The 495,000-nt window shown below is 45.3% G+C and overlaps 8 protein-coding genes across 39 annotated transcripts in view; 6 read left to right on the top strand and 2 right to left on the bottom strand.

The window, feature by feature from the left end:
* Positions 1-49,771: 49,771 nt before the first annotated feature.
* LOC110531244 (vasopressin V2 receptor) lies at positions 49,772-113,693 on the top strand. The gene is made up of 6 exons (XM_036988772.1): positions 49,772-50,170; positions 79,531-79,919; positions 80,438-80,683; positions 95,094-95,240; positions 100,789-101,617; positions 113,424-113,693. Exons 2-6 carry the CDS (start codon positions 79,533-79,535, stop codon positions 113,639-113,641), a joined length of 1,827 nt encoding a protein of 608 aa, XP_036844667.1. The 5' UTR covers positions 49,772-50,170; positions 79,531-79,532; the 3' UTR covers positions 113,642-113,693.
* Positions 113,694-133,123: 19,430 nt separating this feature from the next.
* On the bottom strand, positions 133,124-137,812 carry LOC110532719 (translocon-associated protein subunit delta). Its single transcript, XM_021616823.2, has 6 exons — positions 137,608-137,812; positions 137,311-137,429; positions 137,102-137,176; positions 136,804-136,893; positions 134,215-134,280; positions 133,124-134,061 (listed from the first exon to the last, which is right to left on the bottom strand). The coding sequence occupies exons 1-6, from the start codon at positions 137,654-137,656 to the stop codon at positions 133,957-133,959; spliced, it is 504 nt and encodes a 167-aa protein (XP_021472498.1). The 5' UTR covers positions 137,657-137,812; the 3' UTR covers positions 133,124-133,956.
* A 3,102-nt stretch (positions 137,813-140,914) lies between these two features.
* LOC110532716 (isocitrate dehydrogenase [NAD] subunit gamma, mitochondrial) lies at positions 140,915-154,980 on the bottom strand. Of its 2 annotated transcripts, XM_036988770.1 has the most exons (13): positions 154,687-154,962; positions 154,347-154,391; positions 152,830-152,841; positions 152,557-152,654; positions 150,488-150,597; positions 149,757-149,817; positions 145,634-145,766; positions 145,362-145,495; positions 143,172-143,274; positions 142,860-143,006; positions 142,396-142,490; positions 142,196-142,256; positions 140,915-141,288 (listed from the first exon to the last, which is right to left on the bottom strand). In XM_036988770.1, exons 1-13 carry the CDS (start codon positions 154,765-154,767, stop codon positions 141,187-141,189), a joined length of 1,182 nt encoding a protein of 393 aa, XP_036844665.1. In that variant the 5' UTR covers positions 154,768-154,962; the 3' UTR covers positions 140,915-141,186. The 2 variants fall into 2 exon arrangements, with proteins under 2 accessions (XP_036844665.1, XP_036844666.1); XM_036988771.1 differs by lacking the exon at positions 142,860-143,006 and having other exon boundaries at positions 140,934-141,288; positions 154,687-154,980.
* LOC110532718 (protein FAM3A) lies at positions 153,910-162,694 on the top strand. 3 transcript variants are annotated; one of them, XM_021616822.2, is made up of 10 exons: positions 153,910-154,452; positions 155,825-155,883; positions 156,002-156,109; positions 158,831-158,854; positions 159,037-159,160; positions 159,712-159,770; positions 159,897-159,947; positions 160,157-160,241; positions 160,612-160,738; positions 161,074-162,694. In XM_021616822.2, the coding sequence occupies exons 2-10, from the start codon at positions 155,871-155,873 to the stop codon at positions 161,170-161,172; spliced, it is 690 nt and encodes a 229-aa protein (XP_021472497.1). In that variant the 5' UTR covers positions 153,910-154,452; positions 155,825-155,870; the 3' UTR covers positions 161,173-162,694. The 3 variants fall into 3 exon arrangements, with proteins under 3 accessions (XP_021472497.1, XP_021472495.1, XP_021472496.1); XM_021616820.2 differs by lacking the exon at positions 153,910-154,452 and adding an exon at positions 155,339-155,577; XM_021616821.2 differs by lacking the exon at positions 153,910-154,452 and adding an exon at positions 155,341-155,526.
* A 1,345-nt stretch (positions 162,695-164,039) lies between these two features.
* LOC110532715 lies at positions 164,040-250,084 on the top strand. Its single transcript, XM_036988767.1, has 23 exons — positions 164,040-165,597; positions 182,692-183,993; positions 212,022-212,194; positions 213,421-213,641; positions 214,296-214,453; positions 217,491-217,579; positions 218,035-218,254; positions 218,875-219,211; positions 220,348-220,466; positions 220,696-220,896; positions 221,208-226,394; positions 226,855-226,898; positions 227,239-227,374; positions 227,480-227,596; positions 227,855-227,956; positions 230,361-230,409; positions 234,950-235,111; positions 244,282-244,361; positions 244,619-244,959; positions 245,280-245,512; positions 246,838-246,933; positions 247,023-247,198; positions 248,517-250,084. The coding sequence occupies exons 2-23, from the start codon at positions 183,211-183,213 to the stop codon at positions 249,141-249,143; spliced, it is 9,651 nt and encodes a 3,216-aa protein (XP_036844662.1). The 5' UTR covers positions 164,040-165,597; positions 182,692-183,210; the 3' UTR covers positions 249,144-250,084.
* A 4,072-nt stretch (positions 250,085-254,156) lies between these two features.
* LOC110532714 (histone lysine demethylase PHF8) lies at positions 254,157-288,329 on the top strand. Of its 2 annotated transcripts, none has more exons than XM_021616814.2 (21): positions 254,157-254,621; positions 255,445-255,796; positions 255,902-255,987; positions 256,303-256,432; positions 259,056-259,216; positions 263,326-263,467; positions 263,785-263,971; positions 268,115-268,277; positions 268,819-268,906; positions 274,490-274,596; positions 274,707-274,798; positions 274,984-275,073; positions 275,261-275,536; positions 275,696-275,775; positions 276,847-277,022; positions 278,494-278,701; positions 278,994-279,340; positions 285,046-285,126; positions 285,278-285,387; positions 285,789-286,149; positions 286,364-288,329. In XM_021616814.2, the coding sequence occupies exons 2-21, from the start codon at positions 255,699-255,701 to the stop codon at positions 286,450-286,452; spliced, it is 3,072 nt and encodes a 1,023-aa protein (XP_021472489.2). In that variant the 5' UTR covers positions 254,157-254,621; positions 255,445-255,698; the 3' UTR covers positions 286,453-288,329. The 2 variants fall into 2 exon arrangements, with proteins under 2 accessions (XP_021472489.2, XP_036844663.1); XM_036988768.1 differs by having other exon boundaries at positions 256,294-256,432.
* A 6,194-nt stretch (positions 288,330-294,523) lies between these two features.
* On the top strand, positions 294,524-382,968 carry LOC110531242 (E3 ubiquitin-protein ligase HUWE1). 20 transcript variants are annotated; one of them, XM_036988757.1, is made up of 86 exons: positions 294,592-294,742; positions 295,995-296,080; positions 300,472-300,522; positions 300,759-300,828; positions 300,937-301,035; positions 301,521-301,727; positions 302,532-302,684; positions 303,023-303,085; positions 303,339-303,416; positions 303,556-303,603; positions 303,800-303,968; positions 304,318-304,418; positions 304,826-304,976; positions 305,866-305,993; positions 306,354-306,494; positions 306,853-306,973; positions 310,561-310,668; positions 310,799-310,900; positions 311,127-311,207; positions 311,418-311,524; positions 312,629-312,806; positions 314,176-314,267; positions 315,159-315,361; positions 315,549-315,606; positions 318,581-318,757; positions 319,664-319,909; positions 320,172-320,305; positions 321,134-321,249; positions 321,523-321,711; positions 321,967-322,183; positions 323,066-323,188; positions 323,455-323,692; positions 324,087-324,209; positions 324,360-324,453; positions 324,614-324,798; positions 325,084-325,140; positions 326,072-326,194; positions 326,384-326,479; positions 329,243-329,512; positions 329,902-330,054; positions 330,204-330,331; positions 330,811-330,892; positions 331,066-331,242; positions 333,634-333,784; positions 335,744-336,005; positions 337,603-337,783; positions 337,970-338,165; positions 338,421-338,588; positions 339,100-339,242; positions 339,527-339,635; positions 339,917-340,140; positions 344,084-344,295; positions 344,741-344,923; positions 346,472-346,647; positions 349,765-349,986; positions 350,289-350,390; positions 351,967-352,094; positions 352,307-352,466; positions 352,901-353,129; positions 353,433-353,611; positions 353,818-353,907; positions 354,059-354,265; positions 355,173-355,487; positions 355,911-356,115; positions 356,396-356,520; positions 356,691-356,911; positions 357,140-357,355; positions 357,551-357,735; positions 357,818-358,484; positions 358,733-359,402; positions 359,631-359,722; positions 360,195-360,351; positions 361,359-361,494; positions 368,337-368,551; positions 369,071-369,294; positions 370,323-370,425; positions 370,728-370,877; positions 371,196-371,441; positions 371,642-371,759; positions 372,015-372,155; positions 372,929-373,216; positions 374,054-374,159; positions 374,621-374,738; positions 375,158-375,339; positions 380,289-380,479; positions 382,067-382,968. In XM_036988757.1, the coding sequence occupies exons 4-86, from the start codon at positions 300,784-300,786 to the stop codon at positions 382,167-382,169; spliced, it is 13,857 nt and encodes a 4,618-aa protein (XP_036844652.1). In that variant the 5' UTR covers positions 294,592-294,742; positions 295,995-296,080; positions 300,472-300,522; positions 300,759-300,783; the 3' UTR covers positions 382,170-382,968. The 20 variants fall into 20 exon arrangements, with proteins under 20 accessions (XP_036844659.1, XP_036844652.1, XP_036844649.1 ...); XM_036988754.1 differs by having other exon boundaries at positions 315,159-315,379; XM_036988755.1 differs by having other exon boundaries at positions 312,614-312,806.
* A 48,915-nt stretch (positions 382,969-431,883) lies between these two features.
* Positions 431,884-495,000, top strand: part of l1cama (L1 cell adhesion molecule, paralog a) — a 123,206-nt gene continuing 60,089 nt past the window's right edge. For 2 of the 9 annotated variants that reach the window (XM_036988737.1, XM_036988735.1), the window contains exons 1-2: positions 431,884-432,083; positions 493,427-493,820. In XM_036988737.1, coding sequence (XP_036844632.1) covers positions 493,673-493,820 — 148 coding nt within the window. In that variant the 5' untranslated portion in view covers positions 431,884-432,083; positions 493,427-493,672. The remainder of the gene's footprint in view (positions 432,084-493,426; positions 493,821-495,000) is intronic. The other 7 variants (XM_036988738.1, XM_036988736.1, XM_036988741.1 and 4 more) reach the window with 5 other exon arrangements.

Here is a 495,000-nt window from a genome sequence, read left to right as displayed (position 1 = left end):
GCCCCACCATCGGGGGTCAAATTCAACAAAAACGTGATAAATCAAAAAGTACACATCCGATCTGGATGGGGTTTTTTTTGCACGAAAGTGCATAAATAGACGAGCATTTACATTCAATTAAAAACGTTTTTGTATAAAACATTTTAATAGGAAATCGTGTTTCAAGTTTTGGGAAAAAAGTGAATGTCACAGGATGCATAGGTTCCTGTTCATGCGAATTTTTTTTTACATTATGTAATTGTTGCCCATCACGAGAGAGGGTATGAGACGAAATTTGGGACCTCTAGCCCTTCGGGAAGTATTTTTAATCATTTTTTGAAAATTACAGAAATTGGTCGAAAAAATGACAGAGTCCCACTTTTCACAGCCGTGCACCTGGTGATTGAAAACGTGCAACTGGTGATTGAAAACGTGCACCTGGTCACCCAAAACACGGTTCTCTATGCGGTTAGCGGTGTTACAGATATACATGTCCGATAATGATGCACCCTACTACGGACCTTTAGCAATGGGGGCCGGCCTGAATTATTTATGGAAGGTATGATTACTTTTTTCTCTCTCCGTGCAACTGGTGATTGAAAACGTGCACCTGGTCACCCAAAACACGGTTCTCTATGCGGTTAGCGGTGTTACAGATATTCATGTCCGATAATGATGCACCCTACTACGGACCTTTAGCAATGGGGGCCGGCCTGAATTATTTATGGAAGGTATGATTACTTTTTTCTCTCTCCGTGCAACTGGTGATTGAAAACGTGCACCTGGTCACCCAAAACACGGTTCTCTATGCGGTTAGCGGTGTTCCATATATTCATGTCCGGTTATGGCGCACCCTACTACGGACCTTTAGCAATGGGGGCCGGTCCCAATTATTTATGGAAGGTAGGATTTTTTTTTTTTTTTCAACACTTTTCCCCTCTTTTTCTCTCTCTGCCGGGGCCGGCCAAGAGTGCTTTATGGACGGTTTAAAACATGACTATGGATGCAAATGCTCATTTTCCTCCGTGCACCTGGTGATTGAAAACGTGCATCTGGTAACCCAAAAATTATAAAACGGTTTTAAATACTTTTACCCGTCATTCTATTGATATAGCCCGCTAGGGGAGTGCCCCACTACGGCCCCGTCTCTGTCGGGGCCGTCCTTGGGTGCTTTTTAGACACTTTAAGAAATCACGATGGATGCAGATTGCTATTAATCCTCCGTGCAACTGGTGATTGAAAACGTGCATCTGGTAACCCAAAATGTCAAATATGGTTCAAAATGAATTTAAAGGCACCCCTCTCATTGTTGCCCGCTATGGGAGCACCCCACTAAGGCCCTGTCTCGGTCGGGGCCGTCCTGAGTGCTTTATAGACACTTTAAGAAATCGCGATGGATGCAGATTGCTATTAATCCTCCGTGCAACTGGTGATTGAAAATGTGCAACTGGTGATTGAAAACGTGCACCTGGTCACCCAAAACACGGTTCTCTATGCGGTTAGCGGTGTTCCATATATTCATGTCCGCTTATGGCGCACCCTACTACGGACCTTTAGCAATGGGGGCCGGCCCGAATTATTTATGGAAGGTCTGATGATGATTTTTTTTTTTTTCCACCATCTCTTTCTCTCTCTGCCGGGGCCGGCCAAGAGTGCTTTATGGACGGTTTAAAACATGACTATGGATGCAAATGCTCATTTTCCTCCGTGCACCTGGTGATTGAAAACGTGCATCTGGTAACCCAAAAATTATAAAACGGTTTTAAATACTTTTACCCGTCATTCTATTGATATAGCCCGCTAGGGGAGTGCCCCACTACGGCCCTCTCTCTGTCAGGGCCGTCCTTGGGTGCTTTTTAGACACTTTAAGAAATCACGATGGATGCAGATTGCTATTAATCCTCCGTGCAACTGGTGATTGAAAACGTGCATCTGGTAACCCAAAAATTATAAAACTGTTTTAAATCATTTTACCGGTCATTCTATTGATATAGCCCGCTAGGGGAGTGCCCCACTACGGCCCTGTATCGGTCGGGGCCGTCCTTGGGTGCTTTTTAGACACTTTAAGAAATCACGATGGATGCAGATTGCTATTAATCCTCCGTGCAACTGGTGATTGAAAACGTGCATCTGGTAACCCAAAAATTATAAAACTGTTTTAAATCATTTTACCGGTCATTCTATTGATATAGCCCGCTAGGGGAGTGCCCCACTACGGCCCTGTCTCGGTCGGGGCCGTCCTTGGGTGCTTTTTAGACACTTTAAGAAATCACGATGGATGCAGATTGCTATTAATCCTCCGTGCAACTGGTGATTGAAAACGTGCATCTGGTAACCCAAAAATTAAAATATGGTTCAAAACCCGGGTAACACCACTCTATTTACGGACATGACAGTAGAGCTTACCCCCTGGAGCTATTGACCTCCAGGCTTGTAGGCCCTTACTCACCACCCGGGTATCACCCCTCTATTTCGGGGATGATACCAGCAGGGGACCCCCCCCACCTCCACAACCTCGCATACCAGGTGAACCAGGGCACCCACACTTAAGCACCCCTCCTCGGACATTAAAGCAGATAACCGCGCTGTTATGAACCGCGTGCACCTGGTCACCCAAATGGAACTTGTGCACCTGGTCACCCAAAAGGACCGGCGTGCACCTGGTCACCCAAAGGACCATGTGCACCTGGTCACCCAAAAGACCCGTGTGCACCTGGTCACCCAAAAGACCCGTGTGCACCTGGTCACCCAAAGGCCGGCGTGCACCTGGTCACCCAAAAGACCCGTGTGCACCTGGTCACCCAAAGGCCGGCGTGCACCTGGTCACCCAAAGGCCGGCGTGCACCTGGTCACCCAAAGGACCCGTGTGCACCTGGTCACCCAAAGGCCGGCGTGCACCTGGTCACCCAAAAGACCCGTGTGCACCTGGTCACCCAAAAGACCCGTGTGCACCTGGTCACCCAAAGGCCGGCGTGCACCTGGTCACCCAAAAGACCCGTGTGCACCTGGTCACCCAAAGGCCGGCGTGCACCTGGTCACCCAAAGGCCGGCGTGCACCTGGTCACCCAAAAGACCCGTGTGCACCTGGTCACCCAAAGGCCGGCGTGCACCTGGTCACCCAAAGGCCGGCGTGCACCTGGTCACCCAAAAGACCCGTGTGCACCTGGTCACCCAAAGGCCGGCATGCACCTGGTCACCCAAAGGCCGGCGTGCACCTGGTCACCCAAAAGACCCGTGTGCACCTGGTCACCCAAAGGCCGGCGTGCACCTGGTCACCCAAAAGACCCGTGTGCACCTGGTCACCCAAAAGACCCGTGTGCACCTGGTCACCCAAAGGCCGGCGTGCACCTGGTCACCCAAAAGACCCGTGTGCACCTGGTCACCCAAAGGCCGGCGTGCACCTGGTCACCCAAAGGCCGGCGTGCACCTGGTCACCCAAAAGACCCGTGTGCACCTGGTCACCCAAAGGCCGGCGTGCACCTGGTCACCCAAAGGCCGGCGTGCACCTGGTCACCCAAAAGACCCGTGTGCACCTGGTCACCCAAAGGCCGGCGTGCACCTGGTCACCCAAAGGCCGGCGTGCACCTGGTCACCCAAAAGACCCGTGTGCACCTGGTCACCCAAAGGCCGGCGTGCACCTGGTCACCCAAAGGCCGGCGTGCACCTGGTCACCCAAAGGCCGGCGTGCACCTGGTCACCCAAAGGCCGGCGTGCACCTGGTCACCCAAAAGACCCGTGTGCACCTGGTCACCCAAAAGACCCGTGTGCACCTGGTCACCCAAAAGACCCGTGTGCACCTGGTCACCCAAAAGACCCGTGTGCACCTGGTCACCCAAAAGACCCGTGTGCACCTGGTCACCCAAAAGACCCGTGTGCACCTGGTCACCCAAAAGACCCGTGTGCACCTGGTCACCCAAAAGACCCGTGTGCACCTGGTCACCCAAAAGACCCGTGTGCACCTGGTCACCCAAAAGACCCGTGTGCACCTGGTCACCCAAAAGACCCGTGTGCACCTGGTCACCCAAAAGACCCGTGTGCACCTGGTCACCCAAAAATTATAAAACGGTTTTAAATATTTTTACCCGTCATTCTATTGCTATAGCCCGCCAGGGGAGTGCCCTACTACGGCCCTGTCTCGGTCGGGGCCGTCCTTGGTGCTTTATGGGCACTTTAAGAAATTGCGATGGATGCAGATTGCTATTAATCACATGTGCACCTGGTCACCCAAACGGCCCATGTGCACCTGGTCACCCAAAAATTATAAAACGGTTTTAAATATTTTTACCCGTCATTCTATTGCTATAGCCCGCCAGGGGAGTGCCCTACTACGGCCCTGTCTCGGTCGGGGCCGTCCTTGGTGCTTTATGGGCACTTTAAGAAATTGCGATGGATGCAGATTGCTATTAATCCCATGTGCACCTGGTCACCCAAAAGACCCGTGTGCACCTGGTCACCCAAAAGACCCGTGTGCACCTGGTCACCCAAAAATTATAAAACTGTTTTAAATATTTTTACCCGTCATTCTATTGATATAGCCCGCTAGGGGAGTGCCCCACTACGGCCCTGTCTCGGTCGGGGCCGTCCTTGGTGCTTTATGGGCACTTTAAGAAATTGCGATGGATGCAGATTGCTATTAATCACATGTGCACCTGGTCACCCAAACGGCCCATGTGCACCTGGTCACCCAAAAATTATAAAACGGTTTTAAATATTTTTACCCGTCATTCTATTGCTATAGCCCGCCAGGGGAGTGCCCTACTACGGCCCTGTCTCGGTCGGGGCCGTCCTTGGTGCTTTATGGGCACTTTAAGAAATTGCGATGGATGCAGATTGCTATTAATCCCATGTGCACCTGGTCACCCAAAAGACCCGTGTGCACCTGGTCACCCAAAAGACCCGTGTGCACCTGGTCACCCAAAAATTATAAAACTGTTTTAAATATTTTTACCCGTCATTCTATTGATATAGCCCGCTAGGGGAGTGCCCCACTACGGCCCTGTCTCGGTCGGGGCCGTCCTTGGTGCTTTATGGGCACTTTAAGAAATTGCGATGGATGCAGATTGCTATTAATCACATGTGCACCTGGTCACCCAAACGGCCCATGTGCACCTGGTCACCCAAAAATTATAAAACGGTTTTAAATATTTTTACCCGTCATTCTATTGCTATAGCCCGCCAGGGGAGTGCCCTACTACGGCCCTGTCTCGGTCGGGGCCGTCCTTGGTGCTTTATGGGCACTTTAAGAAATTGCGATGGATGCAGATTGCTATTAATCCCATGTGCACCTGGTCACCCAAAAGACCCGTGTGCACCTGGTCACCCAAAAGACCCGTGTGCACCTGGTCACCCAAAAATTATAAAACTGTTTTAAATATTTTTACCCGTCATTCTATTGATATAGCCCGCTAGGGGAGTGCCCCACTACGGCCCTGTCTCGGTCGGGGCCGTCCTTGGTGCTTTATGGGCACTTTAAGAAATTGCGATGGATGCAGATTGCTATTAATCACATGTGCACCTGGTCACCCAAACGGCCCATGTGCACCTGGTCACCCAAAAATTATAAAACGGTTTTAAATATTTTTACCCGTCATTCTATTGCTATAGCCCGCCAGGGGAGTGCCCTACTACGGCCCTGTCTCGGTCGGGGCCGTCCTTGGTGCTTTATGGGCACTTTAAGAAATTGCGATGGATGCAGATTGCTATTAATCCCATGTGCACCTGGTCACCCAAAAGACCCGTGTGCACCTGGTCACCCAAAAGACCCGTGTGCACCTGGTCACCCAAAAATTATAAAACTGTTTTAAATATTTTTACCCGTCATTCTATTGATATAGCCCGCTAGGGGAGTGCCCCACTACGGCCCTGTCTCGGTCGGGGCCGTCCTTGGTGCTTTATGGGCACTTTAAGAAATTGCGATGGATGCAGATTGCTATTAATCACATGTGCACCTGGTCACCCAAACGGCCCATGTGCACCTGGTCACCCAAAAATTATAAAACGGTTTTAAATATTTTTACCCGTCATTCTATTGCTATAGCCCGCCAGGGGAGTGCCCTACTACGGCCCTGTCTCGGTCGGGGCCGTCCTTGGTGCTTTATGGGCACTTTAAGAAATTGCGATGGATGCAGATTGCTATTAATCCCATGTGCACCTGGTCACCCAAAAGACCCGTGTGCACCTGGTCACCCAAAAGACCCGTGTGCACCTGGTCACCCAAAAATTATAAAACTGTTTTAAATATTTTTACCCGTCATTCTATTGATATAGCCCGCTAGGGGAGTGCCCCACTACGGCCCTGTCTCGGTCGGGGCCGTCCTTGGTGCTTTATGGGCACTTTAAGAAATTGCGATGGATGCAGATTGCTATTAATCACATGTGCACCTGGTCACCCAAACGGCCCATGTGCACCTGGTCACCCAAAAATTATAAAACGGTTTTAAATATTTTTACCCGTCATTCTATTGCTATAGCCCGCCAGGGGAGTGCCCTACTACGGCCCTGTCTCGGTCGGGGCCGTCCTTGGTGCTTTATGGGCACTTTAAGAAATTGCGATGGATGCAGATTGCTATTAATCCCATGTGCACCTGGTCACCCAAAAGACCCGTGTGCACCTGGTCACCCAAAAGACCCGTGTGCACCTGGTCACCCAAAAATTATAAAACTGTTTTAAATATTTTTACCCGTCATTCTATTGATATAGCCCGCTAGGGGAGTGCCCCACTACGGCCCTGTCTCGGTCGGGGCCGTCCTTGGTGCTTTATGGGCACTTTAAGAAATTGCGATGGATGCAGATTGCTATTAATCACATGTGCACCTGGTCACCCAAACGGCCCATGTGCACCTGGTCACCCAAAAATTATAAAACGGTTTTAAATATTTTTACCCGTCATTCTATTGCTATAGCCCGCCAGGGGAGTGCCCTACTACGGCCCTGTCTCGGTCGGGGCCGTCCTTGGTGCTTTATGGGCACTTTAAGAAATTGCGATGGATGCAGATTGCTATTAATCCCATGTGCACCTGGTCACCCAAAAGACCCGTGTGCACCTGGTCACCCAAAAGACCCGTGTGCACCTGGTCACCCAAAAATTATAAAACTGTTTTAAATATTTTTACCCGTCATTCTATTGATATAGCCCGCTAGGGGAGTGCCCCACTACGGCCCTGTCTCGGTCGGGGCCGTCCTTGGTGCTTTATGGGCACTTTAAGAAATTGCGATGGATGCAGATTGCTATTAATCACATGTGCACCTGGTCACCCAAACGGCCCATGTGCACCTGGTCACCCAAAAATTATAAAACGGTTTTAAATATTTTTACCCGTCATTCTATTGCTATAGCCCGCCAGGGGAGTGCCCTACTACGGCCCTGTCTCGGTCGGGGCCGTCCTTGGTGCTTTATGGGCACTTTAAGAAATTGCGATGGATGCAGATTGCTATTAATCCCATGTGCACCTGGTCACCCAAAAGACCCGTGTGCACCTGGTCACCCAAAAGACCCGTGTGCACCTGGTCACCCAAAAATTATAAAACTGTTTTAAATATTTTTACCCGTCATTCTATTGATATAGCCCGCTAGGGGAGTGCCCCACTACGGCCCTGTCTCGGTCGGGGCCGTCCTTGGTGCTTTATGGGCACTTTAAGAAATTGCGATGGATGCAGATTGCTATTAATCACATGTGCACCTGGTCACCCAAACGGCCCATGTGCACCTGGTCACCCAAAAATTATAAAACGGTTTTAAATATTTTTACCCGTCATTCTATTGCTATAGCCCGCCAGGGGAGTGCCCTACTACGGCCCTGTCTCGGTCGGGGCCGTCCTTGGTGCTTTATGGGCACTTTAAGAAATTGCGATGGATGCAGATTGCTATTAATCCCATGTGCACCTGGTCACCCAAAAGACCCGTGTGCACCTGGTCACCCAAAAGACCCGTGTGCACCTGGTCACCCAAAAATTATAAAACTGTTTTAAATATTTTTACCCGTCATTCTATTGATATAGCCCGCTAGGGGAGTGCCCCACTACGGCCCTGTCTCGGTCGGGGCCGTCCTTGGTGCTTTATGGGCACTTTTTGAAATTGCGATGGATGCAGATTGCTATTAATCACATGTGCACCTGGTCACCCAAACGGCCCATGTGCACCTGGTCACCCAAAAATTATAAAACGGTTTTAAATATTTTTACCCGTCATTCTATTGCTATAGCCCGCCAGGGGAGTGCCCTACTACGGCCCTGTCTCGGTCGGGGCCGTCCTTGGTGCTTTATGGGCACTTTAAGAAATTGCGATGGATGCAGATTGCTATTAATCCCATGTGCACCTGGTCACCCAAAAGACCCGTGTGCACCTGGTCACCCAAAAGACCCGTGTGCACCTGGTCACCCAAAAATTATAAAACTGTTTTAAATATTTTTACCCGTCATTCTATTGATATAGCCCGCTAGGGGAGTGCCCCACTACGGCCCTGTCTCGGTCGGGGCCGTCCTTGGTGCTTTATGGGCACTTTAAGAAATTGCGATGGATGCAGATTGCTATTAATCACATGTGCACCTGGTCACCCAAACGGCCCATGTGCACCTGGTCACCCAAAAATTATAAAACGGTTTTAAATATTTTTACCCGTCATTCTATTGCTATAGCCCGCCAGGGGAGTGCCCTACTACGGCCCTGTCTCGGTCGGGGCCGTCCTTGGTGCTTTATGGGCACTTTAAGAAATTGCGATGGATGCAGATTGCTATTAATCCCATGTGCACCTGGTCACCCAAAAGACCCGTGTGCACCTGGTCACCCAAAAGACCCGTGTGCACCTGGTCACCCAAAAATTATAAAACTGTTTTAAATATTTTTACCCGTCATTCTATTGATATAGCCCGCTAGGGGAGTGCCCCACTACGGCCCTGTCTCGGTCGGGGCCGTCCTTGGTGCTTTATGGGCACTTTAAGAAATTGCGATGGATGCAGATTGCTATTAATCACATGTGCACCTGGTCACCCAAACGGCCCATGTGCACCTGGTCACCCAAAAATTATAAAACGGTTTTAAATATTTTTACCCGTCATTCTATTGCTATAGCCCGCCAGGGGAGTGCCCTACTACGGCCCTGTCTCGGTCGGGGCCGTCCTTGGTGCTTTATGGGCACTTTAAGAAATTGCGATGGATGCAGATTGCTATTAATCCCATGTGCACCTGGTCACCCAAAAGACCCGTGTGCACCTGGTCACCCAAAAGACCCGTGTGCACCTGGTCACCCAAAAATTATAAAACTGTTTTAAATATTTTTACCCGTCATTCTATTGATATAGCCCGCTAGGGGAGTGCCCCACTACGGCCCTGTCTCGGTCGGGGCCGTCCTTGGTGCTTTATGGGCACTTTAAGAAATTGCGATGGATGCAGATTGCTATTAATCACATGTGCACCTGGTCACCCAAACGGCCCATGTGCACCTGGTCACCCAAAAATTATAAAACGGTTTTAAATATTTTTACCCGTCATTCTATTGCTATAGCCCGCCAGGGGAGTGCCCTACTACGGCCCTGTCTCGGTCGGGGCCGTCCTTGGTGCTTTATGGGCACTTTAAGAAATTGCGATGGATGCAGATTGCTATTAATCCCATGTGCACCTGGTCACCCAAAAGACCCGTGTGCACCTGGTCACCCAAAAGACCCGTGTGCACCTGGTCACCCAAAAATTATAAAACTGTTTTAAATATTTTTACCCGTCATTCTATTGATATAGCCCGCTAGGGGAGTGCCCCACTACGGCCCTGTCTCGGTCGGGGCCGTCCTTGGTGCTTTATGGGCACTTTAAGAAATTGCGATGGATGCAGATTGCTATTAATCCCATGTGCACCTGGTCACCCAAAAGACCCGTGTGCACCTGGTCACCCAAAAGACCCGTGTGCACCTGGTCACCCAAAAATTATAAAACTGTTTTAAATATTTTTACCCGTCATTCTATTGATATAGCCCGCTAGGGGAGTGCCCCACTACGGCCCTGTCTCGGTCGGGGCCGTCCTTGGTGCTTTATGGGCACTTTAAGAAATTGCGATGGATGCAGATTGCTATTAATCACATGTGCACCTGGTCACCCAAACGGCCCATGTGCACCTGGTCACCCAAAAATTATAAAACGGTTTTAAATATTTTTACCCGTCATTCTATTGCTATAGCCCGCCAGGGGAGTGCCCTACTACGGCCCTGTCTCGGTCGGGGCCGTCCTTGGTGCTTTATGGGCACTTTAAGAAATTGCGATGGATGCAGATTGCTATTAATCCCATGTGCACCTGGTCACCCAAAAGACCCGTGTGCACCTGGTCACCCAAAAGACCCGTGTGCACCTGGTCACCCAAAAATTATAAAACTGTTTTAAATATTTTTACCCGTCATTCTATTGATATAGCCCGCTAGGGGAGTGCCCCACTACGGCCCTGTCTCGGTCGGGGCCGTCCTTGGTGCTTTATGGGCACTTTAAGAAATTGCGATGGATGCAGATTGCTATTAATCACATGTGCACCTGGTCACCCAAACGGCCCATGTGCACCTGGTCACCCAAAAATTATAAAACGGTTTTAAATATTTTTACCCGTCATTCTATTGCTATAGCCCGCCAGGGGAGTGCCCTACTACGGCCCTGTCTCGGTCGGGGCCGTCCTTGGTGCTTTATGGGCACTTTAAGAAATTGCGATGGATGCAGATTGCTATTAATCCCATGTGCACCTGGTCACCCAAAAGACCCGTGTGCACCTGGTCACCCAAAAGACCCGTGTGCACCTGGTCACCCAAAAATTATAAAACTGTTTTAAATATTTTTACCCGTCATTCTATTGATATAGCCCGCTAGGGGAGTGCCCCACTACGGCCCTGTCTCGGTCGGGGCCGTCCTTGGTGCTTTATGGGCACTTTAAGAAATTGCGATGGATGCAGATTGCTATTAATCACATGTGCACCTGGTCACCCAAACGGCCCATGTGCACCTGGTCACCCAAAAATTATAAAACGGTTTTAAATATTTTTACCCGTCATTCTATTGCTATAGCCCGCCAGGGGAGTGCCCTACTACGGCCCTGTCTCGGTCGGGGCCGTCCTTGGTGCTTTATGGGCACTTTAAGAAATTGCGATGGATGCAGATTGCTATTAATCCCATGTGCACCTGGTCACCCAAAAGACCCGTGTGCACCTGGTCACCCAAAAGACCCGTGTGCACCTGGTCACCCAAAAATTATAAAACTGTTTTAAATATTTTTACCCGTCATTCTATTGATATAGCCCGCTAGGGGAGTGCCCCACTACGGCCCTGTCTCGGTCGGGGCCGTCCTTGGTGCTTTATGGGCACTTTAAGAAATTGCGATGGATGCAGATTGCTATTAATCACATGTGCACCTGGTCACCCAAACGGCCCATGTGCACCTGGTCACCCAAAAATTATAAAACGGTTTTAAATATTTTTACCCGTCATTCTATTGCTATAGCCCGCCAGGGGAGTGCCCTACTACGGCCCTGTCTCGGTCGGGGCCGTCCTTGGTGCTTTATGGGCACTTTAAGAAATTGCGATGGATGCAGATTGCTATTAATCCCATGTGCACCTGGTCACCCAAAAGACCCGTGTGCACCTGGTCACCCAAAAGACCCGTGTGCACCTGGTCACCCAAAAGACCCGTGTGCACCTGGTCACCCAAAAGACCCGTGTGCACCTGGTCACCCAAAAGACCCGTGTGCACCTGGTCACCCAAAAATTATAAAACTGTTTTAAATACTTTTACCGGTCATTCTAATATTAAATCCCACTATGGAGCCCCACTACTGGGGAAAATTCACCGGAGGGCACCAAAGGTAAATGGATTTTAGAATCCTCCATATATATTGTAGCTTTGGCGCACTCCAGTGAATTTTTTAAAGTACTGGGGCTTCATATTGGGAGTCCAGGTAAATGTATTTTGAAACACATTTTTAATCATTTTAATGCATAAATGACACAAATACAAGGGTGAATTTCAAACAAATATGCTTTAATTAATCAGTTAATCATTTATTGATTTGTCCCTCAATCAGTGCCCGGGCCCGGCTGGCATTTTTGGGCAAATTGTGGTACCGGTAGTGGCGTGCCTGCGTTTCCAGAGAGTGACACATATGGTCAGCCACAGTTCCTCGGTCTGTATCCGAGCCTTGGTTAAAGTTCAATGTGGCAACACTGCGTCGAATTGTACTGAAGGTCACTTTACTTCCAATACCAAACTCTGCAAAGATTTGCCCCACAAACTCACACAGATTACCGTAAGGTTGACCGCAGGATGTGAAAAAGAAGAGTTCTATTTCTGAGGTCATTCCACTCAGATGAGGCCTGATTTGATGGAATCGTTTAAGCCAAGTGTATTCCTCCTGACATAGAACAATTCTGCACTCCCCAAAGCTATAGTTTGTTTTGTGGCTAGCTACACACATCTGATAACCCCCACCTTCCGGGGTTACTTCATTGAAATCACTCTCACTAAACATGGTGACTGGGGATCGTCGAGTGCCATTAAATATGGCCAACCGGCTGGACATGAGAGCTGCAAACCTACGCCTGTCAGAGCAGGTGGCACGGACCTCCAGCCTACTGAGAACTGAAGGAATGGCTTGATTGCTTAGCTCAACAAAGCGTTTTAACTCCGCAGCGCTGAGCACCTCGTCCCTGCAGCGTTGGCGGAATTTTGCCCTATGAGTTGCCTGGCTCTGCCGTGAGTCCCTGTCCATCTTCGCCAAGCAGAGTAACATCTTTCGAATTCCAACGACCTTAGCTTGCATACCATTTGGCCGGAACTGAATGAGATAATTCAGGAAACCTCGAATATCGGCCCGGTACATTTTTAACGTGGATGGTGCCAAACCACGGTCATCACATTGACCATACCACTCATACACACGTCTGTAGTTATCCAGAAAACACAGTCCTTCATCGGCCTTGCCCTCTGACATAATGCGGAGGAATTCCCGTACTCGGGATATACTGGTGCGACTATTGTCAATTCGTTTAACTGAAGGGTGTCTACCCGTAATATATTGTTCATATTGAGTCAAAATTACATTACTCCAAACCTCCATTCGGGACGGTACGCCGCCGCCGTCCTCATCACTCTCGCTCTCCGTGGAAGTCGCCACGTCACAGCCTTGCTCCCTCGGATCCGAGCACAGTTCACTACCGACCTGACTGACTGGCTGCACCGCCGCCGCCGACGCACCTGCCGTCTGATCACCCTCGTCCACAGGCTGCTGCTCCACGGACAACTCACTTTCAAAACACTCCAAAATCACAGGGTCCTCCGGCCGCGGTTCAACACCGTTGTCAGGCTGCATATACTGCCCCGATTCGGGCTGCTGTCTCTCACTCGAAAACCGGCTAAATTGCATAGCGTTCGTCCACTCCATAGTACCAAACTTAAGTCCATGTACAGCCTTTAAATGTCGGTCTAGCCGCACGATATTCTGTTTACAACAAAGCCCACAGTCGCGTCTTGGTCTGCTGCTCATAGCTTCTCTCTCCGGCCTTCCTCCGTGTCTCTTTGTTTGCTCCACCAAACAAACTAACCCTAACCCATAAACTTAACCCTAACTTTTACCCTTACTCTAACCCTAGCCCAAACCCTAACCTTTACCCTTACACTGACCCTAACCTTTACCCTTACTCTAACCCTAGCCTTTACCCTTACTCTAACCCTAACCTTTACCCTTACTCTAACCCTAACCTTTACCCTTACTCTAACCCTAACCTTTACCCTTACTCTAACCCTAACCTTTACCCCTAATCTAACCCTAACCTTTACCTTTACCCTTACTCTAACCCTAACCTTTACCCTTACTCTAACCCTAACCTTTACCCCTACTCTAGCCCTAACCTTAACCTTTACCCTAACCCTAACCTTTACCCTTACTCTAACCCTAACCTTTACACCTACTCTAACCCTAACCTTTACCCTAAACCTAGCCCAAACCCTAACCTTAACCTTTACTCTAACCCTAACCTTTACCTTTACTCTAACCCTAACCTTTACCTTTACTCTAACCCTAACCTTTACACCTACTCTAACCCTAACCTTTACCCTTACTCTAACCCTAACCTTTACCCTTACTCTAACCCTAAAGGTGCTGATCAACAGATACATTGTTGATAGTATGACCATCTGTAGAACATCTACAGATGGACTATCCAAATAAAGTGTGACTCATTGAACTGTTCTGTCCTCTGTTCTCCTCTCTGTTCTTCTGTAATTCTTATTAATAATGCCCATCCCACCATACCAAACAAAACAGGAACATATAAGAGCTGAACTGAAGACCATGTTCATTTCACAGTTCTGGTGTAAATTCTCAGTCACGAAGTCAGTAGTGTTGATAGTGTGAAGTTAGTGGTGATGATAGTGTGAAGTCAGTGGTGTTGATAGTGTGAAGTCAGTAGTGTTGATAGTGTGAAGTCAGTAGTGTTGATAGTGTGAAGTCAGTAGTGTTGATAGTGTGAAGTCAGTAGTGTTGATAGTGTGATGTCAGTGGTGTTGATAGTGTGAAGTCAGTAGTGATGATAGTGTGAAGTCAGTAGTGATGATAGTGTGAAGTCAGTAGTGTTGATAGTGTGAAGTCAGTAGTGTTGATAGTGTGAAGTCAGTAGTGTTGATAGTGTGAAGTCAGTAGTGTTGAAAGTGTGAAGTCAGTGGTGTTGATAGTGTGAAGTCAGTAGTGTTGATAGTGTGAAGTCAGTGGTGTTGATAGTGTGAAGTCAGTAGTGTTGATAGTGTGAAGTCAGTAGTGTTGATAGTGTGAAGTCAGTAGTGTTGATAGTGTGAAGTCAGTAGTGTTGATAGTGTGAAGTCAGTAGTGTTGATAGTGTGAAGTCAGTAGTGTTGAAAGTGTGATGTCAGTGGTGTTGATAGTGTGAAGTCAGTAGTGATGATAGTGTGAAGTCAGTAGTGATGATAGTGTGAAGTCAGTAGTGTTGATAGTGTGAAGTCAGTAGTGTTGATAGTGTGAAGTCAGTAGTGTTGATAGTGTGATGTCAGTGGTGTTGATAGTGTGAAGTCAGTAGTGATGATAGTGTGAAGTCAGTAGTGATGATAGTGTGAAGTCAGTAGTGTTGATAGTGTGAAGTCAGTAGTGTTGATAGTGTGAAGTCAGTAGTGTTGATAGTGTGAAGTCAGTAGTGTTGAAAGTGTGAAGTCAGTGGTGTTGATAGTGTGAAGTCAGTAGTGTTGATAGTGTGAAGTCAGTGGTGTTGATAGTGTGAAGTCAGTAGTGTTGATAGTGTGAAGTCAGTAGTGTTGATAGTGTGAAGTCAGTAGTGTTGATAGTGTGAAGTCAGTAGTGTTGATAGTGGGAAGTCAGTAGTGTTGATAGTGTGAAGTCAGTAGTGTTGATAGTGTGAAGTCAGTAGTGTTGATAGTGGGAAGTCAGTAGTGTTGATAGTGTGAAGTCAGTAGTGTTGATAGTGTGAAGTCAGTAGTGTTGATAGTGTGAAGTCAGTTGTGTTGATAGTGTGAAGTCAGTAGTGTTGATAATGTGATGTCAGTAGTGTTGATAATGTGATGTCAGTAGTGTTGATAGTGTGAAGTCAGTAGTGTTGATAGTGTGAAGTCAGTAGTGTTGATAGTGTGAAGTCAGTAGTGTTGACAGTGGGTTTATTTTTCAAAAATTGTTTGGCATAATGGCTCATTTATCCCCCACATCTACCAGCTCAGTAAAGTAAAGTAAAGCTCTCTCTCTCTCTCTCTCTCTCTCTCTCTCTCTCGCTCTCTCTCTCTCTCTCTCTCTCTCTCTCTCTCTCTCTCTCTTTCTCTCTCTCTCTCTTTCTCTCTCTCTCCCTCTCTCTCTCTCTCTCTCTCGATGGCTGGTTTAAAATAACAATTTCTGCCAATCACAGACAAACAGACCTTTCTTTGTCTTACTCCTCAGGGTGCTGATCAATCACTAAACTTAACCTAATGAACTTGAAACCATGGAAAGAACCCTCCATCTGACAAGCAGTGTGTTTCTTGAGATAAACAATGTTCTTGTTTGTGGAGAAAATGAGGGAAAATAACCAAATCAGCTTCCAGAAAACCAATAGGATTTACGGTCAAATTAAATACAACAGACAACCATCCAATTAAATCTTCAACATTAATCTCTTGGAATGCCCTCATCCCATGACCCAAATTTGTGGGAAGGGTAACAATGTTTTGATTCATCATCACCATTGCACTTTCTCTCCTTTTAAACCTTCACTACAATTTGTTCTAGGCTATATTTTACATTCTGCAAAAAAAATAGCAAGCTTGCTTTTCTCCTTGAGTATTTGTTGAGAACATTTATCTAATAATTGACTAACAAGCTAGGCCAATTGTTGGCAGAATTTCCAGGGCAATAGTTTAATTTGCTAGTGTCAAAAGAGGTCGGACCAATGAGACCATCAGATTCTCCCGGGGAAATTTCAACCTATAGCCTCCAAGACACTCAGACATGCTCCGAATTTGAATTAACATATAATTGAAGGTACTTAACGGTACTTAACTCTTCTGAATTGGCTAGATTTAAATTCAACTTTAAGGACACTGGATAGCAGGTGTGTCTCTTCGAACCAAGATGGCCGCATTTAACAATCATTGGCGGACACAACATAGGCATTAGCACCTTCTGTTCTCTGTCAACTCCTCTCATCGTCTCTCTTCTGGTCATCTCGTTTTCCATAGACATACAATACAGAAACCCACTAAACAGGTCGTAGCAAAAGACAAGGGCTTTGAAAACACAAAGACCCACAGTCACATTTTATATTTCACCCCCCCCTCTCATTTTCCCTCTCTGTCTCTAATATTAAGGCATAGCATTTAATACTATCCTGCCCTACCCTGTTGGGGTGCCTCAGACAAACACACACGCATGCACATGCAAACCCACACACCCACACACACTCACATAAACCCACGCACACACACAAACTGGCTGCTAGGATGCTTTATGAAAAGCTAATGTCCTATCCACTTTGCAGGGTCCTAACCTCTGTTTCAATAGAATGTCTTCAGTTTGGAGCAATGCCTAGAAACAACCGTGACTAACATTCTATTTCAAAAAAAATATTGACCCTTTATATATATTGACCCTTCTGAAAGTCACGCTGAGACCAAGGTGAGCACTGTAGATACAAAACTATACATATCTATACAATAAAAACACTTAATATACAACCAATCCGCACTATCATACATACAAAACAAGCATTAAAAACAAATATATTCATCAATAAACAAGTCCTCTAACAGCCGTCTGAGAAGCCCTCGAGGCACCAATTCCTCAGATTTCAGTGTGTTTTGGAGATTGTTCCAGAAACACTAAAACCAATTCATCGGAGATCAAAGGGACCTCCAACATTAGCCATCCCTGAACCTGCATTTGATCCATGGCCTAATTTTAAAATATATATTTGACCAGGCAAGTCAGTTAAGAGCAAATTCTTACTTACAATGACGGACTAGGAACAAAATAGATGGCATCATGAGGAGGGGACATTATGTGGATATATTGAAGCAACATCTCAAGACTTCAGTCAGGAAGTTAAAGCTTGGTCGCAAATGAGTCTTCCAAATGGACAATGACCCCAAGCATACGTCCAAAGTTGTGGCAAAATGGCTTAAGGACAAGAAAGTCAAGGTATTGGAGTGGCCATCACAAAGCCCTGAACTCAATCCTATAGAAAATTTGTGGGCAGAACTGAAAAAGCGTGTGATAGCAAGGAGGTCTACAAACCTGACTCTGTCAGGAGGAATGGGCCAAAATTCATCCAACTTATTGTGGGAAGCTTGTGGAAGGCTACCTGAAACGTTTGACCCAAGTTAAACAATTTAATGGCAATGCTACCAAATACTAATTGAGTGTATGTAAACTTCTGACCCACTGGGAATGTGATGAAAGAAATAAAAGCTGAAATAAATCATTCTCGCTACGATTATACTGACATTTCACATTCTTAAAATAAAGTGGTGATCCTAACTGACCTAAGATTGGGAATTTGTCTGTCTGTCTGTCTGTCTGTCTGTCTGTCTGTCTGTCTGTCTGTCTGTCTGTCTGTCTGTCTGTCTGTCTGTCTGTCTGTCTGTCTGTCTGTCTGTCTGTCTGTCTGTCTGTCTGTCGGTGTATACTGTATGTGCTTGTGCGTACGTGCGTACGTGCGTACATGATGAATGGTATCTAGGATCAGACGTCAGCAGGTCTTAACTGTGGCTGTGAGCTCACTTTCCACTAACTTCCAGCTTACATGGTGCTGCATTACTTTTGACCAGACCACATAGGGAACAAGGTGCCATTTCAGACACAGCCCTAATCTTAGAGCAGTTTACCACCAGAGATTCCTCCAACGTCACGCAGAGTTAGAAACAATTCACTGTTAGAACGGCCAGAGGACACAAAGCTTGGTAATAGCACAGACAGGCCAGGATGGGATCAGAACGTTATAAACCCATGGTCCTCTCTTTCCTGGGAACACACAGGCTCTCGCATATACACACACACACACATCCTGGTCTGGCCTGGGAACTACAGGGGTCATAACCACATTCATTTACAGATACTGAATGCATCCCTCCCTCAGATTGGCTGCTGCTCTCTGAAAGTAAATATGGATGACCAGATGAGAGAGAAAGAGAAACAGAGAGAGAGCCAAACAAAGAGAGAGAGAGAGAGAAACAGAGAGAGAGAGAGAAAGAAAGAAAGAGAGAGAGAGAGAGAAAGAAAGAAAGAGAGAGAGAGAGAGAGAGAGAGAGAGAGAAATAGAGATAGAGAGAGAGGCTATGTGCAAACTGCCCTCAAAATGAGGTGGAAACTTAGCTGCACTTCCTAACCTCCGGTGCCAAATGTATGACCATATTAGAGACACATATTTCCCTCAGATTACACAGATCCACAAAGAATTTGAAAACAAACCCAATTTTGATAAACTCGCATATCTGGAGGGAGGGAGGGAGGGAGGGAGGGAGGGAGGGAGGGAGGGAGGGAGGGAGGGAGGGAGGGAGGGAGAGAGAGAGAGAGAGAGAGAGAAAAAAACACAGGGTGGCATAATGCCTAACAAATAGAACAGCACATCCTCTGTTACTTAACTAGATTTTCACCTAGAGAGTCTTATGTTCAGCACACCTGAATTCAAATATAATTATACTTCTCTCAAATTCTTTGTGCTGTGCTTGATTTAGCTTGCCTGGTGCGATGGAATTGTCCCAAAAGTACAAAATTCCCCCATCTCACCTGGTAATCAAACACTTGAACCAATTGAAAGAAAACTAATTCTATTTGAACCCAGGGCACAGTGTCTCAGAGTAGGAGTGCTGACCTAGTATTAGGTCATGTCCATGTAATCGTAATATTCAGTAAAAGGCTAAACTGATCCTAGATCCTGATCCTCATACTCTAGATGCTTTATGAATAGGGGCTCAGGTCTCTCTCTGTCTCTTTGTCTCTCTCTCCCCCCTCTCCCTCTCTCTTTTACTGTCTCTCTCTCTCTTCCCTCTCCCTCTCTTTTACTGCATCCCTCTCTCTCTCTTACTGCCTTTCTCTCTCCACTCTCCCTCTTTTACTGTCTCTCTCCCTCTCTTTTACTGCCTCTCTCTCCCTCTCTTTTACTGCCCCTCTCTCTTTCTCTCCCTCTCTTTTACTGCCTCTCTCTCCCTCTCTTTTACTGCCTCTCTCTCCCTCTCTTTTACTGCCCCTCTCTCTTTCTCTCCCTCTCTTTTACTGCCTCTCTCTCCCTCTCTTTTACTGTCTCTCTCTCCCTCTCTTTTACTGCCTCTCTCTCCCTCTCTTTTACTGCCTCTCTCTCCCTCTCTTTTACTGCCCCTCTCTCTTTCTCTCCCTCTCTTTTAATTGCCTCTCTCTCTCCTTCAATTTTACTGCGTCTCTCTCCCTCTCTTTTACTGCCCTCCTCTCTCTCCCCCCTCTCCCTCTTTATTTGACTGGCTCTCTTGGTCTCCCCTTCCCTATGTATCTTCCCCATCTCTTACTCCGCCATCTTTCCCATATAACCTTGTATCACATAACAACCGCTTTTCCGGATAAAAACAAAAATATCGCACTGTCCATTCAGTGCTTTTTATGCTCTGTATAGCCACTTAGTCTCTATTGGCCTTCCTACTTCCTTCCCTTCCTCCCTCCTCCTTTGCTCCATCCCTCCTTTTCTCCCTCCTTCCTTCCCTCATCCCTCCCTCCTCTCCATCCCTCCTTCCCTCATTCTATCCCTCCCTCCTCTCCATCCCTCCTTCACTCCTTTTCTCCCTCCCTCCTTCCATCCATCTCTCCCTCCTCCTCTTCCTCCCTCCCTCTCTTCTTCCCTTCTTCCCTCCCTGTGACCTTCTCCTCCCCCTCTCCTCCCCCTCTCCTCCCTGATATTGAATAATGAGAAACAGCTATTCCAGGACCTTAGACGAAAGAAACTCTCAAATCTGCTCTTATGACTAACATGATGTTGTTGCCACATTTTTAAACATCACTTCAAAGCCACTAGATATTTTTTGCCTGAGATCAAATCTTTGCCGGTTATAGTATATGTACTGTATGTAGCCTATGTTACCTTTACATGATTGCAGTGCTATGAAATTATGATAAAATTATGAATAATGGTAAATGCAATGGTTGAAAATCCCATTATTTTCTCTGAAATGCGTGTAAGGTAGAGCGTGTGGTGTAATTGCAGAGTCATTTCTGTTCTGCAAGTACGTTTAATTAGTTTGTTGTATTTTTTTATTTATGAATTTTTGAGGGCAAATCATTATCAAATGAACTTCTTGTTACTGTTGATGCTGTTGACATTATTGTTGTTGTAGACATCTTTATTCTGATACCCCTTATTTGATTATTTTGAATGAAAGGTTGTTGTTAGCCTCTCTCTATTATGACCACACCTCAAGCCTTGTTTCCTGCGCCGCAAGTGGCTCCCTATTCCCAATATACAGTAGTGAGTGGGCTCCCTATTCCCAATATACAGTAGTGAGTGGGCTCCCTATTCCCAATATACAGTAGTGAGTGGGCTCCATATTCCCAATATACAGTAGTGAGTGGGCTCCCTATTCCCAATATACAGTAGTGAGTGGGCTCCCTATTCCCAATATACAGTAGTGAGTGGGCTCCCTATTCCCAATATACAGTAGTGAGTGGGCTCCCTATTCCCAATATACAGTAGTGAGTGGGCTCCCTATTCCCAATATACAGTAGTGAGTGGGCTCCATATTCCCAATATACAGTAGTGAGTGGGCTCCCTATTCCCAATATACAGTAGTGAGTGGGCTCCCTATTCCCAATATACAGTAGTGAGTGGGCTCCCTATTCCCATTAGGGCTCTGGTCAAAGGTAGTGCGCTACATGGGGAATAGGCTGCCATTTGGAACACACATAAATATCTCAATCCAAAACACCGCTGAGCTTATTTTACACCGTCAGAGGGATAGTCTTACTGTATGTAGCTCTGTCCTATAATAAATCAGAATAGTTGAAAAATGCAGGACTGAGCCTTTAAACACACCTCAGCTTGTTATCATGGGCCAGACATCGCTAAAGACATCCATCGAATTATGAACTGAGAATTCAGCCATAACCAATCATAGCGTGACACTCAGAACATTAGGTGTAACGATTTGGAATACATTATACACGGCAGAGGGGAATCCGGTAAGATATAAACACAACACAGACACAAACTCACAGGCACAGACTCACAGGCACAAACTCACAGACACAGACTCACAGACACAGACTCATAGACACAGACTCATAGACACAGACTCATAGACACAAACTCACAAACACAGACTCAAAGACACAGACTCATAGACACAGACTCATAGACACAGACTCACAGGAAAAGACTCACAGGCACAAACTCACAGACACAGACTCACAGACACAGACTCACAGACACAGACTCACAGACACAGACTCATAGACACAGACTCATAGACACAAACTCACAGACACAGACTCACAGACACAGACTCACAGGCACAGACTCACAGGCACAAACTCACAGGCACAAACTCACAGACACAGACTCACAGACACAGACTCACAGACACAGACTCACAGACACAAACTCACAGACACAGACTCACAGACACAGACTCATAGACACAGACTCATAGACACAGACTTACAGACACAGACTCACAGGCACAGACTCACAGGCACAAACTCACAGACACAGACTCACAGACACAGACTCACAGACACAGACTCATAGACACAGACTCATAGACACAGACTTACAGACACAGACTCACAGGCACAGACTCACAGACACAGACTGACAGACACAGACTCACAGACACAGACTCACAGACACAGACTCATAGACACAGACTTACAGACACAGACTCACAGCCCCAGACTCACAGACACAGATTGACAGACACAGACTCACAGACACAAACTCACAGACACAGACACAGACTCACAGCCACAGACTCATAGACACAGACTTACAGACACAGACTCACAGGCACAGACTCACAGACACAGACTCACAGGCACAGACTCACAGGCACAGACTCACAGGCACAGACTCACAGACACAGACTCACAGACACAGACTCACAGACACAGACTCACAGACACAGACTCACAGACACAAACTCACAGACACAGACTCACAGACACAGACTCACAGGCACAGACTCACAGGCACAAACTCACAGACACAGACTCACAGACACAGACTCACAGACACAGACTCATAGACACAGACTCATAGACACAGACTTACAGACACAGACTCACAGGCACAGACTCACAGACACAGACTGACAGACACAGACTCACAGACACAGACTCACAGACACAGACTCATAGACACAGACTTACAGACACAGACTCACAGGCACAGACTCACAGACACAGACTGACAGACACAGACTCACAGACACAAACTCACAGACACAGACACAGACTCACAGCCACAGACTCATAGACACAGACTTACAGACACAGACTCACAGGCACAGACTCACAGACACAGACTCACAGGCACAGACTCACAGGCACAGACTCACAGACACAGACTCACAGGCACAGACTCACAGGCACAGACTCACAGGCACAGACTCACAGACACAGACTCACAGGCACAGACTCACAGGCACAAACTCACAGGCACAGACTCACAGACACAGACTCACAGACACAGACTCACAGGCACAGACTCACAGGCACAGACTCACAGGCACAGACTCACAGGCACAAACTCACAGGTACAGACTCACAGACACAGACTCAGAGACACAGACTCACAGACACAAACTCACAGGCACAGACTCACAGACACAGACTCACAGGCACAGACTCACAGGTACAAACTCACAGGCACAGACTCACAGACACAGACTCACAGGCACAGACTAGATGTCGACCGATTATTATTTTTCAGCGCCGATACCGATTATTGGAGGGCCAAAAAAGCCGATACCGATTAATCTGCTTGTCACGTTCTGACCCTAGTATTTGTGTTATTTGTTTGTTTGAATTGGTCAGGACGTGAGTTGGGTGGGAATTCTATGTTTTGTGTTTCTAGGTTGGTTTTCTGTGTTCGGCCTAGTATGGTTCTCAATCATACTTAGGTAGCCTGGTTTTCACTGTTTGTTTGTGGGTGACTGTTTCCGTGTCTGTGTTTGTTTCACCACACAGGACTGTTTCGGTTTTCACATTTATTGTTTTGTATATTTGTAGTGTTCTCGGTATTCGTCTTTGTTAAAGATGTTTAACACTCACCATGTTGCTCTTTGGTCCTCTCCTTCCCAGGAAGAAAGCTGTTACAATGACGATTTTTATATATATTTGTAGTGATGACAATTACAACAATACTGAATGAACACTTTTATTTTATCTATTTAGTCTCAAATAAATAATGAAACATGTTCAATTTGGTTTAAATAATGCAAAAACACAGTGCTGGAGAAGAAAGTAAAAGTGCATTATGTGCTATGTAAGAAAGCTAAAGTTTCAGTTCCTTGCTCAGAACATGAGAACATATGAAGCTAGTGGTTCTCCAATATTCCCAGTTAATAAGTTTTAGGTTGTAGTTATTATAGGAATTTTGACGTGTTAACTATTTCTCTCTATACCATTTGTATTTCATTTACCTTTGACTATTGGATGTTCTTATAGGCACTTTAGTATTGCCAGCCTAATCTCGGGCTTCAAGCATTGCTAAGAGCTGCTTGCAAACGCAATAAAGTGCTGTTTGAATGAATGCTTATGAGCCTGCTGCTGCCTACCACCGCTCAGTCAGACTGCTCTATCAAATATCAAATCATAGACTTAATTATAATAAACACACAGAAATACAAGCTTTTGGTCATTAATATGGTAAAATCCGGAAACTATAATTTCGAAAACAAAACGTTTATTCTTTCAGTGAAATACGGAACCGTTCTGTATTTTATCGAACGGGTGGCAACCCTAAGTCTAAATATTGCTGTTACATTGTACAACCTTCAATGTTATGTCATAATTATGTAAAATTCTGGCAAATTAATTACGGTCTTTGTTAGGAAGAAACACAGTTCGCAACGAGCCAGGCGGCCCAAACTGCTGCATATACCCTGACTCTGCTTGCACTGAACACAAGAGAAGTGACACAATTTCCCTAGTTAATATTGCCTGCTAACATGGATTTATTTTAACTAAATATGCAGGTTTAAAAATATATACTTCTGTGTATTGATTTTAAGAAAGGCATTGATGTTGATGGTGTTGGATTTGAAATTTTGAACATTGAGATATTAAAGACATGATAGATGAGATGCATAGTATATAAAGGAGTGAGATCTGTAGAAAGACAGAGTGGCTGTGGAATGTGCTGTGTGGACGGGAGGAGATCAAAGGCTTGCTATAGGGGAGACGGATGGACATCTGTGGACTAGGCGAAGGAGGGGTTGAGGTTAGGAGGTCAGGTCAGATCCCCTGAAGGGAGTTATAAGGGTTTATTATCCTATTACCGTCTTCCTGTGGAACCATAAAATGTAAGGATTGGAGAGCAGGACGAGTGTCTTAAGTGGGATATATGATGTGATGTTGAGAAATGTTTTGCTGTCTAAATTACAGCTGTAAAGACCCTTTGGGCCTGTCTGTGAGTTATTAACTCTGAAAAATAATAACCTAACAATGGTTAGGTACATTTGTGCAACGAATGTGCTTTTTTCGCGAATGAGCTTTTATTAAATCATCACCCGTTTGGCAAAGTTTAAGTAGGCTGTGATTCGATGATAAATTAACGGGCACCACATTGATTATATGCAACGCAGGACAAGCTAATTAACCTAGTAATATCATCAACCATGTGTAGTTAAATAGTGATTATGTGAAGATTGATTGTTTTTTAAAAGATAAGTTTAATGCTACTGTAGCTAGCAACTTACCTTGGCTCATTGCAGCCACAAGGTCATTTTGACGCGGCACTCCCGTAACAGGTGGTCAGCCTGCCACGCAGTCTCCTCGTGGATTGTAATGTAATCGGCCATAATCGGCGTCCAAAAAGGCAGATTACCGATTGTTATGAAAACTTGAAATCGACAGACTCACAGACACAGACTCACAGGCACAGACTCACAAGCACAGACTCACAAGCACAGACTCACAAGCACAGGCACAGACTCACAGGCACAGACTCACAGACAGACTCAGACACAGACTCGCAGGCACAGACTAACAGGCACAGACTCACAGACACAGACTCACATACACAGACTCAGACACAGACTCACACACACAGATGTACACAGACAAAGACAGACAGACAGACACAGGCACACAGAAATACACACACACTCACACATACACATAGATATTATCAATCAGTCTTGGAACCACACTGACATGAGTCCTTCTCTTGTCTCCCTCTGCTCTAACAGAGTACTATTCACCCCACTACCTCTCTCTCCATCTCTCTCCCTCTGTCTCCCTCTTCTTTTTCCCTCTCTTCCTGTCCCATCTCTCCGAACAGGGCTCTCACAGTGACAACACTCTCATTCAACCACAGCCACATTTTCCACCTCCACAAACATAATCATTATCACCACAATTAAGTGAATTATGTTAGCACTCACCTACTCTGGATACCCTGGAGAAGTATGTGGACATATACTTACAGATGTATGAAGAACATATGTACACACACATGCATGGACACGAGCGCACACACGCGCACACACACGCACGCACACACAAGCACACGCACACACACAAACCTTGGCACAAGATGGAACATTGGTCATAACATTCTGTCGACTCCTGTCTCCTCTTGTAGCAGACGTAGACATATTTATGATACAAAACACACCACCCACCTATACAGCACTACAAACTGTGCTTGTTCAAAATCTCAAATAATAGTAAGTAAGGGACGGGTCACTAAAGTCGAATTGACATGTAAATAAACCATTCATTCAATAGTTTGTTTATTTGTTATTTTTTTCATTCATTTGTTTGTTCATTCGTTCATTCATTCAGTACGGTGATTGGTGAGATAATCAACCCTAGGTTATAGCCTACTAGGAGGTTTCATCATAGACATACTATACATTCCCATACATGTAGGCTATATATTCAGTGCAAAACAGAACGAGACAACAGCATTCCATCTAGATCCAGGTGCTGACTTTGGCAGGAACAACTGTACTATACATATGTGTTTATACCTCATTTATACATCATTATAAACTGGGTGGTTTGAGCCCTTTATGCTGATTGGTTGAAAGATGTGGTATATCAGACTGTATACCACGGGAAAGTAAAATACATGAATAATACTTTTTTTGCTCTAATTACAATGGTAAACAGTTTACAATAGCAATAAGGCTCCTCGATGGGTTGTGGTGTATGGCCAATAAACCACAGCTGTATCCAGACGTTGTGCCTAAGAACAGCCCTTAGCCGTGGTATATTGGTGCATTCTGAAAGTATTCAAACCCCTTGACTTTTTCCACATTTTGTTACGTTACAGCTTTATTCTAAAATGTATGTAAAAAAAATGTAGCTCATCAATCTACACACAATACCCCATAATGAGAAATAAAATAAAACATTTAAAACACAGCAAAAAAACAGAAATATCACATTTACATAAGTATTCAGACCCTTTTACTCAGTACTTTGTTGAAGAGCCTTTGGAAGCAATTACAGCCTCGAGTCTTCTTGGGTTTGACGCTACAAGTTTGGCACAACTGTATCTGGGGAGTTTCTCCCATTCTTCTCTGCAGATCCTCTCAAGCTCTGTCAGGTGGATTGGCAAGCATCGTTTCACAGTTATTTTCATGTCTCTCCAGAGATGTTCGATCAAGTTCAAGTCTGGGCTTGGCTGGGCCAATCAAGGACATTCAGAGACTTGTCCCGAAGCCACTCGTGCGTTGTCTTGGCTGTGTGCTTAGGGTCGTTGTCCTGTTGGAAGGTGAACCTTTTCCCCAGTCTGAGGTCCTGAGCGCTCTGGAGCAGGTTTTCATCAAGGAGCTCTCTGTACTTTGCTCTGTTCATCTTTACCTTGATTCTGACTAGTCTCCCAGTCCCTGCCGCTGAAAAACACCATGCTTCACCGTAGGGATGGTGCCAGGTGAAGCTTGCCATTCAGGCCAAAGAGTTCAATCTTGGTTTCATCAGACCAAATAATGTTGTTTCTCATGGTCTGATAGTCCTTTAGGTGCCATTTGGCAAACTCCAAGTGGGCTGGTTTTTACTGAGCAGTGGCTTCTGTCTGGCCACTCAACCATAAAGGCCTGATTGGTCGAGTGCTGCAGAGATCGGTGTCCTTCTGGAAGGTTCTCCCATCTCCACAGAGGAACTCTGGAGCTCTGTCAGAGTGACCATTGGGTTCTTCGTCACCTCCCTGACCAAGGCCCTTCACCCCAATTGCTCAGTTTGGCCAGGCGGCCAGCTCTAGAAGAGTCTTGGTGGTTCCAAATTTCTTCCATTTAAGAATGATGGAAAATACTAAATACTAATAATCTTGGGGACCTTCAAAGCTGCAGACGTTCTTTGGTGCCCTTCCCCAGATCTGTGCCTCGACACAATCCTGTCTTCGCGCTCTACGGACAACTCTTTCAACCTCATGGCTTGGTTTTTGCTCTGACATGCACTGTCAACTGTGGGACCTTATGTCCAATCAATTGAATTTACCACAGGAGGGCTCCAATCAAGTTGTAGAAACATCTCAAGGATGATCAATGGAAACAGGATGCACCTGAGCTCAATTTCGAGTCTCATAGCAAAGAGTCTGAATAAGGTATTTTTATTTTTGTATAAATTAGCAAAATGTTGTATTTTTTAAACTGTTTTCGCTTTGTCGTCATGGGGAGTAGATTGATAAGGATTTTTTTATGTATATAATCAATTTTAGAATGAGGCTGTAACGTAACAAAATAGTTTATTAACAACTTTACATCTTCACAGTGTTTACACTGTCTTTCCGTTGGCTCCATTTATTGTTACTCTAAAATATTTAGGAGGAGAGTTTGGTTATCTCTGCAAATATTGTTGGAGTCTTCCTGTTGGAGTCTTCCTGTTGGAGTCCACTGGTCTTTGGGTTTCTATTTGTGTGTCTAGATCATTTTGTGATGACGAAGTGAGATTGATACACCTCTATTGTATATCTCTCTCTCTTCTGCCCCATCCACCCATCAATCCATCTCCCCGGTCTGTCTTCCATTCTCCAGTTCTATCCATCTCTCTCTTTCTGTCTTCCATTCTCCTGTTCTATCCATCTCTCTCTTTCTGTCTTCCATTCTCCTGTTCTATCCACCCCTCTCGTTCTGTCTTCCATTCTCCTGTTCTATCTATCTCCCATGGGTTTACTAAAGCTCTAATGGGATTCAAGTAGTTAGATCCAAACAAACGAGTAAAAGCCGTCCTTTGCTCCTCTGTCACCTGTCCTTTAAAAGCCAGCCCTCGCACCTCTATCACCTGTCCTTTCCTCTCTTCATACCCCTGAGTGGTTGGGATGGGGCTGGCTGGGGGGGGGGGCCTTAATGACAACGATCAAGTTCATTTTGCGTCGCTGGCCCCCGGGTGGGCGGAGTTGACTCATTTTAGATCATCCCATTGGTTCTTCATCTCCACCCTCTCTTGGGACCGGGCTATGCAAAATAACTCCACCATTGATCGCAAGAGCAGCTAATGACCAATTTGATGGCTCCAACACAGTTACACCAAAATAAATCAAATCAAATCAAATGTTATTTGTCACATGCACCGAATACAACCTTACAGTGAAATGTATGCTTACAAGCCCTTAACCAACAATGCAGTTTTAAGAAAAACAAGTGTTAAGAAATTATTTATTTCCTAAAATAAAACTGAAAAGGTTTTATAAAAATAAGAAGAAAATAGAAAAGTAACAACTAATTAAAAATAAACAATAAAATAATAGTAGCCAGGCTATATACACAGGGTACCGGTACAGTGTCAACGTGCGGGGGCACTGGTTAGTCGAGGTAATTGAGGTAATATGTACATGAAGGTAAAGGTAAAGTGACTATGCTTAGATCATGAACAGAGAGCAGGCAGCAGGTAGCCTAGTGGTTAAGGCGTTGGGCTAGTAACCAAAAGGTTATTAGAGCAAATCCCTGAGCTGACAAGGTAAAAATCTGTTGTTCTGCCCCTGAACAAGGCAGTTAACCCACTGTTCCTAGTCTGTCATTGTAAATAACAACTTGTTCTTAACTGACTTGCCTAGTTAAATAAAGGTTAAATAAATAAAAAGCAGCAGCAGTGTAAAAATGGGAGTGGGTCAATGAAAATAGTCTGGGTAGCCATTTGATTAGCCGTTCAGGAGTCTTATGGCTTGGGGGTAGAAGCTGTTAATTAAGAAACCTTTTGGACCTAGACTTGGGGCTCCGGTACCACTTGCCGTGTGGTAGCAGAGAGAACAGTCTATGACTAGGGTAGGTGTAGTCTTCTGCATTTTTTAGGGCCTTCCTCTGACATCTCCTGGTATAGAGGTCCTGGATAGCAGGAAGCTTGGCCCCAGTGATGGGCAGTTCACACTATCCTGTGTAGTGCCTTGTGGTCGGAGGCCAAGCAGTTGCCATACCAGGCAGTGATGCATCCAGTCAGGATGCTCTCAATGGTGCAGCAGTATAATTTTTGAGGATCTGAGGACCCATACCAAATCTTTTCCGTCTACTGGGGGGGAATAGGCATTGTCGTGCCCTCTTCATGACTGTCTTGGTGTGTTTGGACCATCATAGACCACAAAGTGGATACCAAGGTACTTGAAGCTTTCAACCTGCTCAACTATAGCCCCGTCGATGAGAATATGGTAGTGGCCCTGCAGCCTTGTTAATGTTGACTTTTTTTAAGGTCTTACTCACATCAGCTACAGAGAGTGTGATCACACAGTCGTCCGGAACAGCTGGTGCTCTCATGCATGCTTCAGTGTTGCTTGCCTCGAAACGAGCATAGAAGTAATTTAGCTCGTCTGGTAGGCTCATGTCACTGGGCAGATTACGCCTGTGGTTCCCTTTGTAGTCCGTAATAGTTTGCAAGCCCTGCCACATCCGACGAGCATCGGAGCTGGTGTAGTGCGATTCATTCTTAGTCCTGTATTGACACTTTGCCTGTTTGATGGTTCGTCTGAGGACTTAACGGGACTTCTTATATGTATCCGGATAAGAGTCCCGCTCCTTGAAAGTGGCAGCTCTACCCTTTAGCTCAGTGTGGATGTTGCCTGTAATCCATGGCTTCTGGTTGGGGTATGTAAAAATTAAAAAAAATAGAAATATAGAAATAATAGAAATAATATGTACGTAAGGTCACTGTGGGGACGACGTCATAGATGCACTTATTGATGAAGCCAGTGACTGATGTGGTGTACTCCTCAATGCCATTGTAAGAATTCCAGAACATATTCCAGTCTGTGCTAGTAAACAGTCCTGTAGTTTAGCATCTGAATCATCTGAACACTTCCTGCTTTAGTTTTTGCTTGTAAGCAGGAATCAGGTGGATAGAGTTATGGTCAAATTTGCCAAATGGAGGGCGAGGGAGAGCTTTGTATGCGTCTCTGTGTGTGGAGTAAAGGTGGTCGAGAATAAATGTAACATGCTGGTAGAAACTAGGTAAAAACGGATTTAAGTTTCCCTGCATTAAAGTCCCCACCTTTGGATGAGCATTTTCTTGTTTGCTTATGGCCTTATACAGCTCGTTGAGTGCGGTCTTAGTGCCAGCATCAGTTTATGTTGGTATATAGACAGCTACGAAAAATATAGATGAAAACACTCTTGGTAAATAGTGTGGTCTACAGCTTATCATGAGATACTCTACCTCAGGCGAGCAAAACCTTGAGACTTCCTTAATATAAGATTTTGTGCACCAGCTGTTTTTGAAAAATAGACTCCTTGTCTTACCGGATGCACAGAAAACCCCGCCAGCTGTATGTTATCCATGTTGTCATTTAGCCACGACTCGGTGAAACACAATATCTTACAGTTTTTATTTCCCGTTGGTAGGTTAGTCTTGATTGGAGCTCATTCATTTTATTATCCAATGATTGCACGTTGGCTAATAGGACTGATGGTAGAGGCGGATTACCCACTCGCCATCAGATCCTTACAAGGCACCCCGACCTACGTCCCGATATCTCCAGCTCTTCTTTAATTGAAAGACGGGGATTTGGGCCTTGTCTGGTGTCTGAAGTAAATCCTTTGCGTCCTACTCGTTAAATAAAAATATCTTTGAATGATTGAATCTAGGCCGACATTTGTTCCATGTCCATTTATAGAGTGATAACATGGAAACATAACATTCCCTTTATTGACTTTCCTGCCGTTATCCCTCCTATCTCTCCTCTTCCTCCCCTGGTTTTTTCTTCTTCTATCTCTTCCCAATATGCTTGTTCTGCTGTTTACCCCCCTCTCCCCCTAATCCCTAGAAAGGTGTGAGTGTGTGTGTGTTTGTGTGTGTGCGTTTGTGAGTGAGTGAGTGAGTGCGTGTGTGTGCATGTTGGTGTGTGCTCGTGAGTGCATATGTGTGTTTGTGCATGCGTCAGCAGTGCTACAAAAGAGAGAGAGGGACCAGGCATCACCAGAACAATAAACGAGGGAGAGAGATTCACAAAGAGGAGGAGGAGAAGAAAAATAACAGATGATGAGGAAGATAAGGTACTGCAGGGAAGAGGGAGGACTATCAGAGAGAGACAGTCATCATAGCCAGGAAACATCTGCTCTTTAAAAAAAATATATATATTTCATCTTTATTTAACCAGGCCAGTTGAGAACAAGTTCTCGTTTACAACTGAGACCTGGCCAAGATAAAGCAAAGCAGTGCGACAAAAAACAACAACACAGTTACACATAGGATAAACAAAAGTACAGTCAATAACACAATAGAAAAATCTATATACAATGTGCAAATGGATTAAGGAGGTAAGGAAATAAATAGGCCATAGTAGCGAAGTAATTACAATTTAGCAAATTAACGCTGGAGTGATAGATGTGCAGATGATACTGTGCAAGTAGAAATACTGGTGCAAAAGAGCAAAAAAGTAAATAAAACCAATATGGGGGTATATGGGGATATATGGGGACTCACCCACAATATATGGGGACTCACCCACAAACAGGTCCAAGCCTGACCTGCTGAGGAGTGACGGACTCCATCCTAGCTGGAGGCGTTTTCTTCTTTTGAGCTTCTTGTCATGAAATCTATGCAGCCTACTCAATCACTTTTTATAGCTACTGTTTACAGGCCTCCTGGGCCATATACAGCGTTCCTCATTGAGTTCCCTGAATTCCTATCGGACCTTGTAGTCATAGCAGATAATATTCTAACCTTTGGTGACTTTAATATTCACATGGAAAAGTCCACAGACCCACTCCAAAAGGCTTTCGGAGCCATCATCGACTCAGTGGGTTTTGTCCAACATGTCTCTGGACCTACTCACTGTCACAGTCATACTCTGGACCTAGTTTTGTCCCATGGAATAAATGTTGTGGATCTTAATGTTTTTCCTCATAATCCTGGACTATCGGACCACCATTTTATTACGTTTGCAATTGCAACAAATAATCTGCTCAGACCCCAACCAAGGAACATCAAAAGTCGTGCTATAAATTCACAGACAACACAAAGATTCCTTGATGTCCTTCCAGACTCCCTCTGTCTACCCAAGGACGCCAGAGGACAAAAATCAGTTAACCAGCTAACTGAGGAACTCAATTTAACCTTGCGCAATACCCTAGATGCAGTTGCCTCCTAAAAACTAAAAACTCTCATAAGAAACTAGATCCCTGGTATACAGAAAATACCCGAGCTCTGAAGCAAGCTTCCAGAAAATTGGAACGGAAATGGCGCCACACTAAACTGGAAGTTTTCCGACTTGCTTGGAAAGACAGAACCGTGCAGTATCGAAGAGCCCTCACTGCTGCTCCACCGAACTGGAAGTCTTCCGACTAGCTTGGAAAGACAGAACCGTGCAGTATCGAAGAGCCCTTACTGCTGCTCCACCAAACTGGAAGTCTTCCGACTAGCTTTGAAAGACAGTACCGTGCAGTATCGAAGAGCCCTTACTGCTGCTCGATCATCCTATTTTTCCAACTTAATTGAGGAAAATAAGAACAATCCGAAATTCCTTTTTGATACTGTCGCAAAGCTAACTAAAAAGCAGCATTCCCCAAGAGAGGATGGCTTTCACTTCAGCAGTAATAAATTCATGAACTTCTTTGAGGAAAAGATCATGATTATTAGAAAGCAAATTACGGACTCCTCTTTAAATTTGTGTATTCCTTCAAAGCTCAGTTGTCCTGAGTCTGCACACCTCTGCCAGGACCTAGGATCAAGAGAGACACTCAAGTGTTTTAGTACTATATCTCTTGACACAATGATGAAAATAATCATGGCCTCTAAACCTTCAAGCTGCATACTGGACCCTATTCCAACTAAACTACTGAAAGAGCTGCTTCCTGTGCTTGGCCCTCCTATGTTGAACATAATAAACGGCTCTCTATCCACCGGATGTGTACCAAACTCACTAAAAGTGGCAGTAATAAAGCCTCTCTTGAAAAAGCCAAACCTTGACCCAGAAAAGATTTAAAAAAGCTATCGGCCTATATCGAATCTTCCATTCCTCTCAAAAAATTTTGAAAAGCTGTTGTGCAGCAACTCACTGCCTTCCTGAAGACAAACAATGTATATGAAATGCTTCAGTCTGGTTTTAGACCCCATCATAGCACTGAGACTGCACTTGTGAAGGTGGTAAATTACCTTTTAATGGCATCAGACCGAGGCTCTGCATCTGTCCTCGTGCTCCTAGACCTTAGTGCTGCTTTTGATACCATCGATCAGCACATTCTTTTGGAGAGATTGGAAACCCAAATTGGTCTCCACGGACAAGTTCTGGCCTGGTTTAGATCATATCTGTCGGAGCGATATCAGTTTGTCTCTGTGAATGGTTTGTCCTCTGACAAATCAACTGTAAATTTCGGTGTTCCTCAAGGTTCCGTTTTATCACCACTATTGTTTTCACTATATATTTTACCTCTTGGGGATGTCATTTGAAAACATAATGTTAACTTTCACTGCTATGCGGATGCCATACAGCTGTACATTTCAATGAAACATGGTGAAGCCCCAAAATTGCCCTCGCTAGAAGCATGTGTTTCAGACATAAGGAAGTGGATGGCTGCAAACATTCTACTTTTAAACTCGGACAAAACAGAGATGCTTGTTCTAGGTCCCAATAAACAAAGAGATCTTCTGTTGAATCTGACAATTAATCTTAATGGTTGTACAGTCGTCTCAAATAAAACTGTGAAGGACCTCGGCATTTACTCTGGACCCTGATCTCTCTTTTGAAGAACATATCAAGACTGTTTCAATGACAGGTTTTTTCCACCTATGTAACATTGCAAAAATCTGAAACTTTTTGTCCAAAAATGATGCAGAAAAATTAATCCATGCTTTTGTCACTTCTAGGTTAGACTACTGCAATGCTCTACTTTCCGGCTACCCGGATAAAGCACTAAATACACTTCAGTTAGTGCTAAATACAGCTGCTAGAATCCTGACTAGAACAAAAAGAAATGATCATATTACTCCAGTGCTAGCCTCCGTGCACTGGCTTCCTGTCAAGGCAAGGGCTGATTTCAAGGTTTTACTGCTAACCTACAAAGCATTACATGGGCTTGCTCCTACCTATCTCTCTGATTTGGTCCTGCCGTACATACCTACACGTACTAATTGTCCCTAGAATTTCTAAGCAAACAGCTGGAGGCAGGGCTTTCTCCTATAGAGCTCCATTTTTATGGAATGGTCTGCCTACCCATGTAAGAGACGCAAACTCGGTCTCAACCTTTAAGTCTTTATTGAAGACTCATCTCTTCAGTGGGTCATGTGATTGAGTGTAGTCTGGCCCAGGAGTGTGAAGGTGAATGGAAAGGCTCTGGAGCAACGAACCCCCCTTGCTGTCTCTGCCTGGCCGGTTCCCCTCTTTCCACTGGGGTTCTCTGCCTCTAACCCTATTACAGGGGCTGAGTCACTGGCTTACTAGGGCTCTTTCATACCGTCCCTAGGAGGGGTGCTCACAGAGTGAGCAATGAGCTGTCGCCCACTCGTAGCTATGATGTGGGCGTGCCCCAAGGGTCAATACTGGGGCCCCTCCTGTTCAGCCTGTACATTACTGATCTGCCTTCTGTCTGTACTGGGTCTGAAGTTCAAATGTATGCAGATGATACAGTGATATATGTGCATGCAAAGAGCAAACAACAAGCTGCACAAGAACTCACTACTGTAATGGTCCAGGTTACAAAGTGGCTCAGTGACTCGTGTTTGCATCTCAATGTGAAAAAAACTGTTTGCATGTTCTTCACAAAGAGGGCAACATATGCTACTGAGCCAGATGTCTATGTGTCAGGGGAGAAGCTTCAGGTGGTATCCGATTTTAAGTACCTTGGCATCATACTTGATTCCAACCTCTCTTTTAAAAAGCATGTGAAAAAGGTAATTCAAATAACCAAATTCAACCTAGCTAATTTCCGATTTATGCGAAATTGTTTGACTACAGAGGTAGCAAAACTGTACTTCAAATCTATGATACTCCCCCACTTAACATACTGCTTGACTAGTTGGGCCCAAGCTTGCTGTACAACATTAAAACCTATTCAGTCTGTCTACAAACAGGCTCTCAAAGTGCTTGATAGGAAGCCCAATAGCCATCATCATTGTCACATCCTTAGAAAGCATGAGCTCTTGAGTTGGGAAAATCTTGTGCAATACACTGACGCATGTCTTGTATTCAAGATCCTTAATGGCCTGGCTCCCCCTCCACTCAATATTTTTGTTAAACAGAAAACCCAGACATATGGCAGCAGATCCACAAGGTCTGCCATGAGAGGTGACTGTATAGTTCCCCTAAGGAAAAGCACCTTTAGTAAATCTGCATTCTCTGTGAGAGCTTCCCATGTCTGGAATACACTGCCATCAGACACACATAACTGCACCACATATCACACTTTCACAAAATGCTTGAAGACATGGCTAAAGGTCAATCAGATTTGTGAACATGGTCCCTAGCTGTGTGTTGCCGCTTTCCATGTTGTCTGTTGTCTGTAGCTTGTGAGGTGTGGAAACACTTTGTTGCTTTTATAAATTTTGTCTTGCTGCTTTTTGTTTTATGTTGCTCTGTCTGTATGCTATGTCTTGCTTGTCCTATGTTGCTCTGTCTGTATGCTATGTCTTGCTTGTTCTATGCTGCTATTGTCTATATTGTAATTGTTTTTAATAACCTGCCCAGGGACTGCGGTTGAAAATTAGCCGGCTGGCTAAAACTGGCACTTTTACTGAAACGTTGATTAATGTGCACTGTCCCTGTAAAAATAAAAAATAAACTCAAACTCAAACTCAAACTTGAGTGAGTTGAGTACTGATGTGATCTTCCTGCCTGGGTTGGCGCCCCTCCTTGGGTTATGCCGTGGCGGAGATCTTTGTGGGCTATACTCGGCCTTGTCTCAGGATGGTAAGTTGGTGGTTGAAGATATCCCTCTAGTGGTGTGGGGGCTGTGCTTTGGCAAAGTGGGTGGGGTTATATCCTTCCTGTTTGGCCCTGTCCGGGGGTGTCATCGGATGGGGCCACAGTGTCTCCTGACCCCTCCTGTCTCAGCCTCCAGTATTTATGCTGCAGTAGTTTATGTGTCGGGGGGCTAGGGTCAGTTTGTTATATCGGGTGCGGGCAGCGATTGGTTGAAGAGCATGCATTTAGTTTTTTGTTTTAAAAACGAAATGTATATTTTAAAAAACACACACACACACACACACACACACACACACACACACACATAACATGCACACAAATGCATACTGACGCCACACACACACACTTTCACACTCACCACATACGCTGCTGCTACTGTCTATCTATCCTCTTGCCTCACTTTACCTCTACCTACATAGCTACCTCAATTACCTTGTACCCTTTCTGGTACTCCCTGTATACAGCCATGCTATTTTTTATCTTTATTGTTATTCGTTATTCACTGTGTATTTATTCCTTGTGTCACTATTTTTATGTTTTTTATTTGTCTTTAACTGTTGGAAAATAACCTGTAGGTTAAATGACCCTCATTGTTGGGACGGGCCTGTAAGCATTTCACTGTCAGTAAACAACACCGGTTGTTTACAAAGCATATGACAAATACAATTTGATTTGATTTGAGAAACCAGACCACTCCCCACACTCTCAGACGTCTGTCTGAAACTGTCCCTTATGATCACTGTTAGGGGTAACGCGTTACACAGTAAAGTGTTAGAGTAGCCTGCTCAGATTATTTTTTGTGGTAACGAGTAACCTAAAGCGTTAGCTTTTCCATTTAAGTAATCAGTGTAGGAGATAAGTAAGGTTGTAACATAACAAGTTACTTTAAATGCAATGTAAGTTCCCCAACACTGCTTACGATTACCAGTCAACATATACAGTGTTGCAAACTCCCGGTTTTACAGAAATCCTGGTTGGAGGATTCCAGGTTTCCAGGAATTTTACAACCAGGATTTCTGGAAAACCTGGGAATTTGGGGAAAATGGTGTGAATTTTGTAACCCTAGCTTTGTATTATCTCTGAAAGACAAAATGTTAATCTGTAGACTTACTTCAGCATACATCCATCCGTCTTGTCACTACGGAAATTACATGTCTGCTAGCCAGACCATCCATCTATGTCCTTCACTACCATTAACGTGATAGAGCACAGTGAATAGATCTAATATAATAACTTGATTCTGGGATGAATAGTGGTGTACTGTGACCATATGTATCATGTATGCATCCCATCCTATGTAGTGCACTATCTTTGACCAGTGCCCATAGGTGTTTGGTCAAAAGTAGTGCACTATATTGGGAATGGTGTGCCATTTGGGATGCAGACCACATGAATGGCATGCTGAGGTAGGAATGAATGTACAGGTTTATGAATAATTGAACATTTCTTTAAATAAGCGGACAATACATATATTAACATAGGATTGGTAGCGTGAGTGAATAGATGGATGTGTTTCTCCTTGAAGGTCACCCAACTGAAACCTTTCTGTGTGTGTGTGTGTGTGTGTGTGTGTGTGTGTGTGTGTGTGTGTGTGCGTGTGTGTGTGTGTGCGTGTGCGTGTGTGTGCTCATGCGCGTGCGCGTGCGCGTGCGTGTACGTGTGTGTGTGTGTGTGTGTGTGTGTGTGTGTGTGCTCGTGCGCCTGCGCGTGCGTGTACGTGTGTGTGTGTGTGTGTGCTTGTGCGCCTGCGCGTGCGTGTGCGTGTGTGTGTGTGTGTGTGTGTGCTCGTGCGCGTGCCTTCATATGTATTTACATGTTTTCGTACATTATCAGGACCCCAATTTCCTAACAACACCCTCATCTACTGAAAAGGTAGGAAAACTAAACCTTTTTTTGAAAAGTCAGGACTTTTTTTCAGGTCCTGAATTTGTTATTTTGCTATTTTAAACTTAAGGGTTGGGGAAAGGGGGAAACCTAGTCAGTTGCACAACTGAGTGCGTTCAGCTGAAATGTGTCTTTTGCATTTAACCCAACCCCTCTGAATCAGACCGGTGCGGAGGGATGCCTTAATCGACATCCACATCTTCAGCGCCTGGGGAACAATGGGTTAACTGCCATGCTCAGGGGCAGAATGACAGATTTTTACCTCGTCAGCTCAGGGATTGAGCCAGAAACCGTTTGGTTACTGGCCCAACGCTCCAACCCTCAGGTTACCTGCTGCCCCATGGGTTAGGTTTAGGGTTAGGGAAAATAGGATTTTTAATGGTCAAAGATTTTTACATTCCAAAAAGTCCAGAAATGTAATGAAAATAAAGCTGTGTGTAAATAAAAAGAAGAGAAGGACAGTGTGGAATAAAAGGTGGCTGAGCCTGATGAACTCTAAGCCCTTTACATCGACCAAACAATATTTTATTAGTGAAATAATCCTGCCAATATCTCTTCACCGAAATACAGCATCCGTTTGACACATTGGGCCCAAATTCCTCACATGTCTTTGCTATTAACGAGACAGGTGACAGATAATAGCTTCCTCAGATGTTCCATACTGCTGCCAGCTCCTACCTTCAGCTCCAGGTGTTTTCCTGACACTACTGTCCTCCATACATCTCCCTCCCATCAGACAGAAAAGCAGATTGACGAACTGACGTTGGGCCTAGTTCAATGTATTTCTATCCCCCGGGGCGGGCGGGGAACAAAGGAAGGTCCATCAGTCCATGATTGACCACATGATTGATTCATTGAACATTATACAACGAAGTGCACTGCAGAGCATTCAACATCGCCATTAGAACAAGGACGTCTGGTCGAGGAAATGCTTAAATGCTTTGCATAAGAGACTAAGGACCCTGATCAAAAGGACCCTGGTCAAAAGGACCCTGGTCAAAAGTAGGGTGCCATTTGGAACGCAAGCTAACCATCTCAGAGGAAAACAGCAATCATTTTATTTCTGGCCTCGTTACTATACTCCAATGCTGAGTTGGAAATGAGCCTTAACACGTGGGAGAATGCTCAGCCAGAGTAGGAGAACGTTTTAATAGAAGAGGACATTGAAATGTTTGCACTTGGGGTTCCACCATAGAAATAGAATGATACAGACTATGGGCAAAGATTTTTACAACTATAGCAACATAGATCACAGCCTGTTGTTTCCAATGGAAACAAATGAGTCATAGTGGGGAGGACAAGCAAGGAGGTGGGCAGAGCCAAGCACCATCTAGTGAGATCCTATTGGCATGTTCTAGCATGTATCAGCGGGCAGAGCCAAGCACCATCTAGTGAGATTCTATTGGCATGTTCTATCTGTGTGTGCAATAACTAAATTCACTTTTGCACTCCTAAACAAAACATTTTTTTGTTTACTTTTGCAAAGCGTAAAGTCCACAAATCTTAGTGCACTCTGTTCATAACAGATTCTAGTTTTGGGAACAGAAAACTGTATTGAGATACAATGTTTCATTGATGAGAAGATTTGCAGAATGTCGGCCAAAATCCATCTCGTTCCATCTTCTCCCACTACCGGCCAGTGGGCTTCCTCTCACTACCATATTCTATGGGTTCCATGTTGGTAGGCTCCTGCTCATGTTGGTAGGCTCCTACTCAAGTAGACCATTGTGATGTATTTAAAACAGCCGCAAGAGTTGGTATATGCTTGGAAAGTGGAGATGTCACAAACTGCCAAAAAGTTAACATTACTGTAGACACCTCGCAGTTCTCATGCTTAGCTAGTCAGTGAAGGTTGTTATAGCACCATGTCTCCAAACATGATGCGGTATCTCCAGTTGTGATGGCAGTGCCGATGCTTCAATGCAGCGTGTGAGTCTTTGTAGTCACGTGTGATTAAATTAAAGCTGCAATATGTAACTTTTGGGGTGACCCAACCAAATTCATATAGAAATGTGATTTATAGATGTGCTGTAATGGGAAAATTGAGAGTGAACAAATGTGAACGATGATGAAGTCATCAAGATTCCACCTGCTGACGCTAACCTGGCATGTTGTTTCAATTTGGCATTGTCCGGATGGATGGCTGTATATTTGCATCTCACACCTTCCAGTGGAAATCTCAGGGGAAAAGATGATCCCATGGAAGTCCTGGGGTCACTGACACTACAAGAGGTGCGACGACTGATGAAAACTTGAATTGACGAAATTGGTGTTACTGTGTGAATTAAACTATCATGTTTGGATCGTTTCAAGAGTTTATAAAGATGCTGCACATTTTGATGTCTTATTGCATTGTATGTTTTCTGGTTGATGTATTTCAGTGACTGGATTGGTCAAAACCATCAAATTGAGTTGATTAGATTAGAATCTGGATGTGTTGCTCCTGCCTGTAATGAGTGGGCGGTGAGTCGGGTGCAGGTGCAACGTTTTAATAAAACAACAAAACCAAGAAGATGACACTAACATCAGGCAGAACACTGATACACAAGAACAATACCAACTGGTGAGTGAACCTTGGAGAGTTATATATATATATATAAAGGGGAGGAAATGATGAAGGTTAATGGAGTCCAGGTGTGAATCATAATCATAAGTGTTCCACTCTGCTAGCCAGCACCTCGTCCTAAATAGGTGTGTGTGTCTTTCGCCCCCTAGATCATTCTGTAATGTAACATGTATTTCATGTACACTGTAATTGTTTTGAGTGTCAATTATTTCGTGATTAATAATTTCAATCTTTTACTTTCGGTTTTGAACACCACCTTCAAGTAGCTGAAAATACAATATTTTTTTTGTTTTGGAAAACAATATTTCACAGCGGTTTAGATGGCACAATGATTCTCTACACTATCCTATCTTGTTTTGTCACAAACTGAAATTAGGCGAACTATTGCAATTTTTGCCACCAGGAAATGGTGGAGCTATTTCTTTGTAGTGCATCTTTTAAATGTGTCTCACTGGTTTTCTGTCAAAGCGTTATTATTGTTTTCTTAAACAGACTACTCACACACTCCCTGTCTGAGTTACATGGCATAATCAAATGTTTTCCTCCTGGCTATGATCACAATAGGTTTCCTCTTAGTGATTTACACCGGTCCTAGGCATAAAGAATAATATTTCTTTGTGTTTACGGGCTGCCTGATGTACTTTCATTAAGTGTTAACTCTCCGTCTTTGGCCAGCAGCCTTCCTCCTGCTGCTTCCCCTTCGTGTTCTCACTCCACTGGTTCACTTTAATAGAGGAGAAGTGGATCATGGATTGATGTGACATCATGGCTACGTCCCAAATGACACCCTATTCCCTATTTAATGCACTACCAGGGCTCTGGTCAAAAGTAATGTCCTATGTAGGGAATAGGGTGTCATTTGGGACAAAGCCAATGTCCTGTTTGGAGACAGGATAATCATATTACACTCGTTTCTGAGAACTCTGGGCCATGTTACAACTTCCATCGGTAGAACATCAAAAGAGTTTGATTGAAGGTGGCATGTGAGGAGAATCTGGCACTGCTCGAGTTCTAGAGCTCTCTGGCTTCAGTTGTGACATCATGGGACACTCCATTGGCTCAGGGCCAGCTCCATGCTGGTCTACTCTGCTCAAGCAGGGAGAAAGACAATACTCCTGGTAAAACACACTTTTATCTGTGTGCTGGTGGCGTTGAAATGAAGACAGAGACAGTGTACACACACAAACACACATACTGTGTGCACACAACAAAGTCTGTTTTTGAAACATATACACACACACACACACACATCCTCTCTCTATCATTATTAGTCAAGTCAAATTCATTTTAAGTGCTTTTAATTGGGTTCACAAAACATGTTACATAATTCAATATTGACCTACCTACACAGGTGTGTTGAGGTGCCAGGTAAGGTGTGTTGAGGTGCCAGGTAGTTTGTAGTTACCTACCTACGGTCGGAACCAGGTGGAAATCAGGGCTCTCCAGATTAGTGTAGTAGGAACAACAGTGCGTGAGGACAGAAAATGCCCATCATACTGTAGGCCTATGACTGCACTGGCAATGGATGTAATATGATGCGGTGCTAAGTGGATTCACATAGACGATATACTGAGAGAGACTGACAATCAAATAAAACACATTGGAGAGTTTACAACTGGACAAAAAGCAAAGGTTAATTTGAGAATACAAATACACAGAAACACAGACACATTACAGACTTACCCCTTCCCCTCTTTGTTGCAGGATTGTGATATGTGATTCATCAACACTTAAAATAGTTCATTTTGAATAATAGTTGAACAATTAAAACAAGTTTAACACTTTAAAGAATCAACACTTCATCACTTCAAAATGTACAAATAAGCTAACTGGTATGTAAATATTAGACATCTTAGTCTAAACAACAACAGATCATGGAGTAGTAGCAAGTAGGAATTCATTACTAAATCATCAAAGGACCTGCCAAATCCAGTACAGTAGCCTACACACTCACTTTACTGACAGTACAGTAGCCTACACACTCACTTTACTGACAGTACAGTAGCCTACACACTCACTTTACTGACAGTATAGTAGCCTACACACTCACTTTACTGACAGTATAGTAGCCTACACACTCACTTTACTGACAGTATAGTAGCCTACACACTCACTTTACTGACAGTACAGTAGCCTACACACTCACTTTACTGACAGTATAGTAGCCTACACACTCACTTTACTGACAGTACAGTAGCCTACACACTCACTTTACTGACAGTACAGTAGCCTACACACTCACTTTACTGACAGTATAGTAGCCTACACACTCACTTTACTGACAGTACAGTAGCCTACACACTCACTTTACTGACAGTACAGTAGCCTACACACTCACTTTACTGACAGTACAGTAGCCAACACTCTCACTTTACTGACAGTACAGTAGCCTACACACTCACTTTACTGACAGTACAGTAGCCTACACACTCACTTTACTGACAGTACAGTAGCCTACACACTCACTTTACTGACAGTACAGTAGCCTACACACTCACTTTACTGACAGTACAGTAGCCTACACACTCACTTTACTGACAGTATAGTAGCCTACACACTCACTTTACTGACAGTACAGTAGCCTACACACTCACTTTACTGACAGTACAGTAGCCTACACACTCACTTTACTGACAGTATAGTAGCCTACACACTCACTTTACTGACAGTACAGTAGCCTACACACTCACTTTACTGACAGTACAGTAGCCTACACACTCACTTTACTGACAGTACAGTAGCCAACACTCTCACTTTACTGACAGTACAGTAGCCTACACACTCACTTTACTGACAGTACAGTAGCCTACACACTCACTTTACTGACAGTACAGTAGCCTACACACTCACTTTACTGACAGTACAGTAGCCTACACACTCACTTTACTGACAGTACAGTAGCCTACACACTCACTTTACTGACAGTACAGTAGCCTACACACTCACTTTACTGACAGTATAGTAGCCTACACACTCACTTTACTGACAGTACAGTAGCCTACACACTCACTTTACTGACAGTACAGTAGCCTACACACTCACTTTACTGACAGTATAGTAGCCTACACACTCACTTTACTGACAGTATAGTAGCCTACACACTCACTTTACTGACAGTATAGTAGCCTACACACTCACTTTACTGACAGTATAGTAGCCTACACACTCACTTTACTGACAGTATAGTAGCCTACACACTCACTTTACTGACAGTACAGTAGCCTACACACTCACTTTACTGACAGTACAGTAGCCTACACACTCACTTTACTGACAGTATAGTAGCCTACACACTCACTTTACTGACAGTATAGTAGCCTACACACTCACTTTACTGACAGTATAGTAGCCTACACACTCACTTTACTGACAGTATAGTAGCCTACACACTCACTTTACTGACAGTATAGTAGCCTACACACTCACTTTACTGACAGTATAGTAGCCTACACACTCACTTTACTGACAGTATAGTAGCCTACACACTCACTTTACTGACAGTACAGTAGCCTACACACTCACTTTACTGACAGTACAGTAGCCTACACACTCACTTTACTGACAGTACAGTAGCCTACACACTCACTTTACTGACAGTACAGTAGCCTACACACTCACTTTACTGACAGTACAGTAGCCTACACACTCACTTTACTGACAGTACAGTAGCCTACACACTCACTTTACTGACAGTACAGTAGCCTACACACTCACTTTACTGACAGTACAGTAGCCTACACACTCACTTTACTGACAGTACAGTAGCCTACACACTCACTTTACTGACAGTACAGTAGCCTACACACTCACTTTACTGACAGTACAGTAGCCTACACACTCACTTTACTGACAGTATAGTAGCCTACACACTCACTTTACTGACAGTACAGTAGCCTACACACTCACTTTACTGACAGTACAGTAGCCTACACACTCACTTTACTGACAGTACAGTAGCCTACACACTCACTTTACTGACAGTACAGTAGCCTACACACTCACTTTACTGACAGTACAGTAGCCAACACTCTCACTTTACTGACAGTACAGTAGCCTACACACTCACTTTACTGACAGTACAGTAGCCAACACTCTCACTTTACTGACAGTACAGTAGCCAACACTCTCACTTTACTGACAGTACAGTAGCCTACACACTCACTTTACTGACAGTACAGTAGCCTACACACTCACTTTACTGACAGTACAGTCGCCTACACACTCACTTTACACAGCGGCGCAGCGGTCTAAGGCACTGCATCCCGAGTGGCACAGCGGTCTAAGGCACTGCATCCCGAGTGGCACAGCGGTCTAAGGCACTGCATCCCGAGTGGCGCAGCGGTCTAAGGCACTGCGTCCCGAGTGGCGCAGCGGTCTAAGGCACTGCATCCCGAGTGGCGCAGCGGTCTAAGGCACTGCATCCCGAGTGGCGCAGCGGTCTAAGGCACTGCATCCCGAGTGGCGCAGCGGTCTAAGGCACTGCATCCTGAGTGGCGCAGCGGTCTAAGGCACTGCATCCCGAGTGGCGCAGCGGTCTAAGGCACTGCATCCTGAGTGGCGCAGCGGTCTAAGGCACTGCATCCCGAGTGGCGCCGCGGTCTAAGGCACTGCGTCCCGAGTGGCGCAGCGGTCTAAGGCACTGCGTCCCGAGTGGCACATCGGTCTAAGGCACTGCATCCCGATTGGCGCAGCGGTCTAAGGCACTGCATCTCGAGTGGCGCAGCGGTCTAAGGCACTGCATCCCGAGTGGCGCAGCGGTCTAAGGCACTGCATCTCGAGTGGCGCAGCGGTCTAAGGCACTGCATCCCGAGTGGCGCAGCAGTCTAAGGCACTGCATCCTGAGTGGCGCAGCGGTCTAAGGCACTGCATCCCGAGTGGCGCCGCAGTCTAAGGCACTGCGTCCCGAGTGGCGCAGCGGTCTAAGGCACTGCATCCCGAGTGGCACAGCGGTCTAAGGCACTGCAGCCCGAGTGGCGCAGCGGTCTAAGGCACTGCATCCCGAGTGGCGCAGCGGTCTAAGGCACTGCATCCCGAGTGGCGCAGCGGTCTAAGGCACTGCATCCTGAGTGGCGCAGCGGTCTAAGGTACTGCATCCTGAGTGGCACAGCGGTCTAAGGCACTGCATCCCGAGTGGCGCAGCGGTCTAAGGCACTGCGTCCCGAGTGGCACAGCGGTCTAAGGCACTGCATCCTGAGTGGCGCAGCGGTCTAAGGCACTGCGTCCCGAGTGGCGCAGCGGTCTAAGGCACTGCATCCCGAGTGGCGCAGCGGTCTAAGGCACTGCGTCCCGAGTGGCACAGCGGTCTAAGGCACTGCGTCCCGAGTGGCACAGCGGTCTAAGGCACTGCATCCCGAGTGGCACAGCGGTCTAAGGCACTGCATCCCGAGTGGCGCAGCGGTCTAAGGCACTGCGTCCCGAGTGGCACAGCGGTCTAAGGCACTGCGTCCCGAGTGGCACAGCGGTCTAAGGCACTGCATCCCGAGTGGCACAGCGGTCTAAGGCACTGCATCCTGAGTGGCGCAGCGGTCTAAGGCACTGCATCCCGAGTGGCGCAGCGGTCTAAGGCACTGCATCCCGAGTGGCGCAGCGGTCTAAGGCACTGCATCCCGAGTGGCGCAGCGGTCTAAGGCACTGCATCCCGAGTGGCGCAGCGGTCTAAGGCACTGCATCCCGAGTGGCGCAGCGGTCTAAGGCACTGCATCCTGAGTGGCGCAGCGGTCTAAGGCACTGCATCCTGAGTGGCGCAGCGGTCTAAGGCACTGCATCCTGAGTGGCGCAGCGGTCTAAGGCACTGCATCCCGAGTGGCGCAGCGGTCTAAGGCACTGCATCCTGAGTGGCGCAGCGGTCTAAGGCACTGCATTCTGAGTGGCACAGCGGTCTAAGGCACTGCATCTCGAGTGGCACAGCAGTTTTGTAACATTTGAAAAATGTATTTACTTACTTGAATAGGTTCTTCCACTGACTCCGTTTTTTAGGGTCCTTATGGTATTCTAGATATTTTATTAGGATCCCTATTAGATGTTGCAGAAGCAGCAGCTACTCTTCCCGGTGTCCACACAAAACAGGAAACATGACACAATACAGAACATTAATAGACATATCAATACATACACATACACACAAACTATCTAGGTCCAATAGGGGAGAGGCGTTGTGCCGCGAGGTGTTGCTTTATCTGTTTTGGAAACCAGGTTTGATATTAATTTGAGCAATGTGAGATGGAATGGAGTTCTAAACAATAATGGCCCTATATAATACTGCACACTTTCTTGTACTTGTTCTGGATTTGGGAACTGTGAAAAGACCCCTGGTGGCATGTCTGGTGGAGTGTATGTCAGAGCTGTGTGTAAGTTGACTATATAAACAATTTGGGATTTTCAACACATTAATGTTTCTTACAAAATAATGGTCAATCTTCACTATTTTCGGTGGTAGTAAAGTGCAGCCAGCAGCCATGTGGACGAATGGAGACAAGGAAGAAAGTGTTTCACCTGAGCGGTTTAGAACGTGTTGTGATGTTTGAATTTACCAGCGTAATCCACTTTCAATTTGAATAAATATAAATCGCAGGCTGTCGGCCACACTTGATAACTTAAAAACTAGTACTTGAAACTAGAATAGGAAACAACTACCGATATGGAAAACTGACCCGTCTAACACACAGCATCTGTTCTACAAGCGTGTGGGGGGAGAGTTCTTGAAATTGATCATCCAATAAAAATATTGCGGCTGGGAGCCAGCGGTCCATTCAAACTGTTTGTCCAATCGGCAACAACGTGATTTTGGAGGTATGGCAATGTGAGACTGGGTTCGTAGTTACCTACCTACAGTACACAGGTGTGTTCGGGTAGTGCCAGGTGGGGTGTGTAGTTACCTACCTACAGTACACAGGTGTGTTCGGGTAGTGCCAGGTGGGGTGTGTAGTCACCTACCTACAGTACACAGGTGTGTTCGGGTAGTGCCAGGTGGGGTGTGTAGTTACCTACCTACAGTACACAGGTGTGTTCGGGTAGTGCCAGGTGGGGTGTGTAGTCACCTACCTACAGTACACAGGTGTGTTCGGGTAGTGCCAGGTGGGGTGTGTAGTTACCTACCTACAGTACACAGGTGTGTTCGGGTAGTGCCAGGTGGGGTGTGTAGTTACCTACCTACAGTACACAGGTGTGTTCGGGTAGTGCCAGGTGGGGTGTGTAGTTACCTACCTACAGTACACAGGTGTGTTCGGGTAGTGCCAGGTGGGGTGTGTAGTTACCTACCTACAGTACACAGGTGTGTTCGGGTAGTGCCAGGTGGGGAGTGTAGTTACCTACCTACAGTACACAGGTGTGTTCGGGTAGTGCCAGGTGGGGTGTGTAGTTACCTACCTACAGTACACAGGTGTGTTCGGGTAGTGCCAGGTGGGGTGTGTAGTTACCTACCTACAGTACACAGGTGTGTTCGGGTAGTGCCAGGTGGGGTGTGTAGTTACCTACCTACAGTACACAGGTGTGTTCGGGTAGTGCCAGGTGGGGTGTGTAGTTACCTACCTACAGTACACAGGTGTGTTCGGGTAGTGCCAGGTGGGGTGTGTAGTTACCTACCTACAGTACACAGGTGTGTTCGGGTAGTGCCAGGAGTGGTGTGTAGTTACCTACCTACAGTACACAGGTGTGTTCGGGTAGTGCCAGGAGGGGTGTGTAGTTGACTTAACTGAGTCAGCCTATAGTTATTCATAGATTGTGGTATTCAGGTATTCATGGTGAACAGGCAGGCCACAACAGGAAACCCCATATTGCTTACCACAGGTTGTACATGTTTAGTAACAATGTTGTGAACAAAGGGGGGATTAAGTGATGAGACAGTGTGAAAACAACAAACTAATAATAAGGACAGGAGTAAAATGTCAGTGACGCAGTAAACACATAGCGACACCTTAAATAGTATTGTATATGTACTCTCTCTCTCTCTCTCTCTCTCTCTCTCTCTCTCTCTCTCAAAATTCTATTCAAAGGTCTTTATTGGCATAGGAAACATATGTTTACATTGCCATCGCAAGTGAAATAAATCATAAACCAAAGTGAAATAAACAATAAAAAATTAACAGTTAACATTACAATCACAAAAGTTTCAAAGGAATAGAGACATTTCAAATGTCATATTATGGCTATACACAGTGTAAGTCTATGTACAGCCTCTCTCTCTCTGATATAGTTCATTGGTATGTATAAAAACATTGGCTCCCCTCCCCTCTGGATGTTAGCTCCTCCTCCCATCCTAGAGGACAGCTAGTTTGACCCAGGAGGAGGGGAAAATGGGAGGAGGAGAGGGAGGGAGAGTGAAGGAGGGATGGTAATAGCAGACGGAGCTTAAATTCAGTCCAGTCAGTGAGTAGTCTCTCAGAGGTAGCAGAGGAGAGAGAGACACACACGGAGCCTGGCAACTAATGGATTACTCTCAGACTGTTGTGAACTACACAGCAGCCAAATGCCATTAACCACAAGGCAAATTCAGTACTGACATATTGACACACATTTAACTACAGCCTATAACACCCTACAAGCTCTGAACACATTTAGATCACATAACATTTGAGACAGACAGTTCTAACACTGGTCTCTTGATCTACATTAGCGTAAACAGACACACTGATTCAATGATCCCTCACACAAACACAGAAACAATGGACATGCATGGACTTCACTGTTGAATCAAAGGGACAAAGATGTGAATTGTGGTGAGGATTTGGACACCTTTGTGAAACATCACTGAAGAGGATCACAAGCAAAAGTAAGTACAGTCCCTCACCTTTTAACTCACCTCAGCGTTTAGCTACCTTTCACTTTGTCTAGTAACGGAATCCTCAGATGTTACCGCAGCTGTCTGTTTGTCTGAGCACGGCAGTTTACAACAATTGATATTCAGTGAGGTGTGTGTGTGTGTGTGTGTGTGTGTGTGTGTGTGTGTGTGTGTGTGTGTGTGTGTGTGTGTGTGTGTGTGTGTGTGTGTGTGTGTGTGTGTGTGTGTGTGTGTGTGTGTGTGTGTGTGTGTGTGTGTGTGTGTGTGTGTGTGTGTGTGTGTGTGTGTGTGTGTGTGTCATAAACAGACTTTGCATACTGACAGACATGATGAGAGACATAGCCTCGACATTCAGATGTGTGTCTCTCGACAATAAACAGAGTCATGCTATGTAAATGTCGCCAGCTTTATGTCAACACTCCTGATATACTTATCTCAGTTAGTTCATTCCTTGTATAACTGTCCCATCCAAGGTGTGTGTGTGTATTGATTCCTATGGGAGGTCCTGAAATATGACTGTGTATAGATCAGCTAAATCATCAGTGTGATCCATTTTGATGTTGATGGAAAATGAGTCTCTCCTTTTGTGACAAGGACATAAAGGCCAGCATGCTATGTGCTCCGTATATCACCTTAACCTGTAAGAGTCTATTGACGCACCCATGCGTCAATCTAAGTAACATAATAAAGAAGCTAGAGATTATTTTTTGTTGCTTGGGCTGTGTCTGAATCCGCCACATCCGCCTATGTCAGCCTTCCACATCTGTGGTGGAAGGTGGCCAATCTACAGCGGTGTTTGTCAGACCTTAAGACATCCCAAAAATCTTCTCATAAAAACGCCTGTATTGTCCGAACGGTTGGCTTAAAAACGAACATTGTTTTCAAACAGACTTTTAGTTAAGTACAGAAAGGCCAGCACACTACATGCTCTGTATATCACATTTGATGACATTGTTTGACCTGATGATACTCTGGATTGAAACGTTGTCATTAAGGAGGTTAAAAGTGGCACAAGGTGATATTTGTATTATTGTTTACCTTTATTTAACTAGGCAAGTCAATTAAGAAAAAAATCTTACTTACTATGACAGCCCAAGAACAGTGGGTTAACTGCCTTGTTCAGGGGCAGAACAACAGATTTTTACCTTGTCAGCTCGGGGATTTGATCTAGCAATCTTTTGGTTACTAGGCCAACGCTCTAACCACCAGGCTACCTGCCGCCCCAGCTGCTATAAGGTGGTATAAGGTGGTATGAGGTGCTATAAGGTGGTATGAGGTGGTATGAGGTGCTATAAGGTGGTATGAGGTGCTATACAGTGGTATAAGGTGGTTTAAGGTGGTATGAGGTGGTATGAGGCGGTATAAGGTTGCATAAGGTGCTATACGGTGGTTTAAGGTGGTATGAGGTGCTATGAGCACTTTCTGTGCAGCACTTTGTGACATCAGCTGATGTAAGAAGGACTTTATAAATACATTTGATTGATTGATTGATGAGGTGGTATGAGGTGTCATGAGGTGGTATGAGGTTGCATAAGGTGCTATACGGTGGTTTAAGGTGGTTTAAGGTGGTATGAGGTGGTATGAGGCGGTATAAGGTTGCATAAGGTGCTATACGGTGGTTTAAGGTGGTATAAGGTGGTATGAGGTGGTATAAGGTGGTATAAGGTGGTATGAGGTGGTATAAGGTGGTATAAGGTGGTATGAGGTGGTATAAGGTGGTATAAGGTGGTATGAGGTGGTACAAGGTGGTATAAGGTGGTATGAGGTGGTATAAGGTGGTATGAGGTGGTATAAGGTGGTATGAGGTGGTATAAGGTGGTATGAGGTGGTATAAGGTGGTATGAGGTGGTACAAGGTGGTATAAGGTGGTATGAGGTGGTATAAGGTGGTATAAGGTGGTATAAGGTGGTATGAGGTGGTACAAGGTGGTATAAGGTGCTATACGGTGGTACAAGGTGGTATGAGGTGGTATAAGGTGGTACAATGTGGTATTAGGTGGTATGAGGTGCTATAAGGTGGTATGGGGTGGTATAAGGTGGCATAATGTTACCACAGCTGTCTGTTTGTATAAGGTAGGGTGGTATAAGGTGGTATAATGTGGTATTAGGTGGTATGGGGTGGTATAAGGTGGTATGAGGTGCTATAAGGTGGTATGGGGTGGTATAAGGTGGTATAATGTTACCACAGCTGTCTGTTTGTATAAGGTGGGGTGGTATAAGGTGGTATGAGGTGCTATAAGGTGGTATAAGGTGGTATAATGTTACCACAGCTGTCTGTTTGTATAAGGTGGGGTGGTATTAGGTGGTATGAGGTGCTATAAGGTGGTATAATGTTACCGCAGCTGTCTGTTTGTATAAGGTGGGGTGGTATAAGGTGGTATGAGGTGCTATAAGGTGGTATGGGGTGGTATAAGGTGGTATAAGGTGGTATAAGGTGGTATAATGTTACCACAGATGTCTGTTTGTATAAGGTGGGGTGGTATTAGGTGGTATGAGGTGCTATAAGGTGGTATAATGTTACCGCAGCTGTCTGTTTGTATAAGGTGGGGTGGTATAAGGTGGTATGAGGTGCTATAAGGTGGTATGGGGTGGTATAAGGTGGTATAAGGTTGTATAATGTTACCACAGCTGTCTGTTTGTATAAGGTCGGGTGGTATTAGGTGGTATGAGGTGCTATAAGGTGGTATGGGGTGGTATAAGGTGGTATATGGTGGTATAATGTTACCACAGCTGTCTGTTTGTATAAGGTGGGGTGGTATAAGGTGGTATTACTCCATTTCAGTGTGTACTTGGTTACCAACCCCCCATGTTTCCCTGGGAGGCGAAGCCTGGTACTGTCCCAGCTGTTGACGACTGGTTTCGGGGTAGTGAGCGGGTATGGTAGACTGCTCACCGGCATCTGCACAAGCCTCTAATACCCAGAAGCGCTTTGCCGACAGGCGCCGCCAACCTACGCCACTCTTTCACCCCGGACAGCTTGTGTGGCTCTTTACTAGAGGCATCCGGCTCCGCCTCCCTGCAAAAAGTTCTGTCCTCCCTTCATTGGTCTCTTCAAGAAAACCCATCACATCAACCCTGTCACGTATCGGCTCCAGTTACCCCATCAGTATAAAATCTCCTCGTCCTTCCATGTGTCTCTATTGAAACCAGCCACCTCGAGTCCTCTTCATCCTCCAGTCCTCTTCATCCTCCAGTCCTCTTCATCCTCCAGTCCTCTTCATCCTCCAGTCACAACCCACAGTGCGCCCCCACCGGTGGACGTTGGAGGGGAACCTGCCTACGCCATTCAGGCCATCCTTGATTTCAAAAGCCTGAGAGACCGCATCCACTATCTAGTGGACTGGGAAGGTTACGGGCCTGCAGACCGGTCCGGGTCCCCGACTAGGACATCCTCGACCCAGAGATGATTCATTCCACCGTAACTATCTGGACCGTCCCACTCCCCCAAACTGATCCCCAAACTGAACAACGCAGAATGTCGGGACAGTCGACGACCTTGTCGAACCAGCCTGTCGGACCTCGCCCCCAAGGTAGGCGGCTGCCTCTGCTTCCCAGCCCACCTGCTCCACACTCCGGTGGTTGTCAGGAGGGGGGGGGTACTGTAAGGTTCTGTATTTAATTTCTTAGTCAACCTTGTGTTCTGTTCATTGTGTTCTTGAACGTAGCCCTGTTCATTGATTTCACCTGTGTTAGTTACCCACCTGATCTCATCAGCTCCTTATTTAGTTGAGTTCATCCTGTTTGTGCCTTTATGAGGTATTGTTTGTTTCGACTCTACTAAGCCTTTTGGTAGCTCGTTTGTGAGGACCAGTTATAGCCTTCAGTCCTAGTTTTGTGCCTGTTTGCCTACCTGTGTATGACAATTGCCTGCCTATACCACGATTCCTGCCTTCTGCGAAGGCGAAATAAACACCTGCCACGCTCTGCGCATTACAATATCACATCCGGCTGTGACTGGGAGTCCCATAGGGCTGCGCACAATTGGCCCAGCATCGTCCGGGTTTGGCCGGGGTAGGCTGTCATTGTAAATAAGAATTTGTTCTTAATAACTAACTTGCCTAGTTAAATAAAGGTTAAATAAAACATATACAAACTAAGGTGGTATAAAGAGTATATAGTGTGTGGACCCTTCTGTTCTTTTCATGTACACCCCTAAGCCCAGTTTTGAGATTTTTGTTGGATTTGGTCAGGTTTATCACCAACCATTTCTCCCTACTTCCTTCCCCCTGCTGTAGGGACACTCATAGAAAGGGCAGGACACGCGTGAGTAGGATGACCATGCACTGACAGAAAGGTGAGAGCCAAGAGAGGCAGGGAGAAGATATAGACTCACCTTGGTGTGTGGACTCACCTTGGGGTGGGTGGGTGTGTGTGTGTGTGTGTGTGTGTGTGTGTGTGTGTGTGTGTGTGTGTGTGTGTGTGTGTGTGTGTGTGTGTGTGTGTGTGTGTGTGTGTGTGTGTGTGTGTGTGTGTGTGTGTGTGTGTGTGTGTGTGTGTGTGTGTGTGTGTGTGTGTGTGTGTGTGTGTGTGTGTGTGTGTGTGTGTTTGTGTGTGTGTGTGTGTGTTCGTGTGTGTGTGTGTGTGTGTTCGTGTGTGTGTGTGTGTTCTGCCACACTAACCAAACTCTTTTGATGTTGATTAATACATTTATGAACCCCGATAATTATCCAGATATACACTCATAAAGTATTAATAATAGACAGATGGAGACAACATTCTCAAATGGCTTTTCATATCGTTCATCTAATAAGGAAAATAATCTTGAAAATCTTCAATCATTACATTTTATATTTATGTTGATGACCATCCTTATAAATGGATGCTTGTTATTAAGTAAGAAGGTAGTACATTCTTTAGTAAGTCATTCTTAGTAATTCTTTATGTCAAACACCCAGATGATTCCTCTCATTTCCTTCTTGGCACACTCTACGGTATTGGTATGCATGTTTTAATCAGAGGAAAAGACAGATGTTCGAATTGCTTTCTTGTTTGTGCATACTGAGCTTCCATCAGGAAAACTAATGATTGTTGAGTATCAGTCATTTTTACAACAATTGTCCACAGACAGATTATTTAACTTCTAATTTACTGTATCACAATTCCAGTGGGTCAGAAGTTTACATACACTAAGTTGACTGCCGTTAAACAGCTTGGAAACTTCCAGAAAATGATGTCATGGCTTTAGAAGCTTCTGATAGCCTAATTGACATAATTTGAGTCAATTGGAGGTGTACCTGTGGATGTATTTCAAGGCCTACCTTCAAACTCAGTGCCTCTTCGCTTGACATCATGGTAAAATCAAAAGAAATCAGTCAAGACTTCAGAAAAACAATTGTAGACCTACACAAGTCTGGTTCATCATTGGGAGCAATTTCCAAATGCCTGAAGGTACCACGTTCATCTGTACAAACAATAGTACGCAAGTATAAACATCATGGGACCACTCAGCCGCCATACCGCTCAGGAAGGAGACGCGTTCTGTCTCCTAGAGATGAGCGTACTTTGGTGCGAAAAGTGCAAGTCAATCCCAGAACAACAGCAAAGGACCTTGTGAAGATGCTGGAGGAAACAGGTACAAAAGTATCTATATCCACAGTAAAACGAGTCCATTATCGACATAACCTGAAAGGCTGCTCATCTCAATCCTATAAAGAATTTGTGAGCAGAATGGAAAAAGCGTGTGCGAGCAAGGAGGCCTACAATCCTGACTCAGTTACACCAACTCTATCAGGAGGAATGGGCCAAAATTCACCCAACGTATTGTGGGAAGCTTGCGGAAGGCTACCCAAAACGCTTCACCCAAGTTAAACTATTTAAAGGCAATACTACCAAATACTAATTGAGTGTATGTAAACTTCTGACCCACTGGGAATGTGATGAAAGAAATAAAAGCTGAAATAAATCTCTCTCCAATTATTCTGACATTTCACATTCTTAAAATAAAGTGGTGATCCTAACTGACCTAAGACCGGGAATTTATACAATGAGTAAATGTCAGGAATTGTGAAAACTGAGTTCAAATGTCTTTGGCTAAGGTGTATGTCAACTTCCGACTTCAACTGTACAAACAACAACATACAGACACACACAAACATCCACAGCATCACCCCTTCCCAGACTCACCTGCTCTTAACCCCATCTCACGCGCTGCCTCAAACTGACCTGTTCACCCTGTCCGGGACCTGCTGTTTTCGACTCTCTCTCTCTCTACCCCACCTGCTGTCTCGACCTCTGAATGCTCGGCAATGAAAAGCCAACTGATATAGCCACCTGACCTGTTGCACCCTCTACAACCACTGTGATTAATATTTGACCCTGCTGGTCATCTATGAACGTTTGAACACGTTCAAGGCCTTCATGGCCATGTACTCTTAGAGCCTGGTTCCTCTCTAGGTTTCCTCCTAGGTCCCTGCCTTTCTAGGGATTTTTTCTTAGCCACCGTGCTTCTACATCTGCATTGCTTGTTGTTTGGAGTTTCAGGTTGGGTTTCTGTATTGCACTTGTGACATGTGCTGAGGTAAAAAGGGCTTAATGAATACATTTGATTGATTGAACCCAACTAGGGCCGGCTCCAGGCATAAGAGACATAAACGGTCGCCTAGGGCCCCACGCTGCTAAGCCCCCCCCCCAGTTAGAATAATAGAATAAACAAGGTGCAAATTAGAATTTTTCTGTTGTTATGTCAGTCACTGACAGTCAGCGAACAATGTTTTTTATTGGTAAATTAGTCTAGCCAGCTGTCTACAGTTAATCATGGTACTCACTTAGTAATCATGGTCTAATACCGCCCGGTTACACAGGGAACGTGCCCAGGGGCCCTGAACTCCATAGGGCCCTCATTGATTTTATTAGTCACTCTCATTCAGACATCATTAACATGGCATAAGTCATTGGCAAAATGTGTAGAATTGCAGGAAATGTAGATTAAAACGTATATTTTTCTCTTCACCAACCAAATCTTGCTTAGGGCCCCCAAAAGACTAGAACCGGCCCTAAACCCAACAACCCCCTTGGCCTTGATGGTCTATTGTGTAAATACAAAGATGTGTGCAAGTCAAACGGTGCCAACCTGAATTGACCATGACTCAAGGAGAGAACCCTCAATGCAAATCAATCAGCTACACAACTGTGTGTAATGCGGGTCGGTGAGTAATGGCTGTATCAGTGTGTGCAATGAGGTGTTGTCGGCTCTATTAACATTTAATAGGTTGTTTTGGCAAGGTATGCTATTGTGGGACAAAGATTTCACCTGCATTGTTGCATGTCTTTTATCGTGCTATAAAGGCTGAACTGCTGAAAGGGGAGTTATAGAGAGATTGAGTGGACAGATTGATGATGTGGGAGCTACAGGATACTTCAGGAGATCAAGAGAAGCCAGCTTCTGGACTTGACTTTCACAGTATAGGCTGCATAGAGAGTGTTTTGGACATGCCGCCCTCCGCAAACCGATAATGATTAATATGGACTGAAAGTTCATTTGACTTTCAAATCGACTGGACAAGGTCACAAAAAGGCAATACAACTCCTAAGTGAGTAGTCGGGGTTCTGATAGTTTGTGGTGTGGGAGAGTTGAAGTGTAGGTGGACAGCTAGAGGACAACACCAGTCTATAATGGTAATGTTCTGTTCCCATGTGTTCCAGAACAGAATACTGATCAGAGGTTCTAGAAGTGCACGGCACCCACAGTGTGTGTCAGCGACTGAATCATCCTGGCTCAGCTGAATAATGTGTTACTGATTGGTATGTAAGTAAAGTATTTGACAATATGGAACGAGCTGAGCAGTGTAGCATACAGCCGACTGCTCCACTTTAACGCTGCTTGCTTGGTTGGTTCCCAGTACAACATGTCGTAAGACAGAAAGCTCACACACAAAAGGTTGAGCCATGCATTTTTTCCAGGGAGGCAGGCAGATAGCTCTGTTGTTGCATTTGTTTTGTGTGTGTGTGTGTGTGTGTGTGTGTGTGTGTGTGTGTGTGTGTGTGTGTGTGTGTGTGTGTGTGTGTGTGTGTGTGTGTGTGTGTGTGTGTGTGTGTGTGTGTGTGTGTGTGTGTGTGTGTGTGTGTGTGTGTGTGTGTGTGTGTGTGTGTGTGTGTGTGTGTGTGTGTGTGTGTGTGTGTGTGTGTGTGTGTGTGTGTGTGCGTGTGTGTGTGCGTGTGTGTGTGCGTGCGTGCGTGTTCTTAACTGACTTGCCTAGTTAAATAAAGGCAAGAAAATAAAATATTTCTTAGTGGACCATCATGGTTACTTTGACAATGTAAGTGTCAAAAAGAAGAAGAGAAAGATGAAAAGTTGGACAGACAGACAGACAGACAGACAGACAGACAGACAGACAGACAGACAGAGACAGATAGACGGAGACAGACAGAGACATGGACATATGAGTGAGATGGAGACAGAGATGGTCAGGCAGGGAACACAGAGAGAGAGGTTTGAAAGTTCTTCCATTTAGCAGACAATATTTTTCAAAATATATTTTTAGCTCTGAAGTTGAACCAACCGTTTTTATGAATGCCCGTACAGTATAACTCTGTCTAATTAGTGCTACCTGCTTGCTCTGCCAACCAAACTCAAACCCACTGCTCTTCTCTGTGTGTGTCTGCGTGTTTTTCCACACGTGTGTGCCTGCGTGCATGCGTATGTGAGTGTGTGAAAAGGCGACATTCACATTTCGCACATTTCACAGTCTCACAGCACATTTGGCACATGTCTCATTGAGCCTGGTCTGACAGATGGAACATGTGTGAGCGGAGACAGAGAGAGGGAGAGAAAGACAGAATATTCCTTTGGAACTTTTGTGAGTGTAATGTTTACTTCACTTTTGCTTGTTATCTATTTCACTTGCTATGGCAATGTAAACATATATTTCCCATTAAAATAAAGCCCTTTGAAATGAAATTGAATTGAACTGACAGAGAGCGAGAGAGAGAGAGATAAAGAGAGAGAGGCATAGAGAGGAAAACAGAGAGAAGGAGATGGTGAAAGTTGTAACCGATCCCTACAATGTTTTCTCCAGCACTGTAACTACCTGTTTGGAGTCAGGGTAAATCCCTAAGGCACTAAAAACATTTCTATAAGCTTCTGTAAGATAGAGGGAGAGGGGGAGAAAAATAGGGAGAGGAGAGGGGGACAGAGAGGCATGTATGGAGGTGTGAAGGGGGACAGGAAAACGGATGGTTCCAGAAGGAAAGCAGGAGGCAGGGATCAGGTTTATTTGTTTTAATCAGAGTAAAAGCTGCAGCCGTTATGTCAATATCAAATCATTTCTGGGTAACAATTAAGTACCTTACTGTAATAGATTTCCTTTTAAACGGCCAAAAATAGCTATTTTTGTTGTTGCAAAAAAACGATTCTCAAGCAAGAATTTTGCTAGGACTGTCTGGGAGTGGTCTGACTGGGGAGGGGAAAATGGAAAACTAGCTGTTATTGGCAGAGAGGTTTGGAACTCTCTTTGTTATTGGTCTATTAACCAATTTACCGCAAGGTGATGTAACCATGGAAAGCCGAAACTCCCGCCCATGAGAACCTGCTGATTAGAAGTTCCAGTGTAGATTTGTATTTTCAACCAGCAACTATCAAGAAATAACCCCGATACATTTTTTCACACCTTTACAGTGTTAGTTAGATGTTGTACAATATGATAAAAAAAACTGAATTTGGACTTTACTGGGCCTTTAAGGTAAAGAAAGGCTCGGAGGGGAGTGTGTGGCTGGGCTACAGACCATCTCACAAAATATGACGGAACAATTTCTAGTTCGAACGAAGGTTGTAAATGGGAGTGCTTGTTTTCTGCCAGTGAGATTAGCAGATATTGGGCTGTATGACTCCCACCTCTCTAATAACTCTATACATCAAATAATCAATGTGAAAAATGACTGATGTAAAGAGTGGTGTGTGTGTGTGTGTGTGTGTGTGTGTGTGTGTGTGTGTGTGTGTGTGTGTGTGTGTGTGTGTGTGCGTGCGTGCGTGCGTGCGTGCGTGTTTTGTGTGTGTGTGTGTGTGTGTGTGTGTGTGTGTGTGTGTGTGTGTGTGTGTGTGTGTGTGTGTGTGTGTGTGTGTGTGTGTGTGTGTGTGTGTGTGTGTGTGTGTGTGTGTGTATGTGAGTGCGGTGCAGCTCTTCACCACATCATTCATCAGTGAAAACCATGCTTATCGTGCATTTTGTGTAACATAGAGGCAGGGTTGCACGGGAAGAGGATTTTTTAATTTATTTTATTATCTGAGAACAATATGACCCAAATAGCCTCCTCTTCCTTATATAACGCCTTATATAGGTCTATTTTACAAATGTGCCTTGTATAATGCAATATAAAATAACATGATCAACAGTGTCAAAAGCTTTAGACAGGTCCACAAACAAAGCAGCACATTTCATTGTAGTGTTTGAAGCATTGACAAGATCATTAATAACTCCAGTGGTTGCTGTAATAGTGCTCTGCCCAGGGCTAAACTGGATTACATTCAAAATACATTTCTCAGATAAAAAAGGTATACATTTACCAAGGTTGCACCCTTGACAACCACTGTGATTACTATTATTTGACCTTGCTGGTCATTTATGAACATTTGAACATCTTGGCCATGTTCTGTTATAATATCCACCCGGCACAGCCAGAAGAGGACTGGCCACCCCACATAGCCTGGTTCCTCTCTAGGTTTCTTCCTAGGTTCTGGCCTTTCTAGGGAGTTTTTCCTAGCCACCGTGCTTCTACACCTGCATTGCTTGCTGTTTGGGGTTTTAGGCTGGGTTTCTGTACTTTGAGATATCAGCTGATGTAAGAATGGCTTTTATAAATAAATACATTTGATTTGTTTGATTTGATTCGAGAAGGCAGCCTTGAAATGGGCCGATAATTATGAAGATCCCTACTATGCCCACTCTTATGGCGCGACAACACCAGAGATGATTTCCATACTTCTGGAATATTTCCTGAGAACAATGTTGAATTAAAAATGTGGGTTATTGAGCCAACAATGTTGGGAGCTGCACACTGAAGCAGACCAAATAAAATAAAATCAAATAAAATGTTATTGGTCACATACACATGGTTAGCAGATGTTATTGGTCACATACACATGGTTAGCAGATGTTATTGGTCACATACACATGGTTAGCAGATGTTATTGGTCACATACACATGGTTAGCAGATGTTATTGGTCACATACACATGGTTAGCAGATGTTATTGGTCACATACACATGGTTAGCAGATGTTATTGGTCACATACACATGGTTAGCAGATGTTATTGGTCACATACACATGGTTAGCAGATGTTATTGGTCACATACACATGGTTAGCAGATGTTATTGGTCACATACACATGGTTAGCAGATGTTATTGGTCACATACACATGGTTAGCAGATGTTATTGGTCACATACACATGGTTAGCAGATGTTATTGGTCACATACACATGGTTAGCAGATGTTATTGGTCACATACACATGGTTAGCAGATGTTATTGCGAGTGTAGTGAAATGCTTATAATTCAAGATCTGAAAGTGCAGCAGTATCTAACAGGTCGTATCTAACAATTCCACAACAAAACCTAATATCTAACAATTCCACAACAAAACCTAATATCTAACAAATTCCACAACAAAACCTAATACACACAATCTAGTAAAGGAATGGGATGAGAATATATAAGTATAAAATATATAGATGAACAGTGACAGAGCGGCTAAGATGCAATAGATAGTGAATAACAGATAGTGAGTGATACAGTATATACAGTGAGGGAAAAAAGTATTTGATCCCCTGCTGATTTTGTACGTTTGCCCACTGACAAAGAAATCATCAGTCTATAATTTTAATGGTAGGTTTATTTGAACAGTGAGAGACAGAAAAAAAAATGCATGTCAAAAATGTTAATCAGGGAAATAAGTATTTGACCCCTCTGCAAAACATGACTTAGTACTTGGTGGCAAAACCCTTGTTGGCAATCACAGAGGTCAGATGTTTCTTGTAATAGGCCACCAGGTTTGCACACATCTCAGGAGGGATTTTGTCCCAGTACTCTTTGCAGATCTTCTCTACGTCATTAAGGTTTCGAGGCTGACGTTTGGCAACTCGAACCTTCAGCTCCCTCCACAGATTTTCTATGGAATTAAGGTCTGGAGACTGGCTAGGCCACTCCAGGACCTTAATGTGCTTCTTCTTGAGCCACTCCTTTGTTGCCTTGGCCGTGTGTTTTGGGTCATTGTCATGCTGGAATACCCATCCACGACCCATTTTCAATGCCCTGGATGAGGGAAGGAGGTTCTCACCCAAGATTTGACGGTACATGGCCCCGTCCATCGTCCCTTTGATGCGGTGAAGTTGTCCTGTCCCCTTAGCAGAAAAACACCCCCAAAGCATTATGTTTCTACCTCCATGTTTGACGGTGGGGATGGTGTTCTTGGGGTCATAGGCAGCATTCCTCCTCCTCCATTTAGCATCTCCTGGCTTCCAGACATAGCCTACAAGCCATTTTAGTCTAATAAATCCATTTAATATAGCCTACACTTTCACAATAAATCCATTATTTATTTTAGACAGGTCTAAAGAAGTCTGATTTGAAGAAAATGTAGTCTATTTCAGAAGAAAATAATACTCTGAGTTGTCCTTATTTTAGGTCCTGATGTGGCTATGCCAAATGGCTGTGGGCTACACTGTTGCTCCTTTGCACCCCAGTATCTCTACTTGCACATTCATCTTCTGCACATCTATCACTCCCGTGTTTAATTGGTATATTGTAATTACTTCGCCACCATGGCCTATTTATTGTCTTACCTCCCTTATCTTACCTCATTTGCACACACTGTATATATACTTTTATTCTACTGTATAGTTGACTGTATGTTTGTTTATTCCATGTGTAACTCTGTGTTGTTGTGTGTGTCGAACTGCTTTGCTTTATTCTTGGCCAGGTCGCAATGAGAACTTGTTCTCAACTTGCCTACCTGGTTAAATAAAGATTAAATAAAAAACACTAGTTAATTTAGCGGACAATGCATTGTTTCTTATGCTGGGCATCAATCACAAGTGATAATATATAATTCCCAAGTGATTGTCAGGCTAATATTGTCACCCATCAGACTATTCTTGATATAATCCTGTCTTTACATGTACTAAATAATACATGTGTGACATTTGTTTTAATGTAGACTGGACCATTATCATAGGAGGGTAGGAGGTAGCGTGGAGTGGGAGGGTGGAAGGTATGGAGGGGTAGGAGGTAGGGAGGGGTAGGAGGGATGAACAGGTAGGGACGGGTGGGAGAGGTAGGGAGGGGTGTGAGGGGTTAGGAGGTAGGGAGGGGTGAAGAGGTAGCGAAGGGTATGCCCAGAGGGCAACAGGAGTTGCCTTATGATCGCTTATGATTCTAGATTAAATATAAAACAGGGGCCACTGGGGTCTGAGGCTCAGACATAGGCAGGCCAAGAGATTCCCTAATGAGAGAGAGAGAGAGAGAGAGAGAGAGAGAGAGAGAGAGAGGGGGGGGGGGGGGGGGAGAGCACACAAAATATATATAAACATCAGTGCCACAGGTAACTTCTACAAAGCTGTGAAAATTCACCATCAAAAGGAACATAAAATTCTATTTATCAATTGTGATCTGGCTAAAAATACTAGAATCAGTTATAGAACCCATTGCCCTTCATGGTTGTGAGGTCTGGGGTCCGCTCACCAACCAAGAATTCACGAAATGGGACACCCACATCCGTGTACAACGTAAAACACCAAATAATGCATGCAGAGCAGAATTAGGCCGATATCCGCTAATTATCAAAATCGTTTTTGGCCCTAAACAGAGAGTACACTGTTTCAGAATACCTGACCACTATGACTGACCTAAAATTAAGGAAAGCTTTGATTATGTACAGACAAAGTGAGCATAGCCTGATATTGATAGAGGCCGCCGTAGGCAGACCTGGCTCTCAAGAGAAGACATGCTATGTGCAGACTGAGGTGGAAAATGAGGTGGAAACTGAGCTGCACTTCCTAACCTCCTGCCAAATGTATGACGATAATAGATACACATATTTCCCTCAGATTACACAGACCCACAAAGAAAAACAAATCCAATTTTGATAAACTCCAATATCTACTGGGTGAAATACCATGGTGTGCCATCACAGCAGCACGATTTGCGAATGAGTATTTCTCTCTGTAATAAAGCCTTTTTGTGGGTAAAAACAAATTCTAATTGGCTGAGCCTGGCTCTCCATTGGGTCGGCCTGACTCCCAAATGGGTGGGCCTAATTGCCTTCGTTAAAGTACCCAGACAAAGCCAAACGGAGAAGGGGACAACTGGCTACTGTGTGTGTGGTTGACAGCATTGTGAAGTTCCTCTCTGACATTGAAAACACGTGTTTCTACAACCCAGAAGAAAGACTTGAGGCTTCAGGGCTGCCTACTGCGGTGACAGACCATGGCTTTAAGTTTACATCTACCATGGTGCACATAACCCTCAATCTTCTCAATCCTCCAAACAAATTACTCCAGGCAAAAGCAACAGATCTTTACACTGGAGTCAAAGTGGTCCGCAATGTGTTCTAGTGCTGAGGTGTGACAGCGATTTCGAAGCCATTTGGGCAAAGTGGCACTGACTCAAACAAATGATGACATTATGTAAGTACAAATCTCCAACAATATGTGGTGGACAGTACAGTAGGCCAGCAGGACAGAGGAGTGTAAAAGTATGTTGAATGCTGTCGTTGGTGAAATGTCAGAACGATTCAGCAAATGCAACAGTCAATTGCTGGAGGCCCTGTGTGCCCTTGACCCAGAGAGGAATGACTTTCTAGATGTGAAAAATGTAAAACCACTGCTGGATCTAAGTAAAACAGACTTGATTGAAGCTGAGTTCAATGTCGCTCACTAGTTTTTGCAGACTTAAATCGCCCGCTACAGCTCCAACGAGGATAAATGGACCCCACTTGATATCCTGCAACGATTCTCTGGGCCTCTCTCCTAATTTTCCTAATTTTCCACTTTGACAAACTTGTTCAGTCAGCACAATAGAAGAATGCTACACCCGAGGAAATCTAAACTAATCCAACTGGCATTTGAGGGTGATCATACAAGAAGATGTTTAGGGAGAATGGAATAATTGATTACTCAGGAAGTTCCAAAGAGCACTAAGGAGGCTGCAACTCTTCTGAAAAAGTAAGAAACAATCTAGCTGGTGGAGTTTTGTCAAAATGTTGGTGGTATAGCCAGTGGCGGCATTTCATTAAAAAACTAGGCTATGGAATTGCAAAATGACTTTTCAAACGCCTTGTTTTAATGTGTAGGGCGCTGTCCATGGCGCTGAGTGTGGTGTCAGGAAAACAACCTCACACTCAACGTCAACAAAACTAAGGAGATGATTGTGGACTTCAGGAAACAGCAGAGGGAACACCCCCCTATCCACATCGATGGAACAGTAGTGGAGAGGGTAGCAAGTTTTAAGTTCCTCGGCATACACATCACAGACAAACTGAATTGTTCCACTCACACAGACAGCATCGTGAAGAAGGCGCAGCAGCGCCTCTTCAACCTCAGGAGGCTGAAGAAATTCGGCTTGTCACCAAAAGCACTCACAAACTTCTACAGATGCACAATCGAGAGCATCCTGGCGGGCTGTATCACCGCCTGGTATGGCAACTGCACCGCCCTCAACCGTAAGGCTCTCCAGAGGGTAGTGAGGTCTGCACAACGCATCACCGGGGGCAAACTACCTGCCCTCCAGGACACCTACACCACCCGATGTCACAGGAAGGCCATAAAGATCATCAAGGACATCAACCACCCGAGCCACTGCCTGTTCACCCCGCTATCATCCAGAAGGCGAGGTCAGTACAGGTGCATCAAAGCTGGGACCGAGAGACTGAAAAACAGCTTCTATCTCAAGGCCATCAGACTGTTAAACAGCCACCACTAACACTGAGTGGCTGCTGCCAACACACTGACACTGACTCAACTCCAGCCACTTTAATAATGGGAATTGATGGGAAATGATGTAAATATATCACTAGCCACTTTAAACAATGCTACCTTATATAAATGTTACTTACCCTACATTATTCATCTCATATGCATACGTATATACTGTACTCTATATCATCGACGGTATCCTTATGTAATACATGTATCACTAGCCACTTTATACTATACTATGCCACTTTGTTTACATACTCATCTCATTTGTACATACTGTACCCGATACCATCTACTGTATCTTGCCTATGCTGCTCTGTACCATCACTCATTCATATATCCTTATGTACATATTCTTTATCCCCTTACACTGTGTACAAGACAGTAGTTTTGGAATTGTTAGTTAGATTACTTGTTATTACTGCATTGTCGGAACTAGAAGCACAAGCATTTCGCTACACTCGCATTAACATCTGCTAACCATGTGTATGTGACAAATAAAATTTGATTTGATTTGATTTGATTGATTTGATAGAGCGCAGCGGAGATTTCGCGGCAACCTGTCATTACTTGGTCAAATGCACTCAATGATGCCGGCCTTTGAACTTTTACGTTTATTGTAGTATAGCGTGATATAAGCAGAATTCTATATAATTCCAATGCAAGAACCCAAATGACACCCCTGGATATAGCTAAATATCAGTATGCTTCATCATAGAAATAAATACATTCTATTATGGTTTTCTTGGTAGCCTATTGGTTGTCGTGGTTGTAAAGGGAACTGTACGTAAACGTGTTTATGGTGGGCTGGCATTGCTTCGTTGATTATGTGGGTCAAATTTAATTGACATACTGTAAGTGTATTGTGCCATATCACAACGTGTTGCTGAACTCATGACCGGCATGATTTTCCATGATTGAAGCAAGCTTATAGGCCTATTTGTTTGGCAAAGCAGCTGTGTGTAGTGAAATGCTCGCACCAGCGACTCCTGTGGCGGCCCGGGCGCAGTGCGCGCTAGCCAAGGTTGCCAGGTGCACAGTGTAGCCTCCGACACATTGGTGCGGCTGGCTTCCGGGTTGGATGCGCACTGTGTTAAGAAGCAGTACGGCTGGCTGGGTTGTGTATCGGAGGACGCATGACATTCAACCTTCGTCTCTCCTGAGCCCGTACGGGAGTTGTAGCAATGAGACAAGATACTACAACAATTGTATACCACAAAATTGGGGAGAAAAAGGGGTAAAATTAAATTTAAAAAAATAAAAAAAGATAATCAGGCCTACTGTAGTAGTCTGCAAACTTGATGATTGAATTGGAGGTGTGCATGGCCAACAGGGAGTACAGAAGAGGGCTGAGTACGCACCCTTGTGGGGCCCCACTGATCAGCAATGTTCAGCGATGTTGTTTCGTACCTTCACAGGGCGGGGTCGAGACCCAGGGTCTCGAGATTAATGACGAGTTTGGAGGGTACTATGGTGTTGAATGCTGAGCTGTAGTCGATGAACAGCATTCTTACATAGGTTCCTCTTGTCCAGATTGGTTGACACGTTTAAATGTTTTACTCACATTGGCTGCTGTGAAGGAGAGTCCGCACGTTTTGGTAGCGGGCTGTGTTGGTGGCACTGTATTGTCCTCAAAGTGAGTGAAGAAGTTGTTTAGTTTGTCTGGGAGCAAGACCTTGGGTTCACCTACAGGGCTGGTTTAGTGGTCTGTGATTGACTGTAGACCCTGCCACATTCATCTCGTGTCTGAGCCGTTGAATTGTGACTCTACTTTGTCTCTATACTGGCGCTTAGCTTGTTTGATTGCCTTGCGGAGGGAATTGCTTCACTGTTTGTATTCGGTCATGTTTCCGGTTCCCTTGCCCTGATTAAAAGCAGTGGTTCACGCTTTCACTTTGCACGAATGCTGCCATCAATCCATGGGCTGTACGATGTAGGTTCTCTAGGCTGTATCTGACGGTAGTAGGCTGTAGGCTGCATCTCTCTGGAGTAGGCTGTAGGCTGCATCTCCCTGTAGTAGGCTGTAGGCTGCATCTCACTGTAGTAGTCTGTGGGCTGTATCTGACGGTAGTAGGCTGTAGGCTGCATCTCTCTGGAGTAGGCTGTAGGCTGCATCTCACTGATTTATACGAAATTGTTTGACTACAGAGGTAGCAAAACTGTACTTCAAATCTATGATACTCCCCCACTTAACATACTGCTTGACTAGTTGGGCCCAAGCTTGCTGTACAACATTAAAACCTATTCAGTCTGTCTACAAACAGGCTCTCAAAGTGCTTGATAGGAAGCCCAATAGCCATCATCATTGTCACATCCTTAGAAAGCATGAGCTCTTGAGTTGGGAAAATCTTGTGCAATACACCGACGCATGTCTTGTATTCAAGATCTGTAGGCTGCATCTCTCTGGAGTAGGCTGTAGGCTATATCTCACTGTAGTAGTCTGTTGGCTGTGTCTCACTGTAGTAGGCTGTAGGCTGTATCTCACTGTAGCAGTCTGTTGGCTGTATCTCACTGTAGGCTGTTTCTCACTGTAGTAGTCTGTGGGCTGTATCTCACTGTAGTAGTCTGTGGGCTGTATCTCACTGTAGTAGGCTGTGGGCTGTATCTCACTGTAGCAGTCTGTTGACTGTGTCTCACTGTAGGCTGTTTCTCACTGTAGTAGTCTGTGGGCTGTATCTCACTGTAGTAGTCTGTGGGCTGTATCTCACTGTAGTAGTCTGTTGACTGTGTCTCACTGTAGGCTGTTTCTCACTGTAGTAGTATGTGGGCTGTATCTCACTGTAGTAGTCTGTGGGCTGTATCTCACTGTAGTAGTCTGTAGGCTGTGTTTCACTGTAGTAGTCTGTGGGCTGTATCTCACTGTAGTAGTCTGTGGGCTGTATCTCACTGTAGTAGGCTGTAGGCTGTAGGCTGTATCTCACTGTAGTAGTCTGTGGGCTGTATCTCACTGTAGTAGTCTGTGGGCTGTATCTCACTGTAGTAGTCTGTAGACTGTATCTCCCTGTAGTAGGCTGTAGGCTGTATCTCCCTGTAGTAGTCTGTAGACTGTGTCTCCCTGTAGTAGGCTGTAGGCTGTATCTCACTGTAGTAGGCTGTAGGCTGTATCTCACTGTAGTAGGCTGTGGGCTGTATCTCACTGTAGTAGTCTGTAGACTGTATCTCACTGTAGTAGTCTGTGGGCTGTATCTCACTGTAGTAGTCTGTGGGCTGTATCTCACTGTAGTAGGCTGTAGGCTGTATCTCACTGTAGTAGTCTGTAGACTGTATCTCACTGTAGTAGTCTGTGGGCTGTATCTCACTGTAGTAGTCTGTAGACTGTATCTCCCTGTAGTAGGCTGTAGGCTGTATCTCCCTGTAGTAGTCTGTAGACTGTATCTCCATGTAGTAGGCTGTGGGCTGTATCTCACTGTAGTAGGCTGTGGGCTGTATCTCACTGTAGTAGTCTGTGGGCTGTATCTCACTGTAGTAGTCTGTAGACTGTATCTCACTGTAGTAGTCTGTGGGCTGTATCTCACTGTAGTAGTCTGTGGGCTGTATCTCACTGTAGTAGGCTGTAGGCTGTATCTCACTGTAGTAGGCTGTAGGCTGTATCTCACTGTAGTAGTCTGTAGGCTGTATCTCACTGTAGTAGTCTGTGGGCTGTATCTCACTGTAGTAGTCTGTGGGCTGTATCTCACTGTAGTAGGCTGTGGGCTGTATCTCACTGTAGTAGTCTGTGGGCTGTATCTCACTGTAGTAGTCTGTAGGCTGTATCTCACTGTAGTAGTCTGTGGGCTGTATCTCACTGTAGTAGTCTGTGGGCTGTATCTCACTGTAGTAGTCTGTGGGCTGTATCTCACTGTAGTAGGCTGTGGACTGTATCTCACTGTAGTAGGCTGTGGGCTGTATCTCACTGTAGTAGTCTGTGGGCTGTATCTCACTGTAGTAGTCTGTGGGCTGTATCTCCCTGTAGTAGTCTGTGGGCTGTATCTCACTGTAGTAGTCTGTGGGCTGTATCTCACTGTAGTAGTCTGTGGGCTGTATCTCACTGTAGTAGGCTGTGGGCTGTATCTCACTGTAGTAGGCTGTGGGCTGTATCTCACTGTAGTAGTCTGTGGGCTGTATCTCACTGTAGCAGTCTGTGGGCTGTATCTCACTGTAGTAGGCTGTGGGCTGTATCTCACTGTAGTAGGCTGTAGGCTGTATCTCACTGTAGTAGTCTGTGGACTGTATCTCACTGTAGTAGTCTGTGGGCTGTATCTCCCTGTAGTAGTCTGTAGACTGTATCTCCCTGTAGTAGTCTGTAGGCTGTATCTCACTGTAGTAGTCTGTGGGCTGTATCTCACTGTAGTAGTCTGTGGGCTGTATCTCACTGTAGTAGTCTGTGGGCTGTATCTCACTGTAGTAGGCTGTGGGCTGTATCTCACTGTAGTAGGCTGTGGGCTGTATCTCACTGTAGTAGTCTGTGGGCTGTATCTCACTGTAGTAGTCTGTGGGCTGTATCTCCCTGTAGTAGTCTGTGGGCTGTATCTCCCTGTAGTAGTCTGTAGACTGTGTCTCACTGTGGGCTGTATCTCACTGTAGCAGTCTGTGGGCTGTATCTCACTGTAGTAGGCTGTGGGCTGTATCTCACTGTAGTAGTCTGTGGGCTGTATCTCACTGTAGTAGGCTGTATCTCCCTGTAGTAGTCTGTGGGCTGTATGTCCCTGTAGTAGTCTGTGGGCTGTATCTCACTGTAGTAGGCTGTTTCTCACTGTAGTAGGCTGTGGGCTGTATCTCACTGTAGTAGTCTGTGGGCTGTATCTCACTGTAGTAGTCTGAGGGCTGTGTTTCACTGTAGTAGGCTGTATCTCCCTGTAGTAGTCTGTGGGCTGTATGTCCCTGTAGTAGTCTGTGGGCTGTATCTCACTGTAGTAGGCTGTTTCTCACTGTAGTAGTCTGTGGGCTGTATCTCACTGTAGTAGTCTGTGGGCTGTATCTCACTGTAGTAGTCTGAGGGCTGTGTTTCACTGTAGTAGTCTGTGGGCTGTATCTCACTGTAGTAGGCTGTATCTCCCTGCAGTAGGCTGTGGGCTGTATCTCACTGTAGTAGTCTGTGGGCTGTATCTCACTGTAGTAGTCTGTGGGCTGTATCTCACTGTAGTAGGCTGTGGGCTGTATCTCCCTGTAGTAGTCTGAGGGCTGTATCTCACTGTAGTAGGCTGTGGGCTGTATCTCACTGTAGTAGTCTGTGGGCTGTATCTCACTGTAGTAGTCTGTGGGCTGTATCTCACTGTAGTAGGCTGTGGGCTGTATCTCCCTGTAGTAGTCTGTGGGCTGTATCTCCCTGTAGTAGTCTGTGGGCTGTATCTCACTGTAGTAGTCTGTGGGCTGTATCTCACTGTAGTAGGCTGTATCTCCCTGTAGTAGTCTGTGGGCTGTATCTCACTGTAGTAGGCTGTGGGCTGTATCTCACTGTAGCAGTCTGTTGACTGTGTCTCACTGTAGGCTGTTTCTCACTGTAGTAGTCTGTGGGCTGTATCTCACTGTAGTAGTCTGTGGGCTGTATCTCGCTGTAGTAGTCTGTGGGCTGTATCTCACTGTAGTAGTCTGTGGGCTGTATCTCCCTGTAGTAGTCTGTGGGCTGTATCTCACTGTAGCAGTCTGTGGGCTGTATCTCCCTGTAGTAGTCTGTGGGCTGTATCTCACTGTAGTAGTCTGTGGGCTGTATCTCACTGTAGTAGTCTGTGGGCTGTATCTCACTGTAGTAGTCTGTGGGCTGTATCTCCCTGTAGTAGTCTGAGGGCTGTATCTCCCTGTAGTAGTCTGTGGGCTGTATCTCACTGTAGTAGTCTGTGGGCTGTATCTCCCTGCAGTAGTCTGTAGGCTGTATCTCCCTGTAGTAGTCTGTGGGCTGTATCTCCCTGTAGTAGTCTGTGGGCTGTATCTCACTGTAGTTGTCTGTGGGCTGTATCTCCCTGCAGTAGTCTGTAGGCTGTATCTCCCTGTAGTAGTCTGTGGGCTGTATCTCCCTGTAGTAGTCTGTGGGCTGTGTTTCGGTTATTTGGATCTCCATTCACCTTCTTTTAGTTGTATTTGTTTACTGTTCATGTAACTAAATGTATAGTAGATTTTGTAATGCCTTTATCAATGTAATATTTTGTTTACTAGGCTGACTTGTTATGGCTGTTATGTTCTCTTTGCATTCATTCGTTCACAGCTTGTCAGTATTCTAAGCCAAACCTCTATTCAGTATTTTTGTTTGCATGCATAAATAACTTGGCTACTACTTTCAGCATTTAGTTTGAATTATTTTGGTGAGACATCTGACGGTATGGCTGCATTCACGTAAGCTGTATCGCTCTCGTAGCCTCTATTAATTACCATAACGGCTTTAGTGTGTAAGGTGCTGTCCATTGTGCTGACACAGTCCAGCGGAGATAGTCTTATAGGCTGTTATTTTAAAAAGTACTCAATCAATGGTCTTGGAGTTTCGGCACATGAACTTGATGTTTATTGTGGTTTTGCGTGATATAAGCAGGATTCAAAATAATTCCAACGCAAGAACCCTCCAAAATTGTGCCCCCCTCGCTGATTTTAAACTGTCACTTTATCCTGATATGGCCACATTCGCATATTGTACCACACACACACGGGTGTGCACTCACACACACACACACACACAGATGTACGAACGTACACGCGCACACACACACACACTTCAGAGAGAAAGAGACTGGTTCTGCTCTTCTTCTTCTCTCTTAATCACTCCCTGCCTGCTGAGCAGAGTGGGCCAGCCCATGGGCCAAGGTTAGAGCGATGCAGCTGTGTTGCGTTGTCACGCCTCTACAACTGAGCTGGGTTCAAATACTATTTGAAATCATTTCAAATACTTTATCTGTACTTGATTAAACTTGTCTGGCTTAATGGACCAATATAATATACCCAAAACGTTAAACCCTCCCCATCTGGTAATCTAGACAGTATAGTGCAAAAGCTCAAAGTATTTGAAAGATTTCAAATAGTATTTGAACCCAGGTCTTCTCTACAGATACATTCCTCTGGCAGAGAGCAGCACAGTTGGTAACACTTTAGAAGAATAGGTCATGCTGTATTATCACGCTTACCAGGCAGTATAAACATTATTTCTAGCAGCAAATTGCCCATTAAGTGGCTGTTGTAGAACTGATTGTAAACCTTGTAATTTCTTGTTAGTCATACCCAATTAAGAAATAATATGAGTGGAGCTGTGTAAGTTTCCAAATATATATTATCAGAACAACCTGACCTCTATCTCTCAAAGTGAGTATTATACCCAGGTAGTGTGTTATTGTAAATAACTAGTGATTCTTAACTGACTCGCCTGGTTAAAGAAAGGTTATATACATGTAAATAAATACCGGTATATAAAACGTATATTCAGATGGATTTTACATCCCACTTCCTGATAACATCAGTCATGTCACACCTGTTGTCACCATGGTAATTCTAGAACCATTATGACCTAGTTACCTGTCCCTTCTTCTTCTTCTTCTTCTTCTTCTTCTTCTTCTTCTTCTTCTTCTTTGATTGTCCACCTTCTCCTCCACCTGCCTTATCGTTCATCTGTCTTCACCTATTCTGTTATTCTTACACCTAATCTGGGTAGCTAGCCTCAGCTGCCACTACGCTCCCTCTATCCATACTCTCAGCACTCTCTCTTCCTCCACCACCCCTCTCTCTCTCTCTCCTCCTCCACCCCTCTCTCTCTCTCTCTCTCTCTCTCTCCTCCTCCTCCTCCCCCTCCTCCCCTCTCTCTCTCTCTGTCTGTTTATTTGGTCTCCCTATCCCACGACTCTGTTTCTCAAATTGTCAGTTTCATTCATATCAATTATATTTACTTTTGTGCTATTTATTTATAAATGGGAGAAAATAAACTGGATTTTATTGGGATCAAGAGAGGGTGTGATTGGAGGGGAGAGAAAGAATGTGAACATAGGAAGGCAAGAGAGAGAAAAAAGAGAGAGAGAAAGAATATGAAAGAGAGAGAGAAAAAAGAGAGGGAGAGGAGGAATGTATGGGGTATAAACGAGGGATGAGAAAGATTATGAGAGTGAAGGATAGAGGAATAGAGATAGAGAGGGATACAGGCAGAGAAGGATAGAGAGAGAGAGAGAGAGAGAGAGAGATAGGGAGAGGGAGAGGGAGAGGGAGAGAGAGGGATACGGAGAAAGAGAGAGGGAGAGAGGGAGAGAGGGATACAGAGAGAGTGGGATAGAGGGAGAAGAAGTCATATCAAGCCGGGGAAAGTATGAGAATGAAAACAACTGAAAGCAGGATTTATGTCAGACAGAAGGAGAGTTAGACAGACAGACCAACAAACATACTGTAGAACTGTTACCAACACGAAATAACTGTTACCAACACTGTGGCACTGTTACCAACACTGTGGAACTGTTACCAACATACACACTGTAGAACTGTTATCAACACTGTAGAACTGTTACCAACAGACACACTGTAGAACTGTTACCAACAGAGTAGAACTGTTACCAACAATGTAGAACTGTTACCAACCCAGTGGACCTGTTACCTACACTGTGGAACTGTTATCAACAGACACACTGTAGAACTGTTACCAACACTGTATAACTGTTACCAACACTGTGGAACTGTTACCAACAGACACACTGTAGAACAATTACCAACACTGTGGAACTGTTACCAACACTGTATAACGGTTACCAACACTGTAGAACTGTTACCAACATACACACTGTAGAACTTTTACCAACACTGTAGAACTGTTCCCAACACTGTGGAATTGTTATGAACACTGTGGAACTGTTACCAACACTGTGGAACTGTTACCAACACTGTAGAATGGTTACCAACACTGTGGAACTGTTACCAACAGACACACTGTAGAACTGTTACCAACAATGTAGAACTGTTACCAACACTGTGGAACTGTTACCAACATACACACTGTAGAACTGTTATCAACACTGTAGAACTGTTACCAACAGACACACTGTAGAACTGTTACCAACAGAGTAGAACTGTTACCAACAATGAAAACATGTTACCAACCCAGTGGACCTGTTACCTACACTGTGGAACTGTTACCAACAGACACACTGTAGAACTGTTACCAACACTGTAGAACTGTTCCCAACACTGTGGAATTGTTATGAACACTGTGGAACTGTTACCAACACCGTGGAACTGTTACCAACACTGTAGAATGGTTACCAACACTGTGGAACTGTTACCAACAGACACACTGTAGAACAATTACCAACACTGTGGAACTGTTACCAACAGACACACTGTAGAACTGTTACAAACAGACACACTGTAGAACTGTTACCAAAACTGTAGAACAATTACCAACACTGTGGAACTGTTACCAACAGACACACTGTAGAACTGTTACCAACACTGTAGAACTGTTACCAACAGACACACTTTGGAACTGTTACCAACACTGTGGAACTGTTACCAATAGACACACTTTGGAACTGTTACCAATAGACACACTTTGGAACTGTTACCAACAGACACACTTTGGAACTGTTACCAATAGACACACTGTAGAACTGTTAACAACAGACTCACTGTAGAACTGTTACCAACACTGTGGAACTATTGCCAAAAGATACACTGTAGAACTGTTACCAACAGACACAATGTATAACTTTTACCAACACTGTAAAAATGTTACCAACACTGTAGAACTGTTACCAACAGACACACTGTAGAACTGTTACCAACAGACACCCTGTATAACTGTTATCAACACTATAGAACTGTTTCCAACACTGTAGAACTGTTACCAACACTGTAAAACTCTTACCAACACTTTGGAACTGTTACCAACAGACAGACTGTAGAACTGTCACCAACAGACACACTGCAGAACTGTTACCAACACTGTGGAACTGTTACCAACAGACACACTGTAGAACTGTTACCAACAGACACCCTGTATAACTGTTATCAACACTATAGAACTGTTTCCAACACTGTAGAACTGTTACCAACACTGTAAAACTCTTACCAACACTTTGGAACTGTTACCAACAGACACACTGTAGAACTGTCACCAACAGACACACTGCAGAACTGTTACCAACACTGTGGAACTGTTACCAACAGACACACTGTCGAACTGTTACCACCAGACACATGGTGGAACTGTTACCAACACTGTGGAACTGTTACCAACACTGTATAACTGTTTCTAACACTGTAGAATGGTTACCAACACTGTGGAACTGTTACCAACACTGTGGAACTGTTACCAACAGACACACTGTATAACTGTTACCAACACTGTGGAAATGTTACCAACACTGCAGAACGGTTACCAACACTGTGGAATTGTTACCAACACTGTGGAATTGTTACCAACACTGTAGAACTGTTTCCAGCACTGTGGAACTGTTACCAACATACAAACTGTGGAACTGTTACCAACATACACAATGTATAACTGTTACCAACACTGTAGAACTGTTACCAACAGACACACTTTGGAACTGTTACCAACAGACACACTGTAGAACTGTTACCAATAGACACACTGTAGAACTGTTACCAACATTGTAGAACTGTTACCAACAGACACACTGTAGAACTGTTACCAACACTGTGGAACTATTGCCAACAGACACACTGTAGAACTGTCACCAACAGACACACAGTAGACCTGTTACCAACAGACACCCTATAGAACTGTTATCAACACTGTAGAACTGTTTACAACACTGTAGAACTGTTACCAACACTGTAAAACTGTTACCAACACTTTGGACCTGTTACCAACAGACACACTGTAGAACTGTCACCAACAGACACAATGCAGAACTGTTACCAACACTGTTGAACTGTTACCAACAGACACACTGTAGAACTGTTACCACCAGACACAGTGTGGAACTGTTACCACCAGACACAGTGTGGAACTGTTACCACCAGACACAGTGTGGAACTGTTACCAACACTGTGGAACTGTTACCAACACTGTAGAACGGTTACCAACACTGTAGAACGGTTACCAACACTGTGGAACTGTTACCAACACTGTAGAACTATTAGCAAAAGCTTGGAACTGTTACCAACACTGTAGAACTGTTACCAATACTGTAGAACGGTTACCAACACTGTAGAATGGTTACCAACACTGTGGAACTGTTACCAACACTGTAGAACTATTAGCAAAAGCTTGGAACTGTTACCAACACTGTAGAACTGTTACCAACACTGTAGAACTGTTAACTGTTACCAACACTGTGGAACTGTTACCAACACTGAGGAACTGTTACCAACACTGTAGAACTGTTACCAACATTGTGGAACTGTTACCAACACTGTGGAACTGTCACCAACACTGTAGAATGGTTACCAACACTGTGGAACTGTTAACTGTTACCAACACTGTGGAACTGTTACCAACACTGAGGAACTGTTACCAACACTGTAGAATGGTTACCAACACTGTGGAACTGTTAACTGTTACCAACACTGTGGAACTGTTACCAACACTGAGGAACTGTTACCAACACTGTAGAACTGTTACCAACATTGTGGAACTGTTACCAACACTGTGGAACTGTCACCAACAGACGCACTGTAGAACTGTTGCCAACACTGTAGAACTGTTACCAACACTGTGGAACTGTTAACTGTTACCAAAACTGTGGAACTGTTACTAACACTGATGAACTGTTACCAACACTGTAGAACTGTTACCAACATTGTGGAACTGTTACCAACACTGTGGAACTGTTCCCAACACTGTGGAATTGTTACCAACACTGTGAAACTGTTACCAACACTGTAGAACTGTTTCCAACACCGTAGCGGTTACTGATCTGTAGAACGGTTACCAACACTGTGGAACTGTTACCAACAGACACACTGTAGAACTGTTACCAACACTGTAGAACTGTTACCAACACCATTGAACTGTTACCAACACTGTGGAACTGTTACCAACACTGTAGAACTGTTACCAACACAATTGAACTGTTACCAACACTGTAGAACGGTTACCAACACTGTAGAACTGTTATCAACACTGTGGAACTGTTACCAACACTGTGGAACTGTTACCAACATACACACTGTAGAACTGTTACCAACATTCACACTTTGGAACTTTTACCAACACTGTAGAACTGTTACCAACACTGTATAACTTTTACCAACACTGTATAACTGTTACCAACACTGTAGAACTGTTACCAACACTGTGGAACTGTTACCAACAGACATAGATGGGTTGGCTGACAACATCACAAAAACGATGTGCGCACTTCCATAGCGCAGAAGTCAGCCTGTTGTTGTGATTCTGGATGTTTTGACTGATTTCATATCAATGTTAATATGACTAACATTTGCTATCTAGATAACCAACATATGTAACAATGTATTTGACAAACAAGTGCTAATTGTGCTAATTTATTTATGTTTTCAATTAACATTGGAAACAAAATATAGCTTACATGTTGTCAATAATTTAAGCCAACCCGTTCTATTTTGTCCCATAGTTGCGCACACCTTGATTTAGTTGCTAAACAACCAACCCGTCTATACTGTAGAAGTGTTCCATAAAAGCACAGCTTTACTGACCTACATACACACTGACAGGAAATATGCAATACGTTGAAAAGTTGAATCACTTGACAATATTTGACTTGTTTGATTAAATATTGTGTTTGACTGTGTTGTTCAAACATAATAATTTTGTGGTAATGGTGATGAATGATAAGGCCGTCAAATGTTTGTTTTATTACAAGACAATGAAATGACCTGTAAAAGTTATTTAAATCTTCATGACAAAACCTACCAGGAAGATCACAATCAATGAAACAAAGAGTCTGCGCTGGCCCTAATGGGGCCTATTTTAGTGCTCTGTCTCTCTCTTGCTGTCTCTATCGCTCTATATATATATCTCTCTCTCTCTCTCACTCTTTGTCTGGCTGTCTCACTCACTCACTCACTCACTCACTCTCCCTCTGTCTCTCTCGCTCTTCCATTTCCTTGCTAGAAGCATGAAGCTCTATTCCCAAAATCACAGAGTTTGTGCCTGTTATATTGACCTTGGAAGAAGTCAATGAAAGATGCCAGAAGTTATGACAAGATGTCTGGACAGAGACAGTGATAAGACGTAGGAAGGAAGGGGAGAGGGATAGTAAGACAACTCGTCTGTCCAACAAATTGGGGGGCAATTGAATATAATTTAATAAAAATGGGATTATCCCAAACTAACAAACCAATGGTTTATTATCAGATCTTAACCCGAAATGTTTATTTTAACGTAAACAAACAAGGTAAGCTTGTGACTCGCATGCTCCTTGTAGAGACCGGAGTTGGGATTTAGCACTCGGTTATTTCCACAGGCCCTCTGTGCCCTCTCCCTCCACAAACAAACTCAGGAAGCGATTTTATCGTATTATTTTTCTAAGGTTTCTGTTGTTTTATTTTTGTTATTACTTAGGCATGGAAAGTATCTCAGAGAAAACGGGTTGGGATGGATTAGGCCACTCCTCTCTGACATCTGCGACGGCAGGAAGAAACAACCTCACTTCCTCCCTCTTCTCCGACTTCACGTCCCTCAACAGTTCTCATGGAGGCGCAGGGTCCTACTATTGGATTATCCCAGAGAACGCCTCAACCACCACACCCCAAGCCTTACCCCAGCCCAGGGTGAGGGATCTGGGCCTGGCCCGGGCCGAGATAGGGGTGCTGGGCCTGGTACTGGCCCTGACTACCCTGGGAAACGGCTTTGTACTGTGGGTGCTGCTTCGCAGGAGGAAACAAAACGCTCCCATGCACCTGTTCATGGTCAACCTGTGTCTTGCTGACCTGGTGGTGGCGCTGTTCCAGGTGAGACTGACATCTCAGGGTATGGAGTCGACTCCAGTTTTCTTGAGATTGATCCCAACCCTGTTCTGGTTGCTAGGCACCACATTGGTGTACTCAAAATCAGTAGCCTATGAGTGATCTATGTAATGAGGACATATTGTTACGGTACAGCTAGCTAGCATGACCACTCTAGTATGTTTACTAATGGCTTTGATTATAACAATATGAATGAGTCAACTATTCCCCAACCCTCTAACGCACTGACATACTGGCTGCACTTATGTATTGAGTGTGGACCTGTCAGTTAAGCACACATTCGCCCACCATTGTGTGGTGGACTGGGCGCAGTTCTCAAAACACAATGGAAATGGCCTGATCATTCAAATAAATATTATTTTTTATTCCATTGCTTTAGGAGCTAGTCTACTCTGTTTCTATATCCACACTAGCATCATGTATTGATTAATGGATTCTAAGTAGTATGCTAGTATCTAACATAGCAAAGTTTAATATCCTCCTGTTTCCTGTCCGTCCCTTAGGTACTTCCCCAGCTGGTATGGGACATCACAGGAAGGTTCCAGGGGCCGGATTTTCTGTGTCGCTCAGTAAAGTACCTGCAGATCGTAGGGATGTTCGCGTCCTCCTATATGATCGTTGCCATGACGGTAGATCGGCACTATGCCATCTGCTGCCCACTACAAGCCTACCGTGGTGGGTCTGTGTCACGCTGGAACACCCCTATCATGACGGCCTGGGGCTTGGCCCTACTGCTCTCCATACCACAGGTAGGAACGCTATCACTGCCCCCTGACCCTAACCCTGACCCTAACCCCGACCCTAACCCTGACCCCAACCCTAACCCTGACCCTGACCCTAACCCTGACCCTAACCCTAACCCCGACCCTAAACCTGACCCTAACCCTATCATGGGGCCTGACCCTACTTCTCTCCAAACCACAGGTAGGTACTGTAGGGGACATTAAACCTACCCCTAGCCTCATGTCCACATCCCAGCTCAACCCTAACCCTAGCCTCATCCCTAACCCTAGCCTCATGTTCCCATCCCAGCTCAACCCTAACCCTAGCCTCATCCCTAACCCTCATCCACATCCCAGCTCAACCCTAACCCTAGCATCATCCCTAACCCTCATCCACATCCCAGCTCAACCCTAACCCTAGCCTCATCCCTAACCCTAGCCTCATGTCCACATCCCAGCTCAACCCTAACCCTAGCCTCATCCCCAACCCTAGTCTCATGTCCACATCCCAGCTCAACCCTAACCCTAGCCTGATCCCTAACCCTAGCCTCATGTCCACATCCCAGCTCAACCCTAACCCTAGCCTCATCCCTAACCCTAGCCTCATGTCCACATCCCAGCTCAACCCTAACCCTAGCCTCATCCCTAACCCTCATCCACATCCCAGCTCAACCCTAACCCTAGCATCATCCCTAACCCTCATCCACATCCCAGCTCAACCCTAACCCTAGCCTCATCCCTAACCCTAGCCTCATGTCCACATCCCAGCTCAACCCTAACCCTAGCCTCATCTCTAACTCTAGGCTCATGTCCACATCCCAGCTCAACCCTAACCCTAGCCTCATGTCCACATCCCAGCTCAACCCTAACCCTAGCCTCATGTCCACATCCCAGCTCAACCCTAACCCTAGCCTCATCCCTAACCCTAGCCTCATGTCCACATCCCAGCTCAACCCTAACCCTAGCCTCATGTCCACAACCCAGCTCAACCCTAACCCTAGCCTCATCCCTAACCCTAGTCTCATGTCCACATCCCAGCTCAAACCTAACCCTAGCCTCATCCCTAACCCTAGCCTCATGTCCACATCCCAGCTCAACCCTAACCCTAGCCTCATGTCCACAACCCAGCCTAACCCTAACCCTAGTCTCATGTCCACATACCAGCTCAACCCTAACCCTAGCCTCATCCCTAACCCTGTTCTCATGTCCACATCCCAGCTCAACCCTAACCCTAGCCTCATCCCTAACCCTAGCCTCATGTCCACATCCCAGCTCAACCCTAACCCTAGCCTCATCCCTAACCCTAGCCTCATGTCCACATCCCAGCTCAACCCTAACCCTAGCCTCATCCCTAACCCTAGCCTCATGACCACATCCCAGCTCAACCCTAACCCTAGCCTCATGTCCACATCCCAGCTCAACCCTAACCCTAGCCTCATCCCTAACCCTAGCCTCATGTCCACATCCCAGCTCAACCCTAACCCTAGCCTCATCCCTAACCCTAGCCTCATGTCCACATCCCGGCTCAACCCTAACCCTAGCCTCATCCCTAACCCTAGCCTCATGTCCACATCCCGGCTCAACCCTAACCCCAGCCTCATCCCTAACCCTAGCCTCATGTCCACATCCCGGCTCAACCCTAACCCTAGCCCTTACATGACAGCCTCTGCCTACTTACCGTTGATTTAAGCTTGACCACCGTTGACTTCACCCAACAAACCTTGAGGTAGAGCTGCCCTCAGAACAAGATGGAGGTCGAGCTGCACTCAGGACAAGATGGAGGTAGAGCTGCCCTCAGAACAAGATGGAGGTAGAGCTGCCCTCAGGACAAGATGGAGGTAGAGCTGCCCTCAGAACACGATGGAGGTAGAGCTGCCCTCAGAACAAGATGGAGGTAGAGCTGCCCTCAGAACAAGATGGAGGTAGAGCTGCCCTCAGGACAAGATGGGGGTAAAGCTGCCCTCAGAACAAGATGGAGGTAGAGCTGCCCTCAGGACAAGATGGAGGTAGAGCTGCCCTCAGAACAAGATGGAGGTAGAGCTGCCCTCAGAACAAGATGGAGGTAGAGCTGCCCTCAGGACAAGATGGAGGTAGAGCTGCCCTCAGGACAAGATGGAGGTAGAGCTGCCCTCAGAACAAGATGGAGGTAGAGCTGCCCTCAGAACAAGATGGAGGTAGAGCTGCCCTCAGAACAAGATGGAGGTAGAGCTGCCCTCAGAACAAGATGGAGGTAGACCTGCTCTCAGGACAAGATGGAGGTAGAGCTGCCCTCAGAACAAGATGGAGGTAGAGCTGCCCTCAGAACAAGATGGAGGTAGAGCTGCCCTCAGGACAAGATGGAGGTAGAGCTGCCCTCAGAACAAGATGGAGGTAGAGCTGCCCTCAGAACAAGATGGAGGTAGACCTGCCCTCAGAACAAGATGGAGGTAGAGCTGCCCTCAGAACAAGATGGAGGTAGAGCTGCCCTCAGGACAAGATGGAGGTAGAGCTGCCCTCAGGACAAGATGGAGGTAGAGCTGCCCTCAGAACAAGATGGAGGTAGAGCTGCCCTCAGAACAAGATGGAGGTAGAGCTGCCCTCAGGACAAGATGGAGGTAGAGCTGCCCTCAGAATAAGATGGAGGTAGAGCTGCCCTCAGAACAAGATGGAGGTAGAGCTGCCCTCAGAACAAGATGGGGGTAGAGCTGCCCTCAGAACAAGATGGAGGTAGAGCTGCCCTCAGAACAAGATGGGGGTAGAGCTGCCCTCAGAACAAGATGGGGGTAGAGCTGCCCTCAGAACAAGATGGGGGTAGAGCTGCCCTCAGAACAAGATGGGGGTAGAGCTGCCCTCAGAAGAAGATAGAATAAATAGAATAGAATAAAAGTAGATTTCCCATCCAGGATGGAAATGTATACTTGGCATCACCTGACATTAAAATAATCACATGCACATACATTCTCACATCACACACACTTAAACCAGTCAGTCCATCCTACTGCGTAAACTGAAAACATAGAGGACATTGATACATTCGCTCACAAATGACTACTGCTCCAACTGCACTGGATAGATGAGTACATATACCGGTACAATTTACAATGCAGATAGTAGTCCTACAGCACAAGCAACAGCACTTGGCCTGAAGCGTCTGCCAGAGGGAAACCTTACGAATTGAGGGTGTAGTAGAGGGTGGGAGGGGTCTCCCCCTGAGGGTGTAGAGGGTGGGAGGGGTCTCCACCTGAGGGTGTAGAGGGTGGGAGGGGTCTCCACCTGAGGGTGTAGAGGGTGGGAGGGGTCTCCACCTGAGGGTGTAGAGTGAGGGAGGGGTCTCCACCTGAGGGTGTAGTAGAGGGTGGGAGGGGTCTCCACCTGAGGGTGTAGAGGGTGGGAGGGGTCTCCATCTGAGGGTGTAGAGGGTGGGAGGGGTCTCCACCTGAGGGTGTAGAGGGTGGGAGGGGTCTCCACCTGAGGGTGTAGAGTGAGGGAGGGGTCTCCACCTGAGGGTGTAGTAGAGGGTGGGAGGGGTCTCCACCTGAGGGTATAGAGGGTGGGAGGGGTCTCCATCTGAGGGTGTAGAGGGTGGGAGGGGTCTCCACCTGAGGGTGTAGAGGGTGGGAGGGGTTTCCACCTGAGGGTGTAGAGGGTGGGAGGGGTCTCCACCTGAGGGTGTAGAGGGTGGGAGGGGTCTCCACCTGAGGGTGTAGAGGGTGGGAGGGGTCTCCACCTGAGGGTGTAGAGGGTGGGAGGGGTCTCCACCTGAGGGTGTAGAGTGAGGGAGGGGTCTCCACCTGAGGGTGTAGTAGAGGGTGGGAGGCGTCTCCACCTGAGGGTGTAGAGGGTGGGAGGGGTCTCCATCTGAGGGTGTAGAGGGTGGGAGGGGTCTCCAACTGAGGGTGTAGAGGGTGGGAGGGGTCTCCACCTGAGGGTGTAGAGGGTGGGAGGGGTCGCCCACGTGTCTTCTTTTTGGAGGGTGTAGAGGGTGGGAGGGGTCTCCACCTGAGGGTGTAGAGGGTGGGAGGGGTCGCCCACGTGTCTTCTTTTTGGTTGCCTTGTGGAACAGACTGCTCAAATGTGCCTGTGATCAACCAGTTACTTTGCTGGCCGTGTTTACCATTCCAGTCAGTTTGCTTTTGTTCCTCTCGCTCAGATGACCATAATGTCATATTGAACATGAGGATGCTCTCCACCAAGCTGCTGTACACCCTCTCAAGAACATCCTGGCTGACCCCAAACCCTTTCAATTTCCTGATTAGAAACAGGCACGGGCAAATGTCTGCATTCTCTGTAAAGCTCAGCTTGTCCTCAATTTGTGTCCCTAGGTCTTTGAAACGCTCAAACATCTCCACTGGACCCTCTGTGGTCAGGGTCAGTTAATCAGAGAGGGCCCCATTCCTGAGGACCCTCTGTGGTCAGGGTCAGTTAATCAGAGAGGGCCCCATTCCTGAGGACCCTCTGTGGTCAGGGTCAGTTAATCAGAGAGGGCCCCATTCCTGAGGACCCTCTGTGGTCAGGGTCAGTTAATCAGAGAGGGCCCCTTTCCTGAGGACCCTCTGTGGTCAGGGTCAGTTAATCAGAGAGGGCCCCATTCCTGAGGACCCTCTGTGGTCAGGGTCAGTTAATCAGAGAGGGCCCCTTTCCTGAGGACCCTCTGTGGTCAGGGTCAGTTAATCAGAGAGGGCTCCATTCCTGAGGACCCTCTGTGGTCAGGGTCAGTTAATCAGAGAGGGCCCCATTCCTGAGGACCCTCTGTGGTCAGGGTCAGTTAATCAGAGAGGGCCCCTTTCCTGAGGACCCTCTGTGGTCAGGGTCAGTTAATCAGAGAGGGCCCCATTCCTGAGGACCCTCTGTGGTCAGGGTCAGTTAATCAGAGAGGGCCCCTTTCCTGAGGACCCTCTGTGGTCAGGGTCAGTTAATCAGAGAGGGCCCCATTCCTGAGGACCCTCTGTGGTCAGGGTCAGTTAATCAGAGAGCGCCCCATTCCTGAGGACCCTCTGTGGTCAGGGTCAGTTAATCAGAGAGGGCCCCATTCCTGAGGACCCTCTGTGGTCAGGGTCAATTAATCAGAGAGGGCCCCATTCCTGAGGACCCTCTGTGGTCAGTCAGTTAAAAAGTCCATGATCCAACATGTGAGGCCTCCGGTGACATTCAAGTCCAGCAGTCATTTCAGCAGTGTGTGTATATGCATTGTATTGAAAGCTGAACTAAAATCAATAACTAAAATGTGTGCATATGATTTTGCATGTTGAAGGTGACTGACTACCCACCATGTTCACCAAGGTCAGGGTAGCATCCTCAGTCTCCCTCTGTGCCTTATAGGTCCCGATGCTTTGTGTGGCTTAATATGTGACAGGCATGAGGCCACCTTGTTCTCTGGTATCTGAACAGGAGAGGAATTGGGGATGCTGTCACATATTTGGTTGACATTCGTCTTTAAAAATCAACGGTGTCAAATCTTCCTTAAGGTCATTTACAAAGGATGTACAGTCTGCAATGTGATTGTTCTCTGTTCTCTTCCTCTCTCCTCCCATCACTGCATTCCGTCCCATGCTTGTCTTGGATTGTTCTCTGTTCTCTTCCTCTCTCCTCCCATCATTGCATTCCGTCCCATGCTTGTTTTGGATTGTTCTCTGTTCTCTTCCTCTCTCCTCCCATCACTGCATTCCGTCCCATGCTTGTCTTGGATTGTTCTCTGTTCTCTTCCTCTCTCCTCCCATCATTGCATTCCGTCCCATGCTTGTCTTTGATTGTTCTCTGTTCTCTTCCTCTCTCCTCCCATCATTGCATTCCGTCCCATGCTTGTTTTGGATTGTTCTCTGTTCTCTTCCTCTCTCCTCCCATCATTGCATTCTGTCCCATGCTTGTCTTGGATTGTTCTCTGTTCTCTTCCTCTCTCCTCCCATCATTGCATTCCGTCCCATGCTTGTTTTGGATTGTTCTCTGTTCTCTTCCTCTCTCTTCCCATCACTGCATTCCGTCCCATGCTTGTTTTGGATTGTTCTCTGTTCTCTTCCTCTCTCCTCCCATCACTGCATTCCGTCCCATGCTTGTCTTGGATTGTTCTCTGTTCTCTTCCTCTCTCCGCCCATCATTGCATTCCGTCCCATGCTTGTCTTGGATTGCCTGTACAGAACCTCAGCTCCACTTTTAGCTTTCCACATGTTTGACCTAAATTCATTTTCTTTCTCCTTTACAGCATCCGTATCTACTTTCAGGAAAGAAAACTTAATTTAATTTTCAATTTCTTAGACACCCTTGGCTTGTTTTAGGGAAATACTCTGACAAATTTTGTGTTAATGACAGTATCCTCACAGAACTGGATGTAAGATGTGATATTGTCTGTCAACTCATGGGGTTCCCTACAACAGTCAAAGAACCCCCCACAGTCTGTGACATCAAAGCAGTCCTTGAGCTCCTCCCTGCTCTCCTCTTTCCATGCCTGAATGGATTTCTCTACAGGTTTTCTGCATTTCACCAGCTGGCTGTATCTCGATAGGAGACGGACAACGTTATGGTCTGATTTCCTGATGGATGCTCTGCACACTGCCTTGTATGTGTCATCTATGTTGCCACAACACTGTTCCACAATGTGCGTTGAGCGAGTCGGACAAGTGACGTACTGTTGCAGAGTGGGGAGGAGAGAGCGTATTAAAATCCCCAAGCACAAATGCTGTCTGGTCAGCCGATCGTGAAATTGAAGCATTGAACCAGTCTGTAATCCTGTCAGCAGCTTCCTTATTGTTAGGTCCAGGCACGTACACTATATATACACTGCTCAAAAAAATAAAGGGAATACTAAAATAACACATCCTAGATCTGAATGAATGAAATATTCTTAATAAATACTTTTTTCTTTACATAGTTGAATGTGCGGACAACAAAATCACACAAAAGTTATCAATGGAAATCAAATTTATCAACCCATGGAGGTCTGGATTTGGAGTCACACTCAAAATTAAAGTGGAAAACCACACTACAGGCTGATCCAACTTTGATGTAATGTCCTTAAAACAAGTCAAAATGAGGCTCAGTAGTGTGTGTGGCCTCCATGTGCCTGTATGACCTCCCTACAACGCCTGGGCATGCTCCTGATGAGGTGGCGGATGGTCTCCTGAGGGATCTCCTCCCAGACCTGGACTAAAGCATCCGCCAACTCCTGGACAGTCTGTGGTGCAACGTGGCGTTGGTGGATGGAGCGAGACATGATGTCCCAGATGTGCTCCATTGGATTCAGGTTTGAGGAATGGGCGGGCCAGTCCATAGCATCAATGCCTTCTTCTTGCAGGAACTGCTGACACACTCCAACCACATGAGGTCTAGCATTGTCTTGCATTAGGAGGAACCAAGGGCCAACCGCACCAGCATATGGTCTCACAAGGGGTCTGAGGATCTCATCTTGGTACCTAATGGCAGTCAGGCTACCACTGGCGAGCGAATGGAAGGCTGTGCGGCCCCCCAAAGAAATGCCACCCCACACCATGACTGACCCACCGCCAAACTGGTCATGCTGGAGGATGTTGCAGGCAGCAGAACGTTCTCCACGGCGTCTCCAGACTGTCACATCTGTCACATGTGCTCAGTGTGAACCTGCTTTCATCTGTGAAGAGCGGCGAATTTGCCAATCTTGGTGTTCTCTGGCAAATGCCAAACATCCTGCACGGTGTTGAGCTGTAAGCACAACCCCCACCTGTGGACGTCGGGCCCTCACACCACCCTCATGGAGTCTGTTTCTGACCATTTGAGCAGACACATGCACATTTGTGGCCTGCTGGAGGTCATTTTGCAGGGCTCTGGCAGTGCTCCTCCTGCTCCTCCTTGCACAAAGGCGGAGGTAGCGGTCCTGCTGCTGGGTTGTTGCCCTCCTACGGCCTCCTCCACGTCTCCTGATGTACTGGCCTGTCTCCTGGTAGCGCCTCCATGCTCTGGACACTATGCTGACAGACACAGCAAACCTTCTTGCCACAGCTAGCATTGATGTGCCATCCTGGATGAGCTGCACTACCTGAGCCACTTGTGTGGGTTGTAGACTACATCTCATGCTACCACTAGAGTGAAAGCACCGCCAGCATTCAAAAGTGACCAAAACATCAGCCAGGAAGCATAGGAACTGAGAAGTGGTCTGTGGTTATCACCTGCAGAACCACTCCTTTATTGGGGGTGTCTTGCTAATTGCCTATAATTTCCACCTGTTGTCTATTCCATTTGCACAACAGCATGTGAAATGTATTGTCAATCAGTGTTGCTTCCTAAGTGGACAGTTTGATTTCACAGAAGTGTGATTGACTTGGAGTTACATTGTGTTGTTTAAGTGTTCCCTATATTTTTTTGAGCAGTGTATTTAAAAGTATGTGGACACCCCTTCAAATAAGTAGACTCGGCTATTTCTACCACACGTGTTGCTGACGGGTGTATAAAATCAAGCACACAGCCATGCAATCTCCATAGACAAACATAGCCAGTAGAATGACCTTACTGAAGAGCTCAGTGACTTTCAAAGTGACACTGTCATAGGATGCTTTCCAACAAGTCAATTTGTCAAATTTCTGCTTTGCTAGAGATGCTCCGGTCAACTGTAAGTGCTGTTATTGTGAAGTGGAAACATCTAGGAGCAACAACGGCTCATCCGAGAAGTGGTAGGCCACACAAGCTCACAGAACGGGACCGCCGAGTGTTGAATTGCGAAGCTTGTAAAAATGATCTGTCCTCAGTTGCAACACTCATTACCGAGTTCCAAACTGCTTCTGGAAGCAACGTCAGCACAAGAACTGCTCGCCGCCATTGCACTCTGAAGCAGTGGAAATGCATTCTCTGGAGTGGTTATTATTTAGTGACCGCACATTTGACAGGGTGATCACTGGGAGCGGGTGATGGCATTCCCACCCCTGTAGTCTGTCTGTTTCTGACAGCACCTCTTGAGCCTCGTTTCTTCTTAGTTTCCCTTGTTGACTTGAAACAACCATCAGGCAATGCATTGCTGTTTTGGAGAGTGTGAGCTTTATCTCTGAAAGAGAGTAGAAACTCACAGGAGAAGTTGTGGTTGGTTGTGGTTGATTTACTCACTGACTACATACAACCTCGTGTAGTGATTGTACATGTTTTTGCATATTACAGCAATCCGGATGAACAGGGTCATACATGCAATGTAAAATCCACTTTCAAAATTGAGAGATATTGAGCAATATAACTATAAACAAACAAACAATTCACACAGGTGAGCTCAGGGATTGGCAGCAGCGCCGTGTCCTCAGAACAAGATGGAGGTAGGGACACTGGCCTGACTGTTCAGTATAGGTAGTACCTCGGTATTGGCTACCGCAGGTAGTACCTCGGTATTGGCTACCTCAGGTAGTACCTCGGTGTAGGCTACCTCAGGTAGTACCTCGGTATAGGCTACCTCAGGTAGTACCTCGGTATAGGCTACCTCAGGTAGTACTTCGGTATAGGCTACCTCAGGTAGTACTTCGGTATAGGCTACCTCAGGTAGTACCTCGGTATAGGCTACCTCAGGTAGTACTTCGGTATAGGCTACCTCAGGTAGTACCTCGGTATAGGCTACCGCAGGTAGTACCTCGGTATAGGCTACCTCAGGTAGTACCTCGGTATAGGCTACCGCAGGTAGTACCTCGGTATAGGCTACCGCAGGTAGTACCTCGGTATTGGCTACCTCAGGTAGTACCTCGGTATAGGCTACCTCAGGTAGTACCTCGGTATAGGCTACCGCAGGTAGTACCTCGGTATTGGCTACCTCAGGTAGTACTTCGGTATAGGCTACCTCAGGTAGTACCTCGGTATAGGCTACCGCAGGTAGTACCTCGGTATTGGCTACCTCATGTAGTACCTCGGTATAGGCTACCGCAGGTAGTACCTCGGTATAGGCTACCTCAGGTAGTACCTCGGTATAGGCTACCTCAGGTAATACCTCGGTATAGGCTACCTCAGGTAATACCTCGGTATTGGCTACCGCAGGTAGTACCTCGGTATAGGCTACCTCAGGTAATACCTCGGTATAGGCTACCTCAGGTAGTACCTCGGTATTGGCTACCTCAGGTAGTACCTCAGTATAGGCTACCTCAGGTAATACCTCGGTATAGGCTACCTCAGGTAATACCTCGGTATAGGCTACCTCAGGTAGTACCTCGGTATAGGCTACCTCAGGTAGTACCTCGGTATAGGCTACCTCAGGTAGTACCTCGGTATAGGCTACCTCAGGTAGTACCTCGGTATAGGCTACCGCAGGTAGTACCTCGGTATAGGCTACCTCAGGTAGTACCTCGGTATAGGCTACCTCAGGTAGTACCTCGGTATAGGCTACCTCAGGTAGTACCTCGGTATAGGCTACCGCAGGTAGTACCTCGGTATAGGCTACCTCAGGTAGTACCTCGGTATTGGCTACCTCAGGTAGTACCTCGGTATAGGCTACCTCAGGTAGTACCTCGGTATAGGCTACCTCAGGTAGTACCTCGGTATAGGCTACCTCAGGTAGTACCTCGGTATTGGCTACCGCAGGTAGTACCTCGGTATAGGCTACCTCAGGTAGTACCTCGGTATAGGCTACCTCAGGTAGTACCTCGGTATAGGCTACCGCAGGTAGTACCTCGGTATTGGCTACCTCAGGTAGTACTTCGGTATAGGCTACCTCAGGTAGTACCTCGGTATAGGCTACCGCAGGTAGTACCTCGGTATTGGCTACCTCATGTAGTACCTCGGTATAGGCTACCGCAGGTAGTACCTCGGTATAGGCTACCTCAGGTAGTACCTCGGTATAGGCTACCTCAGGTAATACCTCGGTATAGGCTACCTCAGGTAATACCTCGGTATTGGCTACCTCAGGTAGTACCTCGGTATAGGCTACCTCAGGTAATACCTCGGTATAGGCTACCTCAGGTAGTACCTCGGTATTGGCTACCTCAGGTAGTACCTCAGTATAGGCTACCTCAGGTAATACCTCGGTATAGGCTACCTCAGGTAATACCTCGGTATAGGCTACCTCAGGTAGTACCTCGGTATAGGCTACCTCAGGTAGTACCTCGGTATAGGCTACCTCAGGTAGTACCTCGGTATAGGCTACCTCAGGTAGTACCTCGGTATAGGCTACCGCAGGTAGTACCTCGGTATAGGCTACCTCAGGTAGTACCTCGGTATAGGCTACCGCAGGTAGTACCTCGGTATAGGCTACCTCAGGTAGTACCTCGGTATAGGCTACCTCAGGTAGTACCTCGGTATAGGCTACCGCAGGTAGTACCTCGGTATAGGCTACCTCAGGTAGTACCTCGGTATTGGCTACCTCAGGTAGTACCTCGGTATAGGCTACCTCAGGTAGTACCTCGGTATAGGCTACCTCAGGTAGTACCTCGGTATAGGCTACCTCAGGTAGTACCTCGGTATTGGCTACCGCAGGTAGTACCTCGGTATAGGCTACCTCAGGTAGTACCTCGGTATAGGCTACCTCAGGTAGTACCTCGGTATTGGCTACCTCAGGTAGTACCTCGGTATAGGCTACCTCAGGTAGTACCTCGGTATAGGCTACCTCAGGTAGTACCTCGGTATAGGCTACCGCAGGTAGTACCTCGGTATTGGCTACCTCAGGTAGTACCTCGGTATTGGCTACCGCAGGTAGTACCTCGGTATAGGCTACCGCAGGTAGTACCTCGGTATTGGCTACCTCAGGTAGTACCTCGGTATTGGCTACCTCAGGTAGTACCTCGGTATAGGCTACCGCAGGTAGTACCTCGGTATTGGCTACCTCAGGTAGTACCTCGGTATTGGCTACCTCAGGTAGTACCTCGGTATAGGCTACCGCAGGTAGTACCTCGGTATTGGCTACCTCAGGTAGTACCTCGGTATAGGCTACCTCAGGTAGTACCTCGGTATAGGCTACCTCAGGTAGTACCTCGGTATTGGCTACCTCAGGTAGTACCTCGGTATAGGCTACCTCAGGTAGTACCTCGGTATAGGCTACCTCAGGTAGTACCTCGGTATAGGCTACCTCAGGTAGTACCTCGGTATAGGCTACCTCAGGTAGTACCTCGGTATAGGCTACCTCAGGTAGTACCTCGGTATAGGCTACCGCAGGTAGTACCTCGGTATAGGCTACCTCAGGTAGTACTTCGGTATAGGCTACCTCAGGTAGTACCTCGGTATAGGCTACCTCAGGTAGTACCTCGGTATAGGCTACCTCAGGTAGTACCTCGGTATAGGCTACCGCAGGTAGTACCTCGGTATAGGCTACCTCAGGTAGTACCTCGGTATAGGCTACCTCAGGTAGTACCTCGGTATAGGCTACCTCAGGTAGTACCTCGGTATAGGCTACCTCAGGTAGTACCTCGGTATTGGCTACCGCAGGTAGTACCTCGGTATAGGCTACCTCAGGTAGTACCTCGGTATAGGCTACCTCAGGTAGTACCTCGGTATTGGCTACCTCAGGTAGTACCTCGGTATAGGCTACCTCAGGTAGTACCTCGGTATAGGCTACCTCAGGTAGTACCTCGGTATAGGCTACCGCAGGTAGTACCTCGGTATTGGCTACCTCAGGTAGTACCTCGGTATTGGCTACCGCAGGTAGTACCTCGGTATAGGCTACCGCAGGTAGTACCTCGGTATTGGCTACCTCAGGTAGTACCTCGGTATTGGCTACCTCAGGTAGTACCTCGGTATAGGCTACCGCAGGTAGTACCTCGGTATTGGCTACCTCAGGTAGTACCTCGGTATTGGCTACCTCAGGTAGTACCTCGGTATAGGCTACCGCAGGTAGTACCTCGGTATTGGCTACCTCAGGTAGTACCTCGGTATAGGCTACCTCAGGTAGTACCTCGGTATAGGCTACCTCAGGTAGTACCTCGGTATTGGCTACCTCAGGTAGTACCTCGGTATAGGCTACCTCAGGTAGTACCTCGGTATAGGCTACCTCAGGTAGTACCTCGGTATAGGCTACCTCAGGTAGTACCTCGGTATAGGCTACCTCAGGTAGTACCTCGGTATAGGCTACCTCAGGTAGTACCTCGGTATAGGCTACCGCAGGTAGTACCTCGGTATAGGCTACCTCAGGTAGTACTTCGGTATAGGCTACCTCAGGTAGTACCTCGGTATAGGCTACCTCAGGTAGTACCTCGGTATAGGCTACCTCAGGTAGTACCTCGGTATAGGCTACCGCAGGTAGTACCTCGGTATAGGCTACCTCAGGTAGTACCTCGGTATAGGCTACCTCAGGTAGTACCTCGGTATAGGCTACCGCAGGTAGTACCTCGGTATAGGCTACCTCAGGTAGTACCTCGGTATAGGCTACCTCAGGTAGTACCTCGGTATAGGCTACCGCAGGTAGTACCTCGGTATAGGCTACCTCAGGTAGTACCTCGGTATAGGCTACCTCAGGTAGTACCTCGGTATAGGCTACCTCAGGTAGTACCTCGATATAGGCTACCTCAGGTAGTACCTCGGTATAGGCTACCGCAGGTAGTACCTCGGTATAGGCTACCTCAGGTAGTACCTCGGTATAGGCTACCTCAGGTAGTACCTCGGTATAGGCTACCGCAGGTAGTACCTCGGTATAGGCTACCTCAGGTAGTACCTCGGTATAGGCTACCTCAGGTAGTACCTCGGTATAGGCTACCGCAGGTAGTACCTCGGTATAGGCTACCTCAGGTAGTACCTCGGTATAGGCTACCTCAGGTAGTACCTCGGTATTGGCTACCTCAGGTAGTACCTCGGTATAGGCTACCTCAGGTAGTACCTCGGTATTGGCTACCTCAGGTAGTACCTCGGTATAGGCTACCTCAGGTAGTACCTCGATATAGGCTACCGCAGGTAGTACCTCGGTATAGGCTACCTCAGGTAGTACCTCGATATAGGCTACCTCAGGTAGTACCTCGGTATTGGCTACCGCAGGTAGTACCTCGGTATAGGCTACCTCAGGTAGTACCTCGATATAGGCTACCTCAGGTAGTACCTCGGTATTGGCTACCTCAGGTAGTACCTCGGTATAGGCTACCTCAGGTAGTACCTCGGTATAGGCTACCTCATGTGTGCACCAGATAGATGACAAGCTGGCTCTTTTTGTTTTGCTTTTTGTGTGTTTATGTGAATATTGATGTATACTGTATATTGTTGTGTATACTGATGTGTGTAGTATATATTGATGTGTTTTATGTGGATAGATGGGTATACAGGACTGATCTGTGAAAGAGGCGTTGGTCTCAGCATGACTAAAGGTTAAGTAAAAGTCTCAAAGGGACACTTCTGCCCTGACCCCAGAGCCTGCAGTCAAATTCAAGATACACCCATTTTCGGCTTATTTTCTGTCTGTTCAGTGGAAGTTTCCTAGACAGTGTGGCCTCCTTTTCTGTTAGTTAGAAATGTGTTTGGTTTTGACTCCCTCACCACTCCCTCCATCCATCCTCCCACCCTCGCCCTTTTCCCTCTCTCTCTCCCCCCTCCTCAATCTGTCCCGTCCTTCCTCCCTCAGTTCTTCATTTTCTCGCGGTCGGAGGTGTCTCCAGAAGAGTTTGAGTGCTGGGGTCACTTCGCTGAGCAGTGGGGGCTCAAGGCCTACATCACCTGGATGACCCTAGCAGTGTTCTTACTGCCAGCACTAATCATCACCGTCTGCCAGGTACTGTCTACTACTGAAACACACACACACACACACACACACACACACACACATACACACACACACACACACACACACACACACGCACAGTCTTAATCATCACTGTTTGTCAGGTACGACAACAAGGACACAACACAGTGTGACGACAGAACAAACGTAGAATAGAAATTAGTCCTTTGCCTTTTTTCCCAAGACACACACACACACACACACACACACATTGAGAGGAGCAGCGTCAGCCGCGGTGCGATGCTCCTGGAGGGTGCCTTGTTCTACGGTACAACCTGGGATCAGAGACCTGTAGCCCTCTTGTTACCAGTTCAGTTCCCATTTCATTATCATCCGCGTCTTAAACTATGGCTTTTTCCCAAATTGCACTCTATTCCTTAAATAGTGCACTATATCAGAGGAGGCTGGTGAGAGGAGCTATAGACAGGAGGCAGAGGAGAAGACAGGCTCATTGTAATGGCTGGAATGGAATCAATGGAATGGTACCAAACACATCAAACAAATGGAAACATTGATTTCATTCCAGCCATTACATTGAGCCTGTCCTCCTATTGCTCCTCCCACTAGCCTCCTCTGCACTACTTAGGGAAAAGAGTCCTTTAGGCTACTTGCCACCCCCGAGGCAATGAAATACACAGAATCCAAAAACTGAAGCATGTCAAGCATGAATAAAACGTGTTCTGTTTTGATGGAGCGGTATTTGGCAGGCATTGTTGAACAAGCTCCAGGGGGTCAGTTCTATCAGATCAGACTGAACAGGCTCAGTGGCTGGTGTTATGTAGCATCCCGTGGGAGATGTTTCCGATGGCCTAATTAACACAGCCCTCTGTAGACTCCCTGCTGTGTGGCCAGCCTGTCAGAACACTACCCACGTGAGGTACCCCACAGGGAACCAGAATGTCAGACAAATGAACCAGAACCCAGCCAAAGATTAAGGACATTGAATTAATTAAATATTATTTGAAATCTTTCATATACTTTGAGTGTTTGATTTAACCTGCCTGGAGTTCCCCAGATCGGTGTGTTTGCCATTTCGGTGTGTTTGCCATTTCGGTGTGTTTGCCATTTCGGTGTGTTTGCCATTCTAAGGTTCCAATGTTCAAATCAAATCAAATGCTATTCGTCACATGCGCCGAATACAATAGGGTGTATACCTTGCAGTGAAATGACCCTAACCGACAGTGCAATTAATATATACAGGGGGGTGCCGATACAAAGTCAATATATACAGGGGGTACCGATACAGAGTCAATATATACAGGGGGTACCGGTACAGAGTCAATGTGGAGGCTATATACACGGGGGTGCCGGTACAGAGTCAATGTGGAGGCTATATACAGGGGGGTGCCGGTACAGAGTCAATGTGCGGATGCACCGGTTAGTTGAGGTAGTATGTGCATGTAGGTAGAGTTATTAAAGTGACTATGCATAGATGACAACAGAGAGTGGCAGTGGTGTGGAGAGGGGAGGGGGGCAATGTGAATAGTCTGGGTAGCCATTTGACTAGATGTTCAGGAGTCTTATGGCTTGGGGGTAGAAGCTGTTTAGAAGCCTCTTGGACCTAGACTTGCCGCCCCGGTACCGCTTTCTCTGTGATAGCAGAGAGAACAGTCTATGACTAGGGTGGCTGGAATCTTTGACAATTTTCAGGGCCTTCCTCTGACACCACCTGGTATAGAGGTCCTGGATGGCAGGAAGCTTGGCCCCAGTGATGTACTGGGCAGTTCATACTGCCCTGTGTAGTGCCTCGCGGTCGGAGGCCGAGCAGTTGCCTCCGATGGTGCAGCTGTAGAACCTTTTGAGGATCTGGGGACCCATGCCAAATCTTTTCAGTCTCCTGAGGGGGGATATGTTTTGACATATCAAGTTCAAGACTGTCATGGTGTGCTTGGACCTTGTTAGTTTGTTGGTGATGTGGACACCAAGGAACTTGAAGCTCTCAACCTGCTCCACTGCAGCCCCGTCAATGATAATGGGGGCATGCTCAGTCTTCTTTTTCCTGTAGTCCACAATCATCTCCTTTGTCTTGATCACGTTGAGGGAGAGGTTGTTGTCCTGGCATGACATGGCCAGGTCTCTGACCTCCACCCTATAGGCTGTCTTGATGTTGTCTGTGATCAGGCCTACCACTGTTGTGTCATAGGCAAATTGAATGATGGGGTTGGAGTCGTGCTTGGCCGAGCAGTCATGAGTGAACAGGGAGTACAGGAGGGGGCTGAGCATGCACCCCTGAGGGGCCTCCGTGTTGAGGATCAGTGTGGCGGATGTGTTGTTACCTACCCTTGCCACCTGGGGGTGGCCTGTCAGGAAGTCCAGGATCCAGTTGCAGAGGGAGGTGTTTAGTCCCAGGATCCTTACCTTATTAATGAGCTTTGAGGGCACTATGGTGTTGAACCCTGAGCTGTAGTCAATGGATAGCATTCTCAAATAGGTGTTCCTTTTGTCCAGGTGGGAAAGGGCAGTGTGGAGTGCAATAGAGACAGCATCTGTGGATCTGTTTGGGCGGTATGAAAATTGGAGTGGGTCTATGGTTTCTGGGATAATGGTGTTGTTGTGAGCCATTATCCGGCCTTTCAAAACACTTCATGGCTACAGACATGAGTGCTACGGGTCATAGTCATTTAGGCAGGTTACCTTATTGTTCTTGGGCACAGGCACTATGGTGGTCTGCTTAAAACATGTTGGTATTACAGACTCGGACAGGGAGAGGTTGAAAATGTTAGTGAAGACACTTGCCAGTTGGTCAGCACATGCTCGCAGTACACGTCCTGGTAATCCATTTGGCCCTGCACTCTTGTGAATGTTGACCTGTCTAAAGGTCTTACTCACATCGGCTGCGGAGAGCGTGACCACACTGTCTTCCAGTACAGCTGGGGCTCTCATGCATGTTTCAGTGTTATTTGCCTCGAAGCGAGCATAGAAGTAGTTTAGCTAGTCCGGTAGGCTCGTGTCACTGGGCAGCTCTCGGCTGTGCTTCCCTTTGTAGTCTGTAATAGTTTACAGGCCCTGCCACATCCGACGAGCGTCAGAGCCGGTGTAGTACGATTCGATCTTAGTCCTGTATTGACGCTTTGCCTGTTTGATGGTTCATAGGAGGGCATAGCTGGATTTCTTATAAGCTTCCGGGTTAGAGTCCCGCTCCTTGAAAGCGGCAGCTCTAGCCTTTAGCTCAGTGCGGATGTTGCCTGTAATCTATGGCTTCTGGTTGGGGTATGTACGTACGTACGGTCACTGTGGGGACGACGTCATCGATGCACTTATTGATGAAGCCAATGACAGCTGTGGTGTACTCCTCAATGCCATTGGAGGAATCCCGGAACATATTCCAGTCTGTGCTAGCAATCCTGTAGCTTACTTAGCATGTGCTTCATTTGACCACTTTTTTTATTGATCTAGTTACTGGTGCTTTCTTTTTTCATTTTTGCTTGTAAGCAGAAATCAGGAGGATAGAATTATGATCAAATTTGCCAAATGGAGGGTGAGGGGGAGCTTTGTGTGCATCTCTGTGTGTGGAGTATAGGTGGTCCAGAGTTTTTTTCCCTCTGGTTGCACATTTAACATGTTGATAGAAATGAGGTAAAACTGTTCCAGGCAAGCACAATCAAGCACAATCAAGCTCAGCCACAGTATTTGAAATTATTTCAAATAGTAGTTGAACCCAGGTCTGATCAAATAATGACCTTAACGTGGTTTGGCAGGACATTGTTCTAAGACCCAGACCTGGCCTGCTGGAGTCATGTGCTTTTTTCGGAAACAGAATTTAAGACTTTTAATTGAGTTACAAAGGACAATAAGTCTGTGTTTGGTGTCTGTGTTGGGATGATTGGGTTTAGGAATCTGTTCCAAAATAGTTTTTTATTGTCTACGTTAATTTTTTCTATTAATTTTAACTATACTGAATAAAAAATATCAATGGAACATGCAACAATTTAAAAGATTTTACCGAGTTACAGTTCATATAAGGAAATGTGTCAATTTAAATAATTTCATTAGGCCTTAATCTGTGGATTTCTCATGACTTTACAGGGGCGCAGCCATGGGTGGGTCTGGGAGGGCATAGGCCCACTCACTTGGGAGCCAGGTCCACTCACTTGGGAGCCAGGTCCACCCACTGGGGAGCCAGGCTCAGCCAATCAGAATTATTTTTTCTCCACAAAATGGCTTTATTACAGACAGAAATACTCCTCAGTTTCATCAGCTGTCCGGGTGACTGGTCTCAGATGATCCCGCAGGTGAAGAAGCCTGAAGTGGAGGTCCTGGGCTGGCGTGGTTACAAGTGGTCTGCGCTTGTGAGGTCGGTTGGACGTACTACCAAATTCTCTATAAAGACGTTGGAGGTGGCTTATGGTAGAGAAATTAACAATAAATTATCTGGCAACAGCTCTGGTGGACATTCCTGCAGTCAGCATGCCAATTGCATGCTCCCTCAAAAGTTGAGACATCTGTGGCATTGTGTTCTGTGACAAAACTGTACATTTTAGAGTGGCCTTTTATTATCCCCAACACAAGGTGCGTAATGATGATTCTTGATATACCACACCTGTCAGGTGGATGGACTATATTTTTTATTTTATTTAACCTTTATTTAATTAAGAACAAATTCTTATATACAATGAAAGGCCTCCTAAGGGGGGTGTGGGCTGGGATTAAAAATATAAACACAGGACAAAACACCCATCACGACAAGAGAGACACCACAACACTACATAAAGAGACACCACAACACTACATAAACAGAGACACCACAACACCACATAAAGAGAGACACTACAACACTACATAAAGAGAGACACTACAACACTACATAAAGAGACACCACAACACTACATAAAGAGAGACACCACAACACTACATAAAGAGAGACACTACAACACTACATAAAGAGACACCACAACACTACATAAAGAGAGACACCACAACACTACATAAAGAGAGACACCACAACACTACATAAAGAGAGACACCACAACACTACATAAAGAGAGACACTACAACACTACATAAAGAGAGACACTACAACACTACATAAAGAGAGACACCACAACACTACATAAAGAGAGACACTACAACACTACATAAAGAGAGACACTACAACACCACATAAAGAGAGACACCACAACACCACATAAAGAGAGACACTACAACACTACATAAAGAGAGACACTACAACACTACATAAAGAGACACCACAACACTACATAAAGAGAGACACCACAACACTACATAAAGAGAGACACCACAACACTACATAAAGAGAGACACTACAACACTACATAAAGAGACACCACAACACTACATAAAGAGAGACACCACAACACTACATAAAGAGAGACACCACAACACCACATAAAGAGAGACACTACAACACTACATAAAGAGAGACACCACAACACTACATAAAGAAAGACACCACAACACTACATAAAGAGAGACACCACAACACTACATAAAGAGAGACACCACAACACTACATAAAGAGAGACACCACAACACTACATGAAGAAAGAGGAGAAATCTATTTTTTAAAATCTCATTCCAGATCCGGATCTTCAGAGAGATTCACAACAACATCTATCTGAAGTCAGAGAGGATGGTGTCAGCAGAGCTCAAGAAAAACAATGCTGTCATCTTCCGCTTCCACAGAGTCAAAAAGGAGGACGGTAGAATGACAAGGGAGCGGGGGAGAGGAGGAGGAGGGGGGAGAGGAGGAGGAGGAGAAGGTGGGAGAGGAGGTGGAGGAGAAGGGGGAAGAGGGGGGAGAGGAGGAGGAGGGGGAAGAGGAGTAGGAGAAGGACAGCTTCTGAAGACTATGAACAACAACCCCTCCAGCTCCCCCTTCTCCCCCCTGTCTACAGCTGTGCCCCCATCAGACTGCTATGACTACCCGTCCCCCTGCCCACAGTGCAGCAGCAGTCACAATGACCACACAGCAGCAGCAGCAGCAGCGCAGCAAAACCCCTTCAACATCCCAGATAACCTCCCCGTCCCCTCCAACCCTGTCCTTAGTGACCGAAGGGGCTCCAGTACAGCTGTAGTTCCCAGATCACATGGCTCCCATGGCCCAGTCCCCTCTGGTGGATGTAGTGGTGGTTCAGTGCCTCCTAACAATGGCGGTTGCTACTGCCATGAGTCCTACACCTCCTTCGAGCTCCCCTCCTCCGCCCGGCATGTCCCCTCTCCACGCCCCTCCCTGGAGTACCCTCCCTCACCCCCGCCCCCCTTGGCCCTGACTCCCCCCTCCATCTCCAAAGCCATGTCTAAGACGGTGAGGATGACTTTAGTGATAGTGTTGGTGTACACAGTCTGCTGGTCCCCCTTCTTCATCGTCCAGCTGTGGGCCGCCTGGGACCCCAACCCTCCAGACCAAGGTAAGAGGTCCAAGAAGCACACACGAACGCACATACAAGGGCTGTGGCAGTCATTACACTTTGTCAGTCGGTGATTGTCAAGGAAATAATTGCCGGTGTCCCGTAATTGACCGTTAATTAACATAAACTTATTTATCATCTCCTGGCTTCCACACATAGCCATTGATGTAGACCTTTGGAACATCTACATTTAAAAATGTATTTAATATAGTCTACACCATCACAACAAATCCATTATTTATTTTTGACAGGTCTAAAGAAACATGATATGAATAAAATGTAGTCTATTTCAGAAGAACAGAATAGCATACTCTGAGTTGTCCTTATGTTAGATCCTGATTTGTCTATGCCATATGGCTGTGGGCTACACTAGTTCATTTAGCTGACAAGATTTGCTTAGAATTCCATGACATTATTTTATATGTTATAGTATGAAGAATACAATTGAACATAGCTGAATAAAATAGAAAGGATACTTTCTCCAAACGATTTCTGAGGGAGTGCGCACATGCATTTAACAAATTAACAAAGAAACAGGTCCTCCTATATGCTTAACTTAGAGTTATTTATGCAACTTTAGTTGTGATTCAAAGGTTGGGCTATATGTTTAGATTTTTTGTACATTCTAAGGCTGCATTTCAAATGATGATTTGAAAAAAGTATCATGAAAGGCATGAGCTCTGCTCTGTTTCTTGCGCAGGCTGTACACACTTCATCAGTCTCTCATTCACAATTTGACAAGCAATTAATAATGCCTTAAATTTCCCGCCGGCATCCCCCCCTGTGTGGCTGTAATGCCCCCTAACCCATGCCTTTTGAGGACAGTGGCCGTTGTGCCCTGGGCTGAATATAATCATTATAATTCCCTTCTACCGGCTGCGTGCTCTGAAGTACCTCTCACTCACATGGCTCTCTCAGATATCTCAATTATTATTGGCTAATGCCCGTCACGTGATTGGGTCTTTCTCACTGCCCACTCTTTTTTTTGTCAGCCAACAAGATGAGTAGGCCTGATGAACAGGAAAAGCACTAGCCTATGTCAATCTACAATTCCCCATAGTATAAAAATCTGCCTATTCTATTGGTCAACTTGTCCTTCTGTGTGAGAAATAAATATTCCAAACACTCTGGGACAGTTGTGGGATGCGATAGATCCCCAAAGCAATGAGGCTGATGCAACAGATCAGAAGGTTTAGCTTAAAATGTTGATAAACTATTAGGCTATATCTTCACATTATAAGAGCAGCAATGTGCACATTGCTATAAGGCTATAAGGGCGAATGTTCCAAAATTCAATCAATTCGTGGGAAAACACCATTCTTAAAAGTGATCACAAATGCATTAACGCTTTAAAACTTGTTCAGGATTGGTGGACTAGGCTACATGAGGTATGATACTAACCTTATTAAAACATATAGGCCTATGGGCTAGGCTACATGAGGTATGATACTGACCTTATTAAAACATATAGGCCTATGGGCTAGGCTACATGAGGTGTGATACAAACCTTATTAAAACATATAGGCCTATGGGCTAGGCTACATGAGGTGTGATACAAACCTTATTAAAACATATAGGCCTATGGGCTAGGCTACATGAGGTGTGATACTGACCTTATTAAAACATATAGGCCTATGGGCTAGGCTACATGAGGTGTGATACAAACCTTATTAAAACATATAGGCCTATGGGCTAGGCTACATGAGGTGTGATACTGACCTTATTAAAACATATAGGCCTATGGGCTAGGCTACATGAGGTGTGATACTGACCTTATTAAAACATATAGGCCTATGGGCTAGGCTACATGAGGTGTGATACTGACCTTATTAAAACATATAGGCCTATGGGCTAGGCTACATGAGGTGTGATACTGACCTTATTAAAACATATAGGCCTATGGGCTAGGCTACATGAGGTATGATACTGACCTAATTAAAACATATAGGCCTATGGGCTAGGCTACATGAGGTGTGATACTGACCTTATTAAAACATATAGGCCTATGGACTAGGCTACATGAGGTGTGATACTGACCTTATTAAAACATATAGGCCTATGGACTAGGCTACATGAGGTGTGATACTGACCTTATTAAAACATATAGGCCTATGGGCTAGGCTACATGAGGTGTGATACAAACCTTATTAAAACATATAGGCCTATGGGCTAGACTACATGAGGTATGATACTGACCTAATTAAAACATATAGGCCTATGGGCTAGGCTACATGAGGTGTGATACTGACCTTATTAAAACATATAGGCCTATGGACTAGGCTACATGAGGTGTGATACTGACCTTATTAAAACATATAGGCCTATGGACTAGGCTACATGAGGTGTGATACTGACCTTATTAAAACATATAGGCCTATGGGCTAGGCTACATGAGGTGTGATACAAACCTTATTAAAACATATAGGCCTATGGGCTAGGCTACATGAGGTGTGATACAAACCTTATTAAAACATATAGGCCTATGGGCTAGGCTACATGAGGTGTGATACTGACCTTATTAAAACATATAGGCCTATGGGCTAGGCTACATGAGGTGTGATACAAACCTTATTAAAACATATAGGCCTATGGGCTAGGCTACATGAGGTGTGATACTGACCTTATTAAAACATATAGGCCTATGGGCTAGGCTACATGAGGTGTGATACTGACCTTATTAAAACATATAGGCCTATGGGCTAGGCTACATGAGGTATGATACTGACCTAATTAAAACATATAGGCCTATGGGCTAGGCTACATGAGGTGTGATACTGACCTTATTAAAACATATAGGCCTATGGACTAGGCTACATGAGGTGTGATACTGACCTTATTAAAACATATAGGCCTATGGACTAGGCTACATGAGGTGTGATACTGACCTTATTAAAACATATAGGCCTATGGGCTAGGCTACATGAGGTGTGATACAAACCTTATTAAAACATATAGGCCTATGGGCTAGGCTACATGAGGTATGATACTGACCTAATTAAAACATATAGGCCTATGGGCTAGGCTACATGAGGTGTGATACTGACCTTATTAAAACATATAGGCCTATGGACTAGGCTACATGAGGTGTGATACTGACCTTATTAAAACATATAGGCCTATGGACTAGGCTACATGAGGTGTGATACTGACCTTATTAAAACATATAGGCCTATGGGCTAGGCTACATGAGGTGTGATACTGACCTTATTAAAACATATAGGCCTATGGGCTAGACTACATGAGGTGTGATACAAACCTTATTAAAACATATAGGCCTATGGGCTAGACTACATGAGGTGTGATACTGACCTTATTAAAACATATAGGCCTATGGACTAGGCTACATGAGGTGTGATACTAACCTTATTAAAACATATAGGCCTATGGACTAGACTACATGAGGTGTGATACTAACCTTATTAAAACATATAGGCCTATGGACTAGACTACATGAGGTGTGATACTGACCTTATTAAAACATATAGGCCTATGGACTAGGCTACATGAGGTGTGATACTAACCTTATTAAAACATATAGGTCTATGGGCTAGGCTACATGAGGTGTGATACAAACCTTATTAAAACATATAGGCCTATGGGCTAGACTACATGAGGTGTGATACTGACCTTATTAAAACATATAGGCCTATGGACTAGACTACATGAGGTGTGATACTGACCTTATTAAAACATATAGTCCTATGGGCTAGGCTACATGAGGTGTGATACAAACCTTATTAAAACATATAGGCCTATGGGCTAGACTACATGAGGTGTGATACTGACCTTATTAAAACATATAGGCCTATGGACTAGACTACATGAGGTGTGATACTGACCTTATTAAAACATATAGGCCTATGGACTAGACTACATGAGGTGTGATACAAACCTTATTAAAACATATAGGCCTATGGGCTAGGATACATGAGGTGTGATACTGACCTTATTAAAACATATAGGCCTATGGGCTAGACTACATGAGGTGTGATACTGACCTTATTAAAACATATAGGCCTATGGGCTTGACTACATGAGGTGTGATACTGACCTTATTAAAACATATAGGCCTATGGGCTTGACTACATGAGGTGTGATACTGACTTTATTAAAACATATAGGCCTATGGGCTAGGCTACATGAGGTGTGATACTAACCTTATTAAAACATATAGGCCTATGGGCTAGACTACATGAGGTATGATACTAACCTTATTAAAACATATAGGCCTATGGGCTAGACTACATGAGGTGTGATACTGACCTTATTAAAACATATAGGCCTATGGGCTAGACTACATGAGGTGTGATACTGACCTTATTAAAACATATAGGCCTATGGACTAGACTACATGAGGTGTGATACTGACCTTATTAAAACATATAGGCCTATGGGCTAGGCTACATGAGGTGTGATACTGACCTTATTAAAACATATAGGCCTATGGACTAGACTACATGAGGTGTGATACTGACCTTATTAAAACATATAGGCCTATGGGCTAGGCTACATGAGGTGTGATACTGACCTTATTAAAACATATAGGCCTATGGGCTAGGCTACATGAGGTATGATACTGACCTTATTAAAACATATAGGCCTATGGGCTAGGCTACATGAGGTGTGATACAAACCTTATTAAAACATATAGGCCTATGGGCTAGACTACATGAGGTGTGATACAAACCTTATTAAAACATATAGGCCTATGGACTAGACTACATGAGGTATGATACTGACCTTATTAAAACATATAGGCCTATGGGCTAGACTACATGAGGTGTGATACTGACCTTATTAAAACATATAGGCCTATGGACTAGACTACATGAGGTGTGATACTGACCTTATTAAAACATATAGGCCTATGGACTAGACTACATGAGGTGTGATACTGACCTTATTAAAACATATAGGCCTATGGGCTAGGCTACATGAGGTGTGATACTGACCTTATTAAAACATATAGGCCTATGGGCTAGGCTACATGAGGTATGATACTGACCTTATTAAAACATATAGGCCTATGGGCTAGACTACATGAGGTGTGATACTGACCTTATTAAAACATATAGGCCTATGGACTAGACTACATGAGGTGTGATACTGACCTTATTAAAACATATAGGCCTATGGACTAGACTACATGAGGTGTGATACTGACCTTATTAAAACATATAGGCCTATGGGCTAGACTACATGAGGTGTGATACTGACCTTATTAAAACATATAGGCCTATGGACTAGGCTACATGAGGTGTGATACTGACCTTATTAAAACATATAGGCCTATGGGCTAGGCTACATGAGGTGTGATACAAACCTTATTAAAACATATAGGCCTATGGGCTAGGCTACATGAGGTGTGATACTGACCTAATTAAAACATATAGGCCTATGGGCTAGGCTACATGAGGTGTGATACTGACCTTATTAAAACATATAGGCCTATGGGCTAGGCTACATGAGGTGTGATACTGACCTTATTAAAACATATAGGCCTATGGACTAGGCTACATGAGGTGTGATACTGACCTTATTAAAACATATAGGCCTATGGACTAGGCTACATGAGGTGTGATACTGACCTTATTAAAACATATAGGCCTATGGGCTAGGCTACATGAGGTGTGATACAAACCTTATTAAAACATATAGGCCTATGGGCTAGGCTACATGAGGTGTGATACAAACCTTATTAAAACATATAGGCCTATGGGCTAGGCTACATGAGGTGTGATACTGACCTTATTAAAACATATAGGCCTATGGGCTAGGCTACATGAGGTGTGATACAAACCTTATTAAAACATATAGGCCTATGGGCTAGGCTACATGAGGTGTGATACTGACCTTATTAAAACATATAGGCCTATGGGCTAGGCTACATGAGGTGTGATACTGACCTTATTAAAACATATAGGCCTATGGGCTAGGCTACATGAGGTATGATACTGACCTAATTAAAACATATAGGCCTATGGGCTAGGCTACATGAGGTGTGATACTGACCTTATTAAAACATATAGGCCTATGGACTAGGCTACATGAGGTGTGATACTGACCTTATTAAAACATATAGGCCTATGGACTAGGCTACATGAGGTGTGATACTGACCTTATTAAAACATATAGGCCTATGGGCTAGGCTACATGAGGTGTGATACAAACCTTATTAAAACATATAGGCCTATGGGCTAGGCTACATGAGGTATGATACTGACCTAATTAAAACATATAGGCCTATGGGCTAGGCTACATGAGGTGTGATACTGACCTTATTAAAACATATAGGCCTATGGACTAGGCTACATGAGGTGTGATACTGACCTTATTAAAACATATAGGCCTATGGACTAGGCTACATGAGGTGTGATACTGACCTTATTAAAACATATAGGCCTATGGGCTAGGCTACATGAGGTGTGATACTGACCTTATTAAAACATATAGGCCTATGGGCTAGACTACATGAGGTGTGATACAAACCTTATTAAAACATATAGGCCTATGGGCTAGACTACATGAGGTGTGATACTGACCTTATTAAAACATATAGGCCTATGGACTAGGCTACATGAGGTGTGATACTAACCTTATTAAAACATATAGGCCTATGGACTAGACTACATGAGGTGTGATACTAACCTTATTAAAACATATAGGCCTATGGACTAGACTACATGAGGTGTGATACTGACCTTATTAAAACATATAGGCCTATGGACTAGGCTACATGAGGTGTGATACTAACCTTATTAAAACATATAGGTCTATGGGCTAGGCTACATGAGGTGTGATACAAACCTTATTAAAACATATAGGCCTATGGGCTAGACTACATGAGGTGTGATACTGACCTTATTAAAACATATAGGCCTATGGACTAGACTACATGAGGTGTGATACTGACCTTATTAAAACATATAGTCCTATGGGCTAGGCTACATGAGGTGTGATACAAACCTTATTAAAACATATAGGCCTATGGGCTAGACTACATGAGGTGTGATACTGACCTTATTAAAACATATAGGCCTATGGACTAGACTACATGAGGTGTGATACTGACCTTATTAAAACATATAGGCCTATGGACTAGACTACATGAGGTGTGATACAAACCTTATTAAAACATATAGGCCTATGGGCTAGGATACATGAGGTGTGATACTGACCTTATTAAAACATATAGGCCTATGGGCTAGACTACATGAGGTGTGATACTGACCTTATTAAAACATATAGGCCTATGGGCTTGACTACATGAGGTGTGATACTGACCTTATTAAAACATATAGGCCTATGGGCTTGACTACATGAGGTGTGATACTGACTTTATTAAAACATATAGGCCTATGGGCTAGGCTACATGAGGTGTGATACTAACCTTATTAAAACATATAGGCCTATGGGCTAGACTACATGAGGTATGATACTAACCTTATTAAAACATATAGGCCTATGGGCTAGACTACATGAGGTGTGATACTGACCTTATTAAAACATATAGGCCTATGGGCTAGACTACATGAGGTGTGATACTGACCTTATTAAAACATATAGGCCTATGGACTAGACTACATGAGGTGTGATACTGACCTTATTAAAACATATAGGCCTATGGGCTAGGCTACATGAGGTGTGATACTGACCTTATTAAAACATATAGGCCTATGGACTAGACTACATGAGGTGTGATACTGACCTTATTAAAACATATAGGCCTATGGGCTAGGCTACATGAGGTGTGATACTGACCTTATTAAAACATATAGGCCTATGGGCTAGGCTACATGAGGTATGATACTGACCTTATTAAAACATATAGGCCTATGGGCTAGGCTACATGAGGTGTGATACAAACCTTATTAAAACATATAGGCCTATGGGCTAGACTACATGAGGTGTGATACAAACCTTATTAAAACATATAGGCCTATGGACTAGACTACATGAGGTATGATACTGACCTTATTAAAACATATAGGCCTATGGGCTAGACTACATGAGGTGTGATACTGACCTTATTAAAACATATAGGCCTATGGACTAGACTACATGAGGTGTGATACTGACCTTATTAAAACATATAGGCCTATGGACTAGACTACATGAGGTGTGATACTGACCTTATTAAAACATATAGGCCTATGGGCTAGGCTACATGAGGTGTGATACTGACCTTATTAAAACATATAGGCCTATGGGCTAGGCTACATGAGGTATGATACTGACCTTATTAAAACATATAGGCCTATGGGCTAGACTACATGAGGTGTGATACTGACCTTATTAAAACATATAGGCCTATGGACTAGACTACATGAGGTGTGATACTGACCTTATTAAAACATATAGGCCTATGGACTAGACTACATGAGGTGTGATACTGACCTTATTAAAACATATAGGCCTATGGGCTAGACTACATGAGGTGTGATACTGACCTTATTAAAACATATAGGCCTATGGACTAGGCTACATGAGGTATGATACTGACCTTATTAAAACATATAGGCCTATGGGCTAGGCTACATGAGGTGTGATACTAACCTTATTAAAACATATAGGCCTATGGACTAGACTACATGAGGTGTGTGACTATGATTTGAAAACGTTGCATTAAAAGGCATGCGCTGTTTCTTGCCTTACTGCACACAAGCAGGGCTTCATTCACAAGTGATAGTATATCATTCACAAGTGATAGTATATCATTCACAAGTGACAGGCAAATATTTTCACCGATCAGACTATTATTGATTTAATCTTGTCTTTACATATACTAAATAATATATGTGTGAAATTAGTTTGGATTTAGAATGGACCATTATCATGCACCCGTCTCGGAACGGGCAGGGGAAAAAAAGACATGTCATCTATGCACTTCAATAACGAATGGAGGATGCAAGCAAAGCAATGTGCTTAATATGAGGAAACTTGAGAAATACATATAGTCAGCCTATAAAAAGCTAATGGGATCCTCCTCTTTTTAATAGAGGCCTTCAAAACTCTGTTTTCTCACGAAAATGAATAGCCTAAAGAAATGATGCTCAACATTAGCTCATGGGCTCTCATTAAATCAAATCAATCTTTATTTGCCACATGCAGGCTAAAATAAAAAGTAATAATAAAAAGTAGCACAATAAAAATAACAATGACGAGTCTATATACAGGGGGCGCCGGTACCGAGTCAGTGTGGAGGCTATATACAGGGGGCGCCGGTACCGAGTCAGTGTGGAGGCTATATACAGGGGGCGCCGGTACCGAGTCAGTGTGGAGGCTATATACAGGGGGCGCCGGTACCGAGTCAGTGTGGAGGCTATATACAGGGGGCGCCGGTACCGAGTCAGTGTGGAGGCTATATACAGGGGGCGCCGGTACCGAGTCAGTGTGGAGGCTATATACAGGGGGCGCCGGTACCGAGTCAGTGTGGAGGCTATATACAGGGGGCGCCGGTACCGAGTCAGTGTGGAGGCTATATACAGGGGGCGCCGGTACCGAGTCAGTGTGGAGGCTATATACAGGGGGCGCCGGTACCGAGTCAGTGTGGAGGCTATATACAGGGGGCGCCGGTACCGAGTCAGTGTGGAGGCTATATACAGGGGGCGCCGGTACCGAGTCAGTGTGGAGTCTATATACAGGGGGCGCCGGTACCGAGTCAGTGTGGAGGCTATATACAGGGGGCGCCGGTACCGAGTCAGTGTGGAGGCTATATACAGGGGGCGCCGGTACCGAGTCAGTGTGGAGTCTATATACAGGGGGCGCCGGTACCGAGTCAGTGTGGAGGCTATATACAGGGGGCGCCGGTACCGAGTCAGTGTGGAGGCTATATACAGGGGGCGCCGGTACCGAGTCAGTGTGGAGGCTATATACAGGGGGCGCCGGTACCGAGTCAGTGTGCGGAGGTACAGGCTAGTTGAGGTAATCTGTACATGTACAGTGGGGCAAAAAAGTATTTAGTCAGCCACCAATTGTGCAAGTTCTCCCACTTAAAAAGATGAGAGAGGCCCTTAATATTCATCATAGGTACACTTCAACTATGACAGACAAAATGAGGGAAAAAAATCCTGAAAATCACATTGTAGGATTTTTTATGAATTTATGTGTTTGGACAATAATAGTTTGTTGGTGATGTGAACATCAAGGAACTTGAAACTCGCATGCACATAGTACACACAGAAACACACACACAGAGGTCAGTGCATAGTGTCCTAGAGGCGGAGGAGGTCAGTGCAGAGATGGAGGTCAGTGCAGTGTCCTAGAGAGGGAGGAGGTCAGTGCATAGTGTCCTAGAGGCGGAGGAGGTCAGTGCAGAGAGGGAGGAGGTCAGTGCAGATTGTCCTAGAGAGGGAGGAGGTCAGTGCATAGTGTCCTAGAGGCGGAGGAGGTCAGTGCAGAGAGGGAGGAGGTCAGTGCAGATTGTCCTAGAGAGGGAGGAGGTCAGTGCAGAGATGGAGGTCAGTGCAGTGTCCTAGAGAGGGAGGAGGTCAGTGCAGATTGTCCTAGAGAGGGAGGAGGTCAGTGCATAGTGTCCTAGAGGCGGAGGAGGTCAGTGCAGAGAGGGAGGAGGTCAGTGCAGTGTCCTAGAGAGGGAGGAGGTCAGTGCATAGTGTCCTAGAGGCGGAGGAGGTCAGTGCAGAGAGGGAGGAGGTCAGTGCAGAGAGGGAGGAGGTCAGTGCATAGTGTCCTAGAGAGGGAGGAGGTCAGTGCAGAGATGGAGGTCAGTGCAGTGTCCTAGAGAGGGAGGAGGTCAGTGCAGATTGTCCTAGAGAGCGAGGAGGCCAGCACATATTGTCATACATAAAAACTGAATATCAGAAGTTAGAAGTGGCCTAATTATATAGGTAAAGTTTCAAGGTTTTTGTTCCAGAAGGAAATTTACAGGACTTGTAATAGAGCCAAAAACTGGGGAATCGTGAACAGTTAGTACCATTATTCAGTACGGAAACGATTATATATTAATTTTTCTCTGTTGTTCCCAAAGAAAAGGAGGGGATTTAGGACCTTTACCTCTTTATTGTGGTGTCCCAAGTGGCACAACTCGTCAATCCTTTTCACGGATGGGCTATTACAGCAGACGACTGGAGATATATGCAATGTCTGATTTGTTATTGCTACCCATCTACCAATCACGTCCCTTTATGAGCCTTTCGAAAAGCTCCCTGGTCTTTGAAGTTGAATCTGTGCTTGAAATTCAGTGCTTGACTGAGGGACCTTACAGATGTTGTATGTATGAGGGACAGAGGAAGGGGTGGTCATTCAAAAATCATGTCAACCCCTTTTATTTCACACAGAGTGAGTCCATATAACTTATGTGATTTGTAAAGCCAAATTTGACTTCTTAACTATACTGAAGAAAAATAGAAACGCAACATGAATCAATTTCAAAGATTTTGCAGAGTTACAGTTCATTTGAGGACATCAGTCAATTGAAATATATTTATTAGGCACTAATCTATTGATTTCACATGACTTGGCAGGGGCGCTGCCATGAGTGGGCCTGGAGGGCATAGAACCACCCACTTGGGAGTCAGGCACAGCCAATCAGAATGAGTTTTTCCACACAAAAGGGCTTTATTACAGACAGAAATACTCTGTTTTCTTTGCACTTTGACATTATGGAGTACTTTGTGTAGATCAACGACAAACAATCAGAATGAAAACGATTTCAATCCCACTTTGTTGCGTAACAACATGTAAAAACAGTTCAACTGTAGACTTTCTATAGGCTCTGTACCGTATATGTCTTTGTCTTGCGTGTGTGGGTGTGTCTTTGCGTCATGTGTCCTCTCTCTCTATGTAGGCGTGGCGTTCACCATCCTGATGCTGCTGGCCAGTCTGAATTCATGTACCAACCCCTGGATCTACACCTTCTTCAGCAGCTCTGTGTCCAGGGAGCTACAGGCCCTGTTACGCTGCAGACCAAGAACCCTGCGCAGGGGCTCCATACCTGACGACTCCACCACCACACACACCTCCACCACCACACACACCTCCACCACCAAGGACAGCCTCTACTGACACACACACGTACGGTACCAGTCAAAAGTTTGGACACACCTACTCATTCAAGGGTCTTTCTTTATTTTTTGCTATTTTCTACATTGTAGAATAATAGTGAAGACATCAGAACTATGAAACAACACATATGGAATCATGTAGTAACCCCAAAAATTGTTGTCACAAATATATTTTATATTTGAGATTCTTCAAAGTAGCCACCCTTTGCCTTGATGAAAGCTTTGCACACTTTTGGCATTCTCTCAACCAGCTTCACCTGGAATGCTTTCCCAACAGTCTTGAAGGAGTTCACACATATGCTGAGCACTTGTTGGCTGCTTTTCCTTTACTCTGCGGTCCAACTCATCCCAAACCATCTCAATTGGTTGGGTGATTGTGCCAGGTCATCTGAAGCAGCCAGGTCATCTGAAGCAGCACTCCATCACTTTCCTTCTTGGTCTAATAGCCCATTCACAGCCTTGAGGTGTGTTGGGTCATTGTCCTATTGAAAAACAAATGATAGTCCCACTAAGCGCAAACCAGATGGGATGGCGTATCACTACAGAATGCTGTGGTAGCCATGCTGGTTAAGTGAGCCTTGAATTAAAAAAAAAATCACAGACAGTGTCACCAGCAAAGCACCCCACACCATCACACCTCCTCCTCCATGCTTCACGGTAGATCTCACAAAGACACGGCGGTTGGTCTCAAATTTGGACTCATCAGACCAAAGGACAGATTTCCACCGGTCTAATGTCCATTGCTTGTGTTTCTTGGCCCAAGCAAGTCTCTTCTCATTGGTGTCCTTTAGCAGCGGTTTCTTTGCAGCAATTTGACCATGAAGGCCTGATTCACACAGTATCCTCTGAACAGTTGATGTTGAGATGTGTCTGTTACTTGAACTCTGTGAAGCATTTATTTGGGCTGCAATTTCTGATGCTGGTAACTCTAATGAACGTATAGTCTGCAGCAGCGGTAACTCTGGGCCTTCCTTTCCTGTGGCGGTCCTCATTAGAGCCAGTTTCATCATTGCGCTTGATTGTTTTTGTGACTGCACTTGAAGAAACTTTAAAAGTTCTTGAAATTTTCCGTATTGACTGACCTTCATGTCTTAAAGTAATGATGGACTGTCGTTTCCCTTTGCTTATTTGAGCTGTTCTTGCCATAATATGGACTTGGTATTTTACCAATCTATCTTCTGTATACCAACCCCACCTTGTCACAACACAACTGATTGGCTCAAACGCATTAAGAAGGAAAGAAATTCCACAAATTAACTTTTAACAAGGCGCACCTGTTAATTGAAATGCATTCCAGGTGACTACCTCATGAAGCTGGTTGAGAGAACTTCAAGAATGTGCAAAGCTGTCATCAAGGCAAAGGGTGGCTACTTTGAAGAATCTACATTTTTGTAACACTTTTTTGGTTACTACATGATTCCATATGTATTATTTCATAGTTTTGATGTCTTCACTATTATTCTACAATGCATAAAATAGTACAAATAAAGAAAAGCCTTGAATGAGTAGGTGTGTCCAAACATTTGACTGGTACTGTATATACACACGTGTAGCTATATAGAGAAGACACAAGCATAAAATGCACACACACTCCACCGAGAACAGCTTGTACTGTCTCTCTCTCACACACACACACACACACACACACACACACACACACACACACACACACACACACACACACACACACACACACACACACACACACACACACACACACACACACACACACACACACACACACACACACACACACACACACACACACACACACACACACACACCTTTGACCATCGGACAGCCCGCACTGACCCCAACATGGAAACAAGGACAGCTGTGTTATGGCCGGGAAGGAAGGACCCCTATGAAATATCACCTGTCTGTCTGCCCCTTCTGTCTCCTCACCCTCTCACCGAGGAGGTTGTTATTGAACGAGAGGAAAAACGTGAGTGAGCCATGAAATACAGACCTAAACAGCATGGAATATAAACGTACTGTACATTGATTCATTTGAGGCTACTGTCTCTACATCTCTGTTTCTGTCTAAACAGAATAGTACAATTATAGTAGGAATGTGATTCCCTTCACGGCTAGTCACTTCACCCCATGCAAGAGAACAGGAGGAATGAACTGCATGCCTAATGTACAAAGCTCGCTACGGCTATGCAGAGAGAGAGAGAGAGAACTGGAAAGGACGTTTCTTGGAAGAAGAACAAACACAGGATGACAGGGATATTGCAACTCTCAGAGCAATTCTTTGAGAAAGGTCAGAAGAGGGAAAGCATTATGGATAAACTTCAGTAAATCAACTAAATGGATTCTAAATGCATGCTTGAGGTGGAATTCAGAATTCATCAACTCAAGTTTCAAGAACAGAAAGAATGAACAATGGTGACTTGTGAAAGGCTGGGGAAGAGAGGAGAAACACTCAATGATGCAGTAACATCAGGCCTAGAGAGGTATCTGAATAAATGATACTAGACACGAGAGAGAGTAAGAGAGAGAGAGAGCAGACATATATAGTACTTGTTAGAAGTGCAACACCACCCTTATGTCTGAGTGTCATGTGTATAACTCATAAACACAACGTGACTCTTCACACCCTGGCTGAGAGACACACTGAGGTGCACAACTAATTAACTTCTGTAAATAACAATGAAAGATATGAAAATAAAGATATCACATTGCTAATATGCAGCGATGACCATATCTTGGTGTCAAGTGCACGCACAAGTAATAACACAGCGCGTAAAATAAATGAAGGAATTGATCGAACGAAAACCACACAACAAAGGAAACTACAAATATAACGTTTTGCAACAGCACACACCAGTGTATGACCATTCCATTTAAATCGATTCAAATTGTATAATATATTTATTTAAAGTATGTCAGAGGAACAGTACGATCATTAGTATTTATAAATTGTGTAAGAGATGATGAATGCATGTACGATATTTATCCTATAATTGTAAAGGCTCCGACAGAGATGTACTTGAGAAAAGTGATACAGAACAAAAAAGACGAAATACCAAATATTTGAATACTACAGTATCTATATAGGAAACAAAGCATAATCACATGTTCAAGTCTTAAGCACAGTAACAATGCAGATGACATTTCTAAGATGAATTTAGCACACGTTAGTAGGCCTAAAATGACTTGTTTTGTTTAAATATAGAATGAGTGCATCAAATCCAATCTAATCACATTGTATTTGACACAGGCGCCAAGTACAACAGATTACAACCTTACCGTGAAATTAAAAAGTTAAGAAAATATTTACCAAATAAAGTAAAGTTTTAAAAAAGTAACAAAAAATAATCCTTAGTGTATTATGGTGAAACTATCATTCCGTTGATATCAGGATCCAAATTAGCCTGGTCTCAGATCTGTTTGTGCTGCTTTGCCAACATCTATGGTCATTGTCATGGCAAGGCAGACCAAACAAATCTGAGACCAGGCTAGATCCAAGTCACTCACAGCCAAACAAAGTGCCTGTATTGTTGTAGCAGCAATGTAAGATATAGTAGAGAGAGAGGCCTCCCTAGCCAGGTCCTAGATCTGTTTGGGCTGTCTTGCCAACTGACCATAGGAATTGGCACAAGACAATACAAACAGATCTGTGACCAGGCTAGGGCCCCCTCCTAGGACAATATGATACAGTATTTTCTATAATAGAGGGGCCTCCCTCCTAGGATAATATAATACTGTATTTACTTTAGTTCTAGGGCCTCCCTCCTAGGACAATATAATACTGTATTACTGTAGTAGATGTGTCTCCCTCCTAAGACAATATAATACAGTATTTACTGAAGTAGAGGGGTATCTCTCCCAGAACAATATAATAGTGTATTTATTGTAGTAGAGGGGCCTTCCTTCCTAGGACAATATAATACTGTATTTACTGTAGTAGAGAGGGTTGCCTCCTAGGAAAATATAGTATTTAACTGATTGTAGTAGAGGGGCCTCCCTCTCAGGAAAATACAATACTGTATTTACTGTAGTAGAGGGGCCTCCCTCTCAGGAAAATACAATACTGTATTCACTGTAGTAGAGGGGCCTGCCTCCTATGGCAATTCAGTACTGTATTGACTGTAGTAGAGGGGCCTCCCTCCTAGGACAATACAATACTGTGTTTACTGTAGTAGAGGGGCCTTCCTTCCTTGGAAAATATAATACTGTATTTACTGTAGTAGAGGGAAATGCCTCCTATGGCAATTCAGTACTGTATTGACTGTATTAGAGGGGCCTCCCTCCTAGAACTATACAATATTGTATTTACTGTAGTAGAGGGGCCTCCCTCCTAGAACAATACAATACTGTATTTACTGTAGTAGAGGGGCCTCCCTCTCTTTTAGGATGAATCTAACCAGGTTATTATTAGGCAGACAGACAAACCACAAAGGACAGGGATCAGTTTCATATTACATCAGACTTTGAGTCATGCTATATGTTCCAGATATGTTTTTATCTCTTATTTATTCCATGTCTAAACAAACGAGAAAAGTAAATATGTCAGTTCACATTGTTACTACCTTCTGTTGACGTATGTACAGATGTATGTTTTCGTTATATTTTCCATTCCTTTACTTTGAAATTATTATATACTACATAGATCCTTCATGCATGACATACTTGTGACGATAATAATCTGTTACAAGTGTTTGGTAAGATCATTATTACTATGAGCTACATACACTGAGTATACCAAACATTGCGAACACCATACTAACGTTGAGTTGCACCCCCCGCCCCCTTCAATTCATCAGGGAAAGGACTCTACAAGGTGTCGAAAGTTCATTGCAGTTCTTGACTCAAACCAGGTGCACCTGGCACCTTCTACCATACACCATTCAAAGGCACTTAAATATTTAGTCTTGCCCATTCACCCTCTGAATAACACACATACACAACCAACAATTGTCTTAAGGCTTAAAAATATTTTTATAACCTGACTCCTCCCCTTCATCTACACTGATTGAAGTGGATTTAACAGGTGACATCAATAAGGTATCATAGCTTTCACCTGGATTCGACTGGTCAGGCTACGTCATGGAAAGACCAGGTGTTCATAATGTTTTGTACACTCAATGTACGTACATGTTGTATCTTTATCTGTGTATAATAAAATTAAATCCATATATCAATGTGTCTACCAATTGTGTGGTTTGTGAACTCAACATATGTGGCCAGATGGTGCAGTATAAGTATAGGAGGTCAATTACAGTAGACTGAGGGTCATGGTGACTCAACACTTCTCTATGATTTGTGTTCAATATTATGTCCTTGATACACTGCCGAGCCAAGCCAAGTCAAGCAGAACCGTGGTTTTCACATTCCCGAGCCAAGTCAAGCAGAACCGTGGTTTTCACATTCCTGAGCCAAGCCAAGCCAAGTAGAACCGTAGTTTTCACACTACTGAGCCAAGCAGAACTGTCGTTTTCACACTTTTGAGCCAAGCAGAACTGTCATTTTCACACTACTGAGCCAAGCCAAGCCAAGCCAAGCCAAGCCAAGCAAAACCGTAGTTTTCACACTACTGAGCCAAGCCAAGCCAAGCAGAACCGTAGTATTCACACTACTGAGCCAAGCAAAGCCAAGCAGAACCGTAGTTCTCCAGTCTGGTTACTCATGATCCACCATAGTTGCGGTAACCTTGAAGGAATGATGTGATAAGGAAATATCCACGCCAGTGTCAAAAAACTTCTGTGGGTTCTCTTCTGGAACAGAGATGATCTTTATCTGTCCAGGACACTCTCTAGCCTGGCTTTCATATATTTTCAATCCGCCATAGGTAAGTTCACCAGGAATAACATGGTCACACAGTTGTTCCCTAGGAACTTTTATTATTTATTTTACCTTTATTTAACCAGGCAAGTCAGTTAAGAACAAATTCTTATTTTCAATGACGGCCTAGGAACAGTGGGTTAACTGCCTGTTCAGGGGCAGAACGACAGATTTGTACCTTGTCAGCTCGGGGGTTTGAACTTGCAACCTTCCGGTTACTAGTCCAACGCTCTAACCACTAGGAAACCCTGCAGCTATGTTCCCTAGGAATAGTATGGTCACACAGCTATGTTCCCTAGGAATAACATGGTCACACAGTTGTTCCCTAGGAACAGCAGCTATGTTCCCTAGGAATAGCATGGTCACACAGCTACGTTCTCTAGGAATAACATGGTCACACAGCTACGTTCTCTAGTAATAACATGGTCACACAGCTACATTCTCTAGGAATAACATGGTCACACAGCTACGTTCTCTAGGAATAACATGGTCACACAGCTACGTTCTCTAGTAATAACATGGTCACACAGCTACGTTCTCTAGGAATAACATGGTCACACAGCTACGTTCTCTAGGAATAACATGGTCACACAACTAAGTTCTCTAGTAATAACATGGTCACACAACTATGTTCTCTATGAATAACAAGGTCACACAACTACATTCTATAGGAATAACCTGGTCACACAACTACGTTCTATAGGAATCACATGGTCACACAACTACATTCTATAGGAATAACCTGGTCACACCACTACGTTCTATAGGAATCACATGGTCACACAACTACATTCTATAGGAATAACCTGGTCACACAACTACGTTCTATAGGAATCACATGGTCACACAACTACATTCTATAGGATTAACATGGTCACACAGCTACATTCTATAGGAATAACATGGTCTCACAGTTATGTTCTCTCGGAATAACATGGTCACACAGTTGTTCTCTGGGAATAACATGTTCACACAGCTACGTTCTCTAGGAATAACATGGTCACACAGCTACACAGCCGGCTAAGCGTGTCCATCTGTGGCACAAGCACAACTAAAGACTAGAGAAACAAGAGGATGGGAAGAAAAACAGAAACAAGATTTCCTCAAGAAATACAATATCATTCCTAGAAACATTTCCCTATTGTCTATTAACATGTCTTCGCAGGGGCAGTCTTGCCTATCAGACTTGCCTGACCGGGGACGAACATGAAACACCAATGTCTGTTATAATCTTGAATGCTGTCAGAGGACCTTTATAGATGGCAGTCAGACCAGGACTAGTGGTCATTTGTAATATGCCAAGTGCTCGGTTCAGAGCTCCGGCTGTGCCCAGAGGAATTTTTTATTACTTTAAGCATCCGCTTTGGCCTGCCTGGAGTGCCAGATCGACAAGGATTGCAGTTATTGGACTATTCTATTGTCCCGTTAAGCCAGGCAAGCTCAATCAAGCGCAGATAAAGGCATTTTAAATTATTTAAAATAGTATTTGAACACAGGACTTTGTTCATATAGAGGACTCATGCTGATTGCATCTGGGTTCGGCTCATTCTGTCTGATGTCTCCAGTCAAGGTCACTTCTTCATTACAGAGACGGCTCTGCAGGGTCGGCTGCCTGGATCGGTGCGTGTGTGTGACAGGGTATGACAGAGGGTGTGTGTGTGTGTGAGTGTGAGTGCGTGAGTGAATGAGAGAGAGAGAGAGAGAGAGAGTATTAGAGAAATGAACAACCTGCTGTGTGACTGTATGAATGGCCTGCCCGTAGACATACAAGGTTGATGTAACAGAACATGATGTAACAGAATAGGAAAAGCAAACAATCTGGTCAAACCATCACGTTATTCAAATACAAAGCTTTTCTTTCTTTCTCTCTTTCATTCCCTTGATGACTTTTTATTTAGCGAGGCGTATCTAGAGACTAGTTGGTCAGAACAGCTGCAAATATTATTTTGGGAGTTTGTTTCTTACCAGGACAGGCAATTGCGGTGCCAATACTTACGACTAAAGTTGAACTGCAACTGTTTGCAACCTCATCAGTCATACTCTGAATATAGTCACACATTGTTTTGTTAAGCTGGATATCGAAATCCCCCAAATTGCTCTGTGAATACTTTTGACAGGAGTTTGTTTTTGTATTATTTGTATTATCGAGGTTATTATGAGGTTATTTTGTTTAGCGGCCAATATAATCAGGGTGAAAGTTTATTGCTTAACACCCACCTGTTGTTGCCATGGTTATGGAGTGTTTTCTTTCTAGGCCTGTGTTTTTCCATGCCTGTTGAAGAACCTGGGATTTGTCCAACCTGGTAAAAACAGACATGTGGTCCAGAGAGAAACAAGTGATATCTTTTTATGAGCGCTCTTTTCTTTCTTTTGTAGTTCTTTTCCAGGTTTTATGGGAAATGTAGGTCTAAGAAAAATACCTGCTCTTGCGCACTTTACAATTGCATTTCACAGACACTGAAATATAGTATGTTAGCATGTCTGAGTCTTTTGAAATGTGTTTCAAAACATAATTGCTGTGTCATGGTGCTGTGACCAGTGGGTGTGAAAGACAGAGAAACTCTCAGATGATTTACTTGGAGCCCACTGGGCATAACCCGGTAGAATCAACATTGTTTCCACATCATTTCAACCCCAAACATCGATGTGATGTCATTGAATCAACATGGAAAACGGATTGGATTTGCATAAAGTCATCAACATACGGGCATTCCGTCTTTTTTTCCCTAACCTTTGAACCTAAATCTAATGACATGGTAACATGTTTGATTGATTTCAAGTTGAATTCACCAAATCTGAACTCAACCAAATGTAAATCAAAATGTTGAATTGACATCTGTTCCCAGTGGCTATTCCCTTTGAAGTGCACTACTTTTGATCAGAGTTTTATTATAGGGAATAGGGTGCCATATGGGACAGGCCTATAGGCCTACTGTCAGAAACATACTGTAAAACAATTCCCATAGATCAATGGTGAGCGTTACAGCATATGAACCATCCGTTATTCTCAGTAACATACCAGTGTGTGCTGTTCAGCCACAGGTGGTACTCTACTGTATCAAACCAAATATATAACATAATAACTCTTCTATTACTGTTGATGGCTTACTAAACTGTTATGTTCAGCTCTTCAGCAACGAAACCCTCCTCCAAACTGAAGGGCCTCAACAAAGACGTCCGTCCGTCCGTCTGTCCGTCTCTGTATTTTTCTCTCTCTCTCTCTGTCTGTCTGTGGTAGAAAACAGCCGGTCGGGACCGGTAGCTACTACTTCATTTGAAATTAATTTACGTGACGCCAGTTTCCACTCCTATGGTGTCTGCGGCCCAGAGCCCCAGCCTGGCTGTGTGTGTGTGTGTGTGTGTGTGTGTGTGTGTGTGTGTGTGTGTGTGTGTGTGTGTGTGTGTGTGTGTGTGTGTGTGTGTGTGTGTGTGTGTGTGTGTGTGTGTGTGTGTGTGTGTGTGTGTGTGTGTGTGTGTGTGTGTGTGTGTGTGTGTGTGCGTGCGTGCGTGCGTGCGTGCGTGCGTGCGTGCGTGCGTGCGTGCGTGCGTGCGTGCGTGCGTGCGTGCGTGCGTGCGTGCGTGCGTGCGTGCGTGCGTGCGTGCGTGCGTGCGTGCGTGCGTGCGTGCGTGCGTGCGTGCGTGCGTGCGTGCGTGCGTGCGTGCGTGCGTGCGTGCGTGCGTGCGTGCGTGCGTGCGTGCGTGCGTGCGTGCGTGCGTGCGTGCGTGCGTGCGTGCGTGCGTGCGTGCGTGCGTGCGTGCGTGCGTGCGTGCGTGCGTGCGGAGGCCTCCGGAGCAGAGCCTGTTTTACACCTCCTGACAGAGAACAGACACAATGCTACACTACAGTACACTACAACCCAATTACCCCATGCTCTAATTCAGGGTTTCCCAAACTCCTCCATGGTTGGAGTGCCCTTCTCCCAATCCTAACCCCACACTCTAAATCCTAACCCCACACTCCAAAACCTAACCCCACACTCTAAATCCTAACCCCACACTCTAAATCCTAACCCCACACTCCCAATCCTAACCCCACACTCTAAATCCTAACCCCACACTCTAAATCCTAACCCCACACTCTAAATCCTAACCCCACACTCCAAATCCTAACCCCACACTCCCAATCCTAACTCCACACTCTAAATCCTAACCCCACACTCCCAATCCTAACCCCACACTCCCAATCCTAACCCCACACTCCCAATCCTAACCCCACACTCTAAATCCTAACCCCACACTCCCAATCCTAACCCCACACTCTAAATCCTAACCCCACACTCTAAATCCTAACCCCACACTCCCAATCCTAACCCCACACTCTAAATCCTAACCCCACACTCTAAATCCTACATACGGAGCCAGAGATGGGCTAGCAGACAGACTCTCTGGCTGACTTTCTTTTCAACAACTATCAGTGAACTGAAGAAATGTTGATAAAAGTAATGGGCTGTTGTATGTTTCATCGATCATGAGGAATGTGTAATCATTCACAGGACACAGCTCACCACATTAACTAATACTGTTACCCCACCCTCAAACAACTGAAACAGATGGGATTTCTCTTTTCAACAATGATGATGTTATCCAGTCAATTGCTGCTGGATGTTTCCCCTCTTCTGTTTAATCTCTTATTCGTGTGAAGAATTTGTAACCTCTAGGTAGGCAGAACAATTACAACTAATGTATTTATTTACATATAGTCTCATGAAAGTACTGTGTTGATATATTGTACAACTAATAAAGAAACAAAGAAAACTATTCCTGTACTTAAACATTTAAACCTTTCCCAGTGGACAAAACTGGTTGCAATGACACAATTTCAACCATATTTCAACCAGTAATGACATCTGTTCATGCAACTGTTCACTCTGGGTTGCTGACATGTGCACTACTATTCCCTATATTCCAAATGTCTCTGGTCAAAAGTAGTGCACTAAATAAGGAATATTGTGCCATTTGGGACCATGACTAGGTTCACGGCTGAAGACAAATATAGTCGATGTTAATCGAAGAGGCCCTAGCAACACAGCGGATGGCATTTAGATAGGTGGTGTTAATCCAAGAGGGCCTAGCAACACAGCGGATGGCATTTAGATAGGTGGTGTTAATCCAAGAGGCCCTAGCAACACAGCGGATGGCATTTAGATAGGTGGTGTTAATCCAAGAGGCCCTAACAACACAGCGGATGGCATTTAGATAGGTGGTGTTAATCCAAGAGGCCCTAGCAACACAGCGGATGGCATTTAGATAGGTGGTGTTAATCCAAGAGGCCCTAGCAACACAGCGGATGGCATTTAGATAGGTGGTGTTAATCCAAGAGGCCCTAGCAACACAGCGGATGTCATTTAGATAGGTGGTGTTAATCCAAGAGGCCCTAGCAACACAGCGGATGTCATTTAGATAGGTGGTGTTAATCCAAGAGGCCCTAACAACACAGCGGATGTCATTTAGATAGGTGGTGTTAATCCAAGAGGCCCTAACAACACAGCGGATGGCATTTAGATAGGTGGTGTTAATCCAAGAGGCCCTAGCAACACAGCGGATGTCATTTAGATAGGTGGTGTTAATCCAAGAGGCCCTAGCAACACAGCGGATGTCATTTAGATAGGTGGTGTTAATCCAAGAGGCCCTAACAACACAGCGGATGTCATTTAGATAGGTGGTGTTAATCCAAGAGGCCCTAACAACACAGCGGATGTCATTTAGATAGGTGGTGTTAATCCAAGAGGCCCTAACAACACAGTGGATGGCATTTAGATAGGTGGTGTTAATCCAAGAGGCCCTAACAACACAGCGGATGGCATTTAGATAGGTGGTGTTAATCGAAGAGGCCCTAGCAACACAGCGGATGTCATTTAGATAGGTGGTGTTAATCCAAGAGGCCCTAGCAACACAGCGGATGGCATTTAGATAGGTGGTGTTAATCCAAGAGGCCCTAACAACACAGCGGATGTCATTTAGATAGGTGGTGTTAATCCAAGAGGCCCTAACAACACAGCGGATGTCATTTAGATAGGTGGTGTTAATCCAAGAGGCCCTAGCAACACAGCGGATGTCATTTAGATAGGTGGTGTTAATCGAAGAGGCCCTAGCAACACAGCGGATGTCATTTAGATAGGTGGTGTTAATCCAAGAGGGCCTAACAACACAGCGGATGTCATTTAGATAGGTGGTGTTAATCCAAGAGGCCCTAGCAACACAGCGGATGGCATTTAGATAGGTGGTGTTAATCCAAGAGGCCCTAGCAACACAGCGGATGGCATTTAGATAGGTGGTGTTAATCCAAGAGGCCCTAACAACACAGCGGATGGCATTTAGATAGGTGGTGTTAATCCAAGAGGGCCTAGCAACACAGCGGATGGCATTTAGATAGGTGGTGTTAATCCAAGAGGCCCTAACAACACAGCGGATGGCATTTAGATAGGTGGTGTTAATCCAAGAGGGCCTAACAACACAGCGGATGGCATTTAGATAGGTGGTGTTAATCCAAGAGGCCCTAACAACACAGCGGATGGCATTTAGATAGGTGGTGTTAATACAAGAGGCCCTAACAACACAGCGGATGGCATTTAGATAGGTGGTGTTAATCCAAGAGGCCCTAACAACACAGCGGATGGCATTTAGATAGGTGGTGTTAATCCAAGAGGCCCTAACAACACAGCGGATGTCATTTAGATAGGTGGTGTTAATCCAAGAGGGCCTAGCAACACAGCGGATGGCATTTAGATAGGTGGTGTTAATCCAAGAGGCCCTAACAACACAGCGGATGGCATTTAGATAGGTGGTGTTAATCCAAGAGGGCCTAACAACACAGCGGATGGCATTTAGATAGGTGGTGTTAATCCAAGAGGCCCTAACAACACAGCGGATGGCATTTAGATAGGTGGTGTTAATCCAAGAGGCCCTAACAACACAGCGGATGGCATTTAGATAGGTGGTGTTAATCCAAGAGGCCCTAACAACACAGCGGATGGCATTTAGATAGGTGGTGTTAATCCAAGAGGCCCTAACAACACAGCGGATGGCATTTAGATATGTGGTGTTAATCCAAGAGGCCCTAACAACACAGCGGATGGCATTTAGATAGGTGGTGTTAATCCAAGAGGCCCTAACAACACAGCGGATGGCATTTAGATATGTGGTGTTAATCCAAGAGGGCCTAGCAACACAGCGGATGGCATTTAGATAGGTGGTGTTAATCCAAGAGGGCCTAGCAACACAGCGGATGGCATTTAGATAGGTGGTGTTAATCCAAGAGGGCCTAGCAACACAGCGGATGGCATTTAGATAGGTGGTGTTAATCCAAGAGGCCCTAGCAACACAGCGGATGGCATTTAGATATGTGGTGTTAATCCAAGAGGCCCTAACAACACAGCGGATGGCATTTAGATAGGTGGTGTTAATCCAAGAGGCCCTAACAACACAGCGGATGGCGTTTAGATAGGTGGTGTTAATCCAAGAGGCCCTAACAACACAGCGGATGGCGTTTAGATAGGTGGTGTTAATCCAAGAGGCCCTAACAACACAGCGGATGGCATTTAGATAGGTGGTGTTAATCCAAGAGGCCCTAACAACACAGCGGATGGCATTTAGATAGGTGGTGTTAATCCAAGAGGGCCTAGCAACACAGCGGATGGCGTTTAGATAGGTGGTGTTAATCCAAGAGGCCCTAGCAACACAGCGGATGGCGTTTAGATAGGTGGTGTTAATCCAAGAGGCCCTAGCAACACAGCGGATGGCGTTTAGATAGGTGGTGTTAATCCAAGAGGCCCTAACAACACAGCGGATGGCATTTAGATAGGTGGTGTTAATCCAAGAGGCCCTAGCAACACAGCGGATGGCATTTAGATAGGTGGTGTTAATCCAAGAGGCCCTAACAACACAGCGGATGGCATTTAGATAGGTGGTGTTAATCCAAGAGGCCCTAACAACACAGCGGATGGCATTTAGATAGGTGGTGTTAATCCAAGAGGCCCTAACAACACAGCGGATGGCATTTAGATAGGTGGTGTTAATCCAAGAGGCCCTAACAACACAGCGGATGGCATTTAGATAGGTGGTGTTAATCCAAGAGGGCCTAGCAACACAGCGGATGGCATTTAGATAGGTGGTGTTAATCCAAGAGGCCCTAACAACACAGCGGATGTCATTTAGATAGGTGGTGTTAATCCAAGAGGCCCTAACAACACAGTGGATGGCATTTAGATAGGTGGTGTTAATCCAAGAGGCCCTAACAACACAGCGGATGGCATTTAGATAGGTGGTGTTAATCCAAGAGGCCCTAACAACACAGCGGATGGCATTTAGATAGGTGGTGTTAATCCAAGAGTGCCTAGCAATGCAGGGAGGGCCGTTAAACAGAGAGCAGGGAGAAAGAAAGGAAGGGTTAGCCATATCAGTACATACTGTATGGGTCAGTCCCAGGTTTGGTCTCAGTTTATTTGTTCATTCCATTTATAGTACATCTCTTGATCCACTTGTTCCTTTGTTTCCCTTCCCAGTCATACCATAGCACAGGAACAGGCTTGGTGATTGGGAGTGTCTTCAATGCATGCTCTCTCTCACAGCTAGCGTGTACTTTGTACATTGTTTAGTTAATACAGTGTATATCGTGTTACATGAACTAAAGTACGTTATTCTCTTATCACTGATCTTCACAAAAAATATTACATCATGTCAAAGTGAAAAGAACAATTCTACAAAGGAAATAACTAAAATACACTGAGTTTACAAAACATTAGGAACACCTTCCTAATATTGAGTTTCATTCTACTAGGTGTCTAAAGCATTCCAAAGGGACTACTACTGTAGAGTCCAGACACTGCTACTGTATAGAGGCCAGACTGTGCTACTCTAGAGTCCAGACACTACTATTGTAGAGTCCAGACATTACTACTGTATAGAGGCCAGACACTGCTACTGTAGAGTCCAGACACTGCTACTGTATAGAGTCCAGACACTGCTACTGTATAGAGGCCAGACACTGCTACTGTATAGAGTCCAGACACTGCTACTGTATAGAGGCCAGACTGTTCTACTCTAGAGTCCAGACACTACTACTGTAGAGTCCAGACACTACTACTGTATAGAGGCCAGACACTGCTACTGTAGAGTCCAGACACTGCTACTGTATAGAGTCCAGACACTGCTACTGTATAGAGGCCAGACACTGCTACTGTATAGAGTCCAGACACTGCTACTGTAGAGTCCAGACACTGCTACTGTATAGAGGCCAGACACTACTACTGTAGAGGCCAGGCACTACTACTGTAGTAGTAGTCTGGACTTTATAGAGACCAGACACTGCTACTGTATAGAGGCCAGACTGTTCTACTCTAGAGTCCAGACACTACTACTGTAGAGTCCAGACACTACTACTGCATAGAGGCCAGACTGTTCTACTCTAGAGTCCAGACACTACTACTGTAGAGTCCAGACACTACTACTGTATAGAGGCCAGACACTGCTACTGTAGAGTCCAGACACTGCTACTGTATAGAGTCCAGACACTGCTACTGTATAGAGGCCAGACACTGCTACTGTATAGAGTCCAGACACTGCTACTGTAGAGTCCAGACACTGCTACTGTATAGAGGCCAGACACTACTACTGTAGAGGCCAGGCACTACTACTGTAGTAGTAGTCTGGTCTTTATAGAGACCAGACACTGCTACTGTATAGAGGCCAGACTGTTCTACTCTAGAGTCCAGACACTACTACTGTAGAGTCCAGACACTACTACTGCATAGAGGCCAGACACTGCTACTGTAGAGTCCAGACACTGCTACTGTATAGAGTCCAGACACTGCTACTGTATAGAGGCCAGACACTGCTACTGTATATAGTCCAGACACTGCTACTGTAGAGTCCAGACACTGCTACTGTATAGAGTCCAGACACTGCTACTGTAGAGTCCAGACACTGCTACTGTAGAGTCCAGACACTGCTACTGTATAGAGTCCAGACACTACTACTGTAGAGTCCAGACACTGCTACTGTATAGAGGCCAGACTGTGCTACTCTAGAGTCCAGACACTACTATTGTAGAGTCCAGACATTACTACTGTATAGAGGCCAGACACTACTACTGTATATAGTCCAGACACTACTACTGTAGTGTCCAGACACTGCTACTGTATAGAGTCCAGACACTGCTACTGTATAGAGTCCAGACACTGCTACTGTATAGAGTCCAGACACTGCTACTGTATATAGTCCAGACACTGCTACTGTATATAGTCCAGACACTGCTACTGTAGTGTCCAGACTGTTCTACTCTAGAGTCCAGACACTACTATTGTAGAGTCCAGACACTGCTACTGTATATAGTCCAGACACTGCTACTGTATAGAGTCCAGACACTGCTACTGTATATAGTCCAGACACTACTACTGTAGTGTCCAGACACTACTACTGTATAGAGTCCAGACACTGCTACTGTAGAGAGGCCAGACACGACTACTGTAGTGTCCAGACACTGCTACTGTATAGAGGCCAGACAACGCTACTGTATAGAGGCCAGATGTTGCCATAGAGGCATATGAAATATTCACAATGTGTCATGAATGAAGGAAAAGACTGAATGGAATAACATAGAACACACAAAAGTTGAATGATAAAACTTAGGGTGAAATGTTTGTTTAGCATTGTATTGCTATTATATAGCTTTAAATGTATTGGTTCCTGTGACAATCTTAGATAACCCGTAGAGGGACCTATATATAGATATAAAGTGATAGTGTTTCAGCTGGAGAGTGTGTTGCAACACTGTTTCATTATAATGGTGTGAACAACAGACATACAGCACACAGCTGCCACACACTGTCCAGTTCAGAGTACTGCTAATTGGTGATGGGGGAAAAAAACGTTTAATGAAACCAGGAGCACTGATTTGTGTCAAGCACTGCAACGCTGCTGGGTTTTTCATGCCCAACAGTTTCCCGTGTGTAATCAAGAAAGGTCCACCACCCAAAGGACATCCAGCCAACTTGACACAACTGTGGGGAGCATTGGAGTCAACATGGCCCAGCATCCCTTTGGAATGCTTTAGACACCTAGTAGAATGAAACTCAATATTAGGAAGGTGTTCCTAATGTTTTGTAAACTCAGTGTATTTTAGTTATTTCATTTGTAGAATTGTTCTTTTCACATTGACATTATGTAATGTTTTGTAAAAATCAGTGATAAGAGAATAATATACAGTGCCTTGCGAAAGTATTCGGCCCCCTTGAACTTTGCGACCTTTTGCCACATTTCAGGCTTTAAACATAAAGATATAAAACTGTATTTTTTTGTGAAGAATCAACAACAAGTGGGACACAATCATGAAGTGGAATGACATTTATTGGATATTTCAAACTTTTTTAACAAATCAAAAACTGAAGAATTGGGCGTGCAAAATTATTCAGCCCCTTTACTTTCAGTGCAGCAAACTCTCTCCAGAAGTTCAGTGAGGATCTCTGAATGATCCAATGTTGACCTAAATGACTAATGATGATAAATACAATCCACCTGTGTGTAATCAAGTCTCCGTATAAATGCACCTGCACTGTGATAGTCTCAGAGGTCCGTTAAAAGCGCAGAGAGCATCATGAAGAACAAGGAACACACCAGGCAGGTCCGAGATACTGTTGTGAAGAAGTTTAAAGCCGGATTTGGATACAAAAAGATTTCCCAAGCTTTAAACATCCCAAGGAGCACTGTGCAAGCGATAATATTGAAATGGAAGGAGTATCAGACCACTGCAAATCTACCAAGACCTGGCCGTCCCTCTAAACTTTCAGCTCATACAAGGAGAAGACTGATCAGAGATGCAGCCAAGAGGCCCATGATCACTCTGGATGAACTGCAGAGATCTACAGCTGAGGTGGGAGACTCTGTCCATAGGACAACAATCAGTCATTTATATCACAAATCTGGCCTTTATGGAAGAGTGGCAAGAAGAAAGCCATTTCTTAAAGATAGCCATAAAAAGTGTCGTTTAAAGTTTGCCACAAGCCACCTGGGAGACACACCAAACATGTGGAAGAAGGTGCTCTGGTCAGATGAAACCAAAATTTTTTGGCAACAATGCAAAACGTCATGTTTGGCGTAAAAGCAACACAGCTGAACACACCATCCCCACTGTCAAACATGGTGGTGGCAGCATCATGGTTTGGGCCTTCTTTTCTTCAGCAGGGACAGGGAAGATGGTTAAAATTGATGGGAAGATGGATGGAGCCAAATACAGGACCATTCTGGAAGAAAACCTGATGGAGTCTGCAAAAGACCTGAGACTGGGACGGAGATTTGTCTTCCAACAAGACAATGATCCAAAACATAAAGCAAAATCTACAATGGAATGGTTCAAAAATAAACATATCCAGGTGTTAGAATGGCCAAGTCAAAGTCCAGACCTGAATCCAATCGAGAATCTGTGGAAAGAACTGAACTGCTGTTCACAAATGCTCTCCATCCAACCTCATTGAGCTTGAGCTGTTTTGCGAGGAGGAATGGGAAAGAATGTCAGTCTCTCGATGTGCAAAACTGATAGAGACATACCCCAAGCGACTTACAGCTGTAATCGCAGCAAAAGGTGGCGCTACAAAGTATTAACTTAAGGGGGCTGAATAATTTTGCACGCCCAATTTTTCAGTTTTTGATTTGTTAAAAAAGTTTGAAATATCCAATAAATGTCGTTCCACTTCATGATTGTGTCCCACTTGTTTTTGATTCTTCACAAAAAAATACAGTTTTATATCTTTATGTTTGAAGCCTGAAATGTGGCAAAAGGTCGCAAAGTTCAAGGGGGCCGAATACTTTCGCAAGGCACTGTATAGATTAGGGAAAAACTGGTTTTAAGCTGGTGTTTTTTCCAGAATTTATCTCCACAGTTCAAGTAGAAAGGATGTTGTGAGTACATTGGAAAGATAGTGGTGAGTCAAGAGCAGGCTGATATTTATTAGGATGAATCTGGTCCTGGAGGCAGAGCTGAGCGGTTTGGCCAATGACCTTGAGCCTTATTGGACGGGCACTTGTAATATAACTCTATGGCAGGACTCAAAGGGCTGACATTTGGATGTCAACCCTTAATGACAAACTTGGCGATGACGTAGTGTCCCTATGAGTGACAGAACACTGAGCCAATCACAGCGCAATGCTCCTATTTTTTTGCCGACACGCCCCACCAGAAAACAAAAAAGACCATGTTTGTATGCGGCTTTATTAACTCAATGATAAATAAATATTGTTTGCAAACTGACATGTGACACGTATTAAATCCAAAATAACAGGCAAGCCCCTAAATATTTTGTTGCTAAAAATGTGGGGCTCAAAACAGGTGGCTCGGCCCCACTTACACTAAATGACAGGTCTCAACTGAAAACCTATACAGTATAACAGGCATCCAATTTCACAAATAAACCCCCCTACCCCTTGACTGTTAAGACAATGTCGGCATTTTGAAGCTCACTACCTAATTTTACATATTTTGTAATGCCTCATTCCAAGTGACAAACATTCCAGCGAAATTAGAGGGCCTCAGATCCTGTATACCCAGTCTATAATCCATCCATGGTAATGAATGTATGAAGCAGCAGATGTCACATCAGACTGTAGCATGATGTACTCCAGTACCCATAATGCAAGACAGTATTGCATTATGGGTGCTGTAGAACATGCCTCACACACACACTGGGAGTAAGACACACTAGGATAAAAATCGAACCATTTATTTATTAATTTGACCACCGAGCAACAAATAATCACCAATCCTGAAATATCTGGACTCATCAGCCAGCCAGTGCAACAGTTACATTTAGATCAGTCAGCCACTACAAAGTTCACAGGGGCTTTAGTCTTGCACACCAGGGTTGGTATTCAGTGTCTCAGCGTATAATGCCTGATCTGGGATCAGTTTTGCCTTTCAGATCACAAGACCGAGGGGACCGAATGCTAGATCAGCACTTCTACTCAGACCCTTGTACGTACAGAACCAGCTTTTTTTTTTATAGAGTGTTTAGTATCAGTACAGATATCACACAATACATGAGTCCTTTACAAGAAAGACCATGAACTGATGGACAGATATACTTGTCTTTCAGGGGTTAAGTCCACTGGAAGATAAGCAATAAGCATGAGGCTGTGGAAGGAAGTCAGCATTGGTCAAAAGAAACAGTCCTTTCACTTTCAAAACTTGGGTTTGCTTTTGAACAAAAATGACTGCACTCAGTGGGGTTCATTGGGATCGATTGAGATGTACGTCATTTATTTTTGGTTGACAAAACAATGGCTTCTTCTAGGAATTGATCGAAAATAATCAGCCTGCGTTGAAAATATAAAATAATTACAAAACAAATTGTTCTAGTTCCGTATCTCAAAATGGATGGTGGCATATTGTTGTTCTGCCAAAGGTATGCTCAGGTTGGATTGTTAGAAAAATCACCAGCATTCAAAAATCTTTCAGAGAGCCAGTTGTAGAGAACCTTGGGACGTGTAGTCCTTTATGCCTGGATGGTGCTCTTAGAGAACCTTGGGACGTGTAGTCCTTTATGCCTGGATGGTGCTCTTAGCGCTAAAAGCCAGGTAATACACCAGGATGCCAATGAGAGCAGCCATAACCTCAGTAGGCACCCACGGGCCGTTCCACGCTCCCTAGAATAGACAAGACAAAGCCGCAGTTAGGAAGGAATCTCAGATGAGAATGAGGTACACTAGGAGTTTCCAATTTTCAAATTGTATTGTGCGTAGAAGACACATCCATAAGCGGTGATCGGTATTCATTGGTTATGCTCTTCACAGACTCACCCTGTGATCTACATTGACAGAGAAAAGGGGCTGGATGGATTCTACATCCTCATTGTTCCTCTGGGCCTGGATAAAACAAACAACACAAAAACAGACAAACATTTGCATATGGCTAAAAGCTACAGTATTTCTTTAATCAAATGGCAGGGGCACAAACAGACAAGCATGAATGCACCAGGGTTCCCGTTAGGCTGAACGCTGTCATTTACAGGCTATTAAAAAAAATAAATACAAAAAACGTCGATAAATAAGTGTTGCCGGCCAAATTGTCCATGTGAGAAAAAGAAAAAGTAATAACAAGCATTTCACAATTAATTTATGTAAAACACTAGTGGATATGCTCCAACTTCCAAGGCAAATATAATTCATAGGCTAATAAATCTTCAAGCTGCTTGGAAAATAATATTGGGTATGTTTCTCTTTACTTACACAAAAGACTTGAGATCCTAATAAAGGGAGGGGCAAAATTGGCAAAGAATGTGTTGATTATCCCCGTTTCCCATGTGCACGCCGACAGGGGATTATTTCACACCCCCATAGGTAAGATCAACACCCTTAACCCCCCCCATAGGTAAGATCAACACACCCACCCCCCCATAGGTAAGATCAACACCCCCCCCCCCCCCCCCCCCATAGGTAAGATCAACACCCTTAACCCCCCCATAGGTAAGATCAACACCCTTAACCCCCCCATAGGTAAAATCAACACCCTTAACCCCCCCATAGGTAAAATCAACACGCTTAACCCCCCCATAGGTAAAATCAACACCCTTAACCCCCCCATAGGTAAAATCAACACCCTTAACCCCCCATAGGTAAAAGCAACATACCGCTCCCCCCCGTAGGTAAAATCAACATACCGCTCCCCCCGTAGGTAAAATCAACATACCGCTCCCCCCCCCCGTAGGTAAAATCAACATACCACTCCCCCCCCGTAGGTAAAATCAACATACCGCTCCCCCCGTAGGTAAAATCAACATACCGCTCCCCCCCGTAGGTAAAATCAACATACCGCTCCCCCCCGTAGGTAAGATCAACATACCGCTCCCCCCCCGTAGGTAAGATCAACATACCGCTCCCCCCCCGTAGGTAAGATCAACATACCGCTCCCCCCCCGTAGGTAAGATCAACATACCGCTCCCCCCCCGTAGGTAAGATCAACATACCGCTCCCCCCCGTAGATAAGATCAACATACCGCTCCCCCCCGTAGGTAAGATCAACATACCGCTCCCCCCCGTAGGTAAGATCAACATACCGCTCCCCCCCGTAGGTAAGATCAACATACCGCTCCCCCCCGTAGGTAAGATCAACATACCGCTCCCCCCCGTAGGTAAGATCAACATACCGCTCCCCCCCGTAGGTAAGATCAACATACCGCTCCCCCCCGTAGGTAAGATCAACATACCGCTCCCCCCCGTAGGTAAGATCAACATACCGCTCCCCCCCGTAGGTAAGATCAACATACCGCTCCCCCCCGTAGGTAAGATCAACATACCGCTCCCCCCGTAGGTAAGATCAACATACCGCTCCCCCCCGTAGGTAAGATCAACATACCGCCCCCCCCCCCGTAGGTAAGATCAACATACCGCTCCCCCCCGTAGGTAAGATCAACATACCGCTCCCCCCCGTAGGTAAGATCAACATACCGCTCCCCCACGTAGGTAAGATCAACATACCCCCCCGTAGGTAAGATCAACAGGACAACCACCTCTGCGGCACTCAACCAATCAGGCCTTTATGGTAGAGTGGCCAGAAGGAAGCCACTCCATAGTAAAAGGCACGACAGACCCCTCAGAACAAGATTCTCTGGTCTGATGAAACCAAGATTGAAGTCTTTGGCCTGAATACCAAGCGTCACGTCTGGAGGAAACCTGGCACCATCCCTACGGTGAAGCATGGTGATGGCAGCATCATACTGTGTGGATGTTTTTCAGCGGCAGGGACTGGGAGACTAGTCAGGACCGAGGGAAAGATTAACAGAGCAAAGTAGAGAGAGATCCTTGATGAAAACCTGCTCCAGAGCGCTTCGGACCTCAAACTGGGGCAAAGGTTCGTCTTCCAAAAGGACAACGACCCTAAGCACACAGCCAAGACAACGCAGGAGTGGCTTCGGGACATTTGACAGAAGCTGGATCCCTTCTAGCCATGACCAACCCCCCCCCACAGGTTGTTATATTATACAAATGTATTTTGAAGTTGTGTTTTATTACTGTGTAGGTGATGTGTTCTAGGCTAAATGTTTTTTTTATTTTTTATTAATTTATAGCAGGGATGAAGACAACAGGTAATGTTTTGCTTTTCAATATAACCTGTCATGTTGGTATATTTTAACTTTACAGGCTAATATCTACTCTGTTAAGATGAATTACAATAATCTAAATGTGATTTTAAACACTGTAGGTGGACAGCACCCAATGTATATGGAAATTTCTCAAACATCTGGGAAATTAAAATCTTTCCGGTCACATTGTCCAACGCCAAAAGTTTCCCAACAGAATCCCTGGAATGCACCTACCTTATGCAGACAGCACTTGTGTGTGTGTGTGTGTGTGTGTGTGAGAGAGAGAAAGAGACACTATAGGGCCTACCTTGCGTAGAGAGCTGTAGGACTCCTCATCAAAGAACTTGACCTGGTATGTACCAGAGCTGGCCTGTTTGTGGGGCATGCTCCAGGACACCTGAGAAACAAGAAACATATGTCATATAGCTAAACACACAAGTTACTCTTCATAAGTGCGTATTGGACATATAGGGGCGGTTTCCTGGACACCGATTAAGCCTAGTCCTGGCCTATAAAGCATTTTCAACTGAGATTCTCCATTGAGCATATTTGTTTTAGTCTGGGAAACAGCAGTGTGTGTATGACCAGAGCCATGTATTTATTACCTGGTACTTGCCAACATCCTGGCCTCTAGTCACAGGGAACTGTCTTCCATTGACATCAGCATACAGAGCCACACTCTGTTGAAGGAAGACAAACAAAAAAAAAAAAAAAAAATATATATATATATATATATATATATACATACATACACACACACACACATACATACATACACACATATAAACTATATGTAGTTTGATAACTACAGTACCTGGGCTCCATTGGCACAGGCCAGGCTGAGCTCCACGATGAATACGGACTCGGAAGAGATGACGGCATCAGAAGTGGTGTAGGCAGAGGGTGTAATCACAGGGTCTGAACAGCTCTCACCTAAACAGACAGCAAAAACGTCTTTATTAGAGATTTATGGTATCAAACATTGCAAAACATGAACACATTACTTGTAAAGATATAGTTAACTCGCTAGCAAATTCTCATCAGTTAGCTACTGATGCTAACTAGCGAGCTACATTTCCTTGACGTTAAGTAATTCTCTGAAATTACTTACCCGTGCACAGGCATACAAGAGCAAGAAACGCTGCTATTCTGGTCATCATGGTTGATTTATCAAAATGTGTTAACACGACTAAGAATTGTGGAACTAGTTATTTCGCGATATCACCAATTATTACAGCCACGTCTTCCTTCAAAAACCCTTTCAGACCGGTGCGCTGTAATGACGTGTACTGTATCCGCGGGATGCATTATGGGAACGTGACTCTGTTGACACGTCACCTCTCACTGATAATATATGAAATGTCTTTATTATAGGCCATTAGAATAAACTCCTAAAACAAAACCATACTGCATGATGGTACATTTATATTTGATCCAAAATCATCATTTAAAAATAGATGTACCAATCCCAGATCGGCTCTTTAAATAAACATTTGAAGGTTATTTAATTCCAGGTAACAGATACTCTGTGTTACTGCATTCCTTGAATTTGCCTGCTCTGATGTCGAGATCGTTCCTTTGTTACAACTTGTATTGCACTGAAATTGATTTATTACCAACTGCTGCGCAATATTGTAGGTCCTGACTTTCCCCTGAAAACAAAGTAACACAAGTAGGCTTAGATATACATTTTTATTTTTTCAATAAAAATGCTAATTTCATTAATCCAGCCACAGCTATAGTATATGAAACCAAAATAAATCCCATTTCATTTAGCAGGTTAATGTGCTCTGTTTACTCTAAATTTCAACCACTAAGTTATGAGACAGTAAATACCCAGTGTACAAAACATTAAGAACACCAGCTCTTTCAATGACATAGCCTTCACCTGGTCAGTCTATGATCCCTTACTGATGTCACCTGTTAAATCCACTCCAATCGTAGAATATTAAGGGGATAAGACCGGTTAAAGAAGGATTTGTAAACCTTGAGACAAAGATTGTGTATGGGGGCCATTGAGAGTGAATGGGAAAGACAAAAATTGTAAATACCGGTGAACATGGTATGGTAGTAGGTGCCAGGCACACTGGTTGAGTGTCAAGAACTGTAACGCTGCTGGGTTTTTCATGCTCAACAGTTTCCCCATGTGTATCAAGAGTGGTCCACTACCCAAAGGATGTCCAGCCAACTTGAAATAACTGTGGGAAGCATTAGAATCAACAAGGGCCAGCAGACCTGTGGAACAATTGAAAACTTGTGGAGTCCATGCCCTCACAAATTTAAGACATTCTGGGGATAAAACTCAATATGGTTTGTACACTCAATGTAGGTATTTGTGGCACAAACACAAAGGTTGTTTTTTAAAACAATACAGAGATATATGCACTTCTGCTTTACAATTATGATTTTCCCACCCACTGGATCAAGTAAAATACAGAGTATGTATGTGTACATATATATATATAAATAACTGAGTATAACATATTATATTTCAGGGTACAGTTCTGAGTTGTTCATATAAAGACACAGTCTGTAACAGACAAAGATGAGAAGTTATAGACCAGTATAACAAAAACCTTAGATGCGCTACGCAGAAATCTCTCCGCCATTTCCAGGTTGCTAAAATTCTAATAGTTCATCTAATTAGTATAGTATAGAGAATCATTGTACCATCTAAACCGCTGTGAAATATATTTTCCATAAACAAAAATATTGTATTTTCAGCTGGTGTACAAAACCAAAAGTATAAGACGCAAAAACAAAACTTAAGAACTGGAAGCATAGAAATAGAACAGATCTACCGCTTTTAGACTTGCTTTCAACGAGAATTAGATTTATAACATTTCTACGTGAATTTGGTCAGGTCGCCCAAAAAGTTACATATTGCAGCTTTAAGGCAAATTAAAGCGTACTTAAATTGATTTCAAAATCACAAAAGGCAATTGGTAAATCATAAGACTTTGATATCTGTGGGAAAGATACATCTGATAGTCACAGGTAAACCCTCTTTTTACGCTGCTGCTACTGTTTATCTTATATGCATAGTCACTTTAACTATACATTCATGTACATACTACCTAATTGGCCCGACCAACCAGTGCTCCCGCACATTGGCTAACCGGGCTATCTTCAGTCACTTTAACCATATCTACATGTACATACTACCTTAATAATCAGCCTGACTAAGCGGTGTCTGTATGTAGCCTCGCTACTGTATATAGTCTGTCTTTTTACTGTTGGTTTATTTCTTTACTTACCTATTGTTCACCTAACACCTTTTTTGCACTATTGGTTAGAGCTTGTAAGTAAGGATTTCACTGTAAGGTCTACTACACCTGTTGGATTCGGCCACGTGACAAACAAACTTTGATTTGAGACAGAGCAAGAGGGATACCTTATCAGTTGTGCAACTGAATGCATTCAACTGAATGCATTCAACTGAAAATTTAACCCAACCCCTCTGAATCAGCGCTTCTACCCGCCAGGCTACCTGTAGACGTAAAGCTAAGCGCTGGACTGCGAGAAGAACATAAAACAGTCTATAATATTTCAGCAACATTTCAGTACCGTAAGAAACATAACCACATTCTTTTCTACTGTACAATACATTGCAATTAGGAAAATAGGTGGACAGTATAACCGTTTCAAGTCTCAAAATTCTGCACTGAACCGATATACAAGAAACAGTCGCTCAAATATAAATCACACAAACACATCTACATATAATACGTTTAAGTGGAGCTGGAGGTTTTGCTGTCTAGGCCATCATGTCCTGGGATGTAGGATGAACCTAGCAGAGAGTAGCTATAAAGTGCTGCAGTTAAATCCAAGAGACAGATCCTAGCTGTTACTACTTCACTACAGCATGTTATTACAGATGCAGTTTGAGCCTCCTACTTCCTTTGTTTATGCTCAAATGTTAAATGTGCTTGAAACAGCCAGGGAATGGTTATGGAAAGACAGAATGGTGTTAAATTGAAATAACATTGAAATACACAGACATGAATGAATGAATGAAAGGCATGCAGAGGGGAAGATAACATGGTCCCGTGTGGCTCAGCTGGTAGAGCATAACACTTGCAACACCAGGGTTTTGGGTTTGAGTCCCACAGGGGACGAGTATGAAAATGTATCCACTCACGACTATAAGTTGCTCTGGATAAGAGTGTCTGCTAAATGACTGAACTGTACAAATGTAAAGTGATGAATTCATCTGAAAGAGGTGTGTGTGTGTGTGTGCATGGTGTGTGTGTGTGTGCGTGGTGTGTGTGTGTGTGTGCATGGTGTGTGGTGTGTGTGCATGGTGTGTGTGTGTGCATGGTGTGTGGTGTGTGGTGTGTGTGTGTGTGTGTGTGCATGGTGTGTGTGTGTGTGCGTGGTGTGTGTGTGTGTGTGCATGGTGTGTGGTGTGTGTGCATGGTGTGTGTGTGTGCATGGTGTGTGGTGTGTGTGTGTGTGTGTGTGTGTGCATGGTGTGTGTGTGCATGGTGTGTGTGTGTGTGCATGGTGTGTGTGTGTTTACAGGCAAGACTGAACCGCTCAACGGAGGCGCATTACTATGGAAATAAACATGCACAAACACACGCCCACTCTCTCATACGGCACACAGTTGGTCAAATATACGAGACACACCAAGGATTTGTATGTTATCCAACAGCATTGACTTGATGTGTGTGGTCGAAATGCGTGTTCAGAGCTCGCTGGTGAGAGGCCCCTTGCTCTGGATGTTTCTCATGATCGCCTGAACCACCTCAGAGGTGGTGCCCTGCCCCCCGATGTCAGCTGTGTGCAACTGCAAGAGAATAGTAAATACTGTGATACCAATCACATTGTCTGCTTCGGTCGACATTCAGAGGTTAAATATTTCACAATGTTGACAACAGAAATAACACAATTGTTGTTCTACACATTTCTTTCAGAATATTCTGCAACATCACTCTCCCCTGTACAGGTCTCAAAATGACTATCCATCACACCTAACTAGAGGATGCTGGTGGGAGGAGCTATAGGGCTCATTAAAATGGCCATCCTCCTGTAGCTCCTCTCTGCAGACACCTCAAAGAGGCATTCTACACGGGTAATAAATCAGTAGGTACATTAGCAACATTTTGAACACTAGAAGATACTCTATAGAGAAGCATACATTTGATTACAGGTTGGACTAGAGAGTGTCAAAGATGAATTTGAGAAATGCCAAGCTATATTAACATAATTTGAAAAGAAAACGCTCTTTATTGGCCTGTGCTCTGTTGATAACTGGCCAGACCGGTCTCTCAGGAGGTGAGCAGGCAGTCAGGTGAGAGTACTGGGCAGGTCAGGTGAGAGTACTGGGCAGGTCAGGTGAGAGTACTGGGCAGGTCAGGTGAGAGTACTGGGCAGGTCAGGTGAGAGTACTGGGCAGGTCAGGTGAGAGTACTGGGCAGGTCAGGTGAGAGTACTGGGCAGGTCAGGTGAGAGTACTGGGCAGGTCAGGTGAGAGTACTGGGCAGGTCAGGTGAGAGTACTGAGCAGGTCAGGTGAGAGTACTGAGCAGGTCAGGTGAGAGTACTGGGCAGGTCAGGTGAGAGTACTGAGCAGGTCAGGTGAGAGTAATGAGCAGGTCAGGTGAGAGTACTGGGCAGGTCAGGTGAGAGTACTGAGCAGGTCAGTGTATTGCGCATAGTGACAAGTGTGCAGTGAGGTGAGAGGACTTGACTTACCTGAGTCTCGTTCATGGTCGTAAGGACTGCATTCCTGATCATAGTGGCATAATCGTGGAGCCTGAGACACACAAAAGGACAATGACTTTCATACCCTTTGTTCTGCCCAACAAGTCGACCGCAATTCAGATTATACTGTACATACACATCGTCATGGTTTAGAAACATCACCTTCATTAGACTATGCAAGGTGAACTCACTTGAGGTGATCTAGCATCATGCAGCTGGCCAGTAGCATGGCAGTGGGGTTAGCAATGTTCCTGTCAGCAATACTCTTCCCTGTGTTCCTGGTGGCCTGAGAGACATATAGAGAAAGAGCATATTGCGAGATCAATGATATACAGTGGATTCGCAAAGTATTCAGACCACTTTACATTTTCCACATTTTGTTAAGTTACAGCCTTATTTTAAAATTGATTAAATTGTTTTGTTTTTTTATCCCCCTCATCAATCTACACAAAATACCCCATATTAACAAAATAAAAACAGTTTTTTATAAATTTTTGCTAATTTATAAATAAAAAATGAAATATTACATTCAAATAAGAATTCATCGATTGGGATCGAAACATTGTCTGTTGTTGGGGCATCTCAATAAACCACTGTGGAAGCATAATATTATATTATCAGAATTGTGGACACTACAGGTGCTCACTGGACTGACCGTTTCGAAGACAGCATAGTCACGGCCATAGTTGGCCCCTGGCACCAGCCCTGGTCCTCCCACCAGGCCAGCACACACATTGCTAACCACATTACCATACAGGTTGGGCATCACCATAACGTCAAACTGCTGGGGCTTAGACACTAGCTAGGAGATGAGAGAGGGATAGGTTAACAACACAAATAAGCATTAGTAACAACTCATGGCAATATCAAAGACTGCAGGAGTTGGTGAGTCAGCGCAAACCGATAGGAGACCAGGATAAAACTTACTGGTGTACCTCTATCATAAAGAGAGCATTGATTTTCATACCTGCATGGTGGTGTTGTCGACTATCATGGCATCGAAGGCAATGTCAGGGTATCCAGCAGCCACCTCTCGACAGCACTGCAGGAACAGACCATCTCCCAGCTTCCTGTAAAGGTGAGAAAACAGGATGTTCAACAACACCTTGGTTGTAATATATGTAATGTATACCAGATAGGTCTGAGTACTATCTATCCAAATGTAATGTATATGAAAACTATATCTTGCTATGTAACTACTGTGTAATTTTTTTTTTTTAAGTACCACGTAAAAGTAGCAAAAAAAAACCTTGTCCTTCAAGGGAGGTATGGGCAAATAAAAATATATACAGTACCTGCCAAAAGTTTGGACACACCAACTAATTCAAGGGATTTTCTTTATTTTCGCTATTATTATGGCAAGAAAAGCTCAAATAAACAAAGAGAAACAACAGTCCTTCCGCAACAGTCCGCAAAAACCATCAAGCGCTATGATGAAACTGGCTCCCATGAGGACCTAAAATTTCAGCCCAAATAAATGGTTCACAAAGTTCAAGTAACAGACACATCAACATCAACTGTTCAGAGGAGACTACGTGAATCAGCCCTTCATGGTTGAATTGCTGCAAAGAAACCACTACTAAAGGACACCAATAACAAGAAGAAACTTGGTTGGGCCAAGAAACACGAGCAATGAACATTAGACCGGCGGAAATCTGTCCTTTGGTCTGATGAATCCAAATTTGAGCTTTTTGGTTCCAACCGCCGTGTCTGTGTAAGAAGCAGAGGTGAATGGATGATCTCCGCATGTATGGTTCCCACGTGAAGCATGGAGGAGATGTGATGGTGTGGGGGTGCTTTGCTGGTGACACTGTCAGTGATTTATTTAGAATTCAAGGCACACTTAACCAGCATGGCTACCACAGCATTCTGCAGCGATACGCCATCCCATCTGGTTTGCACTTAGTGGGAATATCATTTGTTTTTGACAATGACCCAAAACACACCTCCAAGCTCTGTACGGGCTATTTGACCAAGAAGGAGAGGGATGGAGTGTTGCATCAGATGACCTGACCTCCACAATCACCCGACCTCAACCCAATTGAGATGGTTTAGGATGAGTTGGACCGCAGACTAAAGGAAAAGTGCTCAGCATATGTGGGAACTCTGTTGGAAAAGCATTCCTCATGAAGCTGGATGAGAGAATGCCAAGAGTGTGCAAAGCTGCCATCAAGGCAAATAATGGTTATTTGAAGAATCTCAAATATATTTAGATTTGTTGAACACCTTTTTGGTTACTACATGATTCCATATGTGTTATTTCATAGTTGAGGGCTTCACTGTTATTCTACAATGTAGAAAATAGTAAAAATAAAGAAAAACCCTTGAATAAGTAGGTGTGTCCAAACTTGACTGGTACTGTACATTGGTTGCATTCTGACTGTACCCTTCTTCTGGAAGTGTGCACTTAACTTGTTCACTACACCTCATGCTTTTCAAAGCATTGGAATAGTGTACGCATGGGCTAGGGGGCGGGGCCATATTTGTTACACAAATGTTTCCTTTAAAAATCTATGAGGTGGCGTGAACGAATGCACACTTTGGGGAAAAGGGTAGAGAATTGGACCGTAGCCCCAAAGTACTCAGAGTGTGAGTCATTATAACACACATCTAGTGGAATAGACACCTCACTGACTGACTGACCTGACGTCCCTGACTAAATGACCTGCCGTCCCTGACTAAATGACCTGCCGTCCCTGACTAAATGACCTGCCGTCCCTGACTAAATGACCTGCCGTCCCTGACTAAATGACCTGCCGTCCCTGACTAAATGACCTGCCGTCCCTGACTAAATGACCTGCCGTCCCTGACTAAATGACCTGCCGTCCCTGACTAAATGACCTGCCGTCCTTGACTAAATGACCTGCCGTCCTTGACTAAATGACCTGCCGTCCTTGACTAAATGACCTGCCGTCCCTGACTAAATGACCTGCCGTCCCTGACTAAATGACCTGCCGTCCCTGACTAAATGACCTGCCGTCCCTGACTAAATGACCTGCCGTCCCTGACTAAATGACCTGCCGTCCCTGACTAAATGACCTGCCGTCCTTGACTAAATGACCTGCCGTCCTTGACTAAATGACCTGCCGTCCTTGACTAAATGACCTGCCGTCCCTGACTAAATGACCTGCCGTCCCTGACTGACTGACTGACTTACATGATGTTGGCCTTGTGAACTGCAGTGACCCTCTTGCGACCTTTCTCCCGGGCCAATTTAAAGGCATACTCAGCAATTCTCAGGGAGTTAGTCCGGGTGATGATCTTGAGACACTCCACCACCCCTGATACACTCTACAGCACAAAGGGAAGGAGAGAGGGATGTGAACGCAGGTTATTTACAGCAAAGAGTGGAAATGGAAAAACACAAAGGGATGCGTTGAGGGAGTAAAATTGCGTGTCTGCCTGTGCGTGTGCCTGTGTGCGTCTAACCTCATGCTCCAGACTGCTGTACTCTCCCTCAGTGTTCTCCCTGATGATCATGATGTCAATGTTGTTGTGGCGAGTCTGAACTCCAGGGAGGGATTTACAGTGCATGACGTTGGCATACAGGTCCAGACTGGTGCTGTGGGACAGAGAGACACAGATCGGGGAGACAGTGTAAGCTGACAGGGCTGGACAGAGAGATGGAGGAGACAGTGTAAGCTGACAGGGCTGGACAGAGAGATGGAGGAGACAGTGTAAGCTGACAGGGCTGGACAGAGATGGAGGAGACAGTGTAAGCTGACAGGGCTGTACAGAGAGATGGAGGAGACAGTGTATGCTGACAGGGCTGGACAGAGATATGGAGGAGACAGTGTAAGCTGACAGGGCTGGACAGAGAGATGGAGGAGACAGTGTAAGCTGACAGGGCTGGACAGAGAGATGGAGGAGACAGTGTAAGCTGACAGGGCTGGACAGAGAGATGGAGGAGACAGTGTAAGCTGACAGGGCTGGACAGAGAGATGGGGGAGACAGTGTAAGCTGACAGGGCTGGACAGAGATATGGAGAAGACAAAGTAAAATGACAGGGCTGGACAGAGAGATGGAGGAGAAAGTGTAAGCTCACAGAGAGATGGAGGAGACAGTGTAAGCTGACAGGGCTGGACAGAGAGGTGGAGGAGACACTGTAAGCTGACAGGGCTGGACAGAGAGGTGGAGGAGACAGTGTAAGCTGACAGAGAGATGGAGGAGACAGTGTAAGCTGACAGGGCTGGACAGAGAGATGGAGGAGACAGTGTAAGCTGACAGGGCTGGACAGAGAGATGGAGGAGACAGTGTAAGCTGACAGAGAGATGGAGGAGACAGTGTAAGCTGACAAGGCTGGACAGAGAGGTGGAGGAGACACTGTAAGCTGACAGGGCTGGACATAGAGGTGGAGGAGACAGTGTAAGCTGACAGAGAGATGGAGGAGACAGTGTAAGCTGACAGGGCTGGACAGAGAGGTGGAGGAGACAGTATAAGCTGACAGGGCTGGACAGAGAGATGGAGGAGACAGTGTAAGCTGACAGGGCTGGACAGAGAGATGGGGGAGTCAGTGTAAGCTGACAGGGCTGGACAGAGATGGAGGAGACAGTGTAAGCTGACAGGGCTGGACAGAGAGATGGAGGAGACAGTGTAAGCTGACAGGGCTGGACAGAGATATGTGGGAGTCAGTGTAAGCTGACAGGGCTGGACAGAGAGATGGGGGAGTCAGTCTAAGCTGACAGGGTTGGACAGAGAGATGGGGGAGACAGTGTAAACTGACAGGGCTGGACAGAGAGATGGGGGAGACAGTGTAAGCTGACAGGGCTGGACAGAGAGATGGAGGAGACAGTGTAAGCTGACAGAGAGATGGAGGAGACAGTGTAAGCTGACAGGGCTGGACAGAGAGATGGAGGAGACAGTGTAAGCTGACAGGGCTGGACAGAGATATGTGGGAGTCAGTGTAAGCTGACAGGGCTGGACAGAGAGATGGGGGAGTCAGTCTAAGCTGACAGGGTTGGACAGAGAGATGGGGGAGACAGTGTAAACTGACAGGGCTGGACAGAGAGATGGGGGAGACAGTGTAAGCTGACAGGGCTGGACAGAGAGATGGAGGAGACAGTGTAAGCTGACAGAGAGATGGAGGAGACAGTGTAAGCTGACAGGGCTGGACAGAGAGATGGAGGAGACAGTGTAAGCTGACAGGGCTGGACAGAGAGATGGAGGAGACAGTGTAAGCTGACAAGGCTGGACAGAGAGGTGGAGGAGACACTGTAAGCTGACAGGGCTGGACATAGAGGTGGAGGAGACAGTGTAAGCTGACAGAGAGATGGAGGAGACAGTGTAAGCTGACAGGGCTGGACAGAGAGGTGGAGGAGACAGTATAAGCTGACAGGGCTGGACAGAGAGATGGAGGAGACAGTGTAAGCTGACAGGGCTGGACAGAGAGATGGAGGAGACAGTGTAAGCTGACAGGGCTGGACAGAGAGATGGGGGAGTCAGTGTAAGCTGACAGGGCTGGACAGAGATGGAGGAGACAGTGTAAGCTGACAGGGCTGGACAGAGAGATGGAGGAGACAGTGTAAGCTGACAGGGCTGGACAGAGATATGTGGGAGTCAGTGTAAGCTGACAGGGCTGGACAGAGAGATGGGGGAGTCAGTGTAAGCTGACAGGGTTGGACAGAGAGATGGGGGAGACAGTGTAAACTGACAGGGCTGGACAGAGAGATGGGGGAGACAGTGTAAACTGACAGGGCTGGACAGAGAGATGGAGGAGACAGTGTAAGCTGACAGGGCTGGACAGAGATATGGAGGAGACAGTGTAAGTTGACAGGACAGAGAGATGGGGGAGACAGTGTAAGCTGACAGGGCTGGACAGAGAGATGGAGGAGACAGTGTAAGCTGACAGGGCTGGACAGAGAGATGGAGGAGACAGTGTAAGCTGACAGGGCTGGACAGAGATATGGAGAAGACAAAGTAAAATGACAGGGCTGGACAGAGAGATGGAGGAGACAGTGTAAGCTGACAGGGCTGGACAGAGAGATGGAGGAGTCAGTCTAAGCTGACAGGGTTGGACAGAGAGATGGGGGAGACAGTGTAAACTGACAGGGCTGGACAGAGAGATGGGGGAGACAGTGTAAGCTGACAGGGCTGGACAGAGAGATGGAGGAGACAGTGTAAGCTGACAAGGCTGGACAGAGAGGTGGAGGAGACACTGTAAGCTGACAGGGCTGGACATAGAGGTGGAGGAGACAGTGTAAGCTGACAGAGAGATGGAGGAGACAGTGTAAGCTGACAGGGCTGGATAGAGAGGTGGAGGAGACAGTATAAGCTGACAGGGCTGGACAGAGAGATGGAGGAGACAGTGTAAGCTGACAGGGCTGGACAGAGAGATGGAGGAGACAGTGTAAGCTGACAGGGCTGGACAGAGAGATGGGGGAGTCAGTGTAAGCTGACAGGGCTGGACAGAGATGGAGGAGACAGTGTAAGCTGACAGGGCTGGACAGAGAGATGGAGGAGACAGTGTAAGCTGACAGGGCTGGACAGAGATATGTGGGAGTCAGTGTAAGCTGACAGGGCTGGACAGAGAGATGGGGGAGTCAGTGTAAGCTGACAGGGTTGGACAGAGAGATGGGGGAGACAGTGTAAACTGACAGGGCTGGACAGAGAGATGGGGGAGACAGTGTAAACTGACAGGGCTGGACAGAGAGATGGAGGAGACAGTGTAAGCTGACAGGGCTGGACAGAGATATGGAGGAGACAGTGTAAGTTGACAGGACAGAGAGATGGGGGAGACAGTGTAAGCTGACAGGGCTGGACAGAGAGATGGAGGAGACAGTGTAAGCTGACAGGGCTGGACAGAGAGATGGAGGAGACAGTGTAAGCTGACAGGGCTGGACAGAGATATGGAGAAGACAAAGTAAAATGACAGGGCTGGACAGAGAGATGGAGGAGACAGTGTAAGCTGACAGGGCTGGACAGAGAGATGGAGGAGACAGTGTAAGCTGACAGGGCTGGACAGAGAGATGGAGGAGACAGTGTAAGCTGACAGGGCTGGACAGAGAGGTGGAGGAGACACTGTAAGCTGACGGCTGGACAGAGAGGTGGAGGAGACAGTGTAAGCTGACAGGGCTGGACAGAGAGATGGAGGAGACAGTGTAAGCTGACAGGGCTGGACAGAGAGATGGGGGAGACAGTGTAAGCTGACAGGGCTGGACAGAGAGATGGAGGAGACAGTGTAAACTGACAGGGCTGGACAGAGAGGTGGAGGAGACACTGTAAGCTGACGGCTGGACAGAGAGGTGGAGGAGACAGTGTAAGCTGACAGGGCTGGACAGAGAGATGGAGGAGACAGTGTAAGCTGACAGGGCTGGACAGAGAGATGGGGGAGACAGTGTAAGCTGACAGGGCTGGACAGAGAGATGGAGGAGACAGTGTAAGCTGACAAGACAGAGAGATGGGGGAGACAGTGTAAGCTGACAGGGCTAGACAGAGAAAGCCACAGAAGACCATTTGGGATAGAGATCGGTGCCCCGTTAGCAGCAACAGAGCACTCAAGGAAGAGGTCCTCTGTCTTTTTTAAATAAACGATTGGATAGAAACCTTTACTTACCGGAGGAGATTGTTTCTGGACTTGTGGGAAGCAGGCAGGGTGTGGAGGGTCTCAATGTTACCTACAAACACACAAACAAAAACACAAGCATGTTGACTGTTTTATAGGTATTCTATAGGACAGTGTTTCCCAAACAAGTCCTGGGGCCCCGCTTGGGTGCACATTTTGTTTTTTTGCCCTAGCACTACACAGCTGATTCAAATTACCAACTCGTCAAACTTTGCTTATTTGAAATCACCTGTGTAGTGCTAGAGCAAAAACCACCCAGGGCAGGACCGAGTTTGGGAAACCATGCTATAGAATACAGACACACAACTTATCATATGACACAGTGACTGACACAGCTGCAGTTAATGGACAATAGGATTAAATAACTAGAAGCTGCCTACAATTTGAGTACAAAATCTCTTCAGTACTTCTCCCATAGAAAGTGCCTCCCCATTCAAGTGCATATTGGGTGGACTGGCAGCCTTTTTTTTTTACCTTTATTTAACTAGGCAAGTCAGTTAAGAACAAATTCTTATTTTTTCCCCCCTGTTCAGGGGCAGAACGACAGATTTGTACCATGTCAGCTTGGGGATTTGAACTTGCAACCTTGCGGTTACTAGTTCAACTCTCTAACCACTAAGCTACCCTGCCGCCCCATTGCAAATGTGCCCATGAGTTCACCAGTCACATTGCCAGGGTTAGAGCTTCCAAGGCCGTCACATGGATTCTACAGTTTCTCCTACCTTTGAGGGCCACTCCGTTACGGCGGATGGCTGTGATGGCGTTGTTGATGTCATCCTCGGTAGCTGAGCTGACATTCACGACCTCAAAGTCCACAGGTACACAGCTGAACCTATAGAGCACATTACCACAATATGGGAAGGACAACCCAACGACTCAGTCATTCTACCTCAACTCATTGGTTGTACTATACACCAATGGGCATGAGACATATTGATGTCTATAAACTGTGAATATCCTGTTATGAACTTGGAACAAGGTAGCCACTCACTACTATTCCCACACATTTAAAGGGATACTTCAGGATTTGGGCAATGAAGCCCTTTATCTACACTGAACAAAAATATAAACGCAACATGTAAAGTGTTGGTCAGATGTTTCATGAGCTGAAATAAAAGATCCCAGACGTTTTCCATATGCACAACAAGATTATTTCTCTCAAATGTTGTTTACATCCCTGTTAGTGAGCATTTCTCATTTGACCAAAAAATCCATCCAATTTACAGGTCTGGCATATCAAGAAACTAATTAAACAGCATGATCATTACACAGGTGCACCTTGTGCTAGGGACAATAAAAGGCCACACTAAAATGTGCAGTTTTGTCACACCACAATGTCACAGATGTCTCAAGTTGAGGGAGCGTGCTATTGTCATGCTGACCGCAAGAATGTCCACCAGAACTGTTAACAGAGAATTGAACGTTCATTTCTCTACCATAAGCCATCAACGTTGTTTTAGAGAATTTGTCAGTACATCCAACCTGCCTCACAACCGCAGACCACGTGTAACCCAGTACCTCCATATCTGGCTTCTTCACCTGTGGGATTGTCTGAGACCAGCCACCCGGACAACTGATGAAACTGTGGGTTTGCACAACCAAATTTCTGCACAAACTGTCAGAAACCGTCTCAGGGAAGCTCATCTGTGTGCTCGTTGTCCTCACCAGGGTGTTGGCCTGACTGTAGGTCTGTGTCGTAGCCGACTTCAGTGGGAAAATGCTCAACTTCAATAGCCACTGGCATGCTGGAGAAGTGTGCTCTTCACAGCTGAACCCCGTTGTCAACTGTACCAGGCAGATAGAAAACAGTGTGTCTGGTGTCGTGTGGGCAAGCGGTTTGCTGATGTAAATGTTGTGAACAGAGTACCCCATGGTGGAGGTGGGGTTATGGTATGGGCAGGCATAAGCTACGTACAACAAACACAATTGCATTTTATCGAGGCCAACTGACGTGCCCATTCATCCGCCGTTATGACGTCATGTTTCAGCATGACAATGCACAGCCCCATGATGCAAGGATCTGTACACAATTCCCAGTTCTTCCATGGCCTGCCTACTCACCAGACATGTCACCCACTGAGCATGTTTGGGATGCTCTGGATCTACATATACGACAACGTGTTTCAGTTCCCGCCAACATCAAGCAACTTCGCACCAGATATTGAACGGTTTTGTGATCCAAGCCCCTACATTAAAAAAAAAGGTATCTTTGACCAACAGATGCATTTCTGTATTCCCAGTCGTGTGAAATCCATAGATCAGGGCCTCATGAACCTCATTTCAATTAACTGATTTCTTTAGATGAACTGTAACTCAGTGAAATCTTTGAAATTGTTGCATGTTGCGTTTAGAGTTTTGTTCAGTTTTGTTCGCCAGAGTCAGATGAACTCATGGATAAAAAATAAATATTATCTGCGTGCAGTTTGAAGGAAGTTGCTAGTAGATAACACAGACTTCAAGTCATTGCGCTAAAGCCAGTTAGCATTGTCAAGCGAAACGACCTCTAACTTCCTTCACACTGGATGCAGAGACAAAATAAATGTATCCATTACTTCATCTGACTCTGGGCAAGTAGATAAAATCCTGAAGCATCTGTTAAATAAACTGTTAAATTAATTAACTGTTATAAGTGTTTATAAGCCATGAATGCTATGACCAGTTATAATACAATAAGCAGACCTTAAGAGCTCCCAGGCACATATTAGTGGCTGTGTGTTTATAAGATGTTGATGAGGTGCGAATAACAGCTTATAAACACGTTATAGACTGTTATAAAGCATATTTGACTGACCTGAAGAGCTCCTTTACGTGATTGAGCAGTTCTGGTCCAATACCATCTCCAGGTATCAGAGTTACAGTGTGTCTGCCACCATACTTCGCAGGAGGGGGCTGAAATGCACACATTTTTTTGTTATCCTTGCACACTTTTCTGTCAGAGTTACCAGGCTGCACCGAAAGCAAATCAAACTATGGTTGTGTTCCAATGGTGTGAATAAGGCGTGTTGTGTGTGATGTGTAACGTGGGAATGTGATGAACGGTGATGCAATGCAACGCGGTACTTACAATGATTTGTCCCTATTAGTTGTAGAAACGTCCGGAAAAGCAGAACAATAGAGTGAGAGATTAGCAAAGCACCAGAAAACAAACAGTTGCCCTACACCTCAGATTGCTAGCTCATTAATGATCCCGTCTCCCTAGAGGGGAGAGGGTAGTCTTGGATCAGGTTACAAATGCTCAGCCTAAAGGTGACAACAGAGTTAGTTAGCTAGCCAATTTTGTCACACCAAATCAACCAAACAATAATAAATACCAAGCAGAAGTGTCTAGAGCTCCATCTGAAATGTTTAAATCTGACAGAGTGGCAGTGTGAATCTTGTGCTGCTCACAGTAAGATACCTGGGTAGGCTAGCTACATCACCAGTACCATGCCTCAAATAGACATACTTGACAGCAAGCAAGCCTTGTGATTTCTGACAGTACTAGGCAACTCACCATGTGCCTAAAATGCACATTATAAACTGGTTGGTTCGAGCCCTGAATGCTGATTGGCTAACAGTCGTGGTATACCACGGGTATGAAAAAAACTGTATTTTTAATGCTATAATTACATTGCCAACCAGTTTATATTAGCATTAAGGCATCTCGGGGGGTTTGTGGTATATGGTCAATATACCACGGCTAAGGGCTGTGTCCAGACATTCCTCGTTGCGCATAACAACTGCCTTATTGTTTAAGTAAGAGGCCTAGCTACCCTGATCTCTGCACACTCTGCCAGACAGCTAGCTACTGTGACCTCTGCCTGACAATCAGGCTGTGATTGGTCTGGTTCATAGTTAGATTAATGCCATACATTGGCTTGGAAAATTTCCTCACACAAGCTCTACGAGCCTGAATATTAAATGAAATTATATTTTAACAGTTGTCTGTGTAGTTGGTCCTTTTGGCGGTAGGAATGTGAGACAATATATCCACAGGAAAGTATAATTAAATCACCTTATCAAAGTGCTGGTAGTGTGTTCACATTTCTATTACCTTAAGCATGTGCAGAACCATGTAAACACTTACAGGAGTTCAACAAGTAAGCATGAGTGGTGTGCATGTATTTTCATATTGTGCACATGCATGAGGTGATAGAAATCTGAACACACTACCAGAGCTTTGAAACGTTGATTTAATTATACTTTCCTGTGACTATATTGTGACAACCCTGGGTTTATAAGCGAGGAAATCGACCCTGCCGCACGAGCGTGCTTTTCGGAACAGTCGATAGCGCGCCGGACCTCGGGCTAGAAGGTCGAGGGTTCGAGACCTGCTCCCTGCTGTTTCATTACAATATTGTCTCACATTCCTACCTGCAAAAGGACCACCCTAAAATGAGTTAACATTTAACTGTATTTAACGGTCTGGCTTTTATTTAACCCTAATTTCTGCCTGAAGTAGAATTCAACGCAATTCCACATCGGGTTGGTTTCCATGTAACTGTAATCTCTGCACATTCACAAGATCTAGCTAGCTTCAGTAGGCCTACTCAAACCACCACAGATAGCCTATCTGATGCAGTTTCCAAGATGGGCACTCACTACTGTTGACTTCTCTCTGCGACTGCTCACTGTGGCTCCAAATACCTTAGGAAACAGAAGAACAGGACAGGGCGTTAGATAACTCAACTTGTGGTTCACGTGGTCGGTGAGTCCCTTTGGGTCTTTCTAGAGATAAGCAACAATACAGTATACCGTATGCATGTCAAATGAGAAAGTAGCAAAGGGAGGGATATTGGTTATCACTGACAGTGACATGCGCTTCTTGCTAATGCTAACCAGAAATGACCTTGTATTCTATTCCAGAAACACAATTTCTCTCAATCATGTTGTATGTAGTTTATTTGCCATCATAACTGTGAATCATAAAACTCGGTCTTACTTTTGCTGTCGTTGCCAACCGTCCACCCCAAATGGGTTGAATGATTTTGGACATTGATATCACTGCACTGGAGGCGGCCATCTTAACGGAATCCGACTAATGCCGTTAACGCGCATCTGCTCGTGCCCACGATACAGAGAGAAGAATCGATAGAGGTCCTATTATAACATTATTGTATTATTAAATTACTAATAATTACTGGTATTCTAATTCCCAATTCTATGGAATAATATTGCCACATTAGAGCTCGAGCTGTTCATAAATCAGTTTACTATATCATTTTGTAATCTTTTCATGCCTCCGTAGTATAGTTTATGTAATTAATTGGGTGGTGATATCCCCCCCATCATAACATGAACAAAATGTATGACGCGTGGAGACACCTTAATGAGTAACCAATGATTTACTGTATGTATTGTATACACATGGGAGTAATGCCGCGTTCGAAACAACTGGGATCTCGGAAATCGCGGACTTCCGACTTCGGAGTGTTCAAAACTAGGAACTCGGGGAAAAAAATCTAACTCGGTTACTCCTGTCTCTTTCTGGAGCTCAGACGTTCCGACCTGAAAATCACTGACTTTGTGATTTGAATTCGTATTTTTCCGAGTTCCGAGTTGATTTGAACGCGGCATAACAGTGGAAAGACGCATGCGCGCAGACTCCAGGCTGACGTCACAGAAAATGAAACGCTCAAAACTAATCAGCAAGATCGCACGCTTGAAGAAATTAAGATAATTTCTCCGTGCTTGTCGTAACTGGAACGATGCAAACACTACAGACGCTGAACTAAGCCTCCCAAATCATATTTCAGTGTCCAAGTTTGTCTTGCCAGGAAAGGTGAATTTTCACGAAGGAAATCTAGATGAGTTTGCCTTGGAATAAATAACAGTGGGTGTTTCCTTTTTGCTCTCATTGCAGTGGGCGCCTTTCCACTTTTTGCCTTTGTCTTGTCGAATGCATCTCGAAATAACTATCTTGCTTGCTTGCTTAATTGTATCATTGATAGAGATTCCTGTAATTTGCTCAAAAGTATCCTTTTAATGTTTTCAAACATTGTTGCTTCAATGAAACTGACACGAAATTACCAGAAAAGCCCATGTTCTTTCTAACATATTATTCTCATTGTTTTCTGTAGCACTACTTGCCGGTCTGTCTGCCTTAGCTTCTGAAGAAAATAAATCATGAGATTGGCAGGTAGGAGTGTGTCTTGTCTGTGAGAGTGTGTCCAGCTGTCTTTTTAGTTGTATCTAATGAATGTCATGTATTGTTGCTGAGGAAGAGCCTATTCTAATGGAATGTGTCTGTGTGCCAGGGCCTCTGCGAGCTGTTGCTGTGCTGCTATTGGTGGGCCTCACCTGGGTGTTAGCCAGCTCCATACTTGGAGGGGACAGCAACTTGGTGGTCAAACACTTCTTCAGTGGTAAGACGATGACAACCTTACTGTCTGACGTCTAGCCCCCACAATAGAGTGCCTTTACGTTACAGCCTTATTCTAAAATTGATAACATTATATATTTTTCTCATCAATCTACACACTACCCCGTAATGACAAAGCAAAAACATTTTTTTTTTTTTTTTTTTTTTTATGTTTGAATGTACAAAAAAAACATACCTTATTTACATGACTTAAATTGAGTTTGGGTGCATCCTGTTTCCATTGAACGTATTGGTGGTGTTTCTACAACTTGATTGGTGTCCACCTGTGGTAAATGCAACAGAACAAGGACCTTAAAACTAATTCAGGATCGGTGGGTCCCCTGCAGGACAGTTGCGCTATAGTAGGCTAATGCGATTAGCGTAAGGTTGTAATTAACAAGACCATTTCCCAGGATGTAGACATCTGATATTGGCAGTTGCTATTACAGTGAAATAACACAATGCTATTGTTTGAGAGTTTAATAATTAATAATCAAATTAGGCACATTTGTCCAGTCTTGGTACATTTTGAACAGAAATGCAATGGTTCATTGGATCAGTCTAAAACATTGCACATACACTGCTGCCATTTAGTGGCCAAAATCTATATTGCACCTGGGCTGGAATAATACATTATGGCCTTTCTCTTGAATTTCAAAGGTGATGGTACAAAAAAAGTTTGGCTTTTTCTTTGTTTTACCAGATCTAATGCGTTCTCCTACATTCCTTTCACATTTCCACAAACTTCCAAGGGTTTCCTTTCAAATGGTACCAAGAATATGCATATCCTTGCTACAGGCAGTTAGTTTTGGGTACATCATTTCAGGCGAAAGAGACGTGCATCCATGCAACACTCACCTTTTTCTTGGACCATGGCCTCCCTGCGGCCTCAGTGGATTAGTCCACTGAGACAGGCGCAAATCAGACAGGTCTCTCGTGCCTTAAGAAAAATAAATATATTTGCGACTGCTTTACAAAAAATCTTGGTCGACCGACAGCCTATCAACCAAACAACTGGTCAGTTGGTTGAGGTCAGCCCTAGTTGACAATCTAGCGATCCCACATTCTTCCACAAAGCCTCAACCCAAGTTTTAAACACAATAGCCGGGGGGATGGGTGCACCAAGGTTGGAAACCCCAAGGTTAAACAAAGCCTACATTATTGCTTGCCTGACCTTTTGCCTTATCTGATGAATCTCAGTTCCTGCTGTTTCATGCTTATGAGAGCACTAGGGTATGGAGAGAACCACATTAGTACATGCATCCATCATGCCAAGTGTCAACGTTGTAGGCTGGTGATGATTGTGTAGGGTATTTTTTGAATTCATTGCCAATCAGGTGCATCCCTTCATGGCAGCAGTATATCCATCTGCAAATGGATTTTTCAGCAGGATAATGCCCCTTGCCACAAGGCTAGGATTGTTCAGGAATGGTTCCACGAACATCAATCCAATTGAGCGTCTGTGGGATGAGATGGAACGAGATATTCGGTGTAGAGATGCACTACCAGAAAACTTGCCACAAGTGTGGGAAGCATTGGAGTCAACATGTGCCAGCATCATGTGTACTGCTTTCAACACCTTGTAGAGTTCATGCCACAACAAATTGAGCCTGTTCTGAGGGCAAAAGGGAGTGCAACTCAATATTAGGAATAAGTTTCTAATGTTTTGAAAGATAATTGTGTGTGTGTACACTATTTTAATAGCAGGACACTGAAGAGTATGAATTAGGCTGTTTGAGAAGGTTTGAATCCGTAGCAACCTGCATAGACATTGTTTGAAGTACAATAGACTAAAAATAGCTTTAACCTACTACAGTAGCTGTGTGCTTAAAAAAACTTGGTGGAGTAGGCATTGTGGCGCTCATGTGAATTTCCCTTTTTCGGCTTCAGACCAATGCCTACTTCTGACAGTTTTTAATAGGCTAGGGCTGGGAATTACCAGGGACGTCACAATGCAATGGTTAAGGGCTTGTAAGTAAGCATTTCACTGTAAGGTCCTGTTGTATTCGGCACATGTGACTAACATTTGATCTGATTTGGAATACAATGTTATCACCACCACACGCCGTCAGTATTCACACCCCTTGATTTTTTTCCACATTTTGATGTTACAGCCTGAGTTTAAAATTGAGTAAATGTAGATTATTTTTGTCACTGGTCTACACACAATACCCCATAATATCAAAGTGGAGTTGTCATTTGCCATTTTTATAAATTAATTACAAATAGAAAACAGATGTTTTGAGTCAAGTATTTAACCCCTTTGTTATGGCAAGGCTAAATACGTTCAGGAGTACAAATGTGCTTAAGTTTCATGAATTTTTGAATAACTATCTTATCTCTGTATCCCACACACACAATTACCTGTGAAGTTCCTCAGTCGAGTAGTGAATTTCAAATACAGATTCAACCACAAAGACTAGGGAGGTTATCCAATGCCTCTCAAAGAAGGGCACCTACTGGTAGATTTATTTATAATTTTTAAAAAGCAGACGTTGAATATCTCTGAGAGTGGTGAGGTTATGAATTACCCTCTTGGATTGGGTATCAGTACACCCTCTCACTACAGAGTTACAGGCCTTCTTCCTAATTCAGTTGCCGGAGAGGAAGGAAACTGCTCAGGGATTTCACAGCGGCCAATGGAGACTAAAACAGTTAGTTTGAATGGCTGTGATAGGAGAAAACAGGATAGATCAACATTAACTCATATCTATATTTTCAACAGGGACAAACGAGGAGCCAACAGCTGGTATGTGAGAAGTTAAGACCATTATTTACAGTGGCAATCACAAAAAGTAATCCTTTTGGTACCTAAACATTTCAATGTCAGTGGGACAGTGCTAATCTATGTCCCTCAGTTGAGCACCATATTCCCAGTTTGGGTACGCTTTCATTCTAATGTGCTAATTTGTGTGTCCTCTCCTCTTCCAGAGCCTAAACCACACAGGTACAAGTGTGGTCTGTCGGCTCCCTGTCCTCAGAAACATCTGGCTTTCCGCATCGTCTCTGGAGCCGCCAACGTCATTGGGCCCAAAATCTGCCTGGAGGATAAGATGTGAGAATTGTTGTACATCATCGGGGCAATTACACTTCTTACACCAATGTATCAATGTCACCGCCAACCATCTCACTCTCTCCAGCTTGTCTCCGTTTCCTTTTATTTCTCATGAACTCTTTCTGCCATCATATCATCTTAACCCTGAAGTTTGTCTGAAGAGCTGAATGCAAGTATTTGTCTTATTTTGCTTTCCTTCATTAGCCTGATCCCAGATCTGTTTGGGCCATCTTGCCAAAAATGACCGAAGGAGTGGTTTTGTCTGTAGCGTCTTTCTGTCTACCTATGGTTGCTCCTTCATTGTCGGAGTGTAACAATGTATAGATTAACTCTTCAGGGGTTAGTTTCCTGAAAGTTTAGTAGCTCTAATCTCATCTTTCATCTACTGCCTACAATGGGTTTATGATCATCTTAAATCTAACCAGTAAATTATCACATTTTATTGTTCACATACACATATTTAGCAGATGTTATTGCGGGTGTAGCCAAATGCTTGTGTTCCTAGTGTTGGTACTTACGGTTCCTCCAACCTTTCCTTTTCTCTCCCTCAGCCTTGTCAGCAGTGTCAACAACAATGTTGGTAGAGGACTAAACATTGCTTTAGTAAATGGTAATTAGAATAATCTCTGACAAATTGTTCAAAGTTATGTTTCAAGTTAATTTGTGCAGTTGTGATTTTGACTTGACTGTTGCACAGATTGCTAACTTTAAATGAATTCATGTTTCTGCTCATCAGGGGTATCTGGAGAGCTCTTGGACACAAAATCATTTGATATGTGGGCAGGAGGTAAGAGGATTAAACACCTTTATACTGATGTCCTGGTGTCATTTGGTGCATGTTCGTAATATTTAAATGAGTTTATTTTATACATCATTATCTTCAATATTTTCACTGTACAAGAGGTTAAAAGTGGCTTAACGCCCCTCTACATATTGTTCAGTTAAATACAGGTACTTTAATAGGCTTCATCCTACCCTTCTGTCTTCCATTCTCAGATGTTACTGACCTGTTGAAGTATCTCCTACCTTTACATGAGGGAACACTTGTGTTTGTAGCTTCCTTTGACGATCCTGCCACAAAGTAAGAGTCTAGCATGGACATTACTAAGTGAGCCCCAGTCCTGTGCAAGGCTTTCAGCGCTGTGTGGTTATAATATTACGCTTCATGGCACATGACTCACACACACAGCACTAAAGGGGTTGTTTTACAGTCACCACAATCTTGCAAAATGCTTAACAAAACCAAATTGAACATATTGACAACTGGTAAATCTACCAGTCTATTCTTACAATTGTAAACATTACTAAGTGAAAATTATGTTTGGTGTTAAACTATACAAAAGTGGTATGTTGTACTGTATGGCAGGGCTTCCCAAACTCAAAATGGACATTCATCTAGCTGGCCTACTTTACTGCAACTGTCTGTCTCCCTCTCCTAACACCCGCGGCAGATTAAATGACGAGGCTCGTCGTCTGTTTGAGGAGCTGGGTAGCACAGCAGTGAGGGAGCTCACCTTCAGAGACAGCTGGGTGTTTGTAGGAGCCAAGGGCATCGAGAACAAGAGTCCATTCGAACAGGTAGACTACCTTTACTTAAAGCCTAAACTATATATAATTTATACCGTACGAACAACGCAAGAGCGCCAAGCAAAATGGCTATCCAGCGTAGTTGCTGCGTTTATAATTGGATGTGCTTGTACATCTACGTGTGCATGAGATAAGGATACGTGACCTCTGTGATTACGCGTGATGACGTATCTGTACACTCACTGTTCTCCTCATAGCTCTGCTCGTAACTCTGTGTTATATCTATGGCTCTGTCAGTGTGTTTGTTCTGTAAAGCCTAATGTTCATGCCCTCTCTCTCTGCCTGTGTCTCTCTCTCTCACCCCCCCCCCCCCCCCCCCCCCCCAGCGTATGAAGAACAGTAAGAACAGTAACAAGTACGAAGGCTGGCCTGAGTCTCTGGAAATGGATGGCTGTGTCCCCCTCCGTTCCCCTTCAGAGGGTTAAACACACTCTGCTTGTATCCCTCCCTTCCTCCACTCTTCTCAGATGATGCTTATGCCCTACATGGATCCAATGCTTTTAAATACTGGGAGTGTGCAAGACAAGTGCACACTTTGGGAGAAGGGTTGGAGAGTTGGAACGCAACCTGTTTCTAAGGACTAGAACCTTTTGAGAACGAAGGCCTCTGGTTCTAAGGACTAGCACCTTTTGAGAACGAAGGCCTCTGGTTCTAAGGACTAGCACCTTTTGAGAACGAAGGCCTCTGGTTCTAAGGACTAGCACCTTTTGAGAACGAAGGCCTCTGGTTCTAAGGACTAGCACCTTTTGAGAACGAAGGGCTCTGGTTTTAAGGATTAATGAGACTTGAGTATGGTATTGGTATTGCACGACTACAGTTGGATAAATGATGCTCTGTTACAATATCATGTAACTACAGGGAGGTAAAGACTCTTACAATACTTTTTTTTCCCTTCACTTTTTGTTATTTTTGTCAAGTAACACGTGCTGCAAAGTACATCTTCTCTTTAGTGGACTGACTCACTGTCACAATGCTGGTAGCAAGCTGGCCTGATGGTTGATATGCTAACTTGTTGAAGCAACTGTTTGGACTTGACATTTGAACTAGGAATTGATTTAAGTGTTTGAGGCTCGATGTTCCTGGGAATGACCACGTAGGAGGACATGGATATTTCAGAGACCAAATGTTTGATGCACAGATAAGGGAAAAATGTATGCTGGATAGAAAAAAAGAAAATATTAAAGAAGTAATGTCTGTAAAACCCTGCAAATGCACAGGAAGAGGGCAGATAATGCTGCCTATATGAACGGAAATCGCAAACAGAATACAATTAGGATTCACTAGCAACATATTATTGCTGGCTGTTCTAGGAAGGATATTGTATGTTATGATAAATTAAAATGCATTAATATATATTTTGTATGCATAGTTTAATATATTAAATTGTAGATTTCAATCTAGTTGTGCTAGCCTGAGTGCCAGTCTGTTTGTTCCATCATGCCAACTCGTTGTCATGTCAAACATTTGGCTTGACAAGGTGGAATGGAGTTGCCAGAAGCACAAACAGATCTGGGACCAAGTGCTAATAACCACCTTTTATGTGAGGGTTACCCTGGGGTCAGATGTGGGGCTACACCAATGCCATGATTACTGTATATATGTGATGACCTTTGTATGCTTGCAATGCTCAGTGATGGAAAAGTACTGGGTAAATGGAGATGTACTGCTTTAGTTCTCTGGCTGAGAATTGTCTGCACCTGCTGACAGTCACACAGCCTCAAGGCCGAGATAGTAGAGTGAGAAACCACAGTCTATACATGTTTTTCTAATTTTAGATACTTTGTATCTAATCCAATGCAACAATGTTAAGATATGATTGACGGTAGGTTGTATAAAGAGTGTTGTCTCTTGTTTCGCCACACAGATCTTTACTATAGAATATTGAGGTATTCTGTGTGTGAAACTCTGTCTGCAATTGCATTTAATTACTAAATAGTTTTATACCAAGGTTTCTGTGTCATCTATCTTAAAGACTGATTGTTAAAGGAAACGTACATCACCCCATGCAAAGGACCAGCCAACACCCCATGCAAAGGACCAGCCAACACCCCATGCAAAGGACCAGCCATCACCCCATGCAAAGGACCAGCCATCACCCCATGCAAAGGACCAGCCAACACCTCATGCAAAGGACCAGCCATCACCCCATGCAAAGGACCAGCCATCACCCCATGCAAAGGACCAGCCATCACCCCATGCAAAGGACCAGCCAACACCCCATGCAAAGGACCAGCCAACACCTCATGCAAAGGACCAGCCAACACCCCATGCAAAGGACCAGCCATCACCCCATGCAAAGGACCAGCCATCACCCCATGCAAAGGACCAGCCAACACCCCATGCAAAGGACCAGCCATCACCCCATGCAAAGGACCAGCCAACACCCCATGCAAAGGACCAGCCATCACCCCATGCAAAGGACCAGCCATCACCCCATGCAAAGGACCAGCCATCACCCCATGCAAAGGACCAGCCATCACCCCATGCAAAGGACCAGCCAACACCCCATGCAAAGGACCAGCCAACACCTCATGCAAAGGACCAGCCAACACCCCATGCAAAGGACCAGCCAACACCCCATGCAAAGGACCAGCCAACACCCCATGCAAAGGACCAGCCATCACCCCATGCAAAGGACCAGCCATCACCCCATGCAAAGGACCAGCCATCACCCCATGCAAAGGACCAGCCAACACCCCATGCAAAGGACCAGCCAACACCTCATGCAAAGGACCAGCCAACACCCCATGCAAAGGACCAGCCATCACCCCATGCAAAGGACCAGCCAACATTTTCTGAAAGAGAACAGTGATTGCTGCACAGCAGTTTACTCAAATACATTCTGTCAAAATGTTCCAATCTTGTGTATTTAACTTGGAATAGACCTAGTCTAGAATCTTATAGATACTTATTTTTACACCTCGTAGGCTATATTCATGGTTTGATTTCACACTAGAGTGGACTTCAGTGCCTAAAACATGATTGTACTGTTGGATAACAACACTATTCATTGTTCACTATTCACTATTCACTGTTGTTGATTTGGATATTGTATTATTATGATTTTTTTTTTCAATTTGATAGGTATCTTGCGTATTTTGTTCTCTGAATTTGATTAAATATACACCACTTGTTACATTTTCAATACACTCGAAACAAACTTCGCAGAATGTTTTGTTCCAGGAATAAGTGCTGTGAGACCAAGTGAACTATAGAATTCTACTATTCATTTTTGTGACTTACACTATTTTTTTTTTTAAATATATAAATCTCTGTGTGAGGTGTGGTTCAGCCTGAGGGCCAGTCTGTATGTGCTATCATGCCAATTCTTATGTCAATGATTGTCATGGCTTGACAATGTGCAATGGAGTTCGCAAGAGCGCAAACCATCTAGGACCAAATAATGTTTTGAGTGAATTTTATAGGCTATCCTTTGTGGAGAATGACTGCATGTTAAGTATGTATTTGGTCATCTGATTACTGCAATCTTCTTTACGGGTTGATGTAATGACAATGTGAACGATTGAAAAAGCTGATGTCAACTCAATGTACAGAAGACATTGTGATATAAAAGGCAAAACTGACCACAGGTCAGCACTGATGCTCTTGAGACATACAGTGCAGCCCTTGGTTCCCTCCTGTCCATTATCTTAAAATCGAAGCTGATCCTAGATCAGCACCTCTCCTCAGTCTTGTTACATGCAGCCCCAGATCTGTGGGAAGTCATGCATAATGCCCCCATCTGCATGCTCCATGAAGAATATGAAGCAGTGTCATGCACTGTGGACAGACAGCAGTCATCTGTTTAAACCCATTAGGGGGCGCCAAAAGACGGGGTTATTCAGTTCATTCTGTACTTGTGTGAGTGCCTTAACAGGGGTCTGCGGAATGGGAAGAAAATGGCCCCCTTTCACTGAGATCTCTTTCTTTGTCATGTTTTGTGGAATGTGACCATTATTCCATCTGTATGCTTTTTGGGCATTATGAAAATTATATGCTAAACCCCGTCCTTGAATTTGAGCCGATGCATAAGAAATGGGGAAATGACGGCTAAACATCAATTTCACAAATGACAAGTCATATATTTTTGTTACGTGCAATTACAGACATGTCTAGCATGCCCAATCTAAATGTAAGAAGAAGAACTCAAATGTAATGTAGAGCAGATCATTTACATAACCGTATTTGCAAGACAACAATGAAATGGGGCTTACTACTGTGTAATGCAATATTTAATTCAAATGGGAGAGGCCACAACAGAATGCAGGCGAGTTGAATGCCGCCCTCTTATGGCCCATTTCAGCAGCGCTCGCGTGCGCACATCAAAGCCTCCTCGCGGGTTGTCGAGAGGAATGGAGAAGCCAGCAAGCGCGTGCAGTTACACCTTGTACACAGATGGCCGTGTGACTCCTATCTTGTAAATTATGTACATAAAGTAACGTCTGAAGGTATCTGCATGTATAAGTGTATATACATTTATGTCGCATCATCTGGGTGGCACATACCGTTAGACCTCCTGCCTGCTCTAGTGTAGATTTAGAAAGACTCGACTCTAGTTGGGATTTTCAAACTTGGATTTACCGACACGCACTAATGGTGAAGCTCAAATTTGAAAAAGGATATCATTTGAAAATGAGTCGTATCTTGCATAATCTGATGGAATATTGCTGTTAAAATCATTAAAGGCAATGAAGTGAAATTTAAAGGTCGCTTGAGCAACGTTTGAAATAATTTGTGTAGCTACATAACGGAATATAAATTATAGGGCTTGTTTAGCTAGCTTGCTAGCTGTCTGGGTTACCAGTTTGCCTAAAAAAATCAGAACGGACGTCACGAGATGATACATTTAGGTAAGTGCAGTTTTCTTGTTTTCTTGCTACATTGTTTCAATTGTAACGAATTTCCAACAGTGCTGGACAGCTTGGAATAGAATCCCTATTTCTGTTCACCAGGGTAGCTTAGGTGTTGCAGTCTGTTATTGTACGCTAACTACCATGATGTCTAATTGGGGAGTTAAATGCTTCTACTCGGTGATATCGTGCCTCACATTTTCTTATTTAATCCCCAGCACAGGGCAGGCTTCTAAATTCATATCTTTTTTCATAGGTTGTTTGCGTTATGTCAGATTTCTGTAGTGCTGGATAGCCTAGTAATTCGCGCCCGTGCGCCTGCTCCATGGAAAATGCCATCAAATGTATTATTTGCCAATTGCTTGTTACGGTATTTTAGCTTCCCCTGCTGAAACAACAAATATATTGCCTTATTATAACCTGGCGTATCCATTTATGATTTTTGTGGGATTTCAATCTGACGTGTCAATCATAAATTATAGCAAACCCTCGCGCGCTAGGTGACAACATTTATCCTGCCACGGCTTCTACAGTCTGCTCCAGCCAGCAGTCAGCCAGCAAGAGGAGCCTTTTGAGGAAGGACCTGCGCTTGGCCGTGTTGTGTTTATTGTAAACAATATCATGCTATAGGCTACAAACACCATCATTAATTGCGTTTTGCTTTTATGTTAAGGTCAAATTAGAATCCATCAACATGATGTGTCTTCTGATGACAACCACACATGGCCCTATACTACAGCCTGTAAAAATGACTACAATTGGCTGTCACTGGCTTGTCCATTTGTAAATCAGAATTGCCATTGCCAAATTATTATCCTCTTTTATTATTATTAAATGTTTTATATATATACATATACATAGTGATGATTCAAAATACACATTTTTTGTTTAAAAAAAGTTTGCTAAAAGAGAGCATCGAAGCACTGGTATAATGTTTTATTGGATCCCCCCACTGGGAGTAATAGCAGATGGTAGCGTCTGAAATGGCACCCTATTCCCTATATAGTGCACTACATTGAACAGAGCCAATAGGGCCCTGGTTAAAAGTAATGCACCATATAGGGGATATGGTGCCATTTTTGGTTCAGCCATGTCCTATAATAGTGATGTACTCAAGTCATTATCAGACCACTCCTTCTTGATAAAAATGCTGAGGACTTAATACATTAACCCCCTGATCCCAGTCACTGAAAACCATAAAGAGTACAGCTTATAATAAATCACTATTCTAATATGAACTATGAAACAGTTTGGTTCAGAGGGGACACTCAGTAGCATAGAAATAAAATATGTGCCGTGGTCTGAGAGGCTTTGGCCATTCTGTTAATCCAATTTGATCAGTAGTATGATATGTAGTGGCCTAGACCTAAAACAGCAGGCCTGTCCATCCACCACGGGTGAGGGCTCCTTCCACCACGGGCGAGGGCTCCTTCCACCACGGGCGAGAGCTCCATCCACCACGGGCGAGAGCTCCATCCACCACGGGCGAGGGCTCCATCCACCACGGGCGAGGGCTCCATCCACCACGGGCGAGGGCTCCATCCACCACGGGCGAGGGATCCATCCACCACGGGCGAGAGCATCATCCACCACGGGCGAGGGCTCCATCCACCACGGGCGAGAGCTCCATCCACCACGGGCGAGGGCTCCATCCACCACGGGCGAGAGCTCCATCCACCATGGGCGAGGGCTCCAGGAATATTAAACCACTTTAGTAGCATGTGTAGTGGGCATAGTAATAAAAGTGCTCATTCATCCATAGAGATGGGAGCTTGAGTAGATGATGCTCCACTCCAGTAGTAGGCCTAGGTCCCTTCAGTAACATGTGTAACTCCTAATACTAAATGATTTCAGGTCAGAGGTGATCTGCTCAGTAGTATGTTGTATTAAAACAGCTTAATTCATCCATTGGGATCAGAGCGTCATCTCAGTAGTAGACCTAAGACACTTTAGTAACATGTTGTAATCCTGACTCATCACAGATACATCCGCTGATTAAGGCCCTCTCACCTGGATTAGATAGACTGTTGAGTGGAAGAGGGAAGGGGAGGACAAGGGACAGAAGAAAGGAGGGGACAGAAGAAATGAGTAAAGAGGAGAAGAGGGGGGAGGGGATGGGAGGACGGTGTTGGAGAAGAGGAGAGGGGACAGGAGAGGAGGGACAGGGGAGGACAGGAGAGAGGAAAAGAGAGGGGGGAAAAGAGAAGGAGACACGAGAGGAGATGGGACAGGAGAGAGGAGAAGAGGAGAGTCGACAGGAGAGGAGAAGCGAGCAGAGAGGGGAGGACAGGAGAGAGGAGAAGAGAAGGGGACAGGAGAAGAGAAGAGAGGGGGAGTGGGACAGCAGAATAATAGACAGTTAGATAATACTCCTTCCTCTCACTCTCGTCTCTCTGAGTGATCTCACTCGCACTTGCACTCGCACTCTCTCTCTCTCTCTCTCTCTGAGTGATCTCACTCGCTCTCCCCCCCCCTCTCTCTTTCTCTTCCCCCCTCTCTCTCTGAGGGATCTCAGTCCCCTCCCTCTCTGAGGGATCTAAAGGTCCTCTGTGTGCTTGCTACCTACACTGCCCTCAGTGTCACATGCTTGACCTGGATTGGACAATAGTAGTTGTTGTGTTCTTAAGTCTTGGGTTCCTCCAATGGGAAGAGAACAACCACTGTGTGTTTGAGTGTTGTATGGAAGTTCCAAGTCCCAGTCTAAATACAGGACAGGAGAAACACTATCAAAGAGTCGGATACTGTGATGGTGATTATGATTAGAGGAGAGGAAGGAAGTTTAACTTCTCTTTTCAAAGTTAGATAAGGCATTTTATGTCTTTGAACATCTCTCTTCAAAATAGATTCTTATTATAAACTGTGTTGTTGTTGTTGTTGGACGGTCTGATGTCTGTGTACAAGTGCACATTTTCATTCAGCTTCTATCCAAACACAAACTATTCCTCTTCCTGGTATGTTGCTCAAGTCTAGACCTGTTAGCTGAAGCAGTGTGTTTTGGGCGTTGATATACAGTTTAAGTCGAAAGTTTACATACACTAAGGTTGGAGTCATTAAAACTCATTTTTCAACCACTCCACAAATGTCTTGTTAACATAGTTTTGGCAAGTTGGTTAGGACATCTACTTTGTGCATGACAAGTCATTGTTCCAACAATTGTTTACAGACTTATTTCACTTATAATTCACTGTATCACAATTACAGTGGGTCAGAAGTTTACATACACTAAGTTGACTGTGCCTTTAAACAGCTTGGAAAATTCTAGAAAATTATGTCATGGCTTTAGAATCTTCTGAAAGGCTAATTGACATAATTTGAGTCAATTGGAGGTGTACCTGTGAATGTATTTCAAGGCCTACCTTCAAACTCAGTGCCTCTTTGCTTGACATCATGGTAAAATCAAAATAAATCAGCCAAGACCTCATACATTTTTTTTGTAGACCTCCACAAGTCAGGTTCTTCCTTGGGTACAATTTCCAAACGCCTGAAGGTACCACGTTAATCTGTGCAAACAATAGTACGCAGGTAAACACCATGGGACCACGCAGCCGTCATACCGCTCAGGAAGGAGACACATTCTGTCTCCTAGAGATGAACGTACTTCGGTGCGAAAAGAGCAAATCAATCCCAGAACAACAGCAAAGGACCTTGTGAAGATGCTGGAGGAAACAGGTACGAAAGTATCTATATCCACAGTAAAATGAGCAAGGTAGAAGGTAGAAGCCACTGCTCCAAAACCGCCATAAAAAAAGCCAGACTACGGTTTGCAACTGCACATGGGGACAAAGATCATACTTTTTGGAGAAATGTCCTCTGGTTTGATGAAATAAAAATAGAACTGTTTGGCCATAATGACCATCGTTATGTTTGGAGGAAAAAGGGGGAGGCTTGCAAGCCGAAGAACACCATCCCAACCGTGAAGCACAGGGGTGGCAGCATCATGTTGTGGGGGTGCTTTGCTGCAGGAGGGACTGGTGCACTTCACAAAATACATGGCATCATGAGGAGGGGAAATTATGTGAATATATTGAAGCAACATCTCAAGACATCAGTCAGGAAGTTAAAGCTTGGTCGCAAATGGGTCTTCCAAATGGACAATGATCTCAAGCATACTTACATAACCAAAGTTGTGGCAAAATGGCTTAAGGGCAACAATGTCAAGGTATTTGAGTGGCCATCACAAAGCCCTGACCTCAATTCCATAGAACATTTGTGGGCAGTACTGAAAAAGCGTGTGCAAGCAAGGAGGCCTACAAACCTGACTCAGTTACGCCATCTCTGTCAGGAGGAATGGGCCAAAATTCACCCAACTTATTTTGGGAAGCTTGTGGAAGGCTACCTAAAACGTTTGACCGAAGTTAAACAATTTAAAGGCAATGCTACTAAATACTAATTTAGTGTATATTAACTTTTGACCCACTGGGAATGTGATGAAAGAAATAAAAGTTGAAATAAATCACTCTCTCTACTATTATTCTGACATTTCACATTCTTAAAATGAAGTGGTGATCCTAACTGACCTAAGACAGGGAATATTTAATAGGATTAAATGTCAGGAATTGTGAAAATTCCTTAAATGTATTTGGCTAAGGTGTATGCAAACATCCGACTTCAACTGTAAATTAGTCAGACTGTCCCAGGTGTTGCTTTATATAGGCTCTTTACCCAGCATCTCTGTTCATCTCGGTATCCATCCCTCATCACATACGTCCAACCAGAGAAATAAATGAAGCTTTTACATGAATCATGCATTGACCCCAGGACAGTTCCAGTTACGGGTATGCCTTTAGGATTTTCCAGTAGCCTTTGATTGAATACAAAATGACTGGTACTTGATACTTTGACTAATAGGACACATGCTTTCATCTCGTCATCAAAGTACTGTATCACTATTCATCCTTCTGAGATTGAAATGTAAGCTCAGATGTCTGAATGATAGATACCTGCTACTGATGTCTGAATGATATAGATACCTTCCACTGATGTCTGAATGATAGATACCTGCCACTGATGATTGAATGATAGATACCTGCTACTGATGTCTGAATGATAGATACCTGCTACTGATGTCTGAATGATAGATACCTGCTACTGATGTCTGAATGATAGATACCTGCTACTGATGTCTGAATGATAGATACCTGCTACTGATGTCTGAATGATAGATACCTGCTACTGATGTCTGAATGATAGATACCTGCTACTGATGTCTGAATGATAGATACCTGCTACTGATGTCTGAATGATAGATACCTGCTACTGATGTCTGAATGATAGATACCTGCTACTGATGTCTGAATGATAGATACCTGCCACTGATGTCTGAATGATAGATACCTGCTACTGATGTCTGAATGATAGATACCTGCTACTGATGTCTGAATGATAGATACCTGCCACTGATGTCTGAATGATAGATACCTGCCACTGATATCTGAATGATAGATACCTGCCACTGTACAAATGCTCCCACAGTTTTATTGTGCAATGTTTTTATTGTGCAAAGGTCTTCCTCAGGCTCAGATGTCTACAATCCTTTGAATGGCCTTATTTAGGTGTGTTGCCAGGCAGAGGACAGTGTAGCAACAACTCTTGTATTCAAACTTTTCTTTCTTTCCAACACACAGACAAACACATTCACACACACACATTCATACACACACACACCTCCCTGGCGGTCGGTTTCGGTGCTGTGCTCACAGGATTAATCAGCAGGAGCTAACGAGCAGGCCTTTAACGGGCTTATGAGAGTTCCTCCATCCGTGTCCCCTCCTCCCCTCACCAGTGTCCCACCTCCCCCCTGTCCCCTCCTCCCCTCACCAGTGTCCCGCCTCAACCCCTGTCCCCTTCCCATGTCCTCTTCCGTGGCAGGTCCTCGCCCTCGTTCCCCTTTCCTACCTGCGTTCCTTCATCGCCTCCCCTTCCCCTTCATCCACGTCCCTCCCCCAGTCCTCGTGGGGTTATTTAAGATACTATTTGAAGAGGTAGGGTTTCAGAAGTTTTTGGAAGTTAGGCAGGGACTCCACTGTCCTGACTTTAGGGGAAGCTTGTTCCAGGACATAGAAGAGCTTTGACTGGGCTGAGTGGGAGCTTCCCTACCGCAGGGGTGGGATGCAAAGAGACCAGAGGTGGCAGAACGGAGTGCTTGGGTTGAGATGTAGGGTTTGAGCATAGCCTGAAGGTATGGAGAGGCATTTCCCCTTGCAGCTCCATAGGCAAGCACCTTGAAGATGATGCGAGCTTAGACTGGAAGCCAGTGGACTGTGCGGAGGAGCAGGGTGACATGGGAGAACTTGGGGAGGTTGAACACCAGACGGACTGAGCTATTCTGGCTAAATTGCAGGGGTTTGATGGCAGCAACGGGGACCCCAGCCAACAGAGAGTTGCAGTAGTCCAGACAGAAGATGACAAGTGCCTGGATTAGGACCGGCACCACTTCCTGTGTGAGTAAAGGTCGTATTCTACTGATATTGTAGAGCGGGTCACTGCTTTGATGTTTGCAGAGAACAACAGGGTGTTGTCCCGGGTCACGGACATGCCAAGTCTCCCCGCCCCCCTGAAGGGTTTGAACCCACCAGTAGTGTGGGTCGATAGGGCAGCGTGGCACCGGGGCACCAAAGCAGTGACCCCCATGTGGCAACGGGGCACCAAACACAAATAGATCACTATTTAAGTCAATTATGTCATAATGAGTGTATTGGCGGCGATTTGTGCAGTGATTTTATTTCTATGACCAAACTGCTGTGCCCTGGACGGAGCAATACGCCACAGGGCAAAACTCACCGAGCTTCTGCTCCTAGTCACAGTCAGTGGCCATGTCTGAATACCAATACTAGCGCACTACACACTTAAACTGCATTTCGGCAGTTGATCTAGTAGAATTCACTCGTCTTTTCCGACATGTTTGACAACATCTGATAATGAGATAAATTGACGCGCTGTACCAAAATGAATGACTGGCGGGTATTGGATGGCGCCTTCCGAGTACTATTTCTACAAATTTCACATATTATTAAAAAAAAAAATATTGTATAATATTTAGTACACTAGTATGGGTATTCGAACACAACCAGCCACTCAGCCTATGGAAATATTACTATGCTAATGGAATCAAATAGCTCCAGTCATTTTTCTCTATCCCCAATCCATCCACTCTCGTTCCTCTCTTTTTCTCATGTTCTCTGTCCTATTCATCCCTGTGCAAACAGTAGTTGTTTTTGTTCAAGCAGAAATGTAGCTATAGTCACTGCTTTCATTCACACAAACACTGGCATATTTAATCAGGGAGAATCCCCCACAACCCCCTTTTTTGTCTGTGCCCCCCCCCTTCATTTCTCTCTTGTTCTCTTTCACACAACATTTTTCCCACCCCTTCAAACCAGCCAGCCCCATTGCTTCTTTCTCCGCACATTTACAGTCGCTCTGGTCCAGGGTTAAGTGCCTTGCTCAAGGGCATATCAACAGATTTTTCACCAAGTCGGTTCATGGATTTGAACCAGCAACTTTTTGGTTACTGACCCAACGCTCACCTGCCACTCTTTTTCTCTAAATCTCTCTCCCTCTCTCGCGCTCTCTCTCTCTTTCTTTCTTTCAATTTGGAACCTTGATGTCCCCTCTCTCCACTCTCATTCCCTTTCTGTCCACACACTCACACACACACACACACACAAACACTGCACCCCCCCCCCCCCCCCCCCCCCCAACACACATGCACGACCACGCACACAGTGAAACACAAACACACACTGGCACGCACCCCATTCCCCAGGCTCCTCCTTTGTCCGCCTGACTAAATCACCAGAAGTTGTTCAGTCCCAGGGGATTAATGTGTGTATGCCCATGAAGGGAGGGATGAAAAAGAAGGGAGAGAGGGAAAGCGGGAGCACAGTGTTTGTTATGTTTGCAGTGCAGCGACTCTGTGGTACAGAGGGACCCTCTGTTGTCCATGTCCATGGTGTACTATGTGATGGAGACTGTGGTAGCCTAAATTGTGTGATGGAATTCAGTTTCCCATGCTTGCATTAGCCTGTACATTAACTACATTTTCAAACTTTGAGTTCATGTTTCATTAGAGAAGTATGGGGTTACCACGTGACACATTTTACTGTAGCTAGTTTGTCATGTTTGCAGTAGACTGTAAAAAAAAATCTACTTTGAGTTCCAGTTTCAGAGAGAAGTTTGGGGTTAAATGGAACTGAGCAGTAATTGGCAAATTGTAAACGATTCGTAATAATCAACTGAAAGAGTCATGATGATTTCTGCTGTGCATTAAAAAAATATATATATTAGGCTGCATGTCAAGTGTCCACACCTATATGGTCCATAAAGGGCCTGGAGGGACAGGGAGGCAGAACACAGCTGGATGTTCAGATCTCATTACATGTAGGCCTACTTGATGTAACTCCATTACTGCAAGGCTGAATGGATGAGATTCAGACCAGCAGTGACATGATGTGATTGTGAACATGTGCCTTCACACAAAAACACAGGGTCTACGATCCAAATGGCAACATATTTCCTATATAGTGCACTCCTTTTGAGCAGGGCCCTGGTAAAAAGTAGTGCACTATTTAGGAAATATGTTGCCATTTGGGACACACACCATACAAAGCCTCCCAAAACCAGGCTTTGTCTAAGCAGTATTTTGTTTGTTATCCTTATCTCTTATGACCACTGATATTTATCATATTTGCTGCCAATTTGGGAGGTAATTTCCCTGGTGTCAGGATTTGTTATTTTTTTTAAAGAGGACATGTGTTTGTGTGCACGCACGTATGGTAAAGTTGTGTGTGTATTAGAGGTCGACCGATTAATCGGAATGGACGATTAATTAGGGACGATTTCAAGTTTTCATAACAATCGAAAATCGGTATTTTTGGGCACCGATTTGGAATATATAAAAAAAAACATATATATTTATATATTTTACACCTTTATTTAATCTTTATTTAACTAGGCAAGTCAGTTAAGAACACATTCTTATTTTACAATGACGGCCTAGGAACGGTGGATTAACTGCCTCGTTCAGGGGCAGAACAACAGATTTTCACATTGTCAGCTCAGGGGGATACAATCTTGCAACCGTACATTTAACTAGTCCAAGGCTATAACGACTTGCCTCTCTCTCTCATTGCCCTCCACAAGGAGACTGCCTGTTACGCGAATGCAGTAAGTCAAGGTAAATTGTTAGCTAGCATTAAACTTATTTTATAAAAACAATCAATCAGTCATAATCACTAGTTAACTACACATGGTTGATGATATTACTAGATATTATCTAGCGTGTCCTGCGTTGCATATAATCTGACTGAGCATACAAGTATCTAAGTATCTGACTGAGCAGTGCTGGTCAGAAGCAGGCACGTAAACATTCATTCAAACAGCACTTTCGTGCGTTTTGCCAGCAGCTCTTCGTTGTGCGTCAAGCATTGCGCTGTTTATGACTTCAAGCCTATCAACTCCCGAGATGAGGCTGGTGTAACCGAAGTGAAATGGCTGGCTAGTTAGCGCGCGCTAATAATGTTTTCAAACGTCACTCGCTCTGAGCCTTGGAGTGGTTGTTTCCCTTGCTCTGCATGGGTAACGCTGCTTCGAGGGTGGCTGTTGTTGTGTTCCTGGTTCGAGCCCAGGGAGGAGTGAGGAGAGGGACGGAAGCTATACTTACACTGGCAATACTAAAGTGCCTATAAGAACATCTAATAGTCAAAGGTTAATGAAATACACATGGTATAGAGGGAAATAGTCCTATAATTCCTATAATAACAACAACCTAAAACTTCTTACCTGGGAATATTGAAGACTCATGTTAAAAGGAACCACCAGCTTTTAATTTATTTATTTGTAATAATGACAATTACAACAATACTGAATTAACACTTATTTTAACTTAATATAATATATCAATAAAATCAATTTAGCCTCAAATAAATAATGAAACATGTTCAATTTTGTTTAAATAATGCAAAAACAAAGTGCTGGAGAAGAAAGTAAAAGTGCAATATGTGCCATGTAAGAAAGCTAACGTTTAAGTTCCTTGCTCAGAACATGAGAACATATGAAAGCTGATGGTTCCTTTTAACATGAGTCTTCAATATTCTCAGGTAAGAAGTTTTAGGTTGTAGTTATTATAGGAATTATAGGACTATTTCCCTCTATACCATTTGTATTTCATTAACCTTTGACTATTGAATGTTCTTATAGGCACTTTAGTATTGCCAGTGTAACAGTATAGCTTCCGTCCCTCTCCTCGCTCCTCCCTGGGCTCAAACCAGGAACACAACGACAACAGCCACCCTCAAAGCAGCATTACCCATGCAAAGCAAGGGAAACAACCACAAGCTCAGATCGAGTGACGTTTGAAATGCAATTAGCGCGCGCTAACTAGCTAGCCATTTCACTTCGGTTACACCAGCCTCATCTCGGGAGTTGATAGGCTTGAAGTCATAAACAGCGCAATGCTTGACGCACAACGAAGAGCTGCTGGCAAAACACACGAAAATGCTGTTTGAATGAATGTTTACGCGCCTGCCTCTGCCTAGCACTGCTCAGTCAGATACTTGTATGCTCAGTCAGATTATATGCAACGCAGGACACGCTAGATAATATCTAGTAATATCATCAACCATGTGTAGTTAACTAGTGATTATGATTGATTGATTGTTTTTTATAAGATAAGTTTAATGGTAGCTAGCAACTTACCTTGGCTTACTGCATTCGTGTAACAGGCAGTCTCCTTGTGGAGGGCAACGAGAGAGAGGCAAGTCGTTATTGCGTCGGACTAGTTAACTGTAAGGTTGCGAGATTGAATCCCTGAGCTGACAAGGTGAAAATCTATCATTCTGCCCCTGAACGAGGCAGTTAACACACCGTTCCTAGGCCATCATTGAAAATAAGAATGTGTTCTTAACTGACTTGCCTAGTTAAATAAAGATTAAATAAAGGTGTATTTTTGTTTAATTAGGCATAATAGGCGCCCAAAAATACAGATTTCCGATTGTTATGAAAACTTGAAATCGTCCCTAATTAATCGGCCATTCTGATTAATCGGTCGACCTCTAGAAAGGGCAGTGTGGAGTGCAATAGTGATTGCATCATCTGTGGATCTGTTGGGGCGGTATGCAAATTGGAGTGGGTCTAGGGTTTCTGGAATAAGGGTGTTGATGTTAGCCATGACCAGCACTTCATGGCTACAGATGTGAGTACTACCGGTTGGTAGTCATTAAGGCAGGTTACCTTAGTGTTCTTGGGCGCAGGCACTATGGTGGTCTGCTTAAAACATGTTGGTATTACAGACTCGAACAGGGAGAAGTTGAAAATGTCAGTGAAGACACTTGCCAGGCGGTCAGCACATGCTCTCAGTATATGTCCTGTTAATCTGTCTGGACCTGCGGCCTTGTGAATGTTGACCTGTTTAAAGGTCTTACTCACATCAGCTGCGGAGAGAGTAATCACACAGTCTTCCGGAACAGCTGGTGCTCTCATGCATGTTTCAGTATTATTTGCCTCGAAGTGAGCATAGAAGTAGTTTAGCTCGTCTGGTGGGCTCGTGTCACTGGGCAGCTCTCGGCTGTGCTTCCCATTGTAGTCTGTAATGGTTTGCAAGCCCTACCACATCCGACGAGTGTCAGAGCTGGTGTAGTGCGATTCGATCTTAGTCCTGTATTGATGCTTTGTCTGTTTGATGGTTTGTCAGAGGGCATAGCTGGATTTCTTATAAGCTTTCGGGTTAGAGTCCCGCTCCTTGAAAGCGGCAGCTCTAGCCTTTAGCTCAGTACGGATGTTGCCTGTAATCCATGGCTTCTGGTTGGGGTATGTACGTACGGTCACTGTGGGGACGACGTCATCGATGCACTTATTGATGAAGCCAATGACAGCTGTGGTTTACTCCTCAATGCCATTGGAGGAATCCCAGAACATATTCCAGTCTGTGCTAACAATCCTGTAGCTTAGTATCTACTTCATCTGACCACTTTTTTATTGATCGAGTCACTGGTGCTTCCTGCTTTAATTTTTGCTTGTAAGCAGGAATCAGGAGGATAGAATTATGGTCAGATTTGCCAAATGGAGGGTGAGGGATAGCTTTGTATGCGTCTTTGTGTGTGGAATAAAGATGGTCCAGTGTTTTTTCCTCTGGTTTCACATTTAACATGCTGATAGAAATTTGGTAAACGGATTTAAGTTTCCCTGCATTAAAGTCCCCAGGTACTAGGAGCGCCTCCTCTGGGTGAGCGTTTTCTTGTTTTCTTATGGCAGAATACAGCTCATTCAATGCTGTCTTAGTGCCAGCCTCAGATTACAGCTATGAGTCTTCTTGGGAAAGTCTATAAAATCTTTGCACACATGGATTGTGCAATATTTGCCCATTATTCTTTTCAAAATTCTACAAGCTCTGTCAAGGGGTTGGGGATCATGGCTAGACAGAAATGTTCAAGTCCATAGATTTTCAAGTCTGTTTAAGTCAAAACTGTAACTAGGCCAATCGGGAACATTCACTGTGTTCTTGGTAAGCAACTACAGTGTATATTTGGCTTTGTGTTGTAAGCTATTGTCCACTGAATGGTGAATTCCTGGTATAAAGTAGACTGAAGCAGGTTTCCTCTAGAATTTTTCCTAAGCTTAGCTCCATCCCGTTTCTTTTCATCCTGAAAAACTCCCCAGTTTTTGCCGATGTCAAGCATACCCATACCAGGATGCAGCCACCGCCAAGCTTGAAAATAAGGAAGCTGTTACGCTGTGATGTTTTGTGTTGAATTTGCCCCAAACATAAGGCTTTGCATTCAGGCCAAAAAGTGTATTCCTTTGCTGTGTTTTTTTGCAGTATTACTTCTGTGCTTTGATGCATGTTTTGGATTATTTCTATCATTCTTTTCTATCTGTCATTTAGGTCATTATTGTGGAGTCACTACAACATTGTTGATCCATCCTCAGTTTTCTCCTGTCTCAGCCATTGAACTTTGTAACCGTTTTAAAATTACCAATGGCCTCATGGTGACATCCCTAAGCAATTTCCTTCCTGTCCTGCAGCTCAGTTCAGAAGGACGACTAGATCTTTGATGTGTCTGGGTGGTTTAATACATAATCCACAGCATAATTATTATCTTGACCATGTTTAATGACATATTCAATGTCTGATTTGTTATTCTTACCCATCTACCAATCACTGCCGTTCTCTTTGAGGCTTTCGATAAGCTCCCTGCTCTTTGTAGTTGAATCTGTGCTTGAAATTCAATACTTGTGTGTGTGTGTGTGTGTGTGTGTGTGTGTGTGTGTGTGTGTGCATATGTGTGTGTGTGTGTGTGTGTGTGTGTGTGTGTGTGTGTGTGTGTGTGTATGTGTGTGTGTGTGTGTGTGTGTGTGTGTGTGTGTGTGTGTGTGTGTGTGTGTGTGTGTGTGTGTGTGTGTGTGTGCATATGTGTGTGTTTGTGTATGCGTGTGTGTAAATGTGTGTGTAGGAGAGAGTCAGTGACTGTGAGGGAGAGAGGGATGGGCTGTGTCAGTGTGAATGTGTTTGATGCACTGTGATAACTCTGTTCCATGGGAACTCCTTGCCCTGGGGACACTGGGGAATAAGCTCCTGTTTAAAGGAGATATTCCCCCGTGTCACCTATTTCCTGCTGAGGCCTTACCTATCGACCCATGTCTGTCTCATTCATAGACTCACTTATATAATGTCTGTCCCCATTCCCCACTGTCTGGTCCCAGATATTTTTGTGCTGTCATGTCCAATTCATTTTCAATGACCATAGGAGTTGGTAAGATAGCACAAACAGATCTGGGACCAGGCTAATGTCTGTCCTATATAATATGTTTGTCTCCACTCTGGTTCCTTTCCCTTGTTTGTGGTCACATCAATTGATAAGGTCAAAGGACAGGAAAGGACAAAGAGAAAAGTTCAGGTTAGCACTGTAATGTGAAAGAGGTATAAGTCAATTGAGAGGTTTGGAATAATATCACTGTAGCTACCTGACTAGACAGCAGCTGGACCTACAGTACCTCTATGACATGTATCTACAGACAGAATAGAGTTTGTGCTCTTTATAGTTATAGTGTCTACCTTTCATCTTTGTCTCAATCCTCATTCTGTAAACAGACTATAGCCTTAACGTAGGCCACAGATGGAGGAGCTTGCAATAGCATGTATTACTGTACTGTATGGGTCTAAGTAGTAATGTACAGTGCCTTCAGAATGTATTCACACCCTTTGACTTTTTCCTCATTTTGTTGTGTTACAGCCTGAATTTCAAATGGATTCAATTAAGATTTTGTTTCACTGGCCTTCGCACCTTCTTCGAAATGTGTGCAAATTAATAAAAAATAAAAAGCTGAAATGTATTAACAAAGTATTCAACCCTTTTGTTATGGCAAACCTAAATATGTTCAGGAGTAAAAATGTGCTTAAGTCACATAATAAGTTTCATGGACTCACTCTGTGTGTAATAATAGTGTTTACATTATTTATTTATTTTTATGACTACCTCATCTCTGTACACCACACATACAATTATCTGTAAGTTCCCTCGGTCGAGTAGTGAATTTCGAAGACCGATCCAGGGACGTTTTCCAATGCTTCGCAAAGAAGGGCACCTATTGGTATATGGGGGAAAAAAGCAGACATTGAATATCCCTATGAGCATGGTGAGGTTATGAATTGAGCTTTTGGACGGTGTATTAATACACCCCGTCACAAGAAAGATACAGGCGTCCTTCCTAACTCAGTTGCAGGAGAGGAAGGAAACCGCTCAAGGATTACACCATGAGGCCAATGGTGACTTTAAAATAGTTACAGAGATTAATGGATGTGATAGAAAACTGAGGATGGATCAACAACATTGTCGTTACTCCACAATACTAACCTAAGTAAAAAATAAGGAAGCCTGTTCAGAATACAAATATTCCAAAACATGCATCCTGTTTGCAATAATACACAAAAGTAAAACTGCAAAAAATGTGGCAAAAAAATTAACTTTATGTCCTGAATACAAAGCTTTTGGGGCAAATCCAATACAACAAATCACGGAGTACCAGTCTTCATATTTTCAAGCATGGTGGTGGCTGCATCACATTATGGGTATGCTTGTCATCAGCAAGGACTAGGGAGTTTTTTTATTTATAAAAAGTAACGGAAAAGAGCTAAGCTTTCCAACAGATTCAGCAGGACAATAACCTTTCAGCAGGGCAATAACCTTTTTTCAGCAGGACAATAACCTTTCAGCAGGGCAATAACCTTTCAGCAGGGCAATAACCTTTCAGCAGGACAATAACCTTTCAGCAGGGCAATAACCTTTCAGCAGGGCAATAACCTTTTTTCAGCAGGGCAATAACCTTTTTTCAGCAGGGCAATAACCTTTCAGCAGGGCAATAACCTTTCAGCAGGGCAATAACCTTTTTTCAGCAGGGCAATAACCTTTTTTCAGCAGGGCAATAACCTTTTTTCAGCAGGGCAATAACCTTTCAGCAGGGCAATAACCTTTCAGCAGGACAATAACCTTTCAGCAGGGCAATAACCTTTCAGCAGGGCAATAACCTTTCAGCAGGACAATAACCTTTCAGCAGGGCAATAACCTTTCAGCAGGGCAATAACCTTTCAGCAGGACAATAACCTTTCAGCAGGGCAATAACCTTTCAGCAGGACAATAACCTTTCAGCAGGGCAATAACCTTTCAGCAGGGCAATAACCTTTCAGCAGGTCAATAACCTTTCAGCAGGTCAATAAGACCTAAAACACAAGGCCAAATCTACACTGGAGTTGCTTACCAAGACGAAAAGGCTGTTACTGTGTAATAGAGTAGCTACAAGTACGAGTTGACAGATATCGCTAAGAGTTGACAGATCGCTAAGAGCATCCCTCTGCTCATGAATGAATAATGAAGGAATGAATGGTCCATAGTACTGAATCATCCATTTTTAATCATCAGAACAGGATTTAGTACCGCTGTATTGACTAATGATCTCCACCATTGGTCTCCACCAAACACAACTAAAATTGCAACACACTCACTAAATTCTGATTGATGACAAACTCAAAGCGAAACTATACAAGATATTATTCTATGACAGGAGTGCTGGGCTGTAGAAAGCTTAGTTGAACCGGCCCTGTCATCAGGGTTTTTGATTAACAGATTTTAATGGTTCCTTCCCTCAGAGTAGGCCTACATTATCTCAAGTCTCACCATACATGGGCAGCTTGTAGCATGGCCTGTTCTTAATTTTTTAAATTTCACCTTTATTTTACCAGGAAAGTTAGTTAAGAACAAATTCTTATTTTCAATGACGGCCTAGGAACAGTGGGTTAACTGCCTGTTCAGGGGCAGAACGACAGATTTGTACCTTGTCAGCTCGGAGGTTTGAACTAGGCTACCCTGCCACCCCAATCCAAAATGAATTAATCACCTGACAGTCTTCAGAATGAACCCAAAAACACTGGAAACATGGAACATGCCATCTGCGTTATCCAGCATCCTATTACTGGAGAATCTCTTCAGCAGACTTATGAGGGTTGAAACTGAAAGAAACAGTCTGTATCGGCTGGCTGGAAAATTAAGGATTGTAGCAATTTAGAAGATACAATTTTGCTACTAGCTACTAACAACTGCAGAAATAGAAAATACATTGCAGAATATTGCCTTTTTTAGAAGGCAATCAACACTTGAGATGGAACAGACACTGGGGAAATGCCTGGGAGTAACAGCATAAATTGGTGCTAGCCAGGCAGTGTTTAAAGTGTCCTATTAGGAATAAGTTACATTCAAAATGAGGAAACCATTCCTCTGAGGAGTGTATGAACATTTCTCCATTAATAAGAACAATTTGATTTGATAGGATTTTACACATTGTGAGCAGGCATTCTTTGACAGACAGGAGTGACTGTGGAAAGGAATATAGTACCAGGATATAGCTGAGAACTTTGATTATTCTCAGATCCTCCCTCTGTGCAGTCCCCCACTGACCTCACCATCATACCCAGAACATCAAACATCAAACTGAAACTGGTGTTCTTGGAAATGAATGATTTGAATATGACTTGAACAGTGGAAAGTTATTCGCATCTCGCTATACTAGCCTGCTGAATACTAATGTGTTTGTTTGTTTTCTTCACAGGATTTACCTGAGGAGATTCACCTTAAGACTTTGACAGAGAAGATTATCTAGAAGAGGAGGAAGAGGTAGCTTCCCTCAGCTTCCCTCTCTTTCCCAGAGACATTAAACACTTTCTTCTGCCTCAGCGTGTGTATATAGTAAGGTTGGCTGAGGCGAGGCTTTATTGAGGTGCCTATTGAGTTTAGTCCCCTTGGTAAGGTGCACAGGAAAGGGTATGCACTTTAGGAGATGGAGAGAAAGAAAGTAAGGACAGAAATCTAGGACGGAGTGGAGATAAGAAGCACTGTGCTGCTCATCCTCTTTATGCCTCTGTAAAGACTCTAAAGAAAGGAGAGAGGAGGACGGGAGCCTCTAGTGGCAGGGCCCAGCCCCGTAGTCACCAGCAACACTGGAACAACAGCAGCCAGAGAACCTAGAAGGTGGGTAAGAAGAGGACCACAGAAAGAGAGGAGAGACGGGGACTGAACAAGAACCAGAGGGTCGGAGGAGGAGAGGACGGGGAGCAGGAGGGGCATCCCCATGGCGACGGACCCTGGAGAACCCACGGGGACAGAGGACTCCTCAGAGAAAACTGATGGAGCGCGAGAGGAGGAGACGGAGCAGGAGGATGGCAGGAGGGAAAGGACGCAAAGTACCCCCTCTGACTTCCCCTCCTCCCAGGCTCAGGAGAGGAGAGCCGCCGAGGGTAGGGATACAGGAGAAGGACCAAGAGGAGGCGGAAGTAGAGGAGGTCGAGGAGAGATGGAGGACAGAGATGTTAAGGAAGAGGAGATACCTCCGTTTAGACCTATGTCTCTCTCCACACCCTCATCCCCGGCTGCGACCGTGGTGGCTTCAGGGTCAGGAGGTCACGGGCCGAGGCTGAGGAGAGAGAAGCGTTTCTTCAGGAAGAGTGTGGAGATCTGCGAGGAGGAGGACGAGGTAGCGGCAGACCCCCCAGAGGTGTCCCACTCCGCCCCCCACCTGGATTCAGTCTTCACCCTCACCGGGGCCCAGGCCGCTACCGCCACCGCCGCCTCAGCTTCCGCAGCCCTAGGACACGACACCGCTCACCATGACCCATCCAGCCCCAGCACCACCCAGGACCCCGGGGCCAAGGACACCCCCTCCTCCGCCCCTGCCCAGACGGGGAAGGAGAGGGACAGGGAGCAGGAGGAGGAGGCAGAGATGAAGGCCGTGGCCACCTCGCCGGGGGGGAGGTTTCTGAAGTTTGACATTGAGCTGGGGAGGGGAGCCTTTAAGACCGTTTACAAAGGCCTAGACACTGAGACCTGGGTGGAGGTGGCCTGGTGCGAACTACAGGTAAAGATCAATACTCTCTCTTTCTTGTTCTCTCGAGGCTAGACACTTTTCAGACATTGTGCCGACCCAAAACAAATTGTACTGCCTTGGATATGTTATTTTCAGCACGCCTCCAGCAAGTATGATGGATGCGTATGCAGACAAGCTTGGTTTGGCTCGGCTCAGTTTTATGCAGGCCAGATCAGTACAGCTTGATCTGGCTCGGCTCAGTTTTATGCAGGCCAGATCAGTACAGCTTGGTTTGGCTCGGCTCAGTTTTATGCAGGCCAGATCAGTACAGCTTGGTTTGGCTCGGCTCAGTTTTATGCAGGCCAGAGCAGTACAGCTTGGTTTGGTTCAGCTCAGTTTTAAGCAGGCCATATCAGTACAGCTTGGTTTGGCTCGGCTCAGTTTTATGCAGGCCATATCAGTACAGCTTGGTTTGGTTCAGCTCAGTTTTAAGCAGGCCATATCAGTACAGCTTGGTTTGGTTCAGCTCAGTTTTAAGCAGGCCAGATCAGTACAGCTTGGTTTGGCTCGGCTCAGTTTTATGCAGGCCAGATCAGTACAGCTTGGTTTGGTTCAGCTCAGTTTTATGCAGGCCAGATCAGTACAGCTTGGTTTGGTTCAGCTCAGTTTTATGCAGGCCAGATCAGTACAGCTTGGTTTGGCTCGGCTCAGTTTTATGCAGGCCAGAGCAGTACAGCTTGGTTTGGTTCAGCTCAGTTTTAAGCAGGCCATATCAGTACAGCTTGGTTTGGCTCGGCTCAGTTTTATGCAGGCCAGATCAGTACAGCTAGGTTTGGCTCGGCTCAGTTTGATGTATGCCACGGTTTGATTTCTGGTTTATTGCAACAGTGAGTAAGTATGTTAATTACATGTGAGTGGTCTCTAGAGGTAATGGCATGGAAGGTGTAGGGAGGTAGTACTAATCAATGGCAACAATATATTGTGCTGATTTTACTGGTCTGTTTGGAAAATCTATAGCTATTACTTTTGTATTAAATTACACACACCATAATGCATGACTTCAAGTCAGTTGAAATCCTCCCAGGACCCCCATACACACACACACACACACACACACACACACACACACACACACACACACACACACACACATACACACACACACACACACACACACACACACACACACACACACACAGACCCACACCTAATGCTTCCCAAGAGTCTTCTCAGGAGCTTCTCTCTTCCCTGGGATAATCTCAGCCTGTTGTCTGCTAACTATTCAGTCTGAGATTCAGACTCACTGCAGCACATTGGAAACAGAAAGAGAGAGAGAGAGAGACAGAGATAGAGCGAGACAGAGAGAAGGGGGGGGAGATGTACTTTTGCTGCACTCAGGAACACATGAAAAATGCATGATGATATAGTAGTAGGTACACTCCGCGTGAAAAAGAAAATGCACTAGATTTAAAACATTACAGGTTGAATGTGCAGACTGCAGCGAGACAGTCACCCACACATGCCTGTACTTTCTATGAAATCCATACATGACGGGTGAGTCATTCATTGTCCATTGATAACAACGTTGCCTGATATTCATTACATCCTTGCAAAAAAAGGTGCTATCTAAAACATAAAAGGGTTCTTCGGCTGTACCCATCGGAAAACTCTTTGAAGAACCCTTTTTGGTTCCAGGTAGAACCTTTTTGGTTCCAGGTAGAACCTTTTTGGTTCCAGGTAGAACCCTTTTGGGTTCTATGTAGAACCCTTTCCACAGATGGTTCCAAAAGGGTTCTACCAGGAACCAATAAGGGTTCTACCTTGAACCAAAAAGTGTTCTCCTATGGGGACAGCCGATGAACCCTTTTGGAACCCTTTTTTCTAAGAATGTAGTATTCATTCCTACTGCATTGCAATTATATTGTATTATATTCTGTATTACTACTATTCATTATCACTGCATATGTCATATGCACATTACCGGTCCAAAGTTTTAGAACACCTACCCATTCAAGGGTTTTTCTTTATTTTTGCTATTTTCTACATTGTAGAATAATAGTGAAGGCATCAAAACACTGAAATAAAACATGGAATCATGTAGTAACCAAAAAAGTGTTCAATGAATCAAAATATATTTTATATTTGAGATTCTTCAAATAACCATCCTTTGCCGTGATGACAGATTTGCACGCTCTTGGCATTCTCTCAACCAGCTTCACCGGGAAATCTTTTCCAACAGTCTTGAAGGACTTGGCCATGCTGGTTAAGTGTGCCTTGAATTCTAAATCAATCACAGACAGCACCCCAACACCATAACACCTCCTCCTCCATGCTTTACGGTGGGAACCACACATGCGGAGATCATCCGTTCACCCACACCACGTCTCACAAAGACACGGTGGTTGGAACCAAAAATGTCCAATTCAGACTCCAGACCAAAGGACAGATTTCCACCGGCCTAATGTCCATTGCTCATGTTTCTTGGCCCAAGCAAGTCTCTTCTTCTTATTGGTGTCCTTTAATAGTGGTTTCTTTGCAGCAATTCAACCATGAAGGGCTGATTCAGGCAGTCTTCTCTGAACAGTTGAGGTTGAGATGTGTCTGTTACTCGACTGCAATTTCTGAGGCTGGTAACTCTAATGAACTTATCATCTGCAGCAGAGATAACTCGGGGTCTTACCAGCTCGAGACTTCCTGAGATATCATGCACCAGCTGTTGTTTACCAAAGTACATAGTCTGCTGCCCCTTGTCTTACCAGACGTCGCTGTTCTCTCCTGCTGGTACATCGTATAACCATGTTGATATTGTCATCGTTCAGCCACGACTCTGTGAAGCATAAGATGTTACAGTTTTTAATGTATGTTTGGTAGTTTAATCTTCCACATAGCTCGTCGATTTTATTATTGTTTGCAAGCAGAATGGAGGGAAGTGGGGGTTTATTTGATTGCCTACGAATTCTTAGAAGACAGCCCGCCCTTCGGCCCCTCTTTCTCCACCTACTCTAGAGGCAGATCATGGGGATCAGGGCCTGTTCCCGAGGAAGCAGTATATCCTTCGCGCCAGGCTCGTCAGAGATAGATAGGCTAAACAACAGTGCCTAAGGGGAACATGTCACTTCTACACCTCGGCTGTGTAGAAAGACTAGTAGGCTAGTAGGCTAGTCTACCACGGCTGTGTGGAAAGGCTAGTAGGCTAGTCTACCACGGCTGTGTAGAAAGGCTAGTAGGCTAGTCTACCACGGCTGTGTAGAAAGGCTAGTAGGCTAGTCTACCACGGCTGTGGTAGGTGTTGGCTGTGGAGCTTATGCTACATAGCAGCTGTGTCCAAACTCTCTCTCAAATGGCACCCTAATTCTTTGTGTAGTGCACTACTTTTGACCAGAGCCCTATGGGTCAATTCCATTTCATTTTTCTTCATTGAAAAGTAATGAAGCAAATTGTTTGGAATTGACATTTCAGTTTACTTCTTGAATTGAACGACCTGAAATGCAATTGTGTTAGAGCACTGCTTATAAGACTAACCACCTCCATTGCTCCCCTCTAGCCTTTAGCTCGATTTCCCTGTTTAATAACAGCACTGCGTTTTCAAATATTTGTAATGTTTTATTCAGACAGTATTGAAGTAGAGGGGTAGATGAATGAGGAGAGGAGACCCAGTAGGGAGGATTGATGTCCCGTCTCCTGGGGCGACAGACAGATATTTATGTGTGCTATGTGAACTGTGTTATGTGAACTGTGTTACCATTAGACCACTAGATCACGGGGCTCTACACATAACAACCTCTGTATCCTTCCACCTTTCAGCTCGGTCCCTACTGCTCTTACCGTAAATCACATTGGGTGTTACCACTAGACTGCTTGTAGAGCTATGACCACCAGCTCTGCTCTTACCGTAAATCAGTCCCACCAGCCAACCGACCGCTCTGGTTTAGATCACTTACCACTCCAACTGGTCACACCATCAAAGGCAGCCAGCAGCAGCCAACCATACCTAAGCACTTAGGAAAGCCAGACATCCTCAACCAGAGACTTAGTACATCCTCAGACATCCTCAACCAGAGGCAGTAGTACTAGTGTGTACCATTTACTTTGGTAGTAACATGTTTATTGTACCACCAGAGAAGGAAACCTGCACTATGATTGTATGCACTCTGCATTGGCCCTCATCTCAAGTAATGAAAAAAGTGTTCTTGATCTTGGATTTGCAAACATACTCTAGGCCTTTTCCACCTTATGAAAACTGTTTAAAATGAGAGAGATGGAGTGAGAGAGGGAGAGCGAGGGAGGAAGGGAGGGATGGAGAGAGAGTTAGAGACTGATGAGCCAAATAGAGGATTAACATGGCATGACTCCCAGAGAGTGGCAGTCTGGCTAATGCACACACACACACATGGTTGGATTTGTGTGTGTGCCACACTCTCACACCTCTCTCGCTAGCCCTCTTTTTCCCTCCCTCCCCCTCTCCTCCCTCCCTCCCTCCCTCCCTCCCTCCCTCCCTCCCTCCCTCCCTCCCTCCCTCCCTCTCCCCCTCTTTGTCTGCGAGAGTGAGTATACAGAGTGATCCAGGGAGTTAATTACAGTGGGTGCCTGTCAGGCGGGAACAAAAACCATGCACAGACAGCACAACTAACTGGTCTGGGGCGGTCTGGGCAAGGGTAGAAACCCCAAAAACCCTGCACAGACAGCACAACTAACTGGTCTGGGGCGGTCTGGGCTAGGGTAGAAACCCCAAAAACCCACCCCACTGGCTGGCTCACCCCAACCCTCTCTTCTCCTGTCAGCCCACACCGGCCTGACCCAATCCAGCCCAAATCCACCCAAACCACCCATTCCAGCAAATCCACCCATTCCACCAAATCCACCCAAACCACCCATTCCACCAAATCCACCCAAACCACCCATTCCACCCAATCCACCAAATCCACCCCAATACAGCCCAAATCCACCCAGTCTACCCAATCCAGCCAAAATCCACCCAGTCTACCCAATCCAGCCCAAATCCACCCAGTCTACCAAATCCAGCCCATCATCCACCCAGTCTACCCAATCTACCAAATCCAGCCCAAATCCACCCAGTCTACCAAATCCAGCCCAAATTCACCCAGTCTACCCAATCCACCACAAATCGACCCCATCCACCCAATCCAGCCCAAATCCATCCAATCCACCAAAATCCACCCAGTCCACCCCAAAATCCATCCAATCCACCCAATCCATCCAAATCCACTCAATCCACCCTGTGTGGGAATGTATCAGTGTCCGAGAGTGTGTGACTGTGTGTGTGTGTGTGTTTAGAATGAGCCAGACAGCCAGGCGAGGGACAGCTGGATGGAGCTAGTGTAGCCTAGAGAGTAACCTATCCAGGTACGACTGGTTCCGACCAGTCTTCTTCTTTTCTGGTTTTATGATGGTCCGCAAACAAATGTTTCTAGGTGCATGCTGCCATCTACTGTACGGGTAGTGAACGAGGAACATTCTTCACACTTTCTCCACCTAGGAGACACACTAGACAGCCCTTACTCTTGTCACCTCTGTCTCCTTCACCATAAAAGGGCACTTCAGGAATTCGTTGCATGTTTGCCACCACAATTGCAGCATTTCGCCTCAGCTGGCATATGATATTCCTGCCGTGCCTTTGGAAAGTATTCAGACCCCTTGACTTTTTCCACATTTTGTTACGTTACAGCCTTATTCTAAAATTAATTAAATATATTTTTTAAATCCTCAGGAATCTATACACAATACCCCATAATGATAAAGCCAGAACAGGTTTTTAGACATGTTTGCAAATTTGTTCAAACAAAAAAACAGAAATACCTTATTTACTTAAGTATTCAGACCCTTTGCTTTGACACTCGAAATTGAGCTCAGGTGCATCCTGTTCCCATTGATCATCCTTGAGATGTTTCTACAACTTGATTGGAGTCCACCTGTAGTAAATTCAATTGATTGGACATGATTTGGCAAGGCACACACCTGTCTATATAAGGTCCCACCGTTGAAAGTGCATGTCAGAGCAAAAACCAAGCCATGAGGTCGAAGGGATTGTCTGTAGAGCTCCGAGACAGGATTGTGTCGTGGTACAGATCTGGGGAAGGGTACCAAAACATTTCTGCAGCATTGAAGGCCCTCAAGAACACAGTGGCCTCCATCATTCTTCCATGAAAGAAGTTTGGAACCACCATGGCTCTTCCTAGATCTGGGCGCCCGGCCAAACTGAGTAATCGGGGGAGAAGGGCCTTGTTCAGGGAGGTGACTAAGAACCCGATGGTCACTCAGAGCTCTAAAGTTCCTCTGTGAAGATGGGAGAACCTTCCAGAAAGACAACAATCTCTGCAGCACTCATCCAATCAGGACGTTATGGTAGAGTGGCCAGACGGAAGCCACTCCTCAGTAAAAGCACATGACAGTTTGCTTGGAGAAACAAGATTCTCTGGTCTGATGAAACCAATATTGAACTATTTGGCCTGAATGGCAAGAGTCACGTCTGGAGGAAACCTGGCACCATCCCTGCAGTGAAGCATGGTGGTGGCAGCATCATGCTGTGGGGATGTTTTTCAGTGGCAGGGACTGGGAGACTAGTCAGGATTGAGGCAAAGATGAACGGAGCAGAGTACAGAGAGATCCTTGATGAAAACCTGCTCCAGAGAACTCAGGACCTTGGACTGGGGCGAAGGTTCACCTTCCAACAGGACAATGACCCTAAGCACACAGGCAATAAAACACAGGAGTGGCTTCAGGACAAGTCTCTGAATGTCCTTGAGTAGCCCAGCCAAACCCCAGATTGTACAGCAACGCTCCCCATCCAACCTGACATATCTTGAGACTTCTGCAGAGAACAATAGGAGAAACTCCCCAAATACAGGTGTGCCAAGCTTGTAGGGTCATACCCAAGAAGACTCAATGCTATAGTTACTGCCAAAGGTGCTTCAACAAAGTACTGTGTAAGGGTCTGAATACGTATGTAAATTTGGATTCTACACTGGGATCCATTTCTCCTCACTATTATATCTACTCGACACGCCATCAGTTTCAAACAAAACATCCGCTTCCACCATCTTCCGTTCCGACCAGAGAGGAGATGGACCGGCTTTTAGGTTCGCTTTACTGAAGAAAGGGGTTGCTTCGGGACGCTTTACTGCAGTAAAAGGTTGCTATGAGACAATCGTTAGGGATGTGGGAGTGATTTAAAGTGTCTTCTTAGAAACCGCCTCCTGAGGATTCACCTTAGTATTTATGTCATGTCCACACAGAGGTGCTAATGCTCTCTCTCTCTTTCTCTCTCAAACACACACACACACACACACACACACACACACACACAAACACAAACACAGACACTCATACACAGACACTCATACACATACCCACACATAGAGCTCACACATGCATACACACACACATGCATACACACACACACATGCATACACACACCATCCAAGGCTCCAGTTGGGGGAAACATGGTATTTCTGTGACAGACTCTCTAATCGAGATTGGATTCTGGGTGCTTTAGATTAGGGACAACAAGGTTAGTTAAAGGTGGCATTATCATGTGTTCACTCAGCTCAGACCCCGCAGGGAGAGGAGACACTCTATTGGATTAAATACAAAGATCAAAGGTCAAACAACCACAACAAGATAATGTAATAGCACAGAAAAGTGTCAATCTGATGTGGAAGAAAGGCAGATTTACTTCACATATTTTTTTAAATCTAAAAGGGCCATTGTAGTCCGGTCGAGGGGAAAGGGCTATTGTAGTCCGGTCAGGGGGAAAGGGCTATTGTAGTCCGGTCAGGGGGAAAGGGCAATTGTAGTCCGGTCAGGGGGAAAGGGCAATTGTAGTCCGGTCAGGGGGAAAGGGCCATAGTAGTCTGGTCAGGGGGAAAGGGCCATAGTAGTCCGGTCAGGGGGAAAGGGCCATAGTAGTCTGGTCAGGGGGAAAGGGCCATAGTAGTCTGGTCAGGGGGAAAGGGCCATTGTAGTCCGGTCAGGGGGAAAGGGCTATTGTAGTCCGGTCAGGGGGAAAGGGCCATAGTAGTCTGGTCAGGGGGAAAGGGCTATTGTAGTCTGGTCAGGGGGAAAGGGCTATTGTAGTCTGGTCAGGGGGAAAGGGCCATAGTAGTCTGGTCAGGGGGAAAGGGCTATTGTAGTCTGGTCAGGGGGAAAGGGCTATTGTAGTCTGGTCAGGGGGAAAGGGCTATTGTAGTCCGGTCAGGGGGAAAGGGCCATAGTAGTCTGGTCAGGGGGAAAGGGCCATAGTAGTCTGGTCAGGGGGAAGGGGCTATTGTAGTCTGGTCAGGGGGAAAGGGCTATTGTAGTCCGGTCAGGGGGAAAGGGCCATAGTAGTCTGGTCAGGGGGAAAGGGCTATTGTAGTCTGGTCAGGGGGAAAGGCCTATTGTAGTCTGGTCAGGGGGAAAGGGCCATAGTAGTCTGGTCAGGGGGAAAGGGCTATTGTAGTCTGGTCAGGGGGAAAGGGCTATTGTAGTCTGGTCAGGGGGAAAGGGCCATAGTAGTCTGGTCAGGGGGAAAGGGCTATTGTAGTCTGGTCAGGGGGAAAGGGCTATTGTAGTCCGGTCAGGGGGAAAGGGCTATTGTAGTCTGGTCAAGGGGAAAGGGCATTTGTAGTCTGGTCAGGGGGAAAGGGCTATTGTAGTCTGGTCAGGGGGAAAGGGCCATAGTAGTCTGGTCAGGGGGAAAGGGCTATTGTAGTCTGGTCAGGGGGAAAGGGATATTGTAGTCTGGTCAGGGGGAAAGGGCCATAGTAGTCTGGTCAGGGGGAAAGGGCTATTGTAGTCTGGTCAAGGGGAAAGGGCAATTGTAGTCTGGTCAGGGGGAAAGGGCTATTGTAGTCTGGTCAGGGGGAAAGGGCCATAGTAGTCTGGTCAGGGGGAAAGGGCAATTGTAGTCCGGTCAGGGGGAAAGGGCTATTGTAGTCCGGTCAGGGGGAAAGGGCCATTGTAGTCCGGTCAGGGGGAAAGGGCCATAGTAGTCCGGTCAGGGGGAAAGGGCTATTGTAGTCTGGTCAGGGGGAAAGGGCCATAGTAGTCTGGTCAAGGGGAAAGGGCTATTGTAGTCTGGTCAGGGGGAAAGGGCTATTGTAGTCTGGTCAGGGGGAAAGGGCTATTGTAGTCTGGTCAGGGGGAAAGGGCTATTGTAGTCCGGTCAGGGGGAAAGGGCAATTGTAGTCCGGTCAGGGGGAAAGGGCAATTGTAGTCCGGTCAGGGGGAAAGGGCTATTGTAGTCCGGTCAGGGGGAAAGGGCCATGGTAGTCTGGTCAGGGGGAAAGGGCAATTGTAGTCCGGTCGAGGGGAAAGGGCAATTGTAGTCCGGTCAGGGGGAAAGGGCAATTGTAGTCCGGTCAGGGGGAAAGGGCTATTGTAGTCTGGTCAGGGGGAAAGGGCCATAGTAGTCTGGTCAGGGGGAAAGGGCTATTGTAGTCCGGTCAGGGGGAAAAGGGCTGTTGTAGTCCGGTCAGGGGGAAAGGGCTATTGTAGTCTGGTCAGGGGGAAAGGGCCATAGTAGTCTGGTCAGGGGGAAAGGGCTATTGTAGTCCGGTCAGGGGGAAAGGGCTATTGTAGTCCGGTCAGGGGGAAAGGGCCATAGTAGTCTGGTCAGGGGGAAAGGGCCATAGTAGTCTGGTCAGGGGGAAAGGGCAATTGTAGTCCGGTCGAGGGGAAAGGGCAATTGTAGTCCGGTCAGGGGGAAAGGGCTATTGTAGTCTGGTCAGGGGGAAAGGGCCATAGTAGTCTGGTCAGGGGGAAAGGGCAATTGTAGTCCGGTCAGGGGGAAAGGGCTATTGTAGTCCGGTCAGGGGGAAAGGGCCATAGTAGTCTGGTCAGGGGGAAAGGGCAATTGTAGTCCGGTCAGGGGGAAAGGGCTATTGTAGTCTGGTCAGGGGGAAAGGGCCATAGTAGTCTGGTCAGGGGGAAAGGGCAATTGTAGTCCGGTCAGGGGGAAAGGGCTATTGTAGTCCGGTCAGAGGGAAAGGGCCATAGTAGTCTGGTCAGGGGGAAAGGGCTATTGTAGTCCGGTCAGGGGGAAAAGGGCTGTTGTAGTCCGGTCAGGGGGAAAAGGGCTGTTGTAGTCCGGTCAGGGGGAAAGGGCTATTGTAGTCTGGTCAGGGGGAAAGGGCCATAGTAGTCTGGTCAGGGGGAATAGGCTATTGTAGTCCGGTCAGGGGGAAAGGGCTATTGTAGTCCGGTCAGGGGGAAAGGGCCATAGTAGTCTGGTCAGGGGGAAAGGGCCATAGTAGTCTGGTCAGGGGGAAAGGGCTATTGTAGTCAGGTCAGGGGGAAAGGGCTATTGTAGTCTGGTCAGGGGGAAAGGGCTATTGTAGTCCGGTCAGGGGGAAAGGGCAATTGTAGTCTGGTCAGGGGGAAAGGGCAATTGTAGTCTGGTCAGGGGGAAAGGGCTATTGTAGTCTGGTCAGGGGGAAAGGGCTATTGTAGTCTGGTCAGGGGGAAAGGGCTATTGTAGTCCTGTCAAGGGGAAAGGGCCATAGTAGTCTGGTCAGGGGGAAAGGGCCATAGTAGTCTGGTCAGGGGGAAAGGGCTATTGTAGTCCGGTCAGGGGGAAAGGGCCATAGTAGTCTGGTCAGGGGGAAAGGGCAATTGTAGTCCGGTCGAGGGGAAAGGGCAATTGTAGTCTGGTCAGGGGGAAAGGGCTATTGTAGTCTGGTCAGGGGGAAAGGGCTATTGTAGTCTGGTCAGGGGGAAAGGGCTATTGTAGTCCGGTCAGGGGGAAAGGGCTATTGTAGTCCGGTCAGGGGGAAAGGGCTATTGTAGTCTGGTCAGGGGGAAAGGGCTATTGTAGTCTGGTCAGGGGGAAAGGGCTATTGTAGTCCGGTCAGGGGGAAAGGGCAATTGTAGTCCGGTCAGGGGGAAAGGGCCATAGTAGTCTGGTCAGGGGGAAAGGGCCATAGTAGTCCGGTCAGGGGGAAAGGGCCATAGTAGTCTGGTCAGGGGGAAAGGGCCATAGTAGTCTGGTCAGGGGGAAAGGGCCATTGTAGTCCGGTCAGGGGGAAAGGGCTATTGTAGTCCGGTCAGGGGGAAAGGGCCATAGTAGTCTGGTCAGGGGGAAAGGGCTATTGTAGTCTGGTCAGGGGGAAAGGGCTATTGTAGTCTGGTCAGGGGGAAAGGGCCATAGTAGTCTGGTCAGGGGGAAAGGGCTATTGTAGTCTGGTCAGGGGGAAAGGGCTATTGTAGTCTGGTCAGGGGGAAAGGGCTATTGTAGTCCGGTCAGGGGGAAAGGGCCATAGTAGTCTGGTCAGGGGGAAAGGGCCATAGTAGTCTGGTCAGGGGGAAGGGGCTATTGTAGTCTGGTCAGGGGGAAAGGGCTATTGTAGTCCGGTCAGGGGGAAAGGGCCATAGTAGTCTGGTCAGGGGGAAAGGGCTATTGTAGTCTGGTCAGGGGGAAAGGCCTATTGTAGTCTGGTCAGGGGGAAAGGGCCATAGTAGTCTGGTCAGGGGGAAAGGGCTATTGTAGTCTGGTCAGGGGGAAAGGGCTATTGTAGTCTGGTCAGGGGGAAAGGGCCATAGTAGTCTGGTCAGGGGGAAAGGGCTATTGTAGTCTGGTCAGGGGGAAAGGGCTATTGTAGTCCGGTCAGGGGGAAAGGGCTATTGTAGTCTGGTCAAGGGGAAAGGGCATTTGTAGTCTGGTCAGGGGGAAAGGGCTATTGTAGTCTGGTCAGGGGGAAAGGGCCATAGTAGTCTGGTCAGGGGGAAAGGGCTATTGTAGTCTGGTCAGGGGGAAAGGGCTATTGTAGTCTGGTCAGGGGGAAAGGGCCATAGTAGTCTGGTCAGGGGGAAAGGGCTATTGTAGTCTGGTCAAGGGGAAAGGGCAATTGTAGTCTGGTCAGGGGGAAAGGGCTATTGTAGTCTGGTCAGGGGGAAAGGGCCATAGTAGTCTGGTCAGGGGGAAAGGGCAATTGTAGTCCGGTCAGGGGGAAAGGGCTATTGTAGTCCGGTCAGGGGGAAAGGGCCATTGTAGTCCGGTCAGGGGGAAAGGGCCATAGTAGTCCGGTCAGGGGGAAAGGGCTATTGTAGTCTGGTCAGGGGGAAAGGGCCATAGTAGTCTGGTCAAGGGGAAAGGGCCATAGTAGTCTGGTCAGGGGGAAAGGGCTATTGTAGTCTGGTCAGGGGGAAAGGGCTATTGTAGTCTGGTCAGGGGGAAAGGGCTATTGTAGTCCGGTCAGGGGGAAAGGGCAATTGTAGTCCGGTCAGGGGGAAAGGGCAATTGTAGTCCGGTCAGGGGGAAAGGGCTATTGTAGTCCGGTCAGGGGGAAAGGGCCATTGTAGTCCGGTCAGGGGGAAAGGGCCATGGTAGTCTGGTCAGGGGGAAAGGGCAATTGTAGTCCGGTCGAGGGGAAAGGGCAATTGTAGTCCGGTCAGGGGGAAAGGGCAATTGTAGTCCGGTCAGGGGGAAAGGGCTATTGTAGTCTGGTCAGGGGGAAAGGGCCATAGTAGTCTGGTCAGGGGGAAAGGGCTATTGTAGTCCGGTCAGGGGAAAAAGGGCTGTTGTAGTCCGGTCAGGGGGAAAGGGCTATTGGTGTCTGGTCAGGGGGAAAGGGCCATAGTAGTCTGGTCAGGGGGAAAGGGCTATTGTAGTCCGGTCAGGGGGAAAGGGCTATTGTAGTCCGGTCAGGGGGAAAGGGCCATAGTAGTCTGGTCAGGGGGAAAGGGCCATAGTAGTCTGGTCAGGGGGAAAGGGCAATTGTAGTCCGGTCGAGGGGAAAGGGCAATTGTAGTCCGGTCAGGGGGAAAGGGCTATTGTAGTCTGGTCAGGGGGAAAGGGCCATAGTAGTCTGGTCAGGGGGAAAGGGCAATTGTAGTCCGGTCAGGGGGAAAGGGCTATTGTAGTCCGGTCAGGTGGAAAGGGCCATAGTAGTCTGGTCAGGGGGAAAGGGCAATTGTAGTCCGGTCAGGGGGAAAGGGCTATTGTAGTCTGGTCAGGGGGAAAGGGCCATAGTAGTCTGGTCAGGGGGAAAGGGCAATTGTAGTCCGGTCAGGGGGAAAGGGCTATTGTAGTCCGGTCAGAGGGAAAGGGCCATAGTAGTCTGGTCAGGGGGAAAGGGCTATTGTAGTCCGATCAGGGGGAAAGGGCTATTGTAGTCCGGTCAGGGGGAAAGGGCCATAGTAGTCTGGTCAGGGGGAAAGGGCCATAGTAGTCTGGTCAGGGGGAAAGGGCTATTGTAGTCAGGTCAGGGGGAAAGGGCTATTGTAGTCTGGTCAGGGGGAAAGGGCTATTGTAGTCCGGTCAGGGGGAAAGGGCAATTGTAGTCTGGTCAGGGGGAAAGGGCAATTGTAGTCTGGTCAGGGGGAAAGGGCTATTGTAGTCTGGTCAGGGGGAAAGGGCTATTGTAGTCCGGTCAGGGGGAAAGGGCTATTGTAGTCCTGTCAAGGGGAAAGGGCCATAGTAGTCTGGTCAGGGGGAAAGGGCCATAGTAGTCTGGTCAGGGGGAAAGGGCTATTGTAGTCCGGTCAGGGGGAAAGGGCCATAGTAGTCTGGTCAGGGGGAAAGGGCAATTGTAGTCCGGTCGAGGGGAAAGGGCAATTGTAGTCTGGTCAGGGGGAAAGGGCTATTGTAGTCTGGTCAGGGGGAAAGGGCTATTGTAGTCTGGTCAGGGGGAAAGGGCTATTGTAGTCCGGTCAGGGGGAAAGGGCTATTGTAGTCCGGTCAGGGGAAAAGGGCTATTGTAGTCTGGTCAAGGGGAAAGGGCCATAGTAGTCTGGTCAGGGGGAAAGGGCTATTGTAGTCTGGTCAGGGGGAAAGGGCTATTGTAGTCCGGTCAGGGGGAAAGGGCCATAGTAGTCTGGTCAGGGGGAAAGGGCTATTGTAGTCTGGTCAGGGGGAAAGGGCTATTGTAGTCCTGTCAAGGGGAAAGGGCAATTGTAGTCCGGTCAGGGGGAAAGGGCCATAGTAGTCCGGTCAGGGGGAAAGGGCCATAGTAGTCTGGTCAGGGGGAAAGGGCTATTGTAGTCTGGTCAGGGGGAAAGGGCTATTGTAGTCCTGTCAAGGGGAAAGGGCCATAGTAGTCTGGTCAGGGGGAAAGGGCTATTGTAGTCTGGTCAGGGGGAAAGGGCTATTGTAGTCCTGTCAAGGGGAAAGGGCAATTGTAGTCCGGTCAGGGGGAAAGGGCCATAGTAGTCCGGTCAGGGGGAAAGGGCCATAGTAGTCTGGTCAGGGGGAAAGGGCTATTGTAGTCCGGTCAGGGGGAAAGGGCTATTGTAGTCCAGTCAGGGGGAAAGGGCTATTGTAGTCCGGTCAGGGGGAAAGGGCTATTGTTGTCAGGTCAGGGGGAAAGGGCAATTGTAGTCAGGTCAGGGGGAAAGGGCCTCAGTAGTCCGGTCAGGGGGAAAGGGCTATTGTAGTCCGGTCAGGGGGAAAGGGCCATAGTAGTCAGGTCAGGGGGAAAGGGCCATTGTAGTCCGGTCAGGGGGAAAGGGCCATTGTAGTCAGGTCAGGGGGAAAGGGCCATTGTAGTCCGGTCAGGGGGAAAGGGCTATTGTAGTCTGGTCAGGGGGAAAGGGCTATTGTAGTCTGGTCAGGGGGAAAGGGCCATTGTAGTCCGGTCAGGGGGAAAGGGCTATTGTAGTCCGGTCAGGGGGAAAGGGCCATTGTACTCCGGTCAGGGGGAAAGGGTCATTGTAGTCCGGTCAGGGGGAAAGGGCCATAGTAGCCCGGTCAGGGGGAAAGGGCCATTGTAGTCCGGTCAGGGGGAAAGGGCTATTGTAGTCCGGTCAGAGGAAAAGGGCTATTGTAGTCCGGTCAGGGGGAAAAGGGCTGTTGTAGTCCGGTCAGGGGGAAAGGGCTATTGTAGTCCGGTCAGGGGGAAAGGGCCATTGTAGTCCGGTCAGGGGGAAAAGGGCTGTTGTAGTCCGGTCGAGGGAAACAAGGTCCGAAACCCCTTGTTAGTTCCAGTACAGGCGGTGTTATCATGTGTGTTCAGTCAGGCAGACCCTCTGAAGGTGAGAGGAGACACTATTGGGTTATACTGGATTACGCTGTAGGATTCAAAGATCATTGTCATGATAATCCCATAGGACTACCATTTAGGGGTTGACTGGTTCAGAGACAACCGGTAGTTCACACTAAAGAGACATACAGTCAATACGAGTTTTGGTGGTTCATTTTGTTAGCCTTTAACCTTTGTTGCTGAATAGTTTATTATTTACACATGTTTTGGGGTAGGGTGGATTGGGTGACAAGTGTGAAAATGTTGCAGTATTTGGCAATAATAAATAAGAATATGGTAGCAGCAGTTGTGATGTGTGTGTTAATGGATACTTTGGGATTTTGGCAATTATTTAATTGCTGAACACTTGAACTGGACCGACCACCTGTATTGACTTGCCACCCCTTAAAGGGATACTTCGGGATTTTGGCAATTATTTAATTGCTGAACACTTGAACTGGACTGACCACCTGTATTGACTTGCCACCCCTTAAAGGGATACTTCGGGATTTTGGCAATTATTTAATTGCTGAACACTTGAACTGGACTGACCACCTGTATTGACTTGCCGCCCCTTAAAGGGATACTTCGGGATTTTGCCATTGAAGCTCTTTATTTAATTCCCCAGAGTCAAATGAACTCATGGATACCCTTTCCATACTGGATACAGAGACAGAAAAATGGTATCCACATATCATCTGACTCTGGGGAAGTAGATAAAGTGCCTCATTGGCAAAATCCCAAAGTATCCCTTTATGGGGCGGCAAGTCCATGCAGGTGGTCAGTCCAGTTCAAGTGTTCAGCGGTCTGATGGCTTGTAGATAGAAACTGTCTCTGAGATTGTTGGTATCGGACCTCATGCTCCGATACTGTCTGCCAGACGGTAAGGGAGTTCATGGCTGGGGTGTGTGGGGTCCTTGATGGTGCTGCGTGCCTTCCTCAGGCACCGTACACTACTCACTGGAGGGCCTTGCGGAAGTCGGATGTTTACATACACCTTAGCCAAATACATTTAAACTCCGTTTTTCACAATTCCTGACATTTAATCTGAGTAAAAATTCACTGTCTTAGGTCAGTTAGGATCACCACTTTATTTTAAGAATGTGAAATGTCAGAATAATAGTAGAGAGAATGATTTATTTCAGCTTTTATTTCTTTCATCACATTCCCAGTGGGTCAGAAGTTTACATACACTCAATTAGTATTTGGTAGCATTGCCTTTAAATTGTTTAACTTGGGTCAAACGTTTCAGGTAGCCTTCCACAAGCTTCTCACAATAAGTTGGGTGAATTTTGACCCATTCCTCCTGACAGAGCTGGTGTAATTGAGTCAGGTTTCTAGGCCTCCTTGCTCGCACACGCTTTTTCAGTTCTGCCCACACATTTTCTATGGGATTGAGGTCAAGGCTTTGTGATGGCCACTCCAATACGTTGACTTTGTTGTCCTTAAGCCATTTTGCCACAACTTTGGAAGTATGGTTTGGGTCATTGTCCAGTTGGAAGACCCATTTTCGACCGAGCTTTAACTTCCTGACTGATGTCTTGAGATGTTCCTTCAATATATCCCCATCATTTCCCCTCCTCAGGATGCCATGTATTTTGTGAAGTGCACCAGTCCCTCCTGCAGCAAAGCACCCCCACAACATGATGCTGCCACCCCTGTGCTTCACGGTTGGGATGGTGTTCTTCGGCTTGCAAGCCTCCCCCTTTTTCATCCAAACATAATGATGGTCATTATGGCCAAACAGTTCTATTTTTGTTTCATCAGGCCAGAGGACATTTCTCCAAAAAGTACAATCTTTGTCCCCATGTGCAGTTGCAAACCGTAGTCTGGCTTTTTATGACGGTTTTTAGAGCAGCGGCTTCTTCCTTGCTGAGCGGCCTTTCAGGTTATGTCGATATAGGACTCGTTTTACTGTGGATATAGATACTTTTGTACCTGTTTCCTCCAGCATCTTCACAAGGTCATTTGCTGTTGTTCTGGGATTGATTTGCACTTTTCGCACCAAAGTACATTCATCTCTAGGAGACAGAATGCGTCTCCTTCCTGAGCGGTATGACGGCTGTGTGGTCCCATGGTGTTTATACTTGCGTACTATTGTTTGTACAAATGAACGTGGTACCGTCAGGTGTTTGGAAATTGCACCCAAGGATAAACAAGATTTTTTTTTTTCTGAGGGTTTGGCTGATTTCTTTTGATTTTCCCATGTTGTCATGCATGCACAAAGTAGATGTCCTAACTGACTTGCCAAAACTTTAGTTTGTTAACAAGACATTTGTGGAGTGGCTGAAAAACGAGTTTTAATGACTCCAACCTGTAAACTTCCGACTTCAACTGCATATACCCAGTTTTTTTCAGTGGGCATTGCCTATACTCACTTCTTAATTTGTTTTGTTTTGTATCAAAGTAGTGTAGTGGAGGTATTTGACTTATTAATTACGTAATACAATAGATAAATCATGCACAAAGTAGCCGACACAATCGGAAAGCACGTGAAATATATTCACATGCGTGCAGCACACAGCCTAGTGTCGGTGTTCATATTTCATAAGAACATATGTTCTGAAATACTGGACATTTTGAACTCTAATGGTGACGATTTGACAAAATTACTGTCATGGTTCTGGTCTCTGTCTTGACTCGGCCTCAAACCTCTCGTCCCCCTCCCGGTCTTGACTCGGTCACGCCTCCGGTCTTGGTCTTGAATCGGTCTCTGTTAGTTTATAGTAGATAAACCTATCAATAGGAGGTGTATCTTAAACTCAGTGGTGTAAAGTACTTAAGTAAAAATACTTTAAAGTACTACTTAAGTAGTTTTTTTGGTATCTGTACTTTACATTTATTTTTTACTTCACTACATTCCTAAAGAAAATAATATATATATTTTTCCTGACACCCAAAAGTATTTGTTACATTTTGAATGCTTAACAGGACAGGAAAATGGTCCAATTCACGCACTTATCAAGAGAACATCCCTGGTCATCCCTACTGCCTCTGATCTGGTGGACTCACTAAACAGAGAACATCCCTGGTCATCCCTACTGCCTCTGATCTGGTGGACTCACTAAACAGAGAACATCCCTGGTCATCCCTAATGCCTCTGATCTGGTGGACTCACTAAACACAAATGCTTTGTTTGTAAATTATGTCTGACTGTTGAAGTGTGCCCCTGACTATCGGTATATTAAAAAAACAAGAAAATTGTGGAATCTAGTTTGCCATATATATGGAATTTAAACTTTTACTTTTACTTTTGATACTTAAGTATATTTAAAATCAAATTTTCCTCAAGTAGTATTTTACTGGGTGACTTTCATTTTTACTTGAGTTATTTTCTGTTAAGGTATCTTTAACTTTTGCTCAAGTATGACAATTGGGTACTTTTTCCACCACTGCTAAAACTGTTGTCTATATATGGTCATGTAGAGGAGGAATGGAGAGGCCCCTCACAGTCCAAATGAAGTGGGGTTGTTTCCCCGCTGACTGGACACAGATGTCTGTCATGTTGGCTGACTGTCTTACCGGCTGTCTGTCAGGCTGACTGCTTTATAGGCCTTGCTGACCCGGAACCTGGCTGGCTGGCCGCCTGCTTAGCAGGTGTCTGTTCCAAAACAGTTTCATGGTGTGGTTGGAGTCAACCTGGGTCATGTCTGAGTCTATTTACAAGCCTATGCCTTGTGACTGTGGCCTGTGAGTTACGGGCCAGGAAGTGGGACTGAAGCCGCCACACGGAATGTCTTAGTCTGTTTAAAGACAGAGTTACAGGCCTGTCACTGTGACTGGGCTGGAGACGCAGTGTTGCGCACATTACTAAACCCATTACCCATACATAGTACATTACCAAAACACAGTATCAAGCATAACGTTAGTCTACTGTACTTACAACCTGATTTACAAGCCTGCCACCAGACAACACATTGCCAAACAGCACATTACCAATTCACATTACATTACCAAAACACATTATCAAGCATAACGTTAGTCTACTGTACTTACAACCTGATTTACAAGCCTGCCACCAGACAACACATTGCCAAACAGCACATTACCAATTCACATTACATTACCAAAACACATTATCAAACACCTTACTAAACACTTGACCGAATACTTTTTTTATCAGGAGCAACTGTGAACAATAGCCATGTCAGACATGAATAACATCTAATTGGCCAATCTTATTGTTCACTGATAGCTCAGGGATACAATCTTATAATACACATTACCACACTACGCATACAGGCCATTATTAGTAGACTTTTAGGCCTGTTCATGTTCAGTGATGGGCTTTTCTCTGAGTGCTACATTGTTATTATCAGCATTAGGGGGCTGTTTGGTTTAGGAGACCAAAATAGCTGCTTTATAACAACCAGCTAAGTGGTGCAACTATATTCAGTTCGTGTCCTAAATGGCACCCGTTTTTTATTTTTATAGGTCCTGGTCAAAAGTAGTGCACTTTAAAGAGAATAGGGTGCCAGCCCTGGTCAAAGTAGTGCACTTTAAAGAGAATAGGGTGCCAGCCCTGGTCAAAGTAGTGCACTTTAATGGGAATAGGGTGCCATCCCTGGTCAAAGTAGTGCACTTTAAAGAGAATAGGGTGCCAGCCCTGGTCAAAAGTAGTGCACTTTAATGGGAATAGGGTCCCATTTGGAATGCATTCATAATCCTAAAATGGGTTGGAGTCATCGAGCAACATCAACACACAAGGACTTGTAAGGAATTATCAGACAGACAGTAGATAATGGTTTATTTATGTTATGTGGGAGCCGTAGGAGTTGTGTAGATTATTGCATGATTGCGTCACCCATAGCAACCTATTGCCTATATAGTGCATTACTTTTTACCAGAGCCCTATAGCCCCTGGTCAAAAGTAGTGCACTATTATAGGGAATAGGTTGCCATTGGCGACGCACACCATATGTATCACACCACTTAACTTAGTAACTAGGATATTCATTCAGAGGGATTGCAGAGTGACACCCACTAGGTTGTACACAATAGGTCTCTTTCATAGCTGCCCCCATCTCCCTTTCTTCCTCTGTTTCTCTCTCTTTGTTACTCTGTTGCTCCCTCTCCCCCATTTGTCTTGTGGTCTGCTTGGTCTTCTTTGTTTTCTCAACCGTGTGTTTGTCTTTGGTGTATGTTATCACATCGTATACGGCCAGTTTGTTTGCTTTGCTGTAGAAAAGTGTCAATATTTTCATAGCTTAGTAGTTTTTGTAAACCACGTATAGTATCTATTTTATCGTGCATCGAACAGCTGGCCAGCGTACTGTGAGATTTGATTCTGGGTTCTGAGAATACATATTTATCAATGAGATTTCTACTTCATTGTCAGCAGTAATAGTATTATATGCTGGTATGTTAAGCAGTCTTTAGAATGAATGGAGGATTCTGTTTTATTTATGCAGCCCCAGAGCATATATTCTACCACCCTAACATATTGTAGAGAGCAGATGTGTGTGTGTGTGTGTGTGTGTGTGTGTGTGTGTGTGTGTGTGTGTGTGCCTGTGTGTGTGTGTGTGTGTGTGTGCGTGTGTGTGTGTGTGTGTGTTTGTCTGGGGTTGCCATGACATAACAGACAGGATAATTATGATAATTGACCCCAGTGACCTTTGCTGACCCCAGATTGTCTGACCTGACTCTGGTAAACACAATAGATGCACCAGGGGAGAGTCCAGAATGAATATCTCTATGGGGAGAGCTGCTGGTTCAGTGGAGAGAAAATGGGGAGGTAATGAGACAGATGGCCAGACAGGCACAGACGACAAGCAGTGACACAGGGCGGTGCTCTGATTATACACAATGACATTATGACAGATGCAGTCAGACGGTTACCAACGGAAACGACACACACACACAATCACGTTGTAAGAGAGTTAGATGCAGAGATAATGTCAAGAGACCTAGACAGACCTAAGGACACATCCACTAACACCCAAGAGTCCCAGACATATAAAGACACTCACACATAAAGCCAGTCAGACTGTGACGCAGCAGAGAGTCTAGGAGAGGAGCGGAGATGCAGTGGGGCAGTCCCAATTTGAAGATGTTGTCTTGATGCTGAGAGAGAGAGAGAGAGAGAGAGAGAGAGAGAGAAAGAGAGAGAGAGAAACTGCATTACAATTAGATTATTTACAATGAAATGGTGGTTCTATGTGTTATGTCTCCCTCAGTGCCAAGGGTTACTACATCAGGTGTCGGTGTGGAAATGCAACATTTTTGTGGTTGATGCTCTTGTTCAGATTGTTGTTCCTTCTAAACTTCAAGATTTCGTTTTGAAAACATCTCATGACGTTTCTGGTCATTTAGGGGTTAGTTAAACCTATGATCGTATTTTGTGACATTTTTAATGGCCTCGTTTAAAGAAAGACATTTCCACTTACATCAAAACATGCCGCGTTTGTCAGCTGACTGGGAAGCCTAATCAGATGTTAAGGCCAGACCAGCTACAACCTATTCCTGTTACAGGCCAGTCATTTGAGCATGTGATTATTGATTGTGTTGGACCCTTACCTCGTTCTAAAGCTGGTAGCACCTACATGTTAACTGTGATGTGTCAGGCTACGAGATCCTGCAGCCGATCCACTTCACAACATTACCACTAAGTCTGTTGTGAAGGCTTTGTCACAGGTCATCTACCTTTTTTGGAATAATTAAGATGATTCCGAGCGATCAGGGTTCCAACTTCACTTCGCACATATTTGCACAGGTCTTGTGATAATTGCGTGTTAATTGCGTACTGCACTGAATTAGAACGTGACTGGGAAGAGGGGTTACCGTGGTTGCTGTTCGCTGTTAAAGAAGTATCACAAGTGAGCACTGGGTTCAGTCCTAATGACCTTGTTTTTGGTCATACTGTGTGTGGGCCCCTTGCTCTATTAAAGGGGGATTGGAAGGTGGTTGAGCCTCGCACAAATTTGTTGTCATATGTTAGTGGTTTCCTACATAGGTTGTATGGAGCTTGTGAAATGGCTAAAGAAAAACTAGCATCCTCTCAGGTGAGAATGGAGCAAGGAGACCCTTGCCTTAATCTGGGCGTTGCAGCATTTTGAGGTACAATGGGGCAAAAAAGTATTTAGTCAGCCACCAATTGTGCAAGTTCTCCCACTTAAAAAGATGAGAGAGGCCTGTAATTTTCATCATAGGTACACTTCAACTATGACGGACAAAATGAGAAAAAAAATCCAGAAAATCACATTGTAGGATTTTTTATGAATTTATTTGCAAATTATGATGGAAAATAAGTATTTGATCAATAACAAAAGTTTATCTCAATACTTTGTTATATACCCTTTGTTGGCAATGACAGAGGTCAAACGTTTTCTGTAAGTCTTCACAAGGTTTTCACACACTGTTGCTGGTATTTAGGTCCATTCCTCCATGCAGATCTCCTCTAGAGCAGTGATGTTTTGGGGCTGTTGCTGGGCAACACGGACTTTCAACTCCCTCCAAAGATTTTCTATGGGATTGAGATCTGGAGACTGGCTAGGCCACTCCAGGACCTTGAAATGCTTCTTACGAAGCCACTCCTTCGTTGCCCGGGCGGTGTGTTTGGGATCATTGTCATGCTAAAAGACCCAGCCACGTTTCATCTTCAATGCCCTTGCTGATGGAAGGGGGTTTTCACTCAAAATCTCACGATACATGGCCCCATTCATTCTTTCCTTTACACGGATCAGTCGTCCTGGTCCCTTTGCAGAAAAACTGCCCCAAAACATGTTTCCACCCCCATGCTTCACAGTAGGTATGGTGTTCTTTGGATGCAACTCAGCATTCTTTGTCCTCCAAACACGACGAGTTGAGTTTTTACCAAAAAGTTATATTTTGGTTTCATCTGACCATATGACATTCTCCTAATCTTCTTCTGGATCATCCAAATGCTCTCTAGCAAACTTCAGACGGGCCTGGACATGTACTGGCTTAAGCAGGGGGACACGGCTGGCACTGCAGGATTTGAGTCCCTGGCGGCGTAGTGTGTTACTGATGGTAGGCTTTGTTACTTTGGTCCCAGCTCTCTGCAGGGTATTCACTAGGTCCTCCCGTGTGGTTCTGGGATTTTTGCTCACCGTTCTTGTGATAATTTTGACCCCACGGGGTGAGATCTTGCGTGGAGCCCCAGATCGAGGGAGATTATCAGTGGTCTTGTATGTCTTCCATTTCCTAATAATTGTTCACACAGTTGATTTCTTCAAACCAAGCTGCTTACCTATTGCAGATTCAGTCTTCCCAGCCTGGTGCAGGTCTACAATTTTGCTTCTGGTGTCCTTTGACAGCTCTTTGGTCTTGGCCATAGTGGAGTTTGGAGTGTGACTGTTTGAGGTTGTGGACAGGTGTCTTTTATACTGATAACAAGTTCAAACAGGTGCCATTAATACAGGTAACAAGTGGAGGACAGAGGAGCCTCTTAAATAAGAAGTTACAGGTCTGCGAGAGCCAGAAATCTTGCTTGTTTGTAGGTGACCAAATACTTATTTTCCACCATAATTTGCAAATAAATTCATTAAAAATCCTACAATGTGATTTTCTGGATTTTTCTTCTCATTTTGTCTGTCATAGTTGAATTGTACCTATGATGAAAATTACAGGCCTTTCTCATATTTTTAAGTGGGAGAACTTGCACAACTGGTGGCTGACTAAATACTTTTTTGCCCCACTGTATATGTGGGGTCGGGTTACGCCCCCTCACTCTCCCTGCCTACTTCTCTGTGTTTGTGCGGTGGAGTGGGGTGGGGTGGGGAGTTACGCCCCCCTCACTCTCCCTGCCTACTTCTCTGTGTTTGTGCGGTGAGGTGGGGTGGAGTGGGGTGGGGAGTTACGCCCCCTCACTCTCCCTGCCTACTTCTCTGTGTTTGTGCGGTGAGGTGGGGAGTTACGCCCCCCCCCCACTCTCCCTGCCTACTTCTCTGTGTTTGTGCTTTTATTTTCAGATTGGGAACGGGTGGAGCTGATTGGGGTGTTAAGGTGACAAGTTGCACCTGGGTTTGGGATTAACTAGGAGATAAAAGTTCCTGGTTCACAGCCCTGGCTCTCTCTCTCTCTCCACAAGCATAATTTTGTTTTGTGATCTGGTTGATTATGGATTTTTGATTAGGTGCACCCTTCAACACTTACACACATTTTACCTTCATCCATTCATCTCCATTACACCCCTCACATGCGTTCCTTCACACTTCAAAGTTTAGTTTTCCTTTGTAGTTTTATACTTTGTTAGTTATTTAATACATATTTTTGTTACTCCTTAACTGCCAACGTTTCACCATCTAAGAGCCAGGTTGTAACATCTGTAGCTCAGTTGATAGAGCTTGGCACTTACAATAGCAGGATAGTGGATTCGATTCCTGAGACCACCCATATGTAAAATGTATGCATGCCATGACTATTAAGTCAGTTTGGATAAAAAACATGATATTAAATGTCTGCAGTGGTAGCTCCTCTCCCTGCAGACAAGGACTTATCAACACAGAGCCTATACAAATGGAAAGCAACATATTATCAATGCTATTTCTGGGATGTCTGTTCTGTTGTCACTTCTATGGCAAGGTGGTAGTTATCATGAACCAGACAGGTGCTAGTTAGAGGATGGTAGTCATCATGAACCAGACAGGTGCTAGTTAGAGGATGGTAGTCATCATGAACCTGACAGGTGCTAGTTAGAGGATGGTAGTCATCATGAACCAGACAGGTGCTAGTTAGAGGATGGTAGTCATCATGAACCAGACAGGTGCTAGTTAGAGGATGGTAGTTATCATGAACCTGACAGGTGCTAGTTAGAGGATGGTAGTTATCATGAACCAGACAGGTGCTAGTTAGAGGATGGTAGTTATCATGAACCTGACAGGTGCTAGTTAGAGGATGGTAGTCATCATGAACCAGACAGGTGCTAGTTAGAGGATGGTAGTTATCATGAACCAGACAGGTGCTAGTTAGAGGATGGTAGTTATCATGAACCAGACAGGTGCTAGTTAGAGGATGGTAGTTATCATGAACCAGACAGGTGCTAGTTAGAGGATGGTAGTCATCATGAACCTGACAGGTGCTAGTTAGAGGATGGTAGTTATCATGAACCAGACAGGTGCTAGTTAGAGGATGGTAGTTATCATGAACCTGACAGGTGCTAGTTAGAGGATGGTAGTTATCATGAACCAGACAGGTGCTAGTTAGAGGATGGTAGTTATCATGAACCAGACAGGTGCTAGTTAGAGGATGGTAGTCATCATGAACCTGACAGGTGCTAGTTAGAGGATGGTAGTTATCATGAACCAGACAGGTGCTAGTTAGAGGATGGTAGTTATCATGAACCTGACAGGTGCTAGTTAGAGGATGGTAGTTATCATGAACCAGACAGGTGCTAGTTAGAGGATGGTAGTTATCATGAACCAGACAGGTGCTAGTTAGAGGATGGTAGTTTTTTTGTAGTTTCTTGCTTTGTTTTGCAATATGGCCATCATGCCTGGTCACCACTTGTTGCAATTGTCACGTCTGCTGTTTCCCCGCCTCAGGTCATGACCTTTGGTTGTTGTCCTATTCAGTCTAAAGCGTGATGTTGAATGATGCCTAAGAGACCACAAGTGACAAGGTCAACTGAGGTCAATGACCACAAAAACCCACAATGCTTTATTTGTTCTTTTTACGGTGACAATTGTTATGACAGCTGCCATTTGTGAAATGGCTAAGGGGCCCATATTCTTCAACATTAATTTATTGATATCATACATAAATGTGTCCTGTCATCCAATCGTACATAAATGTGTCCTGTCATCCAATCGTACATAAATGTGTCCTGTCATCCAATCGTACATAAATGTGTCCTGTCATCCAATCGTACATAAATGTGTCCTGTCATCCAATCGTACATAAATGTGTCCTGTCATCCATTCGTACATAAATGTGTCCTGTCATCCAATCATTCAGCAGTTCCTAATAGTATGAAAGCATGTGGAATGGTTCTTACTTAGTTTTGTTTTCTTTACCCTGTAATAGAGATGTGTTTGAGTCTGTCATTTCTCCTGGGTTGAAATTAATATGTATCGCATAGCATATTTTATGTGCTGTATGTTTTCTAACAGTGTACCGGCATCACAATTTCTCATCAAGTAGCTGAATATATCCAAAGTGTGTATTTGCCAGAAGCCAACAGAGGAGCCAGTCAGTAGTCTGCTGTGTGTGTATGTGCTGTGTGCTGTGTGTGTGCTGTGTGTGTCTGTTTCCACCATGAGTGTGGCTGTCTGCATGTGTGTGCGCGCGCATGCATGTGTGTGCATGTATACTTCTGCATGTGTGTGTGTGTGTGTGTGTGTGTGTGTGTGTGCTGTGTGTGTCTGTTTCCACCATGAGTGTGGCTGTCTGCATGTGTGTGTGCGCGCATGTGTGTGCATGTATACTTCTGTGTGTGTGTGTGTGTGTGTGTGTGTGTGTGTGTGTGTGTGTGTGTGTGTGTGTGTGTATGTGTGTGTATTCCCCAATGATATACTGCCAGTGAATGGATTTCTGCAGCATCCACCATACTGGGCCTAATAGCAGTGTGGCAGATGCAGCTGAATGAGTTGTACAGGCTGAGGTGGGGTGTTGGCTCTCCACTGATGCAGAGGAAACTACGTTCTGCTACCGCCATCTAGTGGTCGTAGGTGTGAAATTAAATTAAACATGGTTGCTTGGTAGTGTAAAGAGACCTGGCTGATAGGTATAGTTCTCCAGTATTAGATCTGTTGTTGACAGTACTGTTTCCTAATGGGTATAGTTCTCCTGTATTAGATATGTTGTTGACAGTACTGTTTCCTGATAGGTATAGTTATCCTGTATTAGATCTGTTGTTGACAGTACTGTTTCCTAATGGGTATAGTTCTCCTGTATTAGATATGTTGTTGACAGTACTGTTTCCTGATAGGTATAGTTCTCCTGTATTAGATATGTTGTTGACAGTACTGTTTCCTAATGGGTATAGTTCTCCTGTATTAGATCTGTTGTTGACAGTACTGTTTCCTGATAGGTGTAGTTCTCCTGTATTAGATCTGTTGTTGACAGTACTGTTTCCTAATGGGTATAGTTCTCCTGTATTAGATCTGTTGTTGACAGTACTGTTTCCTGATAGGTGTAGTTCTCCTGTATTAGATCTGTTGTTGACAGTACTGTTTCCTGATAGGTGTAGTTCTCCTGTATTAGATCTGTTGTTGACAGTACTGTTTCCTGATAGGTATAGTTATCCTGTATTAGATCTGTTGTTGACAGTACTGTTTCCTGATAGGTGTAGTTCTCCTGTATTAGATCTGTTGTTGACAGTACTGTTTCCTGATAGGTATAGTTCTCCTGTATTAGATCTGTTGTTGACAGTACTGTTTCCTAATGGGTATAGTTCTCCTGTATTAGATATGTTGTTGACAGTACTGTTTCCTGATAGGTGTAGTTCTCCTGTATTAGATCTGTTGTTGACAGTACTGTTTCCTGATAGGTGTAGTTCTCCTGTATTAGATCTGTTGTTGACAGTACTGTTTCCTGATAGGTATAGTTATCCTGTATTAGATCTGTTGTTGACAGTACTGTTTCCTGATAGGTGTAGTTCTCCTGTATTAGATCTGTTGTTGACAGTACTGTTTCCTGACAGGTATAGTTCTCCTGTATTAGATCTGTTGTTGACAGTACTGTTTCCTGACAGGTATAGTTCTCCTGTATTAGATCTGTTGTTGACAGCACTGTTTCCTGATTGGTATAGTTCTCCTGTATTGGCTCTGTTGTTGACAGTCCTGTTTCCTGAAGCATGCTCCATGTAAACTCAGGTTTAGTATATGCATCGTCACCTGAAAGCATTCTTCTTGTCACAGGTTTCAGGTTCAGTGTATGGTGATGGTGAAATGTGTAAAAGTGTGATCCTATGCCACTTTAAAACAGACCGAAGTACTTTAAACCTATTGTTTGTTTTTGTACAATATTAGGAGTGTAGCATTGAACGCTGTCTAGGCTGTGGGTATGTTCTTACTGATGAAGACCTTTGGGGTCGAAATATTGTCCTGCTGGAGCATTCAACAGTGTGCAGGTATCGATCTTTGTAACTTGATCTCACAACCAAGTGCTCTCACTGATGTCTACTTATGTCTAACCTGCGTTGTGTGTATTCCTGTGTGTCTACAGGACCGTAAGCTGACCAAGGCGGAGCAGCAGCGTTTTAAGGAGGAGGCAGAGATGCTGAAGGGGCTCCAACATCCTAACATTGTCCGTTTCTATGACTCCTGGGAGTCAGTGCTGCGAGGGAAGAAGTGCATCGTCCTGGTCACCGAACTCATGACCTCGGGGACACTCAAAACGTGGGTAGAAGACAAACACACACAGACAGACCGACATATGTAGCAGTATAACTTTTGACTGTCCCCTCACCCATACCCGGGCGCGAACCAGGGACCCTCTGCACACATCAACAACAGTCACCCACGAAGCATCGTTACCCATCGCTCTACAAAAGCCGCGGCCCTTGCAGAGCAAGGGGAACTACTACTTCAAGGTCTCAGAGCAAGTGACGTCACCGATTGAAACGCTATTTAGCGCGCCGTTACACACACACATGTACACCACTGCTCAGTGTCAAATAGGGTTGCACCAAAGAGATGACGGCTCACTCTAGCTTCCTGTAAATTGGAACCAGTGAGTTGGCTAATCTGAGCATTCATGAGGATGTTCTCTCTGTAGAAATAAGGTCTCACTTTAAATAAAGTATTTCTCATGAAGTTTAATGAAGCCTCTATAAGCCTTATATAGATGCATCACAAATCACTTCTAACCAAATGTGACCTACCGCCTCGCCTCGCTGTAGCAAAATTTTTTACAATGGATATAATTAGAGACTCAGAGATAAAACATCATACACTGCAGTTGAGGAACAATGGGAAAGTAATTCTGCTTTGAAAGTTGATAAATGTGTCACTACACTTTTGAGAAAATGGTCCTTGAATGTTTTGGTACACCTACTGGAGAGCTCTTCTTTGTCTACACCCATTCAGCATCGCTCACACCCTCTTAAGCCTTAGCCCCCACCTATCTCTTTAGGATTCACATGTGAGGCCGTGTCCTAAACAGAGTGAGTAAGGTAGTGTAGTAAACAACCATAGATATCAAGACTAAAAGTGGTGAAAGTAGTAGCCTACAATAAGGAAAAACTCCAGGTAAAGTCACACTTTATCTAGTCTTTGGTGCGGGTCATGTTGTTCTTCACATTACCGTCTCTGGTAAATACACACTATATCAAATAATATCTAAGTTTATTTGTCACATGACCAGGATACAGAAGGTGTAATTGGTACAGTGAAACGGTTACTGGTATATTTGCATAGTAGCAATATCAAAAATGTTAATTTCAAAATATATATAAAATCATTAAAATGCCTCTCCTGTGAAGTAGTGACGTGCGACATACACCTAGCTTCTTGAAATGTGTCACAAATGTGGTCATACAGTTGTTCCTCTGTCGATATAAACCATATTCATTATACTGTTGACCTGAGTTATAATATTTTGTCCTGTCCGGTCCTGACTGCAGGTACCTGAAGCGCTTCAAGGTGATGAAGCCTAAGGTCCTGAGGAGCTGGTGTCGTCAGATCCTGAAGGGCCTCCAGTTCCTCCACACCCGGACCCCTCCCATCATTCACAGGGACCTGAAGTGTGACAACATCTTCATCACGGGCCCCACCGGCTCCGTCAAGATAGGAGACCTTGGACTGGCTACTCTCATGAGGACTTCCTTTGCTAAGAGTGTCATAGGTAACTAACGATCATCAGTTATCAGTTGTTGTCTTATGTTATGGGAAGGGTATTGACATTTCACAGGTATGTCAGAACTCTTGTGAGTAATGTTTCCGATGTATTTATTACAAATGGCAATTCATCTTGAATAGGTGCTAATGGATCTCTCTGTTGTACAAATGGCTTTTAGAATCTGTGGTCACTCTGCAACATAATGAATATTTTATAAGCTGCCCCAACTCTCCAACAAGGCAGTATGATCTGTATACAGTCTCTGCTGTGATTATTGTTGCTCTTAGGTCGAGCTCTAGTGTACTAACTTGCCACTCAAAGGGAATGTTAAATGGATTTTGGCAATGAGGCCCATTATCTACTTCCCCAGAGTGGATACCATTTTTATGTCTCTGTGTCCAGTATGAAGGAAGTTAGAGGTGGTTTCACGAGCCAATGCTAACTATCATTAGCGTAATGACTGGAAGTCTATGGGTATCTGCTAGCATGCAAAAAAATGTATTTACAATTCACACATGCATATTACACATGTACATGTGTGACATTTTACAAATATAAGTACCCTGGAAATATAAGTACCCAGGAAATATAAGTAGCCAACAAATGATTATTCATCAGGTTATTAACCTTTTCAGTTGGCTCTGCTGTCCTGTCTTCCAGGTACTCCTGAGTTCATGGCTCCAGAGATGTACGAGGAACATTATGACGAGTCAGTGGACGTCTATGCCTTTGGGATGTGCATGCTGGAGATGGCCACCTCAGAATACCCCTACTCAGAGTGCCAGAATGCTGCACAGATCTACCGTAAAGTCACCAGCGTAAGTATGGGTTCCTGGGACTGCAGTCCATTTGCACTTTGGTTGGCCTAGTCTCTCTATTCCCTACTTCTGCAAGATCTTTCTCTTGAATGTCCTTCATAAAATTACCTTTGTCTCTTTTGCAGTCTTGTCTTTTCCCTACTTCTGCTTGATCCCCCCCCCCCCCCCCCCCCCCCCTCATATTCAGTAAATTATTATACACTACATATACAAATTAGTAGATTTGGCTATTTCAGCCACACCCATTGCTGACAGGTGTATAAAACATTGGCAGTAGAATTGCCTTACTGAAGAGCTCAGTGACTTTCAACGTGGCACCGTCATAGGATACCACCTTTGCATCAAGTCAGTTTGTCAGATTTCTTCCCTGCTAGAGCTGCCCAGGTCAACTGTAAGTGCTGTTATTGTGAAGTGGAAATGTCTAGGAGCAACAACGACTCACCCGCAAAGTGGTAGACCACACAAGTTCACAGAATGGGACCGCCAAGTGCTAAAGCGCGTAACGAGTCAAAATTGTCTATCTTCGGTTGCAATACCCACTACAGAGTTCCAAACTGCCTCTTGAAGCAACATCAGCACAATAACTGTTCGTCGGGAGCTTCATGAAGTGGGTTTCCATGGCCAAGTGTCGGCTGGAGTGGTGTAAAACTCGCCGCCATTGGACTCTGGAGCAGTGGAAACTCGTTCTCTGGAGTGATGAATCACGCTTCACCATCTGGCAGTCCGATGGATGAATCTGGGTTTGGCAGATGCCAGGAGACGCTACCTGCCCCAATGCATAGTGCCAACTGTTAAGTTTGGTGGAGGAGGAATTGTTAAGTATGCGTAACTGTCAATTAGCCTATCAGAAGCTTCTAAAGCCATGACATCTTTTTTTCTGGAATTTTCCAAGCTGTTTAAAGGTACAGTCAACTTAGTGTATGTTAACTTCTGACCCACTGGATTTGTGATACAGTGAATTATAAGTGAAATAATCTGTCTGTAAACAATTGTTGGAAAAATTACTTCTGTCATGCACATAGTACATAGTACCTTGTGGAGTGGTTGAAAAACGAGTTTTAATGACTCCAACCTAAGTGTATGTAAACCTCCGACTTCAACTGTATATAACTGCCCGTGTAGGACGGAGTACTCCCATCGTCTAAGGTATATTATTGTCCATGTAGGACAGAGTACTCCCATCGTCTAAGGTATATAACTGCCCGTGTAGGACGGAGTACTCCCATCGTCTAAGGTATATTACTGCCCGTGTAGGACGGAGTACTCCCATCGTCTAAGGTATATTATTGTCCATGTAGGACAGAGTACTCCCATCGTCTAAGGTATATAACTGCCCGTGTAGGACGGAGTACTCCCATCGTCTAAGGTATATTACTGCCCGTGTAGGACGGAGTACTCCCATCGTCTAAGGTATATTACTGCCCGTGTAGGACGGAGTACTCCCATCGTCTAAGGTATATTACTGCCCGTGTAGGACGGAGTACTCCCATCGTCTAAGGTATATTACTGCCCGTGTAGGACGGAGTACTCCCATCGTCTAAGGTATATTATTGTCCATGTAGGACGGAGTACTCCCATCGTCTAAGGTATATTACTGTCCATGTAGGACGGAGTACTCCCATCTTCTAAGGTATATTACTGTCCATGTAGGACAGAGTAGTCCCATCGTCTAAGGTATATTACTGTCCATGTAGGACAGAGTAGTCCCATCTAAGGTATATTACTGTCCATGTAGGACAGAGTAGTCCCATCGTCTAAGGTATATTACTGTCCATGTAGGACAGAGTAGTCCCATCTTAGGTATTTTACTGTCCATATAGGACAGAGTAGTCCCATCTTCTAAGGTATATTATTGTCCATGTAGGACAGAGTAGTCCCATCTTAGGTATTTTACTGTCCATATAGGACAGAGTAGTCCCATCTTCTAAGGTATATTATTGTCCATGTAGGACAGAGTAGTCCCATCTTAGGTATTTTACTGTCCATATAGGACAGAGTAGTCCCATCTTCTAAGGTATATTATTGTCCATGTAGGACAGAGTAGTCCCATCTTAGGTATTTTACTGTCCATATAGGACAGAGTAGTCCCATCTAAGGTATTTTACTGTCCATATAGGACAGAGTAGTCCCATCTAAGGTATTTTACTGTCCATATAGGACAGAGTAGTCCCATCTTCTAAGGTATATTATTGTCCATATAGGACAGAGTAGTCCCATCTTAGGTATTTTACTGTCCATATAGGACAGAGTAGTCCCATCTAAGGTATTTTACTGTCCATATAGGACAGAGTAGTCCCATCTTCTAAGGTATATTATTGTCCATGTAGGACAGGGTAGTCCCATCTTAGGTATTTTACTGTCCATATAGGACAGAGTAGTCCCATCTTAGGTATTTTACTGTCCATATAGGACAGAGTAGTCCCATCTTAGGTATTTTACTGTCCATATAGGACAGAGTAGTCCCATCTTAGGTATTTTACTGTCCATATAGGACAGAGTAGTCCCATCGTCTAAGGTATATTACTGTCCATGTAGGACAGAGTAGTCCCATCTTAGGTATTTTACTGTCCATGCAGGACAGAGTAGTCCCATCTAAGCTATATTACTGTCCATATAGGACAGAGTAGTCCCATCTAAGCTATATTACTGTCCATATAGGACAGAGTAGTCCCAAATAGGACAGAGTAGTCCCAAATAGGACAGAGTAGTCCCAAATAGGACAGAGTAGTCCCAAATAGGACAGAGTAGTCCCATATAGGACAGAGTAGTCCCAAATAGGACAGAGTAGTCCCATATAGGACAGAGTAGTCCCAAATAGGACAGAGTAGTCCCAAATAGGACAGAGTAGTCCCATATAGGACAGAGTAGTCCCAAATAGGACAGAGTAGTCCCAAATAGGACAGAGTAGTCCCATATAGGACAGAGTAGTCCCATCATCTAAATTATTGTATGTTCTATCACCCCCCACTCGTCGTCGTCTGTTTCTCTCTCTCTACTCTCACTGTACCTCTATCTCTCTTTCCCTCTCTGTCTACAGGGTATAAAACCAGCTAGCTTTGATAAAGTCAATGACCCAGAGATTAAAGAGATCATTGAGTGCTGCATCCGCCAAGACAAGAATCAGAGGTAAGCAGTAGTACCTCCCCCCTCTCTTTCTCTCTCACTCTCTCTGTCTTTCTGTCTCTGTCTCTCTCAATTCAATTGAATTTCAATTTAAGGGCTGTATTGGCATGGGAAACATATGTTAGCATTGCCAAATTACGTGATGTAGATAATAAACAAAAGTGAAATAAACAATAAAAATGAACAGTAAACATTACACTCACAAAAGTTTCTCTGTCTCTCTCTCATAATAAGGACGAGTGCTTATTTAAAAAATTCATTCGGTGGACTGTCTAAAGTGATTAGTACCGCTGACCCCGGCACACATACCAGATCAGGCATGGGTTCAACTCCAGCCCACTGCCCTTCTGACTTGCCCCTCTCCTACTGTTCCTGTCATCTCTTCTTCACTGTCTTATCCAATAAAAGGAAAGAAGTGGGAATTTGTTCTTTGCTTGATGTGTTCTCTCTCTCTGCAGGCTGTCCATCCGGGACCTGTTGACCCACGCCATCTTTGGGGAGGACACTGGGGTGCGTGTGGAGCTGGCGGAGGAGGACATGGGGTATCAGGAGTGTCTGGCCCTCAGGATCTGGGTGGAGGATCCCAAGAAGCTGAAGGGCAAACACAAAGACAACGAGGCCATTGAGTTCAGTTATGACCTTGAGAATGACAGCGCAGAAGAGGTGGCTCTGGAGATGGTGAGAGAGGGGGAGAGAGAGAGGAGGGGTGGGAGGAACCTAGAGAGCGACTGTGCTGAGGAACTAGCGGGGGGAAGGAGAGGGATGGTGAGAGAGGGGGAGAGAGAGAGGAGGGGTGGGGGGAACCTAGAGAGCGACAGTGCTGAGGAACTAGCGGGGGGAAGGAGAGGGGATGGTGAGTGAGGGAGAGAGAGAGAGATGGTGAGACATTGATACCCTTTTCACACTATGGTACCAACCCGAAACGTACTCTGCGCGTTATTTTTTATTTTAGATTGTCCTTTCTAGCATGGCCCCTGGCGAGCACAGTACAGTACAGTACAATAAAGGTCGGCTCAGCTCATTAGTGTGAAAATGATATGAGAGAGAGCAGTGCAGGTCGGAACAGGAATAACTAGGGCTTCTCAGAGAACTACAGGGAAGGTGAGAGGGCCACAGGAAAGGTGGGGTCTGGAGTTGCTTTGATGTATTGCAAAGTCCCCGGCTCATTAATCAAGGTTTCCTTGCAATGCTTTTAATGTCTCTCTCCGCCCCCTCTCGCTCTCATTCTCTCACTGTCTTACTCTCTCTCTCCCTCCCCCCTTCTCCCCCTCCTTTTCTGTCTTACCTCTCCTCGCCAGGTGAAGTCGGGCTTCTTCCATGAGAGCGATGCTAAAGTGGTGGGGAAATCCATCCGCGACCGTGTCACGCTCATCAAGAAGTCCCGTGAGAGACGCCAGCAGCAGCTGCTCCAACAGCAGCAAGGCTTGGATGAGAGACGGGACTCCACCCTCACCTCCTCCTACACCAACACTTACCCCTCCTGCACCTCCTCCCTGGGGCCTGGGGTGGCTGGGCTGACAGGGCGAGCCGGGGGAGGTGGTGGGCAGGGGGAGGCTGAGGAGATACCAAAGGCAGATCAGCATATGAGGCAACAGCAGCAGATCCACAGTGGGAATCCTCTGAGCCTGCCCACAGGTACTGTACGACTCTATCAGAGGCTTACCAGATAGTTTCCTACTGTACAATACACATACACTGACTGTACAAAACATTATGAACACTTTCCTAATATTGCCAGCCCGCAGCACCCCCTTTTGCCCTCAGAACAGACACAATTCGTTGGGGGCTTGGACTTTACAAGGTGTTGAAAGCGTTCCACAGGGATGCTGGCCCATGTTGACTCCAATGTTTCCCACAGTTGTGTCAAGTTGGCTGGATGTCCTTTGGGTGGTGGACCATTCTTGGTGCACTCTGGAAACTGTTGAGCGTGAAAAACCCAGCAGCGTTGAAGTTTTTGGGTCCCATGTGGCTCAGTTGGTAGAGCATGGTGCTTGCAATACCAGGGTTGTGGGTGCGATTCTCATGGGGGATCAGTCTGGGAAAAAAGTACTAAAATGTTAGCGTCTGCTAAATTACTAAAATGTAAAATGTTAACAAACCAAACCCCGTTCGAAGGCACTTAAATATTTTGTCATGCTCATTCACCCTCTGAATGGCACACATACAAAATCCATCTTTCAATTGTCTCAAGGCTTAAACATCCTTATTTAACCTGTCTCCTCTCCTCTACATTGAAGTGGATTTAACAAGTGACATCAATAATGGATCATAGCTTTCACCTGGAATTACCTGGTCAGTCTATGTCAAGGAAGAGCAGGTGTTCATAATGTTTTGTATACAAATGCCACGTTCAAAACAACTGGAAACTCGGAAATCGCAGACTTCGACTTCAGTGCGTTCAAAACAACTGAGAACTCGGGAAAAAAACGAGCTCCGACTGGGAAATATCGATTTGAACGGTCATCCAACTCGGAATTCCAACATTGGAACTCGGGCCTCTTTCTAGAGCTCTGACTTTCCTACCTGAAAATCACTGACGTCATGATTTGACCTCGTATTTTTCAGAGTTCCCAGTTGTCTTGAATGCGGCATTAGTGTACATACAGTACCTACCACCGAAACAACATCAAACAAAGTATATTGAACATGTAACAGATACACATATTTTTGGATTGTGGACAGAATGATACCAGTATAAAAAATGTGTATGAAATATTTTCAATATCCCCCAAAAATGTATTGTTTTACACCTCCCTTTGTATTTACTTCAGGAGGGGAGAGCATTGTTTCAGCCAGCTGTGAGTCCTATGCCAATGGCCAGAGCCAGGCGTACCCTCAGCAACGGGAGTCCTTCGTGCTTTCTCAATCCAACATCCCTGCTGCTGCTTTGGCAAGTCTATGGCTACATATCAAATAGCACCCTATTCCCTATGTACTGCGCTAGTTTTGACCAGGACCATGTAGTGCACCATGTAGAGTCTAGGGTGCTATTTGGAACATACACAATGTTATGGTTGTTCCTGTTTTGGAGAATCCAGTTTACAAAGAGATTGAAATCTTATTTTCACTCAGCAACCCTGCAATCACGTTAACTTATATTGTCTATTATTTATTTTTAGGCAATTATGGCCCACACCAAAATGTTCCCAATTAGTCAGAGCAGAGGAGTTCCGAATGTGCTTATTGGTCAGAGTAGTGGGATTTCCGGCATGTCCATTGGCCAAAGTGGTGGTGGGGCTCCTGATGGTCAGCAGACTTACGTTCAGCCTGTTGCCATGCCAACACAGGTTTCACCAGATATACCACAGCAGTATTCACAGGTGAGTGGATCTGCATCTCTATCGACTCTGGTCTCTCAAAAACACTACAGTTTGAACCTTCCCAAATAACTCTTAATTTTCACCTTAATATTTTATCAGTTCTTTAACAATAATGACAATTCCAATTATCATAATTATGCTTTCATGTTCTTTGAAACTGTTTATAATTCTTTGATTAAATCATATGATTAATATTTACACTTACCTTCTCTATCCACCTCAATCCTCCCTCTCCTCTCTTACCATAACTCCCTCTGCCCACCTGACCATCCCTCTGTCACCCTGCGACTACAATCCACCAACAATCTCAGTCATACCACTCAGATGGGTCACAGATTGCACAAATGGCCCCTTCGCTGTCCTACGCACCCCCAGTCTCCCCCCAAGCCCAGCTCAACATCCTCCCAGCTCCTATGTTAGCGGGGGACCCAACAGGACGAGTGGGGGCCATGGTCCCTCTCCCACAACAGGCCCAGGCCAACGTCACTCCCAATGTCATCCAGATGACACCCCAGCCTTTAACCCAGCAAGCACTGCCTGACATGATCCCACAGCAGCAGACCATTGTTCAACAACAACAACAACAACAGATACTGATTGAGCAACAGCAGCAGCAGCAAATGGAGGCTCAACAAGCCGCCCTGCTTCAGCATCATCAACAACAACATCAACAACAGGCCAGTGTAATTCCCCAGAACCAGGCGGTACAGCAACAGATGGAACAACAGCAGCAGCAACAGCAGACTATAGCAATCCAACAGCAGCAAACTACTGAGCCACAGCAGCAAGTGTATGTGCAGCAAGCTTTGGTTCAGCAGCATCAGGCCTTACTACAACAACAACAACAATCAATGGAACAACAGCAGCATCAGGCCTTACTACTACAACAACAACAATCAATGGAACAACAGCAGCATCAGGCCTTACTACTACAACAACAACAATCAATGGAACAACAGCAGCATCAGGCCTTACTACAACAACAACAACAATCAATGGAACAACAGCAGCATCAGGCCTTACTACAACAACAACAACAATCAATGGAACAACAGCAGCATCAGGCCTTATTACAACAACAACAACAATCAATGGAACAACAGCAGCATCAGGCCTTACTACAACAACAACAACAATCAATGGAACAACAGCAGCATCAGGCCTTACTACAACAACAACAACAATCAATGGAACAACAGCAGCATCAGGCCTTATTACAACAACAACAACAATCAATGGAACAACAGCAGCATCAGGCCTTACTACAACAACAACAACAATCAATGGAACAACAGCAGCATCAGGCCTTACTACAACAACAACAACAATCAATGGAACAACAGCAGCATCAGGCCTTACTACAACAACAACAACAATCAATGGAACAACAGCAGCATCAGGCCTTACTACTACAACAACAACAATCAATGGAACAACAGCAGCATCAGGCCTTACTACAACAACAACAACAATCAATGGAACAACAGCAGCATCAGGCCTTACTACAACAACAACAACAATCAATGGAACAACAGCAGCATCAGGCCTTACTACAACAACAACAACAATCAATGGAACAACAGCAGCATCAGGCCTTACTACAACAACAACAACAATCAATGGAACAACAGCAGCATCAGGCCTTACTACAACAACAACAACAACAACAATCAATGGAACAACAGCAGCATCAGGCCTTATTACAACAACAACAACAATCAATGGAACAACAGCAGCATCAGGCCTTACTACAACAACACCAACAATCAATGGAACAACAGCAGCATCAGGCCTTATTACAACAACAACAACAATCAATGGAACAACAGCAGCATCAGGCCTTACTACAACAACAACAACAATCAATGGAACAACAGCAGCATCAGGCCTTACTACAACAACAACAACAATCAATGGAACAACAGCAGCAGCAACAACAGGGATTGTCATTGCAGCAACAGCAATTGGATCAAACCCAAGCCTATGCGCAACCACCGCAAATTGACGTACAACAGCAGCAACAACTGCAGCAGCAGCAACAGCAGAAAATATTGTTACTACACCAACAACACCAGATAGAACATCAGCAACAACAACAAGCAATGTTACTAGAGCAACAACAGCAAGTGTACATACAACAGCAGCTTGAGCAACAGCAGCAACAGGCTTTGCTACAACAGCAACAACAGGCGCAACTACAACAGCACCAACTGGAGCAGCAGCAAGCGTTGTTACAACAGCAGATATTTGAGCAACAGCAGCAGCAAGCTCTGTTACAACAGCAGCAACAAGAGCAGCAGCAACAGCAAGCCTTAAAGCAACAGCAACAACAGGCACAACTACAACAGCATCAGCTAGAGCAACAGCAAGCGCTCCTACAGCAACAACAGCAACAACAGCAACAACAACAACAACAACAACTGGAGGCTCACCAAGTGAGCCAGATACAACAACCACAAATGGATTTACAACAGCTGCAACAACAACAGCAAGCTGTACTGAAACAACCGACCCAACTACAACAACAGGCGGTCGTCAGTCATCCAGTCAACCCACAGCACCAGCAGGCTGTGCTTCAGCAACAGTTGGAACAACAGCAAGCCATGCTACAACAGCAACAGCTTCAACAGCAACAAGTGATTTTACAGAAGCAGCAATTAGAGCAACAACAGCAGCAAGCTCTGTTACAACAACAGATTGAACAACAACGGCAACAGCAGGCATTGCTACTGCAACAACAAGCGGAGAGAATTAACCAACAGGGTTTGTTACAACAGCAGCAGCAACAGATTCAACAACAGCAAGAGACTGGGCAACCGCAGCAGCACCAGCAAACCACCATAATTCAAGTACAACAAAGCGAGAAACAAGAGACCGCTTTAATTCTGCAACAATGTGAGCAGCTGCAAGCATTGATTCAACAACAACAACCTATCTTACTGGAGCAACAACAAGAGCAAAACCCTGCTTTGTTTCCACCTAGTCACACTAGCCTAACCCAGCAGCAACTGACAGAACAACAGCAAGTGGTGCTGATACAACAACAACAACAACTACAACAACAACAACAAAAACAACCTATCTTACTGGAGCAACAACAACAGGCGTACGTTGCCCAGCAACATCAGCAGCACCATCAGAGCTCTGTCATTGAACCTCAGCCTCAGATCCCCCTTATGGCCCCAGCCATACCAGCAGCAGAGGTTATACAGGACATTCAGGTCCAAGCTCAGATGGCCGCCCAGGGTCAGGAAGTGATACCTGTAGCCATTCAGCTACAGATTTCCAGCCAAGCTCTACCGGCTATAGTGCAAGCCCATGCCCAAGTCCTGGCCCAGATTCAAGCTCGGAATGAAGCTCACCCTCAGAGCCAGGGCAATGTCTCAGTCCCAGTACTCCAAGCCCAGCCCCAGCCTCCACACCAAGTTCAGCCCCAGATGATCGAGGTCCAGATTCCATCTCACATGGTGGCCCCAATCCAGGCACCAAGTCCTCCCATCCCTATCCAGCCTCAGGTTCCTCTGGTACAGGCTCCCCATCAGATGCCAGCTCTAATACAGACCCAGGCGCCAGGGCAGTCAGTCATCCAGCAGACTCCCCAGCCTTTGCACCCAACCCAGGCCCTGACTCAGACTCAGATTCCAGAAGTTCTTGAGGCTCAGATGATGCCTCCTAAGCATCAGAGCACAGCTCTGGTCCAACCCCAACCTCCAGTCTCAATACCCCCCATGCAAAGCCAGGTCCAGCCTCAACCCCAGCACCAGTCTTTAGTGCAGCCCAGTGTTCAACTTCCAGAGGTGGTGCAGCCTCAACTCCAGCACCAGGCTCCGGCCGGCCTATTGGCACCGCAGTATGTCACTGCACTTCAGCCCACCCAACAGCAAACCATGCAGCCAGTCCAACAGCAACATCAGGACATCACTCAACAACTTTTACAACAACAACAACAGCAGATACTGAAGGATAAACAACAGGAGATCACTCAACAAGTACCACAACAACAACAACAGCAGATACTGAAGGATCAACAACAGGAGATCACTCAACAAGTACCACAACAACAACAACAGCAGATACTGAAGGATAAACAACAGGAGATCACTCAACAAGTACCACAACAACAACAACAGCAGATACTGAAGGATCAACAACAGGAGATCACTCAACAAGTACCACAACAACAACAACAGCAGATACTGAAGGATCAACAACAGGCGATCACTCAACAAGTACCACAACAACAACAGCAGATACTGAAGGATCAACAACAGGAGATCACTCAACAAGTACCACAACAACAACAACAGCAGATACTGAAGGATCAACAACAGGAGATCACTCAACAAGTACCACAACAACAACAACAGCAGATACTGAAGGATCAACAACAGGAGATCACTCAACAAGTACCACAACAACAACAACAGCAGATACTGAAGGATCAACAACAGGAGATCACTCAACAAGTACCACAACAACAACAACAGCAGATACCGAAGGATCAACAACAGGAGATCACTCAACAAGTACCACAACAACAACAACAGCAGATACTGAAGGATCAACAACAGGAGATCACTCAACAAGTACCACAACAACAACAACAGCAGATACTGAAGGATCAACAACAGGAGATCACTCAACAAGTACCACAACAACAACAGCAGATACTGAAGGATCAACAACAGGAGATCACTCAACAAGTACCACAACAACAACAGCAGATACTGAAGGATCAACAACAGGAGATCACTCAACAAGTACCACAACAACAACAACAGCAGATACTGAAGGATCAACAACAGGAGATCACTCAACAAGTACCACAACAACAACAACAGCAGATACTGAAGGATCAACAACAGTTCCTGCTGCAGAACCAGCAGATGATGCTGTCCCCTGGATCTGTTGGAACTGTCCTTGCAGCCCCTGCAGCCAAGGTCATAGACCCTACCACCTTGGTCTCTGCTTCGTCCCAACACATACAACAACAGACTGGACAAGCTCCAGCCCCCATCCAGCTGGCTCTGCTGACGCAGCCGCTACCCGCCCACACACACACCCAGACGGCCATGCAAGCTCTCGCAAACACTCACACCCAGACACTGGCCCAGACAAAGGTCCACACCGAGACCCAGCTCGCTGAGGCCGCATTGGGGGCTACCACCACCGAGCAACTGCACCCTCCGAATCCCCCCCAGGCTACTTCCCTCCCTCTTCCACACATGCCCCCCTGCCCCACTCATACAGCATCTCACCCCCACCCTGCCTCCCTGCCACCCCTCCGTCCTGCTACCCCTGGCCCAGAGACCCAGCCCACCCCACCAGAGAGTCAGCTAACCCTGCCTGGCCTGGCTGATGGGCCCCCGGGACCCACTTCTCCCCCGTCTGTTGCCGCCGCTGCTGCTCAGCCCCTTGATTCTAACGCCCCCTCGCTGCTGCCCCCAACCTCAACCTCGCTCCCAGACTGTGACCCTGCTCTGCTGAGCATTGCTCAGGTACAGAAGTGCATGCCACTCTACCACTACAGCAGACTGTTCCACTACTACCACTATCTGCAGCCAATAACCAGCCGGTTCTAGAAATGTGAATACAGTAGAGAGAAATCCAAGGGCCGCACCCTTTTTAAGATACAGAATAAAACACATAGTTTATTTTTTTGAAGAAAAGCTCCTTTTACTCAGTTACGCTAAGTACATTTGTATGATACTTTGTATGATACTTGTTCAGATTAGCAGTACTACAACAACATGATCAAGTGTTTTCCTTTAACTTACATTCAAATACAGTCATTTTTTATTTATTCCCAATTCAGTTCAGTTTCAGTTTTTATTAGTCAAATAATGGTTTGGTATGTATTTTTTCTTTGTGGGTTTTTGTTGTTTTCTGAATGTCTGTATGTATTTGTGTGCGCGTTGGTCTGTCTGTGTGTCTGTCTCTATCTATGTGGCTCTACAGGAGAGTCTGAAACAGTCTGGCACAGAGGGACACTCCACTTCAGGGTATGTGTCACATCATTACTCTCAAAGTCGGTCCCAATTCACTGCCTAGCTCTAGCCCCCTGGCCCTGTCACGTCAATGTTAGCACATCTATACGGTGGAAGTGATATGGCGGATGCTTCACCACTACACTGTTTATACCTATCCAGACCATTCAGATCTGCAATCATCCAAGGGTTAAGGCCAAGGGGAAGGGCTACGGACCGGTTGTCAATTTTATACTGCTCGTTTGTTTTTCATTTTGAATGCCCTCTTCCATGTTAGAAAAGGTTATTAGAAAAGGTTATGCCCAATACTGTACGTGAAGTACTAACAATAGGAGTACTATTCATTTGACCGCAGCTCTGTTCCAGACAATGGGGATGGGGATTTACAGATGTTGGCCAATGGGAAACTAGAGAGGGTGAAGTCTCAGAGGAGATTGTCCTATCGGGGGCCAGAAAAAGGATCACATGCATTTCAACTGACCATGATTCAGGTATAGTATCCCTAATAGTAAAGATTTCTAAAGAAATGGTAATGTCCAAGACATTTTTGTGTCCAAGACACAGAACAACATGGTTTCTCTTCCTGTGCTCCGTAGGTGTCCGGCTCTGGGGACAACATGGTGGAGTGTCAGCTGGAAACCCACAGCAACAAGATGGTCACCTTCAAGTTCGACACTGAGGGAGACGCACCTGAAGACATTGCAGATTACATGGTGACTAGACCAACACACAGTTATACATGGACATTGTATGGGATTATAGCACCACAAACATCTACCTGTTTGGATATATTACATATGATATATATATCAATGTTTAATTATATTATATTATATTGGATGGGATGAGGATTTTTGCAGCAAGCGCTCTCATTTGGTCTAATGCCAAGTTCCCCACGCAGCCTTTGTTTGATCCATTAAGTTTAGTTTTAAAAAGTGTGTTATTTTGTGTATCTGTAATGGCTTGCGTAGGTGGAGGAGGATTTTGTCCGTGAATCAGAGAAAGAGACATTCGTGGAAGAGCTGAGGTCCATTGTCAAGAGAACTCAGGAAATTCTCCTCACACATCAACAGGTCTGGTTTGAAAACATTGGTTGCATCCCAAATGACACTGTATTCCCTACATAGTGCACTACTTATGTCCAGAACCCTACGGCCACTGATCAAAAGTAGTGAACTACAGAACCCTACGGCCACTGGTCAAAAGTAGTGAACTACAGAACCCTATGGCCACTGGTCAAAAGTAGTGAACTACAGAACCCTACGGCCACTGGTCAAAATTAGTACATTACAGAACCCTATGGCCACTGGTCAAAAGTAGTGCACTACAGAACCCTATGGCCACTGGTCAAAAGTAGTGCACTAGAGAACCCTATGGCCACTGGTCAAAAGTAGTGAACTACAGAACCCTATGGCCACTGGTCAAAAGTAGTGCACTACAGAACCCTATGGCCACTGGTCAAAAGTAGTGCACTACAGAACCCTATGGCCACTGGTCAAAAGTAGTGCACTACAGAACCCTACGGCAACTGGTCAAAAGTAGTGCACTACAGAACCCTATGGCCACTGGTCAAAAGTAGTGCACTACAGAACCCTATGGCCACTGGTCAAAAGTAGTGCACTACAGAACCCTATGGCCACTGGTCAAAAGTAGTGCACTACAGAACCCTACGGCAACTGGTCAAAAGTAGTGCACTACAGAACCCTATGGCCACTGGTCAAAAGTAGTGCACTAGAGAACCCTATGGCCACTGGTCAAAAGTAGTGCACTAGAGAACCCTATGGCCACTGGTCAAAAGTAGTGCACTAGAGAACCCTACGGCCACTGGTCAAAAGTAGTGCACTACAGAACCCTATGGCCACTGGTCAAAAGTAGTGCACTAGAGAACCCTATGGCCACTGGTCAAAAGTAGTGCACTAGAGAACCCTATGGCCACTGGTCAAAAGTAGTGAACTACAGAACCCTACGGCCACTGGTCAAAAGTAGTGAACTACAGAACCCTATGGCAAACTTAACATGTGTAAATATTTGTATGAACATAACAAGATTCAACAACTGAAACATAAACTGAATAAGTTCCACAGACATGTGACTAACAGAAATGGAATAATGTGTCCCTGAACAAAGGGGGGGTCAAAATCAAAGGTAACAGTCAGTATCTGGTATGGCCACCAGCTGCATTAAGTACTGCAGTGCATCTCCTCCTCATGGACTGCACAAGATTTGCCAGTTCTTGCTGTGAGATGTTACCCCACTTCCACCAAGGCATCTGCAAGTTCCTAGACATTTCTGGGGGGAATGGCCCTAGCCCTCACCCTCCGATCCAAAAGGTCCCAGACGTGCTCAATGGGATTGAGATCCGGGCTCTTTGCTGGCCATGGCAGAACACTGACGTTCCTGTCCTGCAGGAAATCACACACAGAACGAGCAGTATGGCTGGTGGCATTGTCATGCTGGAGGGTCATGTCAGGATGAGCCTGCAGGAAGTGTACCACATGATGGAGGAGGATGTCTTCCCTGTAACGTACAGCATTTAAATTGCCTGCAATGACAACAAGCTCAATCCGATGATGCTGTGACACACTGCCCCAGACCATGACGGACCCTCCACCTCCAAATCGATCCCGCTCCAGAGTACAGGCCTCGGTGTAACACTCATTCCTACGACGATAAACGCAAATCCGACCATCACCCCTGGTGAGACACAACCGTAACTCGTCAGTGAAGAGCACTTTTTGCCAGTCCTGTCTGGGTCAACGACGGTGGGTTTGTGCCCATAGGCAACATTGTTGCCGGTGATGTCTGGTGAGGACCTGCTTTACAACAGGCCTACAAGCCCTCAGTCCAGCCTCTCTCAGCCTATTGTGGACAGTCTGAGCACTGATGGAGGGATTGTGCGTTCCTGGTGTAACTCGGGAAGTTATTGCCATCCTGTACCTGTCCCTCAGGTGTGATGTTCGGATGTACCTATCCTGTGCAAGTGTTGTTACACGTGGTCTGCCACTGCGAGGACGATCAGCTGTCCGTCCTGTCTCCCTGTAGCGCTCTTTTAGGTATCTCGCAGTATGGACATTGCAATTTATTTCCCTGGCCACATCTGCAGTCCTCATGCCTCCTTGCAGCATGCCTAAGGCACGTTCATACAGATGAGCAGGGACCCTGGGCATCTTTCTTTTGGTGTTTTTCAGAGTCAGTAGAAAGGCCTCTTTAGTGTCCTAAGTTTTCATAACTGTGACCTTAATTGCCTACCGTCTGTAAGCTGTTAGTGTCTTAACGACCGTTCCACAGGTGCATTTTCATTAATTGTTTATGATTCATTGAACAAGCATGGGAAACAGTGTTTAAACCCTTTATAATGAAGATCTGTGAAGTTATTTGGATTTTTATGAACTATCTTTGAAAGACAGGGTCCTGGACGTTTCTTTTTTTGCTGATGTTAACATGGTCTGTTCTGTGTCTTCCTGTTGTCCCACCAAGACTGGCTCTATGGAACAGCTGTATGTGAGCACTCCAACAGGCACAGCAAGTGAGTTACAGTCTAAAATGGCACCTCATTCCATATATGATGCACTACCTTTGACCAGATTCCTATGACCCCTTATTAAAAGTAGTCCACTACAGATCCCTATGACCCCTTATTAAAAGTAGTCCACTACAGATCCCTATGACCACTTATCAAAAATAGTGCATGACAGAATATAGGGAATAGGGTGCCGTTTGGGAGGCAACACTTCCTCCCTACCCTCTCCCTCCCTCCTCTCTCCCCCTCCCTTCCTCCCTCCTCTCTCCCTCCCCTCTCCCTTCCTCCCTCTCTTCCTCCCTCCTCTCTCCCTCCCCTCTCCCTTCCTCCCTCCTCTCTCCCTCTTCTCTCCCTTCCTCCCTCCTCTCTCCCTTCCTCCCTCCTCTCTCCTTCCCCTCTCCTTTCCTCCCCCCTCTCTCCCTTCCTCTCCTCCTCTCTCCCCTCTCCCCTCTCCCTTCCTCTCCTCCTCTCTCTCCCTTCCTCTCCTCCTCTCTCCCCTCTCCCTTCCTCTCCTCCTCTCTCTCCCTTCCTCTCCTCCTCTCTCCCTCTCCCTTCCTCTCCTCCTCTCTCTCCCTCCCTCTCCTCCTCTCTCCCCTCTCCCCTCTCCCTTCCTCTCCTCCTCTCTCTCCCTTCCTCTCATCCTCTCTCCCTTCCTCTCCTCCTCTCTCCCTTCCCCTCCTCCTCTCCCCTCTCCCTTCCTCTCCTCCTCTCTCCCCTCTCCCTTCCTCTCCTCCTCTCTCCCCTCTCCTCCCTCCTCTCTCCATTCCTCCCCACCACTCCTCCTATAGGCTATAATCTACTGATCATAGAATAAAAAATACAAATGAGAAGATACAAGTAAGATAAAAGCGAAATATTAAAACTTAATTGCCCCTATACATTTTCATAAACTAGATGATATTGTAATAAACCTTTTACATAGTTCCATTGACATGATGTAATATCTCTCTATCTTCTTGTTGAAATACTGTTGTTTTTTTACACTCAAATAGCAGTCGATACAGACAAATGACAAATGAATTTGTATATAACATTTTAATGGACAAGAGTAACAAAATAAAACAAACAAGAGAAACAATTTAAATCAATAATGTCCATGACAGGCAACACTAAATTCAGGGACTTTCAGCTCATACAAGGAGAAGACTGATCAGAGATGCAGCCTAGAGGCCCATGATCACTCTGGATGAACTGCAGAGATCTACAGCTGAGGTGGGAGACTCTGTCCATAGGACAACAATCAGTCGTATATTGCACAAATCTGGCCTTTATGGAAGAGTGGCAAGAAGAAAGCCATTTCTTAAAGATATCCATAAAAAGTGTTGTTTAAAGTTTGCCACAAGCCACCTGGGAGACACACCAAACATGTGGAAGAAGGTGCTCTGGTCAGATGAAACCAAAATTGAACTTTTTGGCAACAATGCAAAACGTTATGTTTGGCGTAAAAGCAACACAGCTGAACACACCATCCCTACTGTCAAACATGATGGTGGCAGCATCATGGTTTGGGCTTGCTTTTCTTCAGCAGGGACAGTGAAGATGGTTAAAATTGATGGGAAGATGAATGGAGCCAAATACAGGACCATTCTGGAAGAAAACCTGATGGAGTCTGCAAAAGACCTGAGACTGGGACAGAGATTTGTCTTCCAACAAGACAATGATCCAAAACATAAAGCAAAATCTACAATGGAATGGTTCAAAAATAAACATATCCAGGTGTTAGAATGGCCAAGTCAAAGTCCAGACCTGAATCCAATCGAGAATCTGTGGAAAGACCTGAAAACTGCTGTTCACAAATGCTCTCCATCCAACCTCACTGAGCTCGAGCTGTTTTGCAAGGAGGAATGGGAAAAAATGTCAGTCTCTCGATGTGCAAAACTGATAGAGACATACCCCAAGCGACTTACAGCTGTAATCACAGCAAAAGGTGGCGCTACAAAGTATTAACTTAAGGGGGCTGAATAATTTTGCACGCCCAATTTTTCAGTTTTTGATTTGTTAAAAAAGTTTGAAATATCCCATAAATGTCGTTCCACTTCATGATTGTGTCCCACTTGTTGTTGATTCTTCACAAAAAAATACAGTTTTATATCTTTATGTTTGAAGCCTGAAATGTGGCAAAAGGTCGCAAAGTTCAAGGGGGCCGAATACTTTCGCAAGGCACTGTATATATATATATATACAGTTGAAGGCGGAAGTTTACACAAACTTAGGTTGTAGCCATTAAAACTCGTTTTTCAACGACTCCACAAATGTCTTGTTAACAAACTATAGTTTTGGCAAGTCGGTTAGGACATCTACTTTGTGCCTGACACAAGTCATTTTCCCAACAATTGTTTGCAGACAGATTATTTCACGTATAATTCACTGTATCACAAATCCAGTGGGTCAGAAGTTTACATACACTAAGTTGACTGTGCCTTTAAACAGCTTGGAAAATTCCAGAAAATGATGTCATGGCTTTAGAAGCTTCTGTTGGGCTAATTTACATCATTTGAGTCAATTGGAAGTGTACCTGTGGATGTATTTCAAGGCCTACCTTCAAACACAGTGCCTCTTTGCTTGACATCATGGGAAAATCAAAAGAAATCAGCCAAGACCTCAAATAAAGAATTGGAGACCTCCACAAGTCTGGTTCATCCTTGGGAGCAATTTACAAACGCCTGAAGGTACCAGGTTCATCTGTACAAACAATAGTACGCAAGTATAAACACCATGGGACCACGCAGCCGTCATACCGCTCAGGATGGAGATGCGTTCTATCTCCTAGAGATGAACGTACTTTGGTGCGAAAAGTACAAATCAATCCCAGAACAACAGCAAAGGACCTTGTGAAGATGCTGGTGGAAATCTATATCAACAGTAAAACCAGTCCTATATCGACATAACCTGAAAGGCCGCTCAGCAAGGAAGAAGCCACTGCTCCAAAACCACCATAAAAAAACAGACTACGGTTTACAACTGCACATGGGGACAAAGATCGTATGTTTTGGAGAAATGTCATCTGGTCTGATGAAACAAAAATAGAACTGTTTGGCCATAATGACCATCATTATGTTTAGAGTAAAAAGGGGGAGGCTTTCAAGTCGAAGAACACCATCCCAACCGTGAAGCCCGGGGGTGGCAGCATCATGTTGTGGGGGTGCTTTGCTGCAGGACAGACTGGTGGACTTATCAAAATAGATGGCATCATGACAGTAGGAAACTTATGTGGCTGTATTGAAGCAATATCTCAAGAAATCAGTCAGGAAGTTAAAGCTTGGTCGCAAATCGGTCTTCCAAATGGAAAATGACCCAAAGCATACTTCCAAAGTTGTGGCAAAATGGCTTAAGGACAACAATGTCAAGGTATTGGAGTGGCCATCACAAAGCCCTGACCTCAATCACATATAAAATTTGTGGGCAGAACTGAAAAAGCGTGTGCGAGCAAGGAGGCCTACAAACCTGACTCAGTTAGACCATTACTGTCAGGAGGAATGGGCCAAAATTCACCCAACTTATTGTGGGAAGCTTGTGGAAGGCTACCCGAAACGTTTGAACCAAGTTAAACAATTTAAAGGCAATACTACCAAATACTAATTGAGTGTATATAATCTTTTGACCCACTGGGAATGTGATGAAAGAAATAAAAGCTGAAATAAATTATTATTATTCTGACATTTCACATTCTTAAAATAAAGTGGTGATCCTAACTGACCTAAGACAGGGAATTTTTACTCTGATTAAATGTCAGGAATTGTGAAAAACTGAGTTTAAATGTACTTGGATGAGGTGTATGTAAACATCAGACTTCAACTGTATGTATATTTATTTATAAAAATAATAACATCAGAACTTAGTCTGGTCTCAACATACTGTTGCGAGTTAGAATAGTAGAATACACCAGGTGCACTTTCAAAATGTGGTTGTACATCACTAGTTTTTCTCTTTCGTCAGTCACGGACAGTCACACAAGTAGCTCATGTCAGCTAACATTTTTTGGGGATTGGTAAGTTAGTTCAGCGGCCAGCTATTTAAACTTGTAGTAATCATGGTCAAATTATCGACCACAGGGCCACCATTGATTTTGTTAGTCACTCTCACTCAGATATCATATTAAAAACTGCAAACATTTCTCTCTACCTTATGGCAAAATGTGTAGAATTGCATGAAATGAGTTGTTGTAACATTGAAAAATGTTCATGGCGGTGGCAACAAGCTTAGGTCCCCCAAAAGGCTAGAGATAGCTCTGACTGTGTGGGTGTGGATGTGGGTACACAGACTCGCAAGCCACTGCGACCCTTCATGAGGAATTTGGATCCATCAAAGTTGCCTATCCCTGCTATAGGCTTTATGAAGTGTTGATGAAGCCTTGAAAGCTAAAGTTAGTTTAAAGTGGGACCTTATTATTTCTCTCTGTCTGCCAGTGGATTCAGAACCTCCCTTGAAAAAAACATTCTGAATGACTTCTAAAACATCTATGTAGTCTTTATAAAGTGTTTAATGAAACCTTGAAAGTTGTAGTTAGTTTAAAGTGGGCCTTTTTATATATTATTTTATGTTCCAGTGGACGGGGCGCCCCAGTCGTCTCCGGTGGGCAGATGGAGGTTCTTCATCAACCAGACCATCAGACACAGAGACTCCACATCAAACCAGGGAGGAGCGTCAACCCCTCCACCTCTCTCGACCAGCGAGGTCAGGGTGCCTCAGCCTACAGACACTGACCCAGGTACAGTAACAGGATGACACCTGGGCCTGGGCTAACAGTCATTTAACACTGGGCAGTCATATCCTTTTCACACTACCAAGCCCTCCTGAAAACCAGTAGGGGTTGAAATATTTTCTGAATTGTCTTGTGCAGTTAGTGTCCTGCTCCATTAATGGGCTTTGCACTGTACAGAAAATTTACATTTTCTAACACAGTGCCAACAACTAGGGTGGAAGCGTAACCGGGCCAGCGTAGTACGGCTGGGCTCTGCTCAGTAGTGTGAAGAGGGTACATTCTGCTGTGTTTGGTTCTGTCTGTTGAGTAACACCAACTAACCCTCTGTACCTCCTCTCTCTGGTCTGCTTTGATTGGTCGACATACTCTAGAGTGGGATGGAGGATCCCAGAGATCGGACTCCTACTTTGCTGAAATGGTTTCCTCTCCTCCTATCTGCCCCACCTCCACCTTGTGTGCCCTGGCCTCTGCCTCCTCCCCCCCTGCCTCCACCTGCGTCTCTACCATTTCTACCCCTGCCTCCATGTCTGCCCCCCCAGCCACTGCTGCCCCCACTCCTGACACGACTGCCTCTGCTGCCTCTGACAGAAGTGTTTCTGACCTGGCTTCTACTAGTGGAGCTGTTGCCTCAGTCCTACACCCAGTCCCTGCTGCCTCAGCTGGTCTAGACCTGCAGGCTTCCATCCACCAAATTTCCAGTACAACCACAGCAACATCCTCCATTCCAACCCATGTCCCAAACACTGCTACCAACCTCCCAGTCCCTGCCATGGTAGCTGCTTCTGCCACCATTGCGCCCTCTACCACAGACTGTCTAACTGAAGCTCTGACCTGCTCCATGGTGAGCCAGGGCCAAGGCCCAAGCCTGGGGGATGTAGTGATGATGGCAGCCCCAGGGCAGTGTGTGTCTGGTGGGGGCCACTCATCCACCGGCTCCATCCACCCTCCAGTGGATACAGCTACAGCTGTGGCCTCTCCTTCTGCCAGCCATGCAGTTCTGGAACAGCAGCAAAACACTCTGCCTCAGATTCAGTGCATGGCAACCCAGCCTCAAGCTCTGCCTCAGATTCAGTGCATGGCAACCCAGCCTCAAGCTCTGCCTCAGATTCAGTGCATGGCAACCCAGCCTCAAGCTCTGCCTCAGATTCAGTGCATGGCAACCCAGCCTCAAGCTCTGCCTCAGATTCAGTGCATGGCAACCCAGCCTCAAGCTCTGCCTCAGATTCAGTGCATGGCAACCCAGCCTCAAGCTCTGCCTCAGATTCAGTGCATGGCAACCCAGCCTCAAGCTCTGCCTCAGGCCCAGGTCCAGTTACAACAGCAGCTCCAGACAATGCAACAGGTACAGCAGCAGCAACAGCAACAGCAACAACAACAACAAACCCTGCAGGCTGTGCAACTTCAACAGGTACAGCAACAACAGCAAGTGTACCAAGAACAGATACAACTGCAGCATCAGCAGCAGCAACAGGCGTTGCAAAAATCTATTGAACAGTTGCAGATGCTGCAACAGAAACAACTACAGCCACAACAACAACAACAACAACAACAACAGCAGCAGCAGCAACAGCAGCAGTCTCAGCTACATTTACAGCCCCAGCTCAGTCAGACAAAGCCATTACAAAAACAGTGTATGTCCCTGCAACCACAGACAGAGATGTTGCCACTGGCACTACAACAACAGATACAGCAACTGCCTGTCCAAATGCAGAACACACAGTGCAACACACAGTTACACATTCAACAGCCACAGCTACACCAGTTACCACCACAACAACAACTACACCAGTTACCACCTCAACAACAACTACACCAGTTACCACCAACACAACAACAACAGCCACAGCTACACCAGTTACCACCACAACAACAACAGCCACAGCTACACCAGTTACCACCACAACAACAACAGCCACAGCTACACCAGTTACCACCACAACAACAACTACACCAGTTACCACAACAACAACAGGCACAGATACACCAGTTACCACCACAACAACAACAGCCACAGCTACACCAGTTACCACCACCACAACAACAGCCACAGCTACACCAGTTACCACCACAACAACAACTACACCAGTTACCACCTCAACAACAACTACACCAGTTACCACCAACACAACAACAACAGCCACAGCTACACCAGTTACCACCACAACAACAACAGCCACAGCTACACCAGTTACCACCACAACAACAACAGCCACAGCTACACCAGTTACCACCACAACAACAACTACACCAGTTACCACAACAACAACAGGCACAGATACACCAGTTACCACCACAACAACAACAGCCACAGCTACACCAGTTACCACAACAACATTCACAGCCACAGCTACACCAGTTACCACAACAACAGCCACAGCCACAGCTACACCAGTTACCACAACAACAGCCACAGCTACACCAGTTACCACAACAACAACAGCCACAGCTACACCAGTTACCACCACCACAACAACAACAGCCACAGCTACACCAGGTACCACAACAACAACAGCCACAGCTACACCAGTTACCACCACCACAACAACAACAGCCACAGCTACACCAGGTACCACAACAACAACAACAGCAACAGGCAGCGATTGACCTGCAGCAACTGCATCAGCAACAGTTAGGTCTGGAACAGGCACTAGATATTCAGCAGCAACAGGAAATGTTCCAACAACAACAACAACAGTCTTTTATGGCTGGAACTCCCATACAGGGAGATGTGTTACAGCAGCAACCTGCGCTGCTAGCCCAGTCAGTGAACCAACAATATGTCCAACAACAACCAGTACAGCTACTAAACATGGCACTGGTGCAACAACAGCAAGCTCATCAACAACAACAACAACAAGAGGTTAACCCTCAGCAGAAGCATCAGGTGCCCCAGCAGGAGCAGCCGTCATTCCAACAGTCAGAGTGGGAGCTGTCTACATGGGAGGCCATTGTGACCGAGGATAAAGTCAGTCACTCTGTACCTCTACACCACTCCTCAGACTCCACTCTGCCCCTCAACATTAACACAACCTCCGATGCCCCCCTACACCCCCTCTCCCTCACCCTGACACCCTCCCCGGTCCAACCATCCTCTGTGGCTGAGTCCGACAGCGAGGGCCCTCCCAAAATCGAGTTTGTAGACAACCGCATTAAGACTCTGGATGAAAAGCTGAGGAACTTGTTGTATCAGGAGTATAGTAGTGGGGCAGCTGTGACGGGGGGAGCTGCTGTGGTTTCTACCTCAGGTCCCACCGCAGTGTCAGCAGCCTCCACATCGGCAGGAGGGGTCAAATCCTCTGAGCCGCAATCGCTCCATCTCTCCTCCTTCCCTACTCCTGCCTCCTCCTCCTCAGACACCTCTCCTCATTCCTCCTCCTCCACCACCTCCTCCACCACTTCCCGCTCCTCCTCTACCTCTCCTGACCTGGAGAGGGGGAGAGGAGTGGGGGAGGAGGCTCCTCCAACAGGCCCGGTGGAGCAGCAGCCCGCCCCGTCTCTCTCCTCCGCCTCCCCCCCTTCCTCTCCCCTGGCCCCGCCTCATGGAGACTCTGCCGGGCCACCGCCTATCCCTGGAGAACCCACCTTTCTTGTAAGTGAGGTGCACATATCTGAATAGTGTTTGATTGACTTCTTCCTGAAACATTCAATAAAGATCACTGCTTTGATTGCCTTGTTGTTATAAATTGATAGATACATGTATTTTTCGATGCTATGGTTCTTGTAATGTACTTATGATATTTCAGTATCTCTCCTTTTCTCTCTGAGTGTCTCTACCATTACCCCCATGGCTGCAGCCACTCTTACCTTATCGCTGTGTTACCTATCCCCTCCAGGCTGCCCCCTCTCACTCTGACCCCAGTACCCCAGGAGAAGTCACTACGTGGCCCCCCAATCTGCACCCCGTCCCCCTGGGCCATGGACTGCCACAGCATAATGCAGGAGGTGGATATTTTGGCCTAAACCTGACATGTCCTAGTATCAGAAATCCCGTTAGCAAGAAATCCTGGACTCGCAAATTCAAAAGCTGGGCGTGCAAACTGCGCCACTCCGCCAGCTTGTTCAAGAAGCCCAGAGTCAAGCAAGGTAGCGTGTTTATAGAGAGAGAGAGAGAGAGCGAGAGAGAGAGGTTGAATGGGGTGTTTGTTGGTGGGGGTGTTTATCTAAAATACAAATCTTGTCTAGTTACCTTTAGTGTAATTATGTTTAGTGTAACATAACCTTTATGGTTTGCATGGGGGGGGGGGGGGGGTTACTCACCCTGCCTGAGGGGGGTTACTCACCCTGCCTGGGCCTGCATGAGGGGGTTTACTCACCCTGCATGACGGGGGTTACTCACCCTGGCCCTGCCTGGGCCTGCATGAGGGGGGTTACTCACCCTGCCTGAGGGGGGTTACTCACCCTGCCTGGGCCTGCATGAGGGGAGTTACTCACCCTGCCTGGGCCTGCATGAGGGGGGTTACTCACCCTGCCTGGGCCTGCATGAGGGGGGTTACTCACCCTGCCTGGGCCTGCATGAGGGGGGTTACTCACCCTGCCTGGGCCTGCATGAGGGGGGTTACTCACCCTGCCTGGGCCTGCATGAGGGGGGTTACTCACCCTGCCTGAGGGGGGTTACTCACCCTGCCTCAGCCTGCATTAGGTCAGAATAATGTAGAAAAGAAGAGAGAAGAAAGAGAGAGATGGGGGGATCAAATCAAACTTTATTTGTCACATGCACCGAATGCAACAAGTGTAGTGTAGACCTTACCATGAAATGCTTACTTACAAGCCCTTAACCAACAGTGCAGTTCAAGAAAGAGTTATGAAAATATTTACCAAGTAGACTAAAATAAAAAGTAATAATAAAAAGTAACAAAATAAAATAACAATAACCAGGCTATATACAGGGGGCACCGGTACTGAGTCAATGTGTGGGGGTACAGGTTAGTTGAGGTAATTTCTACATGTAGGTAGGAGTGAAGTGACTATGCATAGATAATAAACAGCGAGTAGCAGCAGTGTACAAAATACATGGAGAGGCGGGGTGTCAATGTAAATAATCCGGTGGCCATTTTATTAATTGTTCAGCAGTCTTATGGCTTGGGGGTAGAAGCTGTTAATGAGTCTTTTGGTCCTTGCCGTGCATTAGCAGAGAAAACAGTCTATGACTTGGGTGACTGGAGTCTTTGACACTTTTTTGGGCTTTCCTTTGACACTGCCTAGTATATAGGTCCTGGATGGCAGGACACTTGGCCCCAGTGATGAACTGGGAGGAGGAGGAGGAGGCGATAAGAGGAGAGTGTAGGAAGAAAGAGAGAGATGGGGGGGATGAGGAGGAGGAGAGAAAGGGAGAGTGTAGGAAGAAAGAGAAGGGGGGGGGGATGAGGAGGAGGAGAGAAAGGGAGAGTGTAGGAAGAAAGAGAGAGATGGGGGATGAGGAGGAGGAGAGAAGAGGAGAGTGTAGGAAGAAAGAGAGAGATGGGGGATGAGGAGGAGGAGAGAAGAGGAGAGTGTAGGAAGAAAGAGATGGACAATATAAGGAGGCTGATGATGAGTTTACATCTGTAACCCTGGAGATTGGAATTGCACCTGGCTACTTGTTGCACCCAGGATATGAGAGCATTAGACCCCTTTATGACCCCCACCAGCCCCGCCACACCCCCACTTTGCTCTCAGAGGGTAAAGGCACCTCACACTTTGAGTGCTCACTCACACTTGGCAAATGTCATAACAATCACCCCATTAGAAATGCAATACATTATGCAATGCTTTAGAAATGAGTCAATTGCCTGCCAGTATGTTCTGTATGTAATATCCTAGATAATTGACTATACATTGTGCACATTGTTCAGTGCAGGGTTTAGAAGCAACTACCTATTCGGGTTCTTTCTTACCTGCATAGGCTTTTATAAGGCAGTCATTGTAAATAAGAATTTGTTCTTAACTGGCTTGCCTCGTTAAATAAAGGTTCATTAAAAAGAAAAGAAATAATAAAATATAAGGCTGAGCCAATAAGCCACATTGTTTTAGAAGACTGCTATGCTTGCATGTATTAGTGTGTTCCACTGTAGTTTAGTTATATGTGAATGTTTATTGTAGATATAGCATGAACATACAGCACGTTACATACCTTATGTTCAACATCTGTGTGTATCACAGGAGGCTGCTGAGGGGAGGACGGCTCATAATAATGGCTGGACCGGAGCAAATGGAATGGAATCAAAGACCTGGAAACCATGGAAACCATGTGTTTGATACCATTCCACCAATTCCAGTCATTACCTCAAGCCCGGTCTCCCAAATGAAGGTGCCACCAACCTCCTGTGATATACACACTTTCTGTTTAAAAGCTGCCAAATATCATACAACACGGACAACATCACTGTTTATCCAAGTGAATTCATAATGTCAATCAATTAATTGATTGGTTGATTGATTGATGTTGATTGGTTGATTGACGTGTGATGTTAGTGTGGGGTGTAGTAGAGAGAGAGAATGGATGTGTGTGGGTGGGGAGAGAGAGAGAATGGATGTGTGTGGGTGGGTGAGAGAGAGAGAATGGATGTGTGTGGGTGGGTGGGAGAGAGAGAATGGATGTGTGTGGGTGGGTGAGAGAATGGATGTGTGTGGGTGGGAGAGAGAATGTATGTGTGTGGGTGGGTGAGAGAATGGATGTGTGTGGGTGGGAGAGAGAGTGGATGTGTGTGGGTGGGTGAGAGAATGGATGTGTGTGGGTGGGTGAGAGAGAGAGAATGGATGTGTGTGGGTGGGTGAGAGAGAATGGATGTGTGTGGGTGGGTGAGAGAGAATGGATGTGTGTGGGTGGGTGAGAGAATGGATGCGTGTGGGTGGGTGAGAGAGAATGGATGTGTGTGGGTGAGAGAGAGAATGGATGTGTGTGGGTGGGTGAGAGAGAATGGATGTGTGTGGGTGAGAGAGAGAATGGATGTGTGTGGGTGGGTGAGAGAGAATGGATGTGTGTGGGTGGGTGAGAGAGAATGGATGTGTGTGGGAGAGAGAGAATGGATGTGTGTGGGTGAGAGAGAGAATGGATGTGTGTGGGTGGGTGAGAGAGAATGGATGTGTGTGGGAGAGAGAGAGAGAATGGATGTGTGTGGGTGGGTGAGAGAGAATGGATGTGTGTGGGTGGGAGAGAGAATGGATGTGTGTGGGAGAGAGAGAATGGATGTGTGTGTGTGGGAGAGAGAATGGATGTGTGTGGGTGGGAGAGAGAATGGATGTGTGTGGGTGGGAGAGAGAATGGATGTGTGTGGGTGGGAGAGAGAGAATGGATGTGTGTGGGTGGGAGAGAGAGAATGGATGTATGTGGGTGGGAGAGAGAGAATGGGTGTGTGTGGGTGGGTGAGAGAGAATGGATGTGTGTGGGTGGGAGAGAGAATGGATGTGTGTGGGAGAGAGAGAATGGATGTGTGTGGGTGGGTGGGTGAGAGAATGGATGTGTGTGGGTGGGAGAGAGAGAATGGATGTGTGTGGGTGGGAGAGAGAATGGATATGTGTGGGTGGGAGAGAGAATGGATGTGTGTGGGTGGGAGAGAGAGAATGGATGTGTGTGGGTGGGTGAGAGAGAATGGATGTGTGTGGGTGGGAGAGAGAATGGATGTGTGTGGGTGGGTGAGAAAATGGATGTGTGTGGGTGGGTGAGAGAGAATGGATGTGTGTGGGAGAGAGAGAATGGATGTGTGTGGGTGGGTGGGAGAGAGAGAATGGATGTGGGTGGGTGGGTGAGAGAGAATGGATGTGTGTGGGTGGGAGAGAGAATGGATGTGTGTGGATGGGAGAGAGAGAATGGATGTGTGTGGGTGGGAGAGAGAATGGATGTGTGTGGGTGGGAGAGAGAATGGATCTGTGTGGGTGGGAGAGAGAGAATGGATGTGTGTGGGTGGGAGAGAGAATGGATGTGTGTGGGTGGGTGAGAGAATGGATGTGTGTGGGTGGGTGAGAGAGAATGGATGTGTGTGGGTGAGAGAGAATGGATGTGTGGGTGGGAGAGAGAATGGATGTGTGTGGGAGAGAGAGAATGGATGTGTGTGGGTGGGTGGGAGAGAGAGAATGGATGTGGGTGGGTGGGTGAGAGAATGGATGTGTGTGGGTGGGAGAGAGAGAATGGATGTGTGTGGGTGGGAGAGAGAATGGATGTGTGTGGGTGGGAGAGAGAATGGATGTGTGTGGGTGGGAGAGAGAGAATGGATGTGTGTGGGTGGGAGAGAGAGAATGGATGTGTGTGGGTGGGAGAGAGAATGGATGTGTGTGGGTGGGAGAGAGAGAATGGATGTGTGTGGGTGGGAGAGAGAGAATGGATGTGTGTGGGTGGGAGAGAGAATGGATGTGTGTGGGTGGGTGAGAGAGAATGGATGTGTGTGGGTGGGAGAGAGAATGGATGTGTGTGGGTGGGTGAGAGAATGGATGTGTGTGGGTGGGAGAGAGAATGGATGTGTGTGGGTGGGAGAGAGAATGGATGTGTGTGGGTGGGTGAGAGAATGGATGTGTGTGGGTGGGTGGGGATAAACTGATGCATATGTTGAACTAACTGACCCCTCCCCTAAAATAGATTAATATTTTCTGTTATGATTAATCAATAATCTACCACACTTCCCCACATCCCATAACATGTCATGCTTATTTAAGCATGATTTTGTTGTAGATGTACTGTATCTTTAGTTGAACTTTTTGTTTATTCCTGTCGCTGTAATAAAAGGACAGAAAAGCATTGTAAAAATACTATAGTTTTCTAAATCAACGTAATGTACGCACACTTTCCCATAGTCATGTATGTACTGTTAGCTTGTATACAATGCATGCAGTCACAGGGTGGTGTGCTGATGCTGATGGGATGTCGTGTGATTCAATGATTTTTAACTCTGTTCTTCTGTGTTTGTGGTGTCTGTGTGTCCATGTCTTATCTCTGTGCTGGTCGGTGTGTCCCTTTTTGTGTGTGTTTGTCTCTGTGGCTCTACCTTGTCCTCACTCATGTGAATGTCTGTCTCTATGCCTGTCTCTGTGTTCTTGTCTCTCTGTGTTCTTGTCTCTCTGTGTTCTTGTCTCTCTGTGTTCTTGTCTCTCTGTGTCCTTGTCTCTCTGTGTTCTTGTCTCTCTGTGTTCTTGTCTCTCTGTGTTCTTGTCTCTCTGTGTATTCTCTTTCTCTTCCCCTTGTTTTTCATTCACACTCTTTTTAATAGATGGTCACTCTAGAGGCAGCCAGGCAGTCAGAGAGGGAGCTTCCTCCAACCCTACCCACTCACTCAAGGGACGATTTCGGGTACGGCCCATCCAGAAAAAAAAACTAGCCCCCTAGAAAATAGATCTGAAAGGATTAGATAGGTATAAGAATTATGGTAAAATATCCACCCAGTGTACGAGGGGACAAAATACCTACTACCATGTCTAACCAATTATTTCAGATCTATGAGTTGCCTAGAACTTTCTGATAATCCTGAAAATCCCTTCCTGTTTAAATATCAGAATACACTGGTGAGGGAGGAACACAATCAAAGTTAATGACTCACATTTCTCCAGGTCACCGCAGTGCCCCAGCTCCCCGAGGCCTCTCCCCCCAAAGAGGCAGCCTCCGGTATAGGCAGCAGTCACAGGAAAGTGGGGCGCTTCTCTGTCACCCAAACGAAGGCCCAAAGAGAGGAGAAAGAGCTAACAGACAGCTCCCCTGTGTCTCCTGACCTGGAGAGAGAAAGGAGGAGGGCCCGAGGGAAAGAGGGAGAGGAAGGGAAGAAGAATGCAGCACTGAGCCACCCACCCCGAGGACATGGGCATGGTCACTCACCCCTAGGCAGTAGTGATGATGAGGAGAGTGAAATGGGGGATGAAGACCTGAGGAAGGAGCTGCACAAGATGAGAGAGAAGTGAGACATGGAGGGGACAAGGAAAGATTAGATTATAATGAACCCAATCAAGAAAGAAAGAAACTGAAGTATCTACTGAATTCACCTTTTTCCCATTTTGACTAACCAATTTGTATTCTCTTCCTCCCTCCCACTCCACTTCATCCCTGCCTGCCTATATTCTCAAATGTCCTCACTTTTTCCTCCTCAATTATTTCTGTCTCTCTATTCTGTCTCTCTTTCATTAATGATCTCCCAAACTCCATTCGGTTAATTTCCCTTCCTCCCTCCTCCCTTTCTCCCCTTCCTCTTTCCTCTCCCTGTGTTCTACCTCTTGCCAGACACATCAAGGAGGTGGTGTCCCTGCAAGCTCAGCAGAACACAGAGCTCCAGGAGCTGTACAAACAGCTCCGCTCCCTCCAAGAGCACCGGCCGACCCTGCCTCTGCCCTGCACCCCAACCCTCCCCTCGGGAGCGCCAGCCCTCTCCCCCCGCAGGCCCCGCACGGCCAAAGCCAAGCTCCGGCCCAGACCCCACTCCCACATAGACAACAATGGAGTCACTGGTCACCCTGGTAACCAATCACTCTTCCTGGGTCTACTTTTGGTCTTTCAATCTCGATCTCCTTGTATTTTTCTCTCTCTCCATTCTCTACACACAACACCCCATAATGACAACGCAAAAACAGGTTTTTAGATATTTTTTCTCATGTATTAAGAAATGTAAAACAGAAATACTTAATTTACGTAAATATTCAGACCCTTTGCTATGAGACTTGAAATTTAGTTCAGGTGCATCCTGTTTCCATTGATCATCCTTGAGATGTTTCTACAAGTCCATCTGTGGACATGATATGATCTGGAAAGTCACACTCCTGTCTATATAATATCCCACAGTTGACAGTGCATGTCAGAGCAAAAACCAAGCCATGAGGTCGAAGGAATTGTCCATAGAGCTCTGAGACAGGATTGTGTCGAGGCACAGATCTGGGAAAGGCAGTTAACCCACTGTTACCTGGTATGCCGTCATTGTAAATTTGAATTTGTTCTTAACTGACTTGCCGAGTTAAATAAAGGTAAAAATAAAAACAAATAAAAAAATGGAGTTTGCCTAAAGGCACCTAAAGGACTCTCAGACCATGAGAAACAAGATTATCTGGTCTGATGAAACCAAGATTGCACTCTTTGGTCTGAATGCCAAGCGTCATGTCTGAAGGAAACCTGGCACCATCCCTACGGTGAAGCATGGTGGTGGCAGCATTATGCAGTGGGGATGTTTTTCAGCGGCAGGTACTGGGAGTCTAGGATCGAGACAAAGATGAATGGAGCAAAGTACAGAGAGATCCTTGATGAAAGCCTGCTCCAGGTCGCTCAGGACCTCAGACTGGGGCAAAGGTTCACCTTCCATCAAGACAATGACCCTAAGCACACAGCCAATACAACGTATGAGTGTTTGATCAGCTTTCGAACCCAATCGAACATCTCTGAAGAGACCTGAAAATAGCTGCGCAGCAACGCTCCCCATCCAACCTGACAGAGCTTGAGAGATCTGCAGAGAACAATAGGAGAAACTCCAGGTGTGCCAAGATTTTAGTGTCATACCCAAGAAGACTCAAGGCTGTAATGCTGCCAAAGGTGCTTCAACAAACTACTGAGTAAAGGGTCTGAAATCTTATGTAAATGTGATATTTCCATATATTTAAAAAAATAAACTAGCAAACATTTCTACAAACTTGTTTTTGTCATTAAGGGGTATTGTGTGTAGATTGATGAGGGGGGAAAAACAATGTAATAACTTTTTGAATAAGGCTGTAACGAAGCAGAATGTGTAAAACGTCAAGGGATCTGAATAGTTTCCAAAGGCACTGTGATATCTGACTGTCTGTTGTATCTCGTGAAGGTATCCAGCAGTCCAGTAGTTTTTCAGGCGGAGAACAGAGCAGACTACCACCGTACTGCAACCCAGAACACACCAACCTACTGACTACTAAAAGAGGTAAGTAAAGGTTTCACCAAAACATAAGACTATTCCTCTTCCTCTGAATAAAGTGTTTGATTGAATATCTTCCCTTTTTCTTTTCTCAGACCACAGTCCTCCCTCCCAAGGTGCCAGGAAGAGCACGTTCACAGATGACTTGCACAGACTGCTTGATGATTGGACGAAGGAGACAGTGGGTCCCACCCATCCCAAGCCCTCGCTCAATCAGATCAAGCAGATTCAGCAGGTGCAGGAGTTGAGAGGCTGGCCACAGCCCACAGAGGTAAAGTACAAGGTCCACCCACTTGTGACCTATACGTACAGTTGGTGTACAATTCAGTCTATGACTGCAAGCTACCAATAACTACTACTACTACTGTTGTTACTACTGCTACTGTTACTACTACTACTACTGTTGTTACTACTACTACTGTTATTACTACTACTACTGTTATTACTACTACTACTACTGTTACTACTACTACTACTACTGTTGTTACTACTACTACTACTGTTACTACTACTACTACTGTTACTACTAATACTACCTCATGAGTCAGAAAAATGTTTTAAGTCTAATAAATCCATTTAATATAGCCATCATAATAAAATCCATTGTTTCTTTAGTTGTGATAGGCCTATAAACCTGGGAATGTCTTAGAAATCAAATCATAAGAGCTACATGATACAACTCTATATTGAGGATTTGGAAAAAGTTGCAAAAAAAGGCATGCACTCTGATCCTTGCACTTCAAGCAGCGAGAGAGAGACAATTGCATTGATGCTCTGTTGTGTAGCAAGAAAGTTGGTGGATATCAAATCAATTTTAGATGAAATTAAAATTGCGGAATTAAAAGTGAAATGAGAAAGAAAGGCTACAATGACAAAAAGCCAACAGTTAGGATGCTATTTACACTATAATCTGAATGGAGTTATTGTTATGTTTAGGCTAACTGTAGGACAGTGAGAAGCGCAGTAACATTATGGCTAGCCTCAATTAGTTTATTATATCTCGGTTTGATGCAGTCAGACAGGTAATATGTAATCGGATTGGGACGATAAGTTACTAGCAATAAGTCAGTCTAGCGCGAGATAACAGTGGTTACGGTCTCTCCCTTCGTGCTGCGGTGCTCCGAGCCTTTTAATAAAGTAGCAAACCATTGGCTTTTCTGCTGCTTCCCTCACTCGGATCGGACCGGTTGTCCTTTAGATCCTTTTGGAACAGGTTTTAAAAATGCATATCGAGTCCGGGGCTTTCCCATGTCTATTTCGGAACGGAAACTCTACCTCCCATCACTATTTGTCCTCATCATTCAGATTATTCAATTTCAATCATGATGTGTTTAGAGACTGATTAGAGGAACAATAGAGTGCTTATTACCAGGCCATTAGCAAGTTTGGTAGGCTACTCATCAGCACCATTCATTTGCAGTTTTGGACTGGGATTACAGTGACCAACGGTCATAGGCAATTTGACTGCCGTCATGACTCGTGACTGCCTGTGTGGCGGTAATACGGTCACCGCAAAAGCCCTAGTTATTACATACATTATAATGGTATGCTTGGTGCTCATTAGTGTGTCTTGGCTGTCATCTTTCCAGGTGGCTCCTCCAGGTTGGTTCCCTGTGGCACCACTGAACCCCCAGGCCTCCCCAGCCCCAGCTCAGTACACTGCTGGGGGGAGCCAGTGGAGCGGGGTGGGGGGACCACCAGGTTCACAGCAACAACAACAACAAACGCACATGCCTCAAGTCCCACAGCTGCAGCAAAGTTTACATCTCCAGCAAGCCCAGCCTCCTCACCCATTACAGATACAGCCCTTTCAGCAATCACCTCTATGCCTAGAACAACAGCCCCTAATCCAGACTCCACTACTGTCTCAGTCCCTGGCTCCTGTACAGCCACAGACTGGGCAACAACAGATACCCAAGCAGCCCAATGTAGGTGTAGGAGCCTCACCACAGAATCAGAATCAACCTCTGTTGCCTTCCCAGATACCCCAAATGGCCCCGTCATCTGAGCTGGCCCTAGCGCAGCCTGGGTGTCTGATTCCTGGGTCTAGCGCAACCGAGGTGGTGGGAACCATAGACACTGGACCTGCTGCTGCCACCAGTGTCCCCGGAGGGACATTCTGCTCCTCGTCCTGCTGCTCTGCTACTGCTCAACCATCCAGTGCCAAACTTCACCCCACGCCCCCAACCTCAACTCTTCCTCTGGGACAGCAGTGAAATGAAGAAAATAAAAAAAGGGAAGAGTGATGTCGATTATGATGGAACGAGGGAAGGAGAAAAAAGATGGAGAGTGTGTATGTTATGAGAGGTAAATGTCTGAGAATGAGAAAATGGACGCCAGTGGGTTTGTAAAGTTGAGATGGGGAGTGAATGAGAGAGATGGTTGAGTCTATGTAGAGTATGTAGAGTAGAGTATGTACAGACAGAGGGGAAATTTGGAACTCTGGTGGGGTTATTGTTGTGTTTGAGTGTTGAGATGTACAAACTTGCGTAACGTTTGTGTGTGTATTTGTGTGTGTGTGTTTGTGTTGCCATTGATTTTCTCAATACATATCTCTTGTGTGTTTTGACACCAAGTAACAGTCATGTTATTTTTTTAAATCCAACTAATTTGGACCCTGAACTCTGCTCCCAAGCAGAGACATGAAGGAACACAAACATTATGACATTATTATTGTATTTTTTATTTGTCAATGCTTACTTATATTGAAAAGGACTATGGATTTTAGAAGTGCAATTACTAACTGTCATCTAAATGTTATCATCCTGTATTGTTTGTAAGGCATTTAACAAAATATTTTTGTAGAAGCACGTTGACAACAATCAACCAGACATTTACAAGCCAATACAGTGAGCCAACATCTTACATGAACATAGCACAAATGTTTCAACTGGCTCCCAATGAGACGTAAAGCAGTTACAACAACAGCATGTTACAGTAACACCACAGAGCATGGTAATAATGGTGCTACCTGGCTATTATCACTACCACAATGTCACTAAGCATACTGTTGTACGGTGTAGTGCACTGGCAAGGCATGTACTTTGTGTATTGTTATATTTTACATTGATAAGTTGTGGTAACAACTAGGTTAGAAGATTTAAAATAACACGTTGATGAGTAACATGATTAAATTCTGATCAATTGATTTCCTTAATACACTGAAAATTTGATTTAATTGATGAATATGTTCAGTGGGCTTTCATGTAAATCTTACTGAATAAACACTCATCGAGACTAAAACTGCATGATCTTACGGCTACAACATACCTTGACTTGCCTGACTTTTGTGCAATCTACTTACATATGTGCTTTTATATATATATATATATATATATATATATATATATATATATATATATATATATATATACATATATCACGTCTGCTGCTGTGCACAACAGAAAACTCTGAGGTAAATTATTGATCAGGAATAAATCAATGTTTTATTTGAGCTAAAATAAAAACATTTGTTTTAGATAAATGTGTTATTTCCTCTACCAGTCTCAGCCCTGCATATTGAAGGTGTCATCCAAGGAAAACAATGATGAGAAAACAAACAAAATGCCAAGTCATTTCATGGTAATGGAGAACACATGTAAATGTATAGGGGCTGTTCTCATATTGCCTTTTGGAATTATTACTTTACTGTGTGTGTGACTGTGCACCAAAAACGTGGACTATGTACACGAAGTGCTATAGTTTCTAAACGGTTCACCCTATATGATGAAAATACCCTCAGATTAAAGCCGACGGTCTGCACTTTAACCGCATACTAATTGTATCATTTCCAATCCAAAGTGCTGGAGTACAGAGACAAAACAATACATCATGTGTCACTGTCTCAATACTTTTAGAGCTCACTGTATGAGACAGACTGCTTCATAGTGAATTGAAAACTCACCCTAAAACTACTGAAAGTGGAAGGCCGAAAACAAAACATTGACATTTCTATTGGGGAGCTAAAACAGTTTGTGCTTACGCTTATGGTTGTTCAAATAGTAAAACCGTTACAAATTGCATATGAATATAGAGTTTAACATAATGGTTTTCAGTATTTGTTGTTTTTTTATGAGTTTTTTTATGAGACAACCCACATTTTCACAGTAATATAGTTGCTGATTATTAGTGGAGTGGAGGAAGTGCTGTCAAGTCAACACTAACATGTTGACAATATGTCACAGCTTAATGATATTCATGAAAAGGAAATGTGGAACTCACCCTTTCCTGAAGTGTTACCAAAATGTAATCTAAAAGAAGAAAATATTATTTTTGTATTTTGAAATGGGGTTGTACAAAATGTAAAATTGTGTTCTTCTGATCAACATTTAAAATCTGAGGTTATCTGATACTAGAAAACATTGGTTCTCATCTCTGTTGATGGAGTCCCCCCCCATGCATATATTACAGCGAGGGAAAAAAGTATTTGATCCCCTGCTGATTTTGTATGTTTGCCCACTGACAAAGAAATGATCAGTCTATAATTGTAATGGTAGGTTTATTTGAACAGTGAGAGACAGAATAACAACCAAAAAATCCTGAAAAACGCATGTCAAAAAATGTTATAAATTGATTTGCATTTTAATGAGGGAAATAAGTATTTGACCCCCTCTCAATCAGAAAGATTTCTGGCTTCCAGGTGTCTTTTATACAGGTAACAAACTGAGATTAGGAGCACACTCTTAAAGGGAGTGCTCCTAATCTCAGTTTGTTACCTGTATAAAAGACACCTGTCCACAGAAGCAATCAATCAATCAGATTCCAAACTCTCCACCATGGCCAAGACCAAAGAGCTCTCCAAGGAAATCAGGGACAAGATTGTAGACCTACACAAGGCTGGAATGGGCTACAAGAACATCGCCAAGCAGCTTGGTGAGAATGTGACAACAGTTGGTGCGATTATTTGCAAATGGAAGAAACACAAAAGAACTGTCAATCTCCTTCGGCCTGGGGCTCCATACAAGATCTCACCTCGTGGAGTTGCAATAATCATGAGAACGGTGAGGAATCAGCCCAGAACTACACGGGAGGATCTTATCAATGATCTCAAGGCAGCTGGGACCATAGTCACCAAGAAACCAATTGGTAACACACTACGCCATGAAGGACTGAAATCCTGCAGCGCCCGCAAGGTCCCCCTGCTCAAGAAAGCACATATACATGCCCGTCTGAAGTTTGCCAATGAACATCTGAATAATTCAGAGGACAACTGGGTGAAAGTGTTGTGGTCAGATGAGACCAAAATGGAGCTCTTTGGCATCAACTCAACTCGCCGTATTTGGAGGAAGAGGAATGCTGCCTACGACCCCAAGAACACCATCCCCACCGTCAAACATGGAGGTGGAAACATTATGCTCTGGGGGTGTTTTTCTGTTAAGGGGACAGGACAACTTCACCGCATCAAAGGGACGATGGACGGGGCCATGTACCGTCAAATCTTGGGTGAGAACCTCCTTCTCTCAGCCAGGGCATTGAAAATGGGTCGTGGATGGGTATTCCAGCATGACAATGACCCAAAACACACAGCCAAGGCAACAAAGGAGTAGCTCAAGAAGAAGCACATTAAGGTCCTGGAGTGGCCTAGCCAGTCTCCAGACCTTAATCCCATAGAAAATCTGTGGAGGGAGCTGAAGGTTCGAGTTTCCAAACGTCAGCCTCGAAACCTTAATGACTTGGAGAAGATCTGCAAAGAGGAGTGGGACAAAATACCTCCTGAGATGTGTGCAAATCTGGTGGCCAACTACAAGAAACGTCTGACCTCTGTGATTGCCAACAAAGGTTTTGCCACCAAGTACTAAGTCATCTTTTACAGAGGGGTCAAATACTTATTTCCCTCATTAAAATGCAAATCAATTTATAACATTTTTGACATGTGTTTTTCTGGATTTTTTGGTCGTTATTCTGTCTCTCACTGTTCAAATAAACCTACCATTAAAATGATTGACTGATCATTTCTTTGTTGTTATTCTGTCTCTCACTGTTCAAATAAACCTACCATTAAAATGATTGACTGATCATTTCTTTGTCAGTGGGCAAATGTACAAAATCAGCAGGGGATCAAATACTTTTTTCCCTCACTGTATGTTCATCTTAGACTATGTGTTGAAACAGAGCTACATCATGTTTCAATTACGAGAGGTTTTGTCAGCGTGGATATAATCATAGAGATATCTCAACTTGTTTTATCTCTATGGTAATATTGTCTTACATTTCACATCTTGACTCACTGGACAAACAACAAAACATTATCAAGGGGCAGGCCTAGACTATCTATAGGCCATTAGGATCTTCTATATGACACATATTTGAGTGTCCAGATATTACACTAGATTCGGAACCAATGATTTATAAAGATATTTAAACAGAAAAACATATCAATGTATGTTGCTGGTGATTTAGCCTCTGTAAAATGTTAACTAATTTAATTGTTGATTTTATTTATGTTTTGTAACTAATCAAAATAAATGGTGTTAAACATCAAACTGTTAATGGCATTTTGTTGCTTATTCTATTGGACCCACACCTGTCCTCAATTTCCCCAGTCTTTTCATTATATGGTTGAAATAATGTATTTTATTACAGACCTAGGTGGATAGGGTGTAATAGCTGCTTGTTAGGGTTATTACAGTTGAATGATTACCTCCCTGTAATGTAAATATTGTTTCATTTTGTCGGCCTACATCACATATTATCCATTATATTGAACAGATACTGTAGAGGCCGCTCCAACAATGAAAATAAATGTCTTCAAAAATGGAAGGCATTTGGGAGGAGGAAAGATCAGGTGGGACTATTCCAGCCAATGACAGGGCAGATACGCGTGCGAACAACAGGCACAACGGTGTCCACTAGTTACCACAAGCACAAAGTCAAATGGGCTATATCGTAAGAATTCATGAAAACAAAAATGTGCTTTTTGGTCTTAATTTAAGATTAGGGTTAGCCATAAGGTTAGCAGTGTGGTTAAGGTTAGATTTAAAAGCACATTTTAAGAGGATACATTGTGGAAGTAGGCGGGGTTTTACTTTGTGGCCGTGGTAACTAGTGACAACCAGGACCAACTCCGAAATGAAGTGTTTTTTCTCAAAGTTGCCGGGATATCACATATCCTACTTATATCGATACACTCATAACAACCTAATCATTACGAAACGTATATTCAATTAAATAAGCCACACGTAGCAAATAAGCCATTACATTTTTTGTTAACCAAATTCGAGACTCACTCATTGACCTCCATACAAAAATGCCCAGTTAGCGAAAAAACGCCACCTGCTGGGAGTAGACAGTTTTCGGGACCAGTTATGCCGCTCGCTTCGCCTCTTCCTCTCTGCCTACATTTGAAGGCCCCCTACTAGCACAACGTTATTGTTATTTCAACTGCAGACAGTCTCTTTGCGAGTGATTTGAAATGCCGTTGCTCCATCACAAATGTCTTTATGTTTTAGTTGTTTATAGTAACATTGCTCATGTAGTTGTATTTTAATCTATTCAAACCCTGCAATATATATTTGGTGACAAACTACACACCTGGACATAATTTGTGGCAAAAAAACCTATGCAGTAACGGAAATTTTAAAATACTTTTCGCTGCATAATAAGGCCTCATCGATCCTCGGCCTTTCGTACGGATTTTAACCGATTTCGAATGCTTGGCCGGCGGCCTCTGCAGCAACCAGACAATTCAAATCCCGGTAAGAAATGATTTCGGACCGATTTTCTGAACGTGCAACTTATATACAGCTACTCCAATACTTTTAGTTGTTGTCATGAACGTATATGAAATACTAGATATTAAACTATATAGATTAATACAGATTTATCCGATGATTAGCTAACGCGTTGCATACGTTAGCCAACGGTGGCTAGCCTTTTTCTGCTAGCAGCTAAGTTAGTGAATAAACAATAGTTCTAGTAGCCAAATACTGAAATGTGTTGTCTTGAATTGCAACTAACTAATATATATAGCTAGTCATTCAATACAAATTATTACCAGCTTGCTAGCTATCGGTAACGTTAAATTAACTGTACTTTTCGTTTGTTAGTTAACATTAGTTTACATCGCTAGCTAAGTTACTTAAGCCATTATTGTTAGCCAGGGTGCAATCTTTACGTAACGTTATGTAGCTAAGCTGCTAGCTACTGTTATTTTCCTACCTAGTACTAGCAAGCTAACGTTACTTAGCCAATAATGATGTTTGTCAGATTTTTAATTAAGATGTGAAAGCTGTCAGTTTGCAAGGCCTACCCCTCCCCATACGCCATGTTATTATTATTTAGCCAACTTTTGTAGCAATATTGTTTAATATGCATCTTGTTAGCTAGCTATATTTAGCTAATCGGGGGCTAGCTTGCTAGTCAAGACCCACTGCTAGCAAGCCAAGTATAACGTTAGTAGCTAACGAGAAACTTTGTTAGTAAGACTAGCCTATATTTCTTACCCTTAACCTAACACCCAAATCCCTGTATACGTTTTTAACAGATACGTTTGTGCTCTCTTTTCTACCCGTTCAACAGGTTCCTGACCATGGCCTGTACAGTGTGACAGGCACCTAGTCCCAGTGAAGTGAGACAACCGTTAACCTGTTACTGGCACTGCCCTGTGCTGCTTCAGTACCCTCACCTTTTTAACTATATATATTAAGCACTCAATGCAACCCTAACGTATTTCCAATTTAGACTATCACGTGTAGTGCTGTCCCATTCTCAGTAGATTTAGGGCTAACTGTCAGTCAGACACAGAGCAGTGCTAGTTCCCATACACTCCCAGTATGGCGTCGGTTCCAGTATACTGCCTGTGTCGCCTACCCTATGATGTCACACGCTTCATGATCGAGTGTGACATCTGTCAAGACTGGTTCCATGGAAGGTAAGTTATATTTCAGTGTCATCTTTACCCATTTCCAACTTTTTACAGTAGGCTAGTTGAGTAAATTGTTTTTGTTTATTGTGTACATTATTGTTTTTTGTTTAGTTGTGTTGGAGTGGAGGAAGACAAAGCAGCAGAGATTGACCTGTACCACTGCCCCAACTGTCAGGTCACCCATGGGCCCTCTGTCAGTAAGTCCCTCTTGTCACTTTCAATTTGATTTCCAGGCTGTCTTGTTATATTTTACATGCATTTCAGACCTGTTTGAATCTATTGCATCAGGTGTGCTAGTTCTGAATACTTTTAATTACGTGGAATGGCTGGGGGTACTCAAGGAGAGGTTTAGTAAACCCAGCTCTACAACCCAGCTCTACAGGAATGCACATGCCAATACACCTGCCAATACACATGCCATTTCCTCTGAGTCTTTGGCCTTCTGGTCTGCCTTTAGTAGTGTGGTTCTGGTTGTAATCCCAATCTGTTGTTGTCCCCTTTATGTTCTGCAGTGAGAAAGCGGCGTGGAGGAACCAAGCAGGCTGATGCTGCAGCCACTGGAGGAAGAGACACTTCTGGTCAACCGGTAAAGACTGGCACTCCACAGTTTGTCAGTGAGCTACGTAGCCGCACCTTCCCAAGGTAAACCTCCCATATTACATTATGTCTATACAGTACATGTTCATTCTCTTCCACACTGTCTTTATATCTACTATTTACATTTCCCTATAATCACCCCCTCCCAGAGGAAGAACCCAATCTGACACCTAAATTAATTCAAGCGTATAGCTTCTGCTTGCGTACATATATTTGTCTTACTTTTTAACTCGGCAGTGTTGGGAATGGGCTCGTTAGTAAACATTTCAATGTAAAGTCTACACCTGTTGTATTTGGAGCATGTGATCAGAAACATTTTAACATTTTAATTTTATTTGACATACAGTATAGTGTCTCAACTCTATCCGAGTGGTCCAGAATATGACCTTTTTAAATCTGCATTTTGTATTCAGTTAATGTATCATTGTGGAGTGACACTAATAATTATTTCTAGCTCTACAGTTCTGCCCTGGTTTTCTCCGTTGAAGTAATAATAATAAGACATTTCATTTGTAAAGTGCTTTTCTCACACCTGAGACTCTGACGAAAATAACAAATAAAATGGTCATTTTCTATAAAGCTCTGTTTTTAACTGTGCCTTAAACCAGGCCAGAAACTCTGCAGCCCTGATAGTGTGCTGGAAGTGTGTTCCACAGCCAAAGAGTCACACAATTGAAAGCCCTGTCATCCATATCAAATTGTATTGGTCACATACACATGGTTAGCAGATGTTATTGCGAGTGTAGTGAAATGCTTATGCTATTAGATCTGACAGTGCAGCAGTATCTAACAGGTAATATCTAACAATTCCACTACAAAACTTACTCTTTAACAAATTCCACAACAAAACCTAATACACAATCTAGTAAAGGAATGAGATAAGAATATATAAATGTAAAATATATGGATGAGCAGTGACAGAGCGGCTAAGATGCAGTAGATAGCAAAGAATAGATAGTGAAGGGTACGTTATATACATATGAGATGAGTAATGTAAGATATGTAAACATTATTGAAGTGGCATTATTAAAGTGACTAGTGTTCCATTTATTAAAATGGCCAATGATATGTCTGTAGGTAGGCAGCCGCTTCTTTGCTAGTGGTGGCTGTTTAACAATCTGATGACATTGACATAGAAGCTGTTTTTCAATCTCTCTGTCCCTGCTTTGATGCACCTGTACTGACCTCGCCTTCTGGATGATAGCGGGGTGAACAGGCAGTGGCTCGGGTGGTTATTGTCCTTGATGATCTTTTTTGCTTTCCTGTGACATCGGGTGTTGTCGGTGTCCTGGAGGGCAGGTAGTTTGCCCCGGTGATGCGTTGTGCAGACCACACCACCCTCTGGAGAGCCCTGCGATTGTGGGCGGTGCAGTCGCCGTACCAGGCGGTGATACAGCCCAACAGGATGCTCTCAATTGTGCATCTGTATAAGTTAGTGAGGGTTTTTGGAGACGAGCTACATTTTTTCAGGCTCCTGAGGTTGAAGAGGCGCTATTGCGTGTGTGTTCAGTGTCCAGTCTGCTGTGAGGCTGCTGAAGGGAGATGGACCTGGATGAACGAAGGGTGTGTGTGGGGAAGGAGGGTAGGATGAGGTCAGGCAGGTACTTGGGTCCAGAGTTGTGGATAGCTTGGTTGGTGTGAACCAGAATTTTAAAGTCAACGCGTGAGCATATGAGGAGCCAGTGGGTAGGAAACGTGCAGCACAGTTCTGGACATATTGTAGCCTTAGGCACTTGGCAGATGTGCCAACAAACAGGGCGTTATGATAATCCAGACGGGATGAGTTGCTCAGCTTCAGGCTGTGACGTCATAGGTCTAACGTGGCAATGTTCCGTAGACGGAAACACACTTGATGTGGGTAGAATTTTGCATCATAATACCATGACATCCACATTGAGTTTACTGTCAAATTGTGCGCATGTTGATTTTGTCCATCCGCACCAGACGCCTTCATGATATAAAAGTTAAAATACCAAAAGCAACTGTTAACCAGCTATATTAATTTGGGGACAGATCGAAACACATGGACATTTAGCTAGCTTGTTATTGCTTGTTGTTGCGGCAATACCAGTTTCTTTAGCTAATCCACTCACTGTACTCATGTGCCAAAGAGACTGGCCTTTGTCATCTTCATATATGAACATTCCATCATTAATGAGCTCGAGGAGAACTGAGGAATTCATCCTGATTCGATAACCCTCACAGCGATCCTCCAATCACACCGATTTATGCAAATATTGGAACTTTTTTCTCCACAGAACACATTGCTATCTGGTTGTTCACATCTAAATTCTCAAACTAAATACATACTGCAATTCCAACCACAAAAACGTCTTAGTTTTTTTTGTTTTTAAGCTTGCTCATTTCAACTTGCCCATGTAACAGCAAAATATTAGTTTTTTACTTTGTTATAAACACTAATTCAATTTGAGGCAACACATGTTGTCATGGAAAATATTCATGTTATTGCCAACAAGCAATGAGCAACTTCGCTGTAAAATCCAGTGCATATTAAACGTTGAGATTCCCGAAAGGCCAGTCTCTTTTTCACTGGCAAAGAGTGGAATGTTAACTACATAGATTGGTACTCAGACTAGCGGTGTTTGCCTATTCTAGTTATTCAATTTCTATATGTCCCTCACGCTCTCCCAATCTGTGTTTTGTTCAGTGCTGACGAGGTGCTGTTGAAGCCGTCGGGGGCCCAGCTGACTGTGGAGTTCCTGGAGGAGCGTTCCTTCAGTGTTCCCGTGATGGTCCTCAGGAGGGACGGCTTGGGCATGAGCCTTCCCCCGGGGAACTTCGGAGTCAATGACGTAGAGCACTATATTGGTAATCCTCCCTGTTTTTAGGGCCCTTTTGGTTTTACATGCCATTATTTTGATATGTGGTGGTTTTTACCCACATAATTAAATAGAACACTGAGTTATATTCTCTGCTATGGTACCTTTACCTACCTTAGTTGCATTTATACATGATTTATTTACCTTTATTTAACCAGGCAAGTCAGTTAACAACATTCTTATTTTCAATGACTGCCTAGGAACAGTGGGTTAACTGCAGAACGACAGATTTTAACCTTGTCAACTCGGGGATTCGATCTTGCAACCTTTCGGTTACCACTAGGCTACCTGCCGACCCATGCACTGACTAGAAGTTACCCTGGATAATAGCGTCTGCTTAATGATTGAAATGTCAATGTAAACCTCCCACAGTACACCTGCTCTTCAACTAGTCACATCTCAACGACATTTCATTACCATAGGAGATGTGACCTAGTGTAGGTTATCAGAGTAACCTAATGTCTTATCTCCCGCAACACTTTTTATTTGGAGTTGTATATGATCATGGTTAGGGCTGTGGCGGTCATGACATTTCTTTAGCCGGTGATTGTCAAGAAAATAACTGCAGGTCTCACGGTAGTTGCCCGTTAATTAATGTAAACATATTTAGCTTCTCCTGGCTTCCACCTAAAGCCTACCTAAAGCCTACAAGCCACTGATACATTTTTAAAAAAAAAGTCTAATACATCCATGTTATATAGTCTACACATCACGTTAAAGCCATTATTTATTTTAGACAGAATAGCATACTATGCCTTGTCCTTATGTTAGGCCCTGATTTGTCTATGCCATATGGCTGTGGGCAACACTAGTTCATTTAGCAGGCAAGATTTGCTTAGAATTCCATGGCATTGTTTTATATGTTATAGTATGAAGAATACAATTGAACATAGCTGAATAAAATAGAAAGGATATTTTCTCCAAACAAATTCTGAGTGCACACTAATCTGTGTTGAGCGGTGATTTATGTAACTTTAGTTGTGATACAAATGTTGGGCTTAATATTTAGATGTTTAATACGGCTGCATAATGCAACTCTAATGATGATTTGAAAAAAGTTGCATGAAAGGCATGAGCTCTGCTCTGTTTTTTGCACATCTGTTTTTTTTTTTTCATCAGTCTCTCATTCACAATTTGACAAGTATTTGATAATTCCTTGAATTTCCCGGAGGCATCCCCCCTAACCCATGCCTTTTGTGGACAGTGGCCATTGTGCTGAAAATAATAATTATAATTCCCATGCTCCAGAACACCTCACTCAAATTTTTATTTTTATCTTTTAAATTTTACCTTTATTTAACTAGGCAAGTCCGTTAAGAACAAATTCTTATTTTCAATGACGGCCTAGGAACAGTGGGCAGAACGGCAGATTTGTACCTTGTCAGCTCGGGGGCTTGAACTTGCAACGTTACGGTTAATAGACCAACACTCTAACCACTAGGCTACCCTGCCCCCCCAAATGTCTCTCCGTCACGTGATTGGGTCTTTTCTCACAGGCTACAAGTGAAGAGGGTTGGTTTTCGCACCTGCGCGCATCCCATTCCGAGGCGCATATTGAAGATATTGGAAAAACTGTCCACAAATACTTTTCGTGAGCCAACAAGACGAGTAGGCCTAAAAGCACTAGCCTATGTCAATCTACTATCCCCCAATGTACAAAAGTCGACCTATTCTGTGTGAGAAATAAATATTCCAGATATGGTCTGGAACAGTTGTGGGATGTGATAGATCCCAAATCAATGCAACCACTACCATCATACAAACTTTTTTAAGCAATGAGGCTAACACAACAGACCAGAATGTTTTAGCTGGTACTCAGTGTAGGTTATCAGAGTATGTAACCTAGTGTTGATAAACTAATAGGCTATTTCTTTACATTGTAAGCGCAGCAATGCGCACATGGCAGTAGGCTATAAGTGTGAATGTTCCATTAGCGGGATAACTCCATTCTCAAAAGTGACTGCAAATGCCATTATGCATATAGTGATTTTATTAGAAAGGTGCATTTTTATGGTGAAAATGATCTTCCCAAAACTAGAAACTCACGCGCTGCGTATATATGCCAGTTAGGCTCTACACCCGTTGAAAAGCGAATTAATGTGCTTCATTTTGAGAAGTTATTTGGCCACTTTAGTTGTGATGTTAACCTTATTAAAACATATAGGCCTATGGGCTTGACTACATGAGGTGTGATACTGACCTTATTAAAACATATAGGCCTATGGGCTAGACTACATGAGGTGTGATACTGACCTTATTAAAACATATAGGCCTATGGGCTAGACTACATGAGGTATGATACTGACCTTATTAAAACATATAGGCCTATGGGCTAGGCTACATGAGGTGTGATACTAACCTTATTAAAACATATAGGCCTATGGGCTAGACTACATGAGGTGTGATACAAACCTTATTAAAAAATATAGGCCTATGGGCTAGGCTACATGAGGTATGATACTGACCTTATTAAAACATATAGGCCTATGGGCTAGGCTACATGAGGTATGATACTGACCTTATTAAAACATATAGGCCTATGGGCTAGGCTACATGAGGTATGATACTGACCTTATTAAAACATATAGGCCTATGGGCTAGGCTACATGAGGTGTGATACTGACCTTATTAAAACATATAGGCCTATGGGCTAGGCTACATGAGGTGTGATACTAACCTTATTAAAACATATAGGCCTATGGGCTAGGCTACATGAGGTGTGATACTAACCTTATTAAAACATATAGGCCTATGGGCTAGGCTACATGAGGTGTGTGACTATGATTTGAAAAAGTCGCAAAAAAAGGCACGAGTTTCTTGCCTTACTGCACACAAGCTGGGCATCATTCAGTGATGGGCTAATAGTGTCACCCTTCAGACTATTCTTGATTTTCTTAGTTTTGATTTAGAATGGACATTATCATGCACCTGTATCAAAACAGGGGCAGCAGAAAAAAATGTCATGTAATCTATGCACTTAAATAGTGAATGGAGGACGCTTTTCTCATGGTTCAATTTCATGCCAGCCAGGTAGGCTATACTCCTGTTGTAAAGAGAAGCAATGTGCTTAATATTAGGAAAATTGAGAAATGTATGTATGTATGTATGTATATATATATATATAGTGAGCGGACCAAGTCATTGGGCGTCACTCTAAAGCGGGAAGGTGGAATAAACGAGTCAGGAGTAGGTTTTCTTGATTGAACACAGTTCTCTATTGAGGGCATTGGGTCAACACAAACACTCCAACATAATCAATGAAAATCTTCCAAGGAAAAACATACATCTTCTTCTCCAGATGAAACAAGAACACAATAGGATTATCTTTAAACTACAACAAAAGTCACGAGATTGTCACCGTCTTAGTGGTTCTTCCTGGATAGCTCCTCTCTCTCGGTGGCCATCTTCCAGAGATAGTTTCCCCCCTCTCTGCTGGTTCCATTCTCTCTCTTATAGGGGAAGGAGAGTATGTCATTAGTACCGTCAGCTGTGCTTAATTGCCTCTGGTTACCTTGTCTCCCATGCCTTGTTGGGCTACTATCCATGAGCCCAGCCTGCCCTCTGGTGGTCCTTCCACAATATATATATATATATGAATGTACATACATACACACATACACACATACACACATACACTAGGCCTAGCCTATAGAAAGCTGATGGCATCCTCTTTTTAATAGAGGCCATCACTCTGTTTTCGCACATAATTCCATAGCCTATAGAAATGTTGCGCAACATGAGCTCATGGGCTCTCATGATGTGTTTGATTAGATTTTCAGTTACATTTGCATTGATGTCAGAGTGATTAGAGGGACAATAGAGTACTGAGTACCAGGCAGTTAGAAAGTTTGGTAGGCTTCTAATGACCATCAGCAGCATGAAATCAAATGTATTGGTCACATACAGGTGTTTAGCGTCAGACCTTGGAGAAGCCTAATTACCGTGACTAAACGGTCACGTTGAATTTGACTGCCACCATGACTCGTGACCGCTGGTGTGGCGGTAATACGCTCACCGTAACAGCCCTGATCGCTATAGGATAATAAAGTCTGGGGAGCAGCAAGATGTGATTATGTGTTGATTGCGTGTTGTCTGTAGGTCCAGACAGGGTGATTGATGTGATTGACGTGTCTCGCCAAGCTGACCTGAAGATGTGTCTAGGGGACTTTGTGGAGTACTACAACAGCCCCAACAGAGACCGAGTCCTCAATGTCATCAGCCTGGAGTTCTCTGAGACCAGGTACACTGCTTGTTCTTGGGTCACTTCGATCCACTCATTGGTTGGTATTGGTCTTTAGGGGTCTTCCGGTCCACTCATTGGTTGGTATTGGTCTTTAGGGGTCTTCCGGTCCACTCATTGGTTAGTATTGCTTTCGAGGGGTCTTCCTTGTCACCAGTACATCAGTTGGTTGATCAAAAGTTACATTTTGCCAGAGCCATACTGAGAGTGTAAGAAATGACTTGGCATAATAATTGTTTCTGCAGAAAATAATATTTTAATTACTGTTGTAAAATCTGGTGTTTTTAAATATACAAAATGTCAATGTTCTGTACCAGGCTGTCCAATCTGGTGGAGACTCCAAAGATAGTGAGGAAGCTATCGTGGGTAGAGAACCTGTGGCCTGAGGAGTCAGTGTTTGAGCGGCCCAACGTCCAGAAGTACTGCCTCATGGGGGTCAAGGACAGCTACACAGACTTCCACATCGACTTCGGAGGCACCTCTGTCTGGTACCATGTACTACGGGTAAGAAGAGCGCCGTTATGGGACAATTGGGGGCCAGATTGTGAAAAGGGACAGTTGGCACTACGCAATCTTACTGCTGTGCTGACATGCACAATTGGATAGTTACACACGGAGACTCTTACCTCCCTCACTAGCTTTAAGCACCAGCTGTCAGAGCAGCTCACAGATCACTGCACCTGTACATAGCTCATCTGTAAATAGCCCATCCAATCTACCTCATCCCCATTCTGTTATATCTTGTTCCTTTGCACCCCAGTATCTCAACTTGCACATTCATCTTCTGCACATCCTACCAGTCCAGTGTTTAATTGCTATATTTTAATTACTCTGCCACCATGGCCTATTTATTGCCTTTACTTCTCTTATCCTACCTTATTTGCACATGCTGTGTATAGATTTTTCTACTGTATTATTGATTGTATGTTTGTTTACTCCATGCGTAACGCTGTGTTGTTGTATGGGTCGAACTGCTTTGCTTTATCTTGGCCAGGTCGCAGTTGCAAATGAGAACTTGTTCTCAACGAGCCTACCTGGTTAAATAAAGGTGAAATAACAAATACAAAACATTAAGAATACCTGCTCTTTTCATGAGACTGACCAGGTGAAAGCTATGATCCGTTAATGACGGTACTTGTTAAATCCACTTCAATCAGTGTAGATGATGAAGGGGAGGAGACAGGTTAAAGAAGGCTTTTTAAGCCTTGACGCAATTGAGACATGAATTGTGTATGTGTGCCATTCAGAGGATGAATGGGCAAGACAAAAACATTTAAGTGCCTTTTGAAAAGTTATGGTTAGTAGATGCCAGGCGTAAAACAGTTGCTGTGACCGTATTACCGCCACACCGGCAGTCACGAGTCATGACCGCAGTCAAATTCCCTGTGACTGTTGGTCAAGATAATCCCAATCCAAAACTGTGAAAATGAAGGGCGCTGATTTGTAGCCTACCAAACCTGCTAAAGGCCTGGGACTCTGCTCTCTATTGTTCCTCTAATCACTCTCTAAACCAGTGGTCCCCTACCGGTTGATCTCCAAGCCATTCCTAGTCGATCGCCAAACATTTCTGTGAAAAACCCAACAATAATGCCTTGTCTTCCTATTTGTTTGGAGCTGTTGACGGTAGATGCACTTGATTCTGCAGTCCTAGTGCCTCTCCCCCCCCCCCCCCCAAAAAAACTATATTAATATATTTTTTTTCATTCTGATTTTTCAGAACCCTCAGCCACCCTACTTCCCAAGGCTATGCTAATGTTATTATTTGTGGCTTGCCTTTTTTAATATCAAGGCATATTTCACTTTTTCTGGTCATAGGAGTAACATGACACTTCCTCATGTCATTTCTCTCCTGTTCTATTGGTTTTCTTATCTTCCTAGTTGTTGTATCTTTATATCTTTCTAAGTTTCTAACAGAGATGGGGTTGCAACTCAATATTAGGAAGGTGTTCCTAATGTTTGGCATACTCACTATATAGAGGTGTTATGGTAGATTTAACATTTAAATGTATTTTATCCATTACTGCCTATACGTTGTTCATAATTGTACGTGCTGTGTCTGCCTGATGGATGAAAATGAGCTCTGCTGCTAACATGCTGGCCAGACAGGTTCTGTGCATGGGTTTGCATTAGACGTCAACCGATTTAGGAATTTTCAATGCCGATACTGACTGTTGGAGGACCAAAAAAAGCCGATGCCGATTTATAAAATGTATTTTTCTTTTTTTTTATGTATTTGTAATAATGACAATTACAACAATTCTGAATAAACACTTATTTTAACTTCATATAATACATCAATAAAATCTATTTAGCCTCAAATAAATAATGAAACATGTTCAATTTGGTTTAAATAATGCAAAAATAAAGTGTTGGAGCAGAAAGTAAAAGTGCAATATGTGCCATGTAAGAAAGCTAATGTTTAAGTTCTTTGCTCAGAACATGAGAACATATGAAAGCTGGTGGTTCCTTTTAACATGAGTCTTCAATATTCCCAGGTAAGAAGTTTTAGGTTGTAGTTATTATAGGAATTATAGGACAATTTCTCTCTATACGATTTGTATTTCATATACCTTTGACTATTGGACGTTCTTATAGGCACTTTAGTATTGCCAGTGTAACAGTATAGCTTCCGTCCCTCTCCTCGCCCCTACCTGGGCTCGAACCAGGAACACATCGACAACAGCCACCCTCGAAGCAGCGTTACCCATCGCTCCACAAAAGCTGGGGCCCTTGCAGAGCACGGGGAACAACCACTCTAACTCTGAGTGAGTGACGTTTGAAACACTATTAGCGCGCACCCCGCTAACTAGCTAGCCATTTCACATCGGTTACACCAGCCTAATCTCGGGAGTTGATAGGCTTGAAGTCATAAACAGCTCAATGCTTGAAGCACAGCGACGGGCTGCTGGCAAAACGCACAGAGTGCTGTTTGAATGAATGCTTACGAGCCTGCTGGTGTCTACCATCGCTCAGTCAGACTGCTCTATCAAATCATAGACTTAATTATAACATAATAACACACAGAAATAGGAGCCTTCCGGAAACTATCATCTTGAAAACAAGATGTATATTTTTTTCAGTGAAATACGAAACCGTTCCGTATTTTATCTAACGGGTGGCATCCATCAGTCTGAATATTCCTGTTACATTGCACAGCCTTCAATGTTATGTCATAATTACGTAAAATTCTGGCAAATTAGGCAGCCCAAACTGTTGCATATACACTGACTCTGCGTGCAATGAACGCAAGAGAAGTGACACAATTTCACCTGGTTAATATTGCCTGCTAACCTGGATTTCTTTTAGCAAAATATGCAGGTTTGAAAATATATACTTCTGTGTTTTGATTTTAAGAAAGGCATTGATGTTATTTTTCGCAAATACGCACCGCATCGATTATATGCAACACAGGACACGCTAGATAAACTAGTAATATCATCAACCATGTGTAGTTATAACTACTGATTAAGATAAGTTTAATGCTAGCTAGCAACTTACCTTGGCTTCTTACGGCATTCGCGTAACAGGCAGTCTCCTCATGGAGTGCAATGTAATCAGGTGGTTAGAGCGTTGGACTAGTTAACTGTAAGGTTGCAAGATTGAATCCCTGAGCTGACAAGGTAAAAATCTGTCATTCTGCCCCTGAACAAGGCAGTTAACCCACCGTTCCTAGGCCGTCATTGAAACTAAGAATGTGTTCTTAACTGACTTGACTGGTAAAATAAAGATTAAATAAAGGTGTAAAAAGAAAACGATAACGGTGTCCAAAAATACCGATTTCCGATTGTTATGAACTTGAAATCGGCCCTAATTAATCGGCCATTCTGATTAATCGGTCGACCTCTAGTCTGCATGTTGATTTTGTCAATCTGCACCAGACGTGTTAAAATACCAAAACCAACTGTTAACCAGCTATATTAATTTGGGGACAGGTCGAAACACATGGACATTTAGCCCGCTTGTTGTTGCTAACACATTTGTCCTTGGAGATTAACATTGGGTTGTTATTTTACTTGGATTGCATATGGTCTTTTTTTAGCTGGAACTTTGTAGAAGTTTTATCCATGTTGAGTCATACAAAATCATGTGTTCTCTACTCCGATAAAAAGGGGAAACCTAGTTCATTTTTAGTTTGTTTTCATTGATAAGTTCATCCTTCTTCTGTGGATTTTATATGGTAGTTGGCAACCTACTTTAATGTGCATTACGGCCACCAACTGGAGTGTGGATCTTTCAATCACCACCGTGGGTATGAGTAGATGGGAGAGGCGGGACTTGCAGCACATCAAGCGTCTGAAATGGAACCACGTTCTATGTTAGTGCCAGGCTATGCAGACTCAGGCTATGCAGATTCAGGCTATGCAGATTCAGGCTATGCAGACTCAGGCTATGCAGACTCAGGCTATGCAGACTCAGGCTATGCAGACTCAGGCTATGCAGACTCAGGCTATGCAGACTCCCGCGAGCAGTTTGGATGAAATTATTATATCAAATGTATGTGTACATTTTATTTTGCAACTATCGCACACGCAACGTGGCCAGTCTGATCAGCATGCAAAGCTTACGTTCATGTGGAATAAAATGTTGATCAACTGAAAGGTTGATTTAATAAGCACTGTTCGATAAATGTATGTCTCTCTCTCTCAGGGTGAGAAGATCTTCTACCTGATCTCCCCCACGCCGGCCAACCTGGCCCTGTTTGAGCACTGGAGCTCCTCGTCCAATCAGAATGAGATGTTTTTCGGGGACCAGGTGGACATGTGCTACAAGTGTTCCGTCAAACAAGGAAACACGCTCTTCATCCCAACAGGTATTCGCCCTCGCTCTTCATCCCAACAGGTATTCGCCCTCGCTCTTCATCCCAACAGGTATTCGCCCTCGCTCTTCATCCCAACAGGTATTCGCCCTCGCTCTTCATCCCAACAGGTATTCGCCCTCGCTCTTCATCCCAACAGGTATTCGCCCTCGCTCTTCATCCCAACAGGTACCTGGCACCGATAATCATGCCGCGCTCAGTCGCTTAAGTCACTCATTTGACCCATTCTAACATTCAATCAAACAGTAACTTGGATGCCTGTCTGCCTGCTTTGTATAGCAAGCCATGGCCACGGGACTCATTCTGTAGGAGTGATCCATTTTTGTGAACGGGGTGGTTTACCCAATAAACTGTCCTGTGAGTGTATGTACAGGTGACAGTCCTGGTACCGGCCTGCTATTGTGTTTGACATGCAGAACATTTCTGGTGGAGTTCGTCAGAACTCAGTATATTATGTGCGAATAGTACATGCATAAATTAATAGTTTAACTGTATATGTGTGAGTTGTTCACATGTACCTGTGTGTGTGTCTCAGGATGGATCCACGCTGTGCTGACTCCTGTGGACTGTGTGGCCTTCGGAGGGAATTTCCTACACAGCCTCAACATTGACATGCAGCTCCGGTGAGTCCCTTCACCCCTGCCTCTACCTAAAACAGTCACATCACCTACGGTACTCCGCTTTCCTCAACTGATCTTAGCAGCCTCTCTCTCCACATCAAAACTAGAATGCCATTTGGAAAAATGCTCAAGCAATACATGGCGGCAGGTAGCCTAGCGATTAGAGCGTTGGGCCAGTAACTTGTCGGTTTGAATCCCCGAGCCGACGTGGCTCTGTTGACGTGCCCTTGTTGCTCCTATAATTGACTCTGGATAAGAGCGTCTGCTAAATGACTCAAATGTAAATTTATATTACCATTGTACCAGAATAGAATGTATAGTATGTATTCCTATTATAAATTGGGTGGTTCCAGCCCTAAATGCTGATTGGCTGACAGCCGTGGTATTTCAGACCGTGTACCACGGGAATGCCAAAACATTTATTTTTACTGCTCTAATTACTCCGCGTTGGGTCGTGTGTAAGAACAGCCCTTAGTCGTGGTATATTGGCCATATTTTTATCCAAGATGGCGTAGCAGTAAGTCGTCCTGTCGTGTCGTGTCCCTTGTATATATCGTTTCTTTTTCGTTTTTTTACATATTTTTCTAAGCATATCTCTTTAAAAACATTTTGCTAAACCTAAGCTTCCAATACTCTCCTGCAACCCGCCTCACCCAATGTAGCTATTTTTCCTAAAGTATTTATATTTACTTCGGAACCGGAACCCCTCAACTGAAGCTAGCCAGCTAACCACCAGCTGTGCTAGCGGTCTTCAGCTAACCGGTCATCAGCTAACCTTTAGCTCGGAAAGCTCTCGCCAGTTCGAACAATGCGACTCTAACCAGAGCATAACGGACCTATTTATTTTTCATCCCCGGATTCCCACCGCAAACGGAACATTTCTCAGCTGGATCTTCACAACTAGCTATCTAGCTAAACCGCAACCCCGGATGATTACTCCTGGCTAGCGTTTCCACCCACTTAGCTTGAAGCTAGCCCGGCCAGCGCACCTGTGCTACCACCGTAGCATACTCCTGGGCTACAATACCCGGGCCCACGACCGGTCTATCGATGTCACCGCATGAAGAGGAATAAACAGACTCACCCCATCGCGACGTCCCCCAAAGGCTAACTCTCTAGCCCTCGCTATCTCCCTGCTTGCTAATTCGGCCTGCTAACTGCTAGCTTGTCCAGCTCCGGTCCGCTAACTGCTACCTTGTTTAGCCCGGGCCTACAAACTGTTAGCTTGTTAGCACAGGCCTGCTAACCGTCTGAATCGCCGCGTCCCAAACACTCACTGGATCCATATTTACTTTCTATCTCTTTTTGATTTTTAACTTGTTTATACCTTCCGGAAACCTGCCTCACCCAATGTGATACGGAATCGCTATTATTTTTAATTTTTAGTACACACTCAAGAACCCCCAGAAGCTAACCAGCTAACTAGCTACAAGCTATTTAGTCATTGTTAGTTTTTTTTAAACCTGGATAACACTCGCCAGTCCAGCTTCCCTGCCCCATCCACCGCTGCCCCCTGGACACTGATCTCTTGGCTACATAGCTGATGCACGCTGGACTGTCCATTAATCACGGTACTCCATTCTGCTTGTTTGTTTTATCTGTTGGCCCCGTTGCCTAGTCAACGCCATTTTACCTGCTGTTGTTGTGCTAGCTGATTAGCTGTTGTCTCACCTACTGTTTTAGCTAGCTTTCCCAACTCAACACCTGTGATTACTGTATGCCTCGCTGTATGTCTCTCTCAAGTGTCAATATGCCTTGTATACTGTTGTTCAGGTTAGTTATCATTGTTTTAGTTCACAATGGAGCCCCTAGTTCCACTCTTCATACCCCTGATAACTCCTTTGTCCCACCTCCCACACATGCGGTGACCTCACCCATTACAACCAGCATGTCCAGAGATACAACCTCTCTCATCATCACCCAGTGCCTGGGCTTACCTCCGCTGTACCCGCACCCCACCATACCCCTGTCTGCGCATTATGCCCTGAATATATTCTACCATGCCCAGAAACCTGCTCCTCTTATTCTCTGTCCCCAACGCTCTAGGCGACCAGTTTTGATAGCCTTTAGCCGCACTCTCATACTACTCCTTCTCTGTTCCGCGGGTGATGTGGAGGTAAACCCAGGCCCTGCATGTCCCCAGGCACCCTCATTTGTTGACTTCTGTGATCGAAAAAGCCTTGGTTTCATGCATGTCAACATCAGAAGCCTCCTCCCTAAGTTTGTTTTACTCACTGCTTTAGCACACTCTGCTAACCCTGATGTCCTTGCTGTGTCTGAATCCTGGCTCAGGAAGGCCACCAAAAATTCAGAGATTTCCATACCCAACTATAACATCTTCCGTCAAGATGGAACTGCCAAAGGGGGAGGAGTTGCAGTCTACTGCAGAGATAGCCTGCAAAGTAATGTCATACTTTCCAGGTCCATACCCAAACAGTTCGAACTACTAATTTTGAAAATTACTCTCTCCAGAAATAAGTCTCTCACTGTTGCCGCCTGCTACCGACCTCCCTCAGCTCCCAGCTGTGCCCTGGACACCATTTGTGAATTGATCGCCCCCCATCTAGCTTCAGAGTTTGTTCTGTTAGGTGACCTAAACTGGGATATGCTTAACACCCCGGCAGTCCTACAATCTAAGCTAGATGCCCTCAATCTCACACAAATCATCAAGGAACCCACCAGGTACAACCCTAACTCTGTAAACAAGGGCACCCTCATAGACGTCATCCTGACCAACTGGCCCTCCAAATACACCTCCGCTGTCTTCAACCAGGATCTCAGTGATCACTGCCTCATTGCCTGTATCCGCTACGGAGCCGCAGTCAAACGACCACCCCTCATCACTGTCAAACGCTCCCTAAAACACTTCTGTGAGCAGGCCTTTCTAATCGACCTGGCCCGGGTATCCTGGAAGGACATTGACCTCATCCCGTCAGTTGAGGATGCCTGGTCATTCTTTAAAAGTAACTTCCTCACCATTTTAGATAAGCATGCTCCGTTCAAAAAATGCAGAACTAAGAACAGATACAGCCCTTGGTTCACCCCAGACCTGACTGCCCTCGACCAGCACAAAAACATCCTGTGGCGGACTGCAATAGCATCGAATAGTCCCCGTGATATGCAACTGTTCAGGGAAGTCCGGAACCAATACACGCAGTCAGTCAGGAAAGCTAAGGCCAGCTTCTTCAGGCAGAAGTTTGCATCCTGTAGCTCCAACTCCAAAAAGTTCTGGGACACTGAAGTCAATGGAGAACAAGAGCACCTCCTCCCAGCTGCCCACTGCACTGAGGCTAGGTAACACGGTCACCACCGATAAATCCATGATTATCGAAAACTTCAATAAGCGTTTCTCAACGGCTGGCCATGCCTTCCGCCTGGCTACTTCAACCTCGGCCAACAGCCCCGCCCCCCCCCCGCTGCTCCTCGCCCAAGCCTCTCCAGGTTCTCCTTTACCCAAATCCAGATAGCAGATGTTCTGAAAGAGCTGCAAAACCTGGACCCGTACAAATCAGCTGGGCTTGACAATCTGGACCCTCTATTTCTGAAACTATCCGCCACCATTGTCGCAACCCCTATTACCAGCCTGTTCAACCTCTCTTTCATATCGTCTGAGATCCCCAAGGATTGGAAAGCTGCCGCAGTCATCCCCCTCTTCAAAGAGGGAGACACCCTGGACCCAAACTGTTACAGACCTATATCCATCCTGCCCTGCCTATCTAAGGTCTTCGAAAGCCAAGTCAACAAACAGGTCACTGACCATCTCGAATCCCACTGTACCTTCTCCGCTGTGCAATCTGGTTTCCGAGCCGGTCACGGGTGCACCTCAGCCACACTCAAGGTACTAAACGATATCATAACCGCCATCGATAAAAGACAGTACTGTGCAGCCGTCTTCATCGACCTTGCCAAGGCTTTCGACTCTGTCAATCACCATATTCTTATCGGCAGACTCAGTAGCCTCGGTTTTTCGAATGACTGCCTTGCCTGGTTCACCAATTACTTTGCAGACAGAGTTCAGTGTGTCAAATCGGAGGGCATGCTGTCCGGTCCTCTGGCAGTCTCTATGGGGGTGCCACAGGGTTCAATTCTCGGGCCGACTCTTTTCTCTGTATACATCAATGATGTTGCTCTTGCTGCGGGCGATTCCCTGATCCACCTGTACGCAGACGATACCATTCTATATACTTTCGGCCCGTCATTGGACACTGTGCTATCTAACCTCCAAACAAGCTTCAATGCCATACAACACTCCTTCCGTGGCCTCCGACTGCTCTTAAACGCTAGTAAAACCAAATGCATGCTTTTCAACCGATCGCTGCCTGCACCCGCATGCCCGCCTAGCATCACCACCCTGGATGGTTCCGACCTAGAATATGTGGACATCTATAAGTACCTAGGTGTCTGGCTAGACTGCAAACTCTCCTTCCAGACTCATATCAAACATCTCCAATCGAAAATCAAATCAAGAGTCGGCTTTCTATTCCGCAACAAAGCCTCCTTCACTCACGCCGCCAAGCTTACCCTAGTAAAACTGACTATCCTACCGATCCTCGACTTCGGCGATGTCATCTACAAAATGGCTTCCAACACTCTACTCAGCAAACTGGATGCAGTCTATCACAGTGCCATCCGTTTTGTCACTAAAGCACCTTATACCACCCACCACTGCGACTTGTATGCTCTAGTCGGCTGGCCCTCGCTACATATTCGTCGCCAGACCCACTGGCTCCAGGTCATCTACAAGTCCATGCTAGGTAAAGCTCCGCCTTATCTCAGCTCACTGGTCACGATGGCAACACCCATCCGTAGCACGCGCTCCAGCAGGTGTATCTCACTGATCATCCCTAAAGCCAACACCTCATTTGGCCGCCTTTCGTTCCAGTACTCTGCTGCCTGTGACTGGAACGAATTGCAAAAATCGCTGAAGTTGGAGACTTTTATCTCCCTCACCAACTTCAAACATCAGCTATCTGAGCAGCTAACCGATCGCTGCAGCTGTACATAGTCTATTGGTAAATAGCCCACCCATTTTCACCTACCTCATCCCCATACTGTTTTTATTTATTTATTTACTTTTCTGCTCTTTTGCACACCAATATCTCTACCTGTACATGACCATCTGATCATTTATCACTCCAGTGTTAATCTGCAAAATTGTAATTATTCGCCTACCTCATGCCTTTTGCACACATTGTATATAGACTCCCCCTTTGTTTTCTACTGTGTTATTGACTTGTTAATTGTTTACTCCATGTGTAACTCTGTGTTGTCTGTTCACACTGCTATGCTTTATCTTGGCCAGGTCGCAGTTGTAAATGAGAACTTGTTCTCAACTAGCCTACCTGGTTAAATAAAGGTGTTCTCAACTAGCCTACCTGGTTAAATAAAGGTGTTCTCAACTAGCCTACCTGGTTAAATAAAGGTGTTCTCAACTAGCCTACCTGGATAAATAAAGGTGTTCAACTAGCCTACCTGGTTAAATAAAGGTGAAATAAAAATAAAAAAAATATTCCACACACCCCTTGGGCCTTATTGCTTAAATACCAAATGTCTAATACCATTATCTCTGTGTTCTCTTCCAATCAGAGCATATGAAATAGAGAAGAGGTTGAGTACAGCAGACCTGTTCAGGTTTCCAAACTTTGAGACAGTGTGTTGGTATGTTGGCAAGCACCTGCTAGACACATTCAGAGGTGAGGCGCTTCATCATAAATCATTGTTTTTCCCCACCTCTGCTGAACTGCATTTATTTGGGCAATGTTTGTCAGGAACCTTGTAACTTCTATACTGGTCTACTTTACAGGTCTGCGAGAGAACCGCAGACACCCTGCTTCCTACCTGGTCCACGGAGCCAAGGCCCTCAACAATGCTTTCCGCATGTGGACACGCAAAGAGGTGATTCTTTATTGTAGGCCCCCTTATGAATGCATTAATTAAGCCTTTATAGCAGCTACATAAGACATAATAACACCTGTCATAGGCAGTCATAAACATTATGAACAATGGCATGAAGGTGTCATGAAACTAGTTATATTGGGCGCAGTAGTCTTTGTTTTGTGATGTTTTTGTGCTCTGGCCAGTCGCTGACTGACCACGAGGTGGAGATTCCAGAGACCATCGAGACTCAGCGTCTAGTGAAGGACCTGGCCAAGGAGATACGACTGGTTGAGGTAGGCAGGGGGAAATATTTCATAGAGTACACTGACCGAGCCAAGCTACTGGGCTGGCCTGGTTGTTCGTCCACCATAGAAAACATCTGAGCCAGTGTAGTTCAGGTCGCACCTATAGTGTGAGGCACTATCAAATTTCAGTCTGGCTTACTGAGACTACGCCGTCTTCTCCTGTCTGTCACCACAGGACATCTTCCAGCAAGGCCGTCCTGCGGCTCCTTTCACCTCTACACAGGGCTTCCCCACCCCCCTCCCCAAAGCCTCCCCTCTAGCTGTCTCCCAGAGTCCAAGCCGCCCCCCAGGGAGGAAGAGAGGCCCCAAACCCAAGGATATGTCCCCCAGCCCCAAGAAGAAGGGTCAAAAGGGCTTAATGAAAGAGGCAGGCGAGTTGGACCTCCTGGAGATCCACACCAAACACACACTGAAGAAATTCCAATGTGGTAACAAGAAAAACAAGAAGAAGGTATGACTGATTGTTCAACAGTCCTTTTTACCTCAACATTTCCCTCTCTGGGACAAATAAGGTTGAAAGTCTAAATGTACTTTGGCTCTCAGCCTCACATTGTTAATGTGTATTATAGTGAAATGCTGACAGGATTGTGCCATTCCTCTCCTTCTCCAGTTAGAGCTGCCTCAGGAGTTTGCAGGGAAAATGAGCAAGAGCAAACTGAAACTGGTGCTGACCAACGGCAAAATACAGGGGTAAGACTGGGAGGTCAGGAGACTCTTCAGTATCTTCACGCCAAATCTTCATCTCTTTTTTTCCCTCACCCTTTCTCACTTTTTCTGCCTGCCTCTGCCTCTCTGCCTGCCTCTGTCGGCCGGCCTGCCTGCACCTCTCTCTCACTCTCTCTCTGTGTGTGTGTGTGTGTGACTATCTGCCTGCCATCCTCTCGGTCTGCCTGCCATCCTCTCGGTCTGCCTGCCATCCTCTCGGTCTGCCTGCCATCCTCTCGGTCTGCCTGCCATCCTCTCGGTCTGCCTGCCATCCTCTCGGTCTGCCTGCCATCCTCTCGGTCTGCCTGCCATCCTCTCGGTCTGCCTGCCATCCTCTCGGTCTGCCTGCCATCCTCTCGGTCTGCCTGCCATCCTCTCGGTCTGCCTGCCATCCTCTCGGTCTGCCTGCCATCCTCTCGGTCTGCCTGCCATCCTCTCGGTCTGGCTGGCTCGCAGTATGCCTGGCTCGCTCGCAGTATGCCTGGCTCGCAGTCTGCCTGCCGTCCTCTCTGGCTGTCTGCCTCCATCTCTGTCTGTCTCTGTGTGGCTGGCTGTCTGCCATCCTCTTTGTCTGTCTGTCTGCCATCCTGCCTCGTCTGCCTGCCATCCTGCCTCGTCTGCCTGCCATCCTGCCTCGTCTGCCTGCCATCCTGCCTCGTCTGCCTGCCATCCTGCCTCGTCTGCCTGCCATCCTGCCTCTCTGGCTGTCTGTCTCTCTGGCTGGCTGGTGCTCTGCCTGCTTGGCTGGCTGGTGCTCTGCCTGCTTGGCTGGCTGGTGCTCTGCCTGCTTGGCTGGCTGGCGCTCTGCCTGCTTGGCTGGCTGGCGCCCTGCCTGCTTGGCTGGCTGGCGCCCTGCCTGCCTGGCTTGCTCGCTGTCTGCCTGCCTGGCTGCCGTCCTCTTGTCAGGTGGCGTCCTCTCTGGCTGTCTGCCTCACTGGCTGCATGCTTCTCTCTGGCTGTCTGTCTGCCTGCCTTTCGCTGGCTGGCTGGCTCTCTCTCTCTCTCTCTGTGTTCTTGCTACATTTCAGTGTCATCCATCCTTATTTCTGCCCACAGGAAGAAGGGAGGTCGTTCAGGCATAAGTAACAGTGCGGGCCGTGCCTCTCAATTCCAGCACCATGCTATGGGAGGGTCTAACTTGTCAGATTTTGAGTCCGAGGACGAACTGCAGATTGATGAAACTCCCCCTCCACGACGCAAGGCTGGAGGATCTAGCAAGAAGAAACTCAGTGGTGAGAGAGTACATAATCTAATTTGAATGTAATATGTAGTGGGGAGCACCTGCTTCAGAATAGCATTCATTACTAAAGCCTACAACAGTTTTCTGCTCCTGTTGGGGCATTCAGTTCATCCTACTGAGCCTTGAGGAGGAAGGTTTTTAAAGAGTTCTTTGGGTCAGTGAGTGTTATCGTTATTAAATTGTATTGGTCGTATACACACTGCGAGCCAGGCCTAATCGCTCAACATCAATGCCCAACCTCACTAATGCTCTTGTGGCTGAATGGAATCAAGTCCCCACAGCAATGTTCCAACATCTAGTGGAAAGCCTTCCCAGAAGACTGGAGGCTGTTATAGCAGTAACGGGGCGACCAACTCCATATTAATGGCCATGATATAGAATGAGATGTTAGACGAGCATACTGTTGGTCATATAGTGTATTGTGCGGGGTAGGTTCTGTCGGTTGGTGGCGCCACAAACTAGAACCCACCTCATGTCTGTATGCCTAGATCGTGGATCTCCCACAGATGGATCGTGAGCTACTAGTAGCTACCAGCCAAGCAATTCTAAAAGTACATGCTATTTTTTCATGTGTTCCATCATTAACTGTGATAAACATAAAGCTCCCTGCTGCTATTCAATCAAAGCCACAGTGTCATTATGCCACCCCTGGTTAGCCAAACGTTACACATTATCTGAGGCGGCAGGTAGGCGTGTTGGGCAAGTAACCGAAAGGTTGCTGGATCGAGTTCCCAAGCTGACAAGGTAAACATCTGTCATTCTGCACCTGAGCAAGGCAGTTAACCCACTGTTCTCCGGGCTGGGTTAAATGCAGGAGACACATTTCAGTTGAATGCATTGTTGTACAACTGACCCTCTTTCTTTCCCTTTCCAAATACATTTCCAGCAATATTGTCTGTTTATCACTCTGTATGTACCAGTTAATGGTGCCAATGATGAACAGTCTGGTGGCTAGACAAACTATTTTACAATGTTATCTGCAAAGCTGGCTTACCTGACTGAACTAACAAAGATTATTGGCCATTGTTTTACAAACTCTGCCATGACTTGTTGCAGCAGTACGCCTCATAGCAGAAACATCGCTAGACCGACACCTTCCTCTCTTGCTAGATGTGCAATTAAAATGGAATTACACACAAAATCGAATGGTCTTCAACATCCATTTTCATGAAAATACTAAATATAATTTTTATGGGGCCTGTCATGCCAAATACTGTTTATTAACCATTATTTTACCAGGTATATTGACAGAAAACACATCTCTTCTACTCATCCCCAGGTAATTTGTATACATGAGAAGAATGTGCCTATTTGAAAGCTATATATATGAAGTAGCTTGGGACATGTTTATTTTTTAAAAGTAGCTCTTGTGCAAGAAAAGGTTGGAGACCCCTGGCCTAGATCGTATTCCATCAGGGCACACTTGGCAACAAAATTAACATTAACAACCCTTGTCCCCTCAGGTCTCCCCCGGAAGCTACCAAGGGCCAAGCCTTGCTCTGACCCCCATCGCATCAGGGAACCCGGAGAGGTTGACTTCGACATTGAAGAGGACTACACTACAGATGAGGAGGAGACCATGACTGTCCATGGAGTGAAGGGTGGAGCCGGGGGCATCCTGGACCTGCTGAAAGCCAGCAAACAGGTGGCAGGGCTGGACTGTGCTCTCAGGTAGGACCTGCATCGCAATTCCAGACACTTAATCAGCACTCTGAATACATTTTGTTTCAGACTATCATGTATTTTTATTTTTTGCTTTCGGAAGTCAAGTGGATAATGGAGCCAACGAAATGTGGAAGATGAATGTGTTACTCTTTACTTCCATTAACATTACCGAGAAGCTTGGACGACTTGCGTAATCAAAGTTTTTGCAACAGATCTAATTTGAATTCTTACTCAAACTACTTCTCTCTCCTATCTATCTATCTATCTATCTCTCTCTATCTCTATATACACCCTCCAGTGAGGAAGCGCCAGCCTCTCCCAGCACACGAGAAGCCATTCAGGGCATGCTCTCCATGGCCAACCCTCCTTCCTCTTCCTCCTCTTCTTTGTCATCCTCCTCTTCCTCCCCTCTCTCTGTCTCTGGAGGGCTGTCTGAGGGACTGGGATTAGTCAAAGAGAAAGGAGGGAGAGCCGTGTGGGTGACCGGAGACAATAAGAGCAGAACAGGAAGTGCCTCTAAAGAGAAGACAACGTTCCAGCGCCCCGGGAAGCGGCCTGTCAAGCGGCCGGTCCGTCACCTTAGTGATGAGGAGAGCACAGATGAGCAGGAGACTCTTGGCACCTGTTTTAAAGACGCAGAGTATGGTGAGTCATAGGCTGTGTGCGTCCATATGACACCCTAGTCCCTATATAATGTACTACTATTAACCAGGCAAGTCATAGGAGGAAGGAGCACTGCTGCCCTCGCCCTGGGGCCATTCATTTTGGAATGGTTTCAAATAGGGCTGTGGTGGTCATAACATTTTGTCAGCTGGTCATTTTCTTGCAAATGACTGCCGGTCTCACAGTAATTGACTGTTAATTAACATGTTTACGTTCTCCAGGCTTCCACGCCTTTGGAATAACTCAATTTTTTTTTAAATGGAATAAATATAATTTTAATATAGCCAACACCATCACAATAATATCCATTATTTGGGAGGGAGAGAGAGAGACTCTCCTCTTCTGCTTTTGTGGTAAGTAATTAAGGTGATATCTAATCAATTGAAGATGGAATTAAAATGACAGGATTTAAATGAGAAAGAAAAGGTAGCCTCCTATTCTGGTTCTGAAATTAACGGAGTTGTTGTGTGTAGGCCCAACTGTAGGACGGTGAGAAGCACAACGTTATGGCTAGCCTTTATTAGCCTAGTTTCTCTCAGGTTGATTCAGTCAAGACGGGTAGGCCAACTATGTAATCAGATGGGATGATGATGATAAATAACTAGCAAGAAGCGAGTCTAGTGCCAGATAAGGGTTTGGGTCTCCCTCTGCCTGCTCCGAGCCTCCAGTGCATAAGCGGCTTGTGGATTTCAAGTTTGGGGAAGCTTATTTTCACCATTAAAAATGTACCTTTTTATAATAAAGCATTCCGTGCATCATCACATTTGCAAACTTATGTAAGAGAGCTTCTATTCCTAATGTGATTCAATTTGATAGTCATCATTTACACTAGTAATATAACTCAATCAATGTTGGTAAAAGAGGCCGCTGTTCAATGCAGCGAATAGTGGCTTAAAGTAGGCTAGGCTATATCAGATACATTTCTCCTTTTCTTTCCACAGGGAAATGTTAGAAACACATTTCATGCAATTCCCCTATACTTTATGTGTCTGAAGACATTAGCACAATCTTTTTTTTTAATAGGACAGACATTTTAAGGTAGGCTACTTTGCTGACTGACGAACAGATCAATAAAAATGATGTTGTCTGATCCATGTAATCGGCCTTCATACAATATGACGTCCATCTAACCTGGAGGAGGAAATGATTGTCAAAAACAAACGTGGTACTGACCCAATGAGAGACAGTGAATTTGCACACTCACCAGGGATATGGCCCATGTTCTCCGCTAGTGCCAGTAAGATAGGCTACTGTTTGCTCAAGTTGAGCATTTTGATATCTAAAAGACAGATTGGAGTCTTTTCATTGCCATCTCTTTATAGCAATAGCCATTTGCTTTCCAAAAATGTTACCACAATTTGTATTTAAAAAGAAATATATATATTGCAATATCCCTGGCTGGGTCTCGGTTTTTCACTGACAGTCACAACTCAACAATATACTTATATATAACTCTGAAGCCATGACATAATTTTCTGGAATTTTCCAAGCTGTTATATATACACACACACACACACACACAGTGCCTTGTGAAAGTATTCGGCCCCCTTGAACTTTGCGACCTTTAGCCACATTTCAGGCTTCAAACAAAGATATAAAACTGTATTTTTTTGTGAAGAATCAACAAGTGGGACACAATCATGAAGTGGAACGACATTTATTGGATATTTCAAACTTTTTTAACAAATCAAAAACTGAAAAATTGGGCGTGCAAAATTATTCAGCCCCCTTAAGTTAATACTTTGTAGCGCCACCTTTTGCTGCGATTACAGCTGTAAGTCGCTTGGGGTATGTCTCTATCAGTTTTGCACATCGAGAGGTTGGATGGAGAGCATTTGAACAGCAGTTTTCAGTTCTTTCCACAGATTCTCGATTGGATTCAGGTCTGGACTTTTACTTGGCCATTCTAACACCTGGATATGTTTATTTTTGAACCATTCCATTGTAGATTTTGCTTTATGTTTTGGATCATTGTCTTGTTGGAAGACAAATCTCCGTCCCAGTCTCAGGTCTTTTGCAGACTCCATCAGGTTTTCTTCCAGAATTGTCTTGTATTTGGCTCCATCCATCTTCCCATCAATTTTAACCATCTTCCCTGTCCCTGCTGAAGAAAAGCAGGTCCAAACCATGATGCTGCCACCACCATGTTTGACAGTGGGGATGGGGTGTTCAGCTGTGTTGCTTTTACGCCAAACATAACGTTTTGCATTGTTGCCAAAAAGTTCAATTTTGGTTTCATCTGACCAGAGCACCTTCTTCCACATGTTTGGTGTGTCTCCCAGGTGGCTTGTGGCAAACTTTAAACAACACTTTTTATGGATATCTTTAAGAAATGGCTTTCTTGCCACTCTTCCATAAAGGCCAGATTTGTGCAATATACGACTGATTGTTGTCCTATGGACAGAGTCTCCCACCTCAGCTGTAGATCTCTGCAGTTCATCCAGAGTGATCATGGGCCTCTTGGCTGCATCTCTGATCATGAGCTAAAAGTTTAGAGGGACGGCCAGGTCTTGGTAGATTTGCAGTGGTCTGATACTCCTTCCATTTCAATATTATCGCTTGCACAGTGCTCCTTGGGATGTTTAAAGCTTGGGAAATCTTTTTGTATCCAAATCCGGCTTTAAACTTCTTCACAACAGTATCTCGGACCTGCCTGGTGTGTTCCTTGTTCTTCATGATGCTCTCTGCGCTTTTAACGGACCTCTGAGACTATCACAGTGCAGGTGCATTTATACGGAGACTTGATTACACACAGGTGGATTGTATTTATCATCATTAGTCATTTAGGTCAACATTGGATCATTCAGAGATCCTCACTGAACTTCTGGAGAGAGTTTGCTGCACTGAAAGTAAAGGGGCTGAATAATCTTGCACGCCCAATTTTTCAGTTTTTGATTTGTTAAAAAAGTTTGAAATATCCAATAAATGTCATTCCACTTCATGATTGTGTCCCACTTGTTGATTCTTCACAAAAAAATACAGTTTTATATCTTTGTTTGAAGCCTGAAATGTGGCAAAAGGTTGCAAAGTTCAAGGGGGCCGAATACTTTCGCAAGGCACTGTGTATATACATACATACACACACACACACACTTGCACTCACTCACGACATTACCGAAAGTATGTGGACACCTGCTTGTCAAACATCTCCTCCTTCCAAAATTATGGGCATTAATATGGAGTTGGTCTCCCCTTTGCTGCTATAACAGCCTCCACTCTTCTGGGAAGGATTTCCACTAGATGTTGGAACATTGCTGCAGGGACTTGATTCCATTTAGCCTCACACACACACGCCACTCTATCAACCACCAGGATGCGTCAACCACCATTCCTGTGATTGGTAGATGGCAGGTTGATTGGCGGGCCGGACACCGCGAACACTGGGTACTGGTAAATACAACACAACCAACTAACAGCATAACACACAGCTCTCTGTGCGGGTCGCTAGAATATTGTGGGCGCTCCTTATTTATCAAAGTTTGTATGAAAGAAACTCATAGCTGTATTTGCGTTTCATTGACGATTGGGCTCAGTCATAATTTGTGGCTAGCATTAGTACATTTGATTACAGTGGTGAGTGAGAATGACAAATCAGTGGCTGATAACGCATCATCTGTTGCTGAACGACAGCACCTCATAGTGTGTCGCGGAGTGCTCTTCAAGAAAACTGCATTAAAAATATCCAGTAAACCGCAAGGCACCCGGGCATCTCCCAGCTGCCAAGCTGAGCAGAGACCGCTGCTAAGCAGAGAGCGCCCTAAACCGAGAGCGCAGTTGCACTTGGCCAAATAAATTCAAGTAATTTATGCATTTACGCTGACAGGTCGCGACCCATCATTAACAGGGTCGTGACAAGGGCCGGCCCTGTACCTTCTGCCGCGCTAGGCGAGACACACATGCAGTTGTGGTGTGTTGATTGGGGGAAAACATGTTGGCTGAAGAAGTCTCAAAGTAAAGGTGGATAATGAAAATAGAAGTTTCAGAGAATAGTGTAAAATAAGCTTTGTCGGTGACCCAGCCTTAACGAATTCTGTTTATTTACACATCGAATTTGATTGTCCATCAGTTTCAGCATTTATTTATTTTGTCTCTTTCCTCTGCTGTGGTGTTGCATTGTAGTCAGCGACGTTTTCTCTCGGGTGGCTGTCCATGGTCCTGGAATCAAATCATCTGTTTGCTTGGACACCAGCCTGATCTCCAGCTCCTTCCACCTCTGGAAACTATCTAGGTGGTCATGTGACTTCTCATGCGAACTGAGGTGGCACAGATTCTTCCAGTCCCTTTTCCATCCCTGACCAGCGCAGATTTGCACTCGTGTGAAATAAGTTTTCAGTAAAAACAAAAGGCTGCATCATTTTGCTTGGAATAGACAAGCCATGGTCTCCACTCTCTCCCAGTTCGCCATCCTCCTATTGAAGTGGGCCACCGAATACTTTAGTTCCCCCTCTAATCTTGGGAAATTCCCCTCCTTATCCTGATGTGACCCAGCCTGCACGAACATACCCCATAAAGATCCATTCATATATTTTGGCCACTCTCTGGAATCTTATGTTTTTTGCCCTGCGAAGACCCTACTATATTGGACCCGCTCCCCATCCCTGATGATGGTGCTGCTGCTGAATCCGACTCCCAGACAAAAACACAAGATCCCAGTGAGTGGCCGGGATATGTTCGTGCAGGCTGGGACACATTGGGATAAGGAGGGGAATCTCGGTGAATGAATGGCCTGGCCTCATAGGCTTGTCATTCTCCACACCTGCTGATGGACAATGCTGCACACTGATAGATTTCACCAGCGAATTTCTTTGGTTTAGAGATTGTGCCTCTTCTCTTCTCATTTTATTTATTTTTTAATATTAGCTTCTTGATTAGTTTCTTAAACATGGTAGCAAATTGTTTCAAATCTCTATAGCTCACTTTTAGCAAATATTCTATCCACTAGGTAGTAGCTATCTAACATTAACAGGCTAGGTTAGGCTATTGCCTAATCACTAATCGTCTTCATCACACACAAACATAAAAAACTAAATTTAATTAGCAGATTTATTTTTATTAATGTTTCACAATTGGATAATCCCATATAAACACACATCACCATAGCTACGAAGGATAGTGGGAGTGAACTTCGGGAGAAGTGGAATGAGGTGGGGGCGGGAACTGCAGCAACGCTATGAACTGGTCTGGGGTGCCGCCGGCGGTGTAGGAGCTGATCAGGGGTGCCGGTGGGTGGCAGCCAATTGTCAAAATGCAGCCCAAATTCAAGTGCCGCCACAGGCGGCTGCCTAATCTTGCCCGATGGGAGGCCCTGGTCGCTACCAATACTTAAAAAAGGCTGGATTAGAGGGACAATAGAGCGCCAAGTACCAGGCCATTAGCAAGTTTGGTAGGCTACTCATCAACACCGTTCCTTTGTACAGTTTTGGATGGGATTACCGTGACCAACTGTCAAAGGGAATTTGACTGAGGTCATGACTCGTGACTGCCAGTGTGGCGGTAATATGTCACCGCAACAGCCCTAGTCTCAAATATGCACACTCTGCCTAACTGGTTCCCGGGCGAGCTAAAAACGAACGCACAAACATCTTAGCTTGTCTAAATCATGGTCCAATCAGGGCACTATGGATACTTAACTAAATGTGAATGATCCAATGATGTCAGTCATTATCCTTGACTGTCTGTGTTTTTAGTCTATCCGTCCTTAGAGTCTGATGAGGAGGACCAGGTCAAGAGGAAGAGGAACTGGGGCGACACTCCTTGGAGCCCCAAAGGTACTCATTACTGAAGTCCCTGAATGTTGGACTGTGGATGTATTTCATCACCAAATCAGCGAAGGAAATGTGTTGATACTTAGTTTAACATTTTAGAAACCATTTGGTAGGGGGATTTGATTCATTCCACTAAAATCTTCTGTTCCCTCAGCCCGGGTGACCCCCACCCTGCCCAAACAGGAGCGCCCAGTAAGGGATGGGGCCAGAGTGGCGTCTGTAGAGACTGGCCTCGCTGCAGCTGCTGCCAAACTTGCACAACAGGTGATAGGAGGGGACATATGTTGGAGGAGGAGCTACTTTTAGCAATAAACAAGCTTTTTAAATTGAATTATATTGTCCTCCAAGTGTTGCTGTATCTCCTCTCCACTTCTGCGGGCAGTTTGGGACAAGTTAATGTTCTCAGAGAGGAAGGGCAGTTTGGGACAAGTTAATGTTCTCAGAGAGGAAGGGCAGTTTGGGACAGGTTAAAGTTCTGAGAGAGGAAGGGCAGTTGGCGGTAGTGCCTTTTTATAAAATCTTATAGGCATTCAAATAGATATGACAACCATCAAAGACATGTTTTCTCTCAACTGTCAATTGAGAGTCAGATGTCAAAATGCCATGCTCTAAGGAACTAGGAAAGCTGAGTGCGTGTCAACTGTTTTGTTTGTTTATTCATCCAGGAGATCCAGAAACCCACCAAGAGGAAATACACCAAAAAGCCCCGCCCTGTTGCCCCACCACAGCCCCCTCGGGCTGAGCCGTCTCCTCCCTCCCCCCCTCCCCCCCCGGAGCCTCCCACCCCTGACTTCAGCCCTGAGCGGAGGATGGAGTGCTACTCTGCCAGCCTACTGGACCATGAGTACACGGCAGGCCCTGGCCCGTTCGGTCCTGGAGGCCCCAGAGGGAGTGCTGCTATGGCTCCTGGGGTGTTCCTCACCTCCAGACGACCCTCCCTCTCCCCCCAGAACAGCAGCACTTACTCCTACCAAGCAGCCTCCCCCGCTGGGCTAGCCAGCCCCGGCAGCGCTGGAGCTGGTGGAGGTAAGTACACATCACAGCACATAGACATGACTTGTGTTCATTAGGGCACGCAACGGAAAACGTTTCAAAACATTTTGCAATGGAAAATGATAGTCCCTCCCTGTATGTCTGTTTTCTTCCATTTGGTGTCTAATGAGCAAGACCCTGCACATTGACATTCACAAATGTGACAAACTATTTTCTTACCCGTTGCCTCCTCCTTCCTTCATCTCAGGGAAACGTCCAAAGAAAGGACTTGCAACAGCAAAACAGAGACTAGGAAAGATTCTGAAAATACACCGCAATGGGAAGCTTCTCCTGTGAGATGCTTTTGGAGATGTGGATGGAGAAAGATTTTTAGGAATGATTCTCGGAGGAAAGATGGATGCAATTTTAAAGAGGACTAAAAGGACGTGACTGCTTTAAGACTGTGTGTTTATTTTGTTGTTCTATAATTCAACTTTTGTTCATCTGGTGTCCTCACCTAAACCGGTCATCCACTCATGTTCCACCCTATACCCCTTCCCAGTCCCATTTAATAATTAATCATTGCTTGAATCTATATAGCGCTTTTCTAGCGCTGAAATATTCACATTCTGCTTTGGTACTCTGCTTTCACATTTGGGATTATTCATACCTTCATATGAATATATTGAGAAGCATCTCAACATTTAGTTGGTCATGCACTGCTCAGATCAATGGAAAACATATGGGGTCAATTCATTGATCTGTCTAATCATCAATCAAACCATTTAACTTACATGCAGGAATCATGTATTCGTCAAATTGGCAATGAAAAATGTCTGAAATCTATTTTAGTTGATAAGTTATATGACCCATTCTTCCTTTGACGTGGGTCTCCTTTTAATGTGCACAAGCGCGCATGATTGAAGGCAACGGGGTGAATGTTTTAAATGGGAAATAATGCATTTCCTGACAATTCAGTCAAATGGGATTTTGAGTTTGTTTTTAGTTTGGGATTATTTATTTTCAAATAGCTTTTATATTTATTTTGTGGTAGTAGGAATGCTTGCCTTTCCAGTTCTGTGTTGTCATCCATGTTCTCACCTCACTTTCAACACCTCAAGTTCACGCCATCTTTTGTATTTATTTGACTAATCTAGGTTATTCCTTTTATTCACCACCTGGGTTTTTCTTTTCCCATGTACATAGCAACCAAACCTTTTTAAAGGCTCAGTGCAGTCAAAAATTTATTTTTTTTTCTGTGTTTTTATATATATTTTCACACTGAGGTTGGAATAATATTGTGAGAATTATGATTATTCCCTTTTAGTGTACAAGCTGTTTGAAAAGTCCACCTGGAATTTCAGCCTGTTTTAGTCGGATGGAGTATTGGTCTGCCTGGTGGCTAAATTAGTTAATAGACCAATAAGAAAGAGTTCCAAACCACTGACAAAACAGCTAATTTTCGGTTTTCCCCTCCCCACTCAGACCACTCCCAGACAGTCCCAGCAAAATTGTTACTTGAGAAATTGCTCTTTTGCTAAAAAAAAAAACAACTTTATTTTTGTACCTTTTCTAATAATAATACAATAATACAAAAAAAAAGCACCATGGGGTAATTAATTGTTTCCCAGAAAATATTTTATATTGAGATAACAGCAACATTGGACATTTTTAATTATGTGAAACCTGTCAGAGTTTTCACTTGTGTGTTTGATTCTATTCATTTAACAGATTGGTACCTAGGTTACATGTAACTCACATCTGGATGAAGTTGTGTTTTTAGATGTGTTTATTTTTGAATTGATATCGCCATCCGGTCCATTAGTACTGTAATGACATGAACAGTCTGGTTCCTAATCATTTTCCAATCCACCATGGTTTCTATTCAAGTCTTTAGTATTATACACTTGAGCCAGCAGTTGTAGAATGCATCCCAAATGGTTCCCTATTCTCTAGTGCACAATTTTTGACCAGGGGCCATTTGAGTAGCATACGATTTCTGGAATAGGGTGCTGTTTGGGACGGAGACGTAGAATGTGTTTTATTTAAAGAACGTGCTACACATTTAGACATGCAGAGTTGTAGTTTTATCTAAGGATATTGAAGTCGGGAAGCTATGGATTTGATAATGATTCCGAAATGTACATAATTGTTGGAGTTTTGTTTTTATATAGTTCAAAGGAAGTATTTCTTAACATACCTTGTATAAAATAAATGTCATTTGGAGAACTGTATGCAATAGTCTAAAGTATTGTTTTTTTATTTGTATGCAGTAATAATTGTCATTCTGTTTAGTTGGTTGTGTTATAATTAAGCAGTAAGGCCCGAGGGGGTGTTGTATATGGCCAATATACCACTGCAAAGGGCTGTTCTTAAGCATGACGCGACGTGGAGTAGCCGCGGTATATAGGTCATATACTACAAACCCACAAGGTGCCTTATTGCTATTATAAACTGGTTACCAATGTAATTAGAGCACTAAAAATACATGTTTTGCCATACCCGTGGTATACAGTCTGATATACCATGGCTGTCAGCCAATCAGCACTCGAACCACCCAATTTATAATGGCAGTAAGGCACCTCGGGGGGGGGGGGGGGGGGGGGGTGGTGTGTATATGGCCAATATACCACGACTAAGGGCCGTTCTTACGCACGACGCAACGCGGAGTGCCTGGACAGGTTACCAATGTAATTAGAACAGTAAAAAGTTGTTTTTTTGTCATACCTGTGGTATAGTCTGATATATCTTGGCTTTCAGCCAATCTGCATTTAGGGCTGGAACCACCCAGTTTATAATGAAGTTTGTTCTCAGTAGCTCTGCTCTTATTGTTTTATCTGTTTCCCTTATGTTATCATTTAGTATTAATAATATTTACTCTTGTCAATGTATCTGTTAGATGTGAAAAGCATTGACCTGGAGGAGATATACTTCCCTTTTCTTATTATTTGTGTGGCCTGCAGTTGTTCACCAGTACCAAAAAGGCCCTGTACTCACTCATGTTGTACTACTGATGTACGCATTTTAACAGAATGGTTGTGTGATATACTACAGAGTTTGTCTGTACAAAGTTTCTCCACATCACTTCTGTAATAATTTTTGTGCTAAAAAAAAACCTTTGTTGTACCACAACAGTTGTGTGAAATGTGTTGTACATCATTTGTACAACCGGAGTATACAAGACCAAATAGTACCACCTTTTTATTGGGCCAGTACTGTTACATTTGTTTTACTACTCTTTTCTCTGCAGTTGACCCCTGTCTTAAACCATACCTGGGTTAAAACACTATTTGAAATCATTCAAAAGACTTTAGCTGTGCTCGATTGAGCTTGCCTGTTGCAGTGAAACCAATAGAAGTCCCAAACCCTTCCCACCAGACCTGGCACTCCAGGCAGGCTGAAGCAAACGCTTAAAGTATTTGAAACATTAGAAATAGTGTTTCAACTCAGATCTGTCTTCTACCAGTTTAAAAGCTTCACAGCTGGACAGATGGTGGCGACACTGAAACGCACATCAATCTCAACTGTATGTTCAAGATGAATGGTTCTGACTGCTATTATTGTAATGATATTAAAACAAGGAACATTTTGCATTGTATTAAACACACCAATACTTTACATGTATTTGGACGTACATTTCTTTCCTCTTCCTATAGCATTTCTACCAAGGACTTTCAGAGGGTGTGTCTGCACCATCCCTTATTCTTTATCATTGCAAGGAAGGTATTTTGATTTTTGATAATTTTTTGAAATAAGTATATAACTGAGCCATTGCGATTTTCTATTGCGATGGTTTATTAAAGTGTGGAACACAATTTCTCTCAGGGTTTTATTGTGTATCTATATTGTGCTTTATTAGGTAATGGTGATAATTACATTCACACAAGCTGTAGAATAATATCACAATCACATTTGAGAATGATTTCAATAGCATTTGTATTCCATGTACTAACATTTTAAATCAGGTGATTATCCATCTGGTTTTCAGAGAGCTTGACTTTTCATATTATGCGGAATTAAATCATATACTTTCAAAGCTCAGTCGTATGTTTCCATGTGATTGTCAGACTCATTTCATAATTATTGAGGAATTGTTTCTAAGACCGGTCTCAAGTTGGCAACCCGAGGGCTGCTCGGCTCATATTCACAAAGTGTGCTGATTAAGTCCCTCCTGTCCCATATAATCTTATCTAAAAGGCTAAACTGATCCTATATCAGCACTAAGGTACCATTTCCTGTCGTTGTGCCCTTGAGCAAGGGACTTAATCCCTAAACTGCTCTCCATCCAGAGGTGCTGCTCTGTCTCCACATTTTTTTTGTTTCAGCCTGAATTCAAAATTGATTAAATGGCTGTATTTTCTCTCACCTATCTACACACGAAAACATTTAAATTTAGTACATTTTACATACACGCTGTAAAACAACAAAACTCAGAAAAAGTCAAGGGGTGTGAATACTTTCTGAAGGCACTGCATTTATATTTCAATACTATGAGGTTGGAATAATCCTGTGAAATAATGAAAATTATGATAATGCCCTTTTTAATATAAGAGCTGTTTAAAAAGATCGCCTGATATTTCAGCCTGTTTTGGTGGGGAATTTTGGTTTATAAAAACAGCGTTCCAAACATTTTCATGCGAATATAAAATATGCGCATTTTCCATCAATTTCACTTGTTGCGGAGAAAAGTCTGCGTGAAGTAGGGAAGCACAACTTTTGCGATTAAATTCCCATGTACCAAATATAAAATACAGGTTAACTACTGTTTTGTCACTAAAATGTTGCATAAGGAAGCCTGCATTTTGTGACCGTAGCATACGTGTACGTATGTAGTGCAAGACCAAATCGGAGAGATAGGTAGGAAAGTCCATGTAAAGCTTTGTATTTATTTTTGGGGATTTTAGAACTACTTTAAATAAGGTCTGTGTTTCGTGTAGACTTATCTTGGTTAGACGTTTTGATAACTGCCCAAAATCTCTCTCGGACAAGGTCACTTTTATCAATGATTAGCATTGCACATTTTTTTAAAGAAAATATTGGCGAATATATCGATACAACTCACCTTGTCCGAGAGAATTACACAGCTATCAAAACATCACGCTAAGGTAAGCCTACACCAAATACACAATTAAATTGTTCAAATTGATTCACAATGTGAAAAATGAATGCAGCCATTTATTGGTATTTTGACACGTACACTGTGGCGGACAATAGGACAGGCACTCCCAAGTGTCTGACCAACTCTGCTGTGTAGCAACCTAGCTGTGCCAAAAGCCCTGGTCTGTTCTTCGTCGATGAGGTTTATCGGCGGTTGGCATTCCATAAATGTTGCATTACTGCCACCTACTAGACTGGAGTACAACTCCCTTATACGTTGCTTTTAAAAAAATTATCCCACCATCTACCACTACACTCACAAAAATAAATAAAGAAATCAAATGATAAAGAATAACACCACCCTACTCCACTATTTAAATCTATTTCGTCCTACCTAGGGTTGCACATTTTGGGGAATATTCAGAGGTGGGAATGAACAGGAATATATGCAAATTAATATTAATATCATTTAAATGTAGATGTTTTTTGCATTGAATATATTTATATCATATGGAGGCAGAAACATAAACCTTTATCATAAGTAGACATAATTGCAAATGATTAAATCCTTACAATAGAAATGTAAAAAACAATTTAGTTATGAATTGAACTTTAATTAAATGAGTTGACTCTTCACTTGAGATGATTTAACTGAACAAGAAAATAAAGGGAATATTGAATGATCCCCAATGATCCATCGCATCTCCCAAAAACATTTTTCAACATACATGGTAAAATGGAACCAATATACACAGGCGGTTAGGAAAGCAAATGGCTAGCTTTCTCAAACAGGAAATTTGGATCCTGTAGCACAAACTCCAAAAAGTTCTAGGACACTGTAAAGTCCATGGAGAATAAGAGCACCTCCTCCCAGCAGCCCACTGCACTGAGGCTTGGAAACACTGTCACCACTGAGAAATCTATGATAATTGAGAATTTTAATAAGCATTTTTCTACGGCTGGCCATGCTTTCCACCTGGCTACCCCTACCCCGGTCAACAGCCCTGTACCCCCCACAGCAACTTGCCCAAGCCTCCCCATTTCTCCTTCACCCAAATCCAGATAGCCGATGTTCTGAAAGAGCGGCAAAATCTGGACCCCGACAAATCAGCTGGGCTAGACAATCTGGACCCTCTCTTTCTAAAATGATCCGCCAAAATTATTTCAACACCTATTACTAGCCTGTTCAATCTCTCTTTTGTATAGTCTGAGATCCCCAAAGATTGGAATGCTGCTGCGGTCATCCCCCTCTTCAAAGGCGGAGACACTCTAGACCCAAACTGCTACAGACCTATATCTGATCTATATCAAGTACAAAGTTACATGTATTTAAGTATTTTTGTAGTGGGGACAGTAACAGTTTAAAATACTTCCAGGAAAAAAATATGTTTTTTCCATTTTAATTTGTATGTTTAGCCTACATAATATAATTTTAAAGTATGCATTAAGATGTCTGTAATAGAATAAATGTGTCAAAAACGAATGTAGACATTAATAAATGCATTTCTGTCGTTCCCTAAATATTTTCTACAATTGAAGAGGAGTGTCAAGATGGCTGCGCGGTGGCTTCAATACAGCGCCTTCCGTTAGTCGTCCAAGGTTTTTACACACCATTGGTTTAGCTGGCCAACGTCGCCATGACATCGCCACAGACAATGACCCAGATACTTCACCAGATGTATAAATGTGAAGCATCCGGTTGGCGTTTTCACGAACTACCAAATATGGTGATGAGAGGAAGCCCAGCGGCCGGCAAGTGGGAGAATATGGAGCGAGGTGGATTTTGGCCGACATTCTGCTAATTTCATCGATGAAACATGTGATCTCCATACAGTTTTCTGTTTCCAACACTACAATATGTAACAAACAGAGTGAACTGCACTTTGTAGACTTCACCCTTCGCCAAAGTAAAAAAAAAAAAAAGCGTGGTTTTGAAGGAGTGCAAGGGCGAATTTGCACACACCCGCTTCACAGAGCAGGCGTTTCCTAATGGAAATATGCAAATAAATGCTAGAATGCGCCTATAGGATCTCACTAGAGAGTGCTTGCCTATGTCAACCTCCTTGCTTGTTCTGCCCACTATGATTAATTTACTCCCATTGGAAACGACATCTTTGACATCGCGTACACGTGTGATCAGGGATTTCTATTGGAGAAGCAGTTTCTACCAATCTTCATACAGTACTGTCTTTGATAACATGCACAGTTTAATAATGAACATTGGAGCATTCGGGATCCGGAGTGGCGCTGTATCACAATCGGCCGTGATCGGGAGTCCCATAGGGCGGCGCACAATTGGCCCAAGGTCGTCCGGGTTAGGGGAGGGTTTGGCCGGGGTAGGCCTTCATTGTAAATAAGATGTTGTTCTTAACTGACTTGCCTAGTTAAATAAAGGTTCAAAATAAATTAAAGCACAAGGGCGATGCGCACAAGTTGGTGGCAGAACAAAAGGGAGTTATTTTAGAACGGCAGCAAAAAAGCCTATATTTACATGTTGCTTATGAGTGCATTCCCCACACCTTTTGAATTATAATGAGATTTTAAGCCTCCGAAATATTTGTGTCATCATCGCAAATCAACTGCATTACACTTCAAAAACACTTAAACTTCAACCAGTAAAATGGCTATTTGACTAGCTTTTGCTACTATCAATGATCGTTAGTATTCTAGCTAACAACTGCTCCATCAAAATAGTTACTTTGAAAGTTCACAACCAAATATAATCTTAGGTACTGTTCAAGCAAGAATGAAAACATAATTGTAAGAATATGAGAACCACAAAAAGTTATGTTTAGAAATAATACAAATGTAAACCTAGCCTTTGTTGAATGGGTGCAGATGGTGATGGCTTTCTTAGTGCCGCCAACTGTCGCGCGCATCTATGCGTAAATGTCAGTGTGTCGTGTACTGGAAAAGGGTATTTTGGGTTAGTTAGTTGGGTAATGAAAAATTGCAAACATTTTCCCATGTTGTATCACAAAGTGTAATGGCTCTATATACTACTGTTCAGTTGGGGGCAGTAATGCAACATATTGGATGCCAACCGCGGTTATAAAACCCACTGAAGAAGAAGAACATGCGCAGTTTGAGCTACTCCGGGATGTGACGTTACAGGCTAGCTCAGTGCTGCCACCTCTCATTGTCTATCTCAAATTGAAGGTCGACTGGGGTACTGCATGCTGCCATTAGCAACTAAATTATCCTTATAACTTCTGTACGTGATTTTTTAAATCATCGTTTGAAGGACATACAGCTGGTGTATTAGAACTAACTATTGGTACCATGATTGTCTTCTAAACATGTTGTTCTTTACACGAAGTTTGCCATTTTCCATTCACTATAACGGGGATCCTGTTTGCCGCTAACAATGCCTGCAGTACCGCGGTCGACCGTGAACTTCCATGGCTTCAATGACATGGGGGGCAGTCGTTCTCTCCTGCCTCGCCAGAAAGCCCCTAGCTTACGTAGGAAGCGCAGTTGTTCTCGCGAGATTCAAACCTACCCAGCTCGCTAGTGCAAGATGGAGAAGTGAAATTTACACGCATCTAAGGTAAGCAACTATATGCATATCTTCGTTAACATTGGGCTCTAGTATGATGAAATTTTGAAATGAGGAGTCTTTAAAAACGGTTCATATTGGTTTGATAGTGCTAAGCAGGGGTCTGAAATGCGCGTCGTTTTAGGCTAAAACACGGACATTCTGCTGTGTGAACCGCCATTATTAATTTAGCCATGGACCATGCATACATAGTCCCACCAGAGTTTTCTCTTTGGTCCCTCTGAGTGAAAAACCACTGTGGAAAATATAATTTAAAAAACTCTGTCGTTGCGATGCGCTATACACGCGCTACAAACACACTGCAGCTTGCGTGTTTTCTGAAAAGCTAGCTAACCTAGCTTGCTATGTTTCCTGTATTTTGTGTAGGGTAAAGGCATTTTGCAAGAGGCAGATGCCCTTTGCTTTGAGATTTACAATGAGTTAGTCGATTAACCATGTAAACACGAACCTCAGCGGCAGAGAATCAGATATCCCGTTACAACTAACTACTACTCGTCGAGGAGCTAGTCGAGATTGCGGATGAAAGTTTAGCAGAAAACCGACACCAATGTAAAGAGGCTAGCGAGTTACTAGGCTAGCTAACGCTGGACATCACATTATGCCGGTATTTTGATTGACAGGTCGTTTGTTTCACGAGGAGATCCTAGAAATGGTATTCAGAACTGAGCAGAACAGCCAGAACACATTCCGTTATGACTAGTAAGTAGAGGTTGATTTAGGTCAGATCAGCCCATTTGGATTTGAAATAAAATGATATTGTTGACATTGTGTGAATAGTCAGTAACATTCGAGTTGTTCATATTTGATTATTAATAAGCCGTCTTTTTTTACATTTCTCATGAGCCTTTAGATTGAAATTTCATCCAGTTTCACAAACTGCCTTACAATATTCCATTTGCTTTTCCATTTTGTTTTTTTTAACCTTTATTTAACTAAGCAAGTCACTTATTTACAATTATGGTCTAGGAACAGTGGGTTAACTGCCTTGTTCAGGGGCAGAAAGAAAGATTTTTACCTTGTCAGCTTGGGGATTCGATCTAGCAACCTTTCGGCCCAATGCTCTAACCACTAGGCTACCTGCCACCCCATCTATGACAGTTCCCTCATATCCTTCAGCTTCATTCGAATAGGTAGGCCAACCATTGTCTTAATTGTTTTTTGTTCATCTATAGGTTTGGTATGTCCCCTTAGGAGCCCAGCATTACAAAAAAACATTTTGCTCAATAGATGTGCTTGTTTTTAGGCTCTCAGATTGTTTTAGGAGACCAGACAAAACAATGCTAAGGAGGAGGAAATGATGGTGAAACTAGTGAACCAAAGCAGTTTCTGGTATGTACCAACTACTGGTAGTATTGTAAACTACTATAATTTACAATAAGTATTAATCTCTTCTAACAAAGTTGTCGTTCTTCTGTCATCATTTTATTATGCTATTTATCTAACTAAAATAATTAGGGGATGAACTTGAGAATATTGTTTACTTACAACATGTTTCATTTGACTTTGAATTGTAGCTAAAAGCATTGTGGCCATCAGAAAGCCATTTGAATAGCAATGCAGTCTCATTGATGTCAGACAAACAGCAGCAGATTGAGATTCTTCCAGTGATTTGCTTTTATGTATTCCACTGTCTTCGAGAGACCATTGTTTGCCTTCTGACATCCTCATGTCACATAGTGTGGTTATCCTTCTTGCTGCAGGGCTCTAAGGAGGCTTTCACACAAAATTGGTTTGGAGTTCATTTACCACTTTTAGTTTGGTTAGTGTTCACACCAGTCAAAACTATCTGCGCACTAAACAACGCACCATGGTTCTCTCAAAAAGGGTGGTCACAGTCTGATTCCACTTGTGCAGTGATGCGGTTCGCGCCAGGTGAGAATGCAGTCTGGACCAAACACAGGAAAAGAACCAGAGGCGAGCTATATTATTTGTTTGACTGCGATTGTTTGATGAAATGGATACATCATCGTAATTTCATATCCCAGGGATTTTGGCTACTGAATATAGCCTTTTCACTTCACAGTTAGAGCAGCTATTATGCTATTTCCTGTTATTCTTGGAAGGCCAAATTAATATGAAGCTTGGGGTGCAAGTGATGCTTAATTTCATGATAATCATAAATTGATTTAACGTGAGCATTTTGTGCAAAATAAACTAATTACTAGCATGAACACATGATTTTGTTTAGGCCTTTTAGCTTGTTTGACATTTTGCAATGTGAAACCAACTGGACCAAATTGGGGGGGGGGGGGGGGGGGGGGTACAATGTAACAAATAATCTAACTCTGATTTGAACTATAGCTCAGAATTGTGTGTGAAAACGCCCTATGGTTGTGGCCAGACTGTACGTGGAGAATGGACAACATTTAGAATCGATGTATTTTGGTCCGTGTGTGACGTATAAAATGCCCTCTTTACTAATTGGCTGAAGGGGGGGGGGGGGGGGGGGGGAGGATACATTCTTGGCCAATACTAATAATTGGCCAAGAATGCATATAGAGGAAACCACTGAAATTGTAAGAATATGGACCGATCATCTCAGCTGCGGCTCCCATTGTGAAAGCATTTGAATTCACGAATACAGATCAAATTTACGGGCCAGTCTGGCCTCACCTTAATGCTGCAATTGCTTTGGCAAATAGAAGAGAACCCAACAGTTTTATATGCGTTCATCGAATACATTTTACTAGATTGGAGATGTATACATAGACAGACAGGATTTCCTGTCAAAATGGCAAAAGTATATTTGCTCACCTGCTGATGTTTTACATTTATGAAGTGTTGCTTGCTAAACGATAGTGGAGATGAGTTCTGACTACGTTGGTACCTTCAGTTTATTCAGAGGATAATGTTGCTCTAGTTACAGGGTGGATGGATGGTGACTTGTGTTAATAGAAGATCTATAGATGATGATAAAGACAATATATGCACAATTTGGTTGCTGAGATTTTGTGGTTGCTGGATAGGGGCTTAATAAAATGTGTCAGTACTCTATAAAAGGCCATAGGCCGTGTTTTGATAGTTACTGTTTTCAGAAAGTAAGTATACAAAGTATATTTTTTTTACTGAGTAACACACAGGAATTCAAATCCTAGATGTTTCTGCTGTTACAATGGAAAACATGGAGATATTTGTATTTAACTTTTGTACAGAAACTTGCAGCAGATATTCCCACACAAAATATGAACATGTTTTAGAGGGATGGAGAAATGAACGCCCATCTCCTAACTAGCTACGCAAATTTGATGAACTAAAACTGAAATACACCACCAACTCGCTGTCACGTTAGGTCCGTATGGGGGAATGATTCAGCTGGTTATTAAACGTTTCGGCTAGCTAACCAACCAACCGGCTAGCCAGCGCGGTAAGTGAGAGCGTCTTTTTATCCACTTCAAGCATAATATTTTGGGAGGAGGTATGGTAAAACATAAACGACTGATTCGTTCACGTCTGGTCGGGTGTGACTGTTGCCAGCCAGCTAGCGAGTTGTGTGAACGGTTTGTGTATTGTTACGGATGCAGGAGAGGACGGGCTTCTTGTGAGGCCTACTGCAGCCGGGCGCTAAATTTAACGGCGTGTTACACCGTTTGAGGAATGAGGAAAATACTCGCGGTAGCGGCGGTTGAATCTCTCAACTTGTCATTGCTAGGATTAGCATAGCTTGTTAATTTGCTAGCTAGTTTACCACACATTTCGTTAGATACGTCTTATTTGCTATTGTCTCGCGTATTAGATATGTGTTGACATCCTCAAAAGCAATATTGATTGAAATGGCTAGTTAGCCAGTTCCCCACTGTCACCCAGCTAGCTAACTAGCTGCTAACTAACCTCCTACCCGGACATTTGGGCTTAACGAGAATTTACTCTTGTTCTTTCGATGAGGTATGCAATACATATTTATTATTACAGTTTAGCGAACTAACCGACTTTATTATCCATTGGCCAGTTAGCCCCGTTAGCTAGTGAACTCTCCCCCTTTTTTTTATTAGCTAGCTAGCTAATAATTTCCTTACCGCAGTAGCTAGCCTGCTACAGTAATGTTAGCTAGCTAACAGTTGCCTAACTACCATTCGGTTGATGCTCTTTTCGTGTATGCTTTATTTGATAACGCCAGCTTTGTTTTGGATAGGAACATGCTTGTCTGGTGTTAGACTAGCTAGCTAATTTTGTTACGTTGAGTATGACCGCGGTGTGTAGAGAACGTCAATGTTAGCTAGATAGCTAACGTTAGTTGGCCGTATACTCACGTTGTTGTTGAATGTAGTAACTTTGCTAACGTTAGTTAGCCAATTGCGACGTTCTCAGATTCTACGGTCTATTGGTGAACATTCATTGAAGTTTAAATGCTTTTAAAGCACTTTTCTCGACAGGTTAGAGACATTAAACTGGTAACGTGTGATATTTTTGACTAGTTCTGTGCGGGAATCTTTCAGCTATATTCAGTTATGTTGTAATGTAGATTAATATAGCTAACATATTAGTTATCTTGTTCATCAAGATATTGTATCAGCAAGGTTTTCAAATGCTTGGAACCTGCTGAGCAAACCCCCCGAATCCAGTCAATTGCAAACAGGTTGAGGGTAGCTGGCAACAATAGTCTTTCTGATTTGTCTGGGGTTTGTCGTGAACCAAGCCTTAGAGAGATAATGTGATAATGACCCATGTTTGATAGTAAGTTGCTCAGAGATATACTGGTGGAAATGTGCCATGTTTCTCAACATTGTATTGATTGGAACTGTGTGGATGCGCAACTGTCCTATACTTTTGAACCCACACTTGGCTGTCTTGCTCAGAAGCTGTGTCCAGACTGTTACCTAATTGTATAGGCTACATGATTTGAATCTGCACCACTGAGCAAATAGATTTTCCTAGCTAGGCCCTCCTTGGTTGTTCTGTCTGTCTCTGTCTGTGTTCGAGTTCAGTAAAATAAGTTTTTAAACCAGGACCATCCAAAAAATCTGCATTTTAAACCATTTCACCTGTTTTTATATTTGTTTATTTATTTTACTTCAATAGAGTGATCAGGGGTGTGCAACTATAATTTTCCTTAACAGAAAATACATTATTGCAACACATTCGGCATAAATTAGCTTGATTTTCACAAGATGACAACAGAAGTGCAACGCTATTTGGCTAGCAGCCACACAAGTAAATGAGCTTACAATGAAAAATGGCCATATTTCTGTTTATCATAAAAATAATGCAGCCAGCTACATTTCCTAATGTTTTGCTTGAAATTAATCTTGCATTTCACTTGAGGCTACACCAAGAAAAGCACCACAGAAAAGTAGCTAGACATCAGCTGTCTGCTGATAGATCTCATCCGATTGAAGTGCAACTGAAGTGTCAAATTAGTCTTCTGCAGAGCAGAAATTACAATAAGAAGCGTTATAGATATGTGTTTACAAAATGCAGCAAGATATTTCTTATGCATTATCTTTTTTCCTCATGGACAAATGCAGAATTCTGCATTAACACGACCCCTGGTTGGACAAGAGAAGCCCATTTTTCATGGGAGGAATGTTTTTTTGATTAGGGCCTAATGTCTAAATGTGTAAGTTAGGGTTAGACAAGTTTATTTTAAACTTCTCGCTATTCTCTCCCTTACAAGTGTTGAAAGGCTTGTACGGAAATTAGTGCCTTGACACAGGATAAAAATGTTTTTAGTCTTTCATAATGCCTTTATCTTTATGTGAATGACTGTCTTTCTCCTGTTTTAGGCATTGTGAATGAAACATGCTGTTAAGTGGGTATTGCCAAATTACTTAACTGTAAGTGACACTTGTATATATTGTTTCTTCTCAAAAATACCCATTGCATAAACTCCTTTTCAGTCTGAAATGAATTAAACTTACCATCTACTATTTAACTTCTCATTTGTTGTTGCTAGACTAGATGTAAGGCCTACATTTGCAACTGTACACAACAGCACAATTTCCATGGAAACACACATGCATTGTTTTTCTACAGACTGCATGTTAATCTATAATGTCCTGCATTCCAACAGGCGCATCAGATAGAAGCTATTGACAATGAAGGTTGACAGAAGCAAGTTAAAGAAAACCCCCACTGAAGCTGTGAGTGCATCTCAATGTTGTCTCTGTCTGTAGTCCCTGTTGGACCCGGGCCTGCACTCTACATCCTTTACAGTCTCCCCCTCCTCTCTTGACCCCTCTTCCTCACAGCCTGCGGACTGCAGGACGCTCATAGAGAAGCTTAAGGGATGCCGCGACGAGCAACTGCTGTTGGAGCTGCAGCACATCAGGACCTGGAATATTGGCAAGGTGAGCAGGAGGGAGAGGCACTTTACAAATTATTTGTTAATGTGACGTTCATTCTTTGTATTAGATCATAATTTCATTCATAGGCAGTACTTTACCTGATCAGGTAAATGTATAGAAATGTTTCAGATTTCTCAGAACCAATTTAAGGAACGTTTCAGGTTTCTCTGAACCGTTTTAAGCTTCCTCCTCGATTTAATATTAGGCGTTTTAGTCCAGGACCAGGCTTAATCTGGGTCTGGGAAACAAGCGCTGTATTATACTGACATGACCCTGAATTGGCGTCACCGGGGATATATCCTCGTTCACCTGGGCTGTAGAACAAACTATCCTCTGACATGTAACAGCTATATTCATGACCTTTCTATCTGTAAAGTTCCACAACGTTTGTCTGCTGAACGTGGCCCAGGTGTTGATGCTGAATCAGCAGAATGTTAGCTCTATCTAAAGTGATTTCTTGAGTCCTCACCTGCCCCTATCTTCTCCAGTGTGAGCTGTACCACTGGGTGGACCTGCTGGACCGTTTCGATGGGATCCTGTGTGACGCGGGCCAGACGGTGGAAAACATGTCCTGGCTGCTGGTGTGTGACCGGCCGGACAACGGGCAGCTCAAAGCCCTGCTGTTGGCCGTGCTCAACTTCACTGCCCTGCTCATCGAGTACAGCTTCTCCAGGCACCTTTACAGCTCTATAGAGGTAGGAGTAGGACCACTCTCCAGTTGACACAATGACCATGGACAGTAGGACCACTCTCCAGTTGACACAATGACCAGGGACAGTAGGACCACTCTCCAGTTGACACAATGACCAGGGACAGTAGGACCACTCTCCAGTTGACACAATGACCAGGGACAGTAGGACCACTCTCCAGTTGACACAATGACCAGGGACAGTAGGACCACTCTCCAGTTGACACAATGACCAGGGACAGTAGGACCACTCTCCAGTTGACACAGTGACCAGGGACAGTAGGACCACCTCTCCAGTTGACACAATGACCAGGGACAGTAGGACCACCTCTCCAGTTGACACAATGACCAGGGACAGTAGGACCACCTCTCCAATTGACACAATGACCAGGGTCATGTTTAGTAGATCATACTGAATATTAAACTGTGGACCACTTCTTATTGGACAAGTTCATGTTCAGGCTGCCTCCCCTTTTCACTTCCTTTAAACATTTTCTCTCTTCTGACACAACCCATTTGTTCACAATGACGTGGTTTCCTCTTCTGTTGGTTGGGTGAAGTGGGCCTCCCTGCTTAGCTTTGTTGGGACCCACTTGCCTAAAATAGTTTCACCTCTTGGTTTAAATTGACAGTTTTGCTGCTAGAGAGTGTTGCTTTGGGGGCCTTTGTAAAATAATCCAGGAAACACATTGCAATAACATGTCCTGAGTAAAGGTTAAATTAATAAACTGTTTCTTCCTCTCTGGGTGATGCACCTGTCACAAACCTAGGTGGAATGAGCCAAACAGTCTTTCACTTTCTCTCCTCACAGCACTTGACTACCCTGTTAGCGTCATGTGACATGCAGGTGGTGCTGTCTGTGCTGAACCTCCTGTACGTGTTCAGTAAACGCTCCAACTACATCACCAGACTGGGCTCTGACAAGAGGACCCCTCTGCTGGCACGCCTCCAACATCTGGCTGAGGTACCGTACAGGTGGCAGAATGAGAACATGTTATCAGATATCCTGAGGAAGACATGCTTGTTGATGCTTTTCTTCTGCATGTCCATGTTAAACCGACTAAACGTTGATAATGAGTGACATAGCCGTTTGTTTTTGGCTTTCAGTCTTACAGGTTTTCAACATGCAAGCCACAGCTTATTTTGATGTTAGCACTTGGTGTTGTATTTCAAAACCAACTGGCCAACCGTATAGAGCAGTAGAGTAAAAATGATTCTCTGTTAATGTATTTGCCTTGATATTTAGCCTAGGTAATGAAGCGATTTGGATAGGTGGTCTGATGTGTGACGTTATTCCTGTAGAGTTGGGGAGGGAAGGAGAATGGCTTCGGTCTGGCCGAGTGCTGCAGGGACCTGCCTATGACGGTGAGGCTGAACCTTTATCATTGTCACAATCTGTAAAGGCTTGCGGTCTCCAGACAATCAGCTAATTTGCTTTGTAATGATTACATTTCCCATTATGACTGTCAAATTATACTGATGATGTTAGTTTCTATCACCCCCCCACGACTCACCTATCCTCTGTTTGCATCCTTCACCTGTCTCCTTCCACATTCACCCCCTCCTTCCACATCTCTTCTCTTGCCATCCCCCATCCCTGTAATGGTGACCTGAGCAGAAGTACCCTCCCAGTGCCACCACACTGCACTTTGAGTTCTATGCTGAACCTGGCCCTGAGGTCAAAGTGGAGAGGAAGGTAAAGACTGACACATTTCCTTGTACTCTACCAGAAAACAAATATTAGTGGGCCACTAATGCATGTCCCCGGTCTTTAGTAAGGCATGTCTTATGAGTGGATTTATTGACCATTTGTGAACTTTCTCTCTGCCTGACAGACCAGCAGTAACACATTACACTACATTCACATCGAACAGCTCGACAAGGTAAGGAACAAATGTTGTCTATTTTCTCAGAGCATTTAATGATTTAAACGAAGACTGAACAGAAGTAAATGTACCTTTTTTATTTGTTTAGGACTTCGCTGCTTTTCTTACATTGATCCTACATTCATATTAAAGAAACCAACCTATCCCCCAGGCCAAATTCAGATGTTCCTGATATTCTATGTTGTCTTTCCAGATCTCTGAGAGTCCCAGTGAGATCATGGAGTCACTTACAGTGATGTATAACATCCCTAAAGACAAGCAGACCCTGCTGTTCACACACATCAGACTGGCCCATGGCTTCTCCAACCACAAGAAGAGACTGCAGGCCGTGCAGGCCAGGCTCCACGCCATCTCTATACTGGGTAAGAGGGCGGGAGGGAGGGAGTGTGTGCTGCCTCAATATAGTTCAAAAGAGGTTATAATTGATTGGATTTATGTAGAGCTTTATCTGGACTCTCAGACCGTCATTCACTGCCAATGACATGGTGCTTTTCTACATCACCATTACAAGTTCTATGTTCAGTCGGTAATCAGTGCTTATGTCTCTGTGATGTTTACCTGTGTGTCCGAATTGTCTGTCTGATGCGTCAAATCCAATTTCCCCTCTGGGGATTAATGCAGTCAATTCATTTCATCCATTACATGTCGATCACTCTTTGAAATGAGTTTGCGTGGTAGTTAATTGTATTGTGGGGTTCTTTCCCTCCACAGTGTACTCCAATGCACTCCAGGAGTCGGCCAACAGTATTCTCTACAACGGCTTGATAGAGGAGCTGGTAGATGTGCTACAGATTACAGACAAACAGCTTGTGGTAAGAAATTACATTCTTTCTCCTTTCCACTCTATCCTGCTGTCCTCTGCCCCTAATGGGGTGGTGGGTCTGTGTCACATACCAATAGTAGGTGTGAAATTGGAGCCAATATTGTGACTGCAATCATGTCATATTATAGACTAGTATCAGATGTCACTGCATTGTAGTTAATGTAACTAATACAAGACCGTGATCATTACAATATGATTGCAATGTGGTTTGTGGTCAGATTTGACAATACAATCATGATTGTCTTGGCATTGTATATGTACCTAAAGAGTTTCCACAGTCATGGACAATCCTGAAAATAATGATATCTTGAAAGTCCAGGAAAACATACCTTTTGGCCTATATGTAATCCTCTATGCAGTTCTATAGTTTCATGAATACCCTGTCTCTTTCCTCAGGACATAAAGGCAGCGTCTTTACGCACCTTAACATCCATAGTGCACCTGGAGAGGACGCCCAAGCTGTCCAACATAATCGACTGCACCGGCACAGCCTCCTACCACGGCTTCCTGCCTGTGCTGGTGCGCAACTGCATACAGGCCATGATCGGTGAGTGGTCTAGCTGAGTGGTCTATCGATTTGAACTTGGACTGATTTTGATGCCAGTCCAATGAGAACCAGTCTTTACATTTTAGCCATTTATCAGACATTCTTATCCAGAGCCACTTAGTTAGATAGGTGCAAACAATGGAGTAACACATCTTCAGAGTTGGTGTTATGGTCGGATATGACTGTTGTACTAAGTTCTGAAAAGAAACTCTTAAGAACTATTCTTCAGCCTCCCGGGTGGCGCAGTGGTTAAGGGTGCTGTACTGCAGCGCCAGCTGTGCCATCGGAGTCCCTGGGTTCACGCCCAGGCTCTGTCGTAACTGGCCGCGACCGGGAGGTCCGTGGGGCCACGCACGTCCGGGTTAGGGAGGGCTTGGTCGGTAGGGATGTCCTTGTCTCATCGCGCACCAGCGACTCCTGTGGCGGGCCGGGCGCAGTGCGCGCTAACCAAGGTTGCCAGGTGCACAGTGTTTCCTCGGACACATTGGTGCGGCCGGCTTCCGGGTTGGATGCGCGCTGTGTTAAGAAGCAGGTTGGGTTGTGTATCGGAGGACGCATGACTTTCAACCTTCGTCTCTCCCGAGCCCGTACGTACGGGAGTTGTAGCGATGAGACAAGATAGTAGCTACTAACAATTGGAGACCAAGGGGTAAAAAAAAAAAGGGATAAAAATTCAACAACAAAAAAAAAGGAACTATTCTTCAAGACAAGATGGGTATTTTGGTCTCCTGTCACTAGTAGAGTCCAGTGGAGGCTGATGGACCCAGCTCTAGGAAGCAAGGCTGCCTAAACAAATGGGCAACTGCACTGCAACAAAAATAATTAATTGAGGTGACCGTTGAACAGAGTTCAATGGCCTCTAACCTGCGGTGGGTGTTTGTCTCCTCAGACCCTCTGATGGAGCCGTACCCGCACCAGTTTGCCACTGCTTTGTTCTCCTTCCTCTACCACCTGGCCAGCTATGACGCTGGGGGCGAGGCCTTGGTCTCCTGTGGGATGATGGAAGCCCTGCTCAAGGTAAAGAAACACACTGTCACCTCTGACCTGGCATCCACTCACCCTTTTTTATTCTGCTAAGCCGGCCTGGTTTCACGATGTACGTATGCTGCGCAGGTGTCTGACAATTTGAATGATCTGTTGATCGCCAGCATACTCACTTGCTCTGCATGAAGGCTGAACAGATCTAAATATATCCTTCCTGCTTATGGTCCCCATAGGTACGCCAATTAAGCCCCCTTCTGCTCTAAAAGGCTCCATGTAGAGGAGCTTAATTGTTTTCTAAGACAAGAATAGGCTTGGTCTGGGAGTCTGATCCATTGTGCGCATACAAACACAGTCTCAGCTCCCTCTCCCCTCCCTTACTCCCTTCCTCTGTAGGTGATCAAGTTCCTGGGGGATGAGCAGGACCAGATCACGTTTGTCACACGTGCAGTTCGAGTGGTGGACCTCATTACCAACCTGGACATGGCAGCCTTCCAGTCACATACCGGCCTTACCATCTTCATCAGCAGGCTGGAGGTAGGGTCCTTTACACACACATACCCCTAACACACCTACCATTCTGCCTATCTCTGTTGTCCCCAGCCAAAACGCTTTTATTAGTTTAAATTGACATGTTGGCTGCCAGAGGGCTTGGAAGTGGCTTTTGGGGGCCTTTGTGACCCACTTGGGAAATAATAAATGTGTTGCATAAATAACCTGAGTGGGTGACGACGCACCTCACTGCCTGGGACCTGACGCAGCACTCTAGGGGCTCTGTACTCGGCTCAGTCTCTGCTGGAACACCCATGTGCCAAAGTCCTGAACTCTTTCCCTCTCTCTCACTCCCACATTGTTCTTTCTTTCTTTCCCTCTTTCACTCTGTCTCTCTGTGCAGCATGAGGTGGACCTGTCTAGAAAAGAATGTCCTTTTGTCATCAAGCCAAAGATCCAGAGACCCAACTCTACCGTGGAATCTGAGGACATGGACACGGACGTGGATGGCCAGTCAGAAAGCTGTAGGCTCCTTTTTATTTTCTATTGTCAATCAGCGGTTCCATACATTGGGCTATAGGCCTACATTTAGTTGAAGAGACCATATGAATTGATCAACATGGTTATAAGATGTTAGTCTAAAATTGGTACCATGTTTTGGTCAGTCAATATAGATCCATTTGATTTACTTTTGTTGAGGGTTAAACGGTATGTGGAGATACTGTCCAGTAATTGTTCTATAATAGTTAGGTAGCTATGTGTTGTGTTACGGTCATTACCTGCAAACTAATCAATTCCCAAAACTAGAATGTAAGAAGTTAAATAGCCTCCATTTCCCCACATTTTCCTTGCCTTTGTTATGGGTGATAATATAGATCCAGTGTTGGCTGTTGTGGTATGGCTGGGGTCTTATGGCGTTGTGGCTGGGTGTGGTGGTGGTATACTTGAGATCTAAAAAGAACTGGAGACTGCGTCCAGGATGTCCGACTGTTGTTTTCAAGGTAATCTACTCAGGTTCGCGGAACGCTGATTCATGGACTCTATCGTGCTTAAATCTGGTTTATATGGACCAACATGACATGCGCACAAGGAGCAGTGATGACATCATCCAAAAACATGGCAGACACTGGATGAATATAAACTCAGCAAAAAAAGAAACGTCCCTTTTTCAGGACCCTGTCTTTCAAAGATAATTTGTAAAAATCCAAATAACTTCACAGATCTTCATTGTAAAGGGTTCCCATGCATGTTCAATGAACCATAAACAATTAATGCACTTGTGGAACGGTCGTTAAGACACTAACAGCTTACAGACGGTGGGCAATTAAGGTCACAGTTATGAAAACTTAGAACACTAAAGAGGCCTTTCTACTGACTATGAAAAACACCAAAAGAAAGATGCCCAGGGTCCCCGCTCATCTGTGTGAACGTGCCTTAGGCATGCTGCAAGGAAGCATGGGGACTGCAGATGTGGCCACGGCAATAAATTGCAATGCCCGTACTGTGAGACGCCTAAGACGGGGAGACAGGACGGACAGCTGATCGTCCTCGCAGTGGCAGGCCACAGGATCGGTACATCCGAACATCACACCTGAGGTACAGGATGGCAACAACAACTGCCCGAGTTAGACCAGGAACGCACAGTCCCTCCATCAGTGCGCAGACTCTCCGCAATAGACTGAGAGAGGCTGGACTGAGGGCTTGTAGGCCTGTTGTAAGGCAGGTCCTCACGAGACATCACCAGCAACAACGTTGCCTATGGGCACAAACTCACTGTTGCTGGACCAGACAGGACAGGCAAAAAGTGCTCTTCACTTACGAGTCTCATCAGCGGTCATGGTCGGATTCACGTTTATCGTCGAAGGAATAAGCCTTACACAGAGGCCTGTACTCTGGAGCTGGATCGAGGTGGAGGGTCCGTCATGGTCTGCGGCGCTGTGTCACAACATCATCGGACTGAGCTTGTTGTCATTGCAGGCAATCTCAACGCTGTGCGTTACAGGGAAGGCATCCTCCTCCCTCATGTGGTACCCTTCCTGCAGGCTCATCCTGACATGACCTTCCAACATGACAATGCAACCAGCCATACTGCTCGTTCCGTGCATGATTTTCTGCAAGACAGGAATGTAATTGTTCTGCCATGGCCAGTGAAGAGCCCGGATCTCAATCCCATTGAGCAAGTCTGGGACCTGTTGGATCAGAGGGTGTTTGATAGGGCCATTCCCCCCCAGAAATGTCTGGGAACTTGCAGATGCCTTTGTGGAAGAGTGGGGTAACATCTCACAACAAGAACTAGCAAATCTGATGCAGTCCATGAGGAGGAGATGCACTGCAGTACTTAATGCAGCTGGTGGCCACACCAGATACTGACTGTTACTTTTGTGTTAGTTTTCCGTTAGTCACATGTCTGTGGAACTTGTTCAGTTTGTCTCAGTTGTTGAATCTTATGTTCATACAAATATTTACACGTGAAGTTGGCTGAAAATAAATGCAGTTGACAGTGAGGACGTTTCTTTTGTTTATAATTGTTTCAGTGCTGAATAAGAGAGAAATCGGCCTCAGCGACAATTATTGGAGTAATTTAATTGATGTTTTGTGCACAAAGGTGATGACTGTCTTTTTAGTAATTTTTCTATCTGACTTATCTATGGCAATGGTCTTTCTGGGCCGGGCGGCAGTATAAATATAAGGATGTAGATTTGATCAGCCATGCTTATCGGTCTATAGGTCATTTGCATAATTTTGTGGAATTATGGTCATGCATCTTATTACGCCCACAGCATACATGAATATCCTATCAGACAGAGCCAGAGTAACACCTCACTGGAGTGAAACGTGCTTTTGTAAGCCTAGTCATTGAGCAACCTATAACTATTCTAAATGCAATTGCCTTTGATGGCCATGATTGAAAAGGAAAAATATTTCTCAATCTCAACTCGTAATTAAATTGCGCCTCCCATTTGCCATACGAGTACATAGGCTATAGTCAACGGTAGGCAGGCTATCAGCGCATCACCCACCACTTTGCAATGTGAGCTTGAGGCAGGAATTATCTGAAAGTTTTACTTCAAATAATGACACAGGTCAACCAGCATTTCACATTTCTCTCCTGTTCCGTTGGTTATCATATCAACTTTCTTTCGCTGTCCAGAAGCCCAGGGCACAATCCTAGTCATGTTAGCAACCAATCCAAGTCCACCTCTGTCACATCTGCTCACATTAGGTTTAGAAAAGTTTTTTTTCCAGGGAATTGCGTTGTTTGATTGACTTACCCGCTTCATTACCGAAGTTACAGTCAAAATGCTATAGCCTATAATTGAGCACGTAAGACGATTGGCTTGCTATCGTTACATGCTTTCAATAAGCTCTTGAAGAAAAATGCCCAGTCTTTCTATGCATAGTATCATAGAGGGAGAGGCGAACTAAGAGCTTTCACTCTCACAAATCTGTCCAAAACAAGCCCAATGTGTTTCTACATCGGCTGCCTTCCAAAACAAGCCCAATGTGTTTCTGTCGCCTGCCTTCCAGCCTTGATGACTACCATTGCTAGGGCGGGGAGAAATAAGAATCTCATTATATACAGATCTCTGATAGTATTTTCTGTTGGTCACGTCATTTTACTGTTTATACATATTTTTATACAAACCGGTTTGTTTACCTGTTAATGAGGGTCAGTTTGGTTGACAGCAAAATTTACTGTAATGTACATCCCTATGCAGTATCGAGGCAAAATTTTCGAAGCAGTTGAAACCGTGCTTCTAGACTGGAACCCTGACCCCTCGGGTGTGGTGGCTGTGGTGTGACTGTTGGCTGTGTCTTGGTGACTGTTGGCTGTGTTGTGGTGTGGATGTTGGCTGTGTCTTGGTGACTGTTGGCTGTGTTGTGGAGGTGGTGTGGATGTTGGCTGTGTCTTGGTGACTGTTGGCTGTGGTGTGGTGTGGTGTGGATGTTGGCTGTGTCTTGGTGACTGTTGGCTGTGTTGTGTTGTGGTGTGGATGTTGGCTGTGTCTTGTTGGCTGTGTTGTGGAGGTGGTGACTGTTGGCTGTGTTGTGGCAACGGTGGGGTGGTGGTGTGGCTGTGTTGTGGCTGCTAAAACTGTGTCCTCTTAAGTGTCAGAAGAGAGGATGGAGAGCAGCCCTGGTCCCTCAACGTCCTCTGGCTCCAGACCTGAGACAGACCACCGAGCGCAGAGCAGCACTGCCAGCACGCCCCGCACAGGTACACACTCGCATAGCAACGCACATAAACAAACATTCTCAGCTTAGACTATCACACGCTCAGTCAAACACACACACACAGGCGCTCACACTCCTATGTGTTCCATCTCCCATGTGTTCTCTCCCTCCAGGCCTGCAGTGTATTCCCCAGAGAGCAGCTCTGCTGAAGTCAATGCTAAACTTCTTGAAGAAAGCCATCCAGGACCCTGCCTTCTCTGATGGCATCCGTCACGGTGAGTGAGCTTTGATAACCACACTCTAAAAAGCATGAACAATGGAGATACGCAAAACTTAAGCTGTCTGAGGGGAACTGGTCTTATATGATCAGATGGGTTAAGGTTGTAATGCTTATAATAGGTACTGGGGCTTCAACAAAACATGATGAGAAAATGTTGAATGAATTCCCCCTGGACTTAGCCCGACTAACCTCCTGGTCTCTGTATGGCCTCTCTTCTCCAGTCATGGACGGGTCTTTGCCTACCTCACTCAAGCACATCATCAGTAATGCAGAGTACTATGGACCTTCCCTTTTCCTACTGGGTGAGTACTCGACTCACACAACATGCTTCAGAGGAATCTACCATGACATGCATTATAATGTGTAGTATGTTTACTAATATCACTTGATCATTGAGAAAGTTCTGTGAAGTCCATCAAAGCATACATTATGCCATGTTGATTAGAGTCAGTTTTTTCCCCCTCTGATTTTAAACATATTTATCTCGTTTCCCCTCCCTCCCCCTTTCACAGCGACGGAGGTGGTGACGGTGTTTGTGTTCCAGGAGCCATCTCTGCTCTCCTCCCTGCAGGATAATGGCTTGACTGACGTCATGCTGCATGCCCTGCTAATCAAAGACGTGAGTCCCACAGCACTCATCTCCTCTCGGCTCACCCTGCATTCAGACCACTCCATAGTCGTCGATGCAGGTTGGCTTTGATAAGTGCGAGGGAAAGTTTGTCGTTGGTGTCTGAATGCGAGGTCACTCTTTCTCTCTTTCTTCTCAATCTTTTCTCTACCTCTTCAGTTGCTCAGCGGACCCCCTCCTCTCATTTCTCTCACTGCTCACCCTCTCATCTCCCTCTTGTCCTCTCCTGCACATTTGACATGTTTAAATGTCCCGTTTTCTTTTTCAGCAGGGTCATACATTAACACCGGTGTAGCCAGTGGATGTAGAGCCTACACTGCCTAGTCTTCATCTTGCCCTCCTCTGTCACACAGCATTGCATTAAACAGTCATTCTCCCTCCTTGGTTTCACCGCTTCCTTTCCTCCCTCACTCTTTCCTTCTGTTTTCCCCCTGCTCCTGATTGCCTTTACGTTTTGATTCCCTATGCCCTACCCTCACCCTCTCTTCCCCTCACCCTCTCTTCCCCTCACCCTCTCTTCCCCTCACCCTCTCTTCCCCTCACCCTCTCTTCCCCTCACCCTCTCTTCCCCTCACCCTCTCTTCCCCTCACCCTCTCTTCCCCTCACCCTCTCCCCCTCACCCTCTCTCCCCCTCACCCTCTCTTCCCCTCACCCTCTCTTCCCCTCACCCTCTCTTCCCCTCACCCTCTCTTCCCCTCACCCTCTCTTCCCCTCACCCTCTCTTCCCCTCACCCTCTCCCCCTCACCCTCTCTTCCCCTCACCCTCTCCCCCTCACCCTCTCTTCCCCTCACCCTCCGTACCCTCTCTTCCCCTCACCCTCTCTTCCCCCTACCCTCCGTACCCCCTCTTCCCCTCACCCTCTCTTACCCCTACCCTCCGTACCCTCTCTTCCCCTCACCCTCTCTTCCCCTCACCCTCTCTTCCCCTCACCCTCTCTTCCCCTCACCCTCTCTTCCCCTCACCCTCCTTTCCCAGTCCCCTTCCTCCCAGTTGTTCCCTACCCTCGCCACTCTGTCTCTCACTCGCTCTCTCTCTTCCTCCCCTTTTTCTCTCTTTCTCCCTTTTCTCTCTCTCACAGTCTCTCTCTCTGCAGGTCCCGGCTACCCGGGAGGTGCTTGGTTCTCTCCCTAACGTGTTCAGTGCCTTGTGCCTGAATGCGCGAGGCCTGCACTCCTTCGTCCAATGCCAGCCCTTTGAACGCCTTTTCAAGGTGCTGTTGTCACCTGACTACTTGCCTGCCATGAGACGACGCCGCAGCTCTGACCCTCTGGGTGAGTTGGGCGCGTGTGTGTGTGTTATTGCAATCTAGTATGGCGAGAGAGACCTTTGATAGAGGTGTGTTAACTTAAAGGAAGCTAGTATATTGGGACACAATTCACTCTGTTGAAAAATAGGTGTTTGTTATAGGAATGTTGGGTTGTAATTTGAAATACCTGATACACTAGAAGTTAATGGTTACATGTATGAGGAATGTATATTGTAATGGAGGTTGGATAAGAGCCAGGGGCTTGTAGAGTTACTAAAAAGACAATCACATAGTTGTGGCCACAGGTAAGTGAGGAATGGGGACTGTGATAAGTCACATGAAGGGAGAAGGAATAGTTTATTACCCACATCACTTAACTTCCTGCCTAGCTACAAAAATGTAGTGTTTAGAGGTAAGGGAGACTGCCTAAAGGGGGGTTTAAATACTGGTGCTGGTGGAAACATGTCTGTCTTTTCAGCTGTTTGACTCAGTGGGTGAATTAACTTGGTTTGAGCTTTAGTTTTTACTCTGTTTATTTAGAACCTAACAATACTGAACAAAAATATAAATGCAACTGTTTCAAAGATTTTGCTGAGTTACAGTTCAAATAAGGAAATCAGTCAATTGAAATAAATGCATTAAGCCCTAATCTATGCATTTCACATGACTGAGAATACTGATATGCATCTGTTGGTCAAATATACTACAAACAAAAATGGGCTTCACAATGAGCCTCAGGATCTTGTAACGGTATCTCTATGCATTCAAATTGTCATTGGTAAATCTAAATTGTGTTCGTTGTCCATATCTTATGCCTGCCCATACCATATGCCTGCCCATACCATAGCCCCACGGCCACCACATGGTACTTGTTGACATCAAAATAGCGCTCACCATACACGTGGTCTGCGGTTGTGAGGCCAGTTGTACGTACTGCCAAATTCTCAAAAACTACGCAGGTGGCTTATGGTAGAGAAATTAACATTAAATTCTTTGTCAATGGCTCTGGTGGACACTCCTGCAGTCATCAAGCCAATTGCACACATTGTGTTGTGTGACAAAACTGCACATTTTTGTGGCTTTTTATTGTCCCCGGCACAAGGCGCACCTGTGTAATGATCATGCTGTCTAATCAGCTTCTTGATATTCCACACCTGTCAGGTGGATGGATTATCTTGGCAAAGGAGAAATAATCACTAACAGGGATGTAAACAAATTTGTGCAAAACATTTGAGAGAAACAAGCTTTTTATGTGCATGGAACATTTCTGGGATCTTTTATTTCAGTCCATGAAACATGGGACCAACAATATTTTTGTTCAATGTAGTATGGCGACACTATACACTGTTGATGCAGATGTCTGTATGTAACCATGCTGGGTTGTGTGTGTACAGGAGATACAGCGTCCAACCTGGGCAGTGCTGTGGATGAACTGATGAGACACCAACCCACTCTGAAGACTGACGCCACTACTGCCATCATCAAGGTGGGTTTACAATGACATGTACAGGAGGCCTGGGAAAACTGCAATGATCAGCACCATTGAGCAGGTTTGGGAGTTAGTACTCCAGTACAGGTTGGTATTTGATTACTAATAATCAAATACAAGTATTCAATTTACAAATATAACTATTTTAGCAGGTTAAATGTATAAGCACAGGCACAATTTCCAACTGTAAGATGTTTATTGTTTTGAGTATGTCAAATGCAGTGACTATGTTAAAGTTGTGTATCAGAACCATCAGTCATTGGAACAACCTTTAGCATACTGCAATCTCTTTTGGCCTTCAAACCCGTTTCACGGTAACATGTGAGTACTCAATTACTCAAAATGATTTTAGTGAGTGCACAGACACTCATTCAAATGCCCATCCCTACCCATTGTTCATGTCTGGACTTGTAGTTTTAACTCCATGTGACTTGACCAGGAATAACTGAGGTCTTGTTGTAGCTTTTAACTAGGGCACAGAGTTCAACTGGTTCAGGTCATGTGTTAGGTAGGACCCTAATAATATAGATTAACCTTGTAAACTGCATAGTGGATTAGCACCTACATGATTGTTTCTTTAAGCTGGGCCATGTGATCTGAACAGGAACAACTTAATGTTTATCCTTGGAGGAGTTTTTACATTATGGTAAATTAACACACACTTGTTTTCTCTTGAAAACAAATACCCTTGCCTTGTTTTCACCAGCACTCGAACTTGTCTTATCTTGCCAGCACCGACTTTGCTGATAGCTACTTTATTGAGGAAAAATGTACTTACTGTAATGTGTGGTTGTCCCACCTAGCTATCTTAAGATGGATGCGCTAACTGTAAGTCTGCTGTGTATGAGCGTCTGCTGAATGACTAAAATGTCAACTGTCCTTTCCCAGTTACTGGAGGAGATCTGTAACCTGGGCCGAGCCCCGGAGTACATCTGTCAGAAGCCCTCTATCCAGAAGACTGATGGCACCGTGACCGCGCCCCCCGCCCGCTCCTCCCACGCTGCCGAAGAGGCTTCCAGCGAAGATGAGGAGGAAGAGGAGGCGCTCCATACCTTTACCCAGCAGCAGGGGGAACCAGACAACAACAGACAGTCAGTGCCAGTTGAACTGTATGACATTCCAAATCAGCGATGTGATTCTTCCTGATCAATTCAGGATTTATTACCCCTGATTATAATTTTTTTTCTCTCTATTTATACATAATTTATGTATTTATATTTTGTTACATGTTTGATAGGGAGTTGGGATAATATAGTTTTTTTGTCATTTTTCCAATAGGGTTGTTGGCACTGAAGAGAGGATACCGATTCCTCTGATGGATTACATTCTGAATGTGGTACGTGTGTGGATGGACGTTCTCTGGTTATTCTATGTGATGATACGTGCAATAAGGCACACTTAAATCAAGTCCCTTTACTCACCAAAAATTGTCAATGAAGTGAAGACAGGCAAGATCACATAACATTTCTCTTGTGTTCAAAATTAAACAGAACATTTGTACAAAATAATGACTTCTGGGAGCGTATAACGGTGTGCAGACTGTACTACTACTATCGTCTAATCACTTTTTGGGACGTGCTTAGTCAGTCACTAGACGGCTACCACCCTGTTAGTGAACTCTGCACCTTAGAAGCTGCTGCCTATGTACATAGACATGGAATCACTGGTCACTTTAACCTTCTCACACGTGAGTTCCAAATATCTAACGGTCGCCCCAGCAAGAGTTGTTTTATAATGTTAGAATGCACTCACTGTTCCAAAATGTGATTATTACACAACGGGACAGTTAACACGCGCTGCCTGCCAGACATCTTTTGGCTACGTTTCAACTTGTCAATTTCAAATGATTTTCTAACAACAGTTTGAATTGAAGTGTGTTCCGCCACCTCATTAATTCACATAGAAGTAGCCCATTTCAGCGTTGCAAACAATTTGTTTGAGACTTTACTGAGCAGGATAAACTTCTGTCTTTGAGGAGAGCCTACCACACTTCACATATGTTTGCGCAGATCAAGTGTGCATATGTTTGTGCAGATCAAGTGTGCATATGTTTGCGCAGATCAAGTGTGCATATGTTTGTGCAGATCAAGTGTGCATATGTTTGTGCAGATCAAGTGTGCATATGTTTGTGCAGATCAAGTGTGCATATGTTTGTGCAGATCAAGTGTGCATATGTTTGTGCAGATCAAGTGTGCATATGTTTGTGCAGATCAAGTGTGCATATGTTTGTGCAGATCAAGTGTGCATATGTTTGCGCAGATCAAGTGTGCATATGTTTGTGCAGATCAAGTGTGCATATGTTTGTGCAGATCAAGTGTGCATATGTTTGCGCAGATCAAGTGTGCATATGTTTGCGCAGATCAAGTGTGCATATGTTTGCGCAGATCAAGTGTGCATATGTTTGTGCAGATCAAGTGTGCATATGTTTGTGCAGATCAAGTGTGCATATGTTTGTGCAGATCAAGTGTGCATATGTTTGTGCAGATCAAGTGTGCATATGTTTGTGCAGATCAAGTGTGCATATGTTTGTGCAGATCAAGTGTGCATATGTTTGTGCAGATCAAGTGTGCATATGTTTGTGCAGATCAAGTGTGCATATGTTTGTGCAGATCAAGTGTGCATATGTTTGCGCAGATCAAGTGTGCATATGTTTGCGCAGATCAAGTGTGCATATGTTTGTGCAGATCAAGTGTGCATATGTTTGTGCAGATCAAGTGTGCATATGTTTGTGCAGATCAAGTGTGCATATGTTTGTGCAGATCAAGTGTGCATATGTTTGTGCAGATCAAGTGTGCATATGTTTGTGCAGATCAAGTGTGCATATGTTTGCGCAGATCAAGTGTGCATATGTTTGCGCAGATCAAGTGTGCATATGTTTGCGCAGATCAAGTGTGCATATGTTTGCGCAGATCAAGTGTGCATATGTTTGTGCAGATCAAGTGTGCATATGTTTGTGCAGATCAAGTGTGCATATGTTTGTGCAGATCAAGTGTGCATATGTTTGTGCAGTCTTCCAAGAATTGGAACATTTTCTTGCTGGCGCTCGCTTTGCCTTGTTGTTTTCCTTACAAATAATAACTGGATATGTGTGTGTGTTACTTTGATAGGAAGTTCCTTATTTTCTGTATCGTGTTTCTACTGTAGGCGCGTATGGAGCATAATGAATTTACGGTTTTAACATGTTTTCAAGTACTTGTGACAAATAATGCATTCTGATAATTGCATCTATTGTAATGGGCACCTATGATGCGTGTAAAATAATTTTTTGAAGGTTGTACTGATGATAATGAGCTAAAGTATTTACCAGCTATGTGTGGCGCCATGTTTGTTGAAATTATACAATGCATTCTGGGTGTCACGTAAACTGTCAGACCGAAGATGTTATAATGAGGTGAAGGAATGGTTCACTCTTCTTTTGGGTGAACTTGTGGAAGTGGATGATTGTAGAAGACACACCCCTTCAACATGCATACTATAAACAGACCAAACTCATCTCTCTTATCTTTGGTTGATGCAAAAAAATAAACATTCCGGCGCTCACAAACTACCCATCGTCAGATTACTTTCGATTTCTAGGAAGTGTTTTACTCAATTATTTCGGTCAATGGTGAGTTCACCCGTGATGTGATTAATTATAAATAGTAATTGCTATTAACTAATACATATTGTAGTTTCTGTCAGCCGGGAGTCATATTTGAGTTATACAAAATATGTCACTCTTTCCTCAGTTAGCGCGAGGACAAATGTAGCCTATATTTTCCAGTTTGGATGATTGTGTTACGCTGTAGCTACTTCGGTTTCCTTTTGGATGCAATGTTCAGACATTCACAGATCACTTTCTGGACGTGACTTTGTAAGGACTGTGTTTGTGCAAAATGTTTCTGTGGAAAAAAAGTGTTGCGTCAATCGAAAATGGACGTTGTAAGTAAGCGTTCTCATCGACTGTTCTAATCACGCCGGTTTGATAGTATGCTACAGTGACTATACAACTATACAACGATCACACCCGTTTGTTGGTACGTGTGAAAAGGTTAATGTTTACAAACGTTTTTACTCATTTCATATGTGCATCTACTGTATTCTAGTCGATGCCACTCCAGCATCGCTCATCCTAATATTTCAATATTTCTTAATTACATTATTTTACTTTTAGATGTGTGTGTCTTGTTAGTTATTACTGCACTTTTGGAGCTAGGAACACAAGCATTTAGCTACACCTGCAATAACATCTGCTAAATATGTGTGTTTGACCAATAAAATTATATTTGATTCCTTACCCCTTAACATTCCCCTTTTGTGTTCCTTCCCAGATGAAGTTTGTGGAGTCGATCCTTAGTAACAACACGACAGACGACCACTGTCAGGAGTTTGTCAACCAGAAGGGTCTCCTGCCCCTGGTCTCCATCCTGGGTCTACCCAACCTGCCCATCGACTTCCCCACATCAGCTGCCTGCCAGGCTGTAGCCGGGGTCTGCAAGTCCATACTGGTGAGACCTGACACTGGGGATATGGGAGGTGTGTGGTTATGATGGGAGGCTGTAGCTGGGCTCTGCAACTCCATACTGTTGAGACTAAGAGATGTGGGGATATGATTTCAGTGAATTTGTTAGTGATTGAGCTCAAGCAGAGCTGGAATATGGACTATAGCCTCTTCAGAATATATCACCTGTGGTATTTTGATGAGGTTCTCTGACGGTTGTGACTAAACTCCAGGGAGACCTGTTAAATGTAACTGTTCAGTCTCTCCCCGTGACTGTACTGTATTGATAAATCAAATTTGATTTGTCACATACACATGGTTAGCAGATGTTAATGCGAGTGTAGCGAAATGCTTGTGCTTCTAGTTCCGACAATGCAGTAATAACCAACGAGTAATCTAGCTAACAATTCCAAAACTACTACCTTATAGACACAAGTGTAAGGGGATAAAGAATATGTACATAAAGATATATGAATGAGTGATGGTACAGAGCGGCATAGGCAAGATACAGTAGATGGTATTGAGTACAGTATATACATATGAGATGAGTATGTAAACAAAGTGGCATAGTTAATGTGGCTAGTGATACATGTATTACATAAAGATGCAGTAGATGATATAGAGTACAGTATATACATATGAGATGAATAATGTAGGGTAAGTAACATTTATATAAGGTAGCATTGTTTAAAGTGGCTAGTGATATATTTTACATAATTTCCCATCAATTCCCATTATTAAAGTGGCTGGAGTTGAGTCAGTGTGTTGGCAGCAGCCACTCAATGTTAGTGGTGGCTGTTTAACAGTCTAATGGCCTTGAGATAGAAGCTGTTTTTCAGTCTCTCGGTCCCAGCTTTGATGCACCTGTACTGACCTGATACTGAAGCGTGGTGTGTTGTCCCGTGGTCCCCAGACGCTGTCCCATGAACCCAAGGTGCTCCAGGAGGGGCTGTGTCAGCTGGACAGCATCCTGTCGGCCCTCGAGCCGCTCCACCGCCCCATCGAGGTCCCCGGGGGTTCCGTGCTGCTCCGAGAGCTCGCCACCGCCGGTCATGTGACCGACGCCACGCTATCGGCCCGCGCCACGCCACTGCTGCACGCGCTCACTGCCGCACACGCTTATATTCTGATGTTCGTGCACACCTGCAGGGTAGGGCAGGTAAGATGCCGGTAAACCAATCAGCAAGGACCTCTCGTTATGTCACTCCACACCTGTAGCCCACAAAGTAGAGGCTGTAGATTAGGTTGACTTTGTATTCAATTAATTGAAAGATGTCAGCAGCATATAATCAACCAACTGTAGAGGTACTGCACCTCACCACTGTGGATTGTCATTGTTGGGAAGGAGTTGCTTGACTGTGAGAGGTTTGGTATTGGTTTGCCCAGGTGTGTTCATTAACCTTCCCCTGTGTGTTGTGCAGAGTGAGATCAGGGCCATCAGTGTGAACCAGTGGGGCTCCCAGCTGGGTTTGAGTGTTCTCAACAAGCTGAGCCAGCTCTACTGCTCTCTGGTCTGGGAGAGCACCGTGCTGCTGTCTCTCTGCACACCCAATAGGTACACTACCTCTGATAAGCCTGTCTGATACGCTCTCTGTCTCTCTCCTCCAGGTTCTAGCTCTCTTTAGCCCTCTATCCTTTGGCCTTGAGGTTCTCACTGGTTCTCTCTCTCCCCTTCCGCCTCTCTCTCCCCTTCCGCCTCTCTCTCCCCTTCCGCCTCTCTCTCCCCTTCCGCCTCTCTCTCCCCTTCCGCCTCTCTCTCCCCTTCCGCCTCTCTCTCCCCTTCCGCCTCTCTCTCCCCTTCCGCCTCTCTCTCCCCTTCCGCCTCTCTCTCCCCTTCCGCCTCTCTCTCCCCTTCCGCCTCTCTCTCCCCTTCCGCCTCTCTCTCCCCTTCCGCCTCTCTCTCCCCTTCCGCCTCTCTCTCCCCTTCCGCCTCTCTCTCCCCTTCCGCCTCTCTCTCCCCTTCCGCCTCTCTCTCCCCTTCCGCCTCTCTCTCCCCTTCCGCCTCTCTCTCCCCTTCCGCCTCTCTCTCCCCTTCCTCCTCTCTCTCCCCTTCCGCCTCTCTCTCCCCTTCCGCCTCTCTCTCCCCTTCCGCCTCTCTCTCCCCTCCCGCCTCTCTCTCCCCTCCCGCCTCTCTCTCCCCTCCCGCCTCTCTCTCCCCTTTCGCCTCTCTCTCCCCTTTCGCCTCTCTCTCCCCTTTTGCCTCTCTCTCCCCTTTCGCCTCTCTCTCCCCTTTCGCCTCTCTCTCCCCTTTCGCCTCTCTCTCCCCTTTCGCCTCTCTCTCCCCCTCCGTCTCTGTGTGTGTGGCCTTATCTCTTTCTCAGCATGCAGTCAGTTGACAGAACACACTAACTCTCTCCTGTTTCTCTCTCCTCTCTTCCCCCAGTCTCCCCCCAGGCTGTGAGTTCGGCCAGGCTGACATGCAGAAGCTGGTTCCCAAGGAGGAGAAGCCATCTGGCAGCACCACAGCCACTGCTTCTGCGTCTGGATCCAGGAGAACTGGTAAGAGAGGCCCTTCTACTGAAAAAACAAACAAAAGAAGATGTTATCAATTGGTTAAGAATGATCATTCATGAAAGCAATAGGACAATGTTTTGCAGGTCGTTTTTCTTCTTACATTCTAAAAATAACTGTCAACTTTGGAATGTTGGAGTTTGTTAGCAATCATTTGAGCAACGTGCAAGAAAGGAATGTATAAGCTTCTTTTAGCCAAACTACTCTTCCAGCACAGCCACCCCTAGCTCTAACCACAAGCCCGTTCTTCTCTCTCGCTAGCTGAGTCTGAGGCTGTTGCTGTGGACCCCTCTGCCACGTGTCTCCTAGAGGGGATGGGGTTGGACGGGGACACGCTAGCCCCCATGGAGACTGACGAGCCCACCGCCGGCACCTCTGACCCCAAGACCAAGTCCAAACTAACCCCCGCCATGGCCACTCGCATCAAGCAGATCAAACCTCTGCTCTCTGGTGAGGACACCAGGAGCTTTGTCTTTTCTTTTTCACACCATTGTCTATTTGTAGGCAAACGTTAAGTGTAGATTGGTAGTCCCACCAAATACAGCAATGTACTGTCAGAATCTCTGCATTAGTGAAGAAAGACATAGGGAACATACAACTCTCAGGTGAAGGTTGAAACACTGTCCGTTGTGACTGCTGATTCTATATTTGTGAGTGCAGGCTGTCTCTTTCATCCTGGTGTGGTAACTCTCCCCTCTACTCCAGCGTCGTCTCGTCTGGGCCGGGCTCTGGCCGAGCTCTTTGGTCTTCTGGTGAAGCTGTGTGTGGGTTCTCCAGTCCGACAGCGCCGCTCTCACCACGCCACCAGCACCGGCACAGCCCCCACCCCCGCCGCCCGGGCCACCGCCTCCTCCCTCACCAAGCTGCTCACCAAGGGCCTCAGCTGGCAGCCCCCGCCGTACACCCCTACCCCTCGTTTCAGGTACTCTACTGTTACCCCTACCCCTTGTTTCAGGTACTCTACTGTTACCCCTACCCCTCGTTTCAGGTACTCTACTGTTACCCCTACCCCTCGTTTCAGGTACTCTACTGTTACCCCTACCCCTTGTTTCAGGTACTCTACTGTTACCCCTACCCCTCGTTTCAGGTACTCTACTGTTACCCCTACCCCTTGTTTCAGGTACTCTACTGTTACCCATACCCCTTGTTTCAGGTACTCTACTGTTACCCCCACCCCTCGTTTCAGGTACTCTACTGTTACCCCTACCCCTTGTTTCAGGTACTCTACTGTTACCCCTACCCCTTGTTTCAGGTACTCTACTGTTACCCCTACCCCTTGTTTCAGGTACTCTACTGTTACCCCTACCCCTTGTTTCAGGTACTCTACTGTTACCCCTACCCCTTGTTTCAGGTACTCTACTGTTACCCCTACCCCTTGTTTCAGGTACTCTACTGTTACCCCTACCCCTCGTTTCAGGTACTCTACTGTTACCCCCACCCCTCGTTTCAGGTACTCTTTTACCCCTACACCCCAACCCCTTGTTTCAGGTACTCTTTTACCCCTACACCCCAACCCCTCGTTTCAGGTACTCTTTTACCCCTTCACCCCAACCCCTCGTTTCAGGTACTCTGTTACTCACAACGGCTACTTGGGTTGCTTCCGGATTCTCTACCCATCTCACGAAATGTGCACCTACAAACCCAGTGGTGGAAACTTCCTTTAACTAATGCTTACACTAATTCAATACATCTGTAGAAGGGATGAGACATCCCCCAATGCTGTTCTGTAGATCTGAGAGGATTGGAGTTATCAGATGTGTGTTGTCATGGCCGTGATGTCTCTGCTCTCTCTCTTCCACTCCAGGCTGACGTTCTTCATCTGCTCGGTGGGCTTCACGTCCCCCATGCTGTTCGACGAGAGGAAGTACCCCTACCACCTCATGCTGCAGAAGTTCTTCTGCTCCGGAGGACACAACGCTCTCTTTGAGTGAGTAGAGCACCCTCTGTTAATAGACCTGTAGCTACAACCAGCCTCATTACTGTTGCTGCTCAGCTCTCACCATTCATACCAGACTAAATATATATATTTGGCACTACCTTTATTGTCAGGATTACTAATATAATGATTATAAGTAGGGCCTTTTCCCTGACCAGGAAACATTTGAAGCCATAATTGTGATTGTACCCAACAAGAGCTTATGTTTCTTTGCCCATCGGCTCTGAGACATCTCTCGTTCCCCCTCCTCTCCTCAGGACATTTAACTGGGCCCTTTCTATGGGTGGTAAGGTGCCTGTCTCTGAGGGCCTGGAGCATGCAGAGCTGCCAGATGGGACAGGGGAGTTCTTGGATGCCTGGCTGATGCTGGTGGAGAAGATGGTGAACCCCAGTACTGTGCTGGACTCACCCCACAGCCTGCCTGTCAAGGTTCCCGGGGTCACCCCCACCACCCCACAGTTCAGTGCCCTGCGATTCCTCATAGTCACTCAGAAGGTAGGGGGATTGGTTAGTGGTGTGTGTGTGTGGTTTTTCCTGGATGTGTTTAACTATTCTTGTGGGGAACAGAAGTCCCCACAAGAATAGTAAACAAACAAAAATTTGACCTACGTGACATTTTGTTAGTCCTCACGAGGTCAAATGCTATTTCTAGGTGATTTAGGGATAAGGTTCAAATTAGTGTTAGGGTTAGAATTAGGTTAAGGTAAGAGTACTGGTTAGGGTCAGGGAAAATAGGTTTTTGAATGGGACTGAATTGTGTCCCCACAAGGTTAGTTATACAAGACTCTGTGTTACATGAAATAGTAATTTTTTTAGATGCATTTTTCAAAGAAGACAAACACACGTTGCTCCCTCTAATCCTGAGCCACTCTCTTTGCCTCCCGTTTAGGCAGCGTTCAGCTGCATCTGCAGCCTGTGGAACAGAAAGCCCCTTAAAGTGTATGGGGGCCGCATGGCTGAGTCCATGTTAGCTATACTGTGCCACATCCTGAGAGGAGAACCTGTCATCCAGGTGTGTTCTTTTATATAAGGTGCAGTGGCACACTAGGAGAGAAACTAATGGGGGGAATTATTTGTAATGTAAACTCATTTTCTTTGTCAAATTATCTTTTGAGGGATGGTTGCTAGTGGCATGTAATGAAATTTCGTTAATTCCTCCCAGGAGCGCCTGGCCAAGGAGAGGGAGGGCACGGCCCGTCCAGAGGAGGAGGGAGGTCTTGGGGCCTCTACGCTGCCTGTAGGCCCCAGCTCTGGAGGTGAGAGGAAATGGTTCATTTTCAACAACATTACATGGTATTAATGGCAGCGAAGGCTGAATTATTTGATACAATGTATTTTTTATACACATGAAGGATAAATGCACAATAACTATCCCAACAGCACATAATGATTTATAACACTTGAATGAAAATCCAGGTGCAGGTGGATCAGCAGGGGCCCCTGGAGCAATAGTAAATGCAGGAGAGGGCCCTGCCGGGTCAGTTCCAGGACCAGCCATTGGAAGCAGTACAGCACCACCTGCACCAGGGGGTGCAGCAGAGGACTCCACTAACACTACTCCCAGGAGAGAGCCACCGGTTAACCAGGCTCAGCTACAGCAGGTGAGGAGGGTGTGGCTGTCGGTCCAGTCTGTGTGTTTTTGGATTCCTTTACCTTTTGTGACCGTTTTTTCATGGAAATGGCAGTTTTTGTCAGACCGTTTTTGGTATTCAACACGCATCATTCGACAGCTTTGATAGATATAACTGCTAGCATTGCTAGATACAGTTGAGCGCATTGGTTGCACTGTTGGCATTGGTTGAAATTGCACTGTTCTGTTGTCAACTTCTTGTCCCCTTGAACCCTCACCCTGGTGTGGCCTGCACCACTTTGTCTTGTTGTGACAGGCTCAGGGAGGAGGCAGGGAGAGGCAGCAAAATGTCAACCAGCAGCAGCTACAGCAGGTATACAGCTAGCCTGCTCCACACTCAGGCGCGAGCGCACATTTGACTAGAATTGAATCTGATCTCTTGTTTGTAATGGGTTCCCGGCTGAAGGTGGCCAGGAGGAACCAGAGGGAGGGAGGGAGCAAGAGAGAGTGGGAGGCTGGATGTCCTTTGGTTGGTGGAGCATTTTTGATACACACAGGAAACTGTTGAGTGTTGTAAAAAAAAAACAGCAGCGTTGCAGTTCTTGACACAAACAGGTGGGCCTGCCAGCAACCTACATACCCCGTTCGAAGGCACCTAAATATTTTATCTTGCCCATTCACCATCTCAATGGAACGCATACACAATCTGTCTCGAGGCTTAAACATCCTTATTTAACCTGTCTCCTCTACACTAAAGTGGATTTAATAAGTGACATCAATAAGGGATCATAGATTTCACCTGGTCAGTCTGTCATGGAAAGTGCAGGTGTTCTTAATGTTTTGTATAGTCACTATATAATACATGAGATTGACTCACTGATCACACTGTGCCTTAGCCATAGTCGGCTCCTTTTCTCTCTCTCTCCCTTTCTCACACACACACACACACCCCCAGCAGTTATGACAGTGCTTTACAGATACCCAGCCTAAAACACCAAAGAGTAAGCAATACAGGGGCTAGGGAAATTACTCCCTAGAAGGAAGTCTTCTCTAACCCTGTCCTGTGGCCCGTTTTCCCTCTAACCCTGTCCTGTGGCCCGTTTTCCCTCTAACCCTGTCCTGTGACCCGTTTCCCCTCTAACCCTGTCATGTGACCCGTTTCCCCTCTAACCCTGTCCTGTCCTCTGCCTCTCTCTCTGGTTTTTAACCATTGTTCTCTCCTCGGCCTCTCTGTGGTTTTTAACCATTGTTCTCTCCTCGACCTCTCTCTGTGGTTTTTAACCATTGTTCTCTCCTTTATGTAGCTGATGGACATGGGTTTCTCCAGAGAGCATGCCATGGAGGCCCTGGTGAACACCAGCACCATGGAGCAGGCCACAGAGTACCTGCTCACACACCCTCCTCCTCTACTCAGCGGAGCCGTCAGGGTACGCCCACACACACACTTACGTGGGAACGCACACGTAAATACAGAACATGCATACTCACCCACGGTCCATTGACACACTATATAGTCATATTACACGCATGCACAGGTCCACACACATAGGAACACACACACACGTGTGTCTCCTCCCGTAATGCGTGTTAAGTGTACTCTGTTGGTCTGTCTGTAGGACATGACCATGTCAGAGGAGGACCAGATGATGAGAGCCATCGCCATGTCTCTGGGACAAGAGGTCAGCATGGAACAGCGCTCTGATTCGCCCGAGGTGCGCTGCCACACACACACTAAGACACGCCCCCACTCACAGGCGTACGGATGGAACATATTGCTGAATGAATGGACATCGGCTCATGAATGAATAACCAGGGCCCCCTCCAGAAAGGGGCTGTGGAGTCTACAATACACCCTAGGCACTTGTGTAGATCTGAAAGTATTGGGTAGGTGTGTAGCCTAGCGGTTAAGAGCGTTGGGCCTAGGTGAAAAATCTGTTAATGTGCCCTTAAGCTAAGGCACGTAACCCTAGTCGCTCTGGATAAGAGAGTCTGCTAATGTCTGAAATGTAAAAGGATATAGTGTTTTCCACAAGCACATGGAGTAGGCAGCCCAATAGAAAAAGTAGCCAGCCCAATAGAAAAAGTAGCCAGCAGCCTCCTTCGGTTAAGACATTTTTCCTAGATTAGATTTTCAACCAGCAAATATCAGGAAATAAATATTTTTATAAAAAAATTCAGCTGTTGTACAACACGATATATATATATATATGAATAAATAAAATTACAATTTGTCATATATATATATATATATGTATGTATGCGTGTGTGTGTATATATATATATATATATATATATATAAATAAATAAATAAAATTACAATTTGTCATATATATATATATATATGTATGTATGCGTGTGTGTGTATATATATATATATATATATATATGACAAATTTTAATTATTTTTTACCTTTTATTTAACTAGGCAAGTCTGTTAAGAACAAATTCATATTTTCAATGACGGCCTAGTAACGGTGGGTTAACTAACTGTCTGTTCAGGGGCAAAACAGAATAAATCACAGGGGGGAAATATTTAGACTATACTGGGCCTAAAGAATCCTGTAAGAGTCTGCTGACTTCCACGGGCTTCAAGCTTCCTTTTAAAGACATTTTCTCAGCTATCTGCAATACAGGTATGAGAGACGAATGTAGCAGGTGTTTAACATGGGCTTTGCTCCACAGAAAACAGCAGTTAACTAGTCCATTGTCAACACTCTGGTGAAGTCAGTAGACCTATGTCAATAAGTATTAATAGGTTTAAAACAACTAGCCTACCTATTGTTCCTGCAGTGAGGAGGATTCACCATATTTGATAAACCAGTCAAGCTGGCTGTCTCTAAATAAAAGCACAGTAGATAGCATATCTCACCACTCCTTGGCTGCATATGAAACACACCTGGGTCCAATGTTAATTTATTTTCTCACTGGGCACAAATCTACTGGCCTACCACAGTTTATCCATGGTGTAGTTGTTAAGTGCATTGGGGTCACGGAGGGCCTGTAGGTTGTCATGGTTTCTCTATATAGGCCTATTCAGCTATTAATAGGCTACATTTGGTTATTATGTGTGTTAGAAAGCTGTGTAATATAATTCAAATAAGCAATGACTATTCTTTAATTCGGTGTATTAATTGCATTGTTTGTATATTATGTATTTTTGAGAAGATTTGAAAATAGGATGCTGCCCCCTTTTAAGACAAATGTTCCAAAAGAGATCAACATGACCACAGTAGGCTAGCCAAGACCAATGCTACATGTCTTTTTTGCAGACTATCAACAGTAGCCGGCCTATTGATAGTATGTGCACAATCACTTAAAGTAAATAAGCTCAGTGAGTAGATGGATGGGCACTTCTTTTTACTCTTGACAGCTCGTGTGCTTTGTGTCAGCATCAACCTATGTACTGCTCGAAGTTATGATTGGCAGGAGAGGGGTGGTGCTTGAATGAACGGCCTATCCTATTGCTCAAATACAAATAGCGTGACATTTACTTGTGTGGTCTTCAATGGTAGACTGACAGAGCAGGCAAATGTTGAACTGGAATTAAAAAAATGTGTTGAGGTTACCGGCCCCCACATGTTTTCACTGCCAGCGGGCCAACGTCAAAGTCAGACCCTGCAGGCAAAAGGAAAATCAATGTGCAAGAAAACAATTTGGCGAAGTGGATTTCGACATGCAAATTTATGCTCTCTCTCAGTGTAAAGAAATTTGACTGCAACCGTAGCGCACCCAACACACACACAGGTACAGAGAGGCGGGACTGTACCCAGGTACAGAGAGGCGGGACTGTACCCAGGTACAGAGAGGCGGGACTGTACCCAGGTACAGAGAGGCGGGACTGTACCCAGGTACAGAGAGGCGGGACTGTACCCAGGTACAGAGAGGCGGGACTGTACCCAGGTACAGAGAGGCGGGACTGTACCCAGGTACAGAGAGGCGGGACTGTACCCAGGTACAGAGAGGCGGGACTGTACCCAGGTACAGAGAGGCGGGACTGACAGTCACACCAGCAGTGTGTCCCTGTCATCTCTCACTTTGGCTGACGGGCTCCTGTCCTATCAATTGATGACTAGAAGATGCATGTTGTTCATTCTAGCAGGAGAGGGCTTGGCACTCTTCTTTTTTTCTCTCTCTCTCTCTCTCTCTCTCTCTCCCTCTCTCTCTCTCTCTCTCTCTCTCTCTCTCTCTCTCCTGACTGGCAAATTGAAAAGTAGTTCATTTTAAGTGGAGAAAGTGCCCGGCTGAAAATGCCTCTGTAATTATCTGTATTGCCGACAGCCGGCGCTAGTGGAAAAAACTGGGTGTAGAATTCCATTTATTGTTGCAGCTCCAGCTTTTCATTTCATAGACTTGGTGAAATATCAGCCGTATTGCTTTTATCTGATGTATACACAGATTGGTTAGGGGCTGTTTCTGGGCCCACACCACTTCACCCCCACAGGTGCTCACATTCCCTCCCTATGTCTTTCTCTCAGGAGGCGGCGCGTCATCGCGAGGAGGACGATAGGAGAGCCAGGGAGCGTACGGAGGAGGAGGAGGCTCGCTGCCTGGAGAGGTTCCTGGAGGCCGAGCCCCTGGACAGTACGGAGCTCCACGCCTTCACTGACTCCATGCTGCCCGGCTGCTTCCACCTGCTGGACGAGCTGCCAGACACCGTCTATCGCCTCTGTGACTTGCTCATGACCGCCATCAAGAGGAGTGGTCCCGAGTACAGGGACCTCATCTTACGACAGGTGGTCAACCAGGTATGTGTAATACCAATTGGTCAACGCTTTGGAGAAGTGATGACGATTGCTAGTGTTGTCACTCTGTTAATGACCTCTGGACGATCAGCTGTAGGGGTGCCCTTGTGACAGTCTGCACCAATTATTTGAGTTCTCGGTGTCCTGTATGTCATGGTTTTCCCATCTCTGTCTTGGGGCTCCCCCTGGGTGCACGTCTTGGTTTTTGCCCTAGCACGACACAGCTGATTCAAATAACCAAATCTTGATGCGTTGGTTATCAGCTGTGTAGTGCTAGGGCAAAACCCATAACGTGCACTCGGGGGGGAGTCCCTGGACAGAGATTGGGAAACTCTGCTGTGTGAAATGTCAAGGTGTGATCTATTAAAGTATGTGATCTTTGACATGTGTAGGTGTGGGAGGCAGCAGACGTGCTCATCAAGGCAGCAATACCCCTGACCACCAGTGACACCAAGACTGTGTCCGAGTGGACCAGACAGATGGCTACCCTGCCCCAGGCCTCCAACCTGGCAACACGCATCCTGCTGCTCACACTGCTCTTTGAGGTACACACACACACACACACACACACACACAGAAAAACCTCCTGCTCAAACTACTTTAGTGACAGACACATAGATGAACAGTAATTCCTTTCTCGCACACCCCCACCGGCCCTGAATGTTGATGCATGCTGTCTTCTGTTACCCTGTAGGAGTTGAAGCTGTCGTGTGCCAGGGTGGTGGAGAACAGTGGGATCCTCAATGTGCTCATCAAGCTGCTAGAAGTAGTGCAGCCCTGTCTTCAGGCTGCCAAGGAGCAGAAGGACATCCAGACGCCCAAGTGAGTAGCAACAACCCCAGAGCTGTGTATTTAGAGTTGGGCCAACTTTTTTTAAATTGTGAATATTGTTCTAATTCAGTTACAAAGCATTATTTAAATATTTCCCATGTAATTATAATGGGAGCTAACATGGCTGCCATAAAATGTTGAAGTGTCATTCATGTCACTGCATCATAATGCAGAAACAATTGTCCAAGTCTCTAAATACATGGCTCTGCCATCCCCCAGCAAACGGACTAAAGGACCGTTATTGAGATTAGCTAGCTAGCACACGTGTGGAAATTAATACCTTTCAGAAATATACTGTCCTGCTACAAATGGCGGCATGAACAATCTTCATTTTTTTTTAACAAAGTCTTTTCTTATTAGAGCGATACTTATTTTTTGTACTTGGGTGAGGTAAATGTAGAAGCGTTGCATCTGTCAGACAAAAGGCAATGTACAACACGACTGAACGTTGTCTGTCCCACTGTGTACAGGTGGATCACTCCAGTGCTGCTGATCATTGACTTCTATGAGAAAATGGCTGTTTCATCTAAACGTAGAGCGCAGATGAACAAGGTAAGAGGAATGTCCCCGTGCAACATAAAGATTAACCCACATTATAGGGTATGCATGTGATTACCATTGTATTGCCATGTCTGGTCTTTTAGTCAACCTTCTCTCTACAAAATAAATCAATAATAATTTCTCCTCTCATCCTTTCGTCCCCACACCCCGTCCACTCTCTCCAGTACCTGCAGCCTAACGGTAATAACTGGCGTTGGTTTGACGACCGGTCGGGTCGCTGGTGCAGCTACTCTGCCTCTAACAACGGCACTATAGACTCAGCCTGGAGGGCCGGGGAGAGCAGCGTCCGATTCACCGCGGGACGCAGGAGATATACCGTACAGTTCAACACCATGGTCCAGGTATAGAGAGAGGTGTATGTAGTGCCTTAGGAAAGTATTCAGACCTGTGACTTTTTCCACGTTTTGTTAGGTTACAGTCTTATTTTCTTCCCTCATCAATCTGCACACAATACCCCATAATGACAAAGCATAAACAGGTTTTTAGACATTTTTGCTAATTTATTAAAGATTAAACAGATCACATTTACATAAGCATTCAGACCCTTTACTCAGTACTTTGTTGAAGCGCATTTGGCAGCGATTACAGCCTCGAGTCTTCTTGGGTATGATGCTACAAGCTTGGCACACCTGTATTTGGGGAGTTTCGGGCTCTTGCTGGGCCACTCAATGACATTCAGAGACTTGTCCCGAAGTTGTCTTGGCTGTGTGCTTAGGGTCGTTGTCCTGTTGGAAGGTGAACCTTCACCCCAGTCTGAGGTCCTGAGTGATTCGAGCATGTTTTCATCAAGGATCTCTTTGTGCTTTGCCCCGTTCATCTTTGCTTCGATCCTGACTAGTCTCCCAGTCCCTGCTGCTGAAAAACATCCCACAACATGATGCTGCCATCACCATGCTTCACCGTAGGGATGGTGCCAGGTTCCTTCCAGATGTGACGCTTGGCATTCAGGCCAAAGCATTCAATATTGGTTTCATCAGACCAGAGAATCCTGTTTCTCATGGTCTGAGAGTCTTTAGGTGCCTTTTGGCAAACTCCAAGCGGGCTATCATGTGGCTTTTACTGAGGAGTGGCTTCCGTCTGGCCGCTCTACCATAACGGCCTGATTGGATGAGTGCTGCCGAGATTGTTGTCTTTCTGGAAGGTTCTTCTATCTCATCATAGGAACTCTAGATCTCTGTCAGTGACCATCGGGTTCTTGGTCACCTCCCTGTCCAAGGCCCTTATCACCCCCCTGCTCAGTTTGGCTGGGTGGCCCGCTCTAGGAAGAGTCTTGGTGGTTCCAAATTTCTTCCATTTAAGAATGATGGAGGGAACTGTGTTCTTGGGGACCTTCAATGCTGCAGACATTTTTTGGTACCCCTCCCTAGATCTGTGCCTCACCACAATCCTGTCCTGGAGCTTTACGTACAACTCCAACCTCATGGTTTTTGCTCTGACATGCATTGTCAACTGTTGGACCTGATATAGACAGGTGTGCTTTTTCAAATCAATTTAATTTACCACAGATGGACTCGAATCAAGTTGTGGAAACATCTCAAGGATGATCAATGGAAACAGGATGCACCTGAGCTCAATTTCGAGACTCGTAGCGAAGGGTTTGAATATTTATGTAGGTTTTTCTTTACATTTTTTTTAATACATTTTTTTCGCTTTGTCATAATGGGGTATTGTGTGCAAATTGCTAAGGATTTATTTTGTATTTAATAAATTTTAGAATAAGGTTGTAACATAACAAAATGCACTGTACACACTGACTCAATGGTCAGTTTATTAGGTACACCCATCTAGTACTGGGTCGGACCACCCTTTGCCTCCCAGAACAGCCTTACTTGTTCGGGGCATGGATTCCACTGGGATATTGGTCCATGCTGACGCGATGACATCATGCAGTTGCTGCAGATTGGACGGCGGTACATCACCTCCACCAGCCTGTACCGTTGACACCAGGCAGGATGGGTCCATGGACTCATGCTGCTTACACCAAATCCTGACTCAGCCATCAGCATGACTCAAAAGAAACCGGGGTTCGTCAGACCAGACAATGTTTTTCTAGTCCTCAATTGTCCAGTGTTAGTGATCGTGTGCCCACTGGAGCTGCTTCCTAGCTGATCGGAATCGAACCCGTTGTGGTTGTCTGCAAACCACCGTTGTACTGTGCCATTTATTTGTCTGTTTGTGGCCCGCCTGTTAGCTTGCTCGATTCTTGCCATTCTCCTTCAACCTCTCATCAATAAGTTGTTTTTGTCCACTGGACTTCCTCTGACTGGATGTTTTTTGTTTGTGTCACCATTCTTGGGAAAATCCCACAGGGCTGTCGTTTCTGAGATACTGGATCCGGCGTGCCTGGCACCGATGATCATAGCACGCGCCAAGTCTTTTAGGTCACTAGTTTTGCCTGTTGTGATGTCCATTTGAACAGTAACTGAATGCCTCTGTCTGCCTGCTTTATATAGCAAGCCATGGCCACGTAGGAGCGATCCATTCTGGTGAAAGTAGTGGTGTACCTAATAAACTCGCCGGTGAGTGTGGGTGGGGGAGCCTCTTCTATACAGAGACCACTCAAAGGAACAGAGTCGACAAACAGGGGATTTTTTTGGTTATTAGACTTAGGAATACTTTAATAAATCCTGGTGCTCAATGGAGAGTATTCATTGAAAGTGCTTATCAGTCCAGTTATGGACATAATTTGTGTCTGGGAAACCGTTGACTTCTATATCTTTGTTCTATTCCAGGTGAATGAGGAGACTGGTAACCGTCGTCCGGTGATGCTGACGGTCCAGAGAGTGCCTCGCGTTCCTAAACCTGCCAAAACTGGCAGCATGACGGACTCTGAGAAGGAGGAGGGGGACAGGGGCAAGGCAGAGGAGACACAGACAGACCCAGGTGATGACTGGATAGGAGCTACTGTTCTAGTATAGCCTCGAACAGATACCTGAGAAGGAGGAGGGGGACAGGGACAAGGCAGAGGAGACACAGACAGACCCAGGTGATGACTGGATAGGAGCTACTGTTCTAGTATAGCCTCGAACAGATACCTGAGAAGGAGGAGGGGGACAGGGACAAGGCAGAGGAGACACAGACAGACCCAGGTGATGACTGGATAGGAGCTACTGTTCTAGTATAGCCTCGAACAGATACCTGAGAAGGAGGAGGGGGACATGGGCAAGCCGTAGGACAGAGAGACCCAGATAATGGACCTACTGCCTTCTACAGTGCCTTCAGAAATTATTCACACCACTTGACTTTTTCCACATTTTGATGTTACAGCCTGAATTTAAATTAAGATTGTGTCACTGGCCTACACACAATACCCCATAATATCAGTGGAATTATGTTTTTACGAGTTAATGAAAAGCTGAAGTGTCAGGGCACTAGGTATTCAATCCCTTTATGGCCTAAATAAGTTCAGGAGGGAAAATGTGCCTAAGTCACATGATGGGTTGCATGGACTCACTGTGAATATTTTTTACATTATTTTTGAATGATTACCTTCTCTGTACCCCCCCCCCACACACAATTATCAGTAAGATCCTTCAGTCGTGCCATCAATTTCAAACACAGATTCAACCACAAAGACCAGGGAGGTTTTCCAATGCCTCGCAAAGAAGGGAAACTATTGGTAGATAGGTATCAATAAAAAAAAGCAGACATTTAATATCCCTTTGAGCATGGTGAAGTTATTAATTACATTTTAGATGGTGTCAATACACCCAGTCACTATAAAGTTGCAGGTGTCCTTCCTAACTCCATTGCCGGAGAGGCCAATGGTGATTTTAAAATCTTTACAGAGATTAATGGCTGTGATAGAAAACTGAGGATGGATCAATAACAATGTTGTTACTCCACAATAACAACCTAAATTAGAGTGAAAAGGGAAACCTGTACAGAATAAAAAATATTGCGAAACATTTTTTTTATTTGTAATTAGGCACTAAACTGCCAAAAAAAAATGCAAAGAAATGTATTTCATGTTTTGAATACAAATATTCATGTTTTGAATACAAATATATATGTTTGGGGCAAACATCACTGAGTACCACTTTAAAAAATATATTTTCAAGCACGGTGGTAGCTGCATCATGGATGTGCTCGTCATCGGCAAGGACTAGGGAGTTTTTTATTTTGATGAAAAGAAATGGAATAGTGCTGAGCCCCGGCAAAATACAAATGTCTGCTTTCCAACAGACACTGGAAGACAAATGTACCAGTTCTGCAGGACAATAACCTTAAACACAAGGCCAAATATAACCTGGAGTTGCTTACTGAGATGACATTGAATGTTCCTGAGTGGCCTAGTTACAGTTTTGAGTTAAATCAGCTTGAAAATCTGTGGCAAGACTTGAAAATAGCTGTCTAGCAATGATCAACAACCAACTTGACAGAACTTGAAGAGTTGAAAATGATTCAGCAAATATTGTACAATCCAGGTGTGCAAAGCTCTTAGACTCATAGCTGTAATTGCTGTCAAAGGTGATTCTAACAGGTGTTGAATACTTATCTTACAATAAATATTTATTTATTTATTTGATATACTTTTCCTTTCTATTTGACAGAGTATTTTGTGTAGATCTAAAAAAAAAGATTTGAATCCATTTAAATCCCAATTTGAAACATCAAAATGTAGAAAGGGTGTGAATACTTCCTGAAGGCACTGTAGATTTATAGCTTTGGAAGAAATATGCTCAACTCCAGTGTTTTATAAGCAAAGTGTGAAGTGTTCACCTTTTATTAGACATTGCTATTGTCACAAAGCACACTTTGTTTAGATGAAAAATGTATAAATCTATGTATACTGTTACTTTAGTTGAATACCATAGTCAAATCCTCCCCTCTCTCTTTCAGACTCTGCCCCAGTAGCTGTGGAGATGAGTGCTCCTAAAGATGACAACACTACCCCTCAACTAAAGGAGTCCTTCTCTGGTCCTTCTGCTCCTCCTGCCCCCCCTCCTGCAGCCCCCCTGGACCCCATGTCTGAACGCACCGGGGCAGGAGGAGCCATCGTGGTGCAGGGCCTGACAGAGGACATGACCACGGTGCTCATCAGAGCCTGTGTATCCATGATCAGTGTCCCCGTGGACCCAGACACCCTCCACGCCACACTAAGGTTCCTACTTTTATTTTGTTCTCTTTTAAGTCTTGAATCTTATGTAAATGCAGCGTTTTCCACTAGTGTCGCCTAATCAACTTGTTAGACACATTTTCAGCTGACTACTTTGTCCACTTCAAAATCATATTAACTAGGTTACTTTTCATTTAAGTTTCTGTCGAGCCCCCTCTCGCTGGAAGGAACGATATGCATCTTCTAGCGATCTATTGATAGGACAGGTGCTGACCTGAGGTGCTGACCTGTTGCACCCTCGACAACCACTGTGATTATTATTATACCATATACAGGGGTATTTGGAAATTACCAAGGGATAGTTTTTCAATACTGTCATTATTGTTTATACTTTGTTTGATCTATTTTTATACATTTGGATATTTGTAGCTACTTTTTATGTAAATACCTGCAGTCAACTCGTGCATTACGTTAGGAGATGAGGAATATCGAGTTAATTTCCATTTTTAATTACTAACCTTACTGGTAGTCCCCAGTAAGGCCTTTACAAGCACAGAACCATGAGAGACCGGAGCCTTGTTGTGGAGTAGTACGGAATCCACAACTAAATGTTTGCCAGCTAGATATCTTATAACTTAACTGTCTAAAATGTGCTAAATGCTCTGCAGTTGTGCATTTGATTTGCTAATTTATTAGCTTGTTACCTAAGTGGTTACCCTCTTTCATAATCAAGTTTTGCATGGTAACAGCAGGGAATCCCCTCCTAGATCAACAGCCTTGCGGTCTAATATTTATTTTGTGCAGCAAACTGTGAGTAGCGTTTTTGAGCTACTTCTATAACTTTGAGCTGGGATGTCAGTCCTGCAAATAATTTAGGTCAGAGACTGTATAACATGTTCGCAATGCGCTCTTTAGCATTTTTAGTTAGCATTCTCTATAGGATTTTACATATATTTGTTAGCATTGCTAACCTACAGACTACAAAGGCTCAGTGGGGGTTGAAAATAGAAGTCTTTCTGTTCAGTGCCGGTATTACCAAATATCCCGGTATGACAGTATGGATACTTCTCAAGCCAACTTAGAACATCCAATGGTGTGGGAATTCATTCCTTGCAGTAAAACTATAAATAAGACAGCAATCTTGAAGATTAATTGTAAAAATAAAATGAAACGTTTTTTTTTTTTAAGTAATGTTATTTTACTTGTTCTTACATTATCAGTGATTTCAATTATAAAGTCATCTCTTTCTACATAATACCACAACTACATTTTCCAGGTATTCAATCATTTTTCTGTGTATTTCGGATGGAATCAAGGCATTAGAATGTCCTCGATGCCACACATGGAGCTCCTTAGACAAAATATTTTGAACCCAGGGGGGACAGACCCACCCGGCCCAGGTCATGCTGGCTGTCTACTCTAAGTACTTGTTGCACACTGAGAATGGGTCATGAAAGTGCTGTACAAATCAATTGATATAGTAAAATAAAACTGATCCGTAATGGGAAATTGGTTTGCGTCCGTCATAAAATGGGACCATTTGAATCACAACTGGAAAACGTAACATAAAATACATCTATATATAAATTGCACCGGAAGAACTGGCATCAATTGGACTGTGTAATTTATAATGTTTCTTCAGGCTGTGCCTGCGCCTGACGAGAACCCACCACTATGCCATGATGTTTGCTGAGCTGAAGAGTACCAGGATGATCTTGGGGCTGACGCAGGGGTCAGGGTTCAACGGCTTCACGCCGCTCGTCACCCTGCTGTTCAGACATATCATCGAGGACCCTGCCACGCTACGACACACCATGGAGAAGGTACTGGAACACTTTCACCTATTTCAACTGTTTGGTATTATTTTCAGTTTTCTGATCAGTGCAGCTGAAGGCAAGGAGAAACTGAGAGGAACAAACTTTAGACTGTTGAGAAACCCCCAGTCAGTGTTAAAACGTAGTGCACTATAGCCATTTGTAATTTGCACTTAGTGTCTGTCTGACCTCTAGGTGGTGCGGTCAGCAGTGACCAGTGGGGCGGGCAGCACCACGTCAGGTGTGGTATCAGGCTCTCTGGGCTCCAGAGAGATTAACTACATCCTGCGTGTTCTGGGCCCGGCCGCCTGCCGGAACCCAGACTGCTTCGCAGACACGGCCAACAGCTGCGTCCGCATCGCCCTACCGGCACCCCGCGGCGCTGGTACGGGTACGTTAAAACACTGATAGTTGAATGTCCACAGGTCTATCCGGTTCAAAGGACCATGCAAAACAGTGTGGTGTGGGGACCAAATCTTTATGAAACTACTCCTGAATACATCTTGGACATCTCTGACAGACCTGTGGCCAGTCAACTATCCGCTTGCACCTATAGCTCTCAGCTAGTGCCCCTATTTTATAGTGTGACTTAATGTGACAGTGTGTGTGTGGTTGCTGTAAGTGTTGACATCTTTTTCTCGCTCAGCGTCAGATGATGAGTTTGAGAACCTGCGTATCAAGGGGCCCAACGCGGTGCAGCTGGTGAAGACCACTCCCCTCAAGCTGTCTCCGCTGCCCCCTATCCCTGACACCATCAAAGAGGTCATCTATGACATGCTCAACGCCCTGGCCGCCTACCACGCACCTGAAGAGGGTAAGACCCACAAGCACCCTATCCCAATTTGTGTTTCCTCGATACCTTGCGTCCCATGTCCTCGCCTCCTTTACTATATTGAACAAAGGTCCCTCTCCTCGGTTCTTAATCTCCAATGCATTAGGAGAAGAGGAGAGAGGATGTGAGGAATGAAAAGACATCAATGAATTGAGACAGCAAGCCGTACACTGAGTGTACAAAACATTAAGAGCACCTTCCCAATATTGAGTTGCACCCCCCCCCCCCCATACCCTGTTTTTCTTGCGCATTCACCCTCTGAATGACACAATTACACTATCCATGTCTCAATTGTCTCAAGGCTTAAAAATCCTTCTTACCTGTCTCCTCCCCTTCATCTACACTGATTTGAAGTGGATTTAACAAGTGACATCAATAAGAGAGCTTTCACCTGGTCAGTCTATGATATCTCATGGAAGCAGCAGGTGTTCCTGCTACACGTGTGTAAAGTGAAAGGTTCTGTGGGCTAACTTCCTGTGTGTCTCTTGTGTAGCTGAGCGTCCAGAGGAGCCTGTTGTGGCGGTGCCCGTGGGGCAGGACCTGTGTCAGATACTCCAGGATGATGATGTCTACCAGCAGTACAGACTCACCAGACAGGGCAGTGACTTCGACTCACAGTCCGCTTTCCACATCAACGTAAGTGTCATGTCTGGCTGGCTGTTTGTGAGAGTCCTTCTGGCCATGGTCCTGTTTCAGTAGTGGATACACTAGCGAAACGTTTTGCAACAGAAAGCAGAAGATGTGTTCTTATTGGAAGTTTAGGTTATACCTCTCCGTTTGAAAATGTTTTCCCACCGACTGAACAGGGCCCAAGAGTGAGTATTATCAATGGGAACTTGTTACTATGTATGTTTTGAAAACTGCTGTATTAGTCTAGATATTGTAAGTAATATTTTCTCCACCTCTCCTCGTTCTCTCAGGCCCAGGTGTTTACTGCAGATGGTACTGTGGCTGACTCCTCTCAGTCTGGCACACCCCAGGGAGAAGGTGAGGCACTCCCTCCCTGCTCTTCACCTCCAGCCTCTACTGGTATTGACTACATTTACATCCTTACACTTCTTGCTTTTGTTTGATTACATTTTATGATGAAAATATACAATATAGTGTTTACACAAAATTAATGAAAAAAGATTTTGTCACGACTGCGTCCTTAAAAATGTGTTGTAACAACCTCTCTGCCCCTACTTGATCCCAACTCCTCTCTTCTTTCCCCTCCTCTCTTTCAACTCCTCTTCTCTTTCCCCTCTCTTTTAACTCCTCTCTTCTCTTTCCCCTCCTCTCTTTCAACTCCTCTCATCTCCTCTCCCCAGCCTCTACTCCAGAGGAAATGCGTGAGGAGAAGAAGGAGGTGGAGGGTGAGAACGGAGCCAGCTCAGAGGAGGGTAAGGGGGCCAAGGCTAAGGCCTCCAAGCCCCTGATGCCCACCTCCACCATCCTGCGTCTCCTGGCAGAGCTGGTCAGGTCCTATGTGGGCATCGCCACCCTCATAGCATCCTACTGCTACACGGCCGGACAGTCTGAGCTCATCAAGGAGGTGGGTTGGTTCGTCTGGACAAAACTTCAATTTTTCAAAGTCTGTTTGCATTGAGATTTTTACCACTGTAATACATTTAGCATTAAGAACCCAAAGGGATCAAAGCTTGGAGTTTCCCCAACTCTGTCCTCAGGACCCCCAGAGGTGCACCTTTTTTATTAGATTTTTTTTACCTAACACTACACAGCTGATTCAAATGATCGGAGCTGGATTAGGTCATTATTTGAATCAGCTGTGTAGGTGCAAGGGCAAAAACCAAAACGTGCACCCGGTGGGATCCTGAGGCTCGAGTTGGAGAAACCCTGCTTTCAGTACTTGAAAATGCGTTCAGACTCCTGTTCAACTCATCTCATCCCTGTGTTGCCGCAGCCTTTACTTGAACACGAAACAGAATGCAAATTCACACCATCACACTTTGATCTTCTACAGTAGCGATGTTGGTCCATTGTACTTCAAACAACTTACGTAGGCAGGTTGATTGTGGATTCAAACCTTCTCAAATAGCCTAATTCAGACTCTTAGCGGAGGTGCTCCCACAATAATGTGAGTTTGTACTGCATACAATGTAAAGTGTTGGCTTTTTCACACACCAAAAGCTTTGCTTTTATACTTACAAGATTGAGTGAGCTGTTTTGTCTGTGATGTGGTGTCTGCCTGTATTTCCTTAAATCTTTATTTTGGCAGTACATGTCAATATTTCATAACATGTTTTTTTTTGGTCCGTAGGTGTCCAACATAACAGCAGGTGGTGGTGTTGTACACAGTCACTCATATAGATGTAGAGGTCTTTACAGCCTGTCTGCATTCCTGTTTTCTTTCATCATTAGCTTACCTGTGTAATGCTGACATCAGCTCAGAACCACTTGTTTTATCGATTGCTGTGCTCTGTCAAATGTATATTTAGTCTAAAGTTTGTATTTGTAATAGATTGACCCTATAATACATTTACACTAGGCCTGTATTTAAAAATACATACAGCCTAATGAGACGCGCATACATACTGTTAATTCGGAAAATGTTCAGACCCCTACACCTTTTCCACATTTTGTTACGTTACAGCCTTATTCTAACATTGATTAGGTAAACAAACGATTTAATCTCCACATAATACCCCATAATGACAAAGGGAAAAACAGCTTTCTAGATTATTTTTCAAATGTATAAAAAAAAAACAGATCACATTTACATAAGTATTCAGACCCTTTACTCAGTACTTTGTTGACGCACCTTTGGCAGCGATTACAGCCTCGAGTCTTTTTGGGTAGCTTGGCACCTGTATTTGGGAAGTTTCTCCTATTCTTTTTTGCAGATCCTCTCAAGCTCTGTCAGGTTGAATGGGGAGTGTCGCTTCACAGTTATTTTCAGGTCTCTCCAGAGATGTTAGATCGGGTTCAAGTCCGGCCTCTGGCTGGGCCACTCAAGCACATTCAGAGACTTGTCCCGAAGCTACTCCTACGTTGTCTTGACTGTGTGCTTAGGATCGTTGTCCTGTTGGAAGATGAACCGTCGCCCCAGTCTGAGAACCTGCTCCAGAGCGCTCAGGACTTCATCAAGTATCTCTCTCTACTTTGCTCCGTTCATCTTTCCCTCGGTCCTGACTTGTCTCCCAGTACCTGCTACTGAAAAACATCCCCACAGCATGATGCTGCCACCACCATGCTTCACTGTAGGGGTGGTGCCAGGTTTCCTCCAGATGTGATATTCAGGCTGGAGAGTTGTATCTTGGTTTCATCAGACCGGTGAATCTTGTTTCTCATGGAGTCTTTAGGTGCCTTTTTGGCTATCTGACCAAAAAGGAGAGTGATGGAGTCCTGCATCAGATCACCTGACCTAAACCCAATTTGAGATGGTTTGGGATGAGTTGGACCGCAGAGTGAAGGAAAAGCAGTCAATAAGTGCTCAGCATATGTGGGAACTCCTTCAAGACTGTCGGAATAGCATTCCAGGTGCAACTATTTGAGAGAATGCCAAGAGTGTCAAGATAAAGAAAAACCATTGAATGAGTAGGTGTTCTAAAACTTTTGACTACTACTGTATTTTATTTATGTAGTAGCAGGACACTGTGAATTTCATTATTCCACTGAAGAGTATGAATAAATCTAATCAGTCACGTGCGCCGAATATAACCAGTGTAGACCTTACAGTGAAATGCTTACTTACGAGCCCCTAACCGACAGTGGAGTTTCAAAAAATACAGATAAGAATAAAAGTAAGAAGTAATTAAAGAGCAGCAGTAAAAAAAAAAATATATATATATATATATATCACACACACACACAAACACACATATACAGGGGGGGGGGGGTCAGTTAGTTGAGGTAGTATGTACATGTAGGTAGAATTTAAGTGACTATACTATTCCTGTGACTATACTATACATCTTGGCCATGTTCTGTTATAATCTCCACCCGGCACAGCCAGAAGAGGACTGGCCACCCCACATAGCCTGGTTCCTCTCTAGGTTTCTTCCTAGGTTTTGGCCTTTCTAGGGAGTTTTTCCTAGCCACCGTGCTTCTACACCTGCATTGCTTGCTGTTTGGGGTTTTAGGCTGGGTTTCTGTACAGCACTTTGAGATATCAGCTGATGTACAAGGGCTATATAAATACATTTGATTTGATTTGATTTTTGATTGGATTTGCCTTGATGACAACAGAGAGTGGCAGTGTTGTAGGGAAGGGGCGCAATGTGAATTGTCTGGGTAGCCATTTGACTAGATGTTCAGGAGTCTTATGGCTTGGGGGTAGAAGCTGTTTTAGAAGCCTCTTGGACCTAGATTTGGCGTTCTGGTACTGCTTGCTGTGTGGTAGCGTGGAGAACAGCCAATGACTAGGGTGGCTGGAGTCTTTGACGATTTTTAGGGCCTTCCTCTGACCACTGCCTGGTATAGAGGTCCTGGATGGCGGGAAGCTTGGCCCCAGTGGAGTACTGGGCCATTCACACTACCCTCAATAGTGCCTTGCAGTTGCCATACCAGGCTGTAGAACCTTTTGAGGATCTGAGGACCCATGCCAAATCTTTTCAGTTTTCTGAGGGGAATAGGTTTTGTTTTGTCCTCTTCACGACTGTCTTGGTGTACTTGGACCATGTTAGTTTGTTGGTGATGTAGATGCCAAGGAACTTGAAGCTCTCAACCTGCTCCACTCAACCCTGTCGATGAGAATGGGGGTGTGCTCGGTCCTCTTTTTCCTGTAGTCCACAATCTCCTTTGTCTTGATCACGTTGAGGGAGAGGTTGTTGTCCTGGTACCACACGGCCAGGTCTCTGACCTCCTCCCTGTAAGGCTGTTTGAGAAGGTTTGAATCCTAAGCAACCTGCCTACTATTGCTGACTGATTAGTGCTCCTGTAGGTCGCTAAGATGTTAGCGTTGTCAGAAATACTACAGAAGGTAGAACGTTGTTAGTTCTAAATGGACAGAAATAAGCATGTGAGAGTGATAAATTATACTTCCATTAACTTTTGCCCCTACAAACTTATTCAGTCTGAAAGGTGGCAAGTCTAATCGTCACTTTATGGACCCTGTATTCTCGTTCTTATCTGACGCCTAGATAGTGAGCTAGGTCGGGGAAAGACATTGTCTTTTTTCTTCATGCTATTGACCCTGTTAAAAGTCCAGTATGTGGTTCTCGGAAACAGCCCATTGGCTAATGACGAGGGCCAGGGAGCGTCTACGACACTGGTGTCATGTTGTCTTAGATATAATGGTAGGGAGATGTAAATTTAACATTGAGCTTCGATCAAAGGCTGTCGTGCTGACTGGCATTATGTATAAGTTTGTCCAATAAGTTCCTCAGTATTGACTCTAGTCCTCTCATGGCCTTTGTGCCGGACCACCCAGGGGTCCAACTCTACTGTTCTCTCTCCCTATGCTGCACCGTTCTATATTTGTTGGGTATAATACTTGTCCTCCTGACTAGCTTTGTTTTCTCTCTCTCCCCCTGCAGGACTGTAGTGTCTTAGCTTTCGTGCTGGACCACCTGTTGCCCCACACCCAGAGCTCTGAGGATAAGGACACCCCTGCCCTGGCACGTCTGTTCCTGGCCAGCTTGGCAGCCGCCGGCACAGGCACTGACGCACAGGTGGCTCTGGTCAACGAGGTGAAGGCCGCACTCAGCCGGGCGCTGGCCATGGCAGAGGGCACGGAGAAACACGCCAGGTGTGTGAGAGAGAATTGTGTGTGTGTGTGTGTGTCAACCTTGCGGCGGTGCGTGCTATGCCACTGCTTATAACGATCAGTTAAGTATAACTGGAAAAAGTCTGAAGACGTGTCAAATAAATGATATCCAGGTCAGGGCTCTAGCTATGCATTTGGTTTGCTAACTTGCTATCTAAGTGGCTACAGCAGAGACAATCAATCCCCTCCTGGAACAAGATCTCTGTTGCCTAAAATTGTTTTGTGCGTAATTTTTTTTTTATATCGATTTAGAAATAGTGCCTCTTGTGTACACTTCTGGTAATACCGTATATGAACATCTGTATACAGCCCAACCCTAATAGATATCACTGTTGTGTACTGAGTGAAATAGCCATCAGAGCCAGTTAATGCTTCAACTTTATTATGCAGTTTATAATTAAGATTTACTGACCCCTCCCCCCCCCAGGCTCCAGGCAGTGATGTGTATCATCAGCACCATCATGGAGTCGTGTCCGTCCACCTCTAGCTTCTACAGCACGGCGGCAGCCAAGACGCAGCACAACGGCATGAACAACATCATACGTCTCTTCCTCAAGAAGGGACTGGTTAACGACCTGGCTAGAGTACCACACAGCCTCGACCTGTCCAGGTACACACACCTCTGATGCTCTCAAACCCCCTGCTCACCCTCTCACGGAGGATTCACATTCACCCTCTCACGGAGGATTCACATTCACCCTCTCACGTAGGATTCACATTCACCCTCTCACGTAGGATTCACATTCACCCTCTCACGGAGGATTCACATTCACCCTCTCTCGGGGGGATTCACATTCACCCTCTCTCGGGGGGATTCACATTCACCCTCTCTCGGGGGGATTCACATTCACCCTCTCTCGGGGGGATTCACATTCACCCTCTCTCGGGGGGATTCACATTCACCCTCTCTCGGGGGGATTCACATATAAGAAAAGGTTATTGTTCTCAAACAATTGCAGTGCGCACATGGAGCGGGCTTTTCTGTGTTGCGGGTAAAAGTTATCATTTGAAATGAAGACTTAATTGGTAACTTTACTTGTGATAGGCCTACAAACCTTAATGTCTTTGAAATCAAAACATATAGGCTGCATGCGACTATTAATTATTTGGAAAAAGTTACAAAAAAGGCATGTGTTCTGTTCCTTGCTCCTCCCACCGATAGAGAGAACATTGCATGGCAGCTTGTTTGGCAAGCAAGTAGGAGTTATCTAATCAATGGAAGATGGAATTAAAATGACAGTATTAAATGAGAAGATTACAACAGCCAAAGGCCAACCGGTGGGCTGCTATTTATAATCCAAACAGAGTTGTTGTTTTTAGCTGTAGGTTGGGTAGAAGTGCAGTAATGTTTTGTAGGCTAGCCTCAATTAGCCTAGCTAGCTAGCTTGACTAGCTTCTCAAGTTTTGGTGCAGTCAAGAAGGGTACAATGTAACCGGATGGGATGAGAAATAACAAGCAAAAAGTTAGTCTACTCACGTGACTTAACAGTGCTTGCCGTCTCTGTTTCTATTCCTGCTCCTGTGTCACTCGCAGTGGGGAGACACCCTGCACGGCCCCTCCCCTGATCACTAGCACCGTACAGGCGCTGTTGTTCACGCTCCGTTCTGGTTAATAAAGTACAAATACAACCGGGTGTTGGAGACGCCCGGATCTCTGTTTTTAAAATGTACTTATTCATATTGTATCCGGCTGGGAAAGCCCCAGGTCTGTTTCGAAACAACCTCTAACCCATCACCATTTATCCGCATTCAGATTATTCAAATGCAATCATGAAGTGTTTGTGATTTTCAATTGCATTTGCATTTATGTTAGAGTGATTTAGATGGAGAATAGAGTGCTGAGCAGGGGTTGGAACCAGTTTAGGGAACAGAACCTGAAAAGAAAACATTATTATTTGAGGAACAGGACCTGGAACAGAAGTGAATCTGTTCCGGAATAGAACTGTTACTTTAAAAGTATGGGAACCGGTTCTGGGCATGTTCTTCAAGTCCCACTCAAAAAAGCACCTATGCCAAGCTCTGTCACTCAGTTATTCCAGTGTCTGCTTGCCACATGAGTCTTTGCCAGTGCGTGTAGGCTACCAGCCCCCCCCCCCCCCCCCCCCCCATGCTGAATGATTTCTGCATGTTTTCTCATTGATTTCTTCTCTTATCTCAGTCCTAACATGGCCAACACGGTGAATGCAGCTCTGAAACCCCTGGAGACTCTGTCCCGTATCGTCAACCAGCCCAGCAGCCTGTTTGGAGGGAAGGGGGGATCCAGCAAGAACAAGGCTGAGCATGACACTGTGGGAGCCGCCAGGGACTCAAACAGCAACACACAAGGTACCACAGGTGATACGTCTGTCTCTCTCTGTCTGTCTAAAAAAAGAAACTTCCTTTTTTCAGGACCCTGTCTTTCAAAGATAATTCATAAAAATCCAAATAACTTCACAGACCTTCATTGTAAAGGGTTTTAACACTGTTTCCCATGCTTGTTCAATGAACCATAAACAATTAATGTGGAATGGTCATTAAGACACTAACAGCTTATAGACTGTAGGCAATTAAGGTCACAGTTATGAAAACTTAGGACACTAAAGAGGCCTTTCTACTGACTCTGAAAAACACCAAAAGAAAGATGCCCAGGGTCCCTGCTCATCTGTGTGAACGTGCCTTGGGCATGCTGCAAGGAGGCATGAGGACTGCAGATGTGGCCAGGGCTATAAATTGCAATGTCCGTGCTGTGCGACGCCTAAGACGGCGCTACAGGGAGACAGGACGGCAGCTGATCATCCTCGCAGTGGCAGACCACGTGTAACACCTGCACAGGATCGGTACATCCGAACATCACACCGGTACAGGATGGCATTAACAACTGCCTGAGTTACACCAAGAATGCCCAATCTTTTCATCAGTGCTCAGACTGTCCACAATAGACAGAGAGGCTAGACTGAGGGCTTGTAGGCCTGTTGTAAGTCAGGTTCTCACCAGACATCACCGGCAACAACGTTACCTATGGGCACTAATCCACCGTCGCTGAACCAGACAGGACCGGCAAAAAGTGCTCTTCACTGACTAGTCACAGTTTTGTCTCACCAGGGGAGATGGTCGTATTCGCGTTTATCGTCGAAGGAATGAGTGTTACACCGAGGCCTGTACTCTGGAGAGGGATCGATTTGGAGGTGGAGGGTCGTCATGGTGTGGGGCGGTGTGTCACAGCATCATCGGACTGAGCTTGTTGTCATTGCAGGCAATCTCAACGTTGTGCGTTACAGGGGAGACAGCCTCCTGCCTCATGTGGTACCCTTCCTGCAGGCTCATCCTGACTCCTCCAGCATGACAATGCCACCAGCCATACTGCTCGTTCTGTGTGTGATTTCTTGGAATGCCAGTGTTCTGCCATGACCAGCGAAGAGCCCGGATCTCAATCCCATTGAGCAAGTCTGGGACCTTTTGGATCGGAGGGTGAGGGATAGGGCCACCCCCCCAGAAATGTCCGGGAACTTGCAGGTGCCTTGGTGGAAGAGTGGGGTAACATCTCACAGCAAGAACGGGCAAATCTGGTTCAGTCCATGAGGAGGAGATGCACTGCAGTACTTAATGCAGCTGGTGGCAACACTAGATACTGACTGTTAATTTTGATTTTGACCCCCTTTTGTTGAAGGACTCATTATTCCATTTCTGTTAGTCTCATGTCTGTGGAAATTGTTCAGTTTATGTCTAAGTTGTTGAATCTTGTCTAAATATTTGTATGAACATATGTTCAGTTTGCTGAAAATAAACGCTGTTGACAGTGAGAGGAAGTTTTGAATTCAAAATGGATCACAGACATGGTCAGCAGCAAAGCACCATCACACCACCTCCATGCTTCACTGTGGGAACCACACATGCAGAGATCATCCGTTCATCTACTCTGCGTCTCGCAAAGACACAGCGGTTGGAACCAAAAATCTCATTTGGATTCATCAGACCAAAGGACAGATTTCCACCGGTTTAATGTTCATTGCTTGTGTTTCTTGGCCCAAACAAGTCTCTTCTTATTGGTGTCCTTTAGTAGTGGTTTCTTTGCAGCAATTCAACCATGAAGGCCTGATTCACACAGTCTCTTCTGAATAGTTGATGTTGAGATGTGTCTGTTATTGAACTCTGTGAAGCATTTATTTGGGCTGCTATTTCTGAGGCTGGTAACTCTAATGAACATATCCTCTGCAGCAGAGGTAACTCTGTCTTCCTTTCCTGTGGCGGTCCTCATTAGAGCCAGTTGTCAAGTTTGGTGGAGAAGGAATAATGGTCTGTGGCTGTTTTTCATGGTTCGGGCTAGGCCCCTTAGTTCCAGTGAAGGGAAATCTTAATGTGACAGCGTACAATGACATTCGAGACGATTCTGTGCTTCCAACTTTGTGGCAACAGTTTGGGGAAGGCCCTTTATTGTTTCAGCATGACAATGCCCCCAGGCACAAAGTGAGGTCCGTACAGAAATGGTTTGGAAGAACTTGACTACCATGCACAGAGCCCTGACCTCAACCCCATCAAACATCTTTGGGATGAATTTGATCGCGGACTGTGAGTCAGGCCTAATCCCCCAACATCCGTGTCCGACCTTAATAATGCTCTTGTGGCTGAATGGAAGCAAGTCCCCGCAGCAATGTTCCAACATCTAGTGAAAAGCCTTCCCAGAAGAGTGGAGGTTGTTATAGCAGCAAAGTTGGGACAAGCAGGTGTCCACGTACTATATATAATCACACTCACACACATTTTTAAATACTTTATTTGAATCCACCAAAAAAAAGGATCCAAACATTTCAAAGGTCCCTGCAAGCGTACAGAAAGCACCCCCTTCTCCCAAACAGCTAGGCTGCCCACGGCAGCTGAAACGGAGCAGTACCTAGCCAATTGCTTTGCCCTCGTTTTTGTCAGTCACTCAATCTGGAGGCCACTCCCTGCAAGCCTGTGTACATGGCCGAGACTGCCAAATATCAGCACTACCAGCTGGCACCTCCACCCGAGGCTGTCCCAGCATGCCACGGGGTGCTGGTACAGAAGCGGCTTCTCAGCCAAGGCCTGTTCGATGTAGCCGTCCAATGAGCAGCCCACTTCCAAAATGAGCACTTCCCACTGGCCTCTCCCCACAACAATATCTGGCACACAGGAAAACACACAATCATAAAACTCAATCCAGCTTCACCTTACACAAGAATGTTTATGCATGTGTGCTGTTGGTGACATTACTTTTCTCACCTTGCTGGCTATCAGGTCAACAAAGTGGGCATGTTTAGCAATGTACTAATCCTTGCATTAACATACACAGACACACGTTCGCACTCATAAACACACATACACATGTACTAACAAATATGTTCACTCTACACACAATCACGTACTCCACAGAAGCAAAGGGAAATGGAAAAGCCCAATGTGGACTCTTCTAGGCTTATCGTTCCGTTCATCTTACTGTCATGTTCGTTGCAGGTGACTCGGGTGAGGTTGAGGGGACTCTGGTCGAGGGCAGTCACAGGGTCCAAGGGACAGACAGTGACCTGATGGATGGAGAGACGGAGGGAGACACAGTGGTCATCGCTGGACAGCCGGAGGTGCTCAGCACCACAGCCATGCAGGTAGAGAACGAGCTGGTGGATCTGATAGACGAGCTGTTGGAGAGAGATGTCGGCGCCGTCAACAGCTCCATTATCGGTAAGCAAAGCAGCCTGCTGTCCAGGACTCTGTTCAGAAGGGTGAAACGTTACAAAACCTTAAGGTATACATTTTTTGGGGGGGGGGGGGGGGTAGAATAGCTGATTGTCTGTCGTGCAGAATTGAGTTCTACTCTTTTGCATACATCTCTATTGGAAACACTGTTAACGTTTCACCCCTCTGAATACACCACTGGGCTCATCAGACTGATGGGATGAAAGGTGAAAGGTGCGGGCACATACAATACAGTCTTGATGGGTTATTTTTTTTTATTTTGTTATATCTGTTGTTCTGTCACTCAGTGGGGCGTGGTAGCGGTGAGGACGAATCACAAGAGGACGTGTTGATGGATGAGGCGCCAACCAATATCAGTCAGGCTTCTACTCTACAGACCAACAGAGAAGGTCAGTGCTGGCGCTGATGGTTTCTTTTCACGTTGTCCTCTCCATGATTCCGACAGTTATGGTGGGTGTGTAACCAGGCCAGCGCAGTATAGTTTGGCTCGGATCTGTCATAAAGATGCATTAAAGTACTATTTCATTTGTTATATTCAGTACTATGGGGTTATTAGTGTGAAAAGGGTCGAAGTGTGTTGGGTCTCACTCCATCTGTCCTTTACTGTCTCTCCAACTCTCCTTCACTGTCCATCTCACCCTCCAACTCCTTCACTGTCCTTTACTGTCTCTCCAACTCTCCTTCACTGTCCATCTCACCCTCCAACTCCTTCACTGTCCTCCATCTAACCCTCCAACTCCTTCACTGTCCTCCATCTCACCCTCCTTCACTGTCCTCCATCTCACCCTCCTTCACTGTCCTCCATCTCACCCTCCTTCACTGTCCTCCATCTCACCCTCCTTCACTGTCCTCCATCTCACCCTCCTTCACTGTCCTCCATCTCACCCTCCTTCACTGTCCTCCATCTCACTCTCCTTCACTGTCCTCCATCTCACCCTCCTTCACTGTCCTCCATCTCACCCTCCTTCACTGTCCTCCATCTCACTCTCCTTCACTGTCCTCCATCTCACCCTCCTTCACTGTCCTCCATCTCACTCTCCTTCACTGTCCTCCATCTCACCCTCCTTCACTGTCCTCCATCTCACTCTCCTTCACTGTCCTCCATCTCACCCTCCTTCACTGTCCTCCATCTCACTCTCCTTCACTGTCCTCCATCTCACCCTCCTTCACTGTCCTCCATCTCACCCTCCTTCACTGTCCTCCATCTCACCCTCCTTCACTGTCCTCCATCTCACCCTCCTTCACTGTCCTCCATCTCACCCTCCTTCACTGTCCTCCATCTCACTCTCCTTCACTGTCCTCCATCTCACTCTCCTTCACTTTCCTCCATCTCACCCTCCTTCACTGTCCTCCATCTCACTCTCCTTCACTGTCCTCCATCTCACTCTCCTTCACTGTCCTCCATCTCACCCTCCTTCACTGTCCTCCATCTCACCCTCCTTCACTGTCCTCCATCTCACCCTCCTTCACTGTCCTCCATCTCACCCTCCTTCACTGTCCTCCATCTCACCCTCCTTCACTGTCCTCCATCTCACCCTCCTTCACTGTCCTCCATCTCACCCTCCTTCACTGTCCTCCATCTCACCCTCCTTCACTGTCCTCCATCTCACCCTCCTTCACTGTCCTCCATCTCACCCTCCTTCACTTTCCTCCATCTCACTCTCCTTCACTGTCCTCCATCTCACTCTCCTTCACTGTCCTCCATCTCACTCTCCTTCACTGTCCTCCATCTCACCCTCCTTCACTGTCCTCCATCTCACCCTCCTTCACTGTCCTCCATCTCACCCTCCTTCACTGTCCTCCATCTCACCCTCCTTCACTGTCCTCCATCTCACCCTCCTTCACTGTCCTCCATCTCACCCTCCTTCACTGTCCTCCATCTCACCCTCCTTCACTGTCCTCCATCTCACCCTCCTTCACTGTCCTCCATCTCACCCTCCAACTGTCCATCTTTTCCTAACGTAGACTCTATGAACATCCTGGAGCCTGAGGATGAGGAGCACACGCAGGAGGAAGACTCCAGCGGCAGCAATGATGATGAAGACAGCCAAGATGAAGAGGAGGAGGAAGAAGAGGAAGAGGAGGAGGACCAGGTGAGGAAAAAGGAGTGTTTTTGGTGTTTGTGTAACAAATAACCATACTTGACTAGTAACCTTTTTTTGAGACCTGAGGAGTTGCATTGGCTCCGGCTTAATGGGCTAATATAGGGAAGATCTGGTTGTGAACCCGCTCGGTCCCATTTGAACGGTCTCCATTCACTTTTTAGAGTTGGTTAGAAAAATATTCCATGTTCTATTTCTCTCAGGATGATGAAGAAGGTGATGAGGATGATGATGATGAAGGGTCGGAGATGGAGCTGGATGAAGATTTCCCAGACATCAACGCTGCGCCACACATTCGTTTCGAGAGGTTTGACCGCGACGATGATCTAATCATCGAGTTTGACAACATGTTCTCCACCACCGGTGAGTCATCTTGGTGTTTTATTTGTCTTTGTTTTTAATATATGGATAGATTTAGAAGGCAATTTATGTTATTGGCCTGGGCCCATATTTATAAAGCTTCTTGGTGTAGGAGTGCTAATTTAGGATTAGTACCCCCTGTCAATCATATTCCTTTTAATCTGAAAGGCAGAACTGATCCTAGATCAACACTCCTACGCAGATGCTTTATGAGTACGAGCTCTGATATCACCAAGTAGATTTCTAGTCTCTCTTCGAAATCTTCTTTAACAACGAAGACTACAGACACACAGCCTTACCAATTGCTGGATTAGCTATAGTAATATATAGCCTAGATTATGATAACTATGTAACGTTATGTAGAATGGCGGGGTTGTGTCACTACGTGTCCCCCTAATGTCTGCAACTGTTCTCTCTGTTTATCATGTTCCCATCAGCTGACATCCCTCCCTCCCCAGGCAACATCCCCAGCTCCCACCCCCTGATGGTGCGTCACGCCGACCACGGCTCCTTAACGCTGGGCGGAGCGGGCACCAACAACCGTCTAGCGCAAGGCATGGGTCGCAGCCAGAGAACGCTACGCCAGCTCACCGCCAACACGGGCCATACGATACACGTCCACTACCCTGGGAACAGACAGCCCAACCCCCCACTCATCCTGCAGAGGTGAGACAGATGCAACAGTGAATGAATAGATTCATTAATGGGACTTTTCCTTGATTCGGTCAAATACTCCGCCTGCCCTTTGATTTAGTTTGCCAGGTACAAAGGGATCTTTGGAGTAGTCCTCAGGTTCATAGTCCAAGAAAAATCATTCACACCTCATAAACAAAGTATTGATACTAGTTACTTTATTCATGTTTGACCCAGGTCCATTTCTAAGGAGGTCATGTCTGTGTATGTGGGTGGGTTTAAAGAGAATAATAAGATCATATATATATATATGCCTGTGCCTTCCCTCTCCTCTAGACTGCTGGGTCCCAGTGCTGCAGCAGACATCCTGCAGCTGTCTAGCTCTCTGCCACTGCAGTCCCGCGGCCGTGCCCGACTCCTGGTGGGCAACGAGGACGTGCACATCATCGCCCGATCTGACGACGAGCTACTGGATGACTTCTTCCACGAGCAGAGCAGCACCGGAGGACAAGCAGGTAGGACACTCACTCACTGTCCACGCTGCTCTATGGCGCCGCTTTACCAGACCCACGTTAAGCCTAGTCCTGGATGTGGAATGACTTTCATTGGAGAATAAGTCCAGGACAAGGAGGAATCTCTGTGGGGAACGGTGTCCTAAGGGCTTAATCTGCGCTAGTAGCACCAGTCATTTCGTTGAATTGTTTGTATCCTGTCTTTCCAGGCACTTTGTCCAGTATCCCCACTGCCTTAACCCGATGGACTGATGAGTGTAAAGTGCTGGATGCTGAGAGCATGCACGACTGTGTCGCAGGTATTTCACATCTTCTACTAGTCTGCTATTGGACTGACAAATGATTATTATTGTATTCCCTGATTCTCATATTGTTGCTGAATCATGCAGTCACACACAGTACACTTCACCCCTCTAACCCCACCCCTCTATTTCTCACTCTCCTCTCCAGTGGTGAAGGTTCCTATCCTGCAGCACCTGGAGACTCTGAGAGACGAGGAGCTGGAGGAGAGGAGGGAAAAAAGACGGAGACAGCTGGCTGAGGAAGAGGAGGCCAAGCAGAACGACAGAAGGACAGGAGGAGAGGAGACCAGGGAACAGAGTCTACAGGGCTCAGGACTGGGGACGGTCAACGGTGCTGCTGGAGAGACCACTGCTGGTACTGCCACTTTTTCTTTTTAAATGCCTTTATTTGTAATATTGATTTTTACCGGATTCATCGAAGTTTGAAGCTCTAACTTGTAAACAATTTTGCTCAAGTGAATTCTTTTCAGATAATGTTCTGGTCATTTTCAGTGTGCTATTTAGTAGCCTGACCTGACCTAACCCAAACCCTCTGGACCCTTCTGAAGCCAGTGGACAGACGGGCGGACGGACAGATTAGCGGGCTGTGGGCTGAGGTAGTAGTTTGTATAGTTTTAGGATCACACCAGATCTGGGAGATGACTATACAGTCTACTGTCTTTCCCACAGCAACGCCATGGCGACCCCAACTATCACCATGGAAACAACCGGACTGCCGTTTTATTGATCAATAAGATTTTATTGATTTAGGCGGTTACTCTGCAACTGATGGTTGGAAAACATATTACTGTGACAGTATTACGTAATATTATATTTCTATGCAGTGATGTTGTGGTGTGCTTGTGTCCGCTTGTAGTTGGGCTGGAACCGTTCTATGGCTGTGCTGTGGTGAGGTAGTAAGTTGTGTTGTTGTTGGGGATCAGGATAGTGTGCCCCGTACGGGAGATAACTAGACAACTTACTGCCTTCCTCAGTGCTGCCCAACAACATCTCACTGATGTCATGGTTACCTCTCTGACTCGGTGCTCCTCAAACCTCTGCTTGAATACCACAGACAGTTGCCCCGATAAAAGCTACAGTACTAGCACACCTGTAGGATCTGCCGTAACTGAAGTAGTGAACCTATTGCTCCCTACTGAGTTAGTTTGACTCATTTCCTGTTCTGTTTGTTCTCCCTTCAGTGACATCAAGTGAACCTATTGCTCAAAATCAGAACTGTTTGTCAGTTGTCCCCTCTGTTCTGTGTGTTTTCTCTGGTTCAGAAGGTGAGCCCCAGGGCAGTGGGGTGTCCTGTTTGGATCCCCCCAGGGTCTCAGAAGGCTTCCTCACCGCGCCCCCTTCAGGAGAGGTCACCCCCACCACCCCAGCCCCCCACGAACAGGCCCTGGTCTCCCTGGAGACCGCCATCAGCCAGCAGGTCCACCAGCCAATCGCAGATCTGCTCCTGGCCGAGTCGCACGCCAATTCGCTAGCCACACTGGCGGGGGCGGGTCTTCCTGACCTGACGGCTTCATCCGATAGGCTGAACTGTGAAGCTGAGGCATCCCAGATGGAAATGTCCCCGGCGCCCCCTATTGGTGAGTGAGGAGGAGAGATGATGGATGGAGGCAGGCTTTGACTAGCTTTGGAACTGTAAAAAGTATTGGCATGTTTGTTTTAGCTCGCCCCCAGCACTGGTTTGCCGAGTTGGCACATTTGAGACCATTCCACTCTTTCACAGAGTGATTTGGTGAGCAGTGAGGACACACATCTTGTATTTGCAGTGATGATGTTGACCAATCTGTCCGACAACAATCTGTCTTGTAAATATACCCGTCCATGGCTAACTACACATTGCTTCACAGTGAAATGTTAGTGTAAATATCGGAACAAAGCAGGTGTAAATGCAACCACATTGTTTTTCCCAGGATGTTGTCATCAGCCTATAAATAGAGGTGCTTATTGTATCAACATTTTGCTCCTCTTCCTCGTCTTCTCCTCCCCTGTCTTGCCCGCACCAGCCTCCCTGAGTCCAGACATCGTGGAGACCTCTGAGCCTGCAGCGGTGGGCGTGTCACAATTGGAAGGGTCTCCCATGGATACCAGTAGCCCCGCCTCTGCCACGCAGGAAGAGCCCAACCCTGCCCAGGCTGTCCATCTGTCTCAGGAGCTGTCTGGGAGTGGAGACAGCGGGCTGACGGACACGCACACAGACGCAGAGACCGGGTGAGGCTTTTAGAAGAAAAAAGCGATAAAAACGATACATTCCAAATTTGAATCCTAGCCCTTCTTTAGCTCTAGAAGATTTAGATTTATATCAAACATGATACATTCTACCTCACTTGTCAGAGGGCAACATGGAGCTACGACTGTTCCATATTGCTTATATCAATGTGATCTAATCAGAGGCTCTGAGGGAAAAATGAGCTAAACAAAACTATTTTTCTCATGCCAAGCCATTCGCCTCCTTCACTTCCTCCTCCTCTCTCCCTCCCTCCCTCTGTAGATCCACCGCTGTCTCCCCCCCTGGAGAGACCATGCCCCTGAGTGATCGTGCCAACAGCCAATCCCAGGCCATCCAGGAGGAGCCACTCCCATCCACCAGCAATGAGGATGAGGACCCACTGGCAGGTAAGATGAGTCTCATTGGTTGTTTCTGTCCCTCTCCCTCAGTGGTGGGCATCCAACACTATTCTAACGCGCCTGATTGTACTGCTCACCTGTTGCACATCAGGCGCCCTGATTGTACTCCATGGACAGTAGAGCTCTACATTTCTACAGTCGCCCCTCTCTCTGTCCAGGCATCAGTTTACCAGAGGGTGTAGACCCGTCCTTCTTGGCAGCTCTTCCAGAGGACATCCGTCGTGAGGTGCTCCAGAACCAGCTGGGTATCCGACCCCCGGCGCGCCCCCCTGCCTCCTCCACCCTCCCCTCCACCACCACACCAGTACTAGGAGGACCCGGGGTCACGGAGGTCAGCCCTGAGTTCCTGGCTGCCCTGCCACCCGCCATACAGGAGGAGGTGGGGAACAAAACTTAGGACTATTAAAAAATCATATTATTTAACCAGCCATGTAGTTGTAGGACTGAACTGTGTAAGAATTATTTTGAAGACGTTATGAATTCTCAATAAAGCCTGTATATGTTGTTGAACTTATTTTGGTTTAAAGTGGTATAGTTCTAGAAGCCTCCAAGTCTGTCGAACCTGCCTCTTCCCCCTCCCTTATCCCTGTCTCTCTCGCTCCCCCAGGTGCTAGCTCAGCAGAGGGCGGAGCAGCAGCGTAGAGAGCTGTCCCAGCAGCCAACGCAGGGCGACACTCCCCTGGACCCTGTCACCTTCATCCAGACCCTCCCCTCGGAGCTGCGTCGCTCCGTCCTGGAAGATATGGAGGACAGCGTACTGGCAGTGATGCCCCCGGACATCGCCGCCGAGGCAGCCGCGCTGCGCCGCGAGCAGGAGGTGAGTGTAAGATTCGTTTTTCTACACACTATCACCAAGTAACACAACTGTTCCAACCCACATAGAATATATTGGATAAAAAACAGAATTTATCAAATACTGTTTCGGCTACATCATGTGCTTAGATGTAAAACATGAGAAACCCCTTCTTATTATGCAGTTATTTCATCATCGCATTGAATGTAAATTTGACATCAACAGGCTCGCCAGAGACAGCTGATGCACGAGAGGCTATTTGGCCATAGTTCAAGCTCAGCCCTGTCGGCCATTTTGAGGTCGCCTGCGTTTACCAGCCGCCTGGGGGGAAACCGAGGAGTACAGTACACCCGCCTAGCCGTGCAGAGAGGAGGGACCTTCCAGATGGGAGGAGGGGCCAACCACAGCAGGTGAGAGGGACAGGATTGTTGGTTTTAAGGAGAAGGCTTGGTCTTAAGGTTCCGTCTAACGTGTCCTCTGTCCTCTCCCAAGGCCGTCTAGTTCCAGTGTGGACTCTCTGCTGCGTCTGCGTGGTCGTCTGCTCCTGGACCACGAAGCCTTGTCCTGTCTCCTGGTCCTCCTCTTCGTAGACGAACCCAAACTCAACACCAGCCGTCTGCACCGCGTACTCCGCAACCTGTGCTACCACTCCCAGACGCGTGGTTGGGTCATCCGCAGTCTCCTCTCCATCCTGCAGCGCAGCAGCGAGAGTGAGGTTTGTGTCGAGACCACCCGCCTGGAAGATGCCAGAGGCAAGCGGACTGCCGGAGGTCAGGGAGGTTACGGAGGGAGTAAAGGATCTACGACCACAGCTACCTCCTCCCTCTCCTCCTCTTCCTCCTCCTCTCTGGAGTTGATCAACAGGGTGGAGTCTCGTAGCTCCTCCCAGCTCTCTTGGCTGTCCGTTTCCATGGACGCGGCTCTAGGCTGTCGCACAAACATTTTCCAGATCCAACGGGCGTCGGGGCGGAAGCACGCTGACCGGCACTCTGCTGGGGGGACGTCAGGAGGGTCCGGGGGGACCCTGGGAGGAGGGGTACAGGGGGTTACAGCTGGGGTGACGTGTGCAGGGGGAGGAGGGTCGACTGTACACATCCACCCCCAAGCTGCCCCGGTGGTCTGTCGACACGTACTGGATACTCTTATCCAACTGGCCAAGGTAGGAGACAGTTTAGTGCTGGATGGGTGGGTGAACATAGTACCTCTCAGGGTTAGTGGGTCTGGAATCTGTATCAGTCATTCATTTTAGGACTCAGACCAGAGCCTTTGTATGTCTTGGTCTTTAACTCTATTTTTTTTTTACTTTGAAAGTGGGTTTTAAAATGTTATGGAAATAGTGAATTGTTAATGTAATGTCTCTCAATTAGTCCAGGTCATTAACCTCGTGTGTTACTCTCCTATTGCCAGGTGTTCCCCAGTCACTTCACCCAGCAGCGCTGTAAGGACCTGCTCTCCTCCTCCACCTCTGATCTGGACTCCCGTCTGTGTGCTGCTGCCTCCATCGTTACTGCAGGAGGCGGCTCTAGATCTACCCAGACTAACACCTGCTCCACTCCCTCCTCAGCCCAGAACTCCCTGGGCGGGGGTGCCTGTGGAACGGCCAACACCCCCCAGTCCCTGGGCATCTCCACCGACTTCTGGGACCTGCTGGTGAAACTGGACAACATGAATGTGTCAAGGAAAGGCAAGGCCTCCATGAAGACTGTTCCCCTAGGTGCAGGAGGGGAGGCCGAGGGGGCTCAGTACAGCCTGGAGGCCTCTCCGCTGGGCCAGCTGATGAATATGCTGTCCCACCCAGTGATACGACGCTCCTCCCTGCTAACCGAGAAGCTGCTGCGTCTCCTGTCCCTCATCTCCATTGCCTTGCCTGATAATAAGGCTACTGAAGTCCCAGCTGGACACCCGACGCCGCAGTCTACCACTGCCGGAGCTGGCAATCCCGCCACTGCCACCAGTGCAGCAGCAACAGCCTCAGCCTCTGCTCAGGGGACCACTGTAGGGGTGGTAGTTCCAGCTCAGGGTTCATCTTCCACAGCTATAGTGTCCATACCCACCTCTACTGGAGCCAGCGCAACCGGTGAGAACGCACCGCAGCTTCACTTTAGAGGCAATACACTGACATCAGTTTATCGGAGTGGGATAAGATAAGATTAACTTTGTCACCAAGGGGAGTTTGGGCTTGTCTACCCGTCACACAATACTAATAGTGTCAATGTTTATCTTTGTGAACGCAACAGGGTAACGCACCATAATAGAAGACTATAATGATGTGTGATTGTGATGTGATTGTGTTTTTTCTCAACAGGGAAGCATCGAGCAACAGTGCTCTGTATTGAAAGTGACACCAAGCTTGCCTCCACTGGACTCACTGAGAAACAACTGCAGCTCTCTGTCGAGGTACAGGACAGAAACCACTCTAAAACAACACTGGGAAGGCTCATAGCTCTCTACATGACTAGGTGTATCTGGTGTCGTAGAAACTGTTCAAACGTAGTGTAACACATCCAGCCGCTTTCAGCTGCAGGCTACAAAGCAACGTCTAGTGATGTCCCTACAGTAGTACTTCCTTCCTGTTGGTCTGTTTTCTTCCATTTGGTTCATAATGAACACCACCTAGGCTTTAGTAAGACGAGTGGGACTCTCCTGTGAGGCTAATGTAAGTGCCTCCCACCTTTTCTTACGCCAGGCTCTGATGAAGGTGTCCTACGCTGAAATGTACGCCTGTTTCTAGGTCCTGAAAGTAAATTCAGATCAACGCCGAGTGCTGTTCTTTCTTGGTCTTTTGTTTATTAGGGGTTTCATCTGTTGGAAGTGTCCTGAGGTAAGAATGTTTTTTTGACTAGAGTAACACTTCCCCGCCCCTCCCCAGGTGCTGACCAGTCACTCGTGTTCAGAGGAGGGTCTGGAGGATGCAGCCAACATCCTGCTCCAGCTGTCCAGAGGAGACGGAACCACCAGAGACACCGTACTGCGTCTGTTGCTGAGTGGAGCTAGACACCTGGGATACACACTTTGCAAACAGATTGGTTAGTAGGCCACATCATACACGAAATCATTCGTTTCAGCTTTGTATTCAAACTACGCACACTTCCAATGGTTACATTTGTTTCATTTTCACTAATATTTCACTTATGAACCAATGTAATGGTCAAGGTTTAAAAATGACTTGACCGATAGAACTCAGTGTATCTACTGATGGTGTTAAATGAGGTTTTCTGGACATAACGAAAGGTGCCCACAGGGGTCAATTCTGGGTTCTGAAATGTTTACATGAAATAATATTGACTTCTGCAAAACAAATGTAACCTGCGCTTGTATGCTGCTGATACTGTATGCTATTAAACCCATGGTTGACCAGGCTCGATCTAAACTACAATCTGCCTTCATTATATTACAGAAACACTTTATTCACCTGAAATTAGTATTGAATGCAGGTCAAACTAAGTATATGTTGTTCTCTGATTGAATAGGTCATGCCTGTTGCTATATAGTAGAAAGTGAATTATTCAGTCGACGGTCGTAGATTATGGCGACATCTATATGAACTTCATTAAAGCTGTTAAATGCAGTTCATTCTAGTCCACCGTGCTTTATTACGGGTGATGGGTTTAGTATTCATCACTGCATGTTCTACCAGAATGTTGGTTGGCTGCCTTTTGATATCATGTAGGTTGATACGTTGCTATGTTTTCATTTATAAAGCCCTTTTACTGAACTCCCACTGTACCTAACATATTTACTAGACTTTAGACATGAGTTACCACCCCAGGTCTCAGGGCAATTCAAAAAGCTGATTGAGAACCTTATTATTGATCCATGTCTTTGTTATTTATGACTGTATTCCTGCTTACATTTTGATGTGTATTTTCAGTCATTTTTGTAATTCAGTGCTCATCTGTGAGAGACCGTGGTAGTCTCAGAATGACTCCCTGATAAAATAAAGGTTACGTAAATAATGTGAAAATGTAACCAATTTACTATCCTGTCTACTCCCCCCCCCCCCCCCCCCCCCCCCCCCCCTCTCCGCTTCCAGGCACATTATTGGCCGAGCTGCGGGAGTACAACCTAGAGCAGCAGAGGAGAGCCCGGGCTGACGCCCAGTCACCTGACGCCCCTGCCGAGGACACCTCCATCTCCGCCAGGCTGAAGGCCGGCAAGCTCTCTAGCAGGTGAAGAGAGCGAGAGTCTTGCAACATATGGGGGTTAGGGGTCAGAGTTAGGGTCCAGCTCTCTAGCAGGTGAAGTGATTAGGTCTGGGGATAGATGGGGGGGGGGGGGGGGTTACGGTTCAAGCTCTAGGAGGTGAAGAGGGAGGGTCTGGGGAGGCCGTAGTACCAGATGCTGTTTTTCTGGATCCAGATTAAGACCACACCTAAACTAAAAATCACTTTCAGTTTTAGTCCAGGGGTAGGCTTCTCTATTGCTTTTTAGTCAGCTTAATCTGTGTCTGGGAAACAGGGCCTCAGTGTCTAACTCAAGTGGTCTACATACTAGGACAGGGAAGACTGTGTGGAAGAACTGCTTCTATTAGATGTATTATCTTGACACTAAATGCCCAGTATTAAGGACAGTGTCCTGTTGAGGCAGCTATGTGTTTAGACTGACATTTAGCTCTCTTAACATTTCTGGTGCAGGCGTTCCGCTAGCGACCCACCTCGACAACATCCAGTGAAATTGCAGAGCTCCAATTTCAAAATACAAACTCAATATTAAACATTCATGATAATACAACTGTCATACATGATTCTTTAGCTTAGAATCTTGGCAATCTAACCGCATCGTCGGATTTCAAAAAGGCTTTACGGCAAAAGTACAGCATTCGATTATCTGAGGTCAGCGCCCCGCAACAGCATATTATCCAAACAAGCACGGGTCACAAAATCCCAAATAGCGACAAAATAAGTCACTTACCTTTGAAGATCTTCCTCTGATCGCAATCACAAATAAAATGTATTTATATAGCCCTTCTTACATCAGCTGATATCTCAAAGTGCTGTACAGAAACCCAGCCTAAAACCCCAAACAGCAAGCAATGCAGGTGTAGAAGCATGGTGGCTAGGAAAAACTCCCTAGAAAGGCCAAAACCTAGGAAGAAACAGGCTATGATGGGTGGCCAGTCCTCTTCTGGCTGTGCCGGGTGGAGATTATAACAGAACATGGCAAAGATGTTCAAATGTTCATAAATGACCAGCATGGTCAAATTATAATAATCACAGTAGTTGTTGAGGGTGCAACAAGTCAGCACCTCAGGAGTAAATGTCAGTTGGCTTTTCTTAGCCAATCATTAAGAGTATCTCAATCGCTCCTGCTGTCTCTGGAGAGTTAAAAGCAGGTTGGGGCAGGTAGCACATCCGGTGAACAGGTCAGGGTTCCATAGCCGCAGGCAGAACAGTTGAAACTGGAGCAGCAGCACGGCCAGGTGAACTGGGGACAGCAAGGAGTCATCATGCCAGGTTTTCCTGAAGCATGGTCCTAGGGCTCAGGTCCTCCGAGAGAGAGGGGGAGAGAGAGAGAGAGAGAGAGAGAGAGAGAGAAAGAAAGAAAGAGAATTAGAGAGCATACTTAAATTCACACAGGACACCGGATAAGACAGGAGAAATACTCCAGATAAAACAGACTGACCCTAGGGATATCTTCAACCACCAACTTACCATCCTGAGACAAGGCCGAGTATAGCCCACAAAGATCTCTGCCACGGCACAACCTAAGGGGGGGCGGGGCGCCAACCCAGACAGGAAGATCACATCAGTGACTCAACCCACTCAAGTGACGCAACCCTCCTAGAGACGACATGGAAGAGCACCAGTAAGCCAGTGACTCAGCCCCTGCAATAGGGTTAGAGGCAGAGAATCCCAGTGGAGAGAGGGGAACCTGCCAGGCAGAGACAGCAAGGGCGGTTCGTTGCTACAGAGCCTTTCCGTTCACCTTCACACTCTCAGGCCAGACTACACTCAATCATATGACCCACTGAAGAGATGAGTCAGTAAAGACTTACAGGTTGAGACCGAGTCTGCGTCTCTCACATGGGTAGGCAGACCATTCCATAAAAATTGAGCTCTATAGGAGAAAGCCCTGCCTCCAGCTGTTTGCTTAGAAATTCTAGGGACAATTAGGAGGCCTGCGTCTTGTGACCGTAGAGTACGTGTAGGTATGTACGGCAGGACCAAATCGGAAAGATAGGTAGGAGCAAGCCCATGTAATGCTTTGTAGGTTAGCAGTAAAACCTTGAAATCAGCCCTTGCCTTGACAGGAAGCCAGTGTAGGGAGGCGAGCACTGGAGTAATATGATGACATTTTTTGGTTCTAGTCCGGATTCTAGCAGCTGTATTTAGCACTAACTGAAGTTGATTTAGTGCTTCATCCGGGTAGCTGGAAAGTAGAGCATTACAGTAGTCTAACCTAGAAGTAACAAAAGCATGGATACATTTTTCTTCATCAGGGTCCAGAGTAACGCCGAGGTCCTTCATAGTTTAATTTGAGATGACTGTACAACCATCAAGATTAATTGTCAGATTCAACAGAAGATCTCTTAGTTTCTTGGGACCTAGAATAAGCATCTCTGTTTTGTCCAAGTTTAAAAGTAGAACCTTTTCAGCCATCCACTTCCTTATGTCTGAAACACAGGCTTCTAGTGAGGGCAATTTTGGGGCTTCACCATTTTTCATTGAAATGTACAGCTGTGTGTCATCCGCATAGCAGGGAAAGTTAACATTATGTTTTCGAATGACATCCCCAAGAGGTAAAATATATAGTGAAAACAATAGTGGTCCTAAAACGGAACCTTGAGGAACACCGAAATGTACAGTTGATTTGTCAGAGGACAAACCATTCACAGAGACACACTGATATCTTTCCGACAGATAATATCTAAACCAGGCCAGAACTTGTCCGTGTAGACCAATTTGGGTTTTCAATCTCTCCAAAAGAATGTGGTGATCGACGGTATCAAAAGCAGCACTAAGGTCTAGGAGCACGAGGACAGATGCAGAGCCTCGGTCTGACACCGTTAAAAGGTAATTTACCACCTTCACAAGTGCAGTCTCAGTGCTATGATGGGGTCTAAAACCAGACTGAAGCATTTCGTTTACATTGTTTGTCTTCAGGAAGGCAGTGAGTTGCTGCGCAACAGCTTTTTCAAAACATTTAGAGAGGAATGGAAGATTCGATATAGGCTGATAGTTTTTCATATTTTCTTGGTCATCGTTTGGCTTTTTCAAGAGAGGCTTTATTACTGCCACTTTGAGTTATGTACACATCCGGTGGATAGAGAACCGTTTATTATGTTCAACATAGGAGGGCCAAGCACAGGAAGCAGCTCTTTCGGTAGTTGGAATAGGGTCCAGTATGCAGCTTGACGGTTTAGAGGCCATGATTATTTTCATCATTGTGTCAAGAGATATAGTACTAAAAAACTTTTGATCCTACGTCCTGGCAGAGTTGTGCAGACTCAGGACAACTGAGCTTTGGAGGAATACGCAGATTTAAAGAGCAGTCCATAATTTGCTTTCTAATGATCTTGATCTTTTCCTCAAAGTTTATGAATTTATTACTGCTGAAATGAAAGCCATTCTCTCTTGGAGAAGGCTGCTTTTTAATTAGCTTTGCGACAGTTTCAAAAATACATTTTGGATTGTTCTTATTTTCTTCAATAAAGTTGGAAAAATAGGATGATCGAGCAGCAGTTAGGGCTCTTCGATACTGCACGGTACTTTTTTTCCAAGCTAGTCGGAAGACTTCCAGTTTGGTGTTGCGCCATTTCCGTTCCAATTTTCTGGAAGCTTGCTTCAGAGCTCAGGTATTTACAAGGAGCAATTTTCTTATAACAAATGTTTTTAGTTTGTTTTTTATTATCGGTTGGTTAACTGATTTCTGTCCTCTGACGTCCTTGGGTAGGCAGAGGGAGTCTGGAAGGACATCAAGGAATCTTTGGGTTGTCTCAGAATTTATAGCATGCCTTTTGATGCTCCTTGGTTGGGGTCTGAGCAGATTATTTGTTGCAATTGCAAACGTAATAAAATGGTGGTCCGATAGTCCAGGATTATGAGGAAAAACATTAAGATCCACAACATTTATTCCATAGGACAAAACTAGGTCCAGAGTATGACAGTGAGTAGGTCCAGAGACATGTTGGACAAAACACGCTGAGTCGATGATGGCTCCGAAAGCCTTTTGGAGTGGGTCTGTGGACTTTTCCATGTGAATATTAAAGTCACCAAAGGTTAGAATATTATCTGCTATGACTACAAGGTCCGATAGGAATTCAGGGAACTCAGTGAGGAACGCTGTATATGGCCCAGGAGGCCTGTAAACAGTAGCTATACAAAGTGATTGAGTAGGCTGCATAGATTTCATGACTAGAAGGTCAAAAGACAAATGTCTTTTTTTTTTTGTTGTAAAATTTAATTTGCTATCATAAATATTAGCAACACCTCTGCCTTTGCGGGATGCACGGGGGATATGGTCACTAGTGTAACCAGGAGGCCTCATTTAACAACAGTAAATTCATCAGGCTTAAGCCATGTTTGTCAGGCCAATCGCATCAAGATTATGATCAGTGATTAGTTCATTGACTATAACTGCCCTTGAAGTGAGGGATCTAACATTAAGTAGCCCTATTTTGAGATGTGAGGTATCACGATCTCTTTCAATAATAGGAATGGAGGAGGTATTTATTCTAGTGAGATTGCTGAGGTGAACACCGCCATGTTTAGTTTTGCCCAACCTAGGTCGAGGCACAGACACGGTCTCAATGGGGATAGCTGAGCTGACTACACTGACTGTGCTAGTGGCAGACTCCACTATGCTGGCAGGCTGGCTAACAGTCTGACCTGCACCCTATTTCATTGTGGCGCTAGAGGAGTTAGAGCCCTGTCTATGTTGGTAGATAAGATGAGAGCACCCCTCCAGCTAGGATGGAGTCCGTCACTCCTCAGCAGGCCAGGCTTGGTCCTGTTTGTGGTTGAGTCCCAGAAAGAAGGCCAATTATTGACAAATTCTATCTTTTGGGAGGGGCAGAAAACAGTTCAACCAGCGATTGAGTTGTGAGACTCTGCTGTCGAGCTCATCACTCCCCCTAACTGGGAGGGGCCCAGAGACAATTACTCAATGCCAACACATCTTTCTAGCTGATTTACATCTTTCTAGCTGATTTACATTCTGAAGCTATGTTGCGCTTGGTGATCTCTGACTGTTCCATCCTAACATCGTTGTTGCCGACGTGGATAACAATATCTCTATACCCTCTACACTCGCCTGTTTTAGCTTTAGCCAGCACCATCTTCAAGTTAGCCTTGACGTCAGTAGCCCTGCCCCCTGGAAAACCGTGTATGATCGCTGGATGATTCGTTTTAAGTCTAATACTGCAGGTGATGGAGTCGCCAATGACTAGGGTTTTCAATTTGTCAGAGCTAATGGTGGGAAGCTTCGGCATCTCAGACCCCGTAACGGGAGGAGTTGAGACCAGAGAAGGCTAGGCCTCAGACTCAGACTCGCTGCTTAATGGGGAAAACCGTCTGAATGAGCGACACCGGTTGATCATTCCTACAGCATTTCCCTCCAGAAGCCATGAGAAAGTTGTCCGGCTGTGGGGACCGTGCGAGGGGATTTATACTAACGTTACTATCTGTACTTACTGGTGGCACAAACGCTGTTTCATCCTTTCCTACACTGAAATTACCCATCCCTAGCGATTGCGTCTGAAGCCGGGCTGGCAGCTCAGCTATCCTCGCCGTAAGGCGATCGTTCTCCTGTATATTATGAGTACAGCAACTGCAATTAGAAGGCATCATGTTAATGTTACTACTTAGCTTCGGCTGGTGGAGGTCCTGACGAACCATAAAGCGTCCGGAGTGAAAAAGTTGAATGAAAAAAAAGTTGAGTGAGGGAAAAACTAAAAATATAAACGGTAATTAAAAAGTAAAAACCGTAAAGTTGTCAGGTAGCAAAGTAAGGTTGGCAACCAAATGCACAGCAACACGTAAACAAGTCTGCAAGTTGTGAAATGACGATGTCTCAGTACTGTGCAAAAGCTCCCAGGAACACAATGAATGGTCGTTTTGTTCGATAAACTCCTTTATATCCCAAATAGTCAGTTTAGTAGGCGTCATTGATTTCAGTAATCCACCCGTTCAGAATGCAGACATAGGAGGTCCAAAAGTTACCAGTAAAGTTTGTCCAAACAATGTTTCTAATTCATTATTAGGTACTCTAATATCTAAACTAAAGATAGTATTTCATACGGAGCGAACTATTTTCAATAGGAAAGGAAAAGAACGCAGCGCGCTTCCTCGGTCACCCGCGCAATGAGACTAGCTTTGCCATAGAGCTCCCTGAGGATAAACAACTTTTCCTCGTTGGTTTTTCTAAAAACAAGCCTGAAACCATGTATAAAGACTGTTGACATCTCGTGGAAGCCATAGGAACTGCAATTTTGGAGGGGGACGTCTTTGTTTTCAATAGCTTAACCTTTGAATTGGCTGGCAGGTCAACAGAAAAACAATGTGTCCTCGGGTTTTTGCCTGCCAAATCAGTTCTGTTATACTCACAGACATAATTTTAACCGTTTTAGAAGCTTTAGAGTGTTTTCTATCCAATAGTTCCATGCATATGCATGTCCTAGCTTTTGGGCCTGAGTAGCAGGTAGTTTACTTTGGGCACCTCAGTCATCCCTGTACACGTCCCTCTGATGATAGTGTCATAGTAATGAATAGTCATCGGTGGTTCTCTCCTAGTGCCAACTTGACCTATTCAGATTTGGCTAAATATGACACTTTAAATAGATGCGTCTGGGAGATTAGAGAGACCCACAGTTTAAGGCTTGAAATGGATACAATTTTTATTTTAACATGGTTGTGATTTTCAAAGTTTATAGTCAACCATCTGTCAGTGTCTGATCATTTAGGCCACAGCTTTTTCCGTGGTGTGTCTGTATGCGTTTGTCTATACTGCTCTACTGCCACTCCGTTTCTGTATAATAACAGTACTTTGCCTTGTCGCCCGTCCTCGCGTGCTGACGGGGGCGCAGGTTCGACGGCTCTGAGAGCGTGGTGATTGTGGCTGCCCAGAAGCGTACGCTGGGCGGACGGGAGCTGCAGCTGCCCTGCATGTCTTCCTTGACCTCAAAGACGTCCACCCAGAAGTTCTTCCTGCGGGTCCTGCAGGTCATCATCCAGCTCCGTGAGGACACGCGCCGCGCCAACAAGAAGGCCAAGCAGACCGGGCGACTTGGTGAGACGTGTGCACTACTTACACATTACACAGAGAGGGCAAAATCAGTCATAGTAATGGCTTCAGCCTGTTCTTTTAAAGAGATGAACTGGAACAAAACTGTTTTTATGAGCTGGTTAATATGACCAGGAAGACGAGAGCGGTTGAGAGCCTTCTCTGACAGGGATGGGATTTCGCTAATTATCAGGAATGACGGCGTTTCTATTTTAGACTTTCTATGTTGTCTGGATCACATCTCTGCTCTGGGTGTTCTGTAACTGGTCTCTCCTGTGTGTCCAGGCTCTACCAGTCTGGGTGTTCTGTAACTGGTCTCTCCTGTGTGTCCAGGCTCTACCAGTCTGGGTGTTCTGTAACTGGTCTCTCCTGTGTGTCCAGGCTCTACCAGTCTGGGTGTTCTGTAACTGGTCTCTCCTGTGTGTCCAGGCTCTACCAGTCTGGGTGTTCTGTAACTGGTCTCTCCTGTGTGTCCAGGCTCTACCAGTCTGGGTGTTCTGTAACTGGTCTCTCCTGTGTGTCCAGGCTCTACCAGTCTGGGCTCCGCCAGCAGCATCCAGGCGGCAGTCCGTCAGCTAGAAGCCGAGGCTGATGCCATCATTCAGATGGTGAGAGAGGGGCAGCGGGCACGCCGTCTGCAGCAGGCCCCCCCGCCCTCCGCCTCTGTCGCTGCCGTCACCACCTCCGGATCCTCTGTGGCCGCCCCTCATGCCCCCGCAGCTGCCCCCGGCACGGCGAGCGCTGCCACGGTTAGCATGATGGGCCGCATCGCACTGACAGAATACTGCTACGATTGAGCAAACTTGACTAAACACAAACGTGCATATTGATCCATACGCTCAGGCATTATTTCTGTTGACTACATGACTCATACCGACCGCATGCTCATTCTGAAGACCTGGCTTCAAATAGGCCATTTTTTTTGTTGCACTTCTGGAACTTATTGGTGCCATTGTATCAGGCAAGCTCAATCAAGTGTAGCTGAAGTATTTGAAAGAAATGAAGACTATTTTAACCACGGTCTGATGACATGCTTATTGACCATACACTCACACACTGCTATCGTTGACATTTCCATGCATATTGAACTTACTCTACGGGCATGTGAGCTGACAGTACTATTGACATCGTCATTGCATTTACAATCAGCCTACAGTACAGCCTAACATCCATGATGCATGACAGTAGCTGAAAACAGACAGACGATCCACTGCATTCTGACGACCTGTTTAAATACTATTAAAAATCATTTTATATACTATATCTAAGCTTGGCTGAGCTTTCCTGGCTTATTGGACCAATAGAATAGTCCTAAAATCTTGAGCTCCCCCCCCCCCCCCCCCCCCCCCCCCCAAAAGAGAACCTGGAACTCCAGGCAGGCTAGAGCAGACCCTCAAAGTATTTGGAAGATTTCAAATAGTATTTGAACCCAGGTCTAGAATGGATGTGCTGGCTTCTCTCTACTGTATGATGTGAATTGAGGATGTGTGTATTGGCTGGCTGTCATGGCTTCATGCTTTTGCCCCCTCCCTCCCAGTCCCCCTCTGTCTGTGTCTGTCTGTAGCCTGTCATGGTGCATCAGCATGCCCCACTGGTTTTCTGGTTTACTGGAAAACTGTCAGCCTTGTGTTGAATTAATCACATTTTTCTTTCTTTTGTTCTTTCTCTCGCCCACCCTCTCTATTTCCCTCTTTCTTTTTCCCTCTTGTCTCTCTTGTTCGCTCTGATTCTCACTCTTTCTCCTCTCTTTTTGCCCTCCCTCCGTTCCTCTCTCCAGTCAGAGGTGGGGTCAGTGTCTGAGCCCCAGGCAGTCCAGAGGGATGATTCTCCCATGGATGTAGACCAGCCCTCTCCCCTGGAGCAGGACCCTGCACCCCTGGGTTAGACAGGCCTCCACCACAATAACCACTACAGTCCTCAGCTACCACAACACAGGTTCCAGCTCATCTTTATTGCAGTCACGCTGTGCAGATCAGATTTCACAACACCTAAAAAGGTGTTTCAGGAACCACGTTCGTATGAAATAGCCAAGTTCTGAGAGCAGTGTGACTGCAAAGAAAGACAACCTTGAACATGACCAGAGCCACTCAAACCACAGCAGAAGTACCACGCGTTAGGGAGCACTTGTCTTGGCATAGTGATTCTAACATTATTGTGTTTGGTATTTCCTGCTCTTGTGCAGATGAAGAAGGCAACAGCCAATCAGAGACAGAGGAGCGTCTCCCGGACCTTCCCCTGCTGAGCGAGCAGCTGCTATTGGATGAGTTGTGGGACATGCTCGGGGAGTGCCTGAAGGAACTGGAGGAGTCACATGATCAACACGCTGTTCTGGGTACGTTAGGTTTACAATATTGAATCTCACATGGGTAAAACTAGGGCCCTGAGATTTTCCTGAGCGTGACATCTGTATACTAAGTGTTAGCACTATCTGTCGTAGAAACTCCATTGGAAAACCAATGTCCTGAATGTGTCAAAAGTAGTGGTCATTGATTTTGCAGTCATGCAGTGAAACATGGTCAACCCTCAGGCCATACGGAACAGGAAACGTTTGGAAATTGAATGTTTTGTTCTTACTGAACACCACCTTGGATAAAAGCCTTTTTTCACAGTAGTGATGACGTAGTCTGCTCACATCTCGCCTCTCCCTCAGTCCTTCAGCCGGCGGTAGAGGCCTTCTTCCTGGTCCATGCCACAGAGAGGGAGAGCAAGCCCCCTGTCAGAGACACCAGGGAGAGCCAGCTGTCCCACATCAAAGACGAGCCTCCCCCACTGTCCCCCGCACCCCTCACCCCCGCCACCCCCTCCTCTCTGGACCCCTTCTTCTCTAGAGAACCCTCCTCCATGCACATCTCCTCCAACCTGCCTCCTGACACACAGAAGTTCCTCCGCTTCGCTGGTGAGTTCTGGGACTAGGGAGGAGGGTATGCAGTATTTTCCTTGCGTTCTCTATCTTTGCCAGTCACTTAAATCACAGGAAGTGAGGAGTCTAGAAATAATACAGAGATTCAGCCTGGATCATTTTGGAAAGCCCACGTGTGTTAGTTGCACTGTAGGTTTTTGTCTCTCTTCCATTCTCTCCCTCCCTCCCCCCTACAGAGACTCACCGTACAGTGCTTAACCAGATTCTGCGCCAGTCCACCACCCACCTGGCCGACGGACCCTTCGCTGTGCTGGTTGACTACATCCGCATCCTCGATTTTGACGTCAAGAGGAAGTAAGGAAGGATTTTCTTATGGGGCATAATCTTGGTTGTGTTCATTAGTCACCTAATGGAGGAAAACTGATTAAAACAGAGACACCCTGGATACTCATTTAGTTTTCAGTTTAAAACGGGTTTTTGCTTGCTCGCCCTAATGAACAACCCTGATCTCTCTCCAGGTCAAACACTGGTCCTTTGAATGGAAGTGTGCCTCTTTCATGATAATATTTGAGCTTTTTAAAATATTATTGACCCCCTCCCTCTCCCCAGGTACTTCCGTCAGGAGCTGGAGCGTCTGGATGAGGGTCTGAGGAAGGAGGATATGGCTGTCCACGTCAGGAGAGATCACGTGTTTGAAGACTCCTACAGAGAGCTGCACCGCAAGAGTCCCGAGGACATGAAGAACAGGCTGTAAGAGACTCTGATTTCTCTCTCTGTCTCTTAGGGGTTCCTGTCTCTTAGGGGTTCCTGTCTCTTAGGGGTTCCTGTCTCTTAGGGTTTCTGTCTCTTAGGGGTTCTGTCTCTTAGGGGTTCTGTCTCTTAGGGGTTCTGTCTCTTAGGGGTTCTGTCTCTTAGGGGTTCTGTCTCTCTCTCTCTCTTTGGGGTTCTCTCTCTTTGGGGTTCTCTCTCTCTGGGGTTCTCTCTCTCTTTGGGGTTCTCTCTCTCTGGGGTTCTCTCTCTCTTTGGGGTTCTCTCTCTCTGGGGTTCTCTCTCTCTGGGGTTCTCTCTCTCTGGGGTTCTCTCTTTGGGGTTCTCTCTTTGGGGTTCTCTCTCTCTTTGGGGTTCTCTCTCTCTTTGGGGTTCTCTCTCTCTTTGGGGTTCTCTCTCTCTTTGGGGTTCTCTCTCTCTTTGGGGTTCTCTCTCTCTTTGGGGTTCTCTCTCTCTTTGGGGTTCTCTCTCTCTCTCTTTGGGGTTCTCTCTCTCTCTCTCTCTCTTTGGGGTTCTCTCTCTCTCTCTCTCGTTGGGGTTCTCTCTCTCTCTCTCGTTGGGGTTCTCTCTCAGGGGTTCTCTCTCAGGGGTTCTCTCTCAGGGTTTCTCTCTCAGGGTTTCTCTCTCAGGGTTTCTCTCTCTATTTATCTGGATTGCTTCTGTCTTTTTGTATTATTTATGTCCCTGTGTTGTGACTATTGACAGAATGACAGTGAAGTGCACTGACCTCGTACATCTCCTTTCCCCCCCACCAGGTACATAGTGTTTGAAGGGGAGGAGGGTCAGGATGCAGGAGGTCTGCTGCGAGAGTGGTACATGATCATCTCCAGGGAGATGTTTAACGCCATGTACGCCCTGTTCCGCACCTCGCCCGGCGACAGGGTCACCTACACCATTAACCCCTCGTCCCACTGCAACCCAAACCACCTCAGCTACTTCAAGTTCGTAGGTCGCGTGGTGGCCAAAGCCGTCTACGACAACCGACTGCTGGAGTGCTACTTCACACGCAGCTTCTACAAGCACATCCTGGGCAAGAGTGTCAGGTAACACACACACTACTTCACACACAGCTTCTACAAGCACATCCTGGGCAAGAGTGTCAGGTAACACACACACTACTTCACACACAGCTTCTACAAGCACATCCTGGGCAAGAGTGTCAGGTAACACACACACTACTTCACACACAGCTTCTACAAGCACATCCTGGGCAAGAGTGTCAGGTAACACACACACTACTTCACACACAGCTTCTACAAGCACATCCTGGGCAAGAGTGTCAGGTAACACACACACACACACACTACTTCACACGCAGCTTCTACATGCACATCCTGGGCAAGAGTGTCAGGTAACACACACACACTACTTCACACACAGCTTCTACAAGCACATCCTGGGCAAGTGTGTCAGGTAACACACACTACTTCACACACAGCTTCTACAAGCACATCCTGGGCAAGAGTGTCAGGTAACACACACTACTTCACACACAGCTTCTACAAGCACATCCTGGACAAGAGTGTCAGGTAACACACACACTACTTCACACGCAGCTTCTACAAGCACATCCTGGGCAAGAGTGTCAGGTAACACACACACACACACACTACTACTTCACACACAGCTTCTACAAGCACATCCTGGGCAAGAGTGTCAGGTAACACACACACACACACTACTTCACACACAGCTTCTACAAGCACATCCTGGGCAAGAGTGTCAGGTAACACACACACACTACTTAACATTCCATTTCCAGTTCCATACATGAGGGCAAACGGTGTTGAGATCATGGAGATGTACGTATGTAGAGATGTGTGTTAACTGTGGAGTGTCACCGTGCAGTAGTTGATTGAGCGTGTGTGTTGTGTCGTCAGGTACACAGACATGGAGAGTGAGGACTACCCGTTCTTCCAGGGTCTGGTCTACCTGCTGGAGAATAATGTGTCTACTCTGGGCTATGAGCTGACATTCAGCACTGAGGTACTTCCTTTCTCTGTCTTTTACATCAACCAAACTCACAAAACTGCTAATTATACAGGCCATTGTCTCAGGATGGGTATAGAGAATGTGACCTAAATGATCACTAACAGCCCTTGGCCCAACATTGGATAAATCATGTTAGTTACATTTCTCTATAGCATGTGACCTCACACATACTATTACATTCTGTGGAAGCACTGCTGAACTGTCTCCATCCCTCCACCCCCTCCCGCTTGCCTCTTTCATGTCCCTCCATCTTCCTTCCTCTCTCTCTCTGTCTCTCTCTCATGTCTCTGTCTCCCTATCCTCTCTCTCGCGTCCCTCTATCCCCTTCTCGCTCTCTCTCACGTCCCTCGATTCCCTCTCTCTCGTGTCTCTCTCTCATGTCCCTCCTCCCTCTCTCTCTCCCTCTCTCTCGTGTCCCTCGCTCTCTCTTGTGTCTCTATCCTCCTCTTGCTCAGGTTCAGGAGTTTGGTGTGTGTGAGGTACGTGACCTGAAGCCTAACGGAGGCAACATCATTGTCACCGAGGAGAACAAGAAGGAGTACGTCCACCTGGTTTGTCAGATGAAGATGACTGGTGAGACCAGACACATCAATCACATCTATCTTAGAAACCCAGCCTTTAAAAGTACATATTTAATTGGCATAATACATTTGTGAACATTCAGTCAAATAGCCAGAGATATAGATTATACATGTCATACACTTGTTGGAGGTGGCCATGTATAACAGGAGCATACTTAGTCAAATGTACACCAAGACTTTGTCAGCAACACTGTCTGCAAAACATGAAGTAATGCGCTTTTGACCTGTGTGCTGCAATACATGTATATTTTTAGAAATGAATCCTGTAAGTTGGGGAAGTCGGTTTCATGTGAACCTTTCTTCTTTCTCACAGGTTGCTTGGCAGAAATCATCTTGTCATAGTGAGGTACTACTTGTGTAGCCTTGTAAGTGTAACTCTGTACTCCCTCTCTCTCTGCCCCCCCCCTGTAGGTGCCATCCGTAAGCAGCTGTCTGCCTACCTGGAGGGTTTCTACGAGATCATCCCCAAGAGGCTGATCTCCATCTTCACAGAGCAGGAGCTGGAGCTGCTGATATCTGGCCTTCCCACTATAGATATAGACGACCTCAAGGCCAACACTGAGTACCACAAGTACCAGTCCAGCTCCATACAGGTAGAGACACACACCAAGTACCAGTCCAGCTCCATACAGGTAGAGACACACACCAAGTACCAGTCCAGCTCCATACAGGTAGAGACACACACCAAGTACCAGTCCAGCTCCATACAGGTAGAGACACACACCAAGTACCAGTCCAGCTCCATACAGGTAGAGACACACACCAAGTACCAGTCCAGCTCCATACAGGTAGAGACACACACCAAGTACCAGTCCAGCTCCATACAGGTTGAGAGACACACCAAGTACCAGTCCAGCTCCATACAGGTAGAGACACACCAAGTACCAGTCCAACTCCATACAGGTAGAGAGACACACCAAGTACCAGTCCAGCTCCATACAGCTAGAGACACACACCAAGTACCAGTCCAACTCCATACAGGTAGAGACACACACCAAGTACCAGTCCAGCTCCATACAGGTAGAGACACACACCAAGTACCAGTCCAGCTCCATACAGGTAGAGACACACACCAAGTACCAGTCCAGCTCCATACAGGTAGAGAGACACACACCAAGTACCAGTCCAGCTCCATACAGGTAGAGACACACACCAAGTACCAGTCCAACTCCATACAGGTAGAGACACACACCAAGTACCAGTCCAGCTCCATACAGGTAGAGACACACACCAAGTACCAGTCCAACTCCATACAGGTAGAGAGACACACCAAGTACCAGTCCAGCTCCATACAGGTAGAGACACACACCAAGTACCAGTCCAGCTCCATACAGGTAGAGAGACACACCAAGTACCAGTCCAGCTCCATACAGGTAGAGAGACACACACCAAGTACCAGTCCAGCTCCATACAGGTAGAGAGACACACCAAGTACCAGTCCAGCTCCATACAGGTAGAGACACACACCAAGTACCAGTCCAGCTCCATACAGGTAGAGAGACACACACCAAGTACCAGTCCAGCTCCATACAGGTAGAGACACACACCAAGTACCAGTCCAGCTCCATACAGGTAGAGAGACACACACCAAGTACCAGTCCAGCTCCATACAGGTAGAGAGACACACCAAGTACCAGTCCAGCTCCATACAGGTAGAGACACACCAAGTACCAGTCCAGCTCCATACAGGTAGAGACACACCAAGTACCAGTCCAGCTCCATACAGGTAGAGAGACACACCAAGTACCAGTCCAGCTCCATACAGGTAGAGAGACACACCAAGTACCAGTCCAGCTCCATACAGGTAGAGACACACACCAAGTACCAGTCCAGCTCCATACAGGTAGAGACACACACCAAGTACCAGTCCAACTCCATACAGGTAGAGAGACACACCAAGTACCAGTCCAGCTCCATACAGGTAGAGACACACACCAAGTACCAGTCCAACTCCATACAGGTAGAGAGACACACCAAGTACCAGTCCAGCTCCATACAGGTAGAGACACACACCAAGTACCAGTCCAACTCCATACAGGTAGAGAGACACACCAAGTACCAGTCCAGCTCCATACAGGTAGAGACACACACCAAGTACCAGTCCAGCTCCATACAGGTAGAGAGACACACCAAGTACCAGTCCAGCTCCATACAGGTAGAGAGACACACCAAGTACCAGTCCAGCTCCATACAGGTAGAGACACACACCAAGTACCAGTCCAGCTCCATACAGGTAGAGAGACACACCAAGTACCAGTCCAGCTCCATACAGGTAGAGACACACACCAAGTACCAGTCCAGCTCCATACAGGTAGAGAGACACACCAAGTACCAGTCCAGCTCCATACAGGTAGAGAGACACACCAAGTACCAGTCCAGCTCCATACAGGTAGAGAGACACACACCAAGTACCAGTCCAACTCCATACAGGTAGAGAGACACACCAAGTACCAGTCCAGCTCCATACAGGTAGAGAGACACACCAAGTACCAGTCCAGCTCCATACAGGTAGAGACACACACCAAGTACCAGTCCAGCTCCATACAGGTAGAGAGACACACACCAAGTACCAGTCCAACTCCATACAGGTAGAGAGACACACACCAAGTACCAGTCCAGCTCCATACAGGTAGAGAGACACACACCAAGTACCAGTCCAGCTCCATACAGGTAGAGACACACACCAAGTACCAGTCCAGCTCCATACAGGTAGAGAGACACACACCAAGTACCAGTCCAGCTCCATACAGGTAGAGACACACACCAAGTACCAGTCCAGCTCCATACAGGTAGAGAGACACACCAAGTACCAGTCCAGCTCCATACAGGTAGAGACACACACCAAGTACCAGTCCAGATCCATACAGGTAGAGACACACACCAAGTACCAGTCCAGCTCCATACAGGTAGACACACACCAAGTACCAGTCCAACTCCATACAGGTAGAGACACACACCAAGTACCAGTCCAGCTCCATACAGGTAGAGAGACACACCAAGTACCAGTCCAGCTCCATACAGGTAGAGACACACCAAGTACCAGTCCAGCTCCATACAGGTAGAGACACACACCAAGTACCAGTCCAGCTCCATACAGGTAGAGAGACACACACCAAGTACCAGTCCAGCTCCATACAGGTAGAGACACACACCAAGTACCAGTCCAGCTCCATACAGGTAGAGACACACCAAGTACCAGTCCAACTCCATACAGGTAGAGACACACACCAAGTACCAGTCCAGCTCCATACAGGTAGAGAGACACACCAAGTACCAGTCCAGCTCCATACAGGTAGAGACACACCAAGTACCAGTCCAGCTCCATACAGGTAGAGACACACACCAAGTACCAGTCCAGCTCCATACAGGTAGAGAGACACACACCAAGTACCAGTCCAGCTCCATACAGGTAGAGACACACACCAAGTACCAGTCCAGCTCCATACAGGTAGAGACACACCAAGTACCAGTCCAGCTCCATACAGGTAGAGACACACACCAAGTACCAGTCCAGCTCCATACAGGTAGAGACACACACCAAGTACCAGTCCAGCTCCATACAGGTAGAGACACACACCAAGTACCAGTCCAGCTCCATACAGGTAGAGAGACACACCAAGTACCAGTCCAGCTCCATACAGGTAGAGACACACACCAGGTACCAGTCCAGCTCCATACAGGTAGAGAGACACACCAAGTACCAGTCCAGCTCCATACAGGTAGAGAGACACACCAAGTACCAGTCCAGCTCCATACAGGTAGAGAGACACACCAAGTACCAGTCCAACTCCATACAGGTAGAGAGACACACCAAGTACCAGTCCAGCTCCATACAGGTAGAGACACACACCAAGTACCAGTCCAGCTCCATACAGGTAGAGAGACACACCAAGTACCAGTCCAACTCCATACAGGTAGAGAGACACACCAAGTACCAGTCCAGCTCCATACAGGTAGAGAGACACACACCAAGTACCAGTCCAACTCCATACAGGTAGAGAGACACACCAAGTACCAGTCCAGCTCCATACAGGTAGAGACACACACCAAGTACCAGTCCAGCTCCATACAGGTAGAGACACACACCAAGTACCAGTCCAGCTCCATACAGGTAGAGACACACACCAAGTACCAGTCCAGCTCCATACAGGTAGAGAGACACACCAAGTACCAGTCCAACTCCATACAGGTAGAGACACACACCAAGTACCAGTCCAACTCCATACAGGTAGAGAGACACACCAAGTACCAGTCCAGATCCATACAGGTAGAGACACACACCAAGTACCAGTCCAGCTCCATACAGGTAGAGACACACACCAAGTACCAGTCCAGCTCCATACAGGTAGAGAGACACACCAAGTACCAGTCCAGCTCCATACAGGTAGAGACACACACCAAGTACCAGTCCAGCTCCATACAGGTAGAGACACACACCAAGTACCAGTCCAGCTCCATACAGGTAGAGAGACACACCAAGTACCAGTCCAGCTCCATACAGGTAGAGAGACACACACCAAGTACCAGTCCAGCTCCATACAGGTAGAGAGACACACCAAGTACCAGTCCAACTCCATACAGGTAGAGACACACCAAGTACCAGTCCAGCTCCATACAGGTAGAGAGACACACCAAGTACCAGTCCAGCTCCATACAGGTAGAGACACACCAAGTACCAGTCCAACTCCATACAGGTAGAGAGACACACCAAGTACCAGTCCAGCTCCATACAGGTAGAGACACACACCAAGTACCAGTCCAGCTCCATACAGGTAGAGACACACACCAAGTACCAGTCCAGCTCCATACAGGTAGAGAGACACACACCAAGTACCAGTCCAGCTCCATACAGGTAGAGACACACCAAGTACCAGTCCAGCTCCATACAGGTAGAGAGACACACACCAAGTACCAGTCCAGCTCCATACAGGTAGAGAGACACACACCAAGTACCAGTCCAGCTCCATACAGGTAGAGACACACCAAGTACCAGTCCAACTCCATACAGGTAGAGACACACCAAGTACCAGTCCAACTCCATACAGGTAGAGACACACACCAAGTACCAGTCCAGCTCCATACAGGTAGAGAGACACACACCAAGTACCAGTCCAGCTCCATACAGGTAGAGACACACCAAGTACCAGTCCAGCTCCATACAGGTAGAGACACACCAAGTACCAGTCCAGCTCCATACAGGTAGACACACACCAAGTACCAGTCCAACTCCATACAGGTAGAGACACACCAAGTACCAGTCCAGCTCCATACAGGTAGAGAGACACACCAAGTACCAGTCCAGCTCGGTGTGTTCCACAAAGATGAGTTTTTTTTTTTTTGTTGGACAAGATCCGGTAGTCCCTCCCTTTTTTAGTCACTTGTCTTTTGTTTGGTGCCTGATTAATTCGACCCAGGAACAACAATGTCCCACAATGCCAAATGATAGTCTGTTGGTTGTATTATATAATATGCATTCATATAGATGTGCTACTGGTCAGTGTAGTGAGGCTGTGACCCTGACCGTTCCTCCCCGTCACCTCAGATCCAGTGGTTCTGGCGGGCCCTGCGTTCCTTCGACCAGGCGGACAGAGCCAAGTTCCTGCAGTTTGTGACGGGCACGTCCAAGGTTCCTCTGCAGGGCTTCGCAGCGCTGGAGGGCATGAACGGAATACAGAAGTTCCAGATCCACCGCGACGACCGCTCCACCGACCGCCTACCGTCCGCTCACACCTGGTAAAGACCTATACAACCACACAGCTCACACCTGGTAAAGACCTATACAACCACACAGCTCACACCTGGTAAAGACCTATACAGCCACACAGCTCACACCTGGTAAAGACCTATACAGCCACACAGCTCACACCTGGTAAAGACCTATACAGCCACACAGCTCGCACCTGGTAAAGACCTATACAGCCACACAGCTCACACCTGGTAAAGACCTATACAGCCACACAGCTCACACCTGGTAAAGACCTATACAGCCACACAGCTCACACCTGGTAAAGACCTATACAGCCACACAGCTCGCACCAGGTAAAGACCTATACAGCCACACAGCTCGCACCAGGTAAAGACCTATACAGCCACACAGCTCGCACCAGGTAAAGACCTATACAGCCACACAGCTCGCACCAGGTAAAGACCTATACAGCCACACAGCTCGCACCTGGTAAAGACCTATACAGCCACACAGCTCACACCTGGTAAAGACCTATACAGCCACACAGCTCACACCTGGTAAAAACCTATACAGCCACACAGCTCACACCTGGTAAAGACCTATACAGCCACACAGCTCACACCTGGTAAAGACCTATACAGCCACACAGCTCGCACCTGGTAAAGACCTGTACAGACACACAGCTCACACCTGGTAAAGACCTATACAGCCACACAGCTCACACCTGGTAAAGACCTATACAGCTCACACCTGGTAAAGACCTATACAGCCACACAGCTCACACCTGGTAAAGACCTATACAGCTCACACCTGGTAAAGACCTATACAGCTCACACCTGGTAAAGACCTATACAGCCACACAGCTCACACCTGGTAAAGACCTATACAGCCACACAGCTCGCACCTGGTAAAGACCTATACAGCCACACAGCTCACACCTGGTAAAGACCTATACAGCCACACAGCTCACACCTGGTAAAGACCTATACAGCCACACAGCTCACACCTGGTAAAGACCTATACAGCCACACAGCTCACACCTGGTAAAGACCTATACAGCTCACACCTGGTAAAGACCTATACAGCCACACAGCTCACACCTGGTAAAGACCTATACAGCCACACAGCTCACACCTGGTAAAGACCTATACAGCCACACAGCTCACACCTGGTAAAGACCTATACAGCCACACAGCTCACACCTGGTAAAGACCTATACAGCCACACAGCTCACACCTGGTAAAGACCTATACAGCCACACAGCTCACACCTGGTAAAGACCTATACAGCCACACAGCTCACACCTGGTAAAGACCTATACAGCTCACACCTGGTAAAGACCTATACAGCCACACAGCTCACACCTGGTAAAGACCTATACAGCCACACAGCCCACACCTGGTAAAGACCTATACAGCCACACAGCTCACACCTGGTAAAGACCTATACAGCCACACAGCTCACACCTGGTACCATTAATGAATACTGATGGATTGATCAAAATAATGTAGTTAGTTATGCATGTAGATCTGAAGTTTCCATTCAGCCAGGTCGATATGATAGAACTTCAGGTACTCTGGTAAAGAGCTACCATTCTCAATTCCCTTACAAACCATTTGTCTCTTCTCCTGTAGCTTCAACCAGCTGGACCTCCCAGCCTACGAGAGCTATGAGAAGCTGAGGCACATGCTGCTGCTGGCCATTCAGGAATGCTCCGAGGGATTCGGACTGGCTTAGACCTACCCACACAGACTCAACACACACACACACACAAACACAATTTAGACTTGCATACTCTGACAGATTCAAGCTGATGACACACAGACACATTGTCACACACACACTCGCACTATCATAGACATTACTGGATGACTGGAAAAATGGCCTCTAGACATACAACTGGTTCCTAATCCATATAAAGAAACAGATGGACCAGCAGCGCGGTATGATTAACTGACTGACTGATATTACCTACTACACACAGAGCCTCATGTCAATAGACACAGACCTGTGCCTGGTATGTCTCCCTCCCCTTCCACATTAGAATGGCAGAAACCTGAGAGGGTGTATTGAGGATAAAAACCTGGACTAATATAAGACATTTTCTCCATTTAGTTTGATTTCTCTGTACAAAAGGTTTGGGAGTTTATTTTTCTTTGTTGTTCTTCTCTGGCTGTGTAAAAAGGAGAAGGTTGTGTGTGAGAACAGGATGGTTATAAAACCTTTGGGGAAAAAATGTTGGCTGTTTCTTTTTGCGAATTTGTGACCTCATAAGCCTTGAGGGGGGGGTGACATTTTTATGGGGAAGAAGGAGAAAGAGAGAGAAAAAAAAGAAGTTTTGAAGAAATTCAAAGAAATGCACTTTTCAAAGTTTTGTGGCATTTTTAAGGAAGGAAAACAAATGATGAGAACAAGAAAGGAAAGGAGATGAAATTAACCACAAATTCTAGAGTATTTTTGGCTATTAAATTGCTGACCCCGCCTTGAGCCTTTGAATCAGAGTGAAATAACTACATGAATAAATGCATAAAATGGAGTCCCATTTGTCTCTTAACATTATTATATATTGAAACCTATATCACCCTTCATCTGAAACAAGCTATAGCCAATCATACGTCATCTGAGACAAGCTATAGCCAATCATAGTTAATCAGAAACCAGCTATAGCCAATCATACTTCATCTGAGACAAGCGATAGCCAATCATAGTTAATCAGAAACCAGCTATAGCCAATCATACTTCATCTGAGACAAGCTATAGCCAATCATACTTCATCTGAAACTAAATATAGCCAATCATACTTCATTTAAAACAAGCTATAGCCAATCATACGTCATCTGAAACTAAATATAGCCAATCATACTTCATTTGAAACAAGCTATAGCCAATCATACTTCATTTGAAACAAACTATAGCCAATCATACGTCATCTGAAACTAAATATAGCCAATCATACTTCATTTGAAACAAGCTATAGCCAATCATACTTCATTTGAAACAAACTATAGCCAATCATACTAGACCTTAATTATAAAAATATTTACTGTTGTAATAGTGTGCTATTGCACTAATGCAAATGATTTGAAACTATTGTTTAATTTTGTGGAGGACCCTCTTCCCTGAAGATTGTGTGCTCGTCCTTATGGTCATTTTGAATTGTCCTTGAGCATTCCCTGGCAGATCAAATTAAAACCAGTCATAGAGAACACCTCTACGAAGAGCCTGGATGGGTCACAGCGTGGGACCAATCAGAATCTACCATCACAAGGTCACTCAAGTCTGCACTGTCCCAGCAGAGAGAATCTTACTGAACACGTGTAACAGAATTCCATGCAACATTTCAGCCAGGTTAATTGGCACGACACTTGTCCTGGCCTTTGCTATGTGTTAGTGCATACTGATGGACTGTACGACACCTTACCATACTGGCCTGTGAGGAGGCTGCAGAGAAAAGCAGGCAGCTGGAGCTAGAAACACAAGCATTTCGCTACACTCGCAATAACATCTGTTAAAGTGTATGTGACCAATAAAATTTGATTTGAGCTGCGGTTCAGGATCTGTTTGAGTTGTCTGGCCGACTCCTATGGCCATTTGTGATGTCGTGACAGCACATGGGTTTGGAACCAGGCTAGCTTTGTCCTGTTCAGACAGGCTGGTGCAACTAGCATGCTGAGATGACAGTGAATCAGTCCTCCAGACACCGCTGTCTTGTCATGTAACACAGACGTGCTAGATAGTCTATGTGCCTGCAGCTCTACTGGTCTGCAGTCTGGGTCTCAGCCTCACGGTCTCACTGCTGATGGAAGTGACAGGGTGGCAGTGAGTTGTGTTTTGATTGGGGCATTTTGTCACATGGTTCATGTTGTGATTCATTCACCCCAGAAGGTATTGATTTGCAGCATCACTCTAGGATTCATCATGTGGTCATCTGGTGTGAGACCGGAATGACCACTGACTTGCCTAGTTAAATAAATGTAAAAAAATTAACACCGTCTGTCCTCCATTGCAATATCCACCTGTCCGGTACCACATTTGAGCTGGTTCCTAATGATTTCCCCATGACTGATTGGTGATGAGATTGTTTTATTCCTCATCAGCCCCTGGTCAAAAGTACACAGAGAGGGAGAGACTGGTCATGTGGTCTGAGGTGTCTGCTGCTCTGACAGTGTAACCTGGTCCTCAAGCTAATAGCACACAGCAGTGTCTGATGTGTGAGACCGAATGAGACGCTAGCTGTCTGGACCAGGGCTCGGTTTCCCGATAGGGATGGAATTTAGGCTTGAGTGTGTTAACGATGCATCTGTCGTTCCAACGGCCGAAAATGCAATATGCATTTCCCAAAACACCATGCAGAGAGAACTGTTGTTTGAGGATTGGGTTGATACTTATAGGATCGAAAGAAAGGGAGCATTGCTCTTGGATCAGCTTTGTCCATTCAAAGCTTACATGAACACTAATTATTTCTCAATACAGACGACAATGCATTAAATCAAGATTTGGCACATAAACATGTTAAGTTTGCTGAAAATAAAAGCAGTTGACATTGAGAGGACGTTTATTTTTTTACTGAGTTTGTTAGGCAACATGAAATAAACTCAGCAAAAAATGAAATGTCCTCACTGTCAACTACGTTTATTTTCAGCAAACTTAACATGTGTAAATATTTGTATGAACATAAGATTCAACAACTGAGACATAAACTGAACAAGTTCCACAGACATGTGACTAACAGAAATGGAATAATGTCTCTGAACAAAGGGGGGGGGTCAAAATCACAAGTAACGGTCAGTATCTGGTGTGACCACCAGCTGGGTTAAGTCCTGCCTTTGCATCTCCTCTTTATGGACTGCACCAGATTTGCCAGTTATTGCTGTGAGATGTTACCCCACTCTTCCACCAAGGCACCTGCAAGTTCCCGGACATTTCTGGGGGGAATAGCCCTAGCCCTCACCCTCCGATCCAACACGTCCCAGACATGCTCAATGGGATTGAGATCCGGGCTCTTCGCTGGCCATCGCAGAGCATTCCTGTCTTGCAGGAAATCACGCACAGAACGAGCAGTATGGCTGCTGGCATTGTCATGCTGGAGGGTCATGTCAGAATGAGCCTGCAGGAAGGGTACCACATGAGGGAGGAGGATTTCTTCCCTGTAACGCACAGCGTTGAGATTGCCTGCAATGACAACGAGCTCAGTCCGATGATGCTGTGACACACCGTCCCAGACCATGACCTCCAAATCAATCCTGCTCAGGCCTCGGTGTAACGCTCATTCCTTTGACGATAAACACGAATCTGACCATCACCCATGGTGAGACAAAACCGCGACTCGTCAGTGAAGAGCAGTCCTGTCTGAGTCAGCGACGATGGGTTTGTGCCCATAGGCAACGTTGTTGCCGATGATGTCTGGTGAGGACCTGCCTTACAACAGGCATACAAGCCCTCAGTCCAGCCTCTCAGCCTATTGCGGACAGTCTGAGGGATTGTGCGTTCCTGGTGTAACTCGGGCAGTTATTGCCATCCTGTAGCTGTCCCTCAGGTGTGATGTTCGGATGTACCGATCCTGTGCAGGTGTTATTACACATTGTCTGACACTGCGAGGACGATCAGCTGTCCATCCTGTCTCCCTGTAGCGCTGTTTTAGGTGTCTCACAGTACGGACAATTTATTTCCCTGGCCACATTTGAAGTCCTCACACCTCCTTGCAGCATGCCTAAGGCACGTTCACACAGATGAGCAGGGACCCTGGGCATCTTTCGTTAGGTGTTTTTCATAGTCAGTAGAAAGGTATCTTTAGTGTCCTAAGTTTTCGTAACTGTGACATTAATTGCCTACCGTCTGTTAGTCTCTTAGCGATCGTTCCACAGGTGCATTTTCATTAATTGTTTATGGTTCATTGAACAAGCATGGGAAACAATGTTTAAACCCTTTACAATGAAGATCTGTGAAGTTATTTGGATTTTTACTAATTATTTTGGAAAGACGGTCCTGAAAAAGGGACTTTTCTTTTTTTGCTGAGTTTATAATGAGAGAAATTACAGACAGAATATAACTAAATTGATTGAGAATGAAATGCAGGCTATTTCAATATGATTGAAATAGGCATATGGCCTACTGTTTATGTTGTCATCATGTGGCCTTCTTTGGGTATAGCAAGTGCCTTTCCCCGCTCTCCCATTTAAACCCAGGTTCCGTTATCTCAGGTCGTAAATTCCTGGAGGAGACTCTCTCCCTTCTGCATTATAGAGAGAGAGAATTTCACAGTATATCAAAGGAATTTATTTTACCTCACAGAACTTAAGAACTGAACAATATCCATGTTTTGGAGAATGTGTAAATGGTCGGTGAAGAATCCAGCTACAACCGGTCCATTTTGTCTCATGTTTGTGACGTCATGAGACAATACAGCCACATTACCATAACTCTGTTTATCCAGGAGCCTCCGTTATGAGTTTGCATCTAATTATTGTATAAAATGAATGAGTAAAGATGAAACTATTTGTGAAATGATGTAATGTGATTTTAAACTGTTTAATGAATGAGAATCCAATTTCCTTTAAAGTTTCACTAAGTCATTGGCCCGCCCCCATGAGCACAGACATTGATTTGGCGTCATGAGACAGCCTTTTATGCTTTTCCGAATATAACCCCCACCTTGAGAAGCCCACTTCAGACCATGCGTACCTCGATTACGGAGAGGGCTAAGGTTTGAGTAGAGACCATGCATTCCTCGGTTGTTGAATTCCTAACCAAACCACGTGGAGCATTGGCTACACTGGTGGAAATGGTTAAACTTTGAGACTACCGATACCAACAGAATAAGAGCATATCTTCTATACTAATTACTGGTCTGCAGCTAGAATTTATGTCGACTGAATGCGAAGACCGACAACCGCCGAAACAACTATTCTATAAGAACATTTCTGAATGGGACTCTGAAGTATCCATTCTAACCACGAAAGACTCCAGGGACGCAAAGGGAAGTTCAGATGAACTTTCCAACAGAGTTCATGACGACACACTGAGCGTAAATATATATATTGATAGCAATTATTCCTGAATGAGTGAGCGTTCATGTGCAAAGGATTAGCTTTTCAATTATAATAATTATATTAACCTGTCTAGAGGAACCCCTCGCCAACTGCCAATGACATTGCAGGGCGCCAAATACAAATCAAACACAAATCAAATTTCTCAAACATACAAGTATTAGGCACCATTTTAAAGATAAAATTCTCATTAATCCAGCCACAGTGATTTCAAAAATGCTTTACAGCGAAAGCCCCACAAACGATTAAGTTAGGTCACCACCAACTCACAGAAAAACCCAGTCATTTTTCCAGCCAACGAGAGGAGTCACATAAAGCACAAATAGAGAGAAAATGCATCACTAACCTTTGATGATCTTCATCAGATGACACTCGTAGGACTTCATGTTACACAATACATGTATGTTTTGTTCTGTAAAATTCATATTTATATCCAAAAATCTTATTTTACATTGGCGTGTTATGTTCAGTAGTTCCAAAACATGCAGTGATATTGCAGAGAGCCACATGAATTCACAGAAATACATAATAAATGTTGATGAAAATACAACTATTATACATGGAACTTTAGATACACTTTTCCTTAATGCAACCGCTTTGTCAGATTTCCCCAAAAAATTACGGAAAAAGCATAATTTGATAACGGCGCTCAGAGCCCAAACCAGCCAGAGAAATATCCGCCATGTTGCGTAGTCAACATTATTCATAAATAGCATTATAAATATTCACTTACCTTTGATGATCTTCATCAGAATGCACTCCCAGGAATCGCAGTTCCACAATAAATGCTTGTTTTGTTCGATAATGTCCATTTATGTCCAATAGCTTATTTTGTTAGGGCGTTTGGTAAACAAATCCAAAAGCGCGATCTGGTCCATTCGGATGAAATGTTCAAAAAGTTATATTACAGGTCGAAGAAACTTGTCAAACTAAGTATAGAATCAATCTTTAGGATGTTGTTATCATAAAAGTTAAATAATGTTCCAACCGGAGAATTCCATTGTCTGTAGAAAAGCAATGGAACACAGGTTGCTCTTATGTGAAAGCGTGTGACTGAGAACGAGGCTGCAGGCCAACCCCTTAGTAAAACAGCTCCCATCCGGCCCCCCTTCACATGAGAAGCCTGAAACAACGTTCTAACACTTGACACTTGTACCAGAGAGGTTAAGACAATTGATGTATGGAGGATTCATAGTGAAGGCTGGGTTTGTGCAGATAACCAACTTACGATGTTTGGAATGAGACTAACAAGAGGTAAAGAATAATTCATTAATTAGAAGACTGATTGATCAGATATTTAAATATCTGAAAAGTTATATTAGGAAAATTATAACTTTGTAATCTGAAGATTTTCCTTGGTGCCCCGACTTCCTAGTTAATTACATTTACATGATTAGTTAATCACGTAATAATAATTACAGAGAATTGATTTGATAAAATAAGTCTTCACTTTAATGATGCCAAAGACATGACTATTCTAATGCAGTCATCTCGGTTTTCAGTTTTTAAATGTTTGTATCAATTGCAAAGATATTGGCAACTTTATTTGTCGTCAACTTTGTTCTGAAGTTATCGGCGGTCACAGAGAGACAGATAAAAGGTGTGATAATGTTCAGTGGCTATCTTCTGTGTATAAAAAGATGCAGGAGGACAAAAATGCCCACTTTCCCTCTTACCTCCACAGCCCTCTCCCCCCATCCTCCATCCCCCGTCTTCCGTCTCCTCCATATCTAGCCTTGTCTCATAGCAATCTCCCGTTACCGGCTTTAGTGTGGAACTTTTGTCCCACTTGAGAACTTGCTGCTACAACAGAGGGAACTCTTCCACTATGATAAGGGAATTTATATGTTTAAGGTAATGACTAAAGAATTCCACCCTGAAATGTAATTATTAGATCATGTAACATGTATAATGAATTAGAATGATAAATTTCAGTCTAATAAGGTTTGGTCGAGACAAGTAGAAATGTGTGTGTGACTAAGAAATTACAGAGAACAATTAAACTATGTATGACCTGACCTGGCTAGAACTCTGAGAAACTTACGGTAGGAAAGGGAGTCCCGTCAAGGTCTCTCTAATCTCGGGAGGATGGAACTGCCATCTTGGTAGTGATAAACGAGTGGTGAGAACTGTGGGGAAAGATACATCCCACCTACTGTTTGTGTGTCTGTATGTGCGTGTAGTAGGTAGGTAGGGGTGAGTTATAAAATGGCATGTCTTTGTATTATGGACTTTAGAACATTCTCTGAATAAACTGTACAGGCCTTTTGCATAAGCTGAGTCTTTGCCTAATTATTATTAAACCCAGGGTCTTACAAACCTCGGGGATTGGTCAAAGCTTAAATAATTGTTAGTACTTTGCACGCTTCTAGAGAATCCCCCTCATACAGCCAGCCATCATTCTCTGATGGCTTGTTGCACCGTGTGTGTGTGTTTGGCTTTGTTTAGATAGGCAGCCCAATTCTGATATTTCTACCACTAGTTGGTCTTTTGACCAATCTCATTAGATCTTTTTCAGAGCTGATCTGATTGGTCAAAATACCAATTTGTGGAAAAATATATCATAATTAGGCTCCCTGTCTAAACACGGTGTGTGTGGCTCTGGATGGCAAGTACCCCTTCAGCCCCCAGGAGGATACCAGAACATAGTTGGTGGGTGACAGAAACAAATCTTTAAAACCTTTATGCTTGATCCAAAAATGTGGTTGGATGCTCCATATGAAGGGGGTGACGTGATCGCGGAGCCTCCAGAGACATGCATAGGCCAAATTGATCTCTGTACCGCATTGCCATGCGCCTCCCAAATGTTTCAACAATAGAGGGCTGCATATACTATAGCTCAGCATTGACATGATTGGTTGATGGTAGGTGGGGGCGGGAGGTCCTGTATAAACACAAACACATTTCCTTGAAAACTTCCTTGACAACATCTCTACACTGCTCTGCGAAGCGCAAGAAGTATACATGCTATGACTTCTGCAGAGGCCGTATCACCGTAAATGCTGCACAGTCAATGCAGATGTCGGATTGACCATGCAGTGTCTTTTTAGTGTGGGAATCTCTGCATGGGACTTATTTCATTTACCACGCATGACAGAGAACACACACCCACCATGTGTTTTACTATCCTTGCGGGGAGCTAAAATTGATTTCCATTCAAAATCCTTTTTTCTCTAACCCCTAAACCATGATTCTAACCCTAACCTTAATCCCTAACCTTAAAATAGCCTTTGTCATCGTGGGGATGTGGGAAATGTACCCACAAGGGAGAATTTTCTTTGTTTTACTATCCCTGTGGAGACTTAGGGATTACTGGTACCCACAAGGATAGCAATACAAGCACACACACAAACAGGCTATTGGTCACACATGATTTAGACTGAGTGAAGGCAACAGCTATGGTGTGCTGGCAGCTTGGGGATTTAGTTTCACCAATTAAAGTAGAAAATAATTTGTCGCTTCACACTGGGATTTAGCTGGCAGATGAGTGAGGGAATTTACATTTTCCATTGCACTGTGCCGCCATTTTCACAATGTATTTTGAGTAATGTATTGATAACAATTGTGGTTATACAGTACCAGTCAGAAGATGGACACACCTACTCAAGGGTTTTTATATTTACAAATATCTACATTGTAGAATAATAGTGAAAACATCAAAACTATGAAATGACACATATGGAATCATGTAAACAAATCAAAATAGATTTTAGATTCATCACAGTAGCCACCCTTTGCCTTGATGACAGCTTTGCACACTCTTGGCATTCTCTCAACCAGCTTCATGAGGTAGTCACCTGGAATGCATTTCAATTAACAGGTGTGCCTTGTTAAAAGTACATTTGTGGTATTTCTTTCCCTCTTAATGTGTTTGAGCAAAGCAGTTGTGTTGTGACAATGTAAGGGAAGAAGATAGCCCTATTTGTTTATTGACCAAGTCCATATTATGGCAAGAACAGCTCAAATAAGCAAAGAGAAATGACAGTCCATCATTACTTTAAGACATGAAGGTCAGTCAATATGGGACATTTCAAGAACTTTGAAAGTTTCAAGTGCACTTGCAAAAACCATCAAGGCTATGATGAAACTGGCTCACATGAGGACTGCCACAGGAAAGGAAGACCCAGAGGTACCTCTGCTGCAGAGGATAAGTTCATTAGAGTTACCAGCCTCAGAAATTGCAGCCCAAATAAATGCTTCACAGAGTTCAAGTAACAGACACATCAACTGTTCAGAGAAGACTGCCTGAATCAGCCCTTCATGGTTGAATTGCTGCAAAGAAACCACTACTAAAGGACACCAATAAGAAGAAGAGACTTGCCTGGGCCAAAAAACACTTCCTCCGGTCTAATGTCCGTTGCTCATCTTTCCTTTGGTCTGATAAATCCAAATGAAATATTTGGTTCCAACCGCTGTGTCTTTGTGAGACACAGGGTAGGTGAACGGATGATCTCCGCATGTGTGGTTCCCACCGTGAAGCATGGAGGAGGAGGTGTGGCCGTGCTGTGCCAGTGACACTGATTGTGATTTATTTAGAATTCAAGGCACACTTAACCAGCATGGCTACCACAGCATTCTGCAGCGATACGCCATCCCATGTGGTTTGGGCTTAGTGGGACTGAAGAAGAAGGAGAGTGGTGTAGTGCTGCATCAGATGACCTGGCCTCCACAATCACCCGACCTTGACTCAATTGAGATGGTTTGGGATGAGTTGGATCGCAAATTGAAGGAAATGCAGCCAACAAGTGCTCAGCATATATGGGAACTCCTTCAAGACTGTTGGCAAAGCATTCCAGGTGAAGCTGGTTGAGAGAATCCCAAGCGTGTGCATGATTCCGTATGTGTTATTTCATAGTTTTGATGTCTTTCTATTATTCTACAATGTAGAAAATAGTAAAAATATACAAATACACTTGAATGAGTAGGTGTCCAAATTTTTGACTGGTACTGTACAGGTCTTATGCATACAGTATCTGTTGTACGATGCTCCTTTTTTAATCGCACAGTACTGACAGTCTAATAATGTGTTGTGATAGTTTATTTAATCACACAGTTCTGACAGTCTAATAATGTGTTGTGATAGTTTATTTAATCACACAGTTCTGACAGTCTAATAATGTGTTGATAGTTTTTTTAATCACACAGTTCTGACAGTCTAATAATGTGTTGATAGTTTATTTGATCACACAGTTCTGTCAGTCTAATAATGTGTTGATAGTTTATTTAATCACACAGTTCTGTCAGTCTAATAATGTGTTGATAGTTTATTTGATCACACAGTTCTGTCAGTCTAATAATGTGTTGATAGTTTATTTAATCACACAGTTCTGACAGTCTAATAATGTGTTGATAGTTTATTTAATCACACAGTTCTGACAGTCTAATAATGTGTTGATAGTTTTTTTAATCACACAGTTCTGACAGTCTAATAATGTGTTGATAGTTTATTTGATCACACAGTTCTGTCAGTCTAATAATGTGTTGATAGTTTATTTGATCACACAGTTCTGTCAGTCTAATAATGTGTTGATAGTTTATTTGATCACACAGTTCTGACAGTCTAATAATGTGTTGATAGTTTATTTGATCACACAGTTCTGTCAGTCTAATAATGTGTTGATAGTTTATTTAATCACACAGTTCTGACAGTCTAATAATGTGTTGATAGTTTATTTGATCACACAGTTCTGTCAGTCTAATAATGTGTTGATAGTTTATTTGATCACACAGTTCTGTCAGTCTAATAATGTGTTGATAGTTTATTTAATCACACAGTACTGACAGTCTAATAATGTGTTGTGATAGTTTATTTAATCACACAGTACTGACAGTCTAATAATGTGTTGTGATAGTTTATTTAATCACACAGTTCTGACAGTCTAATAATGTGTTGATAGTTTTTTTAATCACACAGTTCTGACAGTCTAATAATGTGTTGATAGTTTATTTGATCACACAGTTCTGTCAGTCTAATAATGTCTTGATAGTTTATTTAATCACACAGTTCTGACAGTCTAATAATGTGTTGATAGTTTATTTGATCACACAGTTCTGACAGTCTAATAATGTGTTGATAGTTTATTTGATCACACAGTTCTGTCAGTCTAATAATGTGTTGATAGTTTATTTAATCACACAGTTCTGACAGTCTAATAATGTGTTGATAGTTTATTTGATCACACAGTTCTGTCAGTCTAATAATGTGTTGATAGTTTATTTAATCACACAGTTCTGTCAGTCTAATAATGTGTTGATAGTTTATTTAATCACACAGTTCTGACAGTCTAATAATGTGTTGATAGTTTATTTAATCACACAGTTCTGTCAGTCTAATAATGTGTTGATAGTTTATTTAATCACACAGTTCTGTCAGTCTAATAATGTGTTGTGGTAGTTTTTTATTATTATTTTTCTTAACCTTTATTTAACTAGGCAAGTCAGTTAAGAACAAATTCTTATTTTCAATGAAGGCCTAGGAACAGTGCCTGTTCAGGGGCAGAACGACAGATTTGTACCTTGTCAGCTCTGGGGTTCGAACTTGCAACCTTCCGGTGACTAGTCCAACTCTCTAACCACTAGGCTACCCTGCCGCCCCAGTTTATTTAATCACACAGTTCTGACAGTCTAATAATGTGTTGTGGTAGTTTACTTATTGTTTCTTCACATATTCTAATTATTTATAGATACAATATGTATGGTGTAAATAGTGAGCATTTAAGCTGCACTATATTACTGTTTCCAGCAGGTGGTGGTTTTGATTTGATTAGGATTCCCATTAGTTGACGCCAATTGTGACAGCTAGTCTTACTGGGGTCCAACACAACGAAAAATACATTACAGACTAAATACTTTACAGTTGACATACCTTTAAAAACATGAACATGTAATGTGTGTGTGTGTGCTCATCTAACAGTTACACATGTCAATACTTACACTCAACAAGTAGGTCACATGGGGGAGAAGTGTTGTGAGGTGTTGCTTTGTTTGTTTTTTGAAACCAGGTTTGCTGTTCACTTGTGTTATATGAGATGGAAGGGAATTCCATGTAATCATTGCTCTGTATAATGCTGTACAGTTCTTTGAATTTGTTCTGCTAGATCATGATGTTGTATTGCAGGACGGATTGGATTAAAATTTCAGTGTGGTTTGTTTCTAGCAGTGTTGGGATTAATCCAGGAAATACACTGAAATTAAAATGATCTGCAATGCTTTTCAATTAGGAAAATTCGGAATTGGAATTTCTTTCTGAATTGACTGGAATTAAAAGAGAATTGACCCCAACCCTGGTTTCTAGCCTGGTCATTCAATTGTCCTGTGTATTCTTATCACCTGTATGTTCTGTGTTTTTCCAAGTTTAACCATTTCTAAGGGTTGAACGAACAGTTGAAGAATTTGAATCAATTCTTGTCTGGTAAGTATTGATACTTCTGATCATCTAGTGACACCTGCTCATCCAACATCTCAATACAAAATCAAGGGCATTACTATGTATTTTGTCCCCCTTTTGATGCTATAACAGCCTCCACTCTTCTGGGAAGGCTCTGAGCTGCGCTTCAGTAGATGGGTCGTAGATAGAAGGCGGGTTGGTCCAGCATGGATCTCTGGTCCTCTGAAGAATGTCTAGTGGTGAACTGGAGCATGGTAGAATGGATACTCTGTCCGTCCTCTCCTAGCCCACGTTTAGCGGGCGGAGAGGGTATCACTTCTTTAGTGAATAAGAGTTCAAAGTTCATACCAGGTTTCCATGCTATATGCTCATGCTATATTCTGGCTGGTATAGTAGAAATTCCTCTTTTTGGCGTGTCGATAGTCACCTTCACATTGAACACGATGCTAATTTCGTTAGGTTATTATCTGAGCCTTTTTAACATAGGAACCACGTCCGCGGAACAGGAAGTTTAATTTTCGTCAACGGGTTTATATAGTGGTGAAAGAAGGGCCTGTTTCATAGGTTACAACCCATGTCTGTTCACTTGGGTGGGGCCTCTGAGTGAGCAGAGTGGTGTTCTTATGACAAATCGTTCTCTCATTAAGAAGCTAAAAATGACATTTAATCTTTTCACAAATAGTTTCATATTTAAACATTTAAATTGCACAACAATTCCATGTGAATCTGATAACTAGAATGTGAAAATTTTCCAAGATACAGTTTATGTTGTTCTATCATCAGTAATAATGTCTCAGACGCCAACTGATCTGACATCATATTCATTAAGTACCAACGCATATTTTTAACTGGTTGGATTACCGAAATATGGTTCAGTTTCCCTCCTTTTGATGTTACCAGACTCTCTATGTTAACGAAGGGATTTTCAATAGTCACATCGGTAGAGTAGAGAGAGGAAAAAGGGGAAAGGTATTTATGGGGGTCATAAACCTCCCCCAACAGGTCAACGTCATGACAGTAATGTTGCAACCAAAGACAGACAATTTTTACATGCTACTCGCTTCAGCACTTGGCGGTCCCGTTCTGTGAGATTGTGTGGTCTACCACTTTGTGGCTGAGCCATTATTGCTCCTAGATGTTTCCACTTCCCAATAACAGCACTTAGGGGCAGCTCTAGCCGGGCAGAAATTTACGAACTGACTTGTTGGAAAGGTGGCATCTTATGACGGTGCCACGTTAAAAGTCACTGAGCTCTTCAGTAAGGTCATTCTTCTGCCATTTTTTTTATTTGGAGATTACATGGCTCTGTGATCAATTTTACACACCTGTCAGCAACGGGAGTGGCTGAAATAGCCAAATCCACTAATTTGAAGGGGTGTCCACATACTTTGTATACAGTGCATTTGTAAAGTATTCAGACCACTTTTTCCACATTTTACGGCCTTATTCTAAAATCAGTTAAATAAAAATGTCCTCATCAATCTACACACAATTCCCAATAATTACAAAGTGAAAACTATGCTATGAGACTCAATTGAGCTCAGGTGCATCCTGTTTCCATTGATTGTCCTTGAGATGTTTTAACAACTTGATTGGAGTCCACCTGTGGTAAATTTTATGGATTGGACATGATTTGGAAAGGCACACCTGTCTATATAAGATCCCACAGTTGACAGTGCATGTCAGAGCAAAAACCAAGCCATGAGGTCAGACGATTTATCCGTAGAGCACCGACTGGGAGACTAGTCCGGACCGAGGGAAAGATGAACAGAGCAAAGCACAGAGAGATCGTTGATGAAAACCTGCTCCAGAGCACTCAGGACCTCAGACGGGGACGAAGGTTCACCTTCCAACAGGTTGCTGGGTTGAATCCCCTGGCTGACAAGGTACAAATCTGTCGTTCTACCCCTGAACAAGGCAGTTAACCAACTGTTCCCCGATAGGCCGTCATTGTAAATAAGAATTTGTTTTTAACTGACTTGCCTAGTTAAATAAAGGTAAACATTTTTTTTAAAACAGGACATCGACCATAAGCACACAGCCAAGACAACGTAGGAGTGGCTTCGGGACAAGTCTCTGAATGTCCTTGAGTGGCCCAGCCAGAGCCCGGACTTGAACCCGATCAAACATCTCCGGAGAGACCTGAAAATAGCTGTGCAGCGACGCTCCCCATCCAACCTGACAGAGCTTGAGAGGATGTGCAGAGACGAATGGGAGTAACTCCCCAAATACAGGTGTGCCAAGCTTGTAGCATCATACCCAAGAAGACTCAAATCTACACACAATAAATACCCATAATGACAAAGTAAAAACAGGTTTTTAGAAATATCACATTTACATGAGTTAGAGTATTCGGACCCTTTAGTACTTTGTTGAAGCACCTTTGGCAGTGATTACAGCCTTGAGAGTAAACGCAGTAACGTAACAAAATGTGGAAAAAGTGAAGGGGTCTGAAAACTTCCCGAATGCATAATTACTGAAGATGAAACAAAAAAATCTCCTGAAAGCATTTGATATCTCATTCAATAGGCTACTTCCATTAGACTGTAAAGCCACAACACTTAGCACTCGTCTCTCTCTTGATGATTTTAGGTGGAGGGAGAGAGGAAACTATGGCTCTAGAGCAGCTCATTAATAAACAGTACTTAGTGTGTGTTGGAGGCAGAATGCTCTCAGACTAATACAGCACTGCTCTCCCAGATAAATCACAATATTACTGCCCTCGCTCACCATAAGAGAGAGAAATGAGAGAGAGAGAAATTATAAAAGCAGGGGAAGCAGGATACTGAGAATGAAATTGAAGGGGACCACATAGTGAGTGAGTTCATTACTGTAATTGATTTAATGTTCCCAATTGGCAAAATGGTCAATATTTTTCTAAATGGCAGAATGGGCTTAAGTTAAGTGTGTTATTTTTCTGGGAATTGATGACAGTGATGAACCATTCCCTTTGGCACAGTGGCACAGCCTTGCATTTTCATTAATTCACACTGACTCAACTCCTGTGATCCTACTCCAAGTGCATTCTGCATTGGGAGTGCCTAGTCTTGTGTTGCCATCCTTAACGTCAGACCCTCTAAGAGGAGTTAGGCACCTCCTAGCCTCGGAAGCCCGTCTCATTCACGTGTGAGAAGCCTGGGCTTCTGAGGCTAGGGGGTGCCCAACGCCTCTTAGAGGGCCTGATGCCAATCTTAGATTTTGGATAATTTCTTATCCTATATTTTATGGGTTTTTTTCTCCATTGATTGCACATTTTAGTCTAGGACTAGGCTTAATTTAGGCTTAAGTAGAGTAAAAATAATCGTTTTAATATTTAATAAACGTTTTAATATAAAATATGTGCTATCTGGATCCTTAAAGGGTTCTTCAGCTGTCCCCATAGGAGAACCCTTTGAAGAAGCCTTTTTGGTTCCAGGAGGAAACCAAAAAATGTTCTCCAATAGGGACAGCCAAAGAACCCTTTAGGAACCCTTTTTTTCTAAGAGTGTACAGTAAGGCATACATTGACAGTCAAATTATAATGCTTTTATGAAATTAATAATTTAACCTTTTGCGTTTTAGGCTTGCAGTAATAAACAATCTTTCACATATAATTTATTGTATCCTATGTTTCCATGGAACAGAGACTGATCAGAAAAGACCCCTTCACCACTGACAGTATATCAAATGTACTGAGTATACCAAACATTAGGAACACCTTCTTTCCTTAGAAGAGAGATGGGGTTCTCTCTGGGTCACTGGGTCGCTGGGCTCTCTGGGTCGCTGGGCTCACTGGGTCGCTGGGCTCTCTGGGTCGCTGGGCTCACTGGGTCGCTGGGCTCTCTGGGTCGCTGGGCTCACTGGGTCGCTGGGCTCTCTGGGTCGCTGTGCTCTCTGGGTTGCTAGACTCTGGGTCGCTGGGCTCTCTGGGTCGCTGGACTCTGGATCGCTGGGCTCTCTGGGTCGCTGGACTTTCTGGGTCGCTGGACTCTCTGGGTCGCTGGGCTCTCTGGGTCGCTGGGCTCTCTGGGTAGCTAGACTCTGGGTCGCTGGGCTCTCTGGGTCGCTGGGCTCTCTGGGTCGCTGGACTCACTGGTCGCTGGACTTTGGATCGCTGGGCTCTCTGGGTCGCTGGACTCTGGGTCGCTGTGCTCTCTGGGTCGCTGGGCTCTCTGGGTAGCTAGACTCTGGGTCGCTGGGCTCTCTGGGTAGCTAGACTCTGGGTCGCTGGGCTCTCTGGGTCGCTGGGCTCTGGATCGCTGGGCTCTCTGGGTCGCTGGACTCTGGGTCGCTGTGCTCTCTGGGTCGCTGGGCTCTCTGGGTCGCTGGACTCTCTGGGTCGCTGGGCTCTGGGTCGCTGGACTCTCTGGGTCGCTGGGCTCTCTGGGTCGCTGGGCTCTCTGGGTCGCTGGGCTCTCTGGGTAGCTAGACTCTGGGTCGCTGGGCTCTCTGGGTCGCTGGACTGGATCGCTGGGCTCTCTAGGTCGCTGGGCTCTGGGTCGCTGGCCTCTAGGTCGCTGGGCTCTCTGGGTCGCTGGGCTCTCTGGGTCGCTGGACTCTGGGTCGATGGGCTCTCTGGTTCGCTGGACTTTGGGTCGCTGGCCTCACTGGGTCACTGGGCTCTGGGTCGCTGGACTCACTGGGTCGCTGGGCTCACTGGGTCGCTGGACTCACTGGTCGCTGGACTTTGGATCGCTGGGCTCTCTGGGTCGCTGGGCTCTCTGGGTAGCTAGACTGGGTCGCTGGGCTCTCTGGGTCGCTGGACTCTGGATCCCTGGGCTCTCTGGGTCGCTGGGCTCTGGGTCGCTGGACTCTGGGTCGCTGGGCTCTCTGGGTCGCTGGACTCTGGATCGCTGGGCGTTCTGGGTCGCTGGGCTCTGGGTCGCTGGACTCTGTGTCACTGGGCTCTCTGGGTCGCTGGGCTCTCTGGGTTGCTGGGCTCTCTGGGTTGCTGGACTCTGGATCGCTGGGCTCTCTGGGTCGCTGGGCTCTGTGTCGCTGGACTCTGGGTCGCTGGGCTCTCTGGGTCGCTGGGCTCTCTGGGTCGCTGGGCTCTCTGGGTCGCTGGACTCTGGATCGCTGGGCTCTCTAGGTCGCTGGGCTCTGGGTCGCTGGACTCTGGATCGCTGGGCTCTCTAGGTCGCTGGGCTCTGGGTCGCTGGACTCTGGGTCGCTGGGCTCTCTGGGTCGCTGGGCTCTCTGGGTCGCTGGACTCTGGGTCGATGGGCTCTCTGGGTCGCTGGACTCTCTGGGTCGCTGGGCTCTCTGGGTCGCTGGGCTTTCTGGGTCGCTGGACTCTGGGTCGCTGGGCTCTATGGGTCGCTGGGCTCTGGGTCGCTGGACTCTCTGGGTCGCTGGGCTCTCTGGGTCGCTGGGCTCTCTGGGTAGCTAGACTCTGGGTCGCTGGGCTCTCTGGGTCGCTGTGCTCTCTGGGTTGCTAGACTCTGGGTCGCTGGGCTCTCTGGGTCGCTGGACTCTGGATCGCTGGGCTCTCTGGGTCGCTGGACTTTCTGGGTCGCTGGGCTCTCTGGGTTGCTAGACTCTGGGTCGCTGGGCTCTCTGGGTCACTGGACTCTGGGTCGCTGGGCTCTCTGGGTCGCTGGGCTCTGGATCGCTGGGCTCTCTGGGTCGCTGGACTTTCTGGGTCGCTGGACTCTCTGGGTCGCTGGGCTCTCTGGATCGCTGGGCTTTATGGGTCGCTGAACTCTGGGTCGCTGGGCTCTCTGGGTCGCTGGGCTCTGGGTCGCTGGACACTGGGTCGCTGGGCTCTCTGGGTCGCTGGGCTCTCTGGGTCGCTGGGCTCTCTGGGTAGCTAGACTCTGGGTCGCTGGGCTCTCTGGGTCGCTGGGCTCTCTGGGTCGCTGGGCTCTCTGGGTCGCTGGACTCACTGGTCGCTGGACTTTGGATCGCTGGGCTCTCTGGGTCGCTGGGCTCTCTGGGTCGCTGGACTCTCTGGGTCGCTGGGCTCTGGGTCGCTGGACTCTCTGGGTCGCTGGGCTCTCTGGGTCGCTGGGCTCTCTGGGTAGCTAGACTCTGGGTCGCTGGGCTCTCTGGGTCGCTGGACTGGATCGCTGGGCTCTCTAGGGCGCTGGGCTCTGGGTCGCTGGACTCTGGGTCGCTGGGCTCTCTGGGTCGCTGGGCTCTCTGGGTCGCTGGACTCTGGGTCGATGGGCTCTCTGGGTCGCTGGACTCTCTGGGTCGCTGGGCTCTCTGGGTCGCTGGGCTTTCTGGGTCGCTGGACTCTGGGTCGCTGGGCTCTATGGGTCGCTGGGCTCTGGGTCGCTGGACTCTCTGGGTCGCTGGGCTCTCTGGGTCGCTGGGCTCTCTGGGTAGCTAGACTCTGGGTAGCTAGACTCTGGGTCGCTGGGCTCTCTGGGTCGCTGTGCTCTCTGGGTTGCTAGACTCTGGGTCGCTGGGCTCTCTGGGTCGCTGGACTCTGGATCGCTGGGCTCTCTGGGTCGCTGGACTTTCTGGGTCGCTGGGCTCTCTGGGTTGCTAGACTCTGGGTCGCTGGGCTCTCTGGGTCACTGGACTCTGGGTCGCTGGGCTCTCTGGGTCGCTGGGCTCTGGATCGCTGGGCTCTCTGGGTCGCTGGACTTTCTGGGTCGCTGGACTCTCTGGGTCGCTGGGCTCTCTGGATCGCTGGGCTTTATGGGTCGCTGAACTCTGGGTCGCTGGGCTCTCTGGGTCGCTGGGCTCTGGGTCGCTGGACACTCTGGGTCGCTGGGCTCTCTGGGTCGCTGGGCTCTCTGGGTCGCTGGGCTCTCTGGGTAGCTAGACTCTGGGTCGCTGGGCTCTCTGGGTCGCTGGGCTCTCTGGGTCGCTGGACTCTCTGGGTCGCTGTGCTCTCTGGGTCGCTGGGCTCTCTGGGTAGCTAGACTCTGGGTCGCTGGGCTCTCTGGGTAGCTGGACTCTGGGTCGCTGGGCTCTCTGGGTCGCTGGGCTCTGGATCGCTGGGCTCTCTGGGTCGCTGGACTCTGGGTCGCTGTGCTCTCTGGGTCGCTGGGCTCTCTGGGTCGCTGGACTCTCTGGGTCGCTGGGCTCTGGGTCGCTGGACTCTCTGGGTCGCTGGGCTCTCTGGGTCGCTGGGCTCTCTGGGTAGCTAGACTCTGGGTCGCTGGGCTCTCTGGGTCGCTGGACTGGATCGCTGGGCTCTCTAGGGCGCTGGGCTCTGGGTCGCTGGAATCTAGGTCGCTGGGCTCTCTGGGTCGCTGGGCTCTCTGGGTCGCTGGACTCTGGGTCGATGGGCTCTCTGGTTCGCTGGACTTTGGGTCGCTGGCCTCACTGGGTCGCTGGGCTCTGGGTCGCTGGACTCACTGGGTCGCTGGACTCACTGGGTCGCTGGGCTCACTGGGTCGCTGGACTCACTGGTCGCTGGACTTTGGATCGCTGGGCTCTCTGGGTCGCTGGGCTCTCTGGGTAGCTAGACTGGGTCGCTGGGCTCTCTGGGTCGCTGGACTCTGGATCCCTGGGCTCTCTGGGTCGCTGGGCTCTGTGTCGCTGGACTCTGGGTCGCTGGGCTCTCTGGGTCGCTGGACTCTGGATCGCTGGGCGTTCTGGGTCGCTGGGCTCTGGGTCGCTGGACTCTCTGGGTCGCTGGGCTCTCTGGGTCGCTGGGCTTTCTGGGTCGCTGGACTCTGGGTCGCTGGGCTCTATGGGTCGCTGGGCTCTGGGTCGCTGGACTCTCTGGGTCGCTGGGCTCTCTGGGTCGCTGGGCTCTCTGGGTAGCTAGACTCTGGGTCGCTGGGCTCTCTGGGTCGCTGTGCTCTCTGGGTTGCTAGACTCTCTGGGTCGCTGGACTCTGGATCGCTGGGCTCTCTGGGTCGCTGGACTTTATGGGTCGCTGGACTCTCTGGGTCGCTGGGCTCTCTGGATCGCTGGGCTTTATGGGTCGCTGAACTCTGGGTCGCTGGGCTCTCTGGGTCGCTGGGCTCTGGGTCGCTGGACTCTCTGGGTCGCTGGGCTCTCTGGGTCGCTGGGCTCTCTGGGTCGCTGGGCTCTCTGGGTAGCTAGACTCTGGGTCGCTGGGCTCTCTGGGTCGCTGGGCTCTCTGGGTCGCTGGGCTCTCTGGGTCGCTGGACTCACTGGTCGCTGGACTTTGGATCGCTGGGCTCTCTGGGTCGCTGGGCTCTCTGGGTCGCTGGGCTCTCTGGGTCGCTGGGCTCTCTGGGTCGCTGGACTCACTGGTCGCTGGACTCTGGGTCGCTGTGCTCTCTGGGTCGCTGGGCTCTCTGGGTAGCTAGACTCTGGGTCGCTGGGCTCTCTGGGTAGCTAGACTCTGGGTCGCTGGGCTCTCTGGGTAGCTAGACTCTGGGTCGCTGGGCTCTCTGGGTCGCTGGGCTCTGGATCGCTGGGCTCTCTGGGTCGCTGGACTCTGGGTAGCTGTGCTCTCTGGGTCGCTGGGCTCTCTGGGTCGCTGGACTCTCTGGGTCGCTGGGCTCTGGGTCGCTGGACTCTCTGGGTCGCTGGGCTCTCTGGGTCGCTGGGCTCTCTGGGTAGCTAGACTCTGGGTCGCTGGGCTCTCTGGGTCGCTGGATTGGATCGCTGGGCTCTCTAGGTCGCTGGGCTCTGGGTCGCTGGACTCTAGGTCGCTGGGCTCTCTGGGTCGCTGGGCTCTCTGGGTCGCTGGGCTCTGGGTCGATGGGCTCTCTGGTTCGCTGGACTTTGGGTCGCTGGCCTCACTGGGTCGCTGGGCTCTGGGTCGCTGGACTCACTGGGTCGCTGGACTCACTGGGTCGCTGGGCTCACTGGGTCGCTGGACTCACTGGTCGCTGGACTTTGGATCGCTGGGCTCTCCGGGTTGCTGGGCTCTCTGGGTCGCTGGACTCTGGATCCCTGCGCTCTCTGGGTCAATGGGCTCTGAGTCACTGGACTCTGGGTCGCTGGGCTCTCTGGGTCGCTGGACTCTGGATCGCTGGGCGTTCTGGGTCGCTGGGCTCTGGGTCGCTGGACTCTGTGTCACTGGGCTCTCTGGGTCGCTGGGCTCTCTGGGTTGCTGGGCTCTCTGGGTCGCTGGACTCTGGATCGCTGGGCTCTCTGGGTCGCTGGGCTCTGTGTCGCTGGACTCTGGGTCGCTGGGCTCTCTGGGTCGCTGGGCTCTCTGGGTCGCTGGGCTCTCTGGGTCACTGGGCTCTCTGGGTCGCTGGACTCTGGATCGCTGGGCTCTCTAGGTCGCTGGGCTCTGGGTCGCTGGACTCTGGGTCGCTGGGCTCTCTGGGTCGCTGGGCTCTCTGGGTAGCAGGACTCTGGGTCGATGGGCTCTCTGGGTCGCTGGACTCACTGGGTCGCTGGACTCACTGGGTCGCTGGGCTCACTGGGTCGCTGGGCTCACTGGTCGCTGGACTTTGGATCGCTGGGCTCTCTGGGTCGCTGGGCTCTCTGGGTAGCTAGACTGGGTCGCTGGGCTATCTGGGTCGCTGGACTCTGGATCCCTGGGCTCTCTGGGTCGCTGGACTCTGGGTCGCTGGGCTCTCTGGGTCGCTGGACTCTGGATCGCTTGGCGTTCTGGGTCGCTGGACTCTGGGTCACTGGGGTCTCTGGGTCGCTGGGCTCTCTGGGTTGCTGGGCTCTCTGGGTCGCTGGGCTCTCTGGATCGCTGGGCTCTCTGGGTCGCTGGGCTCTCTGGGTCGCTGGGCTCTCTGGGTCGCTGGGCTCTCTGGGTCGCTGGCCTCACTGGGTCGCTGGGCTCTGGGTCGCTGGACTCACTGGGTCGCTGGACTTTGGATCGCTGGGCTCTCTGGGTCGCTGGGCTCACTGGGTCGCTGGGCTCTCTGGGTCGCTGGACTCTCTGGGTCGCTGGGCACTCTGGGTTGCTGGACTCTGGGTCGCTGTGCTCTCTGGGTCGCTGGGCTCACTGGGTCGCTGGGCTCTCTGGGTCGCTGGGCTCACTGGGTCGCTGGGCTGTGGGTCGCTGGACTCACTGGGTCGCAGGACTCTGGATTGCTGGGCTCTCTGGGTCGCTGGACTCTCTGGGTCGCTGGACTCTCTGGGTCGCTGGACTCTGGGTCGCTGGGCTCTATGGGTCGCTGGACTCTCTGGGTCGCTGGGCTCTCTGGGTCGCTGGGCTCTCTGGGTAGCTAGACTCTGGGTCGCTGGGCTCTCTGGGTCGCTGGACTCTGGATCGCTGGGCTCTCTGGGTCGCTGGGCTCTCTGGGTCGCTGGGCTCTCTGGGTTGCTAGACTCTGGATCGCTGGGCTCTCTGGGTCGCTGGACTCTCTGGGTCGCTGGACTCTCTGGGTCGCTGGACTCTCTGGATCACTGGGCTTTATGGGTCACTGAACTCTGGGTTGCTGGGCTCTCTGGGTCGCTGGGCTCTGGATCGCTGGGCTCTCTGGGTCGCTGGACTCTGGGTCGCTGGGCTCTGAGTCGCTGGGCTCTAGCTAGACTCTGGGTCGCTGGGTTCTCTGGGTCGCTGGGCTCTGGATCGCTGGGCTCTCTGGGTCGCTGGACTCTGGGTCGCTGTGCTCTCTGGGTCGCTGGGCTCTCTGGGTCGCTGGACTGGATCGCTGGGTTCTCTAGGTCGCTGGGCTCTGGGTCGCTGGACTCTGGGTCGCTGGGCTCTCTGGGTCGCTGGGCTCTCTGGATCGCTGGGTTCTCTAGGTCGCTGGACTCTGGGTCGCTGGGCTCTGAGTCGCTGGGCTCTAGCTAGACTCTGGGTCGCTGGGCTCTCTGGGTCGCTGGGCTCTGGATCGCTGGGCTCTCTGGGTCGCTGGACTCTGGGTCGCTGTGCTCTCTGGGTCGCTGGGCTCTCTGGGTCGCTGGACTGGATCGCTGGGTTCTCTAGGTCGCTGGGCTCTGGGTCGCTGGACTCTGGGTCGCTGGGCTCTCTGGGTCGCTGGGCTCTCTGGGTCGCTGGGCTCTCTGGGTCGCTGGGCTCTCTGGGTTGCTAGACTCTGGATCGCTGGGCTCTCTGGGTCGCTGGACTCTCTGGGTCGCTGGACTCTCTGGGTCGCTGGGCTCTCTGGATCGCTGGGCTTTATGGGTCGCTGAACTCTGGGTCGCTGGGCTCTCTGGGTCGCTGGGCTCTGGGTCGCTGGACTCTCTGGGTCGCTGGGCTCTCTGGGCTTTCTGGGTCGCTGGGCTCTGGATCGCTGGGCTCTCTGGGTCGCTGGACTCTGGGTCGCTGTGCTCTCTGGGTCGCTGGGCTCTCTGGGTCGCTGGGCTCTCTGGGTAGCTGGGCTCTGGGTCGCTGGACTCTGGGTCGCTGGGCTCTCTGGGTTGCTGGGCTCCCTGGGTCGCTGGACTTTGGGTCGCTGGCCTCACTGGGTCGCTGGGCTCTGGGTCGCTGGACTCACTGGGTCGCTGGACTCACTGGGTCGCTGGGCTCTCTGGGTAGCTAGACTCTGGGTCGCTGGGCTCTCTGGGTTGCTGGGCTCTCTGGGTTGCTGGGCTCTCTGGGTTACTAGACTCTGGGTCGCTGGGCTCTCTGGGTCGCTGGACTCTGGGTCGCTGGACTCTGGATCGCTGGGCTCTCTGGGTCGCTGGACTCTCTGGGTCGCTGGGCTCTCTGGATCGCTGGGCTTTATGGGTCGCTGAACTCTGGGTCGCTGGGCTCTCTGGGTCGCTGGGCTCTCTGGGTCGCTGGGCTCTCTGGGTAGCTAGACTCTGGGTCGCTGGGCTCTCTGGGTCGCTGGGCTCTGGATCGCTGGGCTCTCTGGGTCGCTGTGCTCTCTGGGTCGCTGTGCTCTCTGGGTCGCTGGGCTCTCTGGGTCGCTGGACTCTCTGGGTCGCTGGGCTCTGGGTCGCTGGACTCTGGGTCGCTGGGCTCTCTGGGTCGCTGGGCTCTCTGGGTAGCTAGACTCTGGGTCGCTGGGCTCTCTGGGTCGCTGGACTGGATCGCTGGGCTCTCTAGGTCGCTGGGCTCTCTGGGTCGCTAGGCTCTCTGGGTCGCTGGACTCTGGGTCGATGGGCTCTCTGGGTCGCTGGACTTTGGGTCGCTGGCCTCACTGGGTCGCTGGGCTCTGGGTCGCTGGACTCACTGGGTCGCTGGATTCACTGGGTCGCTGGGCTCACTGGGTCGCTGGACTCACTGGTCGCTGGACTTCGGATTGCTGGGCTCTCTGGGTCGCTGGGCTCTCTGGGTAGCTAGACTGGGTCGCTGGGCTCTCTGGGTCGCTGGACTCTGGATCCCTGGGCTCTCTGGGTCGCTGGACTCTGGGTCGCTGGGCTCTCTGGGTCACTGTGCTCTCTGGGTCGCTGTGCTCTCTGGGTCGCTGGGCTCTTTGGGTCGCTGGACTCTGGGTCGCTGGACTCTGGATCGCTGGCCTCACTGGGTCGCTGGGCTCACTGGGTCGCTGGACTCACTGGGTCTCTGGGCTCTGGGTCGCTGGACTCACTGGGTCGCAGGACTTTGGATGGCTGGGCTCTCTGGGTCGCTGGGCTCACTGGATCGCTGGGCTCTCTGGGTCGCTGGACTCTCTGGGTCGCTGGGCACTCTGGGTCGCTGGGCCCTGGATCGCTGGGCTCTCTGGGTCGCTGGACTCTGGGTCGCTGTGCTCTCTGGGTCGCTGGGCTCTCTGGGTCGCTGGGCTCTCTGGGTCGCTGGACTCTGGGTCGCTGGGCTCTCTGGGTTGCTGGACTGGATCGCTGGGTTCTCTAGGTCGCTGGGCTCTGGGTCGCTGGACTCTGGGTCGCTGGGCTCTCTGGGTCGCTGGGCTCTCTGGGTCGCTGGACTCTGGGTCGATGGGCTCTCTGGGTCGCTGGACTTTGGGTCGCTGGCCTCACTGGGTCGCTGGGCTCTGGGTCGCTGGACTCTGGATCGCTGGGCTCTCTGGGTCGCTGGGCTCTCTGGGTTGCTAGACTCTGGATCGCTGGCCTCTCTGGGTCGCTGGACTCTCTGGGTCGCTGGACTCTCTGGGTCGCTGGGCTCTCTGGATCGCTGGGCTTTATGGGTCGCTGAACTCTGGGTCGCTGGGCTCTCTGGGTCGCTGGACTCTCTGGGTCGCTGGACTCTCTGGGTCGCTGGGCTCTCTGGGTCGCTGGGCTCTCTGGGTAGCTAGACTCTGGGTCGCTGGGCTCTCTGGGTCGCTGGGCTCTGGATCGCTGGGCTCTGGGTCGCTGTGCTCTCTGGGTCGCTGGGCTCTCTGGGTCGCTGGACTCTCTGGGTCGCTGGGCTCTGGGTCGCTGGACTCTGGGTCGCTGGACTCTGGGTCGCTGGGCTCTCTGGGTCGCTGGGCTCTCTGGGTCGCAGGACGCTGGGTCGCTGGGCTCTCTGGGTCGCTGGGCTCACTGGGTCGCTGGGCTCTCTGGGTCCCTGGGCTCTCTGGGTTGCTGGGCTCCCTGGGTCGCTGGACTTTGGGTCGCTGGCCTCACTGGGTCGCTGGGCTCTGGGTCGCTGGACTCACTGGGTCGCTGGACTCACTGGGTCGCTGGGCTCTCTGGGTAGCTAGACTCTGGGTCGCTGGGCTCTCTGGGTTGCTGGGCTCTCTGGGTTGCTGGGCTCTCTGGGTTACTAGACTCTGGGTCGCTGGGCTCTCTGGGTCGCTGGACTCTGGGTCGCTGGACTCTGGGTCGCAGGGCTCTCTGGGTCGCTGGACTCTCTGGGTCGCTGGGCTCTCTGGATCGCTGGGCTTTATGGGTCGCTGAACTCTGGGTCGCTGGGCTCTCTGGGTCGCTGGGCTCTCTGGGTCGCTGGGCTCTCTGGGTAGCTAGACTCTGGGTCGCTGGGCTCTCTGGGTCGCTGGGCTCTGGATCGCTGGGCTCTCTGGGTCGCTGTGCTCTCTGGGTCGCTGTGCTCTCTGGGTCGCTGGGCTCTCTGGGTCGCTGGACTCTCTGGGTCGCTGGGCTCTGGGTCGCTGGACTCTGGGTCGCTGGGCTCTCTGGGTCGCTGGGCTCTCTGGGTAGCTAGACTCTGGGTCGCTGGGCTCTCTGGGTCGCTGGACTGGATCGCTGGGCTCTCTAGGTCGCTGGGCTCTCTGGGTCGCTAGGCTCTCTGGGTCGCTGGACTCTGGGTCGATGGGCTCTCTGGGTCGCTGGACTTTGGGTCGCTGGCCTCACTGGGTCGCTGGGCTCTGGGTCGCTGGACTCACTGGGTCGCTGGATTCACTGGGTCGCTGGGCTCACTGGGTCGCTGGACTCACTGGTCGCTGGACTTCGGATTGCTGGGCTCTCTGGGTCGCTGGGCTCTCTGGGTAGCTAGACTGGGTCGCTGGGCTCTCTGGGTCGCTGGACTCTGGATCCCTGGGCTCTCTGGGTCGCTGGACTCTGGGTCGCTGGGCTCTCTGGGTCACTGTGCTCTCTGGGTCGCTGTGCTCTCTGGGTCGCTGGGCTCTTTGGGTCGCTGGACTCTGGGTCGCTGGACTCTGGATCGCTGGCCTCACTGGGTCGCTGGGCTCACTGGGTCGCTGGACTCACTGGGTCTCTGGGCTCTGGGTCGCTGGACTCACTGGGTCGCAGGACTTTGGATCGCTGGGCTCTCTGGGTCGCTGGGCTCACTGGATCGCTGGGCTCTCTGGGTCGCTGGACTCTCTGGGTCGCTGGGCACTCTGGGTCGCTGGGCCCTGGATCGCTGGGCTCTCTGGGTCGCTGGACTCTGGGTCGCTGTGCTCTCTGGGTCGCTGGGCTCTCTGGGTCGCTGGGCTCTCTGGGTCGCTGGACTCTGGGTCGCTGGGCTCTCTGGGTTGCTGGACTGGATCGCTGGGTTCTCTAGGTCGCTGGGCTCTGGGTCGCTGGACTCTGGGTCGCTGGGCTCTCTGGGTCGCTGGGCTCTCTGGGTCGCTGGACTCTGGGTCGATGGGCTCTCTGGGTCGCTGGACTTTGGGTCGCTGGCCTCACTGGGTCGCTGGGCTCTGGGTCGCTGGACTCTGGATCGCTGGGCTCTCTGGGTCGCTGGGCTCTCTGGGTTGCTAGACTCTGGATCGCTGGCCTCTCTGGGTCGCTGGACTCTCTGGGTCGCTGGACTCTCTGGGTCGCTGGGCTCTCTGGATCGCTGGGCTTTATGGGTCGCTGAACTCTGGGTCGCTGGGCTCTCTGGGTCGCTGGACTCTCTGGGTCGCTGGACTCTCTGGGTCGCTGGGCTCTCTGGGTCGCTGGGCTCTCTGGGTAGCTAGACTCTGGGTCGCTGGGCTCTCTGGGTCGCTGGACTCTCTGGGTCGCTGGACTCTCTGGGTCGCTGGGCTCTCTGGGTAGCTAGACTCTGGGTCGCTGGGCTCTCTGGGTCGCTGGGCTCTGGATCGCTGGGCTCTGGGTCGCTGTGCTCTCTGGGTCGCTGTGCTCTCTGGGTCGCTGTGCTCTCTGGGTCGCTGGGCTCTGGGTCGCTGGACTCTGGGTCGCTGGACTCTGGGTCGCTGGGCTCTCTGGGTCGCTGGGCTCTCTGGGTCGCAGGACGCTGGGTCGCTGGGCTCTCTGGGTCGCTGGGCTCACTGGGTCGCTGGGCTCTCTGGGTCCCTGGGCTCTCTGGGTCCCTGGGCTCTCTGGGTCCCTGGGCTCTCTGGGTCCCTGGGCTCACTGGGTCCCTGGGCTCACTGGGTCGCTGGACTCTCTGGGTCGCTGGGCTCACTGAGTCGCTGGGCTCTCTGGGTCGCTGGGCTCTCTGGGTCGCTGGGCTCTCTGGGTCGCTGGGCTCTCTGGGTCGCTGGACTCTCTGGGTCGCTGGGCTCACTGGGTCGCTGGACTCTGGGTTCGCTGGACTCTGGGTCGCTGGACTCTTGGTCGCTGGACTCTCTGGGTCGCTGGACTCTCTGGGTCGCTTGACTTTCTGGGTCGCTGGGCTCACTGGGTCGCTGGACTCTGGGTCGCTGGGCTCTCTGGGTCGCTGGACTCTAGGTTCGCTGGACTCTGGGTCGCTGGACTCTGGGTCGCTGGACTCTCTGGGTCAATGGGCTCACTGGGTCGCTAGGCTCTCTGGGTCGCTGTACTATGGATCGCTGGACTCACTGGACTCAGCTAGACATCAGGTACAAGTACTTTTGCTAGAGTGCACACACACATGCACGCACACACGCATGCAGTTGGACCTAACCTCCCAATCCTGACACAGAACAGTAGTGACACTTTCTTTCTAGTTTAAAGGCCAGGGTGTATCTGAAGCTGAATAGTCCTCCACCTCTCAGGTCAATGGATGCATCCCAAATGACACCCTGTTATCTATGGGCCCTAGTCAAAAGTAGTGCACTATATGGAGAATAGTGTGCCATTTGAGAAGCACACTAAATCTCCATTCCTTCTCACTATGACATCATACCTGCTCTCTGCCACTGTACCCTTAGTCTCATACCCTCTAACAGTCACTCACCTAGCCCTCTCAAACAGGCCTCTCTCGCTCTCTCTTTTTCTCTCACTCTCCTTCCCTCAGGCACCTTACCTGGCCTGGCACTGTGTGTTCTCTCTGTGACATTTCAAAGAAGCCAGGTGGCCACCTGATTCCCACTGTTTGGTCACCTGGCCAGATCGAATCCACCTCTGGAGCCTGCCCTCATCCCCCAGCTGGCCACGCCCAAGAGGAAAGAAATCAGAGAGACAGATGGTCCGGCCAGCTGGAGTATGACCTACACAAGGTTGGATTATACAACACCACATCAGCCTGGGACCTCATCAGCCTGGGATCCTCATCAGCCTGGGATCCTCATCAGCCTGGGATCCTCATCAGCCTGGCATCCTCATCAGCCTGGGATCCTCATCAGCCTGGGACCTCATCAGCCTGGGATCCTCATCAGCCTGGGACCTCATCAGCCTGGGATCCTCATCAGCCTGGGATCCTCATCAGCCTGGGATCCTCATCAGCCTGGGATCCTCATCAGCCTGGGACCTGGCCTGGAACAGGGCGACATGGAGAGCCAAATGTCCAGGCACAATGCTTCAAGTAGCTAGTGAAGATGAGCGAGGGAGCGTGATGGGCACCCCTACAAGTCAGCCCTCCTACAGTAACACTGCTCAAAAAAAATAATAACACATCCTAGATCGGAATGAATGAAATATTCTTATTAAATTATCTTTTCTTTAAATAGTTGAATGTGCTGACAACAAAATCACACAAAAATTATCAATGGAAATCAAATTTATCAACCCATGGAGGTCTGGATTTGGAGTCACACTCAAAATTAAAGTGGAAAACCACACTACAGGCTGATCCAACTTTGATGTAATGTCCTTAAAACAAGTCAAAATGAGGCTCATTAGTGTGTGTGGCCTCCACATGCCTGTATGACCTCCGTACAACGCCTGGGCATGCTCCTAATGAGGTAGTGGATGGTCTCCTGAGGGATCTCCTCCCAGACCTGGACTCCTGGACAGTCTGTGGTGCAACGTGGCGTTGGTGGATGGAGCGAGATGATGATGTCCCAGATGTGCTCAATTGGATTCAGGTCTGGGGAACGGGCGGGCCAGTCCATAGCATCAATGCCTTCCTCTTGCAGGAACTGCTGACACACTCCAGCCACATGAGGTCTAGCATTGTCTTGCATTAGGAGGAACCCAGGGCCAACCGCACCGGCATATGGTCTCACAAGCGGTCTGAGGATCTCATCTCGGTACCTAATGGCAGTCGGGCTACCTCTGGCAAGCACATGGAGGGCTGTGCGGCCCCCCAAAGAAATGCTACCCCACACCATGACTGACCCACCGCCAAACCGGTCATGCTGGAGGATGTTGCAGGCAGCAGAACGTTCTCCACGGCGTCTCCAGACTCTGTCACGTCTGTCACATGTGCTCAGTGTGAACCTGCTTTCATCTGTGAAGAGCACAGGGCGCCAGTGGCTAATTTGCCAATCTTGGTGTTCTCTATCAAATGCCAAACGTCCTGCACGGTGTTGGGCTGTAAGCACAACCCCCACCTGTGGACGTCGGGCCCTCATACCATCCTCATGGAGTCTGTTTCTGACCGTTTGAGCAGACACAGGCACATTTGTGGCCTGCTGGAGGTAATTTTGCAGGGCTCTGGCAGTGCTCCTCCTGCTCCTCCTTGCACAAAGGCGGAGGTAGCGGTCCTGCTGCTAGGTTGTTGCCCTCCTACGGCCTCCTCCACGTCTCCTGATGTACTGGCCTGTCTCCTGGTAGCGCCTCCATGCTCTGTACGCTGACAGACACAGCAAATCTTCTTGCCACAGCTCGCATTGATGTTTCATCCTGGATGAGCTGCACTACCTGAGCCACTTGTGTGGGTTGTAGACTCCATCTCATGCTACCACTAGAGTGAAAGCACTGCCAGCATTCAAAAGTGACCAAAACATCAGCCAGGAAGCATAGGAACTGAGAAGTGGTTTGTGGTCACCACCTGTCGAACCACTCCTTTATTGGGGGTGTCTTGCTAATTGCCTATAATTTCCACCTGTTGTCTATTCCATTTGCACAACAGCATATGACATTTATTGTCATTCAGTGTTGCTTCCTAAGTGGACAGTTTGATTTCACAGAAGTGTGATTGACTTGGAGTTACATTGTGTTGTTTCAGTGTTCTCTTTATTTTTTTGAGCAGTGTATATGTTAGTATATTTTAATTATGTCAATGTGCTTTCATCAATTGAAAGCCCTTAATCTATTTTATGAGAATTTTTAAGATTTCTTGTTTGCATAAAATAGACGCAGACCAGTCTTTAAATAATAGGTAATAGAATTTATTCTCGGATGGCGCTCCCACAACACGTGCAGCAGTTTATATACAGATCATGACGTCATTTCACTGCTTTAACAGAATCCCCTCCTCTCGACCGGGACAAAGTAAGGTGAAAAGTTCATTCTAACTTACTAACACACTCCCAGATAACTTTTGACCCCTCAACATTATCGATCACCACTGAACTGACAGTTTTATTAGACAGAAAACCTAGGAATGCACTCACTGCCTTATCTAAAAACCCCAGAGCTAAGTTTCAGTTGGGTCAACCATAGGCTAACGACCTTATGTGTTTACTCAGTCCACAACCCATTTGTTTCTGCCTAGTTGGAATGGTGTTCATTAACTTTTTATTACTCCTTGTCTTGTCACACAATCCCTTCTTATGAACTCATATTTATCACTTATAAAACAAAGTATAAGTTTACCGAGTTACAATTCTATTTAAAATGGGGATATTGTTTATTCATTTATCAATAATAAATTCAACAGTATATTATACGTAGTTTTTAGTTGGATCATTTCTCTTTATCGCTATGTTATTTAGAGAGACAAAGTGTTGTTGAGAGACTATAGTATACCTTTGAAATACATTTTTGCGCCTGTTATTTTTCCAGAGGGAATTAGACATAAAAGTAGAACAGAGATTTTTTTTAAAGACAGACACGATGTCAAAAGACCAGTGTGTCTAAAGACAGTTTCATGTAAGATTTTATTTCCCTCTCTCTTTTATTCAGGCAGATTTTTTTATTTTTTTTATTTTTTATTTCACCTTTATTTAACCAGGTAGGCTAGTTGAGAACACGTTCTCATTTGCAACTGCGACCTGGCCAAGATAAAGCGTAGCAATTCGACACATACAACAACGCGGTGTTACACGTGGAATAAACAAAACATACAGTCAATAATACTGTAAGGGATTTCCTCCTCTTCGTCCGAAGAGGAGAGGCGAGAAGGATTGTAGGACCAATATGCGGCGTGGTAAGTGTCCATGGTTCTTTTAATAAGAAATAGTGCACATGAACAACTGAATACAAAAACAATAAACGCGGAACGAACAAAACCCAAAACAGTACCGTGTGGTGAAAAAACACAGACCCGGAAACAAACACCCACAAACACACAGTGAAACCCAGGCTACCTAAGTATGATTCTTAATCAGAGACAACTAATGACACCTGCCTCTGACTGAGAACCATACCAGGCCGAAACATAGAAATCCCCAAATCATAGAAAAACAAACATAGACTGCAGAATGGTGTTGTCTGCGTAGAGGTGGATCAGAGAATCACCAGCAGCAAGAGCAACATCATTGATGTATACAGAAAAGAGAGTCGGCCGAGAATTGATCCCTGTGGCACACCCATAGAGACTGTCAGAGGTCCGGACAACAGTCCCTCCGATTTGACACACTGAACTCTATCAGAGAAGTAGTTGGTGAACCAGGCGAGGCAATCATTTGAGAAACCAAGGCTGTCGAGTTTGCCGATAAGAATGTTGTGATTGACAGAGTCAAAAGCATTGGCCAGGTCGATGAATATGGCTGCACAGTAGTCTCTTATCGATGGCAGTTATGATGTCGTTTAGAACCTTGAGCGTGGCTGAGATGCACCCATGACCAGCTCTGAAACCAGATTGCATAGCGGAGAAGGTATGGTGGGATTCGAAATGGTCAGTAATCTGTTTGTTAACTTGGCTTTCGAAGACCTTAGAAAGGCAGGGTAGGATAGATATACTGTAGGTCTGTAGCAGTTTGGGTCTAGAGTGTCACCCCCTTTGAAGAGGGGGATGACCGCGGCAGCTTTCCAATCTTTGGGAATCTGAGACGATACGAAATAGAGGTTGAACAGGCTAGTAATAGGGGTTGCAACAATTTTGGCAGATAATAGATAATAGATGAAGACAATCTGTTCTGACAAGGAATAGCCTGATTACTACTGCTGTTGTTGTTGTTGCTAAATCCTTGACTACCGGTAGTTGATATTTCATTGTCCCTCAGTCATCAGATTAGAAGGTTACAGAGGCCATTCTTGACTCAGGATATGACAATTATTATCCTGAGTCAAGATTTATTGTCCTTTCATGACTCTGTCCAGATGGTCCTCTGTAACCCAAGTTTGTTCTGACAATGTCAAATTCTGTGCAAAACCTGCCTGCTTTGCATATCAATGATGTGCAAAGATAACTCAAATATTCTCAACCACTAACGAAAACATTATGAGTCATGTTAATTTAATAATGTAGATCTCTCCTCTCCTCTCTACTGGCTCCTCACCTCTCCTCTCTACTCTACTGTCTCCTCTCCACTCTACTGTCTCCTCACCTCTCCTCTCCTCTCTACTCTACTCTACTGTCTCCTCTCCACTCTTCTGTCTCCTCTCCTCTCCGCTCTGCTCTACTCTACTCTACTGTCTCCTCTCATCTCTACTGTCTCCTCTCCTCTCTACTGTCTCCTCTCCTCTCTGTCTCCTCTCCTCCCTCTCCTATCCACTCTACTCTACTGTCTCCTCTCCACTTTACTGTCTCCTCTTCTCTCTGTCGCCTCTCCACTCTACTGTCTCCTCTCCTCCCTCTCCTATCCACTCTACTCTACTGTCTCCTCTCCACTCTGTCTTCTCTCCTCTCTGTCTCCTCTCCTCTCTACTGTCTCCTCTCCTCCCTCTCCTATCCACGGTCTCCTCTCCTCCCTCTCCTATCCACTCTAATCCACTCTAGTCTCCACTCCACTCTGTCTCCTCTCCACTCTAATCCACTCTAGTCTCCACTCCACTCTGTCTCCTCTCCACTCCACTCCGTCTCCTCTCCACTCTACTGTCTCCTCTCCTCAACTCCTCTCCCCTGTCCCCCAGTTAGTGACAATAATAATCATTCTTTATTATATGTCAGAGAGCAACAGATTCATAAAAGGCTGTTGCTACTTGCATGTGGTAAACATGCTTAATATTGAGAGTGCAGTGTTGGGCTTCTTCACAAATGGCACCCTTCCCTATATAATGCACTACCATAGAGTAGTGCAATGTGACTATGTAGGAAATAGGGTGCCATTTGAGATGTACCCTTGGTCATATCTGACAGACAGACAGGGCAGAACTCTGTGGGTTGTAGGAGGAAGCTAAATCTAAATTTCCCTTCAATTAGTGAGTGATTAACGCCGGGTCAAGACGGCTGGGTGACCTTATAGCCACGTAATGACTTTAACCCGATCAATGGAGAGAGCATTGAGAGAGCAGAGAGCCATGGAGGCAGAAACACAACAGCTAAATCAGCTCAGGCACCCTCACTAGGAACTGACTGGCTCACTAAAGAGTGCTAGCTACATCCGTCGCTCTGCCTCTTTCAGTTTCTCGCTCAAACACTCTCTTTTCTCTATTGCCCTTCCCATCACTCTTTCTTTCTTTCTCCAACACACGCTCTGTCTCTCTCACTCTCTCTGGCTGGAATCGTATCTTCAGATTCGACATGCGTAACTAGTTTTTCGTACAAATCTCTGATTGACCTCAATGCATGATTTACACTAAAGTCATTGAGTTAAGCACATGGATCTCAAGTTAGGATTTAGGCTTGTCTTGCTCTCTCCCTCTCTAAACCCATACTCACTCTCTTCTCTCTCTCTCTCTCTCTCTCAATTCAATTCAAGGGCTTTATTGGCATGGGAAACATATGTTTACATTTCTAATGCAAGTGAAATAAATAATAAACAAAAGTTAAATAAAAAATGTTCAGTAAACACTTACGAAAGTTACACTTACGAAAACAGGCAACCAGTAAAGTAATGATGGATTGTCATTTCTTTTTGCTTATTATATATATATATATATATATATGGAGATATATGTATACCACCCCTACCTTGTCACAACACAACTGATTGGCTCAAACACATTTAGAGGGAAAGAAATTCCACAAATTCCTTTTAACAAGGCACACCTGTTAATTGAAATTCATTCCAGGTGACTACCTCATGAAGCTGGTTGAGAGAATACCAAGAGAGTGCAATGCTGTCATCAAGGCAAAGGGTGGCTACTTAGAAGAATCTCAAATCTAAAATATATTTTGATTTGTTTAACACTTTTTTTGGTTACTACATGATCCCATATGTGTTATTTCATAGTTTTGATGTCTTCACTATTATTCTAGAATGTAGAAGAAAAAAATGAAGGAAAACTCTGGAATGAGTATGTGTGTCCAAACTTTTGACTGTTACTGTATTTTGAAGAGGGTGGGGCTTAAGCTGCATCCCTGTCTCAACAAAGCATGAGAAAACTTTGCCTATGTTTTGGTTTGTTTGTATGTCAATTAGGGTGTGCAGGGTAAATACGTGTTCTGTCGTACAGTAATTTGGTGAAAAGACAATTTGACATTTGTTCAGTACATTGTTTTCACAGAACTGGTCTGCTGTTAATGGTAATGCAGAGGATTTTTCTGGGGTTCCTGTTGACACCTATCCCACGGTAATTATTGGGGTCAAATTTGGTTCCACTTTTGTGGATTGGGGTGATCAGTTCTTGGTTCCAAATATTGGGGAAAAAGCCAGAACTAAGAACGATGTTAATGAGTTTAAGTATAGCCAATTGGAATTTCTGGTCTATATTTGATCATTTCATTGAGGCTACCATCAACACCACAGGCCTTTTTGGGTTGGAGGGTTTATATTTTGTCTTGTAGTTCCTTCAATGTAATTGGAGAATCGAGTCGGTTCTGGTAGTCTTTAATAATTGATTCTAAGATTTGTATTTGATTATGTATATTTCTGTTTTTGCTGTTTGTTCTTTGTTATAGGGCCAAAAAGACTGGAGAAGTGGTTTACCCATACATCTCCATTTTGGATAGATAACTCTTTGTGTTGTTGTTTGTTTAGTGTTTTCCAATTTTCCCAGAAGTGGTTAGAGTCTATGGATTCTTCAATTACATTGAGCTGGTTTCTGATGGGCTGTTATTTATTTTCTCGTAGTGTAGTTCTGTATTGTTTTGGTGATTCACCATAGTGAAGGTGTAGGCTCATCTCTATGTTTTTGGTTGGACAGGTTTCTCAATTTCTAGCTTAGGTTTTTGCATTCTTCATCAAACCATTTGTCATTGTTAATTTTCTTAGGTTTCCTGTTTCCATTTTTTTGATAGGGGAGCTGAGAGGTCAAATATACTGTTTAGGTTTTCTACTGCCAAGTTTACATCTTCTGTCACACTCTGATCTGTTTCACCTGTCTTTGTGATTGTCTCCACCCCCTCCAGGTGTCGCCCATCTCCTCTATTGTCCCCTGTGTATTTATACCTGTGTTCTCTGTTTGTCTTTTGCCAGTTTGTGTTGTTTGTTCAAGTCAACCAACGTTTTGTGTCCCAGCTCCTGCTTTTTCCAGTCTGTCTTTTCTCGCCCTCCTGGTTTTGACCCTTGTCTGTCCTGACTCCGAGCCCGCCTGCGTGACCACTCTGCCTGCCCCTGAGCCTGCACATTTGCCCCTTTCTGGATTACCGACGCCTGCCTGCCGCCCGTTACCGTTGCCCCACTTCTGGTTACTGACCCCTGCCTGCCTTGACCTGTCTATTCCCTGATCCTGTTGGAATATTAAACTATTGTTTATTTGACGTGGTCTGCATCTGGGTCATACCTGATATCTTCACTATTACAGTATAATGTTTTGTCCAGGAAGTTGTCTAAAAGGGATTGAATTTGTTGTTGCCTAATAGTTTTTTGGGTAGTTTCCACACTACTTTCCTTCCATCTATATAATTTATTAATATTATTAAGTTCCTTTAGCTTTGATGCCTCATGATTGAGTATTGCTCTGTTCAAGTAGACTGTGATTTTGCTGTGATCTGATAGGGGTGTGAGTTGGCTGACTGTGAACACTCTTAGAGACTCTGGGTTGAGGTCAGTGATAAAGTAGTCTACAGTACTACTGCGAAGAGATGAGCTATAGGTGTAAATCAAATTGTATTGGTCACATACACATGGTTAGCAGATGTTATTGTGAGTGTAGTGAAATTCTTGTGCTTCTTGTTCCGACAGTGCAACAATATCTAACAAGTAGTCTAACAATTCCACAACAACTACCTAATAAACATAAATCTAAGTAAAGAAATGGAATAAGCATATAAACATATGGATGAGCAATGACCGAGCGGCATAGGCAAAATGCAATAGATGGTATAAAATACAGTATATACATAGTAATGCTAGATACAGTATGTAAACATTATTAAAGTGGCATTATTGAAGTGACTAGTGGTCCATTTATTAAAGTGGCCAATGATTTTAAGTCTGCATGTAGGCAGCAGCCTCTCTGTGTTAGTGATGGCTGTTTAACAGTCTGATGGCCTTGAGATGAGCGCATGGCCACGCAGTCATTGGTTCACAGGGAGCACAGGGGGTAGCTGAGCACGCACCCTTGTGGGGCCCCAGTGTTGAGGATCAGCGAAGTGGAGATGTTGTTTCCTACCTTCACCACCTCGGGGCAGCACATCAGGAAGTCCAGGACTCAATTGCACAGGTCGGGGTTGAGACCCAGGGTCTCAAGCTTAATGATGAGCTTGGAGGGTACTATGGTGTTAAATGCTGAGCTGTAGTCAATGAACAGCATTCTTACATAGGTAATCCTCTTGTCCAGATGGGATAGGGCAGTGTGCAGTGTGATGGCAATTGCATCATCTGTGGACCTATTGGGGTGGTACGCAAATTGAAGTGGGTCTAGGGTGACAGGTAAGGTGGAGGTGATATGATCCTTGACTAGTCTCTCAAAGCACTTCATGATGACAGAAAATCATAATCAAACTTTATTTGTCACATGCGCTGAATACAAGTGTAGACATAAAAAAAAAAAATGTAGACCTTGCTATGAAAGTGAGTGCTATGGGGCGATTTACCATTTAGCTCATTTACCTTTGCTTCTTGGGTACAGGAACAATGGTGGCCATCTTGAAGCATGTGGGGACAGCAGACTGGGATAAGGAGAGATTAAATATATCCGTAAACACACCAGCCAGCTGGTCTGCACATGCTCTGAAGATGCAGCTAGGGATGCCGTCTGAGCCGGCAGCCTTGCGAGGGTTAACACGTTTAAATGTCTTACTCACGTCGGCCACGGAGAAGGAGAGCCCACAGTCCTTGGTAGCGGGCCGCGTTGGTGGCACTGTATTATCCTCAAAGGGGGCAAAGAAGGTGTTTAGTTTGTCTGGAAGCAAGACATCGGTGTCCATGACGTGGCTGGTTTTATTTTTGTAGTCCGTGATTGTCTGTAGACCCTGCCACATACGTCTCGTGTCTGAGCCGTTGATTTGCGACTCCACTTTGTCTCTATACTGACATTTTGCTTGTTTGATTGCATTGTGGAGGGAATAACTACATTGTTTATATTCGGCCATATTCCCAGTCACCTTTTGCGCGAATGCCTCTATCCACCGTTTCTGGTTAGGGTAGGTTTTAATAGTCAAGGTGGGTACAACATCTCCTATGCAATTCCTTATAAAATCACTCACCGAATCAGCGTATAAATCAATAATATTCTCTGAGGCTATCCGGAACATGTCCCAGTCTGCGTGATCAAAACAATCTTCAAGTAGTGGATTCCAATTGGCCAGACCAGTGTTGAACAGTCCTTATCACAGGAACATCCTGTTTGAGTTTCTACCTACAGGAAGGAAGGGGCAAAATGGAGTCGTGGTCAGATTTGCTGAAAGGAGGGCGGGGAAGGGCCTTGTATGCATCACGGAAGTTAGAGTAGCAGTGATCCAGTGTTTTGCCAGCACGAGTGCTAGAATCAATATGCTGATAGAATTTAGGTAGCCTTGTTCTCAAATTTGCTTTGTTAAAATCCCCAGCTAAAATAAATGCAGCCTCAGGATATATGGTTTCCAGTTTGCATAAAGTCCAGTGAAGTTCCTTGAGGGCCGTCATGGTATCAGCTTGAGGGGAGATATACACGGCTATGACAATAACCGACGAGAATTCTCAGCCGGCATTTGATTGTGAGGAATTCTAGGTCAGGTGAACAAAAGGACTTGAGTTCCTGTATGTTGTTACAATTACACCAGAGCTGTGTTCGAATACTCATACTAACCACTCTAACCGTACTATTTGTGACGTGAATTACAGTTGAAGTCGGAAGTTTACACTTAGTATTCTGCCCTTGAGTTGCGTTCCCATGCAAAACTAGACAGATAGCTAACAACTAAGTCTTCAATAAAACTCCCAAGGCGTGACTTTTCTTGAATTAATATATTGAAAACGTTTATGTTGTGAAACTGCAAAATACAGAAACGAATATACTTTAGTATTAAATTCACACCGCTTCTTCTGTAGTAGCTACTGATGTCAGACCATCATCGACGTAGAAGTTCCTCACTACATATTGCTTGGGTTCTGACCCGTGTTCCTTCTCACCCTGTAGCGCTGCTCGTCTCATGCAGTAGATGGCTACGGCTGGTGAAGGGCTGTTCCCAAATACATGGACTTTCATCCTGTACTCAGTTATGTTTCTATCTGGGTTGTTATCTTCTTGTGTTTTGTCGAACACGGAACATCCCAGGCTGTCTGTGTTCACAGTTGTGCTTGGATCTCTTGAGTGCACTGTAGAGGGAGAGATGTGTTTCTGAGCTACGCTGTTGTAGTTCTCTTTTACCTGGATGATGTCAGGGCAAGGGCTCAGATAGGATGTGCGACCATTTTGAAGTATGTTTGTCCTGAACACGTTAACATTGGCTGGTCGGTGAGCCGTTCCCAGACAGACCTCACCCACGATGACCCACCCGAGGTCGAGTCGCTGTGCATAAGGAGTGTCGTGGGGCCCATTGATTTGCTCTCGTACCTTGTGTACCCTTAAGATGTCTCGTCCTAAGAGCAGGAGGATGGGAGCGTCTGGGTCCACTGCTGGAATTTTGTCCATAACTGGTTGCAGATGGGGATGATGATACGCAATGTCGGGGGAGGGAATCTCCATCCTATCGTCTGGCATCATATCACACTCTATCAGAGTAGGGAGAGTGAGCTGCATGTGTCCATCTATAGACTCCACCATGAAGTTGACGGCTCTCCTGCCTGAAGTCTCTGTTACCCCAGAACACGTCTTCATTGTGTATGGAGCAGAGTTGTCATTGATGTTGAAGAGACTGAAAAACTCTGTCTTGGCCAGAGATTTGTTACTCTGTTCATCAAGCACTACATACATTTTGACAGCTTTCTCTCTTTTCCCAGCCGGATAAGCTTTGACTAGGCATATTTTTGAACATGATCTTGGATTGACTGCCTCACCACAGATCTCTGTACACTTTGAGGTGACAGATAGAAGAGCATCGTCACCTTGCTCCCCGCCATGCTCCGTCTCTGCTGTAGCGGTGTCTGTATTTGAAGGGGCTGGGCCTGGATGCATAGCAGCAAGATGCCTGTCGCTGTCGCACTCAGAGCACTTGATTGAAACCTTACAGTCTTTAGCTCTGTGTTGAGTTGACCCACAACATCGGAAACAAATGCCATTGTCTTTGAGATATGATTTGCGATCATCTAGAGTTTTGTATCTAAACCCACAACACTTTTTAAGAGGATGAGGCTTGTTATGTATTGGGCAGTGATGGTCAGGGTTTTCAACCTTTGTCTTACTGGGTTTGGTTTGGTGGTCTGAGGCCTCAGATGACACATCTGTCTTGTATACAGTCACAGGTGTCTTGCTGCTGTATCTGGCAGGTTTCTCACTTTTCATGGACACCTGGTTAGTTTAGGTGTAGAGGGTGAAGCTGGGGTCATTTCTAATTTTCGCCTGGTTCCTGATGAATCTCGAGAAGAAGAACGAGAATGGTGGGAATGCTACCCGATAGTCCTCCTTATATTTGGATCCCTGTGCTATCCATTGTTCTTGTAAACTGAATGGAAGTTTCTCTACAATAGGGTTTACCCCCCGAGATGTGTCCAGATAAGCGAGGCCTGGAAGGTACCCTTCTACTTTAGCACACTCCAGTTTGAGAAGAATGTCACCTAGTTCTCTTAGTTTGTGATTGTCTTTGTTAGCCAGTTTTGGAAAATCATCAATTTTCTTCAACAGTGCATTCTCGATCACTTCGGGTGTACCATAGCACTCTTCTAGTCGTTGCCAGACCATGTTAAGCCCTGCTGTTGCGTTGAAAATATGGACAGATCTAATTATGATTGCTTGCTCAGACGACTCTGCCCCTAGCCACTTGGTAATTAGATCTAACTCTTCCCTGGCTGATAAATTCAAGTCTCTGGTCGCATTGAGAAAGGATGCTTTCCATGCCCAATAATTTTCAGGGCGATCATCAAACTTCAGGAGTCCGGAACTCACCATCTCACGGCGTAGGAGGTACTTGATGAGGTCTGGTGCCACTTGTACTCAGGGAAGTTTTGTGTGTGTGACTGGAAGTGGGCTTGTTTTCCATTTCCACCATGCTGCTGTTCCTTTCTTTTGAACGGAGAGTCTCTGCTCATGTTCTGTTGTTTGCTACTTACTGGATTATGGCATGTAGCTGGGTCAACACTAAGCTCTTGTTTCTCCACTTCAAATGGAAGTTCAGCAAAGTAGGGCCTAGCATGTTGTTGCACATACTCACATGCATGTTGGACTGGACTTAAGGGCTGTGTCCCTGTGTCTAGTTCTTTGCGAAGCTCTCTGCGTTCTGATTCTACAGCTTCATCAAAGGCTGCAGCTTCAGCCAACGCAGCAGCAGCTGCTCTCTCAACTTTGAGAACATATAAAGTTGCCTCGAGTTCAGCTTTTTGCTTCATCACAGAAGCTTCCTTCTCAGCATAGGAAACTTGTGCACGCGCTGCGTCTGCCTTGGCGCGTGCTTTGACGGCTGCAAAACTCGCCGTTGAGGATCTGCTTGACTGTTTTGACGACCTTGATCTTGTAGATTGAGACTTGGTCCCAATGTGCTGAAGAGGCTCTTCCATCTCTCTCTGTTGAACACCTGGCTCTGGTTGTTGCATCGTAGACTGCTGGTCTTCCCTAGGATAAGAGGCTTTGTTGGCTGATGAACGTAGAAACATAACCACCGTGTGCAGTTATTCTTGAGCTTGAGCCCGCTGTGATGATGTTTTTTCACTATTCTGCCCTTGAGTTGCGTTCCCATGCAAACCTAGACAGATAGCTAACAACTAAGTCTTCAATAAAACTCCCAAGGTGTGACTTTTCTTGAATGAATATATTGAAAACGTTTATGTTGTGAAACTGCAAAATACAGAAACGAATATACTTTAGTATTCAATTCACACCGACAGTAGCTGTATATTATACATTTGAAGTTGCATAAATACAAAGCACGCGCTAAGGTACCATGCATCTGGCATGATGCCAAACCATATAGCTAATTGTTACTCATATGGTAATTGGCTCCTTTCATTACTCTAATAATGTACAACCATTTATGTAGAATAACAAAGCATATTACACTAGGAACAGTAACAAACTACAGTATTGTATATTTTACAATTCGTTTGCATGACGCACGAGCAAAGTAATACAGCTAACGACATACATGAAAGGCATTGCAATATGTGAGGAAATGCAACCAACATTGATATGTAAGCAACTCTATCAATAACAAGAGTATAATCATTAGCTAAATGCTTGAATTGAACTTACAAACAAATATTTTCCAAGGCTGAAGCGTGACAAGAAATAACTACATTGAAAGACCTGCACCGTAGCGTTGTTTGTAGCTGCTTCTATGCTTGCAGAACAAATTCTCTACTTCCTGTTTGCGTAGTCTTTCTAAGTACCAGAAACATCCACTAGGGGGCAAATAACACAATTGAACACAATGAAAATCCAATTGAACCATTGTAATAAAATAATCTGTTACCTTCTAACAGGATGGCAGCACACTTAGGTTGGAGTCATTAAAACTCGTTTTTAAACCACTCCACAAAGTCGGTTAGAACATCTACTTTGTACATGACACAAGTCATTTTTCCAACAATTGTTTACAGACAGATTATTTCACTTATAATTCACTGTATCACAATTCCAATGGGACAGAAGTTTACATACACTAAATTGACTGTGCCTTTAAAAAGCTTAGAGAATTCCAGAAAATTATGTCATGGCTTTAGAAGCTTCTGATAGGCTAATTGACATCATTTGAGTCAGTTGAAGGTGTACCTGTGGATGTATTTCAAGGGCTACCTTCAAACTCAGTGCCTCTTTGCTTGACATCATGGGAAAATCAAAAGAAATCAGCCAAGACCTTAGAAAAAAAATTGCAGACCTCCACACGTCTGGTTCATCCTTGGGAGTCATTTCCAAATGCCTGAAGGTACCACGTTCATCTGTACAAACAATAGTACGCAAGTATAAACACCATGGAACCACGCAGCCGTCATACCGCTCAGGAAGGAGACGCGTTCTGTCTCCTAGAGATGAACGTACTTTGGTGCAAAAAGTGAAAATCAATCCCAGAATAACAGCAAAGGACCTTGTGAAGATGTTGGAGGAAACAGGTACAAAAGTATCTATATCCACAGTAAAACGAGTCCTATATCGAGGAAGAAGCCACTGCTCCAAAACCGCCATAAAAAAGCCAGACTACGGTTTACAACTGCACATGGGGACAAAGATCGTACTTTTTGGAGAAATGTCCTCTGGTCTGATGAAACAAAAATAAAACTGTTTGGCCTTAATGGTCATCGTTATGTTTGGAGGAAAAAGGGGGAGGCTTGCAAGCCGAAGAACACCATCCCAACCGTGAAGCACGGTGGTGGCAGCATCATGTTGTGGGGGGTGCTTTGCTGCAGGAGGGACTGGTGCACTTCACAAAATACATGGCATCATGAGGAGGGGATATATATATGGATATATTGAAGCAACATGTCAAGACATCAGTCAGGAGGTTAAAGCTTGGTCGCAAATGGGTCTTCCAAATGGACAATGACCCAAAGAATACTTCCAAAGTTGTGGCAAAATGGCTTAAGGACAACAAAGTCAAGGTATTGGATTGACCATCACAAAGTCCTATAGAAAATTTGTGGGCAGAACTGAAAAAGCGTGTGCGAGCAAGGATGCCTACAAACCTGACTCAGTTACACCAGCTTTGTCAGAAGGAATGGGCCAAAAGTCACCTAACTTATTGTGGGAAGCTTGTGGAAGGCTACCCAAAACGTTTGACCCAAGTTAAACAATTTAAAGGCAATGATACCAAATACTAATTGAGTGTATGTAAACCTCACTGGGAATGTGATGAAATAAATTAAAGATTAAATAAATCATTCTCTCTACTATTATTCTGACATTTCACATTCTAAAAATAAAGTGGTAAACACAATTGTCATTATCGAAAGCAACCAAATGTGTAGCTGCATGTATTCTTCGTATTGACCTAACTGACCTAAGACAGGGAATTTTTACTAGGATCAAATGTCAAGAATTGTGAAAAACTGAGTTTAAATGTATTTGGCTAAGGTGTTTTAAACTTCCGACTTCAACTGTAAGTATATAGAATGCTTATTGGTCATAGTATGGATATAGTTAGTATGCCAAAAGTTCCCGGATGTCGTACTAAATTTGCCAAAATATGAAATATACACGCAGAGGACACTATTTCTGTACTTTAGGGACCATAATGCAATTCTTCAGGAAATGGGCATGGCTTCACATCGTTTTCAGATTTGAAGAAAATGGCGGACAATATGCAGCCGAAGTACAACGAAAGCGGATACAAATGCTTTAACTAATTACTAATTAAAGTTAAGAAAATGTTGAGCTATATAATAAAGTAATGACTTTTCAAATAAGTTGCCTTACACGTTAAGTTGGCTGACAATTGGTTAACTACGCTGTCCTTACAAACCACATAGCATATCATTACAGCAGTATGTACCGGTATGTTAGCTAGCTACCTAACGTTAGTTTGCTACTTATACATCAAACTTGCCTGTATATTAACTGAAGGCTATCTAACTACCCGACATTTATTGACTTGATTATTCCCGTCGTTCTTGGCTTAGCTAAATGGTATATGGACATTCTCAATGGACTTTCGGGAGCTTTCGTAAATTTGCTCTGGCTATCTACTCAGATTTCAGAGCACTCTAGTCTGAGTGTACAGTACCAGAGCGCAGAATAATGAATTTACGAGTACTCAACACCCGTTGAAAAGTGTCAGTAAACGGTGGCTAGTGTCAGTAAACGGTGGCAAAAAAGCGTTAATTCAATTGTTGCCGGCAGCACAGTTACAGTCACCAACGCTCTGGATAACATGAAAACTGCCTTATCAGCTCTGCTTGGGTGAGAAAAATGGTCAGAGTGGTCTTATTTGTGTCCGTAGCTAGCCAAAATTAGCTTGGGTGCTTGACTGCCATTGTAAGGTCAGAACGCTCAAATCAACCCTAGTCCTCGGCCCGAGCGTCCAGTGTGCGCTCCGAAAGTGAAACGCTCTGAAATTACAAACGGACAATCTGACAAAGCTCTGAATTTACGAGTGCACACTAGCACATCACATTGAATTTAAGAACACACCCAAAGTAGTAAAATGTCTAACTAGTCATACTTGTGAAGTATGTAGTATACAGTATGTTAGTATGGGTATTTGAACACAGCTCATGAGTCGTTAATCAAGAAACATACACCCCCTTCTTTTTCTTCATGAAGAGATGTTTATTTCTGTCGGTGCGACACACAAAGAATCCCGGTGGCTGTACCAACAGCATATCCCGAGAGAGCCATGTTTCTGTGAAACAGAGTATGTTACAATCCCTGATGTCTCTGGAAAGCAACACTTGCCCTAATTTCGTCTACCTTGTTATCTAGAGACTGGACATTAGCGAGTAATATACTCGGAAGCGGTGGGTGGTGTGCAAGCTTCCAAAGTCTGACCAGAATGCCTCTCCGTCTTCCTCTTCTGTGGTGATGTTGTTTTGGGTCAGCCTCTGGAATCAGTTCAAATGCCCTGGTTGGTTCGGACAAAGGATCCAGTTCGGGAAAGTCGTATTCCTGGTCGTAGTGCTGGTAAGTTGACGTCGCTCTGATGTCCAATAGTCCTTCCCGGCTGTATGTAATAACACTTAAGATTTTCTGGGCTAACAATGTAAGAAATAATACATACAAAAAACAAAACACTGCAAAGTTTCCTAAGGACTAGAAGCGAGGCGGCCCTCACTGTCGGCACCATTTTGTACCTACCATAGGAGTCCCCTCGAAGCCTACCATTAACTATGTACATACCCAGCGTGCGACAGAGATGCAGGAGTTGTGACCTGTTTTTCTTGGTTATGTTGTCGTAGTTGTGCCTTTCTCTCTCCCTCTCTCCCTTTCTCTCTCTTTCTCTCTCTTTCTCTCTCCCTCTCTCCCCCTCTCTCTCTTTCTCTCTCCCCGTCTCTCCCTCTCTCTCCCGGTCTCTCCATATTTGTGTGTCTGTTCACTCAATACTCCTGTCGGTCTTATTTGCTCTTTCGGCTAATGGCATTCTCTCTCTCTTTATCTCGCTTTCTCTCTTTCTTTCTCTCTTTTCTGTCTTACTTTCTCACTCTCTTTCTGTCTTTCCTGCTGACAGCATCCCCTTTTGCCGCAACCCTGGTCTTAACGTTGTTTATTCATACTGCTTCCCTCCCTCCCTCCTTCCCTCCCTCCCTCCCTCCCTCCCTGTCTCCCTCTCCCTCCCTCTTTCATTCTCTCCCTCTCTCCCTCTCTCCCTCCCTCCCTCCCTGTCTCCCTCTCCCTCCCTCTTTCCTTCTCTCCCTCCCTCCTTCCCTCCCTGTCTCCCTCTCCCTCCCTCTTTCCTTCTCTCCCTCTCTCCCTCTCTCCCTCCCTCCCTCCCTCTTTCCTTCTCTCCCTCCCTCGCTCCCTCCCTCCCTCCCTCCCTACGCTCCTCCCTTCTCATATTTCATTCCATCCACATATCCCTTCTTCTGCCAGCTGACTCACCCTTCCTGTAAACTGAGGAAACGAGAGGGAGGACGAGAGGGAGGAAAAGGGAGGAGGAGAGAGGGGGTTTATGAGGACAAGTAAAGATGGTCTGACGTGGATTAAGACAGAATAAATGGACCTTGGTGAAGAGTATGAGAGAATGTGAGACATTGATTGACAGGTAGTGTGAGCAACTATGTAGATAAGATAACAAAAGTGAAAGTAGGCTACAGCTTGATAAAAGGAAAATGTATTCCTCCTGGTGATTTGTTTATTAGCTGTCTTACTCTTCTATTGGTTAAGTCATGCTGGAAATGGACCTTGAGTCTTTCCTGGTTAGATTTAGGTCCATATACTGTAGATCCAGTATGAAGGAGATGAGTACTCTGTGTATAAGTCAAGCAGAGCTAGAAGAGAGATGAAAGATGTGTTCCATATTGATCTGTCTGAGCTTGACTTCCTACATCTCCCCACTCTGAACGACCCACTGGGCTTCCTCTCTAAACACGACTAATGTTACATTATGAAATACTACTGTATTGCTACAACAGGTTCTTAAATGAGACTGTTCAGATTAAATGACTGTGGTTGTGAATGGACTTCAATGATCTCCTGCTGCACTGCTGCTCCCTGCAGTTTCACATTGATGCTGATCAGAGCTACTCCGCCACCTTCAGTATCCCCAGTGCCAACCCCATTCCTTCTTGAAATGCTACAGTATCTCTCAAATCCTGGTGATTTTGACCAGAAAAGATCCTTGTGGTTAAAAACCTATTATGATAACACTGGTTTCACCGTCAGCTCTAGTCCAAGTTGTTATTTGTAGCCTCAGAGACCTGTATTCACAAACGGTCACAGAGTAGGAGGGCTGATGAAAACCGATGCTATATCCGAACTCTGACTGTGTACGCCCTCGGGTTGGGTTGTACCTCATCTGGTCTTAGTGTAATCAATCATCTATGCCGCCATGCCCATGGTTCCTATGCTTCCTCCTTTGTCAGCCACTTTCTGTGGGACTGGGTACATTGGCAGTTGGACTGGTACCAGTGGCAAAGTGGAAAGACATGGAGCTCAGTGGGACTGGGATAATACTGCTATAATGCCAGTCATCCTCAACTTTAAACTCTGTGTGGTTATGTGGATCTATTTCTCGCTCTCGCTCTCTCTCTCTCTGTCTCTCTCTTTCTCTTTCTCTTTCCCTCTCATTCTCTCTCTCTCTACTTTCTCTCTCTACTCTCTCTTCATATTTTTCTGGATTGATGAAAACAAGTAGGGGAGTAGACAATGCTTCCACAAAAGTCACAACAACATGAGAAAAGATAAGCATGACGATCAGTAGAAAATACAGTTGGGTACAGTCCTGATCAATCCTGACCAACCCTCTCCTCTTCCTCTATCTCTTCCTTTCCTCTATCTCTTACTCTATCTCATTCTATCTCTCTATTCAGTTTTAGGATCAGTGAAAGGCCAGTTCTGTACAGCCCTCAGTCAGTCTAGACCCAGACCACCCCAGGATAGACAGTGTTGTCTCACTGTTATCACCTGACAGGAGCAGAAAGATGAGAGAATAAACTATAGAAATGAGTCCCACTTAGATTAATGCAGATTTCATTGCCAACTTTTGGTCACAAAGACTCTTATCAGAGCATACAGACAACTCGCTCGCTCTCTCTTTGCACTTTTTAGGGTCGGTGAAAATTCAGGCCAGGGTAGACCACCCAAGACACTGAGTATCATATTTCCAAAGTGTTGTATCACTGTTATCACCCAAGTGCCTGGCTGTTATCATGTCACAACACAGGGAGGCTTCCTACAGGTTACTAAGACACTTCCTCATTATCCCCCAATCAGCAAGTCTCAAAATCACCCGGCTCTGCCCCTCAGGCACCCCTCCCAGTCACAGGTCACAGACAACATTAATTCACAACACGTATTATTGTATTACATAACACAACAATGCTTTCAGACACTGACATTTCCCTTAGATTGGGCTATTATTAATTGAAAACCCACTAGATAGTGCGTGTGTGTGTGCAAAAGATGTCTTAGTAGCTACAGAAGCCCGAATCTGTTAATTGTTAGAGAGAGATGGGCTCGGTCGACCATGGTAGACGTTATTAATATAAAGGGTATTTTGGCCAAGCCATTAAAGCACCTGTATAGGGCTATTAGAGAGAGCATGGTGAAGAAGAGACAAGGAAAGATGTGGGATGCATCCCAAATGGCACATTATTCCCTGTTTAGTGGACTATATAGGAACTAGGGTGCCATTTGGGATGCAGACAGACAGCAGAGAGAGTGAGATGTAGAGCACAGTGTCGGGTCGTAGGCTATACCACAATGCTAATAAGTCTATTGTTATGTCTGCTAGAGCTGATCTGCATCGATGCATATAGAAAGAGGAGAGAGAACTGCTATCTGGCTACTGAAACCTGGCAAAACTAATCCAGCTAGAGAGAAGAGGGAGAGGAGGAGGAGGGAGGGAGGGAGGGGATGGGGTGAACTGAGGGAATTGAGAGAGGAAAGGGAGGGATGGGGTCAGAATTCACCGAGAGTGCGAGCTGAGTGAGAGAGCGAGGCAGGGGAAGAGGGAGGGATGAGTGGAGAGGCAGAGCAGAAGAAAGGCGATGTCACCTCTAGCAGGAAGCCAATGAGAGCGAGGGAGGCAGAGAGAGAGAGGGAGAGAGGGTGTGTTTTTGTATCACTGCAGCATCAGCACAGAGAGAGAGGAGAGGGCACAATCAATTTGATAGAGAGAGGGGAAGAGAGAGAGAGCGAGGGGAAGAAAACAAGGAGGACAGAGGAAAAGGAGAATCAACATCCCTGAGGCCATCTTTTAAACCTGTGGAGGTAAGAGAAGAAGAGAGAGAGAGAGAGAGAGAGAGAGAGAGAGATGAATTAGAATGCTGTCTGGCTGGAGGATTATAGCTTCACCACACCTTGGTCACATCTGCAGTTCCCCTCACAGCATCACAATCACCTTCCTAGCCTGTCTGTGATGGCTGTGGAAAGATGGTTAGATTTCTAGAAGAGTCATTTAATGTGTTGTGAATGTATTTGTAGTGAGTAGAGAATAATATTAGTGGTGATGTCATTGGATACAACTGTCAAAAGTATTTATATTTCAAGATTTCTGTTGAGAATATTGTTAAAATGAGCAAATGTGCTTATCGTCATTTCTCTCAATGTTGTGCTAGAAGTGTTTGTAAGTTTTGTACCGTAGTATCACCTTCATAGTTTACGTTTAATTAATTTTTAAATTATGATTTGTAATTGTGAAAATGACAGCATATTGAAGCAGACATCTTGTTGAATAGTTTGAATGGATGTTACATAGAGAAATAATACGATGGTATGTCTTTAGTAGGTTTTGCTGGGCACACAGTCAGACAGTGTGTAGCATGCAACAGGGTCTGGGTCTGACTGGTTGGTATTAATTTTGAATGCAATGCTGTTGTGGAACTTTGGAGGAAATTATATTATCGGCTGGTGTTTTACTAATCTGCATAAATAGAGATTTTACATTTTATGACTGTGTGTGATCATACACGTTTGAAATAAGTGTTGACACATTAAAAAAAATACATTGAAAATGAGTGTGGGTTTATTTTGCTCACTTACAATGTTTTCAAAAAAAATTGTCACATAAAACAAATATTTTTACAAAATACAATATATTATTATTGCTACAATATGTGAGGCATTTTAACACAGTTCTGTTCACCCACGTCCTGCCCTTTAGACCATGCCTTTATCATTTTGACCAATCTTCCAGTTAACTCGGCTTATTTTCAGCTTATCTCTCTTTCTACTCTGCTACTTTATACACTATTCTCCCTGTTGTACTCCCCTCCTTCAACTCACGGGTTTAATGTTGTTAAGGAAGGCTCTGATTGCACTGTGCTGTAATGATATATTCACAGGTCTGGTAGCCTGCTGGTCCCAGGTCTGTTTGTGTTCATATGGGCCAGCACAAACAGATCTGGGATCAGGCTAGTGGTCTGAAGGAAGGAAGTCTAATCTGAGAGAAAGAAAGTTATCCTGATCTAGGATCAGTTTTGTCCTTTAGATCATACTAAATAAGATCATATGGACAGGGAGGATTGATCAGCACTCAACGTTGTGAATACAGGCTTTCCTGTCCTGGCTATCCTACTGCAGTGTATCTCTCTCTTCTTTCTCACTCTCGCTCTGGAACCGAAGGCATTTATCTGGGGCGGTGCTCCTCTGAGGTGCTCCTGTGTTCCTCCCTCTGGCTACCTTAACTACAGTACTGTCTGATGGGACAGAGAGGGAGGCGGGAGAAGAAGAGACCGAGCAAGGGGTGTAGGAGAACGAGAGAAAAGGGGAGAGAAACAGGTGGAAGGGGAGGGAGAGAGAGTGAAGTGGTAGAGGAAAGAAGAGAGAGAGGTAAAGAAAGAATGATGTAGAAAGAGAAAAAGAGAGAGATGCTTTCAACAGGAGAGAGAGAGAGAGAGAGAGAGAGAGAGAGAGAGAGAGAGAGAGAGAGAGAGAGAGACGTTGAAAAGGAAAAGATGGGTGTGGCAGTGGCAGTCAGCTCTCCCAACAGACTGTATAGGTGTGCCTGTAAACGGATGCAAACACCAGGCAATGTGCCAAACACGGCAACGACCTTGCAAATCTACATTAATCCATTAGGCAAATGAGAGGATTACAATGTAGAGTGTTCTGGTATTCTAGAATGCAAAACATTATATTCTGTTTCTAGATCACAGAACAGGCAGCCCATAATACAATGAAAAAAAATATAAACATGTAAAGTGTTGGTCCCATGAGCTGAAATAAAAGATTCCCAGAAATGTTCTACACGTACAAAAAGCTTATTTCTGCCAAATGTTGTGCACAGATTTGTTTACATCTCTGTTAGTGAGCATTTGTCCTTTGCCAAGATAAGTAATTCACCTGACAAGTGTATCATGATCATTACACAGGTGCACTTTGTGCTGGGGAAATAAAAGGCCACTCTAAATTATGCAGTTTTGTCACACAACACAATGCCATAAATGTCACAAGTTTTGAGGGAGCATGCAATTGGCATGCTGACTGCAGGAATGTCCACCAAAGCTGTTGCCAGAGAATTAGTTAATTTATCTACCATAAGCCGCCTCCAACGTCATTTTAGGGAATTTGGCAGTACGTCCAACCGGCCTCACAACCGCAGACCACGTGTATGGCGTTGTGTGGGAGACAGGTTTGCTGATGTCAAGAAATTAGCTGTAAAACAACAAAACAATTCTCTCTGCCCCATGGAAAAATAAGTAGAATTGCATGAAATGTTTTATAATATTGTTATTATTTTCTCTCCACCCCTTGTGTAGAGTTGGCAGAAAACTTGCTTTAAAACTGCAACATTTTCTCTACTCCTCATGTCAAAATGTGTAGAATTGCAGGAAATTCAATTTGGAGTTAAATAAATAAAAATTATTTTTCCAGAATTTATGGGGACCCCGTTTTTTTCCCCCAAAAATTTGTTGCGACTCCACTCCACCACAAATCTAACGACAGACACTTAAAATAGGTACATTTCACATCAATAAATAACCTTCAATTCATTGCATTTTCATCTCTTATCATTATTGTTATTTTTTAAATACATTTACTCAAAATTGTATTTTTCAAATTATCTTTCTCAAAAACGTTTGTATATTTTCCCACACAATAGTACAGATTGTATTACTCAGTTTTTTTTTTTATTGGCGACTCCAATGCAGTTCCCCCTTGACCCCAGTAGGGGTCACAACCCTAACTTTGAATGTCCTAGATCTGCTGCTCCTAGAGCCAAACAGATAGTTGTTATTTCTTACTGTCTTTCATATAGCTACACTATACACACACACACACATCGCTGTACAGTACAGTGTGTGATTACCCTGGGTCCTCTATGCCGTAGCAGAATGTAATCTCCTCCTCCTCGCTGAAGCCAGCTGGAGATTAATTGAGCTGTTCTAACAGAGGGATGGCTGAAGAGGGTGATTTAAGAGAGACCAGGGAGATGGGGGGGGCAGATAAAGAGAGAGTTAAGAGAGAGAGGTGAGAGAGACACGGGGGAGGGGGGAGCAATAGAGAGGGAGGGAGGGAGTGGGGTCAGAGAGATGGAGGGGGAGAGAGAAAAAGAGGTTAAAAAGAGAGAGAGGGGAGAGAAAGAGGGAGGGGAGAAAGAAAGAGGGGAGGGGAGGATGAGAGAGGGAGGGAGGGAGGGAAAGGGAAAGGAAGGGTGGGCTCCCATTTGAAAAGCAATGCACTCACGATCCTGTAATATATATGCTGGTAGATAAATTGTCTGAAGAGACAGAGAGAAAAAAAGAGAGGAGGGATCAAGAGAAGAATGAGCGAGAAAGACAAGTTCACAGGGAGATGGCAGCAACGACAGAAGAGAGGAAGAAGGGATGTAGGGAGGGAAAGATAAACATGATGTGCACAGTTTATATGACATATAGATCAATGTGTTAGTGAACCAGAGAGAGGGGCAGGGTTGCATCATTTGCAGGGTTTATTTTCAGTAACCTTTCGGTTACTGGTCTAATGCTCTAACCACTAGACAGTGCACTATTATTTGACCAGGGCCCATAGGGATCTAGTTAAAGTAGTGCACTACAGTGCATTCGGAAAGTATTCAAACCCCTTGTTTTTTTCCACATTTTGATACGTTACAGCCTTATTCTAAAACGGATTAAATAGTTTTTGTTCCTCATCCATCTACACACAATATCCCATAATGACAAAGCAAAAACTGTTTTTTGTGTTTTTTTCCCAAAATGTATAACAAATAAAAGAACTGAAATATCACATTTACATAAGTACTTTGTTGAAGCACCTTTGGCAGAGATGACAGCCTCAAGTCTTCTTGGGTATAACGCTACAAGCTTGGCACACCTGTATTTGGGGAGTTTCTCCCATTCTTCTCTGCAGATCCTCTCAAGCTCTGTCAGGTTGGATGGGGATCTTCGCTGCACAGCTATTTTCAGGGCGGGTTCAAGTCCCGGGCTCTGGCTGGGCCACTCAAGGACATTTAGAGACTTGTTCTGAAGCTACTCCTGTGTTGTCTTGGCTGTGTGCTTAGGGTCGTTGTCCTGTTGGAAGATAATTCTTCACCCCAGTCTGAGGTCCTGAGCGCTCTGGAGCAGGTTTTCATCAAGGATCTCTGTACTGTACTTTGCTCCGTTCATCTTTCCCTCGATCCTGACTAGTCTCCCTGTCCCTGCCGATTAAAAACATCCCCACAGTATGATTCTGCCACCCCCATGCTTCACCGTAGGGATGGTGCCAGGTTTCCTCCAGACGTGACGCTTGGCATTTAGGCCAAAGAGTTCTTTGGTTTCATCAGAGAATCTTGTTTCTCATGGTCTGAGAGTCCTTTAGGTGCCTTTTGGAAAACTCCAAGCGGGCTGTCATGTGCCTTTTACTGAGTAGTGGCTTCCGTCTGGCCACTCTATCATAAAGTCCTGATTGGTGGAGTGCTGCAGAGGTGGTTGTCCTTCTGGAAGGTTCTCCCATCTCCACAGAGGAAATATGGAGCTCTCTCTGAGTAACCCTTGGGTTCTTGGTCACCTCCCTGGCCAAGGCCCTTCTCCCCTGATTGCTCAGTTTGGCCGGGTGGCCAGCTCTAGGAAGAGTCTTGATGTTTTCAACTTTCTACCACTTAAGATAAATGGAGGCCACTGCATTTTTGGGGACCTTCAATGCTGCAGAAATGTTTTGGTACAATTCCCCAGATCTGTGCCTCGACACAATGATGTCTCTGAGCGCTATGGACAATTCCTTCGACCTCATGGCTTTTGCTCTGACATGAACGGTCGACTGTGGGACCCTACAGACAAGCATGTGCCTTTCCAAATCATATACAATCAATAGAATTTACCACAGGTGGACTCTAATCAAGTTGTAAAAACATCTCAAGGATGATCAATGGAAACAGGATGCACTTGAGCTCAATTTCGAGTCTCACAGCAAAGGTCTGAATACTTATGTAAACAAGGCATCAGTATTTTTATTTTGAATAAATTGGCAAAAAATTCTAAAAACCTGTTTTCACTGTCATTATGGGGTATTGTGTGTAGATTGATGAAGGGGAAAAAAACGATGTAATCGATTTTAGAATAAGGCTGTATTGTAACAAAATGTGGAAAAAGTCAAGGGGTCTGAATACTTTCTGAATGCAGTACCAGTCCAAAGTTTGGACACACCTGCTCATACAAGGGATTTTCTATATTTTTATGATTTTCTACATTGTAGAATAATAGTGAAGACATCAATACTATGAAATAACACATATGGAATAACGTAGTAACCAAAAAAGTGTTCAACAGATCAAAATATATTCTATATTTGAGATTCTTCAAAGTAGCCACCCTTTGCCTTGATGACAGCTTTGCACACTCTTAGCATTCTCTCAACCAGCTTCACCTGGAATGCTTTTCCAACAGTCTTGAGGGAGTTCCCACATATGCTGAGCACTTGATGGCTGCTTTTCCTTCACTCTGCGGTCCAACTCATCCCAAACCATCTCAATTGGGTTAAGGTCGGGTGATTGTGGAGGCCAGGTCATCTGATGCAGCACTCCATCACTCTCCTTCTTGGTCAAGTAGCCCTGAAGGTGTGTTGGGTCATTGTCCTCTTGAAAAACAAATGATAGTCCCACTAAGCGCAAACCAGATGGGATGGCGTACGCTGCAGAACGCTGTGATAGCCATGCTGGTTAAGTGTACCTGACAGTGTCACTGACAGTGTCACTAGCAAAGCACCCCCACACCATCACACCTCCTCCTCCATGCTTCACGGTGGGAACCACATATGCAGAGATCATCCGTTCACCTACTCTGCGTCTCACGAAGACAGTGGTTGGAAGCAAAAATCTCAAATTTGGACTCATAAGACCAGACAAAGTTCCGCCGGTCTAATGTCCGTTGCTCATGTTTCTTGGCCCAAGCAAGTCTCTTCTTCTTATTGGTGTCCTTTAGTAGTGGTTTCTTTGCAACAATTCGACCTGCAATTCGACCTGATTCACACAGTCTCCTCTGAACAGTTGATGTTGAGATGTGTCTGTTACTTGAACTATGTGAAGCATTTATTTGGGCTGCAATCTGAGGCTGGTAACTCTAATGAACTTATCCTCTGCAGCAGAGGTAACTCTGGGTCTTTCTTTACTGTGGCGTTTCATCATAGCGCTTGATGGTTTTTGCAAGTGCACTTGAAAAAACGTTCAAAGTTCTTGAAATGTTCCAGATTGACTGACCTTCATGTCTTAAAGTAATGATGGGCTTTCGTTTCCATTTGCTTATTTGAGCTGTTCTTGCCATAATATGGACTTGGTGTTATGGTGAGTGAATGAGGACCTAAAAGCGAACTAACTTAAACAGAGCTTCTTTAATAACCAAACATAGGTAGGCTCAGATAGACCGGCAGATTCCGACAGGACAGGACAAGGTTACAGCAAACATGACGATAGTCTGGCTCAGGCATGAAACACAACAAACAAGAATCCGACAAGGACAGGAACAGAAACAGAGAGAGATATAGGGACCTAATCAGAGGGAAAAAGGGAACAGGTGGGAAACGGGGTGAATGGGTAGTTAGAGGAGACAAGGAACAGCTGGGGGAAAGCGGGGGAGAAAAGGTAACCTAACAACGACCAGCAGAGGGAGACAGGGTGAAGGGAAAGGACAGAGACAAGACACAACATGACAGTACATGACAGTACCCCCCCACTCACCGAGCGCCTCCTGGCGCACTCGAGGAGGAAACCTGGCGGCAACGGAGGAAATCCTTGATCAGCGCACGGTCCAGCACGTCCCGAGAGGGAACCCAACTCCTCTCCTCAGGACCGTACCCCTCCCAATCTACGAGGTACTGGTGACCACGGCCCCGAGGACGCATGTCCAAAATTCTACGGACCCTGTAGATGGGTGCGCCCTCGACAAGGATGGGGGGGGGGGGGGGGGGGAAGACGAGCGGGGGCGCGAAGGACGGGCTTGATGCAGGAGACATGGAAGACCGGGTGGACGCGACGAAGGTATCGCGGAAGAAGAAGTCGAACTGCGACAGGATTAATGACCCGAGAAATACGGAACGGACCAATGAACCGCGGGGTCAACTTGCGAGAAGCCGTCTTAAGGGGAAGGTTCTGAGTGGAGAGCCAAACTCTCTGACCGCGACAATATCTAGGACTCTTAGTTCTACGCTTATTAGCAGCCCTCACAGTCTGCGTCCTATAACGGCAAAGTGCAGACCTGACCCTCTTCCAGGTGCGCTCGCAACGTTGGACAAAAGCCTGAGCGGAGGGGACGCTGGACTCGGCGAACTGAGATGAGAACAGCGGAGGCTGGTACCCGAGGCTACTCTGAAAAGGAGATAGCCCGGTCGCAGACGAAGGAAGCGAGTTGTGGGCGTATTCTGCCCAGGGGAGCTGTTCTGACCAAGACGCAGGGTTGCGAAAAGAAAGACTGCGTAAGATGCGACCAATAGTCTGATTGGCCCGTTCTGCTTGACCGTTAGACTGGGGGTGAAAGCCGGAAGAGAGACTGACGGAAGCCCCAATCAAACGGCAAAACTCCCTCCAAAATTGAGACGTGAATTGCGGACCTCTGTCCGAAACGACGTCTGACGGAAGGCCATGAATTCTGAAAACATTCTCGATGATGATTTGTGCCGTCTCTTTAGCAGAAGGAAGCTTAGCAAGGGGAATGAAATGAGCCGCCTTAGAGAACCTATCGACAACCGTAAGAATAACAGTCTTCCCCGCTGACGAAGGCAGTCCGGTGACAAAATCTAAGGCGATGTGAGACCACGGTCGAGAGGGAATAGGAAGCGGCCTGAGACGGCCGGCAGGAGGAGAGTTACCGGACTTAGTCTGCGCGCAGACCGAACAAGCAGCCACGAAACGACGCGTGTCATGCTCCCGGGTGGGCCACCAAAAACGCTGGCGAATGGAAGCAAGCGTACCCCGAACGCCAGGGTGGCCGGCTAACTTGGCAGAGTGAGCCCACTGAAGAACGGCCAGACGAGTAGGAACGGGAACGAAAAGAAGGTTCCTAGGACAAGCGCGCGGCGACGGAGTGTGAGTGAGCGCTTGCTTTACCTGCCTCTCAATTCCCCAGACAGTCAACCCGACAACACGCCCCTCAGGGAGAATCCCCTCGGGGTCAGTGGAGGCTACTGAAGAACTGAAGAGACGAGACAAAGCATCAGGCTTGGTGTTCTTAGAGCCCGGACGATAAGAAATCACGAACTCGAAACGAGCGAAAAACAGCGCCCAACGCGCCTGACGCGCATTAAGTCGTTTGGCAGAACGGATGTACTCAAGGTTCCTATGGTCAGTCCAAACGACAAAAGGAACGGTCGCCCCCTCCAACCACTGTCGCCATTCGCCTAGGGCTAACCGGATGGCGAGCAGTTCGCGGTTACCCACATCATAGTTACGTTCCGACGGCGACAGGCGATGAGAAAAATACGCGCATGGGTGGACCTTGTCGTCAGAGAGGGAGCGCTGAGAAAGGATGGCTCCCACGCCCACCTCTGACGCGTCAACCTCGACAACGAACTGTCTAGAGACGTCAGGTGTAACAAGGATAGGAGCGGATGTAAAACGATTCTTGAGGAGATCAAAAGCTCCCTGGGCGGAAACGGACCACTTAAAGCACGTCTTGACAGAAGTAAGGGCTGTGAGAGGAGCTGCCACCTGACCGAAATTACGGATGAAACGACGATAGAAGTTCGCGAAGCCGAGAAAGCGCTGCAGCTCGACGCGTGACTTAGGGACGGGCCAATCAATGACAGCTTGGACCTTAGCGGGATCCATCTTAATGCCTTCAGCGGAAATAACAGAACCGAGAAATGTGACGGAGGAGGCATGAAAAGTGCACTTCTCAGCCTTCACAAAAAGACAATTCTCTAAAAGGCGCTGGAGGACACGTCGAACGTGCTGAACATGAATCTGGAGTGACGGTGAAAAAATCAGGATATCGTCAAGGTAAACGAAAACAAAGATGTTCAGCATGTCTCTCAGGACATCATTGACTAATGCCTGAAAGACAGCTGGAGCGTTAGCGAGGCCGAAAGGAAGAACCCGGTATTCAAAGTGCCCTAACGGAGTGTTAAACGCCGTCTTCCACTCGTCCCCCTCCCTGATGCGCACGAGATGGTAAGCGTTACGAAGGTCCAACTTAGTGAAAAACCTGGCTCCCTGCAGGATCTCGAAGGCTGAAGACATAAGAGGAAGCGGATAACGATTCTTCACTGTTATGTCATTCAGCCCTCGATAATCTATGCAGGGGCGCAGAGACCCGTCCTTCTTCTTGACAAAAAAAAACCCCGCTCCGGCGGGAGAGGAGGAGGGGACTATGGTACCGGCGTCAAGAGCTACAGACAAATAATCTTCGAGAGCCTTACGTTCGGGAGCCGACAGAGAGTATAATCTACCCCGGGGGGGGGGGGGGTTCCCGGAAGGAGATCAATACTACAATCATACGACCGGTGTGGAGGAAGAGAGGTGGCCCTGGACCGACTGAACACCGTGCGCAGATCGTGATATTCCTCCGGCACCCCTGTCAAATCACCAGGCTCCTCCTGTGAAGAAGAGACAGAGGAAACAGGAGGGATAGCAGACATTAAACATTTCACATGACAAGAGACGTTCCAGGAGAGGATAGAATTACTAGACCAATTAATGGAAGGATTATGACAAACTAGCCAGGGATGGCCCAAAACAACAGGTGTAAAAGGTGAACGAAAAATTAAAAAAGAAATGGTTTCACTATGATTACCAGAAACAGTGAGGGTTAAAGGTAGCGTCTCACGCTGAATCCTGGGGAGAGGACTACCATCCAGGGCGAACAAGGCCGTGGGCTCCTTTAACTGTCTGAGAGGAATGTCATGTTCCCGAGCCCAGGTCTCGTCCATAAAACAGCCCTCCGCCCCAGAGTCTATTAAGGCACTGCAGGAAGCTGACGAACCGGTCCAGCGTAGATGGACCGACAAGGTAGTGCAGGATCTTGAAGGAGAGACAGGAGTAGTAGCGCTCACCAGTAGCCCTCCGCTTACTGACGAGCTCTGGCCTTTTACTGGACATGAAGTGACAAAATGACCAGCGGAACCGCAATAGAGACAGAGGCGGTTGGTGATTCTCCGTTCCCTCTCCTTAGTCGAGATGCGGATACCTCCCAGCTGCATGGGCTCAGCACCCGAGACGGCAGAGGAAGATGGTAGTGATGCGGAGAGGGAGGCGACGGAGAGCGCAAGCTCCTTTCCACGAGCTCGGTGACGAAGATCAACCCGTCGCTCAATGCGAATAGCGAGTTCAATCAAGGAATCCACGCTGGAAGGAACCTCCCGGGAGAGAATCTCATCCTTTACCTCTGCGCGGAAACCCTCCAGAAGACGAGCGAGCAAGGCCGGCTCGTTCCAGCCACTGGAGACAGCAAGAGTGCGAAACTCAATAGAGTAGTCTGTTATGGATCGATTGCCTTGACATAGGGAAGACAGGGCCCTGGAAGCCTCCTCCCCAAAAACAGATCGATCAAAAACCCGTATCATCTCCTCCTTAAAGTCTTGATACTGGTTAGTACACTCAGCCCTTGCCTCCCAGATTGCCGTGCCCCACTCACGAGCCCATCCAATAAGGAGAGATATGACGTAGGCGACACGAGCAGTGCTCCTGGAGTAAGTGTTGGGCTGGAGAGAAAACACAATATCACACTGGGTGAGGAACGAGCGGCATTCAGTGGGCTCCCCAGAGTAACACGGCGGGTTATTGATTCTGGGCTCCGGAGATTCGAAAGCCCTGGAAGTGGCCGGTGGATCGAGGCGGAGATGGTGAACCTGTTCTGTGAGGTTGGAGACTTGGGTGGCCAGGGTCTCAACGGCATGTCGAGCAGCAGACACTTCCTGCTCGTGTCTGCCTAGCATCGCTCCCTGGATCCCGACGGCTGAGTGGAGAGGATCCGAAGTCGCTGGGTCCATTCTTGGTTGGATTCTTCTGTTATGGTGAGTGAATGAGGACCCAAAAGCGAACTAACTTAAACAGAGCTTCTTTAATAACCAAACATAGGTAGGCTCAGATAGACCGGCAGATTCCGACAGGACAGGACAAGGTTACAGCAAACATGACGATAGTCTGGCTCAGGCATGAAACACAACAAACAAGAATCCGACAAGGACAGGAACAGAAACAGAGAGAGATATAGGGACCTAATCAGAGGGAAAAAGGGAACAGGTGGGAAACGGGGTGAATGGGTAGTTAGAGGAGACAAGGAACAGCTGGGGGAAAGCGGGGGAGAAAAGGTAACCTAACAACGACCAGCAGAGGGAGACAGGGTGAAGGGAAAGGACAGAGACAAGACACAACATGACAGTACATGACACTTGGTCTTTCCGAACTTGTCACAACACAACCGATTGGCTCGAACGCATTAAGAAGGAAAGAAATTCCACAAATTAACTTAATCAAGGCACACCTGTTGATTTAAATGCATTCCAAGTGACTACCTCATGAAGCTGGTTGAGAGAATGCCAAGATTGTGCAAAGCTGTCATGAAGGAAAAGGATGGCTACTTTGATGAATCTCAAATCTCAAATATATTTTGATTTGTTTAACGCTTTTTTGGTTACTACATGATTCCATGTGTTATTTCATAGTTTTGATGTCTTCACTATTATTCTACAATGTAGAACATAGTACAAATAAAGAAAAACCCTTGAATTAATAGGTGTGTCCAAACTTTTGATTGGTACTGTATGCATGTGTGTCACGCACACACTTGTTTGATTTAGTTTCTGCAGCTGGAGGCCTAGCTTGACTGACTGACGGGTGGGTGTCAAGTGGTGGATCAGGCAGATGTGCCAGGGTGGGGTTCAGAATACATTACTTTGATTTAGAGAGTGAAGGGTCAGGCAAGGAGTGATTGGAAGGCAGGGGGACATGATTATTCAACCTGGAGGGAGGGAGGGGTGTCTGAATATATATATAGAGAGAGGTGAGGGATTTTATGATGAAATAGAATAGCATAGATACTTTATTGAGAAAGAAATAATAATGCAATAGACAAGGACAGAAAAAAGGAAAGATGAGAGTTGATTTGAAAGGTAGTGGGTGGTTTTAAAAAGAGGAGAGACCTGGAGATGTTGTCAACATTAGGTCAGTGCCCAGTGATGATACAAGGCAAAGAGATAGACACCTACAGTACCGTTTATACCAGTTCTCTGCAACGAAGCACTAATACCATCACTACTACCACTACTACCACTATTACTACTACTACTAGTACTACTATTACTACTACTACTACTATTACTACTACCACTACTACTACTAGTACTACTATTACTACTACTATTACTACTACTATTACTACTACTATTACTACTACTAGTACTACTACTACTACTATTACTACTACTACTACTACTACTACTACTACTATTACTACTACTATTACTACTACCACTACTACTACTAGTACTACTACTACTACTATTACTACTACTATTACTACTATTACTACTACCACTACTACCACTACCACTACTATTACTACCACTACTACTACTACTACTATTACTACTACTACTACTACTACTATTATGCCTACCACTACTATTACTACTACTACCACTACTATTACTACCACTACTACTACTAGTACTACTACTACTACTATTACTACTACTATTACTACTACTATTACTACTATTACTACTACTACCACTACTATTACTACGACTACTACTATTACTACTAATACCACTACTATTACTACTGCTACTACCACTACTATTACTACTACGATTACTACTACTACTATTACTACTACTATTACTACTACTACCACTACTACTACTACTACTACTACCACTACAGTGGCGGTCAGTGCCGTTTAAGATGGAGGAGGAAGTTATTTTTTTCATGAGCATGGCTATTTAACTATTACAGCATACTGGATGACTCATTCATATTCCATTCACCCAGTTCAATATCACATTGATAGGTTTAGGCTACTAAAGTTGAAGTCGGGAGTTTACATACACTAAGGTTGGAGTCATTAAAACTTGTTTTTGAAACACTCCACAAATGTCTTGTTAACAAACTATAGTTTTGGCAAGTCGTTTAGGACATCTATTTTGTGCATGACACAATTCATTTTTCCAACGATTGTTTACAGACAGATTATTTCACTTATAATTCACTGTATCACAAATCCAGTGGGTCAGAAGTTAACATACACTAAGTTGACTGTTCCTTTAAACAGCTTGGAAAATTCCAGAAAATTATATCATGGCTTTAGAAGCTTCTGATAGGCTAATTGACAACATTTTAGTCGATTGGAGGTGTACCTGTGGATGTATTTCAAGGCCTACCTTCAAACTCAGTGCCTCTTTACCTTACATCATGGGAAAATCAAAATAAATCAGCCAAGGCCTCAGAGAAAAAAATTGTAGACCTCCACAAGTCTGTTTCATCCTTGGGAGCAATTTCCAAACACCTGAAGGTACCACGTTCATCTGTACAAACAATAGTACGCAAGTATAAACACCATGGGACCACGCAGCCGTCATACTGCCAAGGAAGGAGACGCGTTCTGTCTCCTAGAGATTAACGTATTTTGGTGTGAAAAGTGCATGTCAATCCCAGAACAACAGCAAAGGACCTTGTGAAGATGCTGGAGGAAACAGATGCAAAAGTATCTATATCCACAGTAAAACGAGTCCTATATCGACATAACCTGAAAGGCCGCTCAGCAAGGAAGAAGCCACTGCTCCAAAACCGCCATAAAAAAGCCAGACTACGGTTTACAACTGCAAAGATTGTACTTTTTGGAGAAATGTCCTCTGGTCTGATGAAACAAAAATAGAACTGTTTGGCCATAATGGCCATCGTTATGTTTGGAGGAAAAAGGGGGAAGCTTGCAAGTCGAAGAACACCATCCCAACTGTGAGGCACTGGGGTGACATCATCATGTTGTGGGGGTGCATTGCTGCAGGAGGGATTGGTGCATTTCACAAAATAGATGGCTTAATGAGGAAGAAATATTATGTGGATATATTGAAGCAACATCTCAAGACATCAGTCAGGAAGTTAAAGCTTGATCACAAATGGGTCTTCCAAATGGACAATGACCCCAAGCATACTTCCAAAGTTGTGGCAAAATGGCTTAAGGACAACAAAGGGAAGGTATTGGATGGACCATCACAAAGTCCTGACCTCAATCCTATAGAAAATATTTGGGCAGAACTGAAAAAGCGTGTGTGTGCAAGGAGGCCAACAAACCTGACTCAGTTACACCAGCTCTGTCAGGAGGAATGGGCCAAAATTCACCCAACTTATTGTGGGAAGCTTGTGGAAGGCTACCTGAAATGTTTGTTAAAGTTAAACAATTTAAAGGCAATGCTACCAAATACTTATTGAGTGTATGTAAACTTCTGACCCACTGGGAATGTGATGAAAGAAATAAAAGCTGAAATAAATCAATCTCTCTACTATTATTCTGACATTTCACATTCTTAAAATAAACTGGTGATCCTAACTGACCTAAGACAGGGAATTTTTACTCAGATTAAATGTCAGAAATTGTGAAAAACTGAGTTTAAATATATTTGGCTAAGGTGTATGTAAACTTCCGACTTCAACTCTACATGATACTCAAATGTTCCCTATACCCATCATGAGGTTGCTACATCCTAGCCTATGAATGAAAGTTTACAACGTAGGTGCACACAGCTCGAGAGAAAAATTTGAGGCCACAGACAGTGACACATGGACTGACAGTGACATTCAATACCGCCTTGCACACTCTTGCCTGCATCTAGCTGATATAGGGTGTAATCATTAGTCCAACAGTTGCAAACAAGAGTTTATATTGGACAAATTCAGTTATGTTTATCCCCGTTTTGTTCCATTTGCTTCCGCTTAAGAAAGGTTTTTCAACAGAATCAGCAGAATGAATACACCCCTGATTACGCGTAAACACAGTTCACTTTCATAGCAGCCACGTTTTATTCCTTCTATGCGCTTTCCTCCTCTCACCTTGTCCTTTCGCTTGTGGACTTCAATGCACAACACATTAGCTGTATGTGACCAGGCTAAAAAAAGATTTTCCAAACCAAACCGCTACACACAGCTTACATCGTTGTCTCCATATTAGCTAAAGTAATGTCATAGTCAGCATAGCTAATAGAACTAAGGCATTAGTAAACCCGCTACAATCATGCAGTAACGTTAGTGTACAGTCAGTAAGCAGTTACACTGGCGGGCCCCGGTGGCAAAAAATGAGTAATACCGAAAGCTTACCTTGATTTGGAAGAGTTCTAGTGTTGTGTTGGATAGTCGTGTCCAGCTAGCTAACATAGCATCCCTCTGTTTGAGCAGGGTGTTTGAGTAGGCTAAATTAGCTAGCTGCATTTGCTAGCGAAGTAACTGAAAGTGAAAAAAAACACTCTCTCTTTTTCTCTTGCTTATCCTTCATTTTGGAATAAATTAATTTCTTCAAAACTGTTAAACTATTGTCTTTTTCTCTCTTTGAGTCAATTACTCACCACATTTCATACACTGCAGTGCTAGCTAGTTGTAGTTTATTCTTTCAGTACTATATTAATTCTCTGATCCTTTGATTAGCTGGACAACATGTCTTCCTCCGGAAGTTGTCATAACTACTGTGTTAGTCTATGGCAGGGAGTGAGAACCATGAACCTTCTAGGTTTTCTATTGAAGTCAATGTACCCAGAGGAGGATGAAAGCAGGCTGTCCTCCGGCTACACCATGGTGCTACCCTACAGAGTGCTGTTGTGCCTCCTATAGACTGTTGGAAAATTGTAATCAATTGTTTGGTGATGTGATTATATTTGGTATAGTTTCATCTATAAAGGCTAACTTTTTAAATGTAAAAAAATATATGTATTTTTATGAAATGGTCCTCCCCTATACTACTACTACTACCACCACCGCTACTACTTCTAATCCATTCCCCTCTTTTACTGGCTTTTCTCTCTCCATCTCTTTCTACCTTTCTACCTGTTTATTCACCAAGTGTGGTTTCACATTTTTTGGATTCATGCATAGTTGAGTAGCAAACCAAACCAAAACAAAGCCTGCCACTCCAGGCCTTAATTAGAATAATAGCTTTAGATTATTAATGAATTTCCAAGAAACCCTCAGACATTAAGACCAATAGAATTAACCCAATTATACAATTGAACCAACCATAGGCTTATCACATTTGAGGTATGACCGAGATGCAGACAGAGTTGAAGAAACAAAAGTGTATTCCTGACAGGGAAAGGCAAATGACAGGTCAAGGCAAGCAGGCGTCAATAATCCAGAGAAGGTATAAAGGATCCAGAACGGCAGGAGGTCTCAGGGTCAAGGCAGGCAGGGGTCAAAACCGGGAAGGACTAGAAACAGGAGCAGGAAAACCGGCAGGAGCAGGGAAACAAACGCTGGTAGGTTTGATGAACACAACGAACTGGCAACAGACAAACAGAGAACACAGGTTTAAATATACAGGGGATAAGGGGGAAGATGGGTGACACCTGGAGGGGGGTGGAGACAATCACAAAGACAGGTGAAACAGATCAGGGTGTAACAGGCTACATCCCATATGGCATCTCAAATCAAATTAAATTTGATTGGTCACATACACATGGTTAGCAGATGTTAATGCGAGTGTAGCGGAATGCTTGTGCTTCTAGTTCCAACCATGCAGTAATAACCAACGAGTAATCTAACCTAACAATTCCCAAACTACTACCTTATACACACAAGTGTAAAGGAATGAATAAGAATATGTACATAAAAATATATGAATGAGCGATGGCTGAACAGCATAGGCAAGATGCAGTAGGTGGTATAGAGTACAGTATATACATATGAGATGAGTAATGTATGGTATGTAAACATTATATAAAGTGGCATTGTTTAAAGTGGCTAGTGATACATATATTACATAAATTTTTCATTATTAAAGTGGCTAGAGATGAGTCAGTATGTTGGCAGCAGCCACTCAACAATGGCTGTTTAACAGGCTTGTTCCCTATTTAGTGCGCTATATAGGGAATTGGGTGACATTTGGGACACACACTTTAAAGCTGGGGTTCAAGTATCATACTTGTGGAAAATATGGATATTGGATGGAATTCATTTGATTTGATCAAGAGGATTACCTTATTAAATCTCTGTCAGTGGCACCGCTTTCTGTGTGTTTGTATAAGCACGTGTGTCTGTGTGCGTGCACATACGCATGTGTGTTTGAGAGAGAGGAGTAGGAGGGGATTAATACCCCTTGAAAAACATAGGAAATATCCCTGTTTAACCATTAAACAGGGACCTAACAGTATTATGACTACTAAATTGAAGTCATAAGAGAAGTGAATGCTGAGTATGCCTTACGACTTCAAACAATCAAGTCATTTACAGAGCACAGTAGGTGTCAAAGAGAAAGCTTTGTATTCGATTAAAGCTGGAAAATGCATGAATCCTGGATTTAATCTACTTAATTCTATTATAATTGGAAACGCCGTAAACATATTAGAGTTCCTAGAATCTCATAAAAGGAAATGGTTTCAGAACGAAAAGAGAAAAACAAGAAACGGACTGAAGGAGAAACAGAGAGAGAGAAAACTACAGAGATAAGAGAGGAGATGAGAGAAGCGTACACGAGAGAAAGAGAGGAAAAAAGAGGGGAGAAGTTAAGATCAAATCTCTGTCTTTCAGATAAACTGTCTGCTGTCTGCCCTTCTCTGTCTTTCAGAGACCTTCATCTCCCCTCTCTCGCTCCCTCTCTCTCTCTTGCTCTGTCTCATTCGCTCCCTCTCTCTTACTCTGTCTCTTTCTCTCCCTCTCTCTCTCTTGCTGTCTCTTTCTCTCCCTCTTTCTCTCTTGCTGTCTCTTTCTCTCCCTCTCTCTCTCTTGCTGTCTCTTTCTCTCCCACTCTCTCTCTTGCTCTGTCTCTTTCATCCCACTCTCTCTCCCTCTCTCGCTCCCTCTCTCTCTTGCTCTCTCTTTCTCTCCCTCTCTCTCTCTCTTGCTGTCTTTCTCTCCCTCTCTCTTGCTCTGTCTCTTTTGCTCCCACTCTCTCTCCCTCTCTCGCTCCCTCTCTCTCTTGCTCTGTCTCTTTCTCTCCCTCTCTCTCTCTTGCTGTCTCTTTCTCTCCCTCTCTCTCTCTTGCTGTCTCTTTCTCTCCCTCTCTCTCGTGCTCTGTCTCTTTCGCTCCCACTCTCTCTCTTGCTGTCTCTTTCTCTCCCTCTTTCTCTCTTGCTGTCTCTTTCTCTCCCTCTCTCTCTCTTGCTGTCTCTTTCTCTCCCTCTCTCTCTCTTGCTCTGTCTCTTTCGCTCCCACTCTCTCTCCCTCTCTCGCTCCCTCTCTCTCTTGCTCTGTCTCTTTCTCTCCCTCTCTCTCTCTTGCTGTCTCTTTCTCTCCCTCTCTCTCTCTTGCTCTGTCTCTTTCGCTCCCACTCTCTCTCCCTCTCTCGCTCCCCCTCTCTCTTGCTCTGTCTCTTTCTCTCCCTCTCTCTCTCTTGCTCTGTCTCTTTCTCTCCCTCTCTCTTGCTGTCTCTTTCTCTCCCTCTCTCTCTCTTGCTCTGTCTCTTTAGCTCCCTCTCTCTCTCTTGCTCTGTCTCTTTCTCTTTCTCTCTCTCTCTCTCTTGCTCTGTCTCTTTCTCTCCCTCTCTCTCTCTTGCTGTCGCTTTAGCTCCCTCTCTCTCTCTTGCTCTGTCTCTTTCTCTCCCTCTCTCTCTTGCTCTGTCTCTTTCTCTCCCTCTCTCTCTCTTGCTCTGTCTCTTTCTCTCCCTCTCTCTCTCTTGCTCTGTCTCTTTCGCTCTATTATAATTCTTTCTCTTTCTCTCTCTCTCTCTCTTGCTCTGTCTCTTTCTCTCCCTCTCTCTCTCTTGCTGTCGCTTTAGCTCCCTCTCTCTCTCTTGCTCTGTCTCTTTCTCTCCCTCTCTCTCTTGCTCTGTCTCTTTCTCTCCCTCTCTCTCTCTTGCTCTGTCTCTTTCTCTCCCTCTCTCTCTCTTGCTCTGTCTCTTTCGCTCCCACTCTCTCTCCCTCTCTCGCTCCCTCTCTCTCTTGCTCTGTCTCTCTCTTGCTCTGTCTCTTTCGCTCCCTCTCTCTCTCTTGCTCTGTCTCTTTAGCTCCCTCTCTCTCTCTTGCTCTGTCTCTTTAGCTCCCTCTCTCTCTCTTGCTCTGTCTCTTGCTCTGTCTCTTTCTCTCCCTCTCTGTCTCTTGCTCTGTCTCTTTCGCTCCCTCTCTCTCTCTCTCTCTTGCTCTGTCACTTTCTCTCCCTCTCTCTCTTGCTCTGTCTCTTTCTCACTCTCTCTCTCTCTTGCTCTGTCTCTTTCTCTCCCTCTCTCTCTCTTGCTCTGTCTCTTTCTCTCCCTCTCTGTCTCTTGCTCTGTCTCTTTCGCTCCCTTTCTCTCTCTCTTGCTCTGTCTCTTTCTCTCCCTCTCTGTCTCTTGCTCTGTCTCTTTCTCTCCCTCTCTCTCTCTTGCTCTGTCTCTTTCTCTCCCCCTCTCTCTCTCTTGCTCTGTCACTCTGACAAAACGATGTCTTTGTCTTCAAGTTGCTGTAAGAATTCCCCTCTTCCTCCCATCGAACACATGCTAGTCCTATCAAAGAGGCTTTATGGAAAACACCTCTGACTAAAATTGTCCTGAATCGCATCCCTGTCCAGTGTGTCTCACTTCTGCACTATGGGTGGATGAAGTGTTCTGTTGAATGTAGAGGAAGTGTGGGAGTGTGTGTGTGCGTGCGCCTGCATGCTTGCCTGTGTTCATGCATGTGTGTGTGTGTGTGTCACATCATTTTTTTTGTACCTTTATTTAACTAGGCAAGTCAGTTAAGAACACATTCTTATTTACAATGACGGCCTACACCGGCCAAACTCGCTGGGCCAATTGTTGTCCTGCATATGGGACTCCAAATCACGGACAGGTTGTGATACAGTCTGGATTCGACGCCTCTTGGGAGCATTTACACAGCTCCTCAATCATCCACTGTGTCTGACACCAAGTGTACTATATGCAAAATACTGTACACCCACAGAATACACTGAGTATACCAAACATTGGGAACAGCCTCAAGTTGTTTGGGCATGGACTCTACAAGGTGTTGTAAGCGTTCCACAGGGATGCTGGCCCATGTTGGGATGTGTGTGTAGCATAAATGTGTGTGTGCGCGTGTGTAGAGAATCAGTGCAGGTGGTCAGTCCAGTTCAAGTGTTCAGCATTCTGATGGCTTGTAGATAGAAACTGAGCCTGTTGGTGTCAGACCTCATGCTCCAATACCGATGGTAAGGAAGAAAACAGCTCATGGCTGGGGTGTGTGGGGTCCTTGAGGATGCTGCGAGACTTCCTCAGGCACCGTTTCAAGTAGATGTCCTGGATGGGTAGGAACATGGCCCCAGTGATGATGGATTGTAAAAGTCTGAGCGTGGGAGTACTGGTCTAGGATCATGTACCCCCTCTTGTCTCGGCGCTGAGGCTCAGACAGGGGACTTGGCCGTCTATGGAGCTCACTGGGAGATTATGACAGTGGACTTTATGGAAGATGGCTACTTGCCATTAAATTATTGACACATGAAATGATTGACACAAATTATTGTTCAAAATAACAGTGTATTCCTTTACCCTAAATAATTATAAATCAAAGAATTGTACTGAATAGCATGAACTCAAAAATCATAATATATTTGAATGTAGATTCAGGATAAGTTAAGTAGCTCTTGTCCTATTGAACCTACTGTAGTCTCATGTTGCCTGACTCCACAGTCTCGTATTCTATTGAACCTACTGTAGTCTCATGTTGCCTCACTCCACTGTTTCTTGTTCTATTGAACCTACTGTAGTCTCATGTTGCCTGACTCCACAGTCTCGTATTCTATTGAACCTACTGTAGTCTCATGTTGCCTCACTCCACTGTTTCTTGTTCTATTGAACCTACTGTAGTCTCATGTTGCCTGACTCCACAGTCTCGTATTCTATTGAATCTACTGTAGTCTTGAGTTGCCTGATTCAACATTCTCGTATTCTATTGAACCTACTGTAGTCTTGAGTTGCCTGATTCAACATTCTCGTATTCTATTGAACCTACTGTAGTCTCATGTTGCCTGACTCCACAGTCTCGTATTCTATTGAATATACTGCAGTCTCACGTTGCCTCACTCCACTGTTTCTTGTTCTATTGAACCTACTGCAGTCTCACGTTGCCTCACTCCACTGTCTCTTGTTCTATTGATCCCTAGACACCGGGCTAATTGAATCCCTATGCACCGGGCTAATTGAATCCCTAGACACCGGGCTAATTGAATCCCTAGACACCGGGCTAATTGAATCCCTAGACACCGGGCTATTTGAATCCCTATGCACCGGGCTAATTGAATCCCTAGACACCGGGCTATTTGAATCCCTATGCACCGGGCTAATTGAATCCCTAGACACCGGGCTATTTGAATCCCTATTCACTGAGCTAATTTAATACCTATTCACTGAGCTAATTTAATACCTATACAACGAGCTAATTTAATACCTATACACTGAGCTAATTTAATACCTATACACTGAGCTAATTTAATACCTATTCACCGGGCTAATTTTAACTCTATTCATCGGACTAATTTAATCCCTATTCACCGGGCCAATTAAATTCCTATTCACCGTGCTAATTTAATACCTATACACTGAGCTAATTTAATACCTATACACTGAGCTAATTTAATACCTATACAACAAGCTAATTTAATACCTATACAACAAGCTAATTTAATACCTATACACTGAGCTAATTTAATACCTATACACTGAGCTAATTTAATACCTATACAACGAGCTCATTTAATACCTATTCAGGATAATTTAATCCCTTCAGCCACCCACAGAGGGGGTGAGGGGGAGAAAGAGGGGGTGAGGGAGGAGACAGAGAGATATGAGGGAGGAGACAGATGAAAGGCAGGCAGGGGAAGAGAGAGAGAGAGAGAGAGAGAGAGAGAGAGAGAGAGAGAGAGAGAGAGAGAGAGAACATCACCGATTGTAGCTTAGCATTTTGAGCAGTGTGCATCAGGTCTATAACATGCCAGGCAAGTGGGAACGTTATGGAGGGGTATGGAGAGAAGGGGGAGAGGGAGGATGGAGGTTGGGGAGAGGGAGGATGGAGGATGGAGAGAGGGAAGATGGAGGTTGGAGAGAGGGAGGATGGAGGATGGGGAGAGGGAGGATGGGTGGAGAGAGGGAGGATGGAGGATGGGGAGAGGGAGGATGGAGGATGGAGAGAGGGAGGATGGATGGAGAGAGGGAGGATGGAGGATGGGGAGAGGGAGGATGGATGGAGAGAGGGAGGATGGAGGATGGGGAGAGGGAGGATGGAGGATGGAGAGAGGGAGGATGGGTGGAGAGAGGGAGGATGGGTGGAGAGAGGGAGGATGGAGTATGGGGAGAGGGAGGATGGAGGATGGAGAGAGGGAGGATGGGTGGAGAGAGGGAGGATGGAGGATGGGGAGAGGGAGGATGGAGGATGGAGAGAGGGAGGATGGGTGGAGAGAGGGAGACTGGAGGATGGGGAGAGGGAGGATGGAGGATGGAGAGAGGGAGGATGGGTGGAGAGAGGGGGAATAAGAGAGGAAAGACAAAGCCATCAGAGGAGGTGAAAATAGACAGAGGCCACGGCCAACACTAACGAGCCTAATGATAGATAGGATAGAAGAAGAGAGAGCACAAAGCAGGTGGGTGGTAGAGAGAGAAAGAGAGATGCTTGCAGTGATTGACATGTAACAGAGTAAAGAGGCAGAGAGGTAAGGCAAAGACACACCTGGCATCTAAACACACAGACACAGCTCCTAGTGCTGCCAAAACACAGCTCCTAACCCTGCCCAAACACAGCTCCTAAAGCTGCCCAAAAACAGCTCCTAAAGCTGCCCAGACACAGCTCCTAATGCTGCCCAGACACAGCTCCTAACGCTGCCCAGACACAGCTCCTAACGCAGCCCAGACACAGCTCCTAACGCTGCCCAGACACAGCTCCTAACGCTGCCCAGACACAGCTCCTAACGCTGCCCAGACACAGCTCCTAACGCTGCCCAGACACAGCTCCTAACGCTGCCCAGACACAGCTCCTAACCCTGCCCAAACACAGCTCCTAAAGCTGCCCAAAAATAGCTCCTAAAGCTGCCCAGACACAGCTCCTAATGCTGCCCAGACACAGCTCCTAACGCTGCCCAGACACAGCTCCTAAAGCTGCCCAGACACAGCTCCTAACGCAGCCCAGACACAGCTCCTAACGCTGCCAAACACAGCTCCTAAAGCTACCCAGACACAGCTCCTAACGCTGCCCAAACACAGCTCCTAAAGCTGCCCAGACACAGCTCCTAACGCTGCCCAGACACAGCTCCTAACTCTGCCCAAACACAGCTCCTAGTGCTGCCCAGACACAGCTCCTAACGCTGCCCAGACACAGCTCCTAGTGCTGCCCAAACACAGCTCTGCCCAGACACAAATCTGCCCAGACACAGCTCCTAGTGCTAGCTCCTAGTGCTAGTGTCAGACAGACAGACAGACAGACATGGGCGTTACTATGGCTGGCTCTCTGATGGACTAGACTAGACTCCCAGCCTGCCCTTACCGCTCTGTGGGATGCAGCTCCATACCCGGCGCCAGAACTAATCAGTTGGACGGGCATTTGATTTCCGTAGGCGGGCCCGTTTTTTCACAGGATCTCCTATGTGTGCGCTCGTGTAAAGACCATAGGCAGCTCATGAATTTCAAGTTTGGGGAAACTTACAATTTATCTTACCGTTTCTTGGATCTGCGTGACAGATATTGATATTTATATATGCACATATTCGAGTTACATTTTAATTTCAATAATGACGTTTTTGTTTCTCAAAATCATTGCCATGTGGTTAATCATACAAATCTGAAGTAAAATGATAAAAATGTGAAAGTAGAAATTAAACTAAGGCGAGAGCACAAGCCTCTGCCATATAAACACATAGATACACTGTGATCCATTGGCGGCTAAAGAAACGAGAGCATATAACTCATAGACGGCCAATTCAGCAGTAGGAAAATAACTTCACCCATCAACTAAGTAAAATACAGTTGAGTACCTGGTTAAATAAAGGTGAAATATTTATATATTTTTAAACAGCCGACAAAATAAAACAGTAGAAAGTATCCTGATGAAAATTCAGGTTCTTTCAATCACATGCATCTCTCTTCTCCGCCTGTCAGCCTCCTGTTCTATCTGTCTTGACTTGAGCTGTTGCTTAGTGAAGTTCGACATTGAGTCAAATTATCACAGGTTCCGGCCCCCAAGCTGTCACAAACAAACTCACAACACTGTGTCAACAAGCCTATTTCCTGTGCCAGTGAGCCCGGGACAGAAAGCTGTTTTTGAATGATGTTTCCAGTGGATATATGGGATCATCAGATCATGATATTTGGCTCTTTCACACCGAGGCTTGGTGTTTACCGTGGCCCGGAGTGTTGGTAAGATTTAACTATGGTAAGAGTAACTATCATTCACAATGGATGTTAAAATAACAGACTACGTTGACTTATGTTAGGCCCTGTTAAAAAAATGGTGGTGTACTTGGTGAGTTAAGACAATAAAAAATATGACATTGCCAAATGGGCACTTTCCTATATGCATTCTGGAGACACACCATATCTCCACCACAACCCCCCCCCCCCCCCCCCCCCCCTTCTTCTTGATGCAACATTTTAAATTATACTCAAGACACATTATCTTCACACATAATTTGCCAAGTTCACTACCCAAATTGCGGGCTTCCCAAACACACTAGTGATTTGAAACAATCCACAACAATTTTTTTTTTTTTTAAAGATTTAAAAAATAACATAATTTTCTCTCCCCCCACACCCTGTTTCTCTCTTTCATCTTTCTTTCTTTTTTCTTTCCTTCTTTCTTTCTTTCTTTCTTTCTTTCTTTCCTTCTTTCTTTCTTTCTTTCTTTCTTTCTTTCTTTCTTTCTTTCTTTCTTTCTTTCTTTCTTTCTTTCTTTCTTTCTCTCTCTCTCTCTCTCTCTCTCTCTCTCTCTCTCTCTCTCTCTATTCTCTCTCTCTCTCTCTCTCTCTCTCTCTCTCTCTCTCTCTCTATTCTCTCTCTCTCTCTCTCTCTCTCTCTCTCTCTCTCTCTCTCTCTCTCTCAAAATAGCCTGCCTATAAGTGGAAGTATATATCTCGTCATTCACTTTCCTCTCTATTCCCACCAGGCCTGCATATGTGATTAGATCAGGTGCACTTAAAGATAAAGTGCTGCTAGCACAACTTTTAACAAAGTTAATGAGGCCAGCAGAGGAGAAGTAGCACCTGTCTGACTTGGTTAATCGCTGTGTGATGATGATGATGATGATAGTCAAGCCAGAGGATGTCTTCCATTTTCCAGAAATATATCTCCCTCTATTGGGCTAATGTGATATGGTTGGATGGTATCTGAAACTACTATAGCAAATGTGATTCTAGAGTTTATTAAAGGTAGGACAGTGATTTATTTTGTCCTAAGAACTAGCCATAGGGTGATGTAGGTTTTCTGGAACTGGCAAATGGTATTCTATCCACAGGATGGGGATTTAGGTTACATAAAGGTTATTCTAGGTACAGGATGGGGATTTAGGTTGTATAAAGGTTATTCTAGGTACAGGATGAGGATTTAGGTTATATAAAGGTTATTCTAGGTACAGGATGGGTATTTAGGTTATATAAAGGTTATTCTAGGTACAGGATGGGGATTTAGGTTAAATAAAGGTTATTCTAGGTAGAGTAATATTTAGGTTATTTAAATGTTATTCTAAGTAACAGGACAGGGATTTAGGTTATATAAATGTTGTTTAGGTTATATACATGTTATTCTAGGTACAGGATGGGGATTTAGGCTATAAAATGTTATTCTAGGTACAGGATGGGGATTTAGGTTATATAAAGGTTATTCTAGGTACAGGATGGGGATTTAGGCTATATAAATGTTATTCTAGGTACAGGATGGGGATTTAGGTTATATAAAGGTTATTCTAGGTACCATATGGGGATTTAGGCTATAAAATGTTATTCTAGGTACAGGATGGGGATTTAGGTTATATAAAGGTTATTCTAGGTACAGGATGGGGATTTAGGTTGTATAAAGGTTATTCTAGGTACAGGATGAGGATTTAGGTTATATAAAGGTTATTCTAGGTACAGGATGGGTATTTAGGTTATATAAAGGTTATTCTAGGTACAGGATGGGGATTTAGGTTAAATAAAGGTTATTCTAGGTAGAGTAATATTTAGGTTATTTAAATGTTATTCTAAGTAACAGGACAGGGATTTAGGTTATATAAATGTTGTTTAGGTTATATACATGTTATTCTAGGTACAGGATGGGGATTTAGGCTATAAAATGTTATTCTAGGTACAGGATGGGGATTTAGGTTATATAAAGGTTATTCTAGGTACAGGATGGGGATTTAGGCTATATAAATGTTATTCTAGGTACAGGATGGGGATTTAGGTTATATAAAGGTTATTCTAGGTACCATATGGGGATTTAGGCTATATAAATGTTATTCTAGGTACAGGATGGAGATTTAGGTTATATAAAGGTTATTCTAGGTACCATATGGGGATTTAGGCTATATAAATGTTATTCTAGGTACAGGATGGGGATTTAGGTTATATAAAGGTTATTCTAGGTACCATATGGGGATTTAGGTTATATAAATGTTATTCTAGGTACAGGATGGGGATTTAGGTTATGTAAAGGTTATTCTAGGTACAGGACGGGGATTTAGGTTATATAAATGTTGTTTAGGTCATATACATGTTATTCTCAGTACAGAATGGGGATTAAGGTAAATAAAGGTTATTCTAGGTACCATATGGGGATTTAGGTTATATAAAGGTTATTCTAGGTACAGGATGGGGATTTAGGTTATATAAAGGTTATTCTAGTTACAGGATGGGGATTTAGGTTACATAAAGGTTATTCTAGGTACATGATGGGGATTGCGGTTGTATAAAGGTTATTCTAGGTACAGGATGGGGATTTAGGTTATATAAAGGTTATTCTAGGTACAGGATGGGGATTTAGGTTAAATAAAGGTTATTCTAGGTACAGGATGGGGATTTAGGTTACATAAAGTTTATTCTAGGTACAGGATGGGGATTTAGGTTATTTAAAGGTTATTCTAGGTACAGGATGGGGATTTAGGTTATATAAAGGTTATTCTAGGTACAGGATGGGGATTTAGGTTATATAAAGGTTATTCTAGGTACAGGATGGGGATTTAGGTTATATAAAGGTTATTCTAGGTACAGGATGGGGATTTAGGTTATATAAAGGTTATTCTAGGTACAGGATGGGGATTTAGGTTATATAAAGGTTATTCTAGGTACAGGATGAGGATTTAGGTTATATAAAGGTTATTCTAGGTACAGGATGGGGATTTAGGTTATATAAAGGTTATTTTAGGTACAGGATGGGGATTTAGGTTATATAAAGGTTATTCTAGGTACAGGATGGGGATTTAGGTTATATAAAGGTTATTCTAAGTACAGGACGGGGATTTAGGTTATATAAATGTTGTTTAGGTCATATACATGTTATTCTCAGTACAGGATGGGGATTAAGGTAAATAAAGGTTATTCTAGGTACAGGATGGGGATTTAGGTTATATAAATGTTATTCTAGGTACAGGATGGGGATTTAGGTTATATAAAGGTTTTTCTAGGTACAGGATGGGGATTTAGGTTATATAAAGGTTATTCTAGGTACAGGATGGGGATTTAGGTTATATAAAGGTTATTCTAGGTACAGGATGGGGATTTAGGTTATATAAAGGTTATTCTAGGTACAGGATGGGGATTTAGGTTACATAAATGTTTAGGTTAAATATACAGTTGAAGTCGGAAGATGACATACACTTATGTTGGAGTCATTAAAACTTTTCAACCAAATTTCTTGTTAACCAACTATAGTTTTGGCAAGTCGGTTAGGACATCTACTTTGTGCATGACACAAGTAAAATTTCCAACAATTGTTTACAGACATATTATTTCACTTCTAATTTACTGTATCATAAATCCAGTGGGTCAGAAGTTAATATACTCTAAGTTGACTGTGCCTTTAAACAGCTTGGAAAATTCCAGAAAATTATGTCATGGCTTTAGAAGCTTCTGAAAGGCTAATTTACATAATTTGGGTCAATTGGAGGTGTACCTGTGGATGTATTTCAAGGCCTACCTTCAAACTCAGTGCCTATTTGCTTGACATCATGGGAAAATCAAAAATAAATCAGCCAAGACCTCAGAGAAAAAATTGTAGACCTCCACAAGTCTGGTTCATCCTTGGGAGCAATTTCCAAACACCTGAAGGTACCATGTTCATCTGTACAAACAATAGTACGCAAGTATAAACACCATGGGACCACGCAGCCATCATTCCGCTCAGGAAGAGATGCGTTCTGTCTCCTAGAGATGAACGTACTTTGGTGCGAAAAGTGCAAATCAATCCCAGAACAACAGCAAAGGATCTTGTGAAGATGCTGGAGGAAACAGGTACAAAAGTATCTACGTATATCCACATTAAAACAAGTCCTATATCGACATAACCTGAAATTAGGATTGAGGTTATATAAATGTTATTCTAGGTACATGATGGGGATTGAGGTTGTATAAAGGTTATTCTAGGTACAGGATGGGGATTTAGGTTATATAAAGGTTATTCTAGGTACAGGATGGGGATTTAGGTTATATAAAGGTTATTCTAGGTACAGGATGGGGATTTAGGTTACATAAAGTTTATTCTAGGTACAGGATGGGGATTTAGGTTATTTAAAGGTTATTCTAGGTACAGGATGGGGATTTAGGTTATATAAAGGTTATTCTAGGTACAGGATGGGGATTTAGGTTATATAAAGGTTATTCTAGGTACAGGATGGGGATTTAGGTTATATAAAGGTTATTCTAGGTACAGGATGGGGATTTAGGTTATATAAAGGTTATTCTAGGTACAGGATGGGGATTTAGGTTATATAAAGGTTATTCTAGGTACAGGATGAGGATTTAGGTTATATAAAGGTTATTCTAGGTACAGGATGGGGATTTAGGTTATATAAAGGTTATTTTAGGTACAGGATGGGGATTTAGGTTATATAAAGGTTATTCTAGGTACAGGATGGGGATTTAGGTTATATAAAGGTTATTCTAAGTACAGGACGGGGATTTAGGTTATATAAATGTTGTTTAGGTCATATACATGTTATTCTCAGTACAGGATGGGGATTAAGGTAAATAAAGGTTATTCTAGGTACAGGATGGGGATTTAGGTTATATAAAGGTTATTCTAGGTACAGGATGGGGATTTAGGTTATATAAAGGTTATTCTAGGTACAGGATGGGGATTTAGGTTATATAAAGGTTATTCTAGGTACAGGATGGGGATTTAGGTTACATAAATGTTTAGGTTAAATATACAGTTGAAGTCGGAAGATGACATACACTTATGTTGGAGTCATTAAAACTTTTCAACCAAATTTCTTGTTAACCAACTATAGTTTTGGCAAGTCGGTTAGGACATCTACTTTGTGCATGACACAAGTAAAATTTCCAACAATTGTTTACAGACATATTATTTCACTTCTAATTTACTGTATCATAAATCCAGTGGGTCAGAAGTTAATATACTCTAAGTTGACTGTGCCTTTAAACAGCTTGGAAAATTCCAGAAAATTATGTCATGGCTTTAGAAGCTTCTGAAAGGCAAATTTACATAATTTGGGTCAATTGGAGGTGTACCTGTGGATGTATTTCAAGGCCTACCTTCAAACTCAGTGCCTCTTTGCTTGACATCATGGGAAAATCAAAAATAAATCAGCCAAGACCTCAGAGAAAAAATTGTAGACCTCCACAAGTCTGGTTCATCCTTGGGAGCAATTTCCAAACACCTGAAGGTACCATGTTCATCTGTACAAACAATAGTACGCAAGTATAAACACCATGGGACCACGCAGCCGTCATACCGCTCAGGAAGAGATGCGTTCTGTCTCCTAGAGATGAACGTACTTTGGTGCGAAAAGTGCAAATCAATCCCAGAACAACAGCAAAGGATCTTGTGAAGATGCTGGAGGAAACAGGTACAAAAATATCTACGTATATCCACATTAAAACAAGTCCTATATCGACATAACCTGAAATTAGGATTGAGGTTATATAAATGTTATTCTAGGTACATGATGGGGATTGAGGTTATATAAAGGTTATTCTAGGTACAGAATGGGGATTTAGGTTAAATAAAGGTTGTTCCAGGTACAGAATGGGGATTTAGGTTATATAAATGTTATTCTAGGTACATGATGGGGATTTAGGTTATATAAATGTTATTCTAGGTACAGGATGGGGATTTAGGTTATATAAAGGTTATTATAGGTACAGAATGGGGATTTAGGTTATATAAATGTTATTCCAGGTACAGAATCGGGATTTAGGTTAAATAAAGGTTGTTCTAGGGGAGGACCTTGTCATGTCTACAGCTGATTTCCGTGTGGTGATAGAGGGGGAATTGACAGTGATTAAGGCTAACCCAAGTAGACCTTGCAAACGTTTCCAATGTGCTGTACGTCCAGGAGTTGAGCTGGAGGGGAAGCTATTGCTTGACAATGAGCTGTGTGAAATAGAGTAGTAAGTTAAGGTCACACGAAGCACAAAAAAAGAAAAGTCATACTGGAGAAATTCTCAAAGTTCAACACTAACGGTAAGAAAATAAACTAACCTGTGGGGATTCTCAATGGAAGATCAAAACGCATAAATACATTCATTTGCTTTCCTATTGAACCTTTCTCGGTACAGGTTAGTTCCACTGGGATAAAATATCATTTTCTTTAGACCTGCAGATGTTCCTAGATAAAACAAACGCCCCTCACATCTCCATGATAGGATTATGTGGCAGCAGTGTGACATCACGTGACCTTGGTGTCTCAGATCATCACAAATGGCTGACCTATTTTGTGTAGGGGTTAAAAGTTAGAGGTCACCTAACCCTGATGATCTACCTAGACACACACACATACACACAGTGCTGCACTGCTGCCTGTTCTCACTGCTCAGTGCTGCTGTCCCAAGTCTCAACTATGTGACCTAAATTAGAGCAATCTACCTAAAATGTCATCATGGTGATGTGCCTGTTCTTAAGGTGTGCATGGTTTCTATCGTATTCCTTACTCTCTTGGTGTATTTAGTATTTTATTAGAATCCCAATTATCTACTCCTCTGGGGTAAAGTATAGTATTTTTACAGTTACCACCAGCAATGGCTTTCATTGGGTAAAATGCAACATCCATGAACATGAAATAACCATGCCTTGAATCTTGAGCCTTGTCTATTGACCTTAATGGGTTATCTGAGGTGTAGTGTAACGGGTTAGTCTACCACCCATGTAGGGTTAGCTGAGGTATAGTGTAACGGGTTACAGTCTACCACCCATGAAGGGTTAGCTGAGGTATAGTGTAACGGGTTACAGTCTACCACCCATGAAGGATTAGCTGAGGTGTAGTGTAACGGGTTACAGTCTACCACCCATGAAGGGTTAGCTGAGGTATAGTGTAACGGGTTACAGTCTACCACCCATGAAGGGTTAGCTGAGGTATAGTGTAACGAGTTACAGTCTACCACCCATGAAGGGTTAGCTGAGGTATAGTGTAATGTGTTACAGTCTACCACCCATGAAGGGTTAGCTGAGGTATAGTGTAATGTGTTACAGTCTACAACCCATGAAGGGTTAGCTGAGGTATAGTGTAATGGGTTACAGTCTACCACCCATGAAGGGTTAGCTGAGGTATAGTGTAATGTGTTACAGTCTACCACCCATGAAGGGTTAGCTGAGGTATAGTGTAATGTGTTACAGTCTACAACCCATGAAGGGTTAGCTGAGGTATAGTGTAATGGGTTACAGTCTACCACCCATGAAGGGTTAGCTGAGGTATAGTGTAATGTGTTACAGTCTACCACCCATGAAGGGTTAGCTGAGGTATAGTGTAATGTGTTACAGTCTACCACCCATGAAGGGTTAGCTGAGGTATAGTGTAACGGGTTACAGTCTACCACCCATGAAGGGTTATCTGAGGTATAGTGCTAGACTTTGGACCTGCTCATTAAGGGGGCAGATTCAGACTCAGGAATTCATGCCTTTCCTATGCACTTCCCAGTATTAGGTACTCAGACTGACCTCTGAACTTTGGCGAGCAGACTAGAATATATGGAGAGAACGGTTCAGAATATTAGGGATCCATAAAAGAAAGACATCTAAATATACAGATATTCGTCTCCATTTCAGCACCAATTGGTAGATAAAAAAAATACTCTGATCTTATAGATTATTTAGGTTTAGGAAAGTACTTATCAATCATTTAAAAAACAAGGTTGGAGAGCCTTTACACATGGAAGAAAGAAAACTGTGGTTTGATTAATTCTGAAAAATTCCACATTCAGTTATTCAATCCATGGGAATGTTGGAAGATTAGTGTACATATAACTATAATAGGTAAAATAGTGTACAATAGTAGTCTATACCCTCATCTATTGCCTGCACTAACCATGGAACTGTGTGATGACATGGCCAAGTATTGCACCATACATTGGGTTCAAACTGTTATGACTTGGTCTGCACTCTGCTCCATAACAGTTTAATTAGCCTATGTACATGTCTTTCATTTTTTATACATGATACACTGTTACTAATGATCCTCAGCAACAATCACACCTCCTGTTGGCGTTTACAGAGCAAGCAAATGAAGGTAAATGAAACAGTGTAATTAAATGGAATGATTATGTAGGCTACACCAACTGAAGGGAACTAACAGTAATGGAATGATTATGTAGGCTACACCAACTGAAGATAACTAACAGTAATGGAATGATTATGTAGGCTACACCAACTGAAGAGAACTAACAGTAATGGAATGATTATGTAGGCTACACCAACTGAAGGGAACTAACAGTAATGGAATGATTATGTAGGCTACACCAACTGAAGAGAACTAACAGTAATGGAATGATTATGTAGGCTACACCAACTGAAGAGAACTAACAGTAATGGAATGATTATGTAGGCTACACCAACTGAAGGGAACTAACAGGTGGCAGTGTAATATGTAGGCTACACCAACTGAAGGGAACTAACAGTAATGGAATGATTATGTAGGCTACACCAACTGAAGAGAACTAACAATAATGGAATGATTATGTAGGCTACACCAACTGAAGAGAACTAACAGTAATGGAATGATTATGTAGGCTACACCAACTGAAGAGAACTAACAGTAATGGAATGATTATGTAGGCTACACCAACTGAAGAGAACTAACAGGTGGCAGTGTAATATGTAGGCTACACCAACTGAAGAGAACTAACAGTAATGGAATGATTATGTAGGCTACACCAACTGAAGGGAACTAACAGTAATGGAATGATTATGTAGGCTACACCAACTGAAGAGAACTAACAGTAATGGAATGATTATGTAGGCTACACCAACTGAAGAGAACTAACAGGTGGCAGTGTAATATGTAGGCTACACCAACTGAAGGGAACTAACAGTAATGGAATGATTATGTAGGCTATACCAACTGAAGAGAACTAACAGTAATGGAATGATTATGTAGGCTACACCAACTGAAGAGAACTAACAGTAATGGAATGATTATGTAGGCTACACCAACTGAAGAGAACTAACAGTAATGGAATGATTATGTAGGCTACACCAACTGAAGAGAACTAACAGTAATGGAATGATTATGTAGGCTACACCAACTGAAGAGAACTAACAGTAATGGAATGATTATGTAGGCTATACCAACTGAAGAGAACTAACAGTAATGGAATGATTATGTAGGCTACACCAACTGAAGGGAACTAACAGTAATGGAATGATTATGTAGGCTACACCAACTGAAGAGAACTAACAGTAATGGAATGATTATGTAGGCTACACCAACTGAAGAGAACTAACAGGTGGCAGTGTAATATGTAGGCTACACCAACTGAAGGGAACTAACAGTAATGGAATGATTATGTAGGCTACACCAACTGAAGAGAACTAACAGTAATGGAATGATTATGTAGGCTACACCAACTGAAGAGAACTAACAGTAATGGAATGATTATGTAGGCTACACCAACTGAAGAGAACTAACAGTAATGGAATGATTATGTAGGCTATACCAACTGAAGGGAACTAACAGTAATGGAATGATTATGTAGGCTACACCAACTGAAGGGAACTAACAGTAATGGAATGATTATGTAGGCTACACCAACTGAAGAGAACTAACAGGTGGCAGTGTAATATGTAGGCTACACCAACTGAAGGGAACTAACAGTAATGGAATGATTATGTAGGCTACACCAACTGAAGATAACTAACAGTAATGGAATGATTATGTAGGCTACACCAACTGAAGGGAACTAACAGTAATGGAATGATTATGTAGGCTACACCAACTGAAGAGAACTAACAGTAATGGAATGATTATGTAGGCTACACCAACTGAAGAGAACTAACAGGTGGCAGTGTAATATGTAGGCTACACCAACTGAAGGGAACTAACAGTAATGGAATGATTATGTAGGCTATACCAACTGAAGAGAACTAACAGTAATGGAATGATTATGTAGGCTACACCAACTGAAGAGAACTAACAGTAATGGAATGATTATGTAGGCTACACCAACTGAAGAGAACTAACAGTAATGGAATGATTATGTAGGCTACACCAACTGAAGAGAACTAACAGTAATGGAATGATTATGTAGGCTACACCAACTGAAGAGAACTAACAGTAATGGAATGATTATGTAGGCTATACCAACTGAAGAGAACTAACAGTAATGGAATGATTATGTAGGCTACACCAACTGAAGGGAACTAACAGTAATGGAATGATTATGTAGGCTACACCAACTGAAGAGAACTAACAGTAATGGAATGATTATGTAGGCTACACCAACTGAAGAGAACTAACAGGTGGCAGTGTAATATGTAGGCTACACCAACTGAAGGGAACTAACAGTAATGGAATGATTATGTAGGCTACACCAACTGAAGAGAACTAACAGTAATGGAATGATTATGTAGGCTACACCAACTGAAGAGAACTAACAGTAATGGAATGATTATGTAGGCTACACCAACTGAAGAGAACTAACAGTAATGGAATGATTATGTAGGCTATACCAACTGAAGGGAACTAACAGTAATGGAATGATTATGTAGGCTACACCAACTGAAGGGAACTAACAGTAATGGAATGATTATGTAGGCTACACCAACTGAAGAGAACTAACAGGTGGCAGTGTAATATGTAGGCTACACCAACTGAAGGGAACTAACAGTAATGGAATGATTATGTAGGCTACACCAACTGAAGATAACTAACAGTAATGGAATGATTATGTAGGCTACACCAACTGAAGGGAACTAACAGTAATGGAATGATTATGTAGGCTACACCAACTGAAGAGAACTAACAGTAATGGAATGATTATGTAGGCTACACCAACTGAAGAGAACTAACAGGTGGCAGTGTAATATGTAGGCTACACCAACTGAAGGGAACTAACAGTAATGGAATGATTATGTAGGCTATACCAACTGAAGAGAACTAACAGTAATGGAATGATTATGTAGGCTACACCAACTGAAGAGAACTAACAGTAATGGAATGATTATGTAGGCTACACCAACTGAAGAGAACTAACAGTAATGGAATGATTATGTAGGCTACACCAACTGAAGAGAACTAACAGTAATGGAATGATTATGTAGGCTACACCAACTGAAGAGAACTAACAGTAATGGAATGATTATGTAGGCTATACCAACTGAAGAGAACTAACAGTAATGGAATGATTATGTAGGCTACACCAACTGAAGGGAACTAACAGTAATGGAATGATTATGTAGGCTACACCAACTGAAGAGAACTAACAGTAATGGAATGATTATGTAGGCTACACCAACTGAAGAGAACTAACAGGTGGCAGTGTAATATGTAGGCTACACCAACTGAAGGGAACTAACAGTAATGGAATGATTATGTAGGCTACACCAACTGAAGAGAACTAACAGTAATGGAATGATTATGTAGGCTACACCAACTGAAGAGAACTAACAGTAATGGAATGATTATGTAGGCTACACCAACTGAAGAGAACTAACAGTAATGGAATGATTATGTAGGCTATACCAACTGAAGGGAACTAACAGTAATGGAATGATTATGTAGGCTACACCAACTGAAGGGAACTAACAGTAATGGAATGATTATGTAGGCTACACCAACTGAAGAGAACTAACAGGTGGCAGTGTAATATGTAGGCTACACCAACTGAAGGGAACTAACAGTAATGGAATGATTATGTAGGCTACACCAACTGAAGATAACTAACAGTAATGGAATGATTATGTAGGCTACACCAACTGAAGGGAACTAACAGTAATGGAATGATTATGTAGGCTACACCAACTGAAGGGAACTAACAATAATGGAATGATTATGTAGGCTACACCAACTGAAGGGAACTAACAATAATGGAATGATTATGTAGGCTACACCAACTGAAGAGAACTAACAGTAATGGAATGATTATGTAGGCTACACCAACTGAAGAGAACTAACAGGTGGCAGTGTAATATGTAGGCTACACCAACTGAAGGGAACTAACAGTAATGGAATGATTATGTAGGCTACACCAACTGAAGAGAACTAACAGTAATGGAATGATTATGTAGGCTACACCAACTGAAGATAACTAACAGTAATGGAATGATTATGTAGGCTACACCAACTGAAGGGAACTAACAGTAATGGAATGATTATGTAGGCTACACCAACTGAAGAGAACTAACAGTAATGGAATGATTATGTAGGCTACACCAACTGAAGGGAACTAACAGTAATGGAATGATTATGTAGGCTATACCAACTGAAGAGAACTAACAGTAATGGAATGATTATGTAGGCTACACCAACTGAAGAGAACTAACAGTAATGGAATGATTATGTAGGCTACACCAACTGAAGAGAACTAACTGTAATGGAATGATTATGTAGGCTACACCAACTGAAGAGAACTAACAGTAATGGAATGATTATGTAGGCTACACCAACTGAAGAGAACTAACAGTAATGGAATGATTATGTAGGCTATACCAACTGAAGAGAACTAACAGTAATGGAATGATTATGTAGGCTACACCAACTGAAGGGAACTAACAGTAATGGAATGATTGTGTAGGCTACACCAACTGAAGGGAACTAACAGTAATGGAATGATTATGTAGGCTACACCAACTGAAGAGAACTAACAGTAATGGAATGATTATGTAGGCTACACCAACTGAAGAGAACTAACAGGTGGCAGTGTAATATGTAGGCTACACCAACTGAAGAGAACTAACAGTAATGGAATGATTATGTAGGCTACACCAACTGAAGAGAACTAACAGTAATGGAATGATTGTGTAGGCTACACCAACTGAAGGGAACTAACAGTAATGGAATGATTATGTAGGCTACACCAACTGAAGAGAACTAACAGTAATGGAATGATTATGTAGGCTACACCAACTGAAGAGAACTAACAGGTGGCAGTGTAATATGTAGGCTACACCAACTGAAGAGAACTAACAGTAATGGAATGATTATGTAGGCTACACCAACTGAAGGGAACTAACAGTAATGGAATGATTATGTAGGCTACACCAACTGAAGGGAACTAACAGTAATGGAATGATTATGTAGGCTACACCAACTGAAGGGAACTAACAGTAATGGAATGATTATGTAGGCTACACCAACTGAAGAGAACTAACAGTAATGGAATGATTATGTAGGCTACACCAACTGAAGAGAACTAACAGGTGGCAGTGTAATATGTAGGCTACACCAACTGAAGAGAACTAACAGTAATGGAATGATTATGTAGGCTACACCAACTGAAGAGAACTAACAATAATGGAATGATTATGTAATATGTGTGGTTATTAGGCCTGCTGACGGTCGATACTGATAGTGACTAATATTAACATGATAGAAACAGGAAACGGAGAAAGTCAGGGTAGCCTATAATTAAGACATTCGAGAGTGCCCATCCCTGTAAGTTAAATTCTGCATTGTGGCACAGCATTTCATAAACTAGACTCTGGGAAAGTTGATACTGTATGTTGATATGCTTCAGTTTTCTGACATATGACTGGTTTCACATTAGTCTTCAGCGATTATAAGGTAAAAATACATCTGAAACAAGTGTCATTTATACTTACAATTCCCTTATCCAAACCTAGCTCTTATCAATAGCTGTTATCCAGTTGTGCATTCCAGTGCATGGAGAATGGTGTTACTTCTTTAGGAAAGAATCGAGTAGATGCTTTTTCCACTTGGAACCAGTATGTTTGCTGAACCTTGTTTCCTTGCACGTAAATGGTGGTGGAATAATTATCGGAATTCAGTCAAGGTCAGAATACGGCATACTGTATCTGCAGACACACCTCCACCACAACTTAATTTATTAAATCTCCACCCCAAACGAACAGTGGGTGAATATTCTCATGCTATTCTCATGCTTAAGTTCAAGGTCAGAATACGCATAGAGAGAAAAGTGCATAAAAATGGAATTACGTTCCATTTACGAGCACTTAACTCGGTCGGAATCTGAGTTATGTTCCTGCTGATACAAACTGAACCAGAATCAGATGGAGTTATGTTCCTGCTGATACAAACTGAACCAGAATCAGATTGGAGTTACGTTCCTGCTGATATAAACTGAACCAGAATCAGATGGAGTTACGTTCCTGCTGATACAAACTGAACCAGAATCAGATTGGAGTTTTACCTAAGGCATTTTCTTAGTGTGTGTGTGTGGCTTCTTAGAGTGCTGTTGTTTTATTCGGCTGTTGTCATGGTGTTGTAAATGACAGTGTTATTTATGGTTGTGGTGTCCAGTTGGTTGAGGGCTATTTTTTATCTTCCGTTGTTGTGCTGTCCAACCGGCTGATGTCAGTGCTAATACTGCTAATACTGTAAGATACCAGGCAACACTGGGAAGCTGATTCCAGCTATTCTCCCTGTTCTGCTCTGACAGATACCGTCTACTGGTTCTTCCTCAAGCTGCTCTCCGCTCACGGATAGTCCTCTGAGCATTCAGCTTCTCAACTGGATAATCTCTTTATAATCGATCACATTGAGGGTTGGAGGGATGGACAGAGATCAACCCCCGACCCTGTGTATCAGCACCACAATGGGTCTTTAAAAAACCAAGGGGGGAAACGGAATAAAAAAGCAGAATTGAATGTCTTAGTTATCATCTGAACGAGACAAACAACAGTTGTTTTTTTCCAACCGGAGAGGAGGTGGAGCGGAGAGAGGGAGGTAGGGAGAGAGGAGAGGAGAAGAGAGAGGGAGGTAGGGAGAGAGAAGAGGAGAGGAGAAGAGAGGGGGAGGTAGGGAGAGAGAAGAGGAGAGGAGAAGAGAGGGGGAGGTAGGGAGAGAGAAGAGGAGAGGCGAAGAGAGGGGGAGGTAGGGAGAGAGAAGAGGAGAGGAGAGGAGAGGGGGAGGTAGGGAGAGAGAAGAGGAGAGGAGAAGAGAGGGGGAGGTAGGGAGAGAGAAGAGGAGAGGAGAACAGAGGGGGAGGTAGGGAGAGAGAAGAGGAGAGGAGAAGATAGGGGGAGGTAGGGAGAAGAGGAGAGGAGAAGAGAGGGGGAGGTAGGGAGAGAGAAGAGGAGAGGCGAAGAGAGGGGGAGGTAGGGAGAGAGAAGAGGAGAGGAGAAGAGAGGGGGAGGTAGGGAGAGAGAAGAGGAGAGGAGAAGAGAGGGGGAGGTAGGGAGAGAGAAGAGGAGAGGAGAAGAGAGGGGGAGGTAGGGAGAGAGAAGAGGAGAGGAGAAGAGAGGGGGAGGTAGGGAGAGAGAAGAGGAGAGGAGAACAGAGGGGGAGGTAGGGAGAGAGAAGAGGAGAGGAGAAGATAGGGGAAGGTAGGGAGAGAGAAGAGGAGAGGAGAAGAGAGGGGGAGGTAGGGAGAGAAGAAGAGAGGAGAAGAGAGGGGGAGGTAGTGAGAGAGAAGAGGAGAGGAGAACAGAGGGGAGGTAGGGAGAGAGAAGAGGAGAGGAGAAGAGAGGGGGAGGTAGGGAGAGAAGAAGAGAGGAGAAGAGAGGGGGAGGTAGGGAGAGAGAAGAGGAGAGGAGAAGAGAAGGGGAGGTAGGGAGAGAGAAGAGGAGAACAGAGGGGGAGGTAGGGAGAGAGAAGAGGAGAGGAAAAGAGAGGGGGAGGTAGGGAGAGAGAAGAGGAGAGGAGAAGAGAGGGGGAGGTAGGGAGAGAGAAGAAGAGAGGAGAAGAGAAGGGGAGGTAAGGAGAGAGAAGAGGAGAGGAGAAGAGAGGGGGAGGTAGAGAGAGAGAAGAGGAGAGGAGAAGAGAGGGGGAGGTAGGGAGAGAGAAGAGGAGAGGAGAAGAGAGGGGGAGGTAGAGAGAGAGAAGAGGAGAGGGGAAGAGAGGGTGGATGAGCGAGATAGTGGACCGGAGGCGAGGGAGAGAAAGCGGGAAGGAGGGAGAGAGAGATAGAAGGTCACTGGTAACAGGTTTTACGCTTAATTTCATAATGTCATGATTGCTTCTATTTACCCAGGCTAATGTTGAGAAAGGCCCAGGCGACATTATGATGAGGCCTGTTTTGGTCTGTGCCACCACCAACTCTTTGTCCTGGCCTATCTCCAGGCCTCATTATGGGTTGTTAGTGGCTACCTGAAGTATGTTCTGTGTGCCACCACCTCTCGGTACTGTACATCCTGACATATGACAATACATATTAATGGCCTACCTCTTGTTGTTGGTCACTGTATGGCCTCGTCATGGGCCACTGACTTAAATAGATCATACATGTATCTCTATGGCCTACTATCTCTGGGTTATTGTATGGAACATTGTATATTCCCCATGTAATATCAAGTACTGTAGTAGTTTTGTATATTCCCCATGTAATATCAAGTACTGTAGTAGTTTTGTATATTCCCCATGTAATATCAAGAACTGTAGTAGTTTTGTATATTCCCCATGTAATACCATGTGTTGTAGTAGTTGTGTATATTCTCCATGTTATACCATGTATTGTAGTAGTTTCGTATATTCCCCATGTAATACCATATACAGCAGTAGTTTTGTATATTCCCCATGTAATACCATGTACTGTAGTAGTTTTGTATATTCCCCATGTAATACCATGTGCTGTAGTAGTTTTCCTGGTTCATTGTCTTTATCCCATTCAGTGTGTAGGTAATGTAGATTATTTTCCCTGACGGATCAAAGTAGCAGCCATTTAGTCTGGATGTGCAGGCTGTGTACATGTTTTGCTCAGTGTGTGTGTGTGTGTGTGTGTGTGTGTGTGTGTGTGTGTGTGTGTGTGTGTGTGTGTGTGTGTTATCTCCATGGTAAGTAGGGAGTGAGCTCTACAGGGACAGTATACATCTGTAGCCATAGTGTCTCTCTGATGATGACAGTAACAAAGCCAGCTAACGAGAACCACAGGCAGTGTGTGTGTGTATGTGTGTGTTATCTCCATGGTAAGTAGGGAGTGAGCTCTACAGGGACAGTATACATCTGTAGCCATAGTGTCTCTCTGATGATGACAGTAACGAAGCCAGCTAACGAGAACCACAGGCAGTGTGTGTGTGTGTGTGTGTGTGTTATCTCCATGGTGAGTAGGGAGTGTGCTCTACAGGGACAGTATACATCTGTAGCCATAGTGTCTCTCTGATGATGACAGTAACAAAGCCAGCTAACGAGAACCACAGGCAGTGTGTGTGTGTGTGTGTGTGTGTGTGTGTGTGTGTGTGTGTGTGTGTGTGTGTGTGTGTGTGTGTGTGTGTGTCTAGTCTACTAAGAAGCTGGAAATAACTGGTTTGTTTGATGCGGTAACAGCTTTATTTTGACTCACAATAAAATGCAAATTTAATCACAGTAATTTCATACATGTTTATTAAGCTTTTCCAAATGTTTAATTAGCACAACAATTTTTAGTGACTGAATTTATTTTCTGATTTATGTTATAGTAAAATGGGAAATTAGTGATTATCTAATCCAGAATATCTAACCCTGCCAACTTCTCCAAATGTAATCTTTGGCCTGTCACATGATCAATTATCACTCTAGAGCCCATAAACTATCTTATCAATACAATGGTAGCAATAGAATACAGCCAATTAAGCCCAGCCACTAAGATACCAGAGATCAAAGAACGTAGTTTTCCATCCAAAGCAGTCTCGGTTATCTGACCAGAGGATTATCTGACCAGAGGATTATCACTCCAGAGTATTATCTGACCAGAGGATTATCACTCCAGAGGATTATCAGACCAGAGGATTATCTGACCAGAGGATTATCACTCCAGAGGATTATCAGACCAGAGGATTATCACTCCAGAGGATTATCAGACCAGAGGATTATCTGACCAGAGGATTATCACTCCAGAGTATTATCTGACCAGAGGATTATCACTCCAGAGGATTATCAGACCAGAGGATTATCTGACCAGAGGATTATCACTCCAGAGGATTATCACTCCAGAGGATTATCACTCCAGAGGATTATCAAACCAGAGGATTATCTGACCAGAGGATTATCACACCAGAGGATTATCTGACCAGAGGAGTATCTGACCAGAGGATTATCACACCAGAGGATTATCAGACCAGAGGATTATCAAACCAGAGGATTATCTGACCAGAGGAGTATCTGACCAGAGGATTATCAAACCAGAGGATTATCAGACCAGAGGATTATCAAACCAGAGGATTATCAGACCAGAGGATTATCTGACCAGAGGATTATCAAACCAGAGGATTATCTGACCAGAGGATTATCAAACCAGAGGATTATCAAACCAGAGGATTATCTGACCAGAGGATCATAAAACCAGATGATTATCTGATCTGCAGACTGATACACAATAGGCCGACACAGAGAGACATCTAGGGAACAAGATACACTACACAGTCTAACATATCTACTGATGCACAGAGACACTACACACTATAGCATATCTACTGATACAGACACACACACAGAGACATGGAGATGAAGAGAGACATGGAGACAAAGAGAGACATGGAGACACAGAGAGACATGGAGACACAGAGAGACATGGAGACACAGAGACATGGCAACACAGAGACATGGAGACACAGAGAGACATGGAGACACAGAGAGACATGGAGACACAGAGACATGGCAACACAGAGACATGGAGACACAGAGAGACATGGCAACACAGAGACATGGAGACACAGAGAGACATGGAGATACAGAGAGACATGGAGACACAGAGAGACATGGAGATACAGAGAGACATGGAGACACAGAGACATGGAGATACAGAGAGACATGGAGATACAGAGAGACATGGAGACAAAGAGAGACGTGGAGACAAAGAGAGACGTGGAGACACAGAGAGAAATGGTGACATGGAGACAAAGAGAGACGTGGTGACATGGAGACACAGAGAGACATGGTGACATGGAGACACAGAGAGACATGGTGACATGGAGACACAGAGAGACATGGTGACATGGAGACACAGAGAGACATGGTGACATGGAGACACAGAGAGACATGGTGACATGGAGACACAGAGAGACATGGTGACGTGGAGACACAGAGAGACATGGTGACGTGGAGACACAGAGAGACGTGGAGACACAGAGAGACATGGTGACATGGAGTCACAGAGAGACATGGTGACATGGAGACACAGAGAGACATGGTGACATGGAGACACAGAGAGACATGGTGACATAGAGACACAGAGAGACATGGTGACATGGAGACACAGAGAGACATGGTGACACAGAGAGACATGGTGACATGGAGACACAGATAGACATGGTGACATGGAGACACAGAGAGACATGGTGACATGGAGACACAGAGAGACATGGTGACATGGAGACACAGAGAGACATGGAGACACAGAGAGACATGGTGACATGGAGACATGGAGACACAGAGAGACATGGTGACATGGAGACACAGAGAGACATGGTGACATGGTGACATGGAGAAATGGAGACACAGAGAGACATGGTGACATGGAGACACAGAGAGACATGGTGACATGGAGACACAGAGAGACATGGTGACACAGAGAGACATGGTGACACAGAGAGACATGGTGACATGGAGACACAGAGAGACATGGTGACACAGAGAGACATGGAGTCACAGAGAGACATGGTGACACAGAGAGACATGGTGACATGGAGACACAGAGAGACATGGTGACATGGAGACACAGAGAGACATGGAGACACAGAGAGACATGGTGACATGGAGACACAGAGAGACATGGTGACATGGAGACACAGAGAGACATGGTCACATGGAGACACATGGAGACAAAGAGAGACATGGTGACACAGAGAGACATGGTGACATGGAGACACAGAGAGACATGGTGACATGGAGACACAGAGAGTCATGGAGACACAAAGAGACATGGTGACATGGAGACACAGAGAGACATGGTGACATGGAGACACAGAGAGACATGGTGACACAGAGAGACATGGTGACATGGAGACACAGAGAGACATGGTGACATGGAGACACAGAGAGACATGGAGACACAGAGAGACATGGTGACATGGAGACACAGAGAGACATGGTGACATGGAGACACAGAGAGACATGGTCACATGGAGACACATGGAGACAAAGAGAGACATGGTGACACAGAGAGACATGGTGACATGGAGACACAGAGAGACATGGTGACATGGAGACACAGAGAGTCATGGAGACACAAAGAGACATGGTGACATGGAGACACAGAGAGACATGGTGACATGGAGACACAGAGAGACATGGTGACATGGAGACACAGAGAGACATGGTGACATGGAGACACATGGAGACAAAGAGAGACATGGAGACACAGAGAGACATGGTGACATGGAGACACATGGAGACACATGGAGACAAAGAGAGACATGGAGACATGGAGACACAGAGAGACATGGTGACATGGAGACACAGAGAGACATGGTGACATGGAGACACAGAGAACCATGGTGACATGGAGACACAGAGAGACATGGTGACATGGAGACACAGAGAGACATGGTGACACAGAGAGACATGGTTACACAGAGAGACATGGTGACATGGAGACACAGAGAGACATGGTGACATGGAGACAAAGAGAGACATGGAGACATGGAGACACAGAGAGACATGGTGACATGGAGACACAGAGAGACATGGTGACATGGAGACACAGAGAGACATGGTGACATGGAGACACAGAGAGACATGGTGACATGGAGACAAAGAGAGACATGGAGACATGGAGACACAGAGAGACATGGTGACATGGAGACACAGAGAGACATGGTGACATGGAGACACAGAGAGACATGGTGACATGGAGACACAGAGAGACATGGTGACATGGAGACACAGAGAGACATGGTGACATGGAGACACAGAGAGACATGGAGACACAGAGAGACATGGTGACATGGAGACACAGAGAGACATGGTGACATGGAGATACAGAGAGACATGGTGACATGGAGACACAGAGAGACATGGTGACATGGAGACACAGAGAGACATGGTGACATGGAGACACAGAGATACATGGTGACATGGAGACACAGAGAGACATGGTGACATGGAGACACAGAGAGACATGGTGACATGGAGACACAGAGAGACATGGTGACATGGAGACACAGAGAGACATGGTGACATGGAGACACAGAGAGACATGGTGACATGGAGACACAGAGAGACATGGTGACATGGAGACACAGAGAGACATGGTGACATGGTGACATGGAGACACAGAGAGACATGGTGACATGGAGACACAGAGAGACATGGTGACATGGAGACACAGAGAGACATGGTGACATGGAGACACAGAGAGACATGGAGACACAGAGAGACATGGTGACATGGAGACACTGAGAGACATGGAGACATGGTGACATGGAGACACAGAGAGACATGGAGACACAGAGAGACATGGTGACATGGAGACACAGAGAGACATGGAGACACAGAGAGACGTGGTGACATGGAGACACAGAGAGACATGGTGACATGGAGACACAGAGAGACATGGTGACGTGGAGACACAGAGAGACATGGTGACGTGGAGACACAGAGAGACGTGGAGACACAGAGAGACATGGTGACATGGAGACACAGAGAGACATGGTGACATGGTGACATGGAGACACAGAGAGACATGGTGACATGGAGACACAGAGAGACATGGTGACATGGAGACACAGAGAGACATGGTGACATGGAGACACAGAGAGACATGGTGACATGGAGACACAGAGAGACATGGAGACACAGAGAGACATGGTGACATGGAGACACTGAGAGACATGGAGACACAGAGAGACATGGTGACATGGAGACACAGAGAGACATGGAGACACAGAGAGACATGGTGACATGGAGACACAGAGAGACATGGTGACATGGAGACACAGAGAGACATGGTGACATGGAGACACTGAGAGACATGGTGACATGGAGACACAGAGAGACATGGAGGGAACATGATAGACACCATGACACTCAACCCAGGTCTTTTATACAATCTCATGATTGCCATGGGACCATAGTTGAAACATGATTCACTTATGATTTATAGATTTTTCTTTATTTATTTTTACATTTCTTAAAAAAAATAAATGTAAAAAATATCTTGGTTGATTTCTTTCTTTTTAGATGTTGTTTAGGACAGTTGAGAACAAGTTCTCATTTACAACTGCGACCTGGCCAAGATAAAGCAAAGCAGTGCGACAAAAATAACAGCACAGAGTTACACATAAACAAACATACAGCCAACAACACAATAGAAAATCGATATACAGTGTGTGCAAATGTAGATTAGGGAGGTAAGGCAATAAACAGGCCATAGTGGCAAAATAATAATATTTTAGCATTAATACTGGAGTGATAGATGTGCAGAAGATGATGTGCAAGTAGAGATACTGGGGTGCAAAATAGCAAGAAGATAAATAACAATATGGGGATGAGGAAGTGGGGTGTTGTCACGACTTCCGCCGAAGTCGGTTCCTTTCCTTGTTCGGACAGGTGCTCGGCGGTCGGCGTCAACATCATCGATTCACTTTTCATTATCCATGTATTTTGTCTTATTTTTCCTCACACCTGGTTTCAATTCCCTCAATTACTTGTTGTATATTTAACCCTCTGTTCCCCCCATGTCTTTGTGTGGTATTGTTTATTGTAAGTGTTTGTGCACGTGTTGACTGGTGCGCGACGGGTTTTGTACCCATGTCTTGTTATGTTTATGCCGTTGGTTTTGCTATTAAACTGCTCCGGCTATTACCTAGTTCTGCTCTCTGCTCTCCTGCGTCTGACTTCCCCTCATAGGTGTGCTAGTTACAGATTGGCTGTGTACAGGTACAGTGATCGGGAAGCTGCTGGAGATACGAGTTTCCAGCTTCAGTCATTTTTGCAATTCGTTCCAGTCATTGGCAGCAGAGAACTTGAAGGAAAGGAGGCCAAAGGAAGTGTTGGCTTTGGGGATGACCAGTGAAATATACCTGCTGGAGCACGTGCTATGGGTGGGTGCTGCTATTGTGACCAGTGAGCTGAGATAAGGCGGGGCTTTACATAGCAAATACTTAGAGATGACCTGGAGCCAGTGGGTTTGGCGACGAGTATGTAGCGAGGACCAGCCAACGACAGCAGACAGGTCACAGTGGTTGGTATGGTAGTATTTGGGGCTTTGGTGACAAAACGGTTGGCACTGTGATAGACTGCATCCAGTTTGCTGAGTAGAGTGTTGGAGGCTATTTTGTAAATGACATCGCCGAAGTCAAGGATCGGTAGGATAGTCCATTTTACGAGGGTATGTTTGGCAGCGTGAGTGAAGGAGGCTTTGTTGCAAAATAGGAAGTGATTCCAGATTTAATTTTGGATTGGAGATGCTTAATATGAGTCTGGAAGGAGAGTTTACAGTCTGATCAGACACTTAGGTATTTGTAGTTGTCCACATATTCTAAGTCAGAACCGTCCAGAGTAGTGATGCTGGACCGGCGGGCAGGTGTGGGCAGCGAACGGTGGAAGAGCATGTATTTAGTTTTACTAGCATTTAAAAGCAGTTGGAGGCCACGGAAGGAGTGTTGTATGGCATTGAAGCTCGTTGGGAGTTTGTTTTAACACAGTGTCCAAAGAAGGGCCAGATGTATACAGAATGGTGTCGTCTGCGTAGAGGTGGATCAGAGAATCACCAGCAGCAAGAGCAACATCATTGATATATGCAGAGAAAAGAGTCGGCCCGAGAATTGAACCCTGTGTTACCCCCATAGAGACTGCCAGAGGTCCGGACAAGAGGCCCTCCAATTTGACACACTGAACTCTATCTAAGAAGTAGTTGGTGAACGAGGCTAGGCAGTCATTTGAGAAACCAAGGCTATTGAGTCTGCCGATAAGAATGCGGTGATTGACAGAGTCAAAAGCCTTGTCCAGGTCGATGAAGACGGCTGCACAGTACTGTCTTTTATCAATGGCGGTTATGATGTCGTTTAGGACCTTGAGCGTGTCTGAGGTGCACCCATGACCAGCTCGGAAACCAGATTGCATAGTGGAGAAGGTACGGTGGGATTCGAAATGGTCGGTGATGTGTTTGTCAACTTGGCTTTCGAAGATTTTAGAAAGGCAGGGCAGGATGGATATAGATCTATAACAGTTTGGGTCTAGAGTGTCTCCCCCTTTAAAGCTTTCCAATCTTTGGGCATCTCAGACAAAAGAGAGGTTGAACAGGCTAGTAATGGCGGCGGATCATTTTAGGAAGAGAGGGTCCAGATTTAGCCCAGCTGTCTAGCCCAGCTGATTTGTAGGGATCCAGATTTTGCAGCTCTTTCAGAACATCAGCTGTCTGGATTTGGGTAAAGGAGAAGCAGGGGGGGGGTTAGGTGGAAAGCATGGACAGCCATAGAAAAATGCTTATTGAAATGATGGATTATCGTAGATTTATCGGTGGTGACAGTGTTTCCTAGCCTCAGTGCAGTGGGCAGCTGGGAGGAGGTGCTCTTATTCTCTATGGACTTTACGGTGAAGATCTTTGATCTCTAGCCAATGTCTATCTCTCTCTTTCTTCTCTCTTCTCCCTCTCTCTCTTCTCTCTCTTTCTCTCTTCTCCCTCTCTCTTCTCTCTCCTCTATATACCTCTCCATGATCTGTGTTTTCTCCTTCTGTCCATCAGGCCATGTTCAACATGTATCCCCTCTCCTCTCCTCCTCTCCTCTTCTCTCATCTTCTCTCCTCCTCCACCCATCCACAACATGTACAGACCTACTCTCCTCTTCCCATCTCCACTCTTCTCTCTTGCCCCCTCTTCTCCTCTTCCCTTGCTATTATCCTCCTCTCCTCTCCTCCTTTCTAAAGCCCACTGTTCTCTTAACGAGTCCACTCCTCATACTACTACTTCTGTTCCTCTGTTCCTCCTATTGAAAACATCAATAAACAACCCTTCCTACCTCGCAGTGTAGACAGACAGTATAAACTATAGGATAGAGGAGGGAGGGAGAGAGAGGGGAAAGAGAGAGAGAGAGAGGGACATATAGATGAGGGGAGAGAGTTGGGGAGAGGTAAAAGAGACTGTCTCTCGTGGGGAATGTCTCTCTACACTCTTTACAGCTTTTGCCTTTTAGTCAAGACAAGTTAGAAAAAGTCAATAAATGTTTGAGTATTTTTGCAGTACTAGAGTGCGTTGTTATCTCTACCTCTCTCGGCATGTGTGTCTGTAAGACATTGTGTGAGTGTGTGTCTGCATGCGTGTGTGCATTGATGTGTGTGTGTTTGTGTATGAGACTGTGTGTGTGAGTGTTTGTCAGCATGCATGTAACTGAGTGATAACCGCTAACCAGGAGGGAGTGTATGGTTGTCCACACGTGTGTATGAATAACAGAATGTGTATGTGTAGTTAGGAGGGGGGATGCTGATGCTGTTGTTATGTGGATATTGTTGTCATGGCAACATGGATGGAGAAGGTTGGTTCCCCCTGACAACCTTTATTTTCTCCAGCTTTTTATATAACCTATCTTAGCCCTTAACCTGAGAGAGAGAGAGAGAGAGAGAGAGAGAGAGAGAGAGAGAGAGAGAGAGAGGGGGGGGGGGGGGGGGGGGGGGGGGGGGGGGGGGGGGGGGGGATGGAGAGAGAGAGAGAGAGAGAGAGAGAGAGAGGGAGAGAAAATCTGTATATAATCACCATGTCTGACATCTAACAGCAGTGACTGGAATGTCAACTGAATGTGTTAAGCTTATAGATGTGTTATTTCTATCTGCAACACTGTTGGTCTGCCTATTTGTAGATAAGCGTCTATATCAATCAAATGTATTTATAAAGCCCTTTTACATCAGCAGATGTCACAAAGTGCTATACAGATACCCAAGCTATGCAGATGTAGAAGCACGGTGGCTAGGAAAACCCCCCTAGAAAGGCAGGAACCTAGGAAGAAACCTAGAGAGGAACCAGGCTCTGAGGGGTGGCCAGTCCTCTTCTGGCTGTGCCGGGTGGAGATTATAACAGAACATGGCCATTTAAGGCCAGATTGCTCTTCAAGATGTTCAAACGTTCATAGATGACCAGCAGGGTCAAATAATAATCACAGTGGATGTCGAGGGTGCAACAGGTGTTGATATCCCTTTAGTGGTGTGGGGGCTGTGCAATGGCACAGTGGGTGGGGTTATATCCTGCCTGATTGGCCCTGTCCAGGGGCTAGGGTCAGTCTGTTATATCTGGTGTAAATCTCCAGTTGATTCTGGTCTTCTGTGTGAATTCAAGTATGCTCCCCTCCTGGAGGACCAGTACACCTGGTCGTGCTGCTGCACCAGTTTTAACTGTTCTGCCTGCGGCTAGGGAACCCTGACTTGTTCACTGGACATGCTACCGTGTCCCGGACCTGCTGTTTTCATCTCTCTCTCTCTCTCTCTCTCTCTCTCTCTCTCTCTACCGCACCTGCTGTCTCGACCTCTGAATGCTCGTCTATGAAAAGCCAACTGACATTTACTCCTGAGGTACCTGTTGTACCTTCTACAACCACTGTGATTATTATTTAACACCACTGGTCATCTAACGTTTGAACATCTTGAACATCTGATCCACTAAAGGACCAATGCATTCATTTTTATATCAATATCAAGTATTTCTGGGTAACAATTAAGTACCTTACTGTAATTGATTTCCATTAATGGGCTGAAGTAACTTTTCAGAAAAAAAATATTTATCAAGCTAAAACTTTGCTAGGACTGTCTGGGAGTGGTCTGAGTGGGAAGGGTGTAGAAAACCCTCTCTCTAGCCGTTTTTCTGGCCATCTCTCAAACCCTCTCTGGCCCTCTCGCAAACCCTCTCTGGCCCTCCCTCAAACCCTCTCCAACCCTAACCCTAACCCTGGCCCTCTCTGGCCCTCTCTCAAATCCTCTCTGGCCCTCTCTCAAACCCTCTCTCTAGCCGTTTTTCTGGCCGTCTCTCAAACCCTCTCTGGCCCTCTCTCAAACCCTCTCTGGCCCCCCCTCAAACCCTCTCTGGCCCTCTCTCAAAACCTCTCTGGCCCTCCCTCAAACCCTCTCTGGCCGTCTCTCAAACCCTCTCTCTCTGTCCCTGGGACACAGAGGCACAAACTTTGGGAACTCCAAACTGTGTGATTCCAAACTGCACCTGGCTTTTCACACTTCTGGCCCTAGCCAAACTGATTGGTTGCTAGGGACCAGGTTGCCAAGGGGCCCTAATTTCACTGTAGGGTCAGCCAATCCCAGGCCTTACCTGATGGTCGGAAGCCAATGATAGACCTCACTTCTCTAATGAACTCTAAAGGGTCATGATTCTCGCTCACGATAGATGGGGGCTTATTGAATAACTAATTTGTGACGGACAATGTACTGAAAATTTAAATAATTTATTGATAGGCCCTACAGATTTAGGATCTTAGTTTGATCACTTTTGTTGCTGAAAATTGTTCTGCACAGCAGGAAATGCAAACTAGGGATGCAGCCATATATGAAAAGCCAACTGACTTTAAAATGTCAGACTTGATTTGCTCTAACAAAAAAATGTATCAACCCCTACAAAAATGTCCATTAATTATAATCCACATAATAATTTCCTGTTGCTACAGGATTATTTTCCTGCTGTAGCTAAAACTAACGAGTCACTCTGAAAAAATGAATCATGACTCGAGTCAGTAAAAACAGACGTTCAAAAATAACAAATCGTTCGCAAACTGCACATCACTAGCAAGGAGTGGCAAAGTGAGGACCTCATCCATGGACCCATCTCTTCACTGGACTTTCCCTCTGATGGTGTGTCTATGACAGAAAACTAGCTGTTATTGGCAGAGAGGTTTGGAACTCTCGTTGTTATTGGTCTATTAACCAATTTACCGCATGGTGATGTCACCATGGAAAACTGAATCTCCCGCCCATGGGAACCTGCTGATTGGGCCCATGGGAACCTGCTGATTAGAAGCTCCTGTGTAGATTGTAACTATCAGGAAATAACATTGATCACATTTTTTTCACACTTCTACTGTGTTAGGTTCATCAGCTGTTGTACAATATGATATAAAACACAGGAAAAAGTAAAAAGTTGTCATGGTACAACATGACCAACTGAGTAGCAGTGACAATGACTTATTCCACGAGCCACAGCAAGACATAGAAACAGATAGCAAATCAAATCACATTTTATTGGTCATATACACGTGTTTAGCAGATGTTATTGGTCATATACACGTGTTTAGCAGATGTTATTGGTCATATACACGTGTTTAGCAGATGTTATTGGTCATATACACGTGTTTAGCAGATGTTATTGGTCATATACACATGTTTAGCAGATGTTATTGGTCATATACACGTGTTTAGCAGATGTTATTGGTCACATACACATGTTTAGCAGATGTTATTGGTCATATACACGTGTTTAGCAGATGTTATTGGTCATATACACATGTTTAGCAGATGTTATTGGTCATATACACGTGTTTAGCAAATGTTATTGGTCACATACACATGTTTAGCAGATGTTATTGGTCATATACACGTGTTTAGCAGATGTTATTGGTCACATACACATGTTTAGCAGATGTTATTGGTCATATACACATGTTTAGCAGATGTTATTGGTCATATACACGTGTTTAGCAGATGTTATTGGTCATATACACGTGTTTAGCAGATGTTATTGCGAGTGTAGCGAAATGCTTGTGCTTCTAGTTTCGACAGTGCAGCAATATCTAACAAGTAATATTAACCATTTCACAACAAATACGTAATACACACATATCTAAGTCAATATAGAGTACAGGTAGTCATTTCCCAAGACAAGTAGTTTTCCTCCAGCTCTGACAAAGTGAGAGAGACTCGGTTATACCCTGACAGAGTGAGAGAAAAGGAGAGAGAGAAACAGAAAGAGAAAGGTGTAGGCGATTGGTCCGGGTCCTGGGGAACAAACCAAATATTTGGTGAACTGAACACCGCTGTATATCAGAACCGAACACCACTTATCCCCCTCACTAGCTTTAAGCACCAGCTGTCAGAGCAGCTCACAGATTACTGCACCTGTACATAGCCCATCTATAATTTAGCCCAAACAACTACCTCTCCCCCTACTGTATTTATTTATTTTGCTCCTTTGCACCCCATTATTTCTATCTCTACTTTGCACATTCTTCCACTGCAAATCTACCATTCCAGTGTTTATTATTATTTTTATTTTTTAAATTAATTTTTTTAACTTGCTTGTATTTACTTCACCACCATGGCCTTTTTTTGCCTTTACCTCCATTATCTCACCTCATTTGCTCACATTGTACATAGACTCATTTTTCTACTGCATTATTGACTGTATGTTTGTTTTACTCCATGTGTTGTTGTTCATGTCGAACTGCTTTGCTTTATCTTGGCCAGGTCGCAATTGAAAATGAGAACTTGTTCTCAACTTGCCTACCTGGTTAAATAAAGGTTAAATAAAAAAATAAGAATGATAAATTTGGGTCAAATTGACGTGACAGGAAGGAGAAGGTAATAAATAATTAACTCAACAGGGGTGTCTGAATTACTGTTCCTCCACCCCTGTGGTCCCCTATCCATACCTCTCCTCTCCTCTCCTCTCCTCTCCTCTCCTCTCCTCTCCTCTCCTCTCCTCTCCTCTCCTCTCCATACCTCTCCTCTCCTCTCCTCTCCTCTCCTCTCCTCTCCTCTCCTCTCCTCTCCTCTCCTCTCCATACCTCTCCTCTCCTCTCCTCTCCTCTCCTCTCCTCTCCTCTCCTCTCCTCTCCTCTCCTCTCCTCTCCTCTCATCTCCTCTCCTCTCCTCTCCTCTCCATACCTCTCCTCTCCTCTCCTCTCCTCTCCTCTCCTCTCATCCTCCACCCCTGTGGTCCCCTATCCATACCTCTCCTCTCCTCTCCTCTCCTCTCCTCTCCTCTCCTCTCCTCTCCTCTCCTCTCCTCTCCTCTCCTCTCCTCTCCTCTCCTCTCCTCTTATCTCCTCCTCTCATCCTCCACCCCTGTGGTCCCCTATCCATACTTCTCTCCTCCTCTCCTCTCCTCTCCTCTCCTCTCCTCTCCTCTCCTCTCCTCTCCTCTCCTCTCCTCTCCTCTCCTCTCCTCTTATCTCCTCCTCTCATCCTCCACCCCTGTGGTCCCCTATCCATACTTCTCCTCTCCTCTCCTCTCCTCTCCTCTCCTCTCCTCTCCTCTCCTCTCCTCTCCTCTCCTCTTATCTCCTCCTCTCATCCTCCACCCCTGTGGTCCCCTATCCATACTTCTCCTCTCCTCTCCTCTCCTCTCCTCTCCTCTCCTCTCCTCTCCTCTCCTCTCCTCTCCTCTCCTCTCCTCTCCTCTTATCTCCTCCTCTCATCCTCCACCCCTGTGGTCCCCTATCCATACTTCTCCTCTCCTCTCCTCTCCTCTCCTCTCCTCTCCTCTCCTCTCCTCTCCTCTCCTCTCCTCTCCTCTTATCTCCTCCTCTCATCCTCCACCCCTGTGGTCCCCTATCCATACTTCTCCTCTCCTCTCCTCTCCTCTCCTCTCCTCTCCTCTCCTCTCCTCTCCTCTCCTCTCCTCCTCTCATCCTCAACCCCTGTGGTCCCCTACCTCTCCTCTCCTCTCCTCTCCTCTCCTCCTCTCATCCTCAACCCCTGTGGTCCCCTATCCATACTTCTCCTCTCCTCTCCTCTCCTCTCCTCTCCTCTTATCTCCTCCTCTCATCCTCAACCCCTGTGGTCCCCTACCTCTCCTCTCCTCTCCTCTCCTCTCCTCTCCTCTCCTCTCCTCACCTCTCCTCTCCTCTCCTCTCCTCTCATCTCCTCCTCTCATCCTCAACCCCTGTGGTCCCCTACCTCTCCTCTCCTCTCCTCTCCTCTCCTCTCCTCTCCTCTCCTCTCCTCTCCTCTCCTCTCCTCTCCTCTCCTCTTATCTCCTCCTCTCATCATCAACCCCTGTGGTCCCCTATCCATACCTCTCCTCTCCTCTTATCTCCTCCTCTCATCCTCAACCCCTGTGGTCCCCTACCTCTCCTCTCCTCTTCTCCTCTCATCCTCCACCCCTGTGGTCCCCTATCCATACCTCTCCTCTCCTCTCCTCTCCTCTCCTCTCCTCTCCTCTCCTCTCCTCTCCTCTCCTCTCCTCTCCTCTCCTCTCATCCTCCACCCCTGTGGTCCCCTATCCATACCTCTCCTCTCATCTCCTCTCCTCTCCTCTCCTCTCCTTTTTCCAGTCCCTCCATCCCTCACTCCTCTCATCTTCTGTTGAGTGAAACATGTTTACTGTCCATCTCTCTCGTTCTCTCATTCGAAATATCTTCTTCACATTGTCCTCTCGGTCTCTTTCGCTCTTTGATTTTCTCTCTGTGCATGTATTCATTTATTTTATCTCCCCCTCCTCCTCCCACTCCTCCCATTTATTTTATCTCCCCCTCCTCCCATTACACATCTTCACACAGGTGGAATACAATAACAAAGTCTATGTTTTTACAATATGGCATTTAAATTCTTCGTTGAACTAGGTTTCCCGAGTTATTTTCAACTGTTACATGTCTGGGGAATGCTCTTAAGAATGAGTTTATTAATGATATCTAATGATATATGGCACAGTATTACCGTAGCAACAGCTTTTCTGCCGGTAACAATAAGCCAGGGCAGAACTTAGCAACAGGGTAGCCTAGTGGTTAGAGCGTTGGACTAGTAACCGGAAGGTTGCAAGTTCAAACCCCCGAGCTGACAAGGTACAAATCTGTCGTTCTGCCCCTGAACAGGCAGTTAACCCACTGTTCCTAGGCCGTCATTGAAAATAAGAATTTGTTCTTAACTGACTTGACTGGTTAAATAAAGGTCAAATTAAATTTTAAAAAATTAAACATTTCCAGTCATTTGAAGATGCTGAGCTTTTGTATCGTATAATCTGTGTTATTGCTGTAATACACAGAATATGATGGACTCAAATGGCCACATCCTGTGTTGTTTCCTGCCCTAAAACCATCCGCCCCATCCTCCCTCCCTCCTTCCTTCCCTCTCTCCATCCTGTCTTTGATAAGAGTGGCTGTTGAACATGCCTCTCTGCCATCAATACCACTTCAATACCCAGAGAGCCCATTGACAGGCCAACAGGTCCAGCCATTTCAGATCTAATGGATGACAGAGTGAACAGACAGGAGAGAGATGCCACTGGAGCCAGAGCTGCAATTAAACTTAAAAAGAAATATGGCATCTAAAAGCCTATACATTCTATCTTGCTTTGGCATTTTGTTTTTGTGAGCTAGCAGAGCACTTTCATATGTAATAGATGAGAGCGTGAACAGACATTCAGACAGACAGGAGCTGGATGCAACCAGAGACAGCCGCAATAAAGGTTACAATATAAACAGCTATAGATTTATCAGATAGATGACTGTGATATGTGGTTGATTTGACCTACCTTAGTTGAATGTGCTGACTGTAAGTCCCTCTGGATGAGAGCATCTGCTAAATAACTCCAATGTAGATTCATTTTTATTTTTATTTCACCTTATTCACTTTATTCAACCAGGCCAGTTGAGAACAAGTTCTCATTTACAACTGCGACCTGGCCAAGATAAAGCAAAGCAGTGCGACACATACAACAACATAGAGTTACACATGGAGTAAAACAAACACACAGTCAATAATACAGTAGAAACAAGTCTATATACAGATAACATGTAGAAGCCTATACATTTTCTCTTGCATTGGCATTTAGTTTTTGTGTTGTCCCCTCCCCTCTAGCAAAACGTTTCAATGCGCCACATCAATTATTTATCAAGGTAGCAAATCACACTAAATGGATTTATGTTGATTTTTTGGGGTGTTGCCTCATTGTTTGATTCAGAGTGGTCCGCAGTTTATAACCAGTTTGACTCTAGAAGACTGTTGCTGCTCCACTCCAATACACATTACCTACATCTTCCTCTTCTGGTTCCACCTGCCCCCCCCTCACTCTTTCCTTCTTTCTTTCCTTTGTTATTTCTTTCTTTCTCTCTCCCCCCCTCTCTCTCTCTCTCTCCCTCTCTCTCTCTCTCTCCCTCTCTCTCTCTCTCTCTCTCTCTCCTCTCTCTCTCTCTCTCTCTCACTATCTATCTCTCCCCTCTCTCTCTCTCTCTCTCTCCCCTCTATCTCTCTCTCCCCTCTCTCTCCCTCTCTCTCTCTCCCCTCTCTCTCTCTCTCCCTCACTCTCTCTCACTCTCTCTCTCTCCCCTCTCTCTCTCTCTCTCGCTCCCCTCTCTCTCTCTCTCTCCCTCACTCTCTCTCTCTCCCCTCTCTCTCTCTCTCTCTCTCCCAGTCTCTCCCTCACCTCCCCTCTCTCTCTCTCCCTCACTCTTTCTCTCTCTCTCCCAGTCTCTCACTCACCCCCCTCTCTCTCTCCCCCCCCCTCTCTCTCTCTCTCTCTCTCTCTCTCTCTCTCCCCTCTCTCTCTCTCCCTCACTCTCTCTCTCTCTCTCCCCTCTCTCTCTCCCTCACTCTTTCTCTCTCTCTCCCACCCCCTCTCCCCTCTCTCCCTCTCTCTCTCTCTCCCCCACTCTTTCTCTCTCTCTCTCACCCCCCCTCTCTTTATATATGCTGAATATATCACTTATATCACCTATCACTTTTATATCACTATATCACTTCATCTTCCACTTTTTCAGTTGGCTGATTGAATGAATTTGGATGCCAGCATCAGATCAGATAAGCAGTTGTTATCCCTGAGAAATGGCTGTAGAGGGCCCTGACATGTCTAGGTTGTACATAAGGCCATAGGTCCCCCGGCTGTAGTGTCTGATGTGTCTGCTGACCTCTGCCCTGAGCCAAGAAGGCAGGTAATAGGGCCGAGATTGGATCAGCGCCAGTTGCAGAGAGGAGACTGGGACTGACAGAGGTGGGTCAGTGTGTGTGTGTGTGTGTGTGTGTGTGTGTGTGTGTGTGTGTGTGTGTGTGTGTGTGTGTGTGTGTGCTTGTGTGTATTAGGGTTAAATTTGTAATTAAGTTTCCTGGCCCAGTTGTGTGCAGTTTGTCGGTGGCATTAATCGGGTTGGGCTCCACCAAGCCCCCTCTCAGACACGTTATCACATTAGCTGTCTGTCTGTGTAGCTGTGTGTCTGTCTGTCTGTCTGTCTGTCTGTCTGTCTGTGTGTGTAGCTGTGTGTCTGTGTCTCTGAATGTGTGTCTGTACTAATACCCATGACAGTTCCAGCTCTGCTCCATTCATCCTGTGCTAATGGCATTTGTTAAAAAGCCGCCACAGACCCCTACACACTTGCAAGACCACACACACACACACACACACACACACACACACACACACACACACACACACACACACACACACACACACACACACACACACACACACACACACACACACACACACACACACACACACACACACACACACACACACACACACATTTGCTATTGGCCAGCCCAGTTGCCCTGGCCTATCTGGTAATTGGGCCCTCGGGCACCCCTGTAAAAGACGGTCTAAACAGCCAGTACTAATATCACACAGTCTGGGAGGTGTGTGTGTTTGCGTGCGTGTGTCTGACAGCAGAGAAAGGTGACACATTGATTGGGAGAGCTGGTGTGTCATTACGTGGAGGGAGGAATTACCGTCACAGCTGTCATCTTCCATCACACCCCCACCCCAACACACACCCCTCCTCTACCCCCCTCTGTCTGTCCGTGGTAGTTGTGCGGTAGCTCTGTCAGGCGAAGTGACTTGAATCTAATGGACCATTTAACCTAATGTTGTTAGTTTGCTCTGGCTTATTGGGTGTGCTTCACTTCTTCTAATTGTTGTTCCCTGTTCAATCTCATCTCACAGCCTTTCTCTGTTGATTTAGATGTATTCTCTCAGTGTTTGGAGTTGGAAGTCCTGAATCAGTTTTTCTGTCTCTATTCCCTTTGCCAGATATTGTTGAATCCATTCTTTCTCAGTTGATTTAAATATATTGTCTTTGTGCTTGGAGTCCTTGAATGGTAATGTTTTTCTTTGGTTGCCAGATATTGTTGAATCGGTTCAGCATCAGTGAAGAATGGTGGGAGGTGGGAGGACAGGCTCATTTTAATGACTGGAATGGAATACATAGAAAATGATCCAACACGTGGTTTATAACTTGTTTGATTGATACAAAATAAATACAAAAATGAATGGAATGGTATTTATTTTAAAAAGAGAATTCCTTCCCCCTCTTTTTATCCCCCTATAATCTCCCCCTCTCCTCTCCCTCATGAAACAGGGTAGCCCTCTCTCTTTCTCACTCATCTCCCTCCTCTCCTCTTTTCCTTCACTTCCTCTCTCCATCCCTCTCTGCCTCTCTTTACCACCCTACAACTTTTCCCCTCCCCTTTCTCTCATTCTCTCTCCTCTTACGACATGCTTATTACCATACAACCACAGAAGTAGCCTAGCCACTTGTGTTCAATTGAGTTGCTCCACAACTTTATCAAATTACAAATGTCCTTTTATTTATCTATTTGTGTTCTGTCTATTATCTGATATGACACTTCATCACTTATGTAAGAGCATAATTTAGCAGATGCTCTTATCCAGAGCGACTTACAGTAGAGAGAGCATACATTTTCACACTTTTTTCCTACTGTTCTTCCGTGGGAAACGAGCCCACAACCCTGGCGTGGCAAGCGCCATGCTCTACCAACTGATCTACATGGGACTTCATCACCTCGTAACTTCATCACCTCATCACTTCATTACCTCGTCACTTCATCACCTCGTCACTTCATCACCTCGTCACTTCATCACTTCATCACCTCATCAGCTCATAACTTTATCACCTTGTCACTTCATCACCTCATCACATCATCACCTCGTCACTTCATCAGCTCGTCACTTCATCACCTCATCAGCTCATAACTTCATCACCTCATCACCTCATCACTTCATCACCTCGTCACTTCATCACCTCATCACTTCATCACCTCGTCACTTCATCACCTCGTCACTTAATCTCCTCATCACTTCATCACCTCGTCACTTCCTCAGCTCGCCACTTCATCACCTCATCACTTCATCACCTCGTAACTTCATCTCCGCATCACTTCATCACCTCGTCACTTCATCACCTCATCATCACCTCATCTCCTCGTCACTTCATCACATCATCTCTTCATCACCTTGTAACTTCATCACCTCATGTCATCACTTCATAAATCTAACTCTGTTGTCTATGCTCCATATTGTCTGTTGGTTCACCCTCTTGTTGTGGTGTTGACTCCATCTGCTTATCTGATTGGTCCTTCCATAATGGACACTGGTATTTTGGGGGTATTTTATTAGGATCCCCATTAGCTGTTGCAAAAGCAGCAGCTACTCTTCCTGGGGTCCACATGAAACATGAAACATAACACAGAATATCATTAGACAAGAACAGCTAAAGGACAGAACTACAGCAATAAAAAAATCGCTGTCATTACCTTAATGTGCAGTTTTCCTGCGAGTTGTCTTTAAACTAGGAATGAACATGCTACTGGATGTGTGTGTGTGTGTGTGTTCCTGGCTCTATCTAGCCCTGACCACATGGTGCAGGGTCATTTTTCTCTTATTCTGACACAGGCCCCCGTCCCCCTCCCTCTCTTCTCCCCACCTCCCTCCCTTCTCCCCCTTCTTTTAGGGAAGACTGCAGGAGGGTGTGGACCTGAGCGAAAAAGAGAGAAAAAAGAGAGAGAGGCTGAGAGCCAAAGGAAACCAGGAGAAAAAGGTAGAAGAAAAGGAAGAGAAACTCTGGCTGAACATCGGGCGTGACAACAGAGACAGAGAGAGAGTCACACGCTCGCTCGGCAGGAGTGTGTGCAGATTGCCCTCTGTGTGCGTTTCACGTGTGTGTTGAGCAGGTGGGACTTTGATGGGACAGTGAGCAATGCCTCACACTCAGCAACATCAGGTTGGCAGTAGGGGGCGACGCCCCCATCTCCTCCTCCACCCTATCCTCCTCCTCCCTCTCTTCTCTCTCCTCCTATCCCACGCCCCCCAGCTCAGCCAAGGAGCCATACACATACCTTCTAACTGTGAGTACACCATCTTCACCTTATTTACACATCAATGTATTGTATATGTAATATAACATAATATATATTTAAGCAATAAGGCCCGAGAGTTTGTGGTATTTGGCCAACATAGGGATGTTCTTAGCCACGACACACCGTGGAGTGCCTGGATACAGCCATTAGCCGTATCCATTTTCCTGTTACTTATAACCTCATGCTATTCGCATTAGCCTATGTTAGCTCAACCATCCCGTGGAAGGGACACCGATCCCAAAGAAGATTTATTGGTTGCCCCCAAAAAGGACTCAAGTGAAAGTTAAAGTCAGATGGCACGATTTTCTTGTTTATTTATTTATGGGTAGCCAGGGGCACACTCCAGTCATAATTTACAAACAAAGAACTTGTGTTTAGTGAGTCTGCCAGATCAGAGACAGTAGTGATGAGGTTCTGGCTATGCTCAATATGTGATGATATTAAAACGAAATAGTTATAACATTTATTGAACAATTCCTTGAAAACGACACATGGTTGTCAATGGTTTTAGCAGAGCTGGGGTCTCCTTGCTCCCCAGCAGCCAAATCAAACCTATTGTGTTAAACCACGAAGACAGGGAGGGTCACTGAGTTTTTGGGGCATTCAATCTGTGTTTATGTGCATAGTGTGTCTAATTACTTTTTAATTGATTACCTCAACTCATTCATTAGTCATTCTATTGATCTGGTTTCCTTGGTGCAAATCAGATTCTGATTGGAAGGCCGGGGTAGTTCAACAGGGAATTGAGTTATACAACACAAGGAGCAGACAGACTGAGTTTGTGGGCCTGAAGGGAAATTGATTCTTATACTTGCTGAGTTTTCTACATCTTTGATTTAATAACAGAGTTAGAGGACTGGGGATGTGTTCCAAATGACACCCTATTCCCTTTATAGTACACTACTAGTACACTACTATATACTACACTACTATGTAGTGCACTACTAGTACACTACTATATACTACACTACTATATAGTGCACTACTTGTACACTACTATATACTACACTACTATATAGTGCACTACAAGTACACTACTATATAGTACAGTACTATATAGTGCACTACTAGTACACTACTATATACTACACTACTATATAGTGCACTACAAGTACACTACTATATAGTACAGTACTATATAGTGCACTACTAGTACACTACTATATAC

This window comes from Oncorhynchus mykiss, chromosome 9 (genome assembly GCF_013265735.2).
Source record: "Oncorhynchus mykiss isolate Arlee chromosome 9, USDA_OmykA_1.1, whole genome shotgun sequence".
Taxonomy (NCBI): Eukaryota; Metazoa; Chordata; class Actinopteri; order Salmoniformes; family Salmonidae; genus Oncorhynchus; species Oncorhynchus mykiss.
Note: the sequence above shows the minus strand (reverse complement) of the source record. Positions and strands in the feature narration are given on the sequence as shown.

Coding starts and splice junctions, on each gene's coding strand:
- LOC110531244 (XM_036988772.1), top strand. CDS start 79,533: ATGGAAAGTATCTCAGAGAAAACGGGTTGGGATGGATTAGGCCACTCC. Junction 95,241..100,788: donor TAATCATCACCGTCTGCCAG/GTACTGTCTACT, acceptor ATCTCATTCCAG/ATCCGGATCTTCAGAGAGAT. Junction 101,618..113,423: donor CCCCAACCCTCCAGACCAAG/GTAAGAGGTCCA, acceptor CTCTCTATGTAG/GCGTGGCGTTCACCATCCTG.
- LOC110532719 (XM_021616823.2), bottom strand. CDS start 137,656: ATGATGACCAGAATAGCAGCGTTTCTTGCTCTTGTATGCCTGTGCACG. Junction 137,177..137,310: donor CCTGTGCCAATGGAGCCCAG/GTACTGTAGTTA, acceptor TTCCTTCAACAG/AGTGTGGCTCTGTATGCTGA. Junction 134,281..136,803: donor CCTACAGCTCTCTACGCAAG/GTAGGCCCTATA, acceptor TGTTTTATCCAG/GCCCAGAGGAACAATGAGGA.
- LOC110532716 (XM_036988770.1), bottom strand. CDS start 154,767: ATGGCCGCCTCCAGTGCAGTGATATCAATGTCCAAAATCATTCAACCC. Junction 143,007..143,171: donor TCGACAACACCACCATGCAG/GTATGAAAATCA, acceptor CTCATCTCCTAG/CTAGTGTCTAAGCCCCAGCA. Junction 142,491..142,859: donor ACTATGCTGTCTTCGAAACG/GTCAGTCCAGTG, acceptor TATGTCTCTCAG/GCCACCAGGAACACAGGGAA.
- LOC110532718 (XM_021616822.2), top strand. Junction 159,161..159,711: donor ATCTGCCTGGAGGATAAGAT/GTGAGAATTGTT, acceptor TCTCTCCCTCAG/CCTTGTCAGCAGTGTCAACA. Junction 160,242..160,611: donor TTTGACGATCCTGCCACAAA/GTAAGAGTCTAG, acceptor CACCCGCGGCAG/ATTAAATGACGAGGCTCGTC.
- LOC110532715 (XM_036988767.1), top strand. CDS start 183,211: ATGGCGACGGACCCTGGAGAACCCACGGGGACAGAGGACTCCTCAGAG. Junction 220,467..220,695: donor ACATCCCTGCTGCTGCTTTG/GCAAGTCTATGG, acceptor ATTTATTTTTAG/GCAATTATGGCCCACACCAA. Junction 226,899..227,238: donor GAGGGACACTCCACTTCAGG/GTATGTGTCACA, acceptor ATTTGACCGCAG/CTCTGTTCCAGACAATGGGG.
- LOC110532714 (XM_036988768.1), top strand. CDS start 255,699: ATGGCGTCGGTTCCAGTATACTGCCTGTGTCGCCTACCCTATGATGTC. Junction 275,776..276,846: donor ACCAACGGCAAAATACAGGG/GTAAGACTGGGA, acceptor TTCTGCCCACAG/GAAGAAGGGAGGTCGTTCAG. Junction 285,127..285,277: donor CACTCCTTGGAGCCCCAAAG/GTACTCATTACT, acceptor CTGTTCCCTCAG/CCCGGGTGACCCCCACCCTG.
- LOC110531242 (XM_036988744.1), top strand. CDS start 300,784: ATGAAGGTTGACAGAAGCAAGTTAAAGAAAACCCCCACTGAAGCT. Junction 330,893..331,065: donor GTAGAGCGCAGATGAACAAG/GTAAGAGGAATG, acceptor CACTCTCTCCAG/TACCTGCAGCCTAACGGTAA. Junction 331,243..333,633: donor AGTTCAACACCATGGTCCAG/GTATAGAGAGAG, acceptor GTTCTATTCCAG/GTGAATGAGGAGACTGGTAA.